The sequence below is a fragment of the Lynx canadensis genome, chromosome D4 (assembly GCF_007474595.2).
Source record: "Lynx canadensis isolate LIC74 chromosome D4, mLynCan4.pri.v2, whole genome shotgun sequence".
Lineage (NCBI taxonomy): Eukaryota > Metazoa > Chordata > Mammalia > Carnivora > Felidae > Lynx > Lynx canadensis.
Genome location: NC_044315.2, coordinates 25,535,422 through 26,112,137, shown reverse-complemented (window position 1 = coordinate 26,112,137; position 576,716 = coordinate 25,535,422). Strand labels below are relative to the sequence as shown.

At 43.1% G+C, this 576,716-nt stretch overlaps 1 protein-coding gene, 1 long non-coding RNA gene and 1 pseudogene across 5 annotated transcripts; all 3 read right to left on the bottom strand.

The window, feature by feature from the left end:
• Nucleotides 1-195,426: 195,426 nt before the first annotated feature.
• NTRK2 (neurotrophic receptor tyrosine kinase 2) lies at nucleotides 195,427-524,377 on the bottom strand. Of its 4 annotated transcripts, XM_030293721.1 has the most exons (18): nucleotides 524,067-524,377; nucleotides 496,540-496,614; nucleotides 496,346-496,417; nucleotides 491,561-491,629; nucleotides 488,637-488,791; nucleotides 476,144-476,280; nucleotides 475,504-475,636; nucleotides 472,733-473,038; nucleotides 460,909-460,944; nucleotides 457,769-457,869; nucleotides 451,138-451,237; nucleotides 346,057-346,104; nucleotides 340,356-340,544; nucleotides 277,362-277,492; nucleotides 262,674-262,846; nucleotides 256,143-256,377; nucleotides 196,624-196,782; nucleotides 195,427-195,846 (listed from the first exon to the last, which is right to left on the bottom strand). In XM_030293721.1, exons 1-18 carry the CDS (start codon nucleotides 524,243-524,245, stop codon nucleotides 195,661-195,663), a joined length of 2,484 nt encoding a protein of 827 aa, XP_030149581.1. In that variant the 5' UTR covers nucleotides 524,246-524,377; the 3' UTR covers nucleotides 195,427-195,660. The 4 variants fall into 4 exon arrangements, with proteins under 4 accessions (XP_030149581.1, XP_030149582.1, XP_030149583.1 ...); XM_030293722.1 differs by lacking the exon at nucleotides 346,057-346,104; XM_030293723.1 differs by lacking the exons at nucleotides 195,427-195,846; nucleotides 196,624-196,782; nucleotides 256,143-256,377; nucleotides 262,674-262,846; nucleotides 277,362-277,492 and adding an exon at nucleotides 335,921-336,212 and having other exon boundaries at nucleotides 524,067-524,347.
• A 729-nt stretch (nucleotides 524,378-525,106) lies between these two features.
• On the bottom strand, nucleotides 525,107-526,542 carry LOC115499784. Its single transcript, XR_004344376.1, has 3 exons — nucleotides 526,231-526,542; nucleotides 525,589-525,709; nucleotides 525,107-525,321 (listed from the first exon to the last, which is right to left on the bottom strand). It is a non-coding gene; the product is annotated as an uncharacterized LOC115499784 (long non-coding RNA).
• Nucleotides 526,543-566,513: 39,971 nt separating this feature from the next.
• Nucleotides 566,514-576,716, bottom strand: part of LOC115499069 — an 11,869-nt pseudogene continuing 1,666 nt past the window's right edge.

Below are 576,716 nucleotides of genomic sequence, written 5' to 3'. Positions count from 1 at the left end.
GAACATTAAGCAGAAAATCTGTTATAGTTGAGAACTTGAAATAAAAGATTTGGGGAGCAATCTTTAAATATATTGAATGAAATCCCTCAATCAAAAGGTTCTCTCTGGACCCGCTGTCTGAATCAGTGACTCAGTAATACAATCATTGTGTATATACATGAAGAAAATAACCCATAAAGTATATACTAAACAGTACAACTCCACAATGAGTTTCCTATTGCAGGATGCCAAGATGAAGTCACCACCTGGAAATGGTCCCGGTTACTTTCAAATATTTTGGCCAGAAAAACAAATGCATCAATATTTTATTAATAGCTATTAAGTTCTGCTTAATGCATATGTTATACAGTATATGGCTAAGTTATTGTTAATCCATAAGAGAAATAAAAACTCCAGTGGGTGTTTGGCAGAGTCACTAATCTATTAGGATTCCACATGTTAGGATTCTGACCAAGTCCAGAGTGACCTCAGAGTGAGAAGAATTGAAGGAGGGATAGTCAGAGAGTTAGATTTCTTCCCTTAGGCTTTCCCCTCCTTCTGTTGACTTTGGGATCCAGGTTGAGTTCACAAGTCAATTGTAGGTGGAACACTGATAAAGTTGAGGGTAGAGGGCGTAGGGGTGGGAGCAACCAGAATCATGGATTTAGTGATCCATCATAGGAGGAAGATTGAAGAAGCTAGATTCGTCATTAAACCGAAATAATGGTGCTCCTGCATTGTACCAACTACTGAATTGCCCTCTCGGGATACAGCAGTGAGCAAGGCAGTAGAATGCCCTTCTTCATGGAGCTTCATTTTAGTGGTAGAGACAGAGTGAATAGATGATTTTAATGTACTGCATTAATATTTATAGTATGAATTAAGAGCAGAGTGCCATGGGAGAAGTGCCTGATTTAGCTTTGTGAGAGGGATGGTGGGGAATGAGTCTTGAAAAGATGAGCAGGAATATCCAGTTGATGGGGAATGAGGGCATGGTGGGATCGAAGTCCATGTGGTAGAGCAAGATGGGTCTGGGAACTCCAAGTGAATCAGGGTTTGATAGGTCCTGGGCAAAAGGGAAGGAGTGATGAGTACTTAGCGTGGAGAAAAACAGAAAATAAAGTGCTAACGGGTTTGAAACATTGAGCTTTCTCTTGAAGGCGGTAAGAAGCTGAGAGGTTTTTTTTTTTTTTTCTTAAAGGATGTTTATTCTGGAAGTATTATTCAAGCTAATGTATTAAATGGATTGGAGGAGACAAGACTGGAGGCAGGGATGTCTCCTAGGACACCAGGAATAATTCAAGGGAGAGGATGTAACAGAAGTGAGAATGGAAAGGAATGGATAGGTACTAGATATACTGAGAAAGTGGACCTGATACAATTTGATGTTTGAAAAAAATTACAGGCAGATATCTTCAAATATTTGAAAGACTGTCATCTGAAGGTTCTTGTGGCCCCATGGCAGAAGTGGGACCTTTGGGGGGAACGGAGTTTTATAAGCAGACAGAACTTCCAAACAATGAGCATGGTTCAACAGTGGGATGGGCTGACTCAGGAGGCCATGAAGTCCTCACTGAACCCCCGTGGGAGATTTCAAGCAGAAGTCTGGGCAAATGCCTTTTGGGGATGCTGACCAGGACAGTCCTATGTGGCACTTGATGTAGGTGATTTTGCATGTCTACTCAAATTCCAAGATTCTCTTGCGGTGGACGTGACTCCATGTGGCATCCTGCAAGACTGTCTCCAGGCAAGTAATAATGTCCTGATATTTGCCTAGCACTCTCATTAGATCTGCACTTCTTATTCTGAAATGGAAGTATTTAAGGAAGCACAGAGAGGAACAGAGAGGGAATTCGGGTAGGAAAACTCGCTTCTCTCTACCAAAGCCATTTCAAACTTATTTTCCGTGTCTGTCCACCACAGTGACTCTAGGATGCAGCAATGAGGTCAGGAATAAACCCAAACCACTTAGCATCTAATTCGCTGTGCTCTGCCCACCGGATTTGTTGTTTCCAAAATGTTAAGATCTGGCTGAGGCAGACTTCGACCGCATATAATCCGGGAAGTGTCTTGACTCTGGTATCGTCACATGTTGCCGAAATAACATAACACAAACCAGATTAAAACACTGAGGGAAACTCTACCACAATCAAACCACAGTGTGGACACATCAGATTAGGCCATGAATTCTGACCTGAAGAAAAACAAGGGCATTCATCCCTGGATTTAACTTGCAGGCTCTTTCCCTAAAGATCTTCAAGTCTCTTACATGTCAACTCGTGTTGGGGTTCTTCAGTATGAGAAAAATTGGGTCATACTCCTTCCCTTCCCTGTGTCCTAATTCATAACAATTGCCTTGCCCAGTGCAAGCTATCTGAAGGTACAGACTTCTAGGATATTTAAACTTGGGTGTAAGTACACACATATTTTTTAATGGGTCAATACCTTCACGAAAAGAGGCATATTTCATGGCAGGTATGCAAACTTTGGAGACTAAAATCTTTAACAATTTCTAGGAAATTGTCAGTATCTTCACTTTGTGAGTCTTCATTAGAAGCAGAATTGGCCTTTTATATCAGACACCAAAATTCCCCTCTCAGCTCCTCAGCTGCTATTTTGTAGGCAACAGGATCAATTCCACCCAGCAGAAGGTGCCCCCAACTTTGAAATCGGAACCAGTGAAGGCCAAGAAACACCGATTTGGAGGGGGGCGGGGGCAGAGCAGTAGGACTGAATTTCCAGGGGAAGGGATGTTGGTGAGGGTCATGTTGGTCTCCAGTCCCTCCTACCAGCAGGCTGGTGGCACAAGCCGTGGCATCTTGAGCTTGAAGCCATTGGCCATAGAGATCTCACCAGTTCCTTGACCTGATTTGGGGTGTTGCTCCTGCCTGCATTGTTTGTTGTGTCCAGTTGTCACCCTTTTTGGTGATTATGCAAACTACCCAACATTCTTACAATAAACACAATTCTGCTTCAGCTCAGCCAGAATTGATTTCTGTGGCTACAACTAATAAATGTAATCAGAAGAAACAATGCAAAGGAATTTTGTGCTTTTTTTTTTTTTTTTTTTTTTTGAGCGAGAGAAAGAGTGCTCAATATTTGGGGAGGGCAGGGAGAGAGAGAGAGAATCTTAAGCGTGCTGCATGTCCAACATGCAGCCTGACTTGGGGCTCCATCTCACAACTGTGAGATCATGACCTGAACCCAAATGGAGAATTAGATGCTTGACCAACTGAGCCACCCCAGCACCCCGAGTGCTTTAATGATCTAACTCTAGAACAGTAAACATGACAAGGTGACATTGACAAGTATTCTCTCTGTTCACTGTTAAACTCTCTCTAATATCATAATTGTTCACATGATATATAGGAAACCGATAAGGAGAGTTGAGGAGAACTGAGCTGCTCACTATTCTATTATTCTAAGTGGACAAAAGATTCAGGAAAAAAACCCACATGGCATGGAAACTAATTCACACTACAGTGTAAATGATTCTACTCTATGACTAATTACGTTTGAAATAGAATTTATATTCAAGCAAATCTTTAATTAAGGCACAGTGAAAAGATTTTCGCAAGTTAATTGGGCAAATTGTCTCATTCCACTTCAATTATCCTAGCTATCCAGAAAAGAATTGTGGATAGGAACAGATACGATGAAAGAAATGGTGCCGTAGGGAGGTGCCTCTCACATTACCTAGGTGCACTTCCTGTGCCAGAGCTTCCTCCAGAGAATGGAGTCCTTGGGTCTACTTTGGACCATGGGATCGGAGAATCAGGTTGCTAAATATCTAAATATCGCGGCATAAAACTCTGAATCTCTCTGCACAAGAGAACCCCGGGAGCGTTGGCTTAACACTGTGGGTTACCCTGTTGACCCGTTGGCTGCTTAGAGTGAATTGCGGAGTTAAGGAACCAGTGTGATCGCCATTCCTTTCCTGAGGAAGGTATTTGTTCTCATTGGTTTTATTTGTTTAATTAGTATTGTCAGCGTTTACTGAAAAATAATGCGAGAATAATTCTCATCTGTTTAAATAGGGGGTTTTGACTTTATGGGACCTGTTAATATGTGAAAAAGTACTGGCAGGTAGGGGTTCCTGGGGTGAGACGAACGTAGTTTCAGGGATTAGTGGTTCTAGTCAAGGCAGAAACCCTTAAACAAAGAGTTCATTTGCACTGAGCAAGGCACACCTATGGTAATTATGTTTCTCTCATAGAGGTATTAAGATCTGGTTTTTAGTTTCTTCTAGTAAAATGACTAAAAAGAAAACTTTGATTGCATTGATTGATTCATTCATTCATTCCTTCCTTCACTCACTCACTCAACAAAAAACATGTACTGAGACCTTGTAATGTGCCAGATTCTATGCTAGGTCTTAAGGACTCAAAGATAGGAGGAGATACAGTCCTGTATCTCCAGGAGCCCAAGGCCCAATTCTAGAAAGAGGCTTAGCCTCACATGTGTGATGTGGTAGTTGCTATTTTTTTTTGTTACATGCACTAGAATAGCTGTAAATTCCCTGGAAGGACTTCAGGGGTTGTGTTCGCTGCGAGGGAATTACTCATGTAATTCTCATTAGTGCAAATGGGAAAGAGGTGTAAATCCACAGTGATCTAGCCGAGAAAACAAACACTCCTTCTTTGACTTCTGTTGTTTGTTTCTCTTTGTTCCGGGTTGAGTCAGGGAAATAATCAGGAAAATTATACGTGTTCAATTGCCCGGTTGCTCCAGAACCCTTGGAGTATCTAATCACAGTTAATAATTAAAACAAAGCAAGGAGACTCAAATGCTGAATGTAAGTACTATCAGGAGGGAATGAAACCATTTGAAGGGGAAAATATGAACAGTGCTTTGTGGTAGATTTTTACAGACAGAAGCAGGGGCTATAAAGGGAGGACATCCTTTTAAAATGGATGTGGATTATGACAGATCAACCAATAAATGCATATTAAACTCCTACGGTGTCCCCAGCTCTGTGTTAGACCACAGAACCAAGTTTCACAGTCCATCAGGGGAGAAAGAACCAACAAATTATATGTGATTGGGACAGGAATGGGGACTGGTGCTTTAAAGAGGGGCCAGGATATTTGAAATCAGAGCATCGACAGAAATGATAGAACCGGCGGTCAGAGTTTCAGGTGCTATCAGTTAACCTGATAGCAGTTATTCGGGTAATATAAGCTCTGCTCTGCAGCCGCAATTAACCAGTCAATCTTAGTGGCTTATAACGACAAAAGTTGTTTTGTTCTGTTTCCTGTCTCCTTGCTCTGGGATCCAGACTGACAGAGCAGGCACTATCTTGAATGTTACTAAAGAGGGGAAGAGGAGGGTCTGTCGGGTCGGTCCCTGACAGTCAAATGCTCCCTTTTACAAGTCACTGGTGTGAGACGTTCCACTGACCCAATCCAAGGAGGGACGCAGAGACTCGGAGCACAGTGAAGCGAGGCTTTACACGACATTCTTGCAAGAGTGGGTGTCTGATGGACAGGCACACTAGGGGCAGTCACAGCAGACAATTTATCTCCTGGCGTGCAAATTCCTCCCCTGGTTCCTCATTGGCTGAGTCCTACAGAGGTTACAGCCTTACCCAGATGTCACCTATGCCCATGTAAGGGAAAAAGTAGTCTGATTAGAACAAACGGACATTCCCCACAAAACGGAGAGGGGAGGAAGAACCAGGAAGTGAAGGGTCTAAGGGCTTGGGATTCCATTGTGTGTGGGGGAGGGGTTTGTACGTATTTCCAGTAGGTTGTAAACCTATTGTTAACTAGACAGCACAGCTTTTACTTGATATTTCTTTAATTTTTTTTAATGTTTTATTTATTTTCGAGAGAGAGAGAGGCAGAGCATGAGCAGGGGAGGGGCAGAGAGAGAGGGAGACACAGAATCCGAAGCAGGGCCCAAGCTCTGAGCTGTCAGCACGGAGCCTGAGGCAGGGCTCGAACTCGCGAACCGCGAGATCGTGACCTGAGCCAAAGTCGGACGCTTAACCGAATGAGCCACCCCGGCGCCCCTTTATTTGATATTTCTAAGAATGAATCCTCTCACTTCTCACAATTGGCAAGTCCTAGTATTAGGGTCCCATTCAACCACAAGGGGGCCAGGAAATATAATACTGTTATATGCCCAGAAAGCAGATAGCTAGCAACAGGACGTGAACAGCACTAATGATTGTGACTCTGACCTTTCCAGGCAGAGGGTTCAAATGTGGTCACATTCAAAGTTGAATTCAATGTGCTGCTCTTCACCTGTGTGAGATTTTCCTGAAGGCCTAGTGTTCCTTCATACTTGGGTATGCATTGGAATCACGTAGAGTACTTGTTAAATAAACCGTAGCTCCCTGAGCCCTACCTTCAGAGCTCTGGGTTTGGTAAGTGTGGGATGAGAGCCCAAAATGTGCATCCCCCACAAGCGCCTGGGGATGCTGATGCTTCTCATCTGGGAACTGCACTTTGAGAACCACAAGTCAAGGCAAACCCAACGGAAGCTTCCTCCCTCTTGTCTATTCAAGCCTTTGGCGAAATCATACTCTACGTTTGAGCCTGACTTGCATTCCAGGAAATGGTGGGAAGGTCTGTATTCTCTAGCCAGAGGGATGGCTGATTTCAGAACCCACAGGACTTGTCTGACCCAGCTTCATCAGATGACTTTAGGGTCTGCCTCTCTCCTTTTTCCCTTGGGTGTCTCCTTAGGGCAGAGGCTGTCTTTTTCTCACTGGTTGGTAGATTTCAGAAACATGTCGTCAAATTCCATGACCAAGAAAATAAGACCCAGAAAGCAGAATTTGTTCCTCTTCTTCCTTCTAAGGTCAGATCTCTAAGCCTTCATTTCCTCCCTGGGGACCCTCCTTTTCCCAGGATCGTTGACAGTTGAAAAATAGCCACTTCCTTGCTGGGACACCCTGACCCAAACTCAAAAATGTGTGACCTCCACAGCACACTCACATCAAAAAACAATAATACCACACACTTAAAAAAGATTAAAAGTAAGGAGGGAAGAGGTGGGAGGCTATTCCCACTACATCTCTCCTCTGTATTGCAGAGAAAGCATGGCTCTTCTAATTTTCAATATTTTCTTGAATCTGGGTTGCTCAGACTCAAGTAAAACCATATGTGGGTCATTAGCCCTTCAGTCCAGGTTAAACTCTACCAAGCCCACCCAAGTTTCTTTCGTCGTCCTCCCTCCGTCCATCCCGCCTGTCCTTCCTGCACTCTTCCGATTCCCCAAATTTCTGCTTTCCTGGGAGCATCAGCTTGAATGAGAGCATGTCTAACTGCTGGGGAACAAGCAAGGGTGAGGCATGGAGCCATCAAACAGAGACATCGGAGAGCCTGTAGAGTTGTAATCCTGCCTACAGCATCCGCCGTCTGCATAGTCACACAGAGCACCTGGCTCTGCAGAGTCACTATTTGATTAGCCTCTGCTTGACATTTGCATGGATGTCTGGCCCATTTGAGTTGACTTCCAGAAAAGGGAATACCTTGAATGGAGGTGTGTTCAAAGCCCTGCCTCTTGCAGTTCAGAAAACGGTAGCTTTGAAATGGCAGCTTACCCAGCTTCTATCATCACTGCTAAGGTTTCAAGCCAGAGCCCAGGCTCAAGGTACCACGCGCTACCCTTTATCAATAGTCTTTTCAAATATAATAAAACTAAATGTAAGAGAAACCCAGCTATTATTCTAAACACAAGGTAGGAATAGTAGCTTATTCTTGTGATGTCCGCAGGAAAAAGACCACTTTTGCTTTCTATCATATGATATATTCTTTCTCTCAGGATCCCCATCAGAGTGTATATTTGTTCGAATTGATGGATCTACACTGACACATCATTATCACCCAGAGTCCGTAGTTTACATTAGGGTTCCCTCTTGGTGTTGTACGTTCTATGGGTTTGGACACACGTATAATGACAGGTATTCACTATTATAGTATCATACAGGATAGTTTCAATTGCTCTAAAAATCCTTTATGTTATGCCTATTCATCCCTCCCTACCATCCGATCTGTGGAAACTGCTGATCTTTTTACTGTCTCCATAGTATCTTTTCCAGAATATCATATAGTTGGAATCATACAATATAAAACATTTTCAGATTGGTTTCTTCCACCTAGTAATATGCACTTAAGGTTCCTCCATGTCTTTTCATGACCTGATGGCTCATTTCTTTTTAGTGCTTACTCACAACAGTCCATTGTCCCTTGTCCACAGTCCAACAGTGCATTGTCCATTATTTATGCATTCACCTATGATGAAGGACACCGTTATTGCTCCCAATGTTTGGAAGTTATGAACAAAGCTGCTAAACGTCTGTGTACATGTTTTTCTGTGGGGATAGTTTTCAGCTCCTTCGGGCAAAAACCAAGGAGCGTGGTTGCTGGATTGTGTGGTAAAAGTATGTTTAGCTTTATAGGAAGCCAACATCTTGTTTTTCAAAGCGTCTGCACCAATTTGCATTCCCAGCAGTAGGGAGTAAGAGTACTGTTGCTCCACATCTTTACCAGTGTTTGGTGTTGTCGGTGTTTTGGATGTTTGCCATCCTGATAAGTGTATCAGCTGTATTCTACACATTATTTTAATTTTTTAAATTTGCACTTCTCTGAGGCCACATGATGTGGAGCATCGAAATGAAATTCTCTTTCATATATTAAACGTACATCTAGAAGTTTTGCGAAATTCTCTAGTTAATTCCAGTACGTTTCTCTATAGACAATTATATGTAAATAGTGACAGTTTTGTTTGTTCCTTTCTAATTAGCATATGTTTATATTTTTCTCTTTTTCTGCTGTGCTGGCTAGAGCCTCTAAGAGAATACTGAAGAGAAGCAATCATGCCGGTCTTATTTCTCATAGAAAAGAGAACGATTTTAATATTTTGCTATTGCATATGATATATTTATGGGAGATACATTTTGTCAGACTAGGGAAGTTTCCTTCTCTTCCTACTTCCACATTTCTCTCAAGAACGAATGAATATTTTTGACTGCTTTTTCTGTGACTATTGAGATCATACTTTCTTCCTGCTTTAAAGAAGTCTTTTAATGTGGTACATTGCAATAACGACTTGCATAATGTCACTTCTGGCCAAATTTCTGGAATAAATCAATTACATCATAGCGTATGATCTTATTTATAAATCGTGTAATTCAGCCTGATAAGATTTTTGGTTAGAATTTTGTGTTGCTGTTCATGAATGAAATTGGCTTATCATGGTCTTTTCCTGTAGTATCTGTCTCTTGTTTTGATAGCGAGAGTTAAGATTCAATAATGTGTATGTTGATGAAAGATATACGTACGCTATTAACAGTGATTATGAAATTCAATCAAGTAAGGGTGATTTTTGTCTTCTTTACAATTTTCTGCAATTTCTGCTTTTCCACAATGAGACAAAATTATATATGATCACAAATCACTCATGCAAACATGGATAAAATTGCTGATACACACCTATAGCTTAATGAAGAGTTTGTTGATTCTGAGGCTCTGGATTGTCCTCACTTTATCGTGGATTTTAGGGTGCTCCTTGGTATGGAGGATAAAGAGTGGCAGAGTCCTTTGAGAATCCTCAAAAGTAACAGGGAATGCTAAGGTGTACCATAGTGAAATGCAGAGGGCTTAGCAGTCCAGGTTCGAACATACAGTAACAAACTGTGCGACCTTGGACCGATCCATCTAACTCCTCTGTGCTTTAATTTTCTCACTTGTAGAATGAAGAAAATACTTCATCCTGACATTTACTTCGTTGTTGGCATTTTGTAAGTATTGTGAATGTGACAGTGCTTTAAACTTAATTTGCCTTCACACGCCTCACAGGTAGATGGATATGTGTATACACACATTGTGTGTGTAAAGCAAAAAGAAAACGATGTAAGAGACTCAAATAAAGGTAGGTAGGGCTTTGTCCAGTGGATTCCTTGATTCACCTGAAGACCTGGTGACTCCGCCTTGGAAGCAGGCTCAAGCTTCCCAAGATTGGCAAAGTTGTGTCCCTGTCTTTGCCATTTTGGCTTAGGCAGCAATTTGCAACATTCACTGAGACTCGGGGTTGGGAGTCACTCCTATTTTGTGCTCCTTGCAGAACACTATTTTCCAAGAACTGTTTATGCACGTCTTAGGGTTTATTGGCTAGTCAAAATTCATGAGGTACGAGTGGTAGCTGGCCAAAAGAAAGAAAAGAGGGTGAAGGTAGAAGGCAAGAAGAAACAAGGAACTATCTACTCTTGCTCATTTTAGACCCTTTCAACAGACAGATATAGATAAATATACATTGATAGATAAAGAAGGTAAAACAAGAACGGAATTGTTAACCTGTAAGTCAGTATTCACTACCTTTCTTACTCCATACATTGAACCCTCCCCCATCCCCAGCACACACACATCTCCCTCTGGCTCCTAGCTGGAAGAAGAGATGCTTCTGGAGAGCGTTCATTGTAGAGATTATATGCAATGGAAAAAAAGAACAACAACAAAAGACCCAAAGATGATAAATAGGCTGTGTGGATCGTACCAAAAAAAGGTGGGAGTTGGGGGACAGAAACAAGTTGTGGGGATTGAAAGTGGGAGAGTTTTGAGGTGTGGGAAGTGAGGAGTGGAGAAAAGTTTGGGGGAACAGCTATTGTTCCTGCAAATGATACCAAGGAGGCAGAGAGATGGGGAGAGAAAATTATAAAAACGATGTTGGGTGCGTGAAGTCTCAACAGAGTAGTCAGAGATTTGAAGTATTTCAGTCACTTTTTGTCTGGTAATCGGAACCAACTGTTTCTTTTAATATGATGCCATCATAAGACTGGCCCACATGGGGCTCCAGTTCAATTTAGGTTATTCACGAAAAAATTTGCTTTGGGAGTAGAAGGCTTAAACAAAACACAGTGTATGAATTTACTGATTTTTCTTTTCTTACTGCAGATATTGGTATGTGGGATAAGGAGACAAGAAGAAACAAAGCTCACTGCATCATTCCCACAATCATTACTGTTAATCAGAGCAGTTATTTAGTACAAATACAAGACAAGAATTTTCCCCTGAAGTCCTATCGGTTCTGTAGGAACCCTCCCCTATGGCCTAAATCTCATCAAAATAATTCTTATTCAGGTTTTTTAATATCACTAAATTCTCAACTGTTCTTTTTCTCATCACCTCCCATATTCTCTTCCCCCTACAGAAGAAAAGACATCTAACTTTAAAATGCTGGGAGAAGGAGAGAAAGACGTGGATGAGAACAGATTTGGGGCATTCTGAGTGAATTAAAAAAATGGGATGGTGCAGTGGACTCTGTCTGTGTCCTGCCCATGTAATCTTGGCACATAGCATTCTAGGGCCTTCCCACAACCTCCTACTGTAAACCAGTAACTCACCATTTGAGGGCTTTCTCATGGTCTCGAATGGGGAAGGCCAGAAGAGCTGGGCAGTTAATGCCTCTGGGAACAGTCCAGTCCATGATGGATGGCGGTTGGTGGGTGAATAACCCGGCTTCCTCGCTCCTTGCTGGGGATAACTCAAAGGTTCTAGACTCTTCAGAAGTGTTCTTGCTGCGTTAAGCCTCAGATGTCCTAGTTCCAATTTGCTTGATAATATCTTTTTTATTTCCCTATTCCCTAAACAGAGATTTTGGGATCAACTCCTAAATAAACTATTTGTAATGATTGTCCAGTCTCAAGGTCTGCTTTTGGGAGCAGCCGTCCTGAGACAGGTGGGTATGGAAGGCATTTGAAAGGGTAGTAAGGACATCAAAGATAACAGGTTCCTACTTCTTCATTGTGCCTCAGCTCAGAGTTTCTTTTCTCCCATATTCTTTTTTCCATGGTGAGGTTTCATAAGCACAACACGGCTGTCCTGTACAGTAAAGTTGAAATAAAAAGATAGAGGGGCACCTGGGTGGCTCAGTCGGTTGAGCGTCTGACTTTGGCTCAGGTCATGATCTTGCAGTCTGTGAGTTCGAGCCCCGCGTTGGGCTCTGTGCTGACAACTCAGAGCCTGGAGCTTGCTTCAGATTCTGTGTCTCCCTCTCTCTCTGCTCCTCCCCCGCTCATGCTCTGTCTCTCTCTGTCCTTCAAAAAAAATAAATAAAAAAAACATTAACAAAATTTAAAAAAAAGAAATAAAAAGAATAACTACATGATGAGCATCTAATGGGGGAGGGGTCATGCTTAAAAAGACAAAGGGAAGTTTGTGCTTTCTATAGCACTCTGAGAATACAAATCTGTTTCTAATTGATTTCTTTCTTAACATTCCAGCCTCTCCCCCCTTCCACACCCTCCACCCCCCCTTGAATAATCTAGGTTGTTATCTACCTCGGGTTTCAGGCAATGTGCGTTTGACCTGGATTCTTTTCCAGAAAACCTTGACAAGAGGTGCATTTTTTAAAGATTTTGTACCATGTCAACACTCGTTTGGTGTTCCAATAGTGTCAGAGACTTGTAGGGTATTAAAGGTAGGGGTCAGAAAATGAATAGTTTAGAGGCTAAGTAAGTGGACAGTAAGTGTCCACTACTTTCGGAACTCAGCTATCTAGTAAAAATGATTCCTCGTGATTACTGGAAATTAGGACGTTAGCGGACTGTCTTCATATGTATAATGAAAATGGGTATCTTTTTGTTTATTTATTTTTAACATTTATTTATTTTTGAGACAGGGAGAGACAGAGCATGAACAGGGGAGGGTCAGAGAGAGGGAGACACAGAATCAGAAGCAGGCTTCAGGCTCTGAACTGTCAGCACAGAGCCCGACACGGGGCTCGAACTCACGGACCACGAGATCATGACCTGAGCCGAAGTCGGCCGCTTAACCGACTGAGCCACCCAGGCGCCCCTAATTTTGTTATTTTTTAAATTGAAGTATAGGTAACACACGAGGTTACACTGATTTCAGGTGTACAACATAGTGATTCGGCAAGTCCCTGCATTATACTGTGCTCACCACAAATGTAGCTACCATCTGTCACCATGTAACACCATTAAAATACCACCGACTATATTCCCTATGCTGTAAAAAGCGGTATCCTTTTGAACCTGGATGATTTTGAATGTGTGACTCTTTTTTAAAGCTACTTTGGGCCTAAATTTGTCTTCCCTGCGTTTTCTAAAGAAATGTAAAAAGGAATATGCATAACCAGATTTCAGGATGAGCAATCTACCATGAACGCTGTGTCCAGGTGGAATTTAACAGTGGAACCATAATAATAATTTTCTGAGGATACCTACCGGTGCCCCTCTAACACTTCTCCCTCTCTGCCAGTCCCATAATCATTCCCTTGTACTCTTCATTTCTGTTATCTCTCCCCTCCTTTGAATAGTGGACCTTTTCTTCTTCTTCTTCTTCTTCTTCTTCTTCTTCTTCTTCTTCTTCTTCTTCATGTTGATTCATTTTTGAGAGGGGGGAGAGGGGCAGAGAGAGAGGGAGACACAAACTGAAGCAGGCTCCAGGCTCTAAGCTATCAGCGCAGAGCCTGATGTGGGACTCGAACTCACGAATCGTGAGATCATGACCTGAGCCAAAGTCAAATGGTTAATCGATTGAGCCATCTAGGCACCGCTGAATAGTAGATTCTTCTAAGGGTATGGCTCTATCCTAGTCATCTTAAATTCCAGACAACAATGAATACATGGTCTGCGCTCAATAAATGGTTGCTGAGTTGAATTTTCAAGATTTCCATGCACCTACCTGGAAGCAAATAATTGATATGCTAATTTCAAATGACATTGACTCTTTCATGAAAACAACTGGCTATCAATCTTGGGTTTTCCAAACTTTGTTAATTTTTAGTTTGTACAGTTGGTATAAAGAAGTGCAGTCCTTCAGTTCTTAGTAATTATTTTATAATTTGGACTTTTCATTATTTAATGTTGCCCATTTTTTTAATGTTTTTTATTTAATTTTTAGAGAGAGAGAGAGAGAGAGAGAGAGAGAGAGAGCATGAGCAGGGGCGGGGCAGAGAGAGAGAAGGAGACATAGAATCCAAAGCAGGCTCCAGGCTCTGAGCTGTCAGCACAGAGCCCGACATGGGACTTGAGCCCACAAACCTCACAATCATGACCTGAGCCAAAGTCGGATGCTTAACTGACTGAGCCACGCAGGCACTCCCCATATTGTCCTTTCTCTATCTATTTTCACATTTAATGAGATTTTACTGTATTTTCAAAAAGCTGTTTGGAAGGCCAAAAGGAATTAAAATGGGGGATAGAGTGATGATTAAAGATACAGGAAAAGAAGAAGAGAATTTTAAGGGCAACATACTGTAGGTTTGTGAGAATTTGCATGAATCCAGGCCCACTTAGTTAACATGAGTTTAGCACTTACTATTTGCCAAGAACAAGTATTCTAAGGGATTGAAAGTTAATAATAGTTTTCAAGAAGAACTAAAAACTAAAAGGTGGCCATTTTTGCATAGCACAATGATTGATGGGGTAGGTGGAACAGGCTTTTGGGAATATCATATTTAAACATGATATTATATTTGGAAAAATATAGTTTACATATATGTATATGATGTAAAAAGGAGATAGACAAAGAGAAGCTTACAAAGACCCCAGATGGGGCGCCTGGGTGGCTCAGTCGGTTAACCATTCGACTTCGGCTCAGTTCATGATCTCACGGTTCACGGGTTCGAGCTCCGCATCAGGCTCTGTGCTGACAGTTCAGAGCCTGGAGCCTGCTTCTGTGTCCCCCTCTCTCTATGCCTCTCCCCCACTTGCACTCTGTCTCTCTCTCTCTTTCAAAAATAAACATTAAAGAAATTAAAAAATAAAAAAGAAGCCCCCAGAAACGACAAGTGGGATTGGGAAGGAAGTTTACTTGCTATTTTATATCCTTCCCTTTGATACCATTATAGTTTGTAAGCTTTTCTTTTTTTCCTGTGCATGTATTATTTTTACGTTAAAAAATGTTTTAAAATTTTCAATAAATTTCTAGTCCTCATAAAACTTAAAATAACCTCAAAGAATATCAATACATGATACATACTATGGTAGATCACTTCCAAAGATGGCTACTGTTAATTTCACCCCTTCGTGTACATCCATGCCATCAATAGATCAAGAGAATACATCTTAAAACTTCTCATCACAAGGAAAAACATTTGTAACTATGTGTGGCGATAGATGTTAACTAGACTCGTTGTGGTGACCATTTCACAGTATATACAAATACCGAATCATTATGTTGTACACCTGAAACTAATATGTATATTTCAATTATATGTCAAAAAACGAAAGAAAGAAAAGGAAAGAAAGAAAGAAGAGAAAAATGGAGCTGATTCCTCCCACGCTTGGGACTTGCAATGAATATCATGATGTGCCAGATGCCCAAGGTCTTAGTAAATATTAATTCTCATCCCCTCCTTGACTCTTGTGTTACTTGGAACAGAGGTGCCTTCCTATTCATGCCAAGAAACAACATTACTGGAAGGAAGAAAGAGAACCAGCTGGTAAGGAAGGAGACTTAGATGGGCTTGAAAAACCTCAAACCAGAGAACATACCAGTGAAATGTGGCCCTTGTGGCAGAACATAGAAATGCTGGTCCCCTTAGAATTTGGGCATATTCCCCCAAACTTCTGCCCTGGATCTTACTTTGCTGAGACTGCAAATACTTACTATCCCCCCTTGCATACCACCCCTCTCTTATGTCTCTGCCTCTTTGATTCATTTCTTATTTATTCCCAGCCACCCAAAATGTGAAGAGGAATGAGAAACAGCCCACCGCATGAATCTGTGCCCATGCCTGCATTCTAGAGCCTGTGGCTGGGGGCCTCAAATGTCAGAACTGTGGCTTTATGTTTCAGGGGTGAGGGGAGATCCTCATACAAGAAATGTTGATTTTTTCAGGGTACAGCTGACAAACAAAGATCCATGAATTTCTAAACACTTGCTCTTCAAAGGGGGGGCGGTGGGGAGCCTCGTGCATTATCTCCACTGAGACAGGAACCAGGGGGTTCATGGACATGAGGACAGTCTGTTATTCTGACTAGAGACGCAGTACATCAGCACACATTTGTAAAGATATTGTTCAGGGACCAAAGCAAAAATTATAATTCCTCCTGGTATGGAACACAGTGCAACAGCTGACTTAGAATCCCGGGTCTACCCTTTCAAAGTCTTACAACCCCATTCAAAATATTTGACTTTTGAACTCGGGTTTCCACATCTGCAGAATGGGATAATATGGATCACACAGTGCTACGGTGATTATTAAATTTGCAAAAATATATGGAAAGTGGCTCTACAAATATTTGTAAGATAAAGGAACGTCATTTGGTGGTGCCCAGTAAAAACTGTCCCCCACCCACTTTGAGGGAGGGCAGAGAGCAGGGAGGGGACAGGGAGAGGAAGATGTGTTTCTATCAATATTCATTCCAGCCCCTGGGGTGAGGGAGTGGGTTATATTCAAAAGTCTATAGGAACCAAGTAGATCAAGTAAGTGAGACTCAAGTTCTTTGGCACATCTCATATTGAGAGGTGGTGTCTATGTCCCTTCAGCATGAATCTGGATGGGCTTATGAATGTTTCAGTCAACAGAGTATGACTTCTGAGGCTAGGTTGTAAAGATCATGCAGTTCTGCCTGCTTCTCTAGGACCCTTGCTACAAGGGAAGTGGCACTATGTGAAAAGTCCCACTCCTTTTCAGCTCCAGTCTACGGTCCCAGCTGGGCCTCCAGGCATCATCACCTGCATCAACGGTAGCCCCGTGAGTGGCCATCTTGGGCCTCCAGCCCAACCAGACCTTCAGATCATTGCTGCCTGGCCAACACCTACCTATAACTACGAAACCGGGAACAAAATTAAATGCTTGTTTTAAACAACTGACTTTTGGGGGGCAATTTGTCACTGCTCAATAGATGTTACAGGAACAGCCAGGCACCTGGGGTCTTGTTGAATTGGAGAGTGTGTGCCTTAACTACAGGGACGGTCATTACTCAGCTCACACATATGTGATGGAGGGAATCAGGTTTTGGTTGGCCCACTGTGTGACAAAAAGATGTTATCTCCAGAGTTTTGTGAAATCTCCAGATGTTTGAGGTATCCATTTCTAATTAAAAATTTTTGAAAACAGGGGCACCCAGGTGGCTCAGTCGGGTTAAGTGTCCAAGTCTTGATTTTGGCTCAGGTCATGTCTCAACGGTTCATGAGTTGGAGCCCCTCTTTGGGCTCTGTGCTGACAGAGCTGGGATTTTCTCTTAGGATTTTCTCTCTCTCTCTCTCTCTCTCTCTCTGCCTCTTCCCCACTCAGGCATGGGCGCACATGCTCTCTGTCTCTCAAAATAAATAGATAAACTTAAAAAATAACTTAAAAATTTTTGAAAATATCATGCGTATCACACCAAAGTTATCTATGTGTCAGTTGAGAGGCTAAGAGAAAAATTACCAGGTGTACTCACAACTGCAAAGAAAAGATCTTTCCCCTCCCCCGCCGTTCCCGAAACCAGCCAGGGCACGCCTGGTCGTAGTCTGACATAAAGGCGGGAACCAATCAAGTTCTGCTGAATGGTTTGAAATAAAGGCGGGAACCAGTCAAGCTCTGCTGAGCGTTCAAATTTAAATGTCAACCTATAACAACTCTGTAACCTCAAAAAAAATCCCTAACTTGTTTGTGCCTGTCTATAAAAGAAGCTGTAAGATCCTTGCTCGGGGCCTCTTGCGTCACCGGCCACGAGTGCGCGGAGGACCGGGTTCGAACCTGCAATAAACGACCCTTGCCGCTTGGCTTTGGCTCTGGACTCTGGTGGTTTGTTTTCGGGGGGGGGGGGGGGGTCTCTCGAATCGGGGCATATCATCAGTAAGACCTGCGAGCTGCCAATTGGTAGAAGTGAGGAGAGTCTGCTTACCCTACTCTCTCCAATACCTTCAGGAAAACCGAAAACTGGGTCTATCAGCCCTAGCCAGTGGCATTCCTGCTGGGAATGCTTCCCTGCAGCATATTAGCATATGAAAACCGGCACTTAGGCAAGCGCTGGTACAGTCCCAGATCTAAGCCAAACACACTGCCTCTTGTTCCACTAGTGATTGGAATTTTGACCCATTTAGGCCTGACAGCAAAATAGCAATTAGCAGGGGGTGTCCTTAGTGGTGTTTTGATTGGGAGGGAATGAAACAAGTTGGAGGGAGGAGGACAGGGGGGTGGGGCAATAAAGAAAAACTTCCTGGAGGACAAAAGTTCACCAGTTTTCCCTTGAAATTAATTTAAGGGCAGTAGAATGACATCAACAAGAATCTCAGTGAATTAAGTGTTTTTAAAAACACAGCTCTTGTTATTGCTTTTGGCTTTCGTGGAGTATATTTCGTTCTGGGCCCTTAGGGAATGAATACACCTTTAACTGTGGAGGAAAGAACTGCATATTGTTCTTTATCAACTTCTTGTGTACTTTCTTCAGGATGTGAGTGAGGCGGAAGACAGAGCCACGGAGCTGACACAGACTTGCCCTAGTGCCAAGGACCAGGGGTCCTTTGTGGCCTACGGGTTGGGGACCTAATTGGTGGGAACAGGTGACCGCCGCAAAGCCAAGGCATGCGCAGCCATGGAGACAGACCCAGCTCAGGACAGCCTTACAAAGAGTGGCAGAAGTGTCACTGGTCACAAGTCAGGCATGCGGGGTATCTGTGGCCTCAGTCTTCAACAACAGAATGAATACATACGTGACTATTATTTTCTGAGATGTACCTATATCAAAAAACTGCTCTGTAGTGTATTAAAAGACTACTAATGTTTTAATCTTTTCACTGAACTTATTTTAGAAATGATACGAAAAGGAACTATGGAAACACCACGCTTCCACCCCAATGCCCTTATTCCCCCCGCTTCATCAGTATAATCTAGTGTTTGTACATTTTCTAGAGATGTTTATGCATGTACACAGTATATACATTCTTTTTTCTTTTTTCACTCAGGTGTTATATACAGCATCCCATGCTTTTCCATTTTCACGTGACAAAAATGCTAAAGAGTATTGCGTTTTTCCATAGCTGTTCATGTGTGTGTCCTCATTCTTTCCTACAGCTGTAAGGCACTTTGTTTTATAGGTATATCGTAAGTTATTTAACTAGTCCCCTGTTGACGGACAAGTGTATCGTCTCTATGGTAATTTCCCTTTCAAATAATTCAGAGTAAATTCTGTGCTACATGTACGACTGAAATCTGATCTGCGACTTGGAAGTGAGTGATGAGCCAGCATTTGAAGTGGCCTAACAACACTTCAAGGATGGTTAGCACTTTAAATATCATTATTAAAATCTGCACCAGAGGGTGTATTAATTAGTATAAAAGAAGAAATGAGTAGAGTTCAAAATAGGTGGCTAGTTAGGAAGATTTTACAGTCTTCATGGACTGACTGTCTGACTTGCTGATTGGGCGAACGACTGACTGTCTGTCTGTCTAAATGTCTGACTGACTATCTCAATACCTGACTTAATGATGGGCTGGCTGGCTGGTCTGGATAACCATAGAAAGAATAAAAAGCAGAAGGAGGGGAGGAATTGGATGGGGGTTGGAGTCTCCCTTCCAGCACCTATTCTATCAATATATTAGAAGCTTTTTTTTTTCAATAAGAAGTCAGCCAGTGCTGTGAACAAGAAATAAACAAGAAATAAACACCAGTGAAGGAAAAGTAGTTCATAAATCATTGCAACAGTTTGATGCTACTTCCAGAAGCCTGACCAAACCAAATCCAAACAACCCAACCTCAGAGCTCAATCAGCTTCTGTTCTTGCCTCCCAGCTGCAAACAGGGCTCTTCTCAGGCAAAACTGTGACTTAAAAAACATTTTTTATGAGCTTTCCCTCTGGTGGTGACCTTTTATCTCCTTTCAGCTGATCAGGGTCTTGCCCCCTTCACCTCTTTCCCCTCTCACAACAAAAAAGATCTGATAACCAGTCCCTGACACTTACTGATTGGTTGATTATATTTTGACTGGAACTCGTATTCATCAACACTTTGTCTCAAATAGGCTTGTGAAATTTAAGCCTTCTAGCTGTAATTATGGGATGAAAAGTGTTCCACTCAAGTTTAAAAGGATTTCAGGCATCAGCAAACAGGAAGAAAGAGGTGAAGGTCTACTCAGTTACCTTGGAATGTGGTCCTGATTTGTCTTTTGCAGAGGAGGGACTTTTTTCCCCCACAAGAAGACTTTGGCAACATCGTGCACTGAATAATGTAGGGGCTGGCAGAGATAAAGGTTCTGGAGTCCTAGCCCAAGGATTGTTTTGGTTTGGAGCTGTCAGTGGCTTCTAGAACTTTCTAGATCTTGCTCCCACCTTCCATACTTGACCATACACAGATCTTGTTCTTTTCCACCGCAACCAAATTCCTAACCTTAGTCCATCTATTCTAAGTCTCTAAGGCACACAATTTTCCTGTTTTGGGGCCATTTGATAGGTTAGTGATTATTTAATGTTTTATTGTCCTACTTGAGCCCTGTGTCTGCCAATTTGAAAGCATTTGGCCAATAGTATCTCTACCTCAGGTTAGGAAGCTTCTAATAACAACAGAAAGTGTGCATTAATATGTAGTTTATTTATTAATTAGAGTTTGAGGGTGTGATTAAGAAGGAAGCTTGGGGATCTGTATGTTTGAAGGAAGGGGGATCTTTTGAGTCCAAATAACAAAATGTGTTTATTATCCTCATCTTACCTATTAGGAAATTTATACTCAGCTCTGTCTAGTATCTGCCCAAGAATACCGAGATGTTAAATTGTGGAGCCAGTACGTGAACCCAACTCTGACTTCCAAGTCATGCTCTTTCTTTACAACACAACAATAAGAAATGGTTTTATTCCCCAAGACATCAGTGTCTTTAGCTACACAAATAAGAGCTATTATTTCTAACATAAGACTGAAATCTATAGGACTCGTGTAAAGGTAGACAACGAATATCACTATGTTCAAAGTCTCGCTATTGTATTCCAATTTTTTTCACATTGCAAAATTTTCTAAGAAAAGGATTCTCAATGATTTCCTGATTATAATGATCCTTATTCTTGTCAAAGCCTGGCAAAAATAAATGCAAAGTGGAGAGAGTAGGTTGTGTTACTTTTAAAGCAGTAATTATTAATATAAAAAAAAGGGGAGGAGAGGGCTTTCATGAAAAAAAAGCATGAACTCTTGTCTCTCTCTTGGTGGACATATGTCTTAGAGAGTAGGTTAAAAGTTTACCATAATACACTTGGGTTATCTGTTCAATTTCAAGTCCAGGATCGATAAGGCTTATCAGGGTATTTTTATGACTTCAGCGAGGTTATCACTATCTTAATATAGTGATGAAGACAAAAACCAGACCTCACTTGAGGTCAGAACTGAGCAATCAAATTAACATCTGTTAGGAACGTCTTGGTCCGATCTTCAAGGTCAACATATTCACAGATGTCAAAGTGTCTGAATGGAGAGATGATAATCATTGACCCTGAAACCCTCTGGGGCTTGGCAGGCAGCTGAGGGGGAGATAAGGAGCTTTCTTCTGAGATAGAAAATACATGTTTGAAAGTATACTTCCTTATTTTCTTTTTGTGAAATAAGGGGAATTGCCAAAAATCACATCTTAGTTAACTCCGGTCCTGTTGGGTGGAGTTAAAGGAGTTTAGTGAGGTCCTCTGTTCCCACAACCAGTTTCTCCAGAATTATAACTCAAGAGTTCTTGCCAGATATTGTTCCCATGCTTTCTTTTACTTATTAACCCTGAATAGGAATTGGAAAGGGGTAGGTAGCCAGGAAAAGAAACAGGAAAGAGGAGAGATTAAGTATGGCTAATCGATAGAGGGATCGGTCCAATTTGCATGGAAAAGCTGTACATTTCATACAGCTTTAGTGTGCCGTCATCAACCAGGTAAGCTCTTAACAAGGTTCACATGGAAAGATTTTCCCATTTCAGATCAGAAACTGCATTCCTAACTGTAAATATAGACCTGAACTAGAATTTATTAAAAACAAAACAAAACAAAACTTAATAGAATTGACAACTGTGTCCTTTACAGTCTACAACGGTGGGGCCTAAATGGATATTACCTACTGATAAGTGTAAACTCTTGAGGAAGGGAACGTTATCTGTTTTGTTCCCCCAGCGCATTCCTAATGCCTAGAGACGTAGAGAGGCATACTGTCTCTGAAGCCGTTGTAAAGTCTCCTGCAGCATTTTTTTCTCACAAAGTGAAGCAAATCAGTCAACTGCAACACTCTATCTCTGCTGATGGTGAGCATGCTATTGCAAGCGAGATAAACCAGATAAACTGTGGGGTGCCTGGCTGACTCAGTTGGTTGAGCGTCTGATTTCGGCTCAGGTCATGATCTCGTGGTTTGTGGGTTTGAGCCCCGCATCGGGCTCTGTGCTGAATGCTTGCTCAGAGCTTGGACCCTGATTCAGATTCTGCGTCTCTCTCCTCTGCCCCTCCCCTGCTTGTGCTCTGTCTCTCTCTGTCTCAAAAGTAAATAAACATTAAAAAAAAATGTTTAAAAAAAAAATAAAAAAAAAAAACCCCCCCACCCACCAAAAAAAAAAAAAAAAAACCCAGACAAACTGGACTGGAGGCTCAGATCTTCATGGTAGCTCTTTTTAAAAAGTTCTGATTTATGGGGTGTGAAAGTCAGAGCCCTATGAAACTCTTTGTTTGTTTGTTCATTTGTTGTTGTTTTTTGTGGAAGGATCAGTGGATACTTGGTGCCAATCAAGACTGACTTATAACTCGATTTTGTGCCAATTAAGACTGACTTGATCTTTAACTGTGATGCATGCCCAAAGTTCATGTAGTGATGGCCCCGACTACACACTGGCCACAAAATGATGAGAATTGTGGTATGCAATTAGATAGAACACACAGCTCAGCTATGTGACTGATAACAAAATGTCACAATGTTGCCTAGATATTTTTTTTTAATTTTTTTTTAATGTTTATTTATTTTTGAGACAGAGAGAGACAGAGCATGAATGGGGGAGGGGCAGAGAGAGAGGGAGACACAGGATCGGAAGCAGACTCCAGGCTTTGAGCCATCAGCCCAGAGCCTGACGCGGGGCTCGAACTCACAAACCGTGAGATCGTGACCTGAGCCGAAGTCGGACGCTCAACCGACTGAGCCACCCAGGCGCCCCATAATGTTGCCTAGATATTAAAGTGACCTGTAATAAAGCAGAAGAAATAGTGGCAATCAGTAAACAGTAATTGGTTATGTCTATGAGACTTGGCCAGAGACTTGCTGGTCTACCTGGGAGACCAGATAAGGCATAGTAGAAGGAGCACTAGGATTGGGTCTGATAAAGGATGTGGATTCAGGTGTTAATCTAACCTCTAGAATCTCTATTTGTCTCTAAAACATTATCATCCAGCATCCTATAGAGATTCTTTTGAGGGAAGTGTTGTCATTCAAAACAAGACTCTCAAGAAAAAGATACTTGGGTCATCTCTCAGTTATTAGTCTATAACTTATCCATGAGTTAGATTTCCTACTATACTTTTCAGTCCTATGTTGGCTTTTCCTGTTGCTACTGGGACACTTCCAAGAAAGCTCCCCCTGCCAAACAGCCTGTATGTTTATGGGAATAAATAGTTAGCTGACTTTTCATGCTCTCACTCTTCAAGAAGAAAAAGCACACCTTCTAAACTGTCGGGGGAGAAACCTTCCCAGAGGCTCTTATCTTATCCTGAAGTTAAGCATTCCTGGTCCTACAGAAGTCCATTAAAGACCTCCTCCTGCCAATGTATATCATCACGGTCTCCAATGACAATAAGGATAATGATAACAGTGTTAATGATAACGTCGTTGTTCGTGTGACATGGCCTTTGGCCCTCTAGCCAACCTAGAGTTTTGACTTTATAGGGACTTACTGGCTTCACTTAACCGTTTGTCAAGATTGCATAAAAAGAATTGGCTATCATGTTGATGAGATGTATGCCTGTTTCATGAGGGGTTTAGGAGCTAGTCTAAGTACGGATAAGAGTGAGTAATGTCTTCAGCCAACATGCTTATCAAGAAGTCTCTGTAATCTTTCACTTTCAAAAAATGCCACAGTTCTTGATGTAAACGCCTCTTGGTAGTTAGAAACCTAAGATTTTTCTTAAACCATTGAATTAAAAATAGGAATTGGAGGGACACCTCGGTGGCTCAGTCCGTTAAGCATCTGACACGGCTCAGGTCATGATCTTGCAGTTGGTGAGTTCAAGCCCTGCATCAGGCTCGCTGCTGTCAATGTGGAGCCCATGTCAGATTCCCTGTCCACCCCCACCCCTGCGCCTCTCCCCCCACTCCCCCACTGGCTCTCTTTTCTCTCTCAAAAATAAGTAAACATTAGACAAAAAATAAGAACTGGCCAAAAAATCGGATTGCTCCCACCCTCCAGAAGTGGTAGTGTTTGACTGTATTTTCCTCCCTACTCTGCTTTTCCCATCATGCACTTCCCTACTTGCATTTCATTAGGCAGTAAAAGAGAGTGACCCCATCTGTGCACCTTTCCTTTTAGAACATCTACCGTGCCATGTGCAACGGCAGAGTAAAGAAAGGACTAATCTATTGAACATCGACCATATGCCAGGTGCTTTGGTGTCAAGATTGATCTTCTCACCTGTAAAATATCTCAGGATAATAATAGCTCATGCATTTTTGAATTAGTGTGAACATTAATTAAGACCATATCATGAATCTACCAGATTCATAAGCCAAATTAACTTTAAGGGTGAACCCTCTCTTCCTGAACCATTCCAAGTACTCTGAGTGGCCCCACGCTCCCAAGGTCTTTCCTTTTGTCTCAGGTCAAAGTCTGCTGTTAAGGGGGAGCTACATAAACTCTTTCTCACTAACTGGTAAATGGCTCATAACTCCTAAGAGTGAATTGTCTTAGGAAGATTCGGATTTGGCCGGCTGGAAGATTTAAGAATGATACCTACACGGGAGTGAGACACCTGCTCGTGACAGATCCCTTTTTGCAGGGAATAGAGGAGGGGGCAAAGTCAGCTCCTGCTGACAGCCCACCATGATCTTCCCCATCTATGGAGAAGGAGGGTGGTGGCTGAGAGGGTGTGTTGTGTTAATTGTCTTGGAGAGAAGTAGGCCCTGCCTGTTCCCTTGAAGATGCTTCACGGCTCATCCATGAGAGGGCACTGGTGCTCCAGACAGCCCTTGCTCTGAGTCTTGTGTGAAGAAACATTCATCCCATAACTTCAGAAGGAGTGGCTAGCCACTTGTACCACATCTGTGGCTGTGTTTGCTAGAAGATACACACACACACACACACACACACACACACACACACACACATGCATACATACACAGACAGAGAGAACCTTAGGAATTCTGTCATCTTGTCCAGCTTAGCATGTCTGTGGTCTTCAGACTCTGGCTGCCAGCTGTTAAACCTACTGCCCATGTGTGCAAGAGCTGATCACCAGGTGCAATGGATATTTTTTAAAATGAAGGCAACAAGTCTGTAATTCAGGATTATACTAGAAAAAAGACACCAGGACTCCCTAGAAGGCCCTCCAAAGGAAGGAAAAGGATCTCTTTTGGAGGAAGGAAGGAAGGAAGGAAGGAAGGAAGGAAGGTATAGGAGGAAAAAAGAGGGGGTGGGGGGAAGCAGGCAATTTCCAGTGAAATGAATAATGTCTTACATCCCTCACCCTAACTTGAGAAAAGTCTTTTGACAGACATGGGGGTCAAAGAAAAGATAGACAAAGCCCGTACATACATAGATTTTCAGATGGGAGCAAACGGCACATCACAGTTCGAAACGGATCACCTAGTGGCATTACCCTCATTCTTTACAGCCACTCTCTTTCCTATCATCCTGTTTTATTTTATTCAAAATGCTTGACACTATCCGAAATAAGCTTAATCGTTTACTTGTGTGTTTATTTATTATTGCCTGTCGTGTTTCCTCGAATAGAAACCCCCTGAGGCCTGGGTCGTTGACGGTCTTGTTCACTGCTGTAACCTCACCTCCTGACACAGTAGGCGAGGGTGAATGGTAATGTCCCACAGTGTCAACATTTCTTTCACAAAGAGGGTCAGAGTGTATGTTCAGTGAGGGACTGTGGCTTCAGAGAGACTGAAAAATGGGTTATAATACAGCCTGCCCCCGTGGGGTTTGAATGTGAGCAAAGTGAATGGGTTGCTTTTCTGACCAAGGTGACCATCTAGTCACATCAGTGGCCATACACTCTCTATACCCATGTACGCACAGCCACACATTTTATACATTTTATTAGCTTCTTAATATGTAATTATTAAAAAGAGTGGCTTCAGACTGAGTAGTCCTAGGATTCGAAGGAAATATATTATTCAGCTGGGCAGCCTTCCATGAAACAAATTAACCAGGAAAATTCATGAAGATTTGTATGTATAACTGAGCTACCTATGTAAAGAAGTGGCCATTTGGCTAGAGATTTATAAGATATCCCCATATGTCTTTATTTTGGAGTTCAGAAGATTTGACCAGTAATACATATAAAGAAAACACTAAGTGACTTCAAAATTGAAATATAATCTTTTATTTAAGTCAATCTTGATTTGGATTATGAATGCTGGATAACCAAATAGTGAGGTACGGGTGACCAGCTTTAGGCAGGGTGTCAAATTCAGAATCAGTGCCTGATATGGGGAACATCAGACCTCCTGGAGTCACAAAGTGGGTTTGCTATGGCCATCATGAATTTGTGCTTCCTTTCTAGTTTCAGTATCAAATGCAATAGAACAATTCATAAAATTAATGAGGCAACACATTTTTGAGCGGGTACCACATACTCTGTACTCAGCTAAAGCTATGGGGGAGAACTCAAGATGATCCTCCCTTTGAGAAAGTTAAATTGTGCTGTGGAAATATGGCACACTTGTATCTTAGAATGGTTTTAGTTCTTATTACTCTCTCTCTCTCTCTCAAAAATAAATAAACATTAAAAAAATAAAAAAAAGGGGGGGGCACCTGGGTGGTTCAGTCAGTTTGGCGACCGACTTCGGCTCAGGTCATGATCTCACAGTTTGTGAGTTTGAGCCCCGCGTCGGGCTGTATGCTGACAGCTCGGAGCCTGGAGCCTGCTTCCGATTCTGTGTCTTCCTCTCTCTCTGCTCCTCTTCTGCTCTCTCTCTCTCTCTCTCTCTCAAAAATAAATAAACATTAAAAATTGTTTTTAAAAGAATTGTTTTAGGTCTTATTAGTCAGGGTTCCCCAGAGCAACAGAGCTAACCAGATATATCTCTATCTCTATTGTTCTATTATCTCTCTCTCTCTCTTCTCCCTCCCTTTCTCTCCCTTCCCTCCCTCTCTCTCTTCCCCCTCCCTCTCTCTTGCTCCCTCTCCTCCTTTCTCCATTTACTCCCCTCCCTTTCACTCTTTCTCTCTCTGCCCCTTTTTATCTCTACCTGTCTCTCTAATCTGTCTACCTGTCTATCTATCCATCCATCCATACATACATACATATACACACACATACACAAGGAGATTACAAGAATTGGCTCACACAATTATAGAGGCCAAGAAGTCCCATGATCTGTCTTCTGCAAGCTGAAGAACCAGGAAAGCTGGTGGGCAATCCAATCTGAGTCTGGAGACCAATGGTGTACTTCCTGGTCTGAGTCGAAGGCCTGAGAACCAGAAATATCAATGTCTAATGGCATAAGATGGACATCCCAGCTCAAGCAAAAAGAGAAAATTCACTCTTCCTTCTCCTTTTTGTTCTCTTCTGGCCTTCAGTGGAACGGGGTTGGATAATGCCTACCTGCATTGGGGAGGGCAATTTTCTTTACTCAGTTTGACAACTTAAAAGCTAATCTCTTCTGGAAACATTCTCACTGACATACACAGAAACAATGTTTTTACCAGCTACCTGGGGATCCCTTAACCCAGTCAAGTTGACATATAAAGTTAGCTATCTATCACAAGTTCCACGTAAAGAAAACTCAACTCAAATTGACTTAGGTAAAAAATAGGAGTGTATTGTCTCATATACCTGGAAAGTCAGGCTGACTTTGGACTTTATTAGATTTAAGACTCAAAATAAGCCACAAGCTTCCAGTATTTCTCTGTCTCTCAGCTCTGCCGTCTCCCTGTGTTGGCTTCATTCTCAGCCTCCTGGTGGATCATTTCTCCAGGGCTCAAATCTAGTGCAATAAATAAACTGCCTTCCCATCTCTCAAGCCAAAGCCTTGAAATGAACACCGATAGGACTAATTAGTATAGCTTGCCAAAATGAGGACAGGGGGCTCTTACCTGGGGGCTATGAATGGATGTGAGTGACTAGAAGTCTACTATTGACCCCAGCGTGAATACCATGCAAATGATTCGGGTCAAACATGATTTGAGAATTCAAGAGGAGGAGACGTTAGTGAGGTTGGAGCCATAAAGGTATAATCCACAGATAAAGGTAAGCTGGGTAAAGGCCTCTAAAGACAGTTTTGGGGCATCTTCTATGCCTGGATGCTTTCTGGAGGGCTCACCACGTATAAAATACTGACGAAGTTTTGTGGACAATCAACCAGTGACACCCATTGTCCAACATACAACTTGGCATCTTCAAAGCGCAGAGGAGAAATCTGCCTCCTGTAAATGCCTTTGGGTGCAGTGCCATTTACTGAGCCCCAAAGTGTCAAGCTGACAAGTTTTGACTTCGTGTTGATGGGGCAAGTTCCATTTCAGTTTTCAGTCCACTGCTGTATGTCTCAAGCCTCCCCTGAGCAGATGATCTGCTATCGCACCAAGCACGTTCCCCACGCTGGTCTGGAAAGGGCTGGACACGGAAAGCGTCCTATCATTGCAGAAACCAGCTCCTCTGCCAGGTGGGAACTGCTCACTCAGTGTGGGATGACCCCAGTGATCCAGCCCTGGTCTGGGTGGCGGACATAAGCAACAGCATATGTCAGTATTGACCTGGGATCTAGGACCCAGGATCTAGGACCCTGGGATCTTATGTTAGGTTTCTTTGGAAACTGTGAAATTTGGGATCTCGCTGAAGTTTGCAATAGCACAAAGTTTAAAAGAGAGATAATCAGAAAACATGAGATATATATACTCCTACAGCCTGGGAAGACTGATTAATTAGACTCCAGGAAATAGTATAGGGTTCTAAATATGTGTGGACTACTTTCTGCTTTCTCTTCCTATGTGGTGTATTATTTAAATCTCAGAGTAGTTCTCAAAAATATCTGAACATCATTTTTTTTTAGAGAGCTTTCTTTTCTTCCCATATTTTAGGACATATTTTTATTGGCACACAGTAAAGTTTTAGGGTATTTTACATATGATTAATGTATCATCAATGGCAACCAGAAGTCCAGTGACTAGGTGCAAGTTAAAGATTCATAAATCAGAATTTTATTTTTAATCAGAAGGGATGCTCAACAAATCATTCATTCATTCGATACACACTTATTGAGAATATTTTCAGGCCAAACACTCCGATTAAATATGACTTCTATTATTATCACTGTAAGACATCTCTGTGCCTGAATTTAAAGGCATTTATGTTTGACAATATTGACTAATTCTCTACCCCAGATGTGAAACTACCATGGACGTAGGCATATGGGTATAAATGCATACCTAAGCACACATATACATACACACAAACATAAATTTATAGTTAGGAAAAATCCAATGCATTACCACTCGCTGAAAACACCTACTGATTTTAATGAAGGTAGATGATCTTAGATAATTAACTTGTCACAATAAATGGAAAAGGCTGAAAATGAAGAACCGTGTAATAGTAGTAGCTAAGGAAAAACAAAACCATGACAAAGACTTTTATTTTTAAAGAGTTAGGATTATCCTGTAATCACACGTTGATTGCTGCTGACTTTTACACTTATGCCACACCCCAACTAACCCTCTTCAGTCTTTACATCTTTTTCACTTAAGGGAAATCAGGTGAGAGTTTGAGGGGTCTAGGGGAGAGTCCTGTGACAAGTCCTGGATTGTTATACTTTGCTGACCGCTTGCTATTCCATCTTAACCAGTTAAAACCGCAATTTGCAAAATGAAGGTTGCGGGGTCTGATGATCTCTCTGGGTTCTAGCAGGCTGTAAGATGCAAACCCAAATGCCACTGGGTTTCAGAGGAAAGAGAGTCCGGCTTGAACCTCACGCCGGATCTGGTTCAAGTTGCATGACCTACTTAGCTCTGTAACCTTAGGCAAGCTGCTTAACTTCTCAGAGCTGACTTTCCCCCATTTTGGTTTTCTCACTGTCAACTGGTGGTAGTAATAGGTGCTTAACTCATTGGGGTAGGAGTGGTGGGCAGATTAAATTAGCACAGGGAGGTAATTAACACAGTGTGGGTGGATGGGAGATAGTCACGGGGTGGAAGTAACTGATGATAGTCAAATGGTGGATAGTCAGCTGATGGAAAGGTGGTGACATTTAATTCTCTGCTCTCTGATTTAGGAATGTTGAATAAATGAGGATAACAGAGGCTCAGACAAATGGATGAGATGGTGACAGAAGACGGCCTGGACTTGTGCCTCCTGTCTCAGTGTTCCTCAGTGCAGCCCCAGATCCCCCTGGGGGACTAGCTTGCTATTTATGGCCGTTAAACATTCAAGTACCCTGAAGGGATATTGGCTGTGCAGTCTACCCAACTTAAAAAGCACTTAGAGGAATGCAGATCCATTAGACCAGGCATAATGGACCCACTCAGGGCCGTGCTTTGTAAATACACGGCTAATGTCATTCTGACATGTTTACAGGCCAGGACACGCTTCACACGGGTCAGGACCCTCGGGTGAATCCGCGGGCTCTCAGGAGCCAGGACCCTTACCTCGCACACCCAGGGCTCCATTCTATGACTTGAATACGAAAATTTTTTAAAACTGACAGTAAACAAATTACTGTTTCAAAAGACTGTGGAATGGCCTTGGAGGTGCCCGTGTCAGACCAGCACAGGGCAGTTGCCCAGAGGTGAAGGAAAGCCATTAACGTCCTTTGTAGCTGGTTAATTAAAGCCTATTTTTGTCATCTTCAATTCCGAGAAAGTCAAGAGAGCTACAGTCAAACTTTCACAAGAGAAATTCCTGAGATAATGGGGCCAAACAATCGTTAGCTTTCTCTCTCTCAAATGAGAGTTAAGCTTGTCCTTCTCACACCCTCCAGATTTTGCTTGGTGCGTGTAAACCAAGATCTCAGGACTTTTCTTTGAAGCTTCCTGGAGTCTAAATTACCTGGAGACGACCCTGCAGGAGGATCCTACGGTTGTGGTTTATCTGATTCCTTTTTCCGTTTTGCAAGGTCACCAGCATTACTGATGATAGAATGTAAGAGGTCTTAGTATTATGTGTTCAAAGCTCAGGCAAGCATTTCTTAGACTTTCTCTCTTCAAATGCTTCCTTTTAAATATTATGTGTTAAAAGCGCATGAAAATGTTTCTTAGAATCTTTCCTTTTAAATTCTGAAGAGAAATTATTTCGTTTTTGGAAATACACTGGTATCTCCTAACTCAGAGAGATTTTGAATCGATGCCTAACATTTTAGAGCTAGGAGGCTTCTGAAAAGCCATTTTACGGATGGGTGCATTTTTGGCACTTGTTTGCAAGGTCGAAATAATTTGATTACAATAAAAATGTACATAATTCAAAATTCCATGGCAGAGAAAAAATAAGCAAACTGAAGTCAGGTACTTCCTATTTTCTTTCTTTCTTTCTTTCTTTCTTTCTTTCTTTCTTTCTTTCCTTCTTTTTTTTTTTAAAGTTTACTTATTTTTGAGAGAGACAAAGAAAGAGCACAAGCAGGGAAGGGACAGAGGATCTGCAGGGGGCTCTGAGGCTCTGATCCGAAGGGGGCTGACAGCAGAGAGCCCACTGAGGGGCTCAAACTCACAAACCTCGAGATCATGACCTGAGCCAAAGTTGGATGCTTAACGGATAGAGCCACCCAGGCACGCCTCAAGTCAGGGACTTTCTACTGTTTAGAAAGCACCTCTGATTTCGGGAAGCCTGGGTACCTACTCACTTCCCCTCACTCCTTCTGTAAATTCCCCATGAGAACACTGGATCTTCTTAGCAATAAGAGGGATGGGTCATTGTCTTTACTCTTTGCTTCTCTTCCATCGATGGAAAATTAGGCTTGTGCACTTCAAAATAAATAACTTAATTTTCAGGTCAAGTGATACCAGTTTACATGTCAGACTTTTACACTGAGTTTCTAAGTAGTCAGTATTGAAAAATCTATCTAATTGCAAAATTGACCAGTGAAAATGACTTATGACCTTCATATCTAAGACTCTGAATGGAGCAAACCTACCAATCAAACTGTTGGGATTCCCCACTGGTGTGTGTCAAAGGAGTTGACAGCCAAGAGAAGAACAAAGGTTCCTTGATTCCTGATCCACTGGGCCCCATGACCTCATTATGCCAAGTTAGTCACTGGTCCTGGTCCTAGGATCACAGAATGATATCCCAAAAGAGATATGGCAACCTTTCCCACCGTAGAAGAAACGGATATGTTGGTGAACATCTTAAGGCCAATATAGAATACACATGCATACATCTGGGTCTTTGTGCATGTTGCCGTCTTTCATTAGTAAACACCTTTTGAGCACCAACTCCCAATGGCACTTCTTCTCCCCTATGCATGGGCCAGGCAGATTTGACCTTCCCCTTCTCTTTTTCCTGTTGTATAGTATCACAGTCTCTATTGCAGTACATGTCATAATTGTTCAAGTTTCTTTCTATCCATCTAGAATTTGAGCCCTAAAGAGCAGGAATCACATTGTGTTCCCTGATTTATCCCCAGAGTCTTACTCAGAGGTAGGCAATAGAAGAACACAACAGAAGGTCTTTGAATGGTGGACAAAGAACACCAGGTTCTCAGCTCTCTGTTCTCTCCTTCACCTCCCTGCCTTCCTTCTTACCACCCCTACCCTTTCACTGCACTCTGGCTCTGTGCTCGAGTCCCCAGTTTCCCCATGTCAGAGGTGTGTGGTACCATGATACTCTCTGAGAGGCAGCACCGGAGATTTGGTTTCTCACTCGGAGCGCACCATCAATGCTAACTAAATCACACGACTCTATGTGTGTTTCATCTCCATGGCTCCAGGTCAGTGTCCTGAATGCAGCAAGGATCTTTATGCATAAAAATCATTAATCCGGATGTTCTCATTTGATGGATCTGGGAGTTTGGAGTGACTAGGAAATAGTCACCAGACTATTCTGCCTCTGTGTGTGGTTTCAGAGAAGCCCTCTGCTTTTAATGATGAACAGATCCCATTTGTTCTCTTCTTTGGTCTCCGAGCATCTCCCCAGTCTTCACAGCAAGAAGGTAGTATCTAGAGTTGGCCACCTTTCATATAATTCACAATTTGCTTCTAAATCTAGACCTGTCCCCTACATCAAAATAATGAGACACTTGAACTGGTCCCTTGAAATCGACCTCCAGGATTCTTTCCTATCTTGGAGCAAACACATTGTCAGCATAATGCTATATACAATTCACTGGGGCCATTCTTTTGAACGCATTGTCTTCTTGGGAAGCTAATGGTTGGGTAATGTTGACAAGACTAGAATGTTTAAACCAAGAGATATTTAAAAATGTATCGCTCGGCTTTCAAATGTTCTATATATTTGTTAACATGCCAGCTGGTTTTTATGTTTTGGTGTTAAATTAATTTCTATTTAACACTGAGTCACGTTGTTGTTTTCCAAATACAGTTCAGTCCTTATGGTTTCATTGTCTGGCTCACGTTGTTCCCTCTGCTTAGATGTACCTTCTTTACTACTTTTCTTCTCCCCGACAAATACCTCTCCTTTTGCCACAGCTTCTTTGGCATGGCAAACTTCTATGCATCTTTGACACTCAGATGTCACCTCCTCTGATTTCCATAACTGGAACAAATTGGTTCCTACTCCATGCGTGTAGCTAGGCTTTTATCAGGCTGCGTGTAGCTAGTTGTTCAATCTCCCCTTGTGTGTCAGCTTCTTGAGGGGACCCTTCTCTCCGAATTATAACCCAGGGGTCGATGAACAATAACTACCATTTCTTAAGAACTCTGTACGTGTCGCATGCTTTGGGAAGGAGTTTGTCTGCATTGTGTTATTTAACCCTGACAGCTAGGCTTGAAGCTAGGGACTATTTGTTACACCCTGTACTGTCTCAGAGCAGTAACTGATTTGCTCAATTTTTATACCTAGTGAGAGGGGGAGCCAGGATTTGAATCCAGTTGGTGTGTTTTCTGACTCCTGGCTCTTCATCACCATTGCTTTCCCAGAAAGTGTGGTAAACGGTGGCCCAAACAACACAGGGAAAGGAAGACCCCGATGGACAGAGGGGCAAAATATGTTTACAGGAACTTGAGGGAGGACTGTGTGCCAACTCTCCCTGCATGGCTCCTAGACGCCTCATGGAGAGGACGGAGTACAATCGTGTCCTGGGGTCTCCACTGCCTCCACTTGGTTAGAGCTCTGATTTCAAGACGCCCACTCACTTCTCTCCTGTTTCTGTGTTCTCACTCATATTTTCCCAAGCATATGCTCTCCCCAAGCACCTTAAACCCCTTCCATTTGAAATGTCGTGCATTTTCCAAAAATCTTCGCAGAATCTCTTGTATGTAGAAGACATTCACTAAAGGAACAGTTATTTTTATTGATGTATTTTACACATTGTTATTGAAGGATGGCCCTCATACATAAAAAGGCACAGATCATAAGCATGCAGCTGAATACATTTTTGTAAGGAGAACACACCCATTTAGCTAGTACTCAAGAAACCTCCCCTGTGATTGGTGCCTCCCAGAAATCACCACCTCAAACATAATCACAATTCTGACTTTTATCACAGATTTGTTTTGCCTTTTTTTTTACTTTATACAATTAGAATAATAGAATATGTGCTTTCTGTGTGTGGTTTCTTTTATGTAACTTTGTGTGTGTGTGTGTGTGTGTGTGTGTGTGCACGTGTGTGTGTGATGTTCATCCAGGTGGAATGGGGGGTTTATTTGCATAGTTGTGTAATATTCTATTGTATCAATGCACTACCATTTATTTATCTATTCTACGGTTGATAGACAGGCTGTTTCCAGTTTTCTGCTATTGCAAGTGATGCTTTTAGGAGCTTTTGTATGCAAGGTGTTTGGGGGGTATGGTGGGGAAGGATTCACATGTGTGCATTTTTCTTGCGTCTATATTTAGGAGTAGAATTGCTGATTCACTGAGTATGAATATATTCAGCTTCATTAGATACTACTAAGCAGTATACAAAGTACTTGTACAGAGTTAGAGTCCTACCCACAACAGTATATGAAAATTCCTGCTGCTTCGTATAAATGTCAACTTTTTGCGTACTCATTTCTATCCATTTCAGCAATTCTGATGGATGTGTAGCAGTAATTCATTGTGATTTGAATTTGCATTCCACAGTTAATTTGTGTAGAGTGACCTGGTAACCAGTAAACTTACTAATAAATTCACTTATTCATTACTGTACTTTATCTGCAGATTCTTTTTGCTCCCTACATAAATAATCATATCATCTGAAATAATGATAGTTTTGCTTCTTCCTTTCACTATCATGTGCCTTTTATTTCTTTTTCTTGAACCACCAGTATGATGTTGAATGGAAGTGGTGAGAGCTGATGTCCCTGTCTTGTCCCCAATTGCGGGAGGAAAAGCCTTCGATATTTCACCATTAAATATCATGTGCTCTGTGGGCCTTTTTGTAGACATTTTTGTTGAGTTTAGGAAGTTTCATTTTATTCCTACTTTCCAATTGTTTTAAATCATGAAAAAGTGTTATGTTTTTTTCAAACGTGCTTTTTTACATCTATGCGATGATCGTATGACTCCCCCGCCCCTCTTCCCCTTTCCGTTAATGTGGGAATCACATTGTGTGATTTTTGAATATTACCTCCCTTACACTTCTGGATAAAACTCATTTAGGTATGATGTATTACCATTTTTATGCATGGCTGGATCTGCTATTTATTTTGCCTTTTTGCATTTACGGTCACAGGAAAAATTGATCAGAATTTTCCTTTCCTATAATAATCTTATCAGGTTTGGTATCAACTTTATGCTCTGTTTTCACTTTCTTCTTTTTTCCTCTTTATTAACTTTTTGGTTATATATTCTTTTACTGTTATTTAGTGGTTACCCTAGAGATTATAAAATCTATCCTTGATCTATTATCATTTTGCCCTTTCCCAAATAATGTTAGAAACTTCTAATACTTTAACTTCATTTTTTCCCTCTTTTGAATTATAATTGTTATACAATATGGCAAGAGTTATATTATATATGTGTTATGTATGTATTATAACAATATATGCAGTATTGTGCACATGTTATATAACATATATTATATACATATATACACATCATATAATATTATACATAATACATATTATATGTGAGAGGCATATCATACCTAATTTATATGTATAGCAATATAGTATTTATAAATAATATAAATACAATATTTATATTTTATAAAAAATACATATTGTATATATTTTAACTCCACAAAGCATTATTAGTGTTGATTTTACTGTCAGTATTCATTGTTATTTCCTAAATTTTCACTTTTCCTGATGCTCTTTATTCTAGTACTATGCCTTTGTTTCTTTCCGGGATCATTTTTCCTTCTGCCTGAAGCATTCCCTTTTTTGTCTTTAATGCAGGTCTACTGGCAATTAATACTCTTAGTTTCTGTTTGTCTGAAATATCATTCATTTCATCTTCATTTTGAAGGATGCTTTCACTGTGTACGGTCGTCTAGATTGGCAGTTATTTTTGTTAGTGCTGGCGAGGCAGTATTCCATCATTCTGTGGCTTCCATACTTTTCTACTAAAAACTCAACTGGAAGCCTTATTGTTCCTCCTTTGAAGGTAACGTGTCTTTTTTTTTCCTCTGGCTTCTTTCCACATTTTTCCCTTTGCCTTTGTTTTATGTCGGGTTTGCTCTGATATGCCTAGTTGCGATGTTCTTATATCGATCCTGGTTGGTGAACTGTTGGCTATGTTTCAGAAGTTCTGGAGCATTCTCAGGTATTGTCTATTCACATATATTTTCTGTCCCACTCAATCACTCCCTTCTGGGACTCAATTACAAATGTGTCAGAACTTGTCTAAGCTCGGCATATTTTGCTAATGGTCTTTTCTGTATTTTCCATGTGTTTTGCTCTCTAGGATTCAGCCTGGATATTTCTTACCGTCTTTCAGCTCTTCAGTTCTCCCTTTTGTTGTATTCAGTCTGGTATGAAACCTAACTAGTGAGTCCTCAGTTTCAATTATTGTGGTATTGAGTTCCAGAATTTCTATTTGATGCTTTTCAAACAATATATTGCAGGTCCTTGGTGCAATTTTCATACTGTCCTGTATTAAAAAAACATATTAATCATGGTCCTATTAAAATCTGTGTCTTAATAGCTCCAATAACTGGGCTATTACTTGTGTGGATTTTTTTCCGTTGTCTGTTTTTATTCTCTTGTTTCTATGTTTTGGTATGCCATGTGTGTGTGTGTGTGTGTGTGTGTGTGTGTGTGTTTAATGTTTATTTATTTATTTTTGGGAGAGAAAGAGAGAGCAGGGGAGGGGCAGAGAGAGAGAATCCCAAGCAAGCTCTGTGCTGTGTGTGGAGGCCCAGTGCAGGGCCCAACTCGGGGACTGATCCCATGACCACGAGATCATGACCCGGGCTGAAATCGAGAGTCAGATGCTTAACCAACTGAGCCACCCAGGTACCCACCTGGGTGGGTTTTTGATTGAATGCCAGACACTATACATGAAAGATGTAGGGAACTCAGGGTAATGTTAATTCCTAGAGAGGGTTCGTCATCCCCTTTGGTAGGTAGCTTGAATTGGGGGAAGATTTTTAGTCTAACTGATAGGGAAACATCTGTTACAAGACAGTCTACAGGACTGATAGGGAAATTCCAGTCCCTGCCTGAAGACTCCCCTTCTGGGTTTTTCTTCCCACCCGGCTTGCTGCATGCCAAATTACTACTAATGCAGAATGCAGAAGTAACAGACTATAAATTGTCCTCTCTGCTTACGCTCGCTTGGGGCTCAGACCTCTAGAGAGTGATATCCTCTGAGCCCACAGGTAGTAAAGTAAACCTCCTGCCTTCCAACATCTCTGACCGCCGCTTGGTTCTTCCCGCTGGGTGATCCAGACCAGGTTCCATAACATAATCACACACAGTGCTGACCCAAGGCTGGATTTTGGGTTTGGTAAGGCTCCATCTGCCTCCTTCTTCATCCTTGCTCCTAGGGATGAAAGCCCAGGATGTTTACTGCTGCCTCCTTTCTTGGGGGTTGCTCCTTAACTAATCAGCTATCAGACTGTGGAAAATGTGATGTTTTCTGCAGCTCTCTGCTGAACTTTTCAGGCTTTTGCTCTGAGCAGCTTGAGAATTTGTCCCTGTGTTTCCTTGCCTCCAAATTCTCCGTCTCTCCCGTACCAGCTACCAGGCAGCTCCAAACCCCAGCTTTTTCTCCCTGTCCCTGTAAGCTTTCCAAAGGTTCTAGTGGCTTCCTTATCTGTTAGCCACAGCTCTCTGCCCGGTTTCTCACATTCTAATTTCTCCTAAAGACAAGACCCAGCAAATGTCCTGAGGGGAAATGCAGCACACGGAAAGTCAGTTCAGCTCCCCACACATCCCTTCTCTCTAGGCTCTTGTGTTCTCAAGTTCTGGTTACCTTAGCAGCTCTCCAATACCTTCAAGTAAATGTTGGAGTATTTTATCTAATTTCCTAGTTAGTTTTGGAGCTATTAGCAGATGCCTGTAGATTTATTTTTTTTTTTAAAGCCTGCAACCAGCATATGGATTCTATATTTTTTGTGGACATTAAAACATATTTTGGTAACAAAATATGTGAAGATAGTTGTAAAGGCAAGTGGAATAAGGGGGTTTTTGAAATTGATTTATGATGTGCACACTACATTTAATCCAAAGCCAATTAGAGAACACAGTGTTTGGGGTAGCCAAACAGCACTCCTGTTCTATTCTTTAATCATGAAATATATAAATGGCTTTGGAATATATTTTGTGGAGTGAAATAGGTTGTGGCTGCAGCAAGGAGTAAATTAAGGATGTTTAGCATAAGTTCATACATTCAGTGATAGGCTCAGAGGGAGAGGAAGAGCAAAAATTCTTATCTAAGCCATTGACCTTGAAATATATTCAACAGTTATGAGTTGCCAAGAGTGATAATTTTTCTAATTTTGCGATGGGCATCTGCCCACACTCTCATGTGCTGCAAAATGTGTATTAAATGACATCTCTCCTTGGAGATAAGTTATTTTTGCAAAAGACATGGGTTAGGAAAGTTAGAATTTTTTCCTGGTTTTGAACCCAGGATGACCCAGTGGGAGAATTCACCCAGTTGTTATTTTCTGTTTCAGGAGACTACTTTCGGTGCTTTGTGTTGTGTAATGGAATGAGGAGTTAATCAGATGCATAACGTGGCTTCTCTTGGTAACATATTAAAAAGCACTCTGTCTTCTGCGGACCCAGAAATCACAATTCTGAAAGTGGAGAAGTGATCTTTCTTTGCAAGAAAACTTTGGAAAACCAGAAACCGAATTCGGCAGGAGTCAACCACTGCTTTAGAATCCAAGCTGTGGGACAAATCTCATCAGACTCCCTGTGCCTGGGGGTATTTCTAGTGAAATTCGGCAGTGGGGGTTATGTCTGGGAAGGTGAGACTTCCAGCAATGGGGCCTCTGAGGAGTAGGGACATTCTTTTTGATGTCATTAGAGCTAAGGGTTTTGGAAGGGTTCATGTGTCCTTTGACTTATTTTTCAACTTTGGGTGGTAAGCAGTTAGAAAGTGTCCCCAGACATTTAGATAATAGAGAGCCCTAGAAGATAGAAAAAATCCTTTTCCTGAAAGTCTTTTTAGAAAGGATAAGAGTCCTGGGATGCCTGGGTGGCTCAGTCGATTAAGCATCCAACTTCGGCTCTAGTCATGATCTCACAGTTCGTGGGTTCCAGCCCCGCCTCAGACTCTGTTCTGACAGCTCAGAGCCTAGAGACTGCTTCAGATTCTCTGTCTCCCTCTCTCTGCCCCTCCCCGGCTAGCGCTCTGTCTCTCTCTCTTAAAAATGAATGAACATTAAAAAAAAAAAAAAAAAAAAAAAGGATAGGAACCCCCTGGAGATCTTTGTTGTCATCCAGACATTGCTTATTCTATATTTCTGCACTCTGCCCATGGTCACCTTTTACCTCTCATGCTCCTTGCTCAACTTCTCACTTCTTTGACTATTTGAATTGTCCAGCCTTCAAACCCAGTTCATACCCAGCCTTTTCCATGATGTCATCCCTGACCTGGAATTGATGCTTTGGAGGAGAAAGGGGTTTAGCATGTGCCTTTGGAATCTTCTCCATAGCATCCATGGATGGTGCAGGGGTGGGTGCGTTCCTCAAGGAACAGGGGAGAGAGGCTGGCATTTTGAGGGAAATTGCACAGTTAGAAGGCAGGAGCAGGATAAGAGAAGTCTGAGCAGTTGAGGAAAGTCTCCAAACCAAGGAGGAAATGAGACTGGTGGGGGCAGCAGCAGCAAGTCCCGAGAGGTCCAGAGAGTCAAGGGAGTAGCCATTAGGTGTGGTCACTGTGGGGTCCCTCAAGGCTTTCAAGATATTTTTCTTGTATATTTGTGGTGAAAGTGGGATACAAAGCAGTACTTTGAAAATGAAAAGATTAAAAATTGCCCTGCTGTGTGCAGTTATAAAGTCATCATCATTATTATAGTTATATAGAATGTTCTACATCGTTTCCTTCTACCCTCATAGTCTCTTTGGTTCAGAGAGGATTTCAGTGCTTCCAAGAGGACTTTGGATAAACACTTCTTTGCTTTCTTCTCTCTCTTTCTTATTAGTTGCTTCCAAAAACATCACACATGGGAGACTGCATTCCTGAACTGTTTCCTTTTCCACCTAATTGCCATCTTCTCTCATATGGAAAACAAACTCAATCTTTGCTGCTTAAACAACATTGTATTTGGAGACTGTCAAGCTTAATTAAAGCTGAATATTTTTCCAGGTGGTGTATTAAGGGCCAAGGTGATAGACTGCGTTCCAGGACAGAGCTCAGCCTTTTAAGAGGTTCTCTGGGCAGAGAGGTAAAGTTCTATTTGTGGGTGATGTATCGGGATAAACCTTCTCCGATGGATTCAGAGAAAACAACTATGCTCTCCTGCCCCACGGGTCCATTAGGATCGAACATGCTTCCAGTTAGCTTTCTCGAGGAAGAGAAAGAAAAATAGATCAATAATATTTATGATTTCTTGAAAAGATGTTTCCTTGCTGCACCATTGCCCCATTAAGGCTCTTTGCTATTAATAGAGTTGTGTTGGTTGCACATTAGCCGGGGTTCATTATATCAAGAGGGCTGTAAAAATTGTCTTTGCTCTGTCCTGCTGAAAATGTTCATAAGCTTCCTATTAACTTTGATGCTGGCTTGACATGCTAAGAATTCCCTGACGATAAAATGATAATAATTAAAAAATAATAAGGCCAGTAATAATACATACCTTTTATTGACTGCTTTCCAAGTACTAGGACCCGTGCTAAGTGCTTTGCATATATAATACCATTTAATCTTCAAAGTAATATTGTGAAGGTGACAGTCTCAGGCCATTTTCAAATGAAGAATGTGAAGCATCGGCAGGTTTAAGTAACTTCCTCAAGGTCACGTGGAAGACTGAATTCTGAGCCCCGATCTTCCTAACTCTATAGCTCAATTTCTCTTAACCAGATTACTCTGCCTTTAATCTAGTCAGTGATTTATGAATCTGTAACATATAATATTAATTCTACAGCATAAATTTCCCATTTGGAATATGTAATCGTCTGCTTTTTGAAAAGTCACAAATATGATTCATTTAATATGCATGCTTAAGTATTCTATTAGGCAGTTCTAACTCATATCTTTTCATGGTTTAATATGTCAGATAAAATTACTCAAAACATCTATTTTCCAGAAACTTTTCATGTTGATCTTTATAACCGCAACATTAAATCTACAAATTTACTCCACTGATAAATTAGGTTATTAATAATATTGCCTATAGCCTTTAATCTACTTTAGAACATCATAAAAATCAGTATGATACCATCAGTAATACATATTCATCCGTGCTGGGTAAACGGTTTGAAAAATGAGCTACAGATGGCTTCATGTTTATGGATGTCCACATGCATTTTGCAATAGTTAATGAGGATCCGTTTGGGGAGCTTGACTATGTCTGACAGGTAGATGAGATGCAGAACAGGTATGGAAAGCTATTCCTCAGTTCTCTTGTTCCCTTAGTCCTGTTCCATTAATGATCACTTAATAAATGGTATCTTTTAGTAACTCTGAGCTGAGCACTATGAGCTTTGCTTGAAGATCACTGCTCCTACCTTCAAGGGTTTTACAGTAGCATTGGAAAGGTAAGAATGAGTTGTGAAAGAAGTTCAGAACATGGGCCATATGGTAAAGTTGATCATTGTTGGAAGAATTTGAAGAGGTCACGTAGGGCTGGGGAAGTCAGGAAAGGTGTAATGGGCTCAGAGGGTGGGCAGGATTTGGAGATGGAGAAGAGAGACAGTATTCCAGCTGCTTACAAGAAAAGACGGAGGTGGGAATTAGAAGATGAGAGAGGTGGCTGTGGGAGAGAGGACAATGACGCTCTGTAGCAGGTGCCATTTAGGATGTGATAGGGTATAAACTTGTCCGGACAATGTAGGACCATGATGTGGAGCATATGTAACAGGTCTGCCCAATATAAAACAGGATGATTGGAATTAAAGAATGTTTTCCACCCTCAAGTTGATCTTGGGGGGAGCTGATATGAAAAGGATGGGGAAACATATCATAAAAGCAAACACATTGAAAGAAATGTCTTGTAGGGTTACAAGTGGGGAATTATGGTTAATGCACACTGGACTTCCTAATAAAGATTCCATAATATCTTTTATTGATATGATTTACATGTTTATTATTAAAAACAGTATAACAACATGAAAAGATTTTTTTAGTCCATATTTTCACCACTGTGTTGTAAGATAAGAAAACTAGTCTCTTTTTCTGTATTCTTTTCCAGTCTGGCTTCACATAATCGTACTAAGAAGATAATAGAACGTTGTGTTCTGTTCTTTTCACGTAACCCACGGTTTGCCATGTTTCCATGTAGTGTTTATAATTATGAGTTTTAATGAGCATATAGTATTCCATTCAGTCAGTTAAACAGAGTTTGCTTTAGCATTAGAGTATTGTTGGACACTTTCATTGTTTTCTAATTTTTGTCATTATAGGTGACACTATGGAAGATGTTTAGGACAGCTTTTGGCTTCTACTGAATTACTTCCTAAACATGTATTTCTGGGAGGGTTTGTATGACTATGAAAACATTGTGATACTTTCTATATGATAGATATTATACCAGGCTGCATTTCAGAGGCTCATCCTGATGGAAGGTGCTACCAGCAATAAATTAGGGTGCCACTGTCACCCCAAATTTGGAGCAGGCATAAAAAGCACTTTTGTGGATGCTAAAATATCATTTCATTCATTGGAATTTCTGTGTAACTATGAATCTTTTTTTTTTTTTTTTTACAACATTTACTTTCTGCATACTAAGGGGAAAGGGGAGGCTGAAATGGGTTTGAAAGAGAAGCCGTTGATAGGTGATGGCAAGAAAAAGGAGAAAGAGAAGAGAAGGAGAGACAACAATGGACAAGTGTGATGGAAAGACCGGAAAAAAAAAAAAAAAAGGAGAAATATGGGCTAAATGTGCAATGGTCGTTCAGTAGTGAAGGTAGCTATTGAAATTCCTTGGCGTCTGGATGCTGTCAGCCTAACCTCTCCCAAGGCCTGAAAGGCCCTGGGAGGGTCAGGTCTGAAAATTTCTGTGCCATCTTCTCAGCCCTGGGCGTCATCTGGAGTTCTGTGTTTTTCTTCAACTCATGTTCTTCACAGCTTCTATCTGTCCGCACGTGGTGCTAATGGCCTTGCTCTTGAGCCGGCTGGGCATGGAGGTGGGAATTCTTAGGAGGGCTGGCTGCATATCCAAGGCCTTCCTCCCTTCTCTCCTGCCCTTGCTCTTGGCCTCTCCTTGGGCAGGTGTTTGGGAGCAGCGTTGATTGTTGAGATTGGTCTCTGGGTTTGCCCTCCCATTATCAGAGATCCCCATGGATCACAGCTGTGGAGAGAGTGCACAAACATGGTTTTGATTCCCCTTTTTTTTTTGGAATGAAGTTTCAAACACATTTATCTGTGCAGGACTACAAGTAGGACCTTGTCTACACTGGCTGGGAAACATTTAGAGCAAGAATGTGCTGGAGTAGCAAGCCTTCCCCTGATACTTCACACATTTTCTAGCCTTACTGTATTTTTGTCAATGTTTTATGAGCAAAAGTATAAACCTCAGGAAGTTTTCATACAATTTTAACCATCAAGGAATGTCTGAGGGGCAGAAGAAATATGGGCTCTAAGAAACAAATTTTGTTTTTCTTCCTGAGTGCTTCTGCAGGTCTTGGGCAATGGAGACATATTCTCCTCCTGGAGTTCTCGGCCCCAGAGAGTCACATGACTTCCTTTAGGTCTTTGTTCAAATGGCACTTCCTCAGAGAAGCTTCTCCAACCACCCCGGCTACGAGTCTCCCTCCCTCACATTCCATCCCAGTATCTGCTTTATTTTCTTCAGAGTTGTTATCTGACACTATCGTTCTTCACTCACTGGCCAAAGCTAACCATTGTTTTCCCAACTCCTAGGAGAGGTTGCTCAAAAAATATTTGTGGAATGAATGAATAAATGAATGAGACATAGGTATTGGATCTTTTGACTTAATATAGAAAAAAAATTCTAAGAAGAGTCACACTGGAACAATACTCGGGTATGTAGAAGAAATGTCTAGGTTACAACGGAGATGGGGTATGGAATGAAGCTGGCTCGACGGACCACAGCATCGTTGATACCAGAAATTTGCATGCTTACTCAGCTGACAATCTCACTGTCTTGTCTTGAGTGGAGCCTCTTCTCCTCACGTGTCTGCTACGGGAGTCTGCATGTGGGAGCAATGGCCACATATGTGGAAGCTCTGGTTCCCAGGTGTGAATCATGCCGAGGGTGGTGGTGGTTCACTGCTCAGAATCTGCGAAGAGTCAGGACGCAATTATACCCTGACGGAGGGTTGATCCAGATGGGAGAAAGAACCAACAGGAAGTGGATCTCGCCTGTTCTCTCTCCTTTCCTTCTAACACAGTCATGCCACTCTTGATTCCCAGAAAGTATCTGAATGGGAAGGGGAAAGGGGTGTAGGGTAACAATCATCTACACTTCTTCCACAGGACCTCAGCCACCCATGGGGACCTAACAGTGGCCCAGGGCCCGGGTGAGGACACGGCAGAAAGGTAGCCGTCATTAGGAACGTGGGTAGTCGTCCACGGTTCTTTTTCCCCATCACTGCCAACGTGGTACCCTTTCTCCCACCCTGAAATACCGTGCAGCACAGGGTAACAGGTCTTAATTGTGGTTTGCCATTTTTTTTTTTTTCTGAAAGTTGCTGGTATTTGCTTTAACCCTTAGCTATAAAAAGAGGAGGATTCCCCGAAAGAAACGTCACTCATTCCTGTGACGGCATATGGAGTCAGGTCTCGGGAGAGAGAAGGTTTCGTCTGTACTTGAGGAATCCTGGATGCCTGGTGCAAAAATGAGCCCGCTTCTCTACCGCCTGGTGTCCCTGCCCTTCACGATGTGGCTGGTAGCCCTTCCCAGTAGCAGGGTGCTGTCCATTCCCCCGGAGGGCCACCGAAAGGGCTCAAGCTTAGGCCTCAGGAGGCTTTCGAGAGAAAGCAAACCTCCGTGGCCTTGTGGCCTGAGAGGGAGAGGAAGAGGGAATGTGCAAAGAGCTTCTATCCCTTACCTTATCCTTAAACTGGCTAGACCCAAAAGGTGGTGGCTGAGGAGAAATGTATTGATAATGGAAAAAAAAAAAAAAAAACAACCCTGTTTCTTTTCTTTACTATGGTTGGAAACATGGGTGTAGATCCCTGTGTTCGAATGGTGCACAACCAATGACCCCAAAACTTTCATTTGGAATCCTTCCACTGACATAGGCTCAAGCTTAGGCTACTCACCTGTTTGAGTGCCATGGGACACATGACTCAATCAACACTTGTCACTCCAGCTGTCAGACAGTCGATGGTGAGCCATCCTAGGCCAGGTGACTGGTTGCAGACACAGCAGCAACCCTGGCTAAAATGGGCAGAGTCTGGCCCAGATTCCCAGACCACGCAGCTAACCGGTGCATTTATGGTCAAAGACAAACGGTTGTTGTTTTAAGCCACTGAGCGTGGGGAATTTGTAACATTGCAATAGGTCAGAGATACACCTAGACTCAAGGGAAGCAGAGGTGGGGGGGATGTTGAAGGTTTGGCTGATTTAGGGGGCCTTTACCCACTTGGTCATCCAGAGGACGAATTGGCCGTGTGGGCATCTGTACTGTAATATTTATATAACCAAGAGCCGAAGCAGGTAACCTCCGGACACTTCGACGGATTTCCTTACGTGGGTGTATGTCTAAGCTCAGGCCTCAGGCGTGAGGATAAAGCAACCAGCAGTGGCCCTTTGGCAGGCAATTTCCCATCGTGCATGAACTCCACCCACACCCTGCCAAGGATTGGCAAATCCAAATCCAGGCAGCCCCAGGTCATGAGGTAGGATGTCCATGTTACTAAGATGCAGGGGTGACAGATACAATGGGGGAAAGAATGAGCAGGGTGATGTAAGCCCAGCATGTGGTGGTAACTGATGGTGAAGTCATAGGAGGAGAAATGGAATAAGGAGCTTCTAACCTGCAATCGCCAAACTCAATTTAGAGCCACCCTCCACCCTGCAGCCCCCAGCTCTGCTCTCCACACGAATCTCATGTCTGCTTACAATCTGTGTCAAGAATTTGGGGGCTTTGGGGCACCTGGGAGGCTCAGTCAGTTAAGCTTCGGACTTGGGCTCAGGTCATGATCTCGTGTTTGTGAGTTTGAGCCCCGTGTCGGGCTCTGGGCTGACAGCTGGGAGCCTGGAGCCTGCTTCGGATTCTGTGTCTCCCTCTCTCTCTGCCCCTCCGCTGCTCATACTCTGTCTCTCTGTCTCTGTCTCTCTCTCTCAAAAATAAATAAACACCAACAACAAAAAAGGATTTGGGGGCTTTAGTTCAGTAGTAGAACTTCTTGTGGGTAAATGCTGGAATTAGGTCTTGAATTTTCTTTAGCAATAAAGGCTCCGGACTAAAACTGGCACACCCCCTGTGGCTAAGTGGCTTTCCAGTGCAATTCAAAAGAAGTTCCATAGTGGTCCGGGAAGTCATTTCATGAAGTTGACATGCCCATCAAAGCCCCGTTCACATTCCATAGAATGCAATAACTGTAGTGGCTGGCTGATTCCTGGAAGATGAAAAGGATCGTCCCAGGTTTCTGAAGATGGCTGTGTGAGCTCAGTGTGGCCACCTGAGGATGGCTGTTTACAGCCTTGCGTGTTGGTTTTGGTCGTGAGGCCAAAGGCTCAGCGGGTGTTGCTCAGAGCACTTTGTCCTGTGCGTAAAGTGTTCTTAATCGACTCAAAAGAGGTGATGGCATCCACTCTCAGCTGCACCCTTGCCTTATCCTTTCTCTTTCTGGAAGCTTTGGTCATATCTTATTTCCTCTGTGGTTTGAGTGTCAGATGAGTGTTTTTCGAAATATGGCACGGGAAAAGAATCCGTTTCTGACATTTAGCATTTAGCCTGTAGTTTCTTTGACACTATTAATGTTTTCTCAGTCAGGTTAAGTCACTGCAAACTTACCTCTATATATTGGCTCTGGTTCTTAGTCAGAAGTTTCAAACATGGGTTAGCAGGCTTTGCCTGACTCCAAATATCAAGGGGAGAAGGAAAAGTTAATCTAACAAGCACGCCCTTCCCGGGTTAGGGTGCAAATGATTCCAACCCCCATTCTTCCCTGGATGCATTGCCTGAACAGCCACCCTAGAAGGAAGCAGAGACACTGATCCCCTTCAGGGTTCTGCTGCATGCTTGTCTGGCTGGGGATCTGTGCGCATCTGCAGGGGAGGAGGCTGGTCTTCTTGGTTCTGTATCGTTGCGCTAACTGTAGTGTAGGGTTGCAGCTACCTAGCCGACAGGGGCCTCCATGAGTTTGCCCAAAGTACAGGCTAAGTCCTTGGCTTTCCAAAGGGTCCAGGTGCTCATGGGACGTCCCCCTCATGGTAATTAATCCACGTTCCTCTGTGGAAGGGTTCCTGGCTGTATTACCTGGAATCTTCGGCTTCAGATCTTCTAAACCTCTGTTCCTTGCTGAAGCCAGGGCCTCCAAGGAGCCTACATCCTGGGAGGCCATGAGATGTCTGAGGAATGTCACATTGAAGGCCGTCTTTCGGATGTAGACCAGAAGCTTCTCAGTAATATGATGGCTGTGAAGTCTCTCCAAGAGAGGACAACCGACTCCTCGGGTAGATGAACAGTGCTATTTATTTTATGTGTTGCACACCCACCCCTAAACACCCAAGTCACTTAGCCATCGCCTCTGAGTTCTCCTGTACAGACAGGTCCCGAGGAGCAAGTGCACATGAGGAGTATGGGGTTAAGGGCAGTTCTGGAATCTATCCATTGGAACCAGCGCCATGTTTCGACCCATCCACAGCCTACACGACCTCTGTGGAAGGGGCCGACCCTTCTCCAGGGTCATGAAGCTGTAGCCTCTGCACCTACCTTTCTGTCCTAATCTGAATTCCCCTGCCCAGGGAGACATTATAATAGAGAAGTTAATAATGTGTGAGATAAGAAAGTGGTTTATTTGGGAGGGGATTCTAGGAAGCCCAGTTGGGAAGGGAGTCAGAGAAGAGAGGAAAGATAGTAAAATATGTATTAGTAAACAGGTAACCACCGAGGGCGACGGGGGCTCAAGCTGACTGAGGACCCTCTGAGACACTGTGCCTCAGGACACCTCAGGACTGTTGCACTCAGGCACAAGGAAACTGGGATACCCAGCCACCAACTAGCACCCCTTACTCGTTACGAGTCAGGGCCTTTCTGGCCAGCCCTGCCTGTGGCACAGCACTCACCTGCCATGAGAGGATGCCCCACACAGAGAGAGGCGAGGAGCCCTTGGTGTGCGAGGAGAAATTTGCAGGTGTATTCCAGAAGGGCTGAGGGGATTTGGGTGGGGCACGGAGAGTGTCCTCTTCTCCTTGCAAGAATACTGCACCCAGTGTCTGCAGCCTTCGCACTGTCCCTGCCTATTCTCTGGAGTGTCCGGCAAATCGTCTTATCGAGAAGGACGGAGCGAAACGCACTTGCATACACTTGATCCCTCCCAGGGAAGCCCCACCACGTTCAGGACAGGAATCTGCAGATAGGAAGTGGGGGCAGACAATGCGAAACACCAGAGGGCTGGTCTTGCCTGGAGGTAGGGGGTGGGACCTTTGTAAACCCTTCCCTTCCAGCGGCTGACTGAGGAGGTGGCCTGGGGCATCAGCGATTCCCGAGAAGGGGGCCACGTGTTGCCCACAGCGGCCGGAAGAAGGCGCCCTGGCAGATAAAAGGGGCCAGAGTGGGAAATGACACCATCCGGGACACTCTTCTTCTCCATCAACGATTCTAGGACTTAATAGCTATTTAAAATTTTTCTTTGATTGTGGTTTAGCGCACTGAAGACACATCTCGTGTAATGTTGGGAGCATCTGACCACTAGATGTTATCGGTGTTGCCCATCCTCGCCCTCTCTCTCAACATGATTTCAATTAAGCCGACGACCGTGCAAGTCAGAGAGATGGAACATTTCAGGTAGCTGCGTCACCTGTGGGGGGGATGATCTGAGGACGCGCAGTGTGGCATTTTGTCTGCCCCCATGTGCTGCAATGGAATCAGTAGTATCTTTTTTACCTCGTCCCGAGAGGGTGTCATGATAGGTTCCCAAGCGGATGGTAGCTGCTTTACACGAAGAATCTGAACAGCCTTCTTGGTATCAAATAGTTGCGGATGTAGAGATAGATCCAGAAGTTGGGATGGAATAGATAACCAGGGGAGTTTATTGCCTCCTTCTGAGCAGAGAAGCAAAGCGTCCACCCAGGAGAATAATCTTGTAATGGCTGGGAAGACGTTCTGGGATGGCTGGGATGGAGACGAAGGTTTTCATAATGGGGGGAGTGGGTTGGCGTCACAATCCGCCCGAGCCAGAAACAGAATTTACTACGTGCTTGTGCTTGACTTTCAGGCTGACACAAATTGAAATGGCAGAATTGATCTCCTCCCTAATTTATGACATGGCAAAGAGCGACAACAGACGCTTGTTTTCCTGCGTCTCAGAGAATCCTCGCCTCTATTCTCTTCAGAGAAGCATTTTTGTACCTGGAAGAAAACTCCCTTCAACAGTAGCATTAATGCCAGAAATCTTGCTTATCTTTCTAAAAGTATCACTACTTTTGTTAATTTGCAGAAGAAAAAAGCAAGGCTCACCGCAAAACAAAAAAATCTATAAAAGTTGTCTTACTCCTTGGATTTATAGTGGTTAAGGGAGGGTTTAGGAGCTTCAGGGAGAAAGAATTTTTCCCAGATTGGGCTTTGAGTCACCATTCCTGAAGTTAGAACGAAAAAATGAGGCAGTTATAAAAGATGCCCACGTGAACTGCTGGTAGCCAGCAAGGTGACTTCGTGCTCAAAAGCCTTTTACTCCTTACCAATGGCACACCCCGGTGAATGTCTAAACCCAAGCTTCAATTCCTTCTGTTATTTTTTACTTTTGGCCTAAAGGGAGTGATATGAGGAGGGGGTTGTTTTCCAAATGTACTAATACACCAAGAAAATGTTTATTTTGGAAGTCAGGAATGTGAAGCGCTTGTAAAACAGAAAATCGCTGTACCAGTGAGAAGCATCATTATGGTTATTGGAGACAGACTCTGGAACATGCAGAGGTTGGAATGTGTCATCACAGTGCTGGTCCCTGCAGAGACCTTGCAAGTCCTTGATCATCTGCTCTCACTGGCTCATTTGGAGTCAAGGGTGGACCCCTCGTGCAGGAACTAGCCCTGATTGGACTCCATTCTATAAAGGAGGCTTCCAGATAATCTGCCCACCCAGATTCAGACTTTTTTTTTTTTTTAAGTTTATTTATTTGTTTCTGAGAGAGAGAGAGAGAGAGCGCGTGAGCATGTGAGCACATGCACACACGGGGGAGGGGCAGAGAGAGAGAAAAATCCCAAACAGGCTTCAGCACAGAGCCAGACTCAGGGCTCGAATACACAAACTGTGAGATCCAGACTTGAGCTGAAATCAGGAGTCCGGCGCTTAACCAAATGAGCTGCCCAGGCGCCCCTAGACTCAGACTCCTGATCCCAAATTTAGTCAGATCCATCTGATAGAATACCCTTTTAAAAGTACATTTTATATATTAAATATAAATTTATATTTATATAAATTTATTTAATAGTTACATATTTATGTTCTATTTATGTTAAATATTTATGTTAAACATATTTATGTTAAATATGTAACTATTAAATAAATTTATATAAATACATTTATATTTTAATATATTTAATATATAGCAGAAGAAATACTTGATAATGGCTGAATATGATAAACTCACACCATGCACATATTTAACTAATATAAAATCAACCGCTCCAGTTAGCAACATGGGAAAATATTTCCATTGTTTGCTCTGAAAGAAAGAATTACCCCCAATCAAATTACATCTCCCTCTTCATATTCCCAGAGGAAGGAAAGCCACAGACAAAAGGCAAAAAGAAACCATATAACTTACTTCTTGGTTTTTGAACACCAGTGGCTCTATGAACTGGTGAGTTCAACTCTGTTGAACGGATTTGCAGGCCACAGTTAATTTCTAGAGTCCAACCTCTGTGAAATGCACATTGTGGGAAAAACTATTTATAGCAACTAGGGTTTATTTAAGTGGAAATGTATGCACATCAGCTACCAACTTTGTAACTCTCTCATTGTGTTTAGTTACATTTGCAGCTCAGCCCTCAAAGTAAACCTCAGGGAATCTGTTTCACTGCATCCTAAGGGATAAGAGCAAGGAGTTAACCACCAACCTTGCCTCACAGAGCCTTGGGGAACCCCCCCAGCCCAGCAGGTCCTGGTGTGGTCTGATTCCTCCTCCTCTTTGGGTTTCCGGTTGGTTCTGTGTTGGCTGAAGAGATCCATGCCCCCACAGTAAAATTGTAACACTGCTCGCTTCCTCCTGCTTCCACGAATCCTAAGGCATTCTTGATCTTTGTAATCTGCAGCGACTCATGTTCAGCCTTAAAATGCAGCCTCATCTTTCGTAAGTCTTTTCTTCTTTTAATTTTTTTTTAATGTGTATTTATTTCTGAGAGAGAGGGAGGGACAGAGAGAAAGAGAGACAGAATCCAAAACAGGCTCCAGGCTGTCAGCACGGAGCCCGACGCGGGGCTCGAACAGATGAACCGCGAGATCGTGGCCTCGGCCGAAGTCAGACACTCAACTGACTGAGCCATCCAGGTGCCCCTTTCACAGGTCTTTTATGTTGAGTGATTTCTAATTTTGCCATGTGTAAATCCATAAAGTGCTTGAAAGGTGACACTTCTCAGATGGAATCTTCTCTGCAAATGCCTCCCGTGAATGCTGGTGAAGTTTTACAGCGCTGACTCATAGTGGAAAGAGAGTAACTCTTGTGCTGAGTGATACCTGAGGACTTCCAGCCCATACTGGGGAGAAGCCTTCTACTTTCTGGTAGTTTCCCATTTGTTCTGTCAACCCTCAGGCAGCTCGGTGGTGATAAAAAAATAAATCTATTTGTATTGCTCTGAGGATAGGAGGGTTCTGTTTAATTGCTGTGGCAGTGAAAATAAATGCTCCCCCCCCACCCCCAGCCAAATGTCCACAATCCCTGGAGCCTGTGAATGTGTCAGGTGACAGGACAAAGGGGAATAAAGCTTGTTTTTATTTATTGCTTCCATGAAGATGGAAGTAAGGTTGCCAGTCAGCTGACCTTAAAATAGGGAGATTATCCTGAATTGTTCGGATGAGCCCAACGCAATCTCAAAGGTTCTGAAAAGTGGAAGAGGGAGGCCAGAGAGGAGGTCAGGGTGATGCCATGAGAGGAATCTCAGCCCTCCGTCGATGGCTTGGAGATGGAGGAAGGGATCTAAGAGCCAAGGAACATGGGCAGCTTCTAGAAACTGGAAAAGGCAAAGAAAGAAATGAATTCTACCTGAGTTTTCAGCAAGAAACACGGCTGACACTTGGATTTCAGCCAGGGAGACCTTGGTTAGATTTCTAAATGCAAAGAATTGTCAGGTAATAAATTTTTATTGGTTCAAGTCACTAAGTTGGTGATCCTTTGTTGCAGCAGCCATAGAAAACCGAGACAATTGTGTAATTTCAAATTATATGTGGGGTTCCTCGGATTTGGGTAATTGGTACTATAATTTTGCTGTTGTTACTTGAGAGTGGCTACTGTTTACGGAGTGCTTACCGCAGGCATAGACGGATTTTACAAGCAGGTTAGGGTCAATGCCTCTCTGCTATACCGTCGCCTTGCTTTGCCACGTGGGAAAGCAAGCCGATTTTGTAGGTGGGAAACTCTAAGCCCTGAATTGCCTGATGAGATGTTACCGGAGCCAGAGCAAGCCCCCCTCTGGGCATGTGGTCCCCAGGATTGGGCTTCTTAGTCAATAGTGGTGCTTTCTGAGAAGCATGACTGCTCCCCCATCTAGATGGAGACAACCGTTCAGCTTGCATATCACAGAAAGGGCAGCAGGGGGAGGTGGGAGCGGGATGGGAAGAGGGGAAGGCGTGGGATGTCAGGACAGAAGTTGTAGGCAGCCAACTGTGAATGGTCTGTGGTCTCCTGTCCTGTGACCTCTTTTAAACTCTGATATGACACACAGATTTTTTAATTAATTAATTAGTTAATTTTGAGAGGGAGGGAGAGCATGAGCAGGGGAGGGTCAGAGGGGGGTAGAGAGAGGATCCCAAGCAGGCTCTGTGCTCTCAGCAAAGAGCTTGATGCGGACTCATTCTCATGAACCATGCGATCATGACCTGAGCTGAAATCAAGAGTTGGACGCTCAACCAGCTGAACCACCCAGACTCCCTCTGCGATCTCTTTTAGTAAGCGTGATGTCTTCATCTTCTGGGGCCAAGAGTACGGCTTGAGAGTCCATCAAAAACTAACGAATGTGGCATGACAGTGGGGTGGCAACCTGAAAGGGTAGGTCTCATGACCATGGTTCTCCTACTTTTGTGGGCCATTCACAGGGTGCAGCCACCCCTTCATCCACCTGCTTCCACTTGGCCAACTAATTAAAAAAAAATCAGATGACCACACTGAAATCAGCACAACAAATCTCGCCGCTCTGGATGAGAGAGGGGCCAGGTGTCTTCCTGGCTTTTATTTAAGACTACAAAGTGAAAGTATTCAAACATGCCCCCCGCCAAATATATAACCGTTGTCACAGAAAGATAAAAAAAAAAAAATAGGATCTTCCCGCATCAACCTTTCCACGACACTTTAAGGGCCTTGCTTAGGACATCTGCACACCACTGATTTGTGGCATGAGTGTGGGAGTACAAAAACATGTTCTCCATTGTCTCAGGTCATATAACGTTTATTTTTCAGCATGCTGGGCTGATTTTTTTTTGTGTGTGTCTTTACTCTCTAGTCGTTCCAAGCTTTAGGATTGTCCAACCAAATTAAAATTCATCTCAATAATTTAGATTAATGTAAGTCTTTTCAGTGGAGACTGGTATAAGTTGCATAAAAAAAAATGAGACCATTAAAAGACTCCTCTGGCAGCATTACATAGAAACACAAGCATGGACTATGATAGTAATATTAATAATATATTGTTTTATGTGATTTTCATCCCAAAGGATTTCAAAGAGCTTTACCAACTTTGCAAACAATGCTTGTGTATACAAGTAATGCATGTATGCATTAACCTTGTGGATATTCCCTAATATTATCAGCACCTACTCCCCCCATTTGAGCCTTAATATCTTTATTAGGATTCTCCATATTTTCATATTATATACTTTATCCTCTTATTTTTTAAACGCAGTGAGCACCCTGACTTTTTTGCTTGAGTATTCCCATCAGTAAAAATGCTGAGGTCTGTACCCCTATTACACATATATGTAATTACATACCAATTGTTCCCCCATACTATGGTATTGATATATACTGTGTATTATAAAACATACCTAGAAAAATATTTTTAAAATAAAACATACCTAGAAATATAGAAATTAAAGATGATGATATAAAGATGACATATACAAAGTTTTGAAATGTTAACTACCTCTGAAGCCTTCGCACTTTCAGTAGCTTATATCTCAAGACCCAAGAAACACCTAGAGAGAAATTTAGTAATGATACTGGATGTATACCTAAATTTCAAATAGCATTCTTGATAATTTCTTCCTCCCTTTAGCCAACTTAAAATTTTCTTTAAACTAATTATGAAAAATAATTAAGTACATAAATGTAGAAAGAATAGTATAATGAAACTCCACATTTTTATCATTCACCTTCAACAATTATTTTTTTAACCTTTTTGTTTTTAGAGTTTATTACTTATTTTTGAGAGAGACAGACAGAGCATGAGGCAGGGAAGGGCAGAGAGAGAGGGAGACACAGAATCTGAAGCAGGCTCCAGGCTCTGAGCTGTCAGCACAAAGCCCGACAAGGGGCTCGAACTCATGAACCGTGAGATCATGACCTGCGCCGAAGTTGGATGCTTAACCAACTGAGTCACCCAGGTGCCCCTCACCTTCAACAATTATTAACGATGATCATCATGATTAGATCATCATTAACTGGTGATATGGTTAATAAACACTTTATAATGGAAGCAAGGTCACAACTCTGCTGTTTTATTTTTGTTCATTGTTGTTGCATTTTTTTTGGTAAAGATACAGTAAATAAGCAAGCCAGCCTGTGTGTGTGTGTGTACATGTGTGTGCACGTGAGTATGCATGAGTGCATGTGTGGGCCATTAGCTTCACCTTGATCAGTGTCACAAGGTAGATGTCACAAGGTTCATCCTCTCTTTAATACTCTCTTAGTATGGGAAGAAGGAAATGCAGGCAGAGAGAGTCCATACACAAAAAGCAGTCAGCAACTGCAGTAAATACTGGAAAGAGCAGAATCTCTGCAAATTGATTCTCAGAGAGCAAAGGACGGAAAAAAAAAAAAAAAAAAACTTTTCATAAGCTAAAGGATAATTTTCAAAAATGTAAAGACATGACTCATTCAAATACAGAATGAACAAGTGTCAAAATGTATTAGCTCATTACTAAGGGAACTAGTAAGTTGATAAGCCACGGAGGGCATTTAGAGAATTGGAATTTACTAAGTCTGTTAGGGGAGACACACATGGAAATGTGCACGTGTGCATGTGCTTGTGTATGTCTGTGTGTTTGTGCACATGTGTGTATAAGTTAGGGGAAAATCTGGTTATTATCCTATAGGACAATGTAACCGTAACCTTTGGGGCATCTCTTCTACTGAACAGAAGTAATTTGCATTTCTACCAGACACAAATGCACAAGTTAACATTTAACTTCACAGTGTCTGGGCTCTAATCAATAGTAAATAGAAATGTCAACAGAGGTACAGTCTCCAAGAGAATTAAATAACCCCTCCAGGGCCAGGAGCAATATTTCAGAATGGCATTGTAACTGGGCAGTCATCCTGCCGGCCTGGTTGCCAAATCTGGATCCATTTTCTTAACACAGGCAATTGCTTTAATCCAGTTTCCCCATGTAGGGGAACTACTTCAGCAACCCAATACCTGTCTTGCACAAAGACTGATCAGGAGTTTCAGACTGCATCAGCAAAACATGACCAAGGCCGGGGCGGGCGTTTGTCAGGATGGCCCGCAGTCAATCCTTCCAGAGAAACACAGATGCTGGAGGCCCGTCCAGTCAAGCCCTTATTTTAAAGGTGAGGATTCTGAGGCCCAGAGAAGCAAAGTGACTTGCCTGGCATGCCCTTTCTTGCTTTGTCTTTTAACACCCAACCCCAGAGCTATCTTTTTTCTAATCCCCAAATCCTACTCGCGTTGGTAGAAGCTAGGTCTTCCTTGCCACTGTGATCTCATGGTATTTTATTCCCATGTTTACCGTCAGGCGTATCATATTGTTTAATACCCATTGGTTTGCTTGCTTATCTCCCTGGCGGGGCTTTGGGTATTCAAATGTACAAAGAGTGACAAATTCATCTTCCTCCCTGAGTGTTGAACTCTGAGCCTGACATGTAATAAACACCCCATAAAGGTCTATTGACTTGAACTGCAACTGACATCCCGCCAGGTTGTGGCAGAGCCCAGCTCTCCCAGATCCTAGACAACAACTCAGAACCGCACTCCTGTATTATCATAAACGGTAGCCCAGTATCATGAATCACGTGTGTAACAAATGGTATACGCAGGAGTTCAAACACATGGAATCTTCCCTTCCTTAGACTTCCTTTGGTTTCAGTCCTTAGGTGAGCAGCACGAATGCTAATCCGTGCGAGCTCCCGGCTCTGGCTACAGAGCTAACAGTCTTCATAGGTTGGCAGCTTTTCAGTCTCTCCTAAAATTCCCTATTCCTATAACAATTTTACATATTATAGTTGTCTGATAACTATGTATAGTTATGATCAATAATTATATATATAATGATATATATATGATAAATAACTATATACAATTACTTTTTAAGTAACTTTTATGGGATGATATGTAAAAAATAGTAAAGAAGAAAATGAAAAAATTTAAATCATCCACAATTTCATCATTCAAAGGCAACTGCTGGTAACAAATTGTGTGTACATCCTTCCGGTCATTTTTCTGCACATGTGTATCTGAATATGCATAACATATTTAGATGAATTGTGATCATACTGCCTATACTTTTTATAGTCTTCATTTTTTTTTTATCTGCACTTTTAAATTACCTATGTGGTATGAATGTCCTGCTCTGTCAATAAGTATATATATTTAAAAAAAGTTTTTAGTGTTTACTTTTATTTTTGAGAGAGAGAGAAAGCGTGAGTCGGTTAGGGGAAGACAGAGAGGGAGACATAGAATCTGAAGCAGGCTCCAGGCTCCGAGCTGTCAGCACAGAGCCTGACATAGGGTTTGAACCCATGAGCCACGAGATCATGACCTGAGCTGAAATCAGATGCTTAACCGACTGGGCCACCCAAGTGCCCCACAATAAGTATATTTGTATCTATAATTTCTAATAGCTACATATCTTGCCATTGTTTTGATGACCATAATTTATTTAACAATTTAAAAAGGTTTTTCTTGGCCACTTTGGTTGTTTCTAATTTGTTGCAATTATAAACAATTGAGAGATAAATATCATGGAGACTAAATCTCAGCACACATCCTTTGAAAATCTTATTTATTACATGAAGGTTTTGTTTTTCTATTTACAAAATTTAGGTTCTTTATTGGTGGTAATTTTCTAAACCTTCTTTCTTGCTTCAATTCTTCCTCCTCAGTGTTTCATCATTTTCTTTCCCTGGGTGCTTTGAGCTGATGGTGTGCCTGTCTCTGCCTCTTCTCCTCCCCATTTGCTAATTCTTTTTTTTTTTTATGTTTATTTATTTGTTTTGAGAGAGAGAGAGAGAGAGATTGTGTGTGTGTGTGTGTGTGTGTGTGTGTGTGCGCATGAGTGGGAGAGGGACAGAGAGAGAGGAAGAGAGAGAATCCTAAGCAGGCTCCATGCTGCCAGTGGAGAGCCCGACACGGGGCTCGATCTCATGAACCGTGAGAACATGACCTGAGCCGAAATCAAGACTTGGACACTTAACAGGCTGAGCCACCCAGCAGGCCGGCGGCCTGCTAATTCTTTCTTTTTTTTTGAAAAGAGGTAGTGCCAGAATGAATGAACAGAGAGTCTCTGCCACCATTGTTTGTTCTTTCTTATTTTTTTCAAATTCTCTTTACTTCCTTGCCTTTTCTTCAGTACATTTCAGGGATGCTTCCCGTGGCCAGCCACTTGGAGAACCAGACAAGTGATATGGTAACCGCAGCCAGTGGACAGGTCAAACAACACCTTTGATTACTATTACCAAGATGTTTCATCTCCATTGATGTCATCTATGCTTCTTAAAGAAAAAAAAAAAAGCTAACCAATCCAATTGCCTAGGAAAGAGCCATACGCTTTTAACTGTTAACGAATCATCGAAAATTATCATTTCAACAATCTTCAGGGAGTGAAATGTTTTCCACGTGTGAGATTGCCCAGTCATCTTGGTAGCACCTGCCATCTGGAATAGCTGTTCGGTGCCTCCATCTACATGAGTTTTCTAACTCTTTCCTAACATCCCCATAAGATACTCAAGTCTTGAAATGCTTATTTTTTTTTTCTGAATTTTAATGAACAACGTGGCAGCTGAGGGCACAGTTGGTTGGAGAAATGATTTAATAAAAGCTCTGCCCTGTCTGGATGTGCTGGAGTTGAGCATGATTGCAAGGTTGCCTTCTTGCCTTCTTTTCTCTTCTTTTGGTTCTTTGTTTTGCATGAAGACCCTCTCCCTTTCAGAGAGCATTGATCTTACTTCATCACGTATGGGAATGGCAACATGAAGTTAATGCAGCTGTGAAAGATTATAAGTGAGAGAACGGTGGGGTGGGGGAAGGTGGGGAGACCATCACACGTGGTTAATAGTTTCCTCTTAAATATTTCAGTAAACTATGAGATGATTGTCTTCTCTGCTCTCCCTTTCTGCTGACCTTGCTCAGAAGATGAAAAAAACTGTGTGTGTGTGTGTGTGTGTGTGTGTGTGTGTATGCAGTGATGGGATTCTGTCTGAAAATTGGCTGAAGCCCCACAACAATTATTATCAACTGTCTCACATTCCAAAGTCAGGGGTCCTCTCTGCCTCCTAAGATGACATTTAAGTACTGACTTAGAGACCATAACTGACCACCCATTCCTGGTTTACGAGGGGTTGAGAGCCTACAGAAGAAGCTGAAGATTAGGTCGAGGATTTCTTCGGAGGGATCTATGCTCTGGGTCCTACTCCTACTCCTCACAGAGGGGGAATGAGGGTGTTTCTCTCTTTTCTCATAAGCTAAGCTTCCAGAGACCTTTGGAGTCCTTTGATATGTGACCCCTCGAGTCTGAAGGATGGTGTAGGGTCCCTACTCCAGAAATCTGAAGGATTTCAGGCTGGCTGATGTAGTCTGTATCACAGAACCAAAGGAAGCCTGCAGTTAAGAGCTGGGGCCTTCACAGGGAGAAAGAGGGTGGAGGTCCCAGGCAGGGAAGACATGTCAGGACTGTGCCGGGGACCTGCAGGTTGGAGGGGATGCCCATGAAGGTGTATCGGCCAAGATTCCAGCAAAGCACCCCATGACAGGACATCTCCCACTGCGAGAAAACACCACTGTAAAATCAATGTCAGTGAAGTTAGAGTTTTCCGCTCTACCTCTCTCTTTCTCATCCCTTCCCCCAACATGGGCGGAGGGTCCGGGAAATTCCAAGTGAGGGAAATAAGCCAATCATGCCTCTCTTCCTCACTGTGACATTCCTGCCTGAAGGGGCCTGGCCTGGCCAACTGTGAAGCTTAACTTCTAAACGAAGTTTCGAGTTTGATTATTACCTTGGACTGGATACACTGATAATACTGAAGTGAGACAAATTGAGAGATTAAAAAGAACAGAGGTGGTTTTATTACCTGACGATCTGCAGACAAGCATCCATGCCTGCTGGGAATTGTCTCTAGGGCAAGGGAAGAACCTTGACCAATCACGTCATTGGACCAAACAAAATCCCTTGTGATTTGCTTACACGAGTATTACTGTTTCAACATACAGGTTACCTTATGTATTCAAAAGCAAACTTGGACCTTAAATAGACACTAAAATGCTTCTTTTTTAATTATGAGAGAGGTGTAAGCTCTGTATCTATTATGTAACTTCTATAATGACTCAAAGAATCCTACGAACTGTAATAAATGTAATAAATCTTGTCAAAGTATTATATCAGTCATGGCACTATATAAGCCAGTAAGAAGATACTGGTTTTGATTACTGGGGACATTCCCCCCAGTTTAAAATTAAAGTCCACCCACGGCTGGGTGGTTGGTCTAGGCCCAACTTGACCTTTTATCATCAAAGTGTTCTTTCCCTCTGTGAGGAAGACCCAAAGCATTCATTGTTGTGTGCGGCAGTGGATCAGGTGATTATCGTGGCGTGACAAACTCAGCGACGTGAGACGATAACCTTTAATTATCAGTCTTGCAACTGCGGGTCAGCCAGGGGTCAGTGGATCTAGCCTGGGCTTGACTGGGCAGCTCGTTCCTCTGCCCTGGGCTGGCTCACGTATCTATGGGTTGGTCAGCTCTGTTCTAGTGTCCTGTCCTCCTCCTGGGACCAGCAAACTGGCTGGGATGTGTTCTCACAGTGACAGCAAAGGCCCTAGAGGACAAGAGGCAATGTGTGAGGCCTCTTTAAAACTTAGCCGGGCTTGAAACTGGCACATCTTCACTTCTGGCACATGCCCTGGGTCACATGTCTAAGTCCAAAGTCAAGATACAGAGATGAACACTTCATCTGTAAAGGGGCCGTGGCAAGGGTACGGAGGCAGGAAGTGATAAAGAATTGGAGCCCCAAATAGCATCTACCATAGATGGACCTCTCGGAAGTGTCGAAGGTCCAATAAAAACATCACATCCTGGAGGAAGTGGGTACCTACTGTTTCGGCAATGTTTGGGCCTTTAATCCAGATCTGTCTTGGGTGTAGGAGGTCATACAAGGAGCTGGGGAGGGAGAATCGGTAGTGAGTCCACCCAGGGCTGAAAGTTCAATGTTCTTTCCTTTTGCCAATTCGCAAGGCAATTGGGACCAAGAAGCTGGCGGAAGCTATTATTTACTGAGTACCGACTACATTCCAGGAACTAGGCTAGATGATTTTGTAGAGCGTCTGGTTTCATCTTCACCAAAATGACGTTGTGTGGTGGTCCATAACCTCCCCATTTAATAAATGCGAGAATCGACACAGTGAGCAGTGAGTTGCTTGTCCCAAGCAAGCACACTGGTGCCTGGATGAAGTGAATGGACGAGGTGGTCCGTGTCACATCTGCCACTGCCGTCACGCCCGAGACGAGGGCTTGGCTCCAGAGAGAGTTGCTCACAATCCCCAGAGCTCCAGGCTTACACACTTCTGCCACTTTGCACACTCTCACTGAGACTCAGGCAAGTGCCCGGTGGGAGCAGGGGAGGTGCCTTCTCTAGACGAGGCGCGTGATGGGGGGGGTGATTGGACTATTTGACTGAGCCCCGTATGTAACACTTCCAGAAATACCGAGCTTCCCCATCATTATGAAATCTTGCCTTGTCTCTGAAACTGAGGCGCCCTGTTTCCCAGAATGGAAAAAGTCAAATCCATATCTGGTTTATCTTTCAGCAAGAGAGCGACTCTACCTTCCTGAGGTCCCAGACAATCTCTGCACGTGCATCCTGCCCGTGGCAGGCCCGGAGGTATGCTCCCCTCGGGCCCCAGCCTTCACTAGTTTCCAAGAAACAAAAACACAGGCTCCGCATCTCACTGTCATCTTTTCCTGGTCCAAATGCAGGAGAGGGTTGTCATGGCAACGGCGGCCGAATTTAGGACACGGAGGATGTTTGGGCCCTGCTGCATCGTTGACCGAAAGTTGTGCCGTGTGACTGTGACAGCATCGCGACTGCCCATTCGGGGCTCTGGGTGCATGTCTCCCTCTCAAAGTTGTGAGCATTTTGGTGAGTTATTTTCTGTTCTCATAGGCTCAACTCTTGCTCTTGGTACCCTGCTTCCCCTCCAACTCGCCAGTCAGGATACATTTTCTGTAATCAGATGGACTCTGGCCGGGCTGGCAGTGGAGGAAAGCATACATGTGTGTTCTGTTGAGCTCCGTTTTCCCATCCTCTTAGCCTTCGTAAAGTCTCGCCCCTAGCTTCCTCTCCAACACACCTTGAAACATCATTCCCAGATGGCCCTCCGATGCCAGTGATTGAGTCGGGGTCATCTTTGAAGGAGTTCTTAAAATGACTTTTAAAATTCATATCACGGTTCTCTTTGGGGACAACTGGAGGAAGTTTGAATGTGGATTGGATATTTGATGTGGTGAAAATTCACTGACAAAGTGGCAATCGCGAACAGACCTGATAGTCACACTAAGATGTTAGTAAGATTAATCTCTGACTTACGGGAAGATGATGTATTTGCTTTCTTTTTTGCTTAATTTTTAAAAAAAAAAATGTGTTTATTTTTTTTAGAGAGAGAGGGAGAAAGAGAATCTCAAGCAGGCTCCACGTGCAATGCAGAGCCTGACTCGGGGCTCTGTCTCATGACCGCGAGATCATGACCTGAGCCGATATCAAGAGTTGGATGCTCAACCAACTGAGCCACCCAGGTGCCCCCCATTTTTGCGTGATTTTTTGCAATGCACATATACTGCTTTTGTAATTATAAAAATTTGTCTTCACTATTAAAATAAGAAATCAATGTCCTTCTTTAATATATTAAAATTCCCAAACTGGTTAAAGTTTGTGACTAAAATCAAATCAAAGCAGAAGATATAGTTTCTGCTTTCTTTTCATGCTGCACACAGTCTCAGAAATTCTGATTTGTAACCCTCGCAGAATCACTTTTGAGTATATAAAAGTAGAAACTGAATGAGATGATAGAAATGGGTACTTTCTATATAATAACCTATTATTATCATTTCCTCCCTCCAAGAGCCCAAGAGCCTAAGATACTCTAAGTCCACGATGAGAAATTCAATGGTGAATCTATTCTTCCTCTAAAGCATCTTACCTTCCACCAATCTGGCTTATCACATAGCCAGGACCCTTCGCAAAGGGAGATGTCCTACCACCTTGCCCCTTATGGTGTCATCTGGGAATCACCAGCATCGGCAACACATGGGAACTTGTTAGGAAAGCAGAAGCTCAGCCCCCACCCTAGATCTACGAAATCAAAACTTGCATTTTGGTAAGATCGCCATGAGATTCAAATAACATTAAAATTTGAGGAACACTGCTCTGTATACTACCTCTGGGCCTGAAGAGTATGCTTACCTTTCAGACGATGGGACCTTGGCCTCAGCTCATACCCCTGTCAGACACACGGCACGCCCTATGAATGGGCAGCTTTTCGATCAAATTCAGAACAGGAAAATATAGATGTGGACCAACATTTGGCTCTTTTGGTGCTACTCCCAGAGCTGTTCCTCTTTAACTCTGCCTTGCTCTGTTACTTCCGTTACATATGCCCGTTTGTAATAGTTACCTCTGCTGCAGACCAGATTACTCCAAAACATAGTGACTGAAAACAACAGGTACCTGTTATCTCGCAGTTTCTGTTGGTCAGGAAAAACGAATACAGTAGAGCTGGTTGATGCCTCCCCATCAAGTTGCCAGATTTAGCAAATAAAAATATAAGGTGTCTAATTAAATTGGAATTTCAGATGAACAATGGGGTATTTTTTAGTACAAGTCCCATTCAATATTTGGGACGTACATAAAATAGAAAAGTTATTTTTTGCAACACTGTCCACACCTCTTTGGAGGTTGTGATCAAGCTGTTGATGGGGACTGTTATCATCCCCAAACATGACAAGGATTAGCGGGGTGGTTAGTTTTGTGTGTCAGATTGACTGAGCCACGGGCTCACAATACTTGGTACTTGGTCAATTATGATCTTGGATGTGTCTGTGAAGGCATTTTTAGATGAGATTAACATCTGAATAGGTAAACTGAGTAGTCTAATATGGGTGGGCCTCATCCAATCAGTTGACGGCCCGAATAGAACAAAAAGGATGACCCTCTCATAAGCAAATTGGAACTCCTCCTGCCTGACTGCCTTGAGCTGGTTCAGCTGTGTTTTCCTGTCTTTAGATTTGAATGGAAACATTGGCTCTTCTTGGGTCAGGCTGCCAGATTTTGGACTAGTGCTCAACATCATCAGCTCTCCTGGTTCTCAAGTCTTTGAACTTGGACTAGAACTACACTATAGTCTCTCCTAGGTCTCTGGCTTATTAATTGCAGATCTTGAGATTTCTCAGCCTCCATGATCACATGAGCCAATTCCTTACCATAAATCACATCACACATGTGCACACACACACATATGTGAACACACACGCACAAAGCCTATTGGTTCTGTGTTTCTGGAGACTAATACAATCTGCTTCTGATCACTCTCACATGGCTGGTTGTGAGTAGGCTTTGGGCCCTTACCACGCATGTCTGTCTGCAGGGCTGCCTCATGACATGGCTCCTCGGTGAGCCATCCATGAAAGAGCCATATGAAGAGAGAGTACAACCAGGGTGAGAGCCAGTCTTCTTATAACCGAATCTTAGAAGTCACATTCCAATACTTCTGCCACGTTGTATTGTGAATCACTATGTCCAGCCCACATGCAAAAGGGGGATTTACACAAGGATGTGAAAACCAGGAGGCAGGAATTACTGGGCCATGTTAGGGGAGGTCCACCATACTCTTGCTTCTTTCCGCCAACCTGGAAATAAGGGTTAGAAGGGGACATAGATACTAACTTGCAATTTATATTCTGGAAGACTATAAAAGTCACAGGAAGGTAGTGAAGTCTGAGCCTTACTCGCCAAGACGTCTGGTGGTCATTCCAATGATACGAAGATGGTACAAAGAACTGTGGGAAAACGGATCTGGAAATTAAAGGGGCAGGAGGGCCCTGTAGGGTCTGAAGGTTCCTAGCTGGGGATGCCCTGAGCAGAAGCTCAGTTCCTGGATCCACCACCAGGAGTTTTGTTGGGTTTCACGTGGCGATTCTTATATAGACTCCCTGATTTTCTCAGATTTGCCACAATTACATGCTAGGATTGAAAGAGAAATGTCCCAACAACATTTTTTTTTTTAGCATTTTAAACACAAAGTGTCTTTAGAAGACTGAGAAAGTAGGTTCAAGGATAGGAAGGAGAGGATGTATTCTAGAAAAATCATTCAGAGAGGATTCTTGTTTCCAATTGCATTCCCAGAGCTCATTCCCAAAGGCAGAAAAGTGACTCCTCCCCTTCCATTCTGCCTTTCCCCTCCCTGCTTATAGAGAGAGGAGTCACAGATGTGACTGCACCGTAGGCCAGCCCAATTCTGAATCCAATCGTGCTCAGAGCATTTTATGGTAGAGGAAAATGGGATCAAATATAAAGGGAAATAAAATGGTAGTAATGAAGGGCTTTGAGCCAAAAGCGCCATTAAAATAAGAACATGAAATAAAATACATTTAACTATCTTAAGGTCTTTTTGTTTTTGTTGTTGGTGTTTTTTTTTTTTTAACCATGCTATGCAAACGTTACAAAAATGATTTTTACAGAACTCAGCTTTGTTTGAGGCAGCCATGTAGAGCCAGTTTCTAGTAATTATAAGGCAATCTCACAAAAATAAAGCTAATTCCATGGCAGCCTAGCAATTCAAATTCTCACAAAACAAAACGTCTTTCCAAAGTTTCCATTAAGCATGGGGTGGGCTTGCAAGCATATATGTATTAAAAAGAATAGGGTAGAAACAATTGAAGTAAGTGATTTTTACATTGAGTTCCCAGAGCATTTTGCACACAATATAACATCAACTGTATCCCAAAAGTAGTCTGTACATTTAAGTTTAATAAGAGACAATTGAAACCAGGTTCAATATGGAGATATCCCCAGTGACCTGGGAATTTTCCTTTTACTTATGTTACAAAATTTGGATCACATCCTTTGTTTAAATTTATTGCAGAAACAAAGCTTGTTGAAGACTTCTCTTCTAATCCTTCCAATCCGTGTCAGAAAGAAGGAATTTCTTGGTGGGTCTAAGCGCTGTCACAGAGTTGGTTAGGCTAAACATACAAGCATTGGTATTTTCAAAAGGGGCTTTGGTCTTAAAAGGCAAGAAACAAAACTGGATTCGTTTTTTGTTTTTTTTTTTTTTTTTTTTTTTTTTTTTTCACAGAGCTGTGTGCAGCTTATGTTTTCTCAGTATGTCTCTGTTTCAGCCCCCAGCCAGTATGGCAGTTTTTAAAACATTCATTAAGCATTCAAGTCAAAATATATTTATTTTGTTAAAGGCCATGTCCTAACAGCAGAAGAAAAAGGTGGATATGAAGAAACTTCTGCCCTCTAGAACCTTCCATCTGTTAGTGGGGTCCAAGCAAGTGTGCCAGGCATGGCCATTGTTAACTTTGTTGATGCATACATTTACATTCTAGGCATTGCTCCTGGTGCTTTACGGGAGTTAACTCATTTCATTCCTACCACAGCCATATGAAGGAAGTTCCATTATCATCCTCATACTATGGATGAAGTAACCAAGGCTAACAGAGACGTTGAGAACTTTCTCCAAGGTAAAACAGCTAGGTTGTAGTATAGACCATGTATGAGATGGAATTGTATCCCTCCAAAATTCATGTTAAAGCTCTGACCCCCTAAGACCTCAGAATGGGAGTGTTTGGAGATAGGGCCTTTTAACAAGTAATTAAGCTAACATGAAGCCACTTGGGGGAGGGGGTGCCTAATCTCATATGACCGTTGTCCTTATAAGAAGATGAAATGCGAACATAGAGAGGTAGAAAGGGAAGACCATGTGAAGCTATAGAGAGAAGACAGCCATCTGTAATCCAAGAATTCAATGCCATAGACACCCTGCTCTTGGATTTGTAGTTTCCAGTACTGTGAGGAAACACATTTCTGTTTTCGAGCCACCCAGTCTGTGGTCCTTTGTTGTGGCAGACCGAGCAAACAAATGCAGACAGGATTCAGACCCAGACTGGCTGATGTAAGTGTCTGTGCTCTTTACCATGCAGAGCTTGGTTATGTCACCTCTTTTAATTTGAAGAGGAACAGAAGAGAGGTGCAAGCATGTGGCAGTGGAGACTCAAAAATGGGGCAATCACCTCTCTGATGGTTGTGGGAGGGGCGTGGAGAGGCTCCTATATGAAGAGGCACTTGAGATGATCCTTGAAGGTGGGAAGGATTTGGACAAATTCCGACAGTAGGGAGAAGGCATTTCAAGTGGAACAAACAGATGGGACAAGAGTGCTATAGTCAGAAAGCATGGAGTAAATTTATCAAACCAGGAGCTGTCCCGGCCTGGATGGAGCCCTGGGTGTGATAAGTTAAGATGAAGAGGTTCTTAACCCTTTATTACTATTATTTGGGCCCATGTACTTCTTTGATGTTATGGCCAACTCTATGGATGTCTGCAGATTAATGTTTTAATTGCATAAAAAATACCAAAAAAAAAGTTTCAATACAGTCCTCAAAATAAATATTAAAAAGTCAAAGTAAGTAATTAAAAAACACATGTGCATCTTTGTTAATGAATTTGATGAGTAGATCTATTGAAGGTCTAAGAACCACCATAGTTTTGAAATAACGCACATGTGTGGTATTTTGAGATGTCTGCTCTACACGCAGCATAATAGGAAAGGGCTTATAATTTCTGCCGAGAAAAACATATGTGTTGCAATTACTTACTGTGCTTTGTCGCCTCATTCACAATCAAAATAAATACTAAATTTCAGTTCAAGATTAGTAAAAATAAAGATCTACTTTTTTTTTCCATCCAAATTGATAGACCCCTGGCTTCGAGCAATAATTTTTTTATCTCTCTGGGTTCCTTCACTCCTTCTAGAACCTGATGCAAATTGTAGATCTTCCTGTGTCTCCCACTTCTGACAAATAATAGTAATAAAAAAGCCCATATACATGAAACCCAATTTTGCATGCAATTTGAGAAGATAAGTGGACTGCTAGCCTAGAAGCGTACCAGACTGGAAAGACAGGTTCAGACTATATTATGGAGAATCATGAATAATAATGAGACTTTCTACTGAAATTGATAGCTAATGATAGATAATTGGAAGGTTTTCAGCAGCAAAATAATGCAATTGGAGATGTGCTCTCAGAAGACTTATCATAAACTATTTCTTGAGAAGTCGCATAATCTCATCTTGATTGTCCCTTAATTTCGATTTTACAAATGTATGCATCATTTACTTTTAAATACCTGCATGATCCTGATAATGCATTTTTCATGTAATTTCTTAGTAATGCAGTCTTCTTGCTTACCAACTTTGTGGAGAATCAATAGTATAAGGAGCTCCAGCAGAGCCTGCCTCAAAAGCATCGGTGACCACCATATCTCAGGTGTTGTGTTCATGGTCATGGCTGAGTACTGAGCCATTGATCATCTGCCAAGTATTCAATCCAATTTATTTGTTAAAATGGCTGGAACAACTAGGCAAGTACCACTACAAATGCTTAACCACAGAGCTGGCTTAACCACTCATCCATCAATTGATTTTTTTAGCCCATATGACAGCTGAGAAACCCAAGAATAATCTCCCAACAGTCCATTCACTGGCACTCCACAGACGCAGCTGCTCAGGTGAGAGAGTGCCCTTCCCTTTCTCCCTGGTGTCATATGCAACAGTTGTGCAGGATCCATCCCGCCACTCCTGGGGGAGGGAATGAGTCACAGTCTCTGAGGCTGAGCGAGGGTCTGTGAGAACCTTTCCAAATTCCATGCCCTGGGGCTCAACCTTAGAGAGGACTAAGGGTCAAAGAATACAGTCCTGTGTAAATCAGCCAAATCCTTGACTTGCGCTTTGCAAAAGCCACGTGGGGATCCACAGCAGCTCCCAGGAGAAGCCTCTGACTTCTGTCTACTTCCATCACTCCGGGAAGGTATTCTTGAATAGTGTCCCCACAATCCTTTGCCAAACCTCTCTCAACTTCTAGGCTGGGCCCTGCTTCATCTCCAGCTTCTCTTTTGCATTTCCTCCACCTCTTTATTATGTAGATTGACTAAACCTTTCTAGCTGGGAGGAATTCTTCCTGTTTCAAAGGAAGGTGGAAGGAGGGGAGACAGAATCTGTGCTGGCAGGTGAAGGGCTGTCTTTGAAGGGTTGGATCATGAGGGGGCTATGGACAATCCACATTAACCATTTTTTTCAAAAGTTCTTTTTTTTTAAAAAATTATTTATTTATTTTGAGATAGAAAGAGAGAGTGTGAGCAGGGAAGGGGCAGAGAGACAAGGAGAGAGGGAGAATCCCAAGCAGGCTCAGCACTGCCAGTGCGGACCCCAGTTGGGGGCTCGAACCCATGAATCATGAGAACATGACCTGAGCTGAAACCAAGAGTCAGATGCTTAACCAACTGAGCCACCCAGGTGCCCCCCCCCCCCCCCATTAATCATTTTTGTCTTTGCCTCACAGGCAAAGTCTGAAGACTGCGCAAGGTAAAGGCAGCCTTGGAAACCATGAATTAACAGATGAAAAGAGAGATGGTTTCAGAGAGGTGAAGTCACTTCCCTCACTCTTTTGGTTAAAGTGACAGAAAAACTTAAACTGGCTTGAGTCAGAAAAGGGAATATGTTGACTTCTGTAACTGAAAAGCCCTGGAATAGTCTTCAGGAGCAGCTGGATCCAGGTATAAACATGAATTTACCAAAATATGTTGTTTCGTCTTTTTGTTCTCTGTTGAACTTATTCCTGGGAACTACTTCCTAAGTGATAGCACCGTTGGTCTGCAACAGGTCCAAGTTACAACTCAATGAAAGAATGTGCTTCCCCCCTCATTGTTCCAGGAAACATTCCAGGAACAGTGGTTCAAAGTCGACCATGTGCCCATCCCTAAAGCAACCTCTCTGAATGTGATTGTGCCTAATTCTTGTTCTTGTCCATGGAACGAGGATGCACTGAGAATGTGTGTATTGGGCAGAGATAGACATTTGACCAAAGAAAACAAAATGCTATTAGTAAATAAAGGGTTGAAAGGATATTTGGCAGTGAAAAAAAAAATGGTCAAAGCCCTGCAGCCTAGTTGCTGGCAGAGGGTTGCTGTCTGAACAAGATGCCGCAGGTACCCTGTGGTGTGGTTAATCACTGTTCTTCTATGATGGCTCCTGGCAAGATGGCTGAAGTACTGAGGACTTCAGTAGAATTGTCAGGACTAATGCTTCCAAATGCTGAACCTCTGTGTGACTCAGTTTGCAGCCTGGCTTCTTCTTTCTGGGTTAGTTGGGAACCTGGGCTACTCTGTCCTCAAGTGCAAGACATTGCTAGACCATGTATCGGAGACCTATTTCCTGTCTTATTCTTTCCCGGATAGTCTCCCAGGTATTGGGTTTCACTTTGCTATTTTCTTGGACCTGATGCTTGCTTTGTTTGGCACTCCAGGCTGTGGTTCCAAAAACAATGTCTCTGGTTGTGCTTGAGTTGGTTCTCCTTGCATTTGAGTATCTCCTTGGAATTGGACTAGTTTTGTGGTACCTTTATTTAGACTTAGGTTTGATTTGTCAAGATCTCATTGTGTTTGCCATTTATAGGCCCCTATCTGCCTACATAAAACTCTGTGCTCCTTGACCTTGATTCCTATACACCTTAAATGTTCAGTAGAATTCACCAGTGAACCCTTCTGAGCCTGGTGTTTTCTGTTCTGGAAGGTTATTAATTATTGATTCAATTTCTTTAATGGATATCTGCCTATTTAGATTGTCTATTCAAATCATATTTATTTTTTTAATTTATTTTGAGAGAGACAGAGACAGAGACAGTGTGTGGGGGGGAGGGGCAGAGAGAGGGAGATAGAGAATGACAGTGCAGAGCCCAGTGTGAGGCTCAGACTCATGACCTGTGAGATTATGACCTGAGTTGAAGTCAGATGCTTAACCAACTGAGCCACCCAAGAGCCCCTCAAATCATACTTCTTAGTCAAAGAATCCCATACAATCCAAATCAGGTTAGAAAAACTCATGCTACAAAACAGTTGCCTGCATTTGTGGAGTTCCTACTTTGTGCCCAACACTAGGCTAAGCACCATGGATACAGCAGTAAACTAGGAAGATCACAGTACCGGACCCAGGAATTTTAAAGTGTATTGAAAATATGTGTAAGAAAATATTTATATTTAACTAATTAATTATAGTTCTGACAGTATAATAGCACAATGGAAGAGCACAGAGTGCCAAGAGAGAAGATTGAAATTAGACCAAATTAAAGAAGGGCTTTAAGAAGAATTTCCAACCTGCTTGATGGGCCCCGTTGAGTCAGCCAGATTTACACCAGAAATTCTGAGGACCTAGCACCATGGTTTCCCAAAGTACCTGTGAAATCTTCTCTGCTAGCACTTCCTCTCCCTTAATTACATTTGAATTTCCAGAATAAAGTAGTTGGTAAAACAACGTATGTCCAGACTTCTCTAATTCTGCTCTGTAACCTTGAGTTGGGGAGAAAGGGTGGTTCCTTTTCCAAACTTCTCAGTTTTGAACATCCCGTCCCTTTCTTTTGTCCCCTCAATTCTAAGGGTGATAACTGTTTCCTGATGTTTCTAATATCTGGCTACCCCACAAACGTTTTTTTTGTCTTTGGTTCTTTCAACGATTGTGTAATCTCTTCTTTGCATTAAATTCACTCTAGTTCAAATACCCAACGTGGTCTCTGCTTTTCCAATCTGATCCTGACTGATAACAAACGTCAAATATATGTTTCAATCTCAACTGAACTTGATCTCTGTATGTGAAGCAGCTTTTGTGTAAAGATATTGTTTGGGGAGGGGGGGAATGGATTCTGGTTACAGCTCAGCCACTATTTCATAATTTGACCTTAAGCCAACCACTTTGCCTCTGTGGGTCTCTATTTGTTCATCCACAAAATGAGGAGTTGAACTTCATCACCTCTACTTGAACTTCATCCACCTTAACATTCCATGGTTCTGTAGTTTAATCATTTTAGCTTCATCTCAGATTTCATGTGAGCAGTTCACTAGATCTTCCAATTCTCTCTTTAGTGTATATCTTTATATCTTCTAATAATTAGAAAATTCTTCACACTTACAGGTTGTTGTTCTTCCTTCTGAGAGCAACCTCCCTAGCCTACATGTGGTTAAGTCATCTCTTGGCTAGACTGTTTTCTCAAGGAGAATTTAGCCATCCTAGACAAAATTACTCCTTTCTCTCTAAGACAGCTTAAGGATTGAGCATCTTGGTTCAATGAACTCCTAAACTCTCCTCCAACCCTCTGAGTTTTGTGCTAAACCATTTTCTCTCTTAGTATGAAGCTGCACGTCTCAGCAATTATTGCTGGCATGTCAGTATTCTGTCTACACACTCTTCTTGACATGGAGCAATAATAACAGTCATAAAAAGAGTAAACCAAATGTGTAACAGATGCCAAGTGCAAATTGAGGTGAATGATTGTGGATAAAGAACTGTCATCACCTACATCACAAACATATCCAGCTGGTATCTGAGACATAATTTACATGGAAATGTGGAATACACCCTCAACCTCTAGCACTAAAGTAAAATAAATATTGTATTATAATGTTGATGAAACTAATAATACACTCAGGATATCCCCCACCAGTTTCAAACATGTATGCCTTTTAGAAATTGGTTCACCTCTCTGCCAAGTTAGCCCAATTCTTATGCTTGGGAGCAATACCAAAATCTGGGACCAAAATGGCTGAGTCAGTTAGTTCTGTGGTCCTCATCAATGGACAACGTCCTTCCATTGGGCAACATGTGACTTTCACTGGTGAAAAAACAACAAAATTAGAGATTGAAGAGGATGGCAAAGAAAAGAAACAGAATTTAGTCTTAGATGACATGGGTATTTTTTTTTCTATTTCCAGGCACTCTGTAGTCATATTTTTTCTTTGATTAGTAACTCTAATTTGCAGGAAATAACAATGGAAGAATGTCAATTTTTCATTGTCCAGTTTGGGTCTCTCAAAGTGTTTTGGTTGGGCTTTATCCATTGTCCTGAGAGGCAGTAGATGAGGAAATGCACATACCCACTGAGAAGGCTAATCTTTCTCATCTGTGGGTTGAGTACGAACATCACCAATAGTCTTTTAGGTGATTCTTTAAGAGCCACTTAACTCCTTTGACAGCTTACCATTAATTGGGAAAAGTGTCAAAAGGAAGAAGGACTTGAGTTTGGGTGCCAAAAACTGAGAGCTCTTTTCCAGCTTTAGATCCATGAGGTAGGACAATGCTTTATGTTATAATATTTACTCTCATTTTGGAGCCAGAGATCTTGATTTCTTCTATTTAAATTCTCATCTTCCAATTATTTTCCTTTCAAACCTCTCAGAGACTCTTCTGTCTACCCAACAAGTCCTTCCATGAGATACTCTATTGTGAAAGAGTTTAGAGTTTATTGACCTCAAATACTATGAACAGCATTAATGGCATCGGTGTTCTTGGTCTTATTAAATGGTGTTTATATGAGTGTTTTGGGGTCACTGGTGATCCACGGGGGGTCATAGCACCCTTTAGGAAGAAAGAGACACAGTGGTATTAAGCATTGGATCCCATTTGCAGGTCCAGACAATATTGTTCAGCAAATAAAGTTTTTCTTCTATTGGTCGTCTTTTTTTCTTTTCCCTTTAGGGATCTCTGATCTCTTTTCCTTTTCTCTCAGCCTGGTATCCTCATTTTCACTCTCCCTTTAAAAATCTCCTCTCAATAATGGATCTATTAAACTCATTTACACTGAGTTATGTAGGGCAGATGGGACTTAATGTGTCCATTATCATAATCGGTTGGAATAAAAGATAAGAAAGCATGATAGGGCAAGTGCCCAGAGTAGTTCGCATTTAAAAGGAAATATACTCATGAGTGGAAGGAGTAAGTGTCTAATTAGAAAATGGAATACATCAGTGCATTGGTAGAAATGTTTTAAAACCCCAGAATCATTCTACCTACCATGATGAACTCATGGTTCATCTTGCCCAGCTCTGATAATCTCCAACTGCAGACAGCAAAACTGACATCTCCAATTCCAGAAGTTTGGTATTTTGGATGTCCTTCACTCTGAATCGACAGTGTGAGAATTTGTATCTCTCGGGGTGGAGATGATCCAATTTTACATGGGAAAGTCACTGGTATCATTGTATACATCACTGATATGCTAAAAAAGCACATAATCAAACACATTTGATTTTTTCTTCCACCTCACCTTTATTTTATTTTTAATTTTCAAAAATGTTTAGTTATTTTTGAGAGAGAGACAGACAGAGTGCGAGCAGGGGAGGGAAAGAGAGACACAGAATTTGAAACAGGCTCCAGGCTCTGAGCTGTAAGCACAGAGCCTGAGCTGTAAGCACAGAGCCTGACATGGGATTCAAACTCATGAACTGTGAGATCGTGACCTGAGCTGAAGTCAAACGCTGAACTGACTGAGCCACCCAGGCGCCCCTGCCTTTAAAGTATATTGTATGGTGAATCGTTTATAATACCTCTTGATGAAAACTTTTCAGATCCTTGGACTTTTTCAGTCATTCTTTTGTAATAGACATCCTTAAAATAACTTTAAGTCATGGGGACCTTCTCTCCTAATAATCAGAATGTCTAGAAGACATTGATCAAAATTATGGAGCTGATTTAAAGTGAAATTATCTCTGTATTTGCAACTCTTGAGAAAAAGTAGGTTTCTGAAGTTCTCAAAGTGCTCCCATGAAACCCCCTTCCTTGGGCTTTAGGTAAAGAAGGTAATATCCCTTCCCTCACTCCCTTGGGAAATTAGAAACTTGGAATGGCAACAGTTTTTTTTAAGGAAACAATTCCATCTTTTCACAACGTGTCCAATTTTTCTAGCCTTGGCATTGCTGAAGGGTCAAGAGTATGCAACTAGTTCTCTACCATTTCTTTGAAAATTACGTATTTGGACATTTGTCCTGCACTCACTTTGATAAATGGAATTTATCTTAGAGATATTTTAGTTGAAATTAAGACAGGAATAGTTCCACTCTAACACCTTCTTTTATCAGTTAACTGTTCTTTCTCTTAGTGGTTTCAGTTTGTAAGTTGGAGTTGGGTAGGGTCCCATGGATCAGAAATATTGAATACTTTCTATTCTGTAGCTGCAAGCACAGAATTGGTATTTTATGTCCAAACAATGGCTACATGGATTAAGAAAGGCGGCCATTGATTAGACATCTGTTAGATATCATAGAGACTTGCATTTGCTGCTAATTTAAAATTTTCCTTTCTGCATTTAAGTTCCATGGGACAGTTTGTAGTCTTTATAATCATGGATCATGTTTCTGTAAGAGTTGTTCTTAATCTCTGGAAAAGCAAATATAAGAACTATTTTAGTTATGATTTTACAGCCATGTGAGTGAGTCATCTTGGATACAGATCCTCCAGTTCCAGTCAAGCCTTCAGATTATTGCAGCCCCAGCTAATATCTTGACTACGATGTCACAAGAGACTCAGAATCAGAACAATTCAACTAAACCTTCTTTTGAATTCCTGACTCATAGAATCTCTGTGATGATAAAGGGTAAAAGCCTCTAAGATATGAGGGCAATTTGTTATGCAGCAGTAGATAACTAATACACCTCTGAGCCAAGCAATATTTTTTGCATGTCTCTGAAATGGAGACTCATTGAAGTTGAACTGAGCTGAAGAATCATGCAGAGTCTCGTGATGGTTTGATCACATTAGGAGAAGAATTGATTGGCATAAGAATAGAGTCTGGGAAAGCCACAAACAGCAGTAAAAAGTATTGGAGAATTTTCCAGTGAAGGTCACTGAAATTATTGAAGGAGGCTACTGGTAACAGGGGGTTTTTTGGGGGTGATAGAAAAGAAGAAAATAGAACATATTTTCATAAAGGCATTTTCATTTACCAAAAATGGAATCTTAGGGGCATTCACATACTAGATTTGGCAGTGAATGTATTCAAAATAGAAAAGCTTAATTCAAACCCAGTTTGAATGTTCTAGCAGATTTGAGGAATCCCTATACTTGCTCTAAGAAGATTATACTTCTCTAGTGCCCCAGGGTCTTGCACGATCCCTTGCACTTCCCTTATACCCTGCTTACATCTAAGTGATAATGAAGGACCTAAATAAGGTCTTTATTAATCGTTCCTTGAGCTTCTTAATTTGAGAATATCATCTCTTTCTTGCCAGTGGAGTCCTTAGAGATTTTCTTAAAACCCACAATATTGTCTCTTTGTCTACAGGCAAGCATCAGGCCTTATCAAAGGCAGGATCACATTACTTTTATTTGAGTGTCAAGCCCACAGTATGGAGTTAATACAAGTTTAATAAATGTGTAAACAAACTCAGAGGAGGTAGAATCAAAACACATAATAAGAAGGAAGGGAGGGAGAGAAAGCATGTTCATCACAGAGGCGTATTCTATATGAATCTAAGAAGTAATACACCCCATCTCCAATATTATGGAACTTGGGAATAATATAGAAAGCTGCATATCTTTCAATTCTTTTCAGATAAAACTTGACCTATAAGGTAAGCTTTGGGTTTAAGAGCCGTGCTTGGAAATCAGGCAGATATCTCTGAGTCCTTTTCTCTTTCCAGTTTTATAAACTTGAGAAAGGCATTTAAACTTTGGACCCTCACTTCCTTCATCTACAAAATGGGGATAACAATACCTACATCTAAGTGTTGTTATAAGGGTTTGATGAGGTTATGTTTGTAAATCATTTAGTGTAGGGTCAGACACTTGGGAGAGTGTAATAAATGAAAATGCTGGGGGTTTGTGGGTTTTTGTCAAGGCCTTATGATTTCCCCAAAGACATAGTAAGTTGAAAATTAACTCAACATAAAAGCTTAAGCTAATGTATGCAGTGGATAATCTTTCCTCCTTTATCCCACATTATAAATATTGTACTCAAAACATGTAAGTCATGCCTGAGTCCCATACACTTGTCCTGATTACTCAATCAATTATTATGCGTTGGGCATTTCTATCCTGTCCCCTTTCCTGTGTCAGCTACGCTTCTACCTTAGGACCTTTGTACTTCCTGTTTTCTCTGCCTCAAAAGCTCTTCTCTCATATATTAACATGTGTCCATGATTCGCTTTGCTCAGATTAATACACAGACATAACCTGTTCCCACAGGTCTTCCCCTTACCTGGCATTACTTTTTTAAATAACCCTTATTACTATCTGGTATGTAGACATACTTACTTCTTGGGGTATTATCTGTCTCTCTAATCCCAATGTTAGACCGAGGAGAGCAGATATTTGCTGTGTTCTCTACTGAGGCCCAGTTTATAGAACAGTGCCTAGTACCTAATGGGTACACAATAAATACTTGAGGAATGAATGACTGAATAAAATTCTAAGAGTTATAAAGATAGCAGTGTATGACATGACACCTGAATGATAGCTTACAGACTATCTCCCTGCATTTGTCAACTTGTTTCTTCCCACCTGGAATATGCTCACTCCAAATTATTACATCCATATTTTAAAACTCCATATGTTTAAAGTTAATCTTCCACTCCCAGCCCCAACTCTCAACTTTTCCCAGAAAGACTTGTCCATTCCATGCAATTTATATCTCTGACATTCCTTAGGACAGATCTCGATCTTGATCAATGAGAAATAATTAAACAAGAGAAACTTTGTGGCTGATTACCTATACTTAGGAAGGATACTCTGTATTTTGGCGGAAGCAATGTCTATTAAATGTCTTCAACCCAATAGTTTTGTCAATAATTTTGTGAATAGTTTGCAAAGAGCAATTATCTGTAAACTCACCTGGTGTTTGCAACTTTGTCTTCCTCTGAGACCCTCCTGTGCTGGCCCCATAGGTGACGGGAGACATAGAAACTGGCCGACTCAATTTCCAATACATTCACTTTCTAGTTAGATAAGAGAAAGAGTATATGTGCTGTCAAAATTCTATTCCAGACCAAGGAGACCTAGAGTATTATTCAGTCATCATGCAAAGAGAGGTGATGGGAACATGAGGCATTTCCCAAGAGCCATAATTAATGAGTTAATACACCTTTGACACCAGTCAAAATGCACGAATCTGCAACAGAAAGATATGCTCAAGCCACATCCCAATTTTTATAGTGGGTGGTTCATTTCCACTAGGGCTGCTTAATGTTCTGACATTTGCTGGATGAAGACACTGGTATTTCTTCTGTTGACAATATTTCTACCTCTTCTTTCCCTTTCACTCCTGCCCTTGTCAAAACCTCTTTGGGTCAATGCTCAGCACTCCTTTACTCAACGTGAGAAAAAGCAACAGAGGAGGGAGAGGGAAAGTTTTGTTTAATACATGCTCCAGAATGTTTAGTAAACTTTTGAGGATGTGAGGGTGATCTGGCTGCTACATCTGTGACCCCTTGATTGTCAGGGTTGATTCGGCTGATCTGGCTGGCTAGGCAGCTGTCCATTTCCTCTCTCACTGTTCCATGTGCGTCTCTCCCAAAGCCGCATGCTCAGTAGAAGAAAATGACCTTCCCTGATACAGGAGGACTGTTCTTTGGTCAAGGGTATATGAGTAGCTGACTAGCTGCACTCCCTTACTAGAACGTCCAAACAGGCTCTCAAGGCCCATTTTTAGGAGAACATAGGGTAGTCAAACTTCCAAGACTCCGAACACATTCAAATAAGGCATTGCAAGTGGTAGTCTGCCTTTCGAAGAAGAAGAAGAAGAAGAAGAAGAAGAAGAAGAGGAAGAGGAAGAGGAAGAGGAAGAGGAAGAGGAAGGAGGAGGAGTTGAAGAAAACTTTTGAGTAGAAAGTACAGGTTTCCCCTGCTATCTGAAAGTACAGTGTCCCTACGAACCCTTTCACTAACTGAAATGGTGTAAAGCTAAGAAGCAATTACCATTAATTTATATGGAAATCTTTTGAGCGTTCCCAGACCCCAAAAATAACCTCTCCTAGGCTTTTCTGATACCCTAGGACACATCTTGCTAACGGATGCACAAAATAAATTAAGATAAAGCACAGATGCTCACAAACGCATTCAAAGCTCTGGCAGCTCGATGCTGAGTGCTGAGTGTGGTTTCCCGGAAGGAATGGGTGGGGCCGCTCTCTGCTTGGGGTGCATTGCTGTCTTTGTAACGGTGCACTGCCAAACAAAAGCTAAATGCTATTTTTGCTTCTGCCCTTTTTTCAAAAAAGCAAAAATCCTCTTGGGATTTCTTTCCGTTAGTGAAAGCCGGTACTGATGTGATCTTTCGTAAAAGTGAAATGGCGTTAACATGAACTTTCAAAAAGCAGGGGGTACCTGTGGAGTGAAATGTCTTCTAATTGTACTGTATACTTGCCACACAGTGAATGTTAATTTCTGGGCAGTTGGTGCTTTGCATAAAGGCGGGATATGAGCTCTTACTGCTTGAAAACCCAGAAAAGTTACCAACCCGGGCACTATGTCTTTGGAAATCCATTCCCTCTAGAACTTTTTTCCAGAATCCCTGAACAGGCAGCTTTCTGCTTTTTCAAAGACCTAACCAAAGGATTTTGATCATGAAGAGAGAGGGCAGGTTCTCCCTTTCACTGAAATTACAACTTCTTTTTCAAGCTCCCAAATCGGGCATTGCTGTGTGCATTGCCAGGTTTTGGTTATGTAAGGGGATGTTAAAATGGAAGCTTTGGTAGAGACCCGTAGGCACTAAATATCAGATATTGAAGTGAGTTGTAACACATCAGATTGTAGGATTTCAAAGAAGAGAATCAAAAGTCAATTGCTCCCCTAACTTCATCAGGACTATAAAAGGGTCTGGATAGGTAGAGATAAAGGGAATATTTGTGACAAGATGTCTTTGAAGGGAGATGTGCTGACACCCACCGCCCCTTCCCCAAGAGAAGGGGCAGGGGAGGCTCCCTCTTTAGAGAGTGGCTGTAACGAAACGACTCTGAGAGCACATCTTATATCCTCTGAACTCAAGAGCACACAGTGGTTCTTAGATATGGAATTTTAGCTTATTATTAAAAAATAGTCCTAGGGTGCCTGGGTGGCTCAGCTGGTTAAGTGTCTCACTCTTGATTTTGGCTCAGGTCATGATCTCCCAGTTGGTGGGTTCGAGACCCGTGTGGGGTTCTGCGTTGACATCGCGGAGCCTGCTTGGGATTCTCTGTCTCCCTCTCTATCTCTGTCTGTCTCTGTCTCTCTCTCTCTCAAAAATAACTAAGTAAACTCAAAAAATAATCTTTCCATTTCTTTTTTTTTTTAATTTATTTATTTATTATTATTTTTTTTAATTTTTTTTTCAACGTTTTTTATTTATTTTTGGGACAGAGAGAGACAGAGCATGAACGGGGGAGGGGCAGAGAGAGAGAGGGAGACACAGAATCGGAAACAGGCTCCAGGCTCTGAGCCGTCAGCCCAGAGCCTGACGCGGGGCTCGAACTCACGGACCGCGAGATCGTGACCTGGCTGAAGTCGGACGCTTAACCGACTGCGCCACCCAGGCGCCCCTAATCTTTCCATTTCATCTCCATGGCTGGAGTATACCTCACCTGCCCTGCGATTTGTCACTCTACCATGTGATTTGATTTGTAATGGGACATTAACAGATGTGATTTGAGCAGGGTGTGGAATATGCTTGCATGGTTGGGCATGCACTCCTAGCACCTCTGCTTTTGTCTTGATAGGAGCAACATGCCTGGCTAGCCCCCTGGTCCACAAAGAGTGAAAGACATGGGGAACAGCTCTTCCGCTCCAACCAATCTATAGGTACAAGAACAAATTTTGTACCCCCCAAATCGGGGGTAGTTCACTATGCGGCATTATCGGGGTTATTGCTGGCTAATATTTTTGACTGTTTGATGGTAGAGAGAAGGGGAGCTGCCACCTGCGATGTCGGAATTAACCCCCATGCTAAGCTTATCTGAAGACACGTCCCAGTGTTTCTGTGGATCGAATGTGTGCTACGTGCCGGAAGGAGACTTAACATGGGGATGGTGGCGAGCAAGGCTGATGGATTTTGGCTGGTAAAGAAACAATGATCCCTTATTCGATTCAAACTCTTTGCTACCCACATTGCAAAAGCAGGAGTAGCAAATGCGCTAGTTTTCTGTGTCCCTTGTTCTGTCGGACGACACCAGAGCAAAAGGGGCTGGATGATTGCATGAACGATAAAGCATTCTTGGTGCTGACGAGCCCGTGCCCTGCTGTAGCTAAGCCGTTTTATGGCCTGCGGCTGTACCCTAAGTAGGAGTGAGACAGAACGCCTCATACCTTGTCGGAATCCAGGAGGCAATGAGGAATTGTCTGGTGACAGCCTCCCGGGAAGATCGGGAGGCAAGTGGAAGATGGTTCTCTCAGCAGCAGCTTCCACACCACGTATTATCATTAGTCTTTCAGCTTAAAAAAAGTGTTTGAATGGACGGATCCCAGAAGTATTTTCAGATTCCAAAATTGCAAGCAAATTTTTGAGTGCCAAAACGAGATCTGCTGTAATAATAAAAAATGAACTAGCTCCTTTTATAATTATAGAGATGATCAGCGATCTTTTTAAAGGCATAGCCATGGATAGACGTAATCACGATGCAAAAAAAAAAAAAAAGTTTCCCTCTGCTTGTCCAACGTATGTATTTTTCTCACAAAAAGACTTGGTTATAGGCTCCTGTGAACACAAGTTCTTCTAGATAAAAGTTCAAAAATAATAGCGAATTTTTGCAGAGACTCCATGGTTGAGTTGGACTTTATGAAAAAAAAAAATAGGGGAGATCAAAGCAAATACAAATTTCAGTAAATATTTGCATAAAAGTGAGAACAGAGTTGAAGCAAAGCATAGACAATTCTATGGGAGATTTGGGTGTCCTATCCATATTTTGCAAAATGTTACTCAGACAGCATCTGATATCTTTGCTATTGACATCAAAGTTAGGAAATTTTTCTTGTATTTCAGGCATTTATATTGTGTGAATTGAGCAATTAAAGGATTTTTGTGATCCTGTTGGTATTTAGTATTCTTCAAATACTCTCATGTTCAAAAAGCCTATTGGTTTCTCTTTAACAAATGTAATTGTGAGAATCTCCAGTTTTATTTGAAGCTCCGAAAGCAGATTTTAATTCTGCAGGATAGGTCCTCCAAATTCTTGTTGACTTTTTAAGTAATCTATTGAATGAAGTCGACTTATTTTTTCTTACAGTCTCCAATATCTCTTTAGCAATAGGATTATGCAAATTGAAAGAAAAGCAAATAGTATTATTGAAGACTCCATGGCTTACAGAAACTCATTGAATGTGTTAAAGAAAGAAATGACAGAAAAATTTATCTCTTTAAGTGTCAAGGCTGTTCTTAAAAAGACAAACTTACTTATGCACAGGAAAAGAAATTCTGACTTGAAATGGATAATTATCACAGCCATGACTTGCCATGACTATCTTTTGAAATGGGTTTTATCCCCTGAAGAATTCAATGATGTTATATGGATGTTACTAAATACTCTTACAGCATGTGTAGTGTTGAAGAAGAAGGGATTAAAAATTGATGACCGTGCTCTTTTTTTGTTTTTGTTTTTGGTCACTGGACACTTAAAATATTGCTGAAAAGATTCAATGTAATTGTGAAGATTGAAAAGCAAGTTATGCCAGGAAAGATGGCATTATATGTCGCAGGAAAATCACATTTGAGGAGCATTTCTTAGAGTTGTTACCTTTCTATAAGCGCATGGTTAGTATCCTGGCCCATAATGTTAATGTTGAGCATGGCTTCTTGTTAATGAATGTTCAGTGGACGAAAGAACAAAGCAAATTGGACGTGACCACCATAGAAGCTAGATCACAGGGACAGAGCCGAAAGCGGCAAGAAATTTTATCAGCAGATTCTGCTGAACAGGTAACTGCTCAGGCAAGCCAAATCATCAGAGAAATACAATTCAAGGAAAAAAGTATGCAATTTAGATCCCCGTCAGCTTTATCAGATAAGTGACAAGTAATTTTTAAGTGTAATATACCAGGCAATACATCTTTTAATCGCAATCTACAATGCATGGGCAGCTCAAAATAATTAAAATGTACTTGGACATTACATGCTTTTATTTGCTTAATCTGACAACTGTAAGGAGGGGTCAGATGGAGGGTGACTCGGGGCTCTCCTAAGCTATCTAACTTACTTAGGAGCCAATCTCTGGCGTAAGCAGAACATCAGATGAAGAGGTAACCCCTGGAAACTAGAGGTTGCCTAGTCCCACAGCAGGAGGAATCCCATCATTAAAGATGGCCTTACAGCCCCGGTTCACAGCCTAACTCTGGAAAAAGCCAAGTAGACTGTCAATGCACTTGTTGTCAACATTTCTCAACACCTTGCAGTCTTTTCTTAAAGTCACAATTTACATAAAGTCATTTCTGGCTCTGCTGACTGAAGACAAAGTTAGCATTGAACTCTGGAAGATGCTTCCCTCAACGAGTGGCTTTGAGCACCAAGGAGGAGTGTGTAATCCATCCGCCCAAGGCTCGCCCATCCCGGGGGGCAGTGGAGGACTCTGGGTTGCATTTTTAGTGTTTCTTAAGTAGCAGCAGTACTTCCATTAACATATTTCCTAGTTAGAAGGTAAACTTCATTCATGGAAATGTTCTGTAGGGTTTCCTTTTTTTTCTAAAATGCTTCTCCTACTGGTCTCTCAAAAAAATTACATTTTTTGTTTCTGTTTTAATTGTACACCAAGAAGCCTGTTTCTGTGTCCTGGCATGAGCATGGGGTTTAGCCAAATCCTAAAAACATTCTTTTGCCTGCATGTTACCATTAGGAAAGGTGATAAGGAACAGCAAGAATGGCAGCAGGTGGGAGTCACAGCAGAAGTAGGACAGCACTTCCTGTATCAGAGATTCTTCAACAAGGGAAGATGACTGGTGACACTAACCGGGCGCCTAGAAGGTGCCTTGGAGGCAACTCACCAACCTGAGTTGAGCCTTAAGGAGTGGAAGTGAAATTCATGGCACACTGGTATAAGGAAGAAAAGAAAGAAGAAAGAAGAAGAAAGAAAGAAAAAGAAAAAAGAAGAAAGAAAGAAAGAAAGAAAGAAAGAAAAAAAAAGAGAAGGAAGGAGAAGGAAGGCAGGGAGGCAGGAAGGAAGGAAGAGAGAGGGGGGAGAGAGAGAGTAAGAAAAGAAAGAAGGAAAGAAATAGAGAAAAAGAAGAAAGAAAAGAAGGAAGGAAGGAAAGGAGAGGAGAGGAGAGGAGAGGAGAGGGGAGGGGAGGGGAAGGGAAGGGAAGCGAAGGGAAGGGAAGCAAAGGGAAGGGAAGGGAGGGTGGGGAGGGAAGGGAAGGGAAGGGAAGGGAGGGAGAGAGAGAAAGAAAGGCAGACAGGCAGGCAGTCTTTGGTGGAAAAGCAGTGGATTGATGCTCTTACAAATTTTTATTATGACTGGTCTGAGTTCAAGTGTTTGCCAGAAAAATATCAGCCCCTTCAAATGTGTTTCTTCTTTTGAAAAAGAGGTGTAAGGAAGGGATGCCCTTTTCACAAAATTGTGTGAGGATTAAACGCACAAGGCCCTCAGTAAATGTTATGTGTCTTTCCTTCCATTTACTCATGTCTGTATAAAGTCATTCAATCTACAAATACTTACGGAACACCTACTTTACACCAGCCAATGAAAAAAAAACTGCAAGCTTCAAAATAAAATATGTGTGTTTATTTGGGGTCTTTGAGATTGCAATCTGTTAGATACACTTTCGAGCTAAATGGAAAGCGAGCTCCCAAGAGACAAAGGAGGTTAGAGTTTTTGCAGAGGAACACAGAATTTACATAAGTTGTTTTGAACAAAATGTGATTGGTGCTGGTGTAGCTCCAGTTACACTAAACTCTAGGTGATTGGTTGCTAGGCCTGGCTTTGGATGGAAAGCCTGCTTATGTCCATTTCAACATATAGCCCATGTCCTGGCTTTTGGCAGAGGTCAGCAAAAATGCCAAGAATTTGAGACAGTTGATGTGCATGAGCCCCACTTCTTTAATGCCCTCCCAGCTCCATTTAAATAACCCTCTTAGCAATGCTTACCCCATTTTATTTACTCCTTTATCATATGTGATGGCACTCTTATAGGTACTAGGCATACAATGAGGACCAAACTCTACCCCCTCCAAGCAGTAACCCCCAAACCCATGATTGTCACTTTCTATGGCATTTACACTGGCAAATGAGACAGGCGTGAATTAGACCTTAGACTTCAGAATATAACTGGGATGCTGGACGTGAAGGGAGATTATGATGCTGTTAGAATATTAGAGGCCTCAGGTAAGCTTTCCCTGAGGAAGTTAAGACCGAGTGCAGATTCACAGGACAAGTAGGAGATAGCTATGCTAACAGGACTAGTGTGTGCAATGTTGGGAGGGAGCCGGGGGGCACCCCAGGAAGGGAAAGAGGCCAGCAAGGATGAAGCAAATTGGAAAGCGTAAAGTGCGTCGGGTGAGCAAATGGGTTGTTCTTATCCGCAAAGCTGAAGTAGCTGATATCGGAACGCTCTGATCAGCCCTCAGATTGAATGCGTACAGCTTCATGCTCCACTACACTGACCCTTTGTGGACTGACTCAGTGCACAGCAATGGATTAGATTTTCTTTAATGGTCACTCAATTCAATTATTCATTGACCAAAGTAACCAGATCATAAACAATTATTTCAGTCTTCTTAATAACACATTAGCTTGATTACAGCAATAATTGCGAAAGATGACCCAGTTAATTTGTTTAGGGGAAAATGGGTTTTCCCATATATGTAGGACTTAATGTAACCTAATACGGTTTGGTTAGAACCTAGTTGGAAATGGAAAGATGTGTTCATGACAAGCTAGTTTAGGTTTTAAAATTATGTCTTTGTTTATGATCTTGCAGTGCTGATCTCATATTGACCAGACGTGACCTGATATATTATGCATGGCTTTCAGGGTCCAAGGATATGTCCATATATCTGTCAGAGAACCTTCAGCCGAAGTACTAACCCTGAGTGTTTAACAGAGCAAGATGCTATGTTACAGTGTGAGAAGACTACGATCGTTTCCAAACTGTCTATCTCCAGAGATAGTTGGATAGATCCAGCCTGAGATTTGGAATCACCCAAACTGGGGTTTTGAATCTAACCTTGGCCGTGAGCTGGGTGACTTTGGACAGATGACTTAAGCTGTATGGCGCCTTAGGTTCCTCATCTGTACAATGGGGATATAATTCCTGTTTCTCAAGATTAGATGAGACCAAATACGCAAGAGCAGATATCTAGTAAGTATTTACTGCTCTATCTCCTTCTTTTGTAAGATGAGCCAAGGATCCTGAACATGCATGGTGAGGAAGGAGACGACCCGAAATGAGAGTTCTCCAGGGGAGAGAATGTCAAGTCAGGGACTCAAGGAGAGAGGACAAACTCTGGGCTCAAAGGACTACGTCACCCAATGATGGGGACATCCATAGCGATTGCTATTACACCCATTGGACCTGTCTGCAAAGGGGCTGGCATGCCTGAGAATCAAGGAATAAATCAGGAATATGTGTGGCTGAAAAGACCCAATATGCAAACAGCTGTCCTTTGCTCTGGACAAAAAGCAGGGCTCTGAATGTTGCTGTTTCTTCAGCCCCAAAGACACCAGACTCAGAAGGCCCGAGGAACACTGATTTGCCAGAAATGGTGTGAAGTTATTCTCGTGCTCAAGAAGTCTACCCAGGGGAACTGGCTGTCCCTACTGCCATCAGCTGAGAAAGAAACAGAACTCACATTCTGAGGAGACCAGTGTCAGTTTTCCAAGATCCTACAGACTCCTCGGGCCGCCAGAGAATTCTGTCGGCGCTCGCTCGGAGCTGGCTGCAATCTCTTGTTAAAATCATGATCCCATTAGCCGTGGAACTATTAATCTTCTTATAGACTGTTAGACAGAAAACCACAGGCTGTGAAATAACAGCTGGTTGGGGGTGACGAAACTTTAAAAGGGCACAGTTGAGAGGCCCGGAGCGAAACCACACACCAAAGCCCAGCCTTCAGGCAACAAACCCGATTACTATCCCCCATAGGCTGGCTGAAACTCGTCCAGAACTGGGAAGATCCACAAGGTGGGTGTGAGAAGCCTGAAATGCCCTGTTACTCATGCCACTCACTGCTCAAGCCCTGGAGGAGTCAGCCAAAAACTAAAATCTCTGAGGTCACAAAAATTCTGACCAGCTTACCACACATCTCTCTCCCTTCACTTCCCACACTTATCCTTGTCAGTAACAGCACGGGCACTGGCGAATTGCCTGGCGAAAGGTCTGGGTGCAGGTTGCAGAATTTCTTTTCTATTAGGACTCATATTTGCTCTCAGGGCAATTTTCTCTGTACCTAGCCTGGGCTTTAGCTCTATGCTGGCATAAACAGTTACATTATTTAAGCAGAATTTAGTCCTGTGAGTCCCGGCACTTAAACTGAGGATAACGGTAGCCAATCGGGTCAGCCACAGGCGGATTATAGCTTGAAGGACAGGACCTCTGCCAAATTTCTGAGCTCCCAATGGCTCCCAGTAGTCTCTAGGCCTGGATATGTAAGTTGGATTTGATACAGATGTAAAGTTACTCAGCCTTCTTCCACGAGCCAGGCAGAATATCAACGAGAAAAAGGAAATTCCAATATTCAGCTGCAAACTGTCACACCACGGGGCCGCAGAGTATAGGGGCAAGAGTATTCCTTGAGAAACAGCCAGTAGAGCCTAGCATCTCTGGTGCCCGACAGCATTTTCCTAGGTGCCTGTGAGAGGTATATCATGGTAATGACTCAAGGGTTACCATATCTATTTTCCAGGGCTTTGTTTTCTCAGATATTTTCCTTTTATGATTTGCCAAAAGAAATCTCCTGCGTGAGGATGTGGAAAAAGCCTCCTACATTGCCGATAGGGCATGCACTTTGCAAAAAAAGTCTGGTAGTTCCTCAAAAAGTTAAACACAGAGTTATCATACGACCCAGCAATTTCACTCCTAGGTATATACTCAGGGGAACTGAAAGCATGCCTACAAAAAATGTGTATATGAGTGTCCCTAACAACATGACTCATAATAACAACCCGAGTGTCCATCAACGGATAAATGGGTAAAGGAAATGTGCTATATCCATAAAATGGAATATTGTTCAGCCATGAAGAGGGATGAAGTACTGACACATGCTGTGACATGGGTGAAATGTGAAAACATGCTAAAGGATAGAAACTAGACACGAAAGGCTACATACTGTATGACTCTATTTAAATGAAATGTTTAGGTGAAGCAAATACATAGAGAGCAGAAAGTAGATTTGTGGTTGCCTAGAATTGGGGTAAGTGGGGTGGGGAGTGACTGCTAATGGATATAGGGTTTCTTCTTGGGTGAGAAAACTGATCTGGAATTGGTGGTGATGACTGCACGTACTAGAACCCACCAGATTGCATGCTTTAGGATGGTGAATTTTATAGTATGTGAATACTATCTCAATTAAAAAAAAGAAATCTTTGCCAAAATGAAATGACACTCTAGTAGGAATTTATAGCTAAGGGACAGATTCTGGATTTGTACTTGGAGATTCACATGCTTATTTTGACTGTGGATGGACATATTTTGAGCATTTTATGATGTCTATAAGAAGTACTGTTTATAAAAGGGTAAAATCATGACTCCATACAAATGTAAAATAACCCATATCAGAGGCTTTATTTAATTCATGAATTAATGAAGGAATGAGTACATTAACAACAGGTTCAAAGGAGAATTCGAAGAATGAAAAATATATGGGCATAAGGGATAATGGAATGAAACTTCAAATAATTATACAACTGGTCTACCCACAAGGCAATAATCAATTGTGTTCCACAGGACGTAATTCATTTCCATTTGTATAGAGAAGAATCATTTGCATTCCTGTCGATTTTCTCCAACTTACAAAAATTGTAAAATAGCTCAATCAATAAAAGGCAGAGGAAAAACCCCAGAAGAATGCGCTAGAGAGGAGACCCAGTAATCAGAACTGTTTGTCCATTCCAAGGTCATCATTTTCTTGCCTAAGATATTGTAGGTGCTTTGTTGGTTGAGTGGTGGGAATGAATGAATACTATTGTTTTCATTATGAGTATCATTGATGACATAATAAATGACAGCCCTGTCAATTACCATCCATTTGATAAACATATATTTAATAGTTATATGTAGTTGGGGAGAGCTGGGTGGGAGGCACAAATTATATTGAATATGAAAGTGATTAGCCTCTTAATGAGAAACACTGGCAGTGTAAGAGAGAGTTCCAGAGGAAGGAGGGATCTCTGTGGGTTGGAGCAATCTTTGGAAGGAGGTGATACTTGGAGCTTAACCTTCAACACGACAAATATTTGATAATCCATCACTAAAGGCAATAGACTAACCTACATGCTTGGATTCAGGAGACACCCAACCCGGGCTGAATCCCAACTTTGCTATTTGTGTAATCTTGGACAAGTTACATAACCTTCCTGCACTGGGGTTTTCTCATTTTCAAAACAAGGCTAATAAGTGGAACCTATCTCATGGATTTCTTGTGAGGATTAAGTGAGATAGGAAATGCAAAGTGTTACAAATGGCACCTTGCACACAGTAAACCCTCAGTAAATGATAGATTATGCCCACCAAACTTCCTGAGGTCCATTCCTTGCCGTGTAATAGTTCAAAGTTCAGGGATAATAGCCGTGCATAGGGAAAGGCACTGATTTCTTTTTTTTTTTTTAATTTTTTTTTTCACGTTTATTTATTTTGGGACAGAGAGAGACAGAGCATGAACGGGGAGGGGCAGAGAGAGAGGGAGACACAGAATCTGAAACAGGCTCCAGGCTCTGAGCATCAGCACAGAGCCCGACGCGGGGCTCGAACTCACGGACCGCGAGATCGTGACCTGGCTGAAGTCGGACGCTTAACCAACTGCGCCACCCAGGCGCCCCGGCACTGATTTCTTAATATGTCTATAAAGTGGAGGCCCACCTGACACTTTTATATACAGCATCTCCTCTAATTCTTAAAATTAACTTGTGAGTTAAATAGCATCAGACCCTTCTTAGAGGTTAGGAAAAGCAAGCCCACTTTGGGGTGAGAATCAGGGTTTGGCGTATATACGCGCCGTTCTTAGAGCAGGCGTATATATGCATGGTGCTCAGAGAAGGCAGAAGAGAAATCTTTCCCTCTCAGGAGAAATACCAAGGCAGGGGGACAGCCTCCTGTGTTAGGAAATGGCTGAACAGAGGCACAAAAGCAAATGGAAAATAGGAAACGGGTTCTAGAGACAATGACAAAGGGTACACGTGACAAGGACAAGTGGAAAGACTAAAAATACCTTTACATTTGGATGCAAATGCACAAAAAGGGTGGAAGCCTGAGAATGGCACCATCAGGAGGAGCCAGTAGAAAACCTTTAACTCCTTTCCTCCTGGCCATTATCCCTGGGTCGCCTTGTCGAGCATTTCATGGTAGCATAAGGGTCCTTTTGTTCAAACATAACCCCAAACAGATCGGGTTTAAAAATGGGCCCGTGATTGAGGCTGAAGCTGGGTGCAGACCTGCAAATTGGGAATGTCTTTGCATACAGTGGTTTGTATAATACTTGCTAAGGGTTATTTGAATCTGATAAGCTCCTTTGTTGCTTATGAACAAACCATGCATGCCGAGAGTAACAATCTAGTTATCCAAACTGCTGGTATCCAAGATACTGTCTCTCAAGATTAATGTGTTTGCGTTATGAGTTTGCCTCTGAGTGAGAGACAGTGGTCCTAAATAAATTGCATTGAATCGCTGTAACAAACAATAAAATAAATCAACTTCTTGTGTCCAATTCTAGACTGGGGTGATTTCCACTGTGGATAGAGCAAGGCCAGTCTTGGGCGCTAGAATTAAAACAAAGTAATTTTGTGGATCATGAAGAACCATGACAATCCTTCTTGGCTAACGAACTTCCTTGTTGTCCTTCTGGAAGCACTGTCACCCACAATTGTCCTTTTTTATTATTCTTTCCTGCAGATGTTTATTTCACCCAGTGGCTTTCGACCCTGCCCCGATGTGTTCACCTACTCCTGGGGGTGTCCCGCCCGAGGCACAGATGTTTCAAACATTGGGGTTGGCTCTAATTTAGTGATTAAAAAGTGACCCTGGAGCCACATTGCTCGGTTTCAAATGCCAACTTCTAGATTTACTGTGCACCCTGGCAAGGGGCTTAACCATCTTGTGCTTCTGTTTCTTTTTTGTAAATGAGGATGATATTACAAAAGATACTATTTTATTTTATTTTTTATTTATTTAAAAATTTTTTTTAATGTTTATTTTGACAGAAAGAGAGACAGAGCATGAGCGGAGGAGGGGCAGAGAGAGAGGGAGCCACAGAATCCAAAGTAGGCTCCAGGCTCTGAGCTGTCAGCACAGAACCCGATGCGGGGTTCGAACTCAGAAAACTGCGAGATCATGACCTGAGCCAAAGTTGGACGCTCAACCGACTGAGCCACCCAGGCGCCCCTATTTTATTTTATTTTATTTTTATGAGGATACAATGAGTTCTTCACGTAGGTCTTTAATAATGCTGGTTATCATGATCTTCGCTATTACTGTGTAGTATGATGGATAGGGTCCTGGATGTGGAATCAAAATAGCTGGGCCCAAATCTTAGTTCCACTGTTTGGAATTCCAGATCTATGAATTTGGGAAATGTTATTTGAACTCTGAAGTCTGTTTTCCGTCCATAAAAGGCAGTAGCATCTACTTTGTGGGGTTTCTGAGAGGCTTAAGCAGGAAAGCACGCCGAAGCAGGGGTAAAATTACATAGTGGTCTAGGGCGGATGTATATTATGGAGCTGCAGTGACCTGGGCCCAAATCTCCGCCAGCTATGTGGCCTCAGGTAAGTTATTTTCTTCCTTTCTGAATCTTAGATTTATTGTTTGTAAAATGGGAACAGCAATGCTACTTATTGCTATGGGGATTAAATGGTTCAGCACAGTCTTTGGTCAGTGTTCCATTGAGCAGCCAATAAGCAGTGGTGAGGGGTATTGTCACTAAAGCACTCCAACAATGTTTGGCTCCCAATGGGCACTCAGAGCACCCATTTTCCACCTCCTCTTTCTCTTCCCCCACCTCCTCTTTGGGAGCAGCCAGCAGCTTCCTCCCCGTGCGTCTAGTTAGGATCTGCCGCTTAGGGTGGTCAGCATTCCAAGAGCCCTTCTCCCTAATCTAAATCACACCTCCCCCCTCCCAGAAGGAATTGGCTACGAGATCCCAGCAAACAGGATCCCGTCCTGGACCTCTTAGGAGGGAAGGTCCAGAGCAAGGCAGGGAGAGATGTGTGCCATCGTGGGTCTGATCCGAGTCTAGGTTTCTTTCTGTGGCTGTTCTTTCTCCTCCTGGCAAGACAGCAGACGTTCTTCTGAATGGCTCTCAGCAAAAGCACTTCTCCATGCCTTTGGTGACAGAAAGCTTACCAAATACGGACACGGATTATTATTTCAAAGGCCTCAGCTCATGAAAGTTACTATTTCTTCTCCTACTCATACCAACTCAGGGAACGGCACTTCGTGTTTTTTTTGTAATGCTCTGTGCTTTCCAAAGGGTTTGTATGACAATAAAATTCTATGGGATAAGGGGGTTTCTTAGCATTAGATCAAGGGAGTACGGGTAAATAAGTCTCATTTACTGAGGGTCAAGGATGTGTCAGACATTCATGAAACAGATTTCATAGCCCAGTTTTGTAGTTCCAGAAGCTGGAGCACAGAGCGATTGATGGCCTTGCTCACCGTAACACAGATCCAGATCCGGAGATGATTGCTATTCACCCAAGGGTCTGTTTGATTTCCAAACCTTGAGGCTTAAATACAGGTCACAAAAAGAATCAGGGCCTTGCCACAGGTGTATTATTACTAAAATTTGGCAGAGAGGAGTTATTTGAAGCAACGTTTGTGTTTGGCTTTCTTCATTAAAGAAGAAATAGTGAGACAATGGAGCACCTGGGTGGTTCAGTTGGTTGAGTGTCCAACTTCAGCTTAGGCCATGATCTTGCGGTTTGTGAGTTCAAACCCCACATCATGCTCACTACTGTCAGCCTATCGGCACAGAGCCTGCTTTGGATCCTCCATCCCCCTCTCTCTGCTCCTCCCCTTCTTGTGCTCTCTCAAAAATAAATAAATATATTTTTTAAAAAAAGAAAAAAATTATGAGGTAACTGGGGTAGTTCAAGAATCTGCCCCTGAGAAACTCATAGTCGATGAAATTCACTTGTCTCTCAGAGGGAAATGTCCACGTGACTCTAGCATGCAGTAATTCTGAAATAAACTTTTAGTAAAATCTAAACCTGCATTGCACAATATGGGAGCTACTGGCCATATGTGAATATTCACATTTAAGCTTAAATCAACTAAAATTAAATACGGCTAATGCAATTAATGCTATGTTGTCCGGGTCTCCTGCCTCTCCCATCTAGTCAAGAGCTGGGAAGAGCTGTGCCCTGTAGGCACCTAGCACTGGAGAGCCTGCACTGGTCTAGCAAGTAAAAAAAAAAAAAAAAAAAAAAAAAGCAAGCTCTCCAAGAGACTAAAGAGAAACTACCCTAGAACCAAGAAGGAAAGCATTTTGTCTTCCAGCATGTTTTCTAGAAAATTCAGAAGGGGCCTGAGGTAACTTTTGGGACATAGAAACATTTTCCGTGTTTGTTGTGGCAGTGATTGTACGATGCACATATCATCGAATGGTGTAATTTAGATGGGTATCTTTTTAATATGTAATTATCCTTCAATGAAATTGTTTAAGAAGAAACATACGATAAACACTAAACAGACACATACACCTACCTCACCTCAGAACAGCTGAAATGAAAAAGACAGAAGATGCCAAGTTTGGTGAAGATGTGAAGTAATTGGAACTTCCCTGGTCCTGTTGCTGGTAAGATAAAATGTACAAGATTGAAAATAATTCCTCTTTCAGGAACTATTAAACTGAACTCATGAATACCTGGATCCAACAATCCCAGGAATTAAGAGAGGTGCAACATAGGTTCACCAAAAAGATGTTCAGTAGAATATTCAGAGTAGCACCGAAATGTGTTCTGGTTTCAAACTGGAAAACATCCAAGTGGTCATAATGGAAGAAGGGGTTAATCACTGTCATATGCTAATACAGTGGGATATTAAATATCGACGGAAATGGAACAAACTATAACCACATAACACTATGGGTGAAGTTCACAAACACTGGTTGAATGTAAGACAAACAAAGAGCAGAGCATGATTCCATGAATTCAAAATTTAAAACAGGATGAGGCGCCTAGGTGGCTCAGTCGGTTAAGTGTCTGACTCTTATTTGGGCTCAGGGCACGATCTCGTGGTTCGTGGGTTTGAGCCCTGCCTCGGACTCTGTGCTGACGGTGCAGAGCCTGCTTGGGATTCTCTGCCTCCCTCTTTCTGTTCTTGTCTGCTCATGGTGTCTCTCTTCCTTTCTCTCAAATAAATAAATAAATGAACATTAAAACGTTTAAAATAGGCAACAAAAATGTGGTCAGAAGTCAGGGCAGTGGTTAGTCTTTTGGGGACAGTGACAAGAAAGGAGAATGTGAAGAGTGTTGGTACCACATTCCTTCTTGGCATGGGTGATAGTTACGTGGGGCATCCAGTTTGTGAAGGCTCCCTGTACTGTGCCCTTATGGTTGATGCCCTATTTGATATGTAGATCATACTTCAGTTTAAAGTATACAAAACTCTCAGCACTGCTTGGTACAACTCAGAGCCCACAACCCGTTGGGTTTGAATCTGTTTTAGGGGAGCTTGTGCTTCTTCAGAAGGAATGGGCTATTCCCATTTTAGTATCTTGTGAATCCGTTCACCTTGACTATATATATCCCAGGTACTATTTGCAAGAACACATGGGGCCATCACAGGCTGTGGGACACTATAAGTGCTCTTCAACTCTGTTGCCAGGTGGAAGAGGTGCCAGGTTGTGTAGAAAGAACATTCTGGTCCAAGGTGGTGAAGCCCCGGGATGGAAGCAGGTGAGCCTCCTTCGGTTGGTAGAAGTTTCAAGGAAAAGGCCTTGAGCTCTTTGGTTTGTTTTCATTCTACAGGGTTAGCTTGGCTCTTTCCTGTTTGTGCTTCTAGGCAAGAGGAGAAGTGAAGAATGGCGAATACCATTGGTGTGCTTCTGGATGTTGAATGATAGAAAGGCATGCTGTGTAACAGAGGGAGCTCGGGGCTTGCAGTTAGGCTGTAGACTTGAGCTCTGAGTTGCCACTTAGTGTATTAAGATGAACTTGAGCAAGTTATGAAACTACGTAAAACAGAAGAGATACACCACATTTGGGGTAATATAAGCATTATTGTCATAATTGTATATACTTATTTTGATCATGATCTGCATTAAGATAAACATTCTACACACACACACCCACACACACTACAAAATAATACTCTTATTATGTGGGATAAACTGATATTTTCAATTCCATTTTTTTTTAAATAAGTGACGGTTGCAACCATCTAAATCGACTTCATCATCTACCAATAAGCCACTGCCCACAGTCTGACAAAAAACTAGCACAAGGCACATAGTTGTCAGGCATGAATGAGACCACCATAAAGGTTGGATCAAATCACTTCTTTAAAATTCCATCAGACTGAAGTCTGCTGTTCACTAGCAAAACTGGGTCTTCCCAAAGCAAAAAGCCTGAAAAGAGTGGTTCTTGGTGGGACTTCTAACTTTAGTAAATGGTTCTCAACCTTGGCTCTATATTAGAATCACCTCTTGTGCTCTAAAAACTCTCTAGGCCCAGGCCACGCCCCAGGCCAATTAAATCAGAATTCTTGAAGGTGAGACCCACATCCTGAAGCTCCCCCATTGATGTCAATGTGCATCCAAGGCTATGAACCACTGGTCTAATGGGCCACGTGAAAAGTCCGTCCCTATTCCAACCCACTCTTCTTCCTCAGGGATCAGAGACAACTGGACATTCAGCCCTCCCTTTTGTCCAGGCCTCAAATGCCCATCAGAAGCATTAGCAATGCCCCGGTGGTAATACCTTGATACCCATTGATGGGAGATGGGCGGAGAAGAACTCACTTTCTCTGGCTCTGAAGTGGTGACTAAATCTGCGGTTATCTGAGAATTCACCTGCAGTGACATGAACGGGAGCCTGCCAACCTCTTCAGGCCGTTGTTGGGATTAGTAGGCTAGCGTTGCTAAAGCAAGTGGAGGTCCCTGGATCAAGTGACCGAGAGATCATACAAGAAAAGCTGTAACTTTTATGTTTCACTATGGAGCAGATATAAAAATAAGGCAGTTATCTCCCTTTGGGATATGCCCAAATCACACACTCTGCGAGTTTACTCCGGCTTGCAGAATGTCTCATCGTGGGATGTGCAGGTATTTGGCTAACTGGGAGACCAGAACTTTCCCTTTTTACCTGCATTCTGAAAGATGGTCTGGACCGTGGGGCACCAGGGTGGCTGTGTCTGTAAAGCATCCAACTTCAGCTCAGGTCATGATCTCACGGTCTGTGAGTTTGAGCCCCGCGTCAGGTTCTGTGCTGACAGCTCAGAGCCTGGAGCCTGCTTCGGATTCTGTGTCTCAGTTTCTCTGCCCCTCCCCTGCTCGCACTCTGTCTCTCTCAAAAATAAATAAATGCTAAAAAAAAAATTGTTTTTGAAAGATGCTCCGGACCAAAACATGTCATGGCCCAGAAGTTTCCAATCACATCAGAACATAACTGTAAAGATGCCCTACCTTTCTAATCTAATTGTAGGACTTCATCTTACCAGGAATCTCCCCCGTTAAAGAAAATCTGACCGAAAAATGACGCAACAGAAATGCTCACCGAGCTTTCTTCTCTTGATTTTTATAGGCCACCAGAGTCTAACCTCTTGCAAATAAACATTGAAAAACAGAGATTTATTTGCTTGTTTACTTCTTGTATAAAGATGTATTTCCATTTAACATTTTCATTAGGGAGGAGGGAAAGAGGATTGAGAAGAGAGAACATCCATCTCTTGTGTGCAATTCCGATCAATCACTACATTTATCACATGATACCAGGCACACGGGTTATTGCATTATGGGGCTTATCGAGCTCAGATCTCTGAGACCCCATTTACTCTTCCAGATGTATGTGCTCTGATTAATAATAGATGGTTAGCCACATAGTTAAGTAGAATGACTGGCACCTTTTATTGGTTGTCTTTAAAACTAACTTAATGAAGCTGGCTGACCAGAGAGGGGAGGTTTGTTGCTGGCCGGCTAACAAATAAATGCCTTCCTGCTTATAAACTAAGAAAGCCCTCTTTCTGAAAATTGAGCTCTCGATACCCTCTGGACATTTGCTACATTGTATGGTGTGCTCAAATCCTTTTGGAGACTATGCCCTGAGTCTTCCCTTCTTTTTAGTATAAGGATATTTCACCATTTTGGTAATCGGCAAAAGTTTGTGCTGATACACGCACCCCTCTGAGCCGGCAACATCATTAGAAATTAACCACTGATTTGCTGAGACTGTATCCCATGAGGCTGGTAAACTTTGCACGGACAGTTTTGCTGAAGTTTAGTTGCTAAAAACGCCACTAAAGAACGGGCAGTGCATCAGGGTGCCTCGGTGGCTCAGTTGGTTGAGCGTCCGACTTCGGCTCAGGTCATGATCTCATAGCTCGTGAGTTCGAGCCCTGCATCGGGCTATGTGCTGACATCCCAGAGCCTGGAATCCGCTTCTGCTTCTGTGACTCCCTCTCTCTCTGCCCCTAACCCACTCACATTCTGTCTCTGTGTCTCTCAAAAATAAATAAACATTAAAAAAAAAAAAATAAAGAACGGGCAGTGCAGTGAATAAACACTTTAAGCCAAACCCTAAAATTTAAAAACACAAAAATAGCGGGGTGGGGGACAGGGGAAAATGGGTGATGGGCATTGAGGAGGGTACTTGTTGGGATGAGCACTGGGTGTTGTATGTAAGTGATGAACCACAGGAATCTACCCCAAAAACCAAGAGCATACTTTGCACGCTGTATGTTAACCAATCTGACAATGAATTATATTAAAAAAAAAAAAAAAACCATGAAAATAGAAAGCTTGAGTTAGCTTGAGTTGCAGTGAGCATTATGTGCGTGTGTGAGTGTGTATGTTGAGATCTCTACTGAGCATAGGGCAGGGACTGGGGCAGAGTCATGGGTTTCTCTGTGAGTGCTGGGGGCTGGGGCGATCCGGGACATGGAGGTTCACTGCTCTCCCTCCATGTGCCGGGCAGTGACACGGACTTTACAGGCTGACTTGTTCCATGCTTAGACTGACGCTTGTTGGGTTTCTTCTGCTTCAGCTCCCACCTCCCAACCCAGACCCGCTCTTACCTAGTTCTGGGCCCCCAGGAAGCTGGTCTGCATTAAAGGAATCAACGGGCTCCCTGTTCTGGGACTTCCACTTGAGTGCGACCAATAGTTTAGTACTGGCAGAAAGGAAGCAGGAGAAAAGCAGTTACTCTTCTGGTCCATTCCTGTGAGGTTGCCAAGGGTTGGCTGCAACTCTCAACCAAAGGCCACAGCACTTGTCAGATGTCTCTGGCTGCAAAGTTACCCCTCTGGGTTCTCATAACCATTTCTCTCCCAGCCCTTCGGATCTAAGACTGCTCATGCAGTCTCCGTACCACCCTTGCTGGTTTCCCCAAACCCTACCTGCACCCCATAAATAATCCCTTTATTCAGTTGTACCATCACCCAGCTCGAAAGGCCCACCTGATTCTTGCCTGGGCCGTGGCTGAGACCACATCCCCAGCGCTGTCGGTAGAGATGAGGCATCTGAAGGTCAGATCACATAAGTAACTTGGCTCAGCTCCTACAAAGAAGAACTGGTGAGATTTTGTTGGGTCTTTTATGAACACAAAGCAAAGTATCCTCAGATATGGCAGCGATGGAGACCACAGCTGGAGCTGAGTTTTCTCAAAGGGGACTGATGGCGACTCAGGCAGGCATATGAAACCGGGTGAGGAGGGCAGGTGCACTGGCAGGCTCTTCCGATGCTTCTCAGTGCCAGTCACCCCTTGGGCAGCAGCACGATAATAAACAGGGGAACACAGGCATCAGCACATGTCTGCGTTATAGGGTAATGTGGATCCTGGGATCATCTAGAGGCCAAACGGAACTCCTCAGGGACAGGAAACCACCGTCTGATGTTTGCTCTTGTTCTGTCAGCTGACAACTCACCAAGGGATTCTTACTTTCTTCTAGCACTTTCTTAAACTTTTGCAGTCCAGTGGAAATGAAAGGTTAACAGGAATGCTGTGTAGCAAATACGTTATGCTGGGGGAGTTGCTTAACCCACTAAAAACAATAATACAATGAATATTTCCCGAGTGGTTATTGGGCATTAAACACTGTGATCATAACTGTACACACAAATGTACTCAATTCTTCCAAAAAAAATCCACGAGGGAGCTCCTGATAATGTTCCCATCTTATAGATGAGACTGTGGGTTGTAGAAAGACTCAGAAACTTGAGTTATGTCTTACAGCTAGTCAATGGTAGAACCAGCACTTCAATCCATGCTTGTCTGATATGAATATTCTTGCTTTAAACCATATGCTATATGAGTATATTGGTAGTTATATGGGTGTTCTTCTTTTCCTTGTCATTTCTTCTCTAAAACTGGCAAGACGGTGGCAATTATCTACCGAATATCCTGCCCCTCTCCACCTCCCCGTTAATACATGCTTTCTCCCATTTCTTCCCATGGCCTTTCCATGATCAGAGAGCTCCTTTCTCCTTGTTTAGGCAAGACACTGACTTTGACCTGCCTTAACTTTGAAATTATTGAACCTAGGTATTGTCCAAAGTCTCTCATCCATTCTTGAAATGGAGAGAGCAAGTTTGTATTAAATGTTAAAAGGAATGGACCAATATTGAAAGAGCACTAAGAGGTCTTCCAACTGAATGTTTCCCCAGAACGTAGAAGTATTTCCAATTGCACTGCTTTTCTTCAAACCTAGAATCAACAAATGAATAACAGATGTCAACTTCCATGGAAGGAATAATCACTGAATGCTGGCTGTTCTTGCTTAGTAGAAACCCTTTAGCCTGGGTTCTTTGTGTCTCTGTTACCATGACAATATCTGGCCCCTTCCTATGCTTTCTTTTTCCAGATCTGAGGCACACTTCACACGAGTGAACTTATCATTACAAGCATTATTTTGCCCCCTACGATGGCAGTCTTAAGTGGATTTTGTTTATCGTCCTCATCAGGTTTGTGTTGCACATATGATTACTTCGGTTTGTCAAGCTATGGCATTTAGCGCAATTGATATTTATCCCATTTGTGCTTCAGCTTTCAGCTCAAAGGTCATTTACTACGAACTGCTCTCCTGACTCTGCCAGACTGTGCTAGACTGTTAAGTTCCCTGCATGACCCCCTTCGTTGCATTTTCCACAATCAGTGTAGCTTTCCTTTAAAAAAAAAAGTTATTTTTTTTAAAGCAATTTCAAGTTCACAGAAAAATCGAACAGAAGACATAGAGAATTTCTGTATACCTGCTGTTCCTACACATGCATAACCTCCCCCACTATCACATCCCACCCTGAAGTGACACGTTTGTTATAATCGATGAACCTATGTTAGCACATCGCTCCCCCCACCCCACCCCCAAGTCCAAGTTTACATGAGGATCCATTCTGAGTGTGGTACATTCTATGGATTTTGACAAATGTATAATGGCCGTTACAGTATCACACAGAGTAGTTTCACCCCCCTAAAATTCCTCCATGCCCCACCTATTCAGCCCTCCCTCCCCACCAAAAAAAATTGCTGGAAACCACTGATGTTTTTACTGTCTTTCTAGTTGTGCCTTTTCCAAAATGTCACAGGATTGAAATAATACACTATGTAGGCTTTTCAAATTGGCTTCTTTGACTTTGTAATATGCATTTAAATTTCCTTCACATCTTTTCATGGCTTAAGAGCTCATTCCTTTTTATTGTTAACTAATAGTCCTTTGGATGGGTGTAACAGTTTATTTATCCGTTTATCTAATGAAGGGCATCTTGGCTGCTTCCGGGTTTGGGCAAGTACGAATAAATAATGTTGTAAACATCTTCGTGCAGATTTTTGTGTGGATAGAAGTTTTCAATTTATTTGAATAAACACAAAGGAACACGATCATTTGAGCATATGGTAAGAATATGTATATTTTTGTAAGAAACCACCAAACTATCTTCCAAAGCGGCTGTACCATTTTACCTTCCACCAGCTTCAGAGAGTTCCTGTTGCTTCACATTCTTGCCAGAATTTGGTGCTTTCAGTGTTTTGGATTTAAACTATTCTAAAAAAAAAAAATGTTCTTAATGTTTATTTATTTTAGAAACAGACAGAGCACAAGCCGGGGAGGGGCAGAGAGAGCTGGAGACAGAATCTGAAGCAGGCTGCAGGCTCTGAGCTGTCAGCACAGAGCCGACATGAGGCTCGAACCCACGAACCATGAGATCAGGACCTGAGCCCTAAGCAGGACGCTTAACCAACTGAGCCACCCAGGCACCCCCGATCTTGGCAAATCTAATGGGTGTATAGTGGTACCTTATTTTAACTTGCAATTCCCTAATGACATTTCATGTTGACCATCTTTGCCCATTTTGTAAAATAATATTGTTTATTTTCAGTGTAATTGTTTAATGCCTGTGTTCCCTGAAGGAAGATGAAGCCCTTGGAGGCCGGGCCTGTGACTTTTTGTTACAGCTGTATTCTCAGCCCCTAGTCCAGAGCCTGTAGGAGTACAATAGGTGTTAGTTTAAGTAAAGAGTGAGGGTGTGCGTGAATTTGACCTCTGCTCCCGTAATTAACAAAGCAGTCAACCTGGCATCATGGATTCACCGTATTGACCAACGTGCTTACTTTGCGGCCACAGGTAATTTAGTCTGTTTCCTCATCTGTAAAGTAAAGATAATCATAAAACCAAACTTTGTGACAGTTGTGAAAATGATATGGGATAATAAATGTGAAAACACTTTGTGAGCTAATTTTTTATATTTATGAGCTATTACTTACGATAAAGTCAAGCAAACTGGGCCTTAGGTAAACATATCAGGAGAACTTTTGGCACAGGATAATTGTTAACAACTTCTACCATTTGCAGTCTGGGTAGAGAGGAGCACCTGTTAAATGAGCATGTTCTATATGCCAAGTGTTTGTCACAACTGACTTTTAACCATTACAACCACGCTGCCCTGAAAGTTTCATTTTCTCTCTTTCACAGATGATAAATCTGAAGCTCAAAAAATTTCAGCAACTTGTGCAAGATCGCAGTGACTGAGCACAAACTTGAACCCCGCCGGGCTGGATAGCAAACACGAAGCACTTTCTCCTTGCCCTGAATGGTCTCTGACAACAAACCTAAATGTCTAGTCTGCATATTTTTAGAATTTTCTGAAAGAATAACGCAGTCCATGGAAGAAGAAGTTGAGACACTAGAGAATCTCTTTGCTCTCTTTGGGTAGTTGTTGTGAAAGTGTCCTCCCCTCTGCTCCCTTCCTTTGAGCTGCGTGTGTTGGGTCCATGGGAGACTGAGGCTCTGAGCCCTCATGCACAGATGGGAGACAGGGGCCCAAGAAGGGACTGTGCCTTGGCCTTGCTGTGAAAGCAGCTCATTCAGGCCAGAAGGACAGCAATGCTTTCCCAAATGGAATAGCATGTTTGAGCCTGAGGCCCAGATAGAAAGGCGGAAACGTGTTTGTCCCTTACCCGTGGGCCCAGCATAAATCCAAAGATCAGACTGCACTTGATGCAATGCTCTTTATTGCCTATGCAGGATTGTCCATTCATATGTTTCCAGTGACTGAGATACTGGATTATTGAGAGTTGCTCTCATGGTGATTATCCTCTCCATCTTGCTACAACCACAAAACGCTGGCATAGAAAGATTAGGAGGTTACCTGGAAACAGAACACCTCAAGAAGAGAGTTTGGAGCTGCAAACAGAAATACAGAAATAGACATTCCCGTATACTCAGCCACAACACAACAGATGTAGATCTAAAGGAGTCTGTTAGAACCAGTCCTGGGCACATTTTAGGAGCTTGACAATTGCTAGGGTTTCTATTTCAGTCTAGAGTCTGAAAATGTGTTTAGTGCTAATTCTACTGCCTAGGTACAGTATTCTCTCAAAGAATGCTGGTTCTTGCCCTACTTTTTCTTTTCTGAAAAGCTCTCCAAGGAAGAAATATTTCTCTTCTCTACGCTGCTGCAGATTTCTTCTTCTAGCACTTCGACCATGACCAAACCAGTAGACGGTAAGCGCTCTGTCATTACTGAAGGGCCACAAACAGAAGTGACCTTTCTTTCCCACTCTCCGCCCCTGGCCTGGCCATCATCCCCATGTGAAGACATTTGACAAGGTCTTTCAGGACCGCCAGTGGGGAAGGGTGTCCCCACCACTGAGTCTGACTTCTGCCCTGCATCAGTGCCTCAGTGCATTTTATTACCCTTATCTGCTTATTGGATTACCATTAGCTACTTATCTTGACAAATGCACAACCATAAATATAATTTACTGGATTTTGAAACTGCAAGCCATGGCTTGTTTATATCATTCTTTGTTTCCAGGCAGGAGTTAGTAGTACATACGTTTTATTAAGGAATCTTTCCTCTGCTCTACTCCAAGCAAGGGACTGTATTACCCAGATCCTTTATTTCCTTGCCAAAGAGGCCCAAATAGAAACTGCTGCTTGGTTTATATCCCTTAAAATTTCTTTTTTTTTTTTTCCTGGAATAGAAGAATATGGCGTTTGAGCAAAATATGGCACTTCCTTCACAGAAATTTGTATGTTCGTGATGATCGTGAGCCAAAGAAGGATTCAAAACTATTCCTGACACCTATGTCTCATGTATGTGCCAGTGAAGTTTTAGACAGGGATTCATGAAATAAAGAATCTTCTCATATTTTACCCTTAATGAGCACATGTCTTTCTTTATCTGAGCAGCACATATTTTATTGAGCCCTCAGAGACAAAGTACCTACAAACTGGGTCCCAGCTGCCAGACATGGGATTGGCAAAAGACTATTCTGCCTCAGCATCAGCTCTGGAAGTTCTTGCAAATGCCTCTCTTACTTGTTCTGAAACCACTCACAACACCCTACCTTTTGCGTGTGCATGCTGTCCCCCTAGTTAACTGATATTTCTACCTGAAACACTTTTCTGGAATCTGGCATGGGAAACTCAGGGGCAGCACATGAACACGTGGGTTGAACATTTTTCCTCGGAGTTGAAGGCAAATCCAGAAATAGAATTCAGTGGTGTGGGCGTGGAAAAATTTCAAGAGTCTGCAGACTCTGCTAATGGACTCAGCAGTCACCGCTTTTTAAGCCTCGTATCAAGCTATTCATAAATAAGCAGGGAAGACCTGCCCTTTGTGCACTAGACAGATGCTCTCCTTATGTCAGGTCTCACAGCCCCCAAAGGGGACCCCAAGGCTGCTCTCTGTCCTCTAAAGCCCCTGGGTTGTCACGATATACCCTTGAGAGCTGGGAGCAAATATAGCTCATTCATTCACACAGGCAGATGCAAATAAAGAACAGTTGTAGGGGCACCTGGGTGGCTCAGTAGGTTGAGCATCTGACTCTTGATTTTGACTCAGGTCATGATTGCAGGGTCATGGGATCCAGCCTCGCGTTGGGCTCTGTGCTGAGTGTGGAGTCTACTTGGGACTCTCTCTGCCCCTCTGCCCCTCTCCCCAACTCGTGCTCTCTCTCTCTCTCTCTCTCTCTCTCTCTGTCAAATAATAATAATAAAGAGAATTTGTAACTGACTTTTAAAAAATTTTAAGTTTATTTATTTTGAGAAAGAGCACAAGTTGGGGAGGAAGAGAGAGAGAGAGAGAGAGAGAAAGAGAGAATCCTAAGCAGGTTCCACATTGTCAGCACAGAGTCTGATGTGGGGTTTGAACCCATGAACCATAAGATCATGACCTGAGCTGAAATCAAGAGTTGATGCTTAACTGACTGAACCACTTGCACACCCCTGTAAGTGACTTTTATTATTTTTACTAAGTGCACTTGTGAAAACAAAATACTCTCTTGAAAAGACCCCAGAATTCACCATGCAAATGTCTCAACCTTCTGGGGTTGCCCTTTATCTTGGTATGATTCAAGAAGAGAATGCAAATCCCCATCCTACCCTCCATGGGCTACTTCTCCCAACATCCCAGAGATTTCAGGGATGCTCCTGGTCTTCTGGTAAGTTCACAGAGCATCCACTTTGGTATTATGGATTTATGTTTTGCCTTGTTGGTTTTCTTCACCCCACACTGGAAATTACTGCAAAATCTTTCTTCCTTCAAAGTACTACTAAGTCTTTTGTGTACAGTGAACTTTACAGAATGTTTAAAACAACAAGAGGAGATTACTGTAGGCAACTTCATCTTAGATATTAGACATCACTCTCCAAAGATTCTTTCAGCCATTCCTTATCCCAGGCAATTTATCAGTAGCCAGGCTCTCTTGGGTGCCATCTTAGTTTGACCTTTTGGAACCTCTTTCTCTTTCAATAGCCACTCTTCCTCCATGCTTCCTATCTCCAAAACATAAATGTCGTATGTGCCATTCCAGCTCTTACTTTCTCCCCCACATTAATTTACAAAGCTACCTCTACATAGCCAAGAACTTGCTGAGGTCTTCTCAAAAGCAAAGAATGATCTACTCCAACCAGGTATCCACATTTTATTGGTACAAAACCAGGGAGAATATTAAAATCTTCAACAACTGGTATAGCATGGCCATTGTCAATCAAGGGCCACCCATAAACTTCTACGTGGCCATACTATGTGTACCATTAACAAAAAATTCAACTAAAAGTATGAACAGAAGCTATGAAATTATGGTTTTTCTCAGCAGGAGACCCTCCTTCATCAAACTCTGCAAGCATAAAAGGAGTAGTTGAAAGAGGTACTCTCCCACTGGCCAGGGCAAGTCCCTTGTTTTTTTTCTCCTTCAAATTGCATTGATACTGTTTATTAGTACAGAGAATATCTAGAAATAGGAAGTGAACATTCACTAGCTCCTGTTGTGGGGTTGGTGCCAAACACATATTATTTAAACTTCCTATACTGATGCTTGGAGGCAGGTAACATAATCCACACTTAATGAGGGAAGAATGGGAGTTTCAGAGGCTTGAGGATGGTAGGTAACTTACCCAAGGTCAAGGTAAATGGGAGAGATGGGATTTGATCTAAGGTCTGGCTGATTTTTTTGGTCTATGCCTTTCCCTACATACACAAGAGTGAGTTCCCTCTGTCTTCTAGTTCCACTTCTTTGCCTTTTCAGTAGACAGGGAACATAATCTAGGCAGTCTAATAACCTAGGAAGCTTAGATCCTGTCTTCTGTCTTCTAAACATACACTGAACTCCTTAGAGAAAAACCTTAAGTTCGCCAAAGCTTCATGTCTGTGTGAAGCACATGCTACCTTCCTCTACAAGCATTGTTACAGAACATTCACTCTGCAGAAAGGCTTGGGCTTCATCTACAGATGTTCTTTGTTTTATCTCAAATACCCATTGACGCTAGCCATTCATATACCCCCCTTGTTGTTAATATTCTAGGAGAGAAATATAATAAATGAAATGAGCTAGAATGTAGAAATGTTCCCCTTGTTCCACTCAAGTGGAAGCTTGAGGATCTTTTTCCTCATGTTCTCCCATTTCCTACACTGATCCTCCCAAGGTCAGTGTCTTGTCCACTCATTTGGGATAATGACAATGTTATGGCAATATTGGGGAGATGGAGGTCAGAGATGGTTAGGAATGACTGAGGCTTTTCCCTGTTTCTGAGCTCTTCAGATTACAACTGTATCTGCCGATGGATGCAGACCTGCTGGCTCACAACAACAGAGAAATGAGAAATCTTTGTATTTTTTCTTGGCATCTTAGAGTAACCAAGTTTCCTAAGAACTTCTTCCCTGGGGGAAGGGCAGAAAGGATTCACTGACAGATCAGACCAGAATTAGCCATTTAATAAAGACAGCCTGGATGATGTCAATTGCCATTGATGAAAGGTATCCTTCTCCTGCCAATGACCTTCAAAAGTTTCAACAGAAATCCCCAGGGTATTGCTGAGACAAAATCGTGATGGGCAAGCCACTATCACCTTTCACATAGATTAGAGGCTCGACTCACCTGGTCTCAACGGCTTCCACCATGTATTGGGACCCCAAGACCACTCTCAGGCTCAGTGATTTGCTAGAAGGACTCACAGGACTTAGAAAAGCTGTTGTTTCCATACTATGGCTTATTACAGCAAAGGCATGCAAATGGAAATCAGCACAGGCAAGAGGCAGTGGGACAGAGTCCAGGAGAAACCAGGCACAGGTGTGTCCTCCCAGTGGACTTGCAGAGGACACACTTAATGTGTTGGCAATGATGTGTGACAACACGTGTGAAGGATTTCACACAGGGAAGCCTCGGTGTCCAAGCCTATTGGGGGTCAGTCATGTAGGCAGGGAACATCTGCACGACTCACCCCACCGACTCAGACTCCAGCCCTCTTACCTGGTCCAAGGCCTGTGGGCAAAACAACACTCTTATCACACAGAGTGCTCCAGGGGCTCAGAGACTATCTCCCAGAAGCCTCTCCCCAGCCAGGCTTTGTTGCTGTTGTTGTTGAATGAGAAGGGTTTGAATAATCTAGGCCTGCTGAATTAACCCTTTCCCGCTCACACCCTCACTTGCCTTGAGTCAGTTCTCTGCAGAGCCAGAGAGATGCTGTTGAAAACTCTTCCCTTGGCGATAACCTTCATGACACCACGTGATCCAGATCCCCATCGTGACTTGGTTCACCTCGCTGCACTCCACCCACACTGGCCTCCTCCCTGCTCCTCATGACCCCAGGCACATTCCTACTTTCAGGCCTTTGTTCCCTCTGCCCAGAAAGCTCTCCCTTCAGCTATACACACAGCTTCTTTTCCTGGCCACACCGTCTAACATTTGGCCTCACTCTCAGGACATTATACATCTTATTCTTGCCTATTTTTTCCTCCTTGTCACTCACCACTAATGATCATACTCTATAACTTCTTTATTGTCCATTGCTCCTAGAATTGCTTCTTTATTGTTCATGTCTCCTAGAATGTAAACTCCTTAAATGTTTTATCTATTTGATCACTGCAGTATCAGTGCCTGGCATCTTCAATAAAATTGTTGAATGAATCCATAAAGGAGGCAAATATGGTTGCACCTGTCCCTATTCTCAGTAGATAGGAAGCGATCATCAATGCCTCCATCATCAAGAAAGCCTTACTCTTTTTTGGCCATTTACAGATTACACGTTCTCACACCTGTTAACCACCTGAGCCTCTCCACCTGTACAAGACCAGTGTAAGTGTGGGCACCTCTTCTGTTCTGCTGTGGGTTGTGACCAAGTGGAAGAAAAGCAGGGACAGGCAGAGGAAAGGTTAGAGTCAATGTCTTCCACACTTTGGGTCCTCACAGATTTTCATTCTGTGGGGCTTGTGTGAGTCAGTTTATCATGTATGGCTCGTTTCACTTTGTCTGTAAACTACAGAAGTTGAACTTGTATCTTATCATTTTAAGTCATTCATCTTGCAGAAGCTGGTTGTAAAATCCCAGTTTTATGAGCTCCAGTGAGGTTTTTGTTTTTTGTTTTTCCAACTAAAACCATCTACCTCTCCTTCTGAGGAATGACAGCTTGGGCCAACAGTCTTCTTAAGTTCCCATGATTGTAGCTGGGCCCCTGGACCTGTCTAGAGATTCACCTAAAGCTTTCTGTACCAATCCTTGCTATTGCAACCACGATAGGTCATTTTACCCCTTCTAGGGTTACCCCTTTAGTCTAACCAGGAGTCTTTTGTGATCTAAAACATGTAACAACGTTTTAATACCCTGGAAAAACGCTTATGCCATCTACTAAGTGTAAAGAGCAGCATCTAAAAGTAAATGTGAAGTATGATCTTAATTACAGAAAACCATGTACAGCAAGACCACTGGGTGGAAATATGCAAAATGTTGACTGTCATTTCCTTTGCGCAGTTAACTTATGGTTTTCCCAGCCTAGCTATTTGTTCATTTCTGTATTTTTTTGCAAATATTCTAAAACAAATATGTATTGTTAAATAACGTTATTAATTTAATTTGAAATTTTAAGACAAAACCCCAAAATAATAAGAAGAAAACATAAAATATAGAGAGACATAACTTATAGCAATAATTTTTATTCTCCCGGATAATATCATGAGACTCTGAACATAGCCAACAACAAAACTTTAATGTTTGCCTTTCCTCTGCTTGAGTTTCATGTCAACACTTAAATAATCCCAACTGGTAGCCAAGCTCTCCTTTTGGGGTTGTAAGCTACAAAACCAGGAACTTATTTGAGGAGGGTAGACATTGGAATTACAAGTATTTTTATTTTTAGTTTATTTTTTATTTATTTTGAGAGAGAGAGCAGGGGGGTGGGTATAGAGAAAGGGAGAGAGAGAATCCCAAGCAGGCTCCATGCTCAGTGCAGAGTCTGATGCGGGACTCAATCCTACCACCATGAGATCATCATGTGAACGGATATCAAGAGTCAGATATTTAACCAACTGAGCAACCCAGACACCCCTGGAATCACAAGTCTTCATGCAACTTCAGTTGCTTCCAGAGTTAACTTTTGTTCCAGCCTAACTGAGTTTCTACTCACCACAATTCACTGAGAAGAAACTCAGACTGAGAAGGCTTTTGCTCTTTCTCAGTTCTGGGACAGACAGACCCAAGCAGGAGCAAGTTCACGTTCAAATGGACCAATGCAATGATGTTTACAGTGGTTCAAATTAATTTAGGACAATTCCAGAGCAAAAGCGTGTGTGTTTGTGTGCATGTGTACATGTGAGAGAGAGAGAGAGAGAGAGAGAGAGGTTCTTGCATTCTCTTAAACTGAGTCATGTTTCAGTACTCCCTCATTGCCCATGCATGACTGTCCCTCATTTTAGGGGAGCCACCACATACAATAACAACAAAAAGAAAACCCTACGTGAGCCATTTCTGTGCTTCATTTACACAACATCATTTATGTGCTGAGGTACTTGAATTTACATCTTCTCTCTTTCTAAGTGTGCCAAAACCGATTGTAGATTCTTTTACATGAAAAGTAAACTCTGTTTTCCCAGGCATCAGGTTTCATAGGTGGCGGTTGCATAGATGTATTTGTGTGTGTGTGTGTGTGTGTGGTAAACATTTTGACCTCCATTATGGATGAAATTTACCCAGTTTATACCCCTGCCCGCCAGCCTCTGCCTAAATATCCAAAGGATTGGGACCCAATTGAGCTTTTGATAACACTAACTGCCCAATTGTGTTTGTATCCATGCATGTCAGTGCACGTATTTCCTCTCCCTATAAAAAATTACAAGCTTTTAGGGCTGAATCTACTTTTAAAAAATTCCCGTATCCCATCACACAGTGTCTTTGTAACAAGAGGTGACAGGTTGTCACTGAGACTACCTATAACTGGGCACTAAGTGGCCCATGGTTAATGGAATGGGGTGGGGGGGGGGCAAGAGCAGGCAAAGAACTAAATGCACTGAGCACCACGTCTTGACAGTTACTGTATTATGTACATTACAAAAGCTCATTTCTTCCCCATAATATATTTAAGGTGCGTGTTATTAGGCTCACTTTACAGATGAGGAACAGGAGACAGGAAAGCCATGCCATTTATAAGTGGAAGCATTAGGGTTCAAAATCAGTTCGGTCTGGGGTGCCAGGGTGGCTCAGTCGGTTAAGCATCTGACTCTTGATCTCGGCTCAGGTCATGATCTCACGGTTCATGAGTTCGAGCCCTGCGTCCAGCTCTTTGCTGACAGTGCAGAGCCTGCAAAGAATTCTCTATCTCCCTCTCTGCCCCTCCCCTGTTCACATGTGTGGGCTTTCTCTCTCTCCCTCCCTCTCTCCCCCAAATAAATAAATAAACATTTTTTAAAAATCCAAGATCAGTTTAGTCTAAGACTTCAATTCTGTCTTGGATTGTGGTTCCATGACCCCATAATGTCCTTGTCTTTGAAATGTCCTCCTGATTATCTGACAGGCATGAAGACTATATTCAGGACAGCAAGCACTGGACCACCTCTCTTTTGCATTTCTGTAGTGTCCACTTCCCTATTTGTGAGGGGCCTCCAGAGCCTGGGGAGAACTTGCATTTACTTTGAAACTTGACTTTGAAAAGTAGACCCACTTATTGGAAAAGCCCTTGGGGGCTGATAGCTCTAGCATTTGCAGGTTGACTCCTGTCCAAATCAAGATCACCTTTCACAGAGCAACAGTTCAAGGCAATGGTCTGTCTTTATCTCTGCTTTCTTGTATTGCTCTCGGCAGATAACTCAGCCATCAACAGCACGTCAATGGTAAATCTTAATTTCTAATTATTTAAACCTCAGGAGGGACATTTTCAAATGGACACATAGTATGACACGCCCCTGAATGTGTTTGCTGGAAACATATGCATTCAGTCCAATCCTTCACTGACTCCAGAAATGGAACATACCAGAACAGTTTAAAAGAAAGTACATGCTGTGCTTTCTTGATCACTCTAGTGAGCCAGCCTCTCTCCCTCCTCCCACACCATTACAAGCAGCCCATGATCTTGGGGACACAACTTACATATTTAGGAAAAGTGGGACTGGGAAGTTGTTGGAAATTATAGGAATTAGGCACGGTATGAGCTCTATGCAGCCAAATACTGCTCAAGCCGGTAAAGGTGAGGTTGGAAATTTAGAGGGGAAGAGTCAGGAATAAACAAAATGACTACCTCATTAAGGAGCCCTTCACTCTTCAGGGTGTCCGGGGCTCCTTCCTAAGCTTTCCTTACCCCCCAGCTTCTACCAAAGTTGTCTGTGTTTACAGAAGGCTTGGTAAGAACCGCTGCTCATTTGAACATTTACTTACACAAAACCTGTGCATTAAGAGCTCACCCTGAGATTTCACTAAGCCCTTGACATTATCCAAAAAGAGCATTGGGAAACGGGGCAAGTATGAGTGTGTCTGCCCACGTGCAATGGAGACTTCAGGAAAAGAGCTACTTTGGGCATAAATGGATGGCCAAGTGTCGTGAACTCAGCCCAAATATACTCTGTGCTTTTCCCAAACAGGAACTCACCATGGAACTCTGTGCCCATGGTTTCTCTCAAGTTCTTCCCTCTGAAGATTTTATTTTCCTTATGCTTTTCTTAGGAGAAAAGCATGGGGGGGGTTGTTAATCAAAAACACAATACATGTCACTATTTTCTTAAAATTAGAATTTCATCCCTTCATACTGAGAGACCACATGAAACGAGATACCCTTCTGCAGACAAGGCACAGGACATTGAATAACCCTGGTCACCTGCTTCATTTTCCCCTAATGCAAAGCCTCTGGCTTTATGGGCATGGATAGAGTCTGGGAAAGACTCCTGGCCATGGTGCTCCCGAAGGAACAGGCTGGTAAAATCCCTCCTCTATGAGCTGTTTCTCTTTCCCTCACTCCCCACCCTCTAAGTTCTTCCTTCATTACTTAACAGAAGAGGAACTGATTTGGGTTAAAAAATAAACTGAAAAGGGACTTTGACCTGTCCCTTACTTTAGCACCTTCTCCCAGCTTGAGCTTCTATGTACCATACATCTGTGTTTTCCCATACTGTTGTAGACATTTGCCTACTTTCGTGAGCAGACACCCTCAAACGTGTCATGACTATGTTCCTAAGTCACTTACCAGTTTGTGTGAGAATTAAGAATGGGTTGTGGTTAGAGGGCAGATTCCAAGGCCAGCTCACAAGGGCCTGGGGTTCACTGTGGTCATAACTGACCCTGACCACCGAGGCTGAGCACTGTTATGTGAATCAACATTCTGATTCCACCTTGCTAAGGCAAGAATGTGGCTGAAGTTTTGTAGAAAGATGGGGAGGTCAGGGGAAGCTGCCTGTGGGGGATGGAGGAGGGTCTGGACGGAGGAGCTGAGGTGGGGCAGAAGGACATTGGACCCAAGCTCATTCCCTCTCTCTGTCCTTTATCAAGTGCTGAACAGAAGAAACAAACATAAAACAAATCAATTCATCTATGCTCTTTCAGACAAGTGTACATTTAAGTGACTTTCTCTTTCACCAATTTTATTTTTCTCCCCATGTTTAATACCCTCTTAGGCTGGCACCTCAAAAGACAAGGCATAAGTCTCCTCTGGCCAGAAACTTAGGCAATGTGGCTGTCAAGGGAATATAAGGAAGGGACAGCCCCTCCTAGATTGTATCAGTTCTTATCATCAAGGTGCCTGCTGACTGTCCATGTGAAGGCCAGCTTAGCCAGCCCTCACCAACCCCAAGGTCAGCCAGTCATTCCAGAGGAGCTGCTCCACTGTCCTCTAGGCAGGTATGTCACTGGTCAGAAAGGAAACCGTAAAGAGAAGGGTTTCCTTTGACAGTGGGCATTCACGCCCTGTTTCACCAGTGCTTGCTCCCTGGAAGGGCAGCCCAAGCCCTGGCACTAGCCCATCAAGCCCTGGAGCTACACTTTGGGATGGCTTGGCATCTCATCAATGTGCACATCTGGGATGTGCAGCTGGATTCAGAAGCTTCCAGTGGACTCTGGCGCTCGGCAGAGTGTTAGGCTTGTTAGCGTTGACTCGGCTTGGAGGGGTTACAGCACATCTTTCTTGGGAAGGCCCTTCTTGCTCCATCCACACCTGCAGACCAAGGTAGGGAAAGGAGCCTGTGCTCCACTCAGGCCAAGAGAGTGAACGCATGATCAAGTTCAATGAATGAGCATGGCAAGTCCAGATGTCCGTCAGCCATGGGATGATGTTTTCCATCCAGAAGAGAGTGGTGAGCCACAGAGTGTGACCAGGGGTTCGCAGAACTGACTGGCTGCTTCCCATCCCCCTAGCAGTCCCTGGCCACCTCATGGCACTCACGGGTCACCAGGTTGCCAAAGTAAGGCAGGCCGATGAAACCATTCTTACCCTTTCTCCTGCCAACCTACTTCTACCGTGTCTCTGACTCTTGAAAGGCAGCAACAGCTATTTATTGAATATTTATTGGGTGCCAAGAACTTTACACACATTGGCTCACTTAGCTTTTACAATAACCCAAAGATGTCTTATTCTTATTCAAATTTGAAGCAAAGGAAACTAAACTCAGAGATATTAATTATCTTGGTCCTAGAGATAGGAAGCGGCCACATGAGATTCTGTGTCGCTTCTTTGTGACTTGAAAATCCATAACCGTCATGGCTACGTCATACTACGTCCTGAACTCTTGAAACTCTACTTCCTAAAAGTTTCGACAGGAGTTACAGCTGTAGACATAGCATTGGAATGTCTGGCTTATCCAGCCTACGCTGTGACTGCTATGACAAAGACCCATGGTGAGAGTAGCTTCTACAAATTAGAAGTTTCATTTCTCTCAGTCCAGACAAAAGCAATCCCCCACTGATGTGGCAGCTCCACAGGGTCAGGTAGATGCTAGCACTCCGTCCTCATCCATGGTTCTTCTCCATGTCTGCTTCTGACTGGCAGGATGAAGAAGAACAAGGCAAGAGAGGGAACACCCCCAAAATGGCCACACCCGATTGACCAAAACTTAGACACAGAGCCACGCATGGTAATAAGGACAGCTTGAAAATTAGCCTTTATTCTGAACATTTGTGTGGATAACTAAAACCTCCTACCAAAGAATTATAGAAGAAAGGAAGAATGGATGTTAGGGCACAATTCTTAGCCTTTGCCATATATTCTAAAGGTCAATCTGGATTTCAGAAGGGAAAAAAGTGTTATACTTCTGATGTAAAGACACCTGGGATATCTTGGAGGACAATAAGATTCTGAGGTACAATCAGGTCATTTTCTGAAGGAGAGAGAGACAGAGAGAGAGAGAGAGAGAAATAGAAGAGGGGGAGGAGGACAGACATTTATAGTCACTGTGGTTAAAACTTATTTCTGTTCACAGACCACTGAACAAAATTGGTCACATGGCTCTAACCAAACTGCAATGGAGGCTAGAAAGTATAGGGGATCTCAGGGATTTGGGGTAAGCAGTGGCTATCTCTACCATGGATATTTTCACATAAAAACAGGAATTTCCAACTTTTCTTAGAAAAATCAGATGTCGTAAACTCTGCTCAACTTTTACTGGGCAAGATCCACTGGAGCTCCTCAGCTGCCCCTTTAATCAGAAAAATTGGTTTCCAGTGTGTCTTACTAACCATTGTACAGCCCCACCGTAAGGACTGATATTGTCAGAATACGGTTCACAATGATTTCAGGAGCCTTTTCTTAAGTTGGTCTTGATAAGCCAGGGCAATTTGTCTTATAACCAGGGTTAGAATCATTTCTCCCTAAATGTATTACCTTGCATTTTCCTCAGTGACTCTCTACACTTCCTCACAGTTTGCCTTGTGAGAATGACCTTAATGTAAACCTGTGGAATTGATATTTTATTACTCAAGTATTACGGAAGCCATCTAGTATGAGCTGTGTTAAGTAAGTATAAGAAATAATATCATTTTGCATACTTTAATCAAAGCTTCGCAGATAGCCATGCTTCCCCTTTTAATTCTATTCATGGATGTTAGGTGGAATTTTCAATCTAAAGACATAGGTTGGAGATGTGGTCCTAAGACTTGGTGGCTATCTGCCAATGGGTATATCTCTGAATCTCTTGGAGCCCTCATAAACTATTCAGTACAAAGGTGGTCATGAGGGTTGTAAAATGCAATACCAATTCAGTTTCCAATCTAGTTATCTGCCAAGTTTTGTTGTTTTCCATTTCTTTTCCATTTTCAGTGAGTCATTCTCCTCTACATTTTACTATTTTATTTTCTATTTTATTTTACTTCAGAAAAAGAATGCAGGAACTAAGAAACAGTTCTAACTATCTAGAAGGGACATTCCGCATTTGTGAATTTGTCTAGTGGCCAAAATGTATTGGTAATTCCAAAAGCCACACTCCTGGAACTTTGCTGTCATTTGCAGACATGTGCAGAGCAGTGAAAGATTTGAGTCACCCAACATGCATGTTCCTAGCTGAGATTGACAAAAGGCCTGCTTGCTTTCTTGTTTCAGTCTCAAACTTGTTTCAAGTGGCCTTTTTTGCATGCTTTTAAGTTTTTGTGCTTTTTGATGGTGCTTTCACTGTTTAAAATGGCCCCCAAACACAGTGCTTCAGTGTTGTCTAGTGTTCCTACATGCAAAACTGTGATGTGCCTTAGGGAGAAAGTATGTGTGTTAGATAAGCTTCATTCAGGCATGAGTTACATTGCTATTGGCCAAGAATTCAATGTTAATGAATCATAGATATCATATATACACACACATATATATATGGTATCTTTAAACAGAAACACACAAAACAAGATCATGTACTGATCGGTTGACAAAAATGTTGTAACCATAGTCTCATAGGACTTAACTTTTTACGTTTCCATTAGGAGCCATGGTTCAGTATAGCTAATTCTATGTTTGAGGCAAACTTTAGAGAATGTAATTACTATGAATAATGAAAATCAACTGTGCATTGTCAAATGTGAACCCTTCATCATAATTAAGAAGCTTTAAAAATATTGCTTTCATTTCAAGCCCTCTTCACGTATAATGATGGAACCAATGAAAAGCTCTGTGTCTTGGTGGGGCATCCTTGGCATGCCATTGACATTATCGTTAATTTTGGAAACACATGGCCAAACTTTTGTTTCCAAATGAGTGGAGGTATGATCCTAAACTCAAGATTTAGTTTCTAAACTCAGAAATGAGTAAACTTCATTCTTTTTGACTCCACAATCAAAATGAGCTAAAAGTTGAGGAATTGGTAGGTTTGGTTAGTGCGACAGTAAATGAAACATTCAGATTCGTCTCTCCTCTTGAAATGGTTATGTGATCCAATCTTTTTGCCTTTCTTCTGTCCTTGCCTTTCTTTTCTTTTTTCTCTCTTTTTTCCCCCTATTTTCACCCCGTTTTCCTCTCATACTCCTCCCTCATTTCTCTTTTCTGATGTCATTACATTTTCCTGTAGACTTAATAATTATTCGTTTAATTCTAGGAATACAGAGAGCTCACATCAAGTCCACCTTGAGAACTCTCAAAATGCAAAGACCAAAAGGCAATCTGAAAGGAGCTGTGTTGTGAGATAACCTTTAAGATTCCAGTTTGTTCTTCTCCTAGTTCAGGACAAAGGAATGAAAAATAATGGGAATCCATTTTAAAGAAATTCTTAAAAGTAGCCCTGCCTTCATAGGTAACTTAGATACCAAAAGTGACATTAAAAAACATAATTAGATGTTAACTGCATTGAAGAAAGCCTGGTAATGAAATAAAGAAGTGATTTCACTTGGAGATTTGGATAGGAATTAAGTAAAGCTGGACCCCCCATCGCCCTTCAGGAAATATCCCCACGGTTTGCATTTTGAGACATTAACGTACTAACTGGTCTAGCTTTGTAAAGATGTGTGCACGTCAGAGGTAATGTGCTTGAGCTGGATTAGACTTGCTTGGTTTCTCTTTTCCCCCTTAGATGCAGGAGTTTCAGTCCTGATCCTTCATCCCAAGAGAAGAACCAGAGAGCTTTTAGTTGAAGAAGAGCCATTTAGTGCATCTGAAGGAAGTCTCAGGGCCGCTTCTCCGTTTGTCCGGAGTCACTTTAATGATGCAAGGGAGCACATAATGCACTTTATCATGACATTTCATTACTTTAGGCACTAACCCATTGTCAGATCCACCATCAATATCTTATTAAATTCGTCATTATGTCCTTGACATTATTTTAATAGCACTGGCAACTGCATGACAGAAATAAATAAATCACGAGCCTGAATTTTCTTTTATGTGACTTCCTGACTCAATCTACCACTCACTTTTCCTTAGCTCTAAAAACACTTAGGCAACCAGTCGCTCTTATTCATTTGGTGGAGACCGAAGATGGGCACTTCTCATGGTTGCTTTCTGTAGCAACGACTTCAACAGTGCAGATTTGTACATGGAACCAAACCCTAGAACATCAAAAACTAAATGTGTTTGGTCGACCGTGATAAGTAAGAATTTGGCCACAGCATTCTTCAGTTCAGGCACCAACGCTAGTTACCTGGCAAAAATGTGTTCTCGTGGTTCCTTCGCGTAGGGAAAGTGTGGACCGAAACGTTTCCTTCAATCTTTGCTACATGGGAGCATCATGACTATTTCAAGCTTAACAAGCAGTCTGGTTTTCTATATTTCACAACTTGAATAAACCAAACATCTCATTCTGAGAAGTTCTCTGCCCTTTTCTTTATTTCTTTCTTGTTTTTTTTCCCCCTAGCAACATATGAGCCTTTACACCATTTACTGATGCTAACTGTGGATTTTTTTTTTAGAACTATGCTGTGGCTAGCTTCTTTATGCTATAAATACTCCAGCTTGACTGTTTTAGAGACAGATAAATTATGAATTTTGCGGAAAACCAGGGTAAGATCAGGGTCCTGTTAGATAATATTATGGCCAACAGGGCACAATTCCCCAAATCACACCCTTAGAACACTCACCCTTCCCTGGAATGTGCCTGAGAAGCAGATACAATAACAGGGTGATAGACTGCAAATAGAAGACAACATAACATCCCCCATCCTAATGAAAAACTCCAGTGAGGTGGGTTGAGTCACAGGAAAACAACTTCTTCTTCAAGTTAGACACATGGTTCTCAAACTTGAGCACATACCAGAATCAACTGTAGTCCTGGTTAAAATACAGATCACCAGGCTCTGCCTCCATAGTTGCTGAGGCAGTAATTCTGGGAGGGGGAGGGGGCTGAGAATTTGCATTTTCCCAGGTGACAATTACTGCTATTGCTCCGGGAACCTCTCACTTTGAGAACCACTAAGTTAGACCTTTATTGCCTCAAAAACAAAACAAAACAAACAAACAAAAAAGCAAAACATATGGTCTACTTACCTATTCCCCTCAAAGTCCACACCTAAATTTTTGATCTTACTGTTGTGGGTGTTGGGAAAGCTCCTTCAGTTTCTGGGCATCTAATGACATTTCAGTAGTTCTAGGATCGCCTAATGGGTGAGAGAAACTTACTACTGGGGCCCCATGGGTGGAAGAGGAGAATGAAGACAGTGCCTCTTGCTCATCCACTGCCCTGATCAACTTTCAGAAGCCCTGCCGTCCACCCTAAGCCCTGCCCCCTACGCTAATCTGTATGCTGGGAACTGATCAATCAGCTCACCCCCACCCCTCCCTGTGTGTCCAGAATTATTAAAAGAGGGAATCATATCTCTGTTTTTTTCTCTAGTAGCAAGCTGCCTTCCATAAACCACAGCCTGTGGTAATTTACGAATCTCATAGCCCCCCTGTACCAGTGTGTCTTTGTAGGTATGCCTCTATCTGGACAGCTGAGGTCCGCTGTAAAATTGCACAAGTGTGTTTGAAAACAGATTCAAAATGCTAAATGTGTTAGCAGAAAATATCACTGAACACAATCCTCTAATGAGTATTTCTGTAAATTATGTCCTTTCTCCTTAACTCAGACATTTTATATCCCGTACCCCCTCCCCTACCCCCCCCACCCGCCTCGTGCACACATACGGTCTGCTCTGAGTGAGGCATGCACATTCACACCTATTTGCCCACTGCTTCGTGTGCACATTTCATTGTGGAAAATTGCAAACATGCTTTCGTTTTTCAATTAAAAAATTCTTCACCTTAAAAAAATGTTTTACCCAACTTTTCTATTGTTCCAGCTTTATCTGGTGCTGAGGGAACATAAATAAAACTGTCTAAGGAATTTACTCTAAAGATAGTATACTTCTTGTCACATAGTATTTCCTTCAGGAAGCCTCAGTGTTAGGAAAAACTATGCTTTCCTTAAGGAACAGGTACGTTTGTATTTGACAATGTGACTCGTTCTGATCATGTTTCCCTTAACTTCAGCTTGAAGACACTTAGACTAAATGTGCCATCAACTTCTAGCAGTTGTGCAGAATCTTGGGCACTCATGTAAGAATACTAAGGTTGCCCTTACTTTCTTTTCCTTGTCTTTTTTTAAATTAAGTAATTTAATTTAATTTAATTTAATTTAATTTAACAATTTTATTTTACTTTTATTGTTTTTTAATGTTTATTTATTTATTTTGAAAGAGAGAGAGAGAGAGCTCATGTGCACAGGTGCAAAGTGGGGGAGGGGCAGAGAGAAGGGGAAAGAGCGAATCCCAAGCAGGCTCTGAGCTGTCAAGGAAGAGTCTGATGTTGGGCTCAATCTCACAAAGCATGAGATCATGACCTGAGCCAATATCAAGAGTCGGACTCTTAACGGACTGAGGCACCCAGGCCCTCCTTCCTTACTTGTCTCTTTTTGAATTCTGTTTTATTTAAAACACTTTTGTAAACTCTTTCTAAGCATCATTGAAAAAAGAGGGTGAAAACAAATGGATGATTTTTTCATAGAAAGATATATTCCTATCCTGAATATACACCATGGCATGGAATCTGGGTGCTATGTAGAAAAAGTGTTTGTTCTCAAAAGAAAAGTTGTGCCCAGAAGCCAACTGGCAAACTAATCTCATGAATGTCATACGGCCATCATAAGAATGAATTCTTGTGGCCAGCTCTCATGCCTTTTTCCACTGGGCATGGTGGAAAGCTTCCATTACCATCATGTGGACCTTATTTACTTGACCAAACTCCAGTGAATAAACAGCCTTTCCAATTTGGCCCCTTCCCACCTTCAAGAGGCCATGATCTCATCACTGCTTTTGGTTGTGGAAATATTTTATATGAAGGTAAAATACATGAACAAGGTAATTTATAATATATAAAGAGCTCTCACAAATATATAAAGAGCTCTTACAAAATGACAAACAACTCATTAGAAAAATGGCATTGGGGCAAACAATTCACATAACTAAAAATGACCACACACAGCTGAGAAAATTCTTGGCAACTTCATTCATAATGGAGGACAGTCAAATTATACAACCAATCAAGTAATGTCTTTGGCCCGCCAGACTGGCAGTATTTTAGAAAAAGTAAGAACAAGTGTGAGAAACAAATACTGTTGATTAGATTATAAATTGTCCTATACTAGAGGGCACGTTGCAAAGAACTATCAAAGTTGAAATGCAGAGACTGCATCAGGAATTCTTTTAGGAATTTATCCTACAAATATTGGCACACGTGCACAGAAGCATACATACGTGTGTCATTGCCATGTTAATTATAATATTGAAAAAGGAGATAAACCGCTAATAGCATTTATTTATTTATTTATTTATTTACTTACTTACTTATTTATTTAAATAAACTGTGGCGTAGCCATACAATGGCGTACTATGCAGCATTTTAGAGTGTGATAGCTCTCCATGTGCCAGCATGGGAAAGTCTTCAAAGCATATGGTTAAAAGGATGAAAGCAAGACACAGAACAATATGAAGAGGGTATGAGTCCACATATGTAGTGAACAAACTATGGCAGACAATATGTTTGTGTGTGTGTATATATAAAACACACAGAGAAAACACATAGAGAAAGGACTTGTTTTATAGCTTTCCTTGGTTATGGAGTAGGATGTGGAGGGGGTGGAGAATGAGAGTAAAGGGGGACTTTTATCGTTCTATCCTATATAGTCCTATCCTATATAGTTTGTCATATGGAGCCTATCCTATACAGTTTATCCTGTATAGTATATCTGTATAGTTCTATCCTCCATAGTTTATCCTATATGGCCTACTTTATATACCCTATCCTATATAGTTTATCCTATATAGTTCTATCCTGTATAGTTTTCCCTCTATAGCCTATCCTATACAATTTGAACTTCTGCACGCGTGAATCCCTCCGTTGTGCAATTACAAAAAATTCCTTTAACATAATGTGAAAAATGGGGGCACTTGGGTGGCTCAGTTGTTTGGGCGTCCGACTCTTGATTTTAGCTCTGGTCACGATCTCACGGTTCGGTTGGTGGGATGGAACCCCGTGTCGGGCTCTGCACGGACAGCGTGGAGCTTGCTTGGGATTCTCTCTCTCCCTCTTTCTCTGCCCCTCTCATGCTCTCTCTCTATAAAAAATAAGATAAAATGTAAGAAATTAAAAATAAAATGATGCGAAAAATGAAAATTAAAGGACTAAATAGCTACATACGAAAATATAATCTAGGTAATGAGATTGTGGATAAATTTTATTTTCTTTGAACTCTTGCTCCAAATTTTTTATTTTATTTTATTTTACAGAGAGAGTGTGAGAGCGCAAGTGAGGGAGAGGGACAGAGGGAGAGAGAGAGAGAATCTTAAGCAGGCCTCACACTCAGCACGGAGCCTGAAGCAGAGCTCCATCCCACAACCCTGGGATCATGACCTGAACTGAAATCAAGAGTTGGACACTCAACTGACTGAGCCACCCAGGTGCCCCCTTCCCCCAATTTTTTACAATGGATATTATGTTAGCAGACTAAAACGTGTTCAGCTGGATAACGTTTTCTCCCCAGTACGAATCCTTTATTTTTTTTATAGAACACTTACTTGGAAATGTACATATATTTAATGACTTGGTTATACTCTAGATGGAATACAATCTTGAATAGCTCTTTTACAGTCCCAAAATGTTGTCCTGCTTCCTCTCACCCCAGATAAATCTGCTAGTACCACTTGTATGCATATTTCTGTATCGAATGTTCACACAGGAGACAAAGGACCCTCTGATGAGCAGAGAGCCCCCATCCCCAGCCATGTGAGCCTGCTGGCCTCCCCACCTGCGTCCTAACTGGGTCTTTCCTTTCCAAACACATAGGGAAAGGATATGACACACTGTATTTTAATCTCTAGGTTTTTCCTTCTCCCTCTTTTACCCACTAACATCTTTAGAGGACATCTATTTCTCCCGTTACTGTACTTCCCGTCTCTGTGACAGAGGTGGCTGGGCCAGGCTCTTGGTGACCGCTCCAAACACCCAGAGTAAGGTTCAGCCTGGCTAGCATCATGTGGGTAGAAATGCCTGCCTCCCTCCAGGAGGTTGTTAGGGGAAGATGCTGAACGTTTAACAAATTTGTCTTTTCTGTCGGTACAACATTAGGCAACCCTGAGTCTCCATTTCCTGTGGATTTACCTGGATACCTGGAAATTTCTTTTTTAAAGGAAACATATTTTCTTCCAGCTGTGCCCTCATGGGCAACTCCCATCTCCATTTGGTCTGGAGCTTTCACAAGCTGAATTCCTGCCAGTCTCCCTTGGATGGGCTCACAGTCGTATTTTTTCCTGAACATGCCATATGGACTACTTGTGGATGATTTCCCAAGGCCTGCTCACCTTTCATTATATGTGCGACAGGTGTTTTTGAGAGGTAAAGAGTATTTCACAGAAATAGATACTTGAGTGAGCTTCCCTTTTCCAGGGTCACCTCGCTTTAACCCCCGCACCCCCCCACCCCCCCAATGGTATCTCTGAAGCATTCAAAATGTTTCCATGGGGGCAGACTTCTCTATCGGTAACCTACTGGCAAATCACCTGGGGATCTTGTTGAAATGCAGATTCTGATTCAGAAGGTCTGGGGTGGGGCTCAAGACTTTGCATTTCCATCAAACCCTGAGGTGAGGCTGATTCTTTTGAACTGCAGGCAACATTTTGAGTGGTAATGTTCTCAAGGACTTGGGAATGAGTAAGTCCCATCAAAGTCCTGCAAGGGTGAGATGCAGTTTGTTTCATTGGAAAAAGGAAGCCATCCACATAATAGTGAAATAAAATGAAATAAACATTAAAAAAGGAGAACCAGAGATGTGGCTGAATGTACGGATGGATGTAGGCTTCGTTTAGAGTTCCCTTCTTAAGTACAAACCAAGAGGCCCCCAGTTTTACAGAAAGATCTGGCTGTGAACAGTGCATCCTGGAATCACAGGAACGGAAGGGCAGCCCAGAAGGTGTGTATCGGGACTTTTGGAAGGTGGCTGAGCAGGCTGCTTTTTTTCTGTGGTCTAAGCGAGAGTAGTTTGCAGTGCGCTAGGTTGTGAATTGCAGGAGAGGTGTGCCCAGGCTGTGTGCCCATTCAAATGTGGCATCAGAAAGACAAACATATAGTCCCAGCTCTGTGGACCTTTGATATGTCATTCTGAAATTTTTTTCCTTTGTTTTTTCCTGCTCAAACAATTTTTTAAAACTTACTTATTGGGATAGTTAAATAATTCACACATTTCAAGCATCAAAAGTACAAAAAAGATACAACAAGTAGATAAAGGCTTCCTATCTGCTCAGTTTCCAGCCTCCCAGCCAGGTGAACAATTATTAGTTCTTTGTTTACCCTTCTAGAGGATTTTATGCTTATACAATTTAATATAGATAAATATTATTTATCCATGTCCCTTTTTAATGCAAATGGGAGCATACTGTGTGTATTTTAGTCGCTTGCCCTTTTCACTTAAAATATATCTTGGAGGACTTTTTTCTTTTTTCTTTTTTTTTAAATACCAATGCCTTTTTTTTTCTTTTTAAGTTTATTCATTTATTTTGAGAGAGAGAGAGAGAGAGAGAGAGAGAGTGCTATGTGTAAGGGAGCTCTTGCTCCTGGGGAAGAGGCAGAGAGAGAGAGGGAGACAAGGCTCCTCATTGGCAGGGCAGAGCCAGACTCAGGTTGGAACCCACGAACCCTGAGATCATGACCTGAGCCAAAATCCAGAGTGGAACACTTAACCACCCAGGTTCCCCTGGCTTGACCTTTCTAAACAAACCAGAAGCCATAATTATTGCATTTTAGTTATGAATGCTTTCAATTTCTAGATTAACTTGGGGAGCTTGACATCTTTATAGTGTTGTGTCTTTCTTCCTAAAAATATGGTAATATCTCAATTTTTTATGGGTGTTTTCGGTCCCTTAAGAGTGTTTAAAATTTCCTTAAACATCTCCTGCATATTTGATCTTTTTTATTTATTTACCCCCACATATTTATCCCCACATATTTGATCTTTTTTATTTCTATTATAAATTGGCTTTTTCTTCAGTTTTAATTTACAACTGATTGTTGTGTATATGTATGAAATCCACTAATGTCTGTAAAATCCATCTGTGGTCCACTGGTTTACTGAATTATTTGTATTGTTTATTATCATTGTTGATAATCTTGTGTTATCCAGATATACAATCTTTACCTCTGTAAATGTCAATAATTTCTTTCCTCTTTCCAATTTTTTTCTCTTGTCTAATTACATGGCTAGTACTGCTAATAATACAGTGAAAAATGCCATTGGTAACAGTGGGTGTAACAGCTATTTATCGACATAATGATACCACAGAACAAATTCTTCAAAATTTACTGGCTTAAAATAGTAATTGTTTATGCATGAGCAGGAGGCTACAAATTGGCTAAGTAGTTACTTGGATCTCATCTGGGCTCCCTAGGACATCTGTCATTTACTGTGGTTTGACTGGTTGCCAGATGGTCTAAGAGAGCCTCATCTGGGAGACCATGGATGATTCAGATGTCTTTGTGATCTCTCTTCTTCCAGCAGGCTATCCTGGGCTTCTTTTCTGGGATGGCAAGGGATCGAAGAGAACAGAGGCATCTCTTGACAACTGTAGGCTCGGAATTGCCATAGGACCTCTTAAATCACATTCCGTTGGCCAAAGTAAGCCACAGGTCAGCTTAGAAAAATTACATTGAGAAGGGTGTGTGTAGAAAGAGGGATGAGCCAGTGTAACAGAGGGGATATTCTTGCCTTATTCCTGACTTCAGGAATTCAACAAGAATGCTTCTAATACTGTCCCATTAAGAATGATGTTAGTTGGGGGATGAATGAGCAATTTTAGTATCATTTTAAAGAAGTATTCATTGAGTATGTCTTACTCATTCGTTATGTTGAATATTGTTAAATGCCTTTTCACTTGGTATGGAAAATTGTATGTGTGTGTGTTTCCCTTAGACCAATTAATGTCCTGAATCTAATTAACTGACCTCTTAATAGTAACCATCTTTTAAATCTTGTAATAATTCTCATGTAGCCATATATATTCTTCTGTTGTGCTACTGACTTCTGTGTGTGAATATTTTCTTTTTATAGTTTTTGTTGTTGTTGAAATTGATGTTTTTCTGTCTTGTCAGTTTTGAAATCAGTAGGCTTGCTTCATAAAAAGAATTTAAAAATTTTTATACGCCCTGGAGTATTTTAAATACTACTAAATTATTTGCTCTTACAGATTTGGCTGGTTTGCTGTGAGACTATTTGGATATAGCACTTTTTTTTTTAGTTTATGTTATTTTGTGGAAATCAGTCTGTTCAGATTTTTCTGTCTCTTCTGAGGTCAATTTTGTTAAAAGTTTTTCCCGAAAGAGCCCATTTACCCAGGTGTTGTTAATATTTGCATTGAATTGAACAAAATTTCTCTTAGCATCTTCTTTAATTTCCCAGTTTATCTGCCTATTTCCTCTTTACTTATTTTGTGTGTTTGTATCTTTTTTTTTCTTATTTTGATTCTCTTGTGACTTCTCTGTTCTAGTCTTTTTTCCAAAGTACTAGCTTTAAAATTCTTTAATTAATTTTAGTAGTTTTCTATTTCAGTGTACTTTTTATTAATTTTTACTTCTATTTTCTTTTGGCTTATATTTTTTATTTGTTTTTTCAAAATTTTTGAGCGAATCATTTCATTCTTGTCTGTCGATGTCATTCTTGAAAGCACTATTTTTTTTTTTCTGAGCAGATTTAGCTGTATCTAATTATTCTGATAAATTATATTTGAATTATAAAACATTTTGGTTGGCATTCCCATTTTGTAGTTTCTAGGAGAAAAAGAATTTGTCATGTTGCTGTTCATTTTTAGTTTTGTTACATTATAATTAGAGACTTACCAGTGCTATTTCACATTTCGGTATATATTGATTTTTTTTCTATGGTCTCAATTTTTTTTCAATGTTTATTTATTTTTGAGAGAGAGAGAGATGGAGAGAGAGACAGAGACAGAGCATGAGCAGAGGAGAGGCAGAGAAGGAGACACAGACTCTGAAGGAGGCTCCAGGCTCTGTGCTGACAGCTCAGAACCCACGAACCACAAGATCATGACCTGAGCCGAAGTCAAAGGCTTAACCCACTGAGCCACCCAGGCTCCCCTGAATTCTTTACAATTTTGACGAGTCTTTTTCTTTTGCTTTTTTTAAAGTTTTATTTATTTATTTTGAGAGAGAGAAAGAGAGAGAGAGAGAGAAAGAGAGCATGACCAGGGAAGGGGAGGAGAGAGAGGGAGACACAGAATCTGAAGCAGGCTCCAGGCTCTGAGCTGCCAGCCCAGAGCGTGACACGGGGCTCAAACCCATGAACCATGAGAGCATGACCAGACCTGAAGAGCATGACCTGAGCCGAAGATGGACACTTAACCAACTGACTGAGCCACCCAGGCACCCCTCTATGGTCTCAATTTTTATTGGCAATTGTTAAAGCTGTGGTATGGGCACTAGGAAATAAATTTTAGCCCTATTTCCAGAGTACATAATTTGAAATATAAGAATGTAATTGTATTAATCAATTCTTCTGCATGTTTGGTTATTTTTTTTGTCCTTGATCTTCAACTGGCAAAGGCAAGATAGTCGCAAACTACGTGCATTACTTTTTGTCTTGTGTCTTTTGACTTTTTTTTAAATTAATAGATGTTGATGTTATGTAGAGAATATATGTTCATAATTGTCATGGCAGCATTACGAGATGCCCCTTTTAGCATAATAAATTGTTATTCCTAATTTTGTGACCTGAATTCCACCTTGTCTAATTCTCAGTTTTTTTGATATCACCTTAAACTGAGGCACTGGAAGAAAGGACCCACACACTTCACCTTGATCCCTTCTCATTGTCCATTTGTGCCTGCAAACTAGCTCATCCTCATATTCACTAACAAAACCAGGTTGGAAACTAGATGAAAGGAACAAAAAAAAAAAAAAAAACAAAAAACAAAAAAACAGATGATTCCTAAAAGTAAACTAAATTGAGTTAAAAATTTAGTGAAAGTCTTGAAATATAAAGTCTGGATAAACTTCAAGGAGATAAAACCAAAGCCAATGACAGTAATTTGAGAGGAAATTTTAAAAAATGAGATAATCAGGGGCTCCTGGGTGGCTCAGTCGGGTGAATGTCTGACTCTTGATTTGGGCTCAGGTCCTGAACCCAAGGTTGTGCGATCGACTCCCATGTTGGGCTCCACGTTGAGCATGGAGCTGCTTAAGATTCTCTCTTTTTCCTCCCCTTCTCCCCCACTCATGCACTCTCTCTCTCTCTGTCTCTCAAAATAATTAAAAAAAAAATTGGACAACCTGATCAGAAAATCTAGTATCAGACTATTAGGAATTACAGAAATCAAAAAACAAACAAACAAACAACCCCGCCCCCCCAAAAAATCCCAAAAAACAAAAAAACAAAACCAGGAACAAAGGGGAAGCATTTACAAATACTTCCAGGAAATTTCTCTGACCTCAAAGACACATGTCCCAAATGCCCAACAGACACTGGCCCTAATGAATGACAAAACATTCAAACTCAGCAACGTCATTGTGAAATTTCAACACATCAAGGATAAAATCCTATAGGGGGGAAAAAGGAGAAATAAATTACGGGTGAAGGAATGAGCGTCAGAATGGCATCAAGTTCTGCACAGAGCACTTTAAGCACAGCCTGGGGAAGTTTGCCCCTCCGAGATGCTGTGCCCCGTATTAGCTGCCTGGTTGGACTCATGGTGAATGACTGCATTATATCTGAAAATAAAAATGCCATAACAGTTAATGATACTTGTAGGCAATGTTACAGAGATAGAGCTGAACCAGGTGGTCCCCAATCACCATTGCAGTCAAGAGTCTGAAATACCCACAGCAGGTAGAAGGCGAGCAACCATCCTTAGAATGGGGTGTCCATTCATTTGTTTGGCACATCGTACAATCAATACTACCATATAGACTCTGCAGGATTGGGACCTGCTCTGTCTGTTCACTAAGGCACTTTGGGCATCTGAAAACTTAGGTGGTGTAAACAGGTCCTCCATAAAAACATTAAATAAATAAATGAAAGGACATTTTATCTCTGAAGCTCTTCACTTCTTCTCCTAGGAGGAAGGCAGATTCTATGTAAACAAATGTCCATAGATCAGCTGGAAAGAGGAGCCTCCTGGTGTGGGCATGAATCAGAGTTGGGAAGGAACACAGGGGGATCAACCTTTTCAGGTACATATTTAGAATTCGGATGTTCCCCTTTGGCCTACTTCATGGTACATACTTAGCTTTCATTGATAACAGAGATGTTAGTCAAACATTTGGAAACACAGAGGTATTTAATAATAACACAAGAATGCTTGTTATTAGAAGCCCTAGTTTCTAACACAGGCCCCCTTATTACTTTAGGTTTGGTTTTCCAACTATATTCCAACTATATAGGTTTTCCAACCTATTACTTTTGGTTTAGGTTTTCCAACAGTTTCAAATACATGTTTCTTCGAGAAGTTGGCACGTCTATTTTCAGAGTTTGAAGAAAACATATTTTTGGCATGGATAGAGTTTTTGTCTTATTTGGTGGTCTAGTTTCTTCTTTTCTGGCATTTGTCTTTTCTCCTTATTTCTCACCCCTGTAATGCATTTAATCTCTTCACTTGTATATGCCCAATACAGTGTTATGAACCCTGGAAGGTCTCGACTAAATACTTTTCAGTTAATGTGCTGCCATTTCTATCCAGTTTCATTTGGATTAAAAAAAAGTCCTCCCGTCTCTAGCAGATGCCTAAGGTGCCCCACAGCACACTGCTGTGAGATACGTCAGCAAACTTGCCAAGAAGACTGAAGGTTCCTCCCTTTTACCTTGAAGAAATGTCCCCAATTTAAAAGCCAGCCCCAGACACATCTCTTCCTCCCCCCCCAGGAAGAGGGAGCAAGGAAAGCTGCATCATATTTCCACTTAAAATCTTGTTAATCTGATTTTCAATTACTTTTTAAAGTTTTCCTCTGCTGAACGTAGCACATAAGTGCATGTGATTCACTGCAGGGACCAAGGCAGGCCTGCATCAGAAACAGGCCAATCCTGTAAGTGATTAGAAAGCGTCCTACGGGACTATTTCGTGCAAATTGGACTTAGCACAAGATCTGCCTTCAAAGGGCAAAACTGATGGTTAAGTGGAGAAAAATTATTCCCTTATGATTAAAAAAGAAAATGGTATATTTGGTGCAGACTCGCAGCCTCGTTCTGATGTTAAAACTTTCTCCCGTCCTGTCTCTGCCTTCTGCGAGGAAGCAGGGAAAGAGAAAACTAATCACGCCCTTTGCGTTCCTTCTCCCTAGGGAAGTTCTAGACCAGCGCTACTCTCAGTGAGGTCTGCTGACAGGCTGTGGTTCCTCACACTGGTGGTGAACAAGACAAAGAACACGCCAGGGGATATAAATCCATCCCATTACAAAGCACACTTTTTGGCTCAGCTGAAATTCATAATGAGACGTTCTTGATGGAGCAATGCCTTGATTCACATCTTGGTGTAAGCTTCTTGTCTCAATGGGACTGTCACCTCAGGTAGAACTGCTCTAGTCCATGGTAGAAGGAAAATGCTGAGCTGACTCTGCAAGAAGCTGCAAAACTACTTTGGGTTTGCAAACGGCAGCAACACATTGGAGGCAGCACAAGAAAAGCGTTTATGTTAGGGAGACAGAAGTGGAACCTCGTGGAAACTCCAGAGCTAATATAGAGATGAAAATACCGGAAGCAAGTGCCAGAGACCAGCTCCAGATCCCAAGTGGGCTCACCAAGGCGGCAGCCAAGCTTGTGGACTTACATACCTATACTGTTAAACGGACAGGTTTTGGAAACGGTTCACGCCTTCGCTTTTGCTCACAGTTCCTTTTCCCTCTTGACCAGGTCTCTCGCAATATCCTGCACTTAATAAATGGAATCTAAGACTGCCTTTGAGGTCACTCTTCTCTCAATGAAGGCATTAAAGGTAAAGAAAATCTGGAGTTATTAAGCCTTTGCATGGGGATTTGGGGAAACACAAAGCCTTAAGTAGTGTTTTGGCAAAATCTTTTACCTTCCATTGGCAGGGACTCAAAAATCGATTTGAGGAAGATGTAGCAGGCAGTGCCAGTTACCGCAGGTGAGAGAAAGATAAATAACAAACACTGTTTAAAACAGACACGAACTAATTGTCTGAGGGACAGATCTGCTTTGCAGATAGGTTTTATTTGGCCTGCACGTTGCTTTCATATATATACACACACACGAACACACACACACATGTAGGTACACATATATGTGTATGTATATAATTTGAATTAATCCATGTGCATCAATCCATATCCTATTTTCCACCCAGAGGTATTGGTCTCCTGTGGCTGCTATAACAAATGGCTAGAAACTTGTTGGCGTAAAACAACGCCTTAATGCTCTTACAGTTCTGAAGGCTAGAAGTCCAAAATCAATTTCACTGGGCTAAAAGCAAGATGTCGGCAGGACGGTGCTCTGGTGGGGGGAAGGCTTGTCCCTCGAATGTTCCAGCTGCTGGTGGCTGCCTGTGTTCCTCGACTGGCCACATCACTCCAAACTCTGGTCACATCGCCTTCTCTTCTGTGTGAAATCACCCTTTCCTCACTCAGAAGGACACTGACGATTGCATTTAGGGCCCACTCAGATAATGCAGGACGATACCCCATCTCAATATCCTTAACTCAATCACATTTGCAAAGGCCCTTTTTCCATAGAAGGTAGTCTTTACAGGTTCCAGGGCTATCTTGGGGCCTTTACTCAGTACACCACACCGCATGAAACTATTGGTTGGCTACTTTTGATCTGTAAAAGTGATTTTCATATGGTGAAGTCTAATAGCTGCCAGCAAGTAAATCAGATTTCACACAAATACAGATCTCTCTCTCTCTCTCTCTCTCTCTCTCTCTCTCTCTCTGAAAATGGGAAGATCTGGATATGCTGGCCAAACCCTTAATAGGAACATGGCTGGATGTCTGCGGCATCTACCCCCCCGTTCAGGACTCACCTATGACCGCTGACTCATTGCCACACCCATTGATAGTACTTACTTGGATTCTGAACGGATCTGAGTTTATAACCTATGACTTTAAATCTAGACAGAGTCGCCACATTCACACACATACACACCTCCCATACAAAGCACCAAGGGCTCCCTCATGGAAAAAGGACATTTGAGCTGATTCTCATGGGCTAAAAGCAAGATGTCGGCAGGACAGTGCTCTGGTGGGGGGAAGACTTGTCCCTGGAATGTTCCAGCTGCTTGGTTAGGTCAGGCAGAGTTTGAAGTAGGGTGGAGATGACGGAATGGTAAGTAGGTGAGCAGAATTTGGAGGTTGGAAAGTATTGGGTGCTAAGTCACCTTAGGGCAGCTGAATGTTTCTTCCCATATTCCTGAAGGCAAGACGGCTCTTACATGTTGCTGAACGTGGACCTGGAATCAGGAAAAGCTAAGAAAATCTCCGAATCCCACCTGTGATCTTCACTCTATTAACCCTGTAACAGAATCAACTGAATAGAACAGCTGGCCAGTCCTGTAAGGCCCTGGAAGGCACAGAACATGTTTCCTTACAACAACTTGCACACACAAATGATATACAAAATTAGAATGACACTCACCGAGAATGAAAAAAAATGTAGTTTGACTTGCTTTCGTCATGGTTCCTAAAATGCTTTGTGAAGAGGTATTCGTAGCTAGTTTGGGTTTGTTTTCTGGCACTCAATCGTAATAGTGTTAAATTCTATTATTTTCCGAACTTGTAAATTATACCTTTCTCAAAATCTGTGGAGGACGAAATGTATTGCATTACAAAAAAGTAATATACTTTTAAAATGTGTATATTGTGTCAATCACTAAAAAATGAATATAGCTGAGGTCAAGTTGACATTTTTGTAGCTTTTTTACCGAATCAGAGAGAGGAGGTGGGAGCAGAGATGTGTGGTTGGTACTCCTCTGTGAGTTGGTGTTTTTGAGAAAAGTAAAATTTTGTAAATTCCTTCTTTCTTTCTCCTCTCTCCTCCCTCTCCTTCCTGCTATGCTTTTTTTTTCTTCTCGTGTCGGAAACAAATCTATTCCATGATGTTTTTGTGGGGGGAGAAAGGCTTGATGTCTTGAATGAAACTATAACTATTGAGTATGAATAGTCAAAGCTCTGATGAGACAAGATGAGCTTCTCCTCCAACTCACAATGCTGGGCGGTGGGGGGAACTCAACAGCTAGAGGTCCAGCTATAGTCAACCATTTTCTCTTGATAACAATAATGTGGGTGGTAAGAGTCAGGTTTGTAGGCTCTTCTCTGGGGGAGAATAAGTGAAGAGTAAAAATAGACCGTTCGTCAAAATCGTGACTGTGCAAACATGTGGTTTTTGTCTTCACCTTCTCTTCCATCGCATCCTTAAGTTAGTACCTTTTAATCTTTTGTTCCCTAATTCAGAAATATTTCATGAGTATCTACACATGCTTGGCACTGTATAAATTGATGGGAATATTTTAGTGAAAAGAATAAACAAAATCCCTGAATCCTGAAGATCACATTCTAGTGGGAGAGCAAATAACAATAAACCCAACAAATAAGGGAATGATCTCATACATTAGAAACTGATAAGATGTCTCTGGGACTCAAAGGAGAATAATAAGGAGCAAGGGGGCTGGGGAATGAGTTGCGATTTTAAATGGGGCAGTAAGATGGGCCTCATTTTGCTCAAAGACTTGGAGGAGGAGAGGGAGGGAGCCACGTGGATAGCTGGAGAAAGAGGAAGAGCGTATCATGCAGAGGACAGCCAGGACAAAGGTCCCGAGGTGGGACACACCCGGTGCGTTCTGGGAGCAGTTAGGAGGCCAGTGAAGGAGGAATCAGGGAAGCAGTAATCAGGTTGAACAAGAGGGTCTTGCAGGCTATGAAGGGATTTTGATTTTTACTCTGAGAGGGGATATTACAAGGAGATTTTGAGCACAGGAGTAATATGATCTGATTTGTGTTTACCAGGCTCGCTCTGGCTGTTCTCTGGGGGTTAGATTATAGTTAGTCCAGAGTGGCCGCAGAGGGATCGGAGAGGAAGCTTCTGCAAAGAACCACACGAGAGAAAACAGTGGCTACTCTGGTAGGAGAGTGGAGGCAGACATATTTTTTGAAGGTAGAGTCAAAAGAATGTCCTCACAAAGACATTATGCTAATTAGAACCTAGACCATCGAAATGCCATGGTGTCCCAACTTAAGATAACGTAAGAAAGCTTCAGGGGAAGGACTGTGACATAGAACACAGCTAAAACTCCACATCATGCCTAAAGTGTAGTAAAGTGGCCAAAACAGAAGTTTAAAAAAAAATGAGAAAATAAGGAATGGTACTGAAACTGCATGGCTCCTATGTGGTGGCCTCATCGTTCACAGTGTCTTCTCATCCTCCCTCAGATAAAGGTTATAGTGCCATCTGCATCTGTAAATTTTACTGAAAATTCCATAGGAAAACAAGAGAAAGTATTTACGTCACGTGCAAAATTCTAGGAAATTTCCTAAGACATTCTTGGTTTTTTTTTTTTCCCCATTGATTACTTCCCAGATACAATCTTCTTCATCCTCATACTCTGTCCTTCCCCTGACCTTCAAGCTGGGTCTCTTTGCTGCCCAAGGACATTGAACTCTGGCTCTCAGTTTAGAATCCCCTCGACAAAACACAAACCGACTAGTGGGCTATTCCCTCACTCTTCAGCGGCAGCAACCAGCTAAGCTATCCGTACGCAGCATGACTGCAAGTGCTAATGCTCCGCTCCAAGCACTTTATTAAAATATTAGCCCAGCAGATACAGATCCTTTCTTGGATTAAGGATGCTTCTGCCAAAAACTGTAATTTTTCTACACATTGTTACAAAAAGAAGTTTGCAGTTCATCTCATAACCATAGAACATCAGGTGCTTTGGAGGGTTTCTTCCAGAAACAGAGAAATACAGGAGCACATAATGTTGCACACAGCTAGCCGTGTCTTGGAACCAGCTCATACGGGTTCCCGACAGCCATTCGTCTACACCCTTCCAACTTCTACATTCAGCGACTTCATGTTGTATGGTAGTATGTATACCATAGGAATTACAGCACGGCGAGTCAAGGTTTTAGTTTGCCCCATAGAATTGATTTACCAGATACCCCTGCATACAGGTCTTACTAGAAAAGATGGCAGCCAAAATTATAAAAACCTCACTTTCAGTTGCCAATTTGGAACAAAGCAGATTGAGAAGTCTAAATTAAAATTTTTCGTAAAGATAGAAGAGAGATCAAATATGAAAAAGCTACTGTTTATTCTCTCTAAATACAGACTGGAAATGGAACAATGTGGGACTTATGGTGCAGTAGCCCCTTCCCGGTCCTCCCCCTCATAACTAAAAAACGGACACAGTACAACAAACAAGGATACAAAATTTCTGAAACGTGGAGAGAAGAAGGCGGGCTTCCAGGGATCCTTGGGATTTAAGGAACAATGTGATGGTGCATTCCCTGAGTTTCCTTATTATGTCCCATGTATGCCTGATAGGACACTACAGAAGTCCTCGGTCCAGCACCTCCAACAGACAGACAAAAACATGCTCCTCCCGCCCCGCAGCCAAAGGACTGGGGAAAGGATAATCCGTCAACAGAAAACCTTTCTGACAATACCCTCTACGTGCTAGCCAAACACAAATGGAAAACATGCAGCCCTCTCTGAAGTTTCCAGTTCAGTTTATCTTGCACGACCCCACCCCTCACAGAAGCAGGTGGCATCCTCTGATTTCCCCTGCCAGGTGGTGTCTGTGGGGCTGAGTATGAACCTACTCTGTCATCCCTCACCTGGCAGAGGGAATTAATGGCAATCTGGTCGGACCACTGGGTAGCGTTGGGGGAACCAAGCAGGCAGCTGATCTTCCCTCTCTGCTTGAAGGAAGCAGGCCATGCCCTAAATCCCCCATCTGGATGTCGTCCATGGGGTCCAGTGAAGAGCGGAACTTCTACCCCCACCCAGCGGCAAAGGGATATGTGGAGGAGGCGGCAGGCAGGGGCAATCACCGCGTAGATTCACCACCTTCCCTCTGATGTCAGCAGGGTCCTGTGGTGAAGCCTTACCCCAAGCTGGCAGAAGTGATCTAAACAAGGTAGGCAAAGCAGGGCTAGTCAGAACATCTATTCATCCCTTTGAATGAGAGCCTTTGTCCCACCCAGCATCAACAAGTCAGAACAATGTGGTACAAGGTAGGGGAGTCAAGACACTGTTTCCACACCCTCCCACCTCCCACCCCATGTCAGCATGGCCCAGTGGGGAGCCGCCTCCACCTAGAATCAGCAAAGCTGAGGGAGCTTGTCAAAGGCAGGACTAGCTGGCACTGGGCTCCCTGCCCCCCTCCTCTGGTGTCAGTGGGGAGCTGGGATTCAACACTCACTTTTCAGTCACAAAGCAGTGTGAGTCAGCCTTCTGCTTCTGCCCTCCCCTGATGTCACAGAGACCTGGTGGAGAGCTGATCTTACACCTCCATTTGAAGATAATGAGCTCGTGTAAGGTGGTGCCTATTCCCACCTCCCCCCCCCACAGAAGGTGTTGGGGAGTGCTGAATTCTCACTGAATGTCTTCACTGAGGCAATGCGAGCCAGTGTCCCACTTTTGCTGGGATGGTGTGAGCACTGCCTTGCAGGAACCTGAACATGTTTACCTACACCTCAACAGCAGGGGTGCCTGCTAAGTTAGATTATATAGAATCCTGAGTCTCAAAATGTAATATTCAAAACATCCAGAATACAATGAAAAAAAGTTACTAGTTAATCCAAGAACCAAGAAAAATGACAAAACCTGATGAGGAAATACAGATGTCAATAATGGGATGAATCCAATGTTGGGATTGTCTGGAAAGGATTTTAAAGAACTTACGATAAAAGCGCTTCAAAAAGCAATGACAAAGTATCTTGAATTAATGAACAAATAGGAAGTATCAGCAAAGAAATAGAAGTTAGGAAAACAAAAAAAGAACCCAAGGCAGGTGTAAAAACGAGCAATAAAATAACTGAACAAGCCCAGTGCATGAGTGTGTTCTAGAGCGGAGATGACAGAGGACAGAATTAGTGACCTTGAGGACAGATCAATAGAACTGTTCAATCTGAACATACAGAAAAGTAAGACCGATAAAAAAAGGACAAAACCTCAGGTACCTGTGGGACAATAACAAGAGTTAGTATTTGTCTCGTTGGAGTTCCCAGAAGAGAGAGAGAGACAGCAGGATTGAACAAGCATTCAAAGAAATACGGTTGGAAACACCTCAAATTTGGCGACATAATCTACAGGTTCAAGAATCTCTGAGGATCACAAACATGATAAACCCAAAGAAGTCCACATCAAGACGCATCAAAATTAAAGTGAAAACTAAAGATAAAGAAAAACACTTGAAGGACATATTACTTTTAGAGAAACACGGATTCGAATGATAACAGATTTCTCATCTGAAAAAAGAGACCAAAATCTTATGGTAAACATCATGGTTAAGTGTACTATTAGAAATGTAGCCCCTGAGGTGCCTGTGTGGCTCAGTCAGTTGAGTGTCAGACTCTTGATTTTGGCTCAGGTCATGATCTCAGGGTTGTGAGAGGGAGCCCTTCTTTGGGCTCCACGCTGAGCGTGGAGTGTGCTTGGGATTCTCTCTCAGCCCCTCCCCTGCTTGCACATGCGCCCTCCCTCTCAAAATAAATAAATAAACATTAAAAAACAAACAAACAAACAAACAAACAAACAAACAAACAAAAAACGAGTCCCTGGGATTGGGAACAAGACAAAGAGGTGACTTCACAGCTTTTATTCAACTAGCAATAAAGCAAGAAAATTAAGTAAAATGCTTAATAATTGAGACGGAAAACAATACTTATTTGAAGACATTGTGTATACAGAAATTTCAAAAGAATCTGCAAACAATTAGAATTAAGAATTGAGCTTAGCAAGATGCCTGGATACAAGGTCAGTATAAAAAATAAATTTTATTTCCACATGCTAGAAACAAACCAACAGAAAATGAAGATGAAAAAAATCCCTACACACTGTTATAATCAATACTTGAATTCAGTTAGATAAATAGATAGATATGAAATAGGTAGTTATGAAATAGATAATTATGAAACAGAAAATTAGGAATTCATGTAACAAAATTAGTGAAAGTTTCTACACTGGAAACTACAAAACACAATCCAGGGAAATTAAAGATCTAAGTAAATGGAACTACAAGCCATGGTCATGGTTTGAAAGACTCAGTATTGTCAACATGCCCGTTGCCCCCCCCCCCCCCCCGTTTATCTATAGACTGAATACAATCCTAATCAAAATCCAGGTCCCAACAGGGTGTGTGTGTGTGTGAATGTGTGTGCAAATTTTAAAAATGGATTTAAGAGTGAAGGGGGAAAGGCAAAGGGGCCAAAATAATTAAGGTGCTTTTGAAGAGGAGCAACAAAAAGCTGGGCACCTACACAACTGGACTCCAACACCCACCGAATAACTACAGTAAATGAGAGAGTGTGATGCTGACCCAAGCAAGGGTGGACACAGCGACCATTATAACGGCGGAGAGAATCCATGAACAGGTCTGCGCATGTACGGTCTCCTGACTTGTGAGAGCAGCCCTGGGATACCTTGAGGAAAGGACAGTCGTTTTAATAAATGATGTTGGGTCAAACTGAATAGCCACATGGGAAAAAAAAAGCCTTGGCTTCTATTTCACCCCCACACAAAAATCAATTCCAGATGAATTGCAGGTGAAAATATGCATGGTATCACAATAAAGATTTTAGAAAAATGTCCTCATGAATATGGGCAAGGATTTCTTAAATGTGGTACAAAAAATACTAGTAATGAAGGGCAAAAAAATTGATAGATTGCATCACATTAATATGACAAATTTCTGTGTAGTGTTAAGGGAGTGAAGAGGCAAGCTGTGGAATGGAGTTATATTATTTGCAATACATATATCCAATTCATGTCCATAATAGAATATACATATTTTATTTATTTGATGTGCGTTAATATGTTATAATGTAAATTGTATATAATATATACATAAATATATAATGTAATAATATTATGTATAAATATGTAAATTCTATTAAGCAATAAAAAAGCAAGAAAACCAAAAGAAAGAAGAACAAAAGACTTGAACAGACTCTTGCAAGAAGAAGGCATCACTGTGGTGAATAATGAAAAGATCAAGGCCATCAGTCATCAGGGAAATGCAAAAATAAAATAAAACCACAATGCATCACTTCCACACACCTAATGATTGCAATGAAAAGGCAAAAAAGATCTAGTGTTTGTGGGACAACCGTGATCTCTTGCACGCTGCGGGCGGGAGCGTAAATGAGTAAACCACAGCGGAAAACAGCGTGGCAGTATCTGCTAAATCGGGACATAAGCAGACCCTAGTTTCACTTTTAGGTATACGCGCGACAGAAGGGCAAACATATGTTCACCATGAGCACATATGAGGCGGTTCCTAGAAGTGCTTCTTGTAATAGCTCAATATTGGAAGCGATCAGATTGTCCATCAAAAGCTGGCTGACCTGAAGGGGAGTCATGGTCACAAGCAGGAGCCCTACAGCAGAAACTGGCAGAGACCCTGTAGCACGGGACCTTCAGGGGTCTGAGAGTCTGGAGGGTGGGGTCATTGGATGCCTGCAGAGATGCCCCAAACTAATAGTTTAGCACAGACCAGGTCCTGCTTCACCGCTTCCCCCATCTCCCCATGATGTCAAATGAGACCAATGACGAGAGACAAAAAGCTCTCTGTTGCCTGAGCTCAAATCTAAACAGCCCAAGAGTAACATTTAAGTGACTGAATTTCTTTTTTTTATTTTTATTTTTTAGCTTTTTAAAATGCTTATTTTTGAGAGAGAGAGTGAGCGAGCGAGCGAGTTAGCGCACGCGTGTGCGCACAAGCAGGGGAGGGGCAGAGAAAGAGAGAGAGAGAGAAAGAGAGGGAGAGAGAAAATCCCAAGCAGGCTCCACACTGGAGCCCCTCTGGGGTAGAGGGGGTAGGGGAGGGAGGAAGAGACAGAGAAAGGGGGGTGCTTGATCTTACAAACCGTGAGATCATGACTTGAGCCCAGCTGAAATCAAGAGCCCAGGGCTCAACTAACTGAGCCAGCCAGGAACTCCAAGTGACTGAATTTCTTTGGAATATTTTAGATTAACCTTCCTTTCTTTTTTTTTTTAAATTACTTTCTTGCTACTTTTTAAAAAAAGTGTGGTAAAATACACATAATATTTACCATCTTAAACATTTAAAAAATATTTTTTAGACAGAGAGAGAGAGAGCATGAAAAGGGGAGAGGGGCAGAGGAAGAGAGAACCTCAAGCAGGCTCCATGCTCGCATGGATCCCAGTGCTGGTCTTGATTCTGGGCTTGATCCCACAACCCTGGGATCATGACCTGAGCTGAAATCCAGTCAGAAGTTCAACCAACCGAGTCGCCCAGGTGCCCTGTATCATCTTAACCATTTAAAAGTGTACAGCTTATGGGGCACCTGGGTGGCTCAGTCAGTTAAGCATCCAGCTTCTGCTCAGGTCATGATCTCACCGTTCGTGAATTTGAGCTCCGCATCGGGCTCTGTGCTGACGGCTCAGAGCCTGCAGCCTGCTTCAGATTCTGTGTCTCCCTCTCTCTCTAACCCTCCTTTGCTCTCTCTCTCTCTCTCTCAAATATAAATAAAAATTAAAAAAATAAAAAATGTATAGCTCAGTAGTATTAAATCCATGCGTGTCGTGCTACCATCGCTGTAAGGACTCTTTTCATCTTATAAAATGGAAACTCTGTACTCATTAAATGCGAACGCTCAATCCCTCTTCCCTCCAGCCCCTCGTAAACGCCATTCTACTTTCTGTCTCCATGAATTTCACTACTCTAGGAATCTCATATGAATCATACAGTAGTAATCCTTTTGCATCTGGCTCATTTCACTAGGCATAATGTCATCAGGCTTCATCCATGTTGTAGCATGTGTCAGGATTTTCTTCCTTTTTAAGGCAGAATAATTTTCTTCCGTATGGATGTACCATATTTTGTTCATTCACTCATCCGTTGACGGACAGTTGGGTTTCTTCCGCCTTGTGGTTATCGTGAATAATGCTGCTTTACGTATGTGGGGTGCAACTGTGTCTTTGAGCTTTTGCTTTCAATTCTTTGGGCTATCTACCTGGAAGTGAAATTGCTGGGTCCCATGATGACTTTATGTTTAAATTTTTAAATTAATTATGATAAAGACCACCGTATTGCTTTCCACAGCAGCTGCACCATTTTACATAGAATGTTTTGGATAAGTTTTTAAATAAAAAGGAAACTCAAGACTGAAGCAAAATTCAATTGTAGGAAAATAAAGAAAATTACACTTATTTTCCACACCAGTGTTTGTCGACTACAGAAATGGATACCTGCTGTACTAGTTTGAATTAAGAATTCTGTTTTCTGCCTCCTGAAGTTTGAATTCATTAACTTGCTCTTTATTTTTTTTTTCTAGTTTGCAGATTGCCTACAAAGATGATTTGCATGAATTTTTGCCTTGGCCTTCTGTGTCTCAGTATCATGGAAACAGCCTTTTCCCTAACTTCTCATAGTTTCGAGAAGTAAGCAGCAGCTTTAACCAATGGTCTTTCCTCCAGACATCCTCCTCCTTGACATCTCTATTGGACTGGATATTGTGGACCAGCCTCTTTTAAACGTTGGCAGTCCCTGGTTTCTGTTCCTATTTTCTTTTGCACTCCTCTGACCGCTCTCTACCTCCTCCTGTTCCCAAAATGTCCACGAGGATATGCCCTTTGCCTTCCTTGCCTCTTGACACTAGCAGTGACCTCTGTGGCCTCTGATCTGGGGGAACCCTGGGAAAACAGAGCAGAGGCTGAGAGTAAGAAGCCTCTTGACATTGATACAGCTCTCTGTGGCCAAGTGCACGGAGTAGCTGAGTGGGAAAGCCAGGGTTGAGATGACTCAGAGGTTCCTGCCTGGGCAATTGAGTTGTTTCACCATTTGTGGAGGAAGGCAGAAGGAACGACAGGCTCTGGGGGAGATAATAACTTCAGTTCTAGACATGTTGAGTTTGAGCTGCCTGTAAGACATTCAGGTGGCATCTGCTGAGGTCCTATCATCTCTCACATCTACCTCTGTACGTCCCCTCCTGCCAGCGCCCTTGTCACCCTTCACCCGGCCCCCCCAAACAGCCTCTAACAGGCCTCTCTGTCTCCTGGTGTCTCCTTTCCATTCCAAACTACCCTGTGCTGCGAGATTCATCTTCCCAGAGCACGACCCATGCTATCACGTTTGCATGTCACGCAGCACACGCTGCTACATGGTCACATCACGTGCTAGCCTAGACCACGTGTCACACAATACACACTGCCGCAGCCCAGATCGCATACTCCCCGACACCGCATGTCGCACACGGTCACATCATATATTCTGATCACGTAGCCCATGCCACATAGTACACACTGTCATATCACATGCACACATCACATGATACATCACATCCCATGCTTTCATACGTCACACCACTCCACAGAGTACACACTATCACATAATCGTATCACATGTGAAAACTCACCCCTCAACAACCTTGAAGACACTGCCCATCCTCCTATATTAAGGGTAAATTTCCTACCCTGGAATTCCATACAAGTTGGGAGGGTTTTGGTTGAAAGACACAAACCTTGACTTCAAATGTCTTAAGCCACAAGGACGCTTAATATTTTTATTTATGCCCAGTTAGGTGGATAGCATTGACTCCAGCTTAGAGAAGAAGAAACTGAGACCTCAGATTCTTCACTGACTTACCCAGCACAAAACAGCTAATGCCTGTTAGAGTCAAGAATTAACCCCAACTTCACCATCTCCAAAGCTCTACTCTATACCCTCCTGATTTGAGTTTGCCTTTGCTTATCCATTGCTTCTTCTAAGACGTTAGGGACAAGGAGATGTCACTGGATGTCAGGACCAACATTTTTTCAATTTGAGCCAGTGAATTGAAAAGTCCTTTTGGGGTATCAGCTGTGTCCCAGAACAGTGGGACACATTAAACATTGCTTGGCCCGGGGGTGCCTGGGTGGCTCAGTAGGTTAAATGTCTGACTCTTGATTTCGTCTCAGTCACGATCTCATGATTTGTGAGTTTGATCCCCTGGTCAGGCTCTGCACCGACGGTGTGGAGCCTGCTTGGTGCTCTGTCTCTGTCTCTCTCTGCCTCTCTCTGTCTCTGTCTCTCTCTCTCAGAATTAAAAAAAACCAAACAATTGCTTGGCCTAGTTCTTGCCCTCAAGGAGCATCCAACCTGGTAGGACAAAGAAGGCATAAAAGCATAAGTAACCTCTAGACATCAATAAAAAGGGTCAAGTCTGAACTTGTTTGGAGCAGAAGAGAAGCTTATCGCTTCCTGCCTGGACCTTGTAAGTGGGTAGGATTTTCCTAAAGTGAGTGGGAGGAGTATTCCAGGTGAAATCAACAGTGTGAGTAAGGACACAGCAGAAGGAATTCATTAGTGGTCATAAAGCAAGAAATCCTCTGCCTGCTACCTTTTCTGCCACCTGTCCCCCTCTCTGCTCTGTTACAAGGGAAGAGGAAGGCATGGCTTGGCTGCGTTCCTCCCCATCCTAAACCCTCCCTTCTTCTTGGGACTTCCCTCTGACCTGTCTACCATCCATTTTCTCTACAGTCACAATCTCTCCCTCTCTATGGACTCCTCTGTAACTGCATCTACACATCATTAAGAAAGAAGTACTTCAGCAAACACATCTGCTTCCATCTCTCTTCTTTTCACAGTCTGCTTTCTTTTCTTTTCTTTTTTTTTTAATGTTTTTACTTATTTTTGAGAGAGAGAGAGAGAGAGGAAGACACAGAATCTGAAGCAGGTTCCGGGCTTTGAGTTGTCAGCAGGCTCCAGGCTCTGAGCTGTCAGCATAGGGCCTGATGCAGGGCTTGAACTCCTGGCCTGAGCCAAAGTCAGACACTTAACCAACTGAGCCACCCAGGCGGCCCTTCACAGTCTGCTTTCTTAGGAGAAATATATGCCCTCACTCTCCTTCTTGGCCATCATGATCTGCATTTCATTCCCCATTATGCCTCTTCATGTTTGCACCAAGATCCCCAAAGGCATCCTTGCTGCTAAAGGCAATGGCCATTTCCAGACATTTATGTCCTTGATCAAGCAGCAGTATTTGGCACTGGTGATGCTCCCCCTGGAGGGCTTTTCTCTGACCCCACCCATCCCTCATTTCCCTCCTTGTCACTTACACTGATGTCATTTGGAAGGTTCTCTTTCTCTGCCCTGACCCCATCCCCTTAAATGCTGGTGTTCCACATGGGGTCACCTAGACCTGCGAATACTGTCACTACACACTCTGACCCAGTATCGCCAGCTCCTGCCTTGACCTCTACTAACATGAGTTCCATTTTATGTCTACGGGCCAGAGCTTTCTCCTGAGCTGCAGACTCAAATGGACATATCACAGTGATGTCCCCAAGAACTTCAAAGTCAACATGTTCAAAACCAAACTCATCATCGCCTCCTCCCTACCCCTGTGTCTACCCCTCTACCTATTAGTCTTACCTCCATAAACTGCCACCCACCCAGAACCAGAAACTTGGGCCTCACCCTCAATACCTCCTACCTCACACCCCACCATGGCCTATCTATGACCACCTCTTATGGATTCTAAGTTTCAAACATACATCTCTCCAGCTTTTCTCACCATCCCTCCTGCAACACCCTGCTAAGCTCATCGTATCTCCCTTACCTGAGTAACTGGTGCAGCATACCCAACATAACTCCCCACTTCCAACCTTCCTTCCTTACAGGTTGATCTTAGCATGGCAGCCCAGACTAACTTCCTAAAATTCAATTCCTCAAAACATTTCAATAGGCTATTGCTTGTCATTCTGGATGATCCAGGTCACCTCTCCTACCTCACCTGCGACCATATTCCCCTCACCCTGGAACTTCTTTTGTTTTCTAGAATGTGCCATTCTCTCCTCTGCCTCTGGGTCTTTGTAGGTGCTTCTCCCCTTTGCCTGACACATCCCCAGCTCTGCTTCCCAAAGGCTTTCCTTGGTATAGGAGACTCCCAGCTTCTCCACGGCATCCTCTACCTCCCTTTCATGGTATGGATCTTATGATTGTTTGCCTGTCTGATTCAGGCTAGACTGTGGGCAACATGAGGAAAAGGTCTGTGACTAATTCATCGGTTGCTGAGTCCCTTGGGTCTAGCGCTAGGCTTGGCACACAGCAGACCTTCAACTTTGTGTTCAATAAATAAAACGATTGTATAAAATGACTCTGGCAGATTCACTTTCTTTCCACGTGAGCTGTCAGAAAAAGACAACCAAAGATGGTGAGTTGACAGAGTAAGAAGAAGATGCAACCAAGAGGAGACATTAGTATGAAGAAGCACCTAGGCCTGGAGTTGGAAAGTCTCCATCAGTGTCAGAGACTTGCAGAAAATTGGAGCTGAAGAAGCCATCCGGACGTCAGCGCTGCTCAACCCCCTCACTTGACAGATGAGGAAATGCGCGTGTCACTTGCCTAAACCTGCAGTGGAGCTCACCGAGAACCAAACTCTTCGGTGCTTGGTGATGGTTGCAGGCCATGAAGCCACACAGCTCCTAAGGATTTCGTGGCTCTTCCTACAGCTGCGGCTAGCACCGGCCCCAGTCCCAGACAGGGAGCTGGCCCAGACACACAGCCACATGTGCGTCGTGGTTCCTACAGCCTCCGCCACCAACCGCATCTCATTTCCCTCGGCGGACCTGCCCGGAACCAAGAGTACCTAGGAGGCCGCTCTACTCTGAAGCAGCCCTCATGCAACCCAGGTAAAATAAGTGAGCCCCCCTCTCAATTTCCTGTCATCTTTTGCCACAATGACAACATGCTCATCTATCAGACTTTGAAGTCTCCCGTCTTTTCGTGCCAGAGGCTGACACTAAAACCCTTCCTCCCCTGATCCAGTGCTGCTGCCAGATTTTTTAAAAATGTTCTTTCCTGGTATCTGTCTGTCATCAGACAATTCTTCCATAAAGTGTCCGTGTGCACTCATTTCTCTTTCAAAGCAAATAGGACATATGTAGTCAGTGCTGCTTTAAGAACAGTACTAGAACTCACATGAAAACTCGCTTACTGGAAGCCAGATGCACATAAGGAAGGTCTGCTCAGGCTGGAGCCAGGACTGGGAGATTTTGGTTGACCTTCCCAGCAGACGGAAAGTTCTGGAGGGTCCATAAGGAAAGGAAGAGAGAGCCTGAAGCTGCTTCTCAGAATGAGGAATGAAGTCAGTTCTGTCTCCCTGTTATAAGTGACAGAGAGGGGAGACCTTCCCCTGAAGGCAGATAGAGCCTGTCTGTGGGAGTGGGCTGGGTGAAGTGAGAGATGGGAGACAGAGGGGCTGGGAGGCACTTTCACGAGAAGATTGAGAACTCAGACCCTGACTTAAGATTCCACTTCTGGGGAGCCTGAATGGCTCAGTCGGTTGAGTGTCCGACTCTTGATTTTGGCTCAGGTCGTGATCTCACGGTTCGTGACTTCAAGCCCCACATTGGGCTCCACGCTGCCTACACAGAGCCTGCTTGGGATTCTCTCTCTCTCTCTCTCTCTCTCTCGTTTTCTCTTTGGCCCTCCCCCACTTGCTCTCTTTGTTTCTCTCTCTCTCAAAATAAATAAATAAACTTAAAAAAAAAAAGATTCCACTTCCTGTACCGGGAATGTAGCAGGTGGGAGGAGCAGAGGCATCAGTCATGGGGGGCGGGACAGACTGCTCATCTGCAGATGGGAGGGGAGTCACAAACCCGCTGCCTTGCTGTGGGGTGGCTGGCATGTTGCTGTCTGCTGGTGGACAGCAGAGGCCAGTGAGCAACAGTCAGCCTAAAACATTTACTTTCTGGCCCTTTACGGAAGAAGTTTGCTGACCCTGGCATAGAGAGTCTTCTGGCCATCTGGATGACTCAGAGGAGTATTGCATTGAGGGTATTTCCACTTACAGAATGGCCTTCATGGCCCTGGGTGCAGGTTCCGTAAAAGCCCAGGAGGGACCAGAACCCCCCTCTCTGAGGTTGAGGTGGGACCCTCTATGGGAATCTATGTCCCAGCCTCACCCTCATGGGAACTCAGAAGTCATTCTAGTGTTCACAATTAGCCTTGTAAGTACTCGACATTCTCAGGGTGGATTTTTTTTAAATTTTATTTTTAATGTTTATTTATTTTGAGAGGGAGAGAAAGAGCACACAAGCAGGAGAGGGGCACAGAGAGAGGGAGAATGAGAATCCCAAGTAGGATCTGCACTACTAGCATAGAGCCCGACATGGGGCTTGAACTCATGAACCGTCTGATCATGACCTGAGCTGAAACAAAGAGTTGAAACCTTAACCGATGGAGCCACCCAGGTGCCCCGTCAGGGGGTGTTTTTTAATGAACCTTATTTTCCAACTGAAAGACTAATATGTACATGTGAGTTTTCTGAAAGAAGTTATACAATGAGAAGAGTCTTCCTTCTACCCTAGACTCCCAATTCAAAATGACTGTTATTGAGAGTTTCTTGTGTATCCTTGTGTGTGTGTGTGTGTGTGTGTGTGTGTGTGTGACCTTTTACTTTATACAGGTGGAAACAAGTTGACACCATTATTCAGACTCTTGCTGTCTTGCCCCCCCCCCCTTTTTTTTCACTTAGTGATATAATGAGAAGTTCCTTCCACATCAACAAATACAAATCTGGCTCCTTTTTAATCACAGCATTGTATTCCTTTGATGGAATCTAACCCATCTGAACGAACTGATCGCTTATTAAAAAAAGAAAAAAGAGTTGTCTCTAGTGTTTGTCTATTGTAAACAATTCTAAATGTAAAGTCCTTTTACAACTCCTTTGTACAAAGAGTGAATGTAATTGGAGCGTGACTTCCTGGCTGTGGAATTGCCAAGGTAAAGGGCAAGTGAATTTGAGATTTTTATACGTTCTGACAAACAGCCCCCCCCCCCCCCCAGAAAAGTTGCACTGATGCATGTTCTCACCAACAATGAATAGGAGACCTTTCTCCCTAACATCTTCCTTAACATTAAGCCTATCATTACCAATTTGGTGGGTGAAAATGACATTCCATTGTACATCATTGAATACGATTGTATAAACTGTCATATTTTATATTTATTTTTATAGGATCTGCCAGTTCATGCTTTTGTTCATTGAGATGTTAGAGTTTCCCTTTTTAACACCTCCCACACCCCATTACACACACCCCCAGAATACGGGGACTTTATCTGTCTCATTTGCCCACTGTGTATCCCCAGAGGAAAGCCTCGAGCTGTACCTGATATGTAGTAGACGGATAATAAGTATTTGTTAAATGAATAAACAATTTAAAAAAATCGCTAATACAATTAAGTCCTTTGACTGTCACTATGTGTTGCAAATCACTTTTTTCGCTGTGTTGTATTTCCTTGGTTTTGTCATTTAATATTTTGCAATGTAAAAAGTTCATGCAACATTTCCATGATTAAGGACATCATTCTTCAATTTGTTTAAAATACATTTTGCCATAAGTTATGTGGAAGGGCTCCAACTTAAACTTTTCTGCCTTAATGTGTTTTTAAAGACACTTACATGGGCCTCTTTCTAGAATGCCTTCTGCACATTGGTCGATCCATTAAACTTCATTGTAAGCACACCATGCCTTTATCTCAAGGCTCTGGTTCACATTCCTGAGGAGTAGTCTTAACATTGCAGGCTTTTATACTTGGACACAAACAAATTCATAAGCTATTCCCACAGTAGGCTTCACTATGATGGAATGACGGGAATGGGACATTGTGATCAATCTGGAATGATGGTTGGGGTAGAGAGAGAAGGTTGGTGTAGAGAGCCAAATGTACAGGAAGAGAACATTAGAAAACCCAAGGATTACTTTGCTTATTTCACAATAGTTCTGGCACTGGCTTAGTTAGGATATCTTCTAAGGTATGTGTAATTTTATTTTGGATTTTTCTATGCAACACGGAGATATCAATTCTGAGCCTCTTTGCCCTTGAGATCTAGGGGGGATTGGGCAGTGAGAACCCTAACATTTTTGAGAATTCCTAGAAGTCTTTAGTTCTCCTGCTTTCTCAGCCTCTTCCACTCCAACTTATTCACCATTTTCTGTGGGATGCCTCGTATGAACCCCAGTGGAAACACAGATCCTTCTCCACTGTCATTACCCACAATCACAACAGAAATCCCTAAGCCAAATCTTTGTGCATCTAATGGAGTTTACTGAAGACATTTTTGGGTAAAACTTTCTGTCATGATGGCATCACCATCCTTCTCTTCACCCTAACCCTCTATCTCTGCTTCTCATCCCCCCCACCGGATTGGCTTGCAATTTTTCTCCCTCTGTTAAGACAAGTAGCACACCCCCACCTGCTGAAGTTTCGTCTAGCGGAAAAAGGAGCCTGGGTCACCTTCAACACAAAATGTAACACAGGACACCATTAGTACAGAATTTTTCCAACAAAGACAGCTTTGTCCCCAAATGGAAACCTGGCACCACAGATCATAAACTGTTCTCCACTTGTTGCACGTATGTTACGTTTTTACAGGCCCACTACTACTTTCTCCCATCATGCTCCACCTACCACCGCAGACAAGCATCTGTGGGCACACACTTCTCTCTTTGCTTCTCCTTATCCACTAAAAAGCAACTTATCAACCAATATGAAAACCAAGTGAATCAAAGTGATTGATAGGCTTTGGGGAAATGGCTGAGTTTTTTCTGGTTTCTTGCAGTGCAGTAGATTGGACAGATGAGGTCTACACCTGATCCAGAAATTAGAACTTCTCACCTAGTGGAGCAAACACTTAGTGGGCTAAGTGGTCACTTGATGATCTGAGGTCTCAGGAGAAAGTCCGGACTGGTAGACAAAAGGCAACAGATAGAAAGGGATGGTCTAATACTTCCTCTGACACTGGGGGGATCTACATAGACTCGGACACACAAAGTCCAGACAGGTGGACAGGGGCCAATGACAGCGAACCCAGCAGCTAATCACACATGAGTGGATTCACCTGGTGCCTTCCATTGTGGGTAATTGTATATCTACACTGCGAGCGGGGGGCGGGGGGCACCAATGAACTCTGACACCAGGGAGCAGAGTCCTGCTATATTCTATATTCTAATAGGCAGAACTGTTGGCTTGGAAAACAGGATGAAGGAGTCTGAAAAAGTGAATCGGGTGTGTCGTAGTCTCCTAAAACTGAAAATGGAAAAGAGAAACCCAATGGGAAGCTAAACTTCATCATGAATCTCTGGAAGAGGGGTCAGCAGACTATGGCCCATGGACCAATCCAAGCCACTGCCTATCTTTGTAAATAAAGTTATATTGAAACGCAGCCACACCCAATCACTTACTTGCATATTGTCTACGTCTGCTTCTTTACTCTGACATCAGTAGTTGAAACAGAGATCACAAGGCCTGTGAAGCCTACAATATGCACTATCTGGCTCTTCACAGAAGAAAGTTTGCCTACGCCTGCTTTTGAATATGAGCTCCCAAGAGCAGCAAGATTTTATTTTATTTTTTAACGCGTATTTATTTTTGAGAGACAGAGAGAGACAGAGCACGAGCACGAGCAGGGGAGGGGCAGAAAGGGAGGGAGACAAAGATTCTGGAGCAGGCTTCAGGCTCTGAGCTGTCAGCACAGAGCCTGGCATGGGGCTTAAACCCACGAACCACAAGATCACGACCTGAGCCGAAGTCAGACGCTTAACGAACTGAGCCACCCAGGCGCCCCCTGAGAGCAGCAAGTTTTGTTCATCTTGTCTACATCTCTGTTTCCAGCATCTACAAAAGTGCCTGGCACATATTAGGTACTCAGTCAGTATTTGCTAAATGCACAAATAGGCAAATAAACACACGAAGTCCTGAATGTCAGCAATCTCCTACTTTCCAAGCTCCTTTCTCCAGACGGCAGGACTAGTCATGGAGACTACAATCCGGTCCCTCCCAATGGTGGAGAGAGCAAGGTCTGTGGAGAACATACCAGAACCTAAAGACCATCCCGTAGGCAAAGGGAGGTTTTCAGACGTCCGTAACTGCTTTACCAGCAGAAACTTCCCCTGTGTGTCTATTTCTAGAAATTCAGCCTAATTTTAAATCTGCAGAAGTAGCTAAACACCCTGATAGTCACTAATGAATTCTAATGGTTAATTATGCTTAGTCTCTTAATGGTTTTCTCCCTCCATCAGGGCCCTCTGTGCTGGCTCTGCTCAGAGGGCACAAAATGATACCTACTGATTGCGTTTCTTACAAAAAAAAAAAAAAAAAAAAAAGTTTGAGTTCACCGCACTGTGGAGGTTTCTTTTCTTTTTCTTATTGATCTTCTTCGTTTTTGCTGATAACTAAGAGCTGATAGGAAGAAAAATAAAAGAATGGCAACCAGCTAGTCAGGTTCAACTTTCAGCTTTTAAGTGACTGTAGCTGACATTTTTTTAGACCTTGGGCTTGGGTGAAGGTTGGTGTTAAGTGACCACCCCTCTTTCTCAACCACTAAAGTTTCCAAAGAAGTGAAATAAAGTCCTCATGTTTAGAAGCAGAACGTGACGAGGGTGCGAAATCCTGCTTAACACCAAACTGCTAAACAAGAGGTACCCCACTTTCTTTTTTAAAAAAATATCTATTTATTTATTTATTTTTGAGAGAGAGACAGAGAGTGAGCAGGGGGCAGGCAGAAGGAGAGAGAGAGACACAGAATCCGAAGCAGGCTCCAGGCTCTGAGCTGTCAGCACAGAGCTGGACATAGGGCTCAAACCCATGAACCATGAGATCATGACCTGAGCCGAATTTGGATGCTTAACCAACTGAGCCAACTAGGCACCCCAAGAGGTACCCCACTTTCTTAAACCTCTTGCATAGCATGTATCAAAGGACCCTATAATCCTTTTATTGGTAACTTCCTTCAAGTTCTTCTTTGTTAAGGACCAAGGGAGATTATGCTATGGTTGACAAGTCTTCAAGCCCTGTAGGTGGGATCAGCCCTTGCCTGAGTCCGTTCAGGCTGTTACAACAAAACCACAGATGGGGTAGCTTAAACAATAGCAATTTATTTTTCACAGTTCTCGAGGCTGGGAATTTCAAGATCAAGGTGCCAGCAGATTCAGTGACTGGTGAGGACTCACTTCCTGGTTTACAGATGGCCATTTTCTTGCTGAGTCCTCATGTGGCAAAGAAAGAGATCATTTCTCTCGTGTCTCCCATAAAGGCACTGATCCCATTCATGAAAGATCTTCCCTCAGGTCTAATCACCTCCCAAAGACCCCACCTCCAGATGCAATCAGACTTCAACATATGAATTTTGAGAGGATACAAACATTCAGTCCATAGCACCATTAAAGCACTAACATTAGTAAATGAAATCTCCGCTTTCCCAGCTTTTCTGTCACTGTGATTGCTTTATATCCTCTGAGGTTTTCAGTGAGGAGGTAGGATGTTGGTTCCAATTATCACATACCCACTCTCCTTACTTCTGCACTCGATGTGCACTGTTTATAGTGAAAACTTAGTCGCCAGAACCCAATTGTAAAACTGGGGGGAAAGAAAAAAAGGAAGATCATAGGAGTGGGCAAGAGGCGTGCAACCAGAGCCTCTACATCTGTGAATCTGCACATCCATTTGACAATTAGGTTTCAGCAAGTTCAGATCTGGAGCCATGTGAACTTGGAGCGACTTCGGTCAGTGGCTTTCCCCGAGGCATGCTGGAAAGCATGAAAAGAGTTAGCAGAGAAAGTGTTCACATAATTAAAACAAGACCAGAAAACATCCTGGAGGAGTTTCTGTATCTGCCCCCTCCCTCAGTTTGCCTCCCTGTGATGATATATATTCACGACCATGACTTGTAGGTATTCAGTAACTGTCCACCTAAACCCCTTTGTACACATGTTACACATGTGTGATGAATAACCTCACCGTAGGGCTATCATTGCCCTGCTGAAAAGTAGAGTTTGAAGAGTAAAGCACCCTTTTGTGGTTAAGGTGTGTTTGAGATATGTGTTGGTATATGCCAAATGAATTTTAGCTTTTAAGACATATAAGAATGCCCCCCTCCCCACTACAAAAAAAAATACAAAAAAAAAAAACCCAAAAAACACAACCTAAAAAACTCACAAATAATACACACCATTTAGTCAGCCTCAAACCCTGGACCCTGGAGTAGCAATGGTGGCACAGAGAGATGGCCTCCCTTGACTTTGGGACTGTCCCAGAGACAAGAGGGGTTTGGAAGTTGCTGAGGGCCTTGATAGGTATAGGAAGGAGGAGGAGGTGCACAAGGACCGGATGTTTGAGGCCACAGAGGCACCCCGTTACTTCTGAAGATGCTGGAGTGCTGAACTGGGATTGGGGACATGTGGGGGGCGGGGTCAGTGAGCACCAGACACAGTCCCCCGTCTGGATGCTACAAACTTCTAGCAGAAGCTTCTGTGCTAAATAAGGAGTCTGGACAGGCAGATGTCACCCTGGGAGAAAAGAGAGAGGGGGAGGATTCTGAACTGACTGGGGATTCACCTGAAGGGGACTCGGTAGACCTAAAAGTTACTGCATCTAATCCAGAAGTGAATGTCAAGGTTATGTTTCCTTTTTTGCCATTAGCAGAAATAGGGATTTGGAGCTACTTATAGTTTTATCGCAGACAAATAGAGCGCGTTCTGTTTTTGCACTCTGAGTTATTCAGTTCCTGGCCGACAGCAGTAACATCCAGCCAGGGAATGGTTAGGAGCAAGGGCTCTGGGTGAGGACTGGGTTTGATTTTATGAGCACCTCCACCCTACCCTTTACTAACCAGAAGCGCTGGAGTAAGTCATGCACCCATTCTGTGCTTTGGTTTCTTGGTTGGGAAAATCTGGGTAAAAAAAACACCTCCCTTGTCACTGTGACAGTTCAGTGAGCTCCTCCGTGGACAGCACATGGAAGGCTGCTGCCTCACCTAACTCGGGCTGCACATTTACGTGGCGCTCTGCGTGAGCCCGCCTGTGCTGGCGGTCCTGATGCAGTGGCTGGTGGATAGCCTTGATAATGACAGCCATTATTATTCTGAAAATTACTACTGGATTCATATTTCATCACCTTTTCTGGACAGTTCTCCCTGCCAATCTCCTTCCTTCCCTCTCCCCCTGGGTGAAGGACTTAGAAGCACCTGTGGGATCCCCTACAGTCCTGCCCTTTCCTTACCTGTCTTACCACCTAAACTGAGCCCCTTGTAGGGGATCGTGGCTCTTGTTTGTTTCTCTGTCCTCAGGCCAGATGCAATTTAGGAACCTTATACAAGTGGCTGAGTGAACACAGCTCTTGCCTGAGGCGTGGGCAGATGAGGCCGGGGCTTCTGATAGTAGATCTAGTGACCTTCTTACCATGCTTTTGGGGGCTTCCAAAATGATAGAGAAATAGGTGACAGAGAGGCAGCAGCCAGCTGGGAGAAGGGCCAAGATAGGTTGTAGGTTCATTTCCTGTTGCTGCTATAACAAATTACCACAAACTTGGTGTCTTAAAACCAAGGAAATTTACTTCCTCACAGGTCTAGAAGCCACAGTCCAAAATTAGTAGCATTGGGTTGAAATCAAGGTGTGGGCAGACCATGCTCCTTCTGGAGAGAAGGAGGGAATCCATCCTTCGTCTCTTCTGGGTCTGGTGATGGAAAGGCTGGTGGTGGTAATCCTTGGCCCAAGCGCCCATCATCCCAATTTTCCGGGCCAACATCTTCAAATTTCTCCATCGTCACATGGCCTTCTCCTCCATGTGTCAAAGCCCCCTCTGCTTTTCTAAGGAAAGTTGTGATTGTATTTGGGGCCCACCAGATAATCCAGGATAATCTCCTCATCTCAAAGCCTTTAATTTAATCATACCTGCAAAGACCCTTCTCCCCCCAAAAAGATAACAGTTACTGGTTTCAGGGATTAGGACCTGGCTACCTTTGGCGTTTATTATTCAGCCTACTACAGGCAGTAATAGGCATTTTCCATAGAATCACCTGCACTTATTTTTCCTGATTTTTTGTGTGGGGGGAAAGCAGTGACAGCCCAATTTCCCAGGACATTGACTGGCCTCATGACATCCTGGGGTCCTTGGGTAGAAAGCACGTGACAGTGACCTTCTTCCCCGAGAAGCAGTGCCGCTTAACTGGAGTCTGTTCAGTAATAAGCATTTCTTGAGTGTCTTGCATGGATATGCCATTCACAGGGATGCGTGCTGCAGGTACGAAGAATGATAAGACAAAAGGAGGGTGCGTTTTGAGGAAGAGTGAAGGGGAAGCGAAAACGCAGAGGCACACCTGTAGTTACGATTCAACAAGTACTTCATTAAAATCCCGGGATTATCTTAAAGAGCAACCAAGTAGGAATTTAATTGAAACACGGAACCTGGTCCAATTGCAAATACCACCCGAATGTTCCAGCTCTCCCAGGTGGGGCTGCCGAGTCCTTTTGACAAGGCAGTTAAGGTCGCCTTCAGTGACCCTCTGCAGAAAATGTATGTAACAGATCTCATTTCTTCTAGACCCTGTCTTTTTGTTTGTTTTGGCTTTTTTTGTGTGTATGGCTAAACCACAGCTCAAAATAATATCTATAATATCTGCACAGGACTGTGGAGACCCATCAGTTTATGAATCCTCTGGAAAGCTGTCAGGATCGATGCTGAATTAGAAAAGACCGCTGACACCTTGGGGCACCTGAGTGGCTCAGTCGGTTAAGTGTCCAACTTCAGCTCAGGTCATGATCTCATGGTTCATGAGTTCAAGTCCTGCACTGGGCTCTGGGCTGACTGCTCAACAGAGCTTGGAGCCTGCTTCAGACTCCCCCTCTCTCTGCCCCTCCCCCACTCTCACTCTGTCTCTCTTTCTCTCTCTCTCTCTGAAAAATAAATACACATTAAAAAAATTTTTTGTTGTTAAATTTTTTTTTAACGTTTATTTTATTTTTGAGACAGAGAGAGACAGAGCATGAACAGGGGAGGGCCAGAGAGAGAGGGAGACACAGAATCTGAAATAGGCTCCAGGCTCCGAGCTGTCAGCCCAGAGCCCGACGCGGGGCTCGAACTCACAGACCGACCGCGAGATCATGACCTGAGCCGAAGTCGGCCGCTTAACCAACTGAGCCACCCAGGCGCCCCTAAAAAAAATTTTTTTAGAAGAAAAGACCAGTCACTGATATGAGGGTATTTATATATTTTCAACATCTCATTTGTAACTTTCCCTGTAGTTTTCCCGAAAAGTATTTTCAAAGTGAAGTTAGAATGCGTTTCAAAAGTTATGAAAACCGTGCTAGCATAAGTTTTGAGGATTTAATGGAACTCCTTAAAATGATTATTACATGGAAGTTTCAAACATGAAAGTGCACTCCCGAATGAGCCCCTGATAATATACTAGAATACCATTATATATATAGTATATATAATAGAATACTAATTCACGGTGGAGACTTTAGTACTAGATGGGTGTGTTTGGGTCATAATCATAGAATTTTAGCTTCCAAAAATAATACTATGAGACAATCTCTTCTCTTATGTAAAGATCTCTATGTGTCCCTGCTTCTCCTTACTGAATTTCATGACTCAAGCGCTGAGCCAACAGAAGCTACCCTTCACTCTGTGATGCCCCTTCTCACCTCCTCAATAGCTTTCTCGGATAGATCCTTGTGTCTAAGCGGGAGGCCACAGCGGTGCCTTTCAATGTGAAAAATCTGCCTTCTGAGTCTTCGGTTTGCTAGGAAACAACTATCCATCGTGCAAGAATAGTTTCCGATTTGGAGTTTGATCCAACTGACTGCTCTTGGTGGAGGTGAATGTCAGACCTTGGGATGCTGCCGGCGGGGAGAGGGGCAGGTGGGTTATTTGCCCTGGCCTCCCAGGCACAAAGGACAACCTGTCACGGAAGCAGAGTGATAGGACTGAAAGCAGATGTCCATCACACAGCTTCCAACTTGTATCCTGCTCGAAAAAATGATCCACGTCTCAGAAACAAGGCAAAAGAATGGCTTGGCCCTCTTCAGTGTCATCTCCTTCATCTCTGGGGCGGGGGTGGGGGGGGGTGTGCAATGTGGTTTGCACAGGTGATTAAGGTCCAGACATTTTCAGTTCTGTGAAACTGAGGTGTAATGAATTTCTTTTCTGACTTTCAAGCAAGATAGCCAAAGGTTACAATTTCATTGCGGTGGGAATACATTCACCAGTTAGTGACGAGGGAGCATAAAGCAAGTTGACACCCCATAACTCTGCCGCCCCCCCCCCCCCACTCCCCCAGGTGGGATGTGTGTGACTTTCCTCAGGCACTCCTGGCTGCCCAAGAACAAAGGAAAGGGAAGAACAAATGGTTAACAGATAGAGATCACAGTCATCCAGGACAGGAGTCTCTATCAGTTTACAAATGTCTTAGTAAATGATAAGAAAAAGGCAATCTTATCAATAGCCTAACCTCCGGAAACCCAGAGACTCAGTTTCCTGGAGCCCCAACAGCACCCTCCCCTCCATAGTGATGTGGGGAACAAAGGCAAGAAGGAAATGGCAGGTAAAATTAAATTTCCTTATAACTGCAGCCCACTGACAAATACTTGAGGCAAATAAGGACTGTAAAGTTTCTCCAGGAACCCCTTCCTGTCTCAATGTTAATGCCTTACCAGAGGAAAAACAACCTTAGCTTGACAATAGCTACACCTCAGGTATCTTAGGAGTCTTCTTTAGCATATGAAAGTCCTTCTGAAGACCTCACTCTGCCTTTACCTCCATCAGCTCCGTGGTATATAATCAGTCACTTTTCACAAACCCCAGCACAGCTCTTTCTGACCCTGGGTCCTGTCCCTGTGCTTCAATAAAACCACCTTTTTGCACCAAAGATGTCCTCTTCTTTCTTGGCTGTCAGTTCCAGACCCCTACCACTCCAAAACCCCATCAGTTAGTATTTAATTTAGTAATCTTATTTTAACATTCCTGTATCTCCCATTGACCACAAAAATCCCACGTTTTCATATTTTCCTCACGAACTGGTAATGTCATCCTTCTCTTTTCCCATTAATAAGTCAAACAAAACTCTGGCACGTGTTCACTATATATTGTGCAAAAGTGTTTTTAAGGGTTTTTTTAAATTAGATTTTTATACTTGTTACCAGACCACCCACACTACCTATACAGAACTATGACACAGTACTGCTTATAAGTCTCTGGATACCCTTCTGAATGGCTCATTCATATGGCATCATGTGTTTGTTAAGGGCATTAGATTCTTCAGTGTAAACATTTAAAACATACTACAACTTTTGTATCTCTGATTTGGCATTGTCTTACTCTCAGTACAGCAAGTGTCTCAAAAAATAAGTGTCTCTTGACTTCTGAGAAGCCTTGGTTGATCACCACCTTCTGAAATGTGCCAAGAGACGTGAGAAAGTCTCTCCTTGTTACCAAATTGTCGATAGAATTTTAAAGACCTATTGAGCATTGAGAAACATTAACACATATCCCCTCCGACCCTTTTCTTTCTTGAAATAAGAACTTAAGGATGTCCCAAGGGGACAGAAACCTTTCCCTTTGATTTTGTTTTTTATGTCTCCCTCACAGTCTGGGTACCATTAACACCTGACATCAAAGTCACAAGCTAAAAGCATGACCTTCCTCAAAGGAATTCTAGAGAAAATTACTTTTCAAAAATGGCCAGTTAGGATCATGGAATTTTGGGAACCTGGAGGTAGAGACCAGAGATTAAGGACCACCTTCGAGGGCTGCCCTTGACAATACTGAACTGTGTGCTGTTAGCAGCAGCCCCTAGATCCATGCAGTGCCTCACTATCCATATGGCAACTCTGGATGGGGTCCCGCAAGAATCGCAAACTAAGCACGTCCAAAGCTGAACTCATGATGCCCACTTTCTTATCTTCCCCATCTCAGTCAATAGTACTTATTTTTTCTCATGACTAACCTTGGAATCAATCTTAAAATGCCATTTTTGAGAGGCGGAGAGGAGAGGAGAGGAGAGGCGAGGAGAGGAGGAAGGAGAGGAAGAGAAGGAGGGCAGGGAAAGGAAAGACAAGGAAGAAAGAAAGGAGAGGCGGGAGAGGAGGAGAGTGGGAGAGGAGAGGAGGGGAGGCGAGGGGAGGGAGAGAGGGGGGCAGAGGAGACGGAGAGAGCGCGGAAGAGGACGGCAGGAAAGGAAGGGCAATAATTCAGCATAGTGAGCGGAGCGTTCTCGGGTCTCTATCGTATGCTCCTCTCCTCTCCTCTCCTCTTCTCTTCTTTCTCTTCTCTTCTCTTCTCTTCTCTTCTCTTCTCTTCTCTTCTCTTCTCTCTCTTCTGATTCAAGCCAATCCAGCCCCAGTGAGGTTACCATCTAAATCCCTTGGATTCATTCACAACTCCCCATGTCCTTTGCCAGCAGCTAATGTGAGATGCCATTATTTCTCCCCTGAATGGCTTGATAGTTTCCTAACTCACCTACCCACATCAGTCTTTACCTTTCTCTAATTTTGATAAATACAAATTCATACCTGTTCATCAGCCTACTGTTCCCTTAGAATGAAGCCAGTCTGGACATGGCTTACAAGGCCCTGAACGACTTATGTGACCACTCACCTCTCTAAGCTCATTCCAGTTCTTCTCTCCTTCATTCTCTTGTGTCTCTTATCCACCTGCAATGGCTTTCCTTCAGTTTCTTGACTCCGCCAGGCCCTATCTGCCCCAGGGCCTTTTTACATGCCATTTCCTCTGCTGAGAACACTATTTTTTCCTCCTTACCCTCTTAGAGATGACATCCTCACACCACTGGGCTGGGTCAGGATGTCCTGTTACAAGTTTTCACTTCACTTCGTATTTCTCTATCAAACCAGTTACCAGAATAGAAATTGTAGCAGTATCTTAAGTGCTTGAATATCCAATGTAATGCTGATATGTTGAAATATTTTTTTCTTTTCTTCCTTTTTGTGTGCGTTTGTTGCAAAAAAAGTGTCTTTTTACCCATCCTTGATGCAGGGGTGACTCTTTCCAGGTCACGATGAAAATGTACCTCCTTCCCTCTACTTTCTCTCCACTGCATGCAGACCAAGCAAATCTTTCCAAAGACCAAGAGCATCCTACCCTTGACACAGGTGAACCATGTTTTCTGTTGGAAATGGTTTGGGAGCAGGTCTAATAGGGACTCAACCTTTTCCTTATGGGCAAAGTTCTATTGGAAGAGACACAGGGGCTTTGAGCTAAAACATTGAGGCTGAGGCGGGGAAGTTAGGACAGCCGGGGCGGGGGCAGATTTGTGATACAAAGGAGAGGATTCTGGGCCTGAGGACTCCATGTGCCCTCCATGTGTGGGATGTGATCCTGACCATCTCTCTGTGAGTGGATCTGCTGCTAGGAGGCATCTGGCAAATGGACAGACTGGAAAGACCACTGGGAGAGCAGCAAGCCTACCTAGCAGCCTTCATAGGAGTGGCAATTCCAAGACACCTGCATTTGAGCTACTCCCCAGCCCCCATCTGAGGACAGCTCCAGGGCATCTGTAAATCTAAGGGGATCTCTGGAACCCTGATAGAGACTAATGAAGAGTTAACGTTCTAAAAAGTCTATCCGAGCATTCTGGAGCATTTTAAGCTTTTCTAGAGCTCAACCTATTGTATAATTTAGTAATGCTGCCTTTAATGGCTGCATGTCTTTCAATTCCACCCCAGTGGATTGTGACTTCCAAGAAAGCTAGACTGTCTGCATCCTGATTTCTACTGTATACCCACACAGGACACAGTAACTGCATGCAACCTTGTTGAATGTTTCCACAATGAAAATGGGGAGACTGGATCACATATGGTTTTTTTTTTTGGTGATGTTAGCCCTCAGAAGTGACCCTGATTTTAAAACAATCAGACTTAGGACTCCATACAAACATCAGTTAAAATGAGAGTTCTCTGGCTGAGTCAGGAATGGGCCTCAGCATCTCAGAAGGTCCTTTACTTTCCCTGCTCCTTCCCTGATGCATCCCCCACCTGGAATTCCTGGGACATCATCCAACACCCCCAGGACTGGATCATCTATTAACAAGCCTGCTTTGCAGTTGCATAAAGCTTTCCAGTTACAACATGCTTTCTAATATATTATTCTTACTAAATTGGTGACCTCAAAATACATCCTGTTCTAAGACTCTGGAATTAGTGTGGCAGTGAGCTAAGAAACTTGTAAGCTCTAAGAATCTTCAGGATGAGCCAATTTTCTTGATGCCTGAGGCTAGAATTCCTGGCCCCCAAAACAGCTTCCTTAGTACAAGGCCATGAGCTGATTCTGGTATTTCAATGAAGCAAGGAAAAGTTGCCCAGGGCTGTGGCCTGTCTCACACCAGGTGGTCAGAAAAGGTTGACTTAGCCAATTCCTGCTTTGGACAGGGAAGTTCGCCTGGCTTCCTTGATTAGTGATTGCATTTGACAGCCTAGCCTTATCTTAATTCCCCAGCCCTCTCTTACTTAAATCTTAGGAATGGGAGCAGGAACCCCATTCTGCCAAGTCTGGGCTCTGTCTGCACTTTTCTCCACTGCCTTAATCATACCACTGTCTGTCACATTTTCCAGACCCCAAGCAAATCTCCCTGACGCCAGCAAGACCAAAATCTTCGGCTTTCCCTGCTCCTGCATTTATTCTTCATCACTGGCCTTCAGACTCAGGGGACTGTCCCCACTGTGTGAAGACGGCATGGTTTAGATTGCATTTCCTAACATGCTGGGACCAGATCTTCAGCATCATGCCAGCCCCTTATGACAGACGTGTGAATTAGCTTCTATCCAAGGGGCCGTGATCTGTAAGAAATTAAGGGGGATAAGAGCTAATCATGTGTCGTAGGAGAATACATTTTATGTTGCAAATAGGACTCCTGGCTCTAAGAGTGGACCAACCTCTTCTGCCCCCTCTCCGCTGACTGAGAGCAGCGCCCAGAGCCTCGGTTCTAAAATACGTAGATGCTTAGAAAGGGGCCTAAAGTCCCCACACTATAAGAAAAACTGACATCCACATCATCATAAGCAAAGATGGTTATGATTTGAGACCTCAATTTAGCATCTGATGGACCTGAAAAGTATCACCTGTGCTTTCTTAATGAAAACCATTTATGTTGCCCTCTGTGCTCTGAAAATATGTCTCTCTGACAACAGATATAATGTGATTGATGTCCATGAGAACATTCTATAGGCCCTAATTGCTCTGATTGAAAACAATGACTTTCAAAGTCTTTGAGTGAGGGAAATATTGTCTCCATCAACCGCCAGAGCCTTTCCCGACATATTGCCTGCCTTTTTCCTCCCCACTCACACCTTTTCTCCAGATGAATTACCCCATTACACCGATGGGAAATTCAAGCTTATGGCTGGCAAGTTGTGAAACCAGCAACTTAACTCACATCTGCTGGTTTCCAAAGGATATGGCTTTTTGCAATCTCTTGGAAAGGATTGTCTATATAATCCTTTTTCCACCAAGCTTCCACCAAGTTTTATTTTTTTCTTCTCCATTTGTTTAAGCCTCCCCACTTACTTCCCAAACACCTTCCCCGTATCACCTCAACAGTAGGCCACCTTTTCCCCTCCGTCGTTCCTATTTCGCAATGGCAGAAATAGCCATAGAAAAAGGAAAATTGATTAGAGAGGTTTGGAATGTGCACATGATGATCTTTATTCTCTATCAACTGCACCAAATATTCAACGATACCAGGGGTTTTTCAGACAAGTACCCTCATCTAAATTTGTTCATCATAAAACAATTTCCTAATTTCCTGGGGGAACGTTACTCTTTGGGGGACTAATACTCCACGTTAGGTTTCTTTTACAATAAAATCTCATTAAATTTGGCTCAAGCCACTGGGAAAGTGTCGTAATGTTCCTGCATTGGGAGAAATGGAGAAATGACTTTTTAAAAAGCATCTATGAAGAGCTAATATGCTAAGCCAGTAATAGTGTAAACAAGGGACCTGTTTGACCTACTTTAAGGAACAAATATTTAAAGAACCATGGTATAATGCATCGTTTAGGTGTTAAACACAGTGCTTCTCAGGCAGGTATCATTCAAATTAAGATACTCAAAGTTTTGCCAGATCTTGAACCACATATACTGCTTTATTAATATTTTTCTTTATACCTCCTCTCTCCTTTTCACATACATGAATATATCTCTAAAAGAAACTTTGTATCCCCAGATAAATAGAAAACAAGACTCAGTCCATAAGTAAAAGCTACCAGTCAACATTAACTCAAAGGAGCCAGTACAAGCTACCAAGTTCTGGCTAATACTGGCTGCAGAGGTTCTCTGCCTGAGACTGGCTAGGGCTGCACAGTGTTGATCAAATAATAATCCTGCGTTGGGTCTTCCTCCTTTAGGGAATCAGAATGTTATCTATTATATTCTGATATTCATATTCTGATACTATCATTCTCTCCTTTAGGGAGTTGCAAATGGAATTTGCTATGTGATTTTGCTATGTGATTTTGTATCATTTAGCACACTCCGCCCTTCTAACCTTAAATAATCTTTCTGCCACGAGGGGTATGCTTCTATCACCCTGAGACATCCAGCGAGTCTCCCTCCCTCATTTATTCTTCACACTCTCTGTATAAGCAGGATCATCAAATCTTCACGTAAATAGTTTCTATCTAGTACATTTGTAGATTTGAGTGTCACAAAATTCCGTTCCTTTAATGACCTCCCTAATCCAGATTCTTACTACTTTGCGGTGACCTTCTGAGACTTCCCCCTTCTGGTCAGCCCATTAGTTCTGTGCTTCACTATAAACAACCTGAAGCCAAAAAGTTTTGGGGGATTCCCAGACTCAATTCTGAATTGGGCTGCTCCTCTCAGAAACAAAGCAGGTCAGCTCACCGTGCAACTGCTCCGTGCCGTCACTCAATACATAAATCTCTAACCACTGGGATCCTTGCAATAAGAACTGAAATCTCGAGTGATTTCCTCATTCTGGAAACCTCTTACTCATTAAAAAAATTTTTTTTTTACATTTATTCATTTTTGAGAGACAGAGACAGAGCACAAGCAGGGGAGGTGCAGAGAAAGAGAGAGGGAGACACAGAATCCGAAGCAGGCTCCAGGCCCTGAGCTGTCAGCACAGAGCCCGACAAGGGGCTGGAACTCATAAACGGTGAGATCATGACCTGAGCCACCCAGGCGCCCCGCCTCTTACTCATTTTAAAGGAGCCTGGGACCCCTTCTGCCAGTGAGGCTGGATTTCTTTCTCACCCACTTACTCCTGCAAATGATGTAAACTCCCGTAGTGATGTAACGGGAACTGGTTGCTGGGCAGAATTTCCAGGGTGGCATGGAGAACAAGGAATGACAAGGCAGGGAGCGAAGTGCATGGACAGGATCTCATTTTCACAAAGCAACACCCCAAATCAGTCTTCACCTATGTGTGAAATAATGGCGAACTTGTAAGTAGTTACTTAGATGTGCTTATTTCTGTATTTAACCGAATCATCCTTTGGAATCTCTAAATGTGGAGGGTAGAAAACTGAAAACTTTCCAGTCAATGGACTGTTTTGATACCCAGTCTCTCCGGTGTATAAACACCCTCACCCTAATTTAGCATGGTCTCTTTGGGAGCAACTAGACTGTGAATTGAGTCTGTCCTCCTCCCCATCTCCTTCCAAGATGGTGTCCGGTGAGGTTTTCCCTGGAGGCTCTGGCTCACAAGGGACACTGAGCACAGGTAGCCCATCCGGGTCCTTCTCCACGGGGCTCTGGCTGAGAAGTTTTGCCCCACTTGTTACTGGACACAAGCTTGTTCTCTGCTGAAGTCCCTGCTTGAAGGGAAGCTCCATGATGGCAGGGATTTGGGTCTATTTGTCTCATGGTTCCCTCTCCAAGACCCAGAGCTGCGTCAGGCACACAACTGGTGCATGAGAATCCCTTCCTGAATGAACTGATGACTATAATTGGTTCCTCCTGTCCTTCTGGCCCTGAGCCACACTGTTGCCATTGAGGCCCCAGCCATGGTGCCCTACCTGCCCAGTCCCAGGCCTGTGCTAGCCCACAGGCCTTTCGGTATGTCGCATCTCCTTGGGGGCCCACACAGAAATTTTCCTCTTCCAGAAGACCTAAACCCAGAACCATATACAGAAAGGATCTGTGAAGAATGTTATTTCCCGGCTCTCTTTCTATAAAGCAAAGAAGAGCTTCCAAGTGCTGAGTGGTAACGTTGAGTCAGTAAGTGAAAAGCCGCAAACCCTGCTTAACTGTTCAGGAAGATGTTTCTCTCTTGCCAAAGACTATTGTCTTTCTGCAGGTTCAGAGATCCTCTTTTCGTATGTCATAACAGAACACTCGTCTGGCTCTTCCAGTTCTTTCTGTAGGGAACATAATTCTTTCCCTGCTAGAAGGGATGTTAGCAAAGGGATGCTTCTAACGGAAAAGGAGATTGGTTGTGCTCAAGGCAATGCAAGAAAGAAAGACATTATTTTCCCAAATGAATTAGCCAACAGCTTGTGTATCTGTGGACGTATCATTTTCATGAATATACAGCAAGGTCTGGGAGAATAAGCACCACATTATTAACATTTTTCCTGTGTCGGGGGCCGAGTAGGGTGGGCTTAGCATACAGAACAGTAATTGTTCTGCACATCTTTGTTGTGTGAACGGCTAAAATGAACATTGTTACTTTCATTTTTAATTTTTTAAAAAATATTTATTTATTTTTGAGTGAGAGAGAGGCAGAGAGAGAGAGAGAGAGAGAAAGAGAGAGACAGAGGATCTGAAGCAGGCTCCGCACTGAGAGCAGAGAGCCTGACACAGGGCTTGAACCTCACAAACCAAGAGATGATGACCTGAGCTGAGGTCGGACCCTTAACCAACTGAGCCACCCAGGCTCCCCAAACACTGTTGCCTTCAAACTCAAGATCTTGATACGTTGGAAAAGTGTTACAAGAATGACAATGATAAAATAAGCTGCTTGAATCTTCAGAGGTTTACGTGTCTGTGTGTTTATGGGTTTGCTCTGCACAGTACTTAGAGCTCTGAGGTGCAGGAAGATCACTGGGGCACTGAAAAAACCCCAGAGAACTGACACCGATTGTCCTGGGTGGGGACCTGGGTGGTCCTCACGCACCGTGGACACTGAGAACCACATCCAGCATGGATGGCAGTCACAGTGACGTCTTGACAAGAAGTCCTCCTGTGGAGGCAAGCTTGAGGGAGAGACTCTGAGATTGAGGCTTATGACCTTATCTGTCCCACCCCGCACCCCCAAAGAGAGGCTGCAAACACCCCCTTTGCGCCAACAATAAGCAACACATTGCGAGGGCTGCCTGCTTTCAGTGAAAGTGACTGATTGTTCCTTTCACAAACCTTTCTTAGATACCTACATGATGTGTGGGGCACCCCCATAGCATGAATCCTGTGGGAATGTCCATAGCAGGGTGCAGGTGGGAGTGGCGGGGGTGGGGGGGTGAGGGCGTGTGTGCTGATGTCTTCGAAGAAGCTGGAGTAATTTGCAATACGCCCCAAAGAGCCTTCTGGGATGAGTTTCCAGGCATACAGATTTGGAGCATGGGCTAGAGAGTTGGGGTGATTACAGCACAGTTCTGTCACTTGATGTCCACGTGGAGGGTTATGCAAGGAAGAGGGAGCCCAGAACTGGGCAGCCGTTTGATCAGAATCTCAGGGCGATCTTAATATGGCAAGGTCTCAGCAAAACCAACAACACCAGCATGGTCAGTGATAAAAGGAAATAGGGACAGTGACTTTAAAACCATAAACACACAGATTTGGGAGAGGTTATGTGACAGGGGCCACCGAGAACAGCCCCTTGGAGGAAATCAGCGGCCGTGCTGTTGAGGATTCAGCGGTGTGTGCCCTCACCGTTGGCTTTGTCGTCTGTGCATCAGCAGCTTGGTACATCCCAGGGACAGGGAGCGGGGGCACGCCGACCTGCATCGGGCAGAGCTGGCCTGTGGAACTCATGTGAGATGCTACCAGGGAAACTTCTAGAAGTCACTGTTGGGAATTTGAGGTGAGAACAGAGCTAGAAAAATGGTGTTTGTTTCATCATTAGTCTGATTTAGTCTTGGGCCCCCCGTCCAAAAAAAAAAAAAAAATTGCACAAAATGCCAGTCACCCTTGATTAGCATAGTGCCACAACTTGAGGGCCTAGGAGAGCAGGCCAGGCAGGCTGAGAGTGGCTTCACTGAGGAAGTGTCAGGAAGTTTGCCCCCCTAGAGGTGGGGCACGACACAATGCAGGGTTTTGGTGGAGGTTGGCTTGTCTTTGTCACAACCCAGCATTCCCCAAGGATGCCAAAGACCCTCAGACAGGGCCTGATCTCTTGGAATTCACCAGCTAGTCTGCATGTCTGCATGCGCCTTCGGGAGGTGGGGAATCTCTGGTTAGTGTGTTGTCTGAGAATGTATCTGTGGTTTCATCGGAGTAGAATTTCCAGTTACCAACTTGCATCAACAAGAAAGGAATTTGTCACCAGCTATTCTCCAAACATGAGGTTCAAAGCCCCAAATACTCGTGAAAAAAAAATCTGAGATTTCTCCTATCTTGTTTTTTGTTTTGTTTTGTTTTGTTTTGTTTTTTCGTTTCTCTCTCTCTCTGTTTTTCCCAATGTCACTGTTTGAGTCCTTGGTGTTTTCTTACTTGTGATGGACAATTTCCCTTCAGCTCTGTGTTCTCTGTCAGTGAGGCCCAGGCCAACTTATGGGGTTTATGGCGTAGCTCCTTTCTTTGTTGAAAAACAAAAGTAAACGTAATGATGTTCAGAAGACCAAGGAATCGCTCTGCTGCCCTCCTTTTTGTGAGTTTTGCAATTTTACGTTTCAAACCCCTTTGAAAGAAAATTCAGAGCTAAAAATAAAAACCAAAGATATCAACTTACTTTTCATCTTGGCTTCTGCACATTTGGTGATCCTTACAGCTAAGAAACCAGGGCACCATTTTGCCAAAACATGTTTTTGAATTACAAACGTATTTCAATAAAACTTAAGTATATTTAACACACATAAACTATGTATTTTTGAGGTGTATTTAAAAGTGAGTAAATATTAAACAAGGTTGTAAAAACTGAAGTCTATTTTACACATGCCATTCAATAAATAAATGTTTTACTGTGACAATGATGGAATCATTAAACTATTCACAAAAACTTTACAGAATTTACCAAAATATTAATTTATCGTGATAACAGAAAAGAGGTCTGGGAATGAGACCTAAAATCGGAATTGTATGATGGGTATCTCCTTTTATTTCTTTCTTTGCTTTTTTGAGACTCTTAGTATAATTTCATTTGCTGTGCCTTGGGGCCATGAAACATCATCCAAATGGCCCTCTGGTCCCCCCATCTAAGCCTTGTATCTGGGTAGTTTCGTCTTGCTTTGCCAGTGGGGCGAGTTTTGTGCACTTGGCAATGGCCAAAAGACTTCTGCCTTCTACTCAGCTTGCTTTTCCTTCGTGAAATGGCTTTGACATGGCTGGACCACAAATCGTGCCCATGGCACAAGAGAACCTGCCCCATTCTGGCCTCCTGCTGTGGAGCCCATGGGCCTCACTCAATCTCTCTACAGATTCTACTCATTTTCTTTTAGACCACACATGCTCTTCTCCTCAAGACTCTATACAAAATGGCAAAGGGAAGCAAGACACATAGACTCACCCTGGCATGGAAAGATCGTACAATTGGCTTGGGGCCCTAGCCTGAAAAAAATAAAAAATAAATAAAACCCAAAAAACAAAATGGGAGGTATAAATATTACCTAAGGTTGAAAAACAACCTCCAGCACTCCCCCATCTATGGCTTCATCAGATACAGGTCTGGGGTCATCCTTGAAGAAAGACATGGTAACATTTTGGTGGGTTGATAGGAATGTTTGTAGATTAATAAATAGACCCAATAACTGTACCCTACCCATGAAATTTTCTTGAGCAAAATTCTAATAGAAATGAATCTTTTCTAGTGAAGTTTTCTGATGAAATTCCAATATGGACATCCATTCACTTGGGAATATTTATTAAAGGGGAAAATGGAACAGAGATAAGGAGGAAGACCATGTCCAAACAATGTAGGGATTTTTCAACAAAAGAGCATGAGAGGGATGCCTGGGTGGCTCAGTCCATTGAGTGTCCGGCTTGGGCTCAGGTCATGATCTCACGGTTTGTGGGTTTGAGCTTGACATCAGGTTCTGTGTTGACAGTGATGAGTCTGCTTGAGATCCTCTCTTTCTCCCTCTCTCTCTGCCCTTCCCTCACTCACACTTTCTCTTTCTCTCAAAATAAATGAATAAACTTGAAAAAAAAAAAGTACGAGGACAGGTAAGGGAAGACGAACTCTGTTGTTCCTTGGCCGTGGGTTGAATGTTCACTACAGTTGGGGGAATGAAGACGGGTATGGAGCTGGTAGGAGATGGTGCCCTGTTCTGAGGTGCGGTGACAGGCCATTGCCGTATGCCAGAGCCACAGCTACATACATCATGGATTAGGGAAGGAAAGGTGAGGAAATCCCTAAGATAGATGAGGGATTGGTACCCCAACTTTTTCCATCCAGGAGCCAAGTTACTTTGTGTCTCTAGGGTACACATGGGACAGAAAGATATGCATCAAAAACTTTGGGTTAAGAGGGGTGCCTGGGTGGCTCAGTTGGTTAAGTGTCCGACTTCAGCTCAGGTCATGATCTCACAGTCCATGAGTTCGAGCCCCGGATCAGGCTCTGTGCTGACAGCTCAGAGCCTGGAGCCTGCTTCGGATTCTGTGTCTCTCTCTCTCTCTGCCCCTCCCCTGCTTATGCTCTGTCTCTCTCTGTCTCAAAAAAAAAAAAACTAAAAACAAAACACTTTGGGTTAAGAAACCGGAAAGTCACCAGAACATAAAAAAGAAGAGGCATTAATACCTCTATGAATTATCATCAGTAAAAAAGCAAACTGAACTTTCCAGATCCGCTGTGAAACTTAATGGGAGGGAGAACAAAAAGCTTAGGGTAGAAATTCACTGTACAGTATGCACGAGTATTGATGTGATATATGTAGAATGGTGTCGAAAATGCCTTTATTCGGGTACCATTTTTGTCTTGTTTTGTGTACATGAAATAATACACATGGAGGTTTCATCTGTGTGTTCATAAACTTGTTGCCATAATCCTGCCAGTTCCATGGAATCCCGCAATCTGCAATCTTTTCTTTTTTTAATGTTTATTTGTTTATTTTGAGAGAGAGAGAGAGAGAGAGAGAGAGAGAGAGAGAATCCTAAGAGGGCTCCATACTCAGTGCAGAGCTCGGCACAGGGCTTGATCCCATGACCATGAGATCATGACCTGAGTCAAAAATCAGGAGTCAAACATGTAACTGACTAAGCCCCCCAGGCGTCCCTGAATCCTGTGATCTGGAACTGTGTTCTCCTACTTTGAAAATCTCAAGGACTTGAAACTTTAAAATTCCTTACAAGTCTGGATGCCTTGATGGCAAAACCCAGATTTGCCAAGGCTGGTCCGACTTTTCTGGGGACTGGGAGTAAACATGTGGGCAAGTTTGGATGACCTTGCGTATGAATGCCCCACAATCTCTCTAGGGCAGGAAAACAAAAGCCTTAGAAATACTGCTTACGCTGGCCGGCCGTGCTTCAAGAACATCCTGTCTGCCTGGACTCGATCAGAAGCCTTTTCTCCATACATTCTCTGCGGGGCTCAACTGTGGTGCATCTAATGACGGTGCTGCTCACGTGTATGTTCAGTTTCCTCCCTGCAAGAGGGAAAAAGGAACCAGACCAAACTCAATTAAAAAGAGCACTGTAAAACTTTTGGCGTGGGACCTGAAAATCTGGAATCTAATCACAGCTTTGCTGCCACCTGACTGTGCACCCTGAGGCAAATTACTTCACTTCTCTGGGCCTGAGGTTGCTTACGTTTAGAATGGAGAGGTGGGGTTAGTGCTAGAGGATTCCTCCAGCTCTCACATGTTAAGATCCTTTTTATACATACGTTTTCATTTTTAGGTGGTGGACACCTTTCTAAAACATCAAAAATCACTGATATTCCTCTGTATCAAATTTCTCTGCATTGTCTTTTCTGATTTAAACCCTCCTCTCCCTTCTCAGAGAGACTGGCTCTTCTAAATATAGTGTTTATTATTCTTTGCATTTCTTTTTATACTTTAATGATATATGTTTGTACCAGTAAGCAATATATGTTGCTGTTATGCATCTTTTAAACTAGATGTATATAACCATAATCTATTCTTTTGCAGATGGAATTATTTGTTTGAAATTCTGTATTTGAGGGTTGTATATGCTGGCAGAATTTTACTAATTTTCTTTGTTGTAGAATAGCATATTAAGAATATATTGAGGGGTACCTGGGTGGCTCAGTCGGTTAAGTGCCCGACTTCGGCTCAGGTCATGATCTCACAGTTTGTGGGCTTGACCCCGTGTCGGGCCCTGTGCTGACAGCTCAGAGCCTGGAACCTGCTTCAGATTCTGTATCTCCCTCTCTGTGCCACTCCTCTGCTCATTCTCTCTCTCTCTCTCAAAAATAAGTAAACATAAAATTTTTTTTAAAGAATATATTGAATACATGTATTGATTACTCAGCTGCTCAGCATTTAAATTGCTTTCCCTTGTTTGTATTACAAACATTAATATTTTGGTATGTGTGGTCTTGTTAAGCTATATTCTTAGAGGTGTATACCTAGGAATGGAACTCTGGTCAAGGTGCATGCATGTTCAGCTTCAGTAGTCCACTTTCCCGAATTATTCTCTAAAGTGGTCGTGTCCAGTTACATTCCCACTAGGAAGTTATCGGAGTGCATGTGTATCACATCAGGTCCTGCTGGGTTCTCCTGATAAGGCAATGTAGTCCTCCCTGCATACAGGTGAACATCTTGTCTAGTTTATAGGGCGACAGTGATAAGAAATGGAAAAGAATGAATATGATTCATTCATTCGACAAATCTTGAGTACCTACTGTGCACCAGGCATGAGGAAGTGCTGGGGCTCGAGAGACCTGCCTTCGTGGAACTAACCAGGCACATGTTTAGTGATGGTCTCCTCTGTACAGGGAATCCATCGCCTATTATTCTCATGTCATTACTGCAAAAGCCATTTGAAGTAGCTGTTGGCAACTGTGTTTTACAAATGAGTAAACTGAGCCACGGAAAGGGCACATAACTAGGATGTGCGACTGCAAATGCCCCATCTATTCTTCTATTTGGTCCTTCCCCACTGTTTGTCTGAAAGCCAGTGTGCAGGCTAGACTCACCCTGGAATCCAGCGTGAACAGGAAATATAAAGCTTTGTGCCTGCCTTTCAGATTGAGAAGGCTGGAAATCCCCGAAGAGGAAATTGTTCTTCAAAGCTCTCATATCTGGAAATATTTTGAAACTCTGGGGAAGAGTTCTTATGTCTACTCCCTTCTTCTTTTTTGTATCTTTTGAGAGGACTCATGTTTGATTATGGATGGCTGGGTTATGGTCTCTGAGAAACACTAGATACCCCTAACCCACAGAGGTATGAAACTATACAGGTGCTGAATAATATTGACTTCTAAAGAGCTGGAGACTTGCCCCACCCCCCCACCCCCACCGACATCTTGAAAGTATTTTCTCTGTGTCAACTACATTTCTAATCCTAAAAGAAAGATCTTGGTATTTGGAATATACAATGTGCCTTTTTCTTACAGCAAGGTGTACAATTAATTCCTTATGTTCTTGAATAAAATAGTGGAGCAGAAAGTATCTCCAGGATCCCCAGAGCTTTCAGGCACACAATAACCGTGTTTATCTTTCCATTTTCAAAAGTGACCACTGCACACCCCTGCCTGCAGGAGAATGAGTAGTTAGAATTTTTTCAATTGTTTTCCCAAAGAAAAAGAGTAAATGAAGTCATCAAGCCATCTGGTCAACCTTCAGCAATCATTCACTATATTCATTTATCATATCTATGGGTAAACTGTAATAACAAAGAGCTAGCCACAGAAATACGAACCCTGGGAAAAGTTTAAGTGTGAAATGTTAAAATTTATAAAAGGAGGACACGGGAAAAGGGAATATAGCCTCCTCGTACCTCTTCCTGTCCTCGTTCTTCCTGTGTTTCTCCATCTGTCCTTTAGTCTTGGCTGTTCTGACTTTTCATGGTGACAAGTATTTTCATACTTCCCCCCCTCTGGGGGAAGGAGTACAGGGGAATAAAATTTGGGGGGACCGTCTTCTCTCTAAAATCAGGCTTTTGTCTCTCAGAGGCTGAGCAACTGCCCCAAATAATAGAATTTTAGACAGACAACTGGAATTCAAACCATCAGGCTGCCACACTCCTAAATCTCCGTCCCTCTACGTCCACTTCCCATCATGGGAACCTAACTGTTTAATTAAAAACACAAATCTTTATCAGATTAAAGCAGAGCACACAAAACCTACAAACTGACTTGTGGGAACTAGGGCGAATTTTTATAAAGTGACCCAACATGTCCTCCTCTCCTCTGAAGCTACACAGTGTCCGCATCTTCAAAGGAAACCTTATTTGGAAGCTATTAGGTAAGAAATGACCTGTGATTAGCTGGTGTCACAGTAATTCTGGATGTGGACTTCTGGTCTTTTACAAAGCGATTCTCACGTCCGCAGGGGAAGGACAGAAAGATCTGAGAACCAGGTCCAGGAATTATTCTCCAGAGTAGCCCAGCTCCAAGCCAGGTCAACTCCCAACTCATACACTGGATAGTTATGGATATGGTGAATGGAACACAGCACGTTCATGGGATAAAACAGATGGGTGGCTAACAAGGATATTCTCAATTGTAATATTAAGAATGTCAAGGATGGATGATCAGAAGTGACATCCCATCACATTTGCCATCATCTATTGGTTAAAAGCAAGTCACAGGTCTTGCCTACACTCGAGGAAAAGAGATTGCATACAGAGCATGAATATGGGGCACCTTAGGGTCTATTTCCCCCACTGGGTGATATGAAAGGTTGCCAGCTTTCAGTATCCGTAACAGGAAAGGGCTGGTCTGTGGTCAGTGCAAACAGCACTGCTGTTTGGACCATAGAGTCTGGGACCCCCTATGGTAATAGGATATTAGAGGTGAAGTGCTGAGAAGAAAGGCCATGTGGATTTAACTTATTAATTAATTAATTAATTAATATTTTAGGTATCAGAATCATAATTTTATATAATACAGTAAATAATAATGCTTTATGAATGTGCTATCTTGATTGGTCATATGATTTTTCTGGCCCACTTTCCTACAAATTCATCAAAATGTGGCAAGCTCATTTTCAATGAGTTGAAAGCAATGTCAGTAGCTCTTGGCAAATGTAAGAACCACAGTAATTTTTAATTTTGAGAAGTCTCTTTCAGCTGATGCAACCGTAATTGGAGTTGAGTGTTTTACAGGTTGCAACAACATGAGGACAAATTTCTGATAAATTACTTCAAAGTAAGTTTTCAGTACATCTAGAGTATGATTCTAAATCTTTTTTTCTGAAAAGACTTAACCCTTTATATAAATCATTTTTGTTTAAGTCTGAGTTTAATTTTAAGCATAAATTTATACAGTGGCATTTTAATGCTTCCTCTGACATTTCCTGTAACTTGTGGAGTTTGTACAAGAAACCAAGAGGGACTTTGTGATTTTTATATAATTTAAAACGCCCATTATGTAGTCTGTTGCTATATATTCAATGACAAGAAAACATTAATTTAAAAATTGCCTTTGTTGTTAGTAGGAATTTGTTCATTGAAAAATTCATAGGAAACTACTGTTTCTTTTGAATGGATGCAACAATTTTTAACTACAATTTCTAGTTCTAAATTTGCTTTCCAATCTTGCAGCAAGTTTCAAAGCCAGAGATTCTAAATTCTTTGAAGAATTCTAGTAACTCCCTGATACGTTTTATTGCAATGTCTATTGTGTATGCTTTCTGAGTTCTGATCCCAATTTCAATGTGTGTGTAGTAATGGGGGGGGGAGTAGTTTCCCCACACATTCAAGCAGTTCTGGGACACCAGCTGGGTGTCCCACAATTCAACTCAGTTCTGACACTATCTCCAGGTAGATAGTGTCTTCAGATGCCACTTGCAAGTCTTGGTCATTACTCATGCTTCTGGTGACTGGCTATAGGCTGGAGGGTCCAATGACCCCCTCTTTGGTAGCCATTAATTTGCTAGAGTGGCTCACAGATGCTGAAAAACATTTTATTTACTAGGTAACCGATTATAAAAGGATACATCTCAGGAACAGCCAGACAGAAGGATGCATAAGACAAGGTGTGAGGGGAAAGGGTGCAGAATGTCCATACCCCCTCCAAGTGTGCCATTCTCCCCAAACTTCCATATTTGTGTCAAAGGTAAACTCTCTGAACCATTCTGCCCACACTGTTTTTGGGTGTTTATGGAGGCTTCATTACATAGACCTGATTGATCAAGTCACTGGCCATTGGTGTTGATTCAACCTACCTAGAGGTCAGGTAGGTAGTAGGGAAATTTCAACCCTTGGATCACAGGGTTGGTTCTTGTGGCAACCAGCCCTCACCCTTAGGTACTTTCCAAAGTTGGTTGATGTTTCTTGCTGTCATTGATGTTTATTCATGTTTATTGCTCTCCTCACTTAGGAAATTCCAAGGGACTTTGGAGCTCTGTGCCTGAAATAAGGATGAAGACCAAATATATATATATATATATATACACACACACACACATATATATACACACACACACATATATGTATATATATTTATACATATTTTTATACATACATATGTATGTATACAATATATACATACATATATCTATATCTATATCTATACACACACATATTTCATATTATAAATCACAATATTACAGCTTCATTTTGCAATAACTTACTGAAACATCTACTGGCTGCACAGGTAGTTCCCACCCTGGTGCTCAGGATGGAGAGTTCGTGTTGGTGAGGCAGCCACAGGGACAGGCTCCAGGGACAGACGGGAGAGCTGGCCTTTCCCCACAGGTCCCGGCAATGAACTCAGGAGGTGTCTCTTCTTTCTTTCAGGGCTGTGGCAGCAACTGCTGTTGCTGCTGCTCTGTCATCCCAGCCAGGCTACCCTTTGGGGTCTTCAGGGCCCTGACCTGCCCCCCCGTATGCTGTGTGCACCAGGTAGCCAGGCCAGCTGCTCACGCTCACGCTCATGTGCATCCTGAGCACTGCCTGCTGTGCCTGTGGACCTGACCCCATATGCGTGGACACTGTTACCTCGTTATCTCTCCTGGACACGTGCATGCTCTTTTGTCCCACTGGTAAGTTCAAAGACAAAATCGTTAAGAATTTCAAGATCGTATCAACACAGCATTAAACCAAATGTGTAGCTCCTTATGGCGGGGGGGGGGGGGGGGGGGGGCTGAGAGACTACACTGGTTATACTTCCATGAAGCGAGTCCTGCTGGCAGAACTTGCTGGAAAAGTGAGTGTCATGGAGGTCCTGCCTGCTGCCTGACGCTCCTCTGTCATAGGAGCAAATAGGGAAGAGCACACAGAACCAGGAAGAGAAGCCCTTTCCTCTTTTCATGTTCCTCCAGTGATAACAAAGATTAATTACGCCAGTTGACAAAGAGAAAATGTATATAGGGTTCACCTTCACTATCAATGGAGGATAAACAATGGATTTAGAAAAATAAAGCATTGGCCTAAGTCACTCTGGAAATGGGTGGGGTCTGTAAGACTAAAGACAAAAGGAACTGTACGTAAGCACTGTACTCGAGTTGATAGGCTTTTTTCCATGAAGGTATGGGTTAACAATTCTGAAACCACTATACATGTAAACTTGGATTGATTTGCTTGAATTAAGTAGATGGGTAATCTACTTTGGAGTAAGAGATTGCAGCTAAGCAAGGGGAGGAGACTGGAATGTTCTATGCGGTAACAGATCACAATTGGAGACATCGGTATAAACCCGTTTGTGGCCCAATATAGACATACATGGTTACATAAAGAAATACTTCTAGATATGCATATAGACACTGGTTAATATACACACATATATCCCCTTTATCCATCAGCTGAGAGGGAAATCCTGGAAGCAATGATACCCTAAGGCATCAAGGGCACCTAGAAAACAGATCTTGGTTTCTGATACTATTCACTAATAAAAGGAATGAGGGTCCCTTGGAGAGGTGGCTAATTCCAAAACTGTGGCAGAAAATATATGAGATGAGGTCAGTGTATCTATAGTGCCTGAAAGAAAGAAAGTGCTCAAAAACAAAAACATACCACAGTAATGGGGTTATGTCAACGGAAGGCAGATGGCAACTAAAAGACTCCCGAATGGCCAGAGCTGGAATGATATCAGCCACAAAATAAATAAGGTAGTTTTGGATTGTTATTGAATACCTATGAGTCCGTACTGAAATAGATAAACGATTGAACAAATGAGTAAGTGGGGTAGAATAGACAAATCCCCCACACCAAAGAACTGTAAAGGATTTATGTAGCTGTTCTTCCACCCCCACGGTGATAGAACATAGAAAATGAAGGGGAAGAAAAAGGTAACATCATCTCAAGCCACGTGATCAGGGTTAGCAACAACCAGTGACATCAGTGATGTCACGCTGATAGCACGCACTCTTTAAATGGTGTGATAAGGATGGTCCATGGCTCTGTGGTCTTCCTTCCAAAAGCATGTTCCTACACAATAAAAACCTCAAGACACGTCCCAGCTGGGGAATATTCTATATAATGAATGACCTCAAAACTGTCAAAAATCAGAAAAACCAGGGAAGTCTAAGAAATTGTCACAGCCAAGAGGATCCCAAGGAGACAGCACTATTAAATAGAATGCGGGGTCTTGGATGGGATCCTGGGATAGACGAGCGCACTCAGAGAAAACGGAGACAATCTGATGTTCGTGATCAATCAACATTGGTTCATTAATTGTGACAAATGTACTCTACAAACACAGAATGTTAATAATAGGGGAAATTGGGCGTCTTCACAGTCTTTCTGTAAATCTGAAACTGCTCTAAAAATCAGCGATTTAAAAAAAGAATGGATTTCAAGCAGAGAGGCTGAAACTAAGTGGCACAACATTTTAATGTCCCTCAGAGTATTCACCCCTGAAAGAGGCACAAACCAAATAGACAAAATGCTTGGGTCCACTCACCTCAGCCTCTGTCATCAGCCATTCCAGTAAAGGCACAAAGGGCACATGAGTGAGGGTCATGGTGTTAAGGACGAAGGTTATCCACGGGCCATCAGCATGTACTTGAATTCACCAAAGCTGATTGAGCTATCACCACTGCTAAATGTCTAATCTGCCCATTATGGGGGTCAATGAGTCCTTGACATGGCACCACGTCTCAAGGAGGCCAAGTGGTCATTTGCTGTCAAGTTGTCAAATGGACTACATCAGACCTTTTTCACGTTCCCAGTCCTGCTTCCTTTCCGTCTCTTCCACAACTGCTCGCCCCAGTGGCGCTCCTTACATGCTGACCTCCATCCCAGTGTTTGCTTCCCAGGGAACACAACCTGGGACAATGTCTGTTTAGTGTCAGGATCTGTGCCAGGTGACTTAACGTTTGTCACCTCTGTTATTCTTCTCAACACACTGACATGTTCTCAGTGGTGTCTACCTTTAAGAGTCGGGGCGGGGAGCCTCAGAGGTTCATTAACTTTTCCAGGATTCTGTCACTTTTAGGTCCAACCGGCTCCAAAGGCTGTGTCTAGAAATTCTACCGTGCTAGCTACAGCCACTGTAGTGACTGTAGTGACTGAACAAGACGCTAAGAATCATTTCCTACCATAGACCAGACATTGTGCTGGGAACTTGTACCTACGCATCATTCAATTTTCACAGCAACCCACATAAAGCACAGAGTGTTAGCCCCACTTTTACACATCTGTAAAAGTGAGGCTAAGACTTTCTCAAGGTAAGAAACAACATTGGTTCTGGAACTCAGGCCTGTCTGGTTCCAAAGGCAGTGCATTTTTCTTCTCTGTCAGGTTGCTTACTCTAAGATGGGGAGTCATCCACGGAAAGCACAAGATATTGGAGCCCTTCAGACATGCATTTACCTACAAACAGCTCAAATGATGCAAATTCATTGAAATACCCATAAAGATGGGTATCTTTTTTCTCACAGCCTTAGAAAGTTTTTCAAAGGGTCTGTCCCCAGCCTCCTAAATCCTGTGGTTACCTATAATAAGGGTGCTTATGTAAGTTTCCATCTGAAGCACAACACTTGAGAGAGTCATGGGACATCAGCAACAAACCAGGGTAGCCATGGGAAAACAGAGAGGAATGCTCACCCCACCATTGAAAAAGCATATTATGCTTCTTAGGTGATGCTCTTAGTTCATACTTAGCTGGTGCCTCCAACCAACCACATTATAGGTTCAGTTTGAGACAGAGTGCTTCGGAATGATTCTCTGAAAGGCTCTAGCTTTAGTGCATTAAGTTTTCCCTAGCAAATTCAACTGTTATCCTGGCCTCTTAATCACACGGCCACTCAGTTCCGTTCTGATATAAACACTGTGCATTTCCGATTTGTGGAATTGTTTTCCTTTAATTAAATGAAGGGGGGAGGTGTAGTTATTTTCAACTCTCTGTAATTACTACCCTTAGAAACGAATAATGTATTGTAAGGAGTACTTATTCTATTTATTGTACCGTCTATTGATATGTGTTGGACTTGTTCTATTTTGGAGGCACTGCCATGGTAACTGGGCTCCTGACAAAGGCCTGTGTCAGAACAGAACTTGAACATGCAGAACTTCACATAAGTGATGAAATAACCTCAGCAGGCTCAGAACTAACAATTTGGAGGATTGTGCTTTGCTCCTGGCTATATTTGTCCATAAAGTTGGGAAGTCCTGAAAGACAGCCCAGATTTACTGGACAGCGAACTGGTCCTGAGCAAAATGGTGGAAGAAAGTCTATTTTCACAGTCTCTTAGCTTCCCTGTCAGTATCTGTTTTGACCTCTGGGTCGAGCCCCCAGTGTTAGGAAAGTACCAGCTGGTGTTGAGCCTTCAGAGAGTCAGGGTGGTTTCAGAGGATTGGCCTTGAGTCTACAGGTCTGAGATGCACTAACTAGTTGAGGGGCTTCCCCATACTGGAATTCTGTTTCCCACCTATGCACTTGGATGCTCTTGAAGGCCTGAGAGTTCCACCCTCATGTTCCTCTTGACGCTGATGTGAAGGGGAGACAGGGAAGAGTCCTGATCGATTCACCCTTCTCTGTAGACATAGCAGATTGCAATGTTCCTGTAGGTAGTGGGCGCCTAAACTACGCTCACTTTTTATAGTCCAGCTCTACACCAGAGGACACCAGAAGGAAGCCACTAGAACAAAATTCCTCTCCATGAAAGATTTTCCTTTGGATTTCACCTAGACACAAAAGTCTCATCATGTGTACCCCATTTCTCACATCTAGGGAATAACTGATAAACCCAAACAGTGACCAGGTCTGCTCTGCCTTCTTCATCTCTCCCTGAACCCTCCACCACCTTCTCAGAATCTCTCGGCCTATCTGCCCAGCCTTGGTTTAGCACCTAGGCAGGGCCCAAGAGTGGAAAGGATCTCGTGTGCCCATGAGTAGCTGTGGACCCCTCCATGGGACTTGTCCCAGGATTCAGAGCCAGTGTGAGACTTCCTTTTCTACTAAAATTTTAGCCGTTGCTCATGGCTCCATGAGCCAAATTGTTCAGGTTTGAATTCCATCTAGAAGCAAGATAGTTGCAACCTCTCAGGAGTTGGTTCAGAAGGACTAAAAATGGACAGCCTGACAAGGCTCTCTATGGTAAGCCATGGGCCCCAGAGGGGAGGCCGATGGAAATGGTATCATTTGTGCAAATTTCCTGACTCCAGGAGGAACAAACTGGGGCACAGGCAGGCAGAGAAGGGAAGGCATTTCCCTATTTATTAGAGAAACAACCTCTTGCTTGGCTGAAATAAAATTTGTAAGATTATCTAGAAACCACAGCTTCTCATCTTATCCATCATTTCCTCAGCCAATATCTGAGAGGTCATTGCAAACTTAGCATGGAAGGGCAGGCTTTAGTGCCACCTCCTGTTCTTTCAATCAATGCTCCAGCAACAAAGCACTCTGTGTCTCACCTCCTGATCCTTGGTGCCCGCCCCCCCTCCTGGCCCCCAAAAGCATTCCAATCCTTGGCGTTCCCATTGGCCCTCATCCCCAAGCCTTAGCCAGAAGGCTTGACCTTTTCTGAGGTTTGCAAAGTTGAGGGGCCCCTGGGTCAGAAATAACAGATGCAGGGTCTGAATTTAGAGCAGACCCAGCTTTCCTCAACTCTCTCACCCTTTCAGTTTTCTTTGATTGATAATGGAAATCTCTCTTCTCTCTCTGATCCTACCTCTATGTCTCTTTCCCCAGATATCCCTCTCCCGTAAACAACAGAAACAATTGCCTTTCCACTCAACAGCCTTCTCTCTTGGGATCCTGAGTATTTCCAGTCAGGGGAGTCAGCTATCATGCTAGCTCATGCTTTCCTTCCTCATTTAATCAATTCTTACTCCAGTTTGTCAAATATTTACCTTGTCAAGGACACATTTGTGGTAGGGGAGGGTGGAGAAGACCTGGAGATCATGGAGGCACTGGGACAACAGATGGGGAAATCTGCTTTGGTTGGTCGTTTTAGGTGAAAAAGCAAACTAAGATGTCCAGTGACTGTAATCTTGATTTTTCTAGAGGGCAGAGTTCACAATTCAGAAAGAAAAAAAAAAAGACAAAGAAAAAAAAAAAGAACGGAGTGCTTGAATGTCCACATCTGGGGCGAATATGTGTAAAGGCGAGCGATAGCGTGAGGAAGTAGGAGACTGGCCAAAATCCTACTAAGCCACAGGAGGAAGACCAAGGTGGGGCTCTGTATTTTTAGGGGTGACGGAACACTTCCGGCCTGCGAAGGCTTGAGATGTTAATTATAGGACCTGAGGATGTCAGCAGAGATCTTTTAAAAGAATAACTTAAGTGCCTAAAATCCCCCCAAGAATACAGAGCCCGTTTTAGAAATGGCCATCAAAGACAACAAAAGCGAAATGCGCAAATGCCTTCTACGCAGGGTGGTGCTGGGCAACCAGCTCACTTTCCAGCCTCCCCCCTCCCCCACGCCGTTGCTAGGAGACGGAAGGGCTATACTTCCATCATCTCCATACTTGCTGGGAGATTGAGTAATTGGTCTCTGGATGTGCGTGTGCTGCTTCCCAAAATATCTCTTTAAAAAGATGTGAGAGGGATGCACAGCCAGTAGGTAGGATGATGTAGGGCGGACTCTGTCCCAAGAGGGCAGTGGGTTCCAAGAGCTAGGGCTGAAACTGGTGGGGAGAGGAAGCCCCCCATGGGGGATAGAAATGGGGAGCTGTTTACAGCTTTCCCGGATTCTTCTCATCCTCAGCCATTTTATTTGGGACTGATCTCCTGGGTGGAATCTGGACATTGATGGGGACAACTAAAATTTAGGGAGTAGTGTTTGTTTTTTTGTTCTTTTTATTGAGATTTAGTAAGGCTGGAGGAAATATTTTAAATGTATTTTGTAGGTACTTAAACTGTAAATACAGACCCTTTATTGTGCAACCATAGGTGTCGAACCCTGTTTTGGGGGGAAGGGAGTGAAGAAAGAAAGAGTCCTGCTGTGGACACACACCCATGCACACATGCACCCATGCACACAGGTCGCAGTGATGAAGATGGTGATGCAAATGCTTCAGCTGCAGCGAAAGAAATAGGATATTAAGGCCCATAGCTGTAGGGTGTTCGGAAGTTAGGAAACCTGAGGATGAGACTCAGCACTGCCCCTAATGGCTACGTGACTCTTCGTGACCCTTCTGTGCCTTAGTGTCCTCATCTGTAACCTGACAGAGATAAGCTGGTATATCCCCAAAATATGCTCCAAATCTCCAACTTTACTGAGTCGACATCTCGTCCCCCCTTCTCCCCACAGCCACGGGATGATGTCCTATCATTTCTCTGTGGAGGTCTTCAATTCTCCCCTCTAATGAATGGGGAAAATCTGACGCATTTTGCGTTTTGTCAAACGTCTATTCAACCGCCTATTGCTGGAAGTCTTGAATGGTAGATATATAGGTGAAGTAGCTGACTTTTAAATTTATTATTTTTCCTTTTGGTTATGCTTTCGTACAATACTTCGTATGTTCAACAATTGAATTTTTACTGGCATCACTTTTTATTTTTTGAACCAAGGGAGGAGGGTAGAAGGAGGCCAGGGGGTTTAGGATATACTGTTGCCATATCCTGATCTAAGACTCTGGGAAACCTTCCTTAAAGTCACTGCCCAGATGATTGGGTGTTCTAAAATCCTATCAAGAATTAGGAAACTCGCCCCCTAGTTCTGACTCTGTCCCAACTCTCGAGACCATGACCAGACCCTTATCTGCAAAACGGGGGGCGGGGGAGGGAAAGCCTGTGCTCCAGCCTCACAGGAATGTTAGGAAGCAAAATGCCATAATATATGTAAATGTACTTTGGAATGTAGAAAGAGTGTACAGAATGTTCTGCATTCTTTTCACTGCGTGCCTAAGAAATGTATTCATTTATTCAGCAAGCATTTTCTGAGATGCTGCTGCCACCAGGCCCTCGTTAGGTATTCATTCACATGGCACGTACACATGGTCAAAGTCATCCATCGTCCACCCTGTCCCACGGTTCCAGGGAGAGTGACTCCCAATTACTACAGATAACTGAATTCTCAACAGCCCGTGCCCCCTGAATACTAGACATTCTCTTAGGCTGAACCTTTGCGCAGTGTGAAAAATGCTCTCAAATCACTCCCACGAGTGTCTGTCTTATTTTGTTCTCGAACACTCCCAGTGACACAAACCTCAGACACTTCACTTCCTGTGTTAATGAATGCCAGTGTCTAATCATGGTGCAAGCAGATGTTCCTTAGGAAAAACAAATAAAATTAAGGCTATCTTTAGGTTAGCAAACACCCCCACCCTTGGTTGAGCAGGCAAATAAGCAATGCCTTTCACCCTTTTTTCTCTCTCATTAGAGATGGCGAATCTCACTGTCCCGTGGAATATCCAGAATCCCTTACTCTCCTTGTTCTTTTTTTTTTAAAGAGAGACAGCACGAGCAGGGGAGAGGGGCAGAAGGAGGGAGACAGAGAGAATCTTCAGCAGCCTCCATGCTCAGTGCAGAGCTTGACACAGGGCTTGATTCCACGACCGTGAGATCACGACCTGAGCTGAGATCGAGAGCTGGATGCTCAACCGACTGAGCCGCCCAGGAGCCCTTCACTCTCCTTGTTCTTAACAGCATCCAGGGAAATTTCAGATGGCCCTCGGATATAAGAGCTGTGGATCTCTATGAGTTGTCTTGACACCACTGATAAATTATTTGATCAGAGGAGAAGAAGAGACACATCTCACTTTTAATCTCTCTGATCCCTTAAAAAGTTACTTTCTGCTTGTGTCAAGAAGAGTTGAAGCCTGAAGAACAGGTAGGGGAAAGTGAGCTGATACGAAGAAAGAGTAACCAGGGAACTGTGGACTGGGCATAAGTCTTACCAGGCAGAGCTGGGTTCGTTGCCCTTTCTCCTGGGTATTTGGCAAGCATTCTAGAGTTTTCTGTAGGGGGATGGATGTGGGAGGAAGAGCACAAGGGAGTCATAAAGGGATGCCAAGTAATAATGAATAAGAGTTATTCTGTGCACTCCCAGGAGATCTGAGCCCATGGGAGGCAGATGTTGGTTCAGCACCAGGAAGTGCTTGCTAAGGAAGCTTTGTAAAATGCAAATGGACTTTGGTGGGGGGACTGGCAAAGGGGGGGCAGGAGGATGTGTTCAAATAAATTCCCTCTCAGTAGGGCTGGACCCCCTGGCAAAGATGTCCAAAGGATTGCCTTCTGCAACCCCTCCAACCCTTTGAATCCATGATGCTATAAGAGATCTGGGACAACCATTCTGATCCATATTTATCCCTCTGTCCTAAAGCCGGAAAGGCCATGATTTGTCTCCAAAAAGTTCTCTCTCCAAACTAAAAAAAGTATTACATAACTTTGCAAATGCTTTTTGAAAGTCTACTATAGAAAAGTCCTGTGGTCAGGCTGAATTGAACAAAAATGCTCATCATCCTAAAGCTGCCACAGAATTATTCTAGTTCATTCTAGTTGTAGGAAATGGCCAATGACAACAACAACAAAGATAAATAGCAATTACAATATTTTCATAAATGGCTAGATAGTGCATATAGTAGAACTATTAGAATATTATGATTTGGGAGAGGAATCATGGAGACAAAATCAGTAGCTGATATGTGTGTTCCCAATTCAGTTGCCCATTATTCTCTGGGATTGAACACAGCAGTCTGGTAGGACTGAATTTAGACTCTTGAAGGTGATCTTGACCTTGGGGTTGTGAAAGCTTTAAGCTGTATGATTAAGGAAGTGTTGGTCCCTCCCCTGCAGTGATCTGGGGCCAGTGTATGATACCAATATGGCAAAACTTCAGCTCCATCATACCCTGCCAGCTCAGCTCTCTTGGTCACCGGCTGGGTCCAAGCCTTGTGGTTACTCTGCAATTACAGCAAGCTGGTAGTAGGATGATCCTCATCAGAATCTATGGTTGGAGAGCCATCAGCTGTTCTTCTGGCATAATGGGGAGCTGGAGTCCCAGTCTTTTTGCTTATCAGGACTGGTTGATTGATTGCCTTAAGCACTGGGCCATAATTTGTTTCCATGGAGCTTTGCAGGAAACTTGTTTTCTGAAAGAACATATAACTCACTATTCAACTTCTTGGATACTGATGATCTGCTTCAAATCTATCTAGTGCTCCATCCAGCATCCTTGAACTAAAGTTCTAGACACTTCTCTGTCTGGCCCATTCTCTGCTGAGTTAAAGCCTAGGTCTGTCACCAGGTGTTTTTTGTTTGGATGGTTAAAATTTGGGGGCTGAACATTGTCATCCCCTACAATGTTTCTCAACCCAGCTGCACATTAGAAGCACCTAGAGAATTTGGGGGAAAATGCCTACTTCTTGACCCCAAATCGGACTAATAGAAACTAATTTTTTCAGGGTGAGGCTTTGGTTTCTACATTTTTCAAAGTTATCCAAGTGATTCTGGCCCACAACAAAAGCTGAGTGTTCTAATATTCATCTTGCCAGAACAATAAAACTATGTGAGGAGAACTCTCATCTCAAATTAAGAAAGACAACTTTGAGATTTCCAAGGAAGATGGAAGACGCAACAGGTGCACAAAGCCTCCCATCTTGTTCTGCACATGTGCATATGCTTGATAAACTATAACAGCATGGGAAAAAAAGAAAAAAAATCACCCCAAGTCAAACTGAACTGAAAACTAAATTAAAGTCTTGGAGGTAAAGCCTTCTGATCTGTCTTGAGAGTAGGTAGTCACAGTACCTGGTGGATAGGGCATCGGGGAAGCATTGGGGGATGGCTCTGGTGTGTCTGATGCACCTGTCCTAGATGCAGAGCCCTCTGCTCTGGCACCAACACCACTGGGTTGTAACAAGCAGTAAATTTGGATATTTCCTGGATATCAACGAGTCTTGAGATGCCTGGGTTACCCTAGGAAAGGGGCATACCCTTCTTTGTTGAGTAATTGTTGAGATTGATTTTTCCTTTGTGGGATGTGAACTTGAGTCAAATATAACTTGATTTAAAGGAAAAGATGAAAGTAGCATTTCCTACACTTTGGTTGGAATCTACAGATCCCCGTATCTATCATAAGATAAAAGGTTGTGATTCTTCATAAGGATGTGTTTACACTGACTATGTGGCAATTAACTTTAAAGTCTGTGTATAGATGTCATGTGTGTGTACAGGTTAAGTCCAGCCTCTATAATAGAAGTGATTAGATATTGTGACATATCTAATATGTCTATCTAGTATATGACATATAGATATCCTATGGGTGACATATGGATGCAGTGCCTATGTGAGAAATGACTTGAGTAGTTAATTGGGATTTAAAATATTGTTATATAAGCAAGAGGGTTTGTTAATTGGCACACGGGACATTAGAGGGTTTTGTATATATAAGAAATGACTGGTTCTGAAGATTGAGAATTTATTACAGGCATTGTACAAGTGCCATCCTTCCTGCATGAAAGAGGCAAAAGAATCTGGCAAGGCCAGCTTTCTCATGCCAGGAAGGCAGCTTACAGTGGCCAGAGTTCCCTGGGTCTTGTGTTGTCCTTCCCTGTCACCTGATCTAGACATGGGCCAGGCTGGTCCTGGCATTAGTATATCATTGCATCTGCCTTTGAGTATGATTTCCATGCAAGGACAGGGAGGGTAAGTTTCCTGGCCTACATAGCAGGCTTGTAGTCTTGATAATATATCATTGCTTGTTTAGATGAGTTGGGTTTGAACCCTACATTCATTGTAAAACACCACCTGTTGATGGCAGGGTGGGCAGGGTCATTAGCTCTTATACAGCCCTCATCATGGGAGACCACCACAGAACCTGATGTTAGGGAAGTGGCTAAATATGCAGGGAACTAATTGCCAAAGAGGTTCTGACATCACCCCAAGCCTCAGAACCCCATTGTGTGGTGGCTCCCTCCACCTGCAGGCTCACCCTTCTCCAGACTGATGAGTGGTTGAGAGTGAGGATTAGGATCACTAGGAAAGCACTCCAGAGACCTTGCTGGGGGTTCTCACTTTGGGCTCTGGCTTAGTGACAAAATGCTCACCTTGTGCCTAGTGACCAAAGACTTCACCCTCCAGGTTTAACTTCTTAGAAACTCTCTAGTCTCCTTGAACCTTGAATCTTGGCATTAGCTCCCACTGATAACCTCATTCCTGCAAGGCTGCCTTCTTGGCGTCAGAAGGAAATGCTGAGTTGCTTTCTATTAGACCCTAAACACCAAGTCAAGTGGCCAGCCCAAGTCCCACCTGTAGGGCTTCCCCATGCCTCCAGGTGCCTGCATTTCTGACAGTTGCCTGCAGCAGGAGCCCCTGAGCATGAAATGACTATCTCCATGGCAAATAGTAAGCACTATATTTACCAATTTATTTTGGTCAAACTTCCTGGCAAGTTGCTTAATTTTTAGTGCCTCAGTTTCTCATCTGTAAACTGGGGATAATAACAGTACCTGCCTCCCAGGGTTGATTTAAGTGTTGGATAAAACACTGTAGTTGAATGGTGGTATCCAAAAAGATATGCCCACTGTGTAATCCCCGGAACCTTGGCCATGACCTTGTAAAGGAGAAGATGTAAGGCTCTTGAGAGAAGGAACTTATCCTGATTATGCAGATGGGCCTTAAATGCATCTTTAAGAGTGAACTGCAGGATTGTGTTTGAAGAAGCAGCAGACAAGGGCACTGGAAACCTTGACCTTGGGTTTGGAATTTAAACTGATACCATTGTAATGGTCTCAACAGTAGGACTATCAGAATATGTTCTGGTGGAAGTGTGGATCGTTAATAGTCCAAATTGGCTTCTGGCTGGCCAAGTGCCTGTAGTTTAACCTTCCTCCTTCAATTCAGTTTCCTGGAGTGGGATATACTCTCTATCCCACAGGGACACATGATCCTATTTGGATTTTTGGACAAGCTGTTTCCCTCCTTACACAGCTTTGAATTCCCCAAGTCTCTGCTGAGCATGAAGCTGGTCATATTTTTTTTTCACTCAAGGAAAACTATCTGCACCAGTAAGAGGGGCTTTCATGAGGTTCCCGAGGAGTTGGATTTGGGGACGATCCACTGCCAAACTTTAGGTTTCTGAAGCCTCCACTAGGAATGTTACCCAGATGTCTCCTTTCTTCTCAGAGGAGATGGAGGGGAAGAGGTCAGACACTGGAAAATACTGAGCAGTAGAAGTGGAGGCAGGCTACCTGCCGGCCAGGCAGAGACAGGCTGCGAGACCCCTGACAAATACCCCCTATATTGTTCTCCTTCACCTTTTCGATTTAGGAATTACTGGTTAACCATGAAGGCAAGAGAGTGTGACATTTTGGCTACTGCTGCTGGGTCACTGTGATCCTCAAAGATGCCCCAACCCAGGGATGCCATGGCACACAACTTGTGTCTTGGCAGATTGCTTAGGTCTGACCTGCTAGAAATCACAGTGATTCGATCTCCTTACTCCGTGCTGGGTAACACGGTAGCCACGAGCCACATGTGGCTCTTTACGTGTGGACTAATTGAAACTAGGTCAAATTTAACGTTCAGTCCTTCAGTCACACTGGCCACATTTGAAGTGCCAATTAGGCACATCAGACAGTACAGATAGAACATTTATGTCATCGTGGAAAATTTTGGTGGACGGTGATGTTGTAGTTATCCAGGACAGAAGGTGAAAGTGCCAGGTTATATAGGGGTCAGCCAGGGAACTTGTTCCTAAGGCCACACACCCTTCTTGCTTTCAATGAATGAGTACTGCAGGCAGCTGCAGTGACCACATCTAAAATACAGACAGCAAAAAGACAGACAGACAGAAAAAAAGAGCACACATGCCTTGTGAAAATTCTATACATTTTTAAAGTAATCATCATGTAACTTTTAGTGTCTCTTTTGGAGGATGTTATTTATTGTAAGACATCATTTTTATTAAATACACTGTAGTACAAGAGACTTTCTGTGTCAGGTTGAGAGAAGCTGGTCACAGGATTTACAAACAAAACTTTTTTTTTTTTTTTAAACACTGATATTCTGGTGTCACTTTGAAATCAGCCAAGATGCAGTGGGTCTTATTAAAGCAACGGACCTCAAAACAGATTGCAAAACAAGAACCAGTAAGTGTCAGCACAGAGACGTCACATTAAAAGGAAAATAAAGCAAAGAAAAAGAGAGTTTCAAATACCAGGTCACAATTTAAGGGGCAATATATCTTCAGAGAGATATTGAAATGTGTGTGTGTGTGTATGGCCTGGATATATACAAACATCTCCCCATGTACAGAAGCAAATGCAGACAGTGTCCACATCTCTAGGCAGATTTGTAAGTGACAGGTAATGATCAAGGGATTCAGGGAGCAATATTTCACCTAATTTGGTCATTTGTCAAGGGATTACATATTTAAAATCCACATTTAATTCAAAGACCTTGTATTTAAAACATTTCCAGTTGTTTTATACATTATTAAAGCAATAGTAAGATATACAAGCTGCAAGAGGTAGGCCTTTATACATTTCATTTCATTTTCGCCAATTTTTTTCCAGTCCACACATGTGGCTATTAGCAGCTTTTATTACGCTTGCTCCATATGTTGAACGTTCAGCCAACCTTCACTCAGGATCATTTTCATGAATGCACAGACCAAAGGAAAACAAACAAACAAACAAACAAACACAGACCTGGCCTAGAATGCATAGACTAAAAAAAATGACATCCCCATGTGTTCCCATTTCGTCTCCTGAGACGTATGTTAAGATGGCAAAAGAGTTGCTTGTTTGCTGTTGTGAAGTTCACAGTGTTTTGCCTGCGACACACATACACACACACACACGCACACACACACATACATATATATATATATATATACACATACATATATACATATATATATATATAATTTTTTGCTTTGCTTTGTGTTTGTGACGAATGGAGTCAAAATACATAAATAAATAGATAAATACATACATACATACATACATAAATACATAAATAAATAAATAAAGGTAAAAGGAAAGGAGGGACAATACAAAACTAAGGATATTCAAGAACTTTTGACTTGATCAGCAGTGATTCACTCCAGCCTTGACAACAAGAAAATACCCTTTCGTGTGCTGTTATATTTAACTACAAATCCCTCCCACCCCTTAATTCTTTAGAATACCATTTGCTTTCACAACCTCGGAGTCTCTGCATTCCACAATTATGCACTGTGAAGGAAGTGCTTTAACTTCCATTTAGCCATCTGAGGAGTTGGGTCAGGGGCCGTTCCCCTCGTGAGATTTTCTGTAATGGGTCAAACCAAACTCAACATTGGAAATAAAAATCCTCAACTAGTAGGAGAGAGAGAGAGAGAGAGGACAAGAACAAGAGAATTGAGGGTGTGTGTGTATGGAGTCATTTATTTAATCAGACATACAATTTAATACTATTGGCATTATAGAAGATCTAATTTGCAAAAAAAGAAAGGTTCAAAAGAAAAGTCTGTTCCTGACCAGGGGATCCCTTTGTCGTGGCTCTTTGCAAAGGACAGCATTTTATAAGGTTGTTACTTCCATTCCCACTCAGATATGGGAATTCCTAAGAGTCACTCGTCTTACTACGGGGTCTTAGACTTCTCACCACTGGCCTTTGAGACACCGGGCTCCCAACATTCCGGCTCTCTTTTGGAATGCTTGTACTCTGAACACGAGTGTACAGGGGTCACAGTGGGACAAGGTGAGCATTATACAAATGTACAAAAGGATGAAAAAAAAATCAGTTTCCTTTCCCGGATCTTTACATAAGGAGATCTATTTCAGTCTGCGTTTTCCTTTGCAAGGAGCCAGAGAAAGGACTCAGTGTAGTGGGATGGCTTTGATTCAGTTGTTTGGGGAAGCACATTAGCTTAAATATGTCTTCCACCCATGCAGTACTGCAGAGTTGAAAAGTGCGATGGAGTCCTACCCACATGGAGAATGGAAGCATTAACCGCAATAGGACATTACAAAGTTTTGGTTATTTAGCAGACTTTAAGCAAATTATTCATACTGCACCCTACTCATAATTATCTCTATTACTGTGTGCCTATACATTTATACATAAGCACACAAACACACTATGTATGTGTGTTTGTATATGTATAAATCAAGTATTTATAACACACATATAAATACATGAAAATACCACAGGTAGCGCTGATGGGGACGCATATGTATAATATGAATTCTGATATAATCTTTTCTAGCATAGTTCAAAGTGTTTTCTAAATAAGCCTGATTACAATGTTGGTTCAGTGTACGAGGATGTAGCCGAAGCTATAAGCATGATTATATATCACGATATTTCAGCTGCTTGTCATCTCACGTTTTCCATTTTGCTTTTCCAACTTCATGTCCTGCTTCACGAATTGATCGGTGCACTTGCTTTCTTGGATTGTTTGTATCCTGGAGTCTCCAGTGGACAGAACCACGGACTTCAGAGTTAGAACACTCAGATTACGTCCCATTGGTGCCAGAAGCTAACCTGGAGGTTTCTAGTACGCCACTTAACTTCTCCGAGTCCCAATACCCGCGCTCATAAAGAATGGGGATAATTGGCTACCAGATGTGAAAAGTGTCTGGAAAACTATTGAACAATTTGCAAATGGAAACGACTGTCAGACTGAGTTTGGGCTAGAGAATTAGGTTTGCCCCTACTACTGTTGGGATTTTTCACAAATTTGATAGCAGGCCATATTCTGTGATCATTACACAGGACGAGGATGTTCCTTTTCTCAAAATTAAAAGAGCATGAGAAGAGGGGATGGTGGAAGAACGGTGATGAATGAGTTAAGCTATTCGGTGGTTCATTCGATCTGGTATTCTTTCAATGAGAGATGTCTCTGAAATCAGTACATACTCTTGAGACAACAGAGAAAAAAATAAGAATAATGATCAGCAATATAAATAACTATAAAACTTTGCACTTGCATAGAACCTTTCATTTCAAGACCTTGAGGGACTTGTCAGAAGGTAAGAATTTTTTTTTTTTTTTTTTTTTTTTTTTTTTTTTTTGCTTTTTACTTTCGGAGGAAAACACAACATCGGAATGGAATAGAATGCTGCCATCTTCTCATTTGCCTTGAACAAATCCTTGCTTTAAAACTGCACAGCCCTTCTTGAATTTGATCCCTTAGCATATTTGTCTCCTTTGCTCTCTGTTAAAATAAAACAAATAACTTGCAGCTTCTCCCCCACCCCACCCCGTGCCCCTCCCTGCCCCACGCAGCTGGCCAGTCACGCAGAATGACAAGCGTGTGCAGGTTTTCAGGTCATCACTGATGGAATCTAGAGAGGTTTTGTACAAATCTGCCCCTTCTTCACTGCTTCCCAGAGTGCCACAGTGTTTTAACAGTACCATGGGTCCTTAATAGGATATATACGTGCAGGTATATATCATGGAGATATGGCTTTCGTTATATTATTATGTGTATTCTGGAGGGTATTTTTTTTTCACCGACAAAGAGAACAATCAACTCAACTCCCGTGTCTCATAGGCCAGCGCAGAACTTGAAGGGACTGTAGGGTTCATCTCGTCCAACCCCCTTCACTTGACCGGAGATGCTACTGCAATTCTTTTTGTTCTCTGTTAATCGACACTTTTGATTTTTTGAAAACTGGCTTTCGAAGCCTGTCGTGGAAAACAAGGTGCTCCAGGATTTAAGGGCGCAAGCAAAATCTAAACAGAGCAATTGCACCTTCAGAAACAAATATGAAATAAAATGTCCTAAGATGAATTAGAATCACTCACTTTCAATCTGGCTTGTGTTATAAAGATGTCAAGTTAGCAAAAATTCCCCTCACAGAGGGTAGCAAGTTTTCTTGAGGAACAGAAATAGTTTTCTTCCTTGGTAAAACTGATCATCCAAACAACTGTAAATTTCTATTTAAATTTACAACCTTTTTTTGCAAACACCATGACTATACCCAAAAGCACACCTCCGAAGCTCGGTCTGGGCACAGCTTCCCAATGGCATGCTGTGCCTGAATTTTTACTTCTTTTAATGGAATGAAAAAAAAAAAAAGAAAACAAACCCAAACAGCATACTGACAATGGAGTACTCTTGGAATGAAACCACTCTCCCAACCAGAACCCAGAGCAAGGTCTTGGCCTGTGCACACTGAACATCAATGCATGTGATGCCCCCAGGGTGAGGTTTCTTTTCCCTTAGGAATTGAGTGTTCCCTTCCCACAGTCCCACAGTTGGTTCGACGTGGCTTCGGGGTCCGTATTCGTTAAAACCCATCACCACCATACAACCCAGAGACATTTATACTTAGCTAATGAACTCCATTAGCTTCCCCTAAGTATATCAGTTATACCTTTTATGGATCTGCTCTACAAATCAGGGGCACGACGTCTGGAGCGGTAGTTTCTGCACACAAGGTATTAATCGACGAAGACCATGCACAATTTTGCTTGCACAGTTGAAAGGACGGGTGGGGTGGAGGGTAGGAGTCGGAGGAAGTGCTATCTGAAAAGTTCAATATAATGCCTCCGAACTTATAGCTTGTCCTATCTTTTCCAAGTCTTTGGCTTTCCCACCTGACCCTGAAATGATCTCTGGACAAGAATGCACCCATTTTCAGCTAAACTTGACAAAGGTTCAGTGGACAACACTTGGAAAAACAAACCAGTGCTATCACCGTGACCTGCAAAGACAAGACTGTCGGAGCGTGTGATGCGCCATCTTGCGTCCCATGGAAGCCATCTTTTCTCTCAACTACACCCTAGTGTTTCTGGTGATGGGAAAAGAATAGTCCATGGCACAGAGTTCAACAGTCTTTTTACTCCTCAGAAAGCTCCTCAGGGGAAGGTGCCGAATACATTCCTCCCAGCTAACAGTGGCTGGGTTTTTCCTAAGTAGGGACTGACGCCAGCTGATCCAAATGGTTGTCTTTGTTCCTCCCATACTGTGGTTTATAATAAATCTTCTTTCTCTCTGGTTTTAATCTCCCATAGATAAAGGCTTCCCAGATTAAACACAAGTTTTCCTGTTTCATACACAGGCTTAAGCCATCCAAAAACAATAAGAACAGTAATAATAATAAATAAATAGAAGTGAATCCATAGAAACTCTCGATGTCTGTACAGCAGAAGTGACAAAGTTTAAGTCAAATATTTGTTTTCCCTTTTTTTCATCCACATCAAAGGCAGGAATACAACAAGGCATTGTTAGTTGTGGTGGGCAAACTGGAGTGTCAGCTGATATAACAAATTAGGTTTGTTAAGGCCTTTGTCTATGCAGAGTTAATAGTAATGCAGAAGCCAGATTGATTCAAAACAAAGAGTAAGGACTGTAAAGCAAGGAAGACAAAAAAAAAAAAAAAAAAAAAAAAAACCCAAAAAACAAAAAAAGGGAGAGACAAAAGAAAAAGGAAAAAAGAAAAGAAAAACTAGGGAAGAAACCAAGGGAGATGGAAAGAGAGAAAGAGATAATGCCAAAAAGAAGTCCATACTGTGTCTGCGGATGGAGAAGTGCACATGGCTTCCCTCTGAAAGCCTCTCGGTGTCTTTGTTGTTAATACTGTCAGAGTGCAGAACAGCAGATTGATGGCATCCAGCGGCAGTTAAAAGACGTTCATCCTCTCGGCCCATCTGAGGAGGTGCTTTGGGAAGGATCGGTCTGGGGAAAAGGGCCCTAGCCCAGAATATCCAGGTAGACCGGAGATGCCTTGGCCAAGTTCTGAAGGAGGGTGTGGATGCCCTTGATGTTCTTCCTCATGTGGGGCTCTCGCTGCCAGCACCCCAGCATCAACTCATACACCTCCTGGGGGCATGTTCTAGGTCGCTGCAAGACTCGGCCCTGAGTGATGCATTCTATCACCTGGACGGGACAGAGACCGAAGACAGAATCAGACAAGAGGAAAAACAGTGCAGTGAAACAGATGTCAGTGCCAGGAGAGGGCTGCTTTAAAGAAACCCACTCGGCGTTCACTTGTTTTGGAAGCAAGAGAGCAATTACCACGGGCTGGTAAATCGTGGTTAATTTGATTGGTTTCTGTCCCTTTTTCGTGCCACACTGACGTCACTACACTGGCAGAGAAATGCTTTATCTCTGTGGGGTGCTTCTAGACCTCACCCTGGAATTGCAACGTGTTTTAGTCTTACTGGCCTGAGATGGAACCTGGAACTTTCGTGTCAGGGCGCTGACTGATAAGGGAACTTCAAGCCGTAGAAATGAGTGGTTATTCTGGATTTCAGAGCTGGGGTAAGAGACAGATGTGGGGCTTGAAGAAGACGCAAGGTGCCTGACCAAGAAGCTATGCCTCACATACAGACATATCTACAAAATAATTAAAATAGGGAAACAAAACACTACAACGTTCTAGTGAAATGTTAAAAAAAAAAAAAAAAAAAAGAGCCCTGAATCCTTAGTGGAATACTACCAAAAATCTAGCTGTGTTAGCAAACACTGCTTTGCTTTCTCTAGAACTCTTAAATTCAGAGAGTGACGATACTTTGGCCGTGACATTTAGGTACAGAGCAGGCCATGTGGGAGGTGACACTCCCAACAAGGCCACACAACATCATCTCCTGGCCTCCAGCCGAGGGATGCCTCTCAACATCGGCCCTCAGGGGTCTCGCTCAGCCCACTGCGCACCTCGTTGTTCGACAGCTGGTACCAGGGCTGTTTGCCGTACGTGAAGATCTCCCACAACACGACTCCCAGGCTCCAGACATCACTTTCTGTGGTGAACTTCCTGTACATGATGCTCTCTGGAGGCATCCAGCGAATGGGTAACATCGTGTGGCCACCGACCTGGTAGAAAGTGGGGGGAACAGGAGGCGTCAGTCACCCGAAAACCAAGTCCCCATCATTAGCGGGAAAAGTGTAGAATAGAAACGGGAGGGGGGCACTTTGTCCCTTTCCTTTATTTGTATTTATTAACTTTAATTATTTATAAAATACATGAGGGAAATACAATTTCTTGATAATCTCAAGCAACAGAGACAAGAGGGCAAAGAATAGTCAAAGTATTTTTTTTTCATATTGTTTCCTATTCTCTCTTGAAACTAAATAGGGCAGAGATGATGACTGGACGGGTGTTCATCGTGGATAAAACATACACTCACACACACACACACACACACACACACACGTGCTTTCTGGTATGAAGAGGACCCAGTCTTCTAATTAACAAGATCACTTTGACCAGGAAACAAGTAGGGAGCTCTGTCCAAAATGACCCACCAAGTGACTCTACTTTCTTAGCAAGGCCAGAGCCTCCTTCCACTGGGTCTTAGGATGAGCACACAGTGTTGCCTCAAATACCCTGGCCACCATGATCCAGCCACGGGCACAGCAGAAATTATTATTCCCATTTTACAGGTGAGGCAGCTGAGGTTCAGACTGCTATGGACACAAAGAAGTCAGGTCTTTGGACTCCGAGCTTAGGACGTTCCTCTACTACAATTGAGCTTCTGTACAAAAACAAATAAGTAAATACAGTTTTGAAAAAGTCCATTTTAGTAAAAAACACCGAAGCTGAGGTGTTAGATGGCAAGGGTTTTAGCACAGACACAGAGTACTTTGTTTGACAAGGACACCTGTTTATGATTTCCTACTTCCCAGAGAAAAGTTAAGAATTTCACTTTTGGATTTGTAGCACATCAGGGCTGTCTGATTTTAAACCATGATCAAATTTCTGCACAGCAGCCCTAGGTGTAGCAGGTCCCACTTTTCAGGCCGAAAACCCCAGCACTGCCAGCTCAAATGCGCTGCCTGATGCTGGGGTAGCAGGTGGTCACGTAGACAGCAGGAGTCAGACCTGATGACAACCGTCAGCCCCTGAGCTCTTAGACTGATGCCACATTGAGTTTCTGCCCGATTACAATTGTCGGTGTCCGTTTCTGCCTCATTAAAGGGAAGAAATGGACTAAGAGTACGTGAAAAGGGCTGTTCAACTCCTGAGCCCGAGTTGCTGAGAGTGTCAGAGATGTCTAATATGCTCGGTGATTTCCAATGATGCTCTTGGCATCAAAGGAACCTTGAGTGTCAATGGAGGAGGGCATGTTGTGTTTTTTTCCCTCCATTCTTCTATGTACAAGGACCCCAAATCTGACAAGTAGGGACATAAATTCCTGGGTCAGGGGTAGGGTGGTCCCAAATCTTTGATGTATATATGTATATGTATGTGAATATACATATATATGTATATACAAATATATATACTCATACATACACATATAGAGGTAGGTTGCCTTCCATCACCTTTCAATGTCCTCCCTTGCTTTTCACCATGTGGTGACAGGGAGTCACTGTTCCATGAGCACAGATTTCCCTCATGGAGCTGCCTGGGGACGCCTGAAGGTGATGTCAGTACTTAACCATCAGGCTTGATATTCAAAACACAACTCGTGTGACACAGGCATTGGCAGACCAGAAAGGATGCCAGTGGCCATATCAGTGCGGCCATGTTGGTGCCGTTGACCTGCTGAGTAACTGCCCGGCTCACAGCCCTGTAACCCCATGCGCCCAAGACTTTGGGAACAGGAAATCTGCCCATGCACAAGAGGTTCCCAATGTTTCCAGATACTCATGAGGACTCAAAGAACCAAGGTGGAATGGTCCCCTCAGGTGCTGGCAGCCATATACCAGCACCAAGGAGAAGGTTTGTGGCAGCACAGGAGCAACTTAGTGCAGACTCCGTGGACTGTGAGGTCTCCGCGCAAATTTTTTTTTTTTAAGTTTATGTATTTATTTTGAGAGAGAGAGAGAGAGAGAGAGAATATCCCAAGCAGGCTCTGCACTGTCAGCGCAGAGGCTGACACGGGGCTCGATCTCAAGAACCACGAGTTCATAACCTGAGCCGAAACCAAAGGTTGGACGATCAACCAACTGAGCCACCCAGGCACCCCTCTGTGCAGGTTTTTAGGGAAAAACACATATTTATTTATTTTGGGGGAATATTGAAAATAGAACCCAGATTTATGATCAGTATATAGTTGGTCTGTAGGGGATAAAAAGATCAGTAGGACATTATGGACAAACATGTGGTATTCTTTTGGACACCACAGGCCTCAAAAATATTAAGAGCTAGCTCACTGCAAAGGTTATGTCAAATATGCTGTAAGCTGTAACTTGCTTCACTTCTTGGAGAGTCATGATGCACACAGCCTTCTTGAAGTGTCTCAGGAGTTTGGCCGAAAAAAAAAAAAAAACAGATTTAATTTCGTTTAACATAGCAAATTCAACTAAGTTGAATGAGTGTTTGTGCAGGGGCAGGGGGAGTGGAGACAGAGAGAGAGACACAGAGAGTGAATCGCTTACATACATGTAGAATCAGACAACTAAAGATACACCGTGGGATGCGTTAACCTAGCAAGATACTATGCTTTCTATATTCTTATGCATTCACACCGGTAATGCCACGGACAACGCTCAGCTCGTGATCGTAGAAACGATCCAGGGCACACTCCAGTGCACTGTTTCCTAGTTGGGTATCCCTGACTAGTTGCCAAACCTCTCTGTGCCCAAGCTGCTCCAACTATAAAATATAGGTTGCAATATATACCTCCCACGGTTATCGTGAGGTAAACACTCAGACAGTATTTGTGAAAGTGCCTTATGAATCTCAGTGCACTAATACAATCATGCTGTGTCTTCCTTCTCTGTAACCTTGAATACATCTTATCTCCTCCATTCTGCAGGCATTAAAAGGGCCAACACATAAGACTCTCCTAGATGGCTCACTCTCCATTGGCGAGTGCTCTGGGACCCCTCTGGTTGTGGCACCTCCCACTTTTTCTACCCCATGTTGTTAGTGGCCAAAGAAAAAAGCTCCTGCTTCCTTCAAAGGAGTGAAAAGATTCAAATTTTGATTTACGTGTTTTCCCATCTGATCATTTGTTTTATGCCTGCAGTCTCTTCGGGACACATTTTTCACGTTAATTCTTTCAAGCGTCCCTTCTGGGATTTCACACACGCTGTTATAAATAATGCTTTCCTTGTTCTGATGTCAAACGGGTGAGTGGTGGGAGAATCTAATAAAAGTTCAGGCAGGGTTCACAAGTTTTCTAAACCCATTTAGAACATTTCTGAACATTTCTTTTGCAGGCCTTTCTCAGGATTTTGGAGCATGTCATAAAAAGTAGACCAAGGGGGGCGGGAATAGAGTCACCGTTGTTACAAATTACTGTCATATTCCAGTCACAGTGACTGGATGGCTTTTGGATTTCACAAAACCACATACTGTGTGGCAACAAACACAACGAGGCATTTGTTTTGTATTGTGCCACCTGGCAACTTGCCCTCGTATCCTGGCTTAAATATTTGTGAGATGGAATGCGACCCCAAGCAGGACACGGGGAGTCAGAACCGTCGCTTCGAGTTCTGGACACTCCGTGGTGCCAGGCAAGGCTCTGCAGTGATCAAGGCAGGTCAGGAGCTTGCTCTTCCCCAAACTCACCAGATTGGATTGATGCCAGATGGGAAATCCAGGTAGCTGGGGAGTTGACTTGGACGTGAGATTTTTATTTTCTTCAACCCAGCACTGTGGGGTTCTAGACCCTGCTATGCTCTTAACTAGCTCAGCTAAGCCACACGTTAGGTCTGGCTTATTGGTAAAATGTGACAGGTTAGACCAGCTTTTGATTACTTTTAGCACAAAAAACTGTGGTTCTGTAATCACCCACCACCACTTGGCCACTGTGGTCATCCATCAGCACAGAGGAGTTCACCTTTACAGACAATTTCCACTCAAAGAATTTCCACTTGGACCCAGTAGTTACCCTCGGGGTAAGACATTGGTTTACCTTCATATTGCAAATTAATGCACCCAGATTTCAGAGAGTTTAAGTAGCTTACCTAACGGCACACAATAATGTCTGCCAGTGGACATCGTGTACTTATTCCAATGGGTCACTCTGCACGTCTGGCTTCTGCAATCTCTAAGACATGCCCTATGCCCAGCCCACAGGTCCCATTGTGTGGCTCCTTACCCAGGCTGAACCTACTCATGCCTCTTGGAAGTTTGATCTCCTTTCCTTTCAAACTACTCTCCAAAGATCTCCTGAAGGTGAGCTCAAATTCCACCATTTCAAGAAACTCTCTGTCCTGCTACAGCTCACTGAGTTCTCCACAGGTAGTCGGGCGCCCCTCAACATGGCACACAGTCCCTTCTTTTGTTAACAGATTACATACCTGAAGAAGGATGGGTGCCTCTCATTTACGTCTGGACAGGCATGAGGGGGCTGGTTGGTAAGCATATCATGTCTTTGAATGAGTTTCTTATGAGTGCTTATATTAGGAGTGTTATTCTCAACATGTTCTTTTAAAGAGATCACTGTTCACTACTTTCCGATCTAACCTCAGATAACTTCTCTGAACTCCTGACAGAACCAACCTTAAATTAAATGGATGGAAACTGGCTCATCCATTTGATGCCACAAATAAGATCCACTTAGTGAAATTCATAACTTCTTAAAATTCAACCCCAAATACTGGAGTTCACAAGGGGTATGAGAGCTGTCTGAGTTGTGTGGGGAACCCCATCCATTCCTTGGTTTGCCATCTGTGCAGTAGATGGGGGAGTCTCTGGTGCAGACATGAAACTATTTGATTTAGGAATGAAGTCTAGAAGAAAGATGTCATGATGCATAATATGGAGGAGTATCATTCTACATATAGTGATTAGCATCTCATATCCTTTGAGGATGGAGAAAGAGGGCAGACTAAAGAAGAAAGTTAGCGAAAGAGCAAAGGGCTGATGATCATCTTGGCTGCTGAATCATTGCAACTTGCTTCAGTCAGTGAAACTAATCAGAACAATGTCTGAGTCCTGTGGTCAAAGAGAAATTCCATAGTGCCTAAAATAAATCAAGTTATGGAAAATAATTGATCCTGTTTTTCTTTTCCTTTCTTTTCTTTTCTTCTCTTTTCTTTTCTTTTTAGAGCAGGCGAGAAAGAGAGAGAGAGAGAGAGAGAGAGAGAGAGAGAGAGAGAGAGAGAGAATAAGCAGGGGAGGGGCAGAAGGAGAGAGAGACAGAAAATCCTAAGCAGGACCCACATCCAGCATACCCAGTATGGAGCTGGATGCAGGGCTCAATCTCACAACCATTAGATTATGACCTTAGCCCAAATTAAGAGTCAGATACTTAACCAACTGAGCCACCCAGGTGCCCCTGGATCCTGTTGAGACATATCAAGAAAAGAACTGTTCAGTTATATCTTAATGTTTATTTCCCTGACACTTCATAATTTTGATGGTGACGTATATAGGATGATCTGGTTAAAACCAAAACAACTTGTGCTCTAGTTAAAATACCTAAGCCTGAGCATCCTTTAAACATACTTGTTTGAAAGGTGTGTAAGACAATAAATCCTAAAGAAAATACTGAAAGTCCATTGGTAAAATTGGCTTTTTGCTTGAAAACAATGACTTCATTATTTTTATTTTATTTTATTTTATTTTTTTTTAATTTTTTTTAAACTTTTTTTTTTTCAACGTTTATTTATTTTTGGGACAGAGAGAGACAGAGCATGAACGGGGGAGGGGCAGAGAGAGAGGGAGACACAGAATCGGAAACAGGCTCCAGGCTCCGAGCCATCAGCCCAGAGCCTGACGCGGGGCTCGAACTCACGGACCGCGAGATCGTGACCTGGCTGAAGTCAGACGCTTAACCGACTGCACCACCCAGGCGCCCCGACTTCATTATTTTTAAGTCAAATTGGATACATCTAATCAGTTCAACTGCAGTATTTCTTATCCAAGGGGTACTCTTTGGGTACATGCTCTTTGGTCACTTGGTTGTAAATTGTGAAAATTCCCTATGGCTTGACAAACAGTATGATTTATTTTTCTACATTGGAAAACTAGGACTTGGGGAAGTCATGGAATTTCCTGGGCAAGTGTAGATGTGAACTGGTGACCAACAATACTGAAGACAACTCTTCCTCCCACCGCTCTTCACTACAAGATCCTAGGTTCTTTCTCACTGTTATAAATATATAAAGCATCTTTATTGCTGGAACAAGTTAACAAAGGAATACACATCCTATTTTCCCGGTGGGCTAGGAGATGAGAGAGGAGGGAACAAGCTTAGCTCTCCTTTTTCCATTGGGCTTCATATAAAATGCATCGACCATCCTCCCTATTCCCTCATCCTCTTCTCAACTCTTTCCTCCCCTTCTCCCTTCCCATTCCCTTCTCTCCCTTCCTCTTCTCTTTTCCTATTACATCTATTCTTCTCAGTGTGGCCCCTTCCAGTTCCATTCCTGCTCCATTTCCTTGAATTCCCCTCAAATCTCACCTGTCCAGTTCCATTCCAAAAGACAATGTTATATTTCATCTTGTCCAATTCTTTCATCTCCCCCAAATGATCATGTGTGTCCCCACCACAACTCATTCTCCAGCCACCATGAGGTCTAGTCTCCTCTCTGTTTGTATGAGGCACAGTGGGAGGCTGGAGCTTGTCCACAGATCCAAAGCAAATGCTTAGCTGGCTTTGAAACTACTGGTGATTTAAAGGTGAGTAATGCTAATCTGGGACCTTCTAAACTCAACTGGCAAAGACCAATGATGCCTGGGAGGCCACTTTCAGCTTACGGTGTTTAGTCAATGAGTGAGTGATAACTTGTTTGGAAGCCAAACATTTTACTCCCTTAGAAATATGCAGGCCAAAGGGCAAGCCCCATTAAGAGATGATTAGCTGTCAGAGGCTTTTGACCACATTAAATATAGAAGAGGCTCCTAGACCTCCTTGTCACACCCTATACCCAGCTGTGTTGCTTCAGTAGTTTCTTCTGACCTGTTCCTTAAAAATTCATGAAAGCTGTAAACTTTAAGAAATAGCTGGACCTTATTTACTTATTTATTATGTGTTGCATCTGTACTATGAAGTTTAAAAAAGGAGAGAGAAACAATTGATGCAAAATATTCTCCTTGGAGAAGCTGGAACCATTGCGGTCAGACTGTGGGCATTTTCTGACCACATCCAGGAAGCTCAGAATCCTCCTATTATCAAGAGTGATGGGGTGCTTCCGTGGCATGTGGCTACTGAACCAGGGGATACTTTGTGGGAAGAAATTCAGCCTTTCCTGCCCTGATAATAGTCCTGAATGAACACAGCTCAGGTGGAGTCCAGAGGAGCATTGGGGACGGCCTGGTCATCCTCTCCTTGACAGTAGGAACCGATTATTGCTACACTGGAAATTGCTGTTATTTACAGCCCAGAAATCTTTCATTATCTTTTACCGTTACCAATGTGGTCATAGACATAAGGGTTATGAATTAGTAACTTCAAGCCGAGTGTTTTTGAATTAGTCATAGAGAGGATGTGCTGGACCTTACTGCTAGCCATATTTTTGCAAATACTTTTTTTCCGTAATTAAATCTCTGCTGCCAGAATAAGGCAAATGATCATGATTTGAAGGGAAAGGTCCATAGAACTTTCATTGCTATCTCCTGACACTTGGATTCTAGGTGATCAGATAAGGCAAATTCAATACCAAATTTCCACTGAAAATTGATTTTGTCTTTATTCTACCATGAAATAATGATAATACAAGTGATGAAAATAGCAGTAATAACACCTCATGTTTGTATAATACTTTTTCATTCATTGTATCATTATTGTACCTACCCCGAAATATGTTTGTGAAGATTAGCTGATTAATTGAATTAATTAATTGAATCAACTGATTAATTAAAGTTTCACGTTGGAAAAGCTCTCTGGTGCCATTGTGTGATGCCATTTATATGACTTTCTTGAAGAGGCAAAATGATAGGTCTATAGAACCCAAGGTTATCAGGGAATTGGTGGGAGGGGGGCTTGCTTTACAGGGACGCAAGAGAATTTTGGGGGGTGATGGCAATGTCCCACAACTTGATTATGGTGGCAGTTAACTGACTGTGCTTGCCCCAGATCAGAACTGCACACTAAAAGAGGTGAATTTTACTATTATGTATATTATACCCGAGTGAAACTTGACTTTAAAATCAATCAATCAATCAATCTCTTGGAATAATGCCCAGTATATGGTAAATGTGCAAAAAATACTAGCTGTTGTTGTCATGCTAAGTAGTTGATTCTTGATTCTTTGATTCTTGATTAATCCTGTGTGGCTAGTCAGACATGATCTTTTATCCCAACGTAAGAGATAAGGAATCTCCGGGCCCAGAGGTAAAGTAAGCTACCCGAGGCAACACAGCGAAGGCATGGTACTGTGCAGCAGGGCCCAGCTCTCCAAATGGATGGCACCCTTTCCATTCTGCCTCAAGTCTGACATGGAGTCAGATTTGGAGCTGGGAAGGGCCCTCTGCATTAGTCTGCTTGGGCTGCCATAATAAAATATCATACGCTAGGTGGCTAAAGCAACAGATATTTATTTTCTCACATTTCTAGAGGCCAGAAGTCCAAGAGCAAGGTTCCAGCCAGTTCAGTTTTTCTGGTGGGAGATCTCTTCCTGGTTTAACAGACAGCTGCACAGAGCCTGTGTGTGAGCAGAAAGGAAGTAAGCTTCCGGTGTCTTTTTATAAGGATTCTAATCCTATTGGATCAGGGCCTCACCCCATGATGTTATTTAACCTGATTACTTCTTTATGGGCTCCATCTCCAAACATACTCACGCTGGGGGCTAGGACCTCAACATGTGAATGGGTAGGGGGGTACAAACATTTAGTCCCTAATACTCTCCTTGCCAACGCGCCCCCTTCTGACTCCGGTCCATTCTGGGGAAGCAAGAACATGTCTGCCTACTAGGACCTGTGTAATTCTGGTCCAGAATGCAACTCTGTGGTTCTCTGTCAGCATCTTCACGTCCCAACTGACGGCTTGACCCCAGTGTTCCCTTTCCTCCTGGGTAACTCTTGATCATTATCGACTAATTCTAGAGCTTAGCAAATGACTTGACCTACTGCTGTTCCACAGAAGATTCAGTTCACTTGCAGTGCAAACCTTAGGACAGTCTCAGTCCTCACACTATTGCCCTATCCCTCAGTCCACCTGGGGTTCCCTGGGGTGACTAAGGGAGAGCAAGCAGACCCTAGACTCCCTAGTGATGTGTAGATACAGGCAAAGGGCTTCCAGGACTCCATGTTGCCTCAAGTGACATCTCTCGTGGGTCTCATTGTCTCCTGCTTGTGCTCTATATACGATTTAAAGAACATTGAACTGATTGCAGCTTTATCTTATTTTTACATCTGGCTCTAATCAGAAGCGAATAAGTCATCTCTCAGTAAAGCATAAAACTCCAATTGCACCGATGTTTAAGAATCACATTTGGATCTAGATGGGGCGCCTGGGTGGCTCAGTCGGTTGAGCGTCCGACATCGGCTCAGGTCATGATCTCGCAGTTCATGAGTTCCAGCCCCGCATCGGGCTCTGTGCTGACAGCTCCAGGAGCCTGGAGCCTGCTTCGGAGTCTGTGTCTCCCTCTCTCTCTGCCCCTTCTCCGCTCATGCTCTGTCTCCCTCTGTTTCTCAAAAATAAATAAACGTTAAAAAAAAAAAAAAGAATCACATTTGGATCTAGAAACAAAGATTGTTCACCTTAATAATAAAGTGAAATTAGAAGTAACAACATGTGCCCCCTTCCTGATTGCCTCCCCCGTCCTCATCGCACTAACTCTTATCAACCTTGATGGGGAGTTTCCTGAGTGGATCAAGGCAGGGGATGATGGCTTTAGAAAGCACTAATACAGTATGCTGCCTGGAGTGTGATTATTGTACTCCTACATCACTCAGCAATGGGGAGTTGGACATTCCAACCGTATACATTTCATCAAGCTGCCATTTTTTTTATGTTCAGTGTTACTGAGCTTTTGATGGCCTCCTAAGCATTATGGTTTTAACCCCGAGAGACCATCTGACTCTAACATTTGAGACTGAAGCGCTGCCTCCTTTCATGGTGAAAAGCCAACAGGGACCGGCATGCTCTGAGCAAAGGCAATCAGAAAAGCAGGAGCAATGTATATTCATGCCATTGTGTATGTTACGGTGATTTCAGTGTGTTGGTTCAGGACGAAAATTCCGATATGAAATTGTTTCTACGGAAATAATTCCAAAGGGCTGGTGTTCCAGCTAGTTTTTACAAAGGAAGAAATCAGTGATTTGTCAACAGAGGAGGAAAACAAAAAGAAAGCTTTTCTGTAATAGAATCAGCCCTCTCCATATCAGCTGTGATTACGGTGGTTACTGATGCCTGGGCACATCAGGTCCAGTAAGTGGAGAGATCAGGTTTCTGGGTGGATACCATACATCTGTCCCCCATTAACCCCAGCTTGTTAGTTAACACGGAAGGCTCTGCCAGAATGTACATTCCACCATTAACCTGAGATGAAGACTTAATACACCAGAGCCAGTTTCAAATGAATAAAGTTTTCTTTCCTTTAAGCTGCAGAAGTTCATTCTGAAAGAGGAACTGGTGCCTTGTGTCCAAAGGAATGTAACAATGAGAAAGATGCTTCCTCTAGGGAGCTCTGAATGCCTACCTCGGCATCCTTATGGTCCTTTTCTACAATGTCTGTGATATGTGTAATGTATAGAGATTGTGACCTTGGTTATAAAAGACTTAAGATTTCTTTTTTTAAATATTTTTTTAACGTTTGTTCATTTTTGAGAGACAGAGAGAGACAGAGCATGAGCAGGGAAGGGGCAGAGAGAGAGACACACACAGAATCTGAAGCAGGCTCCAGGCTCGGGGCTGTCAGCACAGAGCCCGACACGGGGCTCGAACTCACAAACTGCGAGATCATGACCTGAGCCGAAGTCGGACGCTCAGCTGACTGAGCCACACAGGCGCCCTAAGACTTAAGATTTCTTATGATGATCATGAAAGGTAAGAAATAATATAATAAAATTAACTCTCAGTTATCTATTCTGTGAAATAGAATAGACATAGAAATATCTATCTGTGCTAAAGACATCACCTTTAATTTAAATTACCTTTAATTACCTTACATTTAAAACTCATCTTTCTCATATCTCTCCAGACATACTTACAGACAAAATATACCCATAGAAAGTTCACATATTACAAGAATTGGAGTGCAGTTTCTTGCCTGATGATAGTGGCAGCTCAGTGTTATGGAAACCCAGTATGGCGTCACTGGGTGCTTCTCAAAAATTTCCACCAAAGCACCCCAAACTGCAGAAAGAAGTAAAAGGCCAAGGATGTGGGGAATAATTGGGACCATGTCTGTGGGTATAGCCCAAGGTGCTTATGGCAAATGTGGAATTTCTTCAAAGTTTTATAGTTCGTCTGTAACATCTGATATAAATGTTGCATTCGACTTCACAATGCATTATCAACGGTAATGATCTGTCAACAAATAATTTATGAAAACTGATGCCTTAGAAACATGGGCCATGTTCATTTTGTGGCTTCATGGGTCTCTGGTCTGGACCCACCATTGTGTGTTCAAAGGCTACTCAGACTCCTGTTGGAGAGGCATTGGTGCAGAAACACAAGACGGTGTGTCCAGACCACAGACCCATGAAGCCACAAAATGAACATGGGTTTTGGAGTCAGCAGACCTGGTTTCTTATTCTAGCTTAGCCACTCACTAACTAGGTGAACATAAATAAATTACTTTATGTCTTAGAGTCTCTCTTTTGCATCGAGATAGGAATACAACCTATAAGTCTAAATGAAGCCTGTGAGGTTCCCTGATAGGCTAAGCTCTTGAGAACACTGTGGTTTCCCTGGAAATCAGCCTGATGGCCAGAACGAACCAAGAAGAAACATTCAGGCAATAGCGATGGAATAACAGAAATAAGTCTGCATGAGGATTCCCTATGGCCCCGCCTACTACTGCACATTCCCAACCCACAAGCAATATCTCATTAATCTGCTTCTTTTCATGTACATTTATCAGAGTACATTTCAACAAATTTGCATTTAGTTAGTGCCATGTCCACTGTGGGGAAACAACATTGGACGAGAGTAGGTCCTTGCCCTCTGGAGTTTGTTCTAGAACTATAATGCAAGGCAGAGGGTTGAGGCCATGGTGGAAATGCGAACAACTGGCCGTGAATTGTGATACTCATGCGGTTTGGCCGACAACTTAAGCTCCTAATGCTTTCGGCTCCCTTCCATGAAGAGGTATACATTTGGATACCCGAACATTTGCCACTATGTCCACAGGGTCACGGAAGGAGACTGCTGGGAAATAGCAGGACAGAGAGTTTTCAAAGAAGATCGAGGAACAGATTCTTCACTGATGTCCCTGAGAAATAGGAGTTGGCTGCAGTGTCCCAAAGAGGCTGTGATGGCTGAGTTGTGTTCAGCTTTGTGGATGACGTTGACCATCTAGCTACCGTCTGTTGCAGGCCTACCACATGCAAGGCATGACCATGAGCTTTACACATATTCTTTCGATGAGCTGCACTGAACTACAAACCAGGCCAATACAGCAACAAAGAGGGCACATCAGTTAGGGATGCCCATCAGCCGCGTGCCACGGACGCAGTGGCCTACCCAGGGAGAGAATTCACTTCACTCACAGGAAGTCTTGAAGTATGCAGTCAAGGGCCAGTGGAATTCCCTAAGAAGTCCTTCCAAGGTCTTTCCACCTCCTGTTTGACCTCATGGGCCACTGCAACTGCCTGCTAACTAACCAACCCCCCCACTTCCCTTCTGACCTTCCCCCAATCCGTTGTCCATACAATAGCCAGAGCAATAGTCTTAGAGTTTTAATTGTATCAAATCATTTCATTTTCTGCTATCAATTCTTTCATGACTTCCCATTGCCCTTAGGATAGAGTGAAAAGCCATTAAAATAGCTGCTAGAACTCTTGTTGATATCAGTAGCTCTTTCTCCAGTCTCCTCTCATTGTTTGACACCTTACCTTGCCATGACCCATTGACTTTGGTCTTCCTTCTGTTTCTTATGTGTCCTCAGGGCTATTTCACCTCAGGCCCTTCACACATACAGCTCCTTGAGTTTTACCCGTCTTCTACTTGTCCCTTGGGACTTAAATACCATAATTTGTACATCAAATGCAAATTAGACTATCAGGCAGCACGATTTTCCTTCCCCTCAGCACCAATCTGTTTTAATGACACTCTTATTTGTGTTTACGATGTCCCTCTGCCGCTAGACTACAAGCTTCATGAAGGGTGCCCTATCCGGTGCTTGGATGCTCAACAGATATTTGTCAAATAAAATGATGGCATCTGGCTGCCTCAGGCAATGGCCCTGGTAGACAGACACTACAGTATGAAATAAATAGGAAAGGAACACATGGGGCTAAAGCCAAAAAGGCAGTTTTCTGTCAGCCCCATTCAGGGTTGTCAGCACAGACCCCTTGGAGCTGAGAGGGGTATCCAGAGGGCAAAAGGGAAAAACAGACAGTAGCCGATTTGCTTTAGACAGTGACACCCGTTTCTAATTTAAAGTGTAAATAAGGAATGGGACAGACATGTTGTGCACAGAGAAAGAAACATATGGGACAAGTTACCAAGAAAAGCTATGCAAGCTGAAGATTAATGGGGCTGAAGCGACCCATCATACAAGAGAGGGCATGGTTGTTGTGGACAGTGAGAGAGAATGGAAGGGGTGGATGTCCCGTCCCACGGGTTCCCTTCCCTTTGCTCATCCTGTGGGATGTCTGTTGGCCACCCCAACTGCACTCCACGAAGCCATCCCACTTACACAGGCCCCCCTGCGGCCCCATTGGAATTTCCCATGGGAGGGGTGTTTCCCACTGGGGTGGCTGTTGCTTGAAGGCAGGGGACGCTTGTCCTCCAGTGGCTTTGGCATGGCACCACGCCTGCTTAGCCTTGATGGCTGGAGAGGCCCACAAGGCAGATGGAAGTTAAGGACAGGACACCTACACTTCCCTCGCCATTATCACTTGCAACCTACCCTCTGCCTCTCACCTAACTGCCCAACCTTCACAACCTCCAATCATCACCAGAGTGCTGTGGACTAACTAACATCTTAAGTTCAACTAAAAGCCAAGCCCCACTCCTTAAAGGACTATCCATTTCCATCACAGCAGAGAATGTTAAGAAACGCTACTGTAACACTTTGGATTCTCAAACCCTCACCGCACGGAGTATAGACTGATCTTTTTAACCGCTGAATTGATAATCATTTGCTTGTCTTGGTATCATTTACTCATTCAGTAAAAATTTATTGAGCTACTACGGGCTCCCAGGCATCGTCCTAGACACGGGATATTGATGTGAACCAGCTCCATGTGTTCATGAGGTTCTCATTTTAGTGGAAGACACAGACAGACAATACATAAATAAACTGATATCCATGCATGAGGATGTCAGGTGGTGATCAACACCGCGGAGAAAAGGAAGTAAGTCGGCGGAAAGGATAGAAAGGCATACTAATTTAGATAAGAATGTAAGCAGAGGCTCTTCTGAGCAGGTGATAGGTAAGCAGAGATCTGAATAAAGTGACAGAATAAGCCATGCAAACGTCAGGAAGAAGTGCATTCCAGGCCTTGGTGTCAGCAACTGCAAAGACCCTGAGGTAGGAACAACCTTGATGGGTTTGAACAGTAAAGGGGCCAGTGTGGTTGCAGCGATTGTGTCAAGAAGGTGAATGTAGGAAAAGAGGTGGAGCGTTTACCCGGGCATCTTAGGTGGGGTTTTATATAATGGTGCACCTGAATTGCTGTGTGTGTCTACCCATATCTGTATTTATATTTATATCTTTACTTTTATATCTAAAACTCTGCTATATTCAGATAGTACTTTAAGGCAATCTGCTTGATATTGTTTTACAACGAACACACATGGTCTATAACCTAGCTACTACTACCGTTTACTAAGCAGGAAAACCAAGGCCATAGTCAGAATCAGGACCTGAGGTGGCAATGGAAGACAGATGTTTCAAATCCACTAATCTTGCCTCTTTCTCTTTGATTTTTTTCCTCTTGCTTCACACTGCTTGCCCTAATCTGTCTGGTAGCATGACCAGCTTTGTATGCAATCATCAGCCACTTCCTCTGAGCCCTGTTCGCAAGGAAATCCCTTCTTCCCTGATCCAGAGAAGTCGACAAGGACCTGATTGCACCACAGCAATAACCAGTGCTTTCTTTTTGCAGGACGTGGTGGATTTAGGAACTGAAGTAGGTATGACTGTGTGGGTCCCCCAGCCCTTTCTTTCAGTGCAAGGAGAAAGAGGCAGTGGAGGGATCTTATTATTTCTGGGTTCCTCAGTAGCACAGATACATTCCTGAGTTTCTCAGAGCGTGGAATCTCTGGGGTGCTTAGTTATAGCCCCCTTGGTATTTAGCCTTAAGATTTATGCTAATGGGCCCTGCAAGTTTCTCTCTGTCAGTACGTGATCAGGAGACTCCTCTCTACATTAGCTTGTTTTCCCTGATCACTTCCCCAATATTCCACCCGTTATATGGTCACACCACTGCTGAGGCACCTTTTGACTCCTGAAACAATCTGAATTTCCTTTGAGGAAGAGAGCTGCCCTGTGGTATCTCAGGGGAGAAGAAGAAAGATTTCATAATCCTGAAGTCCTTAATGACGGTGTCTTCGCATTCTTTCTTTGTGCATCTCCCTTCCTGCCTCTATTCCTTCATCAACACCTATGGCCATTTTTCTGTAAATTCCCTCCCAAGGTCTCTCTCCCCAGATATTACATTTTGTTGATGCCAAAACATCTGTTTAGGTACAGATCGTTGGCATTTAGGATCCTATATTTACTGGTTCATATCTACTTGAATCCATTTACAGAAATGGCTTTATGAAACATATAAAGGTCTTTAAGCATTACTATCCACTCTAAGAACACAGACTCAGGGACAACAATTCCCTTCAGCCCTGATTCGTCTTTAGAGATGAAGACAAGAACACTCCAGAGAAGGGCAAGGTTTACACAGCACAAACAAGCCACTGCAAATTAACTCAAAACTGCAGGGAAAGACAGAGGTGACTCCAGACTCAAGGCACTTTTAAGCAATCTGCCGCTTTCCCAGGTGTTGTGTCCTCTGCTTATCCAAGGGTGAAAGGTCCTCAAATCCCCGCCTTTGGGACCCCTGTTCCTCCCCCCATCTTCTGAATCCCCCTGAATAGCACCACCATCCCCACCAACCACCATTATGTTTGTTCAAAGCCAAAAACCTGAGTCATTATGGATTCCTTATTTCCCCTTGTCCCCCTTGTCCCCCTTGTCCCCCGTATCCAAATCACCACCAGGTTCTTTCAGCTCTGCCTGCAAAACACACCTTGAATGCACGCCCCTGCCCATTTCCACTGCAGCCAATCATATGTTTTCACAGGAGCCTCTGCTGAGCGCTCAGCTCCGCCCCCGAGAGCTGCCCCACTCAGCATGGAACCTACCTGAGCTCTCCTCCTAACCTGGCCCGCCTGATGTTTGAGGGCCTCGCTTGAAGACAACCTAACCTTGTCTCTGAAATCTCCTTCATGGTCTCAGTGGCCTGTCCCTGCTGCCTCTGCCCCACAGGAATGCCTCACCACACGACTTCCCTCTTTGCCCCAGGGGCCAGATGTTTGTTACCTTTGCCCATCACTGCAACTAGATTTGAATGAAACTTAATCCTGGAGCACTCAAATAACAAAAAGTATATGCTCAGGTGGTTAGTTCTCTAAGGTCCGTACTTGGTAAAACTTTCCAAAGACAGGAATGTAGGTTTTTTGAGAAACCTGTGAAAGGCTTTTTATCCATTTGCTAAACACTTTAATGGTCACTTCATTGCCTCTCTAGATTAAATCACTAAAGTTGCACCATTATTGTAAAGTGGGAAAAGTGGTTACCCCTGGAGGGAAAAATTAGGCTCAGCGGAAGAGGAACCCAAAGTGATCTTTATAAAGTAAAACACTGCAGAGAGACGATGGCAACTAATAGCATCTGGGAAACCCGGCACATCCACACATCTGAGGCTCACACCACACGTGAACCGTGAGCCTCACGGGTCAGACGCTTAACGATCTCCACTAATGAAAACCCAGCCAATCAGAACTGGCCTCATTTTGATAGTTATCCTCCTGGGGTCTTCAGAAATTACAATCAGGCTTGCTTTGCATTTATATCACCCAAGTCCTGGTCAGGGAAACTGGGAGCTGGGCAGTGGGGAGGGGGTAGGAGTTTATTTACCTGAGGGAAATAGGCTAAGGTGTGGCCTGACACCATGTTCAAGTGATGAGACAGTATCACCAGGGGAGTGAATAGTGCCTGGTCACCAAGGGCAGGTCAAGAAAAGGTGAAGGTAAATTGTGGCATGAGGATCTTGTGTTTGATAGAATTGCTTTTTGACGTAATGGCCAATAGGTCATTAACCTTTGAATGCTCAGATGAGTGCCGCTGTGAAGTACCCTTCTCTCTACACCTCTGATGCCCTATCTTAAGATACCCAAGGGGGCTTTTCCGGGTAACCCCCTGATTTAGAAACTTCAGCTGCAGGAAAAGGTGCTCGGCGTACCCCAGCACTGTCTCTGACAGCTGGGTCGGAATCCTGCTCTAATGATAGAACGTGTCCCATAGTAAAGCACCAGCACAACGCCCTAGGCCCCTCTCCTCCTCTGTCTGAAAGGGGAGAGAACCGGAAGGGGAGTGAGCAAGAGAAGTGGGACTATTGGCCCGGGGGCCCTTGATGGAATGTTCTTGAAAGGGGGGTCACCTCCTTCCCTTCTCTTCTCTCTCCTCCGCCCATCCTCAACCTGAAATCAAGTAAAGGACTTCGAGAGAATTCCTCATAAAGACCAGGGACACCTTAAGAATGGCAGACTGGGCTCTTGTTCTGCATTCGAGCCTCTGTTTCGGCAGCAGACTGTGTGCACTGCAAAGGAAGAGGGGAAGGATGGTGGAGCAAAAGGGGGCCACAGGAGAGCCTGCTCCCCCAGCACTGGGAAGGGAAATGGTATGCGAGCTTCACAGGAGTAAGTGGGCGCTGTGGGAGGTGTCCACGCTCGAGCCTTTTGATGTGTGCCGCGGCTGCTCCCAGGTGACCCCTGACCCCTGGCAGTGTTAGGAGAGAAGCTGTGATGCCAAAGCAGAGGATGACGATGGCGATGTAAGAGATGTTTGCCCTTTATCCTCAATCCCTCCTCCCAGACCCTAACCTTACAAGACAGAAGGCGAGAAGGGGGAAGTCCAGCCTGTGATGCAGTATGGAGAAGCTTTGATTCTGATAATGGAAGGACACTGCAAACTAGATGCAACTGCTTTTATGGCTGAAGGTGAACAGAAAAGCTTGGAATCTATCTGAGATGCTCTTACGTGCTGGGAAATACTGGCCTCAGGAGGGTTGCGATGCATACCACTCCACACCTATTAGGATGGTGAAAATCCATGAGGCCGACAACACCAAATGCTGGTACGGATGTGAAGCAACAGGAACTCTCATCTGTTGCTGGAGGGGATGCAGAATGGGGCAACCACTTAGGAATGCAGTTCGGCAGCTTCTGACAAAACCAAACATACCCTTACCATATGATCTGGCCATTGCGCTTCTTGGTATTTACCAGATGAGTTGACAACATATGTTCACAAAAATCTGCACATGGATGTTAATAGAGGATGTATTCATAGTCACCAAAACTTGGAAGCAACTTGAAGATGTCCTTCAGTAGGTGAATGGATATATCAACTGTGGTACATGCAGACAACAGAACATTATTCAGCACTAAAAAGAAACTATCAAGCGGTAAAAAGACGTGGAGGAATGTTAAATGCATATTAGTTGGAAAGAAACCAGCCTGTAAAGGTTACATACTATAGGACTCCACCTCTATGACAGTTGGAAAAGGCAAAACTATGGAGACAATAAAAGATCCAGAGGCTAGGTTGGAAGGGGCTCAGGGAGAAGGAAGAATGAACAAGCAGAGCCAAGAAGATCTCTAGGACAGTGAAACTACTCTGTATTGTAGACAGTATGACATGGTGGCTACATTATACGTTTCTCAAAACCCAAGGAATATGCACCACCAAGAGCGAACTCTTATGTAAGTTATGGACTTTGGGCGACAATGTGTCCATGTAGGTTCATGACGGTGACAAATGTACCACTCTGGTAGGAGATGGTAGCTGGGGAGACTGCATGGGTGCAGGGCAGGAGGTATGTGGGAATTCTCTGCTTTCTTCTCAGTTTTGCAGTGAATCTAAAGCTACTCTAAGGCATAAAGGCTATTTTTAATTAATTTTTTAATGTTTATTTTTATTTTTGAGAGAGAGAGCATGAGCGGAGGAGGGCAGAGAGAGAGAGGGCATGGAGGACTGGAAGCAGGCTCTCATGCAGGGCTCGAACTCACAAACTGTGAGATCATGACCTGAGTGGAAGTCGGATGCTCAGCCGACTGAGCCACCCACGTGTCCCATAAGGTCTAATTTTTTTAAAAAGTGTGACAATGAGCTACAACAGAGACCGAAGCTCCATCGCTCGGTTTGCCGGTCCTTCCCTGCCCTCGCTGTAACCTGCCATCATTCATGGGACGGAGAAGCTGAGCAGTGGGCACAGAAGCGTGCCTCAGAGGAAAGCAACAGCAGAGAGAGCTGGCTGGCGTGGGGTAACCTGTCTGCCACGCCTAGGGGCGGAAGTTAGTGTGGCCGGAAGTCCGCCCTCCACAGGAAACAGAAAACTGTGTTCCTCAGGAGTCTCAGAAATGGGGACATAGTGAAAGCTGAGGAAGGAGGCCAAGAAAATGTGGGGCAGAACCATTCTCACCAAAAGTAAATTAAGTTTACCGTGGAATGTACACACTGTTTCCTCCACATAGGAATTTAAAAATAAAAGCTTTTTTTTTGTAGTAATTTTGAGAAGTTGATAGCTAAACTTGCCAAGAGGATGTTAGGCACATCAGTATGGCAACGGTGCTGAGCTGGAATAAATTAAGATGAGGAAAAAGTAGCAGATATTAATGAGAAGCATCTTTAATTATTACGATTTGTGTCTCAATGGGCCCGTAATGTTGGCTGTATCATTGCCAAAGGTATTAGAATGACTTTAGTCATAACAGTTGTCTCTTAAAGATATTAGACTCCTAACGGACGGTCCAGAAAGAGCTTTTACAGCTTACTGATGGTGAGGGTTCACAACTGAGAACAAAGAGTGTCTATTGTCCTTTCCCACAGGCTTCTATAGGCTTGGGCAGTCATAGAAGAGCAAACTTCAATGTTGGGTTAACAAAAGGGTGTTCAATGGAGGAGAGAGAAAACAAAAGGCTGAAATGGACTTTGTGTCTGGCTAGCTGGTCAGCCTTGTCCTCGTACACATATAAGTGACTGGGTTTTCTTTTTTTTTTTTTTTAAATTTTTTTTTTCAACGTTTATTTATTTTTGGGACAGAGAGAGACAGAGCATGAACGGGGGAGGGGCAGAGAGAGAGGGAGACACAGAATCGGAAACAGGCTCCAGGCTCTGAGCCATCAGCCCAGAGCCTGACGTGGGGCTCGAACTCACGGACCGTGAGATCGTGACCTGGCTGAAGTCGGACGCTTAACCGACTGCGCCACCCAGGCGCCCCTTGACTGGGTTTTCTTATGTGAACCAAGAAGAGGGTCCCCAGGAGGCACCCAAGAAAGAGTGTGTGGAAGACAGGCTGAAAATGTCAGAAGACAAGACATTTGGTCGAGAGAAAGGAAAGGCTGTTTGGGGTTTCAGTAAAAGGGACTGACAACCTCCTCTACAGATGAGGGTTGATTTGGGGCAAACTTCCATCCACTGGGGCTTCACTAAAATGACATCATCTGGGTCTGGATTGCAGAACCATGTTGGGTGATGCTGCATCGTGTATAAATGAGGTCCTTCCAGTAGCAAATTCCTTTTCTTCCCAGAATGGATTCACCTTATATCAAATTCTAAGAAATAAGAATGGTGGCATGTAGGAGAGTTTCTACATGAAGTGGAGCCTGAGGCCAAGGCTTCTGTTTTCTCAGGGAGTACAGTGCCAGGGACATAAGAAAAAGGAGCCACTATTTGGTGTCCATGAGACTGATGGCTTGCTCACAGGCTCCTCCTGGGAGCCTACCAGAAGTACTGGGTCTTGGGAGAGTCTGAATGAAAGGAAGAATGTGGAATAACTTATCTACAGTTTCTTTTCCCCTATTGCTCAAAGATTTTGACACTGGGTGTTGGCTTCCCTGCGAATACCAGAAGAGCACACATGGGTATCAGAGTGAGTCTAGCGGAGTTACACATCACAGCATCAACAGGCAGGCAAGAGGCCATGATGTGACAGGTACACAGTGTGGGCAAGATGAAGGTGTTATTATGCAGTCAGTTGGGAACACGCACAAGGAGCTGGAGTGGAATGAATGGCCAATGGTCCCAAAGAGGCAAAGCCCAGAGGATCTGAATCAGTGCATGAGAGGTATCTGCTACAGGAAGGGGATTAGGCTACAAGACCCTGCTATCTTTCCTTTCTTCTACCATTCCACTAGGGCTGGACCCAAATTTCCCCACCCACGTTTTCAGACCCATCATTACTTGAGCAGCCTCAGCTTTCCCCAGCCCCTTCCCCAAATTGCTTTGCTGATATAGAATCAACCTTCATGTCAGGCTGACTTGGTGTCCCTTTGTTGACCACCCAGCCCCCACCTTATGCCTAGAGTACCTCTTCTTGTTCTTCTGCCCCAAGGGTGGCAAGTCTGTGCTGGCCACCACGTACCCCCAGCTCACAGCTCAAAACTCAGCACTGGAGTGTCTCTAGACACTCTAGACACTTTTTCTGGCACAGAGAGGGATTTTGCTTGATCTCCATTCTAGTTATCACTCTAACCAGAGTCTTGTTAGACTTACTTGTCTTCCAGAGATATATGGATCTCTGCCTCTAAACACAAGCTCAGTACTTGGGTCCCTGTCCCCCAGGGCAGATTTTTTTTTTACCAGCCAATTCCTGCTTGATAGGATTTGGGGATATCTGTGCATAAAACTCCTCATTTCTGGGTCCATCCACTTTGAGAGGCATTTAGCTTCCTCTTGACCCCTAGCCTGGACTGGAGATTTCTTTCAATCTCAGACACTAATTTTGCCCCTGGGCTAATTTCCTACCACTAGCTGGACTTGCCCACCATAGTGTCTGAGTCTAAAACCCAGCACCTGTGTACCCTATACCTAACCTGTCTGGCTACTACATATTCTCTCTGAATGCTATACTATGAAGACAATTACAAATGAAGAGTTGATAGACTTCGTACTTAGTTTGCTTCCTGCATAGTTGTTCATGCCTCTCACTGGGTAAAATGTGCACATGCTCACCTTCATGGCCGGATGGAGACCGAGAATCAGACATATGCTACTAATCACTGGACTAAATGTGGACAAAGCCCCAGTTGAGTCTACGGATGGGCAAAACTGGGCTCACCAGCCTGGAAAGAGCCACAGAGAGGAAGGGGGTTAAACAGTGAGGGCACTAGAAAATCAGCCAGATCACAGAGCACCTATCGTGATGTGCACACCCCTGGTAGGGGACAGGCTATTATCTGGCACTATCTCTTTTTCTCTCTCTGCCTCTCTGTAGACCTCTTCTCTATTCTGATTTTCTTTCCATTTTATCTTCCATATAATACCATGATTCAGAGGATGATTTTGGTATTTAAAGACCTGCCAATGGTAACAGCTTCCTGGTTGCTGACCTAGAATAGAGTCCTAGCTCTCTGACTCTGAATTCAGGGCTTGCTACCCTCCACTGCATGGTGTCCTGGCAGCAGCCTGTGTCCTCTTCTGGGACTCACCCAGTGAGGGCAGAGTCTGAGGCCCCAGTTCAGGGTGTCTCTCCTTAAGTCAGGTGTGGTCAGGCAATAGGTCAAGGGGGAAATAGCTATTCTTCCCATCTGCAAAGCTGAGCTTTAAATGACTTGCCTCTGGGCATCTGTGCTCTGCCCACTAGCCACAGCCCCCCGGGGGCAGAACTGCTACCTTGCTCCTGCTGTTCCTCTGGCAAGATGCCTTAAAGATTTCTTTTGCAAGCTTGGCGGAGTGAGGAACCACGATGGCGGTCATTGCTGAGTCTTATCACGTCTTTCACGCTGCGTTAGTAAATTTTGAGTGCTTAATAACTGACATGAATGGGAAGGGGTTTACATCTTTAGAAATGCCTTTCCCAAGGTTAATATTTCATGCTAAATCTATTCACTCTTTTGACATTTTTATGACCTGTGCAGAGCAGTCTCATATGTCCGCAATCATGCCCAAATTGAAAGAGTATGATGATCACTTCACAGTATAAAAACTGCTCGCTGGCAAGTCAACGTTAAGCATCTTGTTCCATTTGGGATTTGTGTCCAATCAGATATTTTCCTTTTAAAATTCTGATTCCTTCGTTTTCCCAGGATTGTAATATTTGGAAAGACAAGAAAGAGACTGTTGCCTTTTCTGGGGATCTCAAGCGTTGCATATATTTGTTGTCCACTATTAAAGGCTAATTACCTTCGGACAAGTGAATGTGATCTATTGAATTAAAAGTCTGGAATGGTTGCCCTAAAGTTGGACCTGCTTTTGAGTTTTTGTTTAGTTGGCTAGATAAAGGTGGCATGTTCCAGGGTTGGAAACATAACCAACATATGCTCCAGACCATATGCTGGTTCTTTACATACATTAATTGACTTAGTTTCTTGCAACAACCCAACATGCTAGGCTTTACGGTGTCTAAATCTCAGATCAAGAACCTGGGGGCTCACAGAGGACGAATGACATGCCCAAGTGTGTGGCCAAACCAGCCCCGCAGTGCCTAGATGCCCAGGCCAGAATCAGCTCTAATTTGTTGGGATTATCATCATGCCTTGGATTCAGATCAACACCTACAGAGGTCAAACATGCTCCTCACTTGGGCACCTGGGATTCCCTGGGGGCATGGCGAGACTCATAAGCCACCCCATGCAAAAAAATGAAACAAAACAAAACAAACAAAACAAAAACAAAACAAAACCAAAAAACTTCCCCCCAAAAAGGGGATAAAGAGGGGTCTTTTCCTCAAAGTCCACCAATATTGTAATTATTCTGGGGGGAAAAAAAGCCCAACAACAGCCATGTGTAGTCATTCTTCTTAGAAATACATCCTGTACAGTGTGATTCTTTCTGAAGCCCAGTAGGCTTTTCTACGGGACATGCTGGCCAGAGACCTGGATGATCTGCATCCCAGCAGGAATCCAATTTTCCCACGACCTGTCTGTTTCTAAGGACTCACATGGAGTTTATAATTCACTTTGCTATTTATAAAATGGTCTAAGGATTACCTTTAAACCCTGACCACAGTATGGCCTTTTTGGGGCGGGGGGGGGGGGTGTGTAGAATCCTACTCCTCCGGTGAGAGCATGTCTTGTGCCTTGCAGTTGGGCTCTGTGCAGATCCATCCCCGCTGCCCATTAGTGACTTGTCTGGGTCTAATTTAGGCCACAACACACATCAAGCAGGAACTCTGCAATTCCACGTTCTCTTCAATGTTCAGCAGATTTTGTTCACTCAACAAATGTTAAATGCCAGTAATAACTAACACCTTCTCTCTCCAAATAAAGCACTATTTTGAGACAGCATATACATGACCATTCTGATTTCATCTTTTATTTAGAGAGCAGGAAAGAAAAAAAAAAAAGCCACACACAGATTCCGTCAGCAGTGCCTGAATTTCAAAGTCTAAAACTGGGTCATGGAGACAGGCTGGAGGCTATGGGATGCGGAAGAGCCAGGAAGCATTGAAGGGATCCGGGGACGGTAATAATAAAAAGTGTCTTCTGCAAGCCTCGGCGGAGGAGGCAAGGCCGGAGGGTGGAAAGAGCACTGGGTAGGCGACCTGCTGCCAAGGGGTGGTCCATTACTGTTGATGCCAACACGTGTTGCTCTCAGGGGTCAAAGTGGATGATGCGTGAGAAAGGTCTGTGGATACATTTACATTATTCATTTGCCGAGCACGTATTTATTGGGCGCCTCTCTGTACCCCACATGGGGAAAATAATGGAGAACATGGCCCTTGCCCTCATGGAATTTAGGTTGGGGAAGATATTAATCAAATAAACTCAAAATAAGCATGAAGTCTAAGTGCAATGCACGCTCTCCTCCGCGATGCAAAGAAAGAGGAGAGAAACTCAAAACCCCCAGCAGGCACTGACCAACCACACCTGCGTAGGTCTTGGTGCGAGAAGGCTCCCTGCTGTGCCTGGAGGCCACTCTATAGTGGCTGAAGGAAGCAGACTCTGGGTAGTAGCTGTCTCCCAAGTTGTGTGGAAGTCTTTCAAGTTTTCCAACCCAGTGTTCTGGCTGCACATTGGCATTGCATAAGAGCTTATAATAGAGGGATTTGCTCTGGGCTGGAAGACTGGTAAAAGGCTTCATGTAGGGGTAACATGTGAGCTAAGACCTGAAGAGTAAGTGAGAATTAACTAAGTGAAGAGAGAAATTATTTTTAGGCATGGTGAGTGGAGAGTGTTCAAAGGCCGTATGGCAGGAGGGAAGAAAGTGTGTTTGAGGAGCTTAAGGAAGTCCAACACGGCTAGAGAGTATCCAGCAATGGCTGCATAATAGGGGATGAGGCGGGGGTGTTGCACAGGAAGCAGAACATGCAGGATCCTGCAGGTCGGTGAAGGGATTACATTTATTTCCCTATGAACAATGGGAAGCCATTAAAGATTTTCAGCTGAGAAAGGCATGGCCGGATCTGCATTTTACAAAGCACCCTCGGGCTGCAGGGGGGAGCTTCCGGAAGGCTGTTGTGTTCATTCAGGGGAGAGACTGGTGGCTCAGACTAGGACTGGTGATGAGGGTGGAGAGAGTATAACGCTTCTTGCTTGCTAAATTGGTAGATGATGGTCATTCACTGACAGAGGACACACTTGAATAGGTTTGGGACATGTTGGTGACGGGAGCCAAGAGGGATTCTTGGAAGAGAGAGAGAGAGGTTGGCCGTGTTGCCACGGGGGACCTTCTGTACTATCCCGGAGGAAAACAGGGTACAGGGGGATGCTCTGGACTGGAGGTGCGCATGTGTGAGTTACTTCTTCAGCAGTGGCCACTGGCCTCCAGACTGTGAGGAGACAGCCTAGGGAAGAACAGTGGCCTAAGGGGGGCCTTGAGAAATTCCAGCAGTTGATAGCTGGCCCTTTACCTATGAAGGGGGCTAAGAAAGCATGACTGGAAAGAAGAGGGAAGACCGGGTGGCCTGGTATCAAAGAAGCCAAGGAAAGAGAATATTTTGAGAAAGGGGGAGTGGACAGCAGTTGTCAAATGAAATGAGGGCTGAAAATGCCCATTGGCTTGATCGCCCCAGAGATTTCCATGACGCCTTAATGAGAGCAGCTCCATTTTTTATTCAGCTTTTCACTTTGAACTAATCACAGACTCACAAGCCTCACAAGTGATTGTGTGGTACAGAGAGGTCCTCCACACCCTCATCCAGCTTCCCCAGTGGTAACACCTTGCACAGCTATAATATCAAAACCAGGGCACTGACATTGGCATGATAAAGGAAACTCCACCGCAGACCTTAATCAGATTACAGTAAGAGCTGCTTTCATGAGGTAATGGGGTCAGAAGTCAGATCAAAGGGGGTGGGACAGAAGAAATAGATGCAGTGTAGACAGTAAATATTGACTGTGCTCTGCTCTGTGCTAGGCGCGATGTCAGGTACTGGATACGGGGTGCGGCCCTGTGGAAACCTTCACATCCATAGGATCTGGACAGGAAATAAGAGGGAAAGGGAGCTGAGGGTAAAAATATATCACTGGCGGTGGGCCAGAGGCGACACTGGGCCTGGGAGCAGGGTCTCTAGTGGGGAGTGAACAACCCCTAGGCAGTGACAGAATCATGAAGACACATACTGTGACAAAAGTATTAAGGATCTTCCTTCAGGACAAATTTTCGGGGAGGGGGGTTGTCACCCTAATGCCTCTCAGATTTTACAAACCATTAAGAGCAGAGAGTCTTTCTACCATGGAGTCCCAGACATGTTACAGCTCTTCTATTTTCTAATTGAACATCGGAAGGAACTTCAGCTGGTAGGTTGGAGTCACATATTCCTAACAAGCCCGTTTTCCAGATGAACACACTGAACCCCAAGCTCCAAGGGAACTCATGTCACCCAACCACATATAGCAAGGTCCTCCCTGGATCTCAGAATTTTGTTTTTGAAGTTTCCATCCCATTGCCTCTGAAAGTACCTGACTTTGTGTGTTGCTCTGGGTCTCCAGAAACAGATTCGATTGAGTTGTGTTTAATTGATTAGCCACTGCTTCCTGTGAAAGTTTGACCATTCTCTTCTTCCCCATATCACCCAAGTTGGCTACCCCAGATAGCCAAAAATATCATAGGAGGACCTGTTTTATCTTTGTCTCTCGTTCTAGTTGATGGATGGCCAAGAACCAGAAAAAATAATTAAGTATACGAAATCTTGAGGGCAGATTTGACTACCACCACGCGTTCCCCATTTGGGTCATTCCTGTAGCTCTGTTTTCAAAAGGGAGGCAGAGGAGAGCGGGTCAAAAGGGGAGGTGCAGGTGGGAGTGGGCAGAAGGACCTGGGTGCCCACAGGGCTGGGTCCGCAGGTTGGTTCCCTGCGCCCGCCTTACTCCATCTCTGCGGGAAGACAGAGAGCACAGCACTGGCTGCTGCAGTAGGAGAAGCTGTAAAAAGCCCTGGTCCTGCATACTAATTGGCCTACTTTAATGACTCTTCATCCCCTGCCTCCGACTGCAACAATCCCCTCTTCCGAAATCGCCAGCTCCTAGTAGAGGAGGCTCGCTGCCATGGCAACCAAGCCTTCCAATGCTGGGAAAACTCACCATAGAGATGTGGGGAGAAAAATTCCACTGGTGCATTTCCAAAGAAGAAGGGCTTCAAGGGGAGGGAGAGGGAGAGCAAATGGGGAATGATGTGGTTGGAGATGGGGAGCTTCCCTGGCTGAGGGCAGGGGGAAAGGATGCTACACAAATGTGCATCCAGACACATAACCCGGCAGAGATAGGACCAGCGGAGCCTGGCACTGGGAGATCCATCGACACACGCTGATGTTCACATCACCTCATCCACGGGGTACGCAGCACAGCTAGGGAGGGCAGGAGGGTAAGAACACGTCTGCAACGGTCTGTCTTGTTAATAAAATACTCCCTACCTGCTCACTAAAATACAATACAGAGGTTGAATGTGCTCTGATCCCAATGTGGACTTTGTCACTGAGAGCTCTTGTTAGGGCTTCAATTCTGCTAGAAAATCATATTTGGAACACAATTATATTTCCTTTGAAAAGAGAGGAAACCTATTCCCTACAACGTGCCTACCGCGCTCCTGAGTTGCTTCAGAATAGGGGGCATCCACCCAGGTATGTTTGCTTGGAGGCAGCCTGCTCCCACCCAATGTGACCCAGCACTTTTGCTGTGGCTGTGGGGAAAGACACGAGGCCAACAATGCCTGCTGCCTCCACATACAGGACAGGATGAGAAAGCAGCACATGGGGTATTTGGGGATCCCCTCTAATTCTGGGGTGCCCCGTAGCGTTGTCCGAAGCTCTGTCCTTTCTGAAGTACTTTAATTCATTCCCCTCTGTTCTTTCAAGCTCCCCTTCAGATCCTTTTCTTCCTGTTTTTAAAGCAAGGCAGTGCCTTTTGCGTCATGAGCCCAGGGCATCATTTCTGAAACACCCCAGTGTTAAGTAGCTGGCACACGTTAACGTCGAAAGGGCTGTTTAGTTCCCAAAACCAAAGCAAACACACACACAAATGTTCTCTTTGGGACCAATGTGGGAGAGAGTTTCTAAAGGCCGACCACAAGCTGATTGTGTTTCTGACAGTCCCCTTCTCTCAAAGGAATGAGCAAATTCTGCCATGCCTTTATCTGCGCCTAACAACTCCCAGAAACAAGCCAAGGCTGGGAGCTCGTCTCAGATCCAAGTCAGGAAACCCCGACAGCAGCAGGAGGCCCACATTTGGAGAATGAGGCGCTGGAAACCACACAGAAATGGGAGGTACTTGGTTTTTGGTCAGAGTGGACGATGCAGAGAAAAGCCTTACTTGGTCGAATGAAAGAAGATACACCCTGTTACACTCACCTCTGTCCCTCTGATGGCATTTCTGACTCAAAGACTTTGTAACATGCTTGACTCCCAAGCCATGGCTTTCGATGTGACACGTGACGAATCTTGCATTCATTTCTTTCCGACGAACCATTTATTGAACAAACTCCGCTAGATGCCGGGGGTACAAAGGGGACTACCCACCTGTCCATCTTTAGGAGGGGATCTGGAGAGAACAGCAATCTCTTACATTTGCAGACTTCCAGTGTCCAAAACACTTCACTCGCACCATCTACATCGGGCGGCGTGTAGATAAACCTTGGGCTGCTGAGCAAGGAATGAGGGCCAGAAGGCCCCGACAAAGGATGCCAACAATGTTTGGGGGCGCTCTCCTTGATATCACCAACTCAGTCTGCACCTAGGAGATTTCGGTGCTAAAACTGCATGCTCCCTGGGCACAAGGCAGTCTGGGTATGAAGAGTCTCTTGGGAGATTTAAAGAAGTTAGCCTTCAAAGAAATCTTTGAAAGTGAGGACACTTTATTCAGAAAGAAAATTGGCTTTACTTTCAAAGAAGACATTTCAAAGAGATAGCTTAATAAGGCAGAAGAAAACACTGGCCCAGGAGTTAGGAGGTTGATAGCTGGGTTCTACCCTGTGGCTTTTAGAAAATGAGGAAATTGGGCCAGATTATTTCTAAACTGCAGGTCAAAAATTCAGCAGGATCTGCTACGCAGGTTTGCAATCATATATATTATTCAGAAGTTTCTGAAAAACATTTGATCAGATGCAGTTTTAGATGTTATGCGATTGGTTATTACATATAAATGTATTTATCTAATTGCCAAGATTGGTTGTATGTCAAGAGCTGAATAGCATGTTCAAGGTCTTCTCATTTTGAGGTCTCCTCTCACATGTACTATAATCTAGACAATAGATGATAAGGGTGGAAAGCGTAACGTCTGGAACAAAATAGACATTCTGTAAATATTCGCTTCATAAATGCATGAAGATGTGGATGGGTGGATGAATGTGGAACAGATGACTTTGTGGAGCAGAGAACAGGATTCTGTAGTGGTGGCAGAGAGGAGAATGCAAAAGAAGATCCTTCTGAGAAGCATATCGAAGCATCTCGTGCCGAAGACAAAAGCCATGTAACCAAGAAACAAAATACTGCCTCAGAGGGAGGGGAGTTGGAGGGAGGTGGGTACCTCTGTACCAGAAGTTTTAATTTTACCACTTTACCCCTACTACTTTTTTTCCTTAACGTTAGTCTGGTGATTTACTACTGCTAAGCAGCCAAGTTGCCTTTGTTTTCTGATCTTAGATATTTGCATTTGGAAAATGTGGTTACTCCTGTACCAGCTCTGAGATAGCACAATTCTGTGTGGATCCATGCATTGGGTTTTTTTTTTTTTTTCTTTTGAGAGAGAGAGGGGGGTTGCAAGTGAGCGAGGGGCAGAGAGAGAGAGAGAGAGAGAGAGAGAGAGAATCCCAGGAGGGGCAGAAGGAGAGGGTGGGTGAGAGAGAAAGACAGAGACAGAGACAGAGACAGAGACAGAGACAGAACTGGGGCTTGAGCTCACTTGATGTGGGACTCGAACTCACGAACTACGAGATCATGACCTGAGCCGAAGTTAGATGCTTAACAACCGAGCCACCCACGCACCCCTGAGCATCAGAATTAAATCCACACCTAAGAGATGTGTCATTTTAGGTCATTCTATGTGGTCAAATAAGCCACTTGGGGGTACCCTCAGCCCTTCAGCATCTTAGCCTATGGGCCACTCACAGATGGTGCCTCCAAGGTTCTGCCAACCCTGTTTGTTGTGCAGCTGCACATTGACGGGCTCCATGCATTCTAGACATCTCCCAATCTCCCACCAGTGAAGCCCTGGGCTCCAGCCACGGAGGGCTGCCTATGGTACTTCTGGTGTCTCTGTTTGCTGTGGCTGTGTCTCCTGGGGAAATGTGCTCGTGTTTCTTCTGGATCTTGGCAACTCCTGACCATCCTTCACCATGTAACTCAAGCCCCTTGGTAGCACTCGACGAAACCCCCAACCCAGGGGAGCTTCTAACACTTACTCTTTCTGATAAAACTACTTATCAGATTAAACCCTTGTGCTGTTACCACCTTATGCATATTCCTTTTTTTTTTCCAACTAGATTAAAAACCTTCTATGTAATAATCCTATTACAATATGTAAATTTATCCAAGCAACATGATGTACACCTCAAACTAATGTTAGGTGCCAAATGTATTCAATAAAAAATTAAAAAACTACATTTCTTCTTGTAGAGTGGGAACCGTATTTGATGCACATCTATATCCCCACAGTGACCAGTAGGGGTTTAATAAGCATTTGTTGATTGATGGATAATAAATATACCATGGTGATTATGTTAAAGAAGTCACTGCAGTATTTAAGGAGTCCACTTAAAAATTCACAACTTTGAAGTACAAACATATGAGCATTACATGCAGACCAGAATCATTTAAAAAATAAAACAGAAATTCAGAACTCCACCATTAAAATTCTTGTTGTGAAAACAAATTAAAAATTGTGTTTTCTGCATCGTAAGTGTCATTTAGAAGCGGTAAACATAGCAATCAAGAAGAATTTATCTAGGGGCACCTGAGTGGCTCAGTCAGTTAAGTGTCCCACTCGGTTTCTGCTCAGGTCATGATCTTATGGTTTCATGGGTTCGAGCCCTGCATCAGGTTCTGTGCTGACAGTGCAGAGCCTGCCTGGGATTCTCTGTCTGTCTCTCTCTCTGCCCCTCCCCAACTTGTGCTGTCTCTGTCTCTCTCAAAATAAATAAACTTAAAAAAAGGAAGAAGAATTTATCTAAAGAGAAAAGTGGGAGCAGAATTATTTGCTCACATGGGCCATTGCTCAGTTAATGCTTCTGCTCAGAAAAATAACTTTTACACTGCTCGACTTGGTGTTACTGATTTTTCATTCTTAATGCTTCACTGCCCTTTGATTCCTCAAAAATGATTCATGAGCTTTGAATGTGAGGCTGAGAGGGTGGGAAGTAAAGAAAAGAAAAAGGAGGGAGTTTAAGTGCTAGAAGAAAGAAAATATTTATTCTCTGCTTTCTCCAAGGACTGAGCATCAGATTTAAATCTCTGCACTGAGTGAACAATACTACCTGTATTGTCCTGACTTAAAAAAAAAGAAAAGGGGTGGGGTTTCTTCTCCATTTATTTCACAAAACTGTACCACAGTCCATGCATTGAGTCATCTAAAGGGAGTCCCCAGATCATTTCTTCTTTTATGCAAACCAGTTATTGACCAGATATTGATGAAAGCCCACGCTTTTTTGTTAAAGCCTGGAGCTCAATTAACATAAAACCGTAACAATGCCCTTCCAGTGGTGGACTGGACTAGAAGGCTGACCTTCCTAATCATTCCTTTTCACCCTGAAATGCAAAACTGGACAGATTGGGGGTCTTGAATCCTCACTCTTCAAATCATCTCAGATGCAGGAGAAAGTGCGATTTTTCTCCATTATCCTCACTAGAAACAGCACCAGCTCATTGACTTCACGTTTCCTTAGTGAAGTTGCCAGTGTTACGAAGTCTGATGGAAGATGTTCTCTTCTAATCTCAAGGATACTCCTATAGGGTTTTTGGATGTATCTTAGAATGTCCTGAGTGGAACAGTTCAGTTACAATCACCTCTCTGGACTTAAGCATATGGAATGCAAATTGTGGGGTCCCCAATTATGGGCACAGATTTTCTCTCTCTCTCTCTCTCTCTCTCTCTCTCTGTCTGTCCCTATTTCTGTCTCTTGCTTGCTCTCTCCAATAACTTCTCAAATAGTTCCAGTAGATCTAAAGGAGTTAAGCCAACAAATGAGATGTGTAAATGACCATGGGACTCTTTGATATTGTTAAATGGAAGACATTTTGAGGGTGGCCAAAACAGTTTCAGTGGTGACTGGAACAATCTCTCAAAAGAATTACCATCAGATGGTCGGAGTTGGGGACGGCTTGGGAACTTTATAATTTGGCTGGAAGGCTGTTTGTCAAAGGGTAGTCATCTCTGGCTTTCAAATAGCAATCAGATAATAACTGTAATTTAACCTGCTCATGCCTTGCAGACAGCAGCTACCTTTTCAACTCTGGGCAGGGGGGTGGTTCTGCACAGAACACAGCGCGCATCTCTGTGTAATTAAAGCTCCAGCTGCATGGATCGGCTCATGGAAATTCAAAGGGTCCTGGAGACCAGTCTCTTTCAGTCTTCCTCACCCCTCCCACATCTTCTTGTTTCCACTTTTTTCCCCGCCCTTTCTGGCTTTATAATTCATCTCTGAAACTGTAGCAGAAAAGCTGCAAAAACACCTGAAGGTCCCACTTCCTAACTAAACTGGGTGCTCCTTGAAGGCATGCCCTATTTGTCTTAACAGAGGGCCTTAAGAAATGTTGGCGGAATTAATGAAAGTGCTCTTTGCCCCCAGTGATGCTAGCAAAGATATCACTTGGATGCAAATGAATTGTGCACTTTAAAATATTTAACCTTATCTCAAATTATGCTCAACCAATTCAAGGAGGGTAGATTTTACTCTTCAGGAAGATCCCACCATAACACGTATCCACATTTGTACCACGCAATTAGCCTAAAGATTAATCAGTGGGTAAATATCACTTTTCAGAGGTCAATTGCTTCGTCAAAAAGGCAGTCTACTCACAGTTAGATTTTTGGCAGAGGGATGCAGTGAATACTCTGCAGGTTCAAATCCCAGCTTACAACATGTATTGATTGTGTGAATACAGGTAGAGTTTCTTTACCTTTCTAGGAGGGGCCTGTGTACTTCAGTGAGTACTGTAGGGAAGATTTTATGAGTAGCACTTATAACATGCTCAGAGGGGTTTGTCCTTAGAAAGACTCAATAAACATTGGTCACTTCAACTAATTGATCATGGCTCTTTCAAATACAGATACAAATTACAGTTTCCAAAAGGGCAACTTCACTTTGTTTGCCTTATGGAAAAGGGACGCTAAAATAGCATCAAATATTTGGTTTATACCTGATTTGTAATTCTCTATGTGCCTGGTTTATCTAAAAATAATATATTAACAAAGGACTTGGCTGTTTCTGCAAAGACCCTTGCAAGGACAGATAGGTGATTGTTTTAACCTCCTTTCCTTAAGGACACACAGTTTTGTACTGACAGCTTAGTCTAAGGCATGTCTATGACAGGCGGACAAAGCCATGCTCATTGTCTATAACAATGGCAGCAACTCTAGTGTCTTACTGTTTAATGCACTCATATCACCAAAAGCACTCATCTCCACAACAGCCTGTTGAAAATATAGTCAGAAGACAACCAAAAATGACACAGAGAGGCTTAGTGGCTTTCCTGTGTCACTGCAATGAAGTAGTGGCAAAAATAAGACTGGAGCTTAGGTACCTTGTCTTTCTACAAGCCCTTTCTAATTTATGTATCAACTGCCTCTCTGTGAACCACAGTTGATATTTAAAACTCTGAGTATGTGCTGTAAACAGTTTTTGTCATACCACGACATGGTGGCTCTCAGCGAGGGGTCAACTGACCAGCAACATGGTCTTTACATGAGAACTTGTGAGAGACGTACATTCTGGGACCCCAGTGTAGACCTGCTGACTCAGAAACAAGAGGTGGGGGGTAGGACGGGTGCAGCAGGCCATCTGTTTTACCAAGACCTCCATGCGACTCCCACGGGCACTAAAGTTTGAGAACCACTGCCCCAGAACAAGGAGGCTAATATTCATTAAATTATCTCATTTAGAACTCATGACAACTTCAAGATATGTAATACTGTCATCACAGTCTTGGATAAAGGGAACTGAGGGTCTAAAGGAATAGTCAACCTTTCTAACATCGTGTGGTTGGTAAGAAAAAAGCTTATGTCTGTCCAACTCCAGAAAGCCCAGCTCCTAAAACCGCTGTCCCACTGACTCTCAACAAGTGTAACTGGCAGAGTTTTACCAGAAAGGGTTCATTCAATTTTAAATAGCTATAATTCCTACCCAAATAAGGCTATTCCTTTATTTCACAACAGACTTTTACATTTAAATTTTTTACATTATTTTTGAGAGACAGAGAGCACATGTGAGTAAAGGAGAGGGACAGAGGGAGAGAGAGAGACTTAATAGGCTCCACACTGAATGTGGAACCCAACCTGGGGCTTAATCCCACGACTCTGGGATCATGACCTGAGCTAAAATCAAGAGTCCAACACTCAACTGACTGAGCCACTCAGGTGTCCCTAGACTTTTACATTTAAAATGATGGTTAGTGTGCCCCCCCCCATTCTCATCATACAATTTGAGGGATGGGGCACCTGGGTGGCTCAGTCAGTTAAGTATCTGACTATTGATTTTGGCTTGGGTCATGATCTCATGGTTAATGAGTTCAAGCCTCACATGAGGCTCCATGATGACAGTGTGGAGCCTGCTTGAGATTCTCTCTCTCTCTCTCTCTCTCTCTCTCTCTCTGTATCTCTTCTCACACTCATGCTCTCTCTCTCTCTTACTCAAAATAAATAAACAAACTCTCAAAAAAATTGGCAGGATGGACCACTAAAATAATCAGTCCTATATAGTGGGAATCTGAACTTTTCTAGGGAATAATCATCCAGATAGATACCCAATTCTAGTAGGATCCAGGCTCGTACAGCTCAGGTCACTTTGTACACAGTACTCTAAGTTTGAAATCGAAGAACACTTTGATCACTGAGTTCTCCAAATGGTTGGTACTTACTTTCTGAGGGAAGAAAAAATGTAATTGACCTCAATTTCCATAGCTAGAATTGGCTCAACAGTTCAAAGAGAGTTCTTTGTAGTCAAACAGTTAAAACAATAATGAAGGCCTGCATTAGCAGAGGAAACCCCCTGATGGAAGTCTTGACAGCTGTCCGTAAAGATATTTTTCAAAAAACAACAGGTGCACTGTGGTTTCATCCTGGAATCTGTTGATGCAGATCCCAGCACAAGGCCTGCGTGTAAATTGCTGCATACTTCATTTTACGTGGCCTCTCTCGATCAACCTTATTTTGGGGTCATTGTGTTTTAAGGGAATCATGGCAACAGAACTGATTATAAACTTAAGGGGCAGCAATTTGGTATAAGATGCTGGAAAAGGGCAAGTAGGTAGCAATTTTTAAGACTAGAATTGCGGGCACTTCAGAGGCCTTTTTGCCTCAGCCCGTACATCTGCAAAAGACCTAATTCAGAAGGGTCAGAAGAGTAAGTATGCTTTCCACATCCCTCTCTGTACTGCACTCAACCAAAGTGGGGTGGGAGCGGGGGGAAGAATGAGACCAGAGAAATAAAGAATGTACCAGGGCTCTGAGAAAGAAAATCCGTATAATCTATAGAAAACTCATGTTGTCTATCCCCTTTGATAAAGAATTGGATTTGCTTATATTTTGTCTATATATCTTTGTGAAATGGAAGTCAATATAGGATACCTTCTAGTTTTGAAATGATTTTTAAGTCAAAGCATATAAATTACTTCCTTTATGCTAAAAGGTCTCATATGAATGTTAAACAGTAGCTATCCTGTGTACCAGAGAGGTGTTAGTTACCCAACCTCTTTATACCCTGGCGGATGTGCACAAAAGTGTGATAAGTGTAGGTAAGTCTAGGTAAAATTTGTAGATAAGAGGGGCCAAAGTGAACTCAAGTGGAGAGGTTGGGATAAAGAAGATAAGGTAGCTTTAAAACAGCCTCAAAATTTTTGTGATGATAACCTCAACATGCAGAAGAGAGGGGCATTTGTCTACCATGTGGATTTAGATTAGATGCCTCCTTTAATATAACGCCTCCTGGTAATTTAAGGTCAAGGTCCTGTTGAGAAAGAATCCTGCTTCATTGTACTTTGTTAGTCCTCAGTCAATAAGAGGCATCCAGGGAACCTGATGTGTATCCTCTCTGTGGGAGTAGATGGGGTTTTCTAAAAGTGATCTTAGCTAAAGGCCACCCCCCCGCCCCCTTTCTTAAACTTCCAGTACTGACATCAAATACTAAAACTTTGTTCCATGTGGGTGTAGGATTTATAATTCAACCCAATCAAAAGAAAAAATGCTACTACCTGCAAGCGCTAAGAAAATGCACAACATTGTTAAGTAGTTTACATGTTCATTAATCAGAATGTCTACACAATGACAAAGACACTAGATAAAAATTCAGAAATTAAATCCCTTGGTTAGTTGCTCCATGTGATACCAATCAATCAGCTGGATTGATATCCCCTTCCCCCACCGAATTAACTAATTTCTTGGCTAAGCCAATTTAATTATTTTGGCTGCATAGACTTCTTTTCAGACTAATCAATAAAAACCCAGAAACTATCATTTTAAAGGTTAAACTGCTCAATGATTCAAAATACAGGCATTTCAAAATAATTTCTCTCTCCAAAAGCCCTTCCTTTTTATCCTATGGATTTAATGGCTGAAGTGAAATGTTATTTAAAAAATACAGTTCTTTCACTTATGGAGAAAAAGGATGTCAGGGTATCATGCTTTCTCAAATGATTTGAGAAGACAATGAAAAAAATCAGCAAGTTCCATTTTTTTATACAAATTGAACTATAGGCTACATAAACTATATTTTCTTTAAAAAATAAAATGGAAAAACAATAGATTAGAAAAAATATTTGCTTAATTACATATATATGAGTAATTACACACACACACACACACACACCCACACACACCCATATATTTTAAAGCATTATTCACTTAGAATAAAAAAAAAATCAAGACCTCAAAACAAACATTGAAATCACAAAGGCAGAGAATCTACATAAGTAAAATAAGAATGGGTTCTAAAAATTGGAGAACGGTTGATTTTGCCATTTGGCTTTTCTAGCCCTGCCAACGGGGGCAACACCTAAATGCATCATGAAAACCTGGCACGCAAATCTGAAGACCTTGTTTTGGATTACCATCTCTCTCACATTTTGATTCACTAACCTTGCCTGCATCCTCCCAGGTTCTGCATCTATATCCACTCGGAGATACATTTTCAGCACCACGTGCTTGAAGGCTCATTTTGGACACACTACCCAAGCTCAACCTGGCACATGGCCTCAGGAGGTGCCACCCACATTCAGCCTCTGCTCTTGGTGCTGTCATAGTGGGTGAAGGACCTCACCGGTTATTGACTTTCTGCTTTGCCCCAAAGGAAGTAATCAACAGTCAGAGGGACAGAGATGCTGCACCAGTAACCGAAGGAAAGAAGATTCACACCCGGGGGGGACAGTGTTTTATTTAGGAATTTGCAAAACTTTCCATGTAATCACTAATCTTCCTAGGCTTGGAGGCAACCAAGATACAGGGATGGGTGGTTAGCAATATTCATACACTGGTGGATCCTGTGCAAATGTTTCAAAAGCAGTTGACAACATAGATCAGGAGTCATAGTAATGTATAGATCCTTTGAGTCTGTGAGTCTACTATTGGGAGCTTATCCTAAGTAAATAATTCAAAAGAAGAGAAAAGTCCTACATACAGTCATGCTCTCTGCGCAGTTATATAAAATGGTAAGGAAAGGAAGAATTTAGGCATTCAACAGTAAGGAACAATTAGGCTAACTAGGGTAACTCAACCTGATGGAATATTACTTAACCATCAAAAATGATCATTATGCAATGATCATTCATTGTAACAAGATAAATGTTTATAATAAAAGACCAGGCACAAAACCTAAATAGACATGGTAAGCTCAAGGTGATTACAATTATATAATGTTTGCGCACACGTACATGAACATGCACATAGTGTATATGCCGTAAGACACTCATTTGCCAACACTGTGTTTGCAAGCCCTCCTACGTTCTGAAATGTATTTGTAACCCCTCAATCAATACTCATAGTGCTTTCGTAGTAATTCACAGACCTGTGCAGAGCAGGGGAAATTTTGAGTCATCTGATGCATACGTTCCCAGTTAAGGTCAGATAAGGTGACCTTCTTGTTTTAGGTCTTGTACAACAATGAGCATCCTCTTCACCGTCTATTTATGGCCACATTTTTTGCATCTATTATGGGTTTTCTTGGTGATTTCACTTTTTAAAATGGCCTGCAAGCATGATGCTCAATGCTGTCTAGTGTTCCTAAGGGCACGAAGGCATGATGTATCATACGGAGAAAATAAGTGTGTTAGATGATCTGCCTTCAGGCATGAGATATAGCATCGTTGGCCACCTGCTCAATGTTAATGAATCCACGATGTATATTAAATAAGGTGTCTTTAAACAAAAACACATAAAACAAGATTATTTATTGATCAGTTAATGAAAATGTTGTAACCAGATTCACAAGAACCTAACCCTGTATTTCTCTGAGGAGCAATGGTTCAGTATGTACTAATTCAGTGTTTGCTGTGACTTTATAGAGCACGGTTGCCACTACTAACAAGAATCAACTATATATACGTATGTGTACATATATACGCATGCATATATATACATACACACATACATACCTACAAACACTACAAGAAAACTGTACATACAAATACACCGAGATGCAATTATCTGGATTTAGGGATGATTTAGTTTTTCTCGTAAAATGTCAAGATTGTTTTTCTAACATTGCTCTGACCGTGAAAACACTGAAAATGAACAAAAGTCAAAGAAACCCTGCCGACTGATAACAGAGTTCTCTAGTTATAAGTACAGTTTTTTTTTTAATACAATGGCCTTACTACCCTCGTCAAACAAAACAAGCCCGCTAGCGTGTATCCTTTATGCTCATTCTCTGAACAGGTCACCTGATCTTGCCATGTTTTAGTTGGCTCTACTAAGAAGTGAGGATGATATCAGGCCTTGCAAAAATGTGTGCATGAAAATCTTGCAGTCAGCCTCCCAGGGAGATATTCTGATTCTCTTGGGGCTCCAGCACTGTGGTTTTCGGAAGGTCTACTTTAAACTGTTACTGGGTGCTGTAGACTGAGTTTTGTCCCCTAAACTGCATATGTTGAAACTCTAACCTCCAGTGGGATCGCATTAGGAGGCGGGCCTTTATGAAGGGATTAGTGGCCTTACAGAAAGAGACAAGGGATCTCTCTCTCTGCATGCACATAGCAAATAAGGTCACACAAAGACATAACCAAGAAGGAACGCTCCCCCAAAACCTGACTATGCTGGCACCGTGATTTCCAGACTGTGGGAAATACATTTCTATTATTTAGGCCAGCCCATCCATGTTACTCTGTTAGAGCAGCCAGAAGAGACGACGACAAAGCCGTAACCGCTCACATGACTCTATGGAAGACAGGTCCTTCCAGGAGCCGATTAAAGTAAATTAGTTTCATAAGGGCGGAGCCATGATTCGGTAGAACTGATGCCTTTATAAGAAGAGGATGAGACACCAGAGAGCTTGCTTTCTCTCTTTCCGCCCTGTGAGGACACAGTGAGAAGGCAGCCATCTGGCCAGAGAGTCCCCACCAGAAATGAAACATGCTGGCGCCCAGATCTTGGACTTTCAGCCTGCAGAACTGTGAGAAAATACATTTCTGTTGTTTAAACCACCCAGTCTGTGGTATGGCAGCCCCAGCAGACTAGGACACTTGGGTTCAGTCCTCTTGCTCTCTAGCTTCGCACTGGGTTCAAAGGACAGGATGTTGGCTATGGAGCCATCTCGCAGGCTGGCCACATCCTTGCCCCACATCACAGTGCTGGTCAGGTGACTCTCCAGGTAACCACCCTGCCTGGATTCAGCTAACCACTCCCTCCCCTTGTCACTTAGACCAAAGGGTGGTGGGGTCCTACGCTATCCCTTGTGGTTTCCCTAAAACCTACCTACACCTTTGTAAATAGTCCTTTTATTCAAATATACTTCTATTACTCAATTTCAGAGTGCCACCCATTTCCTGTCAAAACCCTGACAGGGACTAATACAACATGGAAGTGCTACAAAGATTATTTTTTAAAAAATGTAATTCCAAATACTGTCTCATTGATAGGCAGACTGAGGCCCAAGAACCCATAATTAGCTGTTAATGATGTCACACACTCAGGGTCACCCGAGTCACTACAAACGGGATCACCACGAGACAGTGGCTGCTCATTGCCTATACCAGTTGGCTGGTGATAACAAGGCCGTGATGGTAAGAAATGAAACCCCCTTGTTCTGCCTAGAGCAAAACTTATTAATATTACATTTTCCTTCCCCTACTCGACAAGCCAGACCTTCCATAATCTCTGGTTCCATTTTTATTTTTGCCATGTCTTTTCCTCCATCTTGGTTCCATTCGCTGAAAAGTCTCCATTGTTCTAGGGGTCAAGAAAAAGGGGCAGGGGGAGCGCTTGTTTAGAAGTGATTGCCTAGCAACCCATCTTCCTTATTCCAAGGACAGAGGCTATTTGCATTTTGGGAAAGAAGAAAAAAGCTCCCCTTCTCATGAGTCCCAGGGTAAGAATGTCTCGCTGACCACTCCTCAAAGGAACCTTCCTTCCTCTGAGAACTCCCCCTGGGTGGCCTTTCTTTGCCTGCAGCTGCTTGTGTGTGCACTCCCTTGGGACCGGTGCTGCCTTCCAAGGTGCACCCAGAGCTGCCTAGGGCAATGAGTGCCCTCGCACTGCCAAGCTGCAGCCCCGGGCAGGCGGCACCAGGACAGGGCTCAGAACATCCTGATCTCATTCAAGTGGACATTTCTTTCCCACACTGTTCTTTCCTTTTGGAGCTTTCTTTCCTGGAAACATGCCACACCCAGGGGATGTCTAAGCTTGCTGCTCTTAACCCTCAAACTGCCGGTGAGTTACTTGAGGTTGCTCAGGGAAAGCTGAAGCAAGCAGGAACATGGAGAGAAGAGAACACATAACCTCCGCTCGAAAGTGCTCAGCTAACCTACAGGAGGCAGGAGCCAAGGGAAGAGAGATTGTTTTTCAGGTCACTTGAGAAACTGAACTGAGTTGGTATATGGAAAAAGAATCTCTGTTGTAAACTAGAGACCTCCTACCAAAAACATCTTACCCTCCATCCTGCTCAGTCTCCTTGATGAAGGAAAAAGGAAGGTTCTCTATAAATGAAGTGTGGGGAGTGATACAATTGGAGTCCTCCCTGTTTTATGCTTTAAAGATGTAAAGAAAACTCTTGGGATATCTGGCTCCAAGTTGGGCAAGACCTTTAATCTTCCGAAGCTCTAAACTGCCATCTATAAAAGAGATCTTTAGGAATTACATTGACAACTGTTGACAACTTTTAACTTATTTGAACTGCACCAAGTAACACAAGGCATGTGCCTTTGGTGTATTATTGAATAAAGACCATCTCATGATTGTGTTTATACTGGCTCCTTTGTCTCCTTATCCTGTTAGGATATTTGTCACGAGGAGAGGCCCTGGCTATCCACAGGTAATACTGATCTATAACTTTGTAGTAGATATGTCTGGTAGAAGATGTTATGATGTTTTATATAACTTTGCATTCCATTGTCGATTTATATATTTCCATATGCACATACACCCAACACAAAGAAACCATGAAGGTATGCATAAGGCTAATAAATAAATAACTTCTTTGACTAATATAGAGATAGTCCTCTAAGAGACAAAAGATAGAAGATAATACAACCTAATCCTTCTATCTGTAAGGCCAGGAGATGAACGCATCCAGAAAAAAATCCCAAATGATTCATGGGAGTTGGTCAATGAGCAGGGAACACAGAAACAAATTTTTAAAAATACCACTAAGCAAAAAACTTTACCTCATGCAGAAGAACATAAATGTGTCTTTGTTTTTAGTTTTTATTTTTGCCAGATTGGTACATTCTCTAAGAATTGGTCTCAAGTCTTCCCTGTGCAGAGAATATTTTTATTTGATTCAGTGGAAGTAGAAATTCAGCTTAGGATTTTAAAGCCGAAAGGACTTTAGACGTCATCTGACATGAACACCGTCTTCATTTCACAATTTGAGATCCACATTCAGAGTCCCAAGGATGTTCAGGTTTGCCCAGAGGACATGTGGATCACATGGGTGGTACTTAATGCACAGAAATCATCACTTGGGACACTTCAGGTTCAAGTAACTACAAGTCGTTGACTTCATTAAATAATGGCAGTATTATATTTGTTAGCAGACCAACTTTGTTTCTCATTTGAAAGGGTTTTGAGGCATATGCTTTTGAGGAATGAGGCATCTAGAATGTCGAGCCAGGGGCTGAAATGGATCACCATGCTCCTCTACATTCTAGCATGAGTCTTTGAGGACACACTGTGTGTTCTAGACTGAATGTGAAACCAGGCAAGACGGTCACAGCCAACTGTGTCCTTGGGTGAATGTTCTCTCCTGCAAAGTTGGTGAGTTTTGCTGAGACTCTGGGGAACAGTGAAGCAGTCATCTGTAAAAAGTTTAATCAAACATTCTCTGTGCTCCCCTGATCTGCTTACCATTTCCCTTTTTTCTCTTAACTACTGCCACTTCATTATTTACAGTCAGTTGTGTTTCAAAGCCGTGAACATTTGGGCATTCTCCTCTCTGTGACATGGAGAAATCATTGAGCATGGTCCTTATGCTATTTAAATAATTATGTCATAAGCATAATGAGATACTAAGCTTTAGACTTTTTAGAATAGCCCATGCACATATAATCAAAGCCTCTGAAAGCCTCGATGAAGTTTAGCAAGTTTGAAAGAAGCAAGGAGAGTGTAGAATGAGGGCCTATTGGAGGGCATAGGGTGAGTCTGAACCATAGTTGATTCTGGAAGCAGAGTGTCTCATAAATTTCTCCCTGTGCAACACTTCGGTTCTTATTCTTTTTGTTTGGGCTAAAATAATTTACAGAAATAAGAATGTGTAGCTGATTTTAATTGTTGGAATAAAAACTTTGGAATCTTTGAGTTATAAAGGTTTTCACAAGTTATTCACGGCACACTCGTTCTTAAAACCAAATCTCCGAAACAAAATCAAATAAAAATCCATTATATCAGTATGAATTTATTTCTAGAACTTCAAATTGGTAACATTTATGTATTGTAAATCAAACAACAAAAGCACATTAAAGTTTTGCTGTTGCCCGTTGTGTTAAAATTGTATATACAACCTATCTGAGTATGTTGGTTTCCATTAGTTTTTATTAACAGTTATAAGGCACTTAGTATTAATAGTAATATTAATGGTTATAATACACATAAGCAGATGGCATCTAAATCAGAAATCGGCTATTTACATAACCAATCACTGAAGCTCCTCCCCCCCCCCCAAAAAAAAAAAACCACTGAGTTCCACAGAACTCAATTTACAAAACACTGACTCCTTTCTACAGTGTCTTGGAAGGCAAAAAGCCTATGCTTGGACACTTCCTCCGGTGACAAGAAGCTCATCTCTTGGAAAGGCAGTCTCTGTCACATCTCTCATTCTCTGGCAGTTCTTCGTCACATTGTGCCAAATGTACTGCACGAAACTCCTCCCCAGTGGTCCCAGTTCTGGCCTCTGGAACCACTGCCCTCATCTGCTTGGCAGAAGACAGCTCATGTGTTCATACCTAGGTCTTTCTCCTTCTCACCCCAGTGCCCCCAAGTTCTCTCATTCATTCCTTCTATGGCATGGTCCCAGACTTCTTGGTCACCCACTTCTTAGGGTTCTCTTGCTCGTTAGAGACACCTTTGAAATACAGATGGCTTCAAATCACCTCAAGCTCAACATGGACCAAACTGAATCCTTGCTGTCTCCTCAGCCCATTCCAAAACCAGGACAGTGAATGATACCACTGTCTACCCAAGGCTGTAGGTCAGAAATTTATTTCACATCCTTGATTTCATCTGCTCTGCACTTTCCACACCCAATCCGCCACTAAGTCCTGCAATTTTTTTCTCTTAAGTAATTGAAAAATCCCTTCACCTGGCTCTGTCTCCACGGCCACCACCCTTGACTGCCACACCATTGTCTTTCCTGAACTTCTGCAAAAGCCCCTTGGCCCATCTGCTTATAGCTGCCCTGGCTCTCCAGAATTGTTCCGTCCCACAACTTGCTTCAAACTCTTGCAGCAGCGTCCCACTGTTTCAGGATAATGAAAAGTCCTTCATATTGCTGACGAGGTCCTATGTGACTTAATCCCTTTCCGCTTCTCCAGGTGGGTTTTGCGTCTTATGCTCTGTGCCCGGCACACTGGCCCACCTTCACCATGCTCTGCTTCTCCTGCCACGTGGCCTTCCTACTTGTGGTTACCTCTGCCTGAAGTGTACATTTCTTTTTTTTTTGCCCATTAAACCAAGTTGTAGGGCTCAGCTCAGATTCCGTACCTCTGTCTTCCTGGAACTCTTATACCAGGTCAGATTCCTTTATTCGTAGATTCTTACAGACCTCAGGACATCTCCCTTATGACACTTATCACAGTTCTTATTTATAGATATTGAGATTATCTGATCAATGCCTGGCTCTCCAAATGGATCTTTAGTTCCACTAGGCTAAGATGTGTCTACCTTGGCGTACTTTTCCCCTCCTAGTGCACATAATAAGTCACTCAAAAACATTTGTTCAGTGAATTGACTATGCAATTCCTATTTTGATTCTCTCTATTCTATCAAGGGAATTTGATCTTAAATCTAGAATAGGTGGAACAAATATGGTCAAGAGAAATCTGAAACTCAAAGGAAACGAGATAAATGGAAAGCTCAAGGTTGTATTTAAAAGAACATGTGTCTCCAGACATTGCTAAGCAGCGTCCCAGCCTACTTCCCTTGGCAGTATTAAGTTTGGCATCCACACAGACAGTGGGAACTAAGGAAACAAAGGAGCGAAGATGATAAAGGCACATGGACAAAGGTTGACATGATTTTCAAGAAAGGGTGAAGAAGTAGGATTCCAGAAACCTCTGATAACTAAACATGACCTTTGTCCCAGGCTGAATTTTAACGGCAACTAGTTAAAGGTGGTTGGAAAGCACTTGGAACAGGGAGAGGTGATAACTGGGAGCAAGGACAGGTCCATTAAGATGAAGTCATAGCAAAAGACCATCCAGCGTCTGTTGGGCTGAAGACGAGGGATTACCACGGGCATGAAGTACACTGATCTCAACAAGACTCTTGGCAAAGTCTCCGGCAGTCTCCTTGAGAGGTAGAGACACGTGGGCTGAACCCATAGCTCCTCAAACACCAGTGGGTGCATGCCCAGCTTAACACTGCCCTGCCCAGGGCTGATTCACTGTCATACCATTTATTTCTGAGATATTCTCTTTAAATGCTCATGTATAACTACAATGATGATAGCTGACATGTAAAATGCCCACTGTGAGGTAGGCATTGTTTAAAGTGATTTAATCCTTACACAAGCAATCTGAGAAGGCGTTATCATGATTGCTATTTAAAAGTAGAAGAAATTGAGGATTGCTATCTGAAGTGACTTATACAAGGTCACATAGTAAGTGGGTTCTGGAACTGTAATTTGAACTGAGGTGGTCTGGCTCTAGATACAAGTTCTTTACACTGCCTCCCAACCCCTACTTCCATGCTTCACATGCTCTAGAATGATCCTAGCCAGCAGGACTTTATCGTGACCGATGAGTGAGCATCCGCTCATGGTTATGCAATGGTCTAAGGTAGAACTTGACCTATAATGCATCCACCCTTAAGGGATTCATGGGTAGAATTCACAGGGTTCTATAAACTTGAATTGCTTCTAGTATTTACTCACAAAATCCCTCTCAAAAAGGTAACATTTCCTTCAGTTACAAACATGGACAACAAACCACAGTAGTATCAGCAGCGTATGTGAAATTGCCACCGGTAGAAATTGGATATTTTTATATCACCTTGTTGTTGTAGATATCTCAAAACATCATTTATGTTCATCATTTACGTTCAAATTATAGTGATTATTAGACCTGCCACCAGATCGCATCGTTTACTTAATTTTAACAAAAACACATGCATTATAATATCACACTATTTACATGTTATAACTGTACTGCAATGTAACTGTGTTCCTTTGTAACTCTTCACATTTGGTGTTATGAATTTAAAGCCTTATTTGGAGAGGGTGTCTCTGGGCTTCATCAGACTGCTGGAAGGCAGAGCCCGGTCCTGTGGAGTCCAAATTGACTTATGCCGCAATGTGTGTGGTTTATGCCATGACGGCTCCCATTTATGACATGTGTTTCATGCCCAGGCAAATAGTTATGATTCATAATGGCTGACAAGAGGTAAACAAGTGATAGTTCTGGACCAACCACAAGGAGACAAAGGAAACATAGAAATGAAAATATGCTTTCTATGGTAGCAGCTAACATTGCCTTTAAGGGCATAGTAGTAGGAGTACAGAGTTCAGATCAGCAGGAAGTAGGGATCAAGGGAAATCCTTGGACATTCTCAAAGACCTCATAAACATCACTCTAGCCTGGGAGGGTTGGCCAACAGTGTATGAAGAGTGGCTGTAAAAATACTCATAGAAGGTAGGTTATAAATTCAGGAGACATAAAGGGAGGGAAAGTGGTGGTCAATGTATGTGTCCAAAGGCAGCACCCTGGGACTCTTCCATAAAGATCTGAGACAGCGCTCACATTTCTAGGAACTCGTCCCAGATTCAAGGATGTTTATCTAAGACAGCATTCCCCCACACATGGAAGGTAGAGCCCAGCATATGCCACAGATTCAGCTTCGTATATTTCCTACTTTCCACAGTGGCTTCATGACAGCACTAAGTAGCAGACAGCCTTCTATACCATTTTACTAAGATGGGAAGTAAGGTTCAGAGAAGTATAATGAGTTGTTCAAAGTCACACACTGCAGACATATTGCAGGTGAGAATGGATCAAGGCCTGCTGTCTGTTGGTTCCATGTTCCTTTGCATATTAGCCAGATTTGGAATCGGGAAAGATTCCAGAATCCCTCCTTAAGATCCTTAAGAAGGTCAGATTGGTTTTTTTTCTGAAGCCCCTTCCCAATCTACAAGGTTATGGTTCAGAAATTTAAAGTATCCCTTTTCCTCCTCCAGCCAATAAAGCTTTCAGACTTTGTCCTACACAGTGAGCCACTGTCCCAGATGAATCCGTAATGGCCACTATCAGCAGAGCTCTGAGAATCTACCAGATGACACTTCACCAATTGTAGGGAGAAGACAGAGGAGCCTGAGGGCATCAGGGAGGTTCAGAGTGAGAAGAGTATGGTATTTTCCTTTGAGAACAGGGCTTCAGATGCCAGCTTTGCACCTGGATAAGCTGTGGCATCTCAGGAAAGTGACTTCACCTCTCCAAATATTACTCTCCTCATCTGTATTGTTAAAGAGGGGTGAGAAGGTTACATGTCAAGCTGAGAGATAAAAGGAGGCCAATAAACGTTAGTCTTCCTTACAAGACCCAACATCAACCCTCTAAGACGTTAACAAGAGTCTTTTAAGGTCACAATCCTTTCCTACAGTGAAGCCTAAAAAGTTTTCCAGAAGAAATTCACCTCTGCCCTTAAAGACGTAGGAACAATTCAGGTCTCTGGTTGCCAAAAGAAAACATGCAAATACTGGACTTAACTCACTCTGGGATTTCACTGTTGGGTAAATGTTCCCTCTCTGCCCTTAAGATTGTACACCAATCCCTCTACACCCTTGCAAAACCCAGGAAGCTTTCTGTGCCATATGCACAGGCGAGGCATGAGCCCCGAGTCCTCCTCAGCCTCCGCTGCTGCTTCCCCGTCATCAGCAACATGTGAATGAACCAAATTATCTCCAGAGCTGAGGGCGTGGGCCACATAGCCGGGCTCCGCCGTCAAAGGAGCCCAGCGTCATGTTCTCCACCCCCTTAGGAGATGGCTGATGCTGTCATAGGGCTGTGAGGGAGGAAGCCAGCCTGGAAATGCCATGTAGGGAAGAAACTGTTCCATTTCAGTGTTAGGATTCTAAAATAGCTGCTAATAAAAAGCCTTCATACTGTGACACTTCAATACAGACACCCACAAGGATACCTTAACAAGCTGTTTGACTCCTTACAAGCCTTTTCTTGCTGCAGGGCCCCCACCAGTCACCCACACAGATATACAACCATGCAGTGACAGCGAAGGCCAGCAGGGGTCTTCCTAGACTGCAGACCAGCCTGGGGGACCTTGCTCCTTGCAGGAGGAAGGCATTGCTGCTCTGATGTTGGCTTGTCCAGGAGCATGTCACATCACTTCGAACCTCCTGTTTATTCTTTTTTTTTCTTTCCTTGTGTTGTCTTCGACAAAACATACCTAGAGAATGAGCCAAGCTCACCTCCTAGGATGATGGTGGGGGTTGGCGGGGGTGGGGAGAGGAATCCTCAAATAATATTTCATTTACCAATTTGGAGATGCCATGGTTCAAAGAATCTAGACTCTGAGGATAAGAATAGTAGGGTATGATTGTATGATAGTAATTAACATTTAGAGTCTTTCCCACTGCAAGTCCTAAAAATCCATTAATTATTGTAATACCATCTCCATCAGGAAAATAATGGGTCAAGTTTGAGAAAATTTTTAATAGCACCTATCCTATTTTTAAAGCTTGATAATTAAGATCTGTTATAATGTTACCACTTGAATCTTTGCATAGATGAGCCCATGTTATGCCCTCAGCTACTTTCTGAAAATGCTGCTGATTAGGACCAGTGCCAATTCTTAAACTTAGCTGCACATCAGACTTACCCAAAAAGCTTGCTAAAACTTAAAAAAAAAAAAAAGCAAACCAGTTTTCATCCCCCTCTTCCAAGATGCTGAATTGGTTTGTCTAAGGTGAGGTTCAATAATCAAGATTTTGACAAAAGCACTGTGAGATATTGAGGTGTGTGGTCAAGTTCAGGAGCCCAGAAGTGGGGAGCTCTTTAGTACCAGGTAAGATAATACTGCTAGGCCTCCATTAGCATGAAAAGAATTTGTCTTACAGTCAGACATCACAAATAACTGTGTGTTTAAAAATTCTCTTAGTGGAGCACAAATGAGGATGTGATTTGTCTGCAAAGTAGAACTTCTCAGCTCCTATGTCTGTACTAAGTTCTTATAAAATGATGACCAATAAAATGAGTAGAGATAAATTGGTTTTTATTGGAATGTGGGAATGAAATCTAGAAAGTTCTCTGGAGGAAGCCAATAAAATGATCAGCAAGAGAGAGACGCTACCACAACTCTGCAGAGGGATCCATGCTATTATTTTTAAGGACTTCATGTGTGTCCAAGAATAGGTTAGGTGGCTGCAACAATCTCTGAGGGTTTATAGTTTTTCATATCTGGACAAATAGACCAAGCAGATATGGGAACTAATTACTGGAAGGCAGAATTTGTTTGTAATGTTTCTTTGTTTGTTTAGTGAGAGAGAGAAAAACAGCATTAATGGGGGAGGGGCACAGAGAGACAAGAAGGGAGAGAGAGAGAGAGAGAGAGAGAGAGAGAGAGAGAATCTCAAGCAGGCTCCACACTGTCAGCACAGAGCCTGACTCAAGGCTCCATCCTACGATTGTGAGATCATGACCTAAGCTGAAATCAAGAATTGGACACTCGACTGACTGAGCCATCCAGGTGCCCCTGGAGCAAAGAATTCTAAGAAAGTTTTACAGAGTGTTGAGAGAGGAAGTCAAGTCATACTTGGATTTAGGAGCGATTTCTATCCTAAAGACCCATCATGATGGATAGCAGTTTTACTTCCACACTTCCAAGAAGAATACCATACCATCTTTCTTGGAACCTCCTTTTAGGCAGTTATAAACAGTAAGACCCTAGTAAGTGCCTCATACCATGTGAAACATTATGGAGGTCAAACTTAGAAGATAAGCATCCTGGCCAAGAATCACATGTAATTGGATCACCTAGTCTTGGTTGTAACTGTGGTCACATGCAATAGTCTTTAAATTCCCACCCTACCCCACCTGCTATTCTTTCCTTAAGATCCAGGTCAAATCTTGCTTCCTCCAGAGAACTTTCTAGATTTCATTCCCACATTCCAATAAAAACCAATTTATCTCTACTCATAACATGTATCACACTATGAAGCATCAGAGTGATTCATTTATGTGTTTTCTCCTCAGGAGGCTTGTCATCTTCTTTAGGGAGCAGAACATGTCTCACTCAGTATCTACAAATTGAAGAGGCATTGCTGAGAGCAATATATATAGTACCAGCTTGGACTAATTCATTTCTCCATCCAAGGTGTTCTGTCCCTGACCATAGGACAAAGACCGTGGGAAAATGTAAACAGTGTGGAACATTATTAATATTTCAACCCACATATTTTTTCCCAAAGCCTCCTTGAACCAATTCACAATTTGATCCTAGGGAATCTCTCAGAGGTAACAGGAAAGCTAAGATAATTTCCTCTTGCTCAATACTCACTGGAGATGGAGAAAATCTACTCTCTTACTTAAGTAATAATCTTGTGTAGGCAGGAAAACTTTAACTGTAGAAGAAGTATTATGTAAATGCAAGTTATTTAATTAGAAAGGAAAACAAAAAACCTTTACAGGAAGTAGCTGTTCTAAAGAGGTGGGAGAACTTGTTTTCTTTGCTGCAGCTTATAAGTGGTTCACTAATAGATTTTTGGAATGACATATTCATCATCAAGAGAGATGGCAACTGTCTTCAACTGCTAGGCAAGATGGAGTAACAGAAAAGAGATTTACCTTCTCATGCGAAATAAGTAAAAAATGGCTTAAATTCAGATGAAACAATTATTTTCAAGACACTAGATAACAGACAGTGGAGGACAATGATCCGTGAGAGATGAGAAACAGATATGATGAATCTTATGATTGTTAAGCCTAATTTGTTGAAAGAGACAGAGGTGGGGAAAACCAGATGGAGCTCGGCCAGCTCCCTAAGTTCAGGAGTTGGGAGCTGGGAGTCTGGGGAGATCAAGGCAGCTAGAGTGGAAAGGACAGAATTCTGGAAAAGGGAGAGCTGTACACAGAAAGAACACTGAAGATCTGCAGAAGGTGCCACTTGAGTATTCAGCTGAGCACTCAACTGTGCATGCATGTGCAGACACTATCAATGGCTGGGAAAGAATTCTTAGCCCAGGGGATCAGTGGAAGCCCAGTGCTCACAGAAGGTCAGAAACAGTGCTGATTCCCATGAAGACGGTGAAAACCTCATGATTCATGAGGACTTGGGTAGAGTGCCAGTAGATCTTTTCTCAGTAGCAAGGAATTATTAGCTCTAAAGTAAGCACTGGTCAGTCCTGCCTAATCTTAATAGCAACACACAAAGAAATCAAACTGTTTCAAGGCAATATAACCACATTCCAGAACAAAGCGCAAAAGTATTTATAGGAATGAAAAAATATCCAGTACCAAACAAGATAAAATTCACAATGTCTGGCATCCAATCTGAAATTACCAGGCATACAAAGGGAGTAGAAAAATATGACCCATCGTTAGGAGAGAAATCAACCAGTGGAAATTGATCCAGGACTGGCACACATGTTAACACTAGAAAAAGCATACTGAAACATTATTATAAATGTACTACATATGTTTAAAAAATTAACTAGAGGCATGGATGATATAAGAAAAGCCATACTGAACTTCTAGAAATGAAAACTATAATGCATGATATGAAAAATACACTGTTTGGGAAGAATGGAAAAATAGACGTCAAAGAAGAAAAGATTATGGAACTTGAAGATACAGTAATAGAAAATATTGAAGATGAAACACACAAAGAAAAGAGAATCCAAAAACACAAAAGATTTCAGTGAATCATGAGACAGTTTTAAATGGCTTAATATGAGTCAAATTGGAGTCCCTAGGTGGTGAATGAGAGGAAGAGAAGAAATATTTGAACAAGTAATGGTCAAAAACTTTCCAAATTGATGGCAATTGTAAGGCTGCAAGTCCAAGTAATCCAAAGCAACCAAGCATAAGAAACATGAATGAAACTATATGAAGCCATGTTCTAATCAGATTTCTCAAGACCAGGAATAAAGAAATTATTTTAAAAGCAGCCAGAAAAAAAAGAAACATTGTACACAGAGGAAAAAAGATCTTCCACTGAGAAATTCCAGTAGTTTTATTTTTTAACAACGATTATGTGCCACTTCCATTTATTGTTCTCAACAACCTTTAAAGGCAGGAACTCATTGCAAATAAATACATAGAGGCCACAAGGGTGCATAGGGTGAGTATGACATGATTTTCTTTACTCTTCCCAAAGTCATTCACTTTTGCTTCCTTTCATTCTATAGCAGAATCCCAGTTTTGTTTAGGTCTTTTACTGAAATGTCACACATCTTTTGGTTCCTTCTTCCCTAGAGTAGACTCCCAGTTTTGTATAGGTTTTCAGTAACAAGCCATTGATTTCTGCAAACCTGTTCAGCACTTAGTCTTTTTTTAAAGTTTATTTATTTTGAGAGGGAGAGAGAGGGAGAGAGAGCAGGAGGGGCAGAGAGAGATGGAGAGAAAACACCAAGCAGGCCCAGCACTATTAGCACAGAGCCAGATGTGGGGCTCGAACTCATGAACTGTGAGATCATTGACCTGAGCCAAAACCAAGAATTGGACGCTTAACTGACTGAGCTACCCAGGTGCCCCATTTTTTGTTCAGCCCTTAGTCTTGCCCCACCTGTGACCAATGAGGTCACCATGAGGAGGCATCTGTGGAGGGGATGTTCTGGAAAAGACTTACTTTCTGATGAGAAGAATGTACACAAGAAGAAATTATCTGCTCCCTGAAGCTGCTCCGCCCCCATTCTCCCCTAATTGAAGTTTTGGTGTGCTTGGAGTAGCTGCCACCACCTTGCAGCCATGAGGAAAAGACCAAGGAAACAGCAAGTGCCAACCCCCAGCCCTGGCACTGGGTGGCCTGTGAATCAATCAGAAGCTGCCAACATATGAACTTCTTGTCATGCTAACGAAGACAACTCCCTATCTGCTTCGGCCACTGCTAGTAGCATATTGCTACCTTCCGCTAAATTCATTCTTCACTGATAGAAACATAAGATTAGAAAAGAGAAATCAGATTTGACTCCCTGCCTTGAGGACCTCAGTCCAATTTTCTTTCCTTTATACCCCAGCTAACTCTTCGTCACCAGCTTTTTAAGGGGTTCTGGTGTGAGTAATGAAAAACGTGGAATGTCACAGGCGTTAACAGCTGAAACCTGACTGCTTCAAAAAAGGGGGAGAAAGTACCTGCTGAAGATGCCTCTCAGCACTTTGAGGAATAAGAATCCAGCTGGCGCTTCCGGGCCAATGAGCTATGGCCTCCCTTCATTCCCACAGCACCTGACAGCGTATTTAATTTCTGCAGGTAACACTTCCATGCAAAAGTGGACAGGCTAGTGACCTCAGGGATAAAGGACTCAGGAGACTAAAAAAAAAACACAAGGGAGATTTATTCCACATCCTGCTAACAGTCTTCACCAGTCTTCACTGGGAAATGAATGGGACCAGGGACCTGGACAAAAAATTTGCAGGCCAGTTCTTCTATGCTGGCCTTGGCCACTTTCCATACCCCTTCTTCAAAGGTCACATGGCATAGTGACATATTAAAGGCTCTGAGGAGACCTGAAGCATGGAAAATGATTACTTATCTCAGTGATTACGGATCTCTTTTCCTTGCGAACACCACTGACAGCTCACGGGCCCAGTTTGAGAGATGCTGCTCTACTCTAGGAGTAGGGATTTGGGGATCTGTTGGGCAGATCTATTTTCATAAGCTGACAAAATGCAATCTGACATGTTTCTTTCTGGCATAAAAACTCTCAGTGGCTCCCTGCTGCCAAAAGGACCAAGTCCAAAGTCTTTGGCATGGCAAACAGGTCGCCGCGAAATCTGATAATAGTCTCAATAGCCTACTTTGTTAGCCTGCCTGCAAAGATTGCATGCAAAAGAGCCCCCATTCCCTGGCCACACACCATGGTGTTTACACTGCCATCTCCTTCCATTGCTCCCTCCCATGCCAACGATGTCTCCCTCCCCACCTGGCGTGGGTCCTCTTGCCAGAAGAACAATTTGGGGTTCATATTTTGTATGCTAGCTCAAACGTCACACCTCTGTGAGCCCTACTCTGATTCCCAAAGTAGGCTGGTGGCTTCCTCTTTAGTGTACGTGTCTCTTTTACAGCATTTATCACAATATCACGGGTCTGAGATCTCTTCCGAGTCACAACCCATGTGTCTTTTTTATCTGGATGCCTTTACTATCTAGTAAAGTATCTAGCACATAGTAGCTGCTTCATACATGTGTGTCGAACAAATGAATGAATGAATGAATGAATGAAATGACACCCACCCTCTTGCAACACCAAACCATATGTAACAGGCTCTTAGGAAGGCTTGAATACAAATTAAGCCAATTTAGAATCTTGAGATAATTTATGCAAATCTAGTTTAATATAGAATTAGTCTGAACTCAATGTTCTGATTTCTCCCCGGCAGACAGGTTCCTCTGAACTGTGCTCTCTCTGAGTGTGGTGCAAAGCATAAATTGAAGATGATTTCATAAAATAAACAAGCTCTTAAGTTTCTGGGGCCACTTTAATCAAAAGACGTTAAATGGCAAGGTCTACAAGTGGTCCTGTGGAAGTTGAGTGATTGTGTATCATGTATTAAGGGGGAAATTAAGGAAATGATGTATGCAAAAAAGAGTTAATGACATTCCTCTATCGGGAAGGGACTGTGTTGCCTCTTAAAATGAACAATGTGCCTGGTTTCAAACATTCTAGGTGGAGTATACCACAGGAGATTTTTCTTTTCTTTCTTTTCTTTTCTTTTCCTTTTTCTTTTTTCTCTTTCCTTTCTTTCTTTCTTTCTTTCTTTCTTTCTTTCTTTCTTTCTTCCTTTCTTCCTTTCTTCCTTTCTTTCCTTCTTTCTTTTACTATAGTGTAAGAGCAAATAAGTTTTAGCTCTGGGATCTCTACTGAAAAGAAAATGGTCTGAGATAAGGGCATGACTCTCTCCCTACTTTTACTTCCTGAAGCCAGGGCTCCCAGCCTCAGGGCCAGGCCCATCTGCAAATCTGAGTATCTTCTTTATTCTACAAGGCTAAAAAGTCACACTCATAAAGGCATTTCCTGATTCATGTCCTGTTCAACAATCATGCATTGGCCACCTAGTATGTGCCCTACCCAGTGGCGGTCTCTATGGTTACAAAGATGTGTAAGACTTGTCCTCTTCCTGATCCCATGTTAGTGAGAAGACACATATATGCACAAATTTCCATGATGCAATGTGCTTATGCTGTGATATTTATTTATATATTGGTGAGAATGCATTTATTAGTGAGATACATTTTTTAAAAACTTGAGTGTAGTTGACACATGTTTTGGGTGTATGTAGCATAATGTATAAACTTGTCACATCACTATGCTGTAATGCTTATTTATATGAAGTGTGGAGGTACTATGGATTTGTGAGTGATTATTCTGCTTGGAGGAAATCAGGGAGGAGGGGAAACAGGAATTGTGTCTTAAGAATTAGCAGGTGGGGGAGTGCCTGGGTAGCTCAGTCGGTTAAGCGTCTGACTTTGGCTCAGGTCATGAGCTCATGGTTGGTGAGTTCAAGCCCCGTGTTGGGCTCTGTGCTGACAGTTTGGAGCTTGGAGCCTGTTTCGGATTCTGTGTCTCCCTCTCTCTCCTTCTGCCACTCCCCAGCTTGCACTCTGTCTTTGTCTCTCTCAAAAATAAAAAATAAATAAATAAAAGAAAAGAAAAGAATTAGCAGATGGGGTGCCCAGGTGGCTCAGTTGATTAAGCGTCTGACTCTTGATTTCATCTCAGGTCATGATCTCATGGTTCCTAAGATCGAGCCCTGCATGGATCTCTGCCCTGACAGCACCCACCCTGCTTGGAATTCTCTCTCTCCTCTCCTTTCTGCCCCTCCCCTGCTCACATGTTCTCTCTCTCTCTTAAAATAAATAAACATTAAAAAGATAAAAAGAATTAGCAGGCATTCACCAGGGAGATTCAGTGCTGTTCTCCATAAAGGGAATGATGTTGGTATTTCACACAATAAACCACTAAGCACATTTGTGGAATGAATCAAGATTGAGCAATCAATCTATCAATCTATCAATTGATCTTTCTAGAAACACTCATATTGCACAACAAAATTCCTTAAAAACTAAACACATTCTTCTCAATACCAAGGTATGAAAGTTAACGCTTGATTATTTCTTATGTGTTTCTCTGGTTCTTAAGTTATGTAAACCTTCCCCTAGCCTCTGTGGTTCAGGACTTTATTTTCCAGTTGGTACTGACGTTCAAATCAGTTCTTCTAGCTACTTGTTACATCTTCTGATTTTGGTACAATCCATCTTCTTTTCTTTCTGCAGTTAATAAATTGGTATTGAACACCTAAAGATGATTTCTTAGACGTTGTTGCTGGTATCACTTTAATACTTTAGGATTCTGACCATGGCCTTTAGGCCTTAAGATGCCTCTCTTAAAAAGTTTGCCAATTTTTTAAATTGGGGGCTTTATATTCTTACTACTGAGCGTTTCTATATTCTTCCTCTGATTTCTTTTTTCTAGAGGTTGTAGAAGGGGACAATGGACTCCACCTGGCCCCGTCCTGGCTTTGGGAATGAAGCATGATTTTATCCATTTGGACCAGGATAAAGTTGAAAAACATTTATTGAGTACTTATTTTGTGCCAAGCATTCTAAGACCTTTATTGACTTACCGCTAAAGAGAAAGCTGTTGCTTGGGCCACATGCTTTTCCCTTCGATGCTCAATCAGATCATTAAAGCTTTTCTTTAGGGAAGCACTCATGTGGTTCTTCATCTCTTGAGACCAAGAGATGTCCCCTACCCCTCCTCTCACCAAAGGAGCAGAGCTAGCAGTGGAGATGCATCCATTGGCAGGTAATATCTCCTGCCAAAGTTTAGATATCTAGAACAGACTAGTCATCCCTAGACTCAGAACAGGTGCTTTGAAGCTCCATTTTAAACATCTGAAGTTAAGACCATGCTCACGTTTCCTACAAATACACCCAAGAGACTCCTTTTCAATTTGGTTCCCACTCTTCCTTTGCCCCACAGGCTGTGGGCAATGCTTCCCAAGGTGACCAAAGGAGGAAACCCCACAAAACAATCTACAGAGGAATATGCAGGAGAGCAATGGATTCATTTTCTTAGACTACTTGTAGTGATGTTGGCTTAGCTAAAATGCAGAGGCATGAGAAGTGAGTAAGGCTGTAGAGAGGGGCACAGGAAACAAACAGACAAGGCTCCTCAAAAGTAAATCATGAAGGGATGAACAAAGGCAAGGAGAGGCATTCTCTCTACCAGTCCTACCTTATTATGAAAGCTAGCTGAGTTCTGTGTTTTACCTTCTTAGGCTCTGTACACACACCACATTTATTCCTCTTCCTTCCTATTCTCTTTCTCTGCCCTTGAAAATCAGGTAAAACCACAAGAGAAGCAAATTGAGGGTTTGACGTGGTAGAACACCACTTCAAACCTTCACTTTCATTATCATGACTTCAAGGTTTCCAGAAATGTCCTTTTCCTCTCCTACCAAGATCCAAATCCACCTTGCCAAGGGGACCAATTCCAGGTGATCAGGGGATTTGAGTTGTTGTCTATAACTCTAGCCCCCAGTGCTTCTAGTGCTGGAACCCCAGCCAGGGGTGGCACTATTCAGTAGGAGGCAGAACAGAACCTCTTCCATCTCACCGAGAAGGCCACCAGCTAACCCACTTTCCACCAAGATGGCTCTGGGTGGTAACTTCCAAGGTCTACCATGCTATTATTTATGTAAACAAGTTCATCTTCAGCCACACCTCAAACAGAGGCTCCAGGAGTAATTTCACGGAATCAAACCCAAACCTCAAAACCCTTTAACCTCATGCCAACCAGGAATTCTCCCAAGCCCTGGGGCTCCCCTGGAGGAACCATTCATGGTGAGGGCTTTTCTCTTGGAGATATCACACACCACTCTGGAGAGCCACGGAAGCCACAGGATGGGTTTTATTGGCTGAGTTGTGTTCCCTCCAAATTTGAACCCCCAGTGCCTCAGCATATAGCTGTATTTGAGACAGGGTCTTCGAAGAGGTGATTAAGTGAAAATGAGGCTGTGGGCGGGGCCTTCATCTAATCTGATGGTGTCCTTAGAAGATGAGGAACTTTAGACACAGAGAGAGACACCAGGGATGAGCACGCAGCAAAAAGACCATACGAGGACGCCAAGAAAGGCACTGTCTGTAAGCCAAGGGTCAAAGCAACCTTGTCTTCACCTTGATCTTGGACTTTTAGGCTTTAGAGAAAATAAACGTCTGTTGTTTAAGCCCCTTGTCTCTGGCATTGTGTTACAGCAGCCCCAGCAAATGAATACAAGGGCCTCCCAGGGAAAGAGGGCCCTGGGGGCTCCCGGTGGGCACAGCCACTCACCCTGTAGTAGTCAGTGCTGTACACGTCCCGGGACATCCCGAAGTCCCCGATTTTCACCAGGAGGTTCTCACCGACCAGGCAGTTCCGGGTGGCCAGATCTCGGTGCACAAAGTGTTGGGACGCCAGGTAGACCATGCCCGCCGCTATCTGCTGGGCGATGTGCAGCATCTGGGACTGCGTCAGCTCTGTCGGCGGGTTGCCTTCGGCCATCAGCACAGCGTCAGGCCCGTGGGCCCTGTGGAGGAAATGGAAGGCGTTGCTGGAGCCCCAGCTTTTTCCTCCGGGGGCCCTTTGCTCCCATCAGCTGCTGGGGCTCAAGGGCTGCCTGACTTAGCTAAAGAGGGGGGAAGGATGCTTCACCCACAGGTGCACCCCTAAAGCCGTGAGAGCACCCAGGCTTCATTTCCCAGGGCATCTAGAATTCCCAGGGCCATGTGGACCTGAATGGTACCCTCCTCAACACACACACAGAGGTGTACATTTTAGGGGCTCCAGAGCTGGGCTGGGGCCAGGCACTGGCCAGAGCCCCTGACCCTGAGAAGCAATGGAGAAAGAACATAAGGGGAGAGTTTGGCTCTCTTGAAGCGATGGGTCATCGTGCCTTAGTGGGAACCCCAGCCCTCCCCTCTCAGCTATATGCTTCGGCTGAGCGCCCCCGACCCGGGCCAATGCCTCCAGAGTGACCCCACCAGGGCCAGAGCTCTGCAGCAGCGGGGGGGGGGTGGGGGGTATGGTTTTCAAGCTGCCCTCTCTCCTTCAAGCCCAACTGAGCAGAATGTCAGGGCACCCTCAGACATCATTCCCCATGACAAATCCCATCTCCTCCTGCCCACCCCTCCCCCCACCTCCGGCTCGGCATGTGCACTGGCCACCACATGGAGAGCTTTTTGAACCACAATACATTGATTCTTTTACTGGGCTGAGTTTTATCCTTTCCACTATGGGGGGGGAGGGTGTAGAGGGAGTATGGTATTTTATATCTTCTTTTTCTTAAATAGTTTTTTTTTAAGATTATTTACTTAGAGAGAGAGAGAGAGAGAGAGAGAGTACAAGCAGGGAAGGGGCAGAGAGAGAGGGAGACAGAGAGAATCCCAAGAAGGCTCCACACTGTCAGTGCAGAGCCTGATGCAGGGCTCAATCCCACAAACCGTGAGGTCATGACCTGAACGGAAATTAAGAATCGGATGCTTAATGGACTGAGCCACCCAGGCACCCATATCTTCTTTTTCTTCTGTCTTATGCACTTGGCCTTTTCCCAGCTGTGTGATGACTTAAGGTATCTAAACACTGGCATGTGCTTTCCGGAGGGGGGGGTGTCCTACAGTGAGGATGTGCCCTCAGCCCTGGCAGTCCCCACTCTGGAATCCTGCCAAGACCAGTGTTGCTGCCCCCCATGGCTCTGTAGAGCAAAGAGTAAAGGGTCCCTTTCTTCTAGAAGCTTCTGTGGAGGGGTCAAAGGGGTTCTCCCTCCCAGAGGCAAATAAGGGAGAAGATTTCCTTCAGGACAGTTGGAAGCACTCAAAATAAATATAGATTTTAAATGGATTTTAAAGTGGACGGCCCCACCTGCAGTGTTCCAGAACCATATAAGAATTTGCAAATAAAAGAGGCTGAATGATCCCAGAACTCTCTGCTCCTTCTGTCTCTTAGTACCACCCAGACCTACCTCAGTCAGATGGTCTCAAACTGTGGGTGGAAGTGCCTCCTTCCTGGCTCCAGCCCACAGTGATTCCCCTTTTCTGGATTTCCAAATCTCTTACTCTCGTATTCCCTTAGAACAAGCACTGGAGGGGCACCTGGGTGGCTCAGTCGGTTAAGCGCCCGACTTCGGCTCAGGTCACGATCTCACGGTTGGTGAGTTTGAGCCCTGCGTCGGGCCCTGTGTTGACAGCTCGGAGCCTGGAACTTGCTTCGGATTCTGTGTCTCCCTGTCTCTCTGCTCCTCTCCCGCTCACTCTCTGTCTCTGTCTCTGTCTCTCTCTGCCTCTTAAAAATAAACATTAAAAAAAAAAAAAAAGAACAAGCACTGGACAAGGAGGAGGGGAGTTTCCCAGCACCAGGATCTAGGGAAGCTTTGAACTTGTCCAGTCTGTAATTTCCATCAGTCAAACATACAGATATTAGGCTGGGTGATCCTGTAGGTCCCTTGTGTCTCTAAATATCTGCGTTGAACCATTCCCAGGGAGGGGCTTCCTGTTTTTGTGAAAGGAGGTTCTGGTGCCTGTCACCTCCACTCAGACCCAGTCCCTAGTGCCTCCCCGTTGTAGCACTGAGGAGCAGTGTGGGGAAATGCCCTGGGGCTCTGTTCAGCTCAAAACCTCTGGGCAAGGCTCAGGGTATCCAAACGGAATTTGAATCCCATCCTAGCACACTAGCTGTGACCTCACGTGACCTGCAGAACCGCTCTGGACCGTCTTCTCATTCTGTAAAGAGGGGGTACCCACTGCACCCTCCTGAGCTCACTAATACGAGCAATAACTGAGAGCTTGCTTGGGCTTTCGTGCAAAGCCAGCACTAAAGATCGCTCCAATGTTGTTCTTCCCAGCACCCAAGGGGGCCGGGGAAAGAGGGGAAAGTGGGAATGTTGTCTCTTATTACAGGAGACAAAGCCCTGACTGTGACTTCAATACCAGCAGAGAGACCTAGAAGAACACACAAACTATGAGAAATCCTGAAATATCCTGAGAATCTAGGCCAGGATGGAATCTCCTCCATGAATCTAAATCAAAGAGTGAAATAACGTTGCCGATTTGCCAGGAATCTAGACCCTTCTAAGAATCTATCAGTTGCAAAGTCTCCAGAGAAGACAGAGGCCAGTGCTATAGGCCACTTGTGCACAAAGCCCCATTCTCCAGCCTTACCCTCCGAAGGCCCCAGAAAGCTGTGACTCCCCAGTGCCTTCTGCACTCTGATACCACATGCAGGTTGGGGCAGGCTCCGGCACGCTAAACCAATGGTTTCCCTGCTTGCTTGTGAGTACTTAACAGGACTCCTTGTAATGGGAGACACCTCTGCATGCTTTCTTGGAGCAGAAAGTCCTGCTGTAAGAGGGCAGGTGAGTCTTCTCACCAAGTTCTCAAGAGGAGTATAAATGAACTTAACACAGCAGCTCTCTGCTTCACTCCTCAGGTGACCCTGCAGCTCTTAGAAATCAAACCATGTTTACCTCTTCCAGGAGAACATGCCTTAAGAGGGGAAAAGCACCATTAGCACCCCGCTTGAGGAGCGGGAAGGCTCAGTGGGCTTCTAACGGGGGAAGCTGTTCACCGTTCCTCTGCTTATTCTCTCCAAGTGTGGGTTACAGCGGGCACTTAGCCACACTGTCTGGCTCCAGAATGCCACGGCACACTACCTTCCTTCTGAGTTTTATCAACAGCTACCCCAAGAGGAAGTATTGCAGTGCTCTATGGGTTTTGCAGCCAGGGTCTGTGGGTTTGAATCTCAGCTGTGTCACTCACCAGCATCGTGACCCAGTTTTTTGGACCATAAAATGGGAATAATGATAATCATAGTTTATTAAGTTTATACAAGTTAAACCACTTAAATTGCTTAGAAGTCTCAATAATATTAGCTGTTATTGCTTGGAAAAGCCTTATCTCTCTTCCTCTTGTTGGAAAGGAATTCTGGAGAGATTCCAATAGGCAAAACTGTCATCTCCTTGCCAGCAAGAACTACGTTTTACTCCTCATTTCCTGGCCAACCTAGCAGAGGACTTGGCCATGTTGGTACTCAATGTATGGCTTCGGGGTGAATAAAAAGAGTGAGAGAAAATTGTAGACATCTGTCTTTATAGGCCAGTGCCAATGATGCTTGGGGACATGTTCATGGTGGTTTAGGGGCTAGACTCCCTTCCAGAAAGGGAGGACAGACTATAGTTCAGAGCATATTATTGTGCCTAAGAACCTGATTCTTGGCATTGAATACCTGTTGAAACCAGAGTTCATCAGATTCTGAGATCAAGCAGAAGAGATTCCTAAAAATCAGGTGCCTGCTTCTTCCGGAAGCAGGAAGGAGAGCTAAGGAGAGGTTGGTTGAGCCAAAAGCGAAAGGATCAACACATGCGTGTGCGCACACACACACACACACACACTTGGTTACATACGCATGCATACACGTATGTGCACACGCAGTGTGAGCTCACAGAAGCATTTCACTGCATATGGGTGAATACGTTTGGTTGTATTATGCTACAGTTTTTGGAAAGCAACATCTTTAAATAGACAAGTAGCTGAGATCATGGGAACAAGGGAAAAATACTTCTAGGAGCAGCTAATTTTCCTCCTTTCACATCAGAGCTGAAAGACAAAAGCTACCATCATCATCTCTTATCACCTACAAGAAAAACCTTGCAGGCACAGAGTAGTGCATCAGGATGATGGTCTCTGAACACCAAGTGTCGGCTACAAATCCCTAATTTCACTGGCTTTCCTTCCCCCCCCCCACAATTGTAAGCAAGGCAGAGCATGGGGACCCATCCCAGCAAGAGGACTAAATTGCACACGTATTCATGAGGCTAGAGATGGCAAAAGTGATCCAGAAGGTGCAAACCACATGATGGCATTTTCCAAGCACAGAGGTACACTGCCCCCTCCACTGTTCTCACCGTGGTGGACTTACTATGTAAACAGCACAGTTTCTGAATCTTCCAGGGGCTGCACGAAGTGACTGCCTGGTGCCCTTTTCTGGGGAAAGCCCTTTCCAGCGCCCCCAGAAACTGGAGAAGGATAGAGAGGTCACCATAACACAAGAGGTTTAATATCCCCAGCATTGTGGATCCTTCAGCGTGGCAGAGAGGGAGGACAGTGGGGACAGCATCTACCGATTATCTGCCACCACAATAGTCTTGACACTAGTCCTCTATGTGGGCATTATTATACCCCTTTTACTGAGGCCGACATCTTTCTCATTTGTCCTAAATTCTACTACCTACTGAGATATCACAGGCAGCACACTTGCTAATCTTCCAAAGTTGAGGGGCAGCTACATTGGAAAGACAACTGCACGTTAGAGCCAGAGGTGACACAGAGAGAATCTAACTCAGGTCCACGTGGGCTGAGGACCCACCCAAGCGACACAGCTGCTGATGCAGACTGGGAAGGAGAATCCAGTCTCCCCAGCCCACGCTACTGGGAATCTCACTCTTTCCACTCATGATCTTAAACGGGTGGGCTCCATTCGTTCCCCCGCTCAATGCAAATAAAAGCATTCCTTGGTTTCCTTCAGCAAGGAGTGTGTGGATCAGCTCATTTCTTCTGTCCCTTGGGAGGTGCAGGAAGAGAACACTGACCGGGAACCCTAGCTGGGTGACCATGGACTTCTCTGTCTTACCCAGTGTAGCTCTCCCAGTGATTCCCTTCGCGGAGGCAGTTGGTTTACCAGTAGATATCATCACCAGTGGAATTCAAGCTTCTGCTTGTTGAAAACTTCCTATTTGCTTCTATGCTAAGAGTTTTCTGTACTTATCCCAACTTAGTCCTCATATCTGCCCTGCTAGCTCCGTATCACTACCTGAACAGCTGAGACACTTGCCCAAGTTCCCTTGGCTAATAAACGCCAGAGCTGAGATTCAGCTCCTCACTATTTCCAAGTATCTTCACCTTGACCCCCGGATTATGGGCACTCAGCATTGTCTCTCACTTATTCTGTCTTGAGACCCCTCCCTGTCATAAGGTGGGGGACTTTCTAGGAAGCCACTGGTAAACTAAAATCTAATTAGGTTAATGCTAGAAATCCAAGTGACACGGACCCTATTTTATAACCCAGTGGCTCCCTTATATAATCAGCATTTCCCCCTTCCTTGCCTTGCCTTCTTCTAATGACCCTGTTTGCCACAAAACACCTCAAGTGAAGGCTGTCCATCTTTGCAGGGCTTCAGGGGCTCAGCAAGAACTATAGCCCGTGTTTCCAATGGTCCCGTCCAATGTTTTTTGACCTCCTTCCTTCCAGAGCTTTTGCTCTATGGATTCTGTTCTTTTCACCACATCCCTGACCTCCTGACCTCCTGGGTCTCCATTTTGTTGTCAGGTTAAAATCCAACTGCTCATCCCTCCACCCTTGACTCCTTCTCACTCCTTTTACACATCCTGTGCCTACTCTGGGCTCTCCACTGCTGGATGACCAAACCTCTCACTGTGACACCTTAGTCCCTTAACTCACTGATTCCTTAACCCTGAAGGACACTCCTCTCTAATCCACCTGGCAAACTCCTACAGATACTCTACGGTCCACTTCAAATGCCATGTCACATGTCACTTCATTAACAAATGCTCAATGAACACAGGTGCAACTGAGTGGAATCGCTCACATCGCATACTGTAGAGTTAGTTCATTAAGACAAGAACATTGCCGTGGCCTCAGTTTCTTTCTCTGTGGTACATGGTGGTGGTGTCACCAGGAGAGGCCATTCTAGAGAAAGTTCCAAGTGACCCTTGGACCTTCCCAGCAACTGCTGGTCCTCACCCTCCATCTGTTTTAATCATGAAGGCCTGCACCGTCCTCAAGCCCCCTCCCATCCCATCCCCCGCACCGCACCTGAGGAACTTGTTGAGATCCCCGTGCTTCATGTACTCAAAGACCATGATGAGCGGGTCGCCCTCCACACAGACACCGTAGAACTTGACAATGTGCTCGTGCTGGAGGTTGGTCAGCAGCTCTGCCTCACGGTGGAAGTCCTTGCGGGCGTTGTCACTGGCGTCCTTCAGCGTCTGAGGATGAGGGGCAGACAGAGGAAAAAAATCAACACACCTTAAACTGACATCAAAGGGAAAGGTTGTGTTGAGAAGGAAGTACTTCAGTGAGCCCTGAGGTTCGTAGATGGGAAGGAAATCCATCTCATTTACTATACAAAAGATTGGAAAATTGCCTAATTCCTGAAGAAATACCGTTTGTATTAATAACTGAGGAAAAGTCCCTTATGGGTATGGAACGCTTTACGGTTTACGAAGCGCTCGTACAGATGTTTTCTCATTAAGTAACAGACATGAGCTTTTTATAGTCTTAACCCATTTTTTTCTCTATCATTACCCAGTTATCACCACAGACTTCTCTTCCCTTTTGGTACCTGTTACGTTTTCAAGGATGCTATGTGCCGCTCACTTCCGCTCACATAACTTTAAGAAAAACTTGATATTATGGAAATATCCAGTAGATAGGAGAGCATACTGAACCCTCATGCACCCATCTTCCAGCCTTGACTGTGATCACTGGGCCAGCATTATTATGTAACCCTTCAGAAAGGCTTCACTTGTGCTCACCCACGCTGCCGGCCCCAGGAAAAGCCCCAATCTGGGGAGGTCCAAGCAGGCCGGTCACGTGGCCAAGATGAAGGTGCCCAGGACAGTTCTCTTCTCAGACCACTCTGCCCCCACAGTGTCATAGCAGGGCAAAGCTGCCATGGGCTGATGACACACACCTGCACCGAACTCCTGTCCTGTGCCAGTCTCTGAGCCAGAGCTGTGGTGACATCGGGAAGACACTGACCCATGTCCTGGCCTCAGGTGCTTATGGGCAAACAGGGAGATGAGCCACATTTATGATTAACTATAACTCAAGTTTAAGACATGTATCCAATGTGAGCTCCCCTGCATCTCTGTCCAGTTTGATCACTTGACATGCTTCTCTTGAAACCTATGCTCCCACCTTAAGAAAGATCCACAGCTGCCCAAATGACATCAGGCCGTGCCTTCCTGTCTCTGCGTGTGTTCATTCCTCTGCCTGGAGTCCTGACTCGGGCATGGGCACTGGTGTCCGAGGTTGAATGATACCCATACAAAGGCGTCCATGTCCCAACCCCCAGAATCTATGAATATGTTACTTGACATGGCAAAAGAGACTTTGTAAATGCGATTACATCAGGATCTTTTTTTTCTCCATGTTTATTTATTTATTGTGAGAATGGAAGAGGTGCAGAGAGAGGAGCAGAGAGAGTAGAATCGCAAACAGGCCTCCGTGCTGCCAACGCAGAGCCCGACCTGGGGCTCAATCTCATGACCGCGAGGTCACACATGGTGGAAATGCTTAACCGACTGAGCCACACAGGGGCCTCTAAGTGAAGGATCTTGACGTGGAGGGATTATCCAAGTAGGCTCAATGTCATTCCAAACAAAGGTTCCTGGGTGAGAAGGGTGGGAGGGTCAGGAGAGAGAAGGTGTAAGGTAGGAGCAGAGGTCAGGCAGTACAGAAGCTGCTACACTGTTGGCTTTGAGGGTAGAAGAAGGGGCCATGAGCAAAGGAATGAAGGTGGCCTCTAAAACCTGGAAAACGCCAGGAAATGTCTTCTACCCTGGAGCCTCCAGAAGAAGCCAGCGCTGCCTACATCTTCCCTTTATCTTTAACAAAACTGATTTTGGATGTCTGACCATCAAAACAATGAGAGAAATTATCTGGGTTGCTTTAGCCACTCCGTTTGTAGTAATTTGTGACAGCAGCCACAGTTAAGGGACAGGGAGAAGGGACGGCCAGAGGACTCCTCCTGGTAGAGGTGGCATGTGGGTATGTGAATCCTTTTTCCAGAGACTTCCATCTGTCTTTATTGGTGTTAGAGGGCAAATGTGAACATCCATAGTCACTCGGGAACAGAATGAAAGCATGTCGCCTGCCAGATGTGTACCACACACTGCGTCAGGGTCAACGAGCACTGCCAGGCTTCTGGTGGTCATGTAGCGTGTTACAGCTCATTGCTGCCTTGACTCTGCTCTCCTGGGTGGGAGATACTCCTGACCTGGGCAACTTCTAGACCTTGGAATGTGCCACAAGTCAAGTTCCTGAGGGAAAGACTCTGGGATAGAAGTTAGCAGCCAAGACATTCATTGGGGCATGCTCTTGGGATTAGCACCTGCTGGGAGGGATTGGGCACTGGGGGAGTGGAGCTGTGTCTCAACACTCCCCCACAAGGCCTATGGGATGACCCTTCAGAGCTGTCCTGAGTTTCAGCCAAAGGGGCTGGGCCTTTGTAGCTTTGTATCAGTCAGCCATCAGACGGAGGCCACTGGGAAGGGAGTGTGATCTTGAATGGCCTTTCTGAGCCCCCACAGGCTGCTGGTAGCTGAGGACTGACTGAGGCTTCCTAGCAAGTCAGGGAGCAAATCCTTCATTCCCAAAGGGGGTCAGGAGGCTCGTCATCGAGTCTGCCACACAATGACTTTGCAATATGTAATTTACCATGCCCAGGGCTGCTCTCCCAAGCAGGGAAAGCACAGGAGGGCACCGATGAATATGCAGGGTCTGCTTCATATCAGCGACAAGAGAACATTAAGATGACAGAGGCAACAGCAAGATCACAAAGTCTTTTCTGCTACAATCCGTATAGAATCTAGTGTTTTCACGAACTGCCTTTAGCAGGATTTGAAGCTTTCTTCCCATTGCTGACCTGACCCAAGGAGACAGAAATTATATCTACAGTTTTCATTAGGCTACAGGCAATTACCTCTTATGCCAAAGCCTGGAGGTACCGACTGAAAAAAGGGTCTGGTGGTGGGGTTCCCCATTCTCACATTAGAATGTGGTTTTCCAAAAAGCATCCCTTAAGAGCACCTGCTTTGAAAAGTGAGCTGATTTGGGCCAGCAAGTAGTCAGAGAAGCCATAAAATTTTGGTAGGGCTGTTGCCATGGAAACCGCACATTTCTTCATTTAATAACAAAATGAACAGAGGCTGAAAGCCTGCGTTTTGGGGCTCTGCTTCCTCGAAGCTCCAGAAACTGGGCTTGTCCCCATCCAAACTAAGCTCCTCTTGCTTGTCCCCATCCAAACTAAGCCTCCTCATGGGAGGCATGAAGTGCTTATCTTCACGACCTGTTTAGGTCCGTTTTATCTGTGGGCCTGCTTTTTAGGTGTTTTTTAATCCAACCAGTGTTTTGGTCTGCCTAACTTCTAGGTAGAAAAATAAATCACAGTTAGGGCAAGAAGATGGACACAGAGGACGTGGACGTTGCCATTGCCTGGGAGTAAAATACACACATTGGAACATCTCCTGTACTTGGACTTGCATTATGGTTTTGGGTACGTGTCTGTCTCCACTACTTCCTCTGACAACAGAATCCAACGTTGGGCAAATAAAAGAACCCTGGACCCACGAGATGTGTGCAAGCTAGAGATGAGAGAGCACTGGAAAGGGCTGAAAAGTGGACTTTCATGTGGAAAGGTAGCGAGTGGGCCCGAGTACATGTAGAGAAAGCAGGGACGAGAATGTAAGGATGAGGAGGAGACTTCCCAATGCCTTCTCTCCTGGAGGGCTGGCCCCAAGCGGTTGTGTTCTCCTTCTGGTCGAAAGACAGATCCTCACAGGGCACCTGGGTGGTTCAGCCCGTTGGGCGTCCAACTCTTGATTTTGGCTCAGGTCACAATCTCATGGTTCGTGGGATCGAACCTCACGTTGGGCTCTGCGCTGACAGTGCAGAGCCTGCTTGGGATTCTCTCTATCGCTCTCTGCCCCTCCCCTGCTTGCTCCCACTCACTCTCGCTCTCTCTCAAAATAAAGAAACAACAACAACAGAAAACCCCCACAAATGACAGATCCTCACAATAGTGGCACTCAAAAAGAAGGCATTCTAGCTTAGAATTAAAAAAAAAATCTGGGTTCAAATTCTGACTGCTCTGGATCTCTCTGAGCTCTGGTTTTATCCTTTGTGGAGTGAGGGGAACAATGTCATCTATTTCTCAGGGTCACTGGGAGGACTGAGTGAGGTAGTGTAAGCTAAGAGGCCTCCGAGGGTCCCCGGTAGACAGTGATATTTGAAATCAAAACCACAACTAGGCCTGCATCTGATTTGTTCACATGAGGATGCAGGGAGGCCCAAAGATGCATGGATAAGGTACAGAGATGGCTCAATATGAGAACAGCGGTACCCCGGGCTGCCACCATTTCCCTCCAAAAGCCCTTTGAAGCCTGTGATGTCTTCTCAGAGATAAAGTCTCCTTACTCAGAGGCTGCCCTGTGTCACTGAGATTATTTCTAGGGCCTCAGCCTATCATTAACATTGAACTAAAGAAGACTACTGACCCCTTTAGGGCATTATCACAAGGCATGAAAAGATTCTTCATGTAATCTCTCTTCATAAGTTTTAGCTATGTACTGTTGATTCCAGAATGCTAGATTGTGTGTGTGTGTGTGTGTGTGTGTGTGTGTGTGTGTGTTTAAGAGAGAGAGAGAGAGAGAGAGAGACAGGGAGGGAGAGACAGGGAGAGAGTTCGGCAGTGGGGTAGAGGGTGGGATGGAAGAGAAGACAGAATTTTTGTTGGGGGGGGGCACCAAACTAAAAGAGCTAATAAGCATCTTACATCTCCATTTCCCCAAGGCAATACACTATGGGAAGAGACTGCTCTTAGTGTAATGTCAGAAGCTGTGCTTCAGTAAAATTTTTGGATTTGAGAAAGATTTCACTATTCATGGGGTGAGTGCATCCTACAAACCTAGCTGCATCCTATGTGCCCATCCATTTTTGCATGTTGGGTCCCTTTTCTAAATTATGATTCAATCCTATTTTAAGAGATTCAGAAAATATGGCAGTAACAAGTTGGGCAAAATCATCTTCTGAATTTGGCACTCAGAGGGCAAAATTTTTCTCAGGGTGGAACCATAGCCAGACAGCAATCAGAAGCTGGAAAAATCCTGCTATCAACCCTATTTATAAAAATCATCTCTGTTTTAGTACCACGGCTGATTGTCATTTTACTCAATTAAAGGAGGCTTGGCTGGTTCCCCGAGTCCTTGGCAATGGACATGAGGCGGCAGCTTCCCTCACTGACAATTCCCTCCACTTAAGTTTCATTTTGACAGGCATATTTGCCCCATCAGTAAGCATTGCTATTTTCTTACTCCTGGTGTCTGCTTTGTAGCTTCATTCCTTCTTATTCCTGATGAATTTCCTGACACTTCAAAAGCTACCATCCTTTCTGAAGACATTCTCAAGGGAGAGGTCTCATCCAGAGCTACAGAGAGTTACTGCCTTGAGCACACACTGATTCAGAGTTGGAAGAACTGAGCAGCATGCAATAAACTTCAGCACAGAACTGAGAAACTAGCAAAGGCAAAATGGAGGCAAGGGGGAAAAAAAACAAAAGGAAAATTAGCATTCATCTCAAATGCTTCCACAAAATATTAAGGCTAACTAACTGGAAGCTCAGAGGAGAGGCGAGAAAGCTTATTTGAAATCATTGGTGTGATTGGATGTGGTAGGATGTGACAAATGATCATTGCATTTCAAAGTACAGGTGGCTTAGGAAACACAAGCTTGTGTCCTTGTTTTAAACACTAATCTCATATTCTTCTCCTATAATATTTAACATCACAGAAACAAAGTTAAGGTGAAGTATAAAAACAAAGAGATTATTATGGTAGGACTTCATTATGTCCAATGCCTATCACCATGCTTAAAATATGGAGGGCAGGGAGTTAACTCCCATATGAAACAACTAAGATGCATGAGAATGTCTGTCAACATGCCTAAGTTCTTCCGGGTCAGGATAATTGATTGCATCTAGCTTTGCTGATAATGGAGACTGTTGACCTTTCCAATACCTCTTAGACCTGTACTATTCAATATGGTAGCCAACAACTACATGTGGCTGGTGGTCTTTTGAACTCTGGCTGATCCAAATTGAGATGTACTGTAAGTATAAAATACACACCAGGTTTTGAAAACTGGCAGTGTATAAAATATCTCATTAATATTTTTATATTAATAGTATGTTAAAATGATATTTTAGATATGTTGCGTTAAATAAAACATATGAATACAGTTACTTTCATCCGTTTCATTTTACTTTTTAATGTGCGTACTAGGAAATTTAAAAATGCAAATGTGACTTGCATTTGTGGCTCACATTATACTTCTGTTAGATAGCACTGTTCCATAAAAGCCATCTCCAAAGACTATCAACGGGTCAACCTGCCTCTTGCAACTGTTGGAAAACAACAGTAAACTGAAATAGAATTAAGGCAGACACCCTTCTTATAAGGTTCTTACAGGCAACAATTAGCCAAGGATTTAGAGTAAGCTGTAGTCACGATACTGTGTGATTCTTCTAACTTACAGGGTCTTCTCTAAAGAAAGGTAGAGGAAATTTTTATCAAATTCTTACAAAAGTGAATTTTTGAAGACTGTATTTTAATAAATTCAGAGATAGGAAGAGCTTTATAGAAATAAGATCTTAAAAATTAAGGAGAGTGCAGTGTGCCTGGGTGGCTTTGTCAGTTAAGTGTCCAACTCTTGGTTTTGGCTCAGGTCATGATCTCCCAGTTTGTGAGCTCAGGCCCCATGTTGGGCCCTGTCCTGACAGTGTGTGGAGCCTCCTTGAAATTCTCTCTCTCCCTCTCTCTCTTTGTCCCTTCTCCACTCATGCTCTCTTTCTTTCTAAATAAATAAATACATAAATAAGTAAATAGGTAAACTGAAAAAAAAGAAACTAAGCAGAGTCCAATAGGTGGCTTGCCTGCATTAAGGCAATGAAAACTAATTAAATGATTATATGAAAATGAAATTGATCACACTCAGTGCTCACTATGTATTAGAAACCAACACCTGTGTATATCAACTCAATCATATGTAACTGGCCTTTGCAAGGACTTTAATTATGTACCAAGTGACAGCTTCAAATACAAGATTCATAGCCAGGGTGTTGATTGCTGCTATCTTTATTTTCACAGCCATGCTGACTCTTATGGTTCAGAATCTAACAAGTTGACCATCCAATGGGAAACACAAGGCCAAGTCCTAATTCACACACTTTAAAATGTTTACAATCATTTGGGTACTGAAATTGATGGTTTATGCGTGCATATCACATCAAGTTGCATATTACAAATGCTAAGTCTTTGGAAGACATCAAACTAATTCATAGCAACAGTCATATTAGAAAAATATTGACTCAAAGGAATGAATCAGAAGTTGTCCTCCAGCATGGGCAGCTGCAATATATTTACCAGCTTTAAATACAATTAAAAATTGGAGCCAATTGCACAAAACTTGCTGATGGATCATGGTAGACCAAGACTCAATTGACAGTTGGCTTATCATGTTAAAGTCAATTAAAAAGCGGGGCAGTCAATTAAAAAGTGAGGCACAGATTCCAGAGATACAGAAGTGTGAAATGAAGCCTCCAGCTATGTTGAATACCAGATGAGTCCTCATTCCAGTGAAATGCACTGTTTTGGGCTTAGCATGTCTGAGAAGATGGGGATAAATTGTAGACAAGCCAGAAAATAGGGCTAACAAGACAACTTAACAAGACAAAAAACAGATCTCTTGTCAAAGGTTAAAAGTTGAAGTTACTGGAAAGGGGACACTGGTGGAGCAACTTAATCACCGGGGCCCTGACTCAATACAAGAGGGACCCTCACCAGGCAAATGTTGCTCTCAATCCTATGCTGTATGGGAGTGCACACATTTCTCACACAGCCCTCACCCCCCCCCCACACACACATCACAGATACACATGTGCACACACCCACACACACGTGCCAGGAAAGAATGGCCTTACACTAAAGTACAGTAGAAATCTATTAAACAATGTCTGGACCATAAAGACGATGAAGCCTTTTAATAAGCCACCATTAAAAGTTCTACAACTTCTATTACTAGAGACTTGTCAAGATGGAATTGATAGCACTTTCTGCAACATTCTGTCCTGTTAAGGCATACAAACTCTTTTTATAGGGCAGCGCTGACAGATGTTCTCTTAAATATACTAATCTTGTCATCTTCCATTTCCATGATGTGGGAACAAGGATTCCGTGTGCAGTGGGGAGAAAGTGCAGGAAGAGGGAGGAATGGGAGGCAAACCTCATGATTTATTGACATGTGAGGACTGATATGGTGACTGCCACAAAAACAAAACAAAGCAAAACAAAACAAAACAAAAAAACAAAACTAAAATGAAAGAAAGCAAGAAAATAGCCACATGCCTTAGAGATAAACGTGCCTGGGTAGAGCGCTTGAACTGATGAACTCTTGATGTCCTTTCTTGTCTATGAATTTTTTCACTCTTCTACAATGGGAGGGAATGAGCTTTCCTTTTTGAGCCCTTATTCTGCCCTATACATATTCTGAGATAATTGGCTCTAGTTGCTTCTTCCCCACAGATGGCCTCATCTGTGCCATGTGACCACCTTGGATAGTTGGTCCACAGGTAGGTGGCCTGGCATGAAGACAGAACAGAGCAACTGAACACACAGTATTTTCCTTCTTGAGCAATCTGCATTGGGTGGGGGTGGGGGGAGCACAGAGACTACGTGAGCAGCAGTTGGCCCAGAAGCAGAAGTCAAATGTTAGGAAGCAGCAGAGGCAAGAGATAGCTGTACTCCATCAGCAGGGAAGCCTGGAGGACAGTCCCTGGCGTCTCCTGCTGAGAGGATAAAGAGGGCACAGTCACAAGGGCCACCTCAGATCCAGAGTGAGTTTTTAGATCCCAACTGTTCTAGCAGTGAGGCCTAGCTGTCCTGTAGTTCCTATTTGAGTTGGTCATATTCCTTTTTTTTTTTTTTTTTCTTCTCAGACTTTTACCCCTTTCTTCAGGGATAGAATCTCTCATATTCTTTCAGGGAAGCATGGTTCCCCACGTTCAGTCCATGTGTGTTGTGCAGAGTTGACCCACCATCCATTTGCAAGAATATGTACGTGACCCAGTCCTGGATATTCAGACTATTATCCAGAGAGTCAGAGGACTTGGTGACCCAACTCAAGACAACTAGCCAGTAGGAAGTTGGCCCTTGGACTTCTGTGTAATTGTTGGGGAAGAGGAGCTCTCTTTTGGGTTGCTGGATGGCAGGATCCAAGCCCATAGCTGTTGCTTAGATAGCTCACCACAGTGTGGGGAGAACTTGCCTGGGAATACGGTCAATACAGAGGAAAGCAGACCCGAGAGAGACAGGGAGAACTGATTTCCTGGATCCATCAGTCCCTGAAGCAAGGATACCAGTAGCTTGAACAAATAAATTTCCTTTTCTTCTTAAACCAGCTTGAGTTAGGTTTCCAATGAGCAGTCTACTGCTCTTCTCCTCAAAGCCAATTGTGATGTTTTGTTAACATTCATTCCAGAATCCAGTTTTCTTTATTTCTGCCTATTTCCTCGAATTACGTTTCTACTGGGAAAACAAGAAAAGTATCTGTCGACCTTACACGCAAATGAGCACAACTAGCACTTGATAAGTGGCACTGTGTTGAATTTCTTCAACTTGGTCTACCAGGGCATGTGCAAAATTCAGTCAATAAGAGTGTGGTACATGGTAAGCATCATACTGACGGGGAGGCCTGAGTTTTAGTCCTACGTCTGACGTTAGGTGACCTTGGTCAAGCTATGTGACCTTGGATGAGTCATTCATCTTCTCTGGGTCCCCGTTTCTTCCCTCACAAAAGGTGGGAGTTAAGCTAAAGAACATCAGCTAATAGTTCTATATACCTGCATAGTGGTTCAATCATTTCTAAAATGACTTCTCATTAGATTACACTATCCTCTATATATCATCTTTACAGTGCCTCTCAGCTATAAAGTTCTATGATTATCTGTAGCTCATCAGATCATTTCCTTACCTAGAAACGTCAACTGCAGACTCTTCACTTTTTCAAAGGCTATTTTTTCTATAGTTTATCTGTCCACCCGTCTATCCTTTTGTTCACTCAACAAGCACTGATTCCATGTTACTAGATATTAGACAATGTGCTAAAAAGCATGGCTCTCGCCCTCAAAAATACTGCTCTAACGGAGGAGACCCACAATCTTGCCATTGATTAACTAAGCCCGCGGATACATATAGAATGCACAACCTTGACAAATGCTGTGAAGGACAAGGGCAGATGCCTTACTAGCATGTAATAGGGAGGTCTGACTTAGCTGGGGGAGCAGGCAAGGGAATGTATCTCCAAAGAGGAGCAACCTGAGCGGAGAGCTGATGGATTAATGGGAGCTGTGTGCATCGAGGGGCTGAGGTAGGGCTCTCCAGACACAGGAATGGAAAAACATGCTGGATGTGACTTTGGGGCTGCCGAACGGTAGTGTGCCAGAGGGCTTATCAGTCAACTCTTCCAAAACCCTTGGTGAAGAAAATCATCCTTATTTCCTCTGTTAACAAGAAGATATTCAGAAACATGAAATGCAAAAATCCCAAAGGAAGTGCCTGCTGAAGTCAGATTTCGTCCTTTCTAGTCTCAAATGTTCCTGTGCTGGTGCCTCTCACTCACTTTAACTTACCCCTCAAGGAAGTCACTCCACTTCCCTGGGTCTTGGCTTTCTCATCTATAAAACATGAGGCTTGGGTTCTGTAGGATTTCTAAAGTCTCTCTCATGTGCAGCATTTTATGTTTCTGGAAATACACCTGAGTTAGTGGAGAGGGGGAGGAGAGGCCATGAATCCTACAAAGCGCACTTGTGGCTATGTTTAAAAAACAAAAATCCGCATGCATTCATAGTACAAGAAAATGTTGTAGGCATTGTAGCTATTGAAATGCAGGTTGGAGAGAGCCAAAAATAGCTAACGCACCCACAGCTAATGCAGGGAAACTGCCATGAAGCGTTTCCTTGGCAATTGAGTTACTTAAAGGTAAAGTAACTCATTCTGATCAAAGACTGGTTTCTCTGCTTCTCATTCTCTTTATGGGCTCTTCAATTGTTAATACAGTGTAAAGAGGAAAAAAAAAATAATTGTCAAATCTATTCACTAAAAAACAAAGGTCATCCAAAAATATCAAGAAAAGGTCAGTCTGGTTGGCTCCAAACAAGCAGATACTCTAAAGGGAGAGGCACGCTCAGCCCTCCTGCACCCTCGAATGCCCTACACATGCCTTAGGATCACTTCCGTCTCAAATCGGTTCCCGTGGATCCCTCCAGTTCTGAAATCACTTGGGGCAGGCGACGCCAGAATTTACAGGAAACTGACATCTGTCAGTCTGAATGCAAAGTCTTGGATTTCAAACCAGTCAGCTCCTTCTAGAGAAAGAAAAAGGACAATAGCTGCAATTTCTTAGCATACATAATCAATGCTGCCGGGGTTGCTAGGCAACGGGCAGACAGCCTGTCAAACATCCCTGGGTGCCTCCAATGGGAGAGAAGCAGCTCCCGCAGCCACTCCTCAGAGGTGACAGTCTGTGCAGGCCCCGGAAGCTGCACTCAGCTTGTCTCATTCCTTAAAAATTCGCTTTCCTGTGGTTAGGGCCGGAACCATAGACGTTTTCCTCCCAGGCTCCTGGGATAGTCTTTGAACACACTTTCAATTGGCCAGCTCGCAGCCCTAAAATTGAGCAGGTTGGGCTGGAGACAGCAGCTTTGTAAAAGGCCCATGTGCTATTCTGATCCATTCATCAGGAGCCTGTAGAAGATCCGACTCCTTCCTTGTGAGGTTGCAGCCTGCGGATCCCGGAAAATTAACCTGGGCATCCTCTCTGAAGCTTGAAGTCATTCCAGCGAACATAAACAAAGCCTTTGATTTCAACAAAACTGCACATGCAAGATCACTGAGATGAGACTTCTTAGGTGTGCGACCTTGAAGTTGGAACTGCATTTTTGAGCTGCAGGCATTTTGTCCTCTCTGCTTGAAACAACAGTTGCATTTGAATTTCAACAAGAAGGACCTGGCAGAGGAGGAGTCAGGATTTGATAAAAGGGAAAAATCCAAGTTTTTGTTCCTTGGCTTGTCTCTTGTTTGTTTGTTTGCTTGTTTTTAGCGGTGTTAATTAACAAGCACTCTTCATAGGTCATTCGTTTGCGAACTTATTTGGCAAAGCCAGGGTGTCTATGAGGACTAGGTCCTGGGTCTAGGTCAGAGGTGGGATTAGGGCTGTGACAGTGATTCGAACCAGAGAAGCCTCACCGACAGTAGCCAAGGGAGATGTGACCACGTGGAAGCATGCCCCACTGGCTACACACGGCTGATGCCGGCTGATCTTTCATCATTACCAGCCCAAGCCCTGAAACCTTATTTTGGCATGTGTTGGGAAGGAAATGTAACCCAAGAGCTGAGGGTGCCCTGGATTTAGCCATGCAACACCCTCTCTTCAAGGGCATTCAAAGAAATACAGCGAAGTAGGCAGAGAATAAGAAATGATAACAAAAAGAAAAGCTATACCCACTGAGAAATTTCTCCCTATCTGGCCGAGGTCCCTCAGCTACTCCTACACGATCATCTAGGATTCTCTAATCTCCCAGAATGTTTGTACATTCAAAGAGTCTCACCTTGTGACCTCAAGAATCTGAATTCAGAATCTGATGGGCTGACTTAGTTCCCTGGGTGGTCTCCAAATATCAGTGGGAGGAAACATGAGCCCAGAACACAAATCCACGGTCTTCAGTGTCCTTGTGTATAACTCATGACTAGATTAGGATCAGCTCTTCCCTAAGCTTTTTCCAGCTCTCCTGTTTTATCAGTCTACGAATCTACAAAAATAGAGGCACCTCTTGGTCCCATTTATCCTAAGGGGGAAAAAAGAGCGGCAGAAGAGAGCAGAGCCTGCAGATATAACCCTGCCAAATGTTCTGAACATTCTGTGCTTTAAAAAATAACAAACTTTTGGGGTAAAGGAAAGAGGAAGCAATCGCAACAGCAGGAATTAAACCCCTGCCCCCCCCACCCCCGCCCCCAGAATCAGAGCAGGATTCTTATTTTACACCTTCTACCCTACTTGACCTCACATCTTTCTAGCATCTCCTTCCTGTTTCCTCTCCTCTGGCTCCCTTTCCCCCTTCCATTTGCTTAACTTAGTATGATGTTTATTGACACTACATTTACCCTCCCTAGAAAATTCTGTTCTTTATTCGCTTTATTTTTATTTTATTATTATGTGTATTTATTTTGAGAGAGAGAGAGAAACAGAGTGCGAGCGGGTGGGGGGGGGGGCAGAGAGAGAGGGAGACACAGAATCTGAAGTAGGCTCCAGGCACAGAGCTGTCAGCACAGAGCCCCATGCGGGCCTCGAACCCACAAGCGTGAGATCATGACCTGAGACAAGTTCCAAAGCTCAACCAAATGGGCCACCATGTCCTTTATTCACTTTAAAATGCAGCTTTTAGAAACCTCTGGTGAGCGTCTAAGAGCATCCACTCATGTTGGTTACTTTGGAAGATAAAGAAAGCAAATGCACTGTTTTTTCCTTTGGATGAGTTTTAACAGAAACGGTATTTAATCTGCAGGATGAGAAAGTTCAAGAATTTTACCTCTCTCCTCAGTGACCTATTCTGTATATACCAGAGTATTTTAATGCTAAGTACAACAGTAATGGAATATACATCTGATTTTTTTAAACATGAAAGGTTGTCCTGATTATAACCAGTAAACAAACACCACTCATGTAAACATTCTGTGTTTGGCAGAAACAAACAAAACCCAGTCATCTTCTGTTAAGCCAAGGAGTTGCATTTTATTATGCTAGCCAAGTCTACATTCCTTTGCCACCTAATTCATTTAATAAATATATGCCTCTTTTAAGTGGTTTGCATATATTATTCAATACCTTGGTGAGTTGTTTTTTAAAATGTTGACAATGCATATGTAAAAGATACGCTCAAGTCTTTTGTGCTATTTTTGTTAAGTCTTGTGTTTTAGAGAACTCAGTGGAACTTTTGTTCCCCTCCAGTAATATTTATCTTATTGAAGGCCAGGTCTCCTTTTTGAGTTTTGGGGGAAATGGCTAGAAGTAAGGACTTTCAGACTCTTTTATTTCAGTAAGACCTTGTATCTCCTAGGGTAGTGGAATTTACAAGAGACTCCATCCACCCCAGGATAGAGTCTTGCCCGCACTGTTTACAGTCCTGGGGCTCTGGGAACATTTGGGAGGAACAGGGTAAGGTATAACAGAAGACGTCAGCAGAGCAGAGGCTGAGAGGGAAAAGTGAACTCTGGTCTCCCTTCTAGAACCTTCACCAGAGACAAGCTCTAGCTGAGCTTGGCATCAGCATCAAGCAATCTGAGGAGACAGATTGAGTCTCCAAGACTTAGCTGGGTGAATTCTGTTTGACCCTACCGACCTCCACCCAGAATTGAGTTAGCATTGACTTGTCAGAGTAGCCCAAAGCTGTTCACAGCCTGGAGATGGACAGGTTGCCCCTGAGAAGAAGCTCAGACAGCTAGATGTGCCCCAAACACCCTTCCCGCTGTCCATTTGGGTACAGGAAATTCGAACACATCCACCATAGCAGACATAATTGGCTCCTGAATTGGCCAAATACAAAATGACACAATGCGCTTCCACACATTAGTGCGACAACAGATAATGAGACATTCTGGAGTGTTCTCTTACCTTCACTGCCACCAAGATCTTGTCCTGCTCAGGACAGAGGTTATAGCATTCAGCTAGGAAAACTTTTCCAAAGGCTCCTTCGCCTAGCTCCCTTTTCAGAACAATGTTATGTCGCTTGATGTGTTGAACAACTGGAAAAAAAGACAGAATGGAAATTGGAATCGAGGCACGTGGAGGTAATGCAGGCTTGAGACTCTGCCCCTCTGCACTGGCAAACCAGAGGAGAAACTCAGTATCCATCCTCACAGTCCGCCCAAATGGCTGGAGGGAGGTTGCACTGGCTTGCTTTCCAGGACTCAATGGTCATTTTCGATAGAAATCAAGTAGCGACCTCCTCGTTGGCTGCGGAATGTCATTAATGAACTTCCCAGATTAGGAAAGGGGAGAGATGAGAAGGGATTGGACATTAATAGCAGGCCTCTCATAAGCCAGACACCTTGCATATACTTGTTAGTCATGTGTCTAGTGGGGAAAGGCAGAGAGAGAGCTAGGAATCCCTAATTCTTTGTTAAGACGCCTCAGACTCCTGAGGGAAAGAGGCTCAAAGGACACAAGGGGAAAAGGCAAGGTCAGGGCATTTCTAATTAAAGATTTGTCCCCGTCCCAGCTTTAGCCTCCTGCTGAGGTGGGCTAGACCATGGTTGAGACTCATTTCTCCTTCCAGAAATGTCTAGGCTGTGCTATGGCTGGCTTCCCCAGCCCATTCTAAGATCATGTCCCCAGTCTTGGTTATCCAATGCCAAGAAGAGATAAGAATAGATGCATGGTGGGAAGAGAGAATATTTCCCCCTCTAGTCTAGAGTGGAGCTGGCCCACATCAATTCATCCATACACTTTCCCAAGGAACAAGGCAGGAGGCAGCCAAGGCTTTCTGGAAGCCCATCAGCTGCAAGGAGGGGAGCAGAGCAAAGCATTTCTCAGAAGAACAGAGCCAGTGGGAAGCCCCAAAGGAGACTCTGTGGAGGACAGAGACGTAGTGGGAGTATGTGGCTCTTCACCCTGTCCATCAAATGTTGAACTTCTCAGCTCAAGGGTTCCACCAGCCCATTGGCCACCATTCTTTTCTGGAAGGCTCGTCCCTGAATGGCAGTATTAAAAAGAGATCGGGACGCCCTCTGGAGCTTGGAATGTCCAGCCAACAATATTCTCTCATTTTTCTCGCACAGCCCTGGGAAGCAACCTTCTCTGCATTTTGTACACAGGGAAACTGAGCCTGCAGAAATTTCAGTGATTCACGGCATGGGAACAGAGAAGTTGAAGTTTGAATTCAGGTCTGAATCCAGAGTAAATGTTTTTTTTTTTTTTTTTCTTCCATACCACAGTTTCTTTTCTGTTATAAATTGTGCTACACATGGCAAGAAAAATAGAATATGTAAACAATAGAATAAAAAGTAAACATAATCTCCCAGCTTCCTTTCTGTTTAGTTCACCCTTCAAAGGTGAGTTCAAATTCTCACTTCCTGAGAGTTTCCAAGACCACTTTGACCACCGATGACCTCCTTCTCTGAATTCATATTATATCATGACTTGTGCTTAGTTGAATTCTGGCTTAATGTCTTCCATTCATTTCATAACTGGAAACTCCCTGAGTTTAAAAGCAACCCTATCTATCTCCTATAGTCTTGTGCAATGTCTCAGGTGCTGAGCACACAGAAGATTTATTACTGTGGTTTAGTTTGATGAACTTTATTTAAAAGTCTTTTTTTGGGGGGGGGCGGGCACCTGGGTGGCTCAGTCGGTTGAGAGTCCGACTTTGGCTCAGGTCATGATCTCACGGTTTGTGGGTTCGAGCCTCACGTCAGGCTCTGTGCTGACAGCTCAGGGCCTGGAGCCTTCTTTGGATTCTGTGTGTCCTTCTCTCTCTGCTCCTTCCCTGCTCACACTCTGTCTCTCTCTCAAAAATAAATGAAGATTAAAAAAAAATTTTTAAGTCTTTTTTTTTAACTTGAATGTGAACTGCATTGTGAAAACACAAGAAAATATAAATCAAAATTCTGTAGTTGAAATAATAGTATTAAAATGAATGCCCATAAGCCCACCATCCCATTTAAAAAACAGACTATCACTAGTATGTTGAAAGCACCGCTCTACCACTGGGACTTTCTTGATTGTATCCACTTCCCCACTCTCTTCTGGGGCCCAGTTACTACCCTGAATTTTGTGTTACTCATTTCCTCTACAGGTTTGCTACTAACGCTATATCCCTAATGAGATATGATGCGAGAATGTGTATTCTTCACATCTTGCCTTTTTTACCCAACAACGCCCTGGAGATTGAGTTACATTGAGTTCCAGTATGTGTGTGGTAGTCATCCTTTTGCTTTTACTACTTTATAATATTCTGTGAGAGGACTATACCGCCATTTATTTATTCATTCTCTGTTGATGGATATGCTCTACAGTTTCTTTTTAGATACAATTTGATGTAAAATACAAGCGGTGATTAAGGTTTTGCCTTAATAGGATTTTTCCCCCGATAATTCATGTGGTTTGGAGCAATGACGGCTTCCATGGGCCTCTGGGAACTCAGGGTGATAAAAATCAAAAGGTCTTTTATGAGCAACAATATTAATGAATATAAGAATGTATATTAATTTCTCATGCTCCAGTAGCAACGGCTGAATTTAAGAGAAGAGAAATGTGTTCATTAGGTAGAGTGCCCATATAAAGAGACAAATGTAATTCTTGCAGAGAATTAGCTGCCATATTTAAATCTAATATTTAACTCCATGGTGGTCACATGTTCAGTGGGAATTAAATTGCCACTTGATTTACTTTCATCATGTCAAGGCAAGTATTTAACTTCTTTTCGTTTTTGATTTACACTTAAAAAAAATTTCAGATAGGACAAGAAATCGGTGGGAAATAAGTTTAAGTTTTTAAAGCTATGGGTAAAGCCACATTTCCATCACCTTCAAAACTAAAATTGATGAGACCAGTTTTCCTATACTGACCTTGAAAGCAGTAAGTGCATCTTTTCGTTCAGAAATGGGCTATTCTGCATTAATTTGCTCTGTTGGTTTGGGACACAATAGATTATATGAAGGGTGGCCTTTTGCCAATGTACTCCCTCTCATCAGAATTTCTCTCTTAGAAGACTAGAAGCCACTCAGAAGCACAGGTAACACTTTTGTGTTTGTATTTACATTCCTGACAGGGCCTTACAGTGTTTTGCATACAGTTGATACAATAAAAATATTTATTGAAAAAATGTATCAAACGGTAATAACAGCCACAGATAAATGCTATTTAATCATATCATTTCAGTTAACTGACAACAATCCTATAGGCCATAAAGCAGCCAAATTCTCAGAGGTCAGGGGTGGAGAGAATAACTACCCTGAAGCTCTCCTTTCGCTGACCTAAGAATTTCTTCTTAATCTCTTCCAAGAGAGTATGGGGCCCTCCTTGACTCAAATAAAATCTTGGCTATGCCCCGAGGACCTCCATGGCCTCAAATGGAGGCCATCCTCCAACCTCAGCCCCAGGTACTTCAGCGCCTGTGTGCCTGATTTCCGGCCACTACCCCCTCTCTTCAGCTAGAGCTCCAGCTATCTCAAAGTATCTACTTTAAGGAGCCATCAGTCTACACACCATTTCTGTCCCCTCATTGCTGGTTACTCCTCTCATCCACTGAGCTCCCCTGCCTACACTCTCCCTCTCCACCCTACCAGTGTGTCTCCATTCTCAGGGCCTGTGGCGCAGAGAAGTTCAGTAACTTGCCTAAGCTGCAGAAACACTGGACTTCCATTTATCCTGAGTCTTTCAGTGCTGTAGCTAAGAGCCCGGCATCGGGAGGTTTGGTCTGGCGGTCTGAATGGCATTAAGGTGACTTTTTCTGGGAGCAAGACTGTCTCAAGTGAAGGAAGAAATGCACTGATTCACATTCTGGACAAGCTCTTTACGTCACAGTGGACTAGCACTTTGAATAACACTGTCTTTAAGGGCCCTATGAACATTTGGATTGATTTTATACAAAATATTCTGAGTGAAGTGAGTCTAAAGATCCCATGATAAATAAGCTATCAGGTAAGCATATAAATTTTTTACATTTGGAGGAAAACTCAAAAAGATAGTTGATTTTTTAAAAAAGGCTTCATAGGAAAGTTTTTCTTTAAAATTCACCTTGCCTGAAGACAAGGAGGTATCAGTAAGAGATATAGGTGGTGTAACAAATACACCTTCAAACTCAGGTGGTCTGCAGACCGATCCATGTACCCTGATACAGTCAAAACAAAGCACGTGATTAGATATTCTATGAATAAATCTACTTTATAGAATCAGAGAGAAATTGATGACCAGCAATAATAATCAGTGGCTAAAACTATCCGGACATCTTTGTCATTAATGGCATTTTCCAGAGTGGAAATTTGGGGCCCTTGGTCATTTGCTTCAGGAGTACCAGAACTGAGTAGATTTCCAGTTTTCTGTTAGTATCACGTAATTACAACCACTGACAAATGCGTTTTCTCACAAGTACCTGCAGCAGTTTACGGATACACTTGCAATTTCAGATGGTTTAAATCACGTTCCTGGTATTGATATCTCCCAGAAGCAGATATTCTATATATGCACACGCAGGCTACAGATGAAGTATTCATCCACGTCTGTATCTATTACTACTAACTCTAAAACTAACTAACTAAGTAAATAAATAAATCAATAAAACCCTACCCACTTAAGGATGAAATTGGAACTATGTGCTTCCAATTTCTTCAGTAATGGGGCTTTATAGAAAGCCCCCTTGGCCCGGTGCACATGTCCTGCTCAGCATATGAACCTTAAATTGAGTCATTAATTGAAATCTCTAATATATGCCAGGTACTAAGTGATCTTCAGTTAAAAGGAAGCATATTTTAAAATTCTGAGAAGAAAAGTAAAAAGGATTAAATTCTAGAAGATAATATTCTGGAGTAGATGTGGTCTCTCTGTTTCCTTACAGACACAAATGGAGGGATCACCTTCAGTGGTTCCATTGCAAAGGACCTGACACCGTAATGGCAAAAGAACTTAAAGATTATTGAGGCTGACTGCCTCATGTTTGACAGTCAACAAGTGACACGTCTTTCCCAGGGCCACACAGCTAGACGGTGACCAAGAAGGGACACTGGATTCTGTAACACAAGCCCCCCTTTGAGACTGAAGGCAGTGAGGGCCTCCTGATGTTAAATGGCAATAGGGATTTCATCTAGCTAACATGTCTTCTATAAAATACTTGAAACATTCATGTTTATCTTCTGAAATGGACCAAATGTCTCATAATGAAGAACTTCATCAGAAAATTGTCAACAAAATAAGAGTGAGAAAAGTAAGAATTAAAACTTAAATACCTTGAAAAATACCTGAGCTTGATTTTAAGTAGGATGAACAAATACTATTTACTAAACATCTTTATGTCTGTTTCGTGGGCAGCATACTGAAATAGGTAAAATCATCCACCTTGTAAAAATAAAGTTGCATGAAAGACTGGAACTATGTTTTTCAATTTCATCTACATTTTTATTAAAGTACAAGTTGGTACTAAATTGGAAATAAATGCAATTAAGACCACAGACATAAAACATACCGGGAGAAGACAAGGCCAAATATTCATAAATAATATTAATGATGAAATAGAACTTATAATAATACTGAGCCATTCTTAAGTACTTTTCAGCAAAAAATCCCAATGTGCATTACCATCAATTAATTTTCATATCTCTCTGAATGAGGTCAACAGTCACATTTATTTTACAGATGACACCACAATTAATTGACTTACTTGTGGTCATAGAGCAATCCACTTATCCTTTACCAAGTGTTATTTCCAATGAAATGGGGAAGTGGGGAGGGGCCTAACATGTGCACATTGCTATTATGGGCCAGAAAATGCGCTAAGAGGTTTACAAGAATTATCAATCTTAACAGCAGTCCAGTAGGGTATCCTTATCTCCATTTTCAGATTAAAGTAAAAAGAGGCTCAGACGAGCTAAGTAACTCACCCAAGGTTGTCCAACCAGTGACAGGCAGAGCTAAAATTCTTTCTACTACAATATTCTGCCTTGATTTTCTTACAGAAAACAAAATGAAAGAAAAACTGTGTGAGCTCAACTTTGTCCACCTAGCGAGCTGTGGGTTGACTCTCATCAATTTAGTTCAGTAAGTGTTTACAAAGCATCAACTATAGCCTGGACATTTTTCTAGGGCCTAGCAAAAGAATAGGCAGAGTAACCCCTGTCATCAAGCAACCCACAACCTAAAGAAGCAGAAAAACACACATACTTGTATCTATCGTATCTTTTACTAACACCTTTGCTTCATTCACAAAAGATTTTTCAGTACTTGCTGTGACTATGCGAAGAAAAACAAAAAAATTCAAATCAAAACTCGAGTCAGGGAAAGTGGAATAGAAGGCTAAGAGACATATTAGTAGAAATGCAAGTGTGCAGATTCGAGGGTCCCACGTGGTCATTCACATTAAGTCATAATTTGACTCCAAGCGTCCTTGCAGCAGAAGCCAAAAGAGAAACACAGTAATTTACAAAATCTTGACTGCCCATACGTAAAAGCAGAGAAACTCCTTACGGTAAGCAAGATTCTTCATGGCATTTAGTTTTTGAAGGAATATAGCAAATGGATTTTACACAGGGCATCAATGCCCTCAGTGATGTCTAGAGAGTAAATAGTGACCTTCCTCAGAGTCGTTCTTGTGGCCGAACTCCATATGGAATAAACACACGACACAAAAGCTACCCTCGGTGAAAGTGCTGCAAGATATGACGATATCTCATCATAATGGCTTAAAAATCAAGATCTAAGGGCATATGCAAGAATGCTTTGGGGATACGATTTCCCCCACACTCACTGCTGGGCCTAGAACATGTCAGGTAATCAAAACAGAGAACAAGGAACCATGTGACCAAAATGTACACCTGAGAAAGGGCCATGAATGAGCCTGAGGAGCAGAAGGTGGCTTGATGGAGGCACGGGAGTAAGTGGGAAGAAGTGGAGGCGGTGAGTAGAGACTGCACATGTGGGAGATGGGGGTAAAAGGGAGTAGGGGATGGGTCAGGGCACAAAGGTCAGTCTAGAGATAGCATGGCAGCAAATCTAGAGGATGGGGCTGGGGGAGTTTGAGGGAGAGATTTAAGGGTGCTGGTAAGTTAAGGAGAATAGTAGAGAGTAAGGAATTAAATAGGCACAGAAAAGAAGGAAGGAAGGAAGGAAGGAAGGAAGGATGGGAGGGAGGGAGGGAGGAAGGAAGAGAGAGAAGGAAACTGGCAGAAGAGATTCTTGTGGAAGCCAGTTAGGGTACAGTGGTTAAGAGATACAGAAACATTCTGGAAGAGTGAGGAAAGATGTTGAGTGAGCCACCTTCTGAGGGTCTCAACTCTGATGCTCATCACAGCACTGAGCCACCAAGGGAGGAAGTAGACTTCCAGGGATTCCCAAGGGGTCCATGAAGCTCAGACCGTCATAAGCCTTTGGGCTAAGCCTGGCATTGGGTCCAGTGATGGGCAAGACACTTCGCAAGTGACTTTACATTCCTGAGAGGGTATCAGTTTCCTACGTGGATGCCTCATACAACATCCAGTGGCAGCAAAGGACCCTTTCATCCAAAACCGAATTTCAAGGCTCCTGTGCTGAACAAGAGCAGGGCAGCTCTGGGGGTAAGGGAGCAGGAATGGAGCTTAATGGAAATCCAATGTCACCACAGATAAGGGCGATAGAGTTATTTGAAGTTAAAATCCAAAAACTTCTTTTTTTTTTTTTTTTTAAATTTTTTTTTTTTCAACGTTTATTTATTTTTGGGACAGAGAGAGACAGAGCATGAACGGGGGAGGGGCAGAGAGAGAGGGAGACACAGAATCGGAAACAGGCTCCAGGCTCCGAGCCATCAGCCCAGAGCCCGACGCGGGGCTCGAACTCACGGACCGCGAGATCGTGACCTGGCTGAAGTCGGACGCTTAACCGACTGCGCCACCCAGGCGCCCCAAAATCCAAAAACTTCTTGTAGAAAACATCCAGGGAGGGGGAAAGCCCCAGAAATCTTTCAAGCTGTGAGACTGAAGGGAACACCACACTTCAAAATACACATACGGCACATCCTTCGCTTTGACAGCCCCTAACAGCCAAAATTATATCTGTTTTACACACTGGCATGTGGTGGAATTGGATTGATTTGCCCTGACAGCCCTCCCTGCTGGAACAATACTTGTCAGTCATCCCTGGCAATGTTTATATTTTCAAGAATAATTATGCAGGGTAATGGTACAAAATCCTGGCAGGTGGGCCAGAGAGTCTTATCCGTCTACCCCTCTGACCCTGCATCCCTGAGCTCCAAAGCTCCTCCCGCTCCTAAGGATGGAGAACATCCCTTTCACACCCTGCTTCCCCCTCCGAAGCTGTATGCACAAGCCTCCATCCAAGGCTTCCACACTGGAGCCTGTCTTATCATTTGCAACCCTCCACTCCTGTGCCCTCTCCATGGAAACTTTCCTTCCTTCAATACCTTAAACTGGTAGCCATCACATTTTCCTAATTGACTTCTTCAAGATAGTTGGGCTTTACTGATGTCCATCTACATGGATGCTCCCATTGTGAAAGACACCTTTAGGTTTCGGTGGGGGTAATTCAGAAACCAGACCAGTGGGCATTCAGGGCTTCCCTGACCTGTGTCTAATGTAAACATATTGAGTATCTTCTCTGTGCGCACACTCTGGCATACATGTTCTAGATCAGAATGGGATCTAGATGGTGATGGTGATGGGAAGGATGAGCAAAGTGTTAGGCAAATGGGCCACTCAGGAAAGGCTCATGGAACCATTGAGCCAATCTCAGAACAGCAGGCTGGAGTCTTTATGAGCAAAGCTCTGAACTCAAGAGAAAGGGCCAAGTGCTTAGCTTAATGCACAATGGGAGAACAGTGGGCATTTTATAAGGTCTAGAATTCCATGGCAGCTTCCCAGGCTGCTTTCCATGGCTATAGACTCTGCTCCAATTCTAGTGGAGCTCATAACCAATGATACATGGCCAATATGCGAAAGATGGAGGGTGACAGACAAGATGTTTTCAATCTCAACTGTTTTCCATCTCTAGAGGGCTTTCTGTCCAATTAATAGGCAAAGCAGAGACCAATGGTATTTCCTCTTTAATATTCTTAATTAAGAACTCATAGTTTAAAAGTAATGTTACTGTTTACTTTCTTCAAAGGGTTTTGCAATACTCGTAGCATCTTTCAATTCTTTTTTACCCCTCATTTCCCCGGGCAAGCATCTGTGTGAAAAGAATTGTGTTTGGCACTGTGGAAGGCTCAAGGATGAAGAAGGAGAAGAGGGTGTCAGCGGTTACTAATTACACATCTGCTGTGTGCTAGGCATTGTGTTAAGCATTGTACAAATGTTCTCCTATCGAGACATTCTGCTGGACCTGGGGACAGACATCACTGTTTCCATTTAGGCAATGTGGTAACTGAGTGCTGGAGATGTGAAGTAATTTGCCCAAAGCCACACAGCTAGAAAGTGGCTAAGGCAAGCTCAGATTGGTTTCAAAACCATGCAGTCTCCCCCAGTAGAACATGAATCTTTCCCCCAAAGGTTGGGCATTCTAACAGGGAGATGAGACAAATACACTAACAGTTGTCAAAGGCAGAATATAAAAACTTTTATGACAGATATGAAAAATACAGGGTTAAGGGTTTCTAGAAGAAAAAGAATTAAATCTTTTGAATAAAGGATTTGGGCTTGGAGGATGTGTCTTGTGAGTTCTCCCTTGTAAGTTGAGCAGGGCTTGAAATGTTGGTTGGAAAGAAGGGCTGTGTTGACCATAATTAATTATGACATTTCCAAAATGCCACGATGTCACAGACTTGACCACACGCTGGACCTTCATATAAAAAGACATGTCCACATTAAAGTCCCAAATCTGAAAGCTACTTAGGTTGAACCAAATGAAGTTTCCATTTGTGCAGGCCCAAATGAGACAAATATCAGCTATTTCATGTGGCTTAATCTAATTTATCTCTAGGCTGTTGTCTTTGCCAACAGAACCTCTCAATGTTAGAAAAGAAGCCATTTCTTTTAATTTTCAAGAAAATATTAAGGAAAACAATACACAGACATGGTAACAAATCAAATAGTGCTGAAGAGCTCACAATGGTAAGAAATTTTACCCTTCCACGTGCTTCCCTGTCCTCGATCCCATTCTGCTGGGTGATCAATTCAATCCAGTTTGAATTTTTGTTTTCTAGGGACTTCCTCCATAACTCTAATCAATATATGTACTTTCTGTTCCTGTTTCCCCAATTTAAGACACTTATCAATTCTCTGCTCTTCAAGAGAAAGATTTTACTCACACTGTCTCCCACCTCTTCCCAGTAACTGGGAGCTATGTTATTTTTAGTCCTTCTATTGATAAACTATCACACTATATCTTTTTAAGCCATTATGCAATATTCTTCTGCATATCATGAGCATATGAGTCCCTCTACCTTCCCTCTACCCCAATCACTTCACATATTCTTTGAGCTTGACTTTTATAGCAACTGCGTCACAACCGTTCTTATGTACATTCAACTTACAATATGCTACAATTAGGTGTCTTATGTGACTAAAAATTGAAAAGCAATAAACATAATTTATATCAATATGGCCAACTGTATGCTACAAACCTAAGTAGATGCCAGGGTTGCATTTTCTTTTCCACATCTAGTGTCATACAGAGAACTTCTGGGCCACTCGAAGGAGGATGTTCTAAGCGTCAAAATCAAATGACTTTTCTTCCCTACCATCAAGATTGCCCTAGGGTAGATCTATTTTTAATTTTTTGAGGAACTTCCACACTGTTTTCCAGAGCGGCTGCACCAGTTTGCATTCCCACCAACAGTGCAAGAGGGTTCCCGTTTCTCCACATCCTCGCCAGCATCTATAGTCTCCTGATTTGTTCATTTTAGCCACTCTGACCGGTGTGAGGTGGTATCTGAGTGTGGTTTTGATTTGTATTTCCCTGATGATGAGCGACGTTAAGCATCTTTTCATGTGCTTGTTGGCCATCTGGATGCCTTCTTTAGAGAAGTGTCTATTCATGTCTGCTGCCCATTTCTTCACTGGATTGTTTTTCAGGTGTGGGGTTTGGTGAGTTCTGTATAGATTTTGGATAGTAGCCCTTTGTCCGATATGTCATTTGTAAATATCTTTTCCCATTCTGTTGGGTGACTTTTAGTTTTGCTGATTGTTTCCTTTGCAGTGCAGGAGCTTTTTATCTTCATGAGGTCCCGATAGTTCATTTTTGCTTTTAATTCCCTTGCCTTTGGAGATGTGTCAAGTAAGAAATTGCTGTGGCTGAGGTCAGAGAGGTTTTTTCCTGCTTTCTCCTCTAGGGTTTTGACGGTTTCCTGTCTCACATTCAGGTCCTTTATCCATTTTGAGTTTATTTTTGTGAATGGTGTAAGAAAGTGGTCTAGTTTCATCCTTCTGCATGTTGCTGTCCAGTTCTCCCAGCACCATTTGTTAAATAGACTGTCTTTTTTCCATTGGATATTCTTTCCTGCTTTTGTCAAAGATTAGTTGGCCATACTTTTGTGGGTCCAGTTCTGGAGTCTCTATTCTATTCCATTGGTCTATGTGTCTGTTTTTGTGCCAATTCCATGCTGTCATGATGATTACAGCTTTGTAGTAGAGGCTAAAGTCTGGGATTGTGATGCCTCCCACTTTGGTCTTCTTCTTCAATATTACTTTGGTTATTCGGGGTCTTTTATGGTTCCATACAAATTTTAGGATTGCTTGTTTTAGCTTCGAGAAAAATTCTGGTGCATATGACCCAGCAATAGCACTGATAGGAGTTTACCCAAGGGATACAGGAGTGCTGATGCATAGAGGCACTTGTACCCTAATGTTTATAGCAGCACTTTCAACAATAGCCAAATTGTGGAAAGAGCCTAAATGTCCATCAACTGATGAATGGATAAAGAAATTGTGGTTTATATACACAATGGAATACTACGTGGCAATGAGAAAGAATGAAATATGGCCTTTTATAGCAACGTGGATGGAACTGGAGAGTGTTATGCTAAGTGAAATAAGTTATACAGAGAAAGACAGGTACCATATGTTTTCTCTCTTATGTGGATCTGAGAAACTTAACAGAAGACCATGGGGGAGGGGAAGGAAAAAAAAAGTTAGAGAGGGAGGGAGCCAAACCATAAGAGACTCTTAAAAACTGAGAATAAACTAAGGGTTGATGGGGGGGTGGGAGGGAGGGGAGGGTGGGTGTTGGGTATTGAGGAGGACACCTGTTGGGATGAGCACTGGGTGTTGTATGGAAACCAATTTGACAATAAATTTCATATAAAAAATAAAAATTAAAAAATAAAAGAAAAACATTGTCCTTAGTGTCTAATTCAGATAGGTAGATTTTTCATTTATCCTGTTGAAATTTGGTGGACCTCTCAATTTGAGGTCTGGGGCTTCTTCAACACTGGGAAATTGTCTTCTGGTTTTTTCTTTGTTAATTTTCTCTCTACTATTTTTTTCTGTGTTCTCATTATTAGTTGGAAATCTTAGTAGTCATATTGTCACCTTTCACGATACAGTTGAACTGTATGAATTCTCTCTCATGAATTCCTTTTTCTACTTCTCCTTTCTTCCCCAACCTTGTCTATCTCTGTCTTTTTGCTCATTATTCTGGAAAATTTTCTACACTATCTTTCAGACCTGTGATTGAAACTTTTAGTTCTGCCATCATATATTTAATTTTTATGAGTAAATTTGTGTTATCTTATGATTCGTTTTTCATAGCTACCTAACTTTGATTTATGTATATAAAATCTCAAGTCAGGGAGTATTTTTTTTTTGTTTTTAATTCTCTCCTGATTCCTAAAATACTTCTGTTTCTTCCAATGTCAGTTTTCCTCTTTGGATCTTTTCTTTCAGTGCTTATTGTCCTCATGTGTATGGTGGATCTTAAATTTTATTGATTTTTAAGGATGAAAGACCGGGTAGCTAGTAAGGGTATCTTGTGCTCTTATGGCAATAATTCTGTTTTCAGATAGTAAGTTTGCTTAGGAATTGGGTCATTGGTAGAACACATAGATACGCAGGCCTTGCTTTAGGGCAAATAGGCAGAAAGTGGACCATGAAGCTAGAGCATAAACATGCCAGACTAAAAAGGACGTTACCCTGAGCTTCACTATCTATACTATTAGCCCTCATCCTCTAGGGCAATCTGACAATTTCTGCATAGAAGTGCTTTCAATTTTTTTCTTCATTTTGGTCTGAGGATAAAAAATGGGCTATCTGCTTCTCTGACAGATTGGAGGGGAGGTGCATACCACTAATGCCATTATCCCCCCACTATGTTTAAGCCCTTTCCCACCGATACTCTCTAGTGCACCTGATGCACCTGCTGGCCCCAAGCCATCCCAGGTTCCACCAAACAGGGCTGTCCTGCCTCCACTGAAGAACCCCATATCATATTCTGAGATGAAGACTCCTTCACTGTGTTTCACACATGCACATGGCAACCCCACACTGTCTCTCTTCCGGAAATCTATTGAAAAATCTTACCCACTAAGGATTTCCACCTCTCCTTCCCTTCACTGAATTAATAAGAGGCAAACAGACATGCTCAGCTCAACAGTTTAGGTGGAATGTCTTCACTACCTTTCTAAAGAAGTGCTTGAGGTCTCCACAGCAGATGGATGTTCTCCAAGAGCTCAAACAAGACCTTAAATAACCTATCCATTTTATAAATGAAGACAGCAAGGCATGGTAAAGTGTTAATTTCCCAGGGCTGAGCCAGCACCCAAAACCCATTTGTTTGCCCTTAAACCCAATGCCATTTTCATTATACTCTGATCATAATAGACATTTATCGTCCAAATACAATAAATAGCTCAAAAGATTAAGAACAGGGGGAAGCAGGGAAGATAAAGGCGATATGAAGTCAGTGGACTATTGCTATGGTCTGTACCAGAAGTCAAATCACCCTTTCTCTGTAGCTACCAGATTTACCTCTTTTGTCCTCTGCCTATTTACACTCTCCATCTTTGATGAGCTGCAAAACCTTGGGTGTGAATCCATGTCAAGAAGCATGGTGATGAGGGCAGTTTATGAGCTGTGAGCAAATTTATAATGTGAGAGTCATGGGGCTCGGGGCCCTTTCCTCTGTGTCTTAGGATAAAGACTCATTTTGTGTGCTTCTGTCTGCTGGAATGCTTCCAAATCTTGCAGTCAATGATACAAACTCTGTTTTTGGAGACCAGTTATGAGGAGTGCAGAACTAAGTAATACTTACCTAATGGCCCTGCTTTAGAGAGGAGGGAACGGTTTCCACCCATTGGGCTTTGGGATCCTGTTGGGATACTACGGGGGGGGTCAGACAAAGCCGGCCCCTGTTATGCTTCCCCAGGTTTTGTAATGAAGTCTTGTATAGGAATTGCCTTTTCCTAAGAGAGTTTCGATGCTGCTATTATACAGGGAACTACTTATACTTGGTGTGATTAAAACTTCTGTTCTTATAGGTTAATATGAACCATTTATAATAGGAATTGGCAAGGTCCAAAGTACTGAAATGATCAAATATTTGGAGGAGATGATATTAAACAAATGCATTCAAGAAAAAAAACACCAATGTCAAATTCTATGGTATGTTGAAGTTGAGGAAGAAATCAGCTGGTGACAGTTTGCCTTCAGGGGGTATGGCTAAAAAGTGCCCACCTCCGCCTGATAGGCCTGATAGCCCGACCTGGGACCTGGGTAGACAAGCCTCCAGAAAGAACCTGATTTCTCAGGAGGACTGAAATCTGCAGTGGGGCTTCAAGTTAATGTGGGTGTGAATGAATAGTGAGGGCGGAACACCAGGCTCCGGTCACTTATTTGGTCCAGGCCCCTCCACCTAAAAACACTTGAGTGAACCACTGATGTTTGTAAGGCACAGTAAACTATTCTTATATTTCGTCCCTCCACCTTATGAATGTGCACAGTGACGACAAGCCCAGACAAAACCACTCTAAGCATACAAGAACCCTTGAAGGCCAAGGAGGAAAATGCCCATGGAGGAAGAGAAGGGACAAATGAAGTGGAGAGTGTCCTCTGTGCAGGGCCCAGGGTGGTAACGGGGGAAGCAATGAGGGAAAATGACCACAATTTGCAGGCAGGGAGGAACAGGCAGGAAGGAAGCCCTAGGCCAATCATCGCTAATAACTATGTGACTTAGAGCAATTTACTTAAAATTATCTGTCCAACTTCGATTTCTTTCCTTAAGCTGGAAAATGGGAATAAAAATACTTGACCCCTGTATCCTAGCGAGAACAAAATGGAATTCTAAATAAAAAGTACCCTGACAAATAAAATGTTCTATAAATGTTACATGTTGTGACCACTGCTATTCAGGCAATTTAGCACTCAAGATCTCTCAGTGCCTTACAGACACAGTTTACTGGTTTGATGTAACGCTAAATATTGCACACAACTGCAATAATAATGGGGCCTTCTGTTCTTCGAGCACTTTCAGGCTCATAAAGTTCTCTCCCATGTTCTTTAATTTGAACATTAAAACAACTCTGTGAAATAGACTGTTTCCCGAGTTCTATTTTACAGCTGAAAAGGAGGGGCTCAGAGAGGCCAAGGGGTTTGTCCGAGGCTGCACAGCTGCTCGGTTCTATAGCCAAACACCCAGCTTGGTCTTTTGCTTCCAAGTTCAATGTTCTTTATGTCAGAGTGGCAGAGTAGGCATTCTGGAGACCGAGAAGGTAAGAAACTTCCTTCCAGATGCCAAGATCAAGGCAAGATGCTAATGCAAAATACACTGCCAAGCATTTGCCTACTGGAGGGATATGAAGTTAAGAAGGTGAAGTTAATGTGGATGGTAATTGTAGGAAAGGTTTCATAGAATTAAAACAAAAACAAAAGGTCTAGGTTGAACTGTGAAGAGTGGATCTCCTTGAATAGTTAGAGGTAAAGTGGAGGAAGACTCTTAAGAAACGAGGAGAAGCAAAGACATAAAGTCAGGGTAGTAGGAACATGATTGCTTTGGTTAATCAGGGGTGTGAAGAGAGCGGGTGGGATAGAGGTTTCAGTGGAGTTCCATTGGTCAAATACGACAGATCATAGAGCACCTATGGGTTAGCTGAGGAGTCTAGATTTGGTCCGATAAGTAGATGGGGGCTATCATAGGTTCCTGAATGGGGGGCATGGCATTATATAAGTAGCATATTTTCTAGTAGGAATATGCCCCCTACAGCAAAGAGAGCAATAAGCATAGTCATGAAGTCCTAGGTTACAGGAAGACGATGAAAATAAAAGGAAAGCTATAAATCCTAAGAGCCAACTTACCTGATAATCTGAGCAAAAGAGTGATTCACTCAGCTGCCAAACTCCATATGACCCTCGGAAACATGACTAGCTTTCTCAGTCACATTTCCCCTTAACCATGGTGCCCAGTGATCCAGATTTGTCACAGCAAAGAGTTCATTAAAAATCACATGAAGCATCAGATTCTTTATTTCATCCTTGGTCTTCTATCCAAGAAGGCTTCTTGGAAGTAAAATGGTTATACACATGTGCAAATACCACTGGCCTCCCCTTCAGACTTTCCCAATGCCATCAGCTATGGATTGGTGTTCGATGAATCCCTGCAGCAAAGTGTCAGAAGGTGTCGTCAAGTGTCACCTTTCACTGGACCCATATCCCCTCCCTGCTGGGGAACAGCAGCAGATACAAAGAAGCCCCAAGTGCAGAGCAGAAAAAGAAGTATGTAGCACTGGTGGCTGGAGAGCTCGATCCTAATAACTTGATTGTCTGATCCAGCCCGAGTCTCAGTGCTTGGGTCTGTCTTTCCAGCACCTAGGATCTGAAGCCTTGCTCAGAAGCAATCCAGCTTCAGGGTGGAAATCGGTTCCCTCTTTTTTCGCTTGGCAGTTGGGTTTGTAGACACGCTCAGATTTTAATATAGCCGCAGCCTCTACCGTCATACGTGAATTTTAATAAAGGCATACTTCCCCTTTAAATTTCAGTGGCTGTGTCACGCTTTCTATTCCCTCTTCATTTCAGTGTGTGGGCATTACACACACACACACACACCCAGACACCTCACATGCTGTACCAACAGCTGCTTGCCAGTCAATGAAGTCACATTACTCTGTCATGGGGATGTGTGAAATAAGCTGCCTCACAGGAGGTGGGCAGAGGCATGCACGATGCAATCAGTATAAACGGGATTTTTCTCTCTCTGCGCCTGACTGTTTTGTTGGCTCATTGAACAGAGGAGTGAACAAGCTTCATTAGGTGCAGAACTGTATTTAGGAAAACGCTTTTCTTTTTATTGTCACTATATGTGATAATAACTTCATGAGACTGTCACCGTTAGATTCGCGCTGGTTGGAGATACATGCTAGTTGGACAAAGCAGGCTCCCTGCTCTCAGAAAAATCCAACAGAATTGACCTTCTTTTCCCATGGAAATGTCAACAGCAATTATACCACCAGCACTCCCTGCACAAATATGCCAGAGCCCCTCCGAGGGCTGCAAGGCTGCAGACAGGCTCAATCACTGTCAGGATACCTTCAGCACCTCAAAGCATCTCTCTTAAAGCTGATACTTAACGCACCACACCAGGCGGCTGCCACCGTGGCCAAAGGGCTGCCCAGACCAGGTGTTCTCATTGCTGCACACATCTATGAGCCATCATTCCAGCAGAATGACCTCCGTCCCAGATTCCTGCAACCCAGAAGGTGATGACCTAAACCAAGTACCTGAGAGTTCAAGTGATTTCATTAGAAGTCAGCCCTCAGTAAAAAAGGAGCGTTTGAAAGGCAGATATTCATGTTGGGTCAAATGCACTTGCATAATGCCTGCTGGTGTGCAAAAAACTATTTGTCTCACCTGACATCGTCAGACTGCCCACAGGGATTTCTACGCCCTCAAAGTTGAACCTCTATCTAAAACCAACCAAAGCCAACAAGCAGGCTTGATTGTTTAAATAAGAAATATACAGGGAAGAGAAAGCTACAGGACACAAGGATAGGATGAGGCTCAGAAGGCTAATTAGCAGGACCAGGAGAAGGGAGTGTGACAGCCTCTCACACACAAGTGAGCTGGCAGCCCTAACTAATTAGCAACAATCAATTTTACGGTAGGAGCAAGAACACATGTATTATGTTCTATAAAAGCTTAATAGCTGTCACCATAAATCACGCCCATCTCTCCCCTGAAATTCAACTTCCAAGCAGGCTGCTTTGAAATCTTTGGGAATTAACAATATGGAGCTGCTAGGTATTGGATCTTAATATGAAAAGTAAGATGGTTTCTTCTCTGCCACTTGGCCCTTGACTAATCTCAGCTGTTATAACCGACGTTGGCATAAATTGTCTCAGCCATAACAGACCCTGTACCAATTCTGATGGAAGGAGGAGGCAAGAAGTGAGCAGCCCCAGGCCTGCTTCTGGTGGGATCTGGGATCCATTGTGCTGTTGCTCTAGATTGGACATCCTGTGTGGTGACAGTGGGCTCCTTGCCTAAGATGGAAACAGGTTTTTTTCATCCATGCCTTCTTCTGTTGATTGGAAGTGACTGCATAAGGCATTATGCTGAGAGAATTAGGGGCTTAGTGCAAGAGTTCCATGATCAATTAGTAATGTCTATTGGGCACAGGGATGAGAAATACTACTGGGTTTGTTGTTTCTTGAAGATTTTTAGTTTTTTTTTTTTTTAATTTTCAACCATGTATTTAAATTGTGGTATAAAATACATAAAACATAAAATGTATCATTTTAAAGTCTACAGTTCAATGGCATTAAGTACATTCACAATTTTGCACAACTATCACCCCAAATGGAAACCCTGTACCTATTAGGCAGTCACTTGCCATTTCCCCCTCCCCTCAGCCCATGGCGACCACTCATCTGTTTTCCATCTCTGTGCATGTGCCTCGTCTGAATATTTCATATAAATAGGATCACACAGTATGTGTCCTTTTGTGTCTGGCATCTTTTCACTTAACATAATGCTTTCAAGGTTCACTGTGCTGTAGCAGGTATCAGCACCCATCTTTTTGATCACCCTGCCTAGCCCCATCTGTCAACAAGTGTCTCCTAAACAGCATCTCAGTTGTCTTCTGAATTAAGAACCCCCTATGGAACCTAGCCAAGTCTTTATAGGCCCCTTCTTCTAATGGGTGCACTGTATTGTTCACCTTCAAGCTTCCTGAACTGGATATAAAGCATCTATTAAAAAAAATCCTACATTATACTTAATGGTGGAAGACTGAAAGCATTCCCTTCAAGATCACAAATGAGGCAAGGCTCTCACCTTTCTTACTCAACACAATAGTGGAAGTGCTAGCCAATATAATAAGGCAATCAAAGGAAGTAACAAGCACAGGATGGGAAAGGAAAAAAAAATAAAATATCTCTATTGGAAGAGGCAATGACAGCCTACATAGAAAATTTTTGAAAATCTACCAAAAAAACAAAACAAAACCAAAAAGTGTTAGAATAAGTGAGTTCAGCAAGGTTGCTGGATACAAGTAAACACGAAATCAATTGTGTTTCTAAGCCTAAAAATGAATTTGTGAATGCCAAAATTTAAAATGAAATACCATTTTAGGGACATCTGGGTGACTCAGTCGGTTAAGCATCCAACTTCAGCTCAGGTCATGATCTCACAGTTTGTGAGTTCGAGCCCCACTTCAGGTTCTGTGCTGAGAACTCAGAGCCCAGAGCCTGCTTCAGATTCTCTCTCTCCCTCTCTCTCTCTCTCTCTCTCTCTCTGCCCCTTCCCCAACTCATGTTCTGTCTCTATCAAAAATAAATAAACATTAAATTTTTTTAATGCAATACCATTTTAAATTGCTCCCCCCAAATTAAATAGTTAGGTGTAAATCTAACATAATATGTGTAAGACTTGTATACTGAAAACAATATTGATGAAAGAAATCAAAGATCTAAATAAATAGATAAATACTATGTTCATGGACTGGAAAATTCAACATAGTAAAAATTTCAATTCTCTCCAAATTGATATATGGGTTTAACACAATTCCTATTAAAATCCCAGTGAAATATTTTGTATATATTGACAATATTGTTCTAAAATGTATATGAATATGCAATATATAGGATAGCTGAAAATAATTTTGAAAAGGAAGAATAAAATGGGAAGAATCAGTCTATCAGATTTCAAAACTTACATAGCTACAGGCATAATGTCTATGTGCTACTGGTGGAGGGATAGACATGTAAGTCAATGGGATAGAACAGAGAACCCAGGGGTGCCTGGGTGGCTCAGTCAGTTAAGCAGCTCTTGATCTCAGCTCAGGTCTTGGTCTCAGGCTGGGCTCCACACTGGATGTGGAACCCACGTAAAAAAAGAGAGAGAGAACCCAGAAATATACCCATATAGCTCTGCCCAACTGATCTTTGAAAAACAAGAAAACACAGTTCAACATAAGGAAAGATAGCTGTAGTGGGTTGAATATGAATATGCCTGTTGCAACCTCAGAGTGTGATCCTATTTGGAATAAGAATCTTTGTAGATATAATTAAAGGTAAAGATTTTAAGATGAGATCATCCCCGGATTAGGGTGGGCCTTAAATCCAATGGTAAGTGTCCCTATACAAGACAGAAATGGACAAGGCACAGAGAGAGACACACAGGGAAGACAGCATATGAAGATGGAGACAGAGATTGGGGTGATGGGTCTATAAGCTAAGGGACACCAGGTACGGCCAGCAGCCACTAGAAGCTTCAAGGGGCAAGGAGAGAGGCTCCGCTAGAGCCGTTAGAGGGAGCACAGCCCTGTCAACATTGATTTCAGACTTCTGACCTCCAGAAATGTGAGAAAATGAATTTCTGCTGTTTTCTACAACCAAGTTTGTGTTAATTTTTTATGGCAGCCCTTGGAAACTAATATAGTAGCCTTTCATCAAACGGTGCTTCAGGGACTGGACACCCATGGGCAAAAAACCCTGAACCATGACCTAAGTCTTGCACCTCATACAAATACCCACTAAAATCTGAATTATGGACTTAAATGTAAAGCATGAAACCATACAACTTTTTAGGGGAAGAAATCTAGAAGGAAGACAATCTTTAGGACTTAAGACAAGGCAAAGCTTTCCCAGACTTGATGCCAAAAGCATCATATGAAAAAGGGAAAATTAATAAACTGGACTTCATCAAAATCGAACTTTTCCTGCAGACCCTACTTTAGGAGGATGAAAGATATAAAAATTTGCAAGCCACTTATCTAATAAAGAATCAGTATCTAGAAAACACAAAGAGCTCTCAAAATTCAACTTAAAAAAACAATCCTTGGGGCGTCTGGGCGGCTCAGTCGGTAAGCGTCAGACTTCGGCTACGGTCATGATCTCACGGTCTGTGGTTCGAGCCCCGCGTGGGGCTCTGTGCTGACAGCTCAGAGCCTGGAGCCTGCTTCCAATTCTGTGTCTCCCTCTCTCTGCCCCTCCCCCGCTCACACTCTGTCTCTCTCTCTCTCTCTCTCTCTCTCTCTCTCTCCTTCAAAGATAAACATTACAGAAAATTTTAAAAACGATTAAAAAGAAAAACAACTAACAATCCAATTAGAAGATGGACAAAAGGTATGAAGAAACGTTTCACTGAAGTAGCCAAATGTTTTGGCAGTTTCTTTTAAAAAACTAAAAGTGCAACTAGCATTTCATTCAGCAATCACACTCCTGGGCCTTTATTCTAGAGGAATGGAAACTTATATTCACACAATGTACATAAACGTTTATAGCAGCTTTAGCTTTATCCATAATATCCTAAAACTGGAAATAGCCTAGATGCCCTTCCACAAGTGACTGGCAGGCAAACAGGTACATCTGTACCCTGGGACACCACTCAGAAATGAAAAGAAACAATGTATTGATACACACACCAAACTGGATGGGTTTCTGGAGAATTATGCTGAATGAAAAAAACCCAAAAGGTTATATCCTGTATGACTCCATATATATATATATATATATATATATATATATATATATGTATATATAATATATTATAGATTATATACAATAATTATATATATTATATTATAGAACATATATATAGAATATATATAACATTATGTATATAATATATAAAAACATTATATATATAACATATATAACATTATATATAATATATAACATTATATATATAATGTTATAACATATATATATGTATATATATGTATATACATACATATATATAAAACATTCTAGAACTGACAAATTTATAGAAATAGAGAACAGACTAGTGGTTGCCAAGGGGTTAGGGATGGAAAAGAAGAGTCTGGGGGGGAATTGGGCGTAGCCATAAAAGGGCAACATGAAGGATCCATGTCGTGATGGAAATGCTCTGTAGCTTGACTGTATCAATGTCAATATCCTAGTGCTGATATTATACTATAATTTTTCAAGATGTTACCATTGGGGAAACTGTGTAAAGGGTACATGAGATTGCTCTGTATTGTTTCTTACACTTGCATGTGAATCTACAATGATCTCAAAGTAAAAAGTTTAATTAAAAAAATGTCTGAGAAGTGCCTTGTGCCATTGGATATGTTTTTAATATGGACAAAGCAGGTTACTTGCTTGTAAAGAACAGTTTACCACTAAAAGCTACCATTCATTATGAACAATTATGGCTTCGGTCCCACCTGCATCATCAGTGCACTCCTTGAAGGCCTGACTCATGTATTATTTATCCATAAATGCCCCACAGTGCCTAGCAAGCACCCTGCTATGTAATAAGTGCTCAATAAATGTTTGTTGACTTAATGTTTTTATCAGTAACTCACTGAGTATGCGAGTATGTATATTGTGCGCTGTTAAAACATTGCTTGCTGCAAATGAGAAAAGCATTAAGGAAATGTGTCATGAAGTAAATTAGTGCCATCCTTAAAAAAGCAATTAGATCTCTTTTTATTTTTTTTTACTAGAGTTCAGTTTATTTATTTTTTCTTCCTTTGTTTTTGTCTGATTCCAAAAGTAATCGATGTTCATTGTAGAAAAGTTTTCAAGGCTAGAAAGGTGTAAAGGCCTTTCACTGCACCTATCTGAATGACTAGACGAGTGACTTCTGATATGACATGGTATGCTTCCAAAGTGCTTGACCTCAGTTTCTTGTTCGTTGAGTCATCTGTTCATCAGATGTATGGTGAGGACCTGACGAAGGTGGTCATGCAAACCCAGACGTAAACATGACTACCTGCATTTTACAAATGAAAGGGACTCGCTTATCTGAAGGGTCCGGCCATCGGGAGCCTGTATCTCTTTCCTGGTATCCAATATCAGAAGAACCTCAGCTTCCTGTACTTTGACATTTTAAAGGAACAGTGCTTCCGGGTTAGTGATAAACACAGTGGAGTACTTCCTTAGCAGTAAACGTTTCCAAAGAACATCTCCAGGAGAACATCCCTTGGTCTGGCACCACAACCAGCAGAGAAGGTAAGAAATAGCTAAATGGTTGGCCTTTATATGAGAAGTTGGGATTTCAGAAACTATACACTTGGACAAGATTTTGAATGTATTCACATGTACTCAAGATAGAGCAAAGCAAAATACAACACAGGACCATATGATGGGGTCCATAACCACCTTATATTTACATCATTACTATAATCTTGGAAAAAGTAGGATAAACAAGGCAAGCATTATTCTTTAAATTTTTTTGTTAATGTTTATTCATTTTTGAGAGAGACGGAGACAGAGACAGAGGCAGAGTGCAAGTGGGGAAGGGGCAGAGAGAGAGGGAGACACAGATTCTGAAGCAGACTCCAGGCTCTGAGCTGTCAGCACAGAGCCTGACTCGGGGCTTGAACTTACAGACTGTGAGATCATGACCTGAACCAAAGTCAGACGCTCAACTGGCTGAGCCACCTAGGCACCACTAAAAATTTTTTTTGAAAATGTTTGTTTATTTTTGAGTTGGGGGGGGGAGGGAGACAGAGAGACAGAGACACAGAATCTGAGGCAGGCTCCAGGCTGTGAGCTGTCCAGCATAGAGCCCCATGCAGGGTTCAAACCCACAAACTGTGAGATCATGACTTGAGCCAAAGTCGGACACTTAACTGACTGAGCCACTAAGGTGTCCCAACAAACATTATTCTTTAAAATAAAAAAAAAGTAATACCTCCAAGACAACCAGGAAAAATCTATTACTTCATCAACAGAAATGCATTATTTTCATTCCCTGATATTTGTTGATGGTATAAATTTTATCCACCAGCATTAGACAAAGCTTTTGGAGTTTGCCAGACAGGTACAAAAATATGTGTGTTATGCTTTGTTCTACGTGTCAAAAGAGAAGTTAACTAACTCCGAGAGTTTCTTTAATTATTCCTGTTGATAATGATGGGGACCCAAGAAACCCAGACTTTTACCAAAATACTAAGTGGGATTCCAAACTCAACATGCGTTCAACTCATTTTCTGAAAATGTTCTGCTGTTACAGAAATGACTGTGCAAGGGGAACCTAGGTGGCTCAGTCGGTTAAGTGTCTGTCTGACTCTTATTTAAGCTCAGGTCAGGATCTCACAGTTTGTGAGTTCCAGTCCTGCATCAGGCTCTGAGCTGACAGTGTGGAGTCTGCTTGGGATTCTCTGCCTCCCTGTCTCTCTGCCCTTCCCCTGCTCATGCTCTCACTCTCTCTCTCAAAATAAATTAATAAACTTAGGGGCGCCTGGGTGGCTCAGTCGGTTGAGCGTCCGACTTCGGCTCAGGTCATGATCTCGCGGTCTGTGAGTTCGAGCCCTGCGTCGGGCTCTGTGCTGACAGCTCAGAGCCTGGAGCCTGCTTCAGATTCTGTCTGAATCTGCCCCTCCCCTACTCATGCTCTGTCTCTCTGTCTCAAAAATAAATTAAAACAACGTTAAAAAAATTTTAAAAATAAAATAAAATAAATTAATAAACAAAAAAAAAGGAAATGACTATGCAATTAGCCAATGAAACCCATTCTTCACAGGTGATGACCTTCTAACTGGGACTAACATAATTTTTTTGCCTTTCCTATATTACTCCTTAGCTGCAACTTGCATTAGAAGCAGCACTGCCCACTAAAACTAGAGTTGTAGGCATCAAATTCACATTCAGCACCACTTATTATTAACAGTTGGTGAGGCTAAATACATTTTTTGTGGTTCAAAGGAGATTCACGTGTTTCAATTCACAAAATATTGCTTCTGTACTTAGTCCAGAATTTCCAGAAGTATCCTACCTTGCCCCCCATACTTTGTAGAAACGATTTGAATTTCCCCCAAAGCACACTGGATATTTTTTAGCCACATAATTCATGAAGTTTTTCCTTTTTTTTTTTTTTTTTTAAGAAAATGCCCATTTAAAAATTACTTTTGCAAAAGGAAAAAGTGAAGACTAATTCCAGGTTGGAAGTGGAGTTACTGATAAGCATAATTTACAAATGAATAAATAGTTAACATTGAAGACAAAGCAGTCTGTCCAAGGCAGAGCAAACAGCTGCCCCCATGTGATCTTAAGGGCACCAGAAGGCACGTGTGACTGACAGCTTCTGTCATCTATTGCCTTCCCTCTTCACGGACCTGGTTGTTATGTGACTGGGCAGGGCTCATTACTATCCACTAATCCAAGAGCTCTGAGAGAGGGACAGGGGATGGGTCTGCTTGGTGGAAAATATACAAAGTCCAGCAAGAGTCACTGATGTGGGGGTTAGACAGAGATGGGAAGAGGCAGCCAACTGGAAGGGCCAAGACAAATCTCAGCCACTCTCCCTTTTGTCCCTGTCATAATGCCTGGGGTTCCCACCACCAGACTACAGAGCCTCGCATTCTCTTCTCCTGGAGGTCTGTCTGCCCATGGTGGTCTGGGGAGGCTCTCCTCCACCTCACAACTCCATCACCTGTCTTCCTCTTAACCGCCATCTTCTTTGTCGTCTCCTGTCTTGTCACTCCCATAATGCTGTTTCTCTCATTTCCTCATACTTTCCCTCTTCTTGCTCCTCCTGAGTTCTAGACATTCCCAAGCCTGGAGTTCTGGAATTGGTGTCCTCTTTTTCTTTCTCTTAACACCTTCTCTCCAACTCCAACTACACACTTCTTCCAGGCCTCAAAGCTTTCCTTCAAATTTTTTTTTTTCAACATTTATTTATTTTTGGGACAGAGAGAGACAGAGCATGAACGGGGGAGGGGCAGAGAGAGAGGGAGACACAGAATCAGAAACAGGCTCCAGGCTCTGAGCCATCAGCCCAGAGCCCGACGCGGGGCTCGAACTCACGGACCGCGAGATCGTGACCTGGCTGAAGTCGGACGCCCAACCGACTGCGCCACCCAGGCGCCCCTCAAAGCTTTCCTTCATACAGATCTTTCTCCATCAACGTCTCTAGCCCCAGGGCTCTTCTGAACTTGTTAATTTCCGGTTTCTTTGGGCCACTTGCCCTAGGGTGTCATTTCTGTCTCTCATCCCCACATTATCCTCCACCATGTCCTTATATCTCTTCTTACACAGCCAGATGGAAACAAAAAGTTTTGATTTTCCCTTCTCTTCACAATCAGTGGCCAAATCTCACCCATCCCACCTCTGTCATTTCCCCCACGTCTGCCTTCCTTCATTCCCTTCACCACTGGCAACCTGACAACACCATTCCTCCTCTACTCTGTATTCATTTGGCAGAATCCCATGTAGGCTCCATCTACCTGAGACTTCCCAGTTAAGCATCTTAAGGCACCACACAAACAACATCATTCCCTGATTTTGATTGTGACCCAAATGAAGAAATATTTTTTATGTTGCACCCTGGATACCCATAAGCCAGTGTTCACCTGATATTTCATACAGATATTTACTCTCGATGGGGTGACACACTTGTTAAAACTCAACTTAGGGGCGCCTGGGTGGCGCAGTCGGTTAAGCGTCCGACTTCAGCCAGGTCACGATCTCGCGGTCCGTGGGTTCGAGCCCCGCGTCAGGCTCTGGGCTGATGGCTCAGAGCCTGGAGCCTGTTTCTGATTCTGTGTCTCCCTCTCTCTCTGCCCCTCCCCCGTTCATGCTCTGTCTCTCTCTGTCCCAAAAATAAATAAACGTTGAAAAAAAAAAAAAAAAACTCAGCTTAATTCAGGGCGTCTGGGTGGCTCAGTCGGATAAGTGTCTGACTTCAGCTCAGGTCAGGATCTCACAGTTCGTGGGTTCGAGCCCCGCGTCGGGCTCTGTGCTGACAGCTCCGAGCCTGGAGCCTGCTTCAGATTCTGTCTCCCTCTCTGCCCCTCCCTGGCTTGCACTCTGTATCTCTCTCTCTCAAAAATAAGTAAACATTTTAAAAAATTAAAAAAAAAAACAGCTCAACTTAATTCCATTTTACTTTATTTTAATTTCTCAGAAAATGACAATGATGCCCCCCCTCCCCACTAATGAGCTGAAACATGCAGTTTAAAAAGCACTGGCTTACAAGACAATTTGGCAAAAACTTATTTTCCTCTTGTTCTCTCTTACATCTTACTGTCTATCATTCAGGTGAAGCAGAGAAATGAATCATTCTTTAATTATGCCCACTACATCTTTTTTTTTTTTTTAACCGTGATAGAGTATACATAAAATGCAGCATCTTAGCCACTTTTAAGTATAGAGTTCAGTGGCATGAAATCCATTCACACTTGTACATAATCACCCCACCATCCATCCCGAAGAGCTCCTTTCATCTTGAAGAACTGAGACTCTATACCCATTAAACAGTGCCCCCTACCTCTCTCTCCCCCAGGCCCTGGCAACTATCTTTCTACCTCTTGTCTCTGAATTTGACTAGTATAGGTACCTCATATAAGTGGAACCATAGAGTATTTGTCCTTTAGTGGCTGGCTTATTTCTCTGAGCCTAATGTCCTCAAGGTTAATAGATGTGGTAACTTGTCAAACGTCCTTCCTGTTTAAGGCTGCCTAACAGTCCATTGTATGTATATGCCGCATTTTTTTTATCCATTTATCCATCGACGGACACTTTGCCCGCACTTTTTTAAGTTGTTTTTGATGTTTATTTATTTTTGAGAGAGAGAAAGAGACAGAGTGCAAGCAGGGAACAGGCAGAGAGAGACAGAGACACAGAATCTGAAGCAGGCTCCAGGCTCGGAGCTGTTAGCTCTGTTAGCATGGAGCTCAGCGTAGGGCTCGAACCCACGAACTGCAAGATCATGACCCGAGATGAAGTCAGGTACTTAACTGACTGAGCCACCCAAGCGCCCTGCCCCGCACTTTTAAAGCCCTGCTTCTGTGCCCATGTCATTTCCTTTTACATACCTAGTTTGCGCCCCGTCCCCTCCTTCTCTCTCTCTCTCTCTCTCCCACACACACATTCTAAAACCCCACCATGGTAGGTATGGGGATAATCGTGTCATCTAGTGTTTCCCTTCCCTTTCCTCAACACCTCTACCACCTTGTTCCTCTTCTTTTACCCACTCTCCTTCTTCTTTTCCCATTGTATTGTACCTTCCAGAATAAAGAGCTCTACCCCAGCGAATTCTTGCTCATGAATATGTACCTTGTCTCAGTGTGTGCCTTCTGCTCTCATCTAATGTTTACATGGTTACATGAGCATCTTTTTATTACAGTAAAAAACAAATTTTTAATGCACTTTAAAATTGATACACAGTGTAAGGGTTGCAAAAAAAAAATGGTAGAAAAAAGAAGAAAAGCCCAAGATTTCTGGACTAAAAAGCAGATGTTTTCTATTGTATTTAAATACTTGGATTATAACAGCATTTCTTTCCACTATTTTTCATTGCAAACTAGAGATCTGGCTTTGTGTGAAATAGACTTATGTGAGCTAGCCTCATACTCTAACCATCATTTCTAAAATTGTTCCTATACAAGTAATGATCTAAGTTTCAAAAAACCAGCTTAATCGTCAAGAAGCATTTGAAACCTGAGAGAAATATCTCCTCTCCTTTCTTATAATGTCTTGTTATTTGAAATGATATCACTACATTTTTATCTCTGATATCAGAAGAGAAACAAAATTTGAATGAAAACATTCACAGAAAACTCAGATGACTTCTAGCAATTAACTTCCGCTTTCTGAGCTACGTTTTCTTAAACGACAGTTGTTCTAAGAAGATAAAAATATCATGGCCGTGGAGGATGGTAAGAAACCATCCATAGTGAGGGTAGGAAGAGGACGTAGAACAAAGCAAGTGGGAAACCATAAATTAGAGACCATGCTGGAAGAATGAATGGTTGCCTTGCTGAGAACTTACCTTATTAAAATTCAAAGGTATTTATAAAGATTAAAAATTAAGGTTGGCTAGAGTTATGCAGCTAGGCAAGTTCTCTGCAAATTCCATTAATAATTAAACCTTTTACAGCATTCTATGTGATTCCTGGAGGAATGCATTAAAGACACTGTGTGTCCTCTGCCCAAGGTTAGGCAAGAAGCCAACTCAATGATGAGGATTAGAATTCATGAATTCTCAGTTCAGAACACCATGTGCCCGGCATACAGGGTAGGAAAAAAAATCCTCTATAATAACTTCTGATCAAGAAACGGAGGCCAGAGAAGAAGGTGCTTAGACGTAAGGGCATTTCCACACTTAAGCGGGTTGGTGGCACCAATCAGGTTTTTTCTCACATCTCTTTGGCATTGCAGGTGATGTTCATTTAGATTCACTAATTTTGAGCAGCCTGAAGCAGCTGTTCAGTAATAGTTGCAGCATCTGCTTAGCAATACTCCAGGTGGGGAGTTCTCCAAGTTCACTGATAGAGCAACCCCCTGATTCAGTAAAAAGACCACTGCTCCCAGGCCAGGTAAATGTTATTAGTGTGTATTTGGAAGGGAGGAGGGAAGGGAAGGGAAGGGGAGGGGAGGGAAGGGGGAGGGAAGGGAAATAGGAGTCAGGGGAAAGAAAAGGAGATTTTCCTGCCTATTAAGAATACAATGCTTCTTCAATATGGCCTCTTCTCCCATGTGAAAAAAAAAAAAAATGATTACAGGCACCTGGATGGCTCAGTTGGTTAAGTGTCTGACTCTTGATCTTGGCTCAGGTCATGATTTGTGAGTTTGAGCCTCTGTTGGGCTCGGTGCTGACAGTACGGACCCTGCTTGGGATTCTCTCTCTCCTTCTCTCTCTGCTTCTCTCTCTCTCTCTCTCTCTCTCTCTCTCGGAATAAATAAATAAACTAAAAAAATGATTCATTGAGATCAAAGACTTTGTCCAAATTAAGATAGAGTTAATATCTTAGTTCCGGGATGATCATTACATGGGAACTGGGAAAGACGGAACAGGAGGAAATTGTGCGAATATAATTAGCTGTAGAACATCGCCAACGATCAGCTCTAAATTATTGCCCCGCTGCAACCCATGGCTTCCAACCTCAGAGTCACCCTGTGGTCGCGACATTGAGCCCACAGCTCCAGCTGTCTTCCGGGAAAGTTTTACCCAGGACTTTTGTTTAATTCGTTGGCCAGAACTGTGTCACACCGATAGCTGCAAAAGCATCGAAAGGCCAGTAGATCTTTCTGCAATGATGGAAGCATTCTACGGTGCCATTCTATTTCATAGCTATTTGAAATAAGGAACTGAAATCTTCATTAAGAAACTGAAATCTTAATATTATTTCATTCAAAGAGCCCTATGTATAGATTTTCAGTTGGGCAGCCAAATAGAATCAGAAAAATCCCCTTATCTCTTAGTTACAAGCTGACTGTAATGAGGTGGGATGGGGTGAGGAAAGGGATAAGGGATAAGGGATAAGGGATAAGGGATAAGGGATAAGGGATGAGGAAAGGGAAATCATTGAGATAATTTGTAAACATGGGAAACCAAGCTAATGACTTGTCAATTATTGTGGCACTTAGACCTCACAGAAGCTACAGCAGGCTTTATTGTACCCATTTTACAGATGAAATAACTAAGGCTAAGTTCAAGTAACGTGGCTAAAACCGTAAAGCAGTGGAGTTGAGTTTTGAACCTAGGGCTGACACCAGAGCCCATGCTGTCTCTGCCATCACAGAGAAAGCCTCAGAGACAGAGTGAAGAGGAACCAGGAGTCCTAGATAAAGCCTAAAAGTTCAGGAGAGAGAGTTAGCAGATGGTTTTTAAGTGGAGTGACCTTCTGTCATCTCTACCTTTCCACTACTAGCCCTGAGGATTTGTGTGCCAGGCACCTCCTTACAATAATCTGAAGAATATTAAATGTTTTTTACACCAATGTATACTGTTAAAAAAAATTCAGACTTCTTCTACAAGTACCAAAAACACAGAACAAAAGAGCACCCCAAATCCTACCGCCAGTTCTGAAGCTTTTTGCTTCACTTCTCTTTCTCCTGACCTGCTGTGAAGTAGGATGTAGATTCACAGATTCGCCCTAATCTCCATGTCCCTAAAGCATACTTGTGGATCCTTCGAACCATTCGAAGAAGCACACACAAGAATTTCTTAAAGTTCCTTGCCCTCCCACCGGTGGGAAAAAGACAAAAATCCTTAAAGTCAAAAATGTTGATGGTATTGATGGTAGTAAATAATGTTACTAAAGTAATGTGCATCTATACTTCCAAGGATGGTGAGTTCCTGGGCATTTGGAGCAGTGGGGGTTACGGTGTAGACGTGGGCAGAGCTGGGGCTTTCGAGAAGAAGGCAGTGGAATGAAGGGCAGACAAGACCCAGAAATCAAACACCTTCTCCAGCTCGCTCCCCCCCACCAGGGCTGCATGTTAGACATATCCAGCATATTTGGGAAAAGCAGAGTTATAGATGAAGAGACAGACAAAAATAAACATGCTCTTCATAGTAACTTGGAATTTGTTAAATAATCAGTAATTATGGTGCATTTATGCTTATTTTATAGGACTTAGAGCATTGTTTACATCTTTAAATTTTTAACAGTGCTCACAGTACTTTATATCTGTCTCTCGTTTTGGGAGTTCTATCTGTGAGCTATTCGTTGGGAAAAAACCTTAAGTATGCAACATAATCGTACATTGTCTTTAGAAACTGCCATCCTATTTACAATGTTGCACTTAGTGATTTTATTTCTATGTTAAAATGTGAAGCGACTGTGTAGTGTATGTGGTCCATTAGCACAGCGGGCTTCCTCCCTCCCATGACCCACTCATTCGTCTACATCAATATGCTTCTTCCTGTGATGCACGCATGAGAAAACGTTTGTGTGCTCAAACTGATAGACGTTTTTAGGTGTTGAAAACTTTTTAATTGAAGACTTGGGCAAAGACATTTTAAATGATTCAATAAAATGAGGCCTTTGCATTTGTATTTTATCCAGGCCGTCCCCTGTCATCTCAGAATAGCCAAAGAGGCTCTTGGATGTCACTGAAGACACGTTATCCCAGTGAAGCGAGTCTTCGTTTGGAAATAACGGAAAACACTAAAAACACACTTTCCGCAGTAGCTTTTAAGCCATTGTGTGGTTCTGCACGTCTGAGCATGTACATGGTAAGGGCAAGGTCCGTTTGTCCAGACAGAAAGATCTACGTCCCCTAAGTGCCTGGCATCCAGCCACAGGGCAGACACAATTTTATATATCACAACATCCCCTGGGACACCACAAACAGCTGGTGAAGTGGAGACAGTCTTCCGAGAAGGACCACGGAATGCCCGCGCTGAGGCAGAAGTCCACTTCCCCAAGCCCAGGCGTCAGACATTTATCTGTGAGCCACCCCGATGCGGCTTCAGCGGATCTCACCAGCTGGGGTCATTTCCCACTAAGGCAACAGAGACTGTAACACTTCCATAGAGATGACTCTATCTTACGAAGCTGGCTTTCAAGGCCAACTATTGGCATCAGTGACAGAATCAACAGTAGCAGATTGGACCTTTTGTCTTTGTCTTGTCCTACGGGCTTCTCTGCCTCTGGGTTTCCCTGCAGGTCAGAGGGGGCACTGAGCACAAGACAGTGGGTCCTGCCATCCGCCCACCCCAGGGCTAAGTTGTGGTTGCCACGGCTGCAAAGACGCCAACATCCCTGGGTCTTTCCCTCGCAGGACTTGCCAGCTAACAGTTCTTTCATCCTCTTCAGATCCCCGTGTGGCAGGAATGAGATGGAATTTGCCACCCCGGCTAACGTGAGTGACCAGCACACGAGCAGCCAAACGCAAGCGCCCTGAAGAAGTGGTTTGTGAGGATGTGGAGGGAGTGATCGCTTACTCCTGTGCCCTATCCTTCTGGGTCCTATGGCACCCATCCCACATGGGTTCAGGCATCATTCTCAGCCTCACACTGTTTTTGACCAGGAGCCGGATGAGAGGTGCCAGCACCCAGGGAGTTCTGTCCTGGAGCAGGCAACTGACCGTGGTGACCAGTGTTAACAGGCCCTGCAGCAGAAGTCAGAACGGTGGCATAAGTAATGTCACAGCAATACCCACGGCACAGGGTTCTGGGGGAAGGAGGACATGGTGGTAAAGAACTTGGGCTCAGAAGGGGACCTCTTCTACTGGCAAGCTGTCTAGCCATGAGAAGTCACACCACCACCTGGACCTTGGTGGCCTCCTGGGTCAAATGGGCACAATGGTATTAACAATAATGGCATCTCTTTCTGAGAGCTGTGACAGTGACTTCCAGGAACAGATAAGATGAACAATTCTAGGAAAGGAAGTGTCCCCCCTCCATCATGCCCACTCCCGCAGCTCCTACTTTCCAGCTCCTGCCATGGAAAATCCAAAGGCCACCTTGACTCTTCACTGACCTATTTATTCTTACCTATCCTAGTGGTCGTCCTCGCCATCCTTCTTACAAGGAGCCACTCTCTCTAGAGAGCCGGCAGAACAAGAGGTTTTTGTTTTTGTTTTTGTTTTACCTGAGATGTCCTCATGTTGGGGCTTTGAAACACCTCACTGCTATATTTTAACCCCTCATTTTAGAATGTATGGTAGGAGATCATCTTTGCATAAGTACAGTCAAAAGTAACAGGGGGATAAGTGACATTTTGTTGAAATGACTATTTCTTTAACCCAACCAGACCCTCTAAATGCACCTCTTCGCTGCCAGTTTCATTTCCGAGTTGTGTCAAAGGAGTAGATAGGCCAGAGTACTTCAGGACACCATAGACAACTAACATGAAATCACTTCTTTCCTTCCAAATATCGCAGGATTTCACAATACATGAGAACTGGATTAGTCCTGGAGGGAAAACTATGTGCTTTCCACTTCCTGTCACTGTGTGCCCTATCTGTCCAGCATGTTTCTGAGCCCTCTCTGGAGCAGGCGGTGTTTTGGGCACTGAAGGTATAGTGGTGGGTAAGGAAACCAAAATCCCTACCCCCATAGAGCTTGCATATTCTTGCTCAGTGCCTGGTACCCAAGAGTGTTCAACAAATAGTTGTTGAATAAATGCATGCATGCCCTTTCACCTTGATGACCAAATCATCTACTAAATCTAAATTAGCTACATAATTTCTTCCAGAAGCGTAGCCAGGTGCATTACCAAAGTTGCCTTGTTCGGAAAAAAGATTAAAAACAAATCAACCGTCTTTGATTTGTTTCCCAGAGAACCTATCCCAACAGAACAACAACAGGAGAGAGAGAGAGAGAGAGAGAGAGAGAGAGAGAGAGAGAGAGGCTTACTCAAATGGGGCAGCAGAAGAATTCTAAGAAAATGCTATTTAGAAATTAACACAGTATTACGGTCGCTTGAATGGTCTAGTCGGTTAAACATCAGACTCTTGATTTTGGCTCAGCTCATGATCTCACAGTTTGTGAGTCAGAGCCCCTCATTGGGCTCTGCACAGACAGTGCTCAACTCTCTTTTCCTCTCTTTCTGCCCCTCCCCAGCTTGTGCTCGCTCTTGTGAGCGAGCTCTCTGTCTCTCTCAAAATAAATAAATAAATAAACATTAAAAAAAAAAAAAAAGGAATTAACACAATCTTCTGCAAGAGAACACAGAAGTGCCCTAACACACCCTTTGAGAATCTCATGAAATGAGTTAAAGGTCTCAAGGCACCTTTTGTCCTGTAGTGTTAGGGAGTAATTCTCCACATGCCCTCCACCCAGCAAGCAAGCCCCTTACACTACAGGCTTCTCCCACTAAGGCTCTGGGGGTGAGTGGGAGAAGGGAGCGAAACCTGGCAAAGGCAAGCCTTAAAAGCTTTATGTGCCCTGCAACACTCTATTGATTTGCTCACACTCCCCAAAGATCTGAGACATTTTATAATCATGACCATAATTGAATGCCATCAGGGGTTCGGAGGGACTTCCTTCTTTAACATTTAAAGAGACAATAAGCATCAGTTTAAAAGCCATAAAACCTTACCAAGAAGCCAAGGCAACCCCACAGATGGACCCTGCCTTTCTGAAAATCCTCTGCTCTCTTAATTGTGGCTCTGGGTGCCTGGCCACCGGCTCCAGAGACACATGAAGAAAATTCCCCATCCTTCTCCTAGGATTCGATTATCTGGCTGCCAGGACAGGACGAAGTGCAGAAGAGGAGAACTGCTTGGGGAGAATCATTTCCAGGGACAAGCAATTAAAAAAGCCTTTCATCAAAGACTGCTGCTGTGAACAGGATCGGTAATGGGTCAAAAGTGCCAGGAACTTCCAAACCTATTCACCTCTAAAATTGCATCCAGGCAGCATCCCAGGTTCAAAGAAAGTAGAAATCTCTGCATCAAAATCACTGCTTAAAAGTTGGGACTGGAAAGTTGCAAAGTATGTCTTAAAGATTCAAAAGACGTAAGAAAGAAAGAAAGAAAGAAAGAAAGAAAGAAAGAAAGAAAGAAAGAAAGAAAGAAAGAAAGAATACAAAGTCCAATGATCCTCCTGCCCTTATTGTTTGTCTTATTGTCAATATCCTGCTGTCTCTCCACCCCTCACTTCCTTCTGTTTGTCCTGAGTTTGGTAGATCTTGAAGGTTATTGTCCCAGCTTGCCCTGTTGCCTAAGGGTTATACTTTCCCCACTATTGCTTGGATAGGCTTGAATCATAAATCTATATATTTTCCTGCAATTGTATTCCAGCCAAGCCAAGTTGCAAATGCCTTATCTTCTCTGATGCCTGTACAATTTCCCTCTATCTGTTAGGTTTTGTTGTAACTAATTAAAGGAAAAGACTTTTGAATTGTGTCCCCAGTCCTGTATGGTTTTTTTGAAGTCATCATAGACAATATTAAAGATGATTGGTAGAACCTGCTGTTTTGAGGTCTGTATGGAAATGTACCCATTTGATGTCTGTCATCACTCATGTTTCTATATATTTGTAGATGAGGCTTCACAGTAAGATTTTTGTAGATGAACTATTGCTTAGAGGATCATCTTACATGACCACAATATTTCCAGCCTATAAAGCTCAAAGAAACCTCTTGCTCTTGGCCAGCCTTTAAGCCAGGTCCTGAAGTACAGATAGGATATTTAAGCGGAGGGAGGCTGGAGGTGGGGGGCGGTGGGTAGCAGGGAGAATCTTTCTGTTACTTGCTGATTAGACCCTGACTGGTCCATGTAATGAGACAGAACAGAGAGTTGAGATCGCTAAACCGCGGTAAGCCCCCCAAATTGCTCAACTTTGCCTTGGCTCAGCAGCCAATGACCCATTAACGTACAAAGCTAAATAAAATCATCTGTTAGGGAAGATAAGCGTGATTGCGGCTGGTCTGGTTATACAAACTGCGTCCCATTAAATTACGCATGTGAGATGCAAGACAAAGAGAACCGGCTCACAGTTGGAAGGCATTCAAGGCGTTGGGGCAGCAGCTTCCTTCGATTAACGCGGCCGTGCAACACAGACCATTCAAACCCCTCCGAGCGTGGGGTTTGGCCAGTGCACGCAATATCTGGGCACCGGTCAGGTTTTTCATTTATCCGAATGACACCGAGTGGCTCAGCCTGGGGAACATACTCGCGGCAGTCTGGTCTTCTGGATTTATAACAGCCTAATGAGATCTCCGTGCAACACTTAGTTGGTGGGGCCTCCCGGGGTGCATTTCATCTGCGCTGCCCTCTCTTTGTTACTGAATGTACCACATCCATCTCGGAAAGTAGGGTGACTTTTTCCTTTTTTTTTTTTTTTTTTAGTTTTTTTTTTTTTAATCTTTATTTATTTTTGAGAGACAGAGCACGAGCAAGGGAGGAACAGAGAGAGGGAGACACAGAATCGGAAGCAGGCTCCAGGCTCTGAGCTGTCAGCACAGAGCCCGACGCGGGGCTCGAACCCACGAACTGCGAGATCATGACCTGAGCCGAAGCTGGATGCTTAACCGACTGAGCCACCCAGGCGCCCCGACCTGTTTCTTGTTGTCAGATTTGCTCTGTGGGTTTGGAAAAGCCTCAAAGCTAGTGTCAGCTCTGGCGTGCTGCTTCTTTTTCTACATGGGAGGTAGAGTGGGCCAGCGTCTGTCTACTTGATCAAGAATCCTCCCCCTGCTACCGAGACACGCGCCATCCTCCCCATGGATCACGCTGCGTGCTTTGAGGCAAACGATTTCCTTCTTTGTCTCGTGGAACAATCAGAACAAAATCGATAACGCAGAGTCCGACTGGCAGACACAAAGGCTGACCCGCTAATAAACACAGCCGTGTGCTGGGATTCGCGGTGTCTGTCTGGGCATGCCATGCCTTGTCTCCACCACAGCCAACCCACACACCCACATCCACCTTGTCAATGAGAGGCTGCTGCAGGCAGTAGGGACTGATATCAGGACACCGGAGCCGCTGCTCCAAAATTGCTGAGCCATCGGGGATGACTCCTGGCTTCTATTGGGCAGCAAAAGGAGCAATACACTTCCAAGGCTTAAGATTTTTAACATATTAGGTAAAGAAGCTCAGTTCATACACAAGATACACACTGTGTTTCCATTCACTCAAAGCTCTAGAACAGGCAAAATGAATCTGTGGTTTAAAAAAAATTAGAACAATAATGATGCCTGATGGAGGTTGAGGGAGGCCACAAGAGGAAACTTGATGGGGTCATAGTTTGTTCTGGATCTCCATGGGGCTTTGGGTTACACAAGAGCATGCAGGTGTCAAAGGTCATGGAATAGTACATTTAGGACGAATGTGTTTCATCGTCCGTATCTTTCATCTCAAAAAAAGAGAGGGAAAGAAGGAAAGAAAGGAGGGAGGAAGAGAAGGAGGAAGGGAAGGAGGGAAAGAGAGAGGGAGAAAGAGAGAAACCATAAATAAACATTGAACCCTAGCTTGCGATTGTTGAAATAGTTACGGTTGAAACGTCCCCTTGCCTGCAGCTTACTCCGAAATGCTTCTGAAAACCGATGGGCTGCTCAGGATACAGAGATTTTCACTGCAGAATCCAGGCGTCTATATGGTGTTCACCGGACAATTGACTTCAACTTTCCGGTATGTTTGAAACTTTTGTTCATAAAGTATAGGGAACAGGGAGAAAGAAATTCAATTCTAGTTTTTAGAAGTCAGGTTTCCGAGTTGGCAACATCAGTCTGGGGGACGTGCCAGATGGAGTCACCCAGAAAGTTTGAGATTGGGGAGGCGGAGCAAATGCTAACCTGGGCAGGGCACACAGCAATCCCCGCCCTCTGTGTGGCTTCCTCTTGGGCCACTCCCTCCCCCTCTGGGCTCTACCCAACTGTAATATACAGTGCTGCTCAGGCAGCAGAGCTCAGATAACTTAAGCAAGAAAAATGTCCTTTGGATAATTTTCAGACTTTGACCTGAAACAAGGACAGATGCATTTAGATATATGATTTATTTTCCGACTGCTACGCTATTTCAAAGCATCCTTGTTACTGCTTGTGGTGAAAAACTCCTCCACCATCAGAGAAATGAATCAGGCTGGGTTGCTAAAACCATACCCCACAGCTCCCTTGGTCTACATCCATCTTACTATCATATGGGCCTAAGTTCACCTCTTAAAAAAATACTTCCAGTGTGACACATGCAGGCAAAGAATTCTTTGTTTTTTTTAACAGAACATATTGGCTGAGCCAAATAAGTTACGTTACATCCCCGGACATCTTAACAAAACAGGGTCCTTTCTATATTTTTGTAGGTTCTAATTTATAGCTTTCCATTCTAGGGGCTAAAAGGTGAAAGCATAGACAGGAATAGCATTAACAAGTGCTGCTATTGGCTTTGGAATTCAGCCATAGATGTGTACTAAGTAAGATAAATAAATGAACCAATCATCTGCACTGTGTCCCACTTTCCTCCCAAGACTCCGATGAGAAAAGAGGAAAAACCTGGAACTCCCTTTCCCAAGCGTCATGACCACAGTAGTGTGCCAAGGTTAAGCAAAACCATGGAATGAATATTGCCATAATTTCCGTAAGAATGCACTTTATTTGACTATGTGAGGGATATATTTTTATACTACAATATAACAGTTATGTTCTGGAATAGCGTGCAAAATTCCTATGTTGTGGTAGACTGATACTTCGGTGACATCCAGTGAACTATGTCTCCCTGTCTTCATGTTCTTGCATAAGTTCCTCCCTGTGAGTCCAAAAAGGGCCTGTGATCTGCTTTAACCCATAGGGTGCAAGGAAAGTGAGACAGTGCTGGTTCTAGACCCCGAGTCTTAAGAAGGCCTGGCAACCTTCACTGTAGTGTAGTTTGACTACGGTGACTCTTCCATGATGTGAGGAAGCATAAATGTCTATGTGGAGAAGTTCACATGGAGGAGAGTGAAGGCCCTGGGCAGATGATCCCAGCAAAATTCCTATCCAGCAATCACCAACTACCCGCCATGTACAAGGGACCACCCTGGACCTTCCTAATGTCCAAGCCACCACCACATAAAGTAGAAAACCACCATCGACCCACAGAATTGTGACAGATAATAAACAGTTCTTAGTTTAACTGCCAAATTTGGGGGTAGTTTGTTACACAGACCTAGATAACCCAAGTGTATGTTTAAAATAAAATTTGAGGGGCGCCTGGCTGGCTCAGTCGGTTGAGCGTCCGACTTCTACTCAGGTCATGATCTCACGGTTGGTGAGTTGGAGACCCGCATCGGGCTCTGTGCTGACAGCTCAGAGCCTGGAGCCTGCTTCAGATTCTGTGTCTCCCTCTCTCTCTGACCCTCCCCCACTCATGCTCTGTCTGTCTGTCTCTCTCTCTCTGAAAAGGAAACAAACATTAATCCAAAAAAAATTGTTAAAAAATAAAATAAAATTTGTGACTTCAAAGAAATATTACAAGTGAAGAAAGCACCTTAGAGTGACACCCTGAGACTTTCACCAGTCAGAGTACTTTACTGCAGATGGTCAAGAAGCATTTCCTTAGAATATAACTTGCAAGAAGGTAATCCCCCAGGTTCAGATATATTTCCTAGTTGTTATTGATCAAGAAGAACCTCAAGTCCTGAACTCTTCTTGTTAGATAAGCATTTTTAAGCCAAGTGGGTTTTTTTTTTTAATGTTTACTTATTTCTTTATTTGAGAGAGAGAGAGACAGAGCACGAGCAGGGGAGGGGCAGAGAGAGAGAGAGACAGAATCCGAAGCAGGTTCCAGGCTCTGAGCTGTCAGCACAGAGCCCGACGCGGGGCTCGAACCCACAAACTGCGAGATCATGACCTGAGCCGAAGTCGGATGCTTAACGGACTGAGCCACCCAGGTGCTCCAAGATAAGCATTCTTTAAATCATGTCTCTTCACATTGAGGTGATTGCTTATGGGATCGTTTCAAGACATTATGGAAGTAGGAAGCCGATTTATATTTGGCACTCTCTTCTAGACCTCTGAAGTATTTTTCTCCTAAATTCCTGCTCTGGTAACTATGAGCCTCCCTCCATATGGAGCTGTTACTGGTCCCAGAGGATGAGGAAAGATCAGTGAAGTTTGAGCTACATCTGTTCTACTCAGGACAAACCACCCAAAGCGAAGATGAAGACATGGACCCTCACTTCAGCAGTTCATCAAACGGCCCCCTCATATAAGACCCTCAGAACCTCCCTGCCAGGTTAAATGTCTGAATCAACATAATGAATAAGCCCTGGCCTGGCTCAGGACCTGTCACATGAGGACGATGAGGGTCCTAGTCATTAGCAATGATCAGTCACATCCATGGACCTGCTAGTTTCCAGCACCAGAGCCCGAGCGACTGGGAACTCGTAAGAGCTGAGCCGAGGAGGAAAAGGAAAGGGAGACACAGGAGAACGGTAATGACACTTATTGACCGCAAGGAGCCGGGCATTATGCTAGATGCATTATATGCATTCAAAATCACTGAAGATGCAGAAAAACCAGAGCAGGTGGGCATTATTACCCTCATTTTATGCATACCGTAATGACGTCAGCAAAGTGTTTAGCATAGCAGCTGGGTCTTAATACGTGCCCCCAAATAGCAGCCATTAGTATTTTTACAGAGGTTGATTGAGGTTATGTGATGTGCCAAGGTCACACCAGAGCAACAATGTGGCACCAGGATTAAAGGCCAGGTTTAATGTCTGATGCCACTGTCTCCATGCAGGTAATAATGATGGTGTCAAAGGAAAACTGTTTCCCCCAGTGACGGCTGAAAATGTTATACCCTTAGAATATGCCACCAATGATATGCTAAAGTTGTATCCAATCTAAAATACGAAAGTATTTTTGGGTCCTGCTTAATGCATCAAGGGTATTTTAGAATTACAGGAAGGGAAAAAATGTTTCCAAAGAGCCATTTAAAAAAGGCATTGCTGTCAGTAATAACAAATGGAGATAGTCTATCCATGGGGCAATTAGCCAATAGACAAAGGCTGAGTTTTTCAGGGATTTAAACCAAAGTAGAATTTGTAACCTGTGATTTGTCGCGATTATGGACCCACCCATCCACTGTTATGGGTTGAAGGGTCAAGGTCAACCTCATTGTGTATGGAACATTGCAAAGACCAGGTCCAATCCCTTAAGGATCTCCATGTGGTTGGTGGCCAGGTACTTGGTGACAAGTGGTGGGGCAGAACCCAAGTTTGCATCTTGTCTCTGCCACTTTCTGCTGAAACTGTGAGTGTTACCTAAATTCTCCCCGGCGCACTTTCCTCATCCATAAGTAATTGCCTAAATGTAAACTTTAGCTGAGATCCTGTACTAGAAACACTTCAGACGTGGTACATCTCAAAACAAGTTCCCTTTCCTTTCACTTCCCAGACTGGTTAAGTTCTGTCAATGTCCATCTCTAGCATCTGACCCCAAGAATAACATTTTCTTCTGCTTTCTTTGCCCTGGCTGACTTCCGTTTGCATTATTAACTACTTGGAAAATAGTAAGGCTGGATTTGTTTTGTTTTCTACTCTACTCTGCGGTTTGTCAGCAAGCCATGTACCTTAAAAAAATGGATTTTGTCACTTCTTATAAAATGTATTTGACTCTTAAGCAAATAGAGCACAAAACAAAACTCAGTGTCCCGTTTGTCCCCCATTAACATCAAGCAAATAATGTGTGACCTCAAATAACACTAACAAATAATCTTTCCCTTAAGGAGAACAATGTGGACCCAGCCCTTCTGTAGTTTCCCAACTTAGGTTTTTCGACTGGCATCCAAGCCAGAAAGCTGGAATCTATATAACAAAGCAAATCTGAGAATGGATGCTGCCATCTTATTGTAGATGGTCACCCAGGATCCCTAGAGGCAGTGATTGGCGACAGCCATGAAGAGAAACATCATCTCGGACCACACTTGGGATGGGAGCTTGTATGTTATTGATATATTTGGTCTTCTGTGTGAAGAGCACTTAGTACAGTTTATGGTCAAGTTCCAGAGAGGCTGCCATTTTTGTTTTTGGATATCAAATTGCTTGAGCCTCACATCATTTGACTCCAAGGCCTTTACTAGCTGTCATAAATGATGCCAGAGTATTATTTTTTAATCCCTTTGACAGCAGAAAAACATCCCCTTGAAGGGATGCTTAATTTCTTGTTAGTCACTTGGAGATGAATGTCTCCAGGCCCTCAGCAGCTCTTGGACAAATTCACACAACCAGGAGAAGATGCAGGCTAATGGGAAATAACCTTAAGTCAATCCTTAAAAATTCATTGGGTGTTGAGTCACCTGGCGGCTCAGCTGGTTGAGCATCTCTTGATTTCAGCTCGGGTCATGATCCCAGGCTTGTGGGATCTAGCCCCGTGTCAGGCTCCATGCTAAGCGTGGAGCCTACTTGAGATACTCTTTCTCTCTCCCTCTGCCCCTCTACTCTGCTCATGCGTGCTTTTTCTCCCTCTAAAATTAAAAAAAAAAAAATTCATTGGGTTTTGAAAGCTGACCTAGGGAAAGTGCCTGAATTAATGAAGAAAATGAGCAATACACTCACACTTGGTTTCAGGATACCTGTTTGGACCTTTGTAAGAACCTATTCCATTTCTTGAAATAAAATCAATTCTCCTAAAATAAAATGCATGAAGAAGTGCCACAAGTCATTTCTTCCTTCCTTTCTCCCTCCCTTCCTTCCCTCCTTCTTTTCTTTCCTTTCCTTTTCTTTTTTCTTTTCTTTCTTCTTTCTTTCTTTCTTTCTTTCTTTCTTTCTTTCTCTTCTCCTTCCTTCCTTCCTTCCTTCCTTCCTTCCTTCCTTCCTTCCTTTCTCTCTCTCCCTCTCTCTCTCTCTTTTTTGGATGAGCCACATACCTTCCGCCCAAGCAAAATTTATTCTCAGGAACAGAGCCCAAGCCCACGCAGAATCTTTATCTTTTGTTCCAACCCCACACTTGTTTTACCCTCAGCTAGTTTAGGCAGAAACTGATAGCTAATGCTTTTCATTAAGCCAGTCAAGAAAAATTGCTTACCAGGTTTTACTCCTTCATCAGCCTGACTAATTACACCCATTCACTGTTCCTTTCATACGGAGACTTCAAATTCCAACTCTCAAAGACACACACCACCCAAGAGACATCTGCTTCCTGGCTCACTCTGTCTCCGTTTTATATTACCCAGTGAAAACGATTCAGTGGCCCAGAAACACCAACTAAGCAAAATCTGGAAGTAAGAACTGGTTTCAAGTTGATGAAGGGTCAGGTCAAGGAGAAGGTGTTGAGATAAAGGTAACGGGAGATAGTGGGTAAAAAGACAGGAAAGAATCTTGTCATTCACCACATTCAGTGAAAAGCATTTGGCGTAGAGACTCCAGTGACAAGTCTCAGATACCTCTGCACAGTGAAAGAAATGGAATGTGCACATGTTACTAAGGCAAAGCTTCTCTGAAACAGTTTGAGGCACCAAGCAGGAGTGGAAGCTCTAGGTTTGAGTGATAAGAACCAAGGCTGGACTTGACCACCAAGGCTAGGCAATGCTTGGGTTGCAATCACATTCCTCCAAATCATCAAATGTCAGGCTTTAGACAGGTTAAGGACCAACAGCTCCGTAAGTTTGGGAAGCAACTTCTCATGAACCCACGGTTCAAACTGAAATTTCTCCTTTGAAAGAAAATATGGGAACACATGCCAACCTCACAAAGTCTTAACATTTTAGCCTTCCCACTGTGGGAATTTCTTTGCATGGACATACTTTAGCCGAGTCCCATTTCCCATCTTCAATGTGTTCTGAGTTCTTTGAAGATCTCATCTTTCTGGCTAATGAAACCGTTGGTAGAAATTTGCTGATTGAAAAAAAAAGCATCTTCAAGATTGCTGTTGGAAAGGGGCGCCTGGGTGGCTCAGTCGGTTAAGTGTCCAACTTCAGCTCAGGTCATGATCTCACGGTTCGTGAGTTCGAGTCCCACATCGGACTCTGTGCTGACCGCTCAGAGCTTGGAACGTGCTTCAGATTCTGCCTCTCCCTCTCTCTGTCCCTCCCTCACTTGCACTCTGCCTCTATCTCTCAAAAATAAATAAACATTAAAAAAAATATGATTGTTGTTGGAAAACCATTCTGAATGCTTGATTTAAATCTCATAAGAAATAGGTCCAACACCTTTTTCTTCAACTTCAGAAGAATAAACTCATTTAGGGCTTTCACATGTGCTTGACATAATGCTTCTCAGGATTATTAAAAGCAAAAAAAAAAAAGATAAAAAAGAGGGTAACACATTCTACTCTAAGTTCATTTCACAAACTCAATTTACTACAGCACAAAGAACACCATATGGGGCTCACATCTAAATTGTGTCTTTAACATAAAGATCTAGGGCCTCTGAAATTGTAAATGTGCAATCTCTGTTCTTCAAAAAACTGTTTAATAACTGGAGGTCATGTTTCGGGGTCTTGACCCCACTATTTAGAGCTCGATTCCCTTTCAGTGATTTGTCACTTGAACCTCATTTTCAAGGGATCATCAGGAAATAGGCTTCTGGTCTCTTAGGTTTCCAGTTAGTAAAGCCATATATAAAATGCTAAATATTTTTTTGATAAATGAGGCTATATTAGGTCACAGATTTCAAAGTTGAGTAGCTGGCAGGGACTTCAGTAATCATCTCTACCCCAGAGAGTTACAAAGTACTAGTTCATCCAGGAGATTCATCTCAGGCCACTCAAGACATTGCTCCTTTCTCCGGCCCTAGGCTAAGTAGAAAGCAAGAAGACAGGTTTCTCTCATCCATTTCTTGGACAACATATAGTCCATAATTTATACATTGTATGTTTAGCTCAGTGGCCTGATTTTTTATGTGTAATATTTTGAGGAAACACCTCAGTTCTGCAAAATACAAATAATCCTGTAGTCACAGAAGATCCTATTTGCCCTGAAATACATCAAATAAAGGAAATACTTTAAATCGCCCTTACTGGCACTATACAGAGTATAATCAGGGTTAAGCATCTGTGATAAATTGTGCCTCACAAATTGTTCAAGCATCATAAGCATTTACGAGAAGGCCACGGTTTCATTAAACACTGAAAATTGTATTTTTCCTGGTGGTTGTTCTGCAAGATAATGAACTCCCCACTAGTGGTGGTAGAGAGACTCACAAATACCACACTACGTTATGCCAATGGAGACACAGCCTCTGTGTAGACAAAATGAAAAACTTTCCTCATGTTCAGTAAATGTGTTTAATTAAGAAAATATAAAGAACGGCTAATCATCAATATTGTACCCACGTCTGTATCTGCAGTCTTATGGTTTAAAAAAAAAAGTCTAGTTGAAGGTGGAACCTTGTTCTTTCCGGTTTCAAATTTCAGTTTCCAAAGGGACTATTGATATTGGAGTAATTAGAAAGCACCCTAATCTGGCCCCAGAATTTATTAACTCTTCCTTAAATTTTTGCTTTCAAGTGAGTGGCATGCCAGGGTTTTAATTTGTAAGAGCAGCTTTTATTATACAAATAAGCAGACACTGTCTGGGGGACAAAATTGAAGCAGCTTCAATAGTTTTATTAATTTATTTGATTTACTTCGGGTTTCTCTTACCCAATCTTATTTATGTCAAAGTAAGTTGGAGCGGAATTCATTATGTAGTGAAATGCAATTTGACCACTTTTTATTGGGACACAGTGATTCAATCATTTCTCTCCTTAAATCCCATTATCTCTTCTTACATTATTGTGCACAGATCAAATCACGTAAGATGAAATTCCAAAAGAAAACTAAGAATTTGTGGGAGGGATGAAATCATCTCCCAATCATTCCTTATACTACGAATGCTGAGTTATGTAGCAATTACCATTCTTACCATTTTGCATTATGATAGTATATTTTCTCTGAAGAAAATTAACTGAGTTCGTGAACTTGACTCCCTAAAGTAAACCTTAAGTTTCTTATCATTTAGAAACAAATTATCAGAAGTGCTGAGCCTAATCCGACCCAGTTTGGGCATTTCTGCATTTTGTTGATTATGCAGATTACAAAATTTGCCAAGTTACTACTAGATCCTTTCTTCTTCAACTAGTAGAGCCTGGGAGTTTTTGCATGTTAGTAATTTTATGCTGTGTTTGTGAAATAATAAAGAAGTAGAAATTCCTCTCTTCTGCTATTCATTTACCTGTTTCATTGTGTCCAGTACATTGTTAATACATCAGGAACCCTCCCCCCCGCCCCCGCCAACTCATAAATGGATCTAGTTACCGAAGTCCATTTCTATGTCGATTGTTTAGAAATAGGAGTCATTTTTTCATGGAGACATTGCACTTGTACTTAGAATAATGAGGACTATTCCTTAAATGCCTTGTGAGCCCCTGTGTTACTGTGCCCTCCAAATCTCATCTCCTATGTCCTAGCCAATCATGAGTGAAATATCTGCATGTTCAGAGAGACCTATAAGAGCTTCATGCAGACCAGAGAGGGTAGCCAAATGTCATCAAAGGAGGGAGGGCCAAGCAAAACTGATTAGCAACAAAAGTACAAACATGTCCCCAGAGTGGTTGCCTCTACATCTCACCAAGTTTCACGGTCCTTCCGGAAAAGAACTTTCTACAGTGAGTCTGGCCTGAAGCAACTGTCCTAAACTCCAACACGCATCAGAATCATCTGGGGGCTTCCGAACAATGCAGATTCTCTGGCCTTACTTCTAGTGGTTCCATTTTGATAGATATTGGTTGTAAGGATTTGATTCTTAAAATTTCTAGGTACCATGTCTCTCTCTCTCTCTCTCTTTTTTTTTTTTTTCCAACGTTTTATTTATTTTTGGGACAGAGAGAGACAGAGCATGAACGGGGGAGGGGCAGAGAGAGAGGGAGACACAGAATCGGAAACAGGCTCCAGGCTCTGAGCCATCAGCCCAGAGCCCGACGCGGGGCTCGAACTCCCGGACCGCGAGATCGTGACCTGGCTGAAGTCGGACGCTTAACCGACTGCGCCACCCAGGCGCCCCATCTCTCTCTCTCTTTCAACACACACACACCACAGTGAGGATCACAGGTCCAAAAGTTTCTGCTTACTGATGGCGCCCAAGAGCTGACTGACTAGCTGGATGGTGTAGGGTCAAGGGTAAATAGGTACAGATCTCCTCCAACAGTGGTGTGCCCCAGCTTTGCTGGGTATTTGAGAAGAGAGAGGCTGGGCAAAGCTCCAACAGAAGGTTACCAGGTGGCTCTACCATCACCACCCAAAGCCATGTCACTATCATTGAGTAGCTCTCCATCAGAGACGAAGCCTTGAGACCCTGGTCTTCACCATTTGAGATCATTCCCTACTGTGTTGTCACAGGCTGTTGAGAATGCAAAAAGTACTTTTTATAGAGTAGGCGGAAATTTCAGGGTTTAAACCATGGGCAAAAGGAGAAAGTTGTAAATACATCTCATTAGTTAAATTAGCTAAATTCCCAACGCAAACTGCCTCAAATCCTTTGTGGGCCAATGTGTGTGTGTTGGGGGAACATGAGAAAGGACTAGCTTGGCTGGCGAGACAGAGGCAGAGAGACGGACATTAGGTCATGTGTGCTTAAGAAAACAGACGCCGGACTCAGACTGCCTCGGTTCAAAACCTAGCCCTTCTGCCTGGTAACTACATGTCCTTGGGCCAGTTGCTTAATTTTTCTGGGCCTTATTCTTTTTCACTATGTTATGAAAGTAATAATAATACCTATTGCATAGGTAGCTGTATAGATCAAATGAGATAAATGTAAAGCACATTGTACAGTGGCTGGCATCTATTAACTGTGTGATAAATATTCACTCGAAACTTACAGATTAGTCCCAGGAAGGAGTCATCTGACATGCTTAAAGCATTGACCCTGAAAACTCCCTCCTCCTTCCCTAGAAACTTCTGAGTTTCTTGACAACAGGCACCCCAATCGTCTTTCTAAGCAGCCCCTTCTTGGTCCATGAACTTCAAATCTTCCCAGTGGCCACTGCTTTTAGTCCCTGAGGGTACAGTTTATTCTTGTTTCTCCAGAATTTCTCTTCTTTCAGTCTTTATATTACCTCTAGTTTTGGCCTCCTTCTGGAAGCCTCTACATATCTCTCTTGTGACCAGTTCTCTTCCATAAAGTCACCCTTGGAACTTGAGGAGAAATTCCTGAGAAATTATTGTCTTGGAATACAAATTATAAAGCATCACCATGCCTGCAACCCATTTTACAAAACCATACAGGAGAAGTCTCAAAATGTGAGCCACTTGGGAGGAGGAAGGGAAAAACAGGAAAAAAGCTTTACACCCAAAAGTGAACTGACATAGCCACAGGGGTGGATAACATGTGATTCAAATGGGAAGACTGCCTAACTTCTGCTCCTACCGAAATGAGAGGAACCTTTCGCATATTAGCCATGCCTGACACTCGGTGACGTAGAGATGTATTTTTTCCCTCACAGCTACAGTCAGATTACAAATACAGTAGATACCATTATCCTTTTATTTGTTCACTCTGTTATTCGCCACATTTATCATGCACCTACAATGTCCTGGGCAAGGTTCTAGAAGCCAGAGATGCCAACACACTTGTTTATCCATTGAACAGCCCATGATTAGAAACTTAGAAAATTGTTGATAAGTATTTCCATCTGCAATTTTCAATATCATTCAATGACTTACTACTGCCACTGGAAAGACGTGACTTCCTGATGACACACATTCAGCATCCGCCAGAGACATGTCATTATACATACTGAGCCTGATCTGAACTTTTATCCCCATCTCCTCTACCCCGCCCCATCCTGGAGTTTCATGGTTAAATGTTCCAGATAGGCTTATTCGTCAGAGATTTGTTTTATTTAATTTCATTTGGGCAAGACTTTCCATACTGGCAAATGTGCCTAGGTACCTGCAGAAACGGACACAACCCCCATTCTAGGGGAAGCAAAAGACCCATCGCACTCTCTCTTTGGTAATATTTCAAAGTTGAGTTTGAGTTTGAGAGAGAGAGTGCAAGCAGGGGAGGGGCAGAAAGAGTGGGGGGTGGGGGCAGAGGATCCCAAGTGGGCTCCATGCTACAGCAGAGAGCCTGATGCGGGGCTTGAGCTCATTAACCATGAGATCATGACCTGAGTCAAAGTCAGACACTCAACAAACTGAGCCACCCAGGCATCCCTGAATTTTGACCCTTTTTAATGCAAAGTTTGGAAACAGGAAGCTTTGCATGGAAAATGAAAGAGTGAGTTATAGAGTATGAGCAAGAAAAATGATCTGTCTGTCCTACGAGATGCTCACACGTGGCTGGCATCGAAACTGGTTGCCTGTAGAATGTTTGGGGAGAGGTGTTATTAGCCTCTGTGTCCCCTTGGGCTCCCTAGAACAGGGTGACCAGGTGGGTACTGGGGGTGCCCCAACCCTCACAGCACTGCCTACAGACACTCAGTAAATGTGTGCACCTCCATTTGCTCCTAAACCAGTTGGCACTCTTTGAACTCTGCCCTTTGATAGATGGACATCAAGTTCACATAGGAAATGTATGTGCTAATCTCAGAAGAGTGAAGGCATTCGAGAAAGAGTTAGGGGTCTGTAGTATCAAAAGCTTTTCCTAGGAATTTCTGAAATAAAACAAAAAAGCAAACTTTTTAGAATGGGCTTGGGGAGGGGAGGAAGTGGGATGTTTACATGATTTTAATTAAAGAATAAGGGCTGATTACTCATGATTATTCAGTATTTCTGGTAAATACTCTACGGAGAAAAACTCACTACTGCCCCAGCAGGCCATGAGTCAACCCTTACATTACAGACTGGGCCTGGGGTCAGTGACTACTGGCTCCTTTTTCCACCAACGGTAAGTTCACAACCCGCCATATGGCATTTCCTCAGCCTTTATGTCTGAAGGTTAATACACTCCGCACAACTTGATAAACCCACATGAAAGGTGCAATGCCAACACTACAACTCCTCTTGCAGAATTAGAAAACTGCCAGACTTTGTTTTTGGAAAAGGTCAGCAGCAGCACTAGACTACACAAAAGAGCCCCAGTCTTCAGGGAGGCCGACTGAGGCCTGAATATAAACTCTTCCATGTGTTGGGGGTGTAATTCGGGTCCGTTAACTCTCCTCCTAACCTCTCTGGGCCTTGCTTTGGTCACCTGTAAGACAGAGTAATAATGTCTGTCCTGCAGCATTGACAAGGATTCATGGTCCTTTTGTTTTGTTTTGTTTTTTAATGTGCCAAAGCCAACTCATAAGACCTGGGACGTTAAAGGCATTAGATATTGCTTGTTTAATAATAATAACAATGCAGACTTTACAAAGGAAACTCATGACATTAAAGAACAAGCTAGGTGAAAATGAAGTGTTTTAAACCTCAAATATTATATCCTTAATACAGCGAATGTAATACTCAAACTCCAAATATGAGAAAATAAAAGCAATATCTAATACATTTTTAAAAGGAATTTCACTTACTTATTAGACCTTTATCTAATTTTTTCCCCTAGATTATTTCTCAAATGTACCAAGAAGTTCCCCTGACCTTCTTGATCTTTTTTTACCTTTTTAAAGGAATCTCTCTCTCTCTTTTTTTTTTTTTTAATTTTCAACTTTTTGGGCAGCCTTGTTCAATTTCCTCACTCTGGAGAGTCACATACAAGACAAAAAAATGCAGTGAGAAGATGAGAGGGTATGTCTCTGCAGTAGCACAGGATGGCTAATGCTGGCAGTGCTGAGTGTCAGAGAAATGTTTCTCCAGGGTCAGACGGGGGGGGGGGGGTGGTGAGGAAGGACAATCGGGACAGGAATACAGGAAGGGAGAGAAGACTGAACGCTAATCAGCCCAGCCGTTCATATATACAAAACTGACCTTTGCAACAGTGAGGTTTACGCCAGATCCAGGCCAGAAAGGAGACTGTGGCCGGGGACAGGCCTAGCACCCACGGAAGAGAGATTCTCTGTGCGTAAAATTTGCGGGAACACCCGAAATTCAGTGCGTGAGGTGCATTACATTTTAATGCAATCGTTTTAAAACTAAAAATTAATACAAACGTCTAAAATGAAAAAAAATATCAAAATTGTAAAGAAAGACGGGATGTGACCCTAAACGTCCGGGACTGACCTCACTTAATCCCAGCCCTCTTAGATCCATCCTTCTTTAAAGTTGTGATACTTTCTTGCAGACTTTTTTGGCATTACTTTTTGTCCTTTAAAAGAGTTCATTAAAATATTACTTATCTTGATTTCTGAGACTGTTGGTGCCCCTTTGAATTTGGCGCCCTAAATGAGGCCCTCACTTGCCTTACCCTGGGGCGCCTGGGTGGCTCAGTTGGTTGAGCGTCCGACTTCAGCTCAGGTCGTGATCTCACGGCTTGTGAGTTCAAGCCCCAGTTCGTGGGTTTGAGCCTCACATGGGGCTCTCTGCTGTCAGCGCAGAGCCCACTTTGGATCCTCCGTCCCCTTCTCTGCACCTTCCCTGCTTGTGTTCTCTCTCTCTCAAAAAGAAATAAACATGTAGAAATTAAAAAAAAAAAAAAATTAGGCCCTCACCCACCTTACCCTCATCCTGGCCCTGCCTGGGTGCAGAGGGAGCTTCATAAAAGCCTAGAGACTCTGCTTGGGAGCTAAATGGGGACAAATGGGGACAACTTCTAGGATGTTGTTTGTGGTGCTTTTCGGAATCCCAACACTCAGCTATATTCTCAAGTCCATGTAAGAATAATTATCAGTAGGTAACAAAAGCAGGCAACAGACCCATGGATCTCACACTTGTCTTTATTGGTATACGTGTTTGGCTCTGAATTATCAACTACATCACAAATTCCAAAATAACAGATCTCATTTCCGTGTGTACATGTCTATATAATAACGAGTTCCCAGCTCCACTGCTCACTCATACATAGGTGTAGACAAGCCATGGAGTCTCTGAACATAGTAAAAGAACACAAGTCATGTTTCAGGTCTGCTCTCTTTCATCAAAGGAGAGAGGGAAAGAAAGTGAAGCAACATGTAGCAGTCAACAAAGACCCCTCCCAAGCCCACCCCCGCAGACCATGGTGCAGCATCAGAGGGCCGAAGTGCTGTGAACCAGCACTATAAGTCAGCAGGCAGGTGCCCCGCCACCAGAGGCTCACTGCCCCGTGGTGGGGAAGCAGGAAGACCTCACAGAGGGGATGGCTGCAACACCCAGACTTGGTTTGGTATGGAACTGGCATCCATATCCACCCGCACAAGTCCCTTCCTTCAGAAGTGTGCAGAGGGTGGAGGGCCCACATGAATTCACTGCCCCCCACACCCAATAATCCCTCCCAGAGCCCGGCCCACACACAGCAGCTCAGCCCTCAATGACACAGATCTCTTCAGGAGAACAAAAGATGGCACTGAGTTGTCAACACCAAGGACAGTACCCTTAGATCAGCTGTCAGACCCAAAGCTGACTAGGATCTACTTCTGTTGAGACTTGGGGTGAAATTTGTAGGAAACAAAAGATAGTATACGAAGCCCAGAGAAGAAGAATGATTCAGGAAGCGAGTGACAATCTTACTCCCTTTGCTACTTTACCATCATCTCCCTCCCCAAAGCTCGGGTGTTCAGGAATCCAAGGCAGAGCAACCCATCCCCCGTATCTTACTAATGAAATGAGTGTTTTCCTCTTCCCAAACCAATGTTGATAAAAGTCTGGGTACGGCTCAAGGAAAACTAAGATGTTATATGTAAATAGAGGAATTTTACTGTCAAGTCAAAACAAAATCTCTCAGGAAGGAGAGAAACATCCTAAAAGTCACAGCCCTTGGAAAGAAACAAACAGCCTTATCTAAATAAGGCTCAGGCAGTGATTACGGATGCAAATCTGCTTCTTTGGGTATCAGCAAATGGCAATATGGAAGTAGGAGCTGGGAAGAAATGTCATCATTAGCATCATGGTTCCTGAACCCCAATACACAGAGAAAAGGAGGGAGAGGGGTGGCATGAGAAGGGCAGAGGAATTGACATTTATGGTTCAAAAGGAGTAGACCAGGATGAAGACAGGGTGAGACCAGTTAGTGCTCAACTGATAGAAGGTAAGAGTATGAGTCCTGTCTCTGGATAACAAGTTAAGTTTCTCTCTGTTCTTTAGCAATGGACTGAAAGCCAACTTTTGTTACTCCAGTAGAGAACTGTGTTCAAGAGCAGGGGTGGGGATGAGTACTGGGCATGAAACAGACCAGGACACCCACCATTCTTGCCAGAAAACAAGTCAGGTGGTTGCTCAGTTGTTCCTCTGCTGTTTTACAAGCAGATTTATCATGTAATCTCCTCTAATAAAGACATTCTCTAATGTGAAGACTAACTCTTTCAATATAATTAGCATAGGATTGTATCCTGTCCCCTCTACATCAACCACCTTGTTGTTGGAACATTAGGAATATGGCACTCAGTCTACATTTCATCATTACCTAATAATGAGTTTGGTTTCTACTTTATTGCACCCAGAAGGTCAATGGCACAGTTAAATAGCTGCTAAATAATAGCAACAGGATAAAGAGAATGTTGACGTCTACCCATATTCATAGCATGTGTGGTAAGTGATAAGAATAATTTAGACACTAGGTGTTAGATCATTGTTTTCTTTCTAGAATTCTCCCCTCCCTCCCACCCCTGCTTGGGTTCAAACTCACACAAGTCTTGTCTCTTACAGATCATAGGAATCTATCTATTCTGAACTCATTTTTAGAATCTGTCAACCTTAATACCAACACTGACATACTACATATGTTGTACAATCGATAAAGTTCCCCTTGCCAGAATACCGGTCTCGGCCTAGATGCCTAAGTCATCAGAAGTAGAAAGAAGCCTTTCTGTATAAAAAATCTGGAGATCAGTGAGCAGCTAACTCGATCAAGTTTAGGGATGGCTGAATGACTAAAGAGACATTCCAACTCATCAAAGATTCATGCACAACCCGGGGGGGATCCTGGGTGGAAGAAAGGCAGTCCCTAAATAGTGAGAAACATACTAGATGTATCCAGCCGGGCCCTTAAGATTCAGCACACTCAGGTTCCCAAGAGGAGCTACCTGGCTAGGGCGAACAAGTAGGGGACAAATGTGATCACCTGCTTCAGTTGAGCAGTAAACTACATCTGGAGTCATCAAAAGTGTTGACCTTAAACCAATCCTGTCAGCCTGCCTTGGCAGAACGAGGGGCCTCTTCGTTCCTGAATCTTTCCAGCACACGACACAGTCTTCATTTCTTCTGTGACACTCCCCATGTGAGCTGAACACCTCTGGATTTAGGGTCCCTCTAGGCCAGACCTGAAGTGGCCAGCCACGTTCAGCCTGTCAACCTGTCTTAACTCCTGAGTACCACCGAACAGATAAGAAATCTGAAACTGGCAGTAACATACCCAACATGCTTTCTACAGACTTTCCAGCACAATCCACCCAAGGTGAGCCATTACTACAGAAATGTGAACAGGGGCACCTGGGTGGCTCAGTCAGTTAAGCGTCCAATTTCGGCTCAGGTCATGATCTCATGGTTCATGGGTTTGAGCCCCACATCAGGCTCTGTGCTGATAGCTCGGAGCCTGGAGCCTGCTTCAGATTCTGTGTCTCTCTCCCTGCCCCTCCCCTGCTTGCACTCTGTCTCTCTCTCTCTCTCTCTCTCAAAAAAAAAATAAATAAATAAATAAACACTTAAAAAAAGAAAGAAATATGAACAAAGCCCAGTACAAATAAAGGCAAAGGCAAAAACAGACTTTATATCACAGGCACTAAAAGGATATTCTTAAGTCTGGAAAGCCATATACATATTTAACTGATATCAGTTGGTATCTCTAATGGTTGGAATTACAGGTGATTTTTTTAATTTCATCTTTGTTTCTTACGTTTCCAAATTTCCTAGTATAACTTGTATTATTTATTTCTATTTTAAAATATCTCATTCTAGGGTACCTGAAGGCTTTTGGGGGCATTAAGACTTAATTCTGTCTTACCAGCAGAAATCACCAAGCCTATGCCACCTAGGGCGACCAATCCATTGTGCTTTGTCTGGGACTGTCCTCATTTTAAAATGGAATGTTTGGCATCCTAGGAACCTCCTCAGTCCTGGTAGTCACTATAGTGCCGACATTTTCTTTTCCTTTGGGCACAAATACTGCCTTCTAATTTTCTCTTGTTTGAGGAGGCCAAGCATTCAGAAAGACACGGACTTCTCTCAGCAAAAGGGAGGAGGCTCAGACAGAGGGCAGCATGGACCCAGGAACCCTTTGGGGCTCCCACTTAGGGGCTGAGTCTTAGCAGCAAGACTGCCTTTGTGCTCGGCTATCAGGTTGAATGAAGAAGTAGCCTGAGGCTGTGTGGCTCAGTCGGATAAGCATCTGACTCTTGGTGTCAGCTCAGGTCATGATCTCGTGGGTTGTGAGTTCAAACCCCACCTCGGGCTCCATGCTGACAGCGTGGAGCATGCCTGGGATCCTCTCTCTCCCTCTCTCTCTGCCCTTCCTCTGCTCTTTCTTTCTCAAAATAAATAAGTAAACTTAAAATAAACGTAGTTCTTTCTTCAGTTCTGTCCATGGTATAGAGCAAATTCATCTTACCTGCTTTTCAAGGGAAATGAGGACTCCCAAGGAAAAGGATATTCAGTCAAACAACTACAACGTGAGTGAACATAAAGAGAACATGGAGAGCTGGCATGATGGGTAATCTGAGAAGAAGCTCTGCCACAGTGAGTTACCGGGCTGGCAGAATTAACAAAAACGGAGGAAATGTGCACTTCACAAGGAGAAGAACCTGAACTCTGCTATAATGGCGGCCATACAGGACTGTGTGCCACTTCCCAGAAAAACTCCCATCGTGCCATCTCTGCTTGGCCACAGGGAGCACTCAACTGTTCCCAGCATCTGGGTAGCAGGAGCTTCTGAGCAGCATAACAGACTCCTCTGCATTTGTGTTTGCTGAGCTGGCCCTGGTCCACAATCTGCCGGCACGTGCAAGCGTGACCAACCAGAAACCAAAATGGAGGTGCCACCGGACTAGATTCATCCTGCTGGCACCCATGCTCCAGTCAGGCTGGGCCTTGGGAAGTGCTCAGAAGAAATGCATTAGGATTCTGCGTCCACCGGCGTGCTTCCAGGACATCACTGGTGATTAGGTGACATCAGACTGAAATGTCTGACGTGGGGGCATGCATAGTTCCATCTTGGCTGGCCAAAGGTGTGGAAGTAAAAACAAGTCTGAGAACATCACTAGGAGTGTCTCTCCCCCTAAATCCATAGTCATTTTCCCCTTTCGGCCACTAAATGTGGGATTGGCGTGGTTTCTCTAGGAGGTCCCGGTGTCCTCTGAGTAGCATTTCTTTTTTGAGAACAAATGGTATCACCCAGTGGTCAAATGCTAATAAAATGGCACCTCTTATCTGACTTAGATGTAAACGTGCTTGAAACTGGTTTGCTAACCGAGCTTCATCTCTGTGGAATTTGTAACATGGCTTACATTTTAAATGTAATTATGCAGCATGTATTCATTTCCTTTCTTCTAGGGAACTCAAGTTGCTTTTTAAAGCATTATTTGATAGCTTCTTGCCATCTCCTCTGGAGTTGAAAAGAGAATATGATATCAAGCTGTTATAGCTAGCGATGGGGAGCTACGGCACCAAGAGGGAGACAGAATTAGTCTGGGACCTCAGATTCGAGCCACGAAGACCCCCAAGGGATGAGTTGTCAAGCCAGTGTGCTGTAAACGAAGCAGTTTCTAAGGATCCTAAAATAACTGCATTCTCCCCTCCGTCCGAACACTCACGCTGGGCGGAATGGGCTTAGCTTATTTTTAAAGTGCAGGTCACAGCCTTCGAAAGGGATATAAACAGTTCCCAATACAGCTATTACTTGGCCGATTAAATGCTTAGAAGAAAATACACTTTTGAAAGACAAAAATGAATAGGCAAAAGATACAGAAAAGTGCTAAAGCAATTGTTTCCACCTGGTTGTAAATCCTGTCCCTGACCAACAAAATGGGCCACACCCACCGGGCGTTCTGAGGTTTGATAACCCCGGGTCACCCTTAGGACTCTCATCCTTTGATCTAAAGCGCTCGTTCAGCCCTGGATTCAAGACAAATTCAGGATTTGGGCTCGTGTGTACTCAAAGTGACGCTGCAAATACGTTCAAAACCCCTGCAGTTCTGTGAAAAATATCACCTCCCTTCCTCCCCTTATTGTTAACACAATGACGGTTTGGGTATGGCAGTTAAGGGGAGCAGGAGGAGTGCCCTGTGTGATCTTTTCAACCACAGTTAAAAGGCTCCCTCTCCTTATTGTGTCTCATTTCCCTACTCCTAGCTGGTCTATGAATCTGTGCTTATCTACATAATCGCCTAATAAGCATGAAACCAACGAGAACACACATACACACGTACGCGTGAACTATAATACCTGGGGAAGTATGGCACACTCTGCAGGAAATCAATAAATATCCACTTTTCACTGGAAGCAGAATCAAAGGGAAAGAGTCAGAATTCTGTATATGCATCTGCCCTAGGGAGTTATAGCCCTAGGTACTCACAGGGGGCATGCGCTACATGGACAAACACATACAGTTCATATTTAGAGACAATTCTAATTTAATTCTGGCCTCAGGCCTAGGACCCTAGCTAATTTACAAGGCTGCTCTAGGAAAGACACACATTTAGGGATGACAGTAAGTCTACAGCATTCAGTTTTCTTGCAGGGGAAGCTATAATGCATTCCCACCCTTCGAAAGAACCCAAGATTGATGATTCGGGGCCGGGGGAGGAGGGAGTTGCTGGTTAGTGTTTCTCTCTTTCTTTTATTTTTTTTTTTTCAGCCCAGAAGGTGTGTTTCCATTGTACCCTGTCAAAACTTTTCTCAGCAGTCAAGGAGAGGATAACGCACCGCTGCCCTTGAGCCGAGTTGGCAAATCCTACTGGGAAACCACCCCGTGCTGTCAGACGACGTGGTTTTCGGACACGTCTACACAGACTAGTTGAATTAAAGACCAACTCCGGACTTGGATGTTGCTGAGCTCCTCAGCTCCATCTTGCCGTCCTGATTGATCGAGGAGATGGGTCTATAGTTAAAGTGGCATAGTACTTTGAGGGCTTAGTCATTAGAGCACACTGCTTTCTCTTTGGAAGGCAACTTCTTGCTTGGCTAGGTAATGGAAGCTAAGGAGTGACGTCAAGATGTTGTCTGGCCAGAATTTGCAGATAACCATAGAACTCTTCTCCTCCATCAGCCATGGATTTAGCCTCCATTAGTTCCTGCAGTGACATAGGAGCCTCCAAATACCAAATTATTATCAGGCGGTCTTGGGGGAACCTCTGGGCCCTGAAATAAAGTAGACAGACTTGCTATTGGAAAGTGCTCAGGAGCAGTTCAGTCCTGTTCAGATTGCTCTAAAATCCTGCAAACCATCTCTGGACTTTTTTTTTTTCTTTTTTTTCTTTTTTTTTTTTTTTTTTATGAGTCCACTCACATAGCTCCTGAGAGTGAAAAAGTGCTTTGGGGGAAATAATTTATCATCATCCTTCACTTAAATGATTTTACACATCATTTAAGGAAATCTGGTTTGATCCTGATTTTTTGCTTGTGTTTTCTTTGTTTTGTTTTTAAAGCAAAGCTATGCAAGCATGGAGGCTGTGTCGTTTTGGACAAGCCACTTCTGAGCATCTTTTGTAAAATAAGGTTTGTATTAATTGACCTTTAAGGTCTAACTCAGGGGCCGCAAACAGATGGTGGACTATGGACCAAATATGACTCATATGGAAATAATTTATTGATCCCACCCAGTGTTTTAAACCTTAGGGAATTCACATAAATATAATAAATGCTGTTCTTGCTGGAAAAATGAGAGGATCTGGTAATAGAAGGCCCACGTTCTAGTATGGCCTTCACTACGCCACATCATCTTTCTGACCCAGCCTGTTTCTCCTATGACCCGCCTGATCCTATAGGTAATTGGGGGTCAGGACCCTTGCTCTTAGCTATCCTATCAAGGTGTCCTGTGATTATATGACAGTGTCTGTAACCACTCGGTTCACAATGAGACTCCTTGAGGGCAAAGGACATGCTACCACCCTCACCAAATCTCAGGTTCTTTGGTGTTGTAAGAGTGTTGTGGGTAGTCAATAAATATTTAATGAATTGAACTTCACCTTCTGTATTAGATTCTTACAATTCAGTGGAATGAGACTGGAACTACTCCTTGTAAGATCACACATCTATTCTAAAGCCAACATCTTTGAATAGCACGTATACTTAGGAAAAAGAAGTAAATATGCTGGTTTGTGGCCCAAGATCCAAATGAGGTCAAGTTAGTGGTGTCTTATCCATAAAGATAGTTTGCTTTAAGTATATGGTGAAATTTCTAAACTTTTTCTGCGATCTTCTTAACTTTGTTTTTCAAATGTAACATATCCAACTCCTTGGAAGACCCCTTCTTTTGAGGTTCTTTGGAGGTTAATTCATTGGGTATATCTAATGGGAATCACTTCACTGAAAGCTAAGCTCCCAAAATTTGATGGGCCTATAGCAACGAATCTCTCTGTATGTCTCTGGTCTATGCATTTTTGAATACTTCAATTCCTGGATGACTATGGTTAGAAGGTTCAAAGAAAGGTTTTGTTTTGTTTTTTGTTTTTTGGTCAAAAGCTTATTTCAGCTAAATTGTTATTTAAATTTGACTAAACTGGCTAATATATTGTTAAAAATTTGTCTAAAAAATAAACTATTATATAGGCAATTTTAGTAGGGGTAGTGCCAATGAAAAAGGCTATGGGCTCATCTTTACTTGTTATAAGTCTATTGGTAATTACTATTTCAGTAATACATAGCCACATCTGGTCAACATCCGGCCAATATCAAAGGTACATCATGTCCTTTGCTATGAAAGAATAGTTCAATAGACACAGTTCCTGCTCTTTTGGAGCTTACAATCTAACCTAAACAAGACTATATAAACACATACTGAAGAGTGGTCAGACTCAGGACCTAACAAGAAGCAACATACATTGAAGATAAAGGAAAAAACTATGGGGTAAAGAATGACATTTAGGAAAGAATGAAGAGAAGGAAAGAAGTAAACTGCTTCTTCATTCCCATTTCTTTGAAAAAGATTCATGGAAGATGTATGATGGTAAGTATTCTTAAAATCATGAAAGAGTGGGGCGCCTGGGTGGCTCAGTCAGTTGAGCGTCCGACTTCGGCTCAGGTCATGATCTCACAGTTTGTGGGTTCGACCCGCGTTGGGCTCTGTGCTGACAGCTCGGAGCCTGGAGCCTGTTTTGGATTCTGTGTCTCCCTCTCTCTGCCCCTTCCCCACTCATGCTTTGTCTCTCTCTGTCTCTCAAAGATGAATAAATGTTAAAAAAATTTTTTTAAAAAAATCATGAAAGAGCATATAAGTTGATGCCTGGAAGAAAAAAAAATTCTTCTGATGTAAGATGTTGTGAGTGACTGAGAACCCTGAGCAGGGTAAGGACCACTGGGTGAAGGGCCCAGCAAGACTTTATAAGGAAGGAACTACTAAATGAAGAATCAATGTTCTGGAGGACAGAAACTGAGGGGAGGATACGAGTCTCCTAAACTTGCTTCCCATGCCTTCTAAGTGGGGGTGACATAGAGTGGCTGAGCCACAAATCCAAGACTCCTCCAAAATAACCAAAATGTATACTTAAAAAACTTTGAAAACTCTCCATGGACTCTAGATTAAGGAAACCACCTTTAAAAACTTTCTGTGAGACTTCAAAAGGTAGAAAGCACATCCAGATAGAACTATAGACTCAACAGCCACCTAGTCTATATTCTTTTTGGTTCTCATTTATTTATTTGCTTTCTTGCTCATTGGTTCATTTTCTCTTATTGCATGTATTGCACTGATGCTATCTACTTGATTATTCAGCTTTATATTTCCCCATCAACAAAGAAGAACAAACTTTTGAGGACAGGTTGATTTTTGTCAACCTCAATTATAATACAGCCTCAGGTTAACTGAAGTATATCATATAACCTGGTACTTGTGGTGACAGGGGTGTCAAAAGACTCTGTTTCTGGGGAGCACCATCAAAATGATGACAGAATTCTCCCATCATAGTACCCTGGTTTGCCTTATTCAACATTTGACCGTTATGCATGCAGAGTATTTCATGGACCTTTGGAGGACACTTATCTCAACAAAGAATATACGTTTTAAGCAGTGCCTCCATGCATCTTGTTCACACCATAATGACAATATTAGGATTAATAATACCTTGATTTCAAACAATTTTTATTTCAAGGAACTCAATATTCCTCATATATGCTATTCTATTTATCTTGTCATATTGCATATGCAACTGAAATCTACGGTGGGTCTAGTTTCATACTTTACAAGCTCATAATACTGTTTTTTTTTTCTAATGATTACATTAAAATGCAATATTCACCATACCTTGGGGGTAAATTTGAATGAATAGGATGAAATTATAGGTATTTCCTTATATGCGAAAAGATGCTTATTGCTAAGTTCCTTTATCCCGTGGGAGTTCTTAGGAAAGTCAGTCTCCAAAATCTAACTTTGCACTTGTTACACCTTACCTCTGAGGCCAGGCAGGAGAACAGTATTTAAGACAGAGTAAGAACATGCCAAACAGACAGAAGGTGTCCATCGGTGTCAGGTGAACCCCTAAGACCTAGGCCACCTGATGTTCTGGCTCCTTATTCAAGTATGAAGAAAGTCCTGCAGTTCCAATGGCATAAGCCTGTTTGTTCACTGTGGTTTTATTTTTTGTTTTCCATAAAGCCATGCTCCATTTTTTATATTTGAGCAGTGGCTTTGAAGATAGGATAAGAGTCTCTGAGGAAAACCCCAAGCTTCTCAACAGAGGCTAATGGGTTCATTTGGTCCTGTGAAGAACAGGTCAGTGTACTTAATATGCACATGATCTGTTTTGATGTGTCTTTCCTATTGTGGCATGACCACAAATCTCATGCTGGGAACAAGAACTGAACAAATAATACAGAACTACCCGAGTCAATACCACCTGTGTGCAACACAGCACCTTCCTGACTACCAATGGTGTATATTTTAATGACTTTCAATAAATCCAGTTTAAAAGCCACCAATCGCCTGTCTTTTGTAACTGATGTATGTGCAGTCTACTGATACCTCTGGTTTCTGTCTCTATCTTTTTCAAGACAAGCATGCCTTGATTCCAACTTCATGGTGACAAATGGTTTTGGGAAATGGATCCCAAGAGAAGTCGATATCTGCCCACAGTCCCAAGCCCTGCAGGACACATGCCCTGAGAATTCCATAAGCAGCAAACTAAAGGATCTATTCCATCAGCCCAAAGCCCCACCAATCCTCAGCCATTTCACTGCCCCCTCCCTTCAGTCATCCTTGTCAGGCACTCTGATAAACACGCTGATTGATATAGCTATGCAGCAAACAGGCCAATAAGTATAAAAGTAAGTATAAACAGCTGTACTTACATGTGTCTGGCTTGAGCTGACTGTTGGTGATGCCAAAGTACTGGGGATTTTCAATGACAGGAATCTTGGTCATTCCAATAATGACGGCATCGGGGCCGCCCTCTGAAGATGATGGGGTGTTACTCCCATTGGAGATGTGGTGGAGTGGGCTGGCAGAGTCATCATCATTGCTGATAACTGAAGCTGGGCCTGGAGTTGGAAAAAAGACAACAACATATTCTCCTGTAATGCTTTGAATGCTCTTGTTGAGCTATAATTCACACATACATGAAGTTCACCCGTGGAAAGCATACAATTAAGTGGTTTTCAGTATATTCAGAGAGTTGTGCAGCCATCACTTCAATGTAATTTGAGAACGTTTTCAGTCATTCCCCACGTCCCCCACTCCCAGCCCCAGGCATCCATGAATTTGCATTTATTTTCTGTCTCCGTGGACTTATTCTGGACATTTCATATAAATGCAATCATTTAATATGAGATCTTTTGAAACAGACGGCTTTCATTTAGCACGCTTTTAAGCTTCACTCATGTTGTAGCATGTGTCATTACTTTAGTCCTTTCTATTGCCAAATAATATTCCATTGTATGGATATGCTTCATTTTGTTGATCCATTCATCCCTTTGATGGACATTTGGGGCATTTCCACAGGTTGACATTCGGGGTATTTCCACATTACAAATAAATAATGCTGCTATGAACATCTGTGTACAAGTTTTTGTGTAGACATACGTTGTCATTTCTCCTGGGTAGAATTGCCGGGGCATATGCTATCTCTATGTTTAACACTTTGAGGAAATGCCCAACTGTTTTCCAAAGTGGCTGCACCATTTTCTATTCCCACCACCGATGGGCAAAGTTTCCACTGTCTTGACTTCCTTCTCCGGTAAGTTAATATGCAGTTTTGCTCTCTGTTCTCTGAACATCTTTAGAACAAACACTCTCTCATTGAAACTCCCAGCATGAATGCAGGATTCCTGTGTCACCATATCCTGAAAGATGCACTAGCAGTTTAAAGATCTGAGTGCCTTCCTCCACTCTTTGGACAAGTCACTTGCCTTTTTTGTACCTCTACATCCACTTACATCTGTAAAATGTGCCAAAGAATATCTGCTTGTTATTTTATGAGACTAGTGATAGCAAAGTGTATTAGAAACTTAAATGGGCTTCATGAGTATGAATTACTACTAGGTATTATTAATAAACTTCCAACCGGTGGACTAAAGTTACATTGGATGGTCCTATTACTATGTTTCTCTTTCTGCACACACCTTGTTAGCATTTTGCCTACAAAATACTTTCATAACAATAATGGATCAATCCCAAGGCAAAGTTGCCCACTTTGCCTTTAACCCTAATATTATGTGTAGATTACTCTATGGATGTCTTTATACTAAAGCCACAGCCATGACGTATTTCACACAAGACTTAAACTTTCTGGTCCCAAGTCTAAGAACGTATATGCCCATAAATATGGTCTACTGTGTCTTGTTTAAACAATTTATCTACTGACCACTAAACCCATGTGTCTGCAAACAAAACTAGATGCACAGAGTTAAAGGTCTATATGAAAGCTTCAAGACAATTAAGTTCTCGCTGGTTCACGATACACATTCTGCACGTGAGAAGTCAACACCCACTCCCAGACATATATTACACGTGTTTCTGCAGGGCACTGCGTGGCTGGAGGGTCCCACTGAAGCGGACCACTGGCCACAGCCACTGGCATAAGCCAAGAGAAACACAGGAAGGAACGGTAAGGAGGAAAGATGAAAGCATCAGTCAAGCAACTGCGTACCAGGGGAAGAAAAGCCTCAATTGCTACTTGCTGAGCGAGCACGGGATTGTGCGGTCATCCAACCACCCAGGACACATGCTTCCACACCTCCACCCTTCTCTGTCTTTTCCCTCTCAATTAATTAACTATTTCAGTGAGAAGCACGGCAATTCTAAAGACGAAAGTAACTGTGTCACACATTTTCGAATCCCCTATGAAAGATAATGGTAATCCGTCCCCCGACCTCCAAGATTCATTTTCCCCCTCAGACGGGGATTATCACAGTTTGTAGTGATAACAATTGGACATTCCGCAGCTAGCTGAATCTTAAACAAACTATGCAGGAGGCAGCCAACTGCTATTATAGGTAATTTTTTAAAGCATCCTCTCAAGGGGATGTGCATTTAAGTTGCCTTTAATGATACACTCTGGCTTAATTCTGCAAACAAGTCCTCACACAGCCAATTTAGAATCTTCAGATTACTCAAAGCAAAAGCAAGCTCACTGGTTGTGCTCATCTTGAGTCTAGCACACCGGTATTAGTAAAGGGCAGAAACTCTGCCAAGAATAGCTATAAAGACAAGTTCTTTCCAATATCCTTAACCATCCCCGTTTTATGATTGGCTTCCTGACAGGCCTAGATCACCCAGAGCTTAAACCCAGAGATGGAAAAACATAAATGTGTTATGTTAAGCGTTCTCTGCATCTTGCCAGTAAAACCTCCCCACCACTGGCCCCCTTGCCGTGTTCCTGTTGCAGGAACCAAAAGCATGCTACTGCCTGAACTCCCCGAGGTGGGTGCAGTCAAGGTCGTACATTTCTCAACATTTACCCCCAGAAATGCAGGAGCTGTCATGTTCAGACCTTCCACATGTTGTCAGAAGGCCAGCGATATTTGCTTCTGGAGCGCCTGCAATGATTAAAACACACTGATCCCAGTTGCTTTCTTCTGTGACTCTCCCCTGGGCCGGGCCAGGCCATCAACATTCCTGTAGCATTCAATCATCTTGGAGGAAGCTGATACCTAGAAGACAATGCTGAGACTCTTCCAGGAATTCGGGCTCTGGATCATCTGCCATGTACATAGTGGAACCCTGACTTAAAGAATTACAGCAAGATACTTGCTCTTTGCTTTTCTTCCTCCACCAGAGGAGACCCTTTCTTTGCCTTGGTTTCTCTGAGTAGAACCCCCGACTCTGCAGTAACAGAGCCCCAGGGAATGGGCTCTCTGTTTGGAGGGGGGAATGTTAAGCATAAAAGTGGTATAAAGCATCAGAGGTCATTTTTCAAAAGCCTTTCTGCTTTGCCAGAAGGCTGCTGTTGACAAATCTCGGCAACACATAAACCTCAACAATTTATCAAGTGAAATATTAATTCAAGTGCTGTTTCCTTCATCATCGATGTTCTAAATCCTGGAAGATTGATATGGCTGGCAAGGTTGCAGCGATCCAGCCCATTTTTCTATGAACATTTTGATCTAACGGAGCACAGCAAAGTTGGGAAGGGGAAAAAGCTCTCAGCAGGGACAATGAATGTCTATATAATTTGACAGCAGGCTGTCTGTGCCTATCACGGGATGTGTCATTGTGTGTCTGTGCAGGAGCTTGAGGAGACACCACAAAAAGACAGACAGAAGAAGAGTCAGGGGCACATCACAGCGTGTTATAAGGAATTCACATGAGGGTTTGAAAAAAAGTCTTATAATATTAATAAGAAGTTTCAAATTGTGGGATATGTGCAACCTGCCAGGTTGTTGGGGGGGGGGCATAGTTCTAATTACTGAGCTGACAAATATGGGCTATGCCTGGAAACATTTTTTAGCCCATTTTTATTTTACTATGTCGCAGGTGCAAAGAGAGATTTTTTCTGTCAACGGAGCTGCTTGGTAAGGCATACCGCATGTCTGACTCACAGATATTTCCAAGCCTTAGACTTGTGTTCCTGTGATAAGAATGGCTGAAGGTCACCTGGGAAAGGAGTTTCCTTCTCTCAAGACCGACAATGTCTTCGAGGCGAGGGGAGAGGCCATTGTTCTTGGGCAGCTGTATTAATCATGTCTTTTACTGTCTGTATTCTGATGCTTCATCACTGGGGCCTCACTGACCCTGAAGGAACTGCCCCTCCCAGGATAGCCAGTCCCTAGCGATGGTAAAGAACTTTTCTGAGAGCATACTTTCCATCTCCAGTCCAACCAGTCCATAGCCTGCACCACCTTATCAGGCTGTCATACTCCGGGCCACTATCTGCCTGCCCTGTCACCCCAGAGCCAGGCACCAGCCAAGTGGGGACAGCCTGTCTGCCCCAGAGTCTGCTAAGGTCACTCAAACCAGCCGATCCTAAACCTGCTTACCCTGCCTCACCAGTTCCTTCCTATGGTAACCGCCATAAAGGCTCTTGCCCCCATGTTCTGCCCTCTGACCGACCCCAGAGTTTCCCTTGGGGTCCCCCCACCATGGTGTGGCTGCCCTCTCCTCTCAGGAACGGCGAGTAACAGACTATCTTTTCAATGGCTGTCCTCCTCTGGCCTCTTGGCCTCACCAGACCCGAATAATAATAAAACCTACATTTTAAAGCTGCAGCATCTCTGATGGACTGTGGCTCAAAGAACAATTCTGAAGGAAAATTCTCTCTGCTGTGGCCTAAAAGGGTGAAGCCCTGTTTTTGAAGTTTTCTAAGAACAAGCACCTCTCAGCAGGGCAAACTGGCCTGGAAAATGCTTACATGGTTACAGTGATCTTCTGTTTAGTGGAGAAAAGACCCCCATCTCACAGCGCTATGGTATGAAACCTTATCACCCTCTGCCTCCTCCCCGCCAACACATACACAGAACACAAAGCCTAAACACAGAGCACCTTTAAGATCACCCAGCAGGGCAGTCTCTGGTATCCTGGCAAAGTGACTGAGATTAGCTGAATCTGAAATGTGCCCCTCGGGGAGTCACCAGCAAATCCTGAGATGTCTGAGTTTAATGTTCCAATTTTGCCACGTCCCTGTCTTAGCTTTGCTGATTACGAGCTTTGACCTTGGAATTCATGGGGCTACCTAAGGGTCAGGGTTACTAATATCAGGCTCATAAAAAGAAAGGAAACAGAGTTCCTTGCATGGAACGGATGACTCAGAACCAGAACGCTCCATGACACTGGTACATTTCCCCTAATTCACAGTTTTACCTATAGCCAGCCTGGCTACCAGAATATATACCAATACACAGACGCCCAAGATGGCCAGATGTAAGACAGTCTGTCTTTTTGTGCTTTCTAGTGAATTCCTGTTCATAGTCGCTGTACCCATAGAAAGTACTGAACAAATTGGAGGTCCCGGGAGATCACACCTGATTTCAATCCCAGTGATGAGATACATTATGTGCACTCATTTGGTAAGCTACAAACTCTGCTTTTCAATTGTCAGCACACAGTCTGAATGCAAGGAATAGAATGCAATCAAGTACAAATCAGAGCGTCTGGACGTTAGAGTCTTGTTTTGAAAGAGAAATGGTCATAAATGAACAGCTGATTTACCAATTCAGAAGTGTACTACATCTTGGCCAATGGAGGAAGTTAAGATCCCAGCTTGTCCAGACGTGACTTTTAGCCAACTTTCCTGTACCTGGAGTTTTGGTGCTGTTGCATTTTCTTTCCTGAACCTTCTTAAAAGCCCAGCAACTACCTCGACCTGGTACAACAGTTGGCATTCTTCCTGGGATGAAAACAAGTCGACTTCAAAAATATAAAACCATTTGCTGAACTCAGTGAGTGAAAGCCATGCCTTTTCTGGAAAAATCCTAGGCCTCTCTCTTCAGCAAATCAGAAACAAGGAACACAGAAAATTAATCATGGGGCCAACAAGTGGGAAGAAGGGCCAAGCAATTTCATCCGAATCAAGCAACATAAACTCGTTACTTATCCAAAGAAGGAGTAACTACTTACCAACACCTTGTCTTGATTTTACTTTCCCAAATCCAAACCATGAGAAATCTGAAAACCACAACAAAACATAAAATAAACTTCGAAAGAGAAGCGTAAACCAGGGGTATTCAGCACTGTCCTTAGTGAAATAACAGACTTCCTCAAAAAGCTCCTGTGAAGAACAAAGCTTCCTCTCAAACACCTGGAAACAGATGCTTGAATTTTGGTGTAAAGATTTATGTCTCATCCTGAGAACATGGGCATTTGAACCAGGTAAGAGACAGTAGCCTGTCTTTGAGAAAAATGGCCCAAATCGAGAGTTAATGGCTCTGAGCGGTTTTCTTGATTTCTCACTCTCTTCTTCCTAAGTATCAAATCATCTAACTAAGCTCTAGGGATGAAAATACACAACGCGTTTGACAAATGCACCATGGTTCTCGACTGCAGCAATGTGGGAAAATAACAAGACAAAACAGATCTTTTGTGGAGCTGAGGCAGGCAGTGACAAAAGGAACACGTAGTCCCGTGGGAGAACTGATACTTGGGCTGGAGGGGGATTCAAGGAGAAATAAAAGGGGGGGATCTTAATTCTACACGGATTCTGTCACTGACTTGCTGTGTGACAGTGGGGAGTTCACAGCAGCTCTGTGCCTCTTGTCACACAAAGCTCCATGAAGCACATGTAAGTAAAGATCTGACAAATGTTTGGAGGTCCTCCAGGGAATAAAGCCACAGTGAAATGCCTATTTGTTTCCTGGGCCTGACTGTGCCCCTCTATGTAATTTCCGCGGGGTTCAAAGTGAACTCTACACAGTGGGGGGATCCCTGGATAAGAGGCGGATAAAGGGTATGGGGCCCAAATAAGTAACTGTGCTTCTCAGATCTTCAGATCTACAGTGGTTTTTGTAGGCAGTGAAGATGTAAAGCTGCGTAGAAGAGCCAATTTAAGTGAAACAATGTATATGAAAACTCTTGGCACGATAAAAAATGCCTTACACAGTTGTCATCATGATTACTCTTTTTTCTAGTTAACCTTCCTCCCTTGGTAGCCTACAACGTGGGCTCCCCAACCTCGAAGGCGATTTTTTACTTCTGATTGATATTCCTCTGAATGCTTTCTTCCAGGTTTTAGAAGACAGGATGAAGGTCTGGCCTCTATCCAATGCCAAATAAAGATCCCTTTGCACAGAAGACAGTGAGCCTCATTCACTGGGTCCTCAGTCTAGTGAGGCAGCGCTGTGTCTGTGGCTTTCTTAGTTACCACTAATCCCTTTGAAAACAGAGGGTATTTCCTACTGGTCAATTTTTGGTTTCCTCCATTTGTTTGATTTACATAGTTTTAATTAAACAGTAGATCAAACTTTTTAAGACTGCCTCTTTCACTTGAGCATTTTTTTTTCGAAATCGTTTCCATCTTATGGAGAACCCGCAGAAGGACAATGCCATAGCAGCCCCTCACTGATTTACACATTACAGATTATCGTCAATTGTAATAATAAATACGACTGTAAGGAACACCTGTCCACATCTCAGGTGCATCCGTCCCCATTTTCAAAAATCATTCCTTCCAGATAAATCCTGAAATGGAATTAGTGAGTCCAAAGAGATGAGTAATGTTAAGGTGCCCAACACACGAATTCAGCTGCTTTTCCACCATACCTGGTCTACTTTTATTAATAGTGTGTGAGAAGGCAGGAGTGTATTTTCACAGTTCACCCAATGGGAAATCAAAGCGTGAACCATTTTCTACCTCCATCCTGCCATTGACATGTCTCCGCCTAACTGAACAGAGATGGCGTGTCTCCACCTAACTCTCACCTTTGCCACATGAGAACACAGATATGAAGAGGATTTGAGCCCCTCTAACTTATTCAGATATTGTAATTCACCAGGTGTGTCCTCCTCGCAGGACATTTCTCCCTTAGTCCTCCGCCAGACCCTATAACATATGACCCTCTGTTCATTGATAAGGAATTAAGACTCAGAGGCTGATAAACCTAGCAAAGGTCACACCAAGTAGTAACTGAGCAGACTCACCCTTCCGATGCCAAATCTGTTTTTTTTTTTTTTCATTCTTTCATAGTTGTCTTTCCAATCTTCCAAAATGCTTAGCCATAATTAGCCATAGTGGACAACATTACAATCGAGATTCAATTTTATATAGAGGAAAGCATTGTTATGGAGCCATTCGTTTTTGCTCATTTGTTCAACAAGAGTGAGCCTGGGTCAGACCTCTGAACATGAGAGACTCCGCTTGGAGACTAAAACTTCATCTTGTTTTTTTGAAACAGGAGCTACCTTGAACCACTGAACCAAGCAAAGGCATGTGACTGAACCCAGAGCTGCTGAATCCACATTCTGGATAAAAACTGGACGCTATGCAAAAGATGTTTTCCTAGTAATTGACATAGTATACTCAAAAAACCAATGACGTAAAATGTAATTACATTTTCCAAACATGATTTTTGGAAAACCAGCTTGTGCATGTTTCCTAATACTTCTGCAATTTGCTAATAAAGACCACTGGCTTTCACTCCTCAATGCTCCCCACATTGCAATTCTAAGACCCCTCCCCAAATGCTTTTGTTTTATTTTAGATCTTCCTTTTTTTTTTTTTTTTCTTGATCAACACAGGTACAATAGAGGATTCAAAGATAAATGAGCTTCCCTCATTTGGGTCTGCCCTCAGGGAGCTGACAATTGAGGATTAGCTATTGGAGAAGTATATCCAGGATGCATGGGGACTCACAGGAGGAACATATATCCCAGTCTAAGGGAGATGGTCAAGGGAGAGTTCTCTGGCTTCTGGGTAACAGATCGGAATAAGACAAGAATGGTGTGGGGTGGGGGCGGGGGGGGTGCTGGGTGGCTTGGTTGGTTAAGCATCTGACTCTTGATTTTGGCTCAGGTCATGATCTCCCAGTTCATGAGATCAAGCCCTGCATCGGGGTTCTCTCTCTCTGCCCCTCCCTTGCTCAGTGTGCTCTCTCTCACTCTCTTTCACTCTCAAAATAAATAAATACACATGTTTTTTAAAATAAGAATTAGTCGGGGTGCCTGGGTGCCTCCATTGGTTAAGTGTCCAACTTTGGCTTAGGTCGTGATCTCATGGTTCCTGGGTTTGAGCCCCGCGTCAGACTCTGTGCTAGCAGCTCAGAGCCTGAAGCCTGCTTCAGATTCTGTGTCTCCCTCTCTCTGCCCCTTCCCCACTCTGCCTCTCTCCCCATCTCTCTCTGTCTCTCTCAGAAATAAATAAACATAAAAATAAAAATAAAATAAAATACAACAAAACAAAACAAAACAACAACAAAAAAGGAATTAGTCAAGAATGGGGAAAAGCAGAGAGAGGCACTGTCACTATCCACTCACAGCTAGGGTGGGGGGCTCTGTATGTGTCGGGGGGTGATGCACCAGGAAAGGGTAGGAAACTGAGAAACAGAAGCAAGGGTCAGGCCAAGAGTTTGGGTTTTACAATGAAAATTGCTGGTAGGCTCTAAACAAAACAAAATAAAACAAAACACCCTTGGGCCAAGCAGTAATATGATCAAGCTGAATTTTTGAAAAATCACTTTGGCTGCAGGATGGAAACAGGATTGTGAGAGGGAAAGATGAGGGCAGGAGACCCGTTAAGGAGGCTTCTAGAGACATCAAGGCATGAGAGAGTTGTGGCCTGAATCGGGCACAGTGGAGGGGCACGGGGACAGGAGACGGCTGTCAGGCCTGTTTAGGGGAGTGAGTAGGACTTGCCACGTTGGGGGGACTATGGGGAGTGAAGAAGGAAGGTTTTGGTTTTGGATAATAGGACATATGGTGCTGCTGCCCGGAGTGTCTGTGAGGAACTCAGAGCTCAGCTGAGTGGCTAACCTTAGAGCATGGGCGTGGGGCACAAATCCTAGGTCAGGGGTCTCTGTGGAGAAGATAAGAGGGAAGTATCCAGTGTCTGGACCACAGGTCTAGAGCTCAGGCACAGGTCTAAGGCCCAAGTTCCAGAGCCCACAGTCTAACTGGGAATGCACGCTAGATGCCGTACTTAGGACACATTTCTTATTTGGCCAAATGAGACACCCTCGTCTGCAGGTACCAATGAAAGGGCCTCCGCCAACTGCAGCTACCTTTTGACAAACTTAATCCGAAGTTGCTAAAGTAGGTCTAAGCTCTAGCACAGAGACACAATTATTTCGTAAGAGAGGACAATCTTCTTGGCCATTCCCCAGATTTCTTGGAAAATTCGAGACCTGAGATAGCAAGGTCACATCGGTCCTCTCTTCCTCCTCAAAAGCTGTCCCTTGTTCAATGGGTCTTTCTTGATGGATTTAAGCAGTAGTCTTAAGACCTTAATATGAGATCTCACCAGGAAAATTCTCTCACAAGGCAAAAAGAAACAATTTCTCAATTTCCTGTGATGTTTCACCCATTGGGAGTAGAGTCCTGCCAGGCATTCTTTTATTTTCTGTTTAATAAGGACACTTTATTTGCTGCAAAATAAAGGACTCCTTCAAAAGCAAATGTAGTTGCAGTGAGTTCAAAGGAGCTTGTCTTTCTGCAATCTGACTAACAAAGACTCTAAATTATGAAATCAACCAATTAAATCCTTCTCATATTGAAGAAAGTTTAATCTTCCCTGACCAGAGAAGGAGAATATAGGAAAAAGAATGCATTAACACATTAATAACTCTAAGAGGAGATCCAAAATAAATGGTAATAAAGATTGCTTTTCAAATGTCTCTCAAAGGAAAACAGCTAAAATTTAGGGGGCTGAAAAGGAATATTTATGATACAGGCGAGAGAATCAGGGGAAGAAATGAGAAACAGGCAAGGTGGAAGAAACCTAATCTTCCCCGTGGGTGCTGAATCACACAAACTCTAAATGCAATTGTGAGAAGCATTCTGATCTCCAAAGAACACAGTTTTTGGATTTTTTTTTTTTCTCTAAGTTTCAGAAAAATTGTTTCAGTCTGTTAGGAGAAAAATCAGCTCTCCTCCCTTTTAATTTGGGAGGAATTAAAATTTGTTGTGTTCTCGAAGGTAATCTCTTTATATTTTAAAGCAAGACTCACCATCCTCCACCCCCAAGAACATTGTGATGGGAGCAAATGGGAAAATATGATTCACTGACAGGATGTACTTTACCTCCGGCTTCCTATGGCCACACCCACTCCCTAAAGGGCACCGGATAGAGGAGCCTCCGGGCTGCCTTTCTCTTATAGGGAAAGTGAGGACAAGACAGCGTTGAGCTCAGAGTAGAAACTCAGTAAGTGCTTGACCGAGTGGCTGATTGCCTATTACCTCAAAGACCAGGAGGACTGATCATCAGAGTGGAGGGGAAATGAACGCAAAGAATCACTTTGTTGACAATACAGCCATCTCCCTTTCCAACTGACACATAACCAGAGTGAGTAAGAGTTTATTTCAGATGAATTCCAGCTCTTCAGGGCACAGAAAAGTGTAGTCTGAGGCCAAGTTTCTACTTTAATTTAATCTTAATCTTTCAGTTAAGGACACAACCTTTATATAAGTACCATCTGCACAGGCGAGGAAGAGGCTTTGCTTTTAGTAAACTGGTTCTGGAAATCATGGAAAGGGTCCTTCTGACCAACCCTCATTGGCTTCATCCCTTACCTTCCCTCAAATCTCTGAAGTGACTCATTATGCTGTTCTTTAGAAAAAGTAACATTGAACACCTCCAGTGTGACAAATACCAAAGAAACCACATGAATGCGTATTATGGCTGCAAGTGCTGTGTGCCTTCTGAAAACTATATTTCCCTCTTCTTTCTGGGCCCACAGCTAGACTACCCTTTCTAGCCCTCCTTGAGGTTGGCTGTGGTCATACCATTAAATTGCAGCCAACGGAAGGTGACCAGAGTGATGGTACCACTTCCAGGCCAGCTTGTCAAGACGTCTCCTATGTGTCGCTCCATGCTCTTTCCCCCTCTATGTGTCCAGAGTGGAAACAACCTTCACAGCAAACTTGAAAGTTATGACATGAAGATGACACGATGCTAATTCTCCCAGTATTATTTTACAAGTATAGGCTGTGAAGAAACCAAATTATTCTCCCTGAAAGCCAATGAAGTCATTTATCCTCTGTCATCCATACGCAAGAAATAAACTCTTGTGTTTGAACAATTACCCACTTGGGGACTCATTTACTATGGTAGGGAGCCTTTGCCAACTACTACTTGTAGACAAATAATATCTATATCTATATCTATATCTATATCTATATCTATATCTATATCATCTATCTAGATACATAGATAGATACATAGATAGATACATAGATAGATAGATACATAGATAGATAGATATCTGAGGTGTTATTAACTGACTCCATGACTTCCCAATCATACAAATCACGCAAATTCTAAATTGTGTATCCCTGCGCACTTGCATCTTTCCGGAGCAAAAACTCCACAGATGTCACTAGATTTTCAAAGGGTTCTTCACCACAAAATACGGAGAAACACGAAAATACATTTAAACGGTGTTAGAGACAAAGATGTGAATGCACAGTAGTCTGCCTTTAAGCTCTATTTAATTATGCTCCCTGCCAACAGTTGAAGCCGGGTGCTGAGAACCGTCCACCATCTCTCAGCTGAACCTCCAACTGGTGTCCTGCTCCACCCTCGGCACCCTCCCCCCAATCTCTTCTCCATGGAGCTGCCAGAGAAATCATTTTCTTTTTCATTAATTTATTTTTGAGGGAGAGAGAGAGAAAGAGAGAGAGAGAGCACATGGAAGGGGCAGAGAGAAAGGAAGAGAGAAAGAATCCCAAGCAGGCTCCACACCATCAGCACAGGGCCCAATGTGGGGGCTCGAACTCACGAACTGTGAGATCACGACCTGAGCTGAAGTCAGACGATTAACCGACTGAGCCACCAGGTGCCCCCAGAGTAATCATTTTCAAGTAGGAATCAGATGACTGCACACCCTTCCCCTACTTAACCTGTTCTAGCGGCTTCTTGTTGCGTTTAGCATAAACTTCTGTTCCTCGTTGTGGAGTCCTGTGTGATGTAGCCTCAGCCGTCTCCTGCGAAGCCACCATCCTGGCCTCTTTCCTGTCCCTGCTCACTTTGCACATCTTCTTGCCTCCTCCTAGAATCTTCTGGGCTCTCTAATCCCTGCTCCAGGCTTCAGGTCAGCCAGCACATCCTCGGCAGGGCCCCAACCTCACCGCTTTAGCCAATGTCTCTCCACTACCATCTCATCCTTCTCGGCACACACCAATAAATGGCCCTACTTCCTTGATTTATTGTTTATTGTCTGTATCCTTTCCTAGAACTTGAGCTCCCAGAAGTCAGTGGCTGTCTTAGACAAGGCTTCCTCCGAAGCAGACTCTGACCCAAGGACTCAGGAGCAGGCAGGGAAAGAAGCTGGCAGTGGATGTCCTTGTCCAATGGGACACACTGTGTACAACTAGAGTTCAAATCCCTGGGGGTCTCGGGAGGCGGTAGTGAATGCACCTTGGAGTCATCCCACCCAGAAGGTGAGGAAGCAGAGTCGTTCCCTCTCCGCTGTCACTTGCCACTGGCCAAGGGCTTCTGGCTAGGATAAAGCACCGAGACAGAGTCATGGGCGCCTGCAACAGGACTCTGTGGGCAAGCACAGACAGTGGACACTGAGCAGGTATGGGTGTGACATCAACGGCATTTGCAACAGGGATCTTGCCTACGTAGTACCTCCAGTACCCCGCACAGACCCTCAAGAAATGCTTGCCGGGGCCGCCTGGGTGGCTCCGTTGGTTAAACGTCTGACTCTTGGTTTCGACTCAGGTCATGATCTCACAGTTCGTGAGTTCGAGCCTCCCTTCGGGCTCTGTGCTGACAGCAGAGCCTCCTTGGGATTCTCTCTCTCCCCTCTCCCTCTGTCCCTGCTTGTGCTCTCTCTCAAAGTAAATAAACTTATAACAAAGAAATACTTGTCTAATAAATGAAAACAACTTTCTTAAAAAAAGCACAGTAAGTTCAGCAAGTCTAATGAAAATGCCAATATGCAAATGATACACTCAACACAAAAACCACTATGTTTTTGCAGATATCTTTGCTACCGCTCTGATTCATTTTTGGCACTCCAATGAAACCTCCCTGAGGACAATATCTAAAGGTGAGCGACACTTAGAACCCAGCACTCCAGGCAAGAGTGTGGAATAAAGATGCATAAAGAATAAAGATGGAGACCGGATGTCAGAGGGGGCTGGCCCTAAACAAGGCAAGAGACAAACCGCATGACCTTAGGTGAGTCACTTCCCCTTTATAGGCTCTGCTTCCTGCTCCATGAAGACAGGGGTTGCGAAAAGTCATCGAAGGCCTATTCAAAATCCAGTAATCTATAGTACTAATCATTAGGCACACATGACTGAGAACAGATTGCCACATGGCCTTATATAGCTTCCCTGTGCGTGGGTATTTTGGGAATGTGAGATCATGTGCAATTTAAAGAAAAGCTCTCAGTCAACTGGCCTAGATTTTCTCCTGCTAAATAATGCTCAGATGCTTTTGGGTCACTATATTCTCATCTTGAGAGAAGGGCCTGGCTGTGCAAATGCAATTTTAGAAAACAGTACTTACTGAATATTTGCTATGTGCCAGGAAACTTATGGGGGATTAGATATTACTTTAATTAGGGAAAATTGGTCAGCTTCTATTGCTGCGTTAAAAAAATAAAAGCAGACTAAAGCTTTAAATCCTACAGACTTAAAGTTCAGAAGTCTCAAGTGGCAATAGATGAAACCAGACTTGCTTGGAATGTGGCAAAATGTCCTGATCCCATGTTTCAAACATTTAACTTTGAGAGGGGGAAATGCCGACTACTTCCCTCTTTTATTTTGAACATGTGGAATATTTCCAAGGAAATTCAGTTGGTCCACATCTTAGTCATTTACAACTAAACTGTACAAATCACTGTTTTGTTTTGTTTTGTTTTGTTTTTAAATCTATTGCAAAAGGCTTTTTCTTTAACAACGGCAGTCACAGTCTTCCCTGGGCGGGTAAAAAAAAATGGAACCTGAAACTTGTAATAATTCGTTTCCAAGCTGGGAACTTTGAGCAAGGCAGGGGCAACCTCTGTGTACCAACAAGAGTTGATAGACACAAGAGAGCCCTATCAAAGCTTTGCCTTTCTAGAGTATCACCGTAGCGAGAGCAAAAAAATGCTCTATGAACATTTTTTTTCAGTGTTCACAAGCTTCCTGCAGGGAAGGCAGGTGATGTCTGGTTGCATGCACCCAAAATCTCCATGTTCACACTGTCTAAATGTGCAGTGAATGACTGCCTGAGATTCACCCCAAATTTCCCTCTCTCTGCAAAGCAATGTTAGTAAGCACTCAGAGCAAGTGTTTGGAAAGGAAATTGGCTGAATCTCAGCGAATCATCTTAGAAGTGATATTAGTGGCCCTCAAAGAGAATGACAAACCCATAGAGTCTGGCAAACACTTTATGTCGATTCCCATGAGCTTTCGTTTCCATGGAAAACCTAAACGATGACTCAGACCTTGGCTGACTTGCTCGGACCTGTTCGAATTCTGTTCAGTTGCCAAGTGAGGCCAAAGTGAAGGCAGGCTACGCTCCCCACTCCTCCCTCCTCAAGGTTTGCTGCCACGTCAGATGCATTTGGAAATGCCTTTGCAATGTCTGCTATATATTTATAGTTATAGTTAGATTTACTTTACATTATTTATATTTATATGTACATAACATGCAATTTTTTTTAGTTCCCCTAGGCCAACACTTGCTATAGCTAACGCAAAGCACCATGCAGGCATTTTTGTGTGTGCGGCTGTTCGGTGGAATTTTGGAGGGAGAAAGAGATGATCGCTTTTCTAAGCAGGATTCCGCTAAAGGATAGTCTCCATTTTTAACTATACTCAACTTCTTCCCTTTGATCTGGGAACGTGATTACTTGCTACAGATCATCCTTTGTCTTGCTTTTCAGTGACCCACCGTCTCCCTTCCCGTCCCACCACCTAACTCCACACTCTTGAATCCCGCCAAGGTCAGGAAATGTGTGAGGCCGATACAAGAGCCCGGATGTGTATTTAATTTCATTACTGCGTGCTCTTCTATTAGGAAGCATCCATAATGGAAGAGAACATAATAGGATTATATACACTTATTGTGTACATAATATCTGTTGTGTATCAATATCTGTTAAGCTGGGTGCTGAATAAAAAAATAATTGAATAAAATGGCCATAAATAGAACGAAATGAAAACCCATTATTTAGAATGGAATGCCGGTCACATGAATTAGCTATCGGCCCCACTACTTGGTGTCACTGTCAGTGGAAGAAACCCAAACCCATCAGATGAAACTGTATTTACTTCTTTAGTGTTTCCCCACCGAATGCACAGTGGCTCTTGAAGATCCACTGCTTTTCTGGAAATGGATCAAAATTGACTGGCCAGGTCAGTGCTTCTCATACGGGGACAGTTTTACCTCCCAGGGGAAGGTCAGCAGCATCTAGAGACATTTAAGTTTGTCACAATGGGAGGAGTAAAGGGGAGGGTATGTGCTACTGGCATGTAATGGGTAGTGGCCGGGATTTTGCTAAATAGCCAACAAGGCACAGGACAGTCCCTCACGATAACGGGTTTAAGGCCTAAAATATCAATGGTGCTTGAGACTGAGAAACCCTGGCCTAGGTCATGGGCCAGCAAAGGGGGAATTTATCCTTAAACTTTTATCTCTGTTGAAAAGAAACCTTAGCTGTCTACACTCACTGTCACTAAGGGAGTTCAATCTTTTCTATGTTATTCCAATATTCTTGTCACCATCACTGGGGTCTTTGCTGCCAGCCCCCTTCTTCCTGTTTATCTTATACCTTGCAAAAAACAGCTCCGATACTATCATTTCTGCTGCCCCAAACACCAAAGAATGGTGTTCTGGCCCCACAATAGAGGGACAATGCAGTATGGACAGGAGCTGGATTTGGACTCCAAGTCTTGGGTTTCTGTCTTGCACCCACCATTTCCTGACAGAAACCCCACAGTGACCGGGTCTTTCTAAAAGTCCCTCCTCAGAGCTAAAATCACTGCCCTGCTCACCTCACACAACTGCTTTAGGAGGTGTCTTGGAGACCTCCATGAACACTCTGGCATTACATAAACAGAGAGGTAAGGAAATAATAACGTCCCAAATCTTCAATGGCATTCAAAACCTTGTCTTGGCCCCATGACCTGGCCCAAGTTTTATCACTTATGACACCCCTTAAAAGCCCCCAGATCCTAGTTAAACTGTTAGTTTACATTCCATAAATGAATATGCCTTGAGTTTTCCTGTTTATCCATCAATTCATTTGAAAACTATTCTTTGACCACCTGATAAGATGCAAGGCAGTGTGATAAACGCTGGGTTTGTAATGCAGAATGGAATAAAATAATCGTGGTTGCTTCCCAATTTTGTGCCACCTGTTTCTACCTGAAATGGAACCTTCAAGCTCCATTTTTGATAATCAAACTCCATTCGCCAAACAAAATCCACCTGAAGAGTCACTCCATTAGGAACCACTTCTTCATTCCTCAAATCAAAACTATCCCCCATTGACATTTAGGTTGTGTGTCTCCCGATAAATGCCACATTCTCCGGTGTATTGATGATTTATGTACTCTTATTTTTCCTATTAGCTTGTGAGCACTCTAAGTTGAAAACATGAAATTTAGTTCTTCACCCTCTTCCATTAGAGCTTTATAACAGTTACAACACTGTCAAGCAGGCCACTTTACACATGGTAGGTGCAACAACAAATAGCTCCGTTGCTGATCGGGTCAATCTAGAAGGATTTGAAAATAGGGCATGAGGTGTCCTCCAAGTATAGTGGAGATCATGTTGTACAGCAAGAGCTAGACAACAGTAGGGACACTCATCTCCGTTGACCACTGTCCTCTGTATTTCCAAAACACATTGTTCTTTCTCTCCATAGCTCATCTCACTGTGAATTTTAATCATCCGCTTACTTGTTGTAACCTCTCCCCAAACTGTAAGTTATTTTTAATAATTTTTTTAACATTTGCTTATTACTGAGAGACAGAGAGAGACAGAGCATGAGCATTGGAGGGTCAGAGAAAGGAGGAGACACAGAATCGGAAGCAGGCTCCAGGCTCCGAGCTGTCAGCACAGAGCCCGACGCGGGGCTCGAACTCCCAGATCTCGAGATCATGACCTGAGCCGAAGTCAGACGCTTCACTGACTGAGCCAGCCAGGTGCCCCCCAGACTATAAGTTCTTTATGAGTGACAAATATGTGTTTCTTGTCTCTCCATCTGTAGCATTGAGCGCAGTGTCCTGGTATATTTTAGGTGCTCCATAAAGAATTATTGAATGAATACATGAATGAATTCCAACCTCCCACCTTTGCATTCTTTGATCAAGAGCCAAATTTGGGGGGTGCCTGGGTGGCTCAGTCAGTTGAGTGTGACTCTTGATTTCAGCTCAGGTTATGAGCCCAGGATCGTGGGACTGAGCCCCATGTTGGACTCTGCACTGAGCATGGAGCCTGCTTAAGATTCCCTCTCTCTCTCCCTCTCTCTCTCTCTCTCTCTCTCTCCTCTCTCTCTCTCTCTAATAAAAAAACCCTATAAAACAATAACATAAAATAAACTAGTTTCAAAAAAAGAAGCAAAATTTGGTATAACATGGGTTCGTGGTTGTGTCACCCACTACACTGCTTGCCTCTCCTTTCTGGCCCAGCAGAGGATTGAACCCTCCTCCCCATCCCCACCAATCCATTGTTTTTGCCAATGAAAGCAGTAGAAATGACCCATATCCCTTCTAGGAAGAAGATTTCATAGTGCTGGGTTATCTACTTCTTCATTCTGTCACAGTGAACCATGAAGCCTCATGTTTAGGTGGTAGCATCATAAAGTTCTGGGTTTCTAAAAGCTAAGATAAATAAAGCTGTCCTGCCAACCTGTGTTGTATATGCAGCATAAGGAGACATTATCTCCTTTTCTGTTTTAAGGGTTATTTATTTCTGCAACATAACCTAGCCTATTCTGACTGATGTAAGAGGGAAGTTCCAAGTGAACCTTATTAAAAGACAGTCCTATCTATAAAACTATGGGGCTTTTATTTTATAAAAGGACTCCAGTACATGTAAGAGAGTACCTGCCCACAGAAGTACTCCCTAAAGCATACACAAGTGTGTACATAAATACATAATGCATAAATGTTAATGATGAAGTAATGCAAAAAAATTTTTTTAATGTTTATTTATTGTTTTTTTTCAGCGTTTTTTTTTTTTTTTTTATTTATTTTTGGGACAGAGAGAGACAGAGCATGAACGGGAGAGGGGCAGAGAGAAAGGGAGACACAGAATCTGAAGCAGGCTCCAGGCTCCAAGCTGTCAGCACAGAGCCCGATGCGGGGCTCGAACTCATGAGTTGTGAGATCATGACCTGACCCAAAGTCGGACGCTGAACAGACTGAGCCACCCAGGTGCCCCTTTTAAAACTCATTGTAACTTATATCACAAAAAGAGTTGTGACCCTGTAAATAATCCCCTTAGAAGGCCAGGTGTTTGTTCCAAAAGCATTGCCTATTTGTCACATTTTCAGAGCTTGTCCTGGGGAATTATTTTTAATTAATATAGTAGAGTCTACTAACTATGGAAATCTTCATTATTTGAGGGGAAATTTTCATTTTTTTAAGAGGCAAAGATTATTTGGAACCAAGTCTGATGGAATATGTGGGTGAGTAAGCTAGGTCACATTACCATCATTAAAAATATCAAGGGGTCTGATTCTACAGGCTTAGGCCTCTCTTTTATTTTTGTGGCGCTCATAATTTTTCACCAAAAGCCCTTCTAAAAGATGAGTTCTAAAAAAGAAGGTCTCTTGTCTGGTGATTCTCAAATTTTTTTGATAGTTCTAGAATCATAACTAAATATTAATCTCCAGAACCTTCTTGGTCTCTACATTCGTGGTCGTTAAACAGATGCAACATGATTGGATACATGGCTGCATGTTCTTCACTGTATGCATTAAAAGCTAACTAAGCACGTTTACTCTCATTCTATAAAACCACAAAAACGGTTGATTCCTGATGGATAAGAGCCCATTGAAGCCCTCATCTCCAATGTGGCTGTATTTGGGCCTTTAAGGAGGTAACTAAGGTTAAATGAAGTCCTAAAAGCGGGGTGCTAATCTTACAGGGCTTGTGTCCTTATGAGAAAAGGCACCAGAGCTTGCTTTCTCTGCAAACCACAGAGGAAAGGCCATGTGAGGACACAGTGAGCAGGTGGCCGTCTGCAAGCCAGGAAGAGGGCCTCACCAGGAACTCTATTGGCTGCACCTTGATCTTGGACTTCTAGGCTCCAGAACTGTGAGAAAATAAATGCCTGTTGTTTAAGCCAACAAATCTGTGATATTTTGTTATGGTGATCTGAGTGGAGTATTCTAGTTTGTTCTGTTTGTTTATCCTTGTTGCTATTTGGATTGCCACCCTGTATGCATGTCTTCTTCCTTAACCGATGATTTTCATTTGGTTGTCCACCCTCCCCTGGGCAGCCAACGTGATTCAAGAAGGAACGGAGGGCTCAGGCATAAAAAATCAGCAACTCCACTCCCTGCCCACAGAGGTTGGTTCAAGAATTGGTCTGTAGTCTGATCAAAACCAAGCCTAGGATGTATGCACGGAGGTTGATGTAAGCAATGTTCTCTTTCCTGCTGGATGGGCATCTGGAAGGATCTGGCAACAGGAGTGGATTGAAGTCATCTTTGCTACAGCCATGAGGGAAAAGTGTGGTTTCCAAGTCGAGCCAATCCAAGGGAAGACAGCCAAAAGATGCATCCGGGTCACAGAGTTGGGGCCTTGGATCAAACCATATCCAGAGCTTGGGACATTTATTGTTCAAGGCATTTGCAACCATACACACCACATTAACACAGAGATTGGGGTTGCAGCAGTCTAACTCTCAGTAAGTCGGTCCTGCATCCCCAGAGGCCAGAGTGAATGGATGCCCTATTCTGGAGTTCTCTCGTGCACCCAAGTTTTACTACCCTAAGCTACTGTTGGACAGGCCCGTTATGGAGATGTAAATGTCCTGCTCTTCAATGGCTTGTTTGACAGGATGAAAGGCTTTGGGATTTCAATGACTTTGACTCCACTGGAGATGGGGGGACAGCCTATTTTAGCAATTTGCATGGGCATTAATAGACATATACTTTAGCTATTCAAATATTTAACTAGCTCTTTTGTTGGTGTTTTGAATCCCAAAAGACTGCAGCTGCCTGTTTGTGTCTGTTGTGCCTTTAAGGGGCTTGCTGATTCAGTAGGATCCCTTGAATGCATTAATTAGCCTTCCCTCATTTTCCCAGCCCATGCCTATGAAGAAATGAGCATTTGCAGCTCCAAATGCAGAACGATGTTGAGTCTTGAGGGTACCAGATAAATGGAGGCTCACAATTGCCTGCTTTGTGATGGGCAGTTTTATGCTGCCAGCAGCCTGCGTGGTACGGCTTGCGCGGCTGCATGATTAATTTATTGGCTATCACTATCGGCAGGCGAATGAAACACAGGCCCCGGATTAAAGCGTCACAGGGGAGAGGGGGCATTAATCAGCCCAGGTACGTGAGTCAGAAAGACATAAGGATCCAGAGAAAATAAAATGTTATGGAAGGCTGGAAAGTGATTTATCATTTTTAATATATATCATCCAAACCCACTCTTTATAACTGCTTGTAGGCCTCCACGTTATAAAGACTTGGACAGGAAAACACTCCTTCCTTAAAACGCTTGAAGTGAAAGATGCTGGTGGGGCAAATAAAGAAGCATGAAGAATGAACTGACTGTAAGAGGAAAAAAAAAAACAAAACTTTGGCTTAAAATTAAATTTCCACTCATTTCTTTTTAAACGATTTAGAAATACGGCTTTGGCTTGGAGAAACTGCGTTCTGTCGATCAGATGGAAGAGAAGATGAAAGTCCTGCCCGAGAGGGCCAGTGTCTCAAGTCATTTTTGAAATTATAATATTAGAAAACGTACTTTCAGAGCGTAAGCTGTGCCAGGCAGGCTAACTTGTTACGCCAACCGAATGAATTGCTCGCTGTTGCCTGAGAAGCTGGAAGCTGGAAGGGTGTTCTGCACAATCACGTGTTCTCAGATTTGGACGTTAGCAAGAATAAAGTCTAGATGGAGTTGAAAATTGAGTGGAAAGAGACATCCCTTCCTCCATTCACAGCTACTATTCCTCCTTGAGTTTTTTCAACCCAAGAAATTAGAAGAGCCGTCATCAGGAAGGCTCCCCTTTCTGTCATGGGCAGAAACAAACAGCAAATGTCCCTTTGCATCTGCAACACTTTACAGCTTCTAACAGCAACTGTTTTTCTCAGTTCCCCTTCGGAAACGTCAGGCGTTTCTAGCAAACAGGCAGAGAAAGACCGAGGACTTATCCGGAACTTAGGGGGTCTGTTGTCTACTCCTTTATTTTACCCCCTTTACAACAATTCTCTGACTTGGTCGGAACACAGGAGGACTCTGTGCTGTGTCCATAAACGTAGAGCCCATTGCTTTTTTCGCAAAGAGTGAACCATCTGTGGCTGGACTAATGCTACATAGAAAGGGTCGGTCCCTCCACCCCTGGTCCAGGCCCCTCCACCTCTGAGGACAGCTGCTGCCTTGGTCTATTGGAGCCTCCCCTTCCTCTTGCCTCCTCCAGTCCACCCCCCATGCTGTGGCTGGAAAGCATTTTCCAAAATGCCACCTGTCTTCTTCCCCCATCACTACTTAAAACCAACTGAGGGTTCCATCTCACCGCCCTACAGCCCAAACTTCTAAGCTACGCCTTGGCCTCAACTTACTTTGCGATTCTTCTAGTCTCTTTCTCTAGTCTTGTGCCCTAACAATGGAGACAGAAATTGGTAGCCCCAGGCTCACCCTGGGCTGTCTTGTCTCTGCGTCTTGACTCCGTGTCTCTGCCCATGTCAACCTTTTCCTCAGTTTTTCCTATCCTTTGCTACTCATGAGTCACCTCCTCCAGGATGCCACCGCCAGCACTTCAGATTGGACTACATGTTTCTCCTCTCTGCTCACAAAAAACTCTTTAAAGGTCTTAATTATTGCCGTGTATTATAATGATCTTTTCATTGATCTTTGTCCTCAACTAGATTATAAACTCTTTGAGCAGAAGCTTCTAGTCCTTCAAGAGTTTATTACTATTCAGAGCCTGGCATAAAGCCTGCATCCTCTGCAATAGGCCCAGGCAGGGCTGAGGCATTGCACTGCATCCTGACTGGTGCCCCCTGGAATTATGCAGCTCAGAGCAGGGCCAGGCTACATACGGCCCACAGTGAAGATCCACACCTTTGAGCTCTAGCTCTTTTCTTCTAAAATCTACCAGTTAGTCCATAGGGCCCTAGGCAGTGAGGGACAATGGATAGACGCCTCTATGTTAGGAGTTGTCCAGGGGGCTGGTAGAATCCTGCACTGGAAGGGGAGGCTATGAGAATGAGGCGTGGTTCAGGAGTCATGACTTACGTCCTTCCCAAGCCTTCCTGATCACCTCCAGGTGTCTTCACTGCTCAGCTATTGTAGATCCAGAGATTTGATCCATCCACTAAAAATGTTTATATTGGAAACCTACTGTGTGCAATACTATGGGAAGCGCTAGCATTTATGGAGTTCTTCCTATGTACCAGGCATCTTATTACACCCTCACCATTACACCATCAAGTAAGTATCATAATCCCCACTCCTAAGGTGCAGAGGAATTCAGTGATCACAGGTCATACAGACAGGAAATGTAGTAGCATCAACACGTAGTTAAAAATTAGTCAGGAAGGCCAGATCACAGGGATAATCAGAGGGTCCTCCAAGCGCATACCCTCTCCCATGCCTCTCCCCATCCAGACATTCATGATCTTTCACACACTTCTGAAGAAAATGGGTGTCGGTGGTCTAAGGCCTCATAACACCTTTGTATTGGCCTTAGAAGTGGGTCTAGAACTCAGTTATCCAGCTGTTCTCCCAGACGTTCAACAAGGTCTAGTCCTCCCCCCAGCTTAACCTAAAGGAACCGGAAGTTCTAATCAGTGCTGCCAGGTGGTGATGCCAGACCATGGACAAAGTGCAATTCCAATTCTCACATGGCAGAAAACCCAATCTTCACTGGAATCAGGGGCCCAGGGAGAGAGAAGTCTCCCATGGGCCTGCAGGTCACCTCCTGGTAACCTGATAACAACAAAGCAGCTTATGGGTGGATGACATGGAGAGGAGGAGCCAGAACCAGAACCCCCCTCCCAGTCACTTAGTCAGATTCTAGTGGTCCTGAACTGGAGGTGAAGTTTTGAGGTAGATCAACAACTTGGGCCAAGGGTGTCCCTTTGCTCTCAGACCTAATTTTATTGGGTCATCCAGAACACGGATGGAATTCACACATGGTGCCTTAAAGACAGAGCTTACCATCTGATCTTGTAAACATTTGTTTTAAGAAGATGACCCTGGCAGTCATGGAGAGAATGATTTGCAGAAGGGCAAGACTTGAGTCAAGAAGGTGAATCAGGAAGAGGCTACCGCCATTGACTGGGGAAGTCAAGGGACTCTTCACACGGAACGTGTTGCCTCCCCAAGTATGCTCAACACCCAGACTAAGATTGTTGAGTTTTATTCCTGTGTGTAAGAGCTCTAGTGGAACGCAAGAGTGGCTGGAAATGAAAACAGGGTTGAAGAGGGATGCCAGATTCCATTGTGTCATCAAATTCCTGGGGAAAAGGATAAATAGTTCTGCCTGTTGCTTCAGTGTTTTGTCTCTAGGATGTAACACACCTGCATATTTAGAAACATCTGGGCCACTAAGATCTTCACTTTCAGTGCAACACTTCCCATCACTCAGCCCTGGACCTTGTTGGCCCCCAGATTCAACCTGGGATAGTCATTCTTTCACTCATTTATTCACCAAATATTTATTATGATGAATTATCTTAAGATGAGTGAACAAAATGGACTGCCATCGATGAAGCTTACGCTTTGTGGAAGAGACAGGTGACCAACAGCAACAACAAGGAAATATGTAGCATGTCTGGTAGTGATTAGGGCTTTGAAAAGAAGAAAGTCAGCAAAGAGGAGGGACAGCCAAGCGGGAGTAAGGACTGCAAGTTGATAAATGGTCAGGGAAAGTCTCCCAGAGGTGATGTTTTAGCAAGGATCTGAAGGAGATGAGAAGAACACCCTGGAAAGAGAATCACAAGTACAAAGGCTGTGGGAAGAGAGTGTATCTAGGGGAGTAATCTAGGAGAGAGATCAGGGAAACTGGGGCCAGCTAGAGCAGCAGTGGAAGGGGAAGAAAGCAGTGGGATTCTAGATATATTTTGAAGATAGAGTTGGCAAGTAGTTGGAAAAGGGATGTGAGTGAAGAGAGAAGTCATAGGACCCACAGATTTATTGAGATGGATTTGACCGCGGAAGGATCTAACAGTTCAGGGCTCTGTTCTGGACTTCTGGACGCGCTAAGTGTAAGATGGCAAACAGATATCCGAGTGGAGCTCCTTAGAAGATGGCTGGCCGTATAAGTCTGGAGTTCAAGAAAGAGGTCTCTACCAGAAATCAGATTTAGGAAAAGCTACCATTTGGATGGATTCCAAGCCTTAAGACTGGATGAGTCCCCAAAAGAGTGTATGCCTCCAGAGAGGGGAAAGGCTCAGATACTGAGCCCTGGGGCTTAACGATGGGAAGAAGGAAAAATCCACCACTGAGGTGGGAGGAAAAGAGGAAGTCAAGTGCACAAAGTGTCTGAATAAGACAGGAGAGGCTTGCCAGGTGCTGCTAATGGCCAAGCAGGATAACAACCGACAATGAGCAGCGCATTTATAGTGGTGATCTTGAAGGAGACGCAAGAGAAAGAGGGACAGCGGGATTGGAGAGAAGGAGGGCAGCTCTTTCCAAGAGATCCCTGCGGAGAGATCATGCAAGGCCATGATGAGACAAACAGACAGGGGTGGGGGCTCCCCATGGGCTCACTTCTGCCACGTGGCTTTGGTTTTCTCAGGGCAATGAGAAGCAAGGCAGTGAACTAAGGGTGAGTTAAGGAGAGGAGGAGGTGGAGGCATGTGGAGAAAGGAAGGGAGGGAGAGAGGGAGAGTGAGGCTTGGGGGCAGCACCACAGAGGGGGTGCTCTGAGGTGCCTGGGCTGTGGAGCACTGGAGTGAGCTCACGTGGTTGTTTTGCCAAGAAAGGGGCAAAGACACTCTGAGTGTCTTTGGGGCAAGGGAGAGATGACTGTCAGTGATCATGGAATCAAAGTTAGACAACATGAGGGGAAAAAAGAAAAGAAGAAAAAGGCGGGGTCCATGTTTTTGGTCTAAGAAGGTCAAACGACTGTTGGCTGGCATCGGGGTAGTGGGGGGAGCAGAGAATGAGCTGGAAACAGGATCTGAGAGGGAGGTTCTTAAGATTAGGGAGAGGTTGGTCATGACAAGGCTAAGGAAATGTCCATGAGAGCAGGACGGCCGCAGGACGGAGGATGTGTTTCTCACAAAGGACCACGCTTAGTAAGGATGGGCTGAGTATTTTTCCTAATCGGTGAGAACAGTCAATAAAGAGATCTTATTTTATTTCCAAGGTCTTTAAGAAGGAGGAGAGGGAAGGAGCCAGGGAGGGAGGGAAAGACAGAGACATTGGCAGCAAAACGCACCACTTAATCACATCATATTTCTGAAAGTAGAGCTTGAGAAAAAGTAACCAAGAAACCCGGCACCCTGTAGTTTCAGGGCTTCCCAAAGTCCTTCATCCATACCTCTAATAAAGAGCAGCAATTTGTCTGCATTTTGCAGACACACTCCATGTGCTGGCAGCCTCCCGCACCAGCCTGTGTGCAGGGATTAGGAGGAAGGCGGCATAACTCCTGCGCAGCTAAGCGGAGAAAACCCGCAGGCACGCTTGCTCTGTGTCTGCTGGAGGCTCTGGAATCAGCTCCACCTCGTAAAGGCTAAGCCTTGGCCAGATGAGGCCCAGACCTGGGTGTGGAGCAGGCACTCCATAAATAACTGGTGTTGACCAAAGGAAGGAAGCTGCCACTGCTCTGAATCTTGCTGGAGTGGGACTGAGCCCCAGGGTGTGCGTGCCTTCAGGCCAAGGTCAGACCACGCCAGACCCCACCTGGGTAAGGGAGGTCACAGGGCCAGGAGTCTGAAGCCCCAAGATTTTGTTCGCATTTCCACCCAGTCCACAAACATTTAGCCAACAACTATTAGGTGCTCGGCTTTTGGCTTTGGGCCAAGAACTGCGGGGTCTCATGGAAATCAGTCGGTGGTACATGTTTACCAAAATGAGTAAGATACAACTGAATCCAGTGGAAAGGCAGGCTTACAATTTGTGCTCACCTGTGGTCTATATTATTTTAGGTTTTTAAAAAGTATATTTTGGCTCTTCTGGTGAGAAGTCATTAGGAGAGCAGATGAGCGCTGAGTGTTTCCCCCACCAAAATCGTCTGACAAAATACCCATTACGTGGCCCACCAAACCACAAATGGAAGGTAATAAATAATATATAGCGTTGGTCAGAATGAGTATGAATGTGGGTTAATTACTACAGTGATAAAGGAAGTGAGGTAATTTATTTTTCGAAGAGTTAATGAAATGGATGTTTCACCTTCCAGTGCCTTCTTGTACATCTTGGCATTTCCTCTGTTCCAGAAACTGAATCCGAGTCTTATAGCAAAGCATTGGGAAAAAAAACCACTAAGGCTTCTGTACAAAATTTCAATTATTTTTAATCAATGAAGAAAAGGTAAATAGTGCTGTTTTGTATTTTAAAGACTAGGGCTGTCTATTTTGAGTAAGTAAGCCATTATTTATTTTCCTTAACATAGCCTCAATAAAAGTTCACAAAATGGCATATATTGGGAAGAAAAGTAATACTGGTAGGTAAATTCATTCCTCTGATATTATGTGTTTTTCCTCAAAAGCTTTTGCAGAACTTTTTGCATGATAAAACAAGTGCTTGCTCTTTTTTTAGAACATTTGAAAAACGCAGAAAGTATAAAAAAGAAAATAAAATCATCTCTAATCCCACATCCCTTAATTATTAACATTCTGGTGCTTTTATTTTTTTATGTAAAAAATAAGTATTGGGACCACAATGCCTATAGAATACTTAATATTCTAAACTTTTTAATTAACATTGCATTGTGAGCACAAAACTTTACTTTATTCATCCTTGAATTTTTTTTCCATCATTCAATGAATCATTCTGATATCATTGAGCATTTAGGTTTTTCTTTATTTTACTGTTTCATATTGCATAGATGGGGCCAACTTTGTATGCATAGCTTCCTCCCCATCTCTGTCATCATGCTAGAGTTCCTGCTATTGCCATTTTCCTATTCTGAACGACTTTTTTAACTACTATATTGTCTGACATGATTGCTAGCCTATGGGTGAGCTACTAAATAGCCTGTTTGGTATCCAGCCAGATGAGAGAAACTCCAGGTTCATTCATAGGTTTGTAAATTGGTTCTCCACCATTTTCTAGGCATTCACAATATCTGTAAGTATTCGTATCTTTCACTTTTTAAAGGTAAACCTCTTATGTCCAGTTCATGTCTTATTCCATTAGCTAGAACTTCCAGAACGTGATAAAATCATAGCAACAATATAGGCATTCTTATGGTGTTTCAGAGATTAACGGGAAAACTGAAATTTCACCATTAAGTCTGATGGTAACAGTTGGTGTAAGATGTAGCATCTTTTTTCTTCATACCCATGTTCACAGCAGTATTGTTCGTAACAACCAAGACATGGAAATGTCTAAGTGTCCATCGATGGATCAATAAATAAAGAAGTTGTGACATACATATATCTATACATCCACACATCCACCTACACGGTGGAATATTATTCATTAAAAAAGAGGAAATCCTACCATTTGCAACAGCACGGATGGACCTTGAAAGCATTATGCAAAGTGAAATAAGTCAGAAAGAGAAATTCAAACACTGTGGGATCTCACTTACATATGAATCTTTTTTTTTTAATTTTTTTGATGTTTTTATTTATTTTTGAGACAGAGAGAGACAGAGCATGAGCAGGGGAGGGGCAGAGAGAGAGGGAGACACAGAATCTGAAGCAGGTTCCAGGCTCTGAGCTGTCAGCACAGAGCCTGATGTGGGATTTGAACTCGCAAATTGTGAGATCATGACCTGAGCTGAAGCCAGACGCCCAACCGACTGAGCCACCCAGGTGCCCCTACATATGAACCTTAAAACAAAACAAAACAAAACAAAACAAAACAAAACACCAAACTCCTAGAAAAAGGTCAGATTCATGGTGACCAGAGGTGAGGGGAGGGGTGATTGGAGGAAGGTGGTCACCAGGTACAAACTTCCAATTGTAGGACTATTAAGTACCAGGGACGTAAGATACAGTGTGATGACTATACCAGATCCTAAGAGTTGTCCTCACACGGAGAAATCATTCGTTTTCTTTTCTTTTTATTGTATCTATATGACTAGATGGATGTGAGCTGAACCTCGTGTGGGAATCATTTCACCACGTATGTAAATCAAACCATCATGTGCATGCCTTAAATTTATACAGGGAGGTATGTCAATTATTTCTCAATAAAACTGGGGGGAAATGAGCATAAATATATAGTATCTTTGTCACACAAAGGAGGTATTCTTTTTTTTCTTAGTCTACCAATTTTTAGCAGATAGTGTACTTAATTTTGTCAACACTCAGACCAAATGGAGGTAACCAAACAAATTTTATTTTGTGACTTAGGCCTAGTCCCTCATTCTGAGCTTATCACAGTAGCATGGGAGTATTCTTTTATGATTAGGTTGCAAAAAAGGTTATCTGAAGTTTTATCTTTCTGTCTAAAAGCCCTCTCCACTCCACTGGACAAAATTCCTTGCTGCAAAGTCTCCCTCTGACACCTTGGATTTTGCTGACATTATTCAAGTCCTGTACGATTCCAGGCACAGTTTCTAAACACTTTCCGTGCATCTCGCAACAACCCTATGATAGAGACCTTGTTGTTATTTCCATCTTACGCACGAGGAAACGTAAGCGCCGAGAAGCGAAACCACTGTTCGAGTTCGGCGAGTGGCAGAATTAGGACCCGAACCCCAGACGGCCTGACCCCACAGTGTGCTCATGGCCACCACAGCCAGATCCCTGGCTGCAATCACAGTCTTATCACCTGCCACCCAGGTGACCTTGGGCAAGTCGCTGAACTTCTCTCAGAGACGGTTTCCTCCTCTGTGAAGTGAGAGTAACAGTAGAAGCAACAATCCGGACCTAGCAGCGTTGATGCAAAACACTGTGTCTGGCGTGAGGTAGACATACAATGAAATGACAGCTTACGTTTCTTATTATGACTTTTATTTACTTAACGAATATATATTAGAGAATGCCTCTCTGCCAGACACGATTCTGGGTATTTGGGAAACAGCACTGCCCTCACGGAACTTCAGTTACAGTATATCCAAAGTGATTTAAGATTAGATTATGCTACATTACACTCTGCGACGGCCTCCCAATCCGTTGTCTGCACTTCTGAAGTTTGAAACATTCTGAAAAACCAAAGGTAAGCTCATTTGGTACTAAGACCTGACCTGAACTGCTGGGAGATCCTTTGGAGACTCTACTGATTCCAGTTAGCATAACCACTTCTTCATATTCACTGCAGAAATATCATTGAATGCGACTACGAAGAGCTCGCCCAGGGCCCACTGGAGGGGGTATTTAGCACTCCCTACAGCTACCATGTTGCATTTTGAAAATCCAAAGTGTCTCCAAATCCAAAGCATCAGCTCCAGGGGTTTTGGATAAAAGGTGTGGTTCTGTGTAATCTATAATGATATTAGTTTATGCTAGAAACAAATCACATAACACTCTAGTGTGATCTAACAGTGCGATCAATTTGTTCTCTCAATTGGAATGCAAGTCACTTGAAGGCCCTGACTTTTCGTGCTCATCACACTGTCTCCTACAGTAACTGACATGCTCCCAAGTCCCTAGTGGCTTCTTGGTGATCATTTCACTCAAATTAATTATCTCCAAGAGCGTCCTCCTTGATCCAAGATATTTCAGTCCCCTGTAGGGCTACTTTCCTCAGATGAAAACATCAACATAACCATCATTTTCCAGCCATCGTGGGGCGAACGGGCTGGGCAGACCATTGGAAGGGCTGCCCTTGACTTGCATTTCCCTATACCTAGAGATGATTTCCTATCTCAAATCAAGTGTTTGGCCTTAACTATCTGAAAAGAAGTTGCTTTACCAGTAAAAACACGTCAGCACATCTTAACGCTTTTTCTTTCACCATAAGGCTAACTCAAAACGTTTTTGGCGAAGAGCACAACTATGGCATTTGCTCAAACGGTATGGAACTATGTTTCTTTGAGGTTTTTGCTCAAAGATGGCCCCAAGATGTGATGGGATCTTTGGCACAAGGCACAAGACACTAATTCCTGTCTCACACTTCAACCACGAGGGCTTCCTTATGTTTCTGGAGCCGTTTCATCTTGTCAATTGTTTTGAGTTCTATGTTAGATTACAATGTGCTGGCATTGCAGGAGGAGATCGCAAAACTGCCACAAGCAGCTTCCAGAAACCAGAAATAAGAACAACGACTTACGTCACCTTGCCATATATTTCAAAGCACTTTCACATATATGATTTCTGAAAAATTTCCCCTCAGCTGACTTCCCCAGGTCAGCCTTAGGTTGCCATTACCCACACAGGTATCTTCATCAGTGGCGTGGAGGACAACGACCTTGCACGATTTTATGATTTGATTATTATAAAGGAAGAGAGGGGACAGCCGGGGTTTTCAGCCAAGCCAGTGTGTCACCTTCTGATTTCTGTAGGTTTCTTGTTATTGCTCCCTGAACCCACAGGGCAGACGCCAGAAAAATAATTCAGTAGTTCTGGCTCTTGATGGACACACCCTTCTTTGATGGGAAAAAGCTCACTGTTCCAAAGGCTGCTTTGGCTGTCTTTCAGAGTCAGGCTGGCATCACCGACAGAATGTAGCTTTAGCATACTACATCTCGCAGTGCAGGGCCATGCACACAGGAACACTGAATACACTCATTGTGATGATTGACAATGACGACGGGGCAGGTACTCAATAGTTGCTGATGGACAAATGATGGCAGCTAACCTAAATGGCAACACCACCCTAAAAGCTCCTCTTGAAAAGGTACGTAGATCCACGCAAACTCCCAGATAAAATGTCTGGAGTAGGAAATTATGTGTCTTTGAGTTGTGTAAGTCTTTCGGAAGGCAAGTGTGCCTGGAACAGTAGGGAAGAATGTGTAAGTAGTTGTTCTGGGTCTTCCCTGCCAAAGGAATACCACTGACCCAAGGAGAGAAGGCCAAGGCCATACCCACTATGGGGAATAGAAGTTATTGTCTGTGTAAGGAAGCCACTGCCATTAGTCTAACCACCAGTGTTCTGGTGGGAGCTAGACCAGTTACATAATTTGCAGAGCCCAGGGCTAAATGAAACGCAGGCCCTTTGTCCATAAATCAAGTATTTCAAAATGTTGACAGCAGAGCACCAAACCAATCATGGAGCCCTTGTATGGAGAGTCTGTGTGAAGGTCCAGTCCACTTCCCGGAAGCTGACCCTGAGTACGTGCAATGGTGTATGTAAGTAATCTTATGGTTGTCCTTCCTGTTCGCTGTACTTGGTGGGCTCCTGGAGTCCTAGAAAGCTCTGAAGGCAGGCAGAACTAATCACAAGAGGAGGAAGGATGAAGCCAAGTGTTACATTGGCTCCACGTGAAACACATCCCTCAATTAGAAACGGATAGTGAGCAAGAGAACGCGAGGGATTCCTAGGTGCTTGAGGCTAAATGTTGGCCTTGCTAATCAAGGGAAAAGGTGACATTGGGGTTAACTTCATGTGATGGGACACAAAGTCGTTACCTCCATGTAAGCAGAGGCTCGGTGAAGAACTAGGAACACTTTGGGGCTCAGGAATAATTATCCTGGGAGGCAGACCCCAGGGCCCCCAGGACCTGCAAGCACGGACACGTGCTGTCAGTGGCAGAGTCACATATCTGCCACTTTAAATTTATTTGGACTTGATTTAGTTCCCTTTATAGGTAGGATGAATACAGGACGCCCAGTTAAATTTGAATTTCAGACAAACACAAAATAATATTTTGTGTAAGCATTTCCCAAATACTGCATGGGATGTAATTATACAAAAAACAAAAATCACTTGTTGTTTATCTGAAATTAAAACTTAACTGGGCATCTTGTATTTATTTACCAAATCTGGCAACATTACTGTGGATGGGTCCTTGATAGGTTCCCCCTCCATATTTTACCAAGTTCTGTATGAAAATGTCAGCTTCTCCCAGCTGAGCTCAAATTTGGGAGAGGTGACAGTAAAACACCACGGACAGAAGAGGCCATGGTGATGCCACAAGCTGCCCGCGTGGAAGAGAAATCCAAACAAACTAAGCTGTGGAGACGTCTGTGTGCATATCCTCACCTGGGCTTCTCCTTCAATTTCAACTCCCCCTGTACCCTAGAATCACCAGGGGTGGGGGTGGGCGTGGGGGTTAAAAACATCAATGCCTGGGGCGCCTGGGTGGCTCAGTCAGTTTAGCTTCCAACTCTTGATTTCTGCTCAGGTCATTATCTTATGGTTTGTAAATTCAAGCCCCATGTCAGGCTCTGTGCTGAGAGCAGGGAGCCTGCTTGGGATTCTCTCTCTCTCCCCCCCCCTCTCTTTCTGCCCCTCCCCTGTTCACATGCTCGCTCTCTCTCTCTCTCTCTCTCTCTCTCCCTCCCTCTGTCTCTCTCTCTCAAAATAAATAAACATTTAAAAGACATCAACACCAAGGTCTTGTCCCCTAGACAGCCTAACTTAATTGGTCTGGGAGGCCCGCTAGGCAGGGAGAGTTTTAAAGCTCCCCAGATGAGAACCATTGCATTAAAACCTCAGTGGGTCACCTAATTTGGTTTATCAAGGGAAGTCACTGTTAGACCCCAAATATATATGTATCCTCCAAATCCAAGGGTAAGAAATGGGTTGGATGTTCACTTTAATATCTACAGGCATGACTGGGCTTTCTTTCTTTCTTTCTTTCTTTCTTTCTTTCTTTCTTTCTTTCTTTCTTATTTCACATAAAGCACTAAAAGCATGAAGTTAGGTATCCAATTCCAGTTGTTCTCAGACCTGGGTGCACATCACATTCCCTGTGAGATGATAAACCCCTGGAAGTTGTGTCTCCTGTCTCCATATCCCTTTAAAATGCCCAGCAGCGCTGGGTGGATGTCAAACACTTACGTACTGAATTGACATTGGGATCATCAATACAGCATCTCAAAGTCTATACCCAGGGATCAGTGAAACCCACCATTTGAAGTTAAAGGACCACAAGAGAGGTAACGAGAATACAGGACATCAAGGTCACCGAATCCATGGCCAGAAGCTCAGCATGACAGGAGGATGTTAACTTTGTATTTCCAAAACAACGGTGTTTTCTGGACACAGCAACAAATGCAGTTTCTGAATCCTTTGGGATTGATTTCGGCCTTACTATGAAGGATACGGCACAAATTCTGATTTCTGAGATGGCAAAAGACGCTCGTGTTTGAGCTAAAATATCTTGCTTTCTCAGAAGCTTGTTACTTTGAGTTCGGGACCTGCACCTACTCTCCCATTCACAAGAAAAGAGAACCATGAGATTGTGTGAAGTGGGCTTCTGTCCTGGGAGCACCTGTGCTGACCACACATTCTGTTTCACACCCTTTGCCTGGCCTGGGCCCTGGGGTCATTTCTTCCCTCTTACAGTAGCAGGAAGTTCTGCAGGAATGGTTAACAGTGTAGACAGAAGGCCCAGATTGAATTCTGGTCGCGACAATTATTAGTTCTATGACTTCAGGAAAGTCACAAAGCCTCCTTGGCCCTCAGCTTCCATATTCGAAAAAGGAACATCATATAAATACTAAAGCTAAGAGACTTCTTTCTTATTGGCGGTGAACACACGCACACACACATGTACACACTCAATCACCGGTGGACAGACGTACAGACTATCATATAAATACTAAAGCCAAGATTAGGGAGAAAAAGTGAACAGAACTCAATGTTAACAAGGATACTAAGAGGCATTCTTAAACGTTGCTTTTTTTTTTTCCCTTAAAACGTATGTTGTGAGTGCAAATTAGCCAATAGGGTATTTCAGAAAGTAAACTGTTAATGGATTATAAGGGTCTTAAAAATATTAAAAACCTCATGAGAAATGTTACGTCTGACAGTGCTAAGGGGAACAAAAACCGAGATGGACAAAGATACCCATTATGCTGCTATTTTTAATAATGAAATTGGAATTTTTAAAATGTCCAATACTAGGAAATGATTAAATAAATTATGGTTTATTCACAGGAGAAATATTACAGACCCATGAACACATTAATTTATAAGAAATGTTAATTCCATAAAGAAACTTTCATAGTAAACTGTGCTGTACCTCTAATAGGAAATAAAAATATTTATATGCAATATTATTTCAACTAGGTAACAATTACATACATAGAAAGGTACTTGGGAGAAAAAGGTAAAATATTTCTGGGTTGGCAGCATTACAGGAAATTTTTATTTCTTTCTTTGTACTTTATATATTTGTTGAAAACACATTACCAGTGTAATTTTTTAAATCTCTTAGGAAAAGAAGCAAACACAGAATAAGGGCACCAGAATTAGTTCATTACCACTGGATGGTTCTTTAAAAACTTTATCTTCTAGTGCTGGAAAAAGCTTTGGGGATTCAATTGCTCCTACTTGAAACAGGGTACGTGCATATTTGCAGGAGACTCTACCTTAATTCTAGCACCTTCTTTCTCTCTTGATCACTAAGAACAGCTCAAAGAAGGACGAAAACAAAACAATCCAAAAAAACCCTTGGGCTGCTCAGTAAAGCAAGACAGGGAGGAAGGAGTGGAACAGAAAGCCCCTATCTGGCTCCGGCTTCTCAGATCTACTCATTTGGGGATTGTGTCTGTGGCACTTCCGACCAACATTTCTAAAGTTTAAACACTCCTAAGGACCCCATAAAACCCTGCCTGATGACATGGTGTATAACCTTCCAGGCACAGGATACTACACAAGAGCATGAAGGTAACTGGGGATGGGCAGGGACTCAGTGAGGCTTGAGCCCAGGGGGGGCATGAAGGCTGCCACAGGGCCGAGTTGGAAAAGGGGAGGAAGGCCAGATGACAATGGGCCCTGAACGGCATACAGTCTCCTAGCCAGCAGCTGTTCCCAGTCACTCTTGAGTTTCCGTGTTCACCATAATTTTACACGAAACCCCTAAAGTCTTAAATCTAACTGCGTGCGGGCTTGGTGATGAGTGTCCACCGTAGTAAGGTGAGTGTTCCCTAAACCACTCCTATTCTGGAGCAGTGACAGCCATAGCGCAGCTTTGCCCCCCGATGTTGTTGATGGCATGTTCCAAAAACTTGCTTATGTTTTCCCCTCTGGTAGATGAGAAACAAAACACTCAGATTCAGTGAGAAAAAAACATTCTTGCTATCTGTTGTGGGTAGGCAGGTGGCCATCCAGGAGTTCCTGAGGCAAAAGAAAAATGCAGGTCCTAGTGGAGAGGATTAAACTACCCCATCCGTCAAAGGCAAAGAGAGAGTCACAAATCCATGAACACTCCCAGAAGGTGTCTGATGGCTCCCACCATCTGTCTTGGAATGTCAGAGAGATGCGTGTGCAGGTCTTTGAGACACGCTTACGATCACAGCTTCTTCTTACACCCAATGTGCAAATGGGAGGACACCTCCAGTAGGGCCAACAGAATGAATATGTAACAAGTCAGACCCCGAGAAGAACATGAGAACAAAACTGGTTTACAAAATTGCTCAATTTATAGGAAACAAAGCCATTCTAAGCTGTTGGGTGGCACGTCCTGGGGCAGAAATCCCATTCGGGAAGGGGGATCCATGGAGTGAACTTGCCCTCAGATGTACTTTGACCATTACATTGTTTACAAAGAAAAAAACTCTACATGATCTGCCAAGCACTTTAAAAATTGAGACATTTTATACAAAAATACTGATCTCGGGCTTCTCTTTAAAAACATGAAATGGACAATTCCACAGAATGCTCCACGCTTTATCAGCAGAAAGAAAGAAGGACCCTCCTTTGGACCGGCCATGAAAGGTCCCCAGGAGCCCAATGCACTGATTTATATATTTTCCTCGCTCTCAGTTTGCAGTCCTCAAATCACAGATCACACAAGTAAATATAATAACTAAATATCTCACTCTTCTCCAGCATGTAGAAGAGACAGACATTTGCTTTCTTCCCTCTCTTTGAACTTTGCTAGCAAAAAAAAAAAAAAAAAAAAAAAATCACCCAATTAAAAAAAATTGTTTTATTCTTTTTAAAGAAACAAAAATCATATTGAGTTAGAAATACACCGGGGACAATTCTACTTTGGGGGAGGGGTTACTAATGAGTCCATCTGAGCTCTCTTTGGAATGGATAAGAGAATTCATCTGTTTGGAAGGGTAGGGTGGTAAGAGATTTGTCTCACTAGAAAATCATCCCCTGAAGCCTGAATCTTCGTAACTGCAAGCAGAATTAGGGGGAAGAAGCAGATCTATGGAAATACAAAATTTCCCTGTCATAAAAATAAATCCTCAAAGATAAATTTTTAGCTTCAACATAGAATGAAGTTATAGCTTTTTGACAAATGATGTTCTGGGTTGTCATGACAACCGGGCCCCGGTAGAGGTGTGTGTAAAGAGGCCTGCCCATAAATCAGAACATTTGAGGAAGGGGTTAAAACAAACATTTCTAGACTATTCCCAAGATTTAGTGCCAAAAATGTAATTATAGACATTTGTATCAGTCTGCCATAAAGCATGACAGCTCCAATTTTGCAAAATGTTAATTAAAAAAAATCTATTAAACCCACGTCCCTCTGAGAGAAATTAATATCACACCTAAGGTTGGGAGTCAGGCAACTCAGAGGCTGTGAAAATTGGACGGCCAAGGAGAAAGGGAGGCTTAAAAGCAGACTAATCCATGAGCAGTTTAGTTAAGAGTTTGGGCTAGATTCTGACCCTCGGGAGAAGTACCAAGGGCCAGACGTCGTCCTCGGAGGCTTTCCAGAAGCCTGAGACAGCACAAAAAATAATCAATGATTTGGAGATGGAATTAGAAAGGAAAAGCTGATAGATGGAGGTTAGCTCACCTGCAAATACAAGGATGAAGCACCAAAGAATCATTCAATGCGGGAGGATGTAAACAGCAAGCGGTAACCATTAGCAACTTCCAGCGAAGGGAGGAACGATGAGAATTGTGAAAATCGGACATCAGAAAAATGCTTCCTAAGGTAAAGGTCATGCTATTCTATGACAGGGGTCACAAATCAGAGGCCTGCAGGCTACACTGAGTCAAGGGACAAAGGCTGTCTGGCCCGTACGATGTTCTTTTAAAAATGTACGGTCTTTGCCAACTTTTAAAATTCATGAGACTGCACATGAAACTCTGGCTTCTTCTCTTTAAAATGATGACCCAGTGATTAGGCCTGGGGCACCTGGGTAGCTCAGTTGGCTGGGAAACTGACTTTGGCTCAGGTCATGATCTCACAGTTTGTGAGTTTGAGCCCCACATCAGGCACTCGGCTGTCAGCACAGAGCACACTTTGGATCCTCTGTCCCCTTCTCTCTCTCCCTCTGCCCCTCCTCCACTTGCGTTCTCTCTCTCTCTCTCTCTCTCAACAATAAAAAAATAATTAAGAAAATTTTTAAAGACCTGAGTTTGAATTTTAAAATAAAATAAATAAAAATAAAATAAAATAAAATAAAATAAAATAAAATAAAATAATGACTCAGTGATAGGCCTGGATTCCCACATGGACAACTGGAGCCGGGTTCACAGAACAGAAGCTCTTGAGGACGAGGGGTTTGCCTAGTTCAACCCTGTGTCCTCAGCACCACAGCACAGGGCATACAGTACCCAACCAACACCTTCCGAGTTGAATGAATGATGACTTCATTAAATACCTGGCTGAATGAATGGATGAGCAGCTGCTGCCCTCTTTAAACAAGGACACACTTCCAGGAGGCTCCCCTACCCAGAGCGTTGCCTGCCTGGACGCTAAAGACAGTTGAGTTTTCCACTCTGCTCTGTGCAGTAAGTTTTCTTTAGTTGAGACACCATGTTGCCTCTTGACGTGAATTCCCCATAGAACCCACTCTAATGGCCATATATGCGGGCCACTGAAGCAAAATGACAGTGCAGTCATATTCTTTAAGGATATTAAAGAATAGTTAAAAAAAAAAAAAACTAGAAGGTCTTCCTTTAAAGGTTTGGCACCCTCGTTCATCCTGCAGGTAGAAAGCTCTACCAAAGGACTTGCCGAAGTCTCTTCCCTTGCTTGAACAAAGCAGGTACTTCTTACAGGCCTGAGCAAACACTGAACCTTTTCTAAGTGCTAGTATGACTAAAGGCCATGTGATTGGTCTCTTTTACCTTCATGGACAGGGATTTAAACTTTTTTGTTTTTATTAAAAAAATTTTTTTTTAGGTTTACTTATTTCGAGAGAGACAGCAAGCAGGGTAGGGGCAGAGAGAGAGGGGACAGAGAATCCCAAGTAGGCTCTGTGCTAACAGCACAACGTGGGGCTCGAGCTCACAAACCGATGAGGTCGTGACCTGAGCCGAAAGCAAGAGTCAGACACTTAACTGACTGAGCCACCCAGGTGTCCCGAAAATTAATCTTACAAGAGGAAATGAGGACATAGCGACATAGGAAGAAGGCTGTGCGAAGATAGGCAGAGACTGGAGTGGAATGTCTACAAGCCCAGCAGCCACCAGAAGCTAGGAGAGGCCTGGAACGGATTTTCCCTCAGGCTCTCCAGAAGGAACCAATCCTGCCACCACTTCTGGCCTCCACACTCTGAAAGGATACATTTCTGTTGTTTTCAGCCACCAAGTTTGTGGTCCATTTGTTAACAGCAGCTCTGGGAAGCTAGTGCGTCAAAATCCTCCAGGTTGACGTACTAAAGAAGTCCCCAGAAAACTTAGCCTGTTCTGTTCACGGGGCGGGGGTGGCGGAGGGAGGACTGGGCTGCATTCAGGACCCTAACACTTTGCTGACCTTCCTCACCTCAGAGGCTCCCTTTTTCTGATCAAGCCTGAGGCCTCAGCTTTGTCCAGAAACATTCTCACGTTGCAACAGAAGTGAACTCAACTAAGAATTATAGATATTTCATTCTTTCCTCAAAAGCACATGAGTCCTCAAACAGGAATGGTGTGTGGCGCAGTGCCTTGGATAGATGATCAAATACAGCCCAACACTATTACGGGACTATAGGTAAAAAGGTGTCACTGCCATGTGGGCAGCTCTGGGGAAGCTTCTAGACGGGAGGCAGGAGCGCAGCTGGACTTTGGAAAAGTACTCCAGTAATGATAATCCTCACAATGTTATTATTTATGGAGCACCTACAACATGTCCCAGGCTGTCCTGCCCACTTGCTATACTTTTCCCCTTAAATTCTCCCGGTCACCCCACAAGGTAGATAACCGCTGCCCTTGTTTCCCTGAGGAATCAGGGACTTGGAGAGTGAAGTGCAAAGTCCAAGGTCACGCGTGGGAGGACTCAGAGGGCCAAACTAGGTGCGGTGAGCAAGTTGGGGAAGCACGGAGGTGGTGGGGAGGCATGGTAGAAAAGACGGGCTGGAGGAAGAATGTTCTGGGAGCTTGAAACCCCATCTGGGGAGGCGGGGACTGGATCTACGTAGCTACGTGAGCTGCCAGAGCAGAACGAGCCCAGGACCGACTAGCTCAAGTCTGTATTTTGGGAGGGAAATGTCGGACTCACAAAGTTGGCCAGCGCGGTGAGAAAGGTGAAGCCGGTCTGCCCCTCTCAAATACAGGTGGCCTGAAGGAAGGCAGCGGGGTGGGAGTGCGGAACCCCAGGCAGGCTTGAGAGATTTCAGGGAGAAAGACGTGGTGGCTTGATTTCAGGATGGCACACAAGAAGCAAAGGCAAGGAAGGTGTCCTGGCTCGGCTGGAGGTTTGGAAGGACCGGCGAGGTATGAGCCACAGCACAGGACACAGGTCAAGGGCTGTGTGGGCAGACATGGCGGATTCAGTTAAAAAAAAAAAAAAAAACTGATCTTGGGGCGTCTGGGTGGCTCAGTTGGTTAAGCGTCCAACTTCGGCTCAGGTCATGGTATCACGGTTTGTGAGTTCAAGCCCCATGTCGGGCTCTGCACTGACAGGTCAGAGCTTGGAGCCTGCTTAAGATTCTCTCTCTCTCACTCTCTCTCTCTCAAAAGTAAATAAATAAACATAAAAGTAAAACTGATCTTTTTTGTCTCTGGGACCCTCAAACTCCAGGGATGTCCCTCAGATGATGCGGTAGCTTCTGCCTTTTCTCTCCACCTGCTGGATTTCTCTCAAGGGGAACAAGTTGAAGCTCAGAGGGTGTATTTTTCAATTTTTTCCCAACGTTTATTTTCAAGAGAGAGAGACAGAGACAGAGAGAGAGACAGAGCGTGAGCAGGGGAGGGGCAGAGAGAGTGGGAGACACAGAATTTGAAACAGGCTCCAGGCTCTGAGCTGTCAGCACAGAGCCTGACATGGGGCTCGAACTCACAAATAGTGAAATCATGACCTGAGCCTAAGTTGGTCGCCTAACCGACTGAGCCACCCAGGCACCCCCAGAAGGTGTATCTTTAAATGAAATACACGAACAGTTTAAAACTCTCCAAAAGAAACTGTGCACTCTAGGTGTGAATCACGCAAGATGTACAAACCACTGACATATTTCCCAGAAAGATCCACCTCACCGGCAGCAGGGCGGCCACGTCTTGTAGGCCCAGAACTCAGCATTGCAGCACAGGGCATCCCCAAGCTCCACCCACATCTCAGATGTGAAATCCGCAAATTCAGTAAAGAGAAAGAACTTAGAGCGGGGAGCTGCCTCCAGCTTTTGGTTGCCCAGGCTGAGCTGTCTAGAACACTGCTGGTTCCAGAGCTCCTTCCTAGCTCCTAACCACCTGCCCTTCCTCGTCCAGAGAGCCATGCCATCCTAGAGAAAAGATGAGCTGGGAGTGGGGTCCAACACACAACTAGTCAGGGTCTGAGATAATCTGAATTCTGCACATCGATCTCATGAAATAACATCTGAGAAGAGTCAGTAGGCACTGGACTTGACTGGAATCAGAAGATCAGGGTTCGAATTCTGATTTGATATGTGGTTCTCATTACCACTTGGCTTGGGTAAACCCACCACTCTGGAGGTAGGCTGTACTAGGCTCTGTTGGGTCCACCGCCGTCCCTGCCAGGGTCTCCTTCCTGGAGGACTGCCCTTAAACTACTGGAGCCTATTTTTGCCTCTTTTGACCCTCATCCAATGGCTGGTGGGTGCAAGAATGTGAAAGCCCAGCTCTCAGATTTCTGGGGTGCAACTTACACTGCAGAGTTCTCCTTCCAAGAAACTAGGCCTGAAATCATCTTCCTGCTTAGCCAACCGTTCCCAGTCCTGCCTTGTCCACTCCCTCCCCAGGGTGCCCTGGAGCGCACCCTTAATAAATCCTTCCTCTGTGAATCTTCATCTGTGTCTGCTTCCAGGAAGCCTGGCCGCAGACCAGCATCTGCTCAACGATGCTGTGGAGGAACCGTATCTTGAGAGCGATGAGCAGAACATCCAGCAGAAGGGTCACAAAAGGCAAAATTTGGCAAAAGACATGTTTAGTTTGGCTCACAGAGGCTGTAAAAAATGTGAGGGGTCTTGCCAGCATGTAAAAACTGGGAAATGTCACAGAACAACCCAGATCTCCCCTGGTTTTGGAAAATCGGATTTGGTGGCTCTGAGCCTGTGGTCTGACACAGCAAAGAGGTGGGGCGACCAGGGGGTGGGGTGGGGTGGGTGCTCTACCAGCGCACGAGCCAGTCCCCACCAGGCCACCTACCCGCCTACTCCTACATGACCTATCTAGGTCTCTGTAGCCACTGGAGCGGTCAAACTGCGGTCGAGCACCCCGAAAGTACTCAGCAAAGCCTGTTCAACCTGAACAAGACATCATTTTTCTTGAAAGCAACTGAACCGTGGGAGAGCAGGGGTGGTGAAGAACCGATAAGCAGATGCATGGCTCCCATCCACCGTGAGCGCTTTCCTCTGACCTGGCGAGGTGTGGACGTGCGCTGCCATGAACGCTCTCCTGAAAGAAGGCGAACCAGGAAGGAGAGCTGCCATGACAGGAAATTCGAGGGCGAACACAAAAGGAAAGGAAATGAAATCACTTGTGGTTTGAGCATGCAGGCGAGAAAAACAAAAACAGATCTTGGTTTCAGATGCCGTTTCGCGTTTTGCCATAAATAAAGGGACGGCTACAGCTCAAAAGTGGCATTTTAAACAGTTCAAACTGTTGACCTGCCCGGTCTGTGTACTTCTTTTTTTTGTCGTTTTGTTTTGTTTTACAGGATGATCATAGTCGAAGCCTTTTAAACCAAGATAACTGGTAGTAAGTGGCTTTAGGGAAGCAGGGGTTCCCTTGAGCACTGGAACTCAACCATCCAGGTGAGCGTCTAGGTCACTGTCATTTATAGGGAGATGGGGAGTAGTGCCTAGCAAGTGCATCGGTTAAGTGGAGGTCAGATGAGGCAGCACCTCTTGTCCAAGAGCATAGTTGACCAACGGCCGCACTGTACCCTGAAGCCCACAGGTGCTCTGAAACCCATTCCCTCACTTGCACACGGTGCACACTCCCCATGGGCTGCTCCAGTACCAACGACTGGGTGTCGGACCGCATACTGAGGAAGACCCAACCTGGGAGCCAAGGAGCTCCTCTGATGACTGACTTGGCTCCACGACTCCCCAGCAGCCCTGCCCACACTTCTGCAGGGCGAAGGGGGCCTAGGGCGCTGGACCTAACTTCCTTCCCTCGCTCCCATGAGGTGTACTCGCACTGCGGCCCGCTGCCCCCACAGCCTTCCCCAGCTCCTTCCCCATCTTCTCTCACACAAGAGTTTCTCCTGATTAGAATCCTGGCAGCTTCAATCCCATCTTGGCATCTGCCTCTCAGAGGACACGTTCCGCATTTGAAAATTCCTCCTGCCTATATTCGGCAAAATCTGTCAACTCTACCCAATGATCGAGGCTCTCAACTTCTGTGTGGTTACATGAATCTGAAGAAGCAAGTACTTACAATGAGAACTGAAAATGAGCAGGCTTTAAGGAACTGGATTAGGAGTTAAGAGAAAGAGGAAAAGAAAAAGCAGGAAGAGGAAGGGCGGGGAAGAGAAGAAGGAGGAGACAAGTTTTTTTCACTTATTCCATTCTGACAACTTTCCACAAAGGAAATGGGCAGGGAGGTCCCCTGAACCACCACCTGCTCCCACCTCCAGGAAAAACTCTCAGAGACGTTCTGTGTTACCTGTCCTGCTCCAGAATGCCATCTGTTAAACTATTTGGGGATCAGATGTGCAGTCCCTTAGAACACTGCTGGCCAGGAAGCCCTTTGTGGCCACAGTGGAGACCGCAAGACTCTCATTCTCAATACCTCAAACCCCAACATCTCCAATTGTCATTTGGTGGAAAAGCAGGGAAAGGGAAGTACACTGCCTGTATGAGATACGTAAAACGTGCCTTACAACCAAGAAAAGAAAGAACACAGCCACACACACACACACACACACACACACACCGGCACTCTTACTCTGCTAAGAGGGTTAATGTTAAAAGGAAACCTTCAGGCTGGGTATTTCATAATTCACAGCAAAATAGAAAAGAGAGACAAAATCAGCAGCATCGTTTATAAGCCCTGGAAAATGGAAGTTTCCAAGCTGTCATAAATAAGGATGGAAGCATTTGCCAAGTCAGAAATTTTGCCAAGTTTGAAATCCACTCAATCCTTACATCTTGGAGCTCAGAACGGAACACCAACCTTTTGGGATTTGTAATCATTTCTTCTCCGCGAAACTTCTTGCTATTTATAAAGAAGTAAAAACAAAAAGCAAAAAATACAATATGGAAAGTTTTTAAAAGGAGCTGGTTGGGAACATTACAGCACGGTGCGCATCGGGAAGGCAATAATGGTACAGATGGTGTATGTACTGGGATTAAATTCCTATTTAATCAAACAGGGCTTAAAGTATGCAATATTCTGTGTGTGTGTGTGTGTGTGTGTGTGTGAAAGAGAGACAGAGAATTATTGTGTCTTTCCTTGCTGGTACCTCTCTCTCTCTCTCTCTCTCTCTCTCACACACACACACATGTGCACACACACACACAAACACACCATGTCTTTACTATGCAAATACTTCACCCAACTGATTCTACATTTTTAATGTGTGAAAAACAAAGAGAGGTCAAAGCATGTTTCCGCGTGTATTTGGCTTGTGCGGAAAGGGCACTACAGAAAAAGTAGAGAGTAATTATTTTTAACATAAAAGGGAAAGGGGGCACCTGAGTGGCTTAGTCAGTTGAGCATTTGACTCCTGATTTCAGCTCAGGTCATGATCGCACATTTCATGAGTGGGAGCCCCACATCCGGCTCTAGGCTAACAGTGAGGAGCCTGCTTGGGACTCTCTCTCCCTCTCTCTGCCCCTCCCCTACTCATGCAATCACAGCATCAGTATTATAGATGTTGCCATCACACCACAGCCCGTGAGGCCAAAGATGGCATCTGTTCTGCTTATTGTGGTAGATCCTCCCGTGCTAGGCTCATGGTCTGACCTACAACTGACACAATAAATATATACCAGATTTGGAATAGACCCGATGTAAGATGAAGCAAGATAATGAAGAATTTAGTCTACGTTTCAGTTGGGGTCATGTCAAGGAAAAAGAACTCAGTGCTAGTGGTTTAAATGAAGAGATGTGGGCACAATGTAGAGAGGTGCGGGCAAGTTAAAGGGACAGACAAGAGACAGTAAGACTCTGGAGACGGATCACAGTGGGAAGGCTTTCCCCTCCACAAGGATAGAGGGGAGCAGATGGAGAAAAGATGGAGCCTGTCCGGCAGGACTGCAGATGTGCAGGGATGAGCCCTGGTAGGGACGGACCTCGCCGTGTGGAACAGGGAAGATACACCCCTGCCCCTCCCCTCCACCGGACACCTGCTAGTCACCCCGCTGGTCAAACGCTCAGGGGAGCCGGCACACCACCACCCCAGGGAGTAGAACATGGCATGCAATTTCAGTGTTTACCGAAGGAGGGTGAGGGACAGGCAACTCCCCCCCTCCCCTAATCCAGGAGCCTAAGTAAACAGAGAGAAAATCCTTCAAGGGAGTAATCTTTGTAAAGACTGAAGCATCCCAGTAGTTCATGTAAGCCTTAGTTCATGTAAAAACTCAGGGCTCCTGCATGGCTCAAGTCAGTTAAGCATCTGACTCTTGACTTCAGTTCAGGTCATGATCTCTTGGTTCTCGAGATCGAGCCCAGAGTCGGGCTCTGCACTGACAGCGCAGAGCCTGCTTGAGATTCTCTCTCCCTCTCTCTCTGCCCCTCCCTGCTTGTGTTCTTTCTCTCCAAATAAATAAATAAATATTTTAAAAGAAAAAAAAAAAAAAAGAAAAAAACCTGAGAGCACCCCCCAAAGGCAAAGCAGTGCTGGTGACTCTACTTCTCACCCCGGCTCAAATGTCTTTAGTGAAATGGCATGAACTTACCTGAAGCCTGATGCTAATCTTTAAACCAAGCAGCCACGGCCTACATTTTTATTTAGCAATTCAGCACGACTAAACACCGTACGATGAGAATTATTAAAAAGAAATGAAAAGGTGTCAAGCACACAAGAGGTCTTTCCTTTCCTCCTGGGAAACACAATCAATATTTTAAAAGAAGTGGCTGGGGAGGGGGGAGGACTTACTGTTCATTAGTTTATGATTGCACGGAGATTTTAATTCAGTACACACAGGCCCCGGGGGTCTTGTGCCGTGTGACAGGGGGCTTGACCAAATGACCGGGAAGTTAGCGCATGCCCTTAGCAGTGTCTTTCAGTCACTGGCTGCCAGATGAGATATTTGGGGACCGGAACATCCACAAGACTGAGCTACTCAGACACCGTTCTGCCTCGCTGCGTTTCAGAGGCTAGAAGGCGCTCGGGCCTCTTCTGCCACTTGTTCCAATGTCTGGATGCTCTACCTGGAGGTGGCAGGATGCTGCGTCCTCAGACAAGCTCCCCTGCCTCACCCCCACCTCCACCCCCACTGAGGTGGATTCCCTCGCTGTTACTCATCGCAGAGTCAGGACTGCTCCAAATGAGCCGTGAGCACTCCGGTGCGAGAGCCACGAGAAAATGCATCTCGGAACAGTCAAAACCAATAAATCTGTCCTCGGTTTCAATGGATGAAACAAACATGCGCTGGGCTTGCACTGGCTGATCAGCAAGGAACCCCTGCTTGATGCAACTTCTCTGTTTCATAAAGTAATATTTAGAAAACGTGTGCAACTCCCTATTGTGCCACACGGTTCTAAGTCGAGATTTGCGCAGGCTTTGTTAGTCGCACATTTAAATAGCAGGAGGCTTACTGGTGTGGCAGGTGCCTTCACGATGTCATGGGTTAACCTTACAATTCTGCTTTTCCATGATAATAATCTCTACTCAACCTCTAGGTCCGGTAGGAGTGACCGCTGGGCATTGCAGGGCCCTGAGGGTGCCCCAGGCACCTCGCTGGCCTCACTCCAGCCCCAGCGCTGCCCAAGGGTCCATACAGGGTAATCGTTTCAAGTTCCAGATCTGGAACCAGCCTGGCGGAGTTCAAATCCTGGTGTTACCACTCGTTAGCTGGGTAACCTGCAGCAAGCCCCTCAATCCTGCTGTTCCTCAGTTTCCTAACGTTTAAAATGGGAGAAATATTAGCATTGGCCTCACGGGGCCATTGAGAGGATCACGAATCAATCCATGCAGCACTTAACCCAGTACTTGGCACACAGGGAGAAACCGATACTGGCTTACTAGTACTACCATTTAGATACTGGGGTCAATGTCACTTTACAACGTGGAACACAACAGCAACGGCAAAAATGCCTTAAATCAAGTGCTGGTTAAGATTTCAGCACCACTTATTTAAGATGATTTAATAAGAAGAAAAGCCCAGATGACAAAATATTTTTGAAGAAATGAAATTGTGTTTCTTCCAACATGAAGTAGCTCCAACCAGGCCAATCATGCATTCCTGCTAGAGCTCCTACGAGAAACTACCTCAGGAAGTAGACAAGCGTAATCTTGTTTGTAACTCATTGCATGCAAACCCTTGTCTCCAAGGCTTAAGGGAACTCGGAACCAATCCTTTCTTTCACACAGTCTCTCAGCCACTTCATTTCCAAAGATTTTCAAGTGGATAATTGAAAAGTTAACGTTAACGTAGACCCCGTTCAAATGATCCAAAATTCTGAATTAACAAAGTAAGAGGCAGACCATATTGGGGTATGATCTTCAATGTTTTTTCTTCCAGAATCCTCAAACAATAGACCAACTCACCGAACTATCATAATATAGGTCCAAACAAATTGTACTCTCTTATTTTATCAAAATAAAATCTGGAAAAAATACATGTGCAAGAATTGCCTGGGCAGAGTGAAGGCTCTAGGAGGAGAATCACTGTGACTCTGGAGACAGATTCACAGCCCGGACCACATCCAGAATGACCCAGTGAGTGAAGTTCCCTTCCACTGGACTCCATTATTTGCGCCCACACAATCGCCATATGGCCAACACATACAGATGAGTTGGGATTCCAGGGCACATACTGAGGGATACTGAGCATAACTGAACACCCAAGTCCATCAAAATATTTTTATTAGTGACACCAAGTGCCGCCCACATCAGAGCCCGGTGGGTGGGGGCTATTAACATTATCATCTCCGGGCGCCTGGGTGGCGCAGTCGGTTAAGTGTCCGACTCTTGACTTCAGCTCAGGTCAAGATCTCACAGCTCATGAATTCGAGCCCCACCTAGGGCTCTGGGCTGACAGCATGGAGTCTGCTTGGGATTCTCTCTCCCTCTTTCTCTGCCCCTCTCCCCCGCTCATACTCTCTCTGACTCTCTCAAAATAAAAAAAATAAACTTAAAAAAAGTTTTATCAGCCCGTGAGGAACAGAGCCATGAAATATCTTTCCCAAGGTCAGGTAGCTTGTGAGTGTAAATGGGATTCAAATCTGCACAGCCTGGGTTCATTGCCTACTGCCTCAAATTATTACACAACCTCCAAATCCCCAGTGAGACCTGTTTAGAAGGGTATTTAGAAAAAGTACACGTCATCAGCACTAACCAGGCTCTCAGAAGAGGTCAGTGTACTTGGGTTGATGAGACATCAAGTCACACCGGATCGGTTTTTCCAGTCCTGAAGTCTTCAGTGCAGAGCAAAACCCTTTAAAGGTCACCAGAAGGTGAAAGCAGACTCAAACGAATCCGAGCTGGGGTCCTACAGACCTTCCCTTTTGGTCCTATCCTAAAAGGGAAACGTGAAAAAGAGACGATCCGGGGGATGGAGGCAGGAGGACTGTGAGCTGTGGCCACCGTGCTCACAGCTGTGGTTGGATGGCATTGTACCTCTCTGTGCACTTGGCTTCCTCTCTGTTGCCTCCATGAAGGCACAAGCCATCGTATTCATCTGGCTACAAAGTCACCGAGAATGGAGGGACAGAGCACTGAGTGTGTCCCCTTGCTGGGACCTGGGCCATTCCAAGTTCTTAAAATACCAAAGGGCTTTCCCACAGAATGTAGGTTGTTTTTTTCCTTCTTTCATTCCCTTGAACTTTGTTTGTTCGTTTTCGAGGATTGCCTCTTAGCCAATGAAAACATATCCAATGCAAGAATCAGTTACACAGTAAATGTATAATTCACATTGATGGGAATTTTAAAAGTCCCTTTTGAGGGACAGGAGATGTATTCCAGGATCTATATAGTGGGTCTGGGACTCCCCCAAAACTCTGAGTGACGTTTCTCACACTCTTTCTTCGGACACCTTTAGCCTTGAACGTTGCCAATGCCACACGGGGTGACGGTATGTGTTTGAGGAAGGGAGAGGTATGTAAGGCCCTACACAGAATGCAAGACACATGGAGATGAATTATAAAACTTTATTGGCTTGTTAAAAAAAAATGAATGAATTCAGCAAGTACATTTATGGTCTATCCACATTGTTAAAACAGCACTTAAAAATAAAATAAAAATGATTATCCATTATTTACAGGAAACGTGAAAAAATGACTTTAAAACCTGGAACATTATGGGGAAAAACGGGGCATGCTGATGATTCACAGACTGCCTATGGATTACAGCAATACAGCAAGTGGATGTGAACAGGAAGTGAATGAAACCCGAGGATTTTTCTCTCTCTGGAATGTCTTGTTATTTTTCCCTTTTATTTTCTTTTTAACGGTATTGGGGTATAATTAACAAGTGAAATTGTAAGGTATTTAAAGGATACAACGTGACGCTTTGATATACCTATACATCCTGAACGGAATCTTGCTCTTTTATATTTGATTATGCTCCACTCATAAATAGACTGTCTTAAAATAAAGGGGGCGAAAATCTCCGCTCTTTTCCTTTTCCTGCATTTTTTTTTTCCGTGAAAACTAAGGATTCAGACACAGCCAGTAGCAACCCATCTTGGGTGTCCGCTAATGACCATCCCAAGGCCCCACTGCAGCATTAGCCTGAATTAAACCCAGAGTGATCTCCCTGTCAGAATCAGATGGCCGGAAGGGTCCCTTGTCCCTGACGACCGAAACGAGGAAATGGGCCAACTGGAGTGGAAAGCCGCCTTCTGTGACAACTGTTTTCGTGTCACTCTCTGGGTTGGGAGTTCTGTTCACTTAATTCCGTCTGGCAGCACCCCACAGAAAGTGATATTCTTGCCCTGTCCGGGAGAGTCCTTAGCCCTCCCAGGGGCCCTTGAGTAGATCTGACGTGGCCGGTGGGCACCGTAGGTGTGTGAGCACAGCAGATACACTTAATGACGGTGGCCTCCGTTCCGGTTTCCTTGGAGTCCAGTCTGCAGGGGCCCAGGGGGCCTCACTGACCCTGGCCTGACAGGAAGGGCACAGCCCACGTGGCCTGACACAGCCGCCCGGTGAAGGCCTTGCATGACACAGAGTCCCGTCTTTCCAGTGCCCGCCCTCCCCGCCCCGCCTCTGCACCTGGTCTGGACAATGCAAGACAAAATGAACATCTACTGCCGGGTGAAGGGACTGGAAGAAAACCAGGGAGAAGTTCTAGGCAGAAAGCCTAACAGTGCAAGAGTGCCTCATCCCGCTCCGCGGTGGCACGAGAGAAGTTACTTCAGGCCCCGTTTGTGTTTGTTCCCATTTTGCAATGAACATAAAAAGCGTGTGCGAAGCAACCAAGAAAGCAAATAAAACCAAGCCCTCCTGTCATGGAGTCAGTTTGGATTACTAGAGGGACAGAGAAGTCAGGGGTTTTAAGCAGATCACAAGACCAGACAAAGGAGAGACAAAGCAGGTGCGCCTCCCTCACGCTCGCCCTCGCACGGGGCCCTGAGCTGACTTCCTGCCTGTTGGCCTTGAGCCGTTGGCTCCTCAGACTGGTAACCATGGCCTCTGCTCTGCGGGAGGCAGAACCTGGAGCCCTAACCACTCTGTGTGACCTTCAGGCCAACCCCCAAGGTGCTCTGAGATTCGGGGTGGAGCTGGGACTGTGTCCTTCTCGTCTGTGCCCCCTACTTTTGGAAAGACACTCAATGGGTCAAAAATGAAATGGGTCTGGACTGGAAGACCAGGAGTGAAAACCCCAGACTCGATGGTCTCTGAAGTATGTGGGGATTCATTTTTTCCTCTGAGGAAATTCACCTTCCTTGGCCTCAAACCAGGGTCATCGGGGATGCCAGTGGGAGTAGTTTCTTAGTCTGTCCCAGCTGCCTTACAGGCTCCCAGGGGGACGCCATTCAAAGTACGGGCCCTGAGCCACACCTCTTGAGGTGGCACACCTGTTTTCCGTTTACCAATGGCCACACGGGTACTTAAGGGCCGATGAACGGGGCTGTGTACTTTCCCACCTGAACCCAATTACCCCCAAGTGGGCCAGGAGACATGGAGTCACACTGGTGACATGGACTATCACACTGGTGACAGTAGGCGATGTCAGATAAAACAGGAGGAAGGGCTTGCTAGGTTGTCTCTGGCCACGCAGCGGCGGGGCCAATCGGGATGGAGGGAAAACAGTGCCGTAAGAGAGTCCCAGGCAGGGTGACAGAGCCAAGGCCCTAGCTGGTGGAGATGGCAGGAGAGCCCCAAAGGTAAGTGACATGCCGGGGATCACTGGGGTGCTAACCTCAATGATGGGAAAGCTCTCAGTGGCGATGCCAAGAAGTGCGTTTGCAAAGGAAAGGTAGTAGGAAACAGTGAGAGAACAATGATGTCGCTTTAAGACAAAAGTAACAAACGGGCAGCCCACAGTTGTTTTGTTGGCCTACATAATGTTTTAAAAATAACTGAGCCAACTTTTTAAAAATAGGGACATTTCACATAAAAAAAAAAAATACAGACTTCAAGTTTCCCTTAAAGAATCAGAAGACTGGGGAGCCTGGGGCCACATTCCCCGGTCAGCAGGAGTCGGCTGAGGCTGGGTGACCGCCGCCTCTCTGCAGGGATGGGTGTCTGCTCACCCAGCACATGCCCTTTACGAAGGGTACCTGCCTGGCGCTGAAACGTCAGGTCCTTGTGGGGGCGGGAGGCAACAGACTCGATTTCAACAAAAATGCCTCTTGTCGTTTTCTAATGCTGAAAAAATACATGATACGTGTCATTAGGAAGCTGTAAAAAGATTTCTTGTAGGAGACATAAAAAAGCAAAGGATGAAAGAGGGTTGGTCTAGAGTATAGAAATGAGAAGATATGTCACTGGCTGTGGTCTTCGGGGATTAAAGAAAAATGAAAACCAGGAACACAAGAACCATATGAAACAATTTTCTAATAGCCTGCTGTTTTCATCGTTCCCTAGGAGATGTCAACTGCTCTTTGATATATTAAATTGCCTTATCTGTCCACTTCTCTACATTTTAAAACAAAAATCTACCCTGGAAATCTTCTAGCTTTTGAGGACAAATATTCTTTTCTTTTTTCCCTTTCAGTCTGGGCAATGCACAAAATAGTCCTTAACCAATTCATTGCCTTTTTCTGGTTCCACAGAATCAAATAGAGAAGGTTTTTTGAAAAAATAAATAAATAAAACTTGCACCGAATGGCCGATATTTAAGAATGCTTGGTGTACTGCTCGACTCTCAGTGTGAGTTTCCTTTTTCTTGCAGGGTTCGTGATGTCTGCAATTAGCTGGCCTTTTTGCAAATCAACAACTTTGGGAAAGATCAAAATCTAAGTAGTGACAGGAACTGTCATTCAGCAGCGAGCAAGAAAATGGGAATTCAGAGACTATTCAGGTCCCCCTACCCCCACCAAGGGCCAGCTGCTCTCCCGCTCAGATGTGTCTTTGGAAAGAAAACTTTTGAGAACAAGCAGCCTGTGTATGTTTTGAAGAAACTGCCCCTCTTTCAGGCATGGTTAAATGCTGTAATCCATAGGACTCTGTGAAATGTCTGTATCAAGCAATAACATATTTAGTGGCTAATGTAAAAGATAACAGTATAAAATATTCATCATGGATCATCTTTTTATATCAGTTGGTGCCTAAATGGATCCTGGTTTATTAAGATTAACGCCTTGGTTACACAGGATGCAAAACAGTGTTTCCAAACATGTTGGACTAGTTAAAAATCTATAAATCCTTAAAGCTGAACTGCAAAACTTGAGTAACTATTTCCAAAAAAAGATTTTGTTTTGTCAAACGTCAATAAGTTTCCAATCCAGCCATGGCATCTATGAGCATGCCTTAACAGTCAGAGCTGATTGTATTTTTAAGCAAAATGGTCCAGGCCTGGCTCCCGAGTCCCCCTAAGAAGAAAAGTGTGAGGTGAGATGGGGCAAGGGCAGCCAAAGTTGGCCGCAGGACAGGGATGCTACCTGGCAGATATGGACCAAAGGTCTCTGCAATGGCCAGATGAGTGACACAGGTGTCCGTGCTAGGACTGAGGCTGGGGCGCAGGATTCTGTGTCTCCAAGGCTACCCTCTCAGCAACGAGGCTGGACATGATAAACCACATTCTCATTACCTCTGTGCTGCTGGGGTCAGGAAGAGCCTTCCTGCCCATGAAAACCAGCAGTAGTGTAGGATGTAGTAGGGGACTATCCTTCTTAGAATATGGTCTCCTGCTCCCAGCAGGCCAGCCATTCTGCCCGCAGACCTTTTCAGAGTAGAAAAGCTGTAGTTCTGTCATGGGAACAGCATGAGATACTGCGGCCTTCTCACTAGGAAACTTCTAAAAAGCAGGTGGATCGCAGGGGGCGAATAAAAGGACATACGCACCATATGTGTCTATTTCACTCTTTCAGTTATCCTGAAACTGACTATGCCTAACCTAAATCTATAGCCCCCTACCGCAGAGCTGCTTTTTATTTTTTTTTCTGCCTGCTAATAAACTTTACAAAAATCATTAGCGTTGATTGCATGACTCTGGACTTTTATTGCCAGTGAAGGGAAGAACCTCTCAGTGGGGTCACCAGGTCCCCACAGCGATGCCCTCAACTCTTTTAGTCACTGCGCTGTAGACGGAAAAGTGAAACTTTCTGAATTCAGTTCTCATGAAACGTCAACAGAAAACGATGCTAACCTACGTGTTAGATGGAGATTAGGCTGTTTAGTGTGTTCTTATACCTGTCCCTAAATTTAGATTTTTTTTTGTTTTTAACTTTGCAGTTCACCTTTAATCAACAGAAACAATAAAAATCAATACATTTCCGGTATGGTCAAACCAGCACACCTTTCAGAAGAGATGCATGATCCAATGGAATTCCATTTCAGTTTTGTATTTGAACAATTGTAAGAACAAAAGAGAAGCATGAATTTAAGATGTTTTCTTGAGTGTTTGCTTAGCTGCCTGTGAGCTGCCTCTGCAATGGTGCTCCCCAAACACAGCTCACAACATCTGCAGGCTTCGTGTGGTACCTCCTGCAAACACCACGCACGTCTACCAGAAAACCCCAGCTACGCGGCACCTCCCGGGAGAAGCCAATGCCCGTCCCAAGAGTCCAGCTTACAAGGCAGCATCAACCAACAAGCACCAACCGCCCCCTTCTCTGTCTTTTCCTTTATTTCAGCTACCCATCCAGTGGGATCTTATGAAACAAAACAAAACCTAAAAGAAACACAAAATAAAACATAAGTCATGCTCAAAACAAAAGTCAATGAAAATTAACATACGAGTATAATCACTTTTAAAAGAACATAATAAATAATCAAAATCAAGACACAACATGGAATATGCTTTAAAACATAAAGTAACATATGATAACAGAACAGAAATTGGGAGAAAGTGTGCATCTCATTATCAAGCCACTTAGTTTTAAACTTACAGAAAACACAGGAAAGATATGCAAAAGATTTCTGCACACAGTTCCCACCCACAACGGTGTAAGATGTTAACATCTTAATTTAAGGAGGAGAAATCTGTGTACAATATAGATGACCCCTGGAGAATTTTAATGTATAGGGGAAAAAAATAAAACTCAACAACAAATATCTACCCAAATCCTGATTTTCTTTCCCCACTTACTTTCTCCAAATTATTTCCAAAATATCTTGTTTAATTACTCAGCCACCAGATCAAAGAACTGGCTAGTTTTAGTGTGAAATACTGGGCCACACAAAGGTTTATATTCTTTTTCAGGAATCTTAATATAAAAAATTAATTAATTGCCTAAATTCAATAGATCATACTATATACATGACACGCAGACATAGATAGATGGGATATCTATTATATAGCATATGATATACAGCATACAACATGTGGTATATTACATGTGTGTATATATTGCATATATAAGACATATAGTATATATATCATATATTATATATAAAATATATAATATATAATAATTAATCTTGCAAACATTTATTGAGCACTGACCACATAGTAGACACCACAGAAGATGATACAAAAATAAAGAAAATGGAGTTCCTTGACCTCAAATACTTAATTGCCCCACAGATGAAAAAAGAATGAGTAAATAGCTTGCACAATAAATAACAGCTAATCCGCTTGGTATCAGGTGTTCTTCTAAGCTCTTTGTCCGCATTAGCCCTTTTAAGTTCATAATAACCCTATGAGGTGGGTTCTATTAACACCTTCACTTTACTGATGAGAAAACTGAGGCCCTGGGAGCAAAGCAGCTTGCTTGAGGCCCAACAAGTGTGTGATGGAAAACAGACTCCAACCCAGAAGCTCTGATTCTGCAGCCACTGTATTGTGTCACTGCAGAGAGGACAAGATCCCTCCTACTTGACCAGGAACACCCAGCAAGAACAGGGGAGATTCATTACATACAATTCTGTGTGTAGTCTGCACGAATCTTCATCAGATCCCTAAGTGGCAAAATAGATGATGGTACTGTAGAAACCCCCAAGACGTTTTCAAGTTCAGCTTTGGAAGGCACTTCTAAACCCAACCCTCCAGACTCTGGATCTTCCTCACCCTGGTGTCTGATCTGCCAAGTGCTGGTGTCATCTGCCTCCAGAGCTGTAATTACCGCCACCAATCTGCATCATCATTTACAACAACCCTAAAAGAGTCTACAGAGCTTAATTTCCATGGCGCTTCTCTCTCCTGCCCTTCCAAGTCTCAGGAAAAGCTCTCAGTGCAGACGCCAAACATCGTTTATGGATTTAATCACTCACAAAGCACTGAGAATTTAGGAAGCCCATGGTAGTGGCTGATTAAGATGCCTTCATTTCGGACTCTAGTCTCTTTCCATAAGTTCAGCCTCCAGGCAAACATGAGCCACACTAGTTTAAGAGTGCACCGTAATGCACACAGGACAAGTGCACCAAATTAACCAAACACCTTCCTCTTCGAAGAGGGTGGGTCTCAAATTCCTTCCCACTAAAACAATAGGATTAATATTAGGATATCAAGTTTGCCAATAAAAACAGAAGGAACTTGGTGATACAAATAGAAGACATAATCCCCAAACCAAAAGGTTTGTTGATTCAACATACTACTTTCTCTGTACATTCGGTTTTGAAAAGCTTTTGACTTTCAAATAATAATAATAATAATAATAATAATAGAATAGATTAAACTGTTGTTGTTATTATTATTATTATTATTATTATTATTTCCAATGGGCTCATGGAATAGGAACTCTTAAGAGTTTACCCAGGTCCAAGAGTTTACAGAAGGCCCCACACCACTCTTCCTTTGCTTCTGTTTTTTTTTTTTAATATATATATTTATTTTTGGGGGGGGAGAGCACAAGCGGGGGAGGGGCAGAGAGAGCAGGACAGAGGATCTGAAGCGGCTCTGTGCTGACAGCAACAAGCCTGATGGGGACTCAAACTCATGAACCATGAACCGCGAGATCATGACCTGAGCCCAAACTGGACACTCAACTCACTGAGCCACCGAGGGGCCTTTGCTTCTGTTTGCCATGTTCCTTCCCCCAGACACAGCCAAGCTCTTTATTACAGTTGGGAAACAATGTGCTTTGCTAGATGCAAGCTCTTTTGGACTGTCATTCATTCAGGCTGCAAGTGCATTTGCCCCTATTTAAACTGATGTCATGTGTCCCTCCTCAATGTCCTTCTGCTTTGCCTTTCATGACGTGTCCTTCTCACAGAACCATACCTCAGCTCCACACTTACCCATGCAATGAGGGGAATAAAGCCACCAGAATAACACAGGCAGTGTCTTCCGTGTAAGGAAAAGCCAGTCTGTCACAATGATAAGCCATGTGCAGGTCTATATTCAAACTGTTACTACCTCTCCCCAAACCCCACCTCAAGGAAGGCAAGTCCGCCTCCTCTCGGATACACTTGATCTTCACACACTGTTGATACACTAAAGATACGCCACCATATATTGAGAAACCAGTTTGATTTAAAGACTTGACTCTTTTATAAGGAAATGTATCCAGTGCTTCCTATTTCTAAGGGCTTGATAGTAAAATTCAATCAGCTCCCCAATTTACCCACCAGGATCTCAAGACTTCTGCCCACTCATGTTCCAAGAAACCTAAGAAAGGGGCCACAAAATGATATAAAACAATAGATAATTATTTTCTCTTAGTGAGGGGGAAAGTTTTTAGACCACAACAAATGGCTGAACATCTTGCGGGTTTAGCAGCCAAACGAGCTGTCTAGCTTCTGAGCCTGAAATATAGATATTTTGACAATGTGACATTCTGAAGGATTTGCAGCATTCCGATGGTGCATGGTAGTTATCGTGAGAACAGCTCCTTTATCAAAAAAACTTCAGAGAAACTTTGCTGCCGCTGCTTGCACTGGCTGATCTAAATAAGAACAAGGATAAAGCAGGTGCTGTCAGTAATGTGGTGTAAAGTTGAAAGCAGAGAAAAAAACCCCGGATGTGCCCTAAAAGTCAGCCTCTGCTATTTGCTGATTTCTTTGACCTCTTCAAAGGGATGGACTGGGGTGGGGAGCTGAAGGTCAGCGAAGCACTGTGCTTTCTTTACCACTGGCTTCCGATCCATTTAGATTTATTTACATTCAAACGCGCACACATTTCCCTCCTATAACTCAGAAGCAATCAGCCATAAAATGGCAAGGATCTGCAGCCCATTTAAATTAGCAGCAATTTATCTGGAGCAAAAAGGAAAACTGCTGAGTGGAAAGGAAGCAGAGGGAATGAAAGAAAGATGCAGCTGTTTGTCTAAAAAAGCAAATCTTATCTCATTTGGAAAATTCAAGTAGGGAACTGCCAACTTGGGCATCCGCGTGGCATGGTGCCACTTTGGAGACCGTATGGTGGCCAGGGTGCCAGGGTAGCGACCCCCTCTTCATCGGAGAGCAAAGCAAATGCCTCCTGAGCCTTCTGGAAAATGTCTACTGGGTAAAATCAAAGAATAAACTCCTATGTTCTCATAACACTGGGTGCCTTGAAAACAGTGGGTGCAAACAGCTTTTCGTCATAAAGGTAGACTTGGGCTGGGTGCAATCCTGCTTCATTTCAGCACCGGGGCTTAAATGCCGATCATCCTAATTTGACATTTGTGAAGCATTTAATATCTGTTTGTGGTTGCACCAACTGTCCCTTGCCATTTGCCTTTTTTTATTTTATAGGTGACTCACTCAACTCTCATGGCCAATGTGATGTGTCCAAGGTCACCCAAAAATAGAATCAAACAGTCAAAATCTAAACTCAGAATCTCTGGGCCCTTGGTCTCTCTTTTAAAATGGCATCCTCTGCACCTGTGGTGGAAATTTCCCAACATGTCAGCCCCGTCTTGGTGCTTTCTTCTCCATGCTCATTCCGGAAGTTGCTTCATCATCCTTCGGACACCCCTTTCCCTTCCCAAGGATGTATTTTGTCCACATGCCACCTCTCGCCCTAAGATCCTGTTCTACCAAGCATGCTCTTCTTGTTGAAGCCTTGACCAGGCTTAAAGGTCCATGCAAGGTCCAAGCCACTTCTGCGAGTGTTTAGTTGACCAGCTTCTCAACCTCTAGGATATTCTATTCCATTCATTCACATGGCCTTCTTTTGTATCTTTTTAAACTTGTACCCCTTTTCTGTCTACTTTCCTGTATCCCAGAGTGCAGGCCACACGAAGGCAAAGAGAGAATGTCTATCCACCTTCTGTGCCAACAACGCCTTGTGCAATACCAAGGGCTGAACACAATTTTGGGATTCGGAATAGTGATGTCTAAACTTCGAGTTCTACTGAAGACCTTTGATGTACTCAGTAACAGAACCAAAATGGAGGAGAGGAGAGTGTACAAAACGAGGTAAGAACTACTGTTTCTCACTGGTAACTGGGTTAAGCAAATCACTTCAAAGCTCCCTGCATAAAATCACATATTTGCTCACAAGCATATTGAAGGTTACAGTGAGAAACGCGGTCACCCAGTGAGTACCTCCTGAAGCATTTTAAGCTCCTGGGGAAAAGGTGCCAGACTTAGTTTATTCAAATTCTTGTGATGATCAAAACCACTGTGGGCGTTGGACAAAGACAACTGTTGTCATTTGTTAGCTAAAGAAGAACAACTAAAATTAAATGGCTGAGGATGGTCAGCAAAGCTTTTTAAAGTTCTGGTTTGACTTTACATAATTTAGCTGAAAACCGAAGCAGGAAACACAAAGTTCTTGGCAAAGCTCGAACGTGTAAGGAAAGCCAAAGCTATTGCACAATTAAAATTTAATGATTCTAAGGAGGACGTGGTCTGATCGGCAGGGCCGGATGACAAGTGTCCAAGGGTTCAACTACTACCACGTCAGGGACTTCACACAGGATGGGGAGCACGTCCACACACTGATGCCATGCTCCATCTGTTGCGTCTCTTAAAAATTCTACAAGTGGAGTAGAAAAAAAAAAAAGATGGGAGTTTGTGGTTTCAGGGGCACTGAGATGAAGGCTTTCACTACAACCACACTGAGACACCCAAATCAATCTATTGTTTTCCTGCGGGGCGTGTCTAGCCTTCTGCCTTACTTCAGTATGTATACAATGCAAAATCCATAGGGTAGATCTTTGTTACATGAAGTGACATCTTCTTAAAGACACTGTTCCACAATTCTGAGACCAGAGAGCCTTGCCAGTGACTCAAACATTCAGGACACATAGGGATGGCATTATAAATTTCATTCCAGAAGGCCATGCACTCATAGCTGCCAATCGAGGCTTGTGTCTAGATTTGTTTTTGCCAAAATACTGTAGCCAGTGATTCTTCCTAGTGCACAAAAAGCCAGAGCACTAGAACCTGCCACACCCAAATAAAAGACAAACGGCATAAAAACTATTACTCAGTTAACCTACAACAACATCAAACCTGCAACATCACACATACACAGTGGGAGCTGCCTGGCTCAACTGAAGTGTGGCTTTAAACCACGGCACACCGACCAGGTATACACTTCTAGAAAAGTAAATTAGGCATAAAACAAGCAAGAGGAAACAAAGCGCCGTGGGTCGGCCATCGCCTGCCTGACAACGATGATGACGGTGGTGCCGAAGAAAAAAGCCAGGGATGCAAGGGAGAAGGGCAGAAAGAGGAGAAGGAGTTCAAGAAACAGTAGTTGTTGTCAACGCATGTGGGAGACCTCAAGCGTGTAAGGGGGTGACCGTAATTACTGGAGAGTGGCAAGAGATATCCTAAAGCCACAGAAGAGGATTCGGAGTCCAGGTCCAAGTTTAAGCTGATCCACAAAGGAAGAAGTCAGTAAACATTAAATCTGTCCTGGAGCACCATTTTTTTCATTGGGCCCTCCAAGCACTACTTCAGAAACAAACTTTGAAGATGGCTCACGGTCAGGATGCTTGAAGAAAGCAGCAGTGGGGGACGGGGGCTTCTGTGTGCATCGTCTCTGCCTATGGTTGCAAAGTCTGGAGGTCAGATCCACTAATGGTTCCAATTAAGCAGAGAGAGGATCGAACAAATTGTCTTCTCTTGAACAGAGGTACCTTGTAAATCTCATCTCCATTTAAATGAGCTAAGGGCCCATGATAATGAAACCTCCCCTAACCACCAAGTATTCCAGAATGCAAAACAAAGATAGGTGGGACTGATCATCTCTGTGAACTGACTACAAAAATATGAGTTACCCAAATCTGCCCCAGAGCAGGAAAAAGAGCAAGACTTTGTTCTGTCTGGTGGTGGACTTCTCTGAAGGTAGGCTGCCTTCCTAGGATCTGGCACAGACGAGGTGAAGCCGCCAGGTCCACGTTCTGAGAACACAACTCTTGCTTTTCAAGGAGTCTGGCTCATGGGGTCACTCCCCAGCCCCGCGATGGTTTCCTCTCCCCTGTGTTGCTGCTACATCACTTCCTCCTCGCTGTCCCCTGCCCCCACGCAATGACATTACCTCCCACTGCCCAGGGTCCTGCTCCCAGGTCACGGATCTGCTTCCCACACACAGGAAGTTTGACAGATATTTATCTGGCCTCAGCCTTTTATCCAGAGAAGTGGATGTGCCCAAACTCAGACAAACACATCATGGGGCAGGAAGGAGGTCCTTCACCCAGACATGCCCTTTTTCTCTGGTGCCTTTTCCCCAAAGCAACATTAGCAGAATGACTTCCATCATCTCAAAGTTACCTTGCTAGAACAAGACCTAACACATGCCTCTTTTCCAAGAGGGGGAGTTTTGGGTTGGAAAGAAGAGTCATCCTGCCCTTGGCCAGACTACCTGGGATGTTACTTGACACTTCTCTGTGAAACTCAACTTAAAATCCCAGATTGGACCCTGCAAAAGCGTATCCAACTCTAACCCCAAAGGTTAGCCCACACCCTAGCAAGGGTTATAAGGGAATATCCCGGAACCGTTCATCAGTCTGAAAGAGTACCAGCCAGGGGGCTCCTGGGTGGCTCAGTCGGTTAAGCATCCGACTTCGGCTCAGTTCATGATCTCACGGTTCGGGGGTTTGAGCCCCGCGTCAGGCTCTTCTGTGCTGGCAGCTCAGAGCCTGGAGCCTGTTTCAGATTCTGTGTCTCCCTCTCTCTCTGCCCCTTCCCTGCTCGCGCTCAGTCTCTCTGTCTCCAAAATAAATAAACACTAAAAAACAAATATTCAAAGAGTACCAGACCATTTACACCACCAAGAACAGGATTCACAGTCCAAAAATGCTTCCTCATCAGGCGGACCCCTCAGGATCTGGTGCCACGGTCAGTGGCCCTGCACGCCTCTTGTAAGTCGCAGGTAACCCATCTCGAAAGCCCTCAGTAAAATGGAAAGTGTATTCTCAATAAGAAGCTGGAGAAGTGCAAAGTCAATCCTTAAGACACAGCCTTGGATGCATTCAGACTGAGGCAGCCAGCAGAGCTCCTGACTTGACGTAAGTTAACCCCATGTTCCAGAAGCCTCTGCTGCTAGTGACACTTTTTCTTTACTCAAAGAGCTCATTTTGGAACAAGTCCATGCTGTCATGCCACCCAAGCTCACCATCCTTACTAACACCTCGGCAGCATCTTACGGCAGCTAGCCATGAGCCAACCTCAGTGGTTCTACCTGGCAACACCCCTTCCTGAAAGACGAGCAAGATTCTTTCTCCTCCAAGTCCCTTCCGCATCCTTTGGTTCGGGTACAATTTCCACACGGAGAGAACTCTGGGTTTTAAAGAGAGTGCATTTTTACACACACCAGATTTCACAGTTTATTTTCTTTTTTAAATAAAGCATGCATGGCATATATGGCATACTAAATATAACAGCTTGGTTAAGAATTATAGCAACCATGCCAAGAATCAACCAGAACTAAGACACTGGGAAAACAATGTATTCTGGTGGTTGTTTTTCTTTTTAATGAAAATTTACTGTACCCAAACATCTGACATTATTTTCAGAAATGCTTTCCAAAACTTCCAGGAAGTTCTCTGCTAAGTCAAAGTGATTAAAAGGGAAAGGCTATTTACCCCGTAACCCTGCACACATTCTTAGTTTAAAACAGAAATCGCCATCTACGTAAACGCGAGAGGTGTTCAAACACGTGATGGACAGATGCACCACCTTACGGGAAAGCAGGAAAAAAATTTTAAATGTCACATGGATGAAAGGACACAGTACAATGACCTGTGCACAGCAGGTATGCCTGGATTATAAAATGGTGCTTTTTCTTTATTCATATTTACGGCCATTTATCATCCACCGTTTACATAGACAAGATCCTAGACCTTTACTTCCCGCTACCCCTGGAGCTAGAATTTTTATAAGTACGGTGACCCCCACATGTTTATCTTCTTTGGCAATTGTGTGCTAATAGATCCATTTCCACGGCGGAGCCTGAAAGAGAACTGGCTGGCTCATCATCAAGAAGCAGCCTGAAGCCAGACAGACCTGGGTGTGGATCCCACTCCTGCCCCTCCCAAGCTGTGCAACCCTTGCCATGTCAGTGGACCTCTCTGAATTGCACAGACACAGATGAAATAAATCCAACATATTGTGCTGAATAGAATAGGAGAACCTAATACTGTCCGTGCCCATATACGAGATCCTCAACTCAGGGCACTTGCTCAAATTATGACTCTTAACATTTAGACAAAGTGCCAAGCCTTGGCACTTCCAAACTAGCCTACTGACTTAAAAAAATTTAAGTTGGAATGACCCCTCTCATTACAGGTGATTCTATGTTTTATCAAACATGTATTATTTACCAAAAATATGTTCAGGAGTCTGTTAAGACTTCTAATCCAAAATGTTCTGGATTTGAACATGATGTTTTCCCTTTACAAACCCAACCGAAGTTGTACTTTATTGATTGCAAGTAATCCCCCCGCCCCCACCATCTGTGTTGCTGTGGTTTGTTTTTTGTTTCTTTTTGGTTTGGGGGGCAAAGAACATTAAATCTAAGTCCCAACCATAAATGAAGATACACCATTTCTTAAAATATTATTAAATAATGTAAGGAAGATGGGGTGCCTGGCTGGCTCAGTCAGCTAATGTCCGACTCTCGGTTTTGGCTCAGGTCATGATCTCATGGCATCGTGGGTTCGAGTCCCACATCAGGCTCTATGCTGGCAGTGCAGAGCCTGCTTGAGATTGTCCCTTTCCCTCGCTAGCTGCCCTTCCCCCATTCGGGCTGTCTCTGTCTTTCTCAAAATAAATAAACTTAAAAAAATTTTTTAAATAATGTTAAGGAAGAGAAATAGGACTATTTGTAAAAATCTAGTCTCCATATACCTTTCCAAGTATATATACGTCATATTTCACATACTTCTTTTGGGAAGGGGGCTATCATTTGCTTATTGTGAAGTGAAAAAGAGGTTAGTGCTTCTATTTTACAGATGAAAACATTTAGGTAGAAGGGGGTTAAGTAGTCATGTGTTTTTGACTTAAGTAAATGTTTCATTTATTAATCAATCACAAAGAAATAAACCACTTCCCATCATGATGACATGACACCAAATGTCTTTTAAAAATTGTCTCGTGTGAGGTGAGCAGGTGACTCAGTCGGTTGAGTGTCGGACTCTTAATTTCGGCTCAGGTCAAGATCCCAGGCTCGTAGGATCGAGCCCCATGTCAGGCTCTGCACTGAGCACAGAGCCTGCTTAAGCTCCTCTCTCTCTTTCCCTCTGCCCCTCCCCACCCATGTGCTCACGCTTGCTGGCTCTCTCTCCCTCAAAACACAAAGAAATAAAGATTTTTAAAAATTCAGCTTAGCTGAATGCAGCTTAGTGTCATCCAGCTTGGCACTTTAGAACAGAAACTTCTTCAGCTTCCTTTCCAAAGCAAGGACTTCTGTTATCCACCAAGAAATAAATGCTTCAAACACCAAGGGGACTTTCAAATAGATGAACCCTTGTTACCACAACCACTGGGGTGTTGCTGGGATGCTCTCCTACTACACACTAGAATAACTCTGCCTTCATGCTTTCCACATTTCTATTCACAGGCCTGAGCAGTGAGCTCTAATCCTGCACACAAGCTCCAGTGACCACTACAAATTATTACCTTCAACCGTATTTTCAATGATAGGCCTAAATAAGACTCTTTGTTAGGAGCTGGGATGTAAAATCTCCCAGAAGGCAACTTTTCTCAAAAATTCCATCTTTGTGTGCCTGGAATAGTGGCCACCTCTCAGTGAGAAGCCCTGGGGATGCTGGACCACGAATGTCAGAGCCACAGGAAGTCATGTGCCAGATCACTCCCTTCCCAGCAGGCAAGATGTCTTTCGAGGCCAAAATGGCGGCCGTGCCTGGTGATACCACTCTGAGTCAGAATGCTGGCCAGCGCCAGGGATTTCACAACCATGGCAGAAAATGTCTGAGAACCATTCCATAGCGTCCGTTCCAATTCCAGAACCCCAAAGAAATGTTTTACCTCCATCCATAGCTATAGAAATCCACAGTTCCACAACTGAGGAATGTACAGAGATGATAATTAGGAAACCACATCTTGATTGTCCTAGACACCCACACTAGCTGCCCAGAGGCCAGGGGCGAGCCTACTGTCACACATCCTCTAGACCCAGAGTTGCTTCCGAGACGTTGCCCATTTCCTCCTATCTAGCATCTTTCAGCAGCAGGCGAATGAACCAAACCCTAACTAAAATTAACTGGCTAATTGCACCTAAATTACAGTCACAAAGCCCCTTCAGAAGATTCAATTTCTTGAGGGAGAAAGTAAATGTTTTACTATATAATTATAAACTTAATTAACATAAAATAAATTAATTAGGGACTTGTGCTGGTAATGAACACCATGGTTTAGCTGTTTATTGCTGTATTTTCCAGGGGAAGACAAACCTGGAGAAGAGGGCTAACTTCTGCTTCAAACTTAATTCCATCTCACCTCTCCCACACCAATGAACTGCTAGAGTTCTCTTTTATCCTCAGTGTCATGGCAGCGAAAATTCGACAGGATTCCAATGGAGAATGTGTATGTACTAATCTCTAGGGAAAAAAAAAGAAAAAAAAAAACCCACCCCAAGCCATCTCAGCTACCATAGTTCCTCGCTGGCAGTTCACTGAAATAACAGATGATTTTCCAAAGCAATAGTTTTCTGTCCCAGAGTATAATGACAAAACTCACCTAGAGCCGAAACAACCATCTGCCACAGATTGTTCCACATGGTTTGTTTGCTTGTTTGTTTTTTAATTCTGAGAAAGAATTCAAAATTGGTACTGGCAGAGAGGGATGATTTCACAAAAATGACCCAGTTTCCAACCTGTATTTTCTCAACTGTTGTCCTACATTTTTTTTTTTTTTTATCTGACTTAGGAGAAGAGGCTGAGCAAAAGAGCCTCTGGGGATGATCTTGATGGCACAGAGTAGGTTTGGGGTAATGAAAAAAGTCTTGTATTAATTTTCAAAGGTCTCCATAATTTCTAGGAAACACAACGTATCTCTCTAGTACCTTTCTTCCCCTTAAATTGCAGTGTAGCTGGAGAATGGTCATACCCACCGGGAGGTGGAACAGAAGAGCGGTCGACACTGTGGGCTCTGATGCTAGAACGTGCCGTGACTGTGTGATATTGGGCAAGCTGCCTCAGTGTCCTCATCTGTGAAATGGAGCTTATGATAGTACTTAATTCGAGGCTTCTGTTCAGAGTAAATACGCTATTCCATCTAAAGTGTTTGGAAGAGGGTCCAGCACATGACACATGTTCAATAAACATCAGCTATTTCCATTATCTGCAGATGCCAGCTCTCAGCTCTCATGAGCTTTGAAATGGCTCCTGCTTTGTGTTCAAAAAGAGCTGTAAATGTTTAATGTACAGGTCTAATTTGTTGGACACACCGGTCCACGCATGCACCAAATGGAAAAGACAATTCAGAGCTGAGACTGTGAATAGATTCCTCTTGTTCTGATAAGAGGTGATCTTTCTCATCATTGAATCTGACAACTTTGGTGAAGAAAGGAAACTCGAAGACCCTAACTCTGACCCATGCCCCAGTTAGTCTCCCCCTCTCACTGAGAAACAAGGAAGAGAAGTTTCTGAGAGCCTGAGTAGCTCACTCAATGGCACAGAGACAGCAAAGGGGAAACTCAAGGCCCCCGTTAATGTGTGGGCTACAGACTCAGAGCTGGAACGAACATCAACATGTGAGAACCTCTCCCATGACAGGCGGAAGCCAAAGACAGAAATGGAACCAGTTGTTTTTGATAGGAAAATAGACATCCTAATGGCTCTGATCTGGAAATTGTGAGTTCACATCTGCTAAATTATCCACATCTTTTACTTTATTTTATTTTAGTTTTACCTGAACACTAACTTGATTTCCACAAGGGAGCGGGGGTGGGGGGGGGAGTGGAACCCAGTCCCTGAGTTCAGCTAGCATGGAATCACCTATGACGGATTCTACAGGGGCTGGCAAATGTTTTCTGTGAAGAGCTAAACTTTAAATATTTTCAACTTTTCAGACCATACGGTCTCTATCACAACTACTCACTCTGCCACTATAACACGAAAGCAGTCATACTTAAAGAATGAACTGGATGTGTTCCAATAAAACTTTATTTATAAGAACAGAAAGCAGGTTACACTGGGGCTGTAGTTTGCTGACCTCTGATTAATGCATCCACCTGCCTGATGCAGTTTTTACCTATCTTCTTTGCGTTTTCACACTTTAAGCTACTTCCTTAAAATGAATATTCATATCTGTTTGAGTATTCTTACGAGGATATGATCGACATGCAATAGAAGATAGGTCATTGTATACTAGAAAGAAAAGCCAGAATGAATTTATGAAAGCTCTAAATTATGAAATATGTTTAAAGAAATACACTTTTATTACTTTCATATACATCTAGGAGTCAAAATTAAGCCAATAAAACATTTCCAGCATGTCTGGGCAAGTAGGGGCTAATTCAGCCTTACCCAAAAGAAAAGAAGAAATTTAAATTATATAATTCATCAACTGTTTTCATGAGCTTTCTTCTAAAGGACTTAGAAAGTTTGTTCTCTAAGATGATGAAATAGGATTGTTACACAGCCCCCCGCCCGCCATCTTGTTTCCCCTAGTAATTGATTTGGGAATTCCTTTGTTCAGAGAAGATTCCCAAATACTCCACCGAACCAATTCCCCAGTAAATTAATTATCTGAATCAACAAGAGTTTTTAACTTCCAGAGAAGCTGGATAAATTGTAATCCTATGACATCATATATTCATACCATCTTTGAAACACCTAACTCTATTAGTAGACTTTGTGGGTTGTGTATTCAAAATCTATTCACAAACCCCTTTTCCTTTTCTTTCCACTATCTTTGAGGGAGGAAAGTCAGTATACATGATTTCCCAGTATCCCTTGAACCTAAGGGTGGGCATAATTCTTGCCACTGAGTCACAGCTAGAAGTCCAGGGCAAGTGGGGTCCTTTCTTCTTGAATTAAAACTCAGAACCTCGTTGGAAGAAAACTTCATTGCCCTCTTCCTTCTACCTACTGGGAGTACAGATGTGACATCTGGAGGAAATGCAGCCATCTTGAGGCCACAGAGTCACGAACATGAGGAGGAGGCCTACTTGCTAAAGACAGGAGCAAGGCAAGGTGGAAAGAGCCAGAGTAGCCCTGCGGGCATTACAAAGCCACCATAAGCCTTGGACCCAGAATTCCTGCTGTGTGAAACAAACTTCTGTTGAAGTGATTATTTTGGTTGGTTAAGTATTGTAGTCGATGCAATCCTAAATGACTCACAACTGACAGAAGGAGGCTTCGGGCTTATTTCTGTTATTCTGAGGGCAGCAGAGAGGAAGAAGGAGAGGGAGAGGTTGAAGGCTCTAAAGAGTCTTACCTACTACCAAAGAAAAGGAACCAGCTTTCAAGTGCCACTGTGGCATTTGGGTGGCACCTGATGCTCTGCAATGGCCAGTGCAGAAATGCCCCCAGGACGGCCACACCTGTGGACCCAGAGAGCTGTGGACAAGCAGCCAAGCCTTCCCCGTGCCTTTATACAAGGGTCACGGAAGTGACCTCAAGGGAGGGAAGGGGCATTCAGTTGCATGAGCAAGGAGCTAAAGAGACTCTGGGGTTCCAGAAGAGAACCAAGCAGAGAAGAGATGCCATGTGAGTATATAACTCAGGGAGTCAGACATGAGGAGGAGGCACCGTGGCTGAACAACCTTGAGGCCGAACCCCAGGGTTAGGGAGAACCAAAAGAATCCCGTAGACATCTGAGGACTTGAGAATTGGGGCGGCCTCCAGGAAGAAGCTGCATCACATATGTCCCCTCTTCTCAGAGAGCTGTGGGATGGCACCTGGCTTGACCTGTGCCCACATGCAAAATGGCCTCACAGGGCCCTCTGGGTTTCTCAAGAGTCCAGGGCACTGAGCAAGAACGCCCGCAAGTTCCTGTGAGCCCAAAAAGGGCACAGAAATGACCAAGGTTATCACTGGGCATGAAGACTGTTGAAAAAAGGGAGACAGAGAACAACCTGTGTGGACTTGATGCTGAGGGCCACAGCAGGCCCGAGAATGTCAGCAGTGGAGACACACAAGTGGAGGTCAACACCCAAGACCAAAGGCCAGGCAGATGCCAACAGAAGTTTGCTAAGAGGCAGGCAACCTCCAATCCCGGTGACCCCGTCCCGTAGATCCTGTTGGGGGAGGGCAGATCCCTACACTTGCTCAGTTGACCTGAAATGACAATGCTAAGAGGAAAACAAAGGCCACACATGTGAGACTAGGGAGGAGTTTTAATGTTTTTCTGGAACACAGACATCGCGAGAATGTCCTTCTGTCTACCCACATCCCGAGACTCTGCCTGTCACCAAACACAGCGAGGTGGAGACATGCCCAATAAAGGGGAGATGTCTGTTTCAGACCCAGACATGGAGAAAAGGAATCCAGCCCACTTACCACTATATTCAACCTTCCTCCAAGACCTCCCAAGTCTCTTGATATCCCAGAACTTCTCCCCTCCTTGGGTGATACTTGCCATTGCCAGAATTGCAACGTGTGAAAGAGGGAAGACAGGAGAGTAACTCACATCTTCTCATGCCTGGTTGTGTAAGGCACTTTGTATACATTAGCAAATTTAAAGCGTGTCTTATCCTTATATCAGAAGTGAGAAAATGAGGAAGATAAATAGCTTGTCCAATCTCCAAGGGCCAGTAAAACACAGCTATGTCCAGCCTCAAAGAGTACTGCATTGTTTTGTTGGGGTTTCTTGTGTGTGGGGGGTGTTGTCATTTATTTTTGCTGTGTAATTTTGTTCGCCACTCCGAATCGCCTTTTTGACCTGTTTACTCTCTCTCCAAGAGGAAGTTAAAGAGCCATCATTGGCCTTTGCCCCTTCCCATAAACAAAGGCACCAACGGCAATGTTTGAGGATGCCCCCATTTTCAGGTGATGCCTCATTCTCATTTCTAGACAACTTCTCCGCAATCTCTTTTCCTGTAATTTGGTATTTTCACAGATACAATGTCCTCTCTTACTCTTTCTCTCGAAACATGTGGCTCATCCACTGCCAAAAGACTAAAGCATTCCTACGCGTAGACATTGTCTGACCTCTGACAGAGAACACGTGTCAACACCTAGGACTCCCAAGCCTCCCTACTGCATTGGTATCACTGGACATGAAAAGAAGGTAGTGTGCATTTGCGTGGAGCCAACAGGTTTGTCTGGAACCTCCTCATGTTCCACAGCAGGGGCCAGCATAGTCTTTCAGTAAAGGACCTGGTGGTCAAGATTCCCATCTACATGCCATCTACCTGGTCTCCCTGCAGAACAACCACTCTCAACTCCGATGTTTTATCAGGAGAGCAGCCATGGACAGTGCCAAACAAATGAACATGACTGTGTTCCAATAAAACTTTATTAACAAAACCAGATTTGGCCCACAGCTTCGCTGACCCCTATTCTCATGTTCATGTCTGGAGGGCTAGTGGTTCTTCCCTCCCTCTGAAATAGAACAAGGCAGAAATTCCTTCCCATTAAAGTATCTCAAAATACAGAATGAACTTATATATGCTGTCCATCAAATGCCTTCTGGGAAAGAAATTCTAAACCCTATTTCATAAAATTATCACCCGTGTTTGTGAGGAAACTAATGCCCAGGGCAGGCAAACGTGCCTGAGGCAGCACAGCGTCTGTGGGACGCAGCTGGGAGAGGGTTTCTCGTGGCCACACTCACAGTCCCCAACTTCACCATAGGAGAAATGCTGCCGCTCAATTAGTACCACAGAAATAGTAGTATTTTCATTCTGACTCACACTCTGCAATTTAGGTCATGCCTACGGCAATCAATAAAATCCTCCACTTAGATTCTCCATGGCTAATTTGATCCCCCCCTGCCCCTAAACTGGGGATTTTTTTTTTTTTTAGTTGTTTTCAATTAAGCTAATTTGTCACAGACACCTCTGTTCTCGATAGGGTATCTTCACCCAGTTTCTCCTTCGTTTTGAAAATAGCAAAGTGGGTGAAACGCATGCGTAAGTATCAGGCTCAAAACACTATTGTTTGTGCAAACAGTGACTGTCAATAGAGAAGAGACCTCTCGGCAATCACACCCACACCCCCCCCACACACACACACCAGCTGCCTGACTTCATTGTCTCACTGTGCACATTCTGTTCACACACTTGAGTGACCAAAGTGTTAGACACTGATGGTGGTGTGCACATGGTGACAATTGTTACACACTATTAAGTGTGCATGACATGATGGCTACCATGGGAAGCTTCCCCATGATGTTTCTGCTCTCCCTGTTTCCAGAAGAGGAAATGGAGGCTCAGGGGAGTTATATAATATACATCTATTTTACAGGGAGGCTACGGAACACTGAGGTCAAAGGCAGCACAGACTTTAAATCTCCACCTTACTCATTTGTGACCTTGAGCAACTTTCTTAACCCTGGGTAAGGCCAGATGTTCTCATCTGTAAACGGTTATAATTATGTCTTCTTTAAAGCTATGCTGAAAGAATCAAATGAGACAACATCTACAAATCTCCTAATGTGATGCCTTAGCACGTGGATTAGTCTGAACCATAGGAATATGCCTGTATTTAACCACTGTCTGAGAATGACACTTTCACATGGCTCAAACTAGCAACTGCTCAGCAAAATGGGATTATCAGTACCATTGTTAGCATTGCCCAAGGACAGCAGTAAGTGGCAAGGAGATTAACATCTGAATTTCATAGCTGATGGTGAAAGCCAGTGTTTTGGGTTTTTTTGTTCTTTTTTGTTTGTTTGTTTGTTTGTTTGTTTTTACTAACTTAGCAACCTTCAAAGAAATCCAATGATATTTTTTACTGAGAGTTTCTGTAATAAACTGAAACTGACATCAGGGAGCTAGTAAATGACAAGAACAACGTTGTTGTTGTTTATTTCACTAGCAGCATTTTATGAACGGGACAAAATCCATTTCAGAATCAGTGCAGTGTTTCCAAAACTTGTTGGAAGTGTATTCACCAAATGTCAGTTGAATAAAAATGTGAACTGTCTCTCTTCTTTAATGTATGAAGGGTCATGATCTACTGAAAATTGGGACCTGCCTCATTAAACAGTTATAATTAACTCTGCTCATCATATTCCACCACGGAATTACCGCTGTGGTTCATACTTAAAACCAGTTGGATAATTCAGCAGCATTTGAGGAAAGAACAATCAGATTTTCTCTTTCACATTCCATGAAGGGAACTGGGAGTAAAAATAACTTTCTCTTCCCAGGCTGGGGAATCATAGGGTAAAGAGACTTCCCTTCAAATGTCTGTCTGCTCATTGACAGGCTTTAAAAGAAAGAAATTCCCATCTGAACCTAAACCATTTCTTGTTGTTTTACCATGTTCCCAATGGCTACGTATGTTGAAAGAGTCTAGACATTTTTCAAGCTCGAGTTGCATTTCAGACAATGTCTTTCAAACTCTAATATAATTCTAAAAAAGCCTTTCTCTCTAAAATACGAGATACTAATCTCCAGGGTGTTGCCTCATAGGGTTGTAAAATCCTCATAGGGGATGTAAAATGCAATTAGAGAAAGGAATTTCTCCACTTGCTTTTACTCTGAATAAATAACAAAACATCCTTCTACAGACAATATATAGAGAGGAAATACCATGGTCAAGAAAACTTTTGAAAATATGTCCATGGCATTTTGACTGGAAACCACATGTGTCCTCTGGAACTTTTCAGGGTATCTACCCCTGATGTGTCCACCTCCTAGGGAACTCTCTGGAGATAAACTTGTTAAGGTGACTGTTTTCACCATGGGCTCTCTCAGATTTTGAGTTTGCCCTGGAATGCTACAGACAGAATAGTCAGTGATTTGGCTCTTTTTATTTTTAATTTTTTTTTCTTTTTGACTGATGGAGACATAAGCAACTGTAAGTAAATATTAGGGCAGAGGCAGTTAAGTCCAAGATTTAATCTAGGTATTCTGGTCAAAATCTGCAAATAATGAGATGACCAAAGGGACACATATTTTGGAGGGATCGGGGTCATGGAACAGGAGCCCTTTCATCTCTCAATCACCGTTTTGAATGTTGGGCGGTACAATCATCAAAGCTCTTTTCATAAGTTGCCAACAGAATATTATACTCATTCTGGTCAGCAGAAGAGGTAAGCAGCTCACATTTCTCGAACACGAGTAAGTTAGTCTTTATTCTAAAAAGCTCGACTTAACAAGTAAATAAACAGAATGTGACATGACGTGACCAGCCAAATCCCAAGGGGGCAGTGTTACTTTTGAAACGAAAGGGCCAACTGAAATATGGCAGAAATAACTGAAGATGAAAGACACTGATAAAACCACATTACAGCCAGGGTTCATTTTAGTAATAATAATTGACTCATCTATCAATGCCGATTGGCAATCATAGGGGGGTTTCCTCTCTTGATTCCCTAGAGTCTATCTTGAACTAAATTAGTCTTTCAATTCTTCAAAACTCTATCATAGATTTCCCTTCAGATCCCCACCACATACACCCACACTCCATCCTTCAACATCTCACTGGCTCTCCATGGAAAACCCTGTCTCCCTGCACTAACTCTATGCAATTCTGTCAGGGTGAATGCATGGGATGGTTTTCAAAACTCTAAAAAAAGACTAGCTGACATAGCAGATATCAACAGTGACCTTGAGGGTATTGATCAAGCTCTGTTTCTCTGTTACAGAAGTAGGAAATTAAGCAGTCTTCTAAATCATTCATGGATTCCTTTTATGGTCTTCTATTCAGGAACATAAAACATCCCTCACCCAAGCCAGGAATCTGCGTCCTTACAACTTTGGGAGGAAATGGTAAATTTTCTTCTATCAAAATGTTCGCACAGAAGACTCAATTTTCTTTCACCTACTGCTTAGAAGAGCCAGGGGAAATTTTATCCACAATCAACTAAATAGCTGCCTTGGAAAGGTACATGAGTTTTGCTCCTGTTGTGGGGGGCTGATGGTTTTGAGTCTCCCTTCAAAATGTATTTAAAAGAGAATGAAAAAAAGAAGACTTTAAGCACTTAATTTGTAACTAAAAGTTTACTTAACTTCCTTTTTCCAGCTAAAAATTTTCTCTGACAGAGAATTTGAGATCAGCATGGAGAGCACTTCGAATGATAGACTGAGAGTCTGTCTATGCACTGGGCAGAGACCTATATTAAAAATGCAACAGTCAAAGATGCATGGAAGAAATAGAATGCCATATCCACTACATCTCTTGCCTAACACCCTAACATTTAAGCTATTTGTGTACCAACCACCTAATGAGGCCTTGGGAAGAGGAGCAAGGGCTGTTATGGGTAAGAAGATAGAAAGGGGGTAAGAAAGCTTAAAGTTATGATGAGCTTCACTGATAATCTCTGTGGCCAGAAGACAAGAAAGGGCACAGGGCAGGACAAGAGGGGAGAAGACTGCAGGAATGTGTGAAGTGGACTATGTGCATGGACAAGAAAGTCCTCCCGGATTCAAGTCTGCCACTAACTCCAGGCTGACCTGCATAAGCCCAAGGGTCACTCTGGGCCTCAGTTTCCCCAGGGAAGCTGCACTGGCTGTCTCTCCCCACTCTCTTTCCAGGTCTAACACCCAGGAGTTCTGTGACCAAAACCTGTCTTTCCTTGCTAACTCTGTGCCAAACTCTGCATCTCCGTGTTTTCAGTGGATGGATACGCAGATAGATGCCTCTGCAGCCCAGGTGAACAAAGCAGTCTGTGTCCTTCCAGTGTGAGGCAAAGGCTCTGGACACAGCTCTGGGCTATCAAGATCTGGCACTGATACAACGAATTCAGTTCACCTCACTCACCAAGACTTCTGGCTGCTCCCCAACAGCTCAGCAATTTCACAGTCTGCTCTGTCCGAAACTGTCCGCCTAGTGGCCATTTCTTCAAGCCACACCTAGGACAGGCAGCAGTCATTCTCTGTGTCCCTTAGCCTCCCCGATTCTTCTCTCCCCTTCATGTCGCAAATGAGAGGCGTATACCTTAGTTCCTGCCACATCAGAAAGGAAGCTTCTCAACAGCCCTTTCTCCAGCCTCTTCCATCAGACCAAGCTGAGGCCTTTGGCATTGGGGAGCACACTCTACTTCTAAATCTCTCCACTCTCTTGATTTCCCTAACTGTATCCAGGCCTCTCTCTATCCTCAATCTGGCCATGTCTCCACCTCCTCCTCCAGTTGTGGCTGTCCCCAAGGCTTTCCACTCCGCATTCTCTGGCAGCTCATCCACACTCCGGGCTCTCACCTGGAGTTAGGCTTCCCAATCAATGTCTCTGACCTTGTATTCTCATTCCCTATTTCTCACCGCTAGGAAATAGACACCTGTTCCAGGGAGGACCAGGGCCCTGTATTCAACTCACCGTGGCTCACAAACCTGATGCAGCCCCTTTCCTACCTAATGTCTTCTCCAGGCTCCCTACAGGAACACGGCCATCCCAGGCCACCCTGATCTCCCGCTCCCTCTCTGTCTTCTGCCCTCTGTCAGTCCATCTGGACATTATTTGACACTTCTCTATTCTCATGAATCTTGTGTCTCAGACACATAAGACCCTCTTCCCACAGAACACCCCATCTTGCCCTCCTCCCACAAACCCAGACCTCTGCACAGAATTTCCTTTGCTACTTCCCTGCCTAGAGGACTCTTGGAAGAGCCAAGCTCAAGTGCCTTGTACATGAAGTCAGCTCTGGGTCTCCGAGGCTGGGGCCCCATCTGAGCCCCAATCTGGGCCCCAATCAGAGACATTCATGGCAGAGCATATCACTTTGCTCTTTGGGACTGGTTTTTCAGCAAACACTTCTCAAGGGTGAACCTCCCCTCTCTATAGCCACAGCCTCTAAAATATTCAATCACACATCTGAAAAATGGCAGATGGACTCAATGAATCCGATCAGCGTCTGCCTGATCTACATTTTTGATAATTTTCATTTTCTTCCCATTTCCCCAACTTTTAAAAATTTAATTTTCACTTCCTACTAAACAGCGGACTCTTGAACAACAGGGTGGGTAGGGGAGCTGACCCCTCCGCCCACGCAGTTGAAAATACATGTGTCATTTTTGACTTCCTAAAAACTTAATGACTAATAGTCTGTTGACTATTAGTTTAACTACTGTTGACCAGAAGCCTGACCAATAATTTAAGCAGTTGATTAATACTTGTTTTGTATATGATTATATACTGTATTCTCAAAATAAAGTAAGCTAAAGAAAAGAAAATGTCTCTAACAAAACTATAAGGAAGAGGAAATGCATTCACAGTGCCGTATCTATCAGAAAGAATCCACATATGAGCGGACCTTTGCAGTTCAAACCCGTGTTGTTCAGGGATTAACTGTACATTACTACTGGTATCTGTAAAATATTTTAATTCCCAAAGATTACATTATATTCTGATATAATAATTATTATGAGTTAAAATTAATAATTTTAAAATAATACTTGATCCTATGTACAATAAAAGTAGCTACTCCATGACATTAACTACATGCCAAGCTTTCTTCTAATTGCCTTCACATGTATTAATTTATTCAATCTTCATAACAGCCCTATACGTAGTACTCTGATTATCTCCTTTCAGAGCTGAGGAAACCAAGGCACAGAAAGGTGGAGTAACACAGCCAAAGTCACCGAGCCGGTAAGTGCTGGATATCTGGTTCAAACAAAACCAAGAAATCTGGCGCTGTAGTCCACGAGGGAGCTAGACCAACCGCCTCCCTATACACTCTTCTGCCCACCACCACTCTTAGTTAATCTCCACAGTTACTCTATCAAGTAGGGTAATTATTATCACTACTTTTTGCAACTAAGAAAACAGAGGCTCTGGTGGGGGTTAAGAAACTCACCAAAGGTTGCACAGCTAACAAAGGGTGGACGCTGGATTGGAAGTCCAGTGTTTTGCCTATATTTTCACATGAGAGAAAATGAGGTGAGGGAAGAACATACACAGATTATTAAGTCACACCCACCCATATAGTCAATATTGTTCATGCAGCAGCATTTTACCATGACCTAGTGCCCTCTGTAACGGAGGGATCTGCTCATGTCATCCTAATTCTGCAGATGGGTAGAGAGCCAATGACTAGCTCAATCTAAGAGCCATGTCCGCTAGGTCCCGAGACTCCTAAGCTTGTCTTGTTCCATTGTCTCTGTCTTTGTACCTGAGATCATTTTGAGCCGGCTCATTCTGAATATGTCTTAGTTCTGGTACCATCATTTCAAGCTTCTGACCAGCACAAAATAGAATTGTTTCTCCCTTGGTTCAAGGACAATGAAAGATCAATAAAAGGGATTAACATTGAGAGTAGGTTCTGGCGGGTTTTTCCAGAAGCTTCATGATTCCGTCTCCACCCTGGCATGTCCAGAGTTTCTTAAAGTAAACAAGGCTGTCTGTCTGTAATCACAAACATGGGATCACCTCTGGGAGCTTCATCTCTGAGAATGCAAATGTTGTGCAATGTAAAATCTCTCTCAAAAGCAAGCTTTTCTCCCCCTTTTTAGTTCTGAGATCGCACCTTTCTTTCCAGGGTGTTTTCAATTTTTCTGGTCAGATATTATTAAGCCAAGATGATTAAAAGATTAGCTTATAAAGCAAAACACATATCTAATTTTGGAGAAAAACAGAAAAAGAAACCAGAAGTAGAAACAGATGGATCAAAATAACAGAAGGAAAAAAAGAGAGAGAGGAAAGAATAAGTAAAAGGAATAATAATAATGATGAACATCATTGAAAATTTGCCCAGATGACTGGTATCTGCCCAGCTTTGGATCCTGGTATTGCCACACACCACGTTTATATATGGGACCCCAGGCAAGTGACTTCATCGCCTTGTATCTCAGTTTCTCCATCTGTACTTCTTCATCTAATGCATGAGGTTGTTGAGAGTTAAATGAAATCATGTATGCATACAAAGTACAGAAACATGCTGGGAACAAAGCAAATGCTCAATAAATGATTGAGCTATCGTTGTGGTCATGGTTATTTTAAGGAGGACATAAATTTTACCAGCTTGATGGTTCCCAGGGGACTCTGGGAATGTGAGCCCCTAAGAGGAGGCAGAGCTGACAAGGAATAGTGTAAGAACAAAGTTGACAAGGAACAGTGTAACCCCCACCACAGCGTAAGTCACACTGTGACTCAACATGTTCCGGTTTCCCTGGTTTTGTACAAAGGCATGTGCGACTTTCAGAATTCCCAGGTCATGTTTCTAAAAGATTTCTCAATTCCTTTCACACCAAAGTTGTAATAAATTCTGGTGCATACTGCCAGAGGAGAGGCCTCCAATAGCACGGGGCTTGTGTGTCAGTCACCAATTTGGCTGGAAATAAAAGAAACCTCAGTTCATCCTTCATCTGCAAAGATTAGCTGTCCCTGACTCTTGAAATCGATGTTTTAACAGTTAGTCCAACAAACTAATGCCTTCCAAGGACTTTTCTCCAGTGTAGGTTGTCATTAAAGAAATAATAAAAATCTTCACAGCAAAAAAATAAGGCACAATACACAACTAAAAAGTGTGTGCAATAAACCCTGTGCAATTAGGGATTTCTCAAACTGGAAGGTTCTATAGGCCAGTCCTTCAGAGGCCCCATTGGAAACCAATTCTCCAATTTTTCCATGAAAGCATCTTGATAGCATGAGCCAGCAGTAATCTTTCTCTCTGAACCCTCACAGCAATATCTGTGCCCCTCTTCTAGAAAATACAGAAGCCACTTGATTGCAAAGGCTACTACTCACTTAGCCTCATAACTACACTCCTTCTTCCAGGTATACACACACCGGGCCCTTCACAAACATTCAATGAATTGGTGAATACACTCATTTGATTCAGATCCCAGATCCACATTTTTCTAAGCAGTATGGATGATAAAGAGGGTTGGCCAGGGGCAGCCAACCTATTCCAGGAAATGATTGGTTTTGACCCGTGCAGCCTGATTTTGGGTTTGGATCTTCCATTCTTATTGATTAAATGGGGGGAAAGAAGCAGGAACAGTCCTTTCTAAAACTTCAGCGATGTGATTTGCATTTTCAAATTGCCGCTAACGTCATCTGTTTAGAGGGCTCCAGAGAAATACAAAGAGAGGATTAAAAAGGGGGCCTTCTTTCATGAAATGCATGAACTTGAATTAAATAGGATTTATGACTCTCTAGTTCCTCCCTCTACTTCTCCAGCCTCCCAGAGAAAACGGATTCTACTGCATAAATGGGTTTGCCAAAAACATTTTATAAATGTCCAGTCTTCAAAGTAACTAAATAGTGAGAAGGAAAAAGTACTCAAAAAGATATGGATAAACCCTCAAAGGGCTTATTTTTCCCAATCAACCTGAATTAAAATGTTAATAACTCAGAGGGATGGTTTTCTAGTATTTTGATTTATGCTGGCTATTGGACACTTTTGTCATTGTATTCGAACATCAATTAGTTGATGAACATTAATTATTGAACACTCTCTGTCCCCATCCCTCCGGGGATATCGCTCAGAAGAACACAGTCCTTGGTCTAGAACCCTGCACATGGTAACCACTAAAGAGAAGTATCTGTTGAGTATGTTACATGCAAATTAACCATTTTTAAAAAGCACATAGAAGGGCGCCTGGGTGGTTCAGTCAGTTAAGCGTCCAACTCTTGATTTCAGTGTACGTCATGGTCTCACACTTCGTGAGTTTGAGCCCTGAGTCGAGCTCTGTGCTGACAGTGCAGCACCTACTTGGGATTCTCTCTCTCCATCTCTCTGCCCCTTACCCTCTCTCCTGCTCTAAGGCTAGATATAAATAAACTTAAAAAAAAACCATTATAAATAAGCATACAGAAAATACATATCTAAATGAATGAAGGTCTGCTCTCTGTCTCCATACATACACCCAAATGAACTCACACACTCACACGCCTTCAAGGGTAACCATCAAATTCATCACACTAGCACCAGTAACGCATTCCACTCCCATGCACACCATGAAGAACATCCCACGTCTCATTGTCCAGAAGAGGAAAAGTTGGATAAGAGAGGTAAGGAATCTACCCAAGGCCACACAGCCAGTAGCCCACCACACTGGGACTGGAACCCAGATCTGCTGGACTCTGCCTGTGTCTTCCATCATACCACACTGCTTCCTTCAACCATGGAACATTTGTAGAATTCATTTTTAAATCTTACCTTTAACACCCAATAATATTAGTTTGCAATACTCGAACTCATCATCCTCATTGGCAGTTCGACTCCCACCCACTCTCCTCATGGCCCCCAAATGTTCTTTGTGCACATCCACATAATTAAGATGGTGCCCCTGCACAAAGTCCTTCAGGATAAATCCTATCCAAGGGGTGTCCGAGGGCCTCCAAGGTAGTCCCCCCAACTCCCTCCAGGCTCTCATCCCAATTCTCTGCATCCGCTCACTGCTCTCCCAAACCAAAGTCCTTGCAAAAGAATGGCTGCCAGAGATTTCTCATTTGCTCACGTCTTGGAACCGGAAATCCCTACCTGGAATGCTCCTGTCCTCCTTCTTCCTACGCTTCCCCCAACTCCAAAGCCCCTCCAATGTTCATCATTAGGACCAATTTTTAAGCTAGTGTAGACACTCCTCTGTGGGGCTCCCACAGCACCCTGCACTTGCCCTCTCTCAGAGCATCTTTCAAATTCCATTTTAAGCATCCCCGGACTCTGCTTCCCCAACAAAGTGTATGCTCCTGGGCGATAGGGCCATCTACCCCAGTGCTTAGTGGAGATGCATGTTTGTAAATGAATAAATGTAAGTAGGAAGGGATGGCAGTAAACACTCAACCTTTGGGGGTGAACCTGACTCAGAGAAATAGCTGAGAATTATTCAGAGCCAAGTTGAGCAAATAATATGAGTGATCTAGCTGGGTCACACTGTTTAGGGTCCCAAACCATCGCAAGAAAAATCCATCAAATAAAGACCATTGTCAAGATGTGCAAGTCAATCCCTACAGGTACCAAATGTCCCTTCATAGGCTGATCAACAGTCCTGAAGAAGCACCCATGAGAGGAAATGTCATCAAGAGCATTTATGACACTATACGTTAGTGGCCTCTCCTGGTGGGGATGTGGAGGAGGGGCAATGAGAGGATGTTCACAGGAAGACAACAGCTGTGTACTTGTCATCTAAGAAACAAGCTCTAGAAGATCTTCAGCAAGCCTCAGTGGTTTCTCTTGGTCTGTCATGTATAATCAACCTTCCCACACGTGGGGAAGCCAAGCCCCACACTCTCACCCACTTCTAGACACAGGCCAATGGAAAACACAAGATGAGGCATCATAGCTTGATCAAAGGCACTGGTTTAAGAAAAAGAATTCCTGAGGAAATCAATTCTCACCGAGCTGTTCATGCATCTCCTAGTACTGGCAAGTTAACAGACAACGTCAGGCCGGACTGCTACACTCCAGAGTGCAGTCCCTTACAAATGCTGAGGCAAAGAGACATCACTGCCTCAGAAAATGTGGCACTTGGTGATATGACAAGTACAATGGTATTTATCATCCACATCCACAGCCTAATGGACACGAGCCATATCTGAAAAGGGAAAGGGTGATTCAGCCCATTAAGTATGCAGAACATCATCTTTCAACACAAGATGGTCCTTGATGATTTTTTTTCTATCTCCGAAGGCTCCATCCAAGTGGGGAAAATGCAGAAGCAAAACAAGCCACAGCTTCTCCGCTACAGTTCCAGTCACAGCAAAACCGGGTATCACGGAGCAGGGAGCAGCACCCCCCCCACACCCCCGCCCCAGGATATGCAGACAATCCTTCTTGTCCTGATTCTGTTCCCCGGCGAGGGGCCACAAGCTCATACTTCAACTCCTGCTTTTCCTTTCCTCTACTTCCCCTAGAAACGCTTTGCAAAGTTTTCTGCCAGGTGGATTTCAAGTGGGTGCAGATGAGAGATTTCCAAAAGAAAGCTTTCTGTAAAGACTTGAGTCCCTGGCAAGCCCACATCCCTGGCTTGGTAAGCCCTCCCTGCTGAACTGACGATGAATTGTCTGGCAGTTAATGAGACAATGGCATAAAGTTGTCATTTGGGGAGACTCTGATCCCAGATCCTGTTCCTCCCTCCCACCAACGTTTTTGTGTGTTTGTTTTGTGTTTTGTGTTTTTTTTTTTTTCCAGGAGTCCATCTTATAATCCTTTCAACAATTCTCTCCTTATGCAACTGTTTAGTTTTAAAACACCCTCTGAGGTAGTATCTAAAAGTTCTCCATTAAAAAATCATTACAAATGGCCCTGCTGTAAACGACTCTACCAGCCAAGAGATTCCCAAGTTAAAGTAAAAAACACTAAAGGAATTACCATAATAAGGGGTTGGTTAGCTCCTGGTTGAGTCTTTCAGTCAATATCAAAGAGACCCTCCCAACTTGATGTTATTTTCTACTTACTGCATTTAAATGGAGTGCACACTGAAAAAACTCAAGAACTCTCTAAGCTGGCTCAATCATACCCCTACAATGTCCCATGAGGATACTTGATATAATTGTACCAGTTGCCCATGGGCCCCCCAAATCAGTGCAAATATTTGCTACTGTTTCCACCAGGGGGCATCCGTCTCACTGAAAAGAAATATTTTTCAACTGTTTGGCTAAATTCAGGGTACGAGAGAAAACAGGGTTAGTCACACTGAAATGGCCAAAATACACATTTTGTTGATTAATCTGGAAATTCACACTTTCTATGGGAATGCAAAAAGGCTGTCTTTAGTGGGTACGTTTTGCACTAAATGTTTTTGTGTATATGCAAAGATACCATGAGTACGGAAAAATTATTTTGTTCTAAAAGGTAAGATATACTTGAGAATGTTATGAGCTCTTCAGAGATGTCAACAAAAAAATACATGTAAAGAGCTTCCAGCTATAATTAGAGGTTAACTTTAGGGGCTATAATTAATTTTAGATTAATTGGGGGAGCTATAATTGGTTGCATCTTCAGATTCCTCTCCATCCAAAAAGTATTAAAAGACTCCCATCAAAGCATTTTTTTTTAATGCCTGCTTCTAAAGGATCTATCACCTCTTCTGATTAGACCATATAGTTTCTTTGAACACAATAGATCTGGACACTAAAATATAAAAACAGGGCTGGCCTTCTTTGGAAAAGTTATGAAACGAGGAAGCGAAGACAATGGAGTGCACAGAGACTGCACATTTACCATTGACACTGGGAATCTGGACAGTCTTATGAAAAAGAAAATCCATGTGAAGTTACAGCAAACATCATCAAAAAGGACTCAAGCGCAGAACCCCTGAGAGAATCTGCATCAGAACCAAACCTCTTTTTGTTTACCTACCAAGAATCTATCACACACAGTTTGCCATATCCCTGAAATTACCACAACCCATATAAACCAGAAAACTCCTCACTTTTTTCTTTACCAAAAAGACAGAAGAGAACTACTCTGAGTATGATAGTTCATATTTCTACGTATAACCATCTACCTATAGCTATAACCTCGCTCTTACCCAAGAATCCATAGATCAATAAGGACAGTTGATCAGTGAGGTCTAGCACCACCCCCAACTCTGATGGCAACCTTGACCACATCTCTCTCTATATATACAGTTTCTCCATTTTCGTATATAAAATGGAAGTGTCCATAGCAGGAGCTACAGACACTGAAGGCAAAATTGCAACAGAGAGTATTCGCTTGAACTAGAACTTCTTTCTGCTCCCATCTCACTGCTTATTCACCTGCCTAAGAAAAGCCAAACCGGCAACCTGCTGTAAAACAGGTGGAGTGCTGAATGATGCGTTGTTATTTTGTTAGATATTTTGCCTATTTGTTCTTAAAAGAACAAGGCTCAGAAAATTTTTTCTATAAGGGGTCAGATACTAAATATTTTAGGCTTTTCGGACCATATGGTCTTGGTCACAACTACTCAACTCTGCTGTTGTGGTGTGAAAGCAGCCATAGACAATCCATAAACAAATGGTAGGGCCGTGTTCCAATAAAACTTTATTTACAAAAAACAGTGCAGCAGATTTGGTCTGTGGGCCTTTAGCCTGACAACTTCTGTTTTAAGGGGATAACTCAAGTCTTTGTATTCTCTTACACTGGGAAACTCTGATGTGTACCACATTCCAGAGGTTCCCTAATGGCAAGCATATTAATCATAACTAGATTCTTAAGTGGAAAAAATAATGTAGAATCCCATCTATAATAACTTATTATATATTCACAAGAGCCAGCTTCCAGGGCGTTCCTCTGACCCACTAATGGTGCAGGTTGTTAATGTCAGACATGGTCTGAAGGGTCTTGGTTTCTTCTTGGCACCTCTGGTGTTTGCTTTTATCAGCAGTGGGTAGAAATAGAGAAGGAGGCTTCTCCAGAGAGGAAGACCAATGTAGGGTCTCAGACCCGATATATGTGAGAAAAGTTCTTCAAATTTACACACTCTTTTCCTATCTAACTAAATGCCTCACCTTCCTGTTCCTGTACATTTGGGGAGCAAGTAAAGTCATCCACATCTCGCTGAGCCTGTAAACAACCCATCACCACTGTGCTATTCATCCGAGTAAGTGAGATGGGAGTAAGCGGGTGGGTGGAAACCGACCTCTCAAACATGGCAGATGAGCTGTCTTTTCAATTTGGCCTTAGCCTAAAGAGCATATCTGTGTCTTCTATCTCTTTTGCTTGTTAAAGCATTTTCCTTCCGTGGAGAACAAGCCCCCTTGGAAATGAGTGCATTTTATAAATACAGAAAAAATCAAGTTATAAAGGAAGTTCCAAATCAATGCTATCAGGCTTCCAATGGAGTTGACGTACAACCTTCAAGATGTGTATCTATGTTTGATGGACTTTTTTTTATCATTGTTATTTATTAATATTTTTACTCTTGCCCATGTGCCCAGAGCCCTTGGTGAGATGAGCATTTTATAAATCTGATAAATAAACAATTAAAGCCTCCCAATCAATAGCCCCTAAGGGAAAGGGAAGGAGGTACTCAACTCTGCATTAAAGTCAAGGTTCCCCCCTTCTGGTAAACGCTGGGGGGAAGGAGACAGAGGCCAGGAAAAGCTCATCTTACCGGGTTGGGCTCAATACAGCAAGCTGGCTCCTTCCACATATCCCTCAGTGGAGGGTAAACGCCCACTATGTCAGGTTCCACAGGGGCACATATAGGCCAGGAGGTGGAAACATGACACGGGTGCCCACGGAGCAAAGTCCACCAGATTAAGCTGGGCCGTCTATGCAGGAGGGCCGCTTCCTCCCCAGGAGCTTCCCTGGAACTGCGGTGTCTGGGAGCACACTTAAATTCTCTGAGAAAATGCTTCTTCTGTCAACACAGCAATAAAGCACGGCTGAGAGGGAGTTCACAGAACTCTGCAGCCAAACTGAGCCCAAAGGGAATTCCAGGGCAAGGCTCCTGAAGAGGTATAAAGCCTCATTAGTGCAGAGAGGATTTGCCATGAGCCCGGTCCAACCACGGATGCAGGTGCCTTGTTCCTGAATTTGCGAGTCATTATGATTCTACAGATCACCCAATTACAAGGAATCATCACTGGCTGGCACCTGCAGAGCCTCCTTCTCTTCTAAAAATATCAGTAACAATCAGAGGATACCTACAGGCCTTTCCAGAGAAGAGAAATATGCTGAGCTGGCAGATGGTTTATTTAAAGGAAGCAAACAGCCAGGCTGGGTATACCTACCCACAATATAAAGAAAGACTAAGGAAGGAAGGAAGGAAGGAAGGAAGGAAGGAAGGAAGGAAGGAAGGAAAGAAGGAAGGAAGGAAATCACACTGTTCAAATGAAGTTCAAAAAAACCAACCAAACAAACAAACAATTGAGACTATCATCCTGCCTTAAGGTAAGTCTGTCTAAGAATCACCAGGAGCAAACAGAGCATACATTATTGTAAAAGACCTTGCAAAAAGAAGCTTCTACTAGCAAACCTTTCTCATGATCAAAAAGGTCATGCCAAAAAACAATGGCTAATCAGGACGGTTTCTCAATGGGTTGTTGCTGGGTTGGTAAATTTTGAGGAATTTGGGGAGCTGACTGACTTTACATCGGTAGCTTGGAATCAACCATGGTGGAATACCTTACATCATGGAAATCGGCAAACGGTACAGATTAGGGCCCCGACCCCACTCCACCCCCACGAGCTAGTTGTGAAACATTTATCAGTGTACAGTTGTCACATGCTTTCCAAAACTGCTCCAGACTTCTCTTCTCCAGACTCTTACGTCCGCTGAGAGTGGAGAAAAACTCTAGGAGGCAAAGCAGGAATCACGTGTACAATTTTCTACAAGATCTAGCCTCTAAGTAGAGCAAAAGAAAATCAACTGCATTGCCCAAAGACCACCCATTTATAGACTACAAAACTGCTCTCTTGGAAGGTTACCACTAGTCCCAGTTTACCTGTGCTAGTCTTCCCAGTGTTCGCCATTCCTTCAAATGCCTCTTAGTGTCTCTGGAGCTCTCTGGATTATGTCCTAGCTCTCAAACTCCAGGATAAGGACAGATTCAGTACTTGAATGGCGCAACCGACACCGTGAAGAGCCACAGGTGACCTCGCTATTTCTGATGCACAACCATACCTGCTTTGTGCATACAGCTGCTCCCTTCTGGTGACGAGTGAAGCTGAACGACCAGTCTGGAAGGTATTTGCCTGCTGGAGTCTTTCTGACAGAAACAACCCTTAGTACAACCTGGGGATTGGGAAATGTATCTTCCATGGCTTCCAAAAAGTATTTACTGGCTCTAAAACCCAATAATAAAGATGTTCTAATACCTATGGTTGGAAGATTGATTCTCCATGGGTCCCTTGCATTTCTGTCTTTCTCACAAAGACAGGCACTGAATTCCTTTTGTTCTAGATTATCATTTTAAGCAAGTCCAGATGGCAAACAGCCTTAGAAGATAGAGATAGTAGCTCAGGAGCAACGAGAAAGCATGTTGACTGCCCATTAAAAGAATCCAGATTCTCTAGACTCAGTTCCTTTTCTCCAACAATCCAGAACATGTGCAGGCATTTATCTGGGTTCATCTGCATCACCCCTATGGGACTGGGGGCAGAGAGACCTGATGCACATACACTGCACATACAGCTTCCTTTGTCTCTGACCCAGGAGTCTCCTGTCTTCTGCCACTATCTATGACATTGTGGCAGGCTAACTGCTTAGCTGTTAAGGACAGTAAAATTTCAGAGCCTTCATAGTTGTTGCCACATATTACTTATACAGCTTTTAAAAAGTAATCTAGGAGCTCATTGTTGGCTCAGTCAGTTCAGCATCCAACTCTTGATTTCGACTCAGGTCATGATCTCACGATTTGTGAGATCAAGCTCCAAGTTGGGCTCTGTGCTTATCGCATGGAGCCTGCTTGAGATTCTCTCTCTCTCTCTCTCTCTCTCTCCCCCTCTCTCTCTGTCCCTGCCCCCATTCATGCACACACACTCTCTCTCACATGCAAAATAAACTTTAAAAAGTAATCTATATCTATAGTTATATCTGTATCTATCCATCCATCCACCTACCTGTGTGTCTAATGAGGACTAACTGCGTCCCTCAGAGATTCTTGGCAGCAATCTTGGATGATAATGTATAAGACAGCTCACAATGAAGTTTTATTAGGATGAAAACTGTAGAGCTGTCACATTTATTAAAGGTACCCATGTGAGGGGCACCTGGGCGGCTCAGTCAGTTAAGTGTCCAACTTCGGCTCAGGTCATGATCTCGTGCTTCATGAGTCTGAGCCCCACATTGAGTTCCGTCCTGACAGCTCAGAGCCTGGATTCTGCTTTGGATCCTGTGTCTCTCTCTCTGCCCTTCCACACTCGTGCTCTGCCTCTCTCTATCTCTCAAAAATAAACATTAAAAAAAAAAAAAAAGGTACCCACGTGAAAGTAGGCAACATGCACAAAACAATGACCGGCCTTGGCCTCTTTTGTGCGCTCTAAGGCAGGGCTTCTCAAACTCTGAGGAACCCCTAAATCACCAGGGAATCTCATTAAAATGCAGATTTAGATTCAGCAGATCTGGGATGAGGCCCAAGATTCTGCATTTTTCACAGGCTCCCACGTGATGTTGATGATGATGATCCAAGGACCATACTCTGATAGCGAGGTTCTGACAGCAACTAAATATAAACTGTAGGCACGTTAACACCCTGATATCTGCATAAACTCTAACATTTCTTAATAAAACTATCTATGACAACTCAGGAAGTCCCATAACTCAGAGAATTCCTATACTGGTTTAGTAAAGGATACTAAAAAAATTCCTGAGTACATGATTATGACTGCTTATATACTTCTATCAAGAAAATATCTATACATGTTGTGAATTACTCCTTATTGCAAATGATAAACACATTCCAAAGAACCACAAGCAAAGGAAAAACACTGAAGGCCTTCCTAGGTTACACAGATCCACGGACTGTAGCAAGCTTATAATTACACAAGGCAAATTACGATCCTTACAGTTTATATCGTTTGTTATACTTCTGGCTAAGCTAATGTCAATGGGCTAAGCATAGCAGGGAAAGAGAAAATAGTATGTGGAGAGAAGACTGACTCTAAAAAGTAAATGTGCTTGAGGGAAAACCCAGTGAGCAGGGAGGCAGGGCCTGAGTTGCAGCCCCCAGGCTTTCACTCCCTTGCTGAGGGAGCTGAGGGAAACAGTCAGGCCTCACTGGGAAGTGGGCAGGGCGAGTGGACGCTCCAGGCCCAGGCCCCTCGCCATGTCTATCGCCCATCTTGGCTGTGCGTCTCAGTCACCTGCACCGAAGTGACCCCTTGGCCTCCAGGACTGTTTTTTAAAACTGTTGCCAGCCCAAAGAAATCAATCTTTGTCTCATTTCATTCACTTGAGAAAAATTTTGTGTGCCAATTTGAAAAGCATGGGGGAGAGAGAGCCCAGAAAGAAAAGAAAGATGGAAACTGTATTTTATAGTTTTATTGAGAAATCCTGAGTGGCACTTTCCCTTTATTCCTTTTCTTTATTCCTTTCTCCTCTTTCTTCTGACATCTTCTCTCCTTTCCTATCCTCTCTCTCCACCATTCAGGCAGCCAGGTGCATTCTCTTATTCCACCCATAGCTTCTCAGGAGGTTGGTGACGACTACTTTTAAAAAGATTTCTCTAGTTCCAGTGCCTGGGTAGCTCGGTCGGGTAGCCGGTGGCTTCTGGCTCTTGGTTTGATCATGACTCAGGTCATGATCCCATGGTTCCTGAGTTCAACCCCCATATTAGGCTCTGAGCTGACAGTGTGGAGTCTGCTTGGGATTCTCTCTCTCTGCCCCTCCCCCACTTGTATGCTTTCTCTCTCTCTCACTCACTCAAAATAAATAAAAATAAAAAAAAAAAGATTTCTGTGGTCAAATATGCTCAGAAAACCATGAGTCACAGAGAGCTCAAAGGTTTCTTCACCAAGGCCCATAGACACCATGACTTGCCAAGAGGTGGGTAGGGGGCAACATTTTCCATATCTGACTGTAGAAGCCAGCCTCTCCCCTCCCTTGCTAATGTTCTGAGGAACCTTCTCTGAGAAAGAGAGCTCTGGCCCCAAGATTTTAGACACCAGAGCCAAGCTGTTCTACCTTAAATAGGCTTGGTGGCCTTGGGCAAGTCATATAACCTCTCTGAACCTCCAGTTTCTTCACGTGTAGAAGGAGTCAAATGACATCTGCCAATGGTGCCATTGATTTTGTCACAAAATGAGAGTGTGAAAAGTGTCAGGCACAGAGCTCCCTCTGCAACCTGGCTTTTCAGATTCAGAGGTGATATTAATCCATGTCGCCCAAGGGCTGGCCAGAAAAGTGTCCCCTTTGGGGTACCTGGGTGGCCCAGTCAGTTAAGCATCTGACTTTGGCTCAGGTCATGATCTCATGGCTTGTGTGTTCGAACCCTGCATCGGGGTCTGTGCTGACTGCTCAGAGCTTGGAGCCTGCTTTGCATTCTGTCTCTCTCTCTCTCTCTCTCTCTCTCTCTCTCAAAAATAAATAAACATTAAAAAAAATTTTTTTTAAAAGAAAGAAAAGTGTCCATCTTACTGAAAACTACTCTTGGAGATGAGGCACTGGCCTCTTTTCTGACCTCAGCCACTGTTTCTGAACTTGGCACATGTCTTGTCCTGTCGCTCAAACCCGAAGATTCCCTTCCAAGGGCTGCCTAACCGGGCTGTGTCTGTCTGTGTCAGTCCCAACAAATGGCATTCACCAAATGAATGAGGGAGAGAAAAGAAACGGAGACAGAAAAGGTCACAGAAAACAAACAGGCATGAATGAGGCCTGGCCAGAGACAGGAAACATGACTGTCCTGAGTCAGACCAGGCTTCACCTCATAGGAGGAACATGGCCTTGGGCAAGTGAAATAACCTCGCAGAGTCTCACTGTCCCCATTTGAAAAATAAAGATGACCATGGCCATCTCACGGAGCCCTGTGAAAGAATGAAGAGAGATTTTATATGTAAAGCACTTCACACAAAACCTAGCCCAGAGTAGGAACTCAGCAGGAAAAGTAAAAAGTGAGCTAAGTGTTCTTGTTGGAGCTAAGAGGGAAAAACAGAATGTTATGATTCTCAAATCCAATTCTCTGATTTCTAGATTAGAAATTGGATATCATAATTCTTCTGAGGAAATCCCCAAAAAAGGACTATACACAGGGTAGAAAGTTTCATTGCCTACAACTGACTTCAGATATGCCCAATGGGGGGTGGTTGTTGTAGCTTTCCTGCTGCCTGACAGAGAGAGAGGGAGAGAGAGAGAGAGAGAGAGAGAGAGAGAGAGAGAGAGAGAGCCTTCTACCTGCTGGACTCCAAGAACAATAAAGTCAGCAATGGAAAAACAACAAGATTCCAGATTTGCTGAATGAGGACCTCCACCCCGACCATCCTCACAGACAGGTAGAAAGGCCACTTCCTTCAGGCAGGACACCCCTAGCTTCCTCCACCCACTACTGCATTCTTCCCTTACATATTTATTCATCTACTGTCTGTCTCCCTCACTGCAAGGGACGCTCCAGCAGGCAGGGACTCTAGCTGTCCCCAGGATCTATTACAGGCTGGCCCAGAGCAGGCTCTCAGTAAGTATCTGTTGAAAGAATGAACGGATCCCACATTAGTTATTTAATAAACATGACCACTCAAGGATTTAGAGTCCATTAAAACCATATGAAGACCATGAGACCAGAAATTTTCAAAAATTAGCAAGGTTATTTATAACTCAAATGAACAGCTTTAATAGCGAATCAAGGAAGAAGTAAAGCGGCTTGGCAGTAACCAACTCAGCATCAGCGTGATGCCTCTTCACATTTAGATGTTCTAACCCTGCCTCTTAGATTTCCTTATCAAGCCCAACTTAGGGGTTGCCTCCGGCCGTCCCTCCATCAGCGTCTCCTGCCACCGTCCTCTCCTATCTCACACTCCGGCAAGATCCAAACTACCCCAACGCAAACCTCCAGACTTTGACAGGCACCTCCTTCTCCACCTTGTCCATGTGGTGAACTCCTACTCGTCTGTCCAGACCCCACTTGAAAGCCACCTCTCCTGTCAAGTACTCCCTGATTTCTCTAGAGAGAATAAGCCAGCCTTCTCCTGTGTCAGCCTGTTTAGATTAGCTACTGCCACATCATTGGCCTAGACGTCAGTCCTCCTCTGGATCACAAACTTCTTGAAGGCACATGGTACACGCTCATGTGTATCAGAAAAACAAATAAATTGATTCATGACCACTGTTGCACCTTCTATTCCCCCATCACTATCCCTCCCAGCTAATGACCTGACACCCAATGACAAGAGACTGCCGGGAAGGTTCTGAGGTAAACTTGTCCCACTTTATGGGGCACCTAACCCTGCTAGGCACTCTCTTATTCTGTGAAGTTGATGCTGGTATGCCCATTTTACAGATAAAGAAAATGATATTCAGGGAGCGCCTGGGTGGCTCAGTCGGTTATGTGTCCAACTTTGGCTCAGGTCATGATCTCACAGTTTGTGAGTTGGAACCCCGCATCAGGCTCTGTGCTGACAGCTCAGAGCCTGGAGCCTGCTTCAGATTCTATGTCTCCCTCTCTCTCTGCCCCTCACCTGCTCTCTCTCTCTCTCTCTCTCTCTCAAAAATAAAGAAAACATTTAAAAAAATTTTAAGAAAATGATATTCGGGGTTGCCTAGATGGCTCAGTCAGTTAAGCATCCCACTCTCCATTTCAGCTCAGGTCATGAACTCACAGTTCATGAGTTTGAACCCCGCATCGGGCTCTGTGCTGGCGGTGGGGAGCCTGCTTGGGATTCTCTCTCTCCCTCTCTCTCTGCCCCTCCCCTGTTTGCTGTATTTTTCTCTCCAGATGAATAAATAAACTTTAAAAAAAATTTACAAAAGAGAGAGTCTGCTCCAATTTTAGTAAGCTATGAACTTTGATGTTGGAATACTTCTTTGAGCATCTAGAAATAGACATTTTTAATACTCTAAAAAGGAAAGAGTCAGAAGGACAGCAGCTGGAAAAACTAAAGCATTAAAACCAGAAAGATCTGGATATGAATTGTAGTTCTGCCAATTACTAGCTCTGTGTCCTGGGCACATTGATAAATGTCGTTGGACTTCAACGAACTCATTCTGAAAATGCAGGATTATTAGAAAAATCAGACAAAATGCATCAAGGATGTGGCACACGGTGCCCCCTCCCTCAATAACTGGTAACTATAACCTATACCTCACTTAATTTTTTAATTACGTTTTAAGATCACCACTTGCACATATGTAGCCCAAATTAGCAAACAAGATAAAAACATTTTTAAGCATACTGATAAAGGGGCACCTGGGTGGCTCAGTCTGTTAAATGTCCGACTTCGGCTCAGGTCAGGTCATGATCTCGCGGCTTATGAGTTCTTGCCCCGCATGGGGCTCTAACTCTTACTGCAGAGCGTGCTTTGGATCCTTTTCTCGCTCTCTCTCTCTCTCTGCCCCTCCCTCACCCACACTCTGTCTCTCTCAAAAATAAATAAATATTTAAAAAAATGAAACGTACTAATAAAAAGCATTGAGTAACATTTAATTTCTCAGAGCTCCAACAGAAAATATTGCCTTAGGTCAGTTGCTCAGAATTAGACCCAGAAAGGAGTGTCCGTGGGATTGAGTTAAAGAAGGGCCCCCAGGAGAGGGGGAGGCAGGAAAGGGAAGAAGAAGAAGCAGCCAAGCGAGGCTGCAATTTCAGGTGAGGACGCAGCCTCGGTCTGATCATACAGGGAGCTCTGCAGTGTAAATGACACCACGGAACCTGCAGGGGATTTGTAAGTTACCCCACAGAAGCTGGCCCTGGGCACCAATCAGTCATCAGCCAAGAAGGGGTTGAGGGAATGGGTTGGAGGGTACTTAGCTCCAGGCCAATCCCAGCTGTGTGTATGCACGTGTGCTCGTGTGCACATGGGTGTGTGCATGCATGCGTGTATGCATGTGTGCGTGTGTGCATGCATGTGTGTGTGTGCGTGTGTATGTGAGTGTTGGGTTGGGGAAGAGCTCTGCTAGCTCAAGGCTCACTCTCTGAAGAATGTTCCAGGTGCCAGGTCTCAGGAGCAAACATACACAGAAGCCAGGCTGAGCCCCCAGGACCAGTGAAGGGAATCTGAGGGTGGCTGGTGGGGCACCGACAATATCTGCAACATTCATCAAGAGAAGTTCATGGAAACATACCTGCGTTGACTCCACCTTCCAATCACCACTGTTGGTTCACCACCAAGTGACGTACACTTAACTGTAAATACATTCGTTTTTCTTTGGTAACTTATAAAGAACTAAGTTTGAAGTAGATATTTCCTGGGAGGGTAAAATTTCATTTTGAAGGTTTGCCCTCGGGCATCAAAAAAAAGAATGAGCTCTTTGACCTATTACAGTCATGATTTTCTGCTGAAGGAAGTTGCTGTCGGTCACGAGTAGGGGGCATGGACCCTGCTCAGGCAGAAGTGACTGGGAAGGGGAGGTGGCCAACTCCTCAAAACACCAGGAGAAAAACTGGCAGCAACACTCCTCAGCTCTTTCACACGAGCATATTCATGTAACCATCCACACTGCATGGAGAGTCTGGGATGCTATTGAAATTGCATTGTGCAATCCATGCATTTGGTTAACACAGGTCTGGAGTACAGAAATTAAAGACTCTGCTTTATCCAAGTAAATTCTCATAATTAAAAAATATAATTTCTTATACCTCTATGCCTTATCAGTAGAAGGAAGATGCTGACCTAAAGATTTCAGATAACAGGGGCTTGATGGAAATCGCCAATTGGGTAGGTAGACTGAGTCACAAGATCACCTGAGAATTAACTAACATATTATTATAAATTATTACAAAAACATGAAATATCAAAATAATTTTTAAATAACACATGCAATTAATTTTTAGGGTTGTGCATGGTTCAATATATACACCCCTTTTTTATGTTTATTTATTTTGTGTGTATGTGAGAGAGAGAGAGAGAGAAAGAGAGAGAGAATTCCAAGCAGGCTACGAGCTGTCAGCATGGAGCTTGACACAGAGCTGGATCTCATAAACCCTGAGATCATGATGAGCAGAAATCAAGAGTTGGATGCTTAACTGACTGAGCCACCCAGGCGCCCTCATACATGCCCTTTCAAAAATTTCCAATAATATATATAATTTGGCCATTTGTAACTTAAAGCAATTATGTCAGCACATCTGGAGGACCCAAACTAGAGTAGGAGAGTACCCCCTACAAATGCCATATAAGCAGATACATTAAAATAAACGTCATGCAGAATTTCTGAGGGGCCCAAGAGAAAGATAACACTGATAATTAATGGGCACCTCAAGTTTTCACACCTAGATAGGAGTCCCAACTTTAAATAAATAAATAGCGAATGACCATGGCTGCCACCAAGGGACAGGGGCTGTTTGCCATTTCAGGGACTCTCAGAACACCACATGAACTTAGGAGAGGAATGGAAAACACCTGTGGGTGCAGGGAAGAGGCGGGGGAGGTGACACAATGTACCCTAAGAATGACTGAGTGTCTTCCTCAAACAACATTCTCAACCATTACCACAGTTACAAATACCTGCAATGATCATTCAAGGTGAAACATTTACTAAAATTGGCGCTAAAATAAGGAACAGAGCTACTCAGACTTGGCGTCTCCCACTCTTGGCATATTTTGAATTCTGAGAATTCAGAGTCTGATTATAATTCTCCGCTTTCCCTTCCATTGTTTTATAATTGAAAAGAATCCGATATGTAGTGTAAGATGCCAAACAGAAGAAAAACAGAGAAGTCAAACCAAAATTAATACCGCCCAAGAATCCATGCCAATGAACGGGATTATCCAACACTGTGGCCATTGTTTTCCATTTGTAGCTTTTCATTGTGCAGGTCTGCACAGGGCAAATATGCTTTTTTTTTTTTTTGCTGGTAATATCTGGGTTAGTTTCTTTGAATTTGCTATCCCAAAGCTCATTAGGTGATGGGTAAGAAAATCGAATAAATATGTATTACTGGGCAGTTCATAAAGAGGATGATCTACCTGACAATAATGAGGACTTCCCAGGTCTTACGGGATCTGTTGCAAAAAATTCTGCTCCACACCACCCAGGGCCAGAGAAGAGGGACAAGTAGTTGGAGGAAGAAGGAGAAAGAGGACAGAGCTCCCCAAGTGGTAGGCAATCAACTACTTCCTAAACAGAGAATAAGTTACGAAGCACTAAGAAAGAAATATCTATTTAAGGAGATCTGGATAATTCTGTCCACAGAATAATCCAAACCACCCCAATACTTCTGGGTGATCCAAGAAGGAAGACTGATCCAGACCACAGGATGGCAAAGTGCTATTAGTAATTTGTTGGGAGGATAATAAGCAGGAAAATCAAGTGCTCTCTTCCTCTCTGGAAATGCACAAACTCGAAACTTCCTGCCTGACTTCAAGTTCTAGCCTTGTCTCTCAAAGCAAAAGTCACATACGCAAAGAATGAGTCCTCCTTAATGTTTTATTCACCATGATGAAGAGAAACAATATCTCTGCTCACTCTGAAAATGCATCATTTGAATTTTCAAACACTGATGCTTTTCTCCCAATAGCAACTGGGATTTCAAAAAAAGGGATTTGACTCAAAGTGTAATAGCCATGAAACTAATTATAACGACCCTGCTCTTAGATGGACCTGAGCTGCATAAAAGGAATCAGTGAAGCTAGAAGAACCAGAAGGAAAACTCAAGACACAACTCAAAGCCTGGGTCCTACCCACTTCTGGTCGCAAGTGGCCACAGTCATGTGATCACCAACAACCATGTTCTTTTCCATGACAGTGTAATGCAGGGGCGAATGCAGACAATGAACAAACTTGCAAACCCTCAATGTGGGGTGCGTGTGCGTGTGTGCATTTGTGTATGAAAGTTGAAGAATAGAAAGGGGTGGGGAGGTCATACTCCTGAAGCTGTTTGTGAATCTGAAGTGAAATTTTCTGCACACCTTGTAACATGAACGTTTCTCCCCTGCTCCCCAGCGATACCTTCCCCCAAGTCATCTTTCTTTACCAGAAACCAATTCATTATATTAATACATCACTGCTGCCCCCACTGGAGTGTTTTACATGCACTTACACAATGTACACCTTGTTCTCATACCTTCCGCACCGTGAACCCTCATCAGACAAAAGGCCTGTAAGTCCTTACATGAGCTGCATTTCTGCCACCCTTTTGGTTTCTCCTACTACTCTCCTCACCTTCACTCTGCTCTAGCCACACAGGCCTCTGCTGCTCCTTCAACATGCAGAGCTCACCCCAGGCTCCATGCCTTTATGTTTGCTGTTCCCTCTGCCTGGAATGCTATTCCCTCAGATATCAGTGTGCTCACTCCCTCACTGCCCTGGACTCTTGGCTCAAATGTCATCTTATCAGACAGGCCTGTCTTAACTATTTATAAACGGCGAGCCTGTCACAATCCTCCTCTTACCTCGTTCCCTTTATTCATGGCGTTTGCCATTACTTGTAGATTACATCCGTATTTCTTCCTCTGTCTTTCTTGTCTTCCCTCCATTAGAGTTTAAGCTCCATGAGGCAGAAACGTTGCTCTGCTTAGTATTAAATTTCCAGTGCCTTAGGGTAGCCCTACTCAAACACTCTTTTCAAATTTAAATTTAAATTATTTAATATTTTTCCTTTATTTCATGGTTTTAATTTAAGCCTTACCTTAAACAATATCATGAAACCAAGAGTATGATGTGCCAGGTATATTTTTTCTAATAAATATTAAAATAAATAGAGAACTACCCAAATTAAAGAGGTTAGCCCCTGAGTATCTGCTAAAACCATCTCATTATCACTGATAATATATGTGCCCAGCTTTGAGAAACACAGTATCACCCAAAGGCAATGGAGACCAGTGGCAAAACATGTTAGGCACATCCAATGGCAACACACACTAGTGCTAAAGTAGTGAATCTGGCAAGGAAACAAGTGTTATTTATTCCTAATATTTCTTAGTTTCACAGCACAAAACATTAAAGTTGGAGTCCTAAGGCCTGGGTCTGGCACAAACCAGCTATGTACCCTTAAGGCCAAGTGGCTTAAGCTCCCTGGGCCCAACGTCCTCACCTCTGTAACAAAGGCTTCGGATGATTCGTAAGCCCGCTGCCAGTTCTCTGTCTTTATTCTACCAATCACCACAAAGATGCAAGAGGGAATCCTAAAGCAATTAATGTTATTAATATTTAATATTTAATCATTGTGATAAAGAAAAATAGAACAATTCCCATAATATCTTTGCTCAATGTCTTTGTGAAACAGAAAATAATATTTTATGAAATAAAATAATATTTTTGACACAGTTATACTGTGACTATCTTTTCTATAATCCTATGACCCATACCAATGTAGGCGGCCAGATACAAAACATCCAGTGCCTCAAGGAAGGGTTATCCAGGTAGAACTAAAATGAAAAAGTTGAAATCTTGGTCAAGGCCAGACTGCTCTTTTTTTTTTTTTTTTTTTCCTCCAATGGAAGGCAGTATGTATAAGGAAAGATTGACTTTAAAAAAACACCATTCTGCAACCCTTAGAAATTAAGTAAAAATTTCAGGAAAGGATCAGAGCTAGATACTGAGCCAGTAGGTTCAAGTTTTGGGGGAAGAGGATATTTGCTAGATGCCGAACTATCACTCCACAAATTCCTTACCAGTTGCAAAGAAAAACTTAAATTTACAAGGAAGAGATGTAGTGGTCACCTTCTTTGAAAATTACTCCAACTGACGCTAATAGCGTGACAACCTGACATTATGTGCTTCCAAATGAGATGCAACGTAAAGTGCACAGCATCTCTGCGATGGCCATCTTCCCAAAAACATTTCACTTAAACCTAATCGAGCCTTTAGAAATAAGTTCCAATTCAAGGAAATACAGGGAATAAATGACAGATTAAAGAATCCCACCAGAAAAAATCATCAGCTATACTGCCAGAATGCAGGACACCTGGCTGGTTCCCTCAAAATGTCAATGTCAGGAGGAAAAAAAACATGGAGGGAGCCTTCTAGACTGAAGGCACCACAACAGCACAATCACCAAATGCAGTGCGTGAGCTCTTGGTTGATTTCCGTTTGAAACAGTAGCTGTAAAAGGCACTGTTGAATAGCGGGGAGAATCCGAAGATGGACGAGGTATTATCTGTTATTACAAAGCTGTTCTAACTTTCTTGGGTGCAGTGATACTGGTATCAGGGTTGTGCTTTTAGGAGCTACTGTGTCCTTAGCTTTCAGAGACATGTGCTGGAGAGTTTAGGTGTGAAGTGACCTGATATGGGCGCCTTATTTTCAAACAGCAGAACGTTAAATGGAGGTTGAACCTTGGTGTTGAATATACAGATGTTCTCTGTAATATTCTTTCCAATTTTCTTCTTGTTGAAAATTTCATCATAAAAGGTTGGAGAGATCTACATAAATGGCAAAAATTAGTTGGAAGAAGATGAATCAGGAAGAACACTCTTCTTATTCTTTCTGTCCCCATAGGAAGAAGAGTGTCAGAGAGGAGGCCAGCAAGTTAGCTGCAGCTAAGAGGAGCCTAGTAAAGTATTGGCGGTTGGGGATCCATAGCACCTCTAATCGGGGTTGCAGATTCAAACTGCAAGGAAGCCGGGCGCCTGGGTGGCTCAGTCGGTTGAGCGTCCGACCAGCTCGGTCATGATCTCGCAGTCTGTGCGTTCAAGCCCCGCATCGGGGCTCTGTGCTATTGGCTCAGAGCCTGGAGCCTGCTTTGGATTCTGTGTCTCCCTCTCTCTCTGCCCCTCCCCTGCTCATGCTCTGTCTCTCTCTCTCTCTCAAAAATAAAGACTAAAAAATAATAAAAAACACATGAAGAAGCCTGTGAGCGCCTGGGTGGCTCAGTCAGTTAGCATCCAGTTCTTGGTTTCAGTTCAGATCATGATCTCACGGTTCATGAGTTCACATGAACTTGCATCTGTGCTGACAGTGCAGAGCCTGCTTGGGATTCCCTCTCTCCCTCTCTCTCTCTTCCCCTCCCCCACTCTCCTGCACGTACACTCTCTCACTCTCAAACTAAACAAATAAACGTAAAAAAAAAAAAAATTGAAGAAGCCTGAGTCCACCTTTCTGGGAAGACCTACAAAGGTGGCTACGAAGCCAGAGCAATCCCAAGCCCATAATGGCATGAGAGTAACAAATTAGGGAGACCATCGTGTGTCCAGGCACAGATCCCACACAATCTGCACCATTGTCCACAAACTGAAATGCAACCTGAGGAAATGGAGAGGAGAGACCAGTGTGAGAGACCCTGGCTTGGCGGAACAAACAGAATTTTCTGTGCTTGCCCATAATTGTCTGAGATTGCCATGCAGACATCACATTTCTTATGTTCATAAGAAGGAGACCGTGGTTCCACCGTGGAGGCAAAAAAAAGACTATCTCAAGAGCTCACTGTGCACCAAAATAAGAAAAGATATCACCAGAAGTACACGGCAGACTCTTCTAGTGAGTGTGTGATTGTTTTCGCTGGTTTTGTAACAGGATGGTAGACATTGAACCTGGAGGGGACCCTCAGATGCCTTTCATTCCTGTACTGTTATTTCTGGTCTTCACCCAATTTCCTTTCAGGGATGATCTAGGAAGGAAGTGTGGGAAAGGCTCAGTTGGGTGATTGACTCTCCTCAGGTCTCTCCAGGACTACTAACATGGACAACTATGACTGTAAATAGGAACACCACCTCATTCCCAACATTCTCCGCTCCCACACCACCCCTGCTCCTGAACTCGCGCTCCCTTCTTGCCTTCCATGGTCACTACTCAGGCTGGAGAAGACACGTCTGCTTTCAATTCTGGGTATTAGCTTCTTAGTACTAACAACTTAGTACTAATGACTCAGTACTAACAGAATGAAGATCTCTCTCTCCCTCTCTCTCTCTCTCTCTCTCTCCTCCTTCGTCCCTTCTTCCCTCCCTCTCATTCTCTCTATCCTCAGACCTCTAAAGCTTCCGGACAATCACAGAAGAAGCCAGTGACTTCTACTTTTGCTGATGCCTTGACGAAAACCACGATCTCCCACTGCCATCTGCCTGCTCAAGCCTCGGCTTCTCTCGCAGGAAATGCAGCGTCTTGGTCTATGGATATAATAACATGGATGAAAATCGACAGTGTAAGGAAGAATTTATATTCTCCAATATCCCTCTTTTCATCTCTAGCAGGCTGTAAATATATCAAAAGTTAAAGGCTACTTTGGGGGCACCTGGCTGGCTCAGTTGGAAGAACACGTGATTCTTCATCTCAGACTTGTGAGTTTGAGCCCCACATTGGGTGTAGAGCTTGCTTAAAAATAAAGTCTTAAAAAATATATTAGAGCCTAGTTTTGTTAAAAGAAATCACTTTCCCAGCTGTAACCTCCATGCAAGAGGGAAGCAGGGAAGCACATTTAACAGGAGGCTCCATGAGCTCTGAGGAGAGGGGGTTTCTACCCCACCCCACCCCTAACTTCCCTTCCTGCCCCTTCCCTATGGTAAGTGCCTCTCCCCCGCTCTCCCCCCAAAAACCCAGTAAAACGTACATATCCAATCTATCAATGAATAAAAGAGACTTCTTATAAACTCAAAACAATTTTAACAGGTGAATCATTCAACGGACAATAAAATTAAGAATTTTCAATAATTCAAACCTAGTGCCTTTAAAGAATGAAGGGTTTAACACAAACATGTTTCAGCAGCTTTACATTCATAATGCATGTCCATAAACTACACATTATAATTACAATTTTTTTCTATAAACTCAACTAATAAATAAGCCTGAAAACACTAATATACACTGTATACACATGGCACATTTTTCTGCAATTCAGACTCAATATAAACTCAGACGGGACTCTCCCCATGATCTTTTCCTTAATGATGTATTATTACTATAACATAAGTCTGAAAAATAACTACCTTTTATGGAATTAGTTCAGTGAGCCAGTCACTAAACTAAGCACTAATTTAATTCTTATAATCACCTGAGAGATGGTATTATTTCCTCATTTTACCAAAGAGGAATCTAAGATTTAGAGTTTAAAAAATTCCTCCCAAGTTATGGATAGCAGGTAGGAGAGCTGGAATTTGAACCCAAGCCTGCCTGATTCATGAGTCTCTAATAGTATATTCCTCTATGCTCCTAGGTTTGAAGACTGAAGAGTTAGCAAGTTACAAACATGAAGGATGTGCAGAATTCGAACAGACTGTTTTCCAAAGTGCCACGGGACAATTCTGCTGATTTAGAGCTAAATTTATTCCCAGAGTCATTCAGTCTCTTTGCCCAAAAGAAAGGAAGATAAAATCGAAGCATATGTTAGAATTTAAGCCAAGCTATTATCTGTCCTCTTCGTACATTCTGAAAAGCTTGTCCACCAAAAGCAGATGCTAGGAATGAAGAGGAAGAAAACCAAAAGAGAGGGGAAGAATGTAAAATTAGGGAGCACAGAGACAGGGAAGAGCAAAATGAAAGGCGGGGAAAAAAAAGAAAGGTTAAAAGGAGAGAAATGGGAATGGAGTGGAGAAGAACACCCCAGATGTGCTGATCTGGGAAGTCCTTTGGAAAGTATGCCATGACCTCTGTGAGGAGGTCAAAGTGGGCTCGCCACAGGGTTTGCCAAAACCAAAGAAAGGGGAATGATTTTTCCTGACTTTTAACTGCAAAACCTAATTTCTTAAGGGATCCTTCATCTTTTAGCGAAACACTAGGAGTGTGGAAGGTCCCTAAATAATACTTGTGCACTTTAAACACTTCAGGAAGGCATGGGCCCTCCCCTGAACCACACTGGGCTGGGGCGGGGTGGAGGTGGGGGTGCATTGCCCAAGTAAGGCAGGTCATTTAAAAAGTCCGAGGTCAGGGCACTTGCAAGGCTAAGGGGAGAAAAGCTGGTGCTTCCTGTTTCCCAGTGGAGCCATTTCCTGAAAGTTCTACACCCATGATCAGTCTGCTGCAAAGAATAAGCATGTTCTGTCCTCACAGAGACATAACCCAAATGTCGGCCTTAAAAGATGGAAGAGAGATTGGAGAGCAGATTTTCACCTCACAAATGTATGGGGAAAAGTTTTGTATAACACGCTCCAAATGACAGAAAAGGAACACTTGAGCTAATCCCCTTTTTCCAATAAATTTGCAATCTGTCAAATTACCCACAACTCTTTCCACTGCATATCTTTTCGTGGATATCTGAAACTTTTATTACAATTCTCTACTACGAGGCCATGACAATATACTTTGAGTTCAATCTGAAGCAGGGAGGAGGGCAGTTAAAAAAAAAAAAAGTTCCTGTGAAAACCTACATTCTCTGATACTACTTGGTGAGGCTTACACTCCCATAAATGAGAATCAACAAAGCTCATTACTTACTTTCCAAAAGAGTTAAATGCTACGTTTTCCAAAGTCTCTTTTTTGTTTTATTAGGGGTTTTCTGATTCCAGAAAGTTAAAATAATATTCTTGGTCTCTCTGAAAATGTCACACGAAAATTTGTGCAAATATCTTTATCTATCTCTGGAGGGGGAAAAACAAAGCACTTAACACCAAGTTGAAAAAAAAATTCAAAAAGATTAAAATGCTAAGTTAACACACACACACACACACACACACACACACACACACAGAGTAAAACTAATGAAAGAAATATTAAGAAGTATGTTTACAACCTTAGAGAGGAGACGCCTTCCTAAGTAAGAAGTAAAGCTTAGATGAAAAAGATGGGCACGTTTGCTTCTATAAAAAGGTAAATAAATCTTTTGTTTACCAATAGATGCTATTTTTTTTTAATGTTTATGTATTATTCTTTGAGGGAGAGAGAGAATGAGCAGGGGAGGGGCAGAGAGAGAAAGAGAGGATCCCAAGCAGGTTCTGCGCTGTGAGCACAGAGCCTGATGCAAGGCTCAAACTCATGAACCGTGAGATCGTGACCTGAGCCAAAATCAGATGCTTAACTGACTGAGCCACCCAGGTGCCCCTACCAAAAGACACTCTTTAAAAAAGGTAAAGCCTACAAAAGCATTAGAGCAACCTATATAACCAATATAAGATGAATGTATATAATGTATAAAGCAAGTCAGCAAATCAACCAGCAAAATAAAAGCATTCCTTCTCATTGGTCACTGATGAAGATGTTTTACCTTATTATTCATCACACTATCACTTTAACTGAATTGGCAAAAATATAAAAGATTGATAATATCTGATACAGATGAAAGTATAAACAAAGGATACCCTCACCTACTACTGGTGAGAGTATAGACTGACAAAGCATTTATGCAAGATAATCTATCAACATACAAAATACGCACAACTTTTCTCTCAGCAATCCACTCCAAGTATCAATCTTTATATGTAAGGCATTATTTGAAATACTTTGCTGAAAACGTGGCATAAATATAAACTTTAAAACATAACAACATAAACATTAAAAGGAGACAATAGGGGCACCTGGATGGCTCAGTCGGTTAAGCATCTGGTCTTGATTTCGGCTCCAGTCATGATCTCATGGTTCGTGAGATAGTGCCGTGTGTCAGGCTCTGTGCTGACAGCGCGGAGCCTGCTTGGGATTCTCACTCTCTCCCTCTCTCTCTGCCCCTCCCGCTCTCTCCCTCACTCTCAAAATAAATAAACTTAAAAAAAAAAAAAAAAGGAGACAATAAGTCACAATTGGTCAGTAATAATAATCGTAACAATTACTACATGCCAGGAACTTTCCTGAGTGCAAATATACATACACTCAGGGTGTCTCACAACGACCCTATGAGGTGGGAGAGTGCCCCACAATTATTGCCCCATTCCAGATGGAGATACTGAGGCCAGGGAGGATGAGAAAGTTGTTTAAAGTCACACAGCTTACACCTGGCAGAGGCAGGTTTCAGACCCAAGGAACCTGGCAGCAGACTACTCGGAAAGACTATGAAACAGAACGCATGAGATACCCAGGAACTGACACAGAAAGATCCACAAGGCAAAGTGCTACCTTAAAACAGTTGCAGCCTTGGTTTGGGATTAAAGTTTCTTTATTGCAACCAAAAATGAGTCTGTTTGATTATCTACCTACTAAGTGAAGCCACGGATTTCATTATTTACATAACATATGCATTCTGGATGGTTAAAGAAAGTTCTCCCTCGCAGTGGAAAGGGGAGTAAGAGAGGAGGGTCAAGTGCAATCCCACTTTTGGCTGCACATATTGCCAAACTGCTGGAAACTGTGAAAAACAAGAATGCATTCATGTGTTACTGTTATAATTTTTTAAAGCTATTTGTGTTAAAAAAAAAAAAACAGTGGGGGTGCATATGGAAAACAGTTTGTCCTTCCAGATGTTTCTACAACTGCGCTTCTGGCTTGCGAACACATTTTTCCTTCTTTTAAAAAGTTGATCCAAATATCTGTTAGTCAACCTCCTCAACTTTACAGAATTGCTTTCAGTTCACAGAAAAGGCTTTAACCTTCACCTTCTCTAGCTTCAGTCCCACTATATGTTTATGACTATTTTTAAATAACCCAATTTGGGGCTGCTGTTGAAAGACCTTTAGAAGATCATGTATAAGAGGAAAGCCGGGGTGCCTGGGTGGCTCAGTCAGTTGAGCGCCCGACTTGGGCTCAGGTCATGATCTCACAGTTTGTGGGTTCAAGCCCCGCATTGGGCTCTGTGCTGACTGCTTGCTCAGAGCCTGGCTCCTGCTTCAGATTCTGTGTCTCCTTCTCTCTCTGCCCCTCCCCCACTCACGCTTTGTCTCACTCTGTTTCTCAAAAATAAGTAAATGTAATAAAAAAAAAAAAAAAAAAAGAGGAAAGCCAAGCCATGGACCTTGAAGCTGAAGTGAAGAGAGGCCGGCACTGCACTCGCATGGAGTGCAGCGTTTTGGTCAACCGCGAACTGGAAAAGATCTGCAGCTCACATAGTAGGAATGAGGGCACATCAGCGGTTTACGTGCAAGGACAGGAGGCTGCAGACGAAATCTGCAGGCTGTCAACACGGAAGGAGAGAAAGGGCTTCCTCTTCCATTTCCTCCCGTGGGATCTCTTCGGCTCACTTGGATATATTTACTCTAGAAGGAGGAAGGATGCACTGGTACTCAGGAAATAAATAGCTGTGTGGATTCCCTTCAGAAAATGCGAGGAACACAAAGTTGATGGTCACGACTCCCCCGCCAGGGTGGCAATGCCACGGCCCCTCCACCCTTCTGGCTCTCTCCTATTTTTTCCATCCATGCCACCAGGCCGGGCATCCAAAGTGGATGCTCTTGGAAAGCCTGGCAGCCCTTGGGCCCCCTGATGCTTGCATTTCCCCATCCTGCACACTTTCCACATCTTCAGTGAAGAAAGGGAGCCAGGAAGCAATGTGAGAACTGAGCACGAGACTTGGTTACAACACGCTCCGGGTAAGAGCACCCGGAGGCCTGGTTGCCTGTTCCTTTGGCAACACGGGGGCTCTGGAAAAGTCCTGGAGCCCTGTTTCACTGGAAACTGAAATTAAAATAAGTCAGAGCATCCTCAAGAAAAAAGGGATAAAATCATGCATCTATGTATAAGGGTATGGATACAGACATAGACGTAGATCCATGTTAAGCGCATGTATAAATAATCCCTATGCAGATGACCAAGCACTCACAGAGACCTTTATTCAGGGCTTTCGTGAATATGCGAACCAGTTATTCAACCAAAAAGCAATCGGATGGTGTAAAGACATAAAAATGAGCACAGAAAAACACACTGGGGTAAATTCTACTTCCTGACATTTTTATCGACAAAGGGCCAGTAGTCTATTGAACACTGGCAATAAGAAGCTTCAAATATATTCAGCATTAACGAAAGATAAATCCTAGGTTAGCGCCAAGACAGGAGCCACTCACTGTGAGGCCCTTCTGCCAGCTTCAGAGCTAGACAAAGACACATATTCTAAGGCCATACATTCAAAAGCAGAGAGGCAGAAATTGAAGAAGCTCGTGTGCAAAATGGAAAGCCATAGTGAACCCTCCACACTTAAACAACAATAATTGTTTAACACAGAGTGTGAAGGGGCACCTGGGTGGCTCAGTCGATTAAGCGTCTGACTCTTGATTTCGGCTCAGGTCATGATCTCACAGTTCGTGAGTTTGAGCCCCACATAGGGCTCTGTGCTGACAGCAGGTAACCTGCTTGGGATTGTCTCTGCCTCTCTCTCTGCTCCTCCCCTGCTCACTCTCTTGCTCTCTCTCTCAAAATAAATAAACTTAAATAAAACAGTGTGTGAAAACCCACAAATCCTAAGAGAAAATCTAGCAAAGTAACCTCCTGTTTGGGGCCATTACTTATCTGGAACCATCAAGTAAAGGAAGGGGTGGGGAGGGAGGGAGTTTGACCCCTTAAAAACTCAGAAAAGCTCTGAAATTTCTCTTTAACCATTCACATATGAGCGATCCTCCAAATATTAACTGTTTTCCAATTACTGAAGTGAATGGAGTTAACAATTCTCTGTGATCATTCATTCAGTCAATTAATACTTATTGAGTGCCAATTTGGATGATGGACAAGACCACTACAAGCCGTATAGAGCTCACAGTTAGGACTCCATGGGCAAGACAGCCCCCACAGCCTTTGGTTGCAGTGAATGGACAGAACAGAGAATTAACCCTAGGAAGCTTCCAGTCACATAAACCCACCTCCGGAGAACATGCCACCACTCACTGGTTATATTCTAAAATCTAGATTGAACTCCCAGGTTTGTTATTTAGAGATCACCTTCCCGTGGAAGCAATGCCATCAATAACGCTTGGGTCCTCAGGTCAATCCAGAGCTTGGGTTTCCCTGTATTCTGCTGCAATGTGATTTAAAGAGGTTTCTGGTTACCCCAGGCCCTTCCAATCAACAGGCTTAAAGTATGGTTTATGATCCTGAGGCTGCTACTGTGACTGGAACGGTCGACACTGGAGCCTGAAGTCTGCGATGCCGGGATGGGCAAGAGGCCGTAAATGCCTGGTGGGTGGGCGGGCTGCCACCCTGCTCTCTCAATCTGTCTCCAGGACGAGGGAATGGGAACGGACGTAGAATCCCCCGAAGGTGCTTATGAGGGCAAGAATTACATTTGGAATAGCTCATTTGCACATCACACAGAACGAAGGCATTGGTTCTGGCCAAGGCTATGCACATTTCACATCATCGTTACTGAGGAATCACCACTCACACGTTTCCTGGTTATTTCAGGAGGTATGATTGTGGTTTTCCATTCTTCCCTTTTTAAGGCACACGATTTTTCAGCAGTGATCCCAGCACTCATAGCATTTAAAGTACATTAACTTCTATTAATGTTTAAATACCACTTTTCATGCAGCTTCATTGGCCCTCATCTTCCCTTCTAGACCCCCCAAAATTATCAACTCAGAATCTGACTAGTAAAACAATAACTTCAGCTCAGGCCCTTTGTGTTCAAACCATGGCACGGATAGATGTGAGGTTAAAAATAGAAAAAGAAGCTATTCTAAATAAGACCATGAGTCTCCAAGACACTTTTCTTTAAAACAATTTTATTTATGTTTGGAAATAAGGGAGTGAAACATACGACATCGCAGCTACTGCCTGAAGGAAGTCATTTACTGGCTCTGGGACAAGGTTCAGCAAGATCTTTCTTAGAATTCATTAAGGATACCCTTAGGTTATACATGTTCGGGAAATGTAGGTGCTTTCGCAGTAATCATCCCGAATTATCCAAATAAAAATACTGTTTCAGTCTTCATTCTGGAGTCTCTATATGAAATATAATGTTCTCTGAAACAAATGTCTACCCTTTACTCTCCTCCATCACTGCACCTCAGAGTATGTGAACGTTTACAGATCATTGTGTCAGTTGTTTTCCTTCACACAGAGCTGGGATGGGGTGCCTCCTGAATACTGTCCTTAGGGTTTCCAGAGCTTTTGTGCAGCTCCCTGTAGAACCTAGACAAATTTTCTCTCTGAAGAGCCCATGAGATGAAAGATCTCAAACTAAAGCCTCAAGATGTGGGAAGTATGGTGCTCGTATCTGACTCTCTCCAGTAAAATCCCTGCTTGGAGACATCCACTCCAAATGCCTCTAAGGAAACAGAGCACCTGATCAGAATGAGGAAAACAAAATGCCACGGTGGCTGGCTGAAATGCAGAGAACAGCAGCCTAGCCTGGACCTAGGTACCAACTGAACACAGGGACCCAGAAAGGTCTGCAAAGCAATGCCCCTCCCCCATCTTGTCCCACAGAAGGTGCTAGCCCACGTTGATCTCATAGAACGGTGATTCCCCAGCAATGCTTGTGCCACAGCAGTACCGGCGTCCCATGGAAACTGTTAGAAATGCCAGGTTTCAGGCCCACCTCAGACCTATTAAATCAGAAACTCTCGGGGTGGCCCAGAAATCTGTGTTTTCACAAGCCCTCTAGGACTTGTGGATACAAAGTCAAGTGTGTAGGAGCGCCTGGGTGGCTCAGTTGGTTAAGCACCTGACTCTTGATCTCAGCTCAGGTCATGATCTCCGGGTTCCTGAGTTCAGGATTCTCTCTCTCTCTCCCTGCACCCACCGGTGCTCGTGCCTGTGAGTGCACATCCTCTCTCTCTCTCTCTCTCTCTCTCTCTCAAAATAAATAATTTTTTTTAAACCACAAATATTTAAAAAAAAAAAAAAGTCAAGTTTGTAAACCACCACTACAGGACTAATTAAAATCACCATAGTGTGGTCTCTCTTCCAGGCCTTATTTATAATTGGAGAATGAGAGCTCTTTTCCTCCTCCAAAAGAAATGTCAAGAAATCAGCAGGTCAAGGAATGTCACGAGGAGATTTGGGGGCTTTTCAAGGCCCAATTTACCACCACTCCTCCCTGTTCATTTCAGCTTTAGGGATTTTGATCATGGACACCAACAGAGGGAGAGGACAGAAGGTCAGAAATGGATCCACTCCACCCCAGAGCCAGGTATATGCTGGATGGCCTGCTGCTACAGAAACATCACTTCCAAATAAGTAAGGAACACGAATAGTAATTGTAATGAACCATACAGATCAAGAAAACCCGCCACATTGTCTCCAACAAAACTAAGCCACCACTAAACCTTCACAGCTTTCCCAAGCTAGCGGCCATTTATGAGAGACCACACAAAATTCAACAATAACATGTTAGTCCATACATAAGTTTAAACTTCAGAGCAAATGCTTTTCAATCACTAAAACTCTTGGCTACTTATAGAAAAAGAACATATTAACAAATTTTTCCCCTAAAATGAATTTTCAATCCTCTGATAGAGACCCATGGTCTATTCTTCGGCAACACAGCCACGGATTTTTTAATCGAGCGCTAGGAATCTTTCCATTAAAAAAAAAAACAACAAACCTCATTCACAAAGCTTCAGAGTACAGCCACAGGTTGTTCGGATTTTGCTTCCCCAACACAGTTCAAATCTCAGAAGATGAGACTTTATAAAAGCAGCAGCGACAACAAAAAGCATTCCACAGAAGGTCTAGAAGTCAACTGTAGAGCAGGAAGGACCTTTCTGCACAAAATATGTGTCCATAACTGGCCTACGGCCACCAAGCCTCACCTGCCTTTCTGAAGCCAAAGGAAAACTCAGGCACTATTCGCCTATATCATTATTAGTCACTTGATACTCAGGAAACCAGTTCTGTGTCTTCTGGGACAACTGTCCTCATTGGAAAGTGGGTACTGCTGGGTAATCAACATTATTTTGCTCTGCCTTGATTTGTAGTATCATATCCTCGTTGCTATTTTTTCAGCCTTAAAACCTAGTCATCGTAAATCTAGCTGCTTCTCTCTTTAGTGGTAATTAGCATTAGTCATAAGCCAAAAAATGATTCCACATAAGAAATAAAATAAACACAACCCTTCTTACCTTTCATGCCAAACTTGGAGTGTCTTGCCAACTTCAGCAGAAACAGCATCACCAGCAGACAAAATCCCACCACAGACGCAATGACCACCACAGCATAGACCTAGAGGAAAGGAAGGGAGGGCTGTTATGACCTTGCTCATTGGTTCCTTACGTCCAGATGATGGTGATAATGACGATGACAAGTTCATATTTGCTACTTGTCCTGCCAGGAACCTTGTGTCTATCAACTCCCTTATTCCTCAACAACCCTACAATGGAATATGTAGGTCTTAATACTATCCTTACTTTACAAATGAGAAAATATAAGTTAAAGCTTATAAAAATATCAGTGTAATTGATATTATGGAGACATAGAGATACATTACTCTCTCCCCATCTGCCTATCCTCCTACCTGCCTTACCTGAAGAGAGAAGAGAAAGTATATGAAATTTGAATGACAAACTACTGTTATTTCTGAAGCGATGAAAGATACAGTGGGGTTCATTTTGCTATGCTCTCTACCATTGTGCATGTCAGAAAGTTGTCCGTAACAAACAGATTTTTTTTTTCTAAGTTGGCTGTTGTGGCTCTTAGAAACCAGAGTCCCCTGGAGCTGTGACTAGGCCCAGAAGGGAGCAGGAGGGGCCCCTGCCGGTGAGTTTATTTGTGAAAGCTCATTAAGTTGCAGACTTATGATTTGTACACATTTGTGTATGTACGATAGAGGTCAATACAAAGTTTTTTTTAAGCCTAAAAACGTAATTCTAACATGTAGATTATACAAGTAGAGAGAGTAGTTGCAGATCTACGTGAATCCTGCCACCACCCTAAGCGAGATCACAGAGGCACAAGTGTGTAATGTTAATGAAGTACATATTAACATTTGAGAAACCAAGATAGGAGCAGGATGATGCATCTCCTTCCATTCCTGCAGCTCATCCCAAGGTCCTGCTCCCATGAAAAGTGTGACTTTCTAAACCAGGAAGTGGCCAATTTTGGCTGTAAAGGGTCAGACAGTAAGTGCTTTAGGCTTTGGGGGCCATAGAGTCTCTTTTGCAACCTTTCAACTGTGCTGGTATCCAGTGAAAGCACCCACAGACGACATGTAAGCAAATGGGCATGCCTGGGTGCCAATAAAACTTTATTTACAAAAACATATGACTGTAGTTTACAGACTCCTTTTCTAACCTGTCTTGGGGGTCCACACTTAACTAAATGCTTAAGCTTCTTTGTTGCATTTAATCTGCATAATAATCCTTAAGAAAGATACTGTTATCTCCATCAGTGGTAATCACTGATGCTGTTTACCAAACATTTCTGTTTCTCCCTGTGTTTCTCTTTGTAGGATTCACTGCCTGGCTTCCTCGTGGTAAGCTGGGTACACGTGACCAGTTCTGGCCAATGAGGTAAGACTTGCATCCCTGACAGTGGAGGATTCCACTGCTACTGTGAGATCTTAGACTGAAGCAGTGCTTCTCAACCAGGGATAATGCTGCGCCCAGGGGACATCTGTCGATTTGGGATCGTCACAAGTGGGGGAGGGTGCTGCTAGCATCTAGTGGGTCAAGACCAGGGATGCTGCTAAACATCCCATAATGCCTAACAGCCCCCACAACACAGAGCCATAATAATAACGGCATAATGCCAAGGCCGACAACCCTGCTCTCACTGCTTCTTTCTCTGGGCCTTCATAAATGCTAACTTTCCAAAAGTAGCTTCCTGTCCACCTGGTCTTAGAATGAGGACAAGGATGGGGCGCCTGGGTGGCGCAGTCGGTTAAGCGTCCGACTTCAGCCAGGTCACGATCTCGCAGTCCGTGAGTTCGAGCCCCGCGTCAGGCTCTGGGCTGATGGCTCGGAGCCTGGAGCCTGTTTCCGATTCTGTGTCTCCCTCTCTCTCTGCCCCTCCCCCGTTCATGCTCTGTCTCTCTCTGTCCCAAAAATAAATAAAAACGTTGAAAAAAGAATGAGGACAAGGCTGACAGAACTCCCAGTGAATACACACAATGAAGCAAGAAAAGAACGTTTGCTGTCTGAAGCCACCAAGATTTGGGGATTTTTGTTACTGCAGAGCTTATGCTGACTGATGTACCCACCTCAGAGTGAGAGGCAGTACAGAGTAGAGATTAGGAATATGAGTTCCTCGTGAGTTTGAAATTTAGATTCATCACTTATTAGGTGCTTGACCTCAGGATTACTTAATCTCTAAGCATCTCACGCTCTTCTTGTGTGAAACAGGGAATATAATCACTCTACCTAGCAGGTTCTTTAAATCCGTAGTGAGTTAATGCAGATAACGGGTTTGGAACAGAGTCCACCACAATAGATAAGAAACTGATTTGGCTATGATGATGATAAAACAGGTTTATAAAAAATTAAATACGCCACCCAAGATCACATCTTCCAAGCTTGGGATTCGAATTGAAGTCTGTCCAAGTATAAAACCTGTGATTTATCCATGATTTACTCTTTATACTATTTCTCCAAAACACATGGCTGAGAGGGAAGGCAGGATAATCAAAACACATGGCTAATCCTCCCATGACACCTTCTCTGATGTCAGATGGGGACAGCGTTAAAGAAGGCACAGGAAAGGGCACGTGCCAAGGCCTTGGCCAGAATGGAACAAAGGTGTGAGCATTCTCTCCTCTGGCACTGCGGTCGTAAGTGGCTCTCCCACAGATCACCTCTGCGAGTGTCTGCGTGCAGACTTAACTCTGTCTCTGCAGCCCACATACAAACAGAACGGCTGTGATTCCTAAAAGCTTAATTATGGATCAACATGCTCTAACTAACACTATTTCCCTCAAACGTACCTAATGATTTGGGGTGTTTTTTACATGTTCATTTTATTTTTGAGAGAGCACGAGCTGGGGAGGGGCAGAGAGAGAGGGAACAGGGGATCCAAAGTGGGCTCCCGCTGCTGACAGCAGCGAGCCCATCAAGGGGCTCAAACTCAGGAACTGTGAGATCACGGCCTGAGCCAAAGTCAGATGCTCAACCAACTGAGCCACCTGGCGCCCCCGGGGTGGGTTTTTCATCTTTATTTCTAACTATCATTTTCATGGGAAAGAGCTCATAGTATTATAGCTCTGAGTTTCTCTATCTTATTATTAAATTTCAAACTTCTACAGCTAGAAGGGGAATAACTGCAAAAACAAGTTCAAATTCTATTTTAAAGATAAGGAAATGGGGATGGACAGATGTTAGGGGACTTGCCCTATGTCCCCCCAACCTCTCTGTGGGACCACAGACAGTCTCTGACCCACTTTGGAAAGTACTTGACTGGCATGCAGAAGACTTGGCCCCTATGTTCATAGGGCACTTTGCCTTTACCAGCTATGAGAGGTAACAGATGCTTTGCTTCCGCAAGCCTCCATTTCATTTGTACGTGGGGATAATAGTACCTGCCCTGACTTCTCTATTTTGTTACAGAGTGTTTAAGTCAACCTGGAAAATGGGAATGGGTTCTACTGCTGGGAATCAGTTAGTGATCTACTAGCAACTATTTAAACCTACTGAAGCAACTCTAAATGCAAAGACTCCTTTAATAAACAAAGGATCCCATGACAATGAGAAGAATTGTTTTCCCAACAATGAATTGTTTGATGAAGTTTCATGTACCATGCATATGTTGGGATGCGGGTGGTCTTTATGTGGGAGACAAGTAGGGGTAAATGTATTTGTTTGTTTAGTTGGCTGGTTAGTTGTTTGGTTGGCTGGCTGGTTTGCGGGCTGGTTGGTCGGTTGGTTGTTTGGTTGGTTAGTTGATTGGTTGGTTGATTGGTTGGTTAGTTGCTTTTTTATCTGAGGGTATCTCTCAGCATAGAACAAGGGGTCATTCCACTCAAAAAATCCAGCAAGGTGCATGAGGAGCACTTGTTGCACCAGAAAGGAGAGTGTCTGAGGCTGTCTTCCAAACGCTCTAACACCTTTAACTTTTCTATCAGTTCCCTGACTCTGAAACTCTCCTAATCTAACAATCCTCCCTGTGATCAGGGACTGTTCATGTATCAAATACCTGATCAACATTTAATTTTTACATTTTCTTTAAACTCTATAAAGCATTTTCTTGCATCTCTCATACAGATTTCCAGGGACCTCAGGTGGACCTGTAATGTACCAACTTTCAACAAAGATGACTTTCACTGATTTTGCCTTCCAGCGGCGCTACTGTGGACAGTTCAGCCATCACTGAGATATGCCAAATAGGGGCTTAAATTTCTCATTTTGGTCTCGAAAGAGAAAACTGAAGTTGACACGTAATTTTTGGTAACTGGGAGACAGACATACCTGTGGGGCTAACACACACTCCTTGGATTCCTTATGTACACAAACAACTTTCTCAAACCACGAAACATTAAGTGGTTTGGTATGAGAATAAACTGAAGCGATTGCACAAGGCAGGAAGCAGAAAACATTCTGCAGCTGATTTATTTTTCCTTGCTATTTCAATGCATTGCATATCATCATCTCTGGAAGTGTGTGTGTGTGTGTGTGTGTGTGTGTGTGTGTCTCCATGTACTTACTAGATATGCATATTTTGAGTCACAGCTGAGATACATCTGTTAGGAGCCTCCAGCTCCCACCACCAGGCCCTGGTCTAAACATACATCACATCTCTTTATTACCACTCCAGACCCTCACTAATCACACTGTCTCCAATCTCACTGTTCTGCAACCCATTCCACAGCGTTTGCCATTACTCTGATCAGTCTACAATTTTTATTATCTCCTAGGTGCCAGATACTATTCGAGGGACGAGGGACACAGCTGTGAAAAACACTGACCAGGTTGCCTGGACTTAGAAAGTCACTAGAGAATCTAGGGAAGGGAAAAAAGACATTAAACAAGTAAACAATAAATAAACAAGGGAATTAAAGACAACGACAACTGCTCAGAAGAAAATGGAACATGGCAACGGCTGCCTGGTAGCTAAAGCCATGGGATGACTGTGGGGAAGTGTGTGTCTTAGAGAGGGAACAGCGAATGTAAAGGGTGTGAGGCAAGAGTAAGCCTGGATGGAGCATGTGGAAGATCATTAAGAAAGACAGGTGGTAAAAACAAGGGCAGGATGGGAGGTGAAGACAGAGACACAGACACGGACAAGATATGCAGGGCCTGTTTTCTTTCACTTGCATTAGGAAGGCTCTGAGAATGACAATAAAAGTGATCTGATGTGTGCTCTTCACAGGTCACTCAGGCTGCTGTATGGAGAAAGGGCAGGAGATCACGAGATGGGAGAGGAGGGACGGGTAAAGGCCACGAAGGTCATCCAGGAACAAGCAACCGCGGTAAACTTCCTCCTTGAAGGGCCAGGTACTAAATATGTCCCACTTTGCAGACCACACAGTCTTTGCTGTGGCTACTCTAGCCGTCACTCTAGCACAAAAGTAGCCACGGACAATACGTAAATGGGCATGACTGTGTTCCAATAAAACTTTATTTATGGACACTGACATATGAGTTTCAGACAATGTTCATGTGTCACGAAATAGCATTCATTTGTTTTCAAACCACTTAAAAACGTAAAAGCTCTTCTTAGCCTGCCGATGGTACAAAAGCAGGTCGGGAGCTGGACTTGGCCCACGGGCCATAATCTGCCAACCCCAACGGGGTTGGCCTGGGCCTGTGGCAGTGGAGGTGGGAGATACAAATGGTTCTGGAGTTTATAAGGAGGCGGAGCTCACGGCACAAGGGACTGGGTGCTCGTGACAAGTGAGGAGAAAAATGAAGGAAGCTGTTGGCGTTGGGTCTCAGCAGCTGACAGATCAACCCCACAGGAGCCCCGGGGCTCACGCGCGCCCCCTTCAGGCTCCTCCCTGGATAGTCAATCTAATCCCCTGGCTCTGTGTTTTAAAACCACATGACCTGGCACAGCCTCCACTCCAACCTTGCCCCTGACAGCCACCTTTATGCTTCACACACCTTACCTTCCGGTCAAAACCATTTTCCGGGCTGCGAGCTCTTGTTCACACACCAAAAATGCCCTTTCCCTTTGGTTCCTGTCGGTCTACATGCCCGCCATCCTGCACAGCTGGAAAATGCCACCTACCCCACAAAGACACCTCTGGCTCTCCCAGCTGGAAGGAGCCCAGTGCCCACCCCTCTATTTCCATTGCTCGCATCTCATTGCTGCTCTACCTGAATTGTAGGTGCCGGTATTTCATTCACATCTCAGGGCTCCGACTGAAGTATAAACTCCAGAAGCACAAACCTGATATTCACTCACATTTTTATATCTGCTCACTGCCAGTTGCTTCCGGAACCTACTAGAGTCCTTAAATTTAGTGGGCAATGAGACTTTTATTAAAATACTGGACAAGACAGGTGCGACGGTGTGGGAGACAGGAATAATTACACATGTCCCTAAATGAGACACTGCCCAGTTCACTAGAAAGTGATAATCTTTTAAAGGACAGACATTTAAAATAAGAACCACGAGTAACCATAGTGGCACATGAAAGGGGAAGCAAGGAAGTCAGAGGCTATCTAGCACGTTTATCACTTCTCTTAATTCTTCCAAACGTCAACACCCAATCCACACTGTGCAGTGAAAATGTCATGTGCTGAAGTAGTTCCATTCCTCCAACATTTAAGCATCTCAAGTGCTCAGAGCCAATCTAAGAAACAGCGAATGATGGCCACTCACCGAAAGATGTTCCCGACCGCTTTTGTCCGCCACATCTGTGGAAGGGATTTCGTTACTTCTGTTCGTGGTGTCCCCAATGTCATTCGCTGCAGTCCCATAATCTTAAATTGGAGAAATGGGAAAGAGAAGGAACCATGAAGTTGTCACTAGGCTACCAACAAACATGAGGTCACAGTATGACCCAGAAAAATGAAGCAAGACAAATCATAAACATAAGATTCCAAGCCACTGTCAGCCGGCTGGGGGATAGGGGCGGGGGGGGCGGGGCACGCAACATGACCCAGCTCTTGGGTTAAAGCCACTATAGTGCTGGGATTGCATGATGCTCACATTTTACACAACCCAGATCTTTCCATCACTGGTTTGGCAGTCAAATTCTAAACCAGGTTTAGGGTTTTATTTTGTAGGTAAGAATATACCCTTTTTTTTTGATGAAGCATAGAATATAAATATGAAAAGGAATCGATCATCAAAGAGTCATACATTTATTGATCTGGAGGGGTCTTCAGGTATGGAATCTAACTGTCAGCTTTATGGCCAAAGAAAGTCATCTGAGCAGTTAAATGACCAGTCTAAGGTCAACTGGCAAGAAGGTGGCAGAACCTCAACAGGAACCAGCCTTGACATCAGCAAACACTGATTCCAGGGAACATGCACCTTATTTGGGTAATAGGCAACCACTCAAGTCGGGCTATAGACTGACTGGGCATTGATGTGAACTTGGGTACATGTAAGAACTTTTGTGAAAAGGTCTGACTGGGGGCGCCTGGGTGGCTGAGTCGGTTACGTGTCTGACTTCAGCTCAGGTCATGATCTTGTGGTCCGTGAGTTTGAGCCCTGCACCAGGCTCTGTGCTGACAGCTCAGAGCCTGGAGCCTGCTTCCGATTCTGTGTCTCCCTCTGTCTCTGCCCCTCCCCCACTTACATTCTGTCTCTGTCTCTATCTCTCAAAAATGAATAAATGTTAAAAAAATTTTTTTAATAAAAAAAAGGTGTGAACTGTCCACATTTCAGTTTCAGAATTAATAGATAGGGAACTGCACCAACAGTGTTTAGCATTGTGAGAATATGTTCTCACATCACCATGTCTCAAATGTCATTGCCATCTTCTGAATCAATTTTAGTCTACACAGATCAGGATGGAAGTAAACAATTGGTTGTGTTGTGTTTGTGTGTGTGTGTTCGTGTGTGTGGGGGTGGGTAGTGAAAGTTTTTATTAGTAACATTACATGTAAAGAGTCATAGAACATTTTTGATAAACTTACTGCAAATAATGTTGCTTATCAACGTTTGTTATTTTTATTCTAAATAGATCTGGTGACTGCAATTTCCATCTTACACAAACAACCTCATTAAGTCAGCCCCAGCCACACTTTCCTAGGGAGAACTATCATGCTGGCCTTGGGGCAATAAATTTAAATTATATTTTGATTAGCCGAGTGTTCCTTTGAATGTGAATAAAAAAGTAACAGAAAAAGCATTTATTTTCTGCTTGCTGTTCCAGTCTTACTCCAAAACTACTATTACCATTTTCATTTTAAATAGACTAGAACATTAATTTCTACCAAACACTAAGAGATATCATCTATTTGCTAATTTTTGACCTCTTTATATTCTAATGAGCCACTCATACAAAATCAAATCATTAAAGTCTCTATAGTTTGATATCACGATATTTTTTGGCCCAAAGATCCAAAGTGGGACCTGAAGCCAATGAGAAGATAGCATTTTTAAAGTCTTGAACTTACTGGAAAGGAGTCCAAAACGTTATTTTAAAATGTAAAATCACAATTCAAATATACCTCTCTGTGATACAATTTGAGATACTCTTTCTTTAAACTGAATGGGGACAAATAAAAACAAAAATATGCAAATCATATGCACAAAATCATCTGAACAACAACTTGAAGGAAATACAGTTTAACATGCATAAAACAGGTAAAGATAATATGATTCCCTAATTAAAATTAGCTCAAGTTAAATACACACACATGTAACAAACATACAAATATAGAATCACTTTATAAAAATAAAATGTCAATGTGTACATAAAACTAAAGAATGGAATATTGAATATTTAATGACATTTTAACCAAGGTAACTTTTAATCAGTCTTAAATTTTGAGACAAGTCTTGAAATTGAGCTTGCCACTTCCCCCAAACAGAGGCAAGGCCTCCTGGTCATGAAGGAGGTCTGGAAATCTGTTAAAGATGGATTTTTCACCCCTAGTCAAACGTCCCTGGCATCCCATTAAAATAGCAAAGTACAGAGGAGATATCCAGCTAAAAGCTAATGCAGTCCACCTTCTGGATTCTCCCTTTCCGCATTCCTAAGAGAACCCCATTTTATTCAAGGCTTCACTGACATTCTCTGAGGAAGCTGGTCTAAACTACAGGGATGGCTCCAGTTAGCCAAGGGTTAACCATTCCCTCTTAGCAGCAATGGAGGCAAGAATGGACCATGACCCACTGGGTCGTGAATCAGATTCAAGGAGGACTGATGGAGATTTCTGGGAAAGGTCCCTTTCTTCTGGAATGCTTTCAGAAGCTCTTCCATTTCTCCCAACAATGCGAGCAACAGCGGCCCCTCTGCCGGCATCATCTTAAAACCATGAGGGAAACCAGCCTTCCGCGAAGTGGGCACAGTGTTCAGGGGGGGTGTAAAGATGAAAAAACTTGGGTACCTGACGACATGGTTGAGCTGCTGATTTAACCAAACCTAAAAACATGCCCTACTTTTGAGGTTCCTGTTTGTGAGCCAAACTTCCTTATTATACAAGAAACACAATTCTGAATTGGGTTTACTGTCAGAGCCAGAAACTGATACACCTCCCTTTTCTTGGTAGTCATGGCTTTTAAACAGGTAATTAGTTCCCAATTATAGAAACAAAATGTCTGTTACAGTGGAATGGATTCACTACTTCCAAGAACAGAGCATGAGAGAGAAAATGCTATTTACAAGCACTGTAAATACCAAGGGAAAACAGCCATCAATATTGGATGATTTTTGAAATATTGTGGCCTATGTAATGCTTGAAGTGTATATTTAACTGAGCTGAAAGGTCCTCTTTTAGTTGATTCATTTCATCTCAGACAAACATTTTGAAACAAATACAAAATAAAGACAACAGGATAGCTACCTTCATAAATTACATCAGGATAATTTGGGTTGGCACCTAAAAGGCAAAACAAAGCAAAGATTCGTAAGTATGCATTCAGAGTTAATACTAAGTATACCCACTAAAATGGGTTAAATATATATCGAGGATTTTACAGTTGACTGGGTTGTTTTATAGGATGAGTACATAAAACCTGAAACTCTTGGTTTGCTCCTTGTTAGCTGTTTCCCTCTCCAGTCCCCAAAGCCCCCATCCCTTCAAAACAAGAAAAGAAAAGAAATCACTATAGCTGGACAAACTTCAGCGATCAATGCGTTATGACCGTTTCTATTATACCATTGGCCATTTTAACTGCATTTCTGGTACTTTTTTTCATTCCAGGGACAGACCATCTCCACACCATGTTCAACAACAAAAGATAAAGGCTCTGGTGGTTTGGGTGTTACTTGCAAAGTGTATTTTGGAAGGTCTATTTGCTGTCACAAACATGTTATTAACCAGCCTGAAATAATGATACTAATGCACGGTTTTGCTCTCCACTTGGTGTTTGGGGGGGGGGGAGGGGGTTGCCAAGGCTTAATAAATAAACCTTTTCTTTGCCTTTAATATAACACAGAAAAATACATATACTTTCTCTATTGAAATGATTTATGTGTAAGAGATCACAAATAAACGTTACGTTTGTTATGTCAGGGACAAATGCAAAAGCATAGCCACTTAATTTGGGGGTGGGGGGGAGATTCTTTAGGCACCAAGACGATAGGAATACTCAGTTTTAAAATATTCCCGTGAAAATTTGCAAAAACGTGTTGATTTTTTTTTAAATCTACATCAACAGGAACTGGTGACAAAACCAGCTGTTCCTTACTCTCCAATCAGAACGAACTGAGTCTCTACATGAAAGCCTACTTGGAAATAAAATTAAAACTTGATACAACCTTTACGTGATTAGGAAATAAATTTCCAATTCTACTTCCTCTCCTTTTAGCCTTCACGTACTTACTTGTAAACTATAAAGCTTATTCAGGTCTCATTTCATTTCTAAACCCTTAGCAGAAAAGTATCATTTCAGATAAAGGGGAACTTGAGCCAATTTTCTGTTCGTGTATTCGCTAGGAAATAATCATAAGTCTGTCTAAATGAAGAACCAGATAAACACGGCCCTAACATTCAAATCAGAATTTCAACACAGTTCAACTCACAGAATCTGTAGTTTAGCAGGGGAAACACTAAGTAGATGGTTGTGCACGTCAAGTCAGGGATGCTACATACTGCTGAGCATTCCATGCTTGGTATAACTCTAGGGGGCGCCATTTAGACTGTACTCTATGTGAACCGAAATTGTGCAGCGCACAACCAGTGCCACATATGAGTTGGCCCTGCGTCAATACATGCAAAGTCATCGATTCCAGTATATTTCAATAGTATTTTGAGTTTCAGTACCTCCAACACCACTTCAAAGTAGTCTTGAGCTACAATTTGTTAATATGTATTGTCAGAATTGTTTGTAGTGGATATGCTCTTCCTGAGAAGGGCCTTGAAGGCTGCCTTGCAATTTGAGGGATAATTCGGTGGATAAAGCAGCATAAAATCCCAGTGGTAGCCCTGGTGATGTCATATGCAGGGCACCCACCCACCTGCGGAAATCCTTTCCCTTTGCAAAGTCCTGGGAACAAAGGGTGTCCTATCGCTGTGTCTATTGCATACCCCTACTGAAGGAAAGGTTATGTAATCCCAAGTGAGCAAGTCATTCTTTGAACTGCTCGGTAATCCATTACTTAAGAAGATCCCACTCTGTGCCCTCAATATACAGGTCTGCACCTGCAAGGGTACCTGTCCACCAGAGTCTACACTCGCCTTCTAGACCTCACTTAAGGACCCAGAACCCAGATTTCCTTCCCCACACACCACACACACACACACACACTTCCTAGGACTAGCTAGCTTTTTCCCCGCATCTGTCAGCCCACAGGTGGCCACACCATCAGTCTGAGCACCTTCTGACCCAAGACCCAGGAGAGGGGTGAGGGCCAAGCAAGGGCAGGTGAGCTGAGGTGTCCATATGCACCCTCTTTGCCTCTCATCTACTTCTCACCATACAGTCGGAGGCACAGGGCAGGGGCTATGACCAGGAACCAGCTCTACCAAAACCACTATGTTCCAGCATGGAAGTCCAAGAATCAGGGAGAATTTGATCCTCAAACCTACCCTTCCAGGTCATTATAAACATGTATTTTCCAAGGTAGATAGATAGAAGCTATTTGATTTAGCAATTCATTAACTTGACTCATATTTTTAAAGTTATTGAATGCAAGTATACAGACTTTCATTTGTACTACGTTGACCCACCATCTCAGACTCTCTGAGACTGAAGACATAGTTTGTCCAAGAATGGGGGCTTTCCCCAGACATAGGACTTTTGGTGTAAAAACTAGGAGTAGTCAGTCACCCCGATTTGTCCTCAGGTTCTCAGGGACCCCACAGAGACCACCTTCCTTTACACATGCAATCCCATAAGAAAGTAAAAAGACTGAGGATTCAGAGTCAGATTTATGTAGACCACACATTGGAAGGGCTGCAGGGACTGTGACTGATATACAGGTGTAATCAGCCTTGTCAGAGAAAGGGAACCCCCCTATTACTCACACAAGGCCCCCAGGAACATCCAGAACATCAGATCAAGTCAAGGCAGCAGATATCAGGTATAGAAAAAGGATCTGGGGTGGGCTCAAAAGTAAACAGGTTAGCCCATAACCTGGAAAACTGATCTTTTTCCAGACTTAGAATTCGTATCGGTGGATGCCTTTCCTACCAAGTTCACCAGCAAAACCGTTAGGTCACATCTACACTGTCAGAAGACTACTATATTTTCCTAACTTCATTTTTTCGAGATGTATGAAAAGTACTGTCACTTTCCTTTCATTGTCAGGAATACTCAAATTTAGCGCAAGATTACAAAACTCACGGGAAGACAATGTGGGAGGAACAATAAGGTGTTCCCCCTCCCCCCCCCCGCCACCCCGCCAACCATACCATACTGTGTCTGATGAAGGTCCACTCGCTACAATAAAGAAATGTCTCTGTGTACAAAGGTTTAAGAAGCCGGTGCCTGGGAAGATACACAGACCTAAAGTTTATGAAAAACAAGGGTCACGGCACTCCAGCTAATCCCAGCTCATCAAACACAGAATTTTGCTTCTAGCAACTTCTCAGTCAAGTTAACCTCCCGTGGTGTTTATACTCCAATTGTAGGGCAGTTGTTAACATGATGTTAAATGCAGGCACGGGACAAAGTCACCACTTCCTTCTTAGACTTCTGGCAATGGTCATATTGGGAAAATATCCTGCCATGTTTAAGTCTAATTTCTAAGTGGCTTAAATATGTTCATTATATATCATTATGTATAAGGGTAAAAATGCCTGTTTGAGATATTCAGGACTAAAAGGTGGATGAGGAAAGGCAAACAAAAGCTGGCCCAGAGACAGTGAATGACTGGTGAATGAGTAATGTGCTTGCTTACACAGGGCATCTGAGCAGAGTTCTGCTTCCTTGAATACCATCCCCGTAGCTCGTCAAGCAAGAAAATCTCAGATTTAGGCAGCAGGAGGCGGCATTAAACCCTAAAGCTTCATGTTGAAAACCACTGGAATAAAATACGGGAATTTCCAGAAAAAATAAATAAATAAATAAATAAATAAATAAATAAATAAATAAATAAGGAAACTCAAGGACTCCATCAACCCCACTCCATTCCAGACAAGCAGCGGGCCACTTTCTACCCCCCCCCCCCCGGCTGGCTCCAGTGTGGAAACAGCAGCTACTCCCCAGCCCAAAGAAGGTGCACGCCAGGCACAAATGGTTGCTTGTCTCATGTTCCAAGTCCATTTTCTGAAGAGTCTGTGGAGCGTCGGCAGGCGCTACACTCATTTGTGCCTGGCCCTTGACCTAAGGCGTGTTGTCAGGATTTGGGGACCACTACTAACAGGTGCAGCCCGAAGCACTCCCAGTGAAAACCCTGGGGACTGTCCTGTGGCCACACGCACTCCAGACAGAGCTCCAGATGGCGCGTGTGATGTCTGCACCTCCACAAGACAGACCTCAGGGACATTAAAGGTTTCTAAGCATGGATGATACTGTCACTTTCTCCCCAACAATATCAAACCAAAGCCCCTCACCATCCTCCATGCTAAACTGCTTTTAAAGAGAGGGCTTTGGAGCTTCTATATTCTAATCTGTTTTAGCTCATGAGTAAATCTTCTGACTCCATGTAAGTCTTTATGAGTAAAACTCCACGGCTTTTTAACTGTTAAGACTCCACTATTAAAGGAAAAGCACACGTGTAGGATAAAGAAAAATTGTGGAAGGGCAGGTAGGCTTCCCTTTCCATCCCACTGCAAAGATGAAAGTAATGATGGAGGCCAGGAGACACATCTGTTTCCTTCCTTTCAGCGTTCAGTTTCTCTCTAATGTCTTAAAAAAAAAAAAAAAAGAGACTTCTCTCTCAAATCTATTTTCAGACTCTGCTTAGTGTGATCGTGAAAAATATTTCAAAGAATTCCATATGATAAAGAAATAGCAAACGATTCGTTCTTTTCAAATCAACCGTCCCGTCCTTGGTTTGTCAACAGTGTTGTCTAACTCGTGGAAGTCCCTCCTTCTGACTTTCAGATACCTCTCCTCTTCCTTTTCTGAACGGCAGGGCCCCAACACACTAGGGGTTCGGATGTCCGGGTTTCATTTTTGGCTGAACCACTAACGTGCTATGCAGCATCAGGGGGTCTCTTCACTTTTCCTGTGACAAAGGAATGTTCCATACCTCAGGAGAGGATAACAGCATTGGCTCTGGCAACCCGTCAGGAGCTTTGGGAAGCATAATTAATTAACGGTAGTACTCTTGAGACCTAAAGAACTATTTAAGTATAAATCTTAATTATCACGATTATTAAGAGCCTATAGCCAAACCATAGTCTTCTCGGTTATTTAAAACAGAAAAGCAGGTCAAACTTTCCTTTCCTTCCACTCCCAGGACAAGAAACAGGTCCCGACAAAGGGCCAGAGAGCGAGTCGTGGGGGGGCTTTATATTTTCTTAAAGTGTAACATTTAGAGAAATTTCCTCTCCCTACATTCTTTGGCCCAAGTACACCAAATCTAAATCTGCCAGTTTGGGGGCAACTCTAAGTACTGCAGAGAGCTCCAGTTCATCCAGACGTCATGAATCTCTTGATAAAACAGCACGAATGAGAAGCTGTGGGGAAAAATCTTCCAATATTTATAGTTTGCTCCCGACGCACACTGTGCATAGGAGGCAAGTGCTCCCGAATTAGGAAGCATAAGTCACTCACTCCCACTGCTTGTGTGAATGAGCATTCTTGAGCTGTGACATTCTTCCTGAATGAGTGGGCCACAGAGACACTCTTTATGTACTGCCTGAAGAATGGGAAGCTTTAGAGCACGGGTATTTTATCACCCAGTGCTCGGGCTAGGTTTGTGCCAAGCCTAAAGTATTAATCACTCGGGGGAGATTTCGATAAAAGAATCTACCCTTGAACAATCAACGTGTTCACGATGATGGAAATAGCCGACCTTGAAAATTCTTGAAACTCATGCCGGCTGATCCCAAGATGCTGGCGAACGCCCCACATTTCTTCCTGGTGACACTCACAAGCGATCTCTCTGCCATTAATTTCTGGTCATAGTTCTACTTGAAAACACACACTCACCACTTCTAACCTTCACCTAGTCTCCATGCACACCTTCGTGTTCCCGAGAAGGCTTTTCCAAGGACAGCCATGTAGTGAATCAATTCATCTTAGGTAAGTCTTATTTCTGTCCTATCGGCTAACTAGGATACAGCAGAATTTTGGGAGACTCCCCAGAGAGTCCCGTGTTCCCTCTGTGAGTGCCGCACCAGGTTTCTCCTTTTTTTTTTTTTTTCAACGTTTATTTATTTTTGGGACAGAGAGAGACAGAGCATGAACGGGGGAGGGGCAGAGAGAGAGGGAGACACAGAATCGGAAACAGGCTCCACCCAGAGCCTGACGCGGGGCTCGAACCCACGGACGGCGAGATCGTGACCTGGCTGAAGTCGGACGCTTAACCAACTGCGCCACCCAGGCGCCCCAGGTTTCTCCTTTATCCAGTCTCCCTAAGCCTCCTGAAGCCAACACATTGAATTCATCCTACCTTTTGCCAAACCCAATTAGAGTGCATCTCTGTGCACAAACTCTTCTGTATTTTTATCATTATTACTCGTCGATATCCACAAGGAGTCAGTACAGCCATCTTGGCAGATGCCTATGCGTTCCTTCCAGTGGTTTCCCCCAGGTTCCGCAGGGCAGAAGGGAACCCCCCTCACTAGGCAAAGTGTGGTCCGGGACCTGCAGCATCAGCTGGGAGGTGGTCAGAAATACAAAATCTGAGACCCTTCCCCAAATTCATGAGATCAGAATCTGTGTTTTAGCAGGATCTCCAGGAGAGCTGTATGCTCACTGAAGTTTGAGAAGCCCTGATTTATAACTCCGTGAGAAGTCTGACTGAAGTCAAAAGACCTCAGTGGGCATAGAGGATGGCCATTTTACAATGAAACATAAAGCAAACCTAAAAAATAGCTAGATACCCAAACACCGAGGGGGGTGGGTACTCTCTGGCAGTGACTGCGATAAACATTAGGGGTGAGGGCAGGAGACGTCTTGTCCCCGTGGCATACCTCTGAGGGGGAAGGAACTTGGACACCAGAAGGAGCTTACATTTTCCTACCCTCTCCAGGAACCAAACTGTGACTTAGTTTTCTAAGACTAGAAAACTTTCTTGTTTTCTTTCTTAGAGCGCCAAGTCTAGAAAGTTCGTGTAGTCAAGTGGCAGAGTCTTGAGGTCTTCTCTGGGCAAGCCTGAGCCTCTGGGTAAGGGAGGACAAAGCAGTGCTGAGAGAAAAGAGGTTCTGGGTAGAAAGTTTCTCCCTAATGGCCACAGAGGACAAACACAAAGCGAAGTGAGGAATGGGTACGTTGTTAGTGATCTGCTCAGTGCCCACTAAAGAGAGAATAACACTGCAGAACTCACAAAGGAGATGAATGAAAGCTGGACCCATGTCCTTTGAAACCTCTGCTTCACACTGAGACTTTTGAGGTCCCAAAGAAGACAGAAGGTGCTCATTCAGGACTTACACAGAAGTTTCCACATAGCCATGGGGCCTCCACCACAGCACTCTGAGAACCCAAACCGGGTTCCCTGCAGGCAGAAGGCTCTGAGGCCAAGTACGTGCCTCCTACCAGAGAAGGTGAAAGCAACCAATGGAGGCAGGATGCAGGTGGCATTTGCGTTCAACCTATACGGCCGGAGGTGTCAAGACGAGGGACCACGAGGGCTCCCCGTGGACCAGACAGAGGTGGCGTGAGAGAATGTCTGTCCTGACAACAGCCCCCTGGAGGAGAAGAGGGATCTCAGCAGCACGAAGCTGCATTCCTGGGTTCTGAGGAAGGAGACGCTTCCACCAGCTGGAATAGAGACATGTTTGCTTCCTGTCACGGACTCCCTGGAGAGAGGCCCGCAGAGACAGGAATCACCAAGATCCCACAAAACGATCCAGGAAGGTCTGTGAATCAGCACTGAACACACGCCCTGAGCACACCTGCCTGCCACCTGTCCCCCGTGCCCACTCCCTTCTACTCAGGTAACAGAGGGCCTGAATTCTGCTTAGCCAGCTCTGCAATCTCCCTCCCACACCCCATCCCCACCTCTCCACCCCCTCACCCCCCACCCCACCCCCACCCCTGGACACACACACATCATGCTGGCCTGGACTGGACTTAACTCAAGTCCAGAGTTTTAGTTTCTAACTCAGATAGGACATGCTATTTCTCAATTGAGATTTTTGTCTGCAATCTAAAGTGACCAAAGGATTGTCTGTTACTCAACAACGAGCAGAAAAATCTCACTTGGGTCAGGGCTCTCATCCAGACCATTTTCACCTTTGGTTGCACACTGGAGTCACTGAGGATCTTAAAAACAGAAAATGTGAAAGCCTGAGCCTCGTCCGGGAGCCACTGAATCAGAATTACTGGAGGTGGGCCCTAGAAATGTGTGTTAAATAATGAAATCACAATTAAAACTCCCCAGCTGATTCTAATGCACAACAGGGAGCCGGGCCCTAGTGTTCAGGAGCCAGAAAAGATTACTCTTAGTGAATAAATAAATGTTCCAGGGACAATGGAAAATAAAAACGAAATAAAATTAATTTGATTGTTACAAGCCGCGTTCCTCAGCGTGCTGGAAAAGATAAACGCTATCGTTCCCTAAATTTCATTTGGAAACTACAAGTTGAGTTTTGTGCTTTAAACGTAACCCAAAACTGACCTGAGCGGAGTTCACTTCTAACCGTGGGATCCAAAATGATCAATCTGGTGTCTGGAGTTTGGGAAAGTCTTTCCTCCCTTTCTCAGTCACTGGCCAGGTTGCCAGTGATGAACAGATGGGAAGGCACCGGCTTTGTGTCTGGGGCCCTGCTGATACCCGAAGGTCTGAGAACACCTGTCCTTCCTCGTTAGCACCCTGGCTGGGTCTGGTATTGGAGTCTGCAAGGTCCCGGCACTCTGGAGAGACACTGTAGGGCCATCTTTACCGACGGCCTCACACCCTGTGGGTGGCACCCTCTTGACCTGGCTGATGCTGGCTCCAGGTCTCTCTGCCCATCCTTTCTCCACGCAGAAAGCAGGAGAGTGTCTCCCACCGCATCCACGGTTTCCATTGCAGGCGGTAATAAAGGCAATCGGGGCTGTAACTCCATTCTTCACCAAAAAGCTCACCAACTTTTTGCTTTAGGGACTTTTTTTCTTTGTCTTTCTCTCTTTTTTTTTTTTTTGTTTATTTATTTATTTTGAGGGAGAGAGAGTGGGAGAGGGGCAGAGAGGGAGGAAGAGAATTCCAAGCAGCCACCGTGCTGTCAGCGCAGAGCCCGACATGGCTCTAACTCATGACCGTGAGATCATGACCTGAGCCGGTATTGAGAGTTGGATGCTCAACCGACTGAGCCATCCAGGTGCCCCTCTTTGTTTTTATTTCTGTTTTAATTTCTTTCAACTCTCTTCACTTTCTATCTACAAATAGACAGTGAATTCCTTTGCAAGGTGACTACTCCACAAAAGTCCCAGTTCTGAGCTGAGCTGCCATTTTAATTCTCCTGGCTGCATATGGAAGGGTAACCCTACTTCACTGATCCCAGGCTGCCAGCTTCCTCATAAGCCAGTTAACTTGCAATGCAAAAAACAAAATAGAAAAAGAAAAGAAAGAGAAAAGCATCTCATCCAAAAAAAAAAAAAAAGAAAGAAAAACTGTAGCTGAAGCATCTTATCAAAAAGATTTGTAAAAAAAGTAAACTTCTTACCAATTACTATGTGACAACAACAGAAATACTGAAATACTGAAGGAATATAGACCTACACTTGACTTGTCATCCTAAACCTGTAGACTTTAGGCCGGCAGGGAAATATATATAGATTTGTTATTTGTTTATTTTTCTTTAGTTTTAAAGGAGGGTAAGAGGGAAAGGAAGCAATTCTTTAAAAGGCCATTATCTGTATGCTATGGTTCCAAATCTCATAAATACCAAAGATTCTAAAACACAAGCCAAGTGAGGTCAATCTCTAATTGGTCACACTGGTTTATGGCCCACTAGGGCCATTTATATCCACTATCACCCTGGACCAAGGCTCTTTTATTTCCATTTCATTTATTACTCCCTGATAGCTGGTCCTTGAGTAAATACTTAAAGAGGAAAAAAATCATTTCTAAAAGCAGATATCTCTATTTTAAAGACTTGACCAAAACAAGTAAACAAACAAGAAGAAGGAGAGAACAAACATCTTTATAAAATTAACCTCAACTTTTATTTTTGATCAGTGATGATTTCCTTTAAAGGGAGTATTTGAGACACTAAGTTATTCTTGTACCAGAAATCACTTCTTTCCTATCATTAGTGAAGTTAAAACTAACAAAAGTGATCCATAAAAAGGAGGCCACATGGATGAGAAGAGTTAAGCTCTACCAAAGACTGGCACCATACAGAAATGTTCCAAAGAAAAATACATCAAACCTCTATGTTAAATAGAAGTTACTGGCTTCCCCCTGGAAGAACTGAGCATATATATCAAAGCACACAAACCACTTCTAAAACTTTCCAATGCCAGACCCTCACCCTGAATCAAGTTCACCTCCCAACGGTTTCAAAAGGCAGCTGCTGGCAAAATTCAAATCAAGTCTGAAGTTTAGTGAATAGTAATGTGCCAATGTCGGTTTCTTACTTTTGACAAACATACCACGGTAATGAGAGATGTTCACGACAGTAGCAACTGGGTGAGAGGTGTCCAAAGACTCTGTATTGTCTTTGCAACTTTTCTGTACATCGAAAATGACTCATAAATAAAATGTGTATTGAAAAACAAACATAAAGCAAGTGTCCCCAAGCAGAATCTCTGGATTTAACGATAAGGCTGCATTCCCCGAAACACACAGGAAGAAAGAGAGTAATCTAGAGATTTACTACAGCAAATGTAGCCAAGCAGCTCAACTCTCAATTAAGAGGAAGATTTAATGGAAAAGACAACTGCCAGGGGTGTCTGGGTAAGGCATCCAAACACAGCTTGTTTTATGTGCTCCTGAAAGGCTGTTTGTAAATCAAACTCACATAATTCAAATAACATTTTGAACATGCTAAGGAAGTTTGTGCACTTAAAAAGCTATTTAATACACACCAGTGTAATGGCAGACTTATTATGTAATGGGCACTAACTACATTCTCACTACTTGCTGAAGGGGGCTCCGTATGCATCATCTCTGTCCGTGGGACTGCCCTCTGGGCCCCACAAGCACATGCTGCCCACGCAGCCCCTGCCCCACGGGCCGCCAAACTGCTGTCTTCCCTTCCCACTGCCAAGCCATCTTTGTGTGGCCCTCACGAACTGAGAATTATTACAGCGAATTCTACTCATGTACAGGTCCCAATGTCCAAACAGGCCTTGGCCTCCACAGTGTCATCCGGTATCTGGGCAACAAGACCCAACAAGTAAGAATACTCCACCGGACAACAGCATCAGAAGCAGATGAATGCACGGCAATTGTCCCTGCTGTTGCTGGGGCTCACATTGCAATTTGCCTGCCGGCATCCCAAACCATTGGTCAGATGGGAACTATTACCTCCTAGAAAAACAATTCAGGATCTGATAAATGAATGACACCACTCAGCCCAGGTAGGCAAAACATTCTAAGAAACTGGTTTCTCGTCCACGGTGAGAGGGCAGGATTCTGAATTCCAAGCAGGTAAGGAGCTAGAAAATACATCTTCAGTAGTTCATGAGCCAACCAAACACGGTTCACCTACGTACATCTTGCATGAGTTTTGCCATGATGGGTACAAAATGTCACTGAACACTTGAGATAAAAATAATGTGCACATCAGACTACTGTCCAAAATGATTCATTCCCCCCGCCCCATCACTTCCCTGGGAGTATGAGTCCCTGCCCCTGGACTTGGCTGTGGCCCTATGGCTTCCTTTGGCCAGTGGCATATAGCCTGAAGAGACCACGTGCCACTGCGGAAGCTGGGCCTTGAGAAGCTTTGCCTATTTCTAGTTGCCCTCCTGCCATCGGCACTTGCCACTCAGAAGCAGACCTCCTGTGTGGCTGCCATTTCTTCACCTGCACCCCAGAATAAAGGCATATGGAACAAAACCCCAGCTGACCCACAAGCAAGACCCCTGGGTTTGCAGGTGGTTTGCTGAAGGCATGATTTTGTCAATAGTTGAGTGATACACGCTATCCTCTCCCCGGATGCAAAAGCATCAGGTACTCACCATCTACGATTCCAGGCCAGCCCATGAAGTGAGCAGAAATCTGTTTCTCATCCTTCCCATACTCGTTCTTGGCTACTAACTTGTAGTCCCCATTGTTCATGTGAGTAGGATTATCCAGCTGGAGGCAGCCATGGTACTCCGTGTGATTGGTAACATGGATTTTAGTACAGATGTACTTGGACTCATTCAGTATCGCCCCATTATAGAACCACTGAAGAGCTGGTTTGGGGTTGCCTTTCACAGTGAATGGAATGCACCAGTGGTGGTCTGAGGTTGGAGATTCGAGAAATGTGATAGTTGGAGCAACTAAATTGAAAAAGAGAAAGTTAATAGCATCAGAAAGCTCAGAATTCTCCCCATCTCCAGATTTCTGCGTCATCAGCGGGGGGATCTTACTCAACGAACTGTTTGGTTTAAGAAAATATAGGACCAGCGACTCTGGAATCCAACAATATTTCGAATCACCATCAAGGCTGATCGAACTCCCTACAGACAGCTTCAAAGAGACTCTTTTCCTCATACTTAAGACCCACGAACCATAGTCGTTTTTCAAATTTCGCAGTGTGAGAACCAGCTCCAAACAGATCGCAGAGATTTCTGACAGCAGAAAGGGTTCACTGGAAGTCAACTTTGGTTTCTAATACATATGCTTTGATATTACATAGATTCATCACCAGAAAGCTGAGGGCCACTGTTTCTGCAATACTTCACTCAACAACACAAATAATGAAATGACTTTGGAAATCTTGCCTGCAGCACGGATCTCACACAGCTTATCTAAAACGGAGCAAACTGACCAAGGCGGGGACTGCTGCTGCCAATGCTGATTGATTATTATAAAGTATGATCCGCTGGTACTTTTCACTGATTGCCAATAGCAAATGCTCTTTAAAAGTATCACATTTCATGACAGTACGCTGCACTTTTGCTAGGATTTCAGAAGTCAATGTTTTGATCCTTTTTAAATGTCTGGGGTTCTGTCCAAACCTAGACAAACAACCTAGAGACCACTTTAACTTGAAAAATAAAGCACTTTATGCTTTGGGGAAACAAACACTCAAGTAGCATTTTTAAACAGAGTACTTATCCTGAGTGAGGGTATTTAAAATCCCCCATAATTGTTTACTTTATTGTGGTCTGACTTTGATAATGATACAATTAAGGACTAGAAAATACCTCCAGAGCCCTAAGAGCATCATTTTTCAGGTGAGGAAACCCAAGTCCAGCGAGGGTAAATGACTTGGTCAGTTTTAGGGAGCGAGACAGATCTGGAACAAGGATCCGGGTCTCCTGACACCTAACCCCGCAGCCCTTCCGTCCTTGCTTTGCTTCCCAGTTGTACATGTTCATCACACAAAGAGGGAGAAAAGTCACAACTTGCTAACAAATACACTTTGACCAGGCTCACTACCAAGCCTATCTCAGTTGTTAAAATTATCCACCATTTATTCCTTCTATTCTTTACCTAGATTGTGATAGATAAGGTCAATTCTTCAGATCATGGTGAACACCACAGATATTAACTGAGAGGACTTTGAATTTGAACATCCTTATTTGTAGTTCTGTGTTACAAATACAAGGACCCCAGTGGGGTAGGGGCAACACTTACCTTCCTCCCACCAGCCCAGGCCCCCAAGCCCAGGGCCCACATATTCCTTCCACCATGCTCAAATGAGCTTTTGGTGAGGTGTTGATTTAAGGACATAAAGTTGGAAGCTGGTTGCGTATGTTTGGGGATAGCATTGATTTCAGGCTTCTGGGTGGGTCGAAATGATGAGAAATTATGAGTCCAGTACCTACTAGGCACAGAGGTAGTAGTGACAGTGACAAAGGACTTACAGTTGGTGACCATAATCATGCACTCCAACAATCACACACTGAATGTGCGCCACAGGTGAACCTTAGCCAGTGTATCGATACCATGTGTCTACGCGTGTATAACGTGTATTCATACACACACACGTGCACACTCGTGTTTCTCTCATCCAAACCCTGACCCAAATACAGTAACGCCTCATTAATTTATAGCACGCCAGCTCAGAATTTGGAACAATGTGCAAAGTATATGTGATTTGTACCAAATACATGTTCGCCCTAAACGCCACAATCTGGAATGCGAAGCTATGTGTTGTGCTGTTTACAACACTGGGAAATAACACGTATGCTGAAGAAGGATTAGTGTCCTGTATCTTAGTTGCAATGTATACAGAAATTTAAAACAGTAATAAAAATGTTCTGTGGGTAATAACAATTTTCAATAACTTCAGCAGGACACCACCAACCTTCCCACAGAAACCTGATGTCAAACTAATGAGGTTTTATTGCATCGACGGCACAATTGGGTGTTTGTGAACAGCCAGCCTGATACTTTAGGTGGTATAACTTTAAATCTTCATATGGCTTTTATGGAGAAAACAATTTTAGGAACTGGTTTGGCAGAAATTAAGCTAAAACTTATTAACAAGAGAACGATAAGCAGTTCAAAATATGTTCTATCCAAAAAAAAGGTTGGGGGCGGGGAGGGGAGGAAGGCACAAGAGGACAAGTTTAAGATCAAAAAAGCAGCTTAAAAGAAAGACATGCACCAGTAAGAGGGATGAGAAGAAACAGAACACGTGACAGAGGCTGATACCTCCTTGAAAACTGCACACAGAACACAGCACACACTTTTTTTTTCACACACTTCAGCAGCACCCAGAGTGCCCAACGACAAATGCAGGTGTGTCCGCGATCGTTTGCGATTAAAAACATAGGCCGGTCTGATTACGTACAATGTACAGTGAGGTTGACAGAATCTTGGTCTTCTCCTACAAGATTTTCTGCCACACAGGAGATCTGCTTTCCACTGTCATCAGATGAAATGTTAGTTATCCTTAAGGAGCCCTGTGTGTGGCTCGTTTCATTCTACAAATGAATTAACAGACAAAAATAATCTTTATCACAACTGATGCCAAAGTGAAAAGATTTGGGGTGTCTCCCCCTAACGAAAGAAAGAAATCTATACCATTAGAAAAGGTTTGGGGCCAGGCAAAGGAACCAATCAGGAGCTATTCTACTTCTCTAGATTACAATGGTTTAATGCGCAATGCTGACTTAATCTTTGAATTCTTACCTACCTTTCTCCAAGGGAAAAGAGCCCAAGGAGCGCCCCTCACCTTGCTCACAGGGTCGCAAGAAGCTCACCAGAGACACAGAGACTCTAATCTAGTAGGTATACAGAACGAAAATGCAAACCTGCACTAGTCTTTGTTAACTAAAAGAATAAATAGCAAGTAAATGTACATCAAACACAGTGTAAATTTCTCTTTCTGGCCCTATAAAATATTAAACGATCATCACTAGATTAATACAATCTCAAGTTCTGAGACACTCTCATCTCTCTCTGAACACAGAGCCAAACAAAATCCTTACCATATGCTTGGAAACCAGATTACCGACATCCCAGTACAAATTCGGAACTGGATCGCCTGAAACACTGCAAGATAATGTGATAGACCTTCCCTCCTCCACAGTGAGGTTAGGTGCGGCCAAATTTGCTGATGGCAAACCTGCGGAACAAGAAAAAGTAAATGGAGATACATATAAATAGTTCGATGCATTATCAAAATAGCAACAAATTGAAAACTCTTTATGCCTTAGAACTGGTAATTATTTACTTTCTGAGACTAATTTATGGTGATCTGAAAAAGTGCCACGTTGGTAAGCTTTACAAATTTAATGTGAACCAAACAATATGAGGTAATAAGATGTGTAAACAAATTTTGCACATTTCTTAAAAATACTATTGCAGGAGCACCTGGGTGGCTTGGTCAGTTGGCGTCCAACTCTTGGTTTCAGCTCAGGTCATGATCCCACAGTTTGTGGGTTCGAGCCCCACGTTGGGCTCCATGCTGACAATATGGAGCCTGTTTGGGATTCTCTCTCTCTCTCTCTCTCTCATTCTCTGCCCCTCCCCTGCTCACACTCACATGCATGCACGCATTCACTCTCTCTCTCTCAAATAAATAAAAACTTAAAAAAATGTTATTACTGCAAAATAACTTTTTACTTTAAAGAAAACTACTTTATAAAACTATGTCTTCTCTTTCACTGTTCTACAGTTGCCAATCTAGTTTTTTTTTTTTTTAATGTTTATTTTTTGAGAGAGAGAGAGAAAAGAGAGCAAGCACAAGGTGGGGGGAAGGAGCAGAGAGAGAGAATTCCAAGTAGGCTCCACACTGTCAGTCCAGAGCCCAATGAGGGACTCGATCCCAGGAACTGTGAGATCATGACCTGAGCCGAAATCAAGAGCTGGGCACTTCGACTGAGCCACCAGGTGCCCCGATCACCCATTTTTTTATAGTCAAAAACAAAAGGGTGCAAGGCATCTATGTTTTTTGGATAAACCAATTTTTTACATTAAGTAACTCATAAACAACCTCACTACCAGACCTCAATTTTGAAACAGATTATGGGAAAAAAAAAAAAAAAAGATAGTTTTAAAGCATTCTTCAGACACGAAGCCTGACCATCACAGTATTAGAATGTTCTGAAGCTATAGAAGTCATAGCCAAATATCATAAGAAAAACTGGTTATTGTAAACTTCACGATATGATAAAAAAAACAACTCATGTGGATCTATACTTTCACATTTCAAAAGCTAGCTTTTCTTTATTGGTGCCATTATCACTTCATTAAACTATCGCACCTAGTGGGTGTTTACACTGCTTACAACCACATGGGACTCATAGTATTTTCTGCATGAAGGCGCGTCCCAGCGAGTGTAACGATATGTCACGTCCTGCCTGCCAAGCTAGTCCCGCCCTTGGTATCAGAAACTCTGCTTGGGACTGCGTTCAGCCCGACAGCTGTGTCCCAAGGACCTATGACACATCATTAACTCAGGAGTAACCCAGAGGTCAGAAAAGGCAATTCATCTTCAAGAGCCGTTGAATTGCCCTATTTGACCCACTATCTTCACAAAACTCGCCTACGATGCCATCCCCACTGACAAAGCCATTATTCTTTATTACTGAAACCGGACTGGAGCAAGGTTTATACAGGGTGGGTCTCAGGGTGTCCCCACCCCTGGCAAAGGACTTCCCGACAAGATCCGGCTGTCAGTGGCCTGCGTGACCTCTTCAGGACCTTTCCTATCAGCAACCAATAGACAGCAATGTTGTATCTTTCACAGGGTTTCAAAAAGGCCCCTACTACTCTGAGTTTCATACTCCGAGGTTTTCAATCTCTGTCGTACTTTTAGCTTCTGAGGCTCTTCTTTTGTTCCTGAATGGTCTTCTAATTTTATGGCACCCTGTCTTTGTTTCATGGGTGCGGTATCTCCTGATCCCTTTGAGACGTCGATATTCTTTTGAATTTTTCTTCTCTCCGCATCAACACTGTTTCTCGCAACTTTTTTTTTTTTTTGTATCTGTTTATTTGGTATTTGTCTCTCTGATTACAAGTTTTTCTCAAACAGCGGGTATTGTTGGCCATTCACACATCTTTAAGAACAAGGTATGAGACATATTGTGCATTCAACTGCCAGCTTTGTTGTAGAGTAGTATTAGTGGCCTTCTTAAACTGGAGACCACCTGACCTTAGTATCATTAGATCACTTTGGGACAAGGTCTGGTCACATTATTCAGATAATGCTCTACCAATGTCCTGCCCGGAAGAGGAAGAAGGATGGAAATATCAATATTCAGTATGTAAATCCATCATTTTCTCTATGGCTCTCACAGCCTCAACCCTTTCTGGAGTTCCTGATAATCTTTGTTTGATCCTCTTTAGCGAATAAACTTCCCGGGGCACCTGGGTGGCTCAGTTGGTTAAGCTTTCAACTTCAGCTCAAGTTATGACCCTGCAGTTCATGAGTTCAAGCCCCGCATCACGCTCTGTGCTGACAGCTCAGGGCCTGCAGCCTGCTTCAGATTCTGTGTCTCCCTCTCTCTCTCTCTCTCTCTGCCTCTCTCTCTCTCTCTCAAAAATAAATCAACACTAAAAAGAGAGAGAATAAACCTCCAGTTTTCTGCTGTGGAGGGAGGGGTGCAGTCAGTTGGAACGTATGGAATGACAATGGCTTTAACTGCTCTACAAGGAACTTGAAGCACTCTCCTGTGTTTGGTTCTCCCTGCATTCCTGCTTCTTTCTGAGCCTCGTACCAGCTCTGCATCCCCAACCAAGTGTCCCCAAGCCTTTGCTGCTGCCAACCCGGTAATCAGCATTCTCAGCATTTACTTCAGTTTCTATTCATCCGTCTGCTTTCCAGCTTGCACCCTTCCGGGCCTTGTTGATTCCTCTCCCATGTTCTTGGACTTCGAGATTTATCTATTGATTCTGGAGGGATCACAGAGCCAGGGCCTGCCCTGCTGCCTGTCCTCAAGGTATGACCTCTTCCACCAGCCAGACTCCACCAAGAGAGCCTGGAGGCATCCCTTTTGGCACCTTGAATACAAACCTATGACATGAATTTCCTACCTTTTACAAATGCATGTAATATAGTTTGGAAATGCTGAGCAGAAAAAAAAAAAAAGGTTAAAATAGAGATTCTCAGTAGAGAATGCTGTGCCATAATCTTAATTTCTCCTAAAAAATTTAATTTAGTTTTTTTTTTTTTGGTTAAGCCTAAATTTATATGATTAACAATTCTAAAAATGTGTGTTTAATTACAATAATAGTAGTAGTATTTATTGGACATTCACTGAACCAGAAACTCTTTTCTAGTACTGTATTTTTTAATATTAATTTATTTATTTTGAGGGGGGGAGGGGCAGAGAAAGAGGGAGAGAATCTCAAGCAGGCTCTGTGCTGTCAGCATAGAGCCCAACGCGGGGCTTGATCTGATGACAGTGAGATCATGACCTGAACTGAAATCAAGAGTCTGATGCTCAACCGACTGGGCCACCCAGGCGCCCCTCTAGAGTACTTTAAATGATTGTTTTATTTAATCATTACAAGGAATCATGGAGTTAAGGATTTGTCCTCATCTGCTTAACAAAGAATATGAGTTCTGGAAAAGTCAAATACATCTTCCAAAATTGCCCAAGTACCTGTAGACCTGCGATATGAACCCAAAGTTCAAGATCTTCACCACTACACTGTACTTCCTTCGCAGACTGAGTACATCCATTTTAACACAGAACATAAATACCAATATGTATCCATAACCTAAGAATTTAGTTCATTTAAAAAATAATTACGTGTCTATTTGTGAAGGAAGAATGAGTCTCCTTTATTTATAGAGAAATTGTATCACCCTGTCATAGCAGTCTCCAAAGGAATCTGTGCAAAATTGGCCAAGTCTAGATCTTTTAAATGTAAAGTCTTCCACAAATGAGTAAGCATCTGACTCACGTTAATTCTAAAGCATTAATATGCTGGCCAAAGATTCAATAATGGAAAAAACAATCTGTACTTGAAATATCACTTGAGGCTTAATTAGCACAATAAAAATGAATTGGGATGCATGAACAGCCAAGGCAGGATAAACCATTTGCCAGGCACTACTTCCTGGCTTAATAAGATTTGAAATCGGCACAAGCACAGAGCAAAGCTCAGCGAAGCTTCCAACAGCTTCTAGCACTACTGTCATGGGATCCTGATTGAAGCTGCAGACGTGTCTTCCTCTTGCACTCGGAGAAACCTGACTGGAGATCAGAAATGACCATCTGCCCAGCCCGACAGCCACCTCCGTGTCCGCGTCTCTTGATGCGGATGTGTTCAGAAAGGACACACCGGCCTGCAGACCTCGGCAGAAAGTCACCAACCGCACAGTGGAAAGGCTGACTTTCTTGAGACTGGGGCCTCCCAAACTGTAATGCGTATGTGAAATGACCAGCAGATCTCATTGAAATCATTGCTTCTTTCGGGGTGCCTGGGTGGCTCAGTTGGTTAAGTATCTGACTTCGGCTCGCATCACGATCTCACGCTTCTTGAGTTCGAGCCCCGCGCCGGGCTCTGCGCTGACAGCTCAGAGCCTAGAGCTTGGCTTCAGATTCTGTGTCTCCTTCTCTCTCTGCCCTTCCCCTGCTCATGTTCTGTCTCTTTATGTCTCAAAAATAAATAAAAACATTAAAAAAAAAATCACTGCTTCTTTCTAGTAGGTCTAGGTTGGGGCCTTGAAAGTCTACATTTCTAGCAAACTCTCTGTTCCACAGACTACACTTGGAGTAGCAAGGGTTTGTTTAGATGATAGATGTTGGCTGGACAATTGCTCACTAGGTTTTTGTGTCTACAACTATTATTCTTAAATTTGGCAGGGGCCCGAGCAATCATCTCATCCATGGAACTTTCCCCAGAATGTGTTCTGTGGAATCCAGACTCCTTGAGATGTTCTGTGGGGGGCTAAAGAGGGAGGTGTGGAATATCTAAGATTTAAAAAAAATAAGAGCCTACTGTAACTCTGTATTGTTCTGTAACTCTGAATGTTCACTATGCCCATCACACATTAAAAGTTCTCAGAAGTCCTGCTCTAAAGGAATCCTTTCACTTCCACTGATCTTATATTCCCCAGCTTTTTTGAGTACACCAATTCTCTGTGGGATCTCGTTGTGGCTTTCTTGCTTTTATTTGCAGCAATTTCACAAAATATAAGAGATACACATATCTAAATATTAGATGTAAAATATATTTAAGGCTAAATGTTCATATTGATGATCGTAATAACTTTAACAGCTAATGTTTACTGAGTACTTAATGTGTGCTAGACCTCGTCTGTAATATTTTCCACATTACCTTATTTGGCATCCTAAAAACTCTTGAAAGCAGGAGTCATTAGTATCCCCATTTCCAAATGAAGTTAAAGCTTATCAAGTATCATAACTAAATAGCTAATGAGTGGGAGCTGGCCTTGACCCTCATCTGTCTCCATGGCCTTAACCAACACACACAGCCTCCTTCAATGGGCTCTCCCATGCGTCTGTGTCCTTCCATTAGCACACACTTCCAGAGTGTTGACTACAGCTCCTAGGATCACTAATTGAAAGTATGCAGATTCTCGGGGCACCTGGGTGGCTCAGTCGGTAGAGCAACAGACTTCAGCTCAGGTCATGATCTCATGGCTCATGAGTTCGAGCCCCACATAGCATTCACTGCTGTGCGAAGCTGTCAGTGCAGAGCCTGCTTCAGATCCTCTGTCCCCCTCTCTCTCTGCCCCTCCCCCACTCATGCTTGCTCTCAACAATAAATAAACATTAAAATAAATAAATAAATAAAAATAAAGTATGCAAATTCCCTCCAGTCCTTTGTCACCATTCCTAATGGATAAGAAATGCTCACTATTAATAAAATATTAGGTAAGAATAAATGCAGGTGACCTATCACTAAAAAAAAGAAGAAACAAATAAGTAGGGTCTCACTTCCTAATAAGTGAGGCAAACTGACCTCTAATCATTTTGAATCATTAACTCAACTTTGCAGTAAGTGGCATAGGTCAGATTTGGGTTTCATTTTTCAACAGCCACCTGAAGTTAGGGATTACGTTCTTTCTCATCTTGTTTTAGTCCTCCTGAGCTCTATTCATTCTGTGTTGGGTCATCATTCCATGCATGAAATATTCAAGGAAATTATGATTTTGTCTAGTGTCTCCTCTCCTCTCACTTTCTCTCTTGTTGGCATATCTTCCAATCTCTCTCTTAAGCATATAGATTTCACTACCAGGAATGAAGCCAGAATGAGCCTGACCTATTTAGAAGTGGCTGCTTTACACCCAGTTACAAAAATGACAGAAAATTAGCAAAGTGACTTTCCAGGCCCAAAATGGAAATGGTGCTTCTATGCTTGTGAGCTGTGTCATTACAGAGTCAGCAACCACGAAACTTCTAAACACAAAAACTGTGTCAGCAGCTGACAGAAACAAAACAAAACAAAACAAACAAAAAAAAAAACAAAAAACAACAACAACAACAAAAAAAAAACAGCTTTATTTTCCATCCTAAAAAGATAAAGGAAAACAACAATCCACTGTGTGGTTGGCTTTATTTTAGTAGACAGAACCTGATCCCAAGTAAAAGTAAAGCAAAGTAATAAACTAGACTTTTTATATGCTTTTCAGAAAAAAAAAATCTATCCAGCTAAGATGGTAAGAAAATAATGTGTTATACCAATATAACTTCCAGAGTATTGACATCGCATTTCCTTTTCATCTCCCATAATCTAACAAAGCAGAATTGCTATCGGTCTATTTTCCTGGTTTAAAACAATGAAGGACTCTGTAGGAAGGAATATGCTTAACAGACGTATGCTACAAACCACAGGGCAATAACCAAAAGTAAATCTTATCGGTTAAGTAAAACCAATTTACCTCAAGGAACCAGCCTTCTTCTCCAGGTACCTGTGAATTGACTTTTACCATCATAAATAATATTTTGTTGATGTGTCTTAAGGAATCTCTACATTGAAAGCTTCAAGGTCGAAAAAGTTGGGAAAATTGAAATTGTCGTTATACATAACAAGGAAACCAAAGGCAGGACTGATTTCAATCCAAGGGACCATTAAGGGGGTTTTATACAGTCAACTGCAGTCCAACCATCAAGTGAATTACCACCTTATAGTCACTGTGGGACTAGCATGTTCTGTGGTAACTAGCTCCTAGTAAAATGGATGGAGGGATTGTTTTGATATGACCCAGAGGACTATTGCCCTTCTTAAACATATTTGCCATCTACTTAGAGCGTCCCATCCACTGCTAACACTTCCTGAAGAAACTCTCTTCCAGAGATTTAAATCATAATCAAAGCATAAAGTATACTGTTCTTTAATAATCCCACTTACTGAGGGGAAATGATTGAAAAGACTGCATTGCAAAACTAACCATTGAAGATCAACCGACAAAGTAGCAGGGATGGTCTTCTATTAAGTCAGCACAGTGACTGGACAAAATAATATTCCTTCTACAAAATTTGTGTGATTCTATCTCTGTCTCCAGAACCGGTGTGCGTGGTGACCCTTTTTTTTTTTTTTTTTCTTATTAATGTGGAGACTTGAGATGCATGTGTTTTGTTGCCTTTAATAAAGTTAAATTGTTGCTGCAATTAATAGTTTTTCTAAGGTTAAAAAGGACCTAGTGGAGAAACAGACCACAACATGTTTCCCAGCATGAATAAATTTACAGTAGTTCACGGCAGGAGGGGCTGTAAGAGAAATACTGTGAGACATTTTGACCATGCTGCTAATGGTAACAGGGCCATTAAACTTCCCAGCCCCGCCTACTAAGCTCAGTTAATCACTAAGAAGAAGGAAAGGGAGATACTTTCACAATGAGATGATGACAGAAATTTCAAAGGAACTACAAAATACTAAAATATGGAATAATTCAGCTAGAATAACACAAATGCTTAAGTTATCTTAACTGAAATATCCATACCATTATATAAAAATTTAGTCCAGCCTGATCATTAATAGAACATGTGTGGCTCATGCATTTATTAATTGATGAATTCAGCAAACATTAATCAAATGCCTATTATGTTCAATGGATACATTAGACACCACAGAGGGTGTATTTTTTGCTTTAAAAATGTAGAGCGTTTGTTAATACAATACTTAGATGGTGAAACAGTAAAAGGGAAAGTTTTTAAAGAAAGCCCACCTTATGAATGAATGAAATCTCGGTAGCTCTTTCTTACTGAAATTAAAATGTTACCAGATGCAAATTAATGGAATAGTCATAGTTATTGGGAATCATTGGTTTAGAATGATGAAACAAACACACAAGACCATACAATACTCTTATGAATTACTCTTGGACTTAGTTAACAGTTTCATACAAAAAAAAGTGAAGCTGAACTCTATGAAACTGTGATGTAATTAAACACAATAGATATATTTTAAAAGTCTGCAAAGGGCAAGACCTGAAAGAAAAGCCAACCGACCACAAATCCAAGCTCTAAACAATACATCTATCTAACTTAAAGATAGTAGCTTATTTTCTGATTCCTGTAGTATGGACTTTCAGAAACAATTTAAATCCAACCGCCTAGTGTCAATCTACTGCTCAATCCAACTTCTCTTTAAAGAGCCCAAACTAGGAAACCATGATGAAGAAAAGTAACATATGACTAAGCCCCCAACCGAAGCTTCCCATTCTGATCTCAAATCTCTAGGTATTTTGCAAAACTTTTTAAAATTCCAGTGTTAGTGAATAAGAAACCAGAACACGATGAAAAACTCCTGAACAAGAGAAAGTGAGAAAGTGGGGTTAAAGAAAATCAACACAGCCTCAAAGGGACAAGTAAGTATTTGCTTCACAAAAGCCAATAGGGAAGCTCTAGGCTGACCCAAGACTCAAGGGGCAGATGGCAGGACAGAGTGGAGCCCCACTTCAGCTGAGCCACGGGGGCCACTGGTTAAGAAAACTGAGTAGATGCGACATACCCTGTCGCTACGCTCTCACTGTGGACACAGCATCCAGTAAGAGTTGGAGCCACTCCCAAATGGAAGCAATGAGCGCAGGAAGCTCACCAGAGAAAATCAGCAGTGCTTGGTACTGGTGACACCCTGGGGATACAGTGAACCCCAACACGGAAAAGGGTGTTTCAGTCATAGAAAAACTCAATCACTAGAGACTGTGGAAATTCAAAATTAATTGTTGGAAGGGAGAAACTCAGTATCTGGAGAAACAGCTGAAGGACAAAGCATGAGTAAACCAATGTTCCCATCATGTCACACAAAAGGACAAACAGATGGGAAACACTACTGAAGGCTGAGAGGTATGGAGGGTGGAGCCGGAAGTGTAAATGTCCATCTACATAAATTAGAAAATCCTTCCAGAACTTCAGACATAAATCCTCACACTGAAAGAATATGCTGCATGTCAAACAGAACTTTACAAAATCTTTTTTAGAATAAAAACACACACCTAGTTACATGATGGTGAAAATTTCAGAATAACATGGAAAAGGAGAAAATCCTCAAAGCTTCTGGAAGGAAAAGAAAAGCATAGGTGACCTGTCAAGAAGTAAGCATAAGACTGGCCTCAAGCTTCTTATCTGCAACATTGAATACAAAGAGAACACGGTACCACATCTGCAAAGTTCTAAAAGGAATTTGTTTGAATCTAGAATTTTATAATTAGCCAATTCCATTGAGAAGAAAATATACAGTCTTGAGTTTCCACCAGGCAAGGACTTGAAGATTTTTTTTTTAATTTCTCTGAACGAAATATTAGAGGCTACACGCCAGCAAAAAGAAAAGCTGCTCCAAAAGGTAGTAGGGTACAAGAGTTTAATGGCATGCAAAGACATAGTAAATCTTCATAAAAGTCAAGTAACAATCTAAAAATAAAATCCTATTTGACAACAATCTGAGAGATGGGACGAGAAAGTAAAGAGAAATAAAGGTATCTTTTCCTGTCTTGTTGGGTGTTATCTCTAGATGCTTACAAGAAAAAATACATTTTGATAGGGGCGGTGAATATTGGGGCATTATATATTTACAAAAAAACAAAAACATAATGTATAGCTTTCAAACAAATTAAGAAAAAATAAAATAAAAAACACTATCAATGGAAGAAAAGGAAAACACTGTAGAAAAATAAGCAAAGGATGTAAGTAGATGATTCATCAAGGAATAGACACAATGTCCCGTAAACACAGAAGAAACTCAATAGTCATCAGGAAAATGCAAACCAGAAAGCAATGACCTACCAGTTTTTAGACAAGCAAAAAAGTAAAAAGTTTGCTAATATCAAGGCATGCCTTGCTGGAGTGGCTATAATTTGGTACAACTGCTTTTTAATGTGCAAACCATAGAAGCCAAAACTTCTGCTTCCTGTTCTGGATCCCAGAAAAACCTTTTCATCTGTACACAGTACAAAGAGCAAAGAGTAAAGATACTCGTTGAAACATTTCTGGAGTGACGAAAAATGAGAAATAAGCTAAATGCCCAACAATATGGAAATTTTAATGTAATTGAGATATATTCCACCATGAATACTGTGCAATGATTCAAAAGAGTATTACAGATCTCTAACCACTAACCTGAAAACAAGAAAAACACAAGCTTTATGGGTAATGCAGGTTATTTTTACAACAAAATGTATCGACCTTATTTGTGCAATTATTAATAAGTAAAAAAAAAAAGTTCGGACAGAAAGAAAAATTAACAAACAACAAACCAATTTAAGAATACAAAAGTGGTAGAGAAATGATTTTACAAGGTAGCTTTAGCATCGTTGACACTGAAATTAATTGTGAATGTTACCATGAACGCAATGGTCCTAATGGAGCCATCAAACATATGCCTCCCAAATCATGACAGTGAATTCAAAAGCCCCTAAGACACACAGTTGACTAATTTGTAGGAAACAAATAAAAACTTACTGAAAACTGACAAACTGACCAGGAAAAATGAGGACCAGTTCCCTCTTACCCTTACCCTCCCCCAATCATAATAGTCTATCAGTAACCCTATAGATTCAGCGCATTACCAAAAGCTGTCAAGACAAGTTGGCCAAAAATTAAAATTATTAAAAAAAAAAAAACCCAAAGAACTGGCTTCAGGCAAGGGCAAAGCAGACGTCTATTAAGAGGCCATTTGTGAACTAAGAGCAGGACTTAGATGCGCTTTCTTTCTTCCTCTCAGTGGTTGCTGAACCAATGTGGTCACAACAGCCATGTGGACTTGGGAGCCAGCCAAGAGGCCAGGTGACTCAACACTGAATTTCTTGTCCCTCCAGGCGATTTCTCTCAGCGGTGCAAATTTATACCAGAACAGAGCACAGCTGCCCTCTTCTCAATCGGGAGGAGATATATATTAAAAGTTGGGTTTGTTTAAGTGTTGGCTAGCAAAGAAAGCTCAGGGAAGCTGTCAAGAGAACAAAGCCTGGTTCCCCTATGATAAAGCCCAAGGGCTCTGGGAGAGAAGAATCTATGGGAAGAGTAACTGCTGTCTTGTAAGCCCCTTCAGGGTAAGAAACAAATACTTCTCTTTCCTTTTATTACATTCTCTTTAAAAATGAACAACAGCTATATTTTCCTTCAAGAAAAATTGACCCCAAACAGCACGGTCTTCTGAAAACAAAGAATCGAATGTTCATGGTTCATATACAGATTCCTGACAGACAGGAATCAGGTGCTACATGGCTTTCTGCTCTGTCACCAGCCACTCGGCCAGAAGATCAAATATAACTGTGAGCTAACTGGCTGGACAACGCATATGTGAGTATTCGAGGAGGTGCATCACAGAAGTCCTTAGCAGGAAAATCCTAACCAGAACATTTGGGTTTTCCTTCCTTGCAAACAGACTGGCACTCACAGAGAGATGGGACTTTGTCATAAGGTGCCCCCTTAAATTCTGGAGTTGTAAATGCTGAGGAGGAGTGGGGGCAAGATGAAGGAGGAGCCTGGAAACCCAAACATGGGAAAAGCAGGTATAAGGGCAGATTCGTGATGCCCCATCAAGAGACACAGACATCTGGCAGCAAGACAAGTGTAAGGGAATGTGCTGGATTGATCTGCATTTTCTTGTACTGGGAGGACACTTTATCACCACGAGATCTTTCCCTCTCCACGGCCTGGGTAAGTAAATATGTAGCCAATCAAGTATTACACTCTTAGCAGATAGTTTTTGGATGGATGGATGGATGGATGGATGGACGGACGGATAGATGGATGGATAGATGAATAGATGGATGCATGAACAGACAAACGAACAAAGAAACAAAGGAATCAACAGTGTACTTTTTCTCCATGCACTTTAAAGCCATCCACTCAGAATTAATATTCTACTTGCAAAGAATATTCAGCAAAGTTGTTCCCAGCTGATTTCTCCACACTGCATACAAATGTTGCCCAGCTCACCAGAGACCTCAACAGCATACTATATAAAATCTGGGTAGTGATAATCCTCCCAGACTCTCTACCACACCAAGGCAATTAGAATAATTAATAGCAAGTAGAATTCATTGATTCGAAAGTAAATTACCACAATTGGGTATCTGCAGGTTTGCCAGGGGAATATTCTTGCTGCTTTCATTTAGGCAGTACAAATCCTGAGTTTCTGGGCTGGATTTAGTCTCCTGAAGAGTCTTGATCCACATAATGTCACAGGAGCATGTAAATGGATTGCCCACCAGGATCCTACACAGAACAAAAATGAAACCAGATCAGGCTTCTCTTTTTTCGTTTTAACTACCCTAGTGTTTATGAAGCACTACAACATTATGAATTCTTTCTGACCCACAATCTTTGGAAGTCATACCCACCTGTGCAGTTTCACAAAACTTATTCATTCATTTAGCTAATACTTACTGGTCTTCTGCTAGGCGCAAACACCCCCGTGGACTCTAAAGGATGCAAAGTAACGCAAAACCTTTCAGAGTAATAGGGAAACAAGACAGGGACAGAAAGAGCTATAATGTAGGATAGGAATGGATGTCTCATAGGATGGGGAAAAATAAGATGCCATAACAAATTTATCACAGCTATTATATAGTAAGTGAGATCTTAAGTCAAGATGCCAATAGTTAACAGTTGTTAGGAATGCTAACACACTTATTTCTGACCTGGCTACAGATTCGAGTGTTATTATTTAATGAGCTCAAACTACAGTGGGGAGCACAGCAATTTCATCTTACTTTAAAATGACACTGTAAATACAAAGCTAAGATTAAAATGTTAGAGCCGGGAGGGTGGCGCCCCCAGCTTTCTGCACGATGCAACCACAGGTCAGCCGAACGGATGCCAAGAAGTTGGAGTAAATTTGACCAAGAGCCTGGAAGGGACTCTTAAACCTCCTACACATACACACACACACACACACACACACACACACACACGCACGCACACATTCATGCATGCACACTCACACATGTGCACACACACCAAGTTCAGGGTTTCTGACAGCAAGGGCAAGTGAGCTCCAGACTGAGCCACTCAGCCCGCTGTGGGACGGTCTGCACAGAGAAAACCACCACTCAGCCGAGCTGCCTGGACTCCCGTGGCCTACGAAGGGTAACAGAGGAAGTAGTCAAGAGGAAAATAAAAACCACAAGAAAAAAATCTTTAAATGTTTATTTATAATACTCAGTGGCCTATTTAAGATGAATTCCATTTATGGTAATGAGCCTTTAAATGAGGCCATTTACAATCGTTACATAGGCTCTGCCTGGCATTAGCCACAATACTTAAGACTTCCTTGAGGACAGGACCTAGGCTTTGCAACATCATTTACTCCTGTGGTTTTCTGGTTGGGTTCTAAGAATCTCTGGGATCCCTAGAGACTCTTCCAGGAGTTTCTTTGGGGAAAATGTGGTCATGGCAGACTCAATTAATTTGTGTCCACTTGATCGCCTCCAAGTATCCTTCCATCACCACAATACGATTTGATGCTACTGGAGACAGACTACAATGGGAAGACATCCACAATGCTTGAACTTCAACTAATCCAAGAGGCTTCCTGGCACTCGAAGTACGTGAAAAACTAAAGAATCTTTCAGAAAAAGAAGGAACAACTAAATCCACAGAAGGGCTAAAGAAGTGAAGGATCTTCAGTTGTAACTATTGCAACAATCAATGACCACACAATGCTGGCAGACAGCTGGGGTTCAATTCTTCAGTCCCCATGCAAACCCCTCTTCCAGAGACTGTCAGAGCACATTACACTCATTCGCTTAGGCTTCCATGTCTCCCACTAGAGAGCAGAATCCTGGAACACAGAAACTTCTCCCTCCATCCCAGTCCAATATGCAACCAGGCCCACAATTAACATGTGTTTCGAGAACTGATTAAATATGCTGCAGGGAGAAAACAGAAATGTGTGAATTTGAAATCAGTGCTCTGATTTTTGACCCATTGAGGAAATTTCCTGCAGTGATGCTCAAAATGTTCACACTGAGCGTCTCATTCCATTTCACATCTTCCTTAAATTGTATGTGCCTATTCCTATGTGAGAAAGCTTACCACTTCAACTCCGCAAACTCAGTGTATTCCAATGACTGCCAATCGTTGATACGGGGCACCAGGCAACCCTCCTTATAACCCACTAATTTGTCTCTGCACTAACGGCATCTTCTCTCTGCATGTTTTCCTTGTGAATAGGGGCGGATCCTACAACCCAGGCAATATATACAGTTTGAACCAAAGCGACTGCCTGGGATTCAAAGGTCTCGTCCATCTGGCAACCCCACCTCTGACACACAGAGCCTCTGCTTTGGGGTGTTCTAGGCAACCTCCCCATAGGAATGTCAACAGTTTATATGTGTTTCATGGTGATAACACAAGAATTGATCACACCTGGAAATGCCGGCCAGTAGACATCAACACATTACAATCTTTTTCCTATCATTTTACAGCCAAGGAAATTAGAGAATAAGGGTATATACTGAGTGCAGTAGCAGACCTAGAAGGCAATGTCACAAGGATGGGCAGGGAGGGCAAAGGACGACCTCTCCACCAACGTTCACTAAACACCAGCGGGCACTGTGGTCGCGGATAAAAGCTGGAGAATGTTGTGTCCATGGCTATTTCCCCCTTGAATGGGTTTGCTTGCCATTAGGTCCCGGACATAACAAGGACCAAACATGTCGCCATTAGGACACAAAGCATCCCCAGCCCGCCCACTCTCATCTTTTTCTGTTTTCCCTCCTTTAGGAAACAAATCTTTATGTAAAAACATTTAAACTCATCATAAATGATACCTTACTATTGAGATTGCTGGGTTAATTTGTTACTGAATCATGTTTTTTATGAGGGAATAAAAACACAAGTGGCCAAAACCTGACAAATCGTTTTCTCAAGAATTTTGATATAAAAATGCATCTGCAGCATCACTCATTAAAAAAAAAAAAATACATAATTACTCTCTCCCCTGAAACTGTTACCAAATGACACACAATAATCATTACTTACAGTTCAGACAAATCAAGGTGACGAAAATGTTTCCTAGACAAGCTGGTCAGTTTATTTCGAGTAAAATTGCTGAAAGAAACCAAAACCATTAAATGTGAATTTGAAACGTTACATCTCAAGAATAAAATATGCAAGTAGAAAACTGTTTTTCAAAATATAATTTCATTTAACCATGGTTCATTTGACCATGGTTCGACCATAATCTCTTTCTTCCATCTGGAATGACAATTTAAATTTTCCTGCCTCTCCTATAATTCTTGTTCATAAGGGGAGGAGAAGGATGGGAATACTTTCCAACGTGTCTTTTTAATCTCTTTCTTAACAAAAAGTTTATTTTTCATATGCTGATTCAGAGCCAAGTTATACACTTCCTAGAGATCTCTGACCTCTTAAACAATTAATAGGAGGAATAAACTTAATTTGATTTAAAACCATGAAACTCACTAGGGGAAAAGTTACTTTAAAATTAAACAGCATCATGAGTATTTTGAAATTACAAGACACATAAATATTTAACTGAATTTAACACATCCTTATAGGAAAGAATACACACTGATAAACTCTGATTGATTGATTAACTCTGCTGATTGTTTATACCTGATTTCTAAATAACCCGATAATTCCAAGATAAAGACAGTAACAAAAAAAAAATCACATAACAAGGAATATGTTAGATTTCATCTGACACTATTCTAGCGACACATCATTTTAAGATTTGGACCAACCAGACAATGAAAAGTCCATGAAACCAAGTCATAAATACTAATGACTTTACTGACGTATTCCAAATATGTAATTTTACTCAATGGCAGGAGTTTCCGTTTCCAGCGATCAGTGCCATGAGGCCCTGAGTTGGGAAATTCAGAGCCATAATCCCAGCAACTGACTCGCTCTGTGGATTTGTTTACTGGTTGAATTTATTTAAAAAGTGTCTAATGCTTGGGTCTCCAGACATGTGCCTAACAACTAACAGGAATATAAAATAAACATCAACTTTTACAAAAACAGCCAAGCCCCCAACAAATTACAATGAGACTTTCAGTATCTGTTTCCTGCTCAGGAAAGGAATCGCTGGGCTGAGAGGTAAGAACAAGGGACCTGAGGGTGACAGCTGTCCCGACCCTTTACCTGAGGCTAGACTATTGTGTCAGCCCAACAAAATCATCGGTTGACCAGACATCCTGCTATGTCTGACCAGCCACCTTCACAGAGGGGTTCTAACCCAGGAGCTAATGTATGAGCCAACGCTGGTCAATTGAAGGAATACAGAAAACACCGCTTCAGGGTCTCCTGTTTCAAGAATGCGTGTGTCCTCTCCCGACTTCGTTCTATATTGAGATTTCCACTCATCCAAACCCCTACCTACACAGGGTTCCCTCTTCTTCCTATGCTTACTTCTTCTGTCTTTATACTGCGTGTAAAGTGCTCACCCACATGAAAAAAATAATTCACCGGGAAGTTGTAAAATGTGCCCACATACATCTTTTTCTCTTTTCTTTTGGAACGTGAATTAAGAATGAGTTTCCCTGGAGTATCATACACTGAAAAGTCAGTCTCTCTGTGTTCTCTCCAGTCTTTGAGACACAAATGTTTCCATCTTCAGAAATCCCTACCCTCTGAAGGAAAAACAAACAAAACAGCAAGAACAAAAACAAAAAACAAGCAAGCAAACACATCCACGACTCTTCTTCCCAAGAAGAACCAGGAGAGGGGGGAGCAGAGAAAGAGGACACTATGGTCAAGGTCTCGGTCAGCTACAAAGACAGCACCGGGAGCAGCTGGCCCTGTCGGGCTGCCAGCAGCACAGCCCAGAGTGGGGTCATACGCCAAAGAACAAGATGAGTTTTATGAACCATACTTATTATTGAGGCAAAAGGCAAAAAGAAGAGGAAGGGAGGGAAAAAAATCAACAATCCTCTTACTGTTTGATGACAGAACATTGCGAAGGAGCTAATTAGCACCTCGGCAAAGTCCCTGGAAAATACACAGGCTGTCTTTTCTCACAACCCCTGGGTTCTCAGAGGCTGGGGAGGAATTAAAGGCACCAAGAAATAAACTCAGTGACCGGTCATAGAGGCTGCAGACAGTCACCACATGATGCTGCATATGCCCAGGGCAGAGGGAGGGGTGGTGAGACAGGATCCAATCTGAACCCCCCTAAAACCCGAAGTCAAATAGATTACTCTTGTGCACATTTTTATGTCGTTGGGGAGACTCAGAGATAATCGGTATATCCCTGGAGTAAAGAGAAATGCGTTTCGTTCTCAGCTCCCTGGTACCCAAGGTGATATTCAGAGAAATTGCAGAAAATCAGATAAAACAAGGCAGTGCCTGAGTCCTCAGTCATAAGGACAGGTTGGGACTAAGGTCTGCAAAGGCAGACACCTCATTTGCTTCCTCCTCCCTCCCTGCCATTCTCAAAGCCAACCAGTGAATTTAATATTTGGGTAAGTAGGAGCCTCTCTCATCCATGAACACTGTATACGAAGCTTCCCGGCATCACCGAATGTCTGAATATTGTCTAACTTCATTCTCTCTTAATACCTGACCGTGCCTACAAATGGCAAGGGAGTTTTTGCAGCCTCACCAGTGACTTGGCTTCCTGGCTACTGCCTTTTAAAGATACTATATAAGATATGTCCATCTCTTTGGTTTTCTGCTCTCAAAGGACACGTCTTTGGGAAACAGGGATAGATAGCTGGTTTCAGAGAAGCTGTCTGCAGCACATAGAATGCCATTCAAATTATTCTACCATATAATCACCCTGAAAACATACATCAAGTGGCTTTGGTTTTCATAAAAATGGCATGCAACAGGCAAGCAGAGAAAGTAGAAGAGGTAGAGTAAGCCCTCTTGCGATTAAATCCCTCATCAATAAATAAGTTTATTACTGAAACTGCAATTAACCGTAGCCCAATGCCCAAATCACATCGTTAGGGGAAGTGATGGGGTGAAAATAAAATGTGGCTGAGAGAGTAATCCAGGTGTAGTGTCAGCTGTAAATACCAGAACTTAAGCCCCTGAAGTCATTAATTACATTTAAGTGATGGCTTTGGAGCATTTTGACTTGTGTCTGTCCAAGTTCTCTCGTTTTTGCTCTCAAGACCTATGCAGACATCAGATTTGTGCAGGCAACCCAACCACAGAGATGATGCCAAAAAGGCATTTAAGTGAAATGTGTTAATCAAGTTCCTTGGAGTTGTACCACGTTTTTGCTGAATGTTGTATATCTTAGTTCTACAGACTTTATTTTCAAATCGACTTCATCATTAACGCCACCTATAAAATATGAAGTCATGATACTGGCTTTACGAAATTCATGTTTTTCATAAAACCCACAAATCTCCGGGGAGTGTCCAGGCAATCTGCTGCTAAAGAATGATTTCTTTTGTAACTAGTATGGAAATCAGTTGGGGAACTGTTCTCTTCAAGGAAAGAAAGAGGAAAAATATCCTAAGAAGGCTGATTCTCTAATTATACGGATGGTAGAAATTTTATTTCCTGTGCTCTTGTTGTAGGAGCACAGTCAGGGTGAGCCCTGGAGTCACAATTCTGTCACTTTCCATCCTGTGGGCTGGAGAAATCCTAGAACTTCCTCAGTGTGATTTCATGTCCATGAACAGGAACCAAAAAGATCTTCCCTACCGATTGTCAGAAAAACCAAGCGAGATATCATGGGAGAGAGTTCCATAGGTAAGCTGTAGATGATGAGACACAAAGCACGGTCGCAGAGAATTTGCAAAGCACAAAAAGACCAAAGAATGCCGGCCAACGAATTCCTCCAGCAGACACTCACTCCCCTTAACACTCGGGGCACAGGGAGCACCAACCTGAGCTCAGGGGGAGGTAATCCTCTGTTGAATGAAGAAACCTCTCCAGGCGCCTGCGTGGCTTAGTCAGTTAAGCGTCTGGCTCTTACTTCGACTCAGATCATGATCTCATGGTTTGTGAGATCGAGCCCCATGTCCCTGCTTGGGATTCTCTCTCTCCCCCCTCTCTCTCTACCCCTTCTCCCCGCTCATTCTACCTCACTCTCACTCTCTCTCTCTTTCTCAAAATAAATAAATAAATAGATATATAAATAAATAAATAAACTTAAAAAAAGAAAAACAATGAAGAACCCTCTCAGGAAGGCCATCCCTTATGGATTGCATGCTACCCTCTAACAGGACTTAACAGCGGACAACCTGAGAGCTTCCATTGTCCCTATTTCCGTCTGACCTCGGTTGACAAAGCATCAACGTGACTTCAGTGAGGCACTTGCTGTTTTGCAATTATCTGAACCTTTGGCATGTCCCATGATTGATTTTTCTCCGCTTTTACCAATCACAACAGATAGCTTTGAGAAATGAACTTTCAAAAGAGGATCTGGGGGGTGGGGGTGGGAGTGGGGGCACTGGCAACTTTTAGTTCCCTAAAAAGGCCGAGGCCAAGTCAGTTTCTTTCAATTCCATTAGTCTGATGTCTTCCAGGGAACACGTAATGATTCCCAGGAAAAGAATCAAGGACCTTGTACCAGGACATAGTTTTCACATCAGACTCTGCTGCTGGCCTACTGCTCCATCTAAGATGGAAACAGCCCAGAAATCCATGAAAGGGAATACACAGGCTGTTCTAAGTACCCTTCTAAAGCTATTCAAAACTCAAAGCTAACATTTCTAAGCTATTGTCACACCTACACTAACTTTTAAGAAAGGAAGTTCATAGTTGCAAAAGAAGAAAACAGAGGGGAAAAATATTGAATACATTGGGTCCTGGGAAGCAAAGGCATCAACCTTTACTTACATGTGCTGTAAGTTGCTGTTTTTCAGAAACGCTTTATGAGCCACAAATTTTAATCCAGAATCCACAATTGTCCTAAGAAAACACACAGTTGCACGTATGTTAGAACGAACGGGTAAATGCGCGCCTGACTGTAACACAGCATAAGAAAAGGTATAGGTATGCAAGCATAAGGTATGCAAGTCCTGAGTACTCACAGATTTTTCAGTCCTGCGTAAGCTTCAACATCATCTTCGTTGATGATTTCCAACCTTTTCTGATTGGCAATGTAACTGCAAAAAGAGCAGAGAGTGAAAACCAGTCACCCAGAAGACAGTACACGAAAGAATGGGTAACCTCATCCCGCCTCACCAAGGTGGTGACCCCTCTCCACCCACCACAGCCCCACCCTTTTTCTTAAAATACAACAAAGGGAGAAAAACTGAATGTGGCTATGGAACCATGATTGGTCAGGTTTCAAGGTCAATGACGGATTCACCAAGTTTCATTTTTTTCTTAATCTTGTATCACTCTTTCAATTCACAAGTCCAATCTGCCTCCCCTTTCAAGGTACCCCCTGTGTCGAGAGATGAAAATAATTTGGACATGTATCTGCTGCCTCTGAAAAGTGTTTCGTCCTTATGGTGACAGCCACAGGGATGCTGGCGTCGTCACACGCAAGACAAATCACATCTTTCCCCACATGCCCAGAGAACCAGTCACTCCTTTTTACTTTCTAAAACACTGAAGCAGATTCTCCTCCCCCGTTCTCCTTCCTCCTCTGCTCCCTTCCTTTCTTCCCACTCTCTCTTTTCCTGGCCTAGGATCCCCTTTGTCTATCTGTCAGTAGCAATACCAATTTCTCTTTTTGGGAACCACATTTCATAAAGCCCCACCGCATGGCCCTAGGGCACTCTCTGTAGGAACCCTCCTCTTTCCCACCCGCCAGACCTCAATGCAAGAGTGAACTGGTGACTGGCAGGACAGAGAATTCTATCCCCTTGGCCATGATGATTGCTTAGACATGTGCGTGTGACCTCAAGCAGACCAATGAGAATTTCCTTAGAACTGAATAAATGAATGCTGGGACAGAGAGAGACTCTTTCTCTGGGATCATAGTTGAAAGATTATACTGGCCCAGGGCCTCCATGAGAAATTTTTCTGCCACAAGAAAGAAACTGTCTAACAATGAAGTCAGCACACAGAAGGACAAAGAGCTATGAGGGGCGTCTGGGTGGCTCAGTAGGTTAAGCAACCAAGTCTTGATTTCGGCTCAGGTCATGATCTCAAGATCATGATGAGATCAAGCCCTTGCATCGGGCTCCATGCTGAGCGTGGAGCCTCTTGGGACTCTCTCTCACCCCCCCTCTCTCTCTGCCCCTCCCTGACTCACTCGCTTGTACTCTCTCTCAAAATAAATAAATAACATTTTTTTAAAAAAAGAGCTCTGAGATATAGTAAGAGAGAAGACCCTGAAAAATGCCACTTGAGCCTTTGGATCCAGACATCTGTGAGGTTAGATGTCACTAACATTAGTTTGATCTGAATTTCTGTCACTTGCAACGAATAAAATCCCTTATAATACAAACACAAAGCTATTAAACTACCACCATAGAATTTCCTTGCTCTACCATAGAATTTCCTTGTGCTACAATTATCTGAATATTTTCTTAGGTCACAACCTTTTTGAGACAGCTGGATCCTGTTCTATAATTCTTAATATACACCACAGCATATAACAAAGTACCTTGCACACGGTAGGTGTTCAAAGGGTAAAGGGTAGGTAGACGGGGTGAATGGATATATGGATGGATGGACAGAAGGATAGATGGGCAACACTATTTGGAACTGGAGTTCCAAAGGCACTATAGGAAGCGGTATCAGGATAGATCTTCCCCTTTCTTTTTCAAAAGAAGTTAAGACATGTCACATATTCCAATTAAGACACTGAAAACAAATATGCAGTCCTGCTCTTACTAACATGAGGTAAAATGAAAAAAATAGTATCCGATGCAGGAGAAGATACAGCATCTGTCAGTTGCTTCTACACAGTCCAAAGAAGGAAAAGTGGACATCAAGATATATGGTAAGAGTTGGGGTGCCCATTTTTGGAAAATAAATTTTAGAAATAAAGTAAAATAAGGAAATGCTCTGAGAGAACAGAAAAGGACCAAAGAAAAATAATTTTCAAAGGACCCACATTAACATTGTCCCCTATTTCATAAAAAAGCAACCTCCAAGATAGAAAGTCATCTTCTGCTCAAAGATCTTGGCTTTCCCTGATATCCAGGGCCTGGCACTTAATAGGTGTGCAGGAAGGATTCATTCCCTTCTCTTGTTCTACTACACTAGGAGGAAACACTTCTCAGACTCCAACCTAACGCTCAAGAATTTTCAACATCAAGATTTTTTATGAAATGTTTCAAAATCATCACAATTTCGATTATTTAAGTTATTCAACTAACATTTTCGATAGAGACCACAGTGACCCCCCCTTCTTCTAAATTATCTCCCAGCAAGAACTTTATTCCAGAGACCCCTAAATATTAATGCTTCCTTCATGCAACTGGCAGCAAAAAGGGCAGATAACATGGGCCAGGTTTCCTTTGCAGTCACAGCCAGGACTTCCAGAGAAGCTTATTCCTGTCTTACAGCTGAGCTAGCATGGTGCTGTCACTGTTCTGAAATCATCTATGAGTTTTTCATCCCTTGGAGGGATCATCGTCACTGTATCCTTCGTGCTGATGACAGGGGCCTAATATGCAATAGGTATTTAGTCAACATCTGTGGCACAAAGCATTTATCTTTAACTTTTCTTTAAGTTATTGATGGCCTTTGTGTTTTTCAATTTCATTTTTCATCAGATTTTTTAATTGATAACTCCCTGGTTGTATTCAGTAAAATACAACGGGCTAGTATAAATTAGAATGGAAGGCATAGAAGGAAGAAAAAAAAAAAAAACCCAAGGGCGGAGATATCAACAGAGGTAGGGATTAGGTTCAAAATACATATGCTTGTTAGAAAAGGGCTTGTTAGAAAAGTGAGTCTAAGCTTTCCAGTCACTGACACTCAAGAAAAGAATGAAAGGAAATAAATTTCATCAGTGGTAAATTCAGTGTTTGTGAGATGAAAATATGCCAGACATTAAGCAAAGCATAACAGTTTTTCGATCTAAGACCAGACAGGAGATTTGCGGAAAACCATCAAAAGTACCATGTGAAATTATTAAAAAAAAAAAAAAAATGGTCATTAGAGAACATTAGAGAATACTCTTCCACTGTAGGAGGCAGGAATGCCTTGGATAAATCTGGAATATTTCTCCCGGTCAGCATGGAAAAACCAACAGATGAGCTGTATTAAAAGGTGGTTAACCCCAAAAATAAATAAAAAACATTGAAAAAAAAATTTTAAAAAAAGGGGCGCCTGGGGTGGCGCAGTCGGTTAAGCGTCCGACTTCAGCCAGGTCACGATCTTGCGGTCCGTGAGTTCGAGCCCCGCGGTCAGGCTCTGGGCTGATGGCTCGGAGCCTGGAGCCTGTTTCCGAGTCTGTGTCTCCCTCTCTCTCTGCCCCTCCCCCGTTCATGCTCTGTCTCTCTCTGTCCCAAAAATAAATAAAAAACATTGAAAAAAAAAATTTAAAAGGTGGTTAAGTGCCCACCAGATGTCAACAGCTACCCTTTGTAAGACATCATCTGCCGAGATGCCCGCACCACAGCTGCTGGCTATACACTGCTCATCGACTCTAGCCCTCAAAAACTCTCCTCAGCTTCCTCCCCGTGAGGAATCTCAGGGTTAGAATGGGAACCAGCCCAGGTAGTATCAGACAATTCACAGAGGGGAAGCCTCAGTGGCCAAGAAACAGATGACAAACTGCTCACCCCACAAGGAACGCAAATCAAAACAAGGACATAGCACTCCCTCTCCCACTAAATGGACGTGTTTCAAGGGTGACGACATAAAGCATTTCTAAGGATGTGGGGGATTTTCTTACACTGTCGGAGGGAGTGTGAATTGGTACAACCGCCCTGAAGACAATTTATTCTGGAAGATGATACATCAGCCCCACTTTACAACCCAGTAATCCTATTTCCAGGTATATACCTGGAAGAAATTTGCACACAGCCACACACAGAGACATCTGCAAGAATATTCGCTGTTAATACAGTCAGAACTCCAAAATCAGAAACACAGCCAAGTGTCCATCAATTAAGAAACAGAAAACAACCAGAGGGGAAGTGGGTGGGGCATGGGGAAAACAGGTGATGGGGATTAAGGAGTGCACTTGCTGCGATGTGCACCGGGTGATGTATGAAGTTTTGAATCACTATATTGTACACCCGAAATTAATATTACACGGTATGTTAACTACACTGGAATTAATTTTTTTTTAATTTAAGTTTATTTATTTATTTTGAGAGAGTGTGTATGTGCACAAGCAGGGGAAGGGCAGAGAGAAGGAGGGAGAGAGAAAGAACCCCAAGCAGGCTCTGCACTGTCAGCACAGAGCCCAATTCAGGGCCCAAACTCACGGAACAGGAGATCGTTACCTGAGCCAAAATCAAGTGCCAGATGCTTAACTACCGAGCCACCCAGACACCCCAAAACTTTTTTAAGTTTTTTAAAAAGAAACAAACAAAAAAATAAGGTTTAAAGTTGGATTGGACCAGATCTTCGTGAGTAGAAAGAGTATTCACACTAAATGAGAAGGCAAAATTAGCAAAATTGCACACGGATATGTGCATATAATATATAACAATTTACGTAAACTTTAAAAAATACACAGAAAACAACACACCTAATGCTCACAGTCAAGGATATCTGTTACAAAGTATTTTTACATCATTATACATTTTTGAAATCTATTTCTATATATATTGATGAAGAAACAGAAAGAAGGAAGGGAGGGAGGAAGGAAGGAAAGGAAAACAGACAGAGAAAGCCATACAAGTGAAGTGACTACAGGGAAGCTGGACCTGGGGACTTCGGGGTTATCAGGTGGTCAAATACACCCGGCTCAAGTTCCTGGTTCCCTGGACCACGGAAAAGGCCAGCAGCCTGACAGCCTTCTGTTCCCTGCCCCAGAAGCCCTGGACAGCAGCCAGCAGATTAAGGAGGACATTGGCTGCCCCCTACTGGTGATCTCCATGTGCCCTCCCACAGGATACTGGCCACACCAGGCCCTTTTGAGTTTCTCCCAACTCACTGGACCCGTCAGAAAAGCAGCAGCTGCTCAGACCAACCCAGGATTAGGAAGGAGAGAGAAAGCGCCGGCCAGAGCACACAACCGGAGGATGTGCCTACAGGCCAGGCTTTCCCATCTCTCCAGTCAAAGTGCCGTGAAACTCTAGGGGCCCTTGACGGAGTCCAACTTTGCTTAAGAAGCACATCTCCACGAGGGGTTCCGTTCCCCATGAAGCAGTGAAGCAGGCCCCCCATTTGGCACAAGCCTTTCTTAGGAGCTTTCTCTCCCGAAAAACTGCTAACTCCTCTGATCTCTGACCTCCTCTGACCTCTGTTCTGGAAAGGTTAGGCCCCAGGGGTTTTAAGGCATAAGACCTCGCCCCTGAGCCCATGTCCCAGCATCTATGGAATCTCTTGTGAGTTTAGCAGAGCTTTGTTTCTTCGTGGAAAACTAAGCTTCTGTGGCCCTAACCTTCGGACCCTGCCTTCATTCTCTTTTATTTAGGCAAGTCCCCTTCTCTCCATTTACCAACTCGGCCTCCCAGCCCCTGTGGCCCACCCTCCATCAGCGATCTGTCTAGAAGAACCACCGTTGGCCTTCAACCCTCCTGTTTTGCCCAAATATGCCTTCCTTCTTTCTTGCATCTACATATTATGTACTTTCTTATATTCACCATATTATGTACATATTAATGTACATCTACTTCATATTACGAAGGTTTGTTTAATGCTGCTCTTCACTTTTGCTACATCCCAGAATCATATCTATTGCCCTAAAGCTGAATCACATATTCAAGGGGCTTCTCAGTGAATTCACCCAAATCGATTCTGGGACCCTCCATTATCTGGAATACTGCTTGATTCCTGGGCAACACCAAAAGGGTTTTTTCTTCTCAATCAGAACATTTTTATTCAAACAGTTGGCAAGTATTTCTTTTTCTTTTCTTTATTTTTAGCATTTATTGTATTTCTTAACTTTGTAATTAAGAAGTAGAATGAAGGTTCTCTTTGCACCCACACATATATTTTTCTCTTAGCCTATCTGACTCCCCCACTGGCTGTTAAACTCCTTGGAGGGAAGGGTCTTTTTTCGTGTCACTTCCTGTCCACTTCCTAGCACAGAGCTGATGCTCCGGGATGTCACAGGCTTAAAGCAATCAAACATATCCCGGGTCCTCCACTTGGAGTTGTCATTATCCATTGGACAGACCAGACACAGATACATGTGTGATAACAGGAAATGACCGTGTAGAAATAACAAAGTAAAGACAACAACAGAGGAGGGCCGAGAGCCAACTTGGAAAGCAAAAATTGTCCCCCCCCAGAAGCAAATTTAGATTGCAAGCATACAACATATTCAAACCAACTAATTTTTTTTAGTGACAAAAACCAATTTCCCTCAGAAGATGAGCATTTATTGCCACTGATCCCCTGAGGCTCAAGAATGTTAAGACTAGAAATGACCTCCAGAATCTACAGATCCAATGGTCCTTGACCCTGAAGGAGGGTCCTTAACCCTGAAGGAGGAGATGCTCCCTGGGGGACAGTGCCCGCTGCCACAGTATTTGGAGAGCAGGGGAAAGAAGGGTCCACGCAGACGCACATCACCCTACTGAGAGGGCACAGTGGAAGGAGCTACAAGATGTGATTGGGCAGGTCAGCAGAGGCTTCAGTGGAGGTCAGGGCTGAAGAATGACCAGAAAGCCAAAAGATAAAGAACGTGAACATAAGCAAAGTCCGTGCTGTTTGCCATTTTACTCTGTATTGCCACCAAAGCTGCTCCAGTCTCAACTTGACATCCAGGACCTTCGCTCAGACATTTTCTGGAGGGTAAAGAATTTCCTCTCCTAATGCTTAACAAGAAGCTTATGGGAGGTTTTTTGAAATAGAAGAGAGGAGAGATAACTTTAGGGAAAATTCACAGAAACATTTCTGAATTACAGCTTCCTGGAAAAGGTACTCATCCCATCTTTTAAAAGATTTCACGTTGGATGAACAGCCTATCAAATAATTTCTACAGGTAATCTTCCAAAGTAACAAAGAGTGCTTTTAACACGTCTTGATCTTCATGTGTCTTAGCTTAACAGCAGTATTGCTCAAAAGTGAAATTTCCCTATAGCCAGGACTTTATTGCCTGAACTGTACTCTGGCAATAAATACATCAGAAAGAAATAGCAACAGCAGTGAATATTTCTAATGGCCACTCTTCCAAATGCAACCTCTTTCTGCTATGCTGGCCACCCTCCACCACTACCAAATAAGTAAGTAAATAAGCTATAAAAGTAGAACTGAAACTGCCCCATGAGATTGCCATACGCACCAGGCTTCCAGCTGGTGGGGCACTTCAACTCTGATGGGATCCTCTCTGCCGTAAGATTTTTTCATAAGGAATATAATCTGTAAAAAATACTGCCCCTGGTTCCCCGGGCTCACAGCTAGGCAGCTTCCATTTTTCAGCAAAATGCTGAGAGTTTTGAAAGTCAATCCCTGAGCAGGTGCAAATGATACTCTGATGTACCAGAGCAAGACTCCAGATAGGACTGTCCTAATCTATTCTTACGAGAACGGACCCACGGATTGGTCCATTCTTATGAGAGGGTGCATCACCCCAACTGCGAAGACATGAATGCAAAGAACACCAAATGAGCACGCTCCAAACCCGAATTCGAATGGCCTACTAGTGCACACTGTTTAGCACTTCCAGCTTCTTCTTGGCCATGGTCATAGAAGGAGCATCAGTAATTCCCTCAGGTGGAGTGCCATGTGCCAGGCACTGGGGTACCCAAGGATTAAGGGGACCCCTTAACACAGCAACGCTACCAGGAAAGCACCATGATTGCGTCCACTTTTCAGAAGAGGAAACTGAGGCAAAACCATTCCAGGTCCCTTCGCCAAGGTCACACTGCTGCCAAAACAGGATGGGAACCCGGACCTACCCACCTCTGGACTCCGAGCTCACGGCCACTAAACCACACCATTAGGACTTGGACGTGTAAATCCAGCACCCTCGGTACAGAATAGTTTCTACAGAAACCTTTCTACAAAATGCACCTTCCCAGATAATCCTGACCTACAAACAATAGTCAAAGGAAAGGAATGAGGACATTTTACAGGATGCTCTCCTGCCCTGTATGCACACAGAGCTGTAACGGGAGATACGTGAAAAATCTTCAGATTCTTCCACAATGCCAAGCTCTGAGAACTGCAGTTTCCTAGAATAGCCCAACTGCCCTGGGAATTTAATAATTCAAGCGCCTGGAAATAATAAGTGGTGTGGTATGAGGGATAAACACACCCCCGCTAGCTTCATCTCTTATCAGCTCTACGACCTGGGGCAAGTCCCTACTCTTTAGCCTCCTTGTCTGTCAGGATGTTGGGGAAATTAGGACACCCCCATCCCGTGAGGGCATCTGATGGTCCCATATGGGGGCTTCAATTAATGCTAGTTACGAGTAACATGAGCAGAAGACGGAGGTTCAAGGCGTGGCCAGGTCACTAACCAGCTCCTGAGCTTAAGCTCACCCTGCCTCCAGTGCCCACGCCTGTGGAAGAGGACATTTGGGACTTGGTAAGGTCTCAGCTCCCTTCAGCACACACATTATAAGAAAACTGCAGCAAAATATGATGAAGAAAAAATTACAGTCTGAGTTTCTCTCAAAGTATCTCTACAGCATTTTCCTCATCTATTCCTCTGTCAACAAGGTGGTTACCGACAAGGAACACCACAATTTATGACCAGAAAAGTTGATTATGAAAAAAAAAACCTTAAAGTTGGCTTTCTCTATAAAATATATTGATCCTCTCCCCAGAAAACACTGGACTTATTAGCACAGCCTTCCACATAGTCTCAGGACTGGACCCCCGCCTACAAATTACGTGACACGTAAGCCTTATAAGCTGACCAGAAGTCACAACAATTGCATGTGGTCTAGATCTACACCCAGTCAACACAGAGTCCTTAATTTTTTTTACTTTTCTTATCAGCACCAACTTTGCAAAAAGGGAAGATTTCCCATTTTACAATTCTGAATTTCCACATTCTCTTAAAAAAAAAAAAAACAAAAAACAGAAACAAAGCTGAAGGTCTGCCAAACTGGACTAGCATTTCTTCCTGGCAACAGTCAAGACGAGCTGAGGAACACTGTCCCTGGAGGTTTGGGGCACATGTCCAGTCGGTGACATTCCCGACTGATCCTGGCAATTTCACTGGCCTGTGGAAAGATCATATGACACCTGACTTAATTCTTGCTTGTAGTCTCCACTGAGATGTCAGGGCTCCAACTGTTCTCCTGCGTTGACAGGGCATCTCCACGCACAGACATCCTTACAAGGAGTCTCATCAAATAACATGACACGGAGGCCACAATAGAAGTACCTCACTTTTTAAAAGAGTTACTTCTACCTATTCTGGAAGCTTTAGAAACGTCCTCTGTTGTTAAAAACTAAAATGGATACAAACATAGCCACGTATGATTTTTATACTTGGTAAGAGTGGTAAATACAATCCCCAGGAGAAGCAAGGGATGTGTTTTTTCCATATATATATATTTTTTTCCTTCCAACTAATTTAATTCTAATGTATATTCCCCATTGGGTCTCAGAGTTCTGGAGCAGTCACATCAACGTACACAGTAAATGGAAACACAAGTAACTAAACAGGTACGGTGACATAGTTTCACCATATTAAATGAAGAGCTCCAGGAAGGATATGGTCCAATAGCCAGAAAGAGGCTTAAGTGATAGTTAAGCTAAAATTTTTTTAGGGGGTGGGTAACGTCTAACATCGGCCAATATGAAACCACCAGACCCGCTAGTCAGCTCACCGGGGGCCTGGGCTGCACTCTGCGCTAATTCATCCTGGCAAGCCCTCAAGGAGCCAACCCCTTGGGGATGGGGCACCCCAGGACTTCTGAGCGGACTTGTCCTCTGGCTGGGAAGCCTTCTGGTCACACCTGCTCCTAACAACTTCTCGACAAAAACCATCTCTGCTGTGCTCTGTGGGAGGAATTCTGAGTCTCCTCAATGGAGCATCTAACCATGTTCTGGGGCCTTCAAAGGGCTAGTTCCCTGGCAGGCCTGGATGTGCCTGCTGGTACCTCCCCAGCTCATCTTCATCCACGGACAGGGTGGCTTCCCACCTGGATGAGCACGTAGGCCAGGCTGCTCCGTCTGTAAAAGGATGTCAGCCCCACCATCTGTTTGTCTGGTTTCCAAGAGAATGGATCTGGCCTTAACCAGTACCAGAGATTAAAATTTTCCAGGCTCTGGTCAGAGGGGACAACTTCAAATCATCTGCAATCCAGCTTCTAGCAAAGCCTGGTTCAGCAAAGGGTACTGGGATGGAGACTGAGCTCTTGCATTGTATCAGTTTTATAATTACAGCACTGGCATATTAAATTGGCGGGCCACGTAGCTTCCTTGCAGAATTATGCCCTTGTCACCTCCAGCCCCCCCCCCCCCACCGCCACTGGCTTCCTCAGTAAGGAGAAAATGAAATCTACTGATGATTTGTCATAATAGCTGCAAATCACATCATTCATTGTCCTTGCAAAAGAAATTCCTTTCAGGACATAGTGCCAGACAAAGCTATGTTCCTGTGGAATTAGTAGGCATTCTCTTTACCAATAATGAGCTTCTCCTTTCAACAGCCAGGAAGCTGAGAACAAACGTTGCACTCGGCTACGGCAACCATGTCAACCATTTGAGTTAGTTGGGAGGCCCAGCCCCTATTTTCACTCTTTATCCCCTCCCTCTCATTTTTACCTTATTGTCTTTACGGTTGTAAAATAATTATCGCCGGTTATTCAACTACTGATGATACAGTGAATAATTGTGACATTTGTAACATTTCGTTTACTGCAAATCAGGTGGCCACTAGGACCAATAGGACAAGACTTACACAATTACCATAGAGTCATTTCAAGAGATGAATTGTAAATAATTGCCTCCCTGGGTTGTTTTTAGGTTCAGAATGACTGTTCACAAATCTTCCTGCAACTCCAATCCAACACATAAATTATCTGGTATTAAAAAAAAAAAAAAAAAGTCTTTTCCTCTTTCCAGTTATTCTGGGCCAACCAATGTTTCATTTATGACTCGTGAAGAAGAACTTCCAATGATTAGCCCAGGCCTTAAGAATTTTAAGAAGTGTTCAAGTCAGCACTAATCACAACAGAACACAGTTCTGGAAGCTCTTGGCCTCAGGTCAGGTCAAATCATGCCATACGAAGAGCATTTTTGGAACTAATATTACTGCTCCAGCTTTAGGACAGATCAAGCACGGCACCGAGAAAAATGAGGCATCAGGCATAACATCAAGAAAAGAGAATGTTTTCAAGTGGTAAAATTTTAGGATCTCTGTGTGAAGGTCTGTTTTGATTTTGGCACAATTTTTCATCCAACATTATAGGCTGTGGGAGTAAGGAGAGCAACACTTCCAATTTTATCTTCACTGGTTTCACTTCGCATGTTAACCTTTAGTCCATTTTTATAGAAGGTTAGAGATTACTTTCTTTGGAGTGAAACTACAAAGATGCTGCTTTTCTGAAAAGGGATCCCAGTCATAAGTGGCTGTGTAAGGCGGCAATAAAGAGAAGCTATTTTGCAGAAAGGAAGTGTGAGTGCATCTAAAAATCCGAAACAAATCTCTCATGAAAACTTTAATCCAAGGATGGTATCACCATTCAAAAGGATGGATATTTCTGAGGTACCTACGGTAGTCAAATTCACAAGAGACCAAAAGCAACAAGGAGGTTGCCTGGAGCTGCAGGGGTGGGTGGGGGGTGTCGACGGGGTGGGAGTTTGTTTAATGGGTACAGAGTTACAGTTTGCAAAAGAAAAGGGTTTCCGGAGATGGACAGGGTAATGGTTGTGCAACCTTGCGAATGAACTTATGCCACTGAAATATACCTGTCAAAAAATGGTTACCATAGTAAATTTCATGTTAGGTGGATTTCACCACAAGTTTTCAAAGACATTTTGTAAAGACTTTACAATTAAAGAATAAGAGAGACAGTTAAAAGAGAAAACAAATTACAAACTAACTGATAACCTCCAGACTCCAGGGGCCTGTTACAAACAGCCTAATACATAAAATGGACCAAGACTCTGCAACAAAACAAAGCTGCAGAACAAAGACCATGACCTGAATGACCTGTGGCTAAATCTGACCAGGGATTGCTCAGCCACAAATGGTCAATGTCCCAATCAGCTGAGTGCGCCAGGTCCCACCACAGGAGAGTAATAGCAAACAAGCAAAAGGGAACCAACGCCCTTTCACCTCTGCCCTCTAACCCCAGCGCCTGCCAGTTCCCCCCCACCCCCACCCCGCCAGGGCAGATTTTCCTACGGCCCCCAGCCCTACAGAGTTTACTCTCCTTCAGAACACAATCCAGCATAGCCGCGCCAAATAAAACTAATAGCCAAGCTCTACTATGTGTTAGGCACTGGTATGAACCTTTTACATGCGTCTGCTCATTTTAACTTCACAGAAATCTGATGAGAAATATTCTATTATTGTCCCCTTTTACAGATGGGAAACTGAGACAAAGCTTTAGTAAATTATCCAAAGTAGCAGGGGCAGATCAGCTTCACGGGGCGGGGGTCTCAACCCACCAAGCTATCCTGCCTCCCAACCAGCATCCCTTCCCTACACCAACACCCAAACAAAATGAAACATTAATTTGTCTTTCCTCCTATACACACGGCAATAGACATATTCAGTGATTTTTTCAATTCATGAAAAGAAATAATGAGGAACGGAACATTTTAGACATAGTTTTCAGAATCCCAGGATCTTCCTAGGGTGCCACTAAATAATAATACTAATAATAATAATAATAATAATAATAATAATAATTCAGCCATAATAAGCTGATTCTTCGAATACTACATTCAGATTTAGACCTTTCAGGGGAAATTAAAAAAATCCGTACGGGAAAGAGAGAAAGGTGGAAACTGATAGCTACTGGCATTTAGCAATCCCCATTAACTGCCAGGGACAGATCTGTGCCACTCCTGGTCTGTCTGGGTCTGTGATAGCACAATGCTTATAATATGGTCAGGGGGCGGGGGATCTCTATGTGCTGTGCTTACTGGAACATGGAGCTCGGTGCTGGAGAACTTCCCTGAAGAGAGGGAGCACAGCAGTGAGAGGAGCTGTCTGGATAGCCTGCCTACCCCGCTACACAGCCCAAGCATAAGCACTGCGCCTCCTCTATTCCAGACCATCACCACAGCCCAAACCTACGCTGATGCAGAGCTCAGACACCCAAGGCGGAGGCCCAGCCGGCACTTTCCCTTAGCTCTGGGCAGTGTCCAGGCACGTTAGTGGTCCTCTCTCTGGTGGTCCCTCCAGTCCAACTTCCTCCATATGAGGCAGTGAGTCTACAGGATGCTCCTACGCCTTTCCTTGCTGACTCAGTAGGATTCTGGAATTCCCTACCCCAAAGACCCTGAATCTACTCCCAAAGCCTGTGCAGGCCTTTTACACAGGCCTGTCCCCTGATGGTATGCACAACCCTAGGCACAAGCAGTGTGTGGCTAGGGGGAGGTCCAAGGCTGCTGTCTGTGCTGGTGTAGATGGAGTTCAGACATGGAGGCTACACTGCCTACAGGGCTTCAAGAGAGAAGGAAGGGGGTGACCAGACTGGGGACCCCCACTAATGCCTTTCAATGGGCCATATAAATAGAAGCAGCTGGCTTAAGTCTTGTTACCCAAGACCCAGAAAATGCCTGGTGGGGAGGACATGTTCAAATCTATTTGCTGACTGACTAATTGACTAAATAATGAATGAGTTGATCAGCCAATCAACACATGTACGTACAAAGAGTTCAATGTTGACCTCCAGTCCAGCCATCCTTGGGAAAAGAGACTCTGTCAACAGGATATCTATTGTCCCCTGAGCTGTACACAGATATAGATACAATGAAAGGAAAGGAAAGATAGACTTTCCAAGGTAGACTGAGGGAAATCAAAGCCCAGGAGTGCCCCTCAATGCACCAGAAGACATTCTTGATGGGTGAGAGAGCAATTTTCAGGAAGAATAATGAAATGGCTAGTAAGTTAAATCCTAGAGGGTCACCCAGGCTTAGCAGCAGAGACAGTGACTCAACCAAAACTCAGACATTTTCTCATGAGAGTAAACATTATGTGTGGGTTCCATAATGCTCACTCCTTTTAAAATTTAACTTTAAAATACACACGGAGTCTAAACTATTTTCATTTGTATGTATATTATGAACATACTGCATCGTGTAAAATAAATAAATGGATGTTATTTATCTCAAGGGGGAATATCTTTTTGGATTATTCAACACAATCTGTTCACCTATATACTTCCCCAGTCTATTTTTAAAAGCCTCCCCATCTCATATGTCTATCAGTTGTTTATGATCAGTTTTGCAAACAACTATCAAAATTTCAAGGATGCCTGATAGTGTTTAATTATCATAAATATAAAGGAAGCCCCACGAAACATTCACAGGATTAGCCCAATGCACCTTGATTGCGATGGCACAAAAATGCATGTATCAGATTGTACATTAACTGGGCCTGACACACTTCTCTTTTTACACTCCTGATGTCTGCAGTTCTTTAAGAAAACGAACAGCTCTGGGCATCTGGGTAGCTCAGTCCATTAAGCATCCAACTTCAGCTCAGGTCACGATCTCACAGTCCTGTGGGTTTGACCCCCACATCAGGCTCTGTGCTGACAGCTCAGAGCCTGGAGCCTGCTTCAGATTCTGTGTCTCTCTCTGACTCTCTCTCTCTCTCTCTCTCTTTCTCTGTGCCCCTCCCCTGCCTGCGCTCTCTCTCAAAGATAAACGTTAAAAAAATTTCTTTTAAAAGAAAGAAAAATGAACAGCCTCTACCATCCACGTTACAAGAAGGATAATCACATCTGCAATCTCAACCAGAATCGCTTTGTAAGAGAACCCCCGCCATAAATGCAGTCACAGGGATAAGTGCAATTGAACCACAGGGATGGCCATTATTAGCCATTACACAACAGAAAAAGCACAAATCCTTCTCATTAGATCTATTTGTTGCTGGAGATCAGATGTCCCTCGAACGATTCTTTTCCCTGAATTTGCCTCTGGTGTTGAGCCGGCCCGTCGTGCATCTCTGCTCATCCACTTGCCCTCATCCTCCCATCTCTTCGCTGTCCTTCCTTCCTGTTGGACACTCCCTCATCAAACCTCTGCCTTTCTTCCTTTCCAGCTGGCTATGCTATGTCTCTACAGTGAATTGATTTTTTTTTTTTTTTTTTTTTTTTACTGTGCATGAACCAACGATGTGCTATTTAATTCCAGAAAGGTTCCTTATTTCAACAAACATCTTAACCTGAGGATTTTAAAAAGTCATGTCTAGAAATTTCCCTGTTGATGGCCCAAAGAATAGCTAGTACATCTTCTTGTTTGGAATTCTCAGTGATAGATACGCGGAGGAGCACACGCATGTGTGTATCCACGTGTGCGTGTGTGATGTGGAGGTCCGGGGCATCGTACTGTGCGCTGGGGAAGGAAGAGCGTGACCAAGCTCCACGTGGCCCTCGCCTTCAAGTAGCTAAGATTCTACCGGTGTGTATGGAAGGGTAGCCAGGCAAGCATTTATGTTGCTAAGTGACCTGTTCTGGGTTGGGAACCCAGGAGGTTTTAAAAGCACACGGTGGCGACACAGCCCAGAGGCAGGGAGGCAGAGGAATTTAGCCAGAGACAGAAGGCAGGGGAAAGGTGTCCTAGGCAGAGAGGCTGGCCAGTGTGAAACCTGGGAGTCAAGTAAAGTATAGCTCCATTAGGGGTACTGAAAGCCCTGAGAGGCTGGAGTGTCTCACTAAAGAAAGGGAAAGGCAAGAAATGAGGTTAGAGGATGCAGGGCTTTTAAGACTCATTAAGATTGTTTAAACATATCAATGTAACACTATCTTAATTTAAAACACCAATATAGGGGCGCCTGTGTGGCCCAGGCGGTTAAGCGTCCAACTCTTGATTTTGGTTCAGGTCACGATCTCACAATTGGTGAGTTCGAGCCCTTTGTCAGGCTCTGCGTTGACAGTGTGAAGCCTGCTTGGGATTCTGTCTCCCTCCCTCTCTCTCTCTCTCTCTCTCTCTCTCCTCTCTCTCCGCCCCCCCCCCCCACTCACACTCTCATGCTCTCTCTCAAAATAAATAAATAAACTTAAAAAAAAAAAAAAAAATATATATATATATATATATAAAACACCAATATAATGTGGGGAGAGCTAGGCAAGCAATTCCTACGGAAAATTATCATACAAAATAACTGAAAAGTCTGAAAGAAAAGACTAGCAAGTGAGACTAATACTTCAATAGAAAAAAATAATAATATAAAGCTTCAGGAGATAAAAGTTCAGTAATAAAAAACAGCCAGGCTGATTAACAGAATAAGATATATCCCCAAATGGCCTAAATCTTTAGTTGAAATTACTGACGGAACAGTAGAATTATATATCTACAGTGTCAAGAGACCTGATTGGCTGATCAGCTATCTTGAAAAAATAATAAAACACTTTTTGCTACCTCTCTCCTTACACTTTGAAAATCCAGATGGAGCCAAGCTTTAAATATAAAGTATGAAGTAGCGAAAGACAATATGGAGTTATTTTATACTCTCAGAGAGGGGAAAACTTGCAGCCACATTTACAACATAGAAGCCATAAAGGAAATAATAAATTTTACTACAAAAAGAATTTAATTGTTTTACCAAAGGAAGAAGAAGAAGAAATACCAGAACCAACATCAGAAGACAAGCAAAACATCGGGCAACATACACATTTTCTTTTGTTAAATAGGTCTTATGAATCCATTTTTTGAGAAGGCCACCACCTAACAGAAAAAGAAAATAGCTAAGGAAATGACAAACAGGGTTCACTGAAAAAGAAAGCCAAATGACTTACTCCATGTAAAAAGACTTCAACCTGGAACATAATTACAGAATTGTGAAATAAACAGTGGCGAATCCTATTGCCCAGGCAAAGGTCAAAAGGTTTGGTAACAAATAGTACTGGCTGAGTTGTAGAAAACAGGTGCTTCCAGTTTGAATGGCAGAATGAAAGAGTGTCATCTCTTTGCAAGACGCCTCCGTCACTATCTATCAAAGTCACAAACATCTTTGCAAATGTCCCTGCAGTTCAAATTCTAGGAATTTTCCTATCAATAAAATCATGCATGTGTATAAGAAGGTTGTAGACAAGGTTATTCAAAAGGAGGCTGGTTCAGTAAAGAGCAGCCTGTTCACTCAACGGATTACTGTGTTGCTGTGAAAAAAACAAGATTGGTGTACATGTGCTGATACAGAAATATTTTCAAGATATAGCATTAACTAATAAACACCAACATGCAGCACAGTGGGTATAGCATGCCTCATCTGTGTATAAACAAACAAACAAAAAAGACATATATATGCACTCATGTATGTGAGTAGACTCTTTCTGGAAGCTGAGAGATTAGAGAGTTGTAGTCCGCAACAGAAGACTAACTTTTCATGACCCACTTCTCTGTACTGACTGCATTTCTTATCATGTTCATGTATTACTTTAAAAAAGCTAATTCCTGGGGCACCTGGTTGGCTCAGTCGGTTAAGTGTCCGACTTCAGGACACGATCAGGTTTGTGAGTTCGAGCCCCGCGTCAGGCTCTGTGCTGACAGCTCGGAGCCTGGAGCCTGCTTCCGATTCTATGTCTCCTTCTCTCTCTGCCCCTCCCCCCACTTGTGCTCTGTCTCTCTCTGTCTATTAAAAATAAATAAATGTAAAAAAAAATGTTTTAAAGCTAATTCCTGGGGTTCCTGGTGGCTCAGTCAGTTAAGATTCTGACTCTTGATCTCAGCACAGGTCTCAAGGTTCCTGAGATCGAGCCCCACCTGGGGCTATGTGCCGACAGTGCAAGCCTGCTTGGGATTCTCTCTCTTTCTCTCTGACCCTCCCCCTCTCGTGCTCTCTTTCTCTCTCTCAAAATAAATAAATAAACTTAAAAAAAAGCTAACTGCTAATAAAATTTCATACAATAAAGTTAATGCATTTCAGAGAAAAGAGGTGTAAAAATCACTGTAAAGAATCTGAACGGTTCCCAGGCTTGAGCAAGCTTGGCTGAAAGCACTAACCTTTCCAAAGAAAAAATGTGTCACTCAGCATTGGTGCTGGGCAGTAAATGAAGGAGAGGAAAAAGGAGTGTCCATCCAGGGGACACAGGTCCGGGCCAAAGTACTTTCAAGTTCTGCATTCCCTTTGTGAAGGCGATCCCATTATGGAGATAGATGCCTTGGGCAAGCTTAGCTTAATGCCATTTAACATTTAAATGCAGAATGAAGTGCCCTTGCTCTAATTCCAAGATCACCAAACAAGCTTCCAGTTATAATTTGTACTCCTTTACAGATCTACTGGTGTAGAAAACAACCTAATGCTGATCTGCGTATTTGGGTCCACATGATTGCTCCATGCCTTATTATATAGCAACGTAATGACGATCTGGATTGGTGTTTTGGCTTGTTTTGTTTTGTTTTGTTTTGTTTTGTTACTAAATAACAAAAACCAAACAACAACAACCAACTTTGGTCTTTAAGAGACATGAGGAGCCACAGAGCAGTCATAAGGCGTGACACCCTGGCACCTGGGTAGCTCAGTCGGTCAAGCATCTGACTTTAGATTTCAGCTCAGGTCATGATCTCGTGGTTCGTGAGTTTGAGCCCCATGTCAGTCTCTGTGCTGACAGCCTGGAGCCTGCTTGGGATTCTTGTCTCTCCCTCTCTCTCTGCCCCTCCCCTGCTTGTGTTCTCTCTCTTTCTCTCTCTCTCTCTGTCTCTCTCGAAATAAATAAAGAAATAAAATTTAAAAATTTAAATAAAAAAAAAAAAGCTGTGACATAATGAGATCAGCATTTTACAAACACCACACCAGCACACATGGCACATGGGTAGAGAGTAAGCACGGCAGGGAGGAAGGTTCTGCAGCACTATAGGCAGAAAATGATGATTTTTTTCCCCCCCACCAGGGACAGCTTACTCAACATGTACTGGTCCACCTGTACTTTTTAGTAATTACATCAACGAATCCACATGTTCGCGTCTGATCAGAACACCTGCCCTTTATATGCATGTTCTGATTTTTTCAGCTCCCCCGGTGGACAGGAGAGTGTGGATATGAAACCCACACCCCATCTCGCCGCCCAGGGCTCCTTCCAGTTATCCCAGGTACCTGCACGCTGCCACCTGTCCGGCTGTGTTAAGCTTGTCGCGCCAGGTTTAGTGGGAATGGTGACGGTCCACCCACAGGCCCTGCAACCCGAGATTTCTTGACAGCCCATTAAAAGGGATTTGCGGCCAGGTGCCTGCCTGAGGGGGCGTGTGGCGTGTACGTGTGCGTGAGCGTGCATGCGTGGTTGTTGGCCTCCGCGGGGGAAGGAAATGAGAACCACCACCGGAAACAGAAGGAGAAAGAAGAGTGACAAGGGGAAAAAGCCCAAGCAAGAAGGCAATGCAAGCAGTCCAGGGCGCAGAATCTTCCCCAACGCTGAGCCTGGGGTGGCAGCCGAGGTGCTCTGGAGTGAACCCGGGAGCAGGACTAGAAATGTGTCGAGCCTTGCCCGAGAACACAGAGGCCACCCCCAGTAGGCTCCCTCTCGCCCAGCACCGCCCGCCGCTGCCTACACGCTCACAACATCAATCAACCGAGGCCTGCAATGGGAAGCGAGCAGGCAACGGTCAGAGAACTCGGCCACAGGTCCCTCTGCCACCCCGCAGGAAGGGACTCTGTGGCACATGCAGCGGACACAACTTTGGTGACCAAAACTGAAGTTCAGAAGAGCCTACCTACCTTTTTTAGACTGCATTCTGTATTTCAGAGGCTAAAAACCCAAAAGTTCCACTGTCTTCGATTTAAAATCACACTCCTGTAGCAACTGTCCCCAAATGCCTCACTGATTATTTTATGTTGAGAAACTGCTCACAGAGGACGGACACAACGGGTCTCTGGCCAAGGGAACCAAAGAACTAACCTCTTACTACTTCACTCAGATCCTCATCCAGAGAAACCCAGAATGATTAAAACAAATTAAAACTCTGGGTGGGGATGTAATGTAGGGCCCGGTGAGTACAGTTAATAATACTGTAGCGTCTATTTAAAAGTTACTAAGAGAATAGATCCTAAAAGTTCTCAAGAAAAATACGCATAACGATGTGTGGTGATGGATGCTAACCAGACTTAGGGTGGTGATCTCTCCACGGACACATGCAAATACCAAATCATTACATTGAACACCTGAAACCTGAAGTGTCAGTTCTATCTCAGCAGAAAAAGGGGGGGAAAGAAATTCCAGGTGGTTTAAAGAAGTAAATCCTCAATTATTAGGAAAATTTTACAATTCAAGATAATTAAGTCTGAAGGACCACACCTGGTGTTTTATACACACACTTGTATCTTCACAGACACATAGACAAAGAGAGTCCAGGTATGTGTGTCTGTGTGTCTAGAGGATTGTTGGATGTGAACATTCTAGGCAAGCATGGGGTAGGGAATAGCAATAGGTCTTTATCTGCAATAGAAAAGAGACTCTGGGGGCGTCTGGGTGGCTCAGCGGTTGAGCGTCCAATCTTCGGCTCAGGTCCTGGTCTCACAGTTTGTGGGTTTGAGCCCCCCCCTCGCCCCCCGCCCCACATCGGGCTCTGTGCTGACAGCTCAGAGCCCGGAGCCTGCTTCCGATTCTGTGTCTCCCCAGCTCTCTGCCCCTCCCCCGCTCACACTTTGTCTCACTCTGTTTCTCAAAATAGATAAATGTAAAAAAAAATTTTTTTTTAAAGAAAAGAGACTCTGGGTGGTGTGTGATTATTATCATCTTATCCTATACTAGAAGATGCTGTATTCCCAAGGAATACACAAATCATTGATGTCTTGATAGTCTAACACACGGTGCAGGTAGAAATGGTGATGGACAGCAGGACAAAGACAGGGGGTGAAGCCCCACTCCACTTCCTTCCCACTGCCATGCCCTTTAACTTGTGACCTTTTATGTGAATCTCTGCCCTTTGCCTCAAAATTGCTTGTGCTCTCGAGGCCAAATCTGGGCAAGTGGGGCTGAGCAGACAGAGGCCTAAACGAGGACACTGGCTAAGATTCTATCCCGAATTGTATCCTGCTCCACCAGAGAGGGCTGGACAAGTCAATCAACCTGACAGTCCCTCCGAGGCTCTCAAGACCTTCTCACTTACTTCAGACCTAAAAAGCAGATGTCTGGAGGGAGCTTCCAGGTCCCTGGAGACAAAACCTTGCCTGAATCTAGAGTTATGTCTCAGTGCAGGCCATGGACAATATACAAAATGGTAGCAGAATGATTCTAGATGGGAGTCGGCAATCCTTAAGCTTGCTCAATGGCTCAGTCATTGAGCTCAGCCATCAATCTTGGGTCAAAGAGAAGTCAGGGGCAAAAAAAAAAAAAAAAAAGGGCAGGAAAGAATAAGCATTGCTCTGGCCACAGGTCTTTCATAGGCGCTAAGACAGACTTGTATAAAGGGCTGTGGGGTCTCTCACTTATAACCACCCTTGACTGTGGCCAAGACTCCCAGGGCAGTAACTTTCATTCTGCAGCGTGTGCTCTGCCCTCCTTCCACACCAACCTGCCAAGATGGGTTAGCATCCCTCACTGCTGCCAATTCATGAAGGCTCTTCTCTGCAGCTGGACTTTCGTGTATGAATTGCTTACAGATGAGGAAGGCTCGAAATTTAAAAAACAAAAACAAAACACAGTCATCTAAACAGAAAATGCATTTCTTCCCATGTGAAGATGAGGCCATTGCTTTGGGATCGACAGCTCACACACTTTTTAATTGCTCTGTCTCTACTAGAGACAGCTTTGCACAGACTTGGCTAGACTATGCTTGTCTTCACATCTCTGACACTTTCTCAAATGGTGGGCTGGGGTTAGGTTCAATCAAGGGTGCAGAAGAGAAGGGAGGTCCACCAAAGTAAAGGCCATGGCCCTTCCTTTGGACGCTGGGGGAAGGAGCTTCCGGACCCACGATGTCTTTAACATATCATGGCCTTAGACTCTTCACTGGCTTGGTTTGTGCTGAGAGCGCCAGAGCAGAGCATTCCTGGGACCCTTCTCCTTCTGTGGTACCAATTCTGAGTGACCCTGTGTGTGACCTTGGACTCAGCAGCCCAGCACTAACGTGCCACCAGTCTTATTAGCGGCTCACATTTGAAGAGACATGCTTTGGGGAATTGAGAGCAGACACCAACACACGCACATGTGACAGTGTCACCAAAGGCCATCAGATTCTCACATGACCCTTCACTTCATAACCAATGTATAAACCACATTATCTCTGCCACTGAAGCTTCATGAACTTCAGGGCCAGGAGACACTTGTCTGAGCACTGAATCCAAAACCCTCAGTTTACATCTGACAGGCTCATGCCCAGATGGTAAGGGGCTGCTTCAAGATCAGGTCACTGCTGACTCCAACTCTCTGTGATATTCGGGTCTTTAAATAAACAAACAAACAAACAGGTTAACTCAGTACCTATGCATGAACTTTTCTTCCCAGGTTTATAACCCTCACAAGCACTCACTCCTTCATCTTCCAGATCAATATTACTGACTCCCCAGTCCCTTTGACAGCCCAGAGACCAAAGTGGTAAGAAGGCACCCTGATTATGTGAGATCTTTGCCTTCTTTAATGGAGATCGATCAGCAATCAAATGTAGGGTGGAAATTATCAGGCTACTGCAGGGCTCAGACCCCTGCCACCTGGGGGTGGGATTTGTGTTTTAACCAGTTAGACCAAGTAGATATGAAAATGGTCAATCGGCTATTAACCCAAGGTTCAGTTTTTTCCTCTGCCTTTCTCTCTCTCACACATACCAAATGAGGAAAACATGTGCCCTTCTAAATGATCTCTCCCAAAACATCATCCAGTGGATTATAAACATCAAGAGGAACCAGAATTTGGCATCGCACCAAGGGCAGCAGGTTCACTGCCGCATTTCCACCCTATGGTGTTTGAAGCCACAAGGAGCTCTCTAGAGAAGTGGTAAGTTAGTCTGGAGGGTTGAATGTCAGGTGTGGCACTCAATAGTGGTTTAATAGTGTTTCTTCCCTAACAGCCAAGATGAGCAATGAGTTAAACATGGCACTTGCTTCATACCAAAGGCAAAAAAAAAAAAAAAAAAAAAAAAAAATCAAAAACAAAACAGAAACAGAAACATACAGAAAGGAAAAGAACAAAAAAAGAAAGGAATTCCCTTCCCCAGCTGAACAAAAACTCTAGGTTTTATACTCTGACGACCAAGATATAGTCAAAGAGATCATACAGAATGTTCCTAGGGAGAAAGAGACCTCAATTCTTAGCTGTCCGGCCAACTTTTCAGCTTAGAAAAACGTCTTACAAGGGAATATGAAGCAGACACAAACAGAGGTTTATGGATAGAAACAGTGAAAGATTTTAAACAGAACTAACTCAGCTCTGGGGAACTGTGACCACATTATCTCAACTTCCCATTACTTGCTTGTAATAACACATAACCCAGGCCCCTTCCCTTCACTCGAGTACTCTGGATTCCCATAAGGAAATTATCACTTTTCGGAGAAGAAAAAAAAAATCAAACACATTTTCCTGTATAGTCAATGAGAGGTGATGGGGGGGGTGGGGCGGAGGGAGAGGAAAGTAGGGTCAGGAGGGTCAAGGCACTTTTCAATTGTTTTACCCAATGTAAGAAAAACCTCCTTAACGCAGAGATTGAAGATAGGAAACTAAGAAGGCTCCCCATTGTCTTGCTGGGGTGAATTCTGTAAGTACCTTCACTGGGAAGACAGTGCGTTTTCAACTGCTGCTTGCAAGTTGTGTTAAATAATGAATGTTGTAAATTAGAATGCCTTATTTATTAACAAGTCCAGTGTGGCTTATGTAACCACACTCAAAACTTACTCTGTGGCCATTAAATGCGCGGAAAGCACAATCCAAAGTTCTAGAACCCCCCGTGGAGGGGCTGAGAGGTAAACATCAGACTAATAAAAACTGATGCCTGTCACTGAATGCCTGCGAATGCCAGGATTCTTGTTTTTAGTGCAATTAATTGCGGTGGAAAAGCTTACTAAGGTGAGGGGGCCAAAATCAATGTATTAATGACATAACATTACAGTCACTTAACCAAGCCAACAATTTATTGCACATAGAGGCTCTGGCAGCAGAAGCTGCAAATTCTATTTATGTTGCACTAAGAGGAAAAATGTTAGACTTGTCTCCAAATATGACCCCCAAATCAGAAACTAACACCCAAGAAATTCAGGAAAAAAGGCCATCACTGATGTCTATAAAATATAAGCAATATGAGAATGCATGCCCCCCTTTCACGACCATGTAAATGTACTTAGCACTCAACACCAGTGAATGTTACACTTAAAATGATTAAGGTGGCAAATTTTGTTTTAGGTGTTTTTGACCACAATAAAAATAGAAAAGTATGATCTGTTTTAACCGTGCCTTTTATCACTTGGGTGAGACACAACTTGTCCTTTAGAGAGCATTTTCGCACTCGATACTACAGAGACCTCAATGGCCAGTTACATAATTCCAACAGTAGGCTTTACTCTTGAATTCCACTTCTGTGCGGCAATGGTACTGTTTTGAAGCTTAATCTAGCACTGCTTTGGGATAACCATCTCAGAGTAAGAGAAGCTGGCACCTAGCATCTGTGTGATCCTGGGCAGGTGTGCATCTATCTCTACAGACAGGGAGAGGGATCTAGATATCGTGTCGATGGGTAAAGAGTATGAGACAGACACTACGCTAGGAGAATTTTTGATAAAACAGGCTCAAACAATGACTCTAAAACGAAATGTCAGGGGGCCTAAAATATGCACGTAGAAACAGAAAATAAAATCCCATGCATATGGTTTTGGAATGTTCTACCAATGGGCTCTCTCTGAACCCTAAAAAAGCACAGTGGGGTAATTTCCCCGAAATATATAGACATTGAGTGATATACCGTTTTTAAGTGATACAGTAAACCGTGGCTTCAGCAAGTTCTAATTACAGTTTACTTACATTTTCCCTATTTAAAAAACTAGAAACATAAAATTTCAGCTAAGCACCATTAAACTGGAACTTTAAAACAGGTTATTTCAGGAATACCATTGGGTCTAATAACAAAGTAAAAAAAAAAAATGTGTAATTTGGTTCCAACTGGCGCTGGTATCCACTGGCCAAGAATTTAAAAGCTGTTCAAGCAAATATTACTACGTAAGAAAAAGAGCCAGATGGAGTCATATATGGATGACAGTGAAGCAAGTCCATTTCGATATCGAAACAGCAGAACTCAAGATAATTATACGAAGTGCTTCCTAAACAAGGGTTTCCATACATTTTACAGGACATCAGGGAACAAACCGGCTGGGCTCAAACAAAGCTGAGGGACAGAGCTGAGATACGGACTTTTTCTCAGAACGCACATCTACCAGCCCCATTACTGTCACTAAGGAGCGTAAATTCTCCACCCCAAACACTCACCCTACACACCTCCCAACTCTCACTCTCGATGGATCTTCACATCAAAACAAAAAAAAATAACAGTAGAAATGAGGAGCGCCACTGAACGAATAACTGACAAACACTTTAGTAAATAAATAAAAAAAAAGAATCAATTTTTTTTAAAGCCGGAAAATAGGAACCTGCCATCAGCTATAAAAGAAACAACAGCAATTAGCAATTATGAGAACTGATACAAGAAAGCTCAACTCAAGTCCACTGATTGCATAAATATAAATACCAGGCAGCCAAGACCATGAAGGTTTAAATGATATTTTTTTTAATTTAAAGAGTTTTATTTTCCTTTTCTCCGATGATGGCTTTAAAAATATTAAAGTGGAAAAAAATGTTACAGTGAAAATGATGGGCCCTATCTCCTATCCTTCTTCATCATACATGCATCCTCTAATACAGAATTTAAAAACAACAAAACAAGACGTCTGACTGTATCAAGGCACACTCCCCCTGGTCTCAAAATAGTCCGAAGGGCTCTGAATTCCATATGGCTTCCTCCATCTGACTGCTGACATCTCATCTCGTGAAAGAGACACAGATCCTGATAAAAGGCCACAGACACTTTGACCAGGCGAACCAGGGCCAGCACAGTTGGGGCCCTACACACCCTCTCCGGCACTGCCTGCTCCAATCCTTGCCAAAAAAAAAAAAAAAAAAAAAATCCCAGCATCCTGGATGCAGCCTGACAGTTGGTCGCTCCCAGCACATCTCAGCTCTGCTAGGCCTGCACATTCCCCTCTGTGCTGTTGTCATTTCCTTCTGCCCTAGCCTTATAACGTGAGCATCACCAGCAGAACGAACAACAGAGGCCAGGAAGGTCTCTTACTTACATTAAAAAACAGGTTATCTCAGTCAACTACGTTGGCAGAAACCAGGCGTGCGTTTTCTGGGGAGGAAAAAAAGCATGCGCACTCGCCAACCGGAAGGCCACAGCCCAAGCCCTACTTTTTGGGCTGCCTATCTTAACATCAAACACACCATAAGGAAAACTGGGAGAAACTTTGCCTTACAACCCTCCGCATGAATGAATAAAATCCCATGCCAGTGAAATACAGGTAATGGCATCCCCCTTGTGGGGGAAGGTACACCTCTAGGAGAGGTGACAGGGAAATGCTGGAGAAAGCACTGGCGAATCCCCACTTGGTAATGTACTTGTCACAGGGAGGACCGAAATATACAATTCTGCTTCCCCATCAGCCCCGGGGCAAGCTCAAACATGTCCAGGGACATAGGGGTCCGTCGCAAAGTACTACACCCTGCTTTATCATCCAACCTGGTCCCGGGATACTATTCAATGGGCAATTAAGATTTATAATCCAAATGGTCTCAAAATTTTATCTCTGGGAAGTCAGGTCCAAATTAAATCAGACCAGGCTTTTAGGCTTCCCACGAGCACATCTTCCCTTTGAAGAGAGCACATTTCAACACTCAGAACTTCTCTTACAGACCATTTTCAAGGCCAGCTCTGGATGCCATCTCCTAAGCCATATCTGATATACAAAATGAAAAAGGAACTTGGTGAACTCCAAACCTCAGAGAAAGATGTTAAGGGAGAGACTGAGCTCCTTCAACAGATTTCAAAAAGTTCATTATTTTTAAACCCCCCCCTTCCAGTAAATATTACTGGAACTTCTCTTAATACAACATACACATAGCACCTTATGAAACAAAAATATCCAAAACTAAGTTATTGCATACGGAAAGCCTATAAAGCACACCAAGCAGGGCTTTGAAATACAGTGTATAAGGAATCCCTTCCCGCAAAGAATATACATATTTATGTTATTGACACATACAGTATACTTAAAACTTATTTTCAACTGTCCACTTCTCCCCGCGTTAGCAGCCCCAAGCCCGAGGTACAGGTAACCACAGATGGCCCAGCCCTGCATCTCCGATGTCTGACTTCTCCCCAGACTTGAGACAACATCCATGCCCCGACAGACACGTCTGGCCAGCCCCAGCCCGAGGTACCAGGAGAGAAGAAAGGAGAAAGAGCACCGGTAACTCACATTTCGGTGATGTTCTCAGGGTCTGCACTATTAGGCTCCAACCTCGGAAACGCCACGATGCCCGGAGAAGGGTCGCTGCACCAGATCCGAGAGGCGGTGCACTTGCAGGACGTGGGACAGGCGAGAGCGGCCCTCCAGAAGCCCACAACCAGCCAGCAGAAGCCCCAGAGCCGCGCCATGGCGGGTCCATGCCAACCTCGAGGACGACATCCCTAGCCTCCAGTGCCAGCCCGAGTCAGACCTGAGCGTGTCCCCGCAGCTGAACAGGCCGGCTTCCTGCACCCTGCTGGGCGGCCTGGCAGCCCCGCTCGACGCTCAATAGCCCGGTGTCTGTACTGTGCGGGGCGCGCAGAGCCTACAGTGGCCGGGGCTGAGCGCGTGTCCTGGCGGGCGGAACCGTCACAGTGGCCGGGGCATCTCTGGCCGCCTCACAGGGGCGCTACCGCCGCTCGGAGCTCCGCGGCGGCCGCCGCTGCATGGCCCGGCGCGCCGAGCACCGGCCGGCGGCGCTGCCGGCACTCCCGGACGCAGGCTTCTTGCTAGACGCGCACTGGAATCCGGGACGCACCTCGGGGCTGAGAACAAAGACACGCGTTAAGACTGAGGGCAGGACCCCTTACGAAAGCGCGCTCGCGGCACCCCACCCTGACCCCAGCCAGGGGATTGGGATGGATGAATGCCCAGCTCCGGCCCAGAAATCAACTTGCCCTCGATGGCACTGACGCCGCCGGGGCTACCGATGTGCCTCCGCCTCTCTCCAAGCCCGAGGTCGAGGGAGGGGAGATAGGGCAAGGGTTCCCGAGACAGGATTCCATGGCCCAGGCCGGGCGAAGGACCCTTGAAGGGGGACGCGGAGATTGCCGGCGGCGATGGCTCCGCGACGGGGCCCCCAATGATGCTGCAGAATCCGCCACGGCCGCTGGGCGCAGGGGGCGCGGGCAGGTGGCGCGGCACGTCCCAGGGGAGCCTCCGCGGCAGCCCCGGGGGGGACAGCGAGGGCCGAGACGCCGGAGGGCACCGTCCGCGCTGCTCACCCGGGCTCCGGCGCCTACCGCCCGCCGGCGGCGCCTGGGTGCAGGCTCCTCCTGCCGCCGGGCACTGAGCGCGGAGAGCGCGAGCGAAGGAGCGAACGAGGCTCCTGCTCCAACCCAATTCCGGGAGCCGCCGCCGCCGCCGCCGCCGCCGCCTCTGCTACTGCTGGCGAAGTGACGTGAGGGCTGACGCAGAGCAGGGGCAGAAACTCCAGAAAATTAGTCTGAAATCCAAAAACACACACGCTCATACACACACAAACCCATAACACCCTCCAGACAAAAGCAACAGGGAGGGGAGGGGAATCTGGGGCGAGCGGGGAGGAGGGAAGCATCGGTGCCACTGGCCGGGAGAGACAGCAGCAGCATGTGGGAGTTCATACACGCGCACACACGCACACATCCTGGCCGGGTACGCGCGCGCCTGTGTGTGTGTGTGTGTGTGTGTGTGGTGTGTTCGCGCTGTATATGTGTGCATTGAGATCAGGTACCTCCGAGATGGACCGTTCCACCGCTCGACGCCTCTCTTCCCTAATTCACACCGCGGTCTCTTCTACAATCGCAGTAGAGGCTGTCTCCTTTTTTGAAATGGAAACCGGGCTCGGTTCAGCTCTGAAAAATGCGCTGATTCTTATTATAGGAATCCACCCTCCCCTCTCCCTCCCCGCTGCGTTCTCCTTTCCCATCCTGCCTAAAAGGGAGGGCGAGCTAGCCTAAAAATAAATAAATATTGTAAACACCAAAACGTGTTCAGCATTGGTAACCAAGGATAACCGCCCCATTCCGGGCCATCTATTTGGGAATCCGTGGTTTTGGAGGGTCTTCCTGTTGGTGCTTTTGCAGAGGGAGGGGAGTCTCCAAATGCAACTCTAGCTCTCTAAGTGGGTCTTTTTCCCGCTGTGTTCCGGCATCACACGCCGGGAAACAGAGACATGTGAGGGGAAGGGAGCGCGCCTGACGCGTATTGGGTTCCCTAAATGCGCGGCAGCAACCCTGGCCTGTCCGATGTGTGGCGTCGCGTCATTTTCTTCATCCTTCAGCCTGGCGGTATGCAGCCGTTCCGAGATCGTCGCTTCACTCCCCGCGATGCCCACCCCCCGCGGGGCACCCGAGCCCTCGCTCCCCTGCCGTACCTTGCGCGTTTTCGTGTGTGCGCGGGTGTGCGCGAACGCGTGCACTGCGCCCGGGCTGCCCAGAGCACGACAGGCATCCAGCTACCGGCAACCCCGGCGGGCAGAGCCTCGGGGTCTCACTAGGGACAAACGAGGCGATCCGGGAGGGTCGGGTGACAAACCGTAACTGCTCTGCGGGTGCAGTTAAATGATGGCTGCGGGGCATTCGCAAGCCTTGTCTGAGAATCCGTCTTCCCATTTGCGGCTCCGAGTCTATTTTTCCGCAGTCATTTAAAAGGGAACTGGGAAAATGCACCGCAGTGCCTGACACTTCCGAGGGCTCTGGTGCCCCCGCGCGGGGAGAGAGCGCCCCGCACGTTCGGGAGCACCAACCCACTCCCGCGGCCCCGGCGGGCACTGCGCTGGGGGCGCGCTCTGGCGCCAGATGCGCAACCAGCGGCGCCCCACGCGTGCGCGCCCCTGCCCGGCCGGCGCACTGCTCTCCCGGCCTCGCCGAGCTCCTGCCCGGGGAAAAAAAAGGCGGGTAGCTCTCAGCGCCAGAAAGGGCGGCGGATGGGATCTTGTTCAAAAGATAAGAACGGTCACGGATCTGCTGGCAGAGGCTGGGGGTGGGAAGGATCCAGAAACCCGAACGTCAAGGTGAATGCTTACATCTTGGTGATGCCTTAAGTATTACGAGGGAACGGAAAACATCTAGTGGGGCTTCTGTACAAACCCAGGGCGCTGAGTGTAATCGCGGGAATCCTCCTTCAGCTCCCGGAAAATCTCGCTGCAGGGCCAGAAGACAAGGCCGGCGGGTCTACCTCTCTCCACCATCAGTCAGGTGTGACATGCGTCCTGTGGCGAAGCGCCAGGCTGAAGTTCATTTCTCAGCTCGCCCACCGCCCCCCCCCCCCCAACCCCCGCCCCTTGCGGGGTAAGGACATGTCAAGGAAGGAAAACCAAGGGCAAAATTGTCTTGGCCCAGGACACACAGTAACACTCTCCGCCTACCTTGCCAGTGCCTTTAACGGAGCTGGCCTTGCGGAACACCTGGGGGAGGCTGTATATCTAATTATCCGAGTCTCTCTGACACCCCCACCCTCATCCCATTTTTTTCAGAAATGGCCCATTTGCGCCCTAGTGGCTGCAAAGTGTAATGCAGCAGCCAAAGGCCGGGCGGTTTCGGAGTGGTTTGCAGACCAGATTCCAATTACGTTGCAATATTTTTAGAATGTGTGTTGTAATATATATACTATTATATTTAGATCCCAAATATACCCCACTGACTATCTTCCACTTGAAATTAGAACTGGCTGCCCCACTTCTAACGACACTTCTGCTCTGTTTCTTCCATGTTACTTACCATTTTTTAACAGATCATTTACCTATGTGTATATATGTTTATTGTGATTCTCCCAGTGGGATGTAAACTACGTGAAGGCAGGGATCTTTATTTTTTTCATTGATATATCTGAAGGACATAGTATTAAAATATATGTGTGTGTCTGTCAAAATGGCTAAAATTAACAGCTCAGGCAACAACAGATGTTGGCAAGAACCCTGGAAAGGGGAACACTTTTGCACTGCCTGTGGGAATGCAAACTGGTGCAGCCACTCTGGAAAACAGTATGGAGGTTCCTCAAAAAATTAAAAATAGAACTACCCTATGACCCAGCAATTGCACTACTAGGTATTTATCCAAAGGATACAAATATGCTGATTTGTAGGGGCACATGGTCCCCAATGTTTACAGCAGCATTATTGCCAATAGCCAAAGTATAGAAAGAGCCCAAATGTCCATCAACCGATGAATGGATAAAGAAGATGTGGTATATATATATATATATATATATTATATATATATAATGTAGTATTACTTGGCAATCAAAAAGAATGAAATCTTGCCATTTGCAACAACGTGGATGGAACCAGAGTGAATTATGCTAAGCAAAATAAGTCAGAAAAAGACAAATATCATATGATTTCACTCGTGTGTGGAATTTAAGATACACAACAGGTGAACATAAGGGAAGAAAAGTAAAAATAATATACAAACAGAGGGGGAGACAAACCATAAGAGACTCTCAAATACAGAGAAACAACAGGGTTGCTGGTAGGGTGGTGGATGGGGGGGATGGGCTAAAGGGGTGGGCATGAAGGAGGACATTTGTTGGGTGTTACATGTAAATGATGAATCACTAAATTCTATTCCTGAAATCATTATTACACTATATGTTAACTAACTTGGATTTCAGTTAAAAAAAAGTAAAAACTTAAAAATAAATGGACAAAGTAAAATAAATAAAATAAAATAAAATAAAATAAAATGGTGGTCTACAGACCAACTCCATCAACATGATTCAAGAGCTTGTTAGAAGTGGAGAATTTCAGGACCCACTCTAGAACCTGGGATTTAGAATATGTATTTTAACAGGATCAAGTTGATAAGTACTCATCCACTTGCTCTCTATGATCTTTCCAATTTCTGAAATGTTATGGATTTTGAACATTTAACTGTAACATATTCTTTTTATAATTCTATAATCAAGTGAGTGAATACAGTTTTGGAAGCTGACTAAAAAATAAAAAGTAAAATAAAATATATGTGTGTGTTTAATGAATAAATGAAATAAGCTAAAGTTGAGATTCCTCAAACGAGCCCTCTACAACTCTCCCTTTCTTCACCTACAACCCTGCAAGTCAGTCTGAATGACTCCTCCTGGAGGGTCTCCCCGCCATTACCAGAATCTCTGAATTGTCTCTGTGTTATTCCCACTCTTAGCACTTCTGGAAGTCTGACTTTTGACCTCTTCTATTAGCCAGAAAGGTTCCAGCACTGGGCCAGGGAGGGACTCCCTCTCATCCATGCTGGTAACTCGACATTATCAGGCACAGTATCTGGAACACACTGGCCAATCAAAAACTATCTCTCAACTGATAGAATTATGGATTTATCTCAATTTTAAGACCTGCCAGAGCTTTCACAGGCATTTCAGGGATTCTCAGACCATGGCTTTGTCAGAGCTGAATATTTTCACAGATGGACAACCACTTTGGAAACAAAGAAGAGTTTCTCAAAAAGTGAAGCATATATCTACCATGTGACCCAGCCATTTCACTTCTATGTATTTACAAGAGAGAAATCAAAGCCTCTGTCCGTATAAAGACTCCTATGTCAGTGCTCATAGCAGCTTTATTTGTACAGGTGAAACCCTGGAAACAATCCAAGTATTATCAACAGGAGAATCAGTGAACAAATTGTGGCATACCTACACCATGAAAGGCTACTCAGCAATGAAATATATATATATATTGATACCTTCAGCCATATGGATGAATCTCAAAATAATTATGCTGAGTGGAAGAAGCCAGACAAAAAGGAATACATACTGTATGATCCAATTTTTATAAAAACTATAGAAAATGTAAACTACCGTGACAGAAAGGAAATTGGTAACTGCTGATAAGAGGGACAAAAAGAGCAGGGAGGGGACATGGGGAGCAGTGACTCCGGAACAAGGAAGGTTTGAGGATGATGGATGTATTTATTATCTTGATTATGGTGGTGGTTTCCATATTACCAAGTTGCATGTTTAAATATGTCTAACCTATTATATGTTATTCGATAATGCCATTTTAAAAAGCAAGAAAGAGGGGCGCCTAGGTGGTTCAGTCAGTTAAGCATCCGACTCTTGATTTCGGCTCAGGTCACAATCTCATAATTTGTGAGTTCAAACCCCGCTTAGGGCTCTGCGCTGGCAGCATGGAGCCTGCTAGGGACTCTCTCTCTTCCTCTTTCTCTGCTCCTCCCCCACTTGCTCACTCTCTCTCGAAATAAATAAATTTTTAAAAATTTATAAAAAAGTAAGAAACAAACCCTGCCCTATATCTCCCTATCATCAGCTTCTTGTTCCCATTGGAATGCTGTTAGAACTTCCCATTTTAGGGATCTATTGTAATGTTTGGAGGTTTTTTTTTAAATAAAATCAGAATCTGTAATGTTCTAATATTAGAAGGACCTGCTATGTAATACCTTTTACATTCTGGAAAAAGATTGGGGAAACCATTATTTGAAAGATGGGAGAGATAGTAGCCTGCATCTAAAAATAGCTTGAATGTTCATCAGTAGGAGAACAACTCAATAAATTATACTCCATTCTTAGGCATGATCTACCTAATTAAAAATGAATTAAACTCGGGGAGTCTGGGTGTCTCAGTCCATTAAACGACCGATTTCAGCTCAGGTCATGATCTCGAAGTTCGTGAGTTCCAGCCCCGCGTCGGGCTCTGTGCTGACAGCTCAGAGCCTGGATCCCTGCTTCAGATTCTGTGTCCCTCTCTCTCTGCCCATCCCACACTCATGCTTTGTGTCTCTGTCGAAAATAAGTAAACATTAAAAAAATATTTGTAAAAAAAAGCTGAACTCTATACCTTAACCTGGAGGCATGTCCACAGTATATTAAGTGAATAATGCAAGTTGCAGGGCAATATGAAGTCTGAGCCTACAGAGAAAGCCAATGTTTGTGAATGTGTATAGAGGAACAAAGTCGGAGAAGCATTTACACCAAGCACATCAGTAACCTAGAGGGACTGGAGAGGTTGTTTGGAGGAAAAGCACAGACCAGAAAACTTGTGAAACGGTTCTTTGGCACTAATAACCTCCTTATACACAACGTGACTTCTTTTATCACCTCTTCCTTTTTATTGAGGCTTTGCCCCTCCAATCCAGAGTTATCCTGCTTCCAAGTTCCCTCCCTTTGGTGGCAAACAATTGAATGTAAGTGTTTACGATCTAAATAATGTTCACCACTGGATGTTTTGCCTCCCCAAGGGTATCTGTATGTTAGAGGACACTGAGGAGAAGACATAATCCCAAAGGTACCATGCCATCCACAAATGGGGGAGTCTTTGGGGACCGAGGACCCTCAGCGCAGGCCACAATGGAACCAGAGATGTCTACTCATGATCAGCCCCACACATGCTCCCTCTCACTTGCCTCTTCTGTTGTTCAGAAAGTTTCCAACTGTTTCCCATCCCAAATTCTCCATCTCGGAGTTAGGGTCTCACTTTTCCCCCTGCCTGCCCAAATAGTCTAAGAATCACAACTGCCCTGTCACTCTGAACCCTCATCCTGTCCTCCAATTTTAGGAAGGCACTTCCTGTCCTCCCTTTGTCCCAACCTTCCACTTTTAACTCTTAGTCATACCTTTAGCACACACTAAATCTGCACAGACTTATGGGGCTTTTACGAACAGCTAAAAAGAAGAGAGCATATGGAGAAAATTCTACAGAGCCTCAGGAAATTGCAGTCACATACACCTGGATGACCCTGAAATCTAAGTTTTAATTATTGATCTAAGTCTCGTAGTAAACTCCTATTTCCCAGTGTATGTCAAGAGTCTTATATCAATAGTCATACAAGGGAGTTCACTTATTCCTCAATAAAAAGTCATGGTATGCCTTTTCTATGCCACCCAGCCGAGATTTACTGAGGTAGGCAAATGTTCCCATTTCCAACTCAGTTGACAATTACAATCCATGAACAGATCAGTGTTTATGGCCACATCACCCTTAGAGTTAAGCTACAATCATTCAATCATATCAGACTTCTACAGTTTTTTTAGCTAAATGTTCTTACAAATGGAGTAGCCACTCAGCATATTTTTGACCAATATCTTTTGAGACCCATGCTGTCCAATATGGCCGGCAGCCTGCACAGCTCGTGAGTGTACTTGAAATATGGCCAGTCTAAAATGAAATGTGCTACAAGTAAAATCCACACACAGTGTAAATGTGCTACGAGTAAAATCCACACTTTCTTAATAAGAAAAATGCAAAGTAGCTCATTAATAATTTTGTATTTTTTTGTGTTGAAATGGTAATATTTTGGACTTATTAGGATTTATTATGTATTTGGATTTAATATATCAATAAAATTAATTTCATCTATTTTTTTACTCTTTATAATGTGGAGTACTTTTTACTTTTGTTTTTAAAAATTATCAACTCAAAAAAAAAGGTATCAATTAAACATTTATCTTTCCTAAAAGCCCCATTGTTGTTATTTTTGACTCAGTGATCTAGATCATTGGGTCTCTTTGAGTCTTCTGTGTAATCTTTTAAAACCCTGAATCTGCCATCCAACATTTCAGCTGTTCCTCCTATATTTTTTTCACCTGCAGATCTAATATGTGTGCTTCATGCATTCCTTTAAGTCATTGATAAAAAATATTTAACATGACATGTTGAGACATTCAACTGGAGACATTATCTAGGCTGACATTCATTCCTTAACTAATTAATTCATCTTTACATTGAGTGTGGCTGTTTAACCAGCCAAGAATCCATCAAAATGAATTCCATAATGATGTCTTCCTTGACCTTTTGTCTGAGCCACCTGTGAATCATGAACCCAATTACATGAAGACCAAGCTGGTATTGCCCATTTGTGGTTTTTGTTTGGGGGCTTTGGGGAGAGGGGAAACTGTTTTAGTTTAGTTTGGTTTGATTTTTTGCAATCACCCTGGAACTCATTTCTCATGCCAACTCCATATCTATCTTCATTCTAACCTGATGTCAACCTAGCTCTCATATTATGGTTTTTTGACCTATAACTCCATTCCTTCCCTTGGTCCCTTTTGATCCTTATAGGCTGTTTTTCCAATATTTAAATCAACTTCTCCAAGTGAATTTGTCTTGACTGCCCTTTCAATGCTTGGTGCACTGGCTTGTCTTGGATAGGAATTCCTCTTGTACAGCTTAGGCTTATGAAGCCTAGCCACAATCCACTTGGCTAATTTTTCACTCACTCCCCTCTTCCCTGATGGGGAAAAATTGGGCAAGATGGTTCAGAAAGAGAAAGAGTAGAGGAGGCCAGTGAGAGGTGGTCTGAGAAACCAAATGAACAATAATTTAGGTGCATTTGGAATCCATCTTTGTTCCTTTTTGGGCAATCAAGACATTTTCTATTCTCTTCTTCCATATGCCATTATTACCAACAGTTGTTCTTTGGTCACATGAGCAAGCCCAGTTATGATTTTTATCATCTCTGCAACCATTTAAATATGCTATGATATCTCTTACATGGTCTCATCGACTAAGAGTCCAAATTTTTGTTAACCACGTTACTTCTGCTATTTCCAATGTAAAGATCCTTTTGCTCACCACAGAAGGCAGAGATTAAGAGGTAAATAAAATTGTGTTGTCTCCATGATCTGCTAATGTCTCTCCATCTGCCCCAGCTCTGGACTTCGCTCTTCATTCTTCTTACTCTGGGTCTGGTTCAAATAACCTTTTTGTGTGTGTTGCTCTCTGTATTATTTTTTTTACAACTTTAATGAATTCTGAACGTCAATACTTCTGCCATTGTTCATAGAATTGTGCTGCCCTATCGTACTCAAAACTTGGCCATATAGCCCACCTCCCATCTTGTTCCACACCAACATCCGAAGGCTAGTGACACAGAGTCTCCTTTATTCCTCTTGGGGATCATTCATGCCTTTGTGGCCAGAATTTTATGTTTTAGAACTTCCCTTCTCTCTCAAATAATATTCTCTTTTACAGTCGGCTAGTCAAGGGATTTCATCTATTTTTCCTCAAAAAAACAAAAACAAAAAAACCCAAGAAAACCACCAATCTGTTTCCTGAAGTGTAGGCTATGTCACAGACTTCTCAGCATCCCACAGTTAGCCAATATGGCCTCCAGTGCTGCAGCCAAGTCAGTCGTGTGGGTTTCCATGGCCCTGTCATGAGTGTCCTTCCTCCCCACCCACCAAGTCCTAGGAACCCACCCCTATAATATCCAAGCAGCATTTCCTTGGAACCAAGACAATGGTATCAACAGTGGCTGAAGTGAAAGTATCCCAAGAGAAAAAAAAGGGGATCAAGGGGGCAGAACTAGGTTAAACCAGAGATGCCTAACACCGCTTTCCAATTAGAGATACCCTTTCTGTTGCTCAAACTTTGTCCCGTGCTCTGTTTTTTTAATGTTTATTTGCTTTTTGAGAGAGAGAGAGACAGAGTGCTAGTGGGGGAGGGGCAGAGAGAGAGGGAGACATAGAATCCGAAGCAGGCTCCAGGCTCCCAGCTGTCAGCACAGAGCCCGACGTGGGGCTTGAACCCACGAACCGCGAGATCATGACCTGAGCTGAAGTCAGACACTTAACCGACTGAGCCACCCAGGTGCCTCCTGTGCTCTGTTTTAATAAGGAGAGTTGCCTATTCCTGTGACCATGTCTTCTCTTCCGAAGTTGTGATTTCAACTGAAAGATGGGCATCACCTATGTTGGGAGCCTACCTCCCTAAGTTCTTTCACTAATGTAACAGGTAAGGTGAAAAATTAAGCTGCTTCAATAAAGAGTCCCCCTCACCAAATACAGTAGCTCAAACAAGTAGGAAATCTATTCCTGTCTCATGTCACAGTTCAGAGCCAATGTGTGTTCTAGGAATACACGGCTCTGCTCTGTGGGGTTATCCACAGATCCGGACTCCTTCTGTCTTATCCTCTATCATTTCCCCAGGGTTTCCTCCCCTACGTGGTCAAAGCTGAGTCACTAGCCCACAGGAAGGAATGAAGATAGGAAATCGAGAGCAACCAATTTCCTTCTAAGGAAACGATGTGGAAGCTGTATACATTACTTCCACGTACGTTTCTCTGATAAAAACTTAGTGGCCGTGCCTTTATTGCAAAGCAGGGTAGGAAATAGTTATTTAAGGGGATGTGACCAAATGTTCTGAGAAATTCGAAGTGGGGGTTCTATTACTCAAGCAAAGAAAAGGAGAATGGACACTCGGGGCCAATTAACGCATTTTCCATAGTTTCCTAAATAAAGCCTCAGCAAAATATAGTCTGGAATTTTCCTAATCTTCATGTTGAAACAGAATTTAGTGGACAATTAGAACTCAAGGTAATACCTGACACCTTCCCTTTCTGTCCCTAGAGAAAAGCACAGGGTCTTTCTGCCATATTGGCCACTCCAGCCAACTCTGAAGTCAGCCTTTTATACAAAACTTTATTAATAAACATAGGCATAATACTGTGCGTGGCAAGCTTTACTGTTTTAATTTTCATCTCTAAGGATAGCTCTGAATTTTAATCATTATTCTAAAAAATATCTATAGGGAATATAACTTGTTTGTATTTGTTCTTTCCAGTACCTTTAACTAAAGAGGTTTTTTGGGTTTTTTTGTTTTTGTTTTGTTTTGTTTTGGTTTGGTTTTTTTTGCCTTAATCAAAAGAGGAGGAGGAGGAGGAAGGGGAAGGGGAAGGAAAGGAAAGGAAGGAAAGGGGGGGAGGGGAGGGGAGGGGAGGGAAGGGAAGGAAGGGAAGGGAAGGAAAGGAAAGGAAAGGAAAGGAAGGAAAAAAAATAGAATAAGCAGACATAGCAAATACTCTATCATGTCACAGGGACCATCCTACAATATAAGCTTTGTTATAGAAATCATTGGGCTTGAGTTTCCATCACAACTATGCCACTTTGTAGTTTGTGTGGTACTTTTAGGTAATAATTTACTTTCCTAAGCCTCAATTTGCCTATCTGTAAAATAAGAATGGCAATTCGAAAACATGGTCGCAGATCTTTTGACATTACTCCCATTGAAAAGTGGACTCTGTGTCCCCTTCCCTTGAATCTAGGCAAGCTTGTGACTTCCTTGACCAATATAAAGTAGCAAAGGTGACTTCTGAGTCTAGGTCATTAAAAAAAACAAAAAGATGCAACTTTTGCTTCATACCCTATAAGACGTGTTCTTGAACCCCCTGAACCACCACGTAAGAAACCCAACTGCCCTGAGACTGCCATGCTGGAAAGATCTCAGGCAATGGTCCCAGCTAAGCCCAGCTTTCCCTCCTAGACACCACTCATGGGAGGAAGTCTCTTGAGTCCTCCAGCCAATTTATCCACCAGCTGAATCCCACTGAGTGACTTATGTTGATGCTATCTGGAACCAAAGAATTAACCAGCCCTGCCTGAATTCCTGACCCACAGAATTGTGAGGTAGAGTAAGATGGCTGTTGTTTTAAGCCACGAAGGTTTAGGTTATTATTCCTACACAGCAGTAAATAACCAAAACCATGAGGAATTGGATACCCTCCATGGTGTCCTTTGACGGTGATATTCTAGGACTTTATAAGAGAGAAATGAGTTCTAGCTGCCTCATTTGCACTGGCCACAAAACCGTCTCCACATATCTTACATTTCTCTGGGCAGATCCTTACCTGTATTTACATAATTAATTAATTAACTCTCCATCAGTAAAGTAATTGCGCTCCAGAAAAAGGACAATGTTTATAATGGTATAAACAACGATACACTGTTATTGCTTGTGAAGGCAATATTTTATACAGCCTTACAGCCTTTGAAAACACTCTGTGACTGCCTTACAACCAGCAGCAGCCACAAGCCAGTGGAGAGCTACCAACCTAAGTGCTCATACCCTGACTTCTAGAGAGGTAGTTGGGGGTGGTAGCCATCAGACCTCTAATTCTCTTCAAGTCAACCGACAGACGTTGCTAAACACTGGAAATATAGAGAGGAATAAGACACGTTCCCTATCTCCTAAGAGCTTGGAGTCCTGTGGAAAGACACATGCAAAGTGGATCATGTCCATTTATGTGGTGTAAGACTGGAGGCAGGTACTGGGAATCATAGAAGACAAAGTGAGATGTAGGTAAGGTTTCAGGGAGGCAATGACCTTTGAGATGAGTCTTAAAGAATGCACTTGAATTATCCAGAGTAGAGAACTGGGGGTGGGGGGTGGCATGATAAGGGCAAAGAGGCCAGAGAGCACAGGGCATGTGGGTGGAAATACATGGTGCTTGTGTGGTGGCCACACCCACATCTTGCCTCTACTCTCCCAAGAAAATTAGCACCAACTGTGTACCCTGGCCTCTTGGCCCCTGACTAGACTCTAAGAGGACACGGTGACTGCTTTCTCACTACTTCCTTCTGCTCTGATCAGAATCTGCCCTGTGGCCGGTCCACCCCCAGCAACGCAGCAGCCTGTCTAAAGGGTATTTGGTGATTCCTGCCAAGACTTGGCAGTTGACAGGCCCTGAAGCATTTCCAAGTATTTTCATGTGTGTGCGTCTCCTTCTGGGCTTTCTCCTTCTCTCGACTGGAGCATGGACCCTAGCCCTCGGCTTTGTATGACCTTAGAACTATTCTATCCCAAGTTCTACAGAAAAAAAAATTATTCTGTAGAACAAAATACAGAATTCTTCTTGAGATTCTGTGGTCTTTCACTTATGTGGTTTCGCTTTCTTAAAGGACCCTCCAGGGTCGGTTGACTGACCTTATGCCTTATTATATAAATACCTCTTTTCTGTCCAGATGCCTTAGAGATTCTGCAAGGCCCTTTGCAAACACAGAAACTGCAGCTTTTGCTTCCCCCCTATTGCCCTTTAAAAGTTTTAATAAACCTTCTCTACCACTGGAGGACATCCTCTGTGTGCATGATAAAATTTCTTGTGGATTAAGAGAGAAGGTCCTGGAGTTGGGAGAAGCCCTCCTGCCTTCCCATTTCCTCTTACCCTCACAAGTGAGCCAAGTAGGAGAGAAGAATCTGTCTCCAAAGGATAATTCAACTTCTGAGGGTAGATAATGCTAATTCTGGGTTTTCTGTACTCCTGGATATCTCTAATGCTCTTCAAAGAGTGTTATCAGATACTCAAAACACAACTCAAAACATCAATTCTTTTTAATGTTCACTTGAAAAAAAATTGCCACTTGGCACTTTTAGATTGAGGGCAGACACCGTGACAGTCATCCCCAGTGGTTCTACAACCCCTAAGACATGATCGACCACTGTCTTTGGTACTATTTCTCAAGAGTCCTTTGAACTCTTTGTTCTCTGAATAACCGAATAAATAATATTCACAGAGGGATCACAAGATTGTCCATGGAGCAAAAATCATAGTGTGGTTTCAGGTTCTCCCCTCACCTTTCTGTGCCTGCAGCTCTGCATTTAACAAATGGGGATAATGTTATCACATGACCTCTATCTCACGAAGCTCTTGGATGAGAAATTAGATACTGTTTTTGACTGTGAACCTTTACGTCTGCAACTTCCTCCGTGTGAAGAATGTCATCCTCAGAAGCAGCGTTGCTTTTATTAATTTCATTTTGTAAGTGAAGAAAATCATATACTACAGGATCAACAAGGATCTACAGTGTCAAGGTAACCCACACTCTCCAGGATGGACTAAAAAACAATCAGTTGAGAAGCCCCCTCTCTGCCTATTGAAAGGACTGCCTTGCAGCTGGCCATCATAAGAAATGTCAAGGCACTGAATGACCTCACCTCATCTCGGAAGCACAGCCTGCCAGCTTCCTTTGCTTTGGAGATTGTGACACAGTTATGGGGCTGGCTGTGAGGACCGGGTTACCTCTGTACTGCCAAGGCTATGTTGGGTGTCTCATTAGAGGATTCCAGAGAGCTTCTTGTTAAGTTAGACTTTCCTCTTCATTCATCTTTTCATTCTGGAATATGATATATTTTGGCAGAAAAGAGGGTGTTCCGGAGTAGGTAGTTTTCTCCCTCATTCTGGATTTCAGTGGCTACTGGAGACACAGAGACAGAGAGACAGGGAGAGAAAGAGGAGAAACAGAGTTTTTAAATTTCCTGTTAAATATAGGCTGTGAGTGAAACCCTATCTCAACACTTGTTAGCGTTTAGCAGAGGTCTTTGTATAAAGAAGGAAATGCCCCATTCTCCTATTTTCATAAGAACACTGAAAAGAGGTCATTATAGTCTAGCCCAAGACCCCTTCCATCCAAGAACCAAGGCCCTTTCCTGCCTTCTTCCAGCACATATGGTTTCTGCTTCCTTCTATATCCCCTGTACTTTCTTAAGGTCTTTTCTCTAGAACAGAGCCAAAACACACACGTGGAACCTAAGCCCACACATATTTAGCAGACTCAAGACTCTAATGGGAGCCAGTTTCTAAAACAAAGCAAAACAGCACACACACAAAAAAAACCCTTTCACTTATTTTTAATCTTTTTCCTTCCCTCATCATCCTTCTTGATTACTATTTATTTTTCAGTATTTCTCAGCAACACAAGACTTTTGTTTCTGCTCTGTTTCCTATCACCTTTTCCAGACAGCCTTGGGGAGTGAAGCAGACGTAAGACTGCCATCTTGTGCTCAAGTCTGTTATCATTGTTTCTTTTGAAATCAAATGTGATTTGTGGGATTTGAGAGAAGGCTTTGGAGTCCAGGTCTGATGTTCCTTGACCTGGGTTTTCCCAGAAGCTTTTGAAATTTCCCCTCCTTTGGCACTGCTCTTTCTTGGCCTTCCCTCACCAGGATGCCATGAGTCATCTATTAGTTGAAAGCCTTTTTCCCCCCCAAATGACTCCTAGCGTGACTTAGGATAATTATAGTTCAGATGCAACTACCTATGATTTTATGACTGGACTCAGTGGGCCAACTCGGGAGAGTGGGCACTTAATAGCTAAGTCACAACAGGTGGTTTAAAAACAAAGACCTAGTGAGTATTCCCGAGTATTCCCCACACCCTACCACCATCTCTACATTGGAAACTGCAAACAGTGTACGGCATGCCAAGACCTTGGCTGGATGTCCTTGAGGTCAAGGTCCCATAGGACCTAGGAGTACCCAGATGGGCCACTTTTGGGTAACATGTTAATGCTTACCAAAGTTGAAAGTGGGCTTACATCAATAACCTGGGAGAGACAAAGCAAAGGAGAGAGGTAGGGGAAATGGAAGGAAAGTAAAGAAAGAACCACAGACGAGGAAGAGAAATCTAAGGAGGTCACCAATGTAAAGATCTAAAGTGAATAAAGAGAGCTCCATACGGGAACAAGCACGAGGCAACTGCAACAATAATGCCGGGAAAACTATAATGAGGGCAAGGGACACCGACAAGAACCCACAGTGTCAGGGAATTGACAGGGATTTGTGGAGACTCTAGTGAACAAGAGAGATCATGTCTCATCCAAAGGGACATCTCAACTCAAGGATGCGCTTGTCAAGGAGGAATGTGGCTCTACCGTTACTGAAGCTTCTAGTTTTTAAAGAGAATTCATAAAATATACCTTTGCATATGAAATTTTCAAATGTTTAAAGTTGGCTCAAAATGTTTTAAAAGACACTGTGTGGGACAAATACATAGTGTTGGATTTCATCTGTGGCTGCTGGTTTAAAACCCTCCCCTATGCCTGACACAAAATTTTACTTATATATGGGGCATAAATAGGTATGATAGCCATACCTTCCCCTGTGTCCCCCTCTTATTCAAGAAAGTTTATGAAAACACAAGTAATGTTGTGGATGGTATGATGGTCCTCATTTCTTTTCAAAAAGCATTCACACAAGTGGACGTCCATAAGCAAAAACCTTGACCTAAACTTCATATCTTATAAAGAATTTATTCAAAATAGATCAAGAACTTAAATGTAAAACAGAAAATTGCAAAATCTTCACAGGAAAAAAAAAAGCATAGGAGAACATCTTTGGGACATGCGGCTAGATGAAGAGTTCTTAGCAAGACTTGGTGTGAAAAGTATAATCTATTAGAAAAAAATTGATAAAATGGACCTGATTAAAATTAAAAATGTTTGTTCTATGAAAGATCCTGTCAAGAGAATGAAAAGACAAACTAAAGAGTGGAAGAGTATATTTACAGACCACATAGCCAACCAAGTGATTATATCTAGACTTCACAAAGTACTCTCAAAACTCAACATGAAAAAAAAGATACAATTCAATCAGAAAATGGGCCAAGATATAAAGAGATATTTCACCAGAGAAAATATGAACACATGAAAAAGTTTTCAAAATCATTAACTATTAGAAAAATGCAAATTAAAACCACAATGGAGATATCACTACACACCTACCTGAATGGCTAAAATACAAAATAGTAATAACATCAAATCCTGGCACGAATGCAGAGAAACTGGGTCACGCATACATTGCTGGTGGGAATGTAAAATGGCACAGACACTCTGGAATATAGTTTGGTAGTTTCCTCTGAAACTAAAAATGCACATAGCATAAGACCCAGCAATTGCATTTTGGAGCATCTATCCCAGGGAAGTTAAAACCTATGCTCACACAAAACTTACACATGAACGTTCATGGAAGCTTTATTCCTAATAGTCAAACATTGGAAACAGCCCTAATTTCTTTAATGGATGAATGGTTAAACTAACTGTGGTATATCCATACCATGGATACTACTCAACAATAAAAAGAATGAACTACTGGTATACACTACTTGGATGGATCTCAAAATAATTATGTCATAGAGCATATGCTTATAGTATATAATACTTATGATGTAAATTGTACGATTCCATTTATATAATATTCTCAAAATGACAAAATTATAGAAATGGAGAACAGATTAATGGTTGCCAGGGTTAAGGTTTGGCAGAGAGGATGAATGTGTATAGCTATAAATGGTAAGCATGAAGGAGTTCCATGGAGGTGGTGCAGTTCTGCATCTTGATTGTGAATAGCAGTTACACAAAACTATATGTCTGATATAACTGCACGCAACTGCACACACACACACACACACACACACACACACACAAATGAGTGCAGGTATAACTGGTGAAATCTGAGTCAGCTCTCAATTGTACAATGTCAATGTCCTAGTTTTGATATAGTTCTATAATTATACACAATATCAACACTGGGGAAGGCAAGGCAGGTAAAGGGGTTCACGGAAGCTCGCTGTACATTTCCTTGCAATTTCCTGAGTCTGTAATCATTTCAAATTAAAAAAAATTTTTAATTCATATATTTCAGCACATTATCCATAATTAAGAATAAGCCATTTATGCTATACCTTGCAACAGGGTATATGCAACAAGTATGACATTGTGTGTCATTGCACCTGAATTGAAAGCCCACGCCTTTCTCCTTCTCTCCAAAATGGATTGCACTTAACCTCACATGATGCCTTTCACAATAACTGACTAATCCTATGGCCTCAGAAGTAACTAAATAAAATATCTCAGGAACAAAAGGGCCTTTGTCATTCCATCAGTTCAGGACTTTTCCTCATGTTAAGTGAACTGTGAGTCACCTGCCGTAAAGATGAGTTGATGGATAAGGATTGCTCACAAAGACAGTGGAGTGAGCCCCTGAATGTATCAGCCAGGACAGGCTACCTGCTCTAAGAAACAACTTTAAGTTCCAAGTGGCCTAATACAATGAAAGTTTATTTCTCACTATACAAGGGACAAAGCGGATATTAGTGATTGGATGAGTCTTTTCCCATGATGACTCAGGTACCCAAGCTCCTTTCATGCTATGACTACCCCGTCATCAACAGAAGTCTGGGATTACCCAAATGCCAAGAGTGGGGAAGAGAGGGAATACATTAAATGGAACAAGATGCTTTTTGGGTCCGCTCTGGAGGAGCACGTATCACTTACTCCAGCACTACTCACACAGCTCCTCCTAAAAGCAGGCGGGCTAGGCAATACAGTTTAGCTGAGGGCCCAGGAAAAGGAAATGGTTTGGTGAGTATATATAGCCAGTCTCTGCCACATTAACCATTCTAGAGGATCCCTCCTGAGAGTGGAAGTCGGCTGTTAAAGCACTGAAGAGATGGTTAGACAACATGCAATTGAAGTTACTGAAGTGTGAGGCACAGAAGGTTCTATGTGGAAGCCCTATTTTCAGGATCCAACAGAAATAATAATTTGTTGGCATTCAGAAAGATCCTGAAATTTCTAGATGATTGAAAATTGCTCTTACAGCTGCTGTGGTGTGATCCCATATGTTTTGGCAGTTATTTTTCTTGTTACTTGCACTGATATTGTCCTGATGATTATTCACTGCATGTAATAGTTATACACTATAAATTATTCAGACTTCAATTCTCCTCTCTCATTTCTTAAAGGTGAAATAACTCGCCAAATGGAGCCACAAAAAGAGGAAACTTCTCCCACCAAATTCTCCCCTCATCAGAAGCTAGACCTACGTTAGAACATAGGATGTTCATAGCTTTCAAAAAGTGCAATTCTAGTCATCTTTTCAACAGCATTGGACGTGGCCAGGCCTTGCAAACAAGAAATCTGGTTGCATCATGGGGAGAATAGACCCAGTAACACATCTGTTCCTTGGTCACACTCCCAACTGAGCTAAATTTAGCTTTTCAATGGCATAGGTGGGTTATAAATAGATTTAGTCATCATAAAAATGCTCTGAATGTGAAGCAAGCCCTCTAAACACTTCTAATACATCCTTTTCTAACCCAAGATGGGAAACATGGTTTATTTCCATCCAAAATCCCTGTAGATGCCCCACTGAAAGGCCCTTCTTTCCCTAACCTCCCCGCAAAATCCTTGCCTATAACACAGTGCCCCTCCTAAACAAGCCCTGCTCCCACTTGCTCCTGTATTGGGCTTTCTAGAGTGGTCTCTTCTGTTAGGTATGTCACCACGAACCTGTTGTCTTTGGTGTAAATCTGAGTCATTATTATACCTTCTTTCTCTCTCACTAGCGTATGACAACATCAACAAGCGACTTGGAAGTTGATGCGACCACTTCTCTTCAAACCAAGCAGCCGAAACTTCATTAAAGGTGCTTTATCAGAGCCAAAATAACTCCCACTTGCTATATTCCTTTTCTGGGTGAAAGAAAAAATAAAAACTAAGCTCCTCCCGGAGATTTATTCACAAAATCAGCTGCCAACTTGCGTTGTTGAGTCACTTAGCCCTATCTTCATTAACTATAGTTTTCAACAGGGAAAGCCAACATTCACATGCAAGGAATGTTCATGAACATTCCATTGGCTTTAAACCCTAAACCAGAAGGTTTTAGTAACAGTAAATGAAACAACCAAGGTTCCAGTTAACTGAAGTAGTTCGCCAGATGTTACTGTTAATGGAGAATTTTGTTGTATATTGGAGAAGTTGGTGATTCAGAGATTGGGAGCACATTGGAAGACATTTACTGAAGTGCCATGGTCCTAGAAGTTCCAGTATAATGAGCAGTTAGGAGCTGAAGGATATATGCATGGAAGATGCTCAAAAGTAACACTGGGTGAAACTGATAAAATAATGGAAATAATTTAACTCGTGTTAGTGGAGCACCTACTCCATGGCACACATTTAGTCTTCACCTGAAGCCTACCATATAGATAGATAGATACATAGATAGATAGATAGATAGAGATATACATATACATATACATATACATATACATGTATAGATATATATTTCTGTGTTTCTTTGACAGATAAAGAAATTGAGGCTTTGAAGTAACTTGACCAAAGTCCTACTTGCAATCCAAGAGGAATCGAACTTCAATCCTTAGATTCCTTTTCACTGCTCCAGTCCCCAACCCTATCTCTCATTCTTTTTCCAGCTTTTTTGAGGAAAATGAATTTTCCATACCATGGATCCTCCATTAATCTCAGACAAACCTCACCAAATTTACCTGTCATCTCTGAGATTTCTGTTAAGCCAAACTCTCTCCCAGACTTCTTTCTGTGTTAACCCCACAACTACATGGTTTGACACCATTATGGAAACTGCTCCTGAAATTTCATTCCTTGAAAAAGTCGAGATCATTTGAGCACAGAGTGCCTTTCACTACTCTCCCAGAACATTCTCCCAAATCTCCATCTCAATGATAAAAACCAAGCTTTAGATATAAGTCTTTCTCTTAAAATACCACTTTGTGTAGATGAAATGAATAAATATCACACCTAGCAGGGTGGGCAGAGAAAATAAACTTCGAAAAAAAAAAAAGCATAAAAGCTTCCAAGTGCAGCATTGAAAAGTACCCACCTAGATGTAGCCACCTGGAAACAAGAGCAGGCAGACAGACAGAAGGTCAAAAATGACCTGGAATAAATAGGTTTTTTGCCAGGGCATCATGGATGATGTGACACTCAGAGGTAGAAGTGAAAAGAGTGCCAGGGACTGCAAACAGCAGCCAAAGCCACAAATCAGGACACTGGAGAACCTGAGTGTGTTGAGAGTGGGGGTTCGAAGAGGGGGGTCACTAAATCCCCCCACTGGCTGCACCTGTGCAGAATGACCACAGTGCAAGCATGCATTTGTGGGGGGAGAATGGAAGAGTTAGTGGGCAGAGAGGCCCTTTGAGAACCAGACTGGGATAGGAAGTGAGTTCAACCAGGAGTAGTAATAAAAAGAAGACTAATAATCTAGCACCAACAGCAAAAGAAATAAGCTCTCATCCTTCAGAAATGGAGAAGCTGTTTTAATATGTGGCATGGGGTGTAGGCCAGCCAGGCAACAGTGAGTATTTACACCCACAGGCAGCCAGGGTTCCATGCTTGTAGCACGGTCTCCAGAAATTTGGGAAGTGACTATACTCCCCGATTCTCCAATGTCCTCCTAAGGAAGGAAATAAACATCGCTAGTTGTGGAAGAGAAGAAAAGGTTTTATAAGCAGTAGATGCTCAGGAAATTTGCTTATCATTTTAACTGTGTGTTCCATACTCTTTCCCATTCACTAAATTTTTAACCGTGGTAAGAATGCTTTTGATAGGAGTAAGATGCCACCTTATGAAATTGGAGGAGCTTGTGAAAAATTATCTGATGCAGGTACCAAATCCTCACACACCTAATGTGACCAGGTATGGTCCTACCTATTCCAAAAACACAGGGAAAGAATGTCGTTTGTAATAATTTGGCAGAAGCAAATGGAGGTTAGCACTGTAGCTGAAAATTGCTTAGAAACTTAGTGCTCAAGAAAGCCATAAAAAATTAGATGTTCACGCAAGTCATGTTCTGTCAATAGGAGACAATCTCCTTGTCCTCTGTGGGTGCGTTCACAACATTCACCCATGTCACCTCTAACATCTTATTGTGAGAGAGGCTGTCAGAATCCCTGTGGACTGGCCACAAGATGCAAGGAACAAATTGGAGACATCTGACTGGGAAAATCATACAGAAATCTGTTAAAAATACATTCCCAATTATCTGTAAAATCAAATCTGGGGAATTCTTGGATAGAAACATAAGAGAACTCTACACATTTCTCACCTTGATGATCAATAGTTGTGAGAATGTGGGGTATTTTTTTGTTTTATTTTGGTTTTATTTTAGTGTGCGTACATGTGTGTGTTCATATTCTTGCCACACTGACCTCACCAGCGTACTGTTTATTAAAAAATCAGAATTCATCAATGCTGTTTTGCATGATCACTAATTGAAATATTAATTCCAATGAGTTCTCCAAACACGTGTAGTGGGGCTGGATCAGGGATCCACAGACTTTTCTGCCAAGGGCCAAATAGTAAATACTGGAGACTTTGCAGACCATATGGTTTCTGTCACACTTTGTAACTCAGCCATTGTCACGTGAAAACAGCCATAGACAATACATAAATGAGTGACGGTGGCTGTGTTCTAATAAAACTTTATTTGCTAAAACAGCTGGTGGGCAGGATTGGCCCCACAGGTCCTACTATGCTGACCTCTGTGACAGATTAATCTCCCATTAAAAAGATGCAGATCTCTACAGATGCTCAGGGTTTCTCTTGGATAAAAATGTCTTTTCATGATCAAGAAACTAATGTTAACGGCAAATCACTATGACAATTTCCTTGTGTGACACAGATCCACAAAATGAGACCTTTAGCTACCTCTGTAAAGTATCTACCACATTTCATGCATTGCTGGGGGGAGGGGGGGTGCTGATATTATCGTCAGTTCACCCAGCCTCCATTCCGATGCTATTTGGCACACCAGTTGGTTGTGTATGAATTACATTGACTGGACTCCCTTGCAGCCAGGGAACCAGTGGTGATTCTGGCTCCCTGACTGTGGCGAAAGCGGCAGCTCCCTTGGGAAGTCTAGGTCTGTGTGTGATTTGGGAGTGGTTCCTGTAAGTTCAGGCTATAGCCTGTTCTCTGGAACTAATAACTGTAACCAATACAAGGGATGGTCATTTTAGGAAGTCAATAGCAAACATCTCCCAAAATTTTATTTATAAATAGATATATAATGCTATTTATATATTTACATAAATATTATTTTACCACATGTAACATAACAGGGACTTTAGTGACAATAAATCTCCAAGATCTAAAGAAACCAGACAATGCACTTTGATAATGTAGCTAAATTAAAATAATTTATGAATTCCTGAGATCATTTTTTCAATTGTATACAAGTCAACAAGTGCTTCCTGAAAAAGAATTCCTTAGAAACAAAAATATCAGAAACAACAAAATATCAGCAACAAAATATCAGAAAAATAGTAAGTCTGTCATTGTGATCTCATGTCCCCCCACCCCTATATATATAGTCACCATACAACACTGTTACAATAATTTATGCCTTTTTTATGCTAAGTTCCCCATTCACAGACAATAAAATGATTGGTGAAGGATCTGATTGCAAGTTAAAAAAATCTCTAAACAACTGGATGTTGATGACAGTAAGGCTGAATTTCTCAGTCTACTTGGTCCAGGGATCCAATATGCTATAAATTAAGAAGTCTCCTATTAGGAAGATGTTAAAAACTGAAGGAATAGAGACTATACCATTCTGTGTAATAGCTTTTGACTTCCCAATCTAACGAAAGTGGTTTCAGAGATATATACAAGGCAATTTTGATCACCAATCTGACATAACATTTACCAAAAGTAGGAAATTCTACCTGCCTATTGATCAGGATGTTTAATTTAGCCTCTTATTAATATGGTTATATGATTGTGATGCTATACCTGGTTCTACCCATTATGACTTTGTGCAGAATATACTAGAACATTCCAGAACCTTCTGTCTGCCTCTATCAACTCTTTCCTTTGCTCTTGGGCATATCCAGGCAAGGGAACATGATTCTATGGCATGGGTGGTCTTTGCTTTTCTTTCTTTCATTAACCCTAAGCTGCACAGTCCAAAATATCTATTCCCAATGTGCCAGGCTCATCATCTCCTTTTAACTCTTTCTAACAGCCAGTTTCCTGTTTTCAATAACTTCTAACAAAATGGCAGGAAAATTATTCCAGTGGATGTTAAAATGCTTGCATTTTAATTTCCTGGATTATAAGATATTAAACATTGTAAGGGAATAAACTCAAGGAAACATGAGAAATGATGAGATGGGGATCCTCTCTGAAGCCAAGATATATATAATAACCAATGCTTATTGAGCCCTTGCAAGGAGTCATTCAGCATCTCATTTAATCTTGACCCCAATTTAAAACATAGATGCTGTCATTATCCCCACTTTACAAATGATGAAACTGAATCTCAGAGATATTAAGTGTCTTGGCAAAGCCATACACCTGGGAGCAGCAGGGCTGGGACTCAACCCCCATATCTGTCTGACCTTAGTCATTGCTCTTAATTATTATGACAGGTGCTCCTAAACACCAGTCCACAGTTAAGGCCGGCTGGTGACCATGTTTTTGGCAGTCAGCAGTACCAGAACAAAATTTATTTAATTTCTTAAAATTATGAGCTAATACCTTTCCTACATCTTTTTGTTTTAAAGCACTCTTCTTTTTATGGAAGGGTGGCATATTGGGTCATTAATGTTACTTATTGCCTGTCACATTATAGTCCGTTGTGAGTCAGGTTGCTCTAATGGCACATCTCCTCCAAGCAGAGACTCGGGAATCCTGGTAACTTCCATTGTGTGGGTCCACCATCTTGGAGTTCTTCACTTTACCCATGGGCATGCGGAATGGAAGAAAGGGGGGGAAGGCACTTTGGCTCTTCATTGCCTTGGTCTGGTGCCGAACCAAGTCACTTCTGCTTACCTTCCAGTGGCTAGATCACAAATAAAACAGCTCCACTTAACTAGAGGGGAAACCGGGAAATAGCCTTCCTAGGTGCCCAGGAAGAGGCTTGAACACTGGAAAATGCTTGCAAATTCTGCAAGGGTTGAGGATAATAGGGAACACGCGTTTGTATCAGTGTCCTTATTTAGCAAAACCAACTGTTGGCAACTTTCGGTTGAAATCCAAAAATATTGTTATTATTCTTCTTTTTCACTAGTACATAAACCCCAAACTCTCTATTGAACCCCAATTTATATGGCAAATGGTAGAAAAACACAATCACTTTTACAATAACTAGACTATAGCAAATTAGGGGCAACAATCTGATGGAAGCTTAGAAAAAAAAGTTCATTTCTTACTCACAAATGAGTTTTATAGCCAGATTATTAAAAGAGACAGACTGCCACTAATTTCTACTAATATTTGTTTCTCATCACACTTTTTGTACATCAGATTCTCCAGTCACAGACCCCACGGAAAGAATTGTATTGTGATACTGAAAACAGTAGTTCAATTATGGATAGATTATTACCATCAATAAGCAAATTTATAAATATCCTCTGTTTATAATAAAAAGCATCCATTAGTGTCTTCAGTCCAATACTCAAAAATCTGTATTTTTAAAACCTATTTATTCAACTTACAGAAGTACAAGAATTGGTGTAAGAAAAATAAAAATCAAAGAATGAGTGTAGTCATTTTCCTAGCAGAGATAAGTCTGTGTTCCTTTTTTAAACCTATCTTCTAGAAATTGCTTAGTTGCCACATTAATTCCGTGTGGGGGGAGAACAATGAAATGTCCATAATCTGAAAGCCAAATAAAACAAACAAAAATTCAAATGCCTGAAATTGCAATGACATTTCAAAAGCATTGTTTTGGAGAACAAGTCTCTGCTTTTGGACCGGTCACCAATTTCTTGACTTTAACAATGATTTCTGGAGTGAACTTTAAAATGTTTGATATGTTGAGGAACAAAAACAGGGAAAAGCATCAGGGTGCTTTGCTGCCTGCATGTAAACACTAACTGATGCTTCTCAGCTCTGATGTCTGTGGAATTGCCCTCTGATCATCTACCACTTAAGTTCAGAACAAAAGTAGGTCAAGATTATTATTGAATACTTCAAATAATCTCTCAGAGAGAGTGTTGGTTAAAGTCGGAAACTCTGAGGGCTGAACATTTTGACAGTAATCTGCAAATCCACTAAACTCATCTGGTTTTGATTCTCTCATTGGAATCAACACAACAGTTTGAGATGATGTCATTTGTGCCCAAAGTGATTTTTTTAAACAATTGTCTTTAAAGCTGGATTCGTTAAAATTCAGCTACCTTTACACAGTGATGAAATAAAATCACTACTGAAAGGTTCATGTAAACTTCTAATGCAATGAGTTTTAAACACACCTGCTCTTGGGGAAAAAAAATCTCTGATTCCTAGTTTACATACACAGATTTTTAAATAGCAGATCAAAAGCTCAATAAATAAAGACCCCATCTGAAACTCTTTTAACTACCCAGCTCCTTATCCTTCCCACTTTGACGTTCCATAAATTAAATATAATAGGACCAGTTTTAATATATTTTTGAATTTTATTTATTTATTCAGAGAGAGAGAGAGAGAGAGAAAAGAACAAACGGAGGAGGGGCAGAGAGAGAGAGAGAGAGAGAGAGAGAGAGAATCCCAAGCAGGCTCTGAGCTGACGGCACAGAGCAAGACAAGGAGCTCAAACTCACAAACCTTGAGATCATGACCTGAGCTAAAATCAAGAGCCAGACGCTTAACTGACTGAGCCACCCAGGTGCCCCTACCATAGGACCATTTTTGATAAAGTACAAGTAAGAGCCTCTAAAAACCAGATTTTAATTTCCCAAATACACATACAATACAAATACATATAGTATGGCCAAAATTATGTCAAAAAAACATAAAAGCTATTCCCAAGGGAAAAATATTAAATAGCTCAAAATATAAATAATTGTGTATAAGTAGCCAAAAGTGGTTTTCTCCTCCTTCTACATGGGTATTTCTTTTTTAATCTATTCTATAAAAACCTAATTTAATCTGTGTGAGTATTCTTAAAGCTATTATAAACTTTATCATTTCTACCTCAGTTTTTAGTTTAAATTTTGGTACTTCAGATTTTAATTCAGATTCGATTTTCATATTTTATTTTGGGTATAAAAGTTTCCCCTGTTTTATGCTCTCCACCTCTCTCCTCAGGTCAATGGTGAAGTTATCTGAACTTCATGTCTGCAAGCTGAGTCAGCCTTATTCAAAATGAAATGACAGTGGCTTTGTCAGCAAAATGATGTTTGTTAAAGGGTGGAAATGGAAGCAGCAAATCCTCCTGTTAGTATCCATCCACCTCCATAGGACTAGCCCAAGATTTATGAGCAACGTAGAAATTATCACTTTTCACGTAAAGCAACATTCTTTGTGGTTAACGTCTTTTAGACACACGCACACACAAATATGTTTCTTCCCCGTTCTCTTTCCCTGTTATTCTGTCCCACTTTCTTTTTTCCCTTACTCTTTTCAAAAGTAAACAGCAGAGCACTTAGAAATTTTTTCAGAGTTAGGCAGAAGGTGTAAATGACCACTCTTTGATTTTCCAAAGTAAGATGCAAGTCTTCACTGTCTGAGTTCCAATTTGTGGGGGAAAGAGGTACATTTTCCTATTTGGAATGCCTGTGGAAGAGTATATCAAACCAGCCCACAGAGCATTAGCTACGCCAGGGTTCATATCATAGTGATTGAATTCTATGATTAGAAATTTATTTTTCTTAGGAAAATGAATATCTTTGTTTCTTCCTTTCCATGTTTGCTTCTTATTATTACTATTGCCATATACAAAATTCACGGTCATCAAGATGATGACACAGACTCACTGCTGAAATGATTTTTCTGATACGGTCAGTCTCTCAGACTTGTAATTATGACATGCCTTCTTCCCTGTCATCTCTTTCCTATTAAAAATGAGACCTCAAACACGAATTTACAACTCCCTAATGATTTGACCAGAGAACCAACAGATAGTGTTGATCAACAGATCGACACTAAATCAACGAAATCCACAATTTAATTTTTAGTGATGGGCTAGGTCACGAGTTGACAGGTTAAACTGTGAGAAGAGGGGCACCTGGGTGGCTCAGTCAGTTAAGCATCCGACTTCCACTCAGGTCATGGTCTCACGGTTCCTGAGTTTAAGTCCCACTTTGGGCTCTGTCAGCACAGAGTCTGCTCAGATTAGATTCTGTGTCTGCCTCTCTCCCTGCCCTCCTCTACTCACACTCTGTTTTTCTCTCTCAAAAATAAATATTCAAAATTTTTAAAAAATAAAAAATAAACTGTGAGAAGCACCAGTTTATTGCACGGTGCCTGGTCAGACACTGCCAGTAAGCATTGCTGCGAAGACACTACCACTCTTCACATCTTTTGGAAAAAGTAGTCAGGAGAATATTTTCTACTCCAGCAAAGACATGCTTCGTTGCCTCAGGAAAGACTGATTAGCATAACATAAGGATGCAGGGGAAAATTCCAATCACCGGTGGAGAATGATCAACATGTTTTTCTGCAAAGTTTGTTGAAATTATTAAAGAAGATTGCTGTTCAACACAGGTGTTTATCTCCTGGAAAATGGGAAGCAAGGGATCAGTGAGGATGAGGGATGATGTTGTCATGGAAACAGCCCTTGCCTAACATTTGCCTTTCAAGGACTTTTGAGACTTTCACGTACAATGAATTTTTAATAAGTGACCCCGTTTATGAGCACTGTTCACAACTGGAGCAACAAAGAATGCTGTGTTGACTGCGAATTTCAACATCTGTCATTGAGATTCTCCATACCTTTTTTTGAAATAGAATTTTTGCCTCAAGACTACTTACAAATAGAAACGAAAGGCAGGTGCCTGATAAAATTGTTTATCAGCCCATACCTCCATTTACCCCGAGAACAAGAGGAAAGAGAGATGGGGAACATTGTGGAAACAATATAGAACCTCATAGGTTTTATGGCAGGTCCAAGGGACTCCTCGGGACAAGAAAAGAGGGGCTTCTCACTAACTTCCAAGGTGAAAATAATTTTTTATATTCAAAGGTTAAGCTGTTCCATTTGGAGACAGCTAATTCAAGTGTCTCTCCATTCAATGGCAAGAGCCTGACATATGCAGGGTGAATGGAGGCTAATGCATTGATCCCCATGGCAAACCTTGCCTAGGTGCGGTCTGCCCCATCTAGATCTGCAGCCGGGCCCCCAAATCCATTCCTCGAGTATCTTCCAGGACCCCTGTCTTAATAGGTAGTTTTTACTTAACATCACAGATATTTCTTTTCCTTTGGATTCGCTAAATCCACAACTTGTGGTCAACACACTGAGCTGAAGGAGCAGTTCCTTATGGTATTTACAAATAGAGGCTCTGAAGTCAGACTCCTTGGGTTCAAATCCTCACTCTTCTGAGTGACATGGGGAAGGTTACACAACCACGCTCAGCACTTTAGTTTTTCATCTACAGAAAAAGGATAAAGTAGTAACTTCCTCAGAGGCTGTTGTGAGATGCCATGTTAATGAATATAAAGTGTTTATATATTTAAGTATTTGCCATTGATAATTTCCAAGACCTTCTCTGAAACCATGCAGAGAAGTTCATAAAAGTAAACATATATTGTTAAAAACAGAGGCATATATTATTAAAAAACAATAGAATGGGCCCAAGTTGGAGTCACTTATGTCAAGCCCCACAACACCAAACTGAGACTTAATTTAATTCTAGTCCTGGGGGCGTCTGGGTGGCTCAGTCGGTTAAGCGTCCGACTTCAGCCCGGGTCACGGTCTCGTGGTCCATGAGTTCGAGCCCCGCGTCAGGCTCTGGGCTGATGGCTCAGAGCCTGGAGCCTGCTTCGGATTCTGTCTCCCTCTCTCTCTGCCCCTCCCCCGTTCATGTTCTGTCTCTCTCTGTCCCAAAAATAAATAAACGTTAAAAAAAAAAAAAAAACTTAAAAAAAAAATTCTAGTCCTGGATCTCCCAGAAATGGAATCTTAACCCAATCAATCAGGAATCATGTGATAAGCATTAACTGGTAAGTAACCTGCCTGATAAATGCTGTAGAAAAAGTAACTTTGCAAGAGCAGATCCATTATTTTGCCTAGTACAACCAATTTGTTTCTGCTCCTCTGCCTAAATTCTCATGCCTTGCACAGCTCTTCAGATCTCCTTTCTATCTGCTAGGTTGGATGTTGCCCAATTCACGAGTCATTGAAATAAGTCAGTAAGATCTTAAAAATTTATCATTTGAATTTTTCTTTTTAACAATTATCTATATATTCTGACTAATATAAATTGGTTTATCCTTTGTAACATCCACATGCAATAAGCTGCTCTTTAAACTATATTTTCAAACTGTAGCTGAACCAGAGTTGAGATGGTTAGAAAGCCTGTGGATAGAAAGTACTGTGGCCCAGAGAAAGTGGAAGATTTCACCCCAAACCATCTTTATTGTAAACACTCAAGCCTGCCCAAGGAGAAGAGAGAAAGGGCACGGGAGCATAAATGCCTAGCTCAGACACCTTTCAAGAAAGGACTGGCCCTGTGGCCATCAGGTGCTGGTTGGCACACAGCCTCCAGGTATTAGCTCTTGTAGGGTTTGGCCCAGCTTTCAGGGCCAGGTCACTGCCCCCTCAGACAATGAGTGTGCAAGGCAGTGGTCCAAAGGTTCATATGAGGTCCCAGCATGGGAACCCAGTGCTTCCCAGTAAACTGGCTGAGATTTTGTCAACTCAGCGTCGGGGTCTGATGGCTTTCCTCCACCTAACCCTGCTCCCTCCCTTTTCCTTCCCGGATGTTATACTTCCCTAAACTTTCCACATTCCCAACTGTCCAGCACCTCCTTCCCCGAGAACCAAACTAGCATGGCATCTTTCATCCAAACTTCATTAGACCAGCATTGTAAGAACCTCAGCCAGTCTAGCCCATGCAGAAAAATTCCCCCAAAGGAATTTTTCAGTGTTTCATTTTTTAAATGTTTAAAATTTGCTGTATCTATAAGACATAATTGCGTTCTTTATAAGAAATTCAAATGGAAGAGAAATTCATACCGTAAAAGTAAATATCTGCAGAAGTCCCAAGCCTCTTAGCCATCAGGTGCTTATTCCTCAAAGTTTTCTTCACATGCATATGCTAATACGCCTGGTGGCCAATATTTTTACAAACAGAATCAGAACACATTATTTTTATACTTTGCTTAAAAATACATTCTAGACAGCACTATCAACAATAGCCAAAGTATGGAAAGGGCCGAAATGTCCATCGATGGATGAATGGATAAAGAAGATGGGGTATGTATATACAATGGAGTATTAGTCGGCAATCAAAAAGAATGAAATCTTGCCATTTGCAACTATGTGGTTGGAACTGGAGGGTATTATGCTAAGCGAAATTAGTCAGAGAAAGACAAATATCATATGACTTCACTTACATGAGGACTTTAAGATACAAAACAGATGAAACACAAGGGAAGGGAAGCCAAAATAATATAAAAACAGGGAGGGGGACAAAACATAAGAGACTCTTAAATATGGAGAACAGAGGGTTGCTGGAGGGGTTTGGGGGGGGACGGGTTAAATGGATAAGGGGCATTAAGGAATCTACTCCTGAAATCAATGTTGCACTAGATGCTAACTAACTTGGATGTAAATTAAAAAAATAAAATTAAATTTAAAATACATGTTAGATATTACCTCTGCCCACATATACAGAAATACCTCATTTGATTACCAGCTACATGAAATTTCACTGGGTGAGTATTTCATAATTTATTTAAACGTTTCCACACCAAATGGGCATTTGTGTTGTGTCCAGTTTTCCTGATTACAACAGAGCTCTCACACGGTTTCATTTGTGTTTACATATTGAAATGTCTGTGGAAGACTTATGACTTTCATCTGTATTTTCATCATCTCTTTTGGTATGCTGGAGGTGGGGAGCATAACATGGAATTTCAGGGACGGAACCCACACTTAGGATTTTGGCTCTTTACAAAGTAAGGGTTTGTGAATCATTTTCTTCTAATGGGGTTTTGCCAGCAGTGGTGAGAAGCTCTCACACTCCACCCATCTCTCTCCCTCACCTGCCTTGTGGCCTGGAAAGCAGGTTAACTGAGGGCTGGGGGGGTGCGGTTAGGGGTGGGACAGGTGCTCACTTGGAGGGCAGACCCAGTCGCTTGCCACCTACACATCTTCTCCCTTTTAAATCTTCATGGCTTTGTGCTTCCAAAGGCCTCCTCAGGAACACTGACAGCGTGTGCAGTAACCTTCTAGATTCTACTTATTGTTCAAACATAGCTTAATCTCCATCTCTAGAAAAGTAAGCTTTTCTCGCTTTTAAGAATTTGTTATACAGACCTCCTTTGGTCAAACTTTGAAAACAGGAAACAATGACAAAAGGTAAGGACGTGAAAGCTAAAGCCCAATCAATGTCTGTCTCGCTGTTAGTTGAGTTTGGCCAGTGAATCGGATGATTCTGCCAAGGCGGATTCAGCCTGTCAGACATTCCCCTGGTCTTAGCTCAAGAGCCACCGGACAGTTTCTGCTGGTGGTACTGCAGCAGAAACATCCTTGGTTTACAAATGTCACGTGCATTGGCTTGGTTCAAGCACCCAGATAACCTCTGGGAGGCAGCGGGGAGGTCTCTCAGATGAGCTCAAAAGTCAAAACAGAATATACAAACACCAATAAATGAAGGTAGTTGATAGAATATACCCACCAGCAACTCATAGACAGCTTCGTGTTCTTCAAACAGCTCTTTGGAAACCACGAGAAGCATTTATAAGTCTGCTTTAAAAAAACAAAGTAGGGGGCACCTGGGTGGCTCAGTCTGTTAAGCGTCCAACTTTGGCTCAGGTCGTGATCTCGCAGTTCTTGGGCTCAAGCCCCACATCCAGGCTCGCTGCTGTCTGCGCAGAGCCCGCTTCGGATCCTGTCTCCCTCTCTTTCTGCCCCTCCCTGCCTTGCGCTCCCTCAAAAATAAATAAAACTTTTTTAAATGTTAAAAAAAAAGAAAGTAAACCAGTATTTTTTTCTTTCAGTCTTTCTTTCCTATTTGAACCAGTTACTGAGTTCCTAAATTTTTCAGTGTATATTCCCATGAAGCCAAACAGTAAAGGTATAGATGGTGAAAAACTGCACCTAATGAGTCATTCTCAGACTTTAAAGCGCTGAGACCCACCTAAGGAGCTCACCGCGTGGCAAACTCCTTGATCCACTTCCCATAACTCTGCTTCAGCACATCTAGGGCAGGGTCCAGGGAATCTGCATTTTCATGACCCCAGGGGATTTCCATGAAGAGGACAGGGAGACCACAACTTGAATTGGCTGAACAATGGCCCCAGGCCTGCAAGTCTTTTTTTTTTTTTTTTTTTTCAACTATTCCTAGTCCATTGGTGAGTTTTGATATAGCTTTGGGCCAAGTCACATCCATCCTGCCCCAATTTCAGTCTGTAAAGTAGGGTTGGTCATATTTGCCACCTACCTCATTATCATCACATGTAGATTCATGAGATAATGCCTGTGAAGTAATTTAAATTCCTCAGTAGAAAGGTGCTATCTTTCAAGTATTATCAAGTATTTATTTCTAGTATTACAGTGACACTTTGTTTTATGGGGACCCACAAAATGTGGTATCATTGGTGTGAAAGTGTGGTAATAAGATGACTGCACTACAGGTTCAATCAAATTACATAGCTTGTCCACTGAAGGGACTGGCTTCTGCCTCAACTTTGACTTAAAAGCTGACTGACATCACGGCCAAGTCTATTTTTCAACTACAGACTGTCTTGACATTCTGTGGTGTATCACTCAGAGTTCAAACCAGAGAAACACAACCGGTTAGAAACTGTATTATCTCTCTATATAAACACAAATATACATATTTGTATATACATATACATTCATCGCTCTCTCCTTATATATATAAATATGTATAGTAATACATGCATGTATGTGTATATTTATATATATAGAGAGAGAGTGATGAGAGGAGAGAGAGAGCAACAGAGAGAGACAGAGACAGAGAGACACAGAGAGAGACAGAGAGAAGAACAAAGAAGAAAGGGATGACAATAACTTTATTAAGCTCCAACTATGTGGCAGGCACTGTACTTTTCACATAACTTATCTCACTGAATCTTCGCCATGTTCTAAGAAATCTATTAAATAGCTTTATGAAGTACTCATAGACATAAACGTTTGAATATAAATAGACACTATAGTCTAGCTAAGTTGACACATAAAACTAAGCCTCACACACAGCTTCGTGGTATTTTTCAGTGATTGGCAGTTAAGTAATTTATTGGGGGTGGAAACAAAGAATCCAAGGAACTTAACAATGGCACTGGTGAAGTAAAAACTTACCCTTGATCATTCTTTTTGTTACTGGGTAGCTTACTATGGAAAATAGGCTAATAATTCAATTTTTAATGGTCTTGGAAAAGGTCTTGTACCTTTTTCTATGTTGTAATATAGACTTTCTTTGTAAGGTCTTTATATTATATAAGAAAAGGCTTCTTAGAGTAAATTTCTACTGTTTTTGCCCTACTTTGACTCCTTCTGGTGCCAGCCCCTAGACTCACCTTTGGAATCATGTCTTCCCCATTCTTGGTCCACCTCCCCCTTCCAGGAGGAGGCCTGGGCCACTCAGACAATTGCACCCTATTTCCCACAGTGAAGGGTTCAGGGATGGGCAGATGCCCCAAACCAGACTGATGAGTCTCAGGGTTGAAGTCTTGCTGGAACCAATAGGTTCTCAAAAAAGAGAGAGAGAGAGAGAGCACAGAGAGAGAGAGAAAGAGAGGAGGGAGAGAGAGAGAGAGAGAGAGAATCATAAGCAGGCTCCACCTCCATACCAAGCACGCAGCCTGACGTGGAGCTTGATCTCAGGACCATGAGAACATGACCTGACCTCAACGGGACTAAGCCACCCAGGAGACCCACAAAAGCTCTCTTTTTGCTGTGATTATAAAGTTGGGAGGAAACAGTCTGGGAATTGTTAGTGACCATCTTGTTACAACAACAGAAGGACTTGCCTCACCAGGGCGCCTGGGTGGCTCAGTCAGCTGAGCATCTGACTTCGGCTCAGATCAATATCTCCCAGTTTATGGGTCTGAGCCCCACGTAGGACCCTGTGCTGACAGCTGGGAGCCTGGAGCCTGCTTCAGATCCCATGTCTCCCTCTCTCTCTGCCCCTTTCCCGCTTGCATTCTGTCTCTCTGTCTCTCTGTTTCTCTTAAAAATAAACATGAAAAAGAAGAAGGAGAAGTCAGAAAAGAGAAGAAGAAGAAGAAGAAGAAGAAGAAGAAGAAGAAAGAAGAAGGAGAAGGAGAAGGAGAAGGAGGAGGAGGAGGAAGAGGAGGAGGAGGACTTGCCTCAGAATGTAGAGGTAGATTAAGAGGTACAGATTCTGAAGCCATTGCTGCAGTAACTGAATACAGCATTCCTGAAGCCACTCAGATTCAGGGTGGCTTAACCAATAATTCCCTCTCTATGCTTAAAACAAATTTGACCTGTAACTTGCCACTACACACTTCTGACTACACTATATCTCATGGTATTCACAAGGAGTTTGCCCTGAAGAGAACTAAACAGAGAAGCATTTCTTTCACTCCTCCCTCGGGCTCACTGTTGGAGCCAGCACTCTGATGTTCCCAGGAGCACAGCATCTCAGATGGCAGCCAGGGCCATCCCAGGTTATAGTGCTGAGCAAAGTGAGGGCACTCCTCTTAAAGGTTGCTGTCACTCCCTCCTGGCATCTTCTTCTTCTTCTTCTTTTTTTAATGTTTATTTATTTATTGGGAGACAGAGTGTGAGTGGGGAGGGGCAGCGAGAATGGCAGACAGAGAATCTGAAGTAGGTCAGCGCAGAGCCCGATGCTGGGCTCGAACTCACGGACCGTGTGATCAAGACCTGAGCCGAAGTCAGACGCTTAACCAACTGAGCCACCCAGGCGCCCCGACTGCTGGCATCTTCTGATGGGCACTCACTGCTGCTTGGGGCTCAAAAGCAGGTAGAGCAACAGCAATGTAGAAGGGGAAGCAAGTCCTATATCTTGGATCAACTTCTGTTTACACCTAGGCCGCCTCCAGCTGCTTGCCGATGGGATCAGAAGGGAGGGAGGCAGGAAGGAAGGGGAGAAGGGGATGAGAATGAACTTTTATTAAGCTCCTACTACGTGTCAGGCACTGTATCAAATACTTTTCATATAACTTATCTCAATGAATCCTCACCATGTTCTACGAAGTTCGATGAAATAGTTCTATGAAGTACTTATTACCATATTCATTTTAATTGATGAGAAAATCGATCCACAGAGATTACCTGACCTGCCCAAGGTCACATGCTTAGATAGCCAGAGGCCGAAATGGAGTTCAGACCTGTCTGATTCCAGCATCTGTGTGTGTGTGTGTGTGTGTGTGTGTGTGTATTCCTTTCTTTGAAAACATTCTTGTAAGGAACTCCAAGATATGAAAGGATGGCCCACCTATTTATCCTCTCCTCAGCACCATGAAAGACTCGGCATCTTCCCCTTGGAAATGTGGGACTCCAGGCGCACATTTTTTTTAATGTTTTATTTATTTTTGAGAGAGACAGAGACAGAGTACAAGCAGGGGAGGGGCAGAGAGAGAGGGAGACATAGAATCGGAAGCAGGCTCCAGGCTCTGAGCTGTCAGTACAGAGCCCGAGGGCGTGGGGCTCGAACTCACGAACTCCGAGATCATGACCTGAGCTGAAGTCGGAGGCTTAACCGACTGAGCCACCCAGGCGCCCCTCCAGAAGCACATTTTGAAAAGCACAGACAGGTATGGTGGAAGAACCTCTAGACTGGTTAGGACTCAGCTCAGACACCAGCTTTTTCCATGATGGGAGAGAGTAAAGAAAATGGAATAAATAAGCTAAAAAAAATTTTTTTTTCTAATTAAAACAAAAAAGGAGCTCCCAAGTCTCTTACAGCTCCAGTACCCTCAGTACTGGTCAAATCACTAAGTTGTACACCTAAAACTAATGTTGCATTGTGGGTCAGCCATAGAACTGGACACAGGAGAGGTACTTACAAATGAATGACTAAATTGATGGTTAACACTGAATCACTAACTTGCCTAATTACAGTAAAGATAAGTGGGAAAGTTTGGATTCCTGCTTTTCTTTTCCTTGCAATAACAAGTTCCCTTCACGCTCCGCACTGAATCGTGTTCTCCGACGCTGGGGACTTAGTGAGGGCTTGCTGGCAGACTGCCTGATAAGATACGGTAGGCACATTATCACCACTTGATCTCTGGTCCTCCTATCAGAAGAAAGGATGTGCAAGGCTTTTAGGATTGCTGGGGAAACAGGATGAGTGGGAGTGGAAGGAAATGTTGAGTAAAAGCAAGGTAAGGATGTACTTTCTTGCAATTCTAATGATGACATCTATTACCCTGTGAAAACAAGGTTCTCCAAAAAGGCACAGCCTGAAGGAATGCAGTCCCTGATATTAGAAGAGGCACGTGACGGGATAGATGGTAGGTATACTTAAGGTGAACATAGCATAACATATAAACTTGTCAAATCACTAAGTTGCACACCTGAAACTAAGTTGCATTGTGGGTAATTCATATTCAAATTTAGAAACAAAAACAAAACAAAAAAACAGCAACAACAAGTTCTCCAATGCCATTCCAATTGACACAACCCTGAGAAAGATGCTTTGGAGGGGCATCTTGGGAGTCCCAACACAAGAACAGGTCTGGAACCAGCATTTGCTGAGTTCCTCACAAGGGCCAGGCCCTATGTACACAGTAGGCTGGTTTCTGGTGCTCTGCATTCACTTAGGCTTATCTCCAGAAGGGCAAGCATCCTGATTTGCAGGGAGACCCCATCCCTGCTCTTAGCCTCTGTGCCTGAGGACTCCACCAGACTGAGGCAAGTGACTTATGTCTGGCCAACAGGAGCAAGCAATTTCCCCAGCCACAGTGATTGGCTGGGAGAAGGCCATGTGACTCAGGCTGAGCCAGTCAGAACTCATCAGAGCTAACTCCCAGGAATCCCAGCTAGTGCTTTCCAGCTAGTATTTGAAGGTGAGGTTGGAGCTGTCTTTCCCTCCTGTGAAACCTGAGAACAAAATCAGTGAAAAGAAGGAAAAAGGAGGAGAACCTGGGTGGCTCAGTCAGTTAAGCGTCCGACTTTGGCTCAGGTCACGATCTTGTGTTCATGGGTCCAAGCCCCACATTGGGCTCCACGCTGACAGCTCAGAACCTGAAGCCCATTTTGGATTCTGTGTCTCCCTCTAACTCTCTGCCCTTCCTCTGCTCTCTCTCTCTCTCAAAACTAAATAAACATTAAAAAAAAAAAAAAGAAGGTAAGAGGAAACTGGAACCGAGGAGTAGAGTAACAGCAATACAAATAAACAAAGAGAATCACTCCATTTGGCTGTGGATCCAATCTAAAGATCACCCTGTGACTTCTCAGTTACAGGAGCAAAGAATTCCCACTAGTTTGCTTAAAAAATTGACTTAAGCTGCGTTTTCAGTCAATGACAACTGAAAGAGTTGCATATGACACAGGCATTTTATACACTGCTTTTACTTGATGTCCCTATCCCAATTATTCCAATTCTACAATAAGTAAACCAAGGCCTAGGAAGGTTAATTTACTTGTCCGAAATTGCAGAGGGTATCAATTCTAATTTTAGAGAATAGGGATAATTCTTACTATCTGTGACTCTTTAAAATCATGTACAAGTTGCTGTCACAAGTACTGAAAAGAAGGATTTGCTGGAAATCTGAGAATGGATAACTTGACACTTTGAGGTTCCTTCAATATCGTGTGTGTGTGTGTGTGTGTGTGTGTGTGTGTTCATTAAATGTCAAAAAGAGATGGTCTGTGTAATGGTTAAGAGCTTGGACTCTGGGATATGTCCCCTGGTTCAAATCTCAGCTCCACCTGTATCAACCATATGACCTTGGACAAATGAATCTTTCTGTGCCTCCGTGTCCTCATTTGAACTTTGGAATGAGGATAATGATAGCATTTGCCTTTGGGGATTATCAGATTAGGTGAGGTAGTATATGAGAAGTACTTAGAAAGTACCCAGCATATAGTCAGTGCTGCTATTGCTATAAACATAATTACACGTGATGTTCCCCATATGTCCCAAATTATAAAAACATGTATTGCTTGTATGCCCTGTTTATGCTGCCCTAAAAGACATAATGGAGCACATATTTACCAATCTCTTCTCCCAAGCACAGTCCTTCAGTAAAGTCTTCACACATCAACAACTGCAAAGCCAGAGTAGTAAAAAGTTGCCCGAGCTAGGGAACCATTTCAACGGGCACCTGGATGTCTCAGTTGGTTAAGCGTCAGACTCTTGATTTTGGCTCAGGCCATGGTATCACGGTTCGTGGGTTCGAGCCCTGTCTTGGGCTCTGCATTGACAGTGTGGAGCCTGCTTGGGATTCTCTCTCTCTCCCTCTCTCTGCCCCTTCCCAACCCGAGTGCTCTTTCTCTCTCTCAAAATAAATAAATAAACTTTAAAAAAAAAAAAAAGAAACCATTTCAAGACTCTCATGGTGTACTGTCATTATTTCAAAGATTAGAAACATTTTTTGCAAGTGCGGTGTCAGCTTCTAAGCAGGAGTTGTTTCAGAGCCAAGTCACAAGAGATACCATCACACTCACGAGGAGGAGGAAGCGACTACATCCTGGCCCAGAGGAGTAGCGATAAGATCCCTCACCATCAGCGGGGATAATTGCAGATCCTTCAGTGTAAATGCCATCTCACAGCATTTTGCAATTTCTCGTTCCCAATATGTTTATGGACTTTAATTACATCCACCTTAAGTTTCTACCCTGGATACACTTAGAGCTGGCGAGTCTAATGGGAAGATCTGCTTGCCTGAAAAGCAAAGTGGGCTTTGTACCAGAGCATTCGTGTTGTCCTTACCATCCTTATTATCTTCACCCGCTACACACTCTTCCTCTGGAGAAAAAGAAATGGAATCAGGCTTCCCAGCATCACCTGGACCCTTCCAGTTCTCTGCTGTAATTAATGCAAGGGATAAGCCCCACCAAATTCTTATCTTCCACAATATGGAACGGAACAATCAGGAACCCAGCTTTCTCTGATCGAAACAGCAAAGGCACCTGGCAAAAGTCAGATGGTGAGAAGTGGAAGCACTTAAAAGGTGGCAGAGTTTTCCACCTCCCCTTTATCACAGTGGGAAGGAGTCAGCTAAGCACAAACTCAGGAGAGAGTGTCTAAGCAGAGCAAGCACCACCATTATTGTTTTGACAGGGTTCTGTGGTCTGGTCTGCTGGCTGCAAAACGGTTGAATCGGTAAGTAGGCTTTGCTTCTCTCCAACTCACACTGTGTAATGTCCACTGGGAATCACTTGGTGCAGGGTTGATCAACTACAATTAGGCTTAGGTGTAAGTGGGATAAAATCCAAATTAACAATAACTTGAATTAGCTAAAAGGACATTTTTTTTCATCTCTAAACCAAAGCAGTCCAGGACTGATAGTGCTCTCCAGGAGGACAAGGGTCCAGGCTCACCCTTTTTACTCCGTCATGGTATACCTCGTGGTCCAAGATGGCTGCTGCATCTGCAACCATTATTTAAATTTCAGTCAACAGGAAGGAAATAATTGACTGATGAATAGGTAAAGATGGTAGAGAAGGTGTAGTATAAAATATACAATGAAATATTACTAAGCCATCAAAAAGAATCAAATCTTGCTATTTGTAATGAGCTAGAATGTATTGTGCTAAGTGAAATAAGTCAATCAGAGAAAGACAAATACCACATGACTTCACTCATATGTGGAATTTAAGAAACAAAACAGATGAACATATGGGAATGGGGCGGGGGGAGAAAAGAGAGGGGGAAAAACCCACAAGAGACTCTTAGTAATAGAAAACAAGCTATTGATGGAGGCAGGTGGGTGGGATATGGGCTACATGGGTGATGGGTACTAAGGAGGGCACTTGTGATGAATCACTGACACTACTCCTGAAACCAACAATGCACTGTATGTTAAATAACTAAAATTTAAATTTTTTAAAAAAGGGAGTAAATGAGCCAGAAGGGACAAAGAACATATGTAAGCATTTTTACAAAATTTCCTGGAACTTGCCCATGACCTCCACCTAATCCTTGTTAACATAGAGTTACCAGATAGCCTAATGAATAGATATCTGGTCTAATGGACCCCACACACAAACTCATGTAATTACAGTCTAGATCTTGGTCCCCAGAGCAGGCAGAGTGGGTAAGCATCATCTCTCATGGAAAGTATTGCCTTAGCCAAACTTCTTGTCTGTGGTGCTAGACGTCTCACACAGAGAGACTGCCAGCTTCTCTAGAGCCTGTATTAAGGTTAGCATTTTCTCTTTCTCTGTCTCTGTCCCCCTCTTTTTTTAAACTATAAAACAGACTTGCTTGCATCTCAACATTTATTTCAGATCATTAAAGAAATTTAATTTGAATGTTTGAATATTTAATTTGAATATTTAAATTGAATTTAATTTGACTAATTTTTTATTATTATTTCTCTAATATTAATATTTAAATATTATTACCATTAAGTTCTTCAAATATAATCCTATCATCTAGAAACCAGATGAAGGGTCCATGATACTGAGATCACAAATCCTTGGTACTGACCTAAGCTTGCCACAGAAAACCTAACTGCTTTGGTTCCCTGTCTCTTTGAATCTGACAACCTGGAAGGGGATGAGGGGCCCAGCACTTTCTATCCTTTTATATTGCTCTTGACTGAAAAATAAAGATCCCAACTGTGTGTGGTTGGGCCTGGTGGGCACTGCAACGTGGAGTGTTCTTCAGCAGATGAGTAATGCTTGAACTGTGGTACAACAATTATAACCAGGTAGCCTGGACTCAGAGCTCTCAGTTCTACTCTTTACAGGGTGTGTGATCTGGGATGAATTACTCTCTGCCTCAGGTGAGTAGGATTCAACATATGTGTCATATACGTCAGGTGGTTTCCGAGATGAAATGATTCCATAGGTATCATTGGTATTTCCATCCAGATACCTGATGGAAAATGATGTGCTTAGTAAGTGTTAACCATTATCATTAGTTTATACATTAGAGGACCTCTGTATGAAAAAGTAAGCTGGACAATATTTTTGCCTTTTTAAGGCTAATTAAAAGAATTCATTCAACAAATATTACTGATAAATTACTATGGTTTATCTCAGTTAAGCACCTTCACCTATAGAGGTAGAAAGGAGAGAGAAGGAGGGAGGAAAGGAGGTAAGTGGGCAAACAGAGCATGTGGCAGATGGCCTGTGAGCGTGTATTTGGGGACCCAAGGCCATCACTGAGAACAAGAAGATAAGTCCCTCCTTGAGTTTTTATGTATTTCCAATCCCTGGGGTGAGGCTGTTCTCTGCGACTAATGGCTGTGTGTGCATCTAGGCAGGGAGCAGGTGTTGATCTACACAGACTAGTTAATAGCCACTAACAGCACTTAAAAATCCGATAAACTGAGAAGGATGTTCTAACCATTCACACCAGAACCAGAATTCTGTGGGGCCCTTCTTATGCAGTAGCACACAACATCATTCCCATCCCCATCATCATCACCACCACCATCACCATCCTCAGTGGCAAGTCTTCCTGCCTAAGAATCAATAACACAAACATTTTCCCAACCAACCCTGTGTGCTAGGCACTTTTCCAGCACTGAAGATAAAAAGGTTAGTGAGATCTGCTCACTAGCCCTAGAAGCCTATGGTATGGAAAGCAAAGCTGTCTGGAACTGACCATAACATCGTGTGATAAGAGCTATGGGAGGAAATTGAATCAAATTCCACAGGAGACTCTGATTAATGGTCTGTTTTCTGCTTGAAGGGGGCCCTTTTTTAACATCAAATATTGTCCAAGAGCAAAGGGATTCACCAAACAAAACATCACTGATGTCACAAAGCAAATGAACACAACTGACTGCAAAGGAACATGCTTCCAAAAAACCTTGTAAAGCTTCAGGTAAAATGGCAGACTGAAGCACTATGTTAGTATATGCCCTTCCCTGGCCAGGCTCCAAACATATAGTGGATAAAATATAACCATTTAAAAAAATTCTAAGCTGAATTCAAAATAAAGATTTGAATACCCTTAGGCACCAGGAAATAAAAAAAAAAGAAAGAAATTAAAAGCTACATAGTTATCTTACAGATGATACCATGGCTGCCCAAAGAAAGGAGTGAATGGTATCAGAGACAATGTAGGAATTTTGAAGGGATAGGATATATGGCTTTGAAACAGACCCTGGAAGCGTTATTTGCTTTGAGAAGGAAGGGTCTAGAAAAACAACAACACTATAATAGGGTCTACTGAATGGCAAGGAAGTACACCTCTTCCATGCCATTGGATGGATAGAACTAAAAACCACATGCCTGTGCCATGTGTGATTTGGAGATCTCAAGTACACCCTTCCCTGCAAGGTGCCATGATGCCAACCCCAGGGAAATGGTCCAAAGCAAGTAAAACCTGTTGGACACCTGATGGAACAAAGCAAAAACCGCTTTATGAGGATACTTCCACATTCCAGGGACCAGGGACACCCTTAGAGGAAAAAATAGCTCCATCTGAAGATGAGCTCCCACCTGAAGATGAACTTTTCAAAAATGAAAATCTATGATAGGAAACTATCCCTTGTCAAGAAGACCCAACAGATGCAACACAAGAATACAGTAGAATACCTGAAAGAGACATTTTTAAAACAACAAAACAATACAAAACGAATTGTCCACGCCAACTTAACATAGCTGAATATGACTGAATGGAGGAAAGCCTTTGCCCAAAGGCCACTCCCCCAACCAGTGTTTGAATATCAACTTTTAGTAGATCATTCTTTTGTATGAGGCATTTTCTTCTTTCAGCTATCCTTTTAAAATATGCATATACTCCTGGGAGAATTAATACAAGTTAGCCTTTCTCAAATTTCAGTGTTTATTGGAATCATCTGTGGAGCTATTTCAACATGAGCCCTACCCAACAAAATTCTGGTTTAAGTGCATTCAGCACGAGACCCACGAATCTATATCTTTAACTAGTGTCTCAGGTGATTTTCGGAAAGGCTCAGGAGGGCAGTACAGTGAGGATGGACTTGAACGGCTGACCAAACAGTCTATTTAAGGGGCAGAGGACAGCATGCTGGGGAACCTTTAGTTAAGAACTTGTATTTCACAGTAGAATAACTTTATTCCTATAGAACTGTACACAGTCCATAAATATTCTTCTACACACACACCTTTTAAAACATATTGACTTTCTACCTGTCATTTAAGATTGATTTTTAGCATACTATTATGGCTATTGGTGGTAGAAATGAAAAGAAAGGAGAAAGAGAAGGAAAGGGATAGTTGCTAGTCAAAAGCTAACAATGAAGCAAAACAAGGAGGAATTATTATCGTTATTATGTCTGTCAAATCCAGCTTGGGGTATCCGAGACATTTACTGCTTGCCAAACACCCATTGGACTCTTTCACATTCCCAGCCCTTCTTGCAGTGGGTATGGCCACGTGGCTAGAGCCTAAGGGCTGTGTGCAACTCTCTGGTCCAGTTCCCCACGCATGGAGGTCAATTGTCTAGGAGGGTCATCTGGCCCCCATCAAGCTTGCACAAGCCATGAACAAACCTCTGTGGGGTTGTTGCTGAAATTGAGGGAAGGGGGTGTTTGCTACCACAGCATAGCCTAACCTGATACGCTAGTCTGTAAGAGATGGAAATAGGTATAATCTTGTTAAAGAAAATGGTCTCCCATGCCTTAGTAGTTACAGATAACAGTTCCTGTCTTGCACCCTCTTTAACTATTTATTTTCCACCACTGCTTCCAACATCTTTAAATTGCTAAAATTGAATAGAGATCCCAATAACCTCCAGGGAACTACTCACTTCAAGAGTTCCATGTTATGTGTGTGTGTGTGTGTGTGTGTGTGTGTGTGTGTGATGTTATTTTTAGGAAACAAAAGATCCAGATATTTCTGATCCATACAAGCACTTACTGTCAAAATACACATCTCACTGACCTCTTTACAGTTAGTTTTCTTTTGCTGTAAAGAGAATAGCAGAACCAAGCAGATGTTCTGGCCACTCTGCAGCTGCTTGATTTACAATGTGACACCAAATTTATGAAATCAGCTGGGGGACCCCATGGCATCCTAAGGTTTCAGGAAAGGAAATTCACAGGTTTGAGTCTACCCAGTTTCCATGTTGTCAAGTACTCTGCAATGGGAAGTTTCTGTGAGGTCCCCAAAGGACAGCCATGAAAGCCGGGGGAGAGCGAAGAATGAACATAAAGCAACATGCTTCCTTCCTTGACAAGACCAATGGGAGGGCCAAGAGGAGGAGGAAGGAGGGAGAAAAATCCCAAGAAGGAAGGAAAGAGACCCCATTTTTCAAACTGATAGTTTCCCCTAGGTTTGCCTCCCAACCCCACCCAGCATGGGAAGGATTCAGGAACCTTTTCCACCACCGCGAGAGAACACCTGCCCTGGGTTTGTGCAGAAGGTTGCACCATCTTTCTGCGTGCTTCCCACTCCTATTGTGCTCACAATAAAAAATGGGGTCTCTGTGGGCTGAAAAGAGGTCTGGTTTGGACATTAGTGAGCTAAAGAGAGCCAAATAAAGTTTGACAACATCAAAGTTGAGAAGTCTGTCCTGAGGCAACACATTTAGTAATTTGCAATGAAGTTTCAGTGCAGGAACTTGCAAAGACACAATCCTCACCACCTATTGTTTTCTGCTTCTAAGTGGAGTGCATGGTAATTGCATTTTAAAAGATCTCTTTGAACTCTCTTGCTTTTAAAAAAATTACAAAATCATTGCCCCGAAGTTTGCCGGCCACCCTCCTGATAAAAACAAAAACAAAACAAAAACTCAAGTGTCCCATAGGCCTTGCAGCATTTGTTGAATAAATGAATGGATACAAGGTCAAGAGGAGAAAGTAACCTGGGGATCAGTGGGAAATGTGATTTTAGACACTTTGGGTTTGAGATGCTAATTGAAGCATCTTACACTAGACTGACAGATTTGACTACTTAAAAATTTTAAATTCTGTATGACAAAGGACACCACAAATAAACCCAAGAAACAAGCAATACGTTGTAGAAAAATATATACAATGTCCTAAAGAAAAGATTATTATCCCAAGTATACAGATTTCCTAAAAAACCTATGAGGCCCATATCTCAATAGTTAAGTGAGCAAACGCTATAAACAGGCAATTTGCAGAGGAAGAATTACAAATGTCAATAAACAGAGTGAAATGTCAATAAAAAGATGATGATGCTTATTAATAATAAAAATGCATATGAACAACCAGATATCATAAGTTTTACCCATTAGCTTGGCAAAAAAAAAAAAAAAAAAAAATATATATATATATATATATATATATATGAGGCACCTGGATGACTCAGTCAGTTAAGCATCTGACTCTTGATTTCGACTCAAGTCAGGATCTCATGGTTCAAGGGATCAAGCCCCATGTGAGGCTCTGGGCTGACAGCACAAAGCCTTCTTGGGGTTCTCTCTCTCCTTCTCTCTGCCCCTCTCTCTCACACTCTTTTTCAAAATAAATAAATAAACACTTTTTAAAAAAATGGGATGATTTCAAATGTTGAAGATTCTATAAAAGAAAGAAGCATTTTCATTCAATGTGGAAGAAATATAAATTTTAAAGCCTGTTGGGCGTAGGGAGAAACAATTTGGCAAGAGCCATCACAATTTTTAATGTGCCTGACACATACAGCACTTTCATTGCTACCAACCTATCCTGGAGAAAAATACACACTTGCCCAAAGAGCAGGACTAAGCCATTCGTGGCTGTTGCGTCTGTCATAGTGCACACTGGAACCAATTCAAACATCCATCAATAAGGGAGTGATTATGTAGATTATAGAACAGCCTTATAAAGAAAATGTTTTACTGCTATTTAAAAAGGAATGTAGTAGATTTTTATATGCTGATATGGGAAGATCTCCAAATCGAAAAGCAAGTCAATTGGTAAAATACAGAACATGTGAGCTCATTAAATTCCGTGGAAAAGGGATTGGAAAGATATCCGCCAAAGTGTTAACATTAGTTTCCTTTGGGATGGGCGATGGTTATGGGAAAGGTACAGGGGTTACTCTTACATTTTACTTCAACCATTTCCATGTATGCTTTACTACAAGGAATTTTAGGAGACAGGAAATTGATGGAGTATGAGGCAGGAGAATCCATTTGCTTTTATTACTTCGAAAGGCAAGAATAGTGCAGTGGTTAAGATCATGGGCTCTTGAATCATATTTCCCAGTTTCAAATCCTGCCCACCCTGTTCTACTAAATACTGTGTGACCTTGAGACAAGTTTCTTAGTACCCTGGACCTCTACGTGCTCATTTTTAAAGTAGGATTGGTAGACTTCCACCTGTAAGTGATAGCATACAGTATTTACCTTTCTCTATCTGATTTATCTCAAAAATACTGTATGCTGTCACTTACAGGTGGAATCTAAAAAAGCCAAACTCATAAAAACAGAGTAGAATGGTGGTTACCAGGGGCAGATGGTGGGGGGAATTGGGGATATGTTGTTCAAGACTACAGACTTGCGACTGGTAAATAAATGAGTCCTGGAGATCTAAGGCAAAGCATAGTGATTACAGACAACAGCATTGTATTATAAACTTCAAAGTTGCTAAGAGACTAGATCTTAATTATTCCCAACACACACAAAACAATGATAACTGTATGATATGATGGAGGTGTTAGCTAACACTACGGTGGGCATGATGCTGCAATGTCTAAGTGCAAGAAATCAACACATGTGCACCTTAAACTTACACAATGTTATGTATCAATTCTATCATGCGCGCGCGCGCGCGCGCGCACACACACACACACACACACACACATTTTAAAAATAAATAAGTGGGCTGGTGGTATTCCATACATATTAGTGTTATGATTAATATTGCTTTGGGTGTTAGCAATTTAGGTTATATTTCCCTCTCTCAGAGTCCAATCACAATAATTTGTTTGGAAATAAATAATATTTACATAATAAAATAGTGCTGATTTTGGTCATTGTTAATACTCAGAAGAACATATGGTCGATGCATGGAATAATTAATCCTATCTATAGAACAGAAAACAAATGTTATTAATACTGACACTAGAAAAGTAACAGTTGTTAAAGTTATAAAAATAACTAAAGGAAGAATGAAAAGAACAACTAATATAAAAATGCTAAAGACGACTTACACTCGTTAATGGACGCAGATTTAGCTGAAGCATTTCGTAGTGGAGAATACTAGACCCTATCTGAAGTCAGTAAGTCAATAAAAGTGAGTAAGTCAGATATATGCAGCTTATCTGAAATATGGAGCTGGACATCAAAAGCACTATAAAATAAATACTTCAAATAATTTTCCTCAAGGAGAAGCATAAGGAGACTTTTATTCAGCAATTGATGTCTTCTCATACAATTTGAGTTTTGTAATATAATGCACGTTTTCATGATACTCAAAAAATAGGACACTCTTGCCATGGCGGAGGCATGGTGTGTGTGTGTGTGTTGATTGCATGAAATTCACTAGATGGAGAGTTATGCCCCAAAACGTGATAGCAGTTACTATCACTGGGGAAGGGATGTGGGTAGCTGAGGGACAGCATTAAGGTGAGTACCTTTCAGTAAATCCGTTTTGGGTCTTTTAAATTTTATGCCATGTTCATGCCTACTCCCAAAAATAATACTTTTGCAAAGCCTCTGCCTTTCACAACATGGCTCTGTCCATAAAGGTAGAGCCCTAAACTTCCAGATGAAAGTATTACCCAGGCTGGTCCCACTCTCCAGTTCCTATGTCCATACTCCCTGTTACTCCTCTGTCAACCCCACCAGAATTCTCACCCACAATCACCTCCAGAATTACAGGTGCACCCCTTTATAGAGGGCTACAAATTCACATTTTGACTGTCCATTTTTGCAAAATGTTACCAAGCAATAAAAATGACTCCCCTCCTCCCATGTTTTGGCCATTCCACAACTGTGCATTAGAGAAGAATGCAAAGCAATGTAGGTGCCTGGTGACAGGGTGAGAAGGAAGGATGCCCCGGGCTGGTGGCTGAACCACAACAGGGAGCGGAGTCATCTGGATAATTGCCCACCTTTGTTGGACATGTGTCTGTAGAAAGGAAGATTGGTCATGTGCAACCTAACGTGTTCAAGAACTATCATAATTTCAAAGTAATGATGAACATAAACAGTATTTCAAGAGAACTGAAACAACTGTAATAATACACGAAAGTATCATTGATTTCTTTTGCTGGCAAAGCCCCGGGGTCATAGGTACAGCTAATATTAGTAGGGTTCGTTGCCAACATTCATAACTGAACAAAATGTTGTATTTCAGTTCGAGGTTAGTGAAAATAAATATGTAAGTGTTCCTATCCAAGATCATGGATGCCTTGAATTTCATCTGTGGACCTGAGACAAAGACCCTGTTCTAGATCCAAGTATACCCAGAATTATAAATCCTATTTAAGGAGGACTAGTTGATCTGCAGCCAGGCTTGAAGCCTTAGACACATTTTGAGAACTGTTTCAGACAGAAGCCACATGTCAGACTAGGGAGGATTCCATACTGACTCAAAGTCAAATATATTAAAATTCAAAGGAAGAAACTAGGCTTTTAAATAGATTACCTGGGATGTATAGCATATGTCATGGTTTTGAGCAATTAGAATTGTTCTCATTCACTTTATCTCCCCAGGCTAATGAGAGATGATTACAGAAACCACAGGTTAGAGATATTTTGAGCTTTTGAGAAACTTGACTCCTTTAGCTGTGAATGGCCTGCTTTATGCTACATGCACAAAGATGTTAGTTAAGGTGCCAATCTGTATCAGTTTTAAAATATGGCCTCCAGTTTTGTGTGTGTGTCTTTCTTTTTACCTTCTTCGCATCAAGGGGTGGCGATCTATCTCCCCTCCCTTTGAATTAAGATTGCCTTATGACTGTTTGGCCCATAGCATACTATAGAAGTGAGGCTACATGACCTCCAAAGTTAAGTTATAAAATATTATGGAGCTCCCGCCTTGCTTGCTAAAAATACTTGCTTTTGGAGGTCCAAGCCACCATGTAAGAAGTCTGCCCTGAGGCTGCCATGCTGCAAGGAAGCCCAAAAAACATGAGGAAGCCAGGTGTAGCTCCCCCTTGACTGTCCCAAATAGCCCAAATACTCACTTCCTGTGAGTGAAGGAAACTTCAGATGATTCCACCCTCCAGCCATTTAAGTAGGACCCAAGATGTTCAAGCCCTCCCAGTTGAGTCTCCAGTCACTGAGGAGCAGAGCCAAGTCATTTTTGCCTTGCTTGCCCAAATTCCTGATCCACAGAATCAATGAGTGAAACAAAAGGATTGGGTGTTGTCATACCATGAAGCCTTGAAGTAGTCTGTTACATGACAAAAATTAACAAATTAAAAAAAAAAAAAGGTCCAGTATTTAACTAGGAGGAAGCCGATGGAGTCAATATGCAGACATAGTGAGCAAACACCAGTACAAATTCATCAGAGCTTCCCAACCAGACCCTTTATATACATTAAATTGTTGTTCTAAACCAATGTATTGGCTATAAGGTCAGAGGTCAAAAATCCAATTGCCATAAGGGCTTCTGATCAATGTGAAATCTGACCCTTCTCTACCTTCTTTTCCCTATCCACCACTTGCATACAGAAGACTCGAAGGCTCAGATGGCTATGCCCATGAGATAGGAGGAACCTGAGTCCCTGAATGATTCATTGTGTGAAGGAGAGTTATCCACTCCCTGAGACACCCGCACTGGATTGTTACATGGGTAACATGATATACTTCTATAGATTATCGAGTCACTGGAATGTCAGAGTTTACTTGTTACAGCATCTCATGTAACCCTAACTGATACAGGAACTCACTCTTGACCTCAGTGTCGGAAGAGTAATAAGCAGGGGTAAAGACTACGGAGAATATAAAAACATCAGTCCCAACTCAACTCCAGCCAATTTTTGTCATGTGGAAATGTGGAACCAGTTGCCAGATGTTCCAATTTATTTGAGAGATGCCAGACACCCTTATTTTTATATGGAGTCTTAAGTTTAGTGGTTTACTCCCTTAAAAAAAAAAATCAGTGAAGCCAAACAAAACTCACCTTCAAGCCCATTCTGCCACATTGCACCTCTCTGGGCTGTATACCAAGATTGGTGGGATCCCTTTATAATGACGGTGTTAGCTCAAGGGGCTAACCGCTATCAAAAATCAGCTGTATCGTACCAGACGTTTATTCCATCTGTTACTTCTTCATCAGAGCTGTCATCTCAGAACTGCTCATATCCTCCTCAAAAGACTTCCACTTCAAAAGCCTTAAGTTCTTCTTTTTTAGCTCAGCATTCAAAGCCCCCACAGTCTGGCCCTCATCTAACCTCCTGCAGTATCTTTTTCCAGCTTCATCAGACTCAGCCCTCCTGTGTATCTTCTAAACCCTCTGCTCCACTCATGCTGCCCCTACAGAACACGTTCATCTCATGGTTCAAGGTTCAGCTGATGGACAGCACAGGGTGAGAAACCAAACAGATCTGTGCTCGGATTCTGTGACACTTGCCGAGTGACCTTAGTTAACTCACCTAAACTTCTCCAAGCTGCACACCATAGGGGCTGGAAATGCCAGAAACCCCAGCCATCTACTCAGCTAGTTCAGGGGTCAGCAAACTCTTTCTGTAATGGACAAGAGAGTAAATATTTCAGCTTTGCAGAACATTTGGTCTCTGTACAGTGACCTCTGCCACTGTAGCGTGAAATAGCCGTAGTCAATACATAAACAATTGGACGTGGCTGTATTCTAACAACACTTTTATTTATGGACATTGAAATTGGAATTGTGTTTAATTTTCATGTCATAAAATGTTATTTTGCTTTTGATTTTTTCTTTTTTTTTTTTTTTAATTTATTCTTGGGAGAGAGCAAGCAGGGGAGGGGCAGAGAGAGGCGGACAGAAGGTCTCAAGTGGACTCTACGCTGACAGGCTGACAGCAGTGAGCCCAATGTGGGGTTCGAACTCACGAACCGCTACCTGATGACCTGAGCTGAAGTCAGAGGCTCAACTGACTGGGCCACCCAGGTGCCCCACTTTTGATGTTTTGTTTCAACGATTCAAAAATATAAAAACCATTCCATATAAAAATTAAAAAAAATAAATAAATATAAATAAATAAAATAAATAAATATAAATAAATAAAAACCAATAAATATAAAAATATAAAAACCATTCTTAGCTTGTGGGCTGAACATGAGTAGGTGGCTGGCCAGATTTGCCAATCCCTGAACTAGTTCACAGCCATGTGACTAATCCTGGCCGATGGAATCTGTGGCAAAGTTTTCCAGAGTGGTTTCCGGGAAACGTGTCCTCTTCATTTGTCCTCCCATATCAGGGGAAACAAGAGGAAACACTCCTCTTCTTGGGCTGGACATTGCCTTATCTCCACCCAATGCCATCCTGGGCCATTTGAAGCAAGGCGGGTGTCTCATAAGGATACTGAAAGAGGAGTGACAAATAGAAAGACCCTAGATGATACCATTAAGCTGCCAAAGCAACCCTGAAACCAGCTGACTCCAGAATTTATTTCATTAGAAACAGAATTTTTCTCATTGTTTCGCTGGGTGTTTTGCAGCGGTATACCAAGTCAGG

Coding starts and splice junctions, on each gene's coding strand:
- NTRK2 (XM_030293721.1), bottom strand. CDS start 524,245: ATGGCGCGGCTCTGGGGCTTCTGCTGGCTGGTTGTGGGCTTCTGGAGG. Junction 457,870..460,908: donor TCCTGATGTAATTTATGAAG/GTAGCTATCCTG, acceptor CTCCAATTTAAG/ATTATGGGACTGCAGCGAAT. Junction 256,378..262,673: donor GATCTCAACAAGTTCCTCAG/GTGCGGTGCGGG, acceptor TTTCCTCCACAG/GGCCCACGGGCCTGACGCTG.